Raw genomic sequence first — 422793 nt, 5'->3', positions numbered from 1 at the left:
TGTGCAACTTTAAGAGTGCATGGTATCAAGTTTCTTTTATACCTCTTCACCAGAAATATGGACCTATTCCTTTGGTCAATACTTTGCTCAATCAATGTGTGTCACCAAAGTCAAGGAAAAGCCCCCTCTTAAAAGGTCCAGTGCGTAGGATCTAGGGGGATATACTGGCAAATATGGAATACAATATTTTATGTGCGTTTCCTTTAGTGTATATTCACCTGAAAATAAGCATCATGTTTTTGTTGCCTTAGAATGAGCCATTTGTATATCTACACAGGGAGCAGGTCCTCGATAATAGAGATGCCCATCTTGCACCGCCATGTTTTTACAGGAGCCCAAAACAGACAAACTAAACACTGGCTCTAGAAAGGGCCATTCACATTTTTATGTTCGCCACTGTAATTGGCAGCCCCTCTCGAATGAGAGCTTTGAAGAAACACTGCTTTCTTCAAAGTTTTTATGGGTTTAAATCCCCTGGTCAGTTTGTTTTGGAGACAAACAACCACTGTGGATAATTAATCTCACATTAAAAACATCTCGTACGACTGGATCAGATATAAGGTGAGCGCACATTAAGTTATCAGAGAAAAAGAGTGAGCACACATTACCAGGTGCTGGGAAAGCGGGCTGTCTGCGATGTGCCAGAAGGGCAGGAGAAACAGATTTGTAATGTGAAACTGCTTTATTCAGTGTGTTTACCGGTTTAAATCACCTGGTATGTTTGTTTAGGAGAGATAGAGAGCTTGCTGATAATCAGGAGCCCGGTGAAAACCCTCTGAAAAATGGACACTGAAGGAATTCTAACTGGGGGAAGTTTAACCAGGTTGCAACCTGCAACCCTTACAGCTAGATAGCTACCACTAAATCCCCCTAAATCTTACTCATGCAGTGTGTTTTACATGTACGTGAATAACCTGTTCATTAAGGGGTTACTCGAGTATACTGTTAATGTGTTTGAGCATGTGTTTAAGCATGGTTATATGAGTATGACTTGAGACTTGCTTATGACTTGTACATGTGTATTACTCCCATTCTGGGTAAACATCACTGCAAAAAAATACAGTTATCAGCGACTGGGATGCTATACTCATGTATACAGAGAATAATGTGACTATAACCAGGGTGAGCCTCATAAACTGCTTATTCAGGTACATGTAAACGCGCTGACTGTGCTTCATGTGTTCTCATGGCAGTGTGTTTTCAATGGGTAAAACAGCGCCCCCAGGCGGTGAAGGCTGGTAATTGTCATCCAGTGGGTGTGGTGGAGATGCGCTCACAGCGCAGTCTGCGGAGGGGGAACAGGTGAGACTGGCGTCCTTTAACTAAAACACTAGTAACAAACAATGAGCAGACAGTTCTCTAGAAAAAGAAACTCTGAAAATAATTGCGGAGACACTTACAGTCACACTCTGGCCTCACATTACAAAGTTAACCACAAGCTAATCCACGAGGAAACAACCGAGCGAGTCAACGTTCACGTTGGCTAGCTTGTTTTCAGTGTTGCTAATAACGTATTAGCTAACAAAGTGGTGTTTGTGGCGAGCTAGCAGCGAGGGAGAAAGGAGACGGGGATTTCTGGCAACAAATGAATGACCGACACGGCAACAGTTGGGCAATTTACGATATCAATACTTCAACTCCACGACAGAAAGGAGAGCGGACTTCGTCGTCAGGTAAGGTGACACACCTTCTGTCAGGGTTATGTGAGTGTCTGTGTCCCTGGTTTCTTTGCTAAAAGTCTCTGTGTCATAGTTATTTTATATATTTTTATATATATAAATATTAATATAATATTAATATATAATATAATATTATTAAATATTATTATATTATATTATTATATATTATTATTATATTAATATATAATATATATATAAATATTATATCAATTTTTATATAGCTACTTTCTTTAATTAACCTTCAAATGTACTTGCATATATCATGATAGCCATGGTTTTTATATCAAAAATTGTAGAAAAATCTCAACTTTGCTTACAACAATGAGGCACCCATCTGTCTTAGAGCACTTTGTAAACAGACAGTTTGGCCCTAAAGCTGAATACCTTGATATCATCAACTATTTAGTTCTTTTTTCATGTGGACAACTTGTTTTGGTGATTGAAATGAGTTCATCTAAGTGTTCATGACAGTAAACTCGTCTGCCGCTTCACTTTGGACAAAGAGTGACGGTGACTAGGCTAAGTGATAACTTAATACAGCATATTAAGCCTCATGGGACGTGTGCAAATTATATAACGTCATAGATGGATAAATAGATTAAAATACACACACAAAAAACCCCACACACTTCAAAATAGGCTATTTGACCCGAGGCCTGTGCAATGAAGCACGATTTAGGGTTAGTGAAGCACCTTCAGGGTTAAAGGGAACCTATGCCATCCTTAAAATTCACACGTTATTCCTATAACCTAAGACAGTCCAAAGACATTAATGAGCATTAGGGTTAACTTTTTCAAAAAATCAAGGTCAAACGAATTTGTTCAAATAAATGCGAGCGCTTTGAGAGTTGCAGGTACCTGTTGCACCCTTTGTCTCTCTACCAAAGCAGCGGGTTGCTGTCTACAGAAAGAGGAGTCTCCTTCATGTAGGCTTGCATCTCCAGGATGCCGACACCGCTATCTTTACCAAAGTCACTCAATTTATACAAGTCCCCAAACAGGCTCCGCATCGCCCCCTGGGCAGCAGCTGCCTATTTTCCCTCTGGCCCTCTTGCCATCTACGGTGTAGAACCCAAAATACTTCCGCACGCTGCTTCTCAGATGTGTTGGTGTCGTGGACGGCTTTGCTCGCTATTGTCCTCCATTTTCATAGCAAAACAACACATTAACATTAGCTTCGTTTAGTGATAGGTCAGTAGGGCATGCAGTAGGTCAACATGATAATGAATTCTTAGAGTGCCCTCTGTTGGATCACAAGGCAAACTACATCAAATTGTCTGATGCACCTGTAGAGACTGCAGCTGACATTTTGAACAGGTAATTACAGCTCAAACATGAACTTTTTACCTCATGTCTGAATGTCCGAAACTTGAATAAAAAGTGACAGCCCTAGTCAGCATGAACAACTCTGTCCCAAATCCGCAAACTAGAGCGCTAAAACTCAAATTTGGGATGTCATAGGGCAGTGGTTTTCATTTTTTTGTGGCCAAGGCACACCAACAGGCAAGCCAAAATCTCAAGGCACACCTGTAATTATATCTGTGCACAATAGCTTCTATAATGTGTGTCATCACATCATAATGTGTGTCATTATCAGCGTTTGTGATACTACTTTCATCTACTGTCATTTTTTTTCTCTTTTCTCTTTTCTGTCTTTTGTCTTCGCTGGTGCTTTGTTGTAATTTGCCCTGTACTATAAAGTGATCCATTGTCCCACTCATGGCTTTCTCCTTTTGAATGTTATCATCCCTCACACTGGCTGCCAATCAGGGCTTTTGATGTGTCACATACTAATAATTCCCATGCCTTAACAGTGACAAAAAGGTCCTCCATGAAGGTTTTTTAAATTAAATTAAATTAGATTCGTTTTGAAAAAGTATTGCAATTTAATTTTGTCTTTAATGTTATTATCTTATATTAACTTTGTAAAATGATTATCTTATATAATGTTATTACTATCCTAAAACATTCTCCAGGTCCTCTGTAACTCTGCAGGACTTATTTCCACCCTGCCCAGCAGCAGTACCGTGGCGAACGGTCCCTAACTGCGGGGAGAACGGAGCAGGCTTCCCCGGAGGTCCGCTGCTTTTCCCGGTCCCTCTTCTCCACACTTTGGGCTCTAGTTTCGCAGACCGGGCGAGGCGGGGGCGCAGCGTACCTGCGCTTCGCCAACTGGGTGTGGCCAGGCGGATTTTGCAAGTTTGGTACCCCGTGCGCGCTGGCGCAGCTACTCGTCTGTCCCACCTCCGTCCCTCCTACCTGCGCAAGTTGGAAAGAGGGAGGAGAGAAGGCGTGGAGTGGGTTTTACACACAGCACACCAATCAAATGAGCCCCTCTCCTCGCCCTTAAATGCGCCGCCCGAAGGCGTAATGAGAGTTTACTCAATTCGCCATGGCAGAAGAGAGCAGCAGCGTCAGACGGCCAAACTTCTCCCAGGAGGAACCTGATGTTTTGGTCCGGGAGGTCCACGCTCGCAGTGTCTGAATATACGGAACTGCGAGCAGACGTCCACGGGCTGATGATGCAAAGGTAGCCTGGGAGGAGGTCACCACAATTGTAAATCAATGTTGCGTTTCTCTCGTGCGCGCGCTCTCTCTTTCTCTCTCGCAGTCTCACTCTGTTTCTTTTCTTTTGACTTTTCTAAGATGACAGATGCTGAATATATACTCCCTATCTGATGCTGTGGCTGTTTGTGGTTGGCTGAGAGGGATGTGCACTCATTAGTTTGCAGCTGTTTAATCAAATCAGGTTGGGTTTCCATTACGCGTGCCAAACGGTGCCAATCCCCTTTGATTTGACATCAGATGTGACGGGACAGTCGATACAGAGATACATTTATGTGCTGATTGCAGATAGTTGCATTGAATAGTGGTTTTTGGGTATTTATTGCTTCGTTAATGTGCCTGATATTCTGGAAACCTGCCTGTGAGGTTTTGGTGACGTGTGCGCACTGTCCGCCAGTCAGCCAAACTTTGGTTTACACCGGCTGCGCTCTGCCTGCGCTGACAGTGGACCTGGTTTCAGATGGTGAGCTTTCAGCGCACCTTCGGCACCTCGGTCTGCCAAACTACCAAACTGAGCGCACCTCGGGTTGCGCTGCTCGAAACTAGCTCTGAGCACACCGGCACATCAGCACAAAACGCTATGGCGTTCGAGATATTATTTATATCATGAGAAGTCAATACTTTCGGCAGCCTAAATCTTTTATTTAGAAACTATGGCGGGTCAAATTAAACTATGGCGGGCCGCCATAGTTTTGTTAATTAATGGGAAACACTGAAGATGTTATCAATGACACTGAGAGCGCCTAGGGGAATGTTCTTAGTATATGTGTACATATTCTGTTTCACAACTAAGAACACCACAACGGAATGAAGCATATTTGGGTATCAAAAGGAAAATGAACATTGTGTGGGTCCCTAAAATCAGTGTGTATATGGAGTAGCTACAGACTTTATACCAGGGTTTATGATAGACTTTTTTTTTTTTTTTTTTTTTTAACTTTTTGGACTTTTCTTGAACTTATACTTAACTATTAAACTCTAACTTTCAACACAGCTATTAATAGAACAAAAATTAAATGGAACTTGAGTGAAACTAATGATCAAGTTAAAATTGAAGATGCTTATATTGCTTGCAGCCACTGGATGGCATTGTGACCCCACCTGCCTCAACACTACCATAAGTCTGAATTAGTATAACTTAGTCAGATAGAATGGTAAAGAAGTGGAGATTGAGCCAGTTTGCCCAGAGACATGTGTTGAATAACACTAACTTGTTTAAGTGACCTTAATTCCAACTTGATTGAAGAAGGTACATGTTGACTCAACCAAAGGACCTTTTCTGCTGCTGTCCTTGACAAATGTTTCATGAGAGACCTCAGACAGATGTTCCTTTTTAAATATTTAAGTATGTTGAAAATATTTTGTGCATTGTTACAACTGGATTCCCTTTGAGATTTATTCTGTATAACAGCCTGTTCTTCTGAACTTAATTTGTCTGTTTGTCTTTAGGTTCCCTTGAAGTATACTATTCATCACTGCTGCAATACAGTCAGAAGAGACAGCATTGTCAGTATGACTGCATGAAAGCTTGCATACAGCCAGCTGTCCAGGAACACAGTGAGAACACAAATCGGAGACAAGCCACAACTGACACAGGTAAATGGCAGTCAACTAAAAGACGGAAAAATACAGTCAGTCTACCCCCATGAATTTTTTAAATTACCACCGAGGTGATAGTTCAAGCATCAAGCTCTTTATCAGAAAAATACAATACAGAGACAGATCTATAAATACCTGCTAGACCAGGGATCTCATTTCTAAACATTCGTAATATATAATATATAATATATAATGTAAAAGCACAAAACGAGGCCTGAAAGTGGCGTAAGCCAATTTCCACGTAAAAGTTGTGATCTGTAAAAGCAGACTTGATGGAAGAAACTTTGACCCACGCTTATGAACATTTTGGAGATGGAAAAATGGTGACGCAGATGGTGAGGTGGAAGCCTGATTGTAGAAATTGTCGAATATTTTTTTGGCGAACGCCATTTTTGGCTTTTGTCTGTACGTACATTTCTAGTATGGATCCTATGAACTGTTTTTCAAATGAGACACTTCATAGGTCTCTTGACAGAGCACCTGACAGGTCACCTGGCATTATTAGGCTTCCTTAGATTAATAGATACATACCTATTACATACATGTGTCATATCTAATGTATATAAATGTATATATAATATACGTCAGTGCAGACAGGATGCATAAATAAACCCTCTGGGGCCGAAACTCCACTGGGGGAGATCGGATTTTGACAAGTACGTCATGTATTTACATTAATATCTTAATTAGTTTTTATCATACAAGCATGAAAAAAATGTTAACAGAAACCTTACACTTTACTGGTGTGTCCACTGCCAGATACCATAAGAAAAACATAATAGCTGTCATAGCTGAGATGGAGCGCAAAGTCTTTGTAGAAACATGCGCACTGTGTTTGTATGTTTGTGTGTGTTGTTGGTTGTTTTCAAAATCAGGACTTTGTGACAGATCACAAACCAACAAATTCTTACTCAGACCTCACTTACCTGTAAATAACACTATTCATATTACGTAGCTGAGTTTGTGGTGATCCATATATAAACTATGGAACACTTTGGAATCACAGTGTGATTCTGTGTGAGTCTTTGTATGACTGTAAATGGTGTGGTGATGTAAAACAGTGCCACAAAAGGACTTTTTTTGAGTTGTTGTCTTTACTACACTGTGAAAAAGGATTAGAGTGTAAATGTGTTTGTGAGTATATTGCCTGGCCAGACCTGACCTGTGAACAGGACCTTTTGCATATTCAGTGATCACCTTAAGTGACCTAAAAAAACTCATCACTATGGATCATGGTCATCATGTCATGTTTGCTACAAATTCTAGCACATTCCCAAGACTACTTTTTACAAAAGGTTTGTTAACCTGTTATTTAAAAAAAGTATAACCATGAGATAAATACCACATAGATATAATTGTACCTGAACCTGTGCTGAATACAAAAAAGTCATGTGACTCTGAAAATACTGCTTACATTTGTTCAAATTTTACAAAATCATCAGAGTTCCAGAGCTATCATGGTACTCTGGGCCCCCTCAGTCCCTAGAGTTTTCTTAAATTGGATCTAAATAAGGACTTGCTATAGGATTGACACTTCTGAGGGGGCAGCTATTACAATGATTGTCTTTTTTCAGGCATTAGGTCTGGGCAGGTTTACATAATTTGGCCATCACTTGCTGTTACAGTGAAATGATTGAGAGTTACTACATTTGGTAACTTGATTATGAATAAACTTGGGTATAGTAGAATAAATGTTTTTGCTGAAGAATGTGACTGTGCTTAAAGCTTAAGCCTTTTCTCAACCGGTAACCAGACGAGTTTGCTGCTTGCTGTCAGTGTTTGTCCTTACGGGACAATGTAGAACCAGTCTGGCAGCTCTGTTCTGGACAAATTGTAGTATACCTTTTGATGCTCAGGGACCATACAGGTGAGCAATATTCCCAGTGGTTTGAATTTAAAAATTTAACTACTTGCTCCAGAATGTATGCCAGGACAGGAAGGCAGTTCCTTGCCATGGAGATGCCACTACCTAATTTCCAAACAAATGGGCTGAGCGAAAACAAAAAGTCCAAAAAAGTTAATCACTTAAAAATTATGGCGAAAAGGTAGTTTCTTGCAACCCTAGAAAAATATTCACAAATGAAAAAAACACTTCTGGTTGCTGATAACTAGTGTTTAACTTTTGATTTAACACTAAAAATTAAAACCCTTGGCGAGCACTGCAGCGCAAGCAGACAGATGCGCGACTCAGAGCAGCATGTGTCACTGACACCAGACTCAGAGCGCAGCGGACCGGTGGAAAATGTCACCATCAGCATATTATTTTACATCGATAAAATCTATTTTATCATTATTTTGAGTCACATTGTTTAAAAAATTTAGTCGTCTGTGTTCAAGCAGGATAATAGGTCTCCATTCATTGCACGTCAGGCTTTCTATTTCCTTGTCTGAGATGTTTTCTTTTTTAATTACATGATAGCTATTCTCCCTTAACTCACCAGTAAAGAATACCTTTGTCCATTTCAAATAACCCGTGGCAATAATAATATCCCTGTTCTCTGATTTACTGTGAAAGTTTTTTAGGCAATTCATGCAACAATCAGACCAGATGACTTCTTCACTCAGCCTAATGGGGCTGGCCTTTATTTGTCAACCAACCAAAAACAATCAATCAATTAAAAACACAAACTGGAACTGGAACATGAAATCTTAAATGCCTAACAGACATTGCTTCTCGTTCTTTGAGTTTACATATGGCTAAAGTGGAAAAAAACAACCGTAAACTGACGGCGTGATTAGTAAGGTCCCCCCAGAAAACGGGAGAAAAAAAGGCAGAATATTCAGGGTTTTTTTCACAATCGAATCCCGTGCCATCGAACGAAGCTTTGAAGCTTTGAATTTTTTGGGTCAGCCCTAGAATGCAGCATTGGTTCAAGACAGCCACTGTGCAGCAGGCCTCAGTGTAGCCATTTCCAGTTAGACAAGGCACCATTCTAATGCACAATGCATGTTCTGTGTGCGTGTTCTGCATGAAAGATAATGCTCACCAAATTAGATGGTACTTGCAATTTAGCAGTATGATTTATAACATTCAATGCTTTGCTGAAAGCCAGTAGCTTTCAGCAGAGTTAAACTGTAAAACACAGAAAGCAACCTCTAAACACACTACAAAATTAATAAAGAAAACCAAAACAGATTAAGGTCACCCTTTTGTGAGCAATGTTAAGTTATGAGGTAAGTACATTAGGCAATCAACAGTCACACACATGGACATCGAGACACCTGACAAAATACTCACTGGCTTCTGTTGTTAGTTCTAGCTACAATAGGTGCCACCATCACCACATTCTGCAAGGATGACACACCCACACACACAGACTTTCAAAAGGTGAAAACAATACTAGCCATTGCAACGTTGTCACGGCTGGCGATTTATTGTTAATGTCATGTGATTTATTATGTTGCCAATTGATAAATATGTTTAAATTTAGTTAGAGATGAATTCAACAGATTAATCAATGTTATGTGTTTATTTTTCATGTAAAACCTTGGAGAAATAATCAGTAACCACAACCAGCAGATAATTGTAAAGGATATAAATGTTAAATATTTTTGTCTGAGAAGTGGTCAACTAAAAGTGGCAACACTTCACAAAAATGCAGATAAAACCATTGTTTAACTAAGTATAGATATCAGTAAATTCTTAGTTGTCATAAAATTTACAAATAAACATAATTTCTAACTATTACAAAGAATTTTATATTGAAAAAGACATCCTACATCTTATATTGTTTTGTGGGTTAAATCCAGTTACTGCCAACTACATTGAAACATCTCTCATTTTAATACTTTACATGAAATTCTTGTCAGAATGCCATCAACCATCTGCCCAAGATAAATTTTACATTTTATGCCCCAGTAGATTCTGCTTGTATTTATATTACACAGTCAAATCAGCCACATGATTATTTTTTTCTGCGTTTGCTACATGTTTATTGGTGTTGACTGGGACTGCTCATTGTTGAAGATGATTGGGTTGACAAAGGTACCAGGTATAGGTAAGCGGAGTCCAGACTTCTTGAAGAGAAACAAGGCAATTACTGCCCCTATGGCAATTGCAATAATGACCAGCACAACAGGCAAAATATTGTGGCCATGGGTTTGAGGGTCCACCGTTGGATTTACTGCACAGATTCAACATGTAGATGATGAGCGAGAAGAACAAATTTATAATTTTGAGTCAAATAAAAAAGAGAAAGCAGTGTAACTTACCAGTCGTCTGTGGTGCTTCTGTTAAAACTAGAAGAGAACAAACATGATAAAAACAAAATATAAGAAACTCAAAGGGCATATCAATCCTTTGTCATTTCATTTAGTGCTGGCCAATATTGCCAAAACTCAATATTATAGTATTTTTTCAAATTTGTGACAGTATCACAGTATTAACATATTTGTTTGTATCAATGGGAAAAAAATGTATGTTTCCTGACTAGTGTATGACTCCAGGATATTTAAGTGAGTTTTTGGTGTTTCTAAAAAAAAAAATCTTGTTTATTTTGACTATATTATCACAATTGAACTGACATGCAACCATGACTTTAATTTAATCTATTGTTTCAACAATATTTGTTACAAATTCTCATCATTGTAAAAACCTTACTTTAATTCAAACTTTGTCCTATTAAATATGATGATCTCACCTTTGGGTGTTTTGCAAATGTATCCCCTGTCATCCCAGTCTTCTCGTGTTGACCATTTCCCATCTAGAAGCGAAATCACGGCATAGTTTCTGTTAACTTTACCATCCCAGTTAGTGTAGTCCATAGGAGTGTTATCCAACCACTGCCACGTGTCTGGGGACAAGAAGAAATGTTTTCTCTGTGAAGTTTATTTTTGTACCAGATGAAGCATTTCTTCAATTTGATACTCCTTTATTTGAAGGTGAACAGAGACAAGATTTTGCATCATCTACTGTAAAAAGTCGTATTTTCATGTCTTACAAAAAATAAAGCAGATATAGGTGCTTTATAAATACTGTGAAAGTATCAAAATGCTCAACCCACAGAGAAATGAACAGTCTGTATTTCAAAACTGTGTCTTAAATAAGCTGTTAGAAGAAGATGAATATACAGATATATTCAGGCAGATGTGAGAATTTTTTTTGAACATGGAAGTATGTTAACATGTTCTAGTATATACCCAAAGAGTGTGTGAACCTGAAAGTTATTATAAAAACCTGTAGTATCTTTTATTTTGCATTGACACCAAAGCTGCATTAGTTGCCCACCTGGGGCAGGAAAACAAGCTGAAAATACAACATTGGCATATTATCACCTATATGAAATTGTTTTGGGCAAACATGTTAGCATGAGGTTGTCTTACAGCCATTGTTCATTTTGACAACCTTTTAGATTTTGTTTTAGTCTGTAGATGAAAATGCACATTAGTTTAAGTCACATTTAGTCATTTTTATCCTTTATAGTTTTACTCGAGTTTTAGTTGACAAAAGTCTTTACAATCTAGTCAGCTTTTTGTCGTAATGTTTTTTCTCTTTGACCTAATTCAACTGTGCTGATACAGATACCAGAAATTTGAATCAAGGTGGCAGGTTGTGTTAGGTGCTTAAATTTCATTTAGACGTATTTTTTTTTTCTACAACCACTAATTTTTACATGTTTACAAACTTGAATTTCACCAGCAAAGTTTTAGACAGGTTTAAAGGATGCTTTACGAGCACACACTTATGATCATCTTTGAAAAGCTCAAATTATCTCTCTATGGAGTCAACAACTTTAAGACTACGGATAACTCAATTGAGACAACTAGACAACAAGGATTTGTACTCAGGTCCACTATAAACACTAACTTATGGATTTAACTGTTTGACAGCAAAAAAATTTATTTAAACTTGGATTCTTTCTAAATCTGCAACATGATAATCTCGAGGTTTAAACTCATGTCCTCTCATAGAGTCGCTGATTAAAACTAACTACTAGATCAGTTGCCCCATGTACAAAAGCTTCATCCCTGCTGCAGCAGCCGCAGGTTTGATTCCAACCCGTGGCCCTTTGCTGCATGTAGTTTCCCCTCTCTCTCTTGCTTTCACTTTGGATCTGTCCTGTCGAATAAAGGCAAAATTGCTGAAAAATCATCTTTAAAAGAAACAAAACAAAACTGGATTTTCTGCCAGAGAAAACTCAGTTGAGTTCAGACTGTTTTTCAGGTTGCAACCTGCAGGGCTAAAAAAATGAAGCCAACACAGAAGTGCCAAAAACTGCAGTTCATTGAATGGCCACTTAGGGCTGACTCCAAAAGTCAATCAATAAATATGTTTACATGTTTATTGATGTTTATCAATAAACATCAATAAACATGTATTGAATAAGTAATTTTCACACTATGTAAAACAGCTCAATGAGTGGCGCTTTGTGAAATATCGCTTCCATGAATCTGTTTAGACAGACAGCGACAGATCAATGATGTGAAGCCGTGCTGCGTGCGGCAGGCAGAGTGTGTGCAGAGTGTTGTACGGTCAGAATGTCAAAATAATAATTAAAAAAGAAAAGATTTATGTCATCATTTCCAGTATTCACAAGCTGTTTTTATCCAACGAAAGATTCTGCTTCAGTCCATATTTGTTGGTGTGTAGTCTTTGAAAAACAACATTTTCACTGAGGTTAAAAAAAAATCCTCTTGTCTTTCGCACATTCTGTAAATTCTGTAGTGGGGTGGTCTAACAGCAATCTAACAGCACCATAAATTACATTTATATAGCCATAATAATGATATTATATATATATATATGAATATGTTTATACTATATTACTATATTCATTACTATATGACATTATTATCATTACCACTGCAGACAAACTCAGCCGCTAAGACTAATGATTCAAATGCAGTTTTGTTCTTGCTGTACTATTGCTTGGTTCCCAGCCATATCACTTTAATTTTCACGCAATTCTTTTGAATAACAAAATGCTGAAGAGTAATATTTATGACCTATCAGAGTTCAATGCTAAGGTTTTTTTTCACTTGCCCGGTCGGGCAAGTTGGTCAGAGATCTACTTGCCCGAAGTCAGTTTTTACTTGCCCTATAAAAATTGTTTAATTTAAGTGGCTATCAAATAACAAAGACTGCAGTTATGTAATCTTTATTCACACTGTATTTATTAATTAAAACAACATATGTCATGTATTGAAGCTTCATTCCTACACAAATAAGACAGTGTCAGGGCTTAAAGTGAAAAATTTGTCAATCGTTCTCTGTCTGTAATTTTGCGCCCTACTTGAGCCATGCCCACCTCTGTTTATTTTTCACCCCTCTCTCCAGTTCTGCTGTATTAACACCGGGTTTAATATATTTTGCTTCCATCTCTCTGCCCTGCTCTACTCTACTTCAACGCTACTTAGCTCTCTCTCTACTCTACCAGTAGACTACCACATCCGCCTGTTGCACAAAACGCACACAGCAGTGTTTCCCCTAGGATGGAGTTGTAGCAGCGGAGGTGAAGCACAATGAAAAATAATTTTCACATGCGTGAAACTTTTTTGTATGCTTGCAAAGCACAGCCTGCTGGGATGTTTCTATGTATCTACTGGCACCATAAGGGCTCTTTAGGACTAAGTACATACAGTACATTTGTGCACAGTAATGAGCAGGTGAAATGTCTGTCTAGATTACATATGAGGTGTTTCAAGATTTAGATTTAGATTTAGATTTTTATTGAATATAATAAAGTAAAAAGTCACTTGACATGCTGCTGTTTTGTGCTGTGACCTATTTAAGTGTTGGAAGTTGTTATTTACGTGACAACGCCTGAACGCAACACAAGCTCAGCACGAGTGCCATGCTACGCTGCTGTGCGAGCAGCGTAACAGCAGTCTGTTGGTTATTTACACACTGTCCATTTCTATAACTTTGTCAGCTGACAAACTGCACCAGGCTCGGGGTCGGGTTTGGTCAGGAAAATGCGGCCCGAGCCGCTCTAGCGTGCTCACCTGTGTGTGTGGCAGAACTCCGCCGTGCGCGATACAAAGAGCAGAGAAGAACCATGTAGAGACAGAAATGACACTATGTCATAACACCATAAATAGTATATTGTTATGTTATTATATGAAGCGTCGGTCGCGCAAAATAATATCAGTGGGGGCTGTGGGCAGAACATTGTTACACAGCGTGTGCCTGTGACTTCAGGCAGAGAGACCGCTGCATCAGAGCAGAAGGAGCACGTTTTAAAATGGATTTATTTTATCAGTTATTAACTTTTACTATTTTTAGCAACTTGCCCGATCGAGCAAGTGAGTTGTTAGTTTACATGCCTGACCTTGAGTTTTTCTTGCCCCAGGCAATCAGGCAATCCTTATTGTTGAGCCCTGCCTATGATATGGTAGCCTGATAATCCTTAAATATGCTCTGTGGGAGGCTCTCTCCGTCATAAGAGGTGCAGTAAACTGCTTCACCTTTCACTCTCATTGGTCCTCCTGGTGGATAGAGAGACCATTGCAACTGGTTTCTACAAATTAAACTTCGGGGCGTTACCAGTCAGCCTCGTATTCTCTACGTCATTGCAGGGGATCTCATTAGAACTACAAGCCCGGCCAAGGGACTTGTCACGGATCGGTCAGGGCTCTACCAAGGGCCAAACAGAAATTTGAAGTGGCTGCATCTGAAGCTTAGCACCCGCCTTATAGTTGTCTTGAAGGGGGAAGCTCTAGAGACTCAAACTGTTTTTTGTACCAGGCTGTAAACATGTTTATTTCTGCTGTAAATTTGGGAATTTTAATATGGGTCTCCATGGGGATTGACTGGCTATTAGAGGAACTGCAGTTTTTGGCACTTGCACGTTTGCCTCTTTCTTTATTTAGCCCTGGAGATTGCTGCTTTACAGGTACACTAACAGATAACAGAGCTTCGTACCTGACTGCCAAGCAAGCATCCGCCACTGCAACCAACAAATTCCACAAATCCATTCAACATTCAACGGCTCCACCATGTAAGGTCAGACACACATGGCTGCTTACTGCCAAATTACAGCTCACAGCTCACACTAACGGCTGACGTTGCTCCGATGTGCGTGTTTTGCAGGCTAGTGAAACATTCTGGTGGCTCCTGGAGTTTACGAGCCTGACTGCAATCTGACCTCAGACTTCTCTAGCATTGGAAAATAATTACAAGCATGGCTTTTCTCACCTCTTGGTTTAGAACATTTTTCGAATACGTTTTTCCTGTGTTCTCAATTTGAAATTTCTTGCTGCTTGCTACAGGTGGATTTAAGGTTTATTAAAGTGGTGTTGGGGCCAGAAATTATAAACAAGTTGAAAGATACTAAAACACTGCAGAGCTAAGGGTGACTGCAGAGCTAGGTGATAATTCCTTGCAGGTTTGGCACAATGAGCGATATCTTTCACATTACACATCTATATTTGATGTAAAGGTATTTATGGGTGCAGCTATATTTATTCTCCATTTCTTGTCAACCAAACATCAATTCTATGCTTCTTTCAGTTCTCTATTAAGCAGGAATAAATAGTTAAGCTACAGTATTTGTAACCTCTGTGTTTCAAAGCTTATGTTTTACAAACATAATTTAACTCATTTATGTTCAAATATAGTTTTATGTTTTTTTTGCATGAAAGATCAGACAGTGTGACTGTACCTCTGTGAGTTTTATATAAGCCAATCCAGAAAGCGACTTGGTTGTCTTTCAGAACTTCAATATTGCGTAGAATGAATCTTTGCTCAATTGGATCTTCAATGCTTGCAAGAGTTCCACCTTTACAGACAGACAAGCAAACAATGAAACAATTGGTCCAGTAAAAGCTACACACACCTGTGTTATTAAGAATATGTATTAGACTTCCATAGAAAATCCTTACCATGTCTTACACAGTTAGTAGATGCCTCTGACCAACTATCCTGTTGTGTGAGGATGAGATAACAGTATGCCCTAAATGGTAGCCAGCTGGGTTGCCGCCGTGAATTGCGGGGTTTTTCTGGGTCTTCGGGGCAGATTCCTGGGAAATTGCTTGACTCTGTTGGTGGCACATCTATGAATGACAAAACTAATTACTGTATAGTACATACTTTCATGTTCGAACTGAAGTAAGAACCATTTGACAGGATCATGGAGAAATAAAAAATACATCACATCAAATACAAAATACTCTGGGAACAATTGTATGCGTGATCTATTAACAGGATAACATTTAGGATGAGTCACATATGAATTTATTAAAATTTACACTACCCTTACCTGTAGACTTCAAGCAAATGCTGCCCATGTTCTGATTGCAGTCAGCAGTTTTCCACCATCCATTCTGATCCACAAATACACAGGCGTGTTTTGGTTCCCAGGAAGCCCACTTGGTGAAAGTGATGTGCCAGCCATCAATAAATCTAAAATATCCATCAGTCTGAGGGTAAAAATTGATGAAACTGCAGTCACCATCATTAATTGGAAAAATAGTCTGGTTGTTTTTCTAAGGAAATCTGTCATCTTTGATTTTTACAGTAAATTCTGAGGGGGCCTCTTGGGGACTGATCGCTGTGTGTTGGTGCCATTATACTGGTTAGATACATCACTGAAGGGCCATTCCCAGAGCTGCTTCCTTCTGGGCGAATGGCAGTGGCGGCTGCTGGTCTTGCAAACAGGGGAAGCTCACTTTAAGTTTACATTGTAATAGTTGTCATATTGTGGCGAGGCAGTAACTTATAAAAGGAGCATTTAATTGAAGCTGTTTTTCAACCACACTCATGCCACAGAACCACAGCAAAACACACCTCAAAGATTTTCAGATGTGTGAAAAGACCTGTTACTTTTCCCCACCCTTTGCACCAAATCAATCTGAGGTGTTGATCTGCCCTGCTGTTTAACTCTAAGTTTCTCCTCGTATGGAAGACTATCAAACGGCTTCACCAAAATCCGGTCGACAATATTCAAATTGTCTGCTATTATGTACAGCTTGCTAGCTCGCTCGCCCGCTGGGGCTGCTGCGCGAGGATAGTGTGACCGCTTGTGAGTGCTTTGGGACGGTGGAGGGGCTCACAGCAGCACCTGCTGCTCATTGGGGACAGTAACTGCAGAGCAACAGAAGTCAGAGTCTCTAAACACGAGTACAGTCTCCAATAACACCAGAAAAAGATGCTAGATTGTCACTTGTCGTTTTTAACAAAGAAAAAGTCACTAAGAGGATTGGAAAAGTCTCCAGATCAACTCGGAACAACGGAATGAAACTTGAAAAATGTTCCGGTGGTGGTTTATATTTCTAGATCGCTGATTCGCTCATTTTGCTGTCAATCAAAAAGGGATTCAGCCTCAGACAGATCATCCAATCATCATGCAGAAGCCCAGCATCCAGGCCAGCCGAGGCCAGCTCACTGCCCCATAGACCCCCAGAGACGCTGAGCGTCCAATGGGCGGGACAAACCGAGCATTTATCCAATGACTGTCTAGTTTCGTTGCAGTGGAACAACCCACTCTATGCTTCCCCATTGAAGTCTTTGGACGCTGAGCTTCCACTGCTTAATGCACTGTGACGCTACGGGAATGAATGAGAAGAAAGTCGCGTCAGTGACCTGTGATAAGTAGCTGATACTCAACAAAAGTTGAACGCGTTCTAGCGCATATATAGTCAATGAAATGGAAACACAACAGTACATATTTGACCACTTATTTCTTGACATTTTAGGGGAAGCTGAGTTTTCCTTGCAGTCTTAGAACAATCGCCACTGGCGAATGGTCAGTTCAGTGTCTGCCAGGGTAGCCCGAGGTAACACAGCAGCATTGGCTAACTTACAACAATGAGCTTAACAAAACACACCAACACCAACTAGGCCTGTCGCAATATGCGTTAAGTCGGTTAATTGCACGGTAATATAAAAGGGTGACGGTAACTTTTTCGGCTGCGATTAAATGCCATTTTCATGCGTGTTTGTTTTCCTTGTTTCTCTCCACCAAATCTTTAACCAAATGACAGAGGGGAGCCCAGTAATTTGGACGAGCCGGTATGCCAGGTTTGTTCTAAAACCAGCTCAACAAAAAGAGCGAATATGACCAACTTAAGTGCACACCTGAGAGTGAGAGACTGAGAGTCTACTTTTTTTGTATTTATAAGGTCTTTATTTATTTATTTATTTATTTCGGATATTTATATTTTCTTTTTTTGTGCATTCCTAAATATTCTTGTTAAATAAATGTTTATTTCTCTTTAAAAGGATGTACTTGCATCATTATGCCTTTATTATCATTATATAAGTTTAAAAAATGGTCTAAAAACAGCAAAATTACAACAGTAATAAAAAATGGTCTTAAAAGCACAATATTACGCAATTAATCGCCTAGCAAAATTTGTTATCATGACAGGCCTAACTCCAACACAGCTTGTTGTGAAACCCATTAATAAGCATGTGGTAACATTTGCTGTGTGCTGTCGTTACACCTGTTAATAACCATAAGTTGATATTTGCCATGTGATGCTAACAGTTAGCCCTGTCACTGTGTTTGTGCAGGCAGACTGCAGGTTGTGCTTATGTCTCTTGATAAATGGAGAAAGCGAGAGCGGATCAAGGAGGGGCTGAGTAAATCAATGCGCTGCATGCAGCACTACAATAAAATCAGAGTTTACCCATTATAAATAGTAAAAACAGTTGGAAAATCAAAATTTGGCGGGTCAGTGTGTCGATGTTGTGGCAGGCCGTCACAAATAAATCAGTGTATAGGAAACACAAAGCCTTTATTTGTCTTATTAAGGGATGCTCTTTAAGTATTGTTTGTAATGTGTTGATATGCCTGATTTGACAAATTATTTCAAAACATTTTATTTGAAATTTTAGGCAAAACACTATATAAGCCTAAGCATGTTTGTGAAGTTAGATTTGGAATACTTGGTCATCCACCTTAGCTCACTACATATGAGCCTTTCTTATCCTCAGTTGTGCATAAACTACAAGTTAACACCTTCTTTTTGAAATACAAAAAACATGGAATGTTTATCTTTGGTATTGGCTACGAGAAGGAGGTAATTATCAGTTGTCAGTATCAACAGGAAAAAAAACCCCATCCATCTCATGCATCCATGTTATCTGTAATTAATATTTCCATTAAAAAACATAACAAAATTCCTATAATCACAGAATACAATTTCTAAATGTACCTCCATTTTGTTAAGTCCAATCCACAAATTAGCTTTGAGATTCAAAGCCATCAGCTCAATGTAGATCTGTGACCATGGGTTTCGCACGTTAGCCAGTTTGGCACCATCATCTTCACAGTGCTTTTTGGCTGCATACCAGTTCATTTCTTGGGCAACAGCCTCGAAAGAGTCATTGAAGGCTTTTAAAGAATAGTTGGCTGTTGTTGGTTCAGGGGAGTCTGGGAGAGATGGGTCTGTTGAATGGATGAGAAATTAGACAAATTTAGTTTTTCAATTAATCTTTAAAGCAGGGGTTTTGTTGTTTAGATACTTGAGTTATTTTTCACTGTCCAGAGGAGAATACACTTAATTTGCTCATACCATTTAAAAGGCTGTCCTGTTTGAATTGTACTATGTTTAAAATACAGTACATGTCTTAAATTTGTACGGTTGAAATAATGATTTGGATCATTGGGTAATACTGTTAACAATACAAAACAGTCGCACAACAAATCATCAGTTACTTTAGTTCAGTTGCTCAGGTGCAGTTGTAAGTTGTATTACCTCTCAATTAAAAAGGTATTCATTAATATTTAGTCAAAGCTCCACTGAGGTTTTGCCTTGCCAGGAGGAGACTTTGGGCTCTAGTTTCCCTTCGCACGGCGCATTTAAGGGCGAGGAGAGGGGCTCATTTGATTGATGTGATGTGAATTGGCTGTGTAAAACCCACTCCACGTCTTCTCTCCTCCCTGTTTTCGACTTGCGCAGGTAGGAGTGACAGAGGTGGGAAAGAGGAGTAGCTGCGCCAGTGCACACGGTGTGCCAAACTTGCAAAATCCGCCTGGCCACACCCAGTTGGCGAAGTGCAGGTGCGCTGTGCCTCTGCCTCACCCGGTCTGCGAAACTAGAGGCCTTTGTGTCTATGGCCAAACAATTGCAAATGGGTTCCTTACTATTACCTCATGATCTATTCTCACCACGGACTTTTATTTGTTCTAAAATACATTATCCCAGTCATGCACATGCCATATACCATGTGCCATGTGCCTGCTGTTATACTGTAGTACAAACACCCGCAACCAGGGTGCACACTGTTCAAGCATGTGATAAAATAGGTGATGCTTGGCTGATGCCATTATGTTTTGTCAGTTAGAGAATACAGAATATCTGGTAAATGTAAAAATGTGAAAATATTATATTGAAATTATTAAAGGGAACAGGAGCCACAGGAAATGCATTCAAGCGAGTATAGACTCACCAACATTTTGAACACAGATATATCCATTGGTGTCATTGCAGGGCTTTTTTAACCAGAATCCAGGACCAGCTTTGAGATTAGTTGTCATCACAGCACATAGGCTCTGCTAAAATAAAGCAATTGTAAAATAAAGAGCAAACCTTGGTAAGATCCATGTAACACTAGAGCTAAGTTGATTTCAGGTTTAAATAAGCTTAAACCGGTGTGATTTTATGCAAAGTGGCTGAACTGGCATTCGTCATTATTACAGCTTCTGTCAAATTTAAAAGAAGCCTACATCAGCAACCTGGACTGAAGGTGCTGAATCCAACTTTTATTGCATTAGTAATAGGAAATTTAACAACATGACTAACATAATATTATGCTTATACATAAACAGACTAATGGAGACAGTAGTGTCTGACAGGTTGTGCACAGTTTCAGGGGCGGTGAGACTGTCATGAGGCAGCACATCCATGAGCATGGTGGTTGTACATAGAAAATAATAGGGGTGGTTGTTTTGATGAGTGCTGTTTGTTAGTGGCATGTTTTGCCCCCTATGCCGGGTTCCCACTGGATGCGGAAGTGCCGCGAAGTGTGCAAATTTTCCATGGAGCACTGCCCGCTTGCTTTTGGCACCCATGTTAATTGTTGTTTACACTGGACACCGGCTGTTTACATTGGACACAGCGTTTCCCAAGTGCCCAGGCCAGCTTGCAACCTGCATTGATAGATTTGTCATTTCGTCTGTTTTTACTGCAAGTTGCAACTAAATCTGACAAGACACAACACACTGAAAATGTATTGTGAATGATCTAAAATGTACAGTAAATATGATATATATATAATGTGACTGTAATAAATGATACAATGATACATATTTGTCAGTTGTGTATGACCAGAGAGCAAGAGAGTCAAGCAGAGCCACACACACACACACACACACACACACACACACACACACACACACACACACACACAAGCAGACAGAGCTCTACAGGTAACACATAAGAGAAATGGGCTTCTGGTGGGAACGGCCAGTCAACTGCTAAGGGTGGCTGCGTAACAGTTAACAAATTTGGGTGCTTCCGTGTCCAGTGTGAACTCGGTGTTAGTCTCATATGTTCATATGTTCTGGGGAGCAGCAACTGAGTCACCTAGAGTTAAATTTCAGTATACTGATTTGACCTGATGTTTGTCTTAATATTGAACCAGTTTGAAAATATTTGCACTGGCCAGCTTGACAGCTTTAGTTACTTTTCAGATTTCAGTTTTTTATCCCTTTCTTATCTGTATTTCCATATTAGGCTTGGGCGGTCTCAAGGTATTATGGTATACTAGGATATTAAGAAATCCCATAGATATCATTTTCAATACCGTCAAAAATACAGATGTTCCTCTTTCTGATAAACTGATATGGAGATGCTGTATTAAGGTGGTGTACTGTAGAGTATAGCACACACCACTAGTAAAATGCAACATACAGTAAAAAACAGTATATAAATAATATAATATATAATATATAATAAAACAGTAATATCAATCCAAAAACATCAGATTGAAATTCAGTAAAACACTGAATCCACTTCTGTGTCTGAACCTCCTGTCTATGATGGGCTTGAAATGTGCCCTCATTGAGGACTTGGCTCAGAATAATCTGATCCAATTTGATTTGGTGGTGGGAACCTCTTGTAACCGCATGCCTTTGCTGACGTCAACCCCAGCAGGATACGAACCCTGTGTCCTGTGGAAGAACACTCTGGAAACGCATATATTATAATCGTACCAACCTATATTTGCCGCACTGTGCCGTGACTATCACATAAAACGTGTTATTTTAGCATTACTGTGCTAATGTTTGCTTGTGTTACCAAAACAATTAGAAATAAAACACTCCTAACATATATCTCACAGATAACTTATATCTGACCGGTAAGCTATAACATATTGTAGCGTCCGCCAGGATTTGTGGAAAGGATGACGCAGTTATTTGGCAAACCACCGTTTATAACTGAACAGTACAGGTTACTGTTGGCTGTAACCACGCCAAAACAACCAACAAACAAGAACTTAGCTGTAACTCCAACTGTGCACTGCTGCTCTCTCCCCAGCTCGCTCACACACCAGCACGCGCACTCACACAGCTCTCATCCCCGTCACACTCGCACCCCGCCCCCCGACCTATACTCATTCAATCCCAAACATGCCATTAACTCGCAGAACATTGACATTATAACAGAACATTTACTGCACGGTCGCTACAATATTGTAACATGGTTTAGATTCCTAAATAAATATTCACCTCGTCGCTAGATCAGCCTACTCCTGAAAAACTTGTGTCTGCGCAAGGCTTTTTGTCCTACGAGGCCACCGTCTCTTACCCGACGGGAGGGGTGAGCGAGTGAGCCCTGCAATCTAGAATTTGACCACTGATGTCTCTGTTACTCACCATTTTTACACACTGGCCCTTTAAGTGGACAAAATAAACGGACACAGACATGTTTCAGCTTCAAAGCCATCATTAGCGTAACCTGTAGATGCACTATATACATTAATTGTGACTTTGAAGTTGAAACAGATCTGTTTCTGTTTATTTTGCCCAAACCAAATAAGGAGAATTATCTGAGCGCCTGCCAGTGTCCTGTTTCTTTTTGGATCCTCGCCATAGCCATACTGCTGGACTCATTCATGTTATTTTCTACTTAATATTTTCACTGGCATTTGGTGAGTGGCGAATGGTAATTCTGGAACCAGATACAGATCAGATGTATTTAATTCATCAAAATTATGAACAAAGGTTGTTTGTACCAGAGATGGAACTCCAGCTTGTCATAGGATTGTGATGCGTTTAGCTCCAAGTCAAGATAAATTAAGAGGTGTTGCATATCACATTCAAAGTATCAAAATTTCTTTTACCTTATATCTGTGATACTGGTGAAACCTCTGCAATGGAAAATGGATGTCAGAAGTAATTAGCAATACACCCAAACAATTGATTACAAACAGTACAGTATGAATTCATGAATCTCCTACAGTTGTACAGGCCTGGAGGGCTGCTGGTCAACAGGATCCCCAGCCAGAGAAAAAAAAAATGTTATTAAATGTCAAATGTCAATTTGTGCAGTGTGAGTAAGATAGAGATGGTAGCTGTGTTGACAGCAAACCTTGTGTTAGGAGTTGGAGCAGAGAAGAAGAACTGCTGTCCATGGCACACGGCCTTACACAGACTAGTGTGCCTGCATCTCTAATTACTGGTTTCATAGTGCCTTAACATAACAAAAACAAAATGGATTGCTTTGCGCAACATTATCTAGTCAAGACAAAAAGCCATTGTGTAGTTCTTCTGGAATGGATAACCAAAATTGAAATATTTAGTGATTCCTTGGGAACCTGAAATTTTGCAACTGGTTCTAATATGGAACTCATCCATCCATCCATCCATCCATCCATGTAAACCAGACTGTATATGCATATTTATATAGCCTGTGTGTAAAACATTATCCAAATGTGACTTCTTAGGTTGGGTATAAAGAGCACCAAAATCATTAACCCAGTATCGAGTACATCAACTGTGATATATATTATATGTGATAATTGAAAAAAATTTAAATATGGTAAGCTATTGTACAGATTTAATAGTTTGACATTTTCAGAAATCTGTATTCTCTTTCAATTTGGGAAGAGTTTTTATGTTTTCCTGTCACTCATTGAGATGATAAACAAAGCAGGATTTTGTCAACCTACGGAGGGAACTCATTACAACCTCTCTCTGCAATCTCATTCTTTCGGTAACTATGATTGTGTGTACAGTAGTTTAAAGTTTAAACATGTAAATTACCCCAAAAGAGTCCTTAATCACTTCAGTCATCATTAGAAAGAATGATCAGTTTTAATTTTGTTAAAAATAGTACTTTTTCTCTTGTACTTGATATTAATATACAAAAATTGCAGAGTCCACTTACGCTCCAGTGATTGTATTGCATTTTTTGTCCATCAGTCCAGAGAAATTCACTGTCACCTTCTTTATACAAACCAATCCACAGGTCTGTGGTAGGTGCCTCCACCAATTTTGCAGCCAAAAATGCTGAAAAGGTAACACAAATTGGTCATATCATTTGTTTGTTCCCCAATTTTGCCTGAATTTACATAAAATGCATTTATGTATGTATATGTGTTGTTCAGCACATTGATTATTGTTTTTTCTATACTCTACTTCTCAGATGTTCTTGAAGAGTTTGGGGGTCTACTTTAAACTGCAAAACAAAATAAGGGAGAAAACACTACCTAACTGGACACTGGTTTACATTTACAACTTAATACCACCCGTTGTTGTTAGTGTGGAGCTCTATTAATGGCCAACGTAATTGGTTAGTCAGGTGGCTCAAGCCAGTTTAACTTGGTTTGCTGTTAGATTCAGCAGAACACCATGGCACCGTAGCATTAGTTGGAATTAATGGAGACCTGTTTAGTAAATTGAGCATGTACAACTTGGTAAATGTGTGTGGGTCAACCTTGATTTTTGCCTCCGACTTTTCTTAACTTCTTCCATTGGCAATTGACTAAACTGACAAAGAACATAACTAAGCAAAACTTTAAGAGATACTTAACCAAAATGTAACCACCTTTGTATCATAACAGTGTGGACATTACATGTAAATGAATTTTGTTTAACTTTCCTCTATCATACCAGGGCCCAGATCTCTGCTCATTTGCCAACAGAAATTATTTTTACTGCCTCTAGGGCTGTTGCTGGAACTACAGATTGTACTTCCTCATTCTTTTATGCCGGCATCTACCATAGAAATAGAGTGTAGAAATGAATCGAGAGAGCGATACCCCTTTTTCTTTCTCTGTCTCTCTTTGTTTGTCACTGGCCAGCCAACATATTGTTTTTCAGTGAGAAAAAGCCAAATAGCAAATATGTCACCCACCAGCAGTAGTGTTCATTGGCCTGGTGTGACACAGTGCATTCTGGTAGTTCTTGAGCAAAAGCGAATGCCACAGCCATCACATGTGCTATATCACAGGCAATTGGATGTGCTTGAGTTTCTTGGACATGACCAATTCCCTCCCCTGAATTAACATTACCAGGTTCCCTAGAGGATTTAGATCTGAAATATTGACAAAGAGATTCTTTTTCTTTTGCTCTAACACAAAATCCTTAGCTATTGTGTTGTCGGTTAACATTCCTTACCTTTGTCACATAAAAGAAATCTGACCTCCTGCAACTCCGTGTTGTGACTTTGGTGCTTTACTGAGCAGACACTTAAAGTTCATTGTAGCATCTATCATCCATGGGACATAATAGGGAAAGTCCAATACATTGCTAAATGAGTCATCTCAATTAATAAACTTTATATTAATTAATCATATGGTAAATACAGCCTGAACAAATAACGCCTTTAAGAAATGCTTGTGTTGGGTAGACCCTGAATGCCTGAAGTTTAAAGATGTTTGCTGCTATGTTTAACAGATATAGACATACAACTAATCATAAATGTTATGCATGGGGACATAGATTTTAGATAAAGTCAAATCGCCAGAATCTTTTGTTACTGTGAACAACTTCACGACATTTACATCTTTAAGGAATTCAAGGATAATACGTGTCTCTGAATCTAACTGGAATAAATGATAGCCTTGTAAAAAACATCAACAACAAAAACAAACATGAAACAAACCTTGCACATGTCCTGTGAGAATTGAGGCCAGATTTCCTCCCATTGATTTGCATTTTGTCCTTGCTTCAAACCAAGTCTCCCTCTGACTATTAATGATGTTGTAACACTTTGGATGAAAAATCAACAGCTTAGTGTAATATTTCAAAAACATTAAAATTATGTTTTTTTATTTTCTTACATAGCTTTTTTTAAATCCCAAAGAGCAATGCTTTATTATATTGAGGGCTGATTTAATGCATACCCATGCTACCAAACTATAAAAATTATAAGTGACCTCCAACCTTTGAGTCCAATTTTCTCCAGTTTTGGGGACAGCCACCTTTTGGAGGAGGAACTGTTGGTGCTACAGTGGCATTGGCAGGTGGTGTGCCACTGCGTTTACATATGACTCTGTATGTATACCCACAGTTATAAACATGCCAGAAACCTGTAAGACACCCAATAATATCAAATAAACTTCAGCAAAAACAGAGTGTATTTTTACATTTAAAATCTAATCTCAGATTATACATTATTAAATTCATTTTATAAAAGTATGCCAGTAAAAATGAATCAATTATGTGCTACTCACCCATGAATGTAGTCATGGCAGCACAATTCTCATCGTTGCGTAGAAAAAGAGGTTGATTTTCATCCCACCTTTGAAACACCATTGGAGAACCATCCATCCACCTTTTTGGAGCACAATAAAACTCACTTTTACTTTAATTTTCATCTTGTGTTTTCAATGTCATTAATTGTCATATTGCAAAATAGTTTGACAAAATGAGCTCTGCTCTTGAATCTAAGGAGCAAAAAGACAAGATAACTGCTTCATAATTGGAGCTACACTTAGCAATACTTTGATATTAACAGTTCTTATAAATGAATATGTGTAATGTGAAAGAGGTTGCTTAAATTAGCAAACCCACCGGACCATCATCCAACTCTGCAGTTCCCCTTAGCTCTTGAGAGCATGTTGGTGTGTATAGGGTCATTGTTTTGGTTTTTCCTTATGCCACCTGCCCAGCACTAAACTACACACTCAATGTGAGAAACTAGAGATTGATATTTTCCTCTGGAATTGGTGAAGACAAAATCAGAACTAAATGGGGATTAAGTATTAAACTTACAATGGCTGGGGCCCAGACTGTTGAGATGGCCATGACTGTTATTAATAGATGATAATAATGATACTGATCATGATTAATTTGACATGAACAAAAACAAAGACAAGTTGGCCTAATTTATATGCATATGATGGCAGAGCAACAAAATTAAAGTGTACAAGAAACACTAAAATCTGACCGACAGTTTCAGTATCACTGGTATCGAGCCAACCTTTCAGCACTGTTAGTAAAAAAAATCCAATGAAATAACATACAGCACGACACATTGTTCAACTGCTTACGATGTCTACATGTAACATGGTTTGATACTTTCTTTTTTCTTTGAAGTCTTTTCTGATTTTTCATTAATTCATTATTCATTATTTAATTCATGCTCACCCAAATGTTCCATCAAGATCTACGTTCAGGCCTATCCAGTAAGGCCTATCTCCGTTATTTCTGGACATCTACATACACAAACAGAGGCACATAGTAAACCCAGCAGTGCTTATGTTGCAGTATGTTTTGAGCTTAAATGACAGCGGATAAATAATGTCAGTAATGCAAGATAAATGTTATTCCTTACCCGTTTCCATAAGAATACACTTTCAGCTTCACTGTTGATAGTTACCAATTCACTATGCCTGTTTTGGCAGAAGCGACGAGCTTCTTCCATGGCCTTGGACCTACTTTCAAAATAATACTGGAACCCCCTCCATTCTAGCCACCCATCAGAGGTCCTATTGTAATCTGAAAACATGTCAGAAATATGTTATACGTTACAGTACATGTGTAGGTTAAGGTTTTCGTTTGCTTTTAAGCCATGCTAGTGGCATGGCTCTATGGCTTGTACAGATATTCATAGTACCCAGAAGATGAATTCCAGTGTTTTTGGTAATTGACTTGTTCCCCAGCTCCACCAAAACCTCAAAGTTTTTCCTTGTCTAGTTTGATATTTTAATTTCTATTCTAAGTGTTGGCACAAACTTTTGTACATTGGTAATTTCCAGTTGATGTATCTTACCAATTGAGGAACAGCTGAGTCACAAGGTTAAAATGAGGGATATGCACTGACGATAGTCCCTTGAGGACTGAAACGTTTGCTGCTTGTTTGTCTGTGAAGATCCCCAGTAAAATGATCTTTCATTAAGACTCTCAGTCTACATTTGTTTTCTGTGTGCGAGTCCTTTTCCATTTTTTAAAATGAGGGATTACCCACATGATACTTCCTTATTTCACCACAAAGCAAACTAGCCTTTTTTTTTTACTTTGTTTATTGGGTTTTTCAACAGACCATAGTTAAACAAAGGAACATATTGTGCAGATGTTCATATAGTCAGTCAGTTATAATTGTAGTACAATAACATTTTTTGAAGGAAGGTGGAGAAATCCTAGCCTGGCGTTGCCAGACCCAATTCGCAAAATGCGAATGGGTCTGGACACAGACTGTACATTTCTTCTATTCCCAAGGGGTGGTATCAACAGCTGTCACTCAAAGTGCCCCTTCACGCAATTGGAAAGACGAAAAAAACAATCAGAGTAAACGAAACGTGTGACGTAGGCTAGCACAGCGCCACTGTAAACAGACCAGCAAGCTGCAGCGGAGATGAGCTGTGATGATGTCTCGGAAAGAGTGTTGCCGTCTTTGCGGATTTCCTCCTCACTGTGGACTCTGAGTTGCATGGCTGTGATTCCCAGCTTGTTCGCTTCCCTGACCTGCTACTCCATGAGAGCAACTAGCGGAGAAACAACAATAGCGACTGGGTTTTCACTGAGTCCCATCTTTTTCCCAATCAATGGAGCCATTTGGTAAATTAAACTTTTACCAAACCCTGTAGGAAACAAACACATCCTTTTTTCCAATAAAAGCTTTCAGTCCAGCCATTTGTTCTGCTTTTAAAGAAAATGTACATTCCAGTTTTCCAGACGTCGGAGACTCCTTCATAAAAGATTAGATGACCTTGGCAGACCTCGATGGTTGAGAAACTGTGGAGGATGAGTGATCCAGCTGTGGGTCCAGCCAGCAGTTAAAGTCTCCTCTTAAAAGCAAATAATGAGAGGACATATCTGGTAATATTGAGAAAAGATGCTAAGAGAAGACATTGTCATCCCAGTTAGGGGCACAGACATTTGCTAGAACTAAGTGGGTGTTATGGATCTGGCCTGTGACAATAATATATCTACCATTAGGATCAGATATTGTGTTTGAATGTGTAAAGGGAATAGTATGTATTGTAGCAGGATGAAGTGCTCTCCCATGGGTGAGTGTGCTGCGTTGCTCTCCCCTACCTTATTAGCCAATCCGCACCTGAGGCCACCTTATTTAGGGAGGCAGTGTCCATCTCGCCTTCCTCTTGCTCTTTGGCTCTGAGGCCCACCCACTTCCAGGTTGCCTCACTTCCTCCTCTTAGCCATCGCCTGTGCAGGTAATGTAGCGGTAGCTGCCTGGTTTTGTTGTTTGCATTGGATTTTGCGGTTGTCACAGTTATGGTTTGTCTGTGTGCAGACGTCCGACGGGCGGACGCTGCACCTGTGGGGCTGGCTCGCCGGTAATCTGCCATTCAATGCGCTATTGGTCAGCCGCGTTTGCCACTGCCGCTGGGAGACCTGAAGTGCTCCGACCCTCTCCAGTGTGTGTGTGCGTCATCGATGCTGCCTGATCGGTATGTAGGGCCCATGTTGCCCAGCCTCTCCGCCTCAGCATTAATCCTTTTAATATTAATCTAGTCTATTTTATATTTTCATTGTAGATGTTAATTGATATGCGGTGTGACGCTGTCTGAAGACCCGCTGCTGCTTTGCTGCATGTTTTGCGTAGTGCGCTGCTCGCATCACTCCTGTGGTGGCTTTAATCTGCTGGGCTCTGCACGTGCTTGCTGTATGCGTATGGCTGGGCTGGATGGGATGTTCTGTGCCCACCGACAGAACTTCTTCACCCCTATTAGCTCCTCTTTCTTTTGCCTCAGCCCTGATGCAGCATGTGTTGGTTTTGATTTTCTTATGTTGGATTAATTTTTGTTGTTTTGGTTTTGTTTAATCAGATCTTATTTTCTTTTCAGATTAGTAATTAATTACCTTTGATTGACTGTAGCTCCTTTTTTTCTCTCTTACATTAGGATTACTTTGTGATTTGTTTGGTCAAGGTGCCTGAGTTTTGTAAATTCTGGTAGCTGGACTTTCATCATTTGATTTATTTTGTGTATAAATGTTATTCCTAGTAAATCATTTGTTTTTCTTTTGTTTATTCACTTTTGTTAGCTTATTTTGTTAACCATTAAGTTGAGTTATTTTTGGCAGCTACAGTGACTATTTTGTTAAGTTGGTTAATTTGTAACCTTGGTTGCTGCCTATCTTTAAGTCTCATTTATTTATTTGGTTATTTTGCTTATTGGATTGTTTTGTTTGCTTTGCTTGCTTGTTTTGGAGTTATCCCCTTCATTAATATTTTCTTTTTCTTGTTTTTTTTCAGGTGCTGGAAGCTTACGGTGGCAGTCCTGGTGTCCTAGTGGTGGGGTTCCCCCTTTTCTTTTGGTGTGTGTGTGTGCGGTGCGACCCCTCCTCAGTTATTTGGTTTTGGTATTTGAGTGACACGAGCAAGTGGGGTGCTTTTCTCCATGGGTTCCTTCACCTCCCCGTTCTCCTAGTCTCCCCCACTGGTAAGCTCCAGCCCTGTTTGTGCATTTCTTTCTATTAAAGAGAACACGCAAAGCTTCTTTTAATATATGTTGGTTTTATGAAATTTTGTATATATTGTATGTATAAATATATATTTTTATAACTGGAACCACGTCTCCTGCTCCTTAAGTAAAACGAACCTGAGTGCCTTGGTATTAGCTCCAATAAGGTAAAACAAAACTATTTCCTTGGGTGAAATTCCCAAGGTGGCGTTGTCTGGTTTGGTTGGTCATTCCCTAATACTTAAACCTCCCACTCGTATGCTGATCGCCACAGTATGATCTATTCTTCACTTTAAAATGATCTGTAATTTTAAGGTGAGTTTCTTGTAAATAAATATGTGCCCCCAGTTGGTGGAGATAGTGAAGCACACTGCTATGTTTAATGGGGTTATTTAGCCCTTTACAGCTGAAGCTCTTACTGTGGATTGTGTATTGGATTGGGTCATATTAAATAAACAAAAATGCTATGTAAAAACACAGGTGGCGGTCTGCAGAGTCGCTCAAAACAAACATATGACAGATGAAAAAATACACAGAAAAACACAAAGAACAACAAACCCAAATACCCCTCTCACTTTAGCAGAAGCATCCCCCCCAAACGGGATGCGCCCAACCCTCCCACATATTGCTAACAAACACTCTTGCCTGGAAATAACACCCAACCTAACTTATCAACACCGATTTGGCAAACTCAAAAGAAATGTGACATGGTGTGTAAACAATAAAAGAGCTTATTTTAGTTAACACTTTAAACCAGGCAAAAGATGACTTAACAGTTAATATATTAGAATAGCCATGTAAACCACTCTGACCGCTGGGCAGTGTAATGTGAAGAGTGGCCGGAAAGATTAGTCCAAACTTAACATTCGGGCAGGAATGAAGCTCCCATTTCACTTATTAGCCACCGTCGGAGTGAAGTCTGGGAAGATGAAGATCTTGCTACCATTGTAGTGAAGAGGTGACAATTGACCCGCAAGGTGTAGGATTTGGTTACGGACCTGGAAAAGGTTCACCCTGATAACGAGTGGTTGCTGCGGCTTCCTGTCCTTGGGTCTGGCATGTAGGGAACGATGAGCTTGGTCCAAAGTAGGTTTGTTGTCCAACCGCAGTAAGTCCTTGAGGAATTGGGCCATGAACTCAGTGGGACGGGGACCCCGGTGCCCTCAGGTAAGCCCACCAGTCGCACATTGTTCCATCTAGAGCACCCCTCCAGGTCCTCGCATTTTTTCGTCAGCGAGTCGATATGATTAAAAAGTCACATTTCAAGGGAGCTACTACGAAACACGTCTCACATCTTCATCTTCACTTTTTTTTTTTTTTTACAAAGTGTAGAAGGTGGTGTTATATATAACAGAAGCTACAACAGTGATATCTGTAAGTTACCCACAATAGTATTGTTGTGAAGGTAATAATAATAAGGAAGTATTCAGTGGTTACTCTGAGACCACAGAATTGTTTTCATGACGTGACAAAGTTCCATTACCAGATTCAGTGTGGACAGAAAGTGTGCCATGTAACGTGATGTGGTGTGATAGTCTGATGCTTGCTTGCTGATAGGGCACAGTGAGGTTTACATTTGTGGCTTAAATTGATACAGCTTAGCAACTTTCAGGCTTTCTTAATGAAACTTGTGTAAATGGCAGGAGTTTAAATGGACTGAATCAAGAGGAAAAGAGAGAGAAATGGGGGAGTGCAACTGAGAGGGGGAAGTGACGCAGTATGAAGAACGGGGAGAGAGAGTGCAAATGAAAGGGATGTATAATGAGAGAAAAAGAGGGGCTCCAAGATGACTTGGTGTTTCCTTCTGCCCTTGCAGTGGGAGAGATGTGCATACAGTGAAGAGTGGTGATCATCATCTGCACACTACATCACCATGGATCACTGTATTTACTAGATGCAGCAAGGGGCTGCCGAACCCGTCATGCATGAGAAAACAGACTATTGAAATAAGGAAAAGAATGAGAAGTGGTGTGAGGGAGCATGTTAGCCCTTAGCTTCTAATAAATGTTTTAACATTAAAAAATGTTTTTCTTTTACTTTAGAAAGTGGTGTTTTTAATTGGGTTAGGGCCCAAAACTGCTGCCATGGGTTGGGCTTGGACAGAAACTGTGTGGGTTCATGTAGAGTTGGGCCTGATTTTTTAGGGCCCGATCATAGCTTTACAGTAAACATATCTTCTTAATATCAACATGTTAGCATTGTTATTATGGACATCATTCTAATTTCAGCATTTAGCTTAAGTATGGCCTCACAAAGTTGCTAGCATGGCTGTAGGCACTTGTTCTTGGTGTATGAAGTCTGTCGGTCAAATGTAAGGATGTGTAGCAAGTGAGACTAAATATTGAAGGAGGATCACAGCAAAGTAACAGCAGCAGCTGTTAATGACCTGGATTGTGGCGGCCCGTTGCAGTGTAATCTGTCTCGCCATACTTTCATAATGCCTCTTAACTTTGCTCTCAAAGTACACCAGATTGACTCAGTCAGCTTTTAAAATGTACAAAGTTTTCTTGCATTTTCTTAGATAGTAGCTCACTTACCAGGAGTGACACGGCCTGGAGGTTGTTTTGGAATTACTCCTGTAAAGACAAAAACATAAGAATATAATACTCAGAGCACTGGAGTGATAGTCGGCAGCACAGAGTTTAAAATTTTTTCAGCTTCCAACAGCGTCTTCATCAGAAAATTAAGGAAGACACTATTGGGACATCAACTTTGCTCAGTTAACCTTCATCAAAGGTTACAAAGGAGTGACATGCTCTTCTTTGAAACCTCGGTAATCAGACAAAATAGAAAGAAAGGGTTTTAGTTCCTCATCTTACCTATACCTATCTGGCACGCCCAATCTTTGTAGGTCTCACAGTGTAAATCCATCCAAGACCCATGCGTAGTCCGCTTATCAATTCTGAATGCGACGCAAGATTCCAAATTGTTTTTATTGTCTGGCTCTCCATCATCCCAGTGTGTGAACTGCAACTGTAAACAAAACAAACAAAACATGCTGTGATTCATTATTTTATTGTCTATTTTATTAAATTTCCTAAAATAAAGATGATTGACTCAACTATTAAAGTAGAAAACTCACCGGGGATCCATCACTCCATACATAACCGATGACTGGGTCAGGGGCACTAAGTCCAATCCAGATTGTGCCATAGCTATTATGGACAGTGATGATAAAATAAGATTATTGTATTGATCATCATCATCATTGTATTGATCAAGTATAAAACCTGTTTGAAAAATTTTGAAAGAACAAACATGAGTCATCTGTAAAAGCATTGTTGCAGTGCTTGGTTTGGGAACCAAAACTCATTTTCAAATTAGAACCAAATACAAAATGGCAGGTATCAGTTTCTGGTGCTCTGGGTCAGGGTCAGGTCAGGGCAAGTGCGAATTTAACTTGGTAATATTTATGGGTAAGGGGTTAGTTGTGGTACTGTGCTTTACGGTTGTGGGTGAGTGCTGGTTTGCAAAACTGGACCCATGCATGACTTTGCGTTTTCCAAAGCAGTACATTTTGTTTTGCTATGGGAAGATCAATAAGAGTTAGAGGTGTGGGTAAGGCCGTGCGCTATGGGCCCACAGGTTCTCTTCTCTGATGGCCAGCACCTATTTGCTGTCAGCACGGTGCTGTGGTTTCTTTTTTTCCCCTCTCTTTCTTTCACTTGTTCAATCACACATTCACCACAGCACACACTGTGCACAGAGCTTAGCTATACTATTGTAACACCAGTCATCATTCTCGACCCAGCCTTGTTTTTGCCAAGACAGAATGATTGCTCCTCTGTGTTACAACTCTATGTTGTTTTAGGAAATACTGCCATTTCATCTGTCAAGAAACTGTCCTGCCTGCATGTCTTAAGGCTACATTCTCTTCTCACATTCCTAGGACTGTGAGACAGACACAGTGGTGGTCCTAGATTCTTGGGGGGCCCAGGCAGAGAACCCTGTCAGTACAGTAAATGAATAAAGAATGAACAGAGTATGATGGAATCAAACTCTGAAATCAATTTACAGGAACTTTAAAAGTAAATTGGCAAGAATTGTGTTAATATTTTAAAAACATTTTCAAAATTGAATTGAAACCAAATATTATTAAGCACCGGAATCAATAAGTAGAGCCAGAATTGGTAGAAAATTCAAATGTTACCCACCCCTATCCAGTGCTTTGCTGGACAGTAGCCAGCGTTCATCTTTTGGTTCAACCAGTTATGTATTTTCTTAATTTTGTACTTTGCAAGTTCATACTGTACTTCTTTCGTAGTGCTCTCTGCTGATAAAGACTGTGGATGCTGAGCAGGTCTCCTCCGATGGCCTTGCAGTAATCTCTGGCCTCATACCAGGTCCTCCGTTCTGACCCCATAAATATCTTGACCAGAAGACAAAAAGGTTCACCATGGTTTTGTAGTGTAACTTAGCAACTAGCAAACATTGTTGTATTGTCTTTACACTCTTTGTATGTGTGCCAATTGGAGAAGTTTTTACATTTTTCAAGCTCACACAGAGAAGAAAAGCAGTCATTCAAGTCAGGTTCAGATAGTTGAAAAAAGATTACTGTAAATTTGTCTTGCACAAACTAAAAATTATAACCCACGTTCCATATAACCCATAGATAAGGATTTTTTTTTAATGTGACTGTACCTTATAGCAATTGTTTGTTGATTCAATATGAGTCCAGCTGTCTGCACACTGGGTTGGGACAAAAGCAGGTGGTGCAGGGGTTAAAACTGCCCCCTCTGCCAGGTGTTTGCAGATGTATTTCTCCTTATTGGTGCAGGGCAGCACATCCCAGAGACCAGCAAAAACTCCAGATATCATGGCAACACAGCCCTGTTGCTGACCTTGCATTGTTGAGGGAGAAGGTAAAATGTCAATTGTTAAGCCACTTTTTTTATCACATCTTACACATGGAGTTTGAAACATCTCCATACCTGGCATTTCAGCATTCCAGTGAGTAAACCTCACTGAGTCTGTGTTGGTCCACACAAATTGATTGATGGTTTTCTGGTTTGAGAGGCCTAGCCAGAAGTATTTCTCTGGTCTCATCCCCACCAAACTGACCAGGAAGGCATTATCAACCCTGGTGGTATTCACACAATTAGGATCACAGGATTTCTGGTGTCACTAAATATTGTATTGTAACAAAACCTTTTAGATTTTTTTGTGTTTTAAACAGGGTGGCTGCAGGTCCTGAAAAGGTCGTAAAAAGTCTCAAATACACATTTATGAATTAATGTTGTAAGAAATTATAAATTGTCTTAAATTCAGATTGGATGGGTCTTAAAGAAGTATTTCACTGCTGGAAAGATGGTCTCGGCTGTCTGTTAAGTAGAAAGATGAAAATATATTTAAATGCTGTATGAACAGAGAAAAGGTGACACACTTTACACTTTTGCTCAAGTGGTAGAAAACCTACAACTACCAGAATATGGCCATACCGGACAAATAAATTCCTGTCCAAGTTGGTGATGTAATGTGAGTTACATCAGAAAAGGATATGGCAGCCAACCAGTGAAAAAAAAAAACAAACAATTTTATTTTACAGTTAAAGAGTAAGCTAAAATGTTTTGCTGAAAACAGCTACACAGGAACAGAATCTTTTTTCATATTTAATCACCTCTGCCTGGTTCTACCATCTTCCTGTTCACACTGTGGTATTACAGCCAAACACTGCACTAAAATATGTTTCTGAAAATATATTGGGCAGGAAATAGTTAATTCAGTAACATAATTTTGGTTTATTTTTAAACAGCACTGCCTAATGTTAACATGATGACTTTCAAGTTTTCATTCAAAAATGAGGAAGAACAATTTGCGTCCTCCAGCTGATTTTTTGCCAGCAAATGAGCAGGGAATCCTGGGTGATGGCACCATCCATTTATACATACTACCGACATAGTTATGACACAAAGCTGAGAACAGCAAAGTATCCCCTTAAATGACTTGTAGTCACCACAAGAATTAATAATACCTGTTATACCTGTAGACACCCTGTTAAACTTTGTTTTTAAATCCCAATAAGTTGAACTTTGAAATGCAGTATTGCTCAGAACATTCTGAATAAAAAGAAATGGTCTTACCCATTTGAAACATCAGCTAAGTAAGAATCTGAGCTTTTGCAGTCATCTTTGGCCTCATCAAAAGTTTTGGTCTGTGTCGCTACAAAGTAACAGTACGAGCCATGTCTTCTCCAGCCCTTAATTTAAGGGAAACAAAAAAGAAAGATATTTTAATGACTTTTCAAACCTGTGCTATATCAGCAAAATTTCAAAGATGCTACAATCACTACAGTCAAATCATTATTCAAAAGATTTATTAAACTTGGCCTGCAGTAGTAAGTCAAGTTAAACATTTTATTTTATTAAATGCTCCATTAATTAATTGTTTTGGTTTTTTTTTCTCAATCTTTCTTGGCCACAACTCTACAACACATTGAAAAAGAGAAAGCCCCTCGACATATTATTCTTATACCATAGTAAGGAGGAGCATTTATGTAATCCTGTGTTTCTTCCCACTTGTAAATTTAATATTAAATGGCATATTAGCTGTTTGTTTTGGTCTCGGTGAGAAAAATATCTCTTACTGAAACTGCTTGAAGCTCCACTTAGTAAACTAGCTGACTTGCCAACCCTGCTTTGTTGAACTGGGCAAGTTGAGTACTTTGAATTTGTCAGGTTTTTTTTTTTTGCCTCTGAAGACAATCAAAACTGATCTTAAAAAGGCTGAAAGGCCTGGAGGTTTAGGCACTACATTCAGCTTAATGTTCTGGAATTATTTTATAAACAAGACATTATTTTTATGTATAGAGAGAGCCTATCTTGAAATAGATTTTAAAAAAAAAACAAAAACAAAAAAACAAGTACACTTAACGTACAGTTTTGCAGCCGACGTCCTGCTCCACTCCATCTCCAGTGGGTTTTGAGGCACTCGTCTTCATACAAATGTAGCCATGTTTCTCCTCACAAACATGATCAGCCCAGTTCCCATTCTGCAACAATGTAAAGTTAAATATTTATTTATGTGGAAACTAGATGTTCTGGAAGGCACTACAGTCAAGGCACTGGTAAATCACATGTCAAACATAAACACCTAAGTCTTAAAGGAGCTATATGTAAGAAATATAAAGCAAATAGTCGCAAAATCCTCCTAATATGTCACAGAGACTAAGGAATAATGTTCATATAACATACTGATCTCACCGACAACAATAGTACAGCCAGAATATTCGCATTTAAAAAAACATTTTACGGTCCGCAAATCATGTTTATGTTTTGAATTTGTGTTTTGGCCTGTTCCTCCATATCCAAAACTGCATTCTGTCATCTTAGAAACATAACTAAAGTTAGATCATTTATATCCCTCTCAGACACTGAAAAGTTGGTGCATGTTTTTATCTCAAGCAGGCTGGATTATTGTAATGCACTTTTAGCAGGAATAACAAAACAGGCACTTAACAGGCTCCAACTTGTTCAGAATGCTGCAGCTAGAGTAATAACCAGGACCAAAAAATATGAGCACATCACTCCCATCTTAATTTCTCTTCACTGGCTTCCTGTGAAGCAAAGAATTGATTTTAAGATTTTGCTTATTGTTTTTAAAGCTATAAATGGCGTAGCTCCACCTTATATCAAGGACATGCTGGCTGAGTACACACCAGACAGACTCCTGTGATCTGGAAGTAGAAGCCTTCTCACTATCCCAAGAATACACTCTAGATCAGCTCATGGTGCTTTCAGTCACTATGGTCCAGTTCTTTGGAATTCTTTACCACAACACCTCAGGTTCATTACATCAATTTCCACTTTTAAACGCAGGTTAAAAACACATCTCTTTTCACAAGCTTTTAACTAGATGTGTGTGTGTGGTTTTAATCAGCTATAACATTACCATTGTTTTGTGTTTTTGTTGTTATCAGGTTTTTACATGCTCTTGTACTGTGTAATCTCCTTGCTGTTATGTGTTTGTTTTTATATGTATGTTGTGTTTGTTTTAAGCACATTGAGCTATGCTTGTCATATGAAATGTGCTATACAAATAAATTTTACTTGACTTAACTTGTGCCACCCACCACCGTCTACCAGTCACACAGTTAGTAGAGTCTCAGCATCAGTTACAGTTACAACTGAGCTACAGCAGCACGGCAAGCAGCATTAGCAGTGTCCCAGTATACACAGCATGCCAGACATGCTTGAACGGTCCGCTGGAAAACCGTAGATCAAGGACGCGGCGACGCAGCCCTGCCACGGTAGCTGCCCGTGTGCAAACAAATCAGTCTCCAGCGTGCCGCTGTCCAGCAACCTCGAATCTATAGGGGAGAGGGGGTGGACAAGACTCGCGGCAGTATTTTGAATTTGAGTGCATTAACCGTTTTGGCCACATTCTTACATACTGCGCCTTTAAGACAGTACAAATTTGATATTGTACTTAAGAGTAGAGTGCAGCTGGGGCGTCATGTTTCCTTCCCAAGAGAGCAGTAACCAAACCTGACCCGAACTTGACATGCATTCTGTTTTTTACGGCCTAACCCGACCTGAGCCTGATGTGGTTAATGTAGGCTACTGAAGCACTGAGTTTGTCTCTGTCACACTATTATTGTTACCAAAGTTATAGCTTGCCTGTACGCCGTGATTACTCACTTGACACTTTGTAAATGACCATTAAAAGATATTATTTATATAGACTATCTTACTATATAATTACGAAAACTCTGTTTGTGTCTCTGTTCCACGTTTTTCTCCTCACTGACTTGGTCAATCCATGTGAAATTTGGCACAGTGGTAGAGGGTCATGGGAGGATGCGAATGAAGCAATATTACATCAATTGGCCAAAGGGGGGCGCTATAGCAACCGATTGAAATTGCAAACTTTGAATGGGCATATGTCATGCCCCGTATGTCCTAGAGACATGAAACTTTGCACAGAGATGCCTCTCCTCATGAGGAACAAATTTACCTCAACAACCCATAACTTCCGTTTATATAGATTTTCCACCATTTTGAATTTTTTGAAAAAGAACACTTAAAATCGAGCTCATCACATAAAGGTGTATAACATCTCAAGGGTTTCAGCGATCACCATGCAACTTTGTAGGCATATGACCACACATAATCTGAGGGGACCCCTCCATTATTGACCCCATCAAACAAAATGGGGGCGCTAGAGAGCTCATTTCTTACCTAGGCCGAACTGCCATATCGATTTTTACTAAACTTGGTAGATATGTAGAACAGGACGCCTCAAGGTGACTGGAAAAATGTAACTCTAATTGGCAACTGGGTGGCGCTATAACAACAGAAAAATGCTTAAAAATGGCTAAAATGTGACCGATCGCTGTGGCTCCCCCTGTGGCCCAATGTTTTTACCTCAACTACTAATGTACAGTTTCAGCCCACTAACTGTCCCACTATTGGCAATGGTACTACTGTACTTTCAATAAAGCAATCGTACTATCAAATTCACAAAAACTCTGATTACATTGCTCTTCTTAATGGGTTCATTTGACTATTTAATCTGCAATTTCCTATGACCTGTATTCCAAACACACACCATGTGAAACTGTGCGTGGGCAACTGTGCACTCAATGGGTATTGACTAGTAGATAGATTATTTTACACACGTCTCTCACACACACACAAGCACGCATGCACGCACGCACGCACGCACACATGCACGCGTGCACACATGCATGCACACACAGTCTCTTTCTCCCTCTTTACTTAAAAAAATCCCTCCTCCTTATCAGAATCTGAATCCGATACTACCAGTGATATTTCTCGTGACCCCTCCTCCCCTCCATGAAATCGGACTGCCTAAATTGGATGCTGTCCTTGTGTTACATTGGGATGGCAGGGGCAGTATGTAGTTGATGCATTAATGCAGAACCATAATCAAGCTCTGCCGGTAAATGTTTAGTGTATGCTGTCAGCAACATATGCTAAGGTTAGCACAACAAGTGGACTGGTGTTGCTCCAGCGTTGCGAATAATGTGAATCAAAAACATTGAATATGTGACTACATCATTACATCATTACTACTACAAACTACAAAATACTTTATGGTCAAAAAATATTTTGAAGTGCATATAAAAAGATGATAGTAACACAAATGCAATTTAAAAATGTGATGACAATGAAGTAAAGATAACTCATTTAATTGTAGGGCATCTTGTGAAAGTGAGTTTTATGGAGGCACTTAGAAGCCGCAGTGGAGTCTGCCAGTCACACAATGAGGGGAAGTCTGTTCCAAAGCTGAGAGGCCATAACCAAAAATGCATGGTCACCACTGGTTTTCAGTCTGGCTGGTAGGACAGCTAAAAGGTTTGATCAGGTGTTCAAACCTGGCTGTTCTGTAAGGGGTTAACATTTGTTTTATATAGTCTGGATTAAGACCATGGATGGACTTGTAGTTCACTGGTAAGATTTTAAAATGCATTCAAAACACAACAGGCAACCAGTGGAGTGATGCTAGAATTAATCTCCATTTCCACACATGCTCCTTACCTCTCCCCTGATGAGAACACAGTCCTTCAAATCAGTGGAGACAGCAGGTTTTCCAAATTCCCAGCTAGTGAAGCTGACAGGTGAGTGGTCAATCCACTCAAACAGTCCCTCTGTCTTTCTGTCATTCAGTCCAATCCAAACCTCATCAGTGGATGCTGCAGGCACGGACAAAGAAACTTATACTTAAAGTGAATTATTCACAATTAAACTAATACTAATAAATAGGAGCCATCTGCATATGATGTTCATGTGTTTTTCGTATGTCCTTCTTGACTGGTTCATTCATTCTTACCAATCACTGAATCATACTTCAGCTGTCTGGTGAGCAACTTGCTAGTATTATTCTATTTCATCAACAAAGGAAAATCTATCTAGGGTTTTCTACAGTGTATTACAGCAGAGACAGACCACCTTGCCAGAATTAAAGCCCATCTCTACTAACATCACTGTAAAGAAGTAATTCCACATATGTAATAATAATCTTCAGAGAGAAAGTGCAAGGGTGTTGTTGTGTTGTTGTCACCAGGCACACACCAGGCATTTAGTGGGTAGGGTATTTATTTAGACCATCATAGTAACTGAAATGATCATGAAAAAGAGGTGTCAAGATCAGCTTCAATGCAGCACATGACAATGAATCATTGTAATGACTGTAAATTCCTTTTAAGGGTGTTAATCAGTGCAGCACATCACAATGCCTGGAAATGAAAGCCGAGAGAAAGGAAGGCCTCAGCGATTTAAGGGGTGTTTTTTGTTCTAAGGATTTGTTCCTTAAAGATAAATGTGTGTGTTTTTATTTTTTCTCACATACTGTATCCAAGTTGAGAGATCACAAAGCTTTGGTCCTCCACATTGTGGATGCTGACTAGGTCCCCTCCTTCATTAAGACACTCTCTCTGAGCATCAGACCAAGATTGCTGAGTACGATTGAGGTAGAAGCAGTGGCCACTGTAGGGAATCCAAGGGCTTGAACAAAATCCTGCCTCAACATCTGATTTGGAAAACAAACAAACAAGGAAATTAAAGGACTGAATTAAAGATAGACAGTGTATTGTTACAGTTCTGAGGGAATGAGTAGAACATAATAGATCTTTTTCTTTACCTTGTGGAGGCACTACCTTGGTGGCTTCACTGTAGCAGATATACCCGAGTTTCTTGCTGCAAAGTGAACTTTGCCAGGAGTACTGTACATCAGCATCAACAATAGCACAGTTTTGTCCCGTAGTAGGAAGTGGATGTCCTAAAACAAAATAATGGTTTGTCATGTTATCATATCAGTCCACTCAATTTTATAGTCTTACTAACAGCCCCCTGAAAAACTACAGATTATGGTTACATGTCAGTTTTTGCATATATATCCAACAAATAAGATAATAAATAAGATATATATATATATAATAAGATATATATTTGTGAGGTGTAGAGGTACTGGAAGACAGCCCACATTTTTTTAGCCTTATATGTAACAGACAATTATGAGAGTGGTATCAATCTTTTTATTTTACTCTTGCCAAGAAAGCAAAGAGTCATTTGGCTCATGTTCACTTACTAGCTTTCACACTATTGTTACTAAGGTCAAGAACAGATTGTATGTGCAAATCAATTAAAATTTCTGTCAAATGACCTCAAGGTCACCCCACTATAAATTGAGCATGACTCCAAGCTTACCTGAGAATTGTGATACAGCAGAATAGAAATAAGACAAAACATGGCATATCATATCATGGCATATATTTGCAAAGTTCATAACCACCTTATCTTTAAATGACAAAAAAACAAAGGCTAGAACAAGAAAACAAACAAACATAAACCTCAGCTGTTTGTAGAATACACTTGACAGCTACAGCAAATAAAACATACATATTTGACTGGGCCAGATTTGAGCCCAAGGGGAAGAAAATATTGTTTTTTCTGTCTGTCTGTCTGTCTTTCTCTCTTTCTCATAGTAAATTTAGTTTGTTTAGTATTCAGGGGTCTTCACCACACTGGATTATATTCCGTTTAAATCATATATGTGTATTTGCAATTCATTTTAATATGTTATTATTTTATTATTATTAAAGTAAAGGACAAACACACCCGAGTCCCATTTCAGATAGCGGTAAGGCTTCCCATTAGACCATTTCCAGCTATGTTCTGTATCCATGATCAGCCCAGTCCAAAGCTTACTGCCCCCATGACCTAGGAGGGCTGTTGGGACATGGAAAACAACAGTGACAAAATTGTAAGTCTTTCCCTATGCCAAAAGTTGTAAAAAGGTCCTAAATATTTTGACAACACAACAACATCCATGCAAACATACAGATATATCAATGCAAGCAATGCATTTTAAAACATATTAAATCACCATTTCAATTATGGGTGCTGTTATATATCACATCCATTAATGAAAAAACAAATAGTACGTAATTATTGTATTTGCCTAAATACCAGTCCCTTTATCAATACATTCAGTATAGTTAGCGTCACCTTACCTGTGATGTAAGCCTGCTCGTGAGGATCGGTGATACTGAGCAGGGACGCACCCTGCTGTTTGCAGCTGGCGTCAGCCTGGGGCCAAGTCAGAGCTGCTTGTGTGTTGAGCTGGTAATACGCTCCTGTTGTTGGGTGTTTAGTCCAGCCATCTTTTGCTATTAATGCATATACAAAACGTGGTTATGTTATGTTTGCTATGAAGTATAAAATTGTATCTGCAACATTAAGTTGTATATTTTTATCTTCATTATATGCTAGGGGTTGACTTGGTAGGACCTAAATCGAATTACGTGTTTTCAAATTTAATTGCACTCACTGATAGTGTAACCACTTTCCTGCTAGATTTGGCGAGTTTTAAGACCCTCAAGGGGTCTTAGCCATAAGTTTAACCATTTGGTGCCTGCCTGCTTTTGTGTCAAAGCCTCTACAGAAGTGTTCAGTTGAGCGGGTAGAGGGAGAATGTGTCAGTATTCAGGAAAGGCAGGGGAACTTGACGTCATGGTAGCAATAAACCATGAATGTAACAGTAAATGTTCATTTTGAGCTGCAGTTTGTCAGACCTGGCGGTGGCGCATCGAGAAATTGTTATATGTTTTGCGTCATCTGATTGGCTCTTCTTATCTTTTTTTGTAGAGACCACGGATCAATCTATTTAGAATGAATATTGGTCAGATATATATATGTATATATATGTATATTAGGGTTGGGAATCTCTCTGTGATAGACGATTCGATACGTATCTAGATACACGGGTTACAATACAATTCAAAAATGATATATTTTTAATACAGAACGATTCGATACGATTTGATACGATTCTATGGTTAACATTTGTTGATGTAGACATTAATCATATATTATAAAATAAAGAAGCCAATTCTATAAAAGTGACATTCTTACAGTATTTTCAGATTTGTAAAAGACCACATCCCCAAGCATTGTTGCTGTATGGCACTGGCAAAAATAAAATAAAAAGACAAACAACAACAAAATCACACATTGTCTGTGTTTTTGTATGTATCTTATATGGACTTGAGTCTGGAATAAAGTTTATCATAACGCTGTACAGTATAAACATAAAGCAGAATAAAATAATAACATGCAGTGTAGGGGCAGAATCTGACATCTCCTGTTATTAGTTGATATCATGGACTGTGATGACTAGCAGCTTATCACTGACAGCATGTCAGACTGTTCCTCTGTGTTTGCTACACTCTGTTTGTCATTTATAAAAAGATAAATCACTTTTCTATAATACATCAATGATATTTCAATGGAATAAATTACTTACTGACTTATTCGTACTTCAAAAACAGCATCAATAAGTGATTTACATAGGGGGGATCAAAATGAAATAAATAAATAAAATAAAAATCAACCAGCCATCCTCCTCTGACAAGTAAAGAACAGTCCCTAAAGTACGGTGAGGTTTGTGGAAATGTGAACGGCTCGCTTCTCCTCTGACACGTCACATACCTGTGTGCTGCCACGGCTCGGCTGTTCAGGTATTTTTGGGCAGTCACTTCTTGGACCTGGAACCAGGCTTCTCGGTCGCTGGTAAGCTGTTATCTTGCGCCCCGGAGCACTATGGCCGCCGTATTTGACAGGAATACGTATTTCTGTCTGTGTCTGTGACCCCCATTCAACCCACAACCGGCAGGATTCACCTTTAGTTTCTGCTGCGGCTTGGCTGCTCCCTGGTTTATCCAACCAGCATTAGCTTCTGTTCCTCAGCTCCACCGGTCAAGTTGGCGCTGATGTTTACATCCATTATCGTTGTCAGTAATGCCTGCTACGGAGCATGCCGCCGGCTCTCGCGTTGTTTTAGAGATGCAAACTGTTAAAGCCAGTCAACCGATTGCTAGTCTCACGATACCCGATCCATGACTCTACTATCGATTCATCTGAGGATTCATGGCTGATTCGAATCGATTGAGGAGGCTGCTACCGACGCAGCCATATCTCTCGCTTGTCAAACCGGATTTCTGGTCGTATCAGTTAATCGTTCCCAACCCTAATGTTTGTGTGTGTGTGTGTGTGTGTGTATATACACTACCGGTCAAAAGTTTTAGAACACCCGAATTTTTCCAGTTTTTTATTGAAAATTATGCTGTTTAATGTCTCATTGTACTCTGAAATGAAAGCATAGAACAAATAAACAATTGAGGTCAAAAAAGAAATCATGGAATCAATTTATAAACCAAAATGTATTCTAAACTTTTGACTCATCAAAGTAGCCACCTTTGGCAGATATAACAGCTGAACACACTCGTGGCATTCTTTCTACAATGGAAATCAAATATTCTGCAGAAAGTTCTTCCCAACTCTGTTGCAGAAGTTCCCATAAATGTGTGGCACTTGTAGGTTGCTTTGCTTTCACTCTTCTGTCCAGTTCATCCCAAACCAGCTCGATGGGGTTTAAGTCTGGAGACTGTGCTGGCCACTCCATGTTTTCAAGCTTACCATCTTGTTCTTTTTTCCTGAGGTAGTTCTGGCATAGCTTGGACGTATGTTTTGGGTCATTATCTTGCTGTAGGATGAACCCCTGACCAACTAGGCGCATACCAGAGGGTACTGCATGGTGCCGCAGAATGCTGTGGTAGCCGTTTTGGTTCAGGGTGCCTCTCACTCTGTACAAGTCACCGACCCTGGATCCAGAAAAACAGCCCCAGACCATCACGCTTCCTCCTCCATGTTTGACAGTTGATGTCACACACTGAGGAACCATCCTTTCGCCTACTCGACGGGCGTGCATAAAAACACTGCGTGATGAACCGAAGATTTCAAACTTTGATTCATCAGTCCATAACACCTTCTTCCAGTCTTCAGTAGTCCATTGGTGGTGTTTCATGGCCCAGGCAAGCCTCTTCTTCTTATTCTGATGTCTTAGCAATGGCTTACTTGCTGCAACTCGACCGTTCAAACCTGCAACTCAAGGTCTTCTCTTCACAGTTCTGTTCTGTTGTCCTGTGAGCTGCCTATCACGCAAGCTGTTGACTCTCAGAAACTTGTCTTCTGATTCTGTTGTGGCTTTGGGTCTGCCAGACCTCTTCCTGTCAGAGTTTCTCCCAGTTTCTGAGTGCCTTTTGATGGTGAAGGAAACTGTACTCACTGACACCTTGACTTTCTTTGCAATTTCTCTGTAGGAAAGCCCTACATTTTTAAGTGTTATGATGGTCTGTCTCTCTTCCACTGTTAATTGCCTTTTTCTTGCCATTTTTATGGTAACACACTACTTTCTGCAGTACAATACTGTTCAAATGATGCTCACAAGGGTATGGTACCACAGTGTGTTCCAGCACTGCTTTTATGCAGACAGAGGGGGTTGTAAGTAATCAAGAAAAGTTGGAACACCTGTAGGAATTGGTAGCACCAACTTTCAAGGCTTGATCAACCTCCACTGCTGCAGAACAGCTTTAAGTTGTTAACCCATTTCTTGTTCCCTGAAAAAGGCCTTTTTGTATAATTCTGAAATGTATATTATTTTTCAGTTTTGGGTAACCTTACCCTTTTTTTAACCTCTAGCAGTTCACTACTTACCTTTGTACCATTTCAAGCTATTCATTGGACTTGAACGGCTTGAATTTCAATAAAAAACTGGAAAAATTGGGGTGTTCTAAAACTTTTGACCGGTAGTATATATAAATATAAATATGTATATATATATATATATATATATATATATATATATATATATAGATATAGATATAGATATACATCTATATATATATATATATATATATATATATATACAGTACAGGCCAAAAGTTTGGACACACCTTCTCATTCAATGCGTTTTCTTTATTTTCATGACTATTTACATTGTAGATTCTCACTGAAGGCATCAAAACTATGAATGAACACATGTGGAGTTATGTACTTAACAAAAAAGGTGAAATAACTGAAAACATGTTTTATATTCTAGTTTCTTCAAAATAGCCACCCTTTGCTCTGATTACTGCTTTGCACACTCTTGGCATTCTCTCCATGAGCTTCAAGAGGTAGTCACCTGAAATGGTTTCCACTTCACAGGTGTGTCTTATCAGGGTTAATTAGTGGAATTTCTTGCTTTATCAATGGGGTTGGGACCATCAGTTGTGTTGTGCAGAAGTCAGGTTAATACACAGCCGACAGCCCTATTGGACAACTGTTAAAATTCATATTATGGCAAGAACCAATCAGCTAACTAAAGAAAAACGAGTGGCCATCATTACTTTAAGAAATGAAGGTGAGTCAGTCCAGAAAATTGCAAAAACTTTAAATGTGTCCCCAAGTGGAGTCGCAAAAACCATCAAGCGCTACAACGAAACTGGCACACATGAGGACCGACCCAGGAAAGGAAGACCAAGAGTCACCTCTGCTTCTGAGGATAAGTTCATCCGAGTCACCAGCCTCAGAAATCGCAAGTTAACAGCAGCTCAGATCAGAGACCAGATGAATGCCACACAGAGTTCTAGCAGCAGACCCATCTCCAGAACAACTGTTAAGAGGAGACTGCGCGAATCAGGCCTTCATGGTCAAACAGCTGCTAGGAAACCACTGCTAAGGAGAGGCAACAAGCAGAAGAGATTTGTTTGGGCCAAGAAACACAAGGAATGGACATTAGACCAATGGAAATCTGTGCTTTGGTCTGATGAGTCCAAATTTGAGATCTTTGGTTCCAACCGCCGTGTCTTTGTGAGACGCAGAAAAGGTGAACGGATGGATTCCACATGCCTGGTTCCCACTGTGAAGCATGGAGGAGGAGATGTGATGGTGTGGGGTGTTTTGCTGGTGACACTGTTGGGGATTTATTCAAAATTGAAGGCACACTGAACCAGCATGGCTACCACAGCATCCTGCAGCGACATGCCATCCCATCCGGTTTGCGTTTAGTTGGACGATCATTTATTTTTCAACAGGACAATGACCCCAAACACACCTCCAGGCTGTGTAAGGCCTATTTGACCAAGAAGGAGAGTGATGGAGTGCTGCGGCAGATGACCTGGCCTCCACAGTCACTGGACCTGAACCCAATCGAGATGGTTTGGGGTGAGCTGGACCGCAGAGTGAAGGCAAAGGGGCCAACAAGTGCTAAACACCTCTGGGAACTCCTTCAAGACTGTTGGAAAACCATTTCAGGTGACTACCTCTTGAAGCTCATGGAGAGAATGCCAATAGTGTGCAAAGCAGTAATCAGAGCAAAGGGTGGCTATTTTGAAGAAACTAGAATATAAAACATGTTTTCAGTTATTTCACCTTTTTTTGTTAAGTACATAACTCCACATGTGTTCATTCATAGTTTTGATGCCTTCAGTGAGAATCTACAATGTAAATAGTCATGAAAATAAAGAAAACGCATTGAATGAGAAGGTGTGTCCAAACTTTTGGCCTGTACTGTATATATATATATATATATATATATATATATATATGTATATATATATATAATGTGTGTGTATATATATATAATGTATGTATATATGTAATTAAAAATCTATACAGTATATATATGAGTAGTTATGTAGGCAACACTGGCTTCTGAAAGCTTTCATGACTCACGTATTTTCAATCAGTATACATTTCCACTATAAATTTCAAATGCTCATATGTACTCACAGGTAACTGGACAGTAACCCCAGATTTCATTGTGATATTTGGTTTCAATAGCACACCAAAGATGGTTTCCTGGAGTGTCAAGTGTCGTGCAGTCTGAGAACCACTGGTCTTTGTAGTAGAAGGGAAACATGCACGGCAGTCCAGCTGCATTTCCACGAATAGTATAAAGTTCTAGGAGGTGATGAGAACAAAGCAAAGATGTGTTTCAGAAAATCTGTTCTTGCTGTGATTTACCTCATAATGACAGCACATAACAAAATTTTCAAAACAACTATTTTAAATGCAGGATAGAATCCTGAGAATTTTTGTGTTTTATATTTATATTAATTTTAAAAAAAAAAGTTTTCTAAAACAATTATGACTATATGGCATAGCTATTTACCAGTGTGTAATTTGTATTACATTCTCTAAAACTGTTATCTTCATCATTTTAGTCTTGTATTTGAAATGATGTGATAATGGTTATGATTTGGTGTTACCAGTACAAGTCCTTCAAAACAACACTGTTTTATACTGTACCTCTATATGTTCTTGCACATGCACCATTGGATGTCCCTGTAATTGTGAGGTGGTTATTGGGTCCTACTGTTTTGGAGAGAACTGCTGTGTTATCTGCAGTGAGCTCAATGTAGAGCTTCTGGTCTTTAAGGGCGAGCACTGTTCCGTTCTTGCATTCCCACTTTTGGAGGTCGCTGTTTTCGTCACAATCATAGAGGCTTACTTCACTCCCCACACTTTTCCCTTGGACTCCCAGGCATTTCTTCCTTTGTTGAACCAGAAGTCGTTCACCAGTTGTCCAGCGTATGTCACTGCATTGGTTATTTGTTTTAATCAAACAAAAACCAGTGTCCTTGTTGGTCAGTTGAAATGGTGAATCTGCACAGAAGGAATTACACTCTTTAGAATGTTAATTGCAAAAGAAATTGGAAAATCCTTTGAAAAACTGTTTTTGACGGATAGACTGCTCAGTCTATAACTGGAGTTGTTTCAGTTGTGTGTAATTTGTCTGTTTAAATTTCATATTTTTAGACAATGATTCTGACTGGTATTTACAGAATAAACATAAATAAGCAGCTATTCAACTATCCCATGTCTGCAAAACATAAATACAAAAAGTAAAACTGCAGTAACCTTGATATTTAATCATAGCAAATACACAATTTATTTAACACAGGTGACGCACACTGACAACATGCACATTGACACAAAATAAACAACACAACAGTCTCACATTAAGAGTAGAGGGCACAGCTAGACAATCTCAGTCAAAATACTGTACCGTCTAAAGCCAGACATTGTGATGTTTGGATGAGGAGCACAAAGGCTGTAAAAGTTATCTTCATGTCGGTATTCTTCAGAGACGTCTTACAGCTGAAGACATTTCTTAGAGAGGATTGTACTGACACATCCAGTATACTGGTGAAAGTATTGTGTAACGTTCAAGACAAGGAAGCTCTCAGAATGCTGACTTTGTTTTTTTTTTTTTTTTTTTTGTCTTTGCGAGCAAATGCTTAACCTTGTCAAGAACCGATTGCCAGAAATGCAATGCCAGAAATGGTTGATTGATTACTATCAAGAAACAGTAGTGTTGTTAAACAACATGACTTATTAAGACTGTCACTATGCTCTCCTCATATCATTTTACACCACTTAATGTCTCCCCATACTGGGGATTAAACAGAATGGAAATTTCATATCACAGTTGTAGTGACGAAAATCATCACGTTAATCAATCGTATTGCATTGTAGTTGAAATGTTCTGAAAATGTTAAAAAACTACTATTACTAGGACTTGGATATTCTTTTTAAAAGAAACACGTTAGAATATATTCAAGTATCTATTTTTACACATTATGCCCATGAGAGTGCAAAACAATATCAGAGACATGATTACTCATAGTTCAACAAAACCTTGAATTTTAAAAGTTCTACATAACTACACATTAAAAAATGAACAAAACTTAGCATTTTTTGGTGGTATAAAGAATGGACTGTGCTGTGTAATCATTATGGTTTCACAATGCATATGATATTTCTTATGTAATCTGACAGTGTTTTCTTGTGGCACAAGGGGGGGCTCTCAGGTCATTGTTACTGTATGGAATACTCTTGGGTCTTTGATTGTGTGCATGCATACATCAAGGCAAGAGCACTGTCTACAGACAAATTTCTATCAAAAGTGACTCATATGTTTTGTCATTGTCAGTTTAATTTTACTGCTAATGCAAAAAAAGATTTTACACTTATTATTTGCTTCAAATTGCTTGAAAACAAACAGAAATTTGGACAAGAATTAGATCCTCACGGGGACTGCCATTATGTTTGTTCCTACACGATTTGTGATTGGTCAGTTTAATTGACTCTAAGCGGAAATATTGTGTCATGGTGGCATTTCTACTTTACGTCTGCATATAATGGATTTACCGCTGTGCGTTTTAAACAACTGATACGGCGAGGGAAAGAGAATCTCATTGTTACCAAAAGTATGGCAGTTTATTTAATATGAACCGACTTCTCTGAAGGGATGGGTTATGTTAACAAAATTCTGTATTAAACAGCCCCACGGCGAAATTATTAAAGACCATAGGCCAAGTGTTTCCCTTCTATGCATTTAGCAGTGATGCTCTGCTGCTGCTAAATAATTAGTGCCATTTCTATATTAAAACCTTCCCATACGCAATTAACTTGCCATCTACTTTAAGCAGCCAATCCTGGACAAGTCAGGATTATAAATTGAACATCTTCTGATAAGGGTGCTCTGATCGATTGGCCACTGAATGACCGATATTGTTTGAAATAGTTTTAAGGCTGATCAAAAGAGCCGATCAGATGACACAAAACATGTGGGACATTTTTTGTATGTGCCACTAAAATTGCTCCACTGGTCAGGCAGTTCTGACAAAATGTAGCTCTGGTTTACTGCTAACTTGATATCCAACAACCTGAAGTTTATAAAAAAAAAATCCATTAAATACACTTGTTAAAAAAACAAAACAAAACCCTGACATGCAGCTCACCTGCCTGTCCTGAGTGCAGACACCGCATCGCTCACTCTTCGTTTGCCACACACACATGGCACTGAACACTGTAGACGATGCGACAATCCTAAAACTCAGTTACTTATAGTTTAATGAATGCCAAATGTTACATCTGCCCCTGTGACGGAATGATTGTAACAGCATATGGAGTATGGGATGTGTTTTATAAAATGTAGTTCGACATCTACATCTGTGTACAAATGCGTGCCTTTTTGTGTTAAGGGTGCAAAATAAAACTTGTGCACTTAAGCACTGCTGCTGGAAGAAAAATTCTGGGGAAACACTGCAGCCTTCATAACTAGCAGCTTACTTTCTGAAAGTAAAATGTATTGTTTTATACTTTTTATGCATAAACTGATGATTTTGCCAGGGATAAACTTCATGACCAGAATACAAAAATGCACCAATTTACACCTTTGAAAACAAACAATTTTCTCACTAGCACCCACATGCCTTGGATAGAGATGACTGCTGTGGAATGAAGCTCAAGAAGTCTGTGTAACTCCTGAGGCAGGTTGTTGTGGTAGTGCAGCTCTTTTTTTTCCTTTATTTCCCCACAATCGAATGATAATTTTCATAATCAATTGTCAGTTTTTTTCTATTATTTGAGTATATATTCTAATTTTGCATATTCGTTGACAGCCCTAACTGATACACACTCACCAAGTTTTATTTTGAAAATCATATTTAAAAAAAAAAAAAATCATATGAATAGCATTGATTGTATATCTGTTCTCTCCATCTTAAGAAATAAGGCACTAGGCCTGTCACGATAATTACATTATGGACTTATAATATGATATATGGATGTGACCATAATCATTTAGGTAACCTCAGTATTGCCCGTTGTGCTTACATGCATGTTAACTTATATAAAATTGTCACCAATATTATAGCCAACATGATGCCAGAATAAACAGCAAGGTTTTCCTGTCCATTATAAGACTCAGAGGGCAGCAAATCTCCCTTTTTTTCCATCTCCATCCCCACCTACTCGTCCAAAGAAAAATAGAACTTGTCAAAAAAAAAAGCATCCCTTGGTTTCGTTTTTGTTGGCCAGAATTTTTATTAAGTCTTACACTGAGGAATTTTAGGCTACTTTTATAGTGGTTCTATAATTTTATGTATAGTTTCTGGTATATTGGGTGTTAACTGCTTTAAAAAATGATACGTATCGTTTTCATATTCCAGTTCCAATGTCTGAATATTTTTAAGAATGAACAGTTCACTGCTCTTTTGAAGCGTGTATTTGCATTGTTATGCTATTATATTATCATTATTATAGTGACATAAAATGATCTCTGAATGGCCATGGTGGGACAATGAGTTGACAAATTATCAAGTGTTCCCTAACTCCACAACTCTCAAAACTAAGAACATATTTAAAGGGAGTCTGGTATCCTATTTCCAGATGACAAAGTGTGTTTTGCGGTTAAGTTACTTTATTCTTTAGATTATGGCTCAAACACATGAAATCAACTGCACAGTAATACTGATCTGACCAAACATTCTCTCTCAGAAATCACATTGCATAACTTTTTGACGTGGCTGCAAAACAAATGAAAGGCCAAAAACTCATTGTACTTTTCTTTTTTCTTTTTCATTTTACTGTAAGTGAAAACTCCATGTGCAAACGTACTCTCTTAAAGTCAACGCAGAGAGTCAGACAGACAGCAGCAGAAGATGGAGAGGTGAACAGTGCAGGCGCAACACTGCATGAACTGTGTCTGAAAATGGTGTGGGTGGGTGTGTGTGTGTGACTAAAAGAAAACCCATTTAATATTCCAGTAAACTGAGGTTAACATACACTAATGACAAAGTACTCAGATCTATTAAGAAAAAAATTGCAATACTACTTCAATACTTCAAAATGCTGCTTACTTTTGTTCAAACTTTACAACAACAGAGCATGCCAAAATTACCACAGTACCGTGAGACCCCATTGATATCCTCCACATCTTTCAATTATAATGAGTTTTACTCAGCATTTATATGAATAAACACATTCTTAAACATAAATGCATCAGCGCTTATTTTAGTAATACTTCCTCTTGTGGTGTAACTGAGTAACTACACTTTTAGAAATACAGCTAATTGCAAAATACATTTAAAGCTGGCATTTCTCATCAAGTAATACAATAAAAATTCCATCCTGCCAATTGTGATCATACATACATTTGTAGGTGTCATATTAAGATATTTCTATCAGTTCAGATGTCTCCCTCTCTTGTTTTAAACAGATAGCACGGTTTTATTTATGTTTTCTTCCTCATCCATGTGTAACAATAGGCTATATAAAGCATGTGCAAATACTGAGGACCCCAGTGTATATCTATATGGTATATGAAGCATGTATTTATATATATTTGGTCCAATTATGTATACATTTCAAAGATGTACAGAGGTATAGAAAGAGTCTTTGCTTTATGGTATGCAATGTCTGTCTGTGAACATTCAGTTTAAATTTGGTGACAAGCCGATGATTATTTCCTGAGATCCATGTGCTAAAGCGACTTTTTTCAATTTGTGGGAGGAACCAAGCATCAACCAATTAAGCAAATTTTGCAATAGAATATTTTATACAACTATCCATTTCAAAACTAGACATATTAAAGTTATCATACGGTTGTACTTAGTTCCACCTCGAGCAGGGGTATCTCAGAAACTAAAGCCCTTTTTGTGTATTTGACCTCTACTATGAACCACACAGGCAGACGGTAGTCAAAGCATGTATTTGCAAATTTTACTGGATGATCTTGCTGCCTTCAAGAGTTAATGCAGTGCTAGCTGAACATCTCTAGGCCGTGCAGAAGTTGGACATAGAGAGTAAATGTAAAGGCCAGGATTAAAATAATATGAGCAGACACATTATTATGGTTGATAAATTAATATCAGCTAAGGGAGTAAATGCTGCAAGCCCTCATTGGCCCGCATCCTTAACCCTTGGCTTGCAGAAACAGCAGAGGAACTAGGCTCTAGAGAGAAAGTGTTTTGATGTTGAAATACTAACTGAAGCACACATATCTGAATACTCAGTTAATGATAGTTATTACTGTACCGTAAATGATTTATACATTGTATTGAGTTAATTTAAAAAAAATGGTTATAGTCAATAGGATTTGAATGACTGGACCAAATTTATGAGGAAAAAAAGGATGTGTGCCTTTTTAAAAAGAACACCATGTTCAAAGAGGAAGTGAGTCTGTGAATTTGAGAAGTGAACACTTGTGTTAAGTAAGAGGTCAAAATGTGAACAGGTGAGATGTGCCCATACAAATTGCTTAGCAGACGAAGCAGTTAAGCAACACAGAATTGAAATCGAGGGGTTTCATAATCCTTGGTTGATGTCTGCATCATTTTGTGTGTCTCAGCGAAATTTTAGACCAAAATTTCCTCGACATAATCTACTACAATTACCAAGATCTAAGAAGTGAAAGTGATGCAACTTAAAATATTAAGAAAGTAGTCAGCTGGGAAGGTTTTAATGTCCAGCCATCTGTAGTCTTGTATTGACTCCAAAGAGGAACAGGTTGTCTGCTAAACAATCGAGAGACTTTCCGTGGGTACAGCTTTAGTGATAGACAAGATAAATAAGATGGACTAGTCTTGTATAAAGCCAGCGTGAGTTTTTTGAATGTGTTTGGCCCATTAAATGCAGTTCATATGTCATTTAAATGTGTTTTTTTCCTTTTAGCTCTGTCATCATCTAATGGAGTTAGGAAGGCCAGGCTCTTACATTACCCTATTTAGACTTAGTGATGTAAATAAACAAAATTAGTACTAAACAGTGTTAGGAAGGCCAACTTCTTTTATGATCATCAGTGATGTTGATAGGTTTTCAATATAGTGACTCCTTTATTTTAGGCAAAAAAATATTATTACAACACTGTTATATTTACATAAACAGAGCCCCGCTTTCACTTTCTTGCTGCGCTACATTACCACTAATGTATTGTACAAATCTTTGCATAAATTAACAAAAAAACAAAAGAAATTGTAGCAGAAATGTAAGCTAACTCAAAATCAATATGCCATTACAGAATGCAGCCAAATGAAAACTGTGTTTATTGGACACATACAGTATGTTTGGCCAAATATGATTGCATTGCATTTGTTAATTCAGTCTGTCTTTAGAATTTGGATGTCTAAGTTGATGCGGGACAAGGACGGAGAATCAGTGAGGTCATGTTAATGACATTATTCAAAACAGTGAATCTGCCAAATGGAGGCTGGCTGTTAGTTTAGGAAATGCTTGGAGTAATATGAAGCCGAGATTTTCATGAGTGGATCAGGCATTTTGAGTATCGGTATTGCAGAAGATAGTTTTCAGTTAATTGTAGAAAGCCGAATCAAAATCAAAAATTGTTAAACTGAAATCGATAAGCAGAGCCACAATCAAAATTGTTGCAATCTAAACGAAACCCAATCCTAATGATAACCTATATGACAGAGTGGCCATCAAAATTGGATGATATTGGCTGCACACCACACTTTAAGACACATATAAAAAAACCCAACAAAATTATGTTTGCTGATAGTCTGACAATACAGGTCTGAAGTAGATAAGTATACAAATTAGATGATTTCTTTCTGTCCTTTAGTCTCCATTTCTGAAAAACAGATACATAAATGTGTAGTGAAAAGTCGTGAATGTGTGAAGATAGTTATTCTTTGTTTGTACTAAATGGTGACATATAAACTGTGAACTGTGGCTTGATATGGTGGTGTTTGTCTATCTGAAGCAGCATCAGGTAGAAACCAAAGGGACCTTTAACATCATTTACTTTCCCAAGACATTCTGATCAACTTGTGGTTCATTTTAGTGATGTTCTCACATCATTGGAGCCATACACAATGGGCAGACCATACTGTTTAGGTCCGAATGACACGAGTAAAACATCATCAATCCTTGACCAGTGGTTAGAAAATAAAAAGAAAAGATCCTACTCACTGACTTGAGCTTCCTTATTATGTCATTTAATGTTCTATCTTTCAGTCAAATAATGATAAACAAAGGGGAATAGTAAAGTAATATTTGTAGAGGTTTGGATTCTCCAAAACAAAGCTAAAATGAGAGTAGGTACTTGCTGGATGGCCAGAAATACAGCTCTTAACAAATATTAAAACACCTTCTCCACGATAACTTTATGTGGTAATTATATTGAATGTTAGTGTTGTGTTTTGAGCCTGTTTTACTTTCCATAAGTAGACAAAAAGAAAAATAATGTAGTTTTAAATTCTTGTCCACATCTTTTCAACACAAGCTTTCACCAAGAACAAGGTTTTTTTTCTTATTACAAGCAAAAAAAACTTGCTCCACTGACAGATTTTTCTACTTATTTCAAGTGAAAATTTACTTGAAACAAGTGAAAATTGCCTAAAAACAAGTAACTTTTTAGGTGATGAGTCTTATTTTAAGTGTAATGAGATTTTTTTGACTAGAAATGAGACATTTTGACTAGAAATAAGACAAATATTCTTGGTAAGATTTTGAGTTTTTGCAGTGCATTCACACTCACATTCACACCTGCGGGCAATTTTAGAGTCACCAATTAACCTAGCCTTCATGTTTTTTGCTTGTGGTAGGAAGCCGGAGTACCTCTGAGAAAACCCACGCTGACACGGGGAGAACATGCAAACTCCGCACAGAGGGGCTCCCCCACCCTGGATTCGAGCTCCCCACTCTGGGCGCATTCCTGATTTCATGTCCTGTTTGGGTGAAACAGTGGAAATAAGCTGCAATTTATACCTTGGTTTAGGAGTTACAGTCCTGTGTGAGACTGGTACAGCAGGAAATAATGTATAAGCAAAGATATTTCTTTTTAATTTATTTTGAACAGACTGTAGTGCAGGTGTCAAAGACCGACAAAAGTCCTCCTGCTAGGGACTGTGATAAGATTTTGCCCACCAGAAATTGTGCCAACTGTACAAACACTGAAAAAACACTTTCCCAAATGGCAACATGTCACATTAGGCTATAAAACTGAAAAACACGTTATGTTGTGAAAATTAAACTACCAAAATGCATGATAAAAATAAACCTTCCATTAGGAGGAGCATTTTTTATTAGTTCCACCTTGGCTATTTTAAACATTCAAAGTACCCAAACATTTATCATCTGGGTTATCAGAGATGGATGGATGATGCTGTCTCATGTGCATGTTGGATATGTTTCACTTCACCTCTCCTACAACCATCAAACAACGCTGACACATCATCCTCGTCTTATACACAACTCTCTCCATTGCTGTTGTTGCTGAACAGGAACCTGCAGGAAGGTCTTAAGCTCTGCTTTTTCATTTGCACTTGCCACATTGTGCGGGACTTCCAGGCCAAACTGCTTGTTGTGGTAATGTTAGCATATATTGCTGACAGCGTACAGCTAAAAGTTGTTTGGCAGAACTGTGGTTCAACATAAAATGCATCCTCATGGTTCAGCACGTATACACAAACCATTACAGCCCTAGTTTGTTGTAACGCTACTGTGTGATGCTCACATGAAGTTGCAGTTTCCCTTTCCCAAATGATAATGTAGAATCAGTGATAAGCATTTCTTGCTTGATTGTTGACATCTACCCATTGCTTGTTATAATCATAGTGCTATCAGGTAAGCCCAAAGTTTCTTGTTTATCTTCACACACAGATGTGTGAATTGACCTGCATATAAAGCATTCGTCCTGCTGCTGCTGTCAGGTACTCACAGGGGGAAAACTGGACATAGTTTGAAATCAACACAATAATAAGTGTTTGGTTTTGATATTTGATATTTTTGCCTTAAAACTTGTAGATTATTGTAAGCCCTACAGAATGCTTATAGAAACATGAATTGTGCGAGCTTGCAAAGGTGAGCACTTCACTTGACAAGTTGAGCTGTCTCTTTGAAGTTTCATATAAAGGTCAAACAACATTAAAGGAGCAATGAGCGAAATTCATCATTTCTAGATTGAAGGAATTAAAAAAATGCTATGTGAAGAACTAGAGGTGTAATTTCATCTGGAGTATAGCATGACCTCACACAACCTCTCTCTGTGTTGATCTCCACCCCTTGTTTACAAGCCGGTCCGGCTGCGCGTTCATGTACGTTCATGTGAATCCCCCCGTGTAATTAGTGTTACAGTAGCATTAAGCACATGTCACTGTGTCGATTCAATTAAATTTAATGTTACAATCGTAGCATGAGTTAATGTCCGGAATGTCTAACTGGATGTCTAACTGCTAAACTAAGCCAAACTAAGTTGGCTGTTTAGGTTTTATTTCCTCGCCCCTGTGGCGAGTGAATCTGCCTGTAGTGAAACTGGGGCTAACCGGTGCTTCTTCCTCAGGCTCCACTTCACTCAGCTGCCAGCACAGCCAGTTAGCCTCTGCTAGCTTCCCAACTAACGTTAGCCAAGGCTCTCCGTTTGGCGCACTGAGCCCTGGTTTTTTATTCAGGTTAATGTGGGAAGAAGCAGCGGGTATATTGGGCAGACACCGGGACCGTCTGGATGTAATAGTTCGTGGAGATGCTGCGGTGCTCGGCTACACAAACAAGGTGAGTGGGGTCGGGGGTGGAGAGCAGAGGTAGAGGGAGGTGTGGCTCATGACACACTTTGTTTTGGTCTACAGGCAGTGCACAACAGCAAACCTAGCGGTGAAACGATTTCGCTTTTTGCCCCTTTAAGGATAGATGCCAATGGGTTGCAATTTACAATATCTTTTAATATCATTGTTTTAAAGAAGCAACAGACAGCATTTCTTCCTAAATATATAATTATGAAAATGATGTGGGTTGCACAGGGTAGTATACACAGTAAAATCAGACTATCAGTGTTTACATAGGTTATTTAATGGCTTTGCAATCTTTGCAATAAGCTTTTGCTGCCGGGGACGAATTTTCGAGGAAAACATCTGCTTTACGGCAGGAAATGCATCATGTATTGCGAAACTGATCGGTCAGCCAATCAGGGACTGGAGCTGGTCCTTATGAGGAGCTGGGCATGAGATAGTTGAGTCATGAGCGCAATGGCAGACAAAGTTTGGAGACAAGTGAAAAACGGCCTCCCAAAAGAAAACAAGCTAATCTGTCTGAGGAGGCGAGGATGCACAAAAAAGAGAGTGATAAAAGAAGAGGAAAAACAAGAATAAACCTCAGTCAGGCGTTCAAGAGATGGAGGGAGCTCCGTGACCAAAGAGGCTTCAAAACAGATGCCCAGCTAGCTTTCTTTCTGATGGATCAGTAAGTAACACGGCTAAATGTTAGCTAGACGTGAGAGGACTGTATTGTACTGGCTGTTAGTTCATTCCTAGCTGGCCAGCATTGCAAATCGCCGCAACCAGGGACCGGGTAGTGAGTGTTGGTCGGCTGACATCCTCGTTGCTATTCTATGGCAGCCCTCGGACAGTGATAGCCCCCCCACACTGCTGACGCTAGGTGGCGGCAAGCTACGAAAACGTATCCTATCTATTGCCTCTTTAATTCTCATCTGAAAGACATTTAAGGAGTCACCTGGATTTATACAGATAGAATGTTGTCTACGGTAGCTTTAAGGATGATAAAATGCAGCAGTGGTGTCCCGTCTGTCTTGACTCACAATGTGGTCCAATAAAAATACGTTTATTTTTGCCTTGTTTAAAAGTCTAGCAGACATTTCACAATCCTAGCAAGCATAGTAGTTTACAGTAAAATATATTGTGAATGAATGAACTAAACAATCAACCACCTTCATTTACCCATGTACATTCTATGAATCAGTAAATTCTTAGTTGCTATAAAACTTACAATTAAAAATAATTTCAAGTTATTACAAATTCTCTGTGGCAGCAGATTTAGTGGTGGTGGTGGGATTGCTAATCCAATTAAACACTCATTCTACCATTACCACATCAAATTCCATTCTCAAATGTAGTCGTCATAAAATACACAGTTAAATAAATTAGTGCTCACTAAGTGTTTCTCTCAGGTCTGCTGTGCAGTGGCTAACCCAGTTTAACACATTCTACCAACCCCTACCACTACTTTCTAGTTTCTATAAATATTTGGTTATCAGGTACTTTATAAAATCCATATGGACCTCTCTTACATCTGCATAATCAGATTACTCACAGCACAGCACTTATTTTAAAACCTCACTTTTAAAGCTGCTTAACCCATTACTCCCATTATCATCTTAAAATATTGATGAAAAACACCAGGAGCGAATGTCTGGAGTTGAGTTTTCATTAAAACAAAACTGACTGGTCTGTTAACTGCATGCAAAATAATCAGAGCGCATAGGGCCAAGTTGCCTCCTAAATTATGACATGACTGGTTGCTGACAAGCAGAGTAGCATTCAAAAGGCTATTTTCTTTATTTAGAGTCTGGCATATTGCTCACTTCACAAACAAACAAAAAAACACTGGGGCTACATTAAATCACTCCTAAGTTTTTTCAGAGAACAATGAGAGTAAATCAATTAATTAAATATCCTCTGGTATAGCTCTGCTAAAAACACAAAAACACCAACTCAGTCAGTGTGTCAGCATGTCGTTTATTAACAAGCCTGTTTGTAACCAGTACCATCATTTTTATCTTCACTTTTATTTTTTCCCCTGTTCCGCTCCCGTTTGTCTGGAGGCACAAAGCCCCTTCCTTGGTGAAACATCAGAGGAGAGGATAGTAATGAATGAGAGGAATGTTAGCAGTGGCATTCTGAATATAATGGAAGCACAAAGACCTGATTATTAAAAAAGACATCTCACTCAGGGTGTAACAGTACATTTATTTGTATTGAACTGTTCGTTAGGAGGCTTTCGGTTTGGTAAGCATTACAAACTGAACGATACTTTTCACTATCCTATTACATTTTGAAAATAAAATATACAGCTTAATGTGTCAGTCGGTACCACTGTGCTTGACAAGGCAACCCACATGACGCAACAGGCAATGTGCTGTCTGCCCCTCCCACCCACAATCCAAAACATTCTCCTCCAGTGAGACATGCTGGGAGGCACACTACGCTATGCTAGCTTGTTTCAAGATGGTTTGAAATGCCATTATCAGACCAAAAATCGAAGGGTCTGGCATTTAGTTTTGTTGTGAATTATGAGGGCGATGAAGAATAAGAACGAACAACTGCACAGCAACAGACTCTTTTTAGCAGGCAACCCAGTAGCACAGTAACAAACGCGATCCCTTAGCTAAAGAACGAGCCACTGCAAAGCAACAAACTTGCAGTTAAGCCAGCACATTCATGGTTGCACAGCACACACACCCCGAACCAGGGAACGAGAGCCGCAGCATGGCAATATCATTCAGTAGCTAATAGCAGCTAATGTTAGCACAAAAGCACACACCCACAGTATTGAGTCAGTGGGCCAGGTAGCTGATTAGGCCAGACAGACTGAAAAGTAAGTTTAGCTTGTGTTTATGTTATTGTGACATTTAAGAGATGTTTATACATTTATTAATAAGGCTGAAAGAGCTATGAGTGCTCGTGAACTCGCCACACACAGAGCGGGCAATAGAAACAACACTACTATGTGCTATATAATGTCAGTATTGTAGTATGAGGAAAAACAGTTTAACGGAACTCCAATATTTAGTACTAGACAGTTCCCAGTCTTTTCAGGTTTTCAACCAGTATTTTCTAATGTGTGATGTGTTTTGAGAGAAATCATTGATTTTGCTTTACCCAAACTTTAATGAGGCAATTTCAGCCAGCCTATAATTTATGCATTGTACAAAAAAAAAGCCCATAAAATGATAGTTTTCATACATTTAACATTTTAAAAATCTGGGAAATTTCTCTGGCATTTCTTAATTTTTTGCTGCATTCAAAACATACCAAACCATGACATCACTGTATCATATCAAAAAGACCTGTGAATTTTGTGAATCATAACACCCCTACATCTTACAGCTTAAATTGTGTCATTAAAGCCAGTTATTGCCAACTACATTAAAACACCTTTCATTTAAAAACAAAAATGGAAACTCTTGTCAGAATGCAATCAACCATCTGCCCAAGATATACTGTATGCCCTTGTAGATTCTGCTGATGTTGGCATCACACAGTTGTAACAGGCACAGGGTCCTCTTCCTCTGCATTTGCGACCAATTTATTGGTGTCAACAGGACCAGGCTTGGCCCGCTCATTAGTGAAGAAGAGTGGGTTGTCAAAGGTAGATGACTTTCCAGGGATAAGTAAGCGGTGGCCAGACTTTTTGAAGAGAAACAAGGTGATGACTGTCCCTATGGCAATCGCAGTAATGACCAGCACAACTGCCAAAATGATGTGGCCATGGGTTTGAGGATCCATTGTAGGATTTACTGTACAGATTTAATATGTAGATGATCAACCAGAAAAGAATTTATAATTGTGAGTCAAAAAAAAAAAAAAAAGTCATAAAAAAACTATAACTTACCAGTTGCCTTCGGCACTTGTCCTAATACTAGGGAGATAAGAAATATGATCAATAAAGTATTACAAAGGCACATCATTTCTGTATCATTTCACTGACATTGTACTCTACATATTTAAATCAATGTAATTTTTAATTTTATATTGTTTCAACACTACAGTATGTATTACACATTCCTCCTATTGTAAAACAGATCAAACTGAGTCCTTTTAAGTTTAGTGATGTCACCTTTGGGTGTTTTGCACACATATCCTCTGTCAAGCCGCTGATCACTTGTGAACCATTTCCCATCGATAACTTTGATCAATCCAAAACTGTTGATATCCGGTTGATCTTCACGCCAGTTAGTGTAGTCCAAAGCGATTTTATCCAACCACTGCCACTTGCCTTGGAACAAAAAAGGGGGGAAAAAAAACAAAACCTTTTTTTTCACTCTTTAAAGTTTCTTTTTGTACCAGATGAGTAATTGCTTAAATTTGATGTTCTTTTCTTTTAATGTGTGCAGCAACAAGATTTTTCAACATTGAACTTTTCCAAATGTGCTCTTATTAACCTACAACCTAGCATTCGACCTTTATAATTTTTTGTACTGTTTACTGACCCCAAAGCCACATTAAATGGCCACGTGGGGACAGCAAAACAACCTGACAACACAACACTGACATATTACAATGAAGTTGTTATGGGCAAACATGTCAGTAGACATATCAGCAGACAGATGCCTAACAGCAGACACAGAGCAATATTAGCATTTGTAGATGTGTTTCTAACATGGTGTTGGGGCCAGAAAATCAAAACAAGTTGAAAGATGCTAAAACATTGTATAGTTAAGGGCAGCTGCAGAACTGGGGGATAATTAGTCATGGGTTTGGCACTATGAGTTGAGACTTTGACCACTACACATCTGTATTTGATGTATAGATAGTAATTAGTGCAGCTATACACCGATCAGCCAAAACATTAAAACCACTGACAGGTGAAGTGAATAACTGTCATTATTTTGTTCCAATGCATTGTTCTGCTGGGAAACCTTTGGTTCTGGCATTCATGTGGATACCACTTGACATGTTCCACCCACTCAAACACCGTTGCAGACCAAGTACCTCTGCTAATGGCAACAGTGCTCCCCACTGGCAGTGGCCCCCCCCAGCAGACAAAAACAGCATGCCGCACCACAAAAACTGTCAAGAAATGGCAAAAAGCTCAAGGTGTCAACCTGGCTTCTAAATTTCCCAGATCCCAATCTGCTCAAGGATTCTTGTGACGTGCCGGTACCCGAGATGTACCCCTAATCCAAGGTGGGGCCTCCATGGAGTGAACTTGGCTCTGACCTGTCGAGGCATGAACACAGGATCTCTGGGAGTGTCCTACAGTGTCTAGCCCCAGTGCGTGGGTACTTGATCTGCAGTGGTGTTTGAGTGGGTGGAACATGTCAGATGGTATCGACATGAATGCAAGAACCAAAGGTTTCCTAGCAGAACAATGTATCGGAAGAAAGTAATCAAAGTTGTTCACTTCACCTGTTAGTGGTTTTAATGTGTGTAACAATTGTGTAACCTCTTTGTATCAGAACTTTTGTTTCACAATTTTCCTTCTTTATGATCAAGTATATCTTAACGATTCTTGAAAAAACATGAAAAAACAGACAATGTGACTGTACCTTTGTGAGTTTTATACAAGCCCATCCAGAAAGAGGTGTGGCTGTTTTCAAAAATTTTAATATTTCTTTCAATGAATTCTTGCTCAGAAGGATCTTCAATGCTTGCAAGATTTCCACCTTTAAAAACAAAAAAAACAACAGTTGTCTTTAGTTACAGCTAAACACAGCTGTGCTATAAGAATATAAATTAGACCATATGTTGAAAGTCCTTACCATGTTTTGCACAATCGGAGGATGCATGAGTCCACTCACTCTTTTTTGTAACAAATAGGTAACAATAAGCCCTAAATGGTAGCCAGCCATCATTCTGATGACTCAGCTGTTTGCCTGTGTCTGCGTTGTTCGGGCAAAATCCTGGGAACTCGCTTGACTGCGTTGGTGGCACATCTATGAATGAGAGAGACATTAATGACCCTGTGGACCCTGTTGGTGTTTGACCGATTACTTGCCCACTGCCCCCACGATAGTTTTCTTTTTATATATATATATATATATATATTTTGTTGGACGACAGAGTAGTCAGAGTAGTCAACAGAGTAAACTCAAAACTTGAAGGGCTGTAGTTTCATGGCACGGCGCAGGGTGGCGAACCCTGCGCAGAGCTAGTTTCGAGCAGCGCAACCTGAGGCGCGCTCAGTTTGGTAGTTTGGCAGACCGAGGTGCACTGAGATGGGTGTGGCGCCGCATCAGGGGGAGGTGTCGACAGATCCAGCTTGGCGCAGTGACAGTTTCGTGCCAAAAGGCTTCGCCGAAGGTGTGCTAAAAGCTCACGAGCTGAAACCAGGTCTACTGTCAGCGCAGGCGGTGTAAGCGGAAGTTTGGATGACCGGCGGACAGTGCACACACGTCACCAAAACCTCACAGGCAGGTTTCCAGAATGTCAGGCACATTAACAATGCAATATACCCACAAAAACCACTATTCAATGCAACTATCTGCAATCAGCACATATATGTATTTCTGTATCGACTGTCCCGTCACGTCTGATGTCAGATCGAAGGGGATTGGCGCCGTTTGGCACGTTTGGCACGCGTAATGGAAACCCAACTTGATTTGATTAACACAGCTGCAAACTAATGTTTGCATCCCTCTCAGCCAACCACAAACAGCCACAGCATCAGATAGGGAGTATATATTCAGCATCTGTCATCTTAGAAAGGTCAAAAGAAAAGAAACAGAGTGAGACAGCGAGAGAGAAAGAGAGCGCGCGTGCACTAGAGAAATGCTCGTACCCCTTTTTCATTACACAAACTAATTACATCTACCCCGCGAGGTGGTCCAAGTGGTGACGCGCATCGTGGCCTCTGATGCACACCCCGGTGGCACCTGTGCTCACCCTGTTGCTGTAAAGGTGACGGTGGCTCTGACCTTCTTCGCCACTTGGTCTTTCCAGCACACCATGGCCGCGGTGGTGGGGATCAGTCAGAGAGCTGTCAGTTTGGCTACACATGCAGTGACGTCTTGTCTAGTCCGACATGCAAATGAGCTCATAATTTGTTTTTATTGCCGTTTTTTGCACTGGGCAACGGTTCTCAGTATATCCGGGCAACACTGATTTACAATCGTGGTGACCTCCTTCCAGGCTATCTTCATCATCAGCCCATGGAGGTCTGCTTGCAGTTCCGAATATTCGGACACTGCGAGCTTGGACCTCCCGGACCAAAGCATCAGTTTCCTCCAAGGAGAAGTTTGGCTGACTGACGCTGCTGCTCTCTTCTGCCATGGCAAATTGAGTAAACTCTCATTACGCCTTCGGGCGGCGCATTTAAGGGCGAGGAGAGGGGTTCATTTGATTGGTGTGATGTGAATCGGCTGTGTAAAACCCACTCCATGCCTTTTGTCACCCGGTCGGCGAAACCAGAGGTCGAAGTGTCTGGTCTGTACAGCAGCAGCAGCAGATTTTTCTCCGTCTTCCCTCTGAGGAAGCACCAGCTGTGCGAAACGTGCTAAAACGTGCTAAATATGTATTAGCAGATCCACATGACAAACATCTGGTGTATGAAATATCTGTACTGTCACTGTGCAGCATTTTTATCTAAACACACGTTGCCAGCATCCAGGTACTGTTCCATTTCACAGTTGGCTACAGCTACAAAGAAGAAAAGCGATGCGCCATTAATTCATTTCACACACAAACAAAACACACATTTTATTAATTGTACAGATCATTAGTAAGTGGAACATAGCCTGTATGTTGCACTGCATAGCCCTGGTGTACAATCCCAATTTAAAAAAAAAAAGTTGGGGTGCTGTGTAATCTGTAAATAAAAAGAGTGCTGTGATGTGACCTGTATTCAATTTAATACTGTACAAAGACAAGATATTTAATGTTCAAACTGATAAACGTTATTTTGTTTTGTAAAATGTGCAATTACTCTGAATTTTAAGCCTACAACACGTTACAAAAGGTTGAAACAGAGGCAGCAAGACTGGGGAAGTTGTTGAATGCTAAAAAACAAAACACTTGTTTGAACATTACACAGGTAAACAGTTTAATTGATAACCAATGATAGTATCATTAAGATGTGTGAAAGGGGCGTCCTTGAAAGGCTTTTTTTTTTTCCACAAGCAAGGATGGTCACTTTGTGAAAACTGTGTGGGCAAATAGTCTAACATTTGGATATCAACCTTTGTTATTGTACAGTTGCAAAGTATACAGGAATTTCATCTATGATCTATAATATCATCAAAAGATTCAGAGAATCTGGAGGAATCTTTGCATGTCAAGGCCAAGACTGAAAACCAACATTAAATGCCTTTGACTAGTGCCTCAGATGGTACTGCATTAAAAATGACTTGTATATTAAGGATATCACTACATGGGTTCGTAAACACTTGGAAAACCATTAACAGTAAACACAGTTCTTGTTGCAGCTATAGATGCAAGTTACACTACCATGCAAAGTGAAAGCCATATATCAACAACATCCAGAAACACCACAACTTCTCTGGGCCCGAGCTCAACTAAAATGGACTGACACACAAAGTGAGCTGACACACAAGCCCACATTTGAAAATGGTTTTACTAATCATAGACATTGTGTGCTCTTGGCTGAAGCATCATCAAGATTATAACCACTGCAAAGTTCTAAAGCCAGCATCTGTGATAGTATGGGGAAGTGTTGGTACCCCTGGCATGGCTAACTTGCACATCTGTGAAGGCTCTCTTAATACAAAAGTATATACAGGTTTTGGAGCAACATATGCTGTGATTCAGAGGGCGTCTTTTTCAGGAATGTCCTTGCTCATTTCAGCAAGACAATGCCAAGGAACTGAAGTCGTGTATCAAGCAAGAATGGGAAATAACTTCACTTTTAAAACAAGTAGTATCCTACACACTTCCTAAGTGTTGTTAAAAGAAAAGGTGATATAACGTAGTGGAAAACATGCATCTGTCCCAACTTTTTGGAACGTATTGCAGGCATCAAATTCAGGCTGACTATATTTATTTAAAAAAAAAAAAAAAGTTTGAACAATAAATATCTTACCTTTGAATGGTATTGAGTTGAATATAGGTCAAAAAGGACTTGCAAATCATTGCAATCTGTTACAGTTTCAGCAGGTGATGTCAGGTCTGTCAGCAAATGAAACATTGCCCTAAATAGGACTACATTTTTTTCCAGTTTATCTCTTAGTCCCACCTCTGGCTACCCTGGAAATCCAGAGTTCTTGTGAGAGCACAATTTGAATTTGCTCAGCGAGTCACTCTGGCAATCAGCAATGATGCTCATTACCTATGCCCATGAAACCGAGCTGCACCAATTACATCGGTGTATCCGATATAGGCGGGCCAGAGGCGAGCTAAACAGATGACGACAGCGCTGCGATGACGAAGTCCGGAATCAGTCAGTAAACATTGCAAGATGGCTACGGATGAACACCAGTTGTTTGAAACGGCTTTGGCCGCTACAATGAACGAGTTAGACTTGACTTTTTCTCTAAAAGAGGAACAGAAGACGGTGCTCAAGTCTTTCCTTTGCAAGAAGGACGTTTTTGCTGTGTTGCCGACCGGATACGGCAAGCGTCTGATCTACCAGTTAGCTCCGTTGGTAGCTAAGCTCTGGATAGGTCACCCTGTATATTGTTCTGATTGGTTGTAGTGTTATCCAATTGCGTGCAGTGATATTTACAAATGCATGCTTGGTGCCACCCCTCGAGTTAGGCCATTTTCATTACTCATGGCCAGACCCTAAATCTTTCTGGATTTGGGTCTGGATTTCCAGGCTAACCTCTGGCTAGAACAAACAGAAGCGGTGACAAAAGTAAACCTTGAGGACAGCCTCTTCGAATATTTAAGGCCTCAGATACAGCTTCATTTGTTAGCACGTCAGCTATAGGGTTAATATGTAATAATACAATACAAATATGGAAAATGTGTCCAAATCTAAACTGAGTGATAAGGTAAAAAAGAAGGCCTACTCAGCCTGATCAAAGGCCTTCTCTGCATCAAGTGAGAAATGAGCTGTATGAGCTTTCACATAATCAAAAAGCCAATGCCACCTATGCCAAGAATAAAATATTAAGGTAACAATTAAATAGTAAATGAAGGATGTATGTTGATATTAACATTTAGGATGATCCACATATGCATTTATTAAAATTTGCATGTGCCTTACCTGTAGACTTCATGCAAATGCTGCTCATGTTCTTGTTGCAGTCAGCAGTCTCCCACTTTCCATCCGTGTTCACAAACACACAATCTCGGTTACTGCTTGGTTCGTTTTGGTCCCAACTGGGAGAGGTGATATGCCAGCCATCGATATATATGAAATATCCACCAGTCTGAAAGTAATAATTGATCAAACTGCATTTTTTTTTTTTTTTTTTTACAGTAAACTATGATTCTGCCCCCCCCCCCCCCCACACACACACACACACACTGGTCTCCAACAGTGCTGAAAAGTCTGTTCAATGTTTTCTTTTGTCATGTTTAGCTCTTGTGATAATCTGAACGGACAATTTAGAGTTACCAATTAACCTAGTCCCCAATCTGCATGTCTTTGGACTGTGGGAGGAAGCCGGAGTGCCCGGAGAGAACCCACGCTGACACGGGGAGAACATGCAAACTCCGCACAGAAGGGCTCCCACGCCCGGGATCGAACCGGCAACCCTCTTGCTGTGAGGCGAGAGTGCTAACCACTACTGACCAACTGAATATTTGTGATTAATTTTTGTATTAAAAAGCATAATGTCAACAATTACAGAATACAATTTCTAAGGTAACAGTGTTAGAGACTCTCTGGCCTGTACCTCCTTTTTGTTCAGTCCAATCCACAGTGGAACTTTGAGATTCAAAGCCATCAGCTCAGCATAGACATCTGTCCACTCATTTCGCAGGCTAGCCAGTTTGGCACCATCACTTTCACAGTGCATTTTGGCTGCTTCCCAGGTCATTTGTTGAGTAACAACTTTGATAGAGTCATTGAATATTTTGACATAGTCGGCAGTTGTTGGTTCAGGGGAGTCTGGGAGGGTTGGGTCTGTTAGGGGTGAGAAATTTGAGAAATTTAGTTTACCCATTTACCTTAAGGTCAGGCTTTCTGTTGTAAAGACGCTCAAGAGTCATTGGGCCTCATTCACCAACCGTTCTTAAAGGGATAGTGCACCCAAAAATGAAAATTCAGCCATTATCTACTCACCCATATGCCGAGGGAGGCTCAGGTGAAGTTTTAGAGTCCTCACAACACTTGCGGAGATCCGAGGGGGAAGTAGGTAGCAGTACAACTGCACACCTAATGGCTGACAGTAACCCAGATTAAAACGTCCAAGAACACAAATTGAAACCATAAAATATCTCCATGCTGCTCATCCGTAGTAATCCAAGTGTCCTGAAGCCCCGACATAAAATGTTGTTTGGAAAAACGTCATTTGAACTCTGTTTTGTAACTCTGTAGCCTCATTGTAGCCTGTAGCTCTAAATGCCTCTGTGTACACTGCGCTGATGTGTGTGCGCTTGTGCACGAGACCGTGAGACATGGTCAGCGCCTTCATGTGTGATCACATGCTTTTGCTGGTCTTGCGCGCAAGCGCGCACACGTTAGCACAGTGTACACAGAGGCATTTAGAGCTACAGGCTACAATGAGGCTACAGAGTTACAAAACAGAGTTCAAATGACGTTTTTCCAAACAACATTTTATGTCGGGGCTTCAGGACACTTGGATTACTATGGACGAGCAGTATCGAGATATTTTATGGTTTCAATTTTGTGTTGGACGTTTTAATCTGGAGTCACTGTCAGCCGTTAGGTGTGCAGTTGTGCTGCTACCCACGTCCCCTCGGATCTCCGCAAGTGTTGTGAGGACTCTAAAACTTCACCTGAGCCTCCCTCGGCATATGGGTGAGTAGATAATGGCTGAATTTTTATTTTTGGGTGCACTATCCCTTTAAGAGGATTTTTTTTTTTTTTTACACGCTTATGCAGTTTCACAAAAATTCTGACATTCACCAATGTTTTCTTACCTGAAATTTGTTCTTAGTGAAGAACAGAATCTAATTTATAAGAATTATTAATAATTATTTTACAAAAGGCATAATGTCCTTTTAAAATAAACACTTGACTAAATCTTCAATTGACATCAGTTTATGATGTTAATTGGAACCACACAAACTTATAATTAGTAATTGATCATGTCTGAAAATATCACGTGGGTTGGGTGAGCAGGACAAAAAATGATGAAGCAGTATTCCAACTTATTAATTACCTACAGAAACACTGCATGAGTCTTCTGCCGTCTCTGTCTCTCTCTTAACAAAGTTACACAAATCTTGAACTGTAGTGTGCACCTCTCTGTTCTCAGTCCTTACAGTTGTGCTACTACAATGCATAAAGTTTGATTAACATGGGTTTTTAGCAACCCATGCATCCGTTTGTTTTATTTTATATCCACTCTGATGTTACTAATTATGACAGCTTGTTTGGCATTCACTCTCTGCAAAAGCATCTCCACTTCAAAACATGGGTCTTTTTTTAATGGATTTATATTACAATTAATATTAATACAATTAATATTTTTTGATAATTATTTAGATTGTTTTCCAAAAAGCATTATTTTCTTTTCAAATAAACATTACACTAACACCTCAATTCACATCTGTTATGTTAATGGAAACTGCTCCGTCTAATAATTAGTGATCGAACACTCTAGAAAATATTAGTGGCAGTTTGCAAAGCAGCACACCAAAAAAGTTTCTGTCCTTACTCATGACAGTTGTGCTAAATAATACAATATAACACAAGAAAAGATGCCTGGGATGCTACCTGACTCACAAACTTTCTGCATTATTTGATATCCAGTCCTGACTTTACTAGAAACAGCAGCTCTATTTGCATTCACTTCCTGCAGAAGTACCTCCATTTAAAAACAGATTTTTTTGTTTGTTTGTTTTTTTTATGTTTGGAGTTGGGTGCTCCACCCTCTTCAGGCTTTTGGTTTGGCATTCTTGACTTCTCTTATCTTCTTCCTCTGTCTCTGAGTGTGCACATAGCCATGCAGTCTCACAGCCTTTCATAAGGTGTGGGACATTTACCAGTGCTTATAAGGATTAGCTGGCATGCGTTTCATCTACAGGGATGAGGGGATTCGTCATTATAAGAATACAGGTACAAATAATTCTACAGCAGTTTCAACAACATGTAATGAATCGGACCTAGATTTTTCTTATCACTTTTATGAAAAACAAATTTAAGAAAAAACTATTTGGTGAATAAGGCCCAATGAAATTACTCACTCATCAAATTTAAAAGAACTTTTCTGTTTGAATAGTCCTACATTCAAAATACAGTACAACATGTCTTAAATCTGTACTGTTGAAATCATTTTTTTTTTTTATCATTTCGGGATATTGATAACCATAAAACAGCCACACAACAAATTGTAAGTTGCTTTAGTACAGTTGCTGCAGTTATAGGTGGAATTACCCCAACATTAAATTCATTCATTAATAGTAAGTTAGAGCTCCACTGATGCTTGTTCCTTGCTAGGAACAGACCGAATGTCTATTGTATAGCTAAACAACTGCTAAGTGGAACTCATTATCTCTTGTGTTTTCAGCACCGTATGTCGTAAAATACACCAACAGTCTCTTAATCGTACACAAACACTATGGAACACATGCTGTTATACTGTGGTGCAAGCAACCCCAGCTAGTGTACATGCTGTTTAAACATGTCATAAAGTAGGTAATGCTTCAAATGTGGACATATCAGGGTCATCAGAGTACCATGCTAGTCCCTGTACAAAGCAATCATAAATCCATTATATTGCTCTGGTCATTCTATATTCAAATTATTAAAGGCCTTAGGAAATGCCTTCAAGAGAAAGAGCAGAAGATAGACTCACCAACATTTCGAAGACACACATATCCATTGGTGTCATTGCAGGATGTTTTTATCCACTTTCCTATGCCTCTGTGGGGATCAGTAGTCATCACAGCACATTTCTGGTAAAACATAGCAATTGTGAGCTAGAGAGAAACTATGGTATGATCCAGGTGACTGACAGCATCTTTCCCATTAAAAAAATACTCATTTGCAAAATATGATCATTTGTCGACCAAGACATCAATTATCTATTGAACAAGAGCAAGCAGCCCTAATGTTATTGCATACGCATATAAATCACCACCATGAACAAACACAATTATATAGCAGGGCACCCAACAATCTCTATATACTGTTAAAGGGTGTCTTGTAAATTCTTGTTTTTTGATTTATTTACTTTCCCAGAATAAGTCAACAAAACTAAGTTGTATTGCACATGTAGTAGTGTCAAGAAAATATTACCTCATTACTTGATGGCCGATGATAATAGTCATAATCCTTTAATGTAAAATCAAAGTGTTAGAAATGTATGAATAAACAAACATGGAATATACTACAAAAAATACACATGCATGTAATTAATCAAAATTACTTGTAGTAAGAGTGTGATGTATTCAAGTCAAGACAAATTAAGCAGTATTGCACATTCCATTAAAATTATCAAAAAAGTTTTACCTCACTGTCATAATATCTGTAGGGTTTTTGCTTCTGTAGTGGAAAATCAGAATGTCAGAAATGTTAAGCAATGCTCTCAAAGAATTTATTATAAACATTGCAGGTGCTTTAAATTGATCACAACACTGAATTAAGGTTGTGTATATGCTGCTTGAGGCATAACCTCAGTTGTTCAGATCCTAAATTGACACAGTTAGGTCTCATACACTGTTCAGATTGGGTATCATTTGAATTTCTACAATTCTGATTCCATGTCTTTTTTGGGGGGGGGTTAAAAGAGGTCACATTCACATTAAAAAAACAAACCATTATAAAAAAATAAAATAAAAAGATTTGATAATCGTGTGTTCATTCTTCTTCATTTAGTACTGTAACTGTCCTGAAACCTGGGTCCAACACAGGATTCAACATACATTGAGCCAGTAAACATAATCAGCCAGTTGCCCAGGCCAGTGCTTAAAAAAGTAATTTCATCCAATACATTTCCTAAGATTGCTTCACAAGTGATGTTAACCGTGTCTGCTCTGCTCTCTTAGATGTCTCTCTGCTTGTGTCTCCACTCACAGTCCCCAGAATTAGAGTCGAGTATGGCGTGCGAAGACAAACATAGACAGGCTTTTTTACTTCATTGCTGAAATCATGGTCAGTATAAAGTAGGGTTGTGAAAATATTTATTCATCAATACATATTAACTCCAAATATTTATTTTGATGTCAACTGTATTGATACATTATCAGTTTTGCTTTCTCGTTTCTCTTATCCTTAAAGGAGCAATAAGCGAAATTCATCATATCTAGATTGAAGGAATTAAAAAATTGCTATGTGAAGAACCAGAGGTGTAATTTCATCTGGAGTATAGCATGACCTCACACACCCTCTCTCTGTGTTGATCTCCAGCCCATTGTTTACAAGCCGGTCTGGCTGCACGTTCATGTATGTTCATGTGAATCCCCCCACCCCTCACCCTCCTCCTCCTCCTTCTCCTCCTCTCGGAGCCCTTGGCCCTCCCTCCCTATAAAAGGCTACAGCCAGTGAGCAATGGCAGCGCGTATTTTCCGCAGAGAGCGGAACGTCCACCTGAAGACGACCAGGATCTGACATTACCTCTACAGAAACAACGGTTGTTGGCGAAGAAGTTGTCGGATAAAGAAAGGGACAGAACCCGGATTAACATTGGCCTTGTATTTCCAAGGTGGAGAGCATTGCAAGAGCTAAAGGGGCTACAATTTGACTCGGAGCTAGCTCTCCTTCTCCTGGACAGGTACGACATAAAGTCAAATGTCTGTTTTAATTAGTGTTACAGTAGCATTAAGCACATGTCGCTATGTCGATTCAATTAAATTTAATGTTACAATCGTAGCATGAGTTAATGTCCGGAGCTTGAGTTATTAGCGGCTCTGTCCCATCAATGGGTCAGGCGTTTTGGTTGTGTTAGGTGAGTAGCCCAGCAGCCCAGCTAACATTTGCAATTAGCATTGTAAAATGTAGCCCGGTGGGCAGCCTGGCAGCTGTGTTTAGCTATTCCCCTGCCTACTTCAATGATGATGGTCCCTGTAATAAATGCAATTTATTTGCTGAAATGGAGGCGAGGCTCAGTGACCAGAAGAGCTGGTAGAAGTGCTCCATAGCTGCAAGTTACTCCAGTAGCCGTAGTAGCTCTAGTGCTGACTCTGGGAGCTAACTTTAACGTTCCTCTCTTCTCTGTGAGCCGGAGCTGGGAGCTCACAGTCTCACAGAGAAGAGTTGGAACGTTAGCATGGCAGCCGACTAGTGCTAACGCTAACATCCCCACGCTTAAGCAGGCTCCCAGAACATTAGCACGGCAGCCGACTAGTGCTAACGTCCCCACGCTTCTCGGAGCCGAGAAGCAGGCTCCCGGAACGTTAGCATGGCAGCCGACCAATGCTAATGCTAATGTCCCCATGCTTCTCGGCTCCGGCTCACTGAGCCTGGCGGAGAAGCGTAGGGACGTTAGCACTAGTCAGCTGCCATGCTAACATTCCAACTCTTCTCCGTGAAGCCTGGCTCAGTTGGAGTTGGAGCGTAAGCGTGGCAGCCGAGTAGTGCTAACGCTAACAGGAAAGCAGGGAAATAGCTAAACACAGCAGAGACCGAGAGTGAGTGAAAGACATTGCTAACTTCTAAACTAAGCCAAACTAAGTTGGCTGTTTAGGTTTTATTTCCTTGCCCCTGTGGCGAGTGAATCTGCCCACAGTGATAGTGGGGGCTAACCGGTGCTTCCTCCTCATGTTCCACTTCACTCAGCTGCCAGCACAGCCAGTTAGCCTCTGCTAGCTTCCCAGCTAGCAGCTCTCCATTGGATCCAACTGGAGCACCGAGCCCTGGTTTGTTGTTCAGGTTAATGTGGGAAGAAGCAGCGAGTATATTGGGCAGCTGAGTGAAGCTGAGTGAAGTGGAGCCTGCGGAAGAAACCGGGACAGTCTGGATGTGATAGTCCGTGGAGATCCTGTGGTGCTCGGCTGCACAGACGAGGCAAGTGGGGTTGGGGGTGGAGAGCAGAGGTAGAGGGAAGTGTGGCTCATGACACACTTTGTTTTGGTCTACAGGCAGTGCACAACAGCAAACCTAGCGGTGAAACGATTTCGCTTTTTGCCCCTTTAATTTTTACTACCGTCATTCTGCTGTTCTTTGCGACCAACCAAGAAAAAAAAGTTGTTGTCATGTTATAGCCTTGTTGTGATTATATTTTAATTAAACAAAAAAATGTCATATCCTCAATGTCAATTTTTGCCATGGTATTTAAAATGGTGTTGAATGTTGGTGTATCAAAGTAAAGAATTCCAACTTCGTGAAAGCACAAATATAAGCACGATTCGAGTTGAAATGCTGAAGAACATTCAGTCTGTGCTAGGGATGCACCGAATATTTGGTAACCGAATATATTCGGCTGAATATTGCAAAAAAACACGCATTTGGTATTCGGTGGAATAAGTGAAAAGCAAGGCCGAATAATAGCGGCGTGTTTTGATAATGCAATCAAACAGCATGCAGTGATGGACGGAGTAAAATGTCGGCAGTGTCACCACCTTGCATTTGCGACAAAAAATAGTTTTGTGCAGGCAAAATAAATCATTCAGCACACTGGGTGAGTACAGATTTCGACCAGCAGCAGAAATGAAATGGCGAATCCCGCCGGTTGTGGGTTGAACGGCGGTCACAGACACGGACAGGAATACGTATTCCTGTCAAATACGGCGGCGCATGATAACGGCTTACCGGTAACGGCGAAGTCCAGCTCCAGGTGAATAACTTGTTGTCATGACTGCCCAAAACCTGAACAGCCGAGCCATGGCGGCACACAGTATGTGGCGTATCAGAGGAGAAACGAGCTGTTCACATTTCTTGGTCCACAAACCTCACCGCACTTTAGGGACTGTTCTTTACTTATGAAGGGACTTGTCAGGGGAGGAGGGTGGCTGGTTGATTTTTATTTTATTTATTTATTTTATTTTGATCCCCCCCTATGCTTATCACTTATTGATGCTGTTTTTGAGGTATGAATAAGTCAGTAAGTAATTTATTCCATTGAAATATCATTGATGTATTGTAGAAAAGTGATTTATCTTTTCATAAATGACAAAAGGCACATCTGCCTCATTTTTGCTGTGGTATCATGCTACCAATCAGAACCGTGATACTTTCACTGGTATCATACTGTCAATGTACAGTTTGTCAACTGAGATGACTGCCCTTTTTCCAGATTTTATTGCCTCTTTTCTGATGGGGAATAATGTTTTGCATCTGTCCATGATTTCTTGGGGGAATTGATCGTTCAGTCCATAGTCCGTGCCTTTCAGGTTTCTGCCATGACGTTGTACCAGTTTTTTCTGTTTAAAGTTTTCGAACTTGGCTACAATGGGTCGTGGGCGTTTGTTTGAGGGTTTTTTTGCTCCAACGCGGTGTACTCGGTGGAATGTAATGTCCTTTACTGTGTCTGGGGAGATTTTGAGGTGAGTTGACATGAAATCCTTGATCAGTTGTTTGGGGTTGTCATCGGGTGTTTGCTCTGGGATGCCAGAAAAAACAAGGTTGTCTCTCATACTGCAGGATTGTAGGTCGAGTATTGTTTCTTTCATGTCATGTTGACAACGGTAGTGAATTGTTTTGTGAGGGAGTTAAGAGAGTGTTGGAGGGATTTGTTTTCTTTGACCAAAGTGGAGATTTGTTCCTGGCTGAATTCAAGACTGACGCGGAGCTGTTGTAATTCTTTGTGCAGTATTTCAATGAGTGCTATTCTGGCATCTAGTCCGGTAAGGTTATTGTTTATTGCGATTAAAATGTCACTGACCTCATCTTTGTTTGGGGAGTTTGGAGCGGAGTCGGGTGGCTGGAGTCTCTTGGAGTTCGGTGTGGATGTGTTATTGTCCGTGTCACTGCCTTTTATTGCTTTGTTCATGGTGCAGATGTGGTTGAAACATGCGTCAATGTAATCCCCTATGTCTTCCAGATCGGCCGGTAGTATTGTTTTAGGTGAAAAGTTGTGGAAAAGTACTTATTTTGCAGAGGGAAAACGAAAAGTAGCACCGGTCTCGTCGGGTCTCACGGTCACAGGCGCATCACACTCCTCCTCCTTACTGGCTTATGTTAATATACATTGGCATATTCTTTCAGGTAGGTAGATGTCATCGAAGCATACTTACATGTTAGCAGTCGTGTAGTTAATCTATATCGTTGTGTTCATATTATTGGGGTTTGTTTGAAAGTAAAAAGTATTTACAAAGACCAATACCTGACCAATCTTAAAACGAACAAAGGAAAAATGGTTATGTTTCTTTGTTTTTTGTTTAAAATGAAAGGAAAGTAAATCATGTTATTTTGGTTTGTTTCTTTTTCAAAATGTAAATGACTTGAGAATTATCTGATGATACCCAGACCCTTTAAAAGAAATTTGTTTTTCAATAGTGATGCACATAATGCTTGTACTTTACATAATAAAATACATGATAAAAAAATAACTTTGACCCCTTACTTCCTTCCCCCAGTTGGTGTATGCCCTTGGTCGCCCATCAGTCCAGATTGGTGGATTACCATACATACCAATCCACAGGTCTGTAGTCGCTGTCTCGGCCAGTTGAATAGTCAAAAACACTGAAAATATAACACGTTGATCAAATGATTTAAATATTTGTGTCCAAGTTTTGCCTTAATGTAAACATATGTATATTGTTTGTATTATTTTGTTTTTTGTACTCTCTTTTACTGTGTAAATATTTCTCAGATGTTCTTTATTAGTGTGGGAGTCTACTTTAAACTGCAAAACAAAAGAAAGAAGGAAACATTACCTGAAGGGACACTAGTTTCACAACTAGATATCACTCATTGTTCAAGTGTGGAGCTCTTAGAGTCCAAAGCCAGTTTAGTCTGGTTAGCTGTCAGATGCAGCATGACAACTGGAGTCTGGTAGTTTGTGGTATTGTAGCATTAATCTGCACTAACAAGCACCTGTTAGGTAAAGTGAGCATGTCCTACCTAGCTGTATTTTGTCATAGTGAAAGTTCAGTGCAATGTTGAATGAGTCACCTCAGTGTTCAACTCAACTAAATTGTTTATTATTATTTTTTTTTTTTTAATTTCTGCTGGAAGGGTTAATATTTGTCAGATTGCGATATAGTAGATAAACCCCGAGCAAATAACCCTTATTTTGGCTTTCTTTCCCATTGTTTCCCTTTTTCCCCATACATGATCAGAAATCCCCATGGAAAGTTTCCACCTATAATATTACCAGCATTCTGCAGCCTTATAAAGTCAATAATTGTGTGTATTTTTTTCTAGCAAAAGAAACGGAACATAGAACAAACCTTGCTCATGTCTTGAAAGAATTGAGGCCAGATTTCCTCCCATCGATTTGCACTGTGTCCTCGCTCCAAACCATGTCTCCCTCTGGCTATTAATGATGCTGTAACACTATAAGTAAAAATGCTTTGTGTTATATCTCAAAATAGTGGTTGCTTATTTTTAGATCAATGCTTTGCCATAACAAAGGCCCATTTCTTGCAACATCAGTTAAAAAAAAAAAACCTAGAAAATGTTAAAAGTGACCTCTGACCTTTGAGTTAAATTTTTTCCAGTTTTGTGGACAGCCACCTTTTGGAGGAACTGTAGGTGCTACAGTGGCATTGGCAGGTGGTGATTCACTGCGTTTGCAAATTGACCTGTGCTCATACCCACAATTACGATTATGCCAGAACCCTGTAAGCAAACCCAAAATATTAAATATTTCAACAAAAAACAATGTGCATTTTTATGTTTAAAATCTAATCTCATATGATTCTTGTAAAATTCATAATCTGAAAGTGTGCCAGTAAAGATAAATTAATTTTTTGGTACTCACCTAAAGATGTCGTCAAAGCAGCACAGTTCTCATCATTGTGTACGAATTTGGGTTGATTTTCATCCCACCTCTGGAACACCACTGGAGAACCATCCATCCAGCTTTTATGAACACAATGAAATAATTAAAACTTAAAAAGGCACATCCAAGGCACACTCTTACTTTTGTTTATTTTTAATTTTTATACAAATTGTTATTGCAAAATAAAGGCTTTGAAGAAGACTGAAACAGAACTAAAAGGAGTTTAAATATTTGGCTTGTATTTGTTGGGTGGCCAGACTGTTGTTAATGTCATGTATAATATTCAGAAATGACAATTACAGTGATCATGATTAATTTGACATGAAAACATAAAGACAGATCGGCCTAACCCTGCATCTGATGCTAGTACAACCAAATTAATAGTGCTAACAAGATCTGACTGACAGATTGATTGATTTAATATCACTGGTATCAAGCCAACCTTATAACGGTAACTATTTGAAAAACCATTCCAATAAAATTACATAGAGCAAACAAATTTTCGAACTGTTTACATCATCTACATGTCACATAGTTTTGATAGTCTTCTTAAACTTCTTTTCTCATTTTTATTAATCAATTGCTCATCATTTAATTCATACTCACCCATATGTTTCATCAAGATCTACGTTCAGGCCTATCCAATAATAATCTGCCCAAGTGCTGGACACCTACACACACAGACAGATGCACACAGTAAAACTAGCAGTAGTCTACTTACATTGCAGTATATTTTGAGCTGAAATGACACAGCTGATAAATAATGTCAGTTACACAGTATAAATGTTATTCCTAACCTGTTTCCATAAGAAGACACTTTCAGCTTGGCTGTTGACAGTTACTAAGTCACCATGTCTCTGTTGGCAGAAGCGACGAGCGTCTTCCATGGCCATACTGTCTCTGTTAAAATAATACTGAGACCCCTTCCATTCTAGCCACCCGTCTGAGGTCTTGTTGTAGTCTGAAAACATGTCAAAAATATTTGATATATTACAGTACATGTGTAGGTCTAGATTTCTGTTGCTTTTTAGCCATGCCAGCACCTTATTTTGATAATCCCCTGATTTGTCCTCTTTTGCCACCACAACGTTAACATTTGTAGCATGACTGGAAAGGTCTCAGCAATCATCAAGCTTGCCACAAAATTTGGTACAGATGTTTGGTGGTCTCTTTAATGCAGTGCCACCATCAAGTCAAATTTTGTCTAACACTTAAATGACAACTCTGTCAGTCTCATCTGTACTTTGTGCAGTGCTGACTACCAAATGTGAGCAGGTTTAAACACTCTCAACTGAGATGCTGACCATGGTAAACACTGTATCTACCTAAAGTTAACATGTTAACATTGTCATCATGGACATAACAGTATTGTTATGTCAGCATTTAGCCCAAGTACAGCTTCACAGAGCTGCTACCATGGCTTCAGACTCTAGTTCTTGGTAAGTAGTCTGTTATTTAAATATAAAGATATGTAGCAAATGTTCCACACCATAAGTCAAAACAAGATCACAGAGAAGTAACAGCAGCAAATTTAAACCATCCAGTGGATTTAAGGTTTAGGCTAAAAGCATGTTTGCCATTTTATTCATGTAGTTATATAGAAAAATGGCCCACTTACCAAGAGCGACAGGGCCAGGGGGGCGTTTTGGAGTCAGGCCTGTAAGGACATACACAGAGGGAAATACACTCAGAACAATAGAGCCCTGGGTTGATGACTGGCAGCAGTAAGGTTAGCGTAAGTTCATTTAAAAACTTTGAGGAAGGCATTGTCAAACTTGCTTAGTTAACCTTAACAAAGGTTACAGATGAGTGGCATGCTCTTTTGAAACCTTGGTAACCAAGCAAGAAAAAAAGAAACCTTTTCAGTCCCTTATTTTACCTAAACGGATCTGGCACAACCATCCTAGGAACCTCTCACAGTGCATATCGTTCCAAGACCCACTGGCATCCCGGTTTTCCATTTTGTAAACAGCACAAAATTCCACGTTGTTTTTATTGTCTGGCTTTCCATCCTCCCAGTGCTGGAACTGCAGCTGTAAAACACAGCAAACAATAAAACACACTTTGATTTTTTAATTTATTGTCAATTTTAGTGAGTGTCCTAAACAAAAATAATTGAATTAATGAACTCACTGGGGATCCATCGCTCCATACATATCCGGTGACTGGGTCAGGGGCACTAAGTCCAATCCAGACTACTTCATAGCTAAAATAGACAGTGATTATACATTAGGGCTTCAGACTAACTTTTCACACCAGCACATCATTTTGTTGCTCTCTTTTTTCATTGTTATTATTATTATTCAAGTTATTTTTATCAGATTACTGCTAATAAAAAACAAATAAACTGAAAAATATGCTGCTTTGACTCTGATGCCACTGCTTGTTTGTGTCTGCAGTCACCACTCTTTCACCTCACTCAGTGTCCTGCTTACAGTGCTATCCGTCATGCTGCAAATGGGCAAAGACAAACGCAGATTGGTGCTGCTCTGGCTAACAAGTGGAGCTGTGTTGCAGCAGATACTACTGAAGTTGTAACAAACATCATAATCCTTTACACTGAAGTTACAAAAGACCCAGTGTTTCCATTGGTAAGGTTCTCCCAATCGTAATAGTAGTTACTTGATGTAACCTTAGCCATACGAGTACAAGAACTGCAGGGCAAGAAGAGGAAGACTGAGTGAGACAGCACATGGACAGGGGTGAGAGATGTGACCAGATTATCATAGTTTATGCTAATGCAGTTGCAGTGATGAAATAGACATTTCATACATGAGATGGATGTAACAGGAAACCTGCCGATTCACATTCAACCCACACTGGACCCATTAATCCTTCACTCTGTTTGTCACTATAAGTAGAGACTTAAGTCTGCTGTGTAGTTTGTACACCTCACTGTTAAACCAGAGAATGGATCATGAAGTACATGCACATCATGCGCTCTGTTTAGGGCAGAAAGTACCGGCAAAGTCACCACTGATAATGATCATCGTGCACTTGCATGTATGCGACCATGTGAAATTTTATCTTGTGCACTCACAAAAAATTGTTGTGTGTGCAGCCATTTTGAATGCAAACCTGAGCCTTTAATATGATTATTCTATTGATCATTCAAATATAAAACCTTTTTGAAATATGTTTAAAGAACAAATGTTTTCCTAACTTAGAAGACATCTGTAGAAGCATTGTCTCAGTGCTCTGCTGGACACTAGCCAACCCTCATCTTCTGTCGCAACCAGTTTTGTATTTTCTTAATTTTGTACTTTGTCATTTCATACTGTACCGACGTGGGAGGGATTTTAGCTCTTCCGAACTATGAATGCTGAGCAGGTCTCCTCCAATGGCTCTGCAGTAATCTCTGGCGTCATACCAGGTCCTCCGCTCTGAAGATGATGATGTATGTGAGGATGTACCAAACACCTTGACCAGAAGACGAAGAGTTTCAAAGCTTCAGCATAGTTTGGTAGTGTCAAAAGGGCTTAAATAAAATTACTGGACATTTCTTTTGACCAAACCAAACATTTTTACCAATGTCCAACATTTCTAACAGTGTCAATGCAATGTGATGAGGGGGGAATTATTTTAGCAGCTGTTAACTCCCTGTGTGTACGTAGGGTATCTGAGTATTAAGATACAATTGTCCTTTAAGAGTAGGTGAATTTTTTTTTTTTTTTTTTTACATGTGGCTGTACCTTATAGCAATAGTTTCTTGATCCTATTTGAGTCCAGCTGGTTGCACATGTGGTTGGGGCAGGAGTGGGTGGTGCAGGGGTTAAAACTGCCCCCTCTGCCAGGTGTTTGCAGATGTATTTCTCCTTATTGGTGCAGGGCAGCACATCCCAGAGACCAGCAAAAATCCCAGTGTTCATGGCAACACAGCCCTGTTGATGACCTTTTGTTGTTGAGGGAGAAGTGGTGAAATGTCAGTTGTAAAGCCACTTACTACCACATCTTATGGAAACAGTAGAGATTAAAATATGTCCATACCTGGCATTTCAGTGTTCCAGTGAGTAAACCTCACTGAGTCTTTGTTGGTCCACATAAACCGATATATGTTCACCTGGTTTGAGAGGCCTAGCCAGAAGTATTTCTCTGGTCTCATCCCCACCAAACTGACCAGGAAGGCATTATCCAGCCTGAAAAAAATTTATACAATTAGGATTGCAGGATTCTAGTGTCATTAATGTTGTAAAGTAACAAAGCCTTATACGACTTTTTTCTGTTTAAGTTATGCTAGTAAATATCAATGGATTTGATCTTTGAAATGTAGATTGTTTAGACAATTTGGAGTAAAACTTTGTGTTCTTACCCATTTGAAACATCAGCTAGGTAAGAATCTGAGCTCTTGCAGTCATCTTTGGCTTCATCAAAAGTTTTGGTCTGTGTCGCTACAAAGTAGCAGTACGATCCATATCTTCTCCAGCCCTGGATTGTTCGAGCAAAATAAAGACCATTTTATGACCTTTCAAATATATGCCACGATCATCAAAAATGGAATGATGTGGTAATCCCTACAATAAAATAAATATTCTGTCAATTCCAACAAGGTTACAATACAGTGTAAAGTTTTATCAAATTTTATCAAGTTAAACATTTTATTTAATGCTGTAATTATATATATAATTATTAGTGACCACTTGTGGGAACTCTAAAGACATAGGCATTATTTTGAAGTTCCTGTCGACCTGTAAATCTTAGTATAATATAAAGTATCCTTTTATCTGGTGTTTTTTTTTTTTTTTAAAGATATTTGGGGGGCATTTTTAAGCCTTTAATTGATAGGACAGACAAGTATGAAGGGGGAGAGAGAGAGAGGGAGTGACATGCAGCAAAGGGCCACAGGCTGGAGTCGAACCCGGGCCGCTGCGGCGACAGCCTTGTACATGGGGCACCTGCTCTACCACTAAGCCACCGACGCCCCGTGGTTTTGGTCTTTGTATGAAAAATATCCTGCACTGAAGCTGCTTCACTGCGTTCACCAGCTAATTTGCCAGATTTGTTTGTGTGGCTTGTTGAGCTGGGCAGGTTCAGGACGGAGAACTTAAGAGATTTGCTGTGCTGAAAACAACCAAAACACTGAGCTAAAAAGGCTTCAAAAAGCCTGGAAGTTTAGGCACTACACCCAGGTTAAACTTTGGGTATTATTTCATGCACAAGAGACAAACTTTTCTGAAATAGATAAAACAAGTAAACTTTACATACACTTTTGCAGCCCAGATCCTGTTTCATTTCACCTCCAGTGGATTCTGTTGCACTTTTCTTCATACAAATGTAACCGTGTTTCTCCTCACAGACATGGTCAGCCCAGTTTCCATTCTGCAGCAATGTATAGTGAAACATTTATAAAGGAATTACATTTACTGGAAGGTACTACAGTTAGTTCATTGTTATCAAACAAATAGGCCATATTCTTAGAACCGTAGAAATTTAATTTGCTTATAGTCATAGTCATAGGCAGTTTATTTGCCATTTGCAGTAAAATACCACATTGGAAAACGATTGCAAGAGTTCACATTTAAGACATAAGGGACCATAAGACAAACATTAAAATGAATAAATAATACAAACAGGTAGGTACATAACAAGGACAGTGCCCCCAGCGATACACCCACATCATCTAAAAAGGTACAAGAAATTTAAAAGTGCAAACATTAGCACTAAAATCACTGATAAAGTACAAGACATCTAAAAGTGCAAGATAAAGAAGTACACATGTTTGGCACCCTTTTTAAAAGTGTAATAATAACAGTAATAATAATAATGGTTACTCACATTTGCACCAATGTGTGCAGGCACAAGGATGGATTCAAGTGAGCAGTTAAAGGTTATTTAAGCTATGCACAGCACAGGGATGCTTAGGATGCAGACATACAGTATACAGTACACAATTTATGTATTCAGTTTAACACATGCACAGTTAAGTAAACTATGATGGGTAGCTGCCTGATAAATAGGGTTAAATAGTGTTATTTGATATCACTTTTTTTCAGTCAGTAACCAGACTTAACCAGAGCGTATCAGATGAAAAATCATGTTTCATATTGAACAGTTTTTTTGTTGTTGTCTTTGTCATTTGAAAAGCAACAACATACCTTATAATTGCCTAACAATAAAGCCTATTTATATGGAACTTAAATTAGGATAAGTAAAGTAATTTACCAAAAAAACCCACTAATACTGCGTAATGCACTGTTGAGGAGGGCTGTGCAGTTTATCATTATTATAGCAACATCGTGATAGAAGCTCGATATTCTCTTAGACTTTGACATTGTAATAATGTCTTTTCCTAGATTTACAGGCAGCATTACAGTAAAGTGATGTGTTATTCTGAACTTAGCAGACTCTTCTAGCTGTTGTTTTTGCCTTTGCCCATTTAGTAATTATATCCACATTGCTGATAATTATTTTATAAAAAATCTTTTTTGTATAAATATTTTGCGAAAGCACCAATAGCTAACCCTGCATTATCATTATAATATTGATATTTAAGTATTTGGTTAAAATATTGTTATATTTGATATACCCTTTATTGGTCAGCCTGACTTTGCCACCCTCAATCATTTATCCTGACAGCCCTGCCCACACATGCTCCTTACCTCTCCCCTAATGAGAACACAGTCCTTCAAATCAGTGGAGACAGCAGGTTTCCCAAATGCCCAGCTAGTGAAGCTGACAGTAGAGTGGTCACTCCAGTCAAACAGTCCCTCTGTCTTTATGTCATTCAGTCCAATCCAAAGCTCATCAGTGGATGCTGCAGACATGGATAAAGAAAAATGTCTGTAAATTCTTCCCAATTAATTCAATATGTTACTAATGAATAACAGACATTTGCACATGTTATTAATGTGTTTTTATTCATTTACTTGTTTGTCCTTCTTGATATGTTCATCCATGCTTCCCAATCACTGACTCATACTTCAGCTATTTGGCTACCGCCTGATTGGAATTATTCTATTTCAACAACAAAGGAAGTCTATCAAGGGTTTTCTGCAGCATATTATAACAGAGGCAGGCTACCTTGCTTAAATTACAGACCACCCCCACAAAAATCATTGTGGAAAAAAAAAAGATATCCACAAATGTAATATTGCACTTCAGAGAAAAATGTGCAGAGGTGCTACAGGTAACCAAAGTGATACAGAAAAAGATGGATTAGGTTCTGTCAACTTCAGCTCAGCCCGTGACAGTGAAATAATGTAGATTATAAATTCCCTTTGAGGTAGTTAATCAAAACAGTGCATCAAAACAAGGGAAAAAAGCTGACAGAAAGGAAAGGCTCTGAGCTTTAAGGGGTGTTTTTGTTGGAGGGCTTTCTTCATTAACAATAAAATTGTGTTTGTTTTTATTTTTTCACCTACTGTATCCAAGTTGAGAGATGACAAAGCTTTGGTCCTCCACATTGCGCATGCTGACTAGGTTGGCTCTGTCATTACGACATGCTCTCTGAGCATCAGCCCATGTATTCTGAGTACGATTAAGGTAGAAACAGTGGCCACTGTAGGGAATCCAAGGGCTTGAACAAAGTCCAGTCTCAACAGCTGATCATAAAAAACAAAGATGGAACGAAGAATATGAGGACTTAATGACAGATTTACAATGTAGCGATATGGTTCTGAGAGGATGAGTAGAGCAGAACACTTACCTTGTGTAGGCAGTACCTCAGCCTCTTTACTGTAGCAAATGTACCCAAGTGTCTTGCTGCAAAGTGTGCTTTGCCAGGAGTACTGTACAGCAGGATCAACGATTGCACAGTTGTGTCCTGGATTAGGAAGCGGATGTCCTAAAACAAGATGATGGTTATATTGTTTATAGGTAAACAGCCTCCTATCAACCCTCAGATTGGTCTCAGTTTCAAAGACTAGGGTACAATATCCATTGCCTGTCCCATACCTAGCTAGCTAATGTTAACTGTCACACATGATCTCATGTCTTGCACAGAATGTTTACAGTAGCTTTCAAATGTGACAGGTCTTTAAGTAGCCCTATTGTAAACATTTTTACTTTGGCTAAGTAAGCTTTGTGACACTATCGTTACAGCCATGCTCCTGATATTGTCAAATTAGGAGAGGATAGCCAGGCTCAAAAAAATCAACAAAACCAGTGGCCAGTTTGACATATCCAGCATATCCTTTGGTTATCTGGCTTCACTAACCTTATGAAGCTGATTCTCAACTAGCTCAGTCAATACTGGGTTTTCCTATCCAGTGCGTTCAGTTTGAAAGAGGTTGGTTGTTAATTGCGAGCGACATCATCAGAACCATCGATGAAGTGCATTATATGATGTGAGATAAAATGATGATAGTGATTACCTGCAGAAATGATTGGTTTATGGGACAGAAAAAAGTCATATTCATTGGTATGAAATGTAAATGACAGCCTGTAATCTTACAACAGAATGAGAAGACATGGAAACATTAGACAGAAATATCCAAATACGAAAAGTAGGCCAAGGCCTGATACAGTTGACGGTATTATAACATATGACATGAGTATGAGTGAGTCTTTTGGCAAATAAGTTGGAAAATGAAGGAGCTATTGTGAGTATGTCAAATAAAACACTTCACAGAAACATCAGGCTGTTTCTGTTACCAAAGTAGAGAGTGGAAATGACTGATGAGGTCTGTCTTACCAAAACAGCACTCAGCTCAAAGTGTGTGAGTTATTTTTCTGATAAAATATTATCTTTAATTTTTATTTCCAGCTATCATCATATACCTCGTTAATCTCAGCCGCAGTGATGGAATTGTGTAAAATCTGCTGTACTGTCAGATATCTCTCCAGTGATAAAATAAACTTTTACATTAAAAGGCAGCTACAATAATCAGCATGTGTTAAAGCAACACAATGGAGGGTTGCACTTTTTACCTCAGGGGGTCCCCCTACAGACAAAAAACGGTATTGTCTTTTACAACTGTTACAAAAATCTTTATGCACGTGCATTTGATGGCAAACCAGCTACCAGTGAACTTCCTGAAGCTGGCCGTGTAATGCGCGATCATCATGTCTTCATAACAGGTAGAGTAGCCTTATAGCATTTTGTACATACATAGTCTGAGTGGGCAGAAGTTTGCTGCATAGATCAGCCTCTCATTGGGCGGAACGAGCCACCCGCTGAAGTCCCACCCTACCACCTCCGGTTGTGTAGCAGTTTTCAACCGTTTTCAACATGTCCTTTACTAACTTTTCGGTGTTTGATCTTGCGGGGATGTAGCCATTTCTGCCATGGTTCGCGTCCTGTAGGCGATATTTTTGTGGGCGTGTTACACCAAAACCTGTTTCCCCCGGGAATATTTTTGCAAGCGCACCTCCACACACACAGAGTGAAGAGTGCAATAAAACCTCTGCCAACCGAGCCAGTACTTTCAATCTGCTCTGTCCGCAGTCGCTCATTCACCGCTGTTATAATTTACCATCGCAGTCAACACAAGCACATCGCTTCAGCCATGACAACCACGTCTAACTTCATTCAACTCAGTTCGGCTACGCTACTTGAAAGAGAGGAGGGGGATATGATGTATGCCGTAAAGCAGCCAAATTTTGTAGTCCTTTTTGTGTCATGGTTCCTACCCAAACCCCAAAACTGCATAGTGCAAGTGCAAGTGAAACAGACGCTCTCAAGCAATGACGGAGGTGTCATCCAACCTATTGTGAGTTGATGTACCATCACAAGGATCTTGGATATATATTTTGAGGGCTCAAAAACTCCATTGTGGTGCTTTAAGTGTCGTAAAACTATCTCTCATTTTGTTGGAAGCTCTGTTTTAAAAAGAGAGTGGAAATAGAAAGCCTGTAACAATGAAATGATTCTGAATTCTAAATGATTCCTAAATAACCGCGAGCGACACAGCGCTGCTATTGTGAGCTGAACTTCAGTTGCATGCTGTGTTTCTATTTATATCTGTTGCTTGCTTTGAAAGGGCTGCAACGGATGAGGAATGGCTGATTCATAAAGTTAAATGAGGAAATATCTACATGAAACCTTATTTCACTACCAAAACCCAAATAAAGCATGGGCTGGCAGGAAAAGAATCACCAGGGGGCTGAAAGTTTCTGGTCAGCTAAATAACCCTCGCTAATAACAAGCTAGGCTACTCGCTGTTGGCTATATTTCCATTAAATATTACAATATAAAATGTGTTTTCTGTTTAAAAAAAAAAAAAAGTAATGTTACAAACATAGAAATATAGCAAGTAGGCCATCACTCATCGTTTAAGTGGTTGTGTCTCCAGTCTTGACCAAACAGCTATTTACGTGGTTTGTATACACTAAGAAACAGAACATATTTAAAGGTTTCAGTGTGGATAGAGAGTGCCGATGTTACGTGATGTGACACAGTAGTCTGCTGCTCGTTGGCTGTTGAGACACATTGTCATACCTTTGTATACCTGTCCTGTCCAGTCCAGCGTTTGGCTTAATATTAAACCGGTTTGAAGTTTTTATAACGACCTAACCATAGGAGGTAGTATGGTATGATGACCTGCAATACTAAAAAAAACTTTTTTCTTTTAAATGTGTGTCCCCTCTCTAAATTTGACGTTTTTGCAGGTCCATGAGCACAGCTCAGGCGGCGCTCTCCATGAGTTCCACTTTGTGAGTCGGGGGTGGATAATTTATCTTTCGATCTGTTCAGAGCTGATCAGATCCATGGAGAGGAGCAGCTTTTTAGAAAGCTTTTTAGCTATGTTAGATCTAGTAGACTGAGCAATTCAGTTTCACTTTTAAGAGTGCACTCTGTGCTGAGACAGTGTGGTGTTATCATGAATGAATATATAATACTGTATATGTATATACATATAAATATATGTGTGTATATATATATATATATATATATGTGTGTGTATGTATTTATGTATGTATAGTTCAGCTCCAAAAATAGAATATCTATTTGTAGCTGTAGATGCTTTGATCATGGAAAGCTGCTATTATCTTAATTATCTTGACTTAATATATAAGGTAAAACAAACAAAAAAATATGTTAAGAACATTTTTACATTGTTTGTAAAATGTTGGGAGAAAATGACCATAAATTAAACAATAACAATGTTGGGCTACTTTGTATCAATTCAAAGACAAGAGATTGTCTGTTTTGTTGTAAATGTTTTTTGCTAATATATTTCAGTTTTAATATATCAGAATACAAATACAAAGAATTGGAGTGGAGCGTGAGCCTACCTGGGGCCCATTTCAGATAGCGGTAAGGCCTGCCATTAGACCATCTCCAGCCATGCTCTGGATCCAAGATAAGCCCAGTCCAAAGCTTATTGCCCCCATTATCTAACAGTGCTGTTGAAGGGCATGGAAAACAACAATGACAAAATTATGAGTCTTAACCTGTTTGTTAGTAAGGCTTAAAGTTGCTAATTTTTTTGACAACACAACAGCATCCATGCAAACATTCTGATATTTTGAAAATACAGCATTTAAATATTGTATTAAGAATAATTTTAAGCAAGAGTGTATTAATACATTAGAAACAATAATGGAAAAACAAATAGCATGCAGTTACTGTATGTGCGTAAATACTCTCTTAATCAATACATTCAGTACTGCTAGTGTCACGTTACCTGTGATGTAAGCCTGCTCATGAGGATCGGTGATACTGAGCAGGGAGGCACCCTGCTGTTTGCAGCTGGCGTCAGCCTGGGCCCAAGTCAGAGCTGCTTGTGTGTTGAGCTGGTAATATGCTCCTGTTGTTGGGTGTTTAGTCCAGCCATCTTTAGCTATAAATGCATATACAAAACATGAATATGTGATATAACAAAACTTCCCTTTACCTAAAGTTGTATATTTCTGTCCTCATTAAATGATGGGGGTTGACTTTACTACAAACTAGTGGTAGGTTTTAAATCAAATGGTGTCTGAAGATGAGTAAAAAAAAAAAATATAGCACCTCTTAATAGTACTGCCAACATCACTAGATTTGGCAACTTTTAAGAACTTAGGAGGAATATGTCTCAGGTTTTGGTTCTCATGTTACTCTCTATACTGACTGTTTAGTAGGTGGGGGAGAGCACAGCACGTTCAGTTGACCAATTATCAGCCAGGCAGAAACATAAAGAGCATACCTAACAATCTGTCACTGATTTAAATCTCTAGGTAACTGTTCCATTTACTTTTTTTTCCTTCAAAATACAGCTCTTAGTTTCCACGAGTGACTTTATTCCAGTGAGTGAGTTTCACAGTATATACAACAGCCTTAATAAAAAGTTTTGAAATAATTAGTAGACTAAGATTCATATTGATGACATGGAAACTAATAATAGCTAATGAAATAGTAAGGCCAGTTAGAGTCAGTTAAGTTAAGATTGACTTACTCTTTTTTTTTTTTTAGCTTAAAATCTTGTGTATATGAAAATACTTACATTGGCAACACTGGCTCTTGAAAGCTTTCATGAGTCATTAATTTTCAGTCACTATACACTAGCATTGTTAGTATTGTCTTCTGTCATTGCAGTATAAAAGAACATATGTTTTTACAGGTAGTACTCACAGGTAACTGGGCAGTAGCCCCAGCGTTCACTTTGGTATTTGGTCTCAACAGCACACCAAAGATTATTTTCTGAAGAGTCAAGTGTGGTGCAGTCTGAGAACCACTGGTCTTTGTAGTGGAAGGGAAACATGCACAGCAGTCCCGCTGCATTTCCACCAATAGCATAAAGTTCTTAGAAATGACAAGAACAAAGCAGTGATTAGTTTCAGAGAATCTCTACCTGCAGTGATTTAGCTCTTTATAATAACACATGGCAAACCACTTCAAAACAAGATGCTAAATTCTACTTTAAATGCATGATAGATTTCAGATAATGTGTTTTATCTCTACCACAGTTCAAATAAAGATTTATGAAACAAGTATGACTGAGTGGCATATGTTGGGTAAATAGCAGCTTATGAGTAGCTGTTTACTAGTTTGACCCTCTGCTGGATAAAGCTAACGTTCATAGAATTTTTTTTACCATGATCTCTGAAACTGCCATCCTGATCATTACTCACTGTGACAGCTGGTGTCATTTTTACTTTGTGAGTTTTTGTTTTATGTGTGGGTCATCATGGCAAATGCAAGCCTAATAGCTCATTCACATGTCTGTTGGCTTTTGCAGGACCAGATTTTATCAATGATATAGCATTGACACCATGCAAGACACAGTCAGAAAAGACTTTACAGGTCTGTAGTTGAGATCAATATGAAGGCTAAGTTTGAATATGGGTGTGGTCTAAGCAAGGTGGCCGGAAATCGGTGGTAGGAAGTAGTCAGGGGGGCGCTGTGCTGTGGCTGAATTGATCCTAATGCAGGATGACCTCTAGTTGTGTTTTTGTTGTTGCAGATCCGTAAAAATGGTTATGATTTAGTGTGGACAGTGTAAGTCCATCAAAACAAAAATCTTTTATACTGTACCTCTATATGTTCTTGCACAAGCACCATTTGGCGTTCCTGGAATTGTGAGGTGGTTATTGGGTCCTATTGTTTTGGAGAGAACTGCTGTGCTATCGTGAGTTAGCTCAATGTAAAGGGCTTGGTCTTTAAGGACGAGCACTGTTCCATTCTTGCATTCCCACTTTTGGAGGTCGCTGTTTTCGTCACAATCATAGAGGCTTACTTCACTCCCCACACTTTTCCCCTGGACTCCCAGGCATTTCTTCCTTTGTTGAACCAGAAGTCGGTCACCAGTTGTCCAGCGTATATCACTGCATTGGTTATTTGTTTTAACCAAACAAAAACCAGTGTCCTTGTTGGTCAGTTGAAATGGTGAATCTGTTGAAAAGGAATTACACACTTTTGAATGTTAATTGCAAAAGAAAGTAGAAATCCTGTCAACAACTGTTTGCACAATCCGTCACTGGGGTAGTTTCAGTTGTGTCTGATTCAATTTTATATTATTCAGACATGAATACGGAGAAATATTTGCAGAATAAACAGAAATTAAATAAGTAAACAAATTTAAAACCACCCCATTACATTACAACCACCCCACAGCCGCAAAATATACATCCACAAAGTAAATTTGCAGTCATCTTGATACTAAACCATAGCAAATATACAAGAATTTATTAACTGAAGATGATGCACACTGACAACATGCACATTGACACATGGTAAAAGACAGAGCAGTCTCACATAAAGAATAGAGTTCACATCTAATCAATCTCAGTAGAAATACTGTACCGTCTAGAGCCAAACATTGTAATGTTTGGATGAGGAGCACAAGGGCCGTTTGAGTAATCTTCATTGTTTATATTCTTCTTCTTTCAGCTGAAGATTACCCATGCATTACTTGCAGATGATTTTAGAGTTGTGTGAATGGTTGTCAAAAGTCAGTCTTAATAGTACTGACACATCCTGTGTCTCAGTGAAAGTCTTGTGTAATATTCACAACAAGGAAGCTCTCATAATGCTGACTTTGTTTTTTTTTTTTTTTTTAATGTCTCCGTAAGGAAATGTCGGACCTTGTAAAGAATTGATTGCCAGATAGTCCAAAATACTCGAAATCTTTTCGTTTAGTGTGGTTTGTGGAATGGCTGGTTTGTTCAGTTACTGGTAACGTTGTAGAGTACTTCTCTTCTGAAACAGTTGTGTGGTTTAAGAAGAAAAAAAGGCTGATAGCAGGAAAAAAGGGTTAGGGTTAGGGATGCCTTTCTTATATTATGTCGTACCAGTTAATATCTCCCCATACCAGGTGCTCTGATTTACTAACAGTAAACAGATATCGATATTTATCATGGTATGTAATTTGGTAATGCTACCAGCTTGAGGAGTGCCCTGACTATCCTTAGTGTCTTTTATTTAACATATAAAATATAACAACAAACTGTAATTGTGCAAACTTCAACCATCCCACACCCAACCTCACAGAGCTCAACCACCGAGCTGTCACACGTCTCGCACGAACAATAACTAATGACTCGGATCACCCTCTCAACCCACACTTCACACTGCTGCTGTCTGGGCACAGATACAGGACCCTAAGGTGGAGATGGGCACGCTTCAACAAGAGCTTTGTCCTGTCTGCCATCTCTGCACTCAGTAGCCTCCCATAATAACCTTGTATGGACCCAGCCCTCCTGAGTGTGATATATGTGTCAGTTGTTCAATGTCTGGTGGTGTTTGTGCATTGTGTGTGTATTCATATGTTGTTCAATGTTTGGTGGTGTTTGTGCATGGTGTTTGTTGGCGGTGTTTTGTGTATTCAAATGTTGTGACAGATTGTAAAAAACAGATTTCCCCATGGGACAATAAAGGCTATCTATCTTAGCCTGAGTGTCAGACTGAAGCTCCCAGAACCTTCAGAGATGCAAGCCTACTCAGTTGAGTGGGTGGGGTCTATGGTCTGGAACCAGGCTATATCTATCTATCTATCTGAAACAAGACTTGGTTTGGAAAATGTTTTGTGATAAATTAAAATGTTGAGGAACATGTAAATCTAAACAATTACCTTTCCAAATATGCTTTATGTGCCGAAACAAAACAATACAAATGACCTTGCCTTGTATCATAATACAATAATGGCATGGTGACTGGGATGATACCTTTTCAGGTTACTGAAGTGGCATTCATTAAGAATTCATAAAACCTAAGTTACATTCGTAGCTCTCAATTTATTGTGTGTACCTTCTTGGCTGACACCGACTGATGGCAAATTTTGCAGACTGTCATAATCTGCGCTTTGTAGCTTTTGAGATCTAAACCACTTCACAATTGTCGTGGCCAGTGGCGCCGGCAGGATTATATTTCAGAGTATGCACAGGAACCACCCGCCCAGTTGTAGGGTACCTTTAACATGTAGGTTTCCACACATGGACATATGCAGTCTACTCAGTGAGCCAACAGGAGAGTAACTTTAATGTTACCGACACAACAGCACCATAAAACTCTGATTAGCCTACCATGTGCATTTCCAAGACCAGTGAAACGTACAGGCATTTAGCAGACAAAGTATTTTCTCATTTTGCAGCAGCATCACAGCAACAACACCAACAGTTACGTATAAAAAAATATACAGCGACAATATGTAACACAAAGTCCAAACCAAGCTGCAACAATAGACAATAAAAAGGCCAGACGAGAAAATTAAGTAGTATTCCTACTAGATGTATCCCTGGACATTTAGCTGGTTGCTAGCCTCTGATGTTGTAATGTTAGCAGCAGTAATGTTAGCAGACTCTGTACTTGTACTGCTGCCCTCACTCAGAAGTTTTCATTTGTTCATGTCTAACTACCTTTGCTTACTAACACACAGGGTAAGTAACACAAAGTTGCTAGCATCACAATTGAGCACCAGATTGCGTCATGGTGAGTGCACACAGCCAAAACATGCATTTTGGCACATTCATGAGTAAAAAAACCCAAAGACACGATCTGCTGCTTTTTTCACAATTTTGTTTTCAGTATAGGATGTTGAATCATTGAAAAAAGTGTATGCACAGTGCGTACAGAATTATGGCTGCTCGCACCACTGGATGTGGCATTGTCAACAATTCCCTTAGTGTTGGAGGATAATGCAAGTTTGCTTTTAGCACTCTGGCATAACAAGCTCTGTGGCTGTGTAAAACAAATCTGGTGTGGATTAAGAAGAGGGACCAAATTACTGGTGGCAGTAATTTATCGCACAGCTCTACTTAGCACATAACAAAAATTACAGGCAGTGGCCAGCCACAGACATTGCAATGATGCTGACCATTGTCTGTATGGTTCTTCAGAAGTGCTTGTGGGATGTCAGTGATTATATGTCCTCTGCTATGTATTTGGTAGAACCATTGAGTGGTGTATGAATGTCACTTCTAAGAGACAGGGTTGCATAGACCCCAGCCACACAGACAGGCAATAGTCAAAAAGCAGGTATTTGGGAATTTCATTTAATGTTACTGCTGCCATTGCATGCTAACATGTTAACAGCTCTAGGCCATGGAGAACTGGGCTGTCGAGAACTGGGAGACAGCTAGGAAGAATATGAAATCTGCAAACCCATGATTAATGTTCATTAATCCTATTAGCTGAGGGGGGGTCAGTTCTGTAAGTCTTTCTTCATCGGCACTCACCCTTAACCTGTAGCTTTAAGAAGTGGCTGATTAAAGAAGCAATTCAGTGTTTAAATTCTGACTTAAGCACATGTATCTAAATACCCATTTGATGATTATCACATCTGTAATGTAAATGGTTTTCCATTATGTTGAGTAAATTAGTATAAAGTTATAGACAGTGTGATTTGTTGGAACAGATAAAGTTGATGGGAAAAAAATGGATGTGTGCCATTTTGGAAAGAATGCTATGTTCAAAGAGGAAGTGGTCTCTGTGAATTTGAGAAGTTAGCTGAGGGACACTGGTGTTGAGTAAGAGGTCAAAAACAGAACAGGTGAAATGTGCTGGTACAAATTGCTTAGTGGGCAAAGCAGTGGAGCAACAGCAAATTCGAATTGGGGGTACAGTAATCCTTGCTGAGTTGTGAAATTTTATTGGCCTCCTCCAAGTACATCTCTTGCCTCTCTAAGACAGGAATGTCAATAATGTATCAATTATCAGTAAAGTGGTTTTAATTATTTAATCAGTGTCCAACGTAATATTTTTCCCTTGGTCCCCTAAGCAAGCAGATCAGAGTTTTAGTCGACCCTTGTATATATTTATTGGCCTAGAAAAGTAAGAAGAAAAAAAACAAACACATTTATACCTAAAACTCTTAATTCATCACTTGTATATAGATTGTAATGATTGGTCCAAACAACAAAGAACTGATTCTTTTTCTACTGACAACATTTTAAAGATTTTAATATTCACTGTAAATTTCATTCAAATGAATGTCCTTGGTGAGAACTGTGGATCTTTCACTGTAAGTTTCTTCTGTCTGCCCGTCCTCTGTCATCTGGGCACACACTGCGATGACACAGACTGGGTTGAAATTGGCAAAGTTTCCCTTTAAGGAAGCTAGTTAACTTACATGTAGCATAGCTTGGTTAGGATAGAATAATGTGGCTTTCTTTGCTATGTTAAAAAAAAAAAAAAAATATATATATATATATATATATATATATATATATATATATATATATATATATATATCATGTACAACAAAAAAACAAAAAACAAAAAAAATCTAAATTTCACTGACTTTGAGGACCTCAAACCCATATAGTAGTCTTGAAATCTACGCCTCAGTTCTGACAGGCCCCAGGGTAGTCAGTGTTCAGTGCATGTAGCAGACCCATAGCATCTGAATAGGCCTTGATGTCATGTAGAACGACCAGATTCTCCAGCACCATTAAGAAATCAAGAAGTTGTCCGCCTTTCATCAGGAGGATTAGTTTCCTTTGCCAGACAGTCCTTGGTGTCAATGGCCTTTTCCATATCAGAAAAAATAAATATAACATCTTAATCATCTTAATCAACTTTTTTTTTTCTGCTGCAGGTGCCCTGTTCGTGTGGTGTATGATATTGAAAGCCAACTTGTAGGATTAGTGGGTTTATATTTTTAGATGAGAGTAGTGCTAGAGGAAATGATACTGTATAAGATAACCAATGTTGGTCTGGTGAATACAATGAGGACATGGTTTTCCACAAGCATTGGATGCCAGCCATACACATGGATATTAAAACTTTTGCAGCAGGCTACTTTTTATATATTCTTGGCCACAACTTCAGTCAAGTCAAAAGTTGTTGTTCTAAATTTTCGTGAGCCTCAGATGACCCTAAAGGTCACAGTAAGTAGGCATGTTTATACAGTTAGTCAACTTTCAAAAAAATGGTCTCACTACAAGAAATTATGGGATAATGTGTTACAGATGGTCCCATTTGTTTCCAGGGGTGAGTAGTAAGACATTACAAGTAACGCACCTGAGTATATTTTTGAGTACTTTTCATGGTCCACGTTTTTAAACTGTTCTTGTACTCTTTACTTGAGTATATTTTTTTGAGCTAGTAATCTATGTCTTACTTTATTACATTTGCCATTTATACCTTCATTAAAACTCGTCTGCTCTTACTGGTTTCTGCCATGCATATTATCATATCATCATATTCAATATGCATATGAGACCACAACTTATTTAAAAAATACTATTTGTCTTAGCTACATTGATAACATCAGAACAAACTGTTGCTGGCCCACGTTGTGCTAGCCTAATCACCTGGCCTAACAATATTTCTTGGAGAAGCCCTGGTGGGGATTGTTTGTAGGGTGGACAGCAAAGCACCTCTACTGCATACTGCATGGGAAGTAACTTGTACTTGGAGTGATTTATCAACAAGGTTTTTACTTTTACTTGAGTAGGTTTCTGAAATGGTAATTTTAACTTTTACTTGAGTCATTGTTTTTTTGGGAGTAACTTGTGGTTGATTTTGGTGATGTTCTGACATAATTGGAGCCCTACACAGCAACAGGCAGAACATACTGTTTAAGTCCAAATGTACCAACCTTTGACCAGCAGCTTCTAAATAAAATGTAAAGATCTTCACACTTTTGCTGACTTGGGCTTCCTTATTTTGTCATTTAATCTTCTATTTTTTAGTCATGTGGTAGTAAATCCATTGGAAAAGTGAAGTAATATTTGGAGCAAGCAAAAGATTGAAATACTTCTGTCTCCCGAACAGAGCTAATACCAGAGTACAAACAACAATCAGTGTAGATACCCATGGGTTGTAGTTTTACAGTGTCTTTTAATACATTTGTTTTAATTTTCATTTACACGACATATATTACGAGTCACCTGGATTTCTAGATGAATAAAATGTCATCTATAGCTTCAAGGATGATGAAAAGCAGTCATGATTTTTGCCTTGTCCAGAGTCTGGTAGAAATTTTACAATCCTAGCAAGCATAGTACTGTAAAGTAAAATACAGTATGAATCAATGTCTTAAATCAATTAGTCATAAAATATACATCAAACATGATTTCAGATTATTACAAGAGGAGATTTATATGTCAAATGAGACATCCTACATCTTAAATTATTTTGTTCATTAAAGCCAGTTATTGCCAGCTACATTGAAACATCTCTCATTTCAAAACAAAATGAAATTCTTGTCAGAGTGCCATCAAAATTACATTGTACATTGTATGCCCCAGTAGATTCTGCTGGTATTTACATTACACAGTTAGAACAGGTGCAGAGTTCTCTTCTTCTGCATTTCCTTCACGTTTAACGGTGTCGACCAGACCAGGCTGGGATTGCTCAGTGTTGAAGAAGAGTGGATTGTCTTCGCTAGATAACTTTTCAGGGGTAGGTTAGCGGTGACAAGATTTCTTGAAGAGCAATAAGGCGATGACTGTCCCTATGGCGATTGCACTAATGACCAGCACAACTGCCAAAATGGTGTGGGCTTGGGTTTGAGGCTCCACCGCAGGATTTACTGTACAGATTCAACACATAGATTATTAGCCAGAAGAAGAAATTTATAATTATCAGTGAAATAAAAAGTATCAAGATGGTACTTACCAGTTGTTAGTGGAGCTTCTTTTAATACTAGAAAGATGAACATAAGGGTGTATCATTTCTGTTTAATTTATTGGCCATTTATATTTTTATCTAATTTGTTGTTTTAACACTATAAATGTTACACACTGTTATTGTTAAGACATTAATTCAAACTTTGACCTATTACGTGTGATGATCTCACCTTTGGGTGCTTTGCAAATAAAAGGTCGGTCACCACGACGGTCAGTTGCTGTCCATGTCCCATCTTCAATATCAATCAGTCCATGACCTCCGGTTTTGCTTTGATCCTCATACCAGTTAGTGTAGACCATGGCAGAGTTATCCAACCACCGCCACATGCCTTGGGAAAAAAAGAGAATCAGTATTTTTTCTCCCTGTAATGTTACTGTTTGTAACAGCTAAAGCATTTCTTACATTCAAATAAACACAAGAAGTTTGTGCTCTAGAGAAAGGATCAGTGTTAATGGAGACAAGATTTTGCAACATTGAAGTTTCTGCTTCTATGTGTTTATGTATATTATCCATTTGTTGTTGACCAGATGTAGTTACTATTTCTTTAACTTCCTGATTCAGCAGGAAAAAATAATTAAGCTACAGTAATTTTGTAACATCTGTGTTTCAGAGCTTCTGATTTATAAAGATAATTTTTCTTCTATGTGTTCAAGTGTAGGTTAATGTTTCTTTTTTATGAAATATTAGGCAATGTGACTGTACCTCTGTGAGTTTTATATAAGCCTATCCAGTAATTATAGTTCATGTTTCCAAATATTTGAATATTGCTCCAAATGAATGCTTGCTCGAGAGGACCCTCAATGCTTGTTAGAGTTCCACCTTGACAAACAAACAAAGAAAAAACAGTCTTCAGTAAAAGCTAAACACAGCTGTGTGATTAAGAAAATGTATGAAACCAACCTTAGGAAATCCTTACCATATATTGCACAGGTAGTAGCTGCATCTGCCCACTCAACACTTTTTGTGATAAAGAGGTAACAATAAGCCCTAAATGGTAGCCACTCATATGGAAATGAATAGCTGGATGTTTCTGGGTTTTCAGGGCAACGTCCCGGGAAATCACTTGGCTCACTCAGCTCTCTTGGTGGCACATCTGGGAATGAGAGAGATACTGATGGCAATTGATCACCTAATTACTGTATAGTACAAGCTTTTAAATTCAGCTAAAGTCAGCACCATTTGACAATATTGTAGAACAAGAAAGCATGTCCCATCTAAAACAAAATATGATGGTAACAATTGTAACCATGTTCCAAACAGGTAAAGGCAGGATGTGCACCGCCATTAACAGGATAACATTAGGATGAGTCACACATGGGTTTATTACAGGAGCCTTACCTGTAGACTTCATGCAAATGCTGCTCATCTTCCTACTGCAGTCAGCAGACTTCCACCCTCCATTCTCTCTCACGAACGCACATGGTCGATCTCTTTCTGGTTCCCCTCTCTGCCAGTTGGTTGAGGTGAGATGCCAGCCATCAATATATCTGTAATATCCGCCAGTCTGGAAGAACATATTGGTGAAACTGCAGTCAGGATCATTAAGTCAATAAAGTTATATGGTTTTATTTTCCAGGAAATTCATAATCTGTGAGAGCTGATGCCCTCCATGCTGGGAGTCTACTAAATGTTTTCTGTCACTGTGTTACTAACTTTATTTAAACAGTTACAAAAAACAATGTCTAGGGTAAGAATCTTCATTTTGACAGGCTTTCTGCCCTGTACCTCCATTGTATTCAGTCCAATCCACACAGGAGCTTTGAGATTTGAAACCATCAGCTGAATAAAGACTCGGGCCCACTCAGTTCGCAGGTTAGTCAGTTTGGCACCATCACCTTCACAGTGCTTTTTAGCTGCATACCAGCTCATTTTTTGAGCAACAATCTTGATAGAGTCATTAAATACTTTCACATAGCCAGTGGTTGTTGGTTCAGGAGAGTCTGGAATAGATGGGTCTGTTTAGGGTGAGAAATTAGACAATTTTAGTTTTCAATTCAACTTTAAAACAGGGATTTTGATGTATTGATGCTCGAGCAGTTGTTTAAAATACAGTACAACATGCCTGAAATTAGTATTGGTAAAATCGGAATTTTGATCATTGGGGAATATTGCAAAACAGTCACACAATAAATCATAAATTGCTTTAGTACTGTTGGTGCAGTTGTAGGTAGAATTACCCCCAAATTAAAAATTCATGTATTATCTATTATCATTCCATCAGAGCTCCACTGAGGCTTGCACCTTGCTAGGATAGGCCCAGTGTCTATAAACAAACAATTGCAAAGTGGATCCCAAATTTTACTTTATAATCTCCTGTATTTTCACGATTGTCAATTATTTGTTCTAAAATACACCGACCATGTGTTAGTCTTGCACACACCATATACCATGCATCTGCTTCTATAGTGCAGCAACTACCTGCAACTAGGGTGCACAGAGTTTAAGCATGTGGTACAGTTGGTGCTGCTTTGCCGAATGTATTATGTTTTGTCACAAATACAGAATATCTGGATCAAGTAAAGTTTCAGTGTAATAGTATAGAGGCACTGAGATGTAGACACATCAGGGTCATCAAAGTACCATGGTATTCCCTGTATATAACAGTTACAAATAAATAATATTGTAAAGAAGTAAAATGTATTTGTATTGCGCTTTTTACAGACATAAGTCACAAAGTGCTATAAATAAGCATTAAACAACATACAAGAACATAAAAGATAGAGTGACTACCCATGGAAATAAAAGTGCAAAACTAATTACACAATACATAATGAAAAAACACAATACACTACAAGAATACACAAAATATGAATTAAATGCAGACCTAGTGCTTACAGGTTACCCAACACCTGTCTGAACAGATGTGTCTTTAGCTGGCTTTTAAAAGAAACGACAGAGTCGGCAGACCCTAAGGATTTGGGCAGAGAATTCCATAATTTAGGTGCTATGGCATGAAACACTTAATCACCCTTGGTCTTAAGATGTGTGCAAGGGTCAGATAGCAAATAAGATATTCAACCTAAGAGGAGGACCTGAAGATAATGGGTGAAGCAGTTCAGCCACATAAGCAGGAGCCTGACCACATAATGCTTTGTAAGTAAGAATGAGAATTTTGAACTGAATCCTATATGCAACAGGGAGCCAGTCTATTTGACCTAGCGAGTAGTCTTGCAAAAGGACTCTGGATTGCCTGCAGATGACTGAGAGCATATATTATTTATTTCATTTTATTATATTTTTCTTGGTAACTGTAATGGTTTGCAATTACATTTATTTTGTAATTGAAATACGTAACTGTTGCATGTAACTACTTAGTCCCCAACACTGGACCTATTGGCCATTACATTATCAACAGGAAGGTATATAGTCATCAGCAGAAAGATGGTGGTGAAACAATGTTATTACTATTGTCATATAGAAATTTGACATTTTTATTATGAAGAAGAAATAAAGTTAGCAAAGTAAACAGTCTGGGCTTAATTTACTAACGCATTATAAGAATAATGGAGATCTTTAATATAGATGATGCACTTCTAGTCCAGTGGCTTTCCATTGTCATTCAGACCTGATACATTTCTCTGTCAGGCAGCAGACAGCATCTTTCATCCATGGAGAAGTGTTGTCGATAGCCCTAGTGGAACTATGCTCATTTATAGACTGAATTTGAAACTCTGCATAGTTAAGATTTGTATTATTATCAAAGTAAAAGTGCACAGGGAACTGATCAGCTGCACTCTGAGTAATAATAAGGAAATGCAGTGTTCTTTTAGGGTGCAAAGAGTCAGTAATTTAGTATATCTTCACAATGGATATAATTAATATCTAGACCTGAAGAAAAGCAAAACAGAAAAAAACAAGGTCTAAGATATTTCCACTCAAGAGAATGGTGCCAGAAACATGCTGCTTAAAACGTAAAAAAAAAATAAATAAAAAAAAATCAGTAATATTACTGATATTGTTTTATTATTGTATTTGTGGTGTCATTAATATGCAGGTCAAAATTACCAACTAATAACACTTATTAGTGCTTAAATATAGAAGTCAGAAAGGCAGTAAACTCAGATAACTGACTTGCTGGCCCAGGAGGTCAATAAATTAAAACACACTAAACTTCAGCTCACCTACTTGAGTTGTTGTTTCAATTGTAGTAAAAAAAATAGTAAAAGGTTCTGTGCTCACCAAGGGACAAGAAAATCGATTTTTGCAGACCACTGCAAGTCCTCCGCCCCAGCTTGACAGATGCAGAGTCCGAATAGAATAAAAATCCATAGGTCACAGCTCATTTAAATGGATAAAATCCATATTCTGGTGCCAGATTTTAATCAGGAACAAGAAAGCCAGATTTTCCTTTGTAAACAAGTAATCTAGTACGTGAGCCTTGTTTGCCACAGAGCATGCATTCATCAAGCACATTTTAATAGAGGAAGCCTCCATGTTGTCATCAGTGCAGTAAGTAGGAAGCCCCCCTAGCCACTAGGGGGAGCTAGTGTAATTTGTAGGGGAGGGAGAGGTTTGCTTGTAGTAGCTAGAATTGACCAGGTGAGGACATGTTGTTTCCCCTACTATTATATGAGGGGGGGCGCCTCGCCCTCCCTTGAAGGTCAAGTTAATATTATTTAACTTTGTTTTCTATATAGCACCAGATAACAACTGAAGTCAAGGCTCCAGACCGCGACCATTTGCGCTGATGTTTGGAGTCGGTGAGAGTATTTTTTACAACTACTCGCTCGTGCATGACCCGTGATTTGAGGGTGTTTTTTTTTTCATGTTGTAAAAACAGGGAGTGAATCTGCCAGTTTAGGCTAATGCGTGTGAGAGGAGGAAAGTCTGAGAGTGAGTGATCAGTTAACTGCAAGGATCTTCACTCATCAGTAGGCTTGTTCCAGATGAACTGTGCCGTGGCGCCGAGGCGATGACAAGCTGCGGTCAAGTTGGTGGCTGAATCCAGATGTCCACCCTCTGGACTTGCGGACTGAGCCCTCGCAAACTTCAGCTTTACGTTGTGTGATGTATTTACTGTCATCACATAAAGTTGAGACTGTAAGCGACTGATAGACAGCCCTCGAGACCATTTTACTTGTTGCCGTGGAAACGTTCAACTACCGCTGCTGTCACATTCATATATACGTCATATAAGTTGATGAACAGTGCCTACTTATCTGTTCCTGCTGATAACAAGATATAAATCCCACGTAGAGCCTTTTATTGTGACAAAACAAAATGTATTAGTACACCTCTATATAACAGGCTACAGCGTATAAAAATAGAAATGTCTGTGAATAAGGACAGGAAGAGGAATCGAAGAGGTCAGAACCTTGTCCTTTTACTAAACAAACTAAATAGCCTTGTGTTATTTATCTTATTTACACAACGGCATGTCGTTTCTGTCTCTACATGGTTGCACATTTACAATTCTCCTCTGCAATATATGGCACACGGCAGAGTTCCGCCCCGATGCCCCCCCACACACACACACAGACACCTGTGCGCACACACAGGTGGGCATACTCCCACCAGCGGACAGAGAGCGTGGTTTGAGGGGGAGCAGTCAGTGATGAAACAGTGGATGGAGAAGGATGGACAGAATGGGGCAGAAGCTCACTGCAGCGCTGTTGTGAAGAGCAGTGTGGAGCGACGAGTTCTGTTGTGAGGGGAGTGCTGCTAAGGTATGGCTGGTGGAGGGAACGGAGGCGCAGTGAACGGTGAGACCTACTGGACACCTGAAGAGCTAGAGGAGGAGGAGTCCGGGACTCTGCAGCCAAAGGACAGAATTCATGAACGTCCAGGATGTTATGTTTGTTCTCTAGGTTAAGGTTGTATAGATGAGGTACATGAGAGAAGCGCCTCGCTTTTCTGTGGCGAGCACCTGGTTGAGCTAGCAAAACAGTTTTGTGTTGCTATGTGTGGTATTTATTCAGTTTTGGGAAATCATGATGTCTAGAAAGCATCAGTGGCTGCAGCTGACAGGGACAGCTAACAGCAGCAGCAAAGCTAACATCAGGACGTCATCTGTTAAAAGCCTCCTGTTGTCGGATACAACATGAAACTACTCCAGTTAGCTCAATAATGTTGTAACTAAGACGTCCTCTGGAAAAAATATTTTCTTCACGGATGAGCACATGTTTGATAAAAACGGAGTTAAATCTCTTGGCATCCATTTTCAAGCTCTCTGTGTGTTTGTTTCCTTGTGGACGAGAAAAGGGGGAGCGCACATTTCCGAGAAGGCGTGTCCTTTTCAAAAATGCAAGAGGCGTTGCTTTGTTGCCGGCCGTTTTCGCCGGTGTGTTAAACACACTTTAGAAAGGAGTGTCCCCAGACTATCAGAAGGCGGAGATCTCTGATTGTCTGGTGGCGAGACTACAGGCACTTATACATAGGGGCTTCAACCCGGAGCTCACAGCATTGTTCTGGATTTAGCTGCAGTGACAGAGCCACCGACAGGGCAGTAAGCAGCAAAACTTGCCGTCAGGGATCCAACAAGTGAACCCGCTGTGGAGTTTAGGCTTCAGTCAACAGTTGGTAGCTCATCTTGATCCAGTATCTGCAGTTCTCCTTGAGTATGTTGGTTCTCAATGCTAGAAGCAAGTTGGTTGGACTAGCCTTGGCAGGCTATGGGCACTGCAGATCATGACACTTAAATCTGACTACTTGATGGATAAAAGATTTTCCCTTTTGTTGCAATGCATGTGTAAAAACAGCCAGGAAATAATAGTATAACAAAGGACTAGCTTAAAAACTGGATAAATACTAGATAAAGAGTCAGTTCATGTCAGAGCTACTGATAAACACACACAACGCCAATGCATGTGCAGTGCCAACAATATTGTGTCAGTCCCTGCATATTAAAATAATTCTAGGCCAAATAAAATGCATTGAAGAGAAAAGGCAGAGAATAGGCTCACCAACATTTCGAAGACAGATATATCCATACGTGTCATTGCAGGACTTTCTCATCCACGTTCCAATACCACTGCTGGGATCGTTGGTCATCGCACCACATGTAGTCTGGTGAAACAGTGATTGTGAGGTAGACCGCAAAGCATTTTATGATCTGGGTGACTGACCGTATGCATACACATATAAATCACTGTTACGAATGAACACAAAAACATAGCAAGGCAACCAATAATAAATCTGTATGAATACTCAAACAGAAAATATGTTAGAAAAACTAAAGAAGGATATAATTAATCAGAATTATGAACAAAAGTTGTGTTTACCAGTGATATAACCACAGCTTTTCACATAAATGTGATGTATTTTGTTCCAAGTTAAGACAAATGAAGTGGCATTGCATATGACATCCAAAGTATCAAAACATTTTTACCTCACTGTTATGATGCCTGTTGTAATAAGACCACTGCAATGGAAAATCAGGATGATAGAAGAATATTTAGCAATACACCCACAATATCACGATGCTACAAACATACTGATGCATTGAATTGATCACAACACCAAATAAAGTTATTGTTTGGATTTTAACAATTCCAATTTTGTGAGGGGCGGGATCAAAACAGGTCAGATGCTCAATTCACAAAATAAAAAAAAAAACTTTCACACAGGACATATTCATTCATAGTCAGATTCACAATTTAATTCATACAGTTTATGCAACCTGTAAATTAATTTCACACTCTTGAATTTAGTTGTTATTAAATATAATTCTATGGTAAAATGTTAATTTCTGATTTCATCCACTGCACTGCAAATATCACTGAAATCCACCAAAAGGTCACAGGGTCCAACATACATCTGACCAGTAAGCAGAATTAGCCAGTAACTTCATCAGGCCAGTGCTCAAAAAAGTAAAGGAAAAAAAAAAACATTCAAATAATTTTTTAGACATATATTCAGGTGTAATATAACTAAGTCTGCTCTTACTTTCCAAGACTTCACTCTACTTTGCCTGTGTCTGTCTTTTCTTACAGTCCCGTGAATTTCGGGGCATACCGCTCAAAGACAAACACAGGATTGCTTGTTTAATTCATATAAACACCATAGCAGTTGAAATGCAAAATAACATTCACTACGTCTTGAAGAAAAACGGGGTTGAGAATGATGGCTGCTGTTTTAAGAGTATAGCTAAGCTCAGTGCCTAGTGTGTGTGGTTGATCGAGAGAGAGAGGTGTTGGCGATTGGAGTAGATAAGAAAACCTTCCATCAGTGGCGCACGGCTTTACCCATACTCAAAAACAAAACAAAATAAAAGAAACAAAAAAATATCCCTTTGCACAGCACTTTTCAGTTCAGAAAGAGCGCCAGTATGTTGTTCAGTAAGGGATAAGCATAATCAAAATCTAACGGCATGATTCCTTCTAAATTTCTTTGTAATCAGAAATTTGAAACTGGTTCTAATAATATTCTCGATGCTCAGCCCAAGGTACAGTGAAGTTTAAAAATGTTAACTACCCCAAAAAATCCTCAATCACTGTAACTGTAACATGGCAGCACTAAGACAGTAGAGAAAGTCACATTTTAATGAAAAAAGAGTGTCTTAATAGTGCAGCTCCTAACTCTTGTACTTAACATTATAATACAAGCAACATCACAGTGTCCACTTACTTCCCTCTCCATGTTGGAGATTTGCATTGGTCTCCCATCAGTCCAGAGAAACGTATTGTCATTTACTTTATACAGACCAATCCACAGGGCTGTGATAGGTAGGTCGACCATGTTACTAGCCAAAAACACTGAAAATGTAACACATAATGATCTTATCATTTACGTTTTTCTGTCAAAATACATCATTTTTGTCAAACAACACTCATCAAAAGAATGGAGCGCCCTACTATAAATAAAGCTTGAAAGAGAAAGTAAAGAATAGGTTTAACATCAACATAAACAGATTTATGAAATACATTTTTTGGAGTAAATCTTTGTGTTTGATACATTATTTTAGTTAAGTTGCTATGGTCATGTTGAATATTGTTCTACTCTTTACAGTCATTGTTTTGTCAGGGTTAATAAACATAAGGATTAAGCTGTTTGCAACATGCATGCAACAGACATGATGTTATAAAGTCCAGCCTAGGTTCTTAGATACTGTGATTCTCATATCGCTTCACTGAATTCAACCTTAACTTTTCACCTTTCACCTATAATTGTAATCTCTGGCCATTAAAACATAGAGGTAGACATCACTTATTCTGTATTACCATGTGTGGTTGAGAAGATATGATGAAAAATACATTATTCGGTTTTGGCAGAAAGTAAAATGGCAGCCATGGCCATCACAGGGCATTTTTGCGATGGCTCTGTTTCTGAGAAGTTTTATGAAAAAGCAAACAAAACACACCTTGCTCGTGTCTTGAGAGAATTGAGGCGAGATTTCCTCCCATTGATCTGCATTGTGTTCTCGCTCCAAACCACGTCTCTCTCTGGCTATTAATGATGCTGTAACACTATAGGTAAAAAAACCCAAAAAAAACAAAATCAACAGCTTTGTGTGATTTTTTTTTTTGAAGAGAGGTAGTTGAGATTTTTATTTAAATATAAATTAATGTTTTGTGTAATTGAAGACCCATTTCATACAACATCAGTCGTATTCCCATTCTAACAATCAACTATAAAACTTAAAAGTCACATCTAACCTTTGAGTTCAGTTTTTTCCAGTTTTGTGGACAGCCACCATTTGGAGGAACTGTTAATTTCACAGTGGCCTTGGAAGTGGCAGATGTTGAGCCATTGCGTTTACAAATGAACTTGTGATTATACCCACAATTATAATCATGCCAGAAGCCTGCAAGCCCCAAAAAGTCAATGAAAGAAAGAAAAAAGACAATGTGCATTCTTTATAAACATTCATTATATGAAATTATGCCTTTTAAGATGAATCAATTTTATGTTACTCACCCAGAGATGAAGTCATGACAACACAGTTCTCATCATTGTTTTTGAAATCAGGTTGGTTTTCATCCCACCTTTGAAACACCACTGGAGAGCCATCCATCCACCTTTTTGGAACACAGTAGATATCAGTTGAAACTCAAAAGGCAAATCCATGACACAATTTGACTTTGATGTCTATCTTGGATTTTTTATGTTATAAATTGTTGTAATAAGCTCAACTCTTTGTTCGAATAACTAATTCAACTGCTTCATTGAAGCTAAAGCAATCAATACTTTATGTCAACAATTCTTATAAATAAGTACATGAAAAAGGTTGATAGTAATGGCAAACACACAAAATTGCCACCCAAACCTGCAGTCCCCCTTAGCTGTCATGAGCTCTGTAATCAATTTGGGATCATTGTTTTGGTTTTTCCTTACCAGCCATGGCAGGAAGCTGTTTAAAAGTTTCCAAAATATCTCAGATGCAAGTGGGGAGCTGTCATATAGCCCATCTTTATAAACAGTGTATGAGGACAACACATGACTCAACTGGTCACAAGAGCAATACGTTACATAGTTTTGATACTTTTCTTTGAGGTTTCTTTTTTTAATCCACCATTTATTAATTCATACTCACTCAGATGTCCCATCAAAATCTACGGTCAGGCCTATCCAGTAAGGCGTATCTTCATAACTGTGGTCTATCTACACACAGAGAAAGGCACACCGTAAAACCAGCAGTTTTTAAATTGCAGTATGGTCTGAGCTTGAATGTCATAGCTAATGAGTAATGTCAGTAATGTAGGATGTCATTCCTCACCTGTTTCCATAGAAAGACACTTTCAGCTTCACTGTTGATAGTTACCAAGTCACCATGCTCATGTTGGCAATAGCGACGAGCATCTTCCATGGCTCCACTATAAGTATCAGTATAATACTGAGAGCCATTCCACTCTATCCATCTATCCGATCTTGTAATGTAGTCTAAAAACATGACAGAAATATATGATTACATATGTAGATTCAGATTTTGGTTTCTGTTTTAGACATGCTAATGACATGGCTCTCACTCCCGGTCTCCTACTGACTTTGCCCAGCTGGCAATGGATGTCAGTATCAAATCAGAAAGAAATGGCTCTTAAGTTGGACAAATGTTAAATTTTTGGTTGGGATGAAATTCATGTTGACCATACTAAATTTTGTTGTTATATGTCAGGATGTTGTTGGCATGAGATGTTTGGGAGACATTGGATTTTGATAACTTGACAACACAACCTAAAACTTACAAAATACTAACATCATCTGTCACCGTTATTCTACATCAAATTGATGTTAGCGTTTTACTTTTGTTGACCCCATTTCTAGTTGATGTATTCTATTAACATCTGCGATCCCCTGACTTTTACCCTAGTGCCAACCTGACATTCACATTTATGGCTTTGATTTAAATGTCTCATCAACTGCACTTGCATTGAAATTTGGTACAGACCTCATATTCACCTTAGGATAAAGTACAATATGTTTGGAGGTCGCATAATATCCAGCACCACCATTTGGGGAAAAAAAAACTGTTCAATGGACTCATGGCATTACCTCCCTTCAAGACTAATCAGTAAATATTTGCTGGTTAAGACACAGTGAGATGGTGAACATGGTAAACATATCTGCTTTATATCAACATGTTGTCATTGTGGACTGGTTAGTGTTCTAATTCTGGCATTTAGCTTAAGTATAGCCCCAAAAGGCTGCTAGCATGGCTGGAGACAAACAGTTGTAACAAATTTAAACTGTACAACAGAAAATAAGGTTTGGACTAAACATGTATTTGCAGTCCTTCCATGTGGTTATATTAAAAAAAGGGCCCACTTACCAGGAGTAACAGGGCTTGGAGGTGGTTTTGGAATCACCCCTGTAAGGACATACACAGAGGAAAATTATACTTTGAACACTTAATAGTTCCCTGGAGTGATAGTTGGCAGTGCCCAGTTGAGCATATGGCTGTGTCCCAATTCAGGGGCTGGAGCCTAAAAAGGATGTGGCCTTGGCCGTCTATGTTGGCTGCTTCCTTTGAAGACTGCAAAGGTCAAACTGAGCGGTCTCCTAGATGGTCTGGTCTTCGTAGGATTTTCTGTTTGCATCACCCTCTGTCCTCTCCCCTACCCCTTTGCCACTCTTATCATCTAGTAACCAACTGCAATTGACAAGGGAAGAGTTATAAAGTTAGTTAGCAGTTATGCCCAGTTCAAACTAATGATTCCTGATGAGACGAAACCATTTTAGAGCATTGCAGAGAAAGAGGGATTTCTGACCAGCTCGGTAGCCTCTCTAACTATGTTAAATCCAATGTCAAAATTCTTGGCATGATGTTTTATTCTGCCTTTAAGTTTAACAAACAAATAAGTGCAGTATTAAAAGCCAGCTTTTTCCAACTCCGCACGATTGCCAAAATCAAGTCATTTCTCTCCCTCAAAGACCTGCAGATAGTCACCCATGCTCTCACCTCCTCCTGTTTGGACTACTGTAACTCTATGTACACTGGTATCAGTCAGTCCTCTCTGTCCCGCCTCCAACTGGTTCAGAATGCTAGGCTCCTCACAAGTACCCAGAGGAGGGACCATATCACACCTGTTTTGGCCTCTCTCCACTGGCTGCCAGTAAAGTTCAGAACTGACTTTAAAGTTCTCCTAATTGTGTACAAAGCCCTTAATGGTCTTGCCCCATTCTACATCTCAGACCTTCTAAATCCCTATTCTATACCCAGGTCCCTCAGGTAAGCTGACCTGGGGCTCCTGGCTGTCCCATGCTCCAGACTTAAGCTCAGGGGTGATCGTGACTTTGCTGTATCTGCCCCCAAGCTGTGGAACAGCATCCCCCTCCCAATCAGATTTGCCCCCACCATTGACTCTTTTAAGTCCAGGCCCATAACCTACTTTTATTCAGTAGTGTTTGAGTCCCCCGATGTGGTTTTCCCTGATGCATGCCTGTGTGTGTTGTGTCTCTAAATGTGTAAGCGGTGTACCTGACAGTTATGTTGCCCCTATGTATGCGTTCATTAGCATGTCATTTCTTTTGTACAGTATTTTGGTCAATGTGAGTTGTTTTTAAATGTGCTTTATAAATAAATTTGAGTTGAGCTGAGTTGAAGTTGCAGCGGTGCATACTGGCCGGTCTGAGTTTGATTCAAGCCGCTTTTGGGATGATAAAGAACAGGCTCCAGGGAGTCCTTGGCAGTGCTGGGATGGAAGACACCGATGTGGTGCAACAATCGAGACCCTGGTGTATCTGTTCTGGCTCACAAGTGGGGCTTCCTACGGGGTCGTTTCCAGAGTGTTTGGGTTGCCTTGTTCCATTGTCCACAGATTCACTAAGGAAGTGGTGGCCATTCAATCACCAGGTCATCCACCTCCTGAACACCACAGAAGACCCGAGGGCAGTGTCTCATGGGTCGGATAGCTGCTGTTGCAATCAGGGGCTGCCATAACCAAATCAAGCCACAAAGTGGTGCTGATAGCCAGGAAACTGTTCGCATCCATTATAGTGCAGATTGTATGTAACCATCAGGGCCAACTCATAGACACCTGTGTGGGTTGGCCTTGGTAAGTCCACTACTCCAGAGTGCTCTATAAAGCCCACTCTGCCTTTTACTCTGCTCTCCTCCACGGCATTTTATCCTTGCGTACGGGATGTACTAGTGCCTCCATCACCCACTCCCCCTCATTACTCCCTACAAGAGGCCAGTAAGAGATGTGGGAGCTGAGTGCTTCACACTCCAGTATAGAGCATGCTTTTGGGATGATAAAGAGCAGGCTCCAGGTTCTCTTCCCCTCCATTGTGCTGTGTGTTTGTGTGTGATGATTGCCGGAGTGGAGTGTGGTGCATGTCAAGACCTGGCTAAAAGCTGGGAACTGTTGCAATTTATTTGAAATCTACCCTCATGAATATTTTTTTTTTTGTTTAACTCCCCGAGGTGCAGAGGATGTGGTAGAGGTCTTGCTGTTGCCCACAGCAACCATTTTAACTGTAAACAAGTCACTATTGATAACCTACAGTGCTTTGAGATTTTAATGGTTAAAGTCAAAACCGAGCCTGCAGTATTTCAGTTTACTGTCCCCCAAAACCAAATTTCAGCCTTTTAACCAGATATCTATTCTCCATTGTCCTCAATCATGAAAGAATCATTATTTTAGGGGATTTTAATATCCACAGCTAGCTAAACATCGCTGATTCTTGTAACCTGTTATAGCATGTCTCTGGTTCAACTCATGACTGAGGCCATACTCTTGACCTCGAATTTACTTTACACCTACTTAACTCCTGCTCTCGGATAGACCTTGTCTCGAATGAGACCTCAACTGAAGATTGTGAACTGTATTAATTATTCATTTTCAACAATATCCACGCTATCAGATCCAACACGTTTCTCCCATTCCCATCTTGTGATCTCTATCCACCTGATTTTTCACGGAAACACGGAGGCAAAACAGAACGCAGCCACATTTTTCACATCACTATATCACCGTTTAGACTAATCTGATGTTTGTAAAGTCTATAAACACAATGATCGAACAAACGTTACAATTTCTGTGTGGTGTAGTTAATAACATGGCTATCGTAGATTAGCTGGGCTAACCGTTAGCGGTTAGCCGTTAGCGGTGTCTGTAACTCAATAACTCAATAAATGGTCTGTGAAAAAAATATTTTTTCCAGCGGATGTCTTAGTTACAACATGATTGAGCAAACTGGAGTAGTTTCATGTCGTATCTGACAACGGGAGGCTTTTAACGGATGACGTCCTGATGTTAGCTTTGCTGCTAGTGTTAACGTTAGCTGTCCTTATCAGCTGCAGCCACTGATGCTTTCTAAACATCGTGATTTCCCAAAACTGAATAAATACCACACATAGCAACACAAAACTGCTTTGCTAGCTCAATCATGTTGTAACGACTGGATGGTTGATGCGTACGTGCTGATTCGGGTGCTATCAGAGCCAATCTGCGCATCACTATGGCTTAATAATCAACTCAGTCAATAAAAACAACCAGTCCTGTGTTAGGAGTGTATGTCGCTGACAGAAACAAAGAAAGAAAGAAAGAAAAGAAAAAAAGATAGAGAAGCAGCGTACACCTCATATATTTATTTCTCACAGTTGCGCACACGTTTGGCTGGCATGCAGAAGCACCGTCTGTGTGTCGAGGGTGCGAGCCGCAGCTTCAGCTGCTCAGGTAGAGAGGCTGTGTAGCCTGGTGTGTTTTTTCGCTGATTCGGTTCTGCAGGTTCTCTGCTGGTACACTGGAGACAGGGATCGAGCAGTTTGTCTCACTCGGGACAGATTGTGCTTTTTTGGTTCATAGTTTATGATTGATGTGCGATTTATTCGCGTTTAGAGGGAATAAATTTCCGTTATAACGGAAAAGTGGGCACAATTATCTATAGAAAATTCACAGACTAACTAACTAACTGATTGCCGAACATAAACAACTGAAAACTGAAAAAAAAAAATAGCTTGCACCGTTAGCTCCGGTAAGGGAAAGCATGAGGGAAAGTGGCTGACCGGAAGTTGATCACTATTTACTTCCGTGTTTGTAAATAAGGTGGATAGTTGTGTTCTAAATTTACTCAAATTCCCCCATTACCATGGACAGCCTCACTGAGACAAATTCTCATCTTTGCCTGTCTTCCTCCTGTCTTGATATTTTAACAACCATTTTTTTTTGAAAGAGGTCCCCCCTGTACTTAGTATTATAAACCTGTCTCTCAGCTCCAGCTACACCCCTGATCATTTCAGTACATCTGTGTCCAACTGCTAAAAGGCCTCTCTCCATCTGCTCTGAACAATTTTAGACTAATTCAGAAATCGCCTTTTATTTCTAAAGTACTGGAAACACAGAACTGAAACTTTTGTAAAGAGTCACAAATGACATTCTTATGCTGGCTGATGAGGGGAACAATCCACTTTGGTTTAACACATGTAAGAAATCCCTTTGATACGATTGATCTTACTACCCGAAATAATTGATTACACAGATGTGTTGGTATCTAAGGGAAAGCCCTAGAGTGGCTTGAGCCATATCTGTCTGATAGATAATTTTGGATTTTGTAGGTAACTATGTATCCTCATCTGCTCCACTGTTATATGGAGTGCATCAGGGTTAAATCTTCAGTCCTATCATTTTCTCTTTGTATATGCTTTCCTTGGGCCAGATAATCATTGGCTTTCATTGTATATCTTAACACTGTTATGCAGACAACATTCAGTTATATGTTTAAGTAAAATGGATAACTGCAGTAACCTAGACACTCTGCAACTGTTAGACTGGACATCACTTATCTTTCTTCAACTAAATTCTGACAAAACTGAGCTTCTTGTTGTTGGCCCTGAAAATACTACAGATAGCAGTCTTTAGCGTATTGGTCTTCTATGTTAAACCTAACTAGTAATTTTGGCATTATATTTTATCTTCATGTGATAGCCTTGTGAACTGTCCAGGGTGTACCCCGACTCTCACCCAGAGACAGCTGGGATAAGCTCCCACACACCCGCAACCTTGTACCAGGATAAACAGTTACAAAACATGAATGAATAAATACCCTGATTTTATCTGAGCTGTCTATTTTATTGCTGTCTTATTGATTTTAATTCTTGAAAATAAGATAGATATATAAGAAGAAGAAAATCAGCAAAGCCTTTTTAAAGGCTGCAGCCCCTGAATTCGGAAACAGCTTTTGCTAACCTATATAAATAAATAATAAAACAAGACATTGTTGGAAGGTCAAGCATGCTCAGTTAACCTTAAGCAAAGGTTCAGAATAGCATGCTCTTCTTTAAAAACTTAGTAACCAAACAAAAGAGAAAGAAAGAGTTGCAGTCTCTCATTTTACCTATACGGATCTGGCACAGCCATCCATACTGCGACTCACAATGGTCATCATTCCAAGACCCACTTTCATAATCCCAACCCTTTCTGAATGTAACACAATGTTCCACATTTTTTCTGTTGTTTGGCTCTCCATCCTTCCAGTCTTGGAACTGCAGCTGTACACAAAAACAAAGAAAACACACTGTGATTCATAATTGTATTATCTATTTAACTGAGTGTCCTTAACCAAAAAGTGATTGTTTTAACTATTGAAGTAGAAAAGTATTAACTCACTGGGGATCCATCACTCCATACAAAACCGGTGACAGGGTCAAGGGCATTAAGTCCAATCCAGGCATTTTGACTGCTATAATGGACAGTGATTATATAATACGATTATTATTGTGATCATTCAAGTGTAAAACTTGTTTGATAAATGTTAAAAGAGTACTTCTGCTGAACACTTGCCAGTGCTCTGCTGGACACTAATCAACCTTTATCTTCTGCTGCAACAAACTTTGTATTCTCTTAATTTTGTACTTTGCCAGGTACATACTGTACCTATGCGGTAGGACATTTAGCTCTTCCTCGCTGTGGATGCTGAGCAGGTCTCCTCCAATGGTCCTGCAGTAATCTCTGGCCTGGAACCAGGTCCTTGCTCTCTCATTATAAGCTTCAAAATGCTTGAACAGAAGACAAAGAGGTTTGACATGGTTTGGTAGTGTGACAAGCAAACACTGATTTGTTGTCTTTGCACTCTTAGTATGTGTGCCTATTCAGTGTTTCCCCATATGCACCTAGCAGCGGCATTTCTCTCTGTTTATGTTCCTTCAGCCTACTAACTATGTTAAATGTCTTCCAAACAATGGCAGGCCTTAAAATTACAAGCTAGCATTTTTGAACAAAATCAGTTACAACTACTAACAGTCATATCCATTAGAACCTTAGTCAATGTCTTATCACAAGATTACTGTCAAAATTAGAAGAAATTAAAGCTGCAAGCAGCGTTGGGCAGGACCTTGGACTCCCGCCGTTTCGGCCTCCAGCTCACGTAGATAGTTAAAAAAGTTTTAGACGATTTTAGACCCCTCTCCACTCTAGCTCACAGCTGAGAATTTCTCCACATTTGCTCATATTATGTTCAGAGGCACTAGCTCACTTCCTGTTGGATTTAGGTCAGGGGTGTCAGCGCGTGATTTGTAGGTCTTGATGAGACGAACAAGCCACTTTTGTTTTAATCTTTCTACGACATTCCTACGGGCCACAATGGCCATTTTAGTGTGTCTAGGTGGAGCTCATTTTGGGGTTAATTTTTTCATTGTATCAAATGTTTCGCCAGTCCTGACATGCATGCCAATTTTGGTGAGTTTTTGAGCGTGTTTAGAGAGTCAAATTTTGTTTTTTTGCACATCAATGGGGCCCCATGTCATGCAGTAGGTGCCCTTTTTTCCTTTTTGCTCCTGCCCTTCAAACATCCTGAGTCCGTCACTGAGAGAGACAGACAAGCTGTGAGAGCAGGCAGATGGAGATGGCTTTCGAACTCCTCCCTCTCATTCCCAAACTGTGGGTCCAGTCGTCAATCTGAGCATACCAACAGAGAGAAACACTCTTCGAACGCAGACATATAGGTTTCATGTTTGTGGAGTCAAAAATGCGATCTTGGTCACAAGTTGAAGATGTCTAGCTCACAACTGACAAATTTGCTAATGTTACTTTCAGGAGAAAGAAAGACAGAATAATAATAGCTGAACGTACAGTTGGCTACCTCTCAAACACACACACACACACACACACACACACACACACACACACACACACACACACACAGCAGCACTCACTCCCTGGGGATGATCAGTGATTCTTTCATAGTGCTCATGTTGAAAGTGCCTCACAACAATACAATTGTATGATCAGAAACAGCAATATGATGGCTTCAACATAAATAAAAAAGTGATAAAATTCATTATTCATGAATAATTTAAAAATAATTTTACAAATGCCCCTGTGATGGACATTTATATAAAATATAACCCAACCCGTGAAACTGGCAAACAACCTAAATACTACATTACCCAACTCTCAACTTCTTTTTAATCTCCTCCTTATCATAACACCTGCAGCTATCTTACCTAAAACTGTATGTAGCTACTCCTGATCTGAAATAGGTGCACAGTGAGTGCGCACATTTTTATGGCACATTCTGTGTAAATATGTTACATATGGGAAAAGCGAAACGCATGGTTTTTGTGCTGATGCATCGTTTACATCTGACCCCTGGTCTCTGTCCTTGTCTCAGTCCTGAGTCCTGACAATTGTTCATGGTAAATGGCCTTAAATTTGGATAATGCCTCTCTAGTCCTCCGGTGGCTGAGGCTACCAGTGTATGAACGTAGCTGAGATTGTCACAGCAGTGAGAAAAGCAGGTCCACCTTAACAGTCAACCTTAAGGGAGGCTAACTTTAGGACTGACTCCCTTCACTCCAATCAGCAGGTGGCAAGCAAGACACGGGAACTTGGCTAGGGTCTTGAGGAGTTGTAGCATTTATTTACTGACAAATAACCTAAACTGTACAGTCACTGAACTGCTACCTTTAGCTTCATACTCTCTGCTCCAGTTGCCGCAGCCTCACTGTTTTGTGTCACCATCAAATGCACGCCGTCTCTCTTTCTCTCGGCGGGACACTCACTGGGAGAGTATCGTCAACTTGGTTGATGCCAGACGGTATTTACCAATACAGTGCAGTCATCAAACACAGTTTTAATAATAACTATATTTGGAAATGGCAATAACAGTCTGGAATTTTATCACAATTTTTTTGTGAAACCGGTAACCATTTCAGTCCAGAGGACGCTTCAACATGCAGACTGCAGGAGCTGGGCGTCAAACTGCCAATGTTCTAATTAGTGAATGACCCATCCTCCCTCCTGAGCACCAGGCACCATTGCTACTAATAGAAAAGGTTAGTGTACGTGTGACTATACCTTAAAGCAAAGGTTTCTTGATCCTATTTGAGTCCAGCCGTCTTTACATAAGGTAGGGGAGAGAGTGGGTGGTGCAGGGGTTAAAACTGCCCCCTCTGCCAGGTGTTTGCAGATATATTTCTCCTTATTGGTGCAGGGCAGCACATCCCAGAGACCAGCAAAAACCCCAGTTGTCATGGCAACACAGCCCTGTGGGTGACCTTGTATTGTTGAGGGAGAAATGGTGAAATGTCAATTGTTAAGCCACTTTCTGCCACACTTTACAGGTGGTGTTTAAAAAAATCTCAATACCTGTCATCTCAGCGCTCCAGTGAGTAAACCTCACTGAGTCTGTGTTGGTCCACACAAACTGACCAGTGTTTTTCTGGTTTGAGAGGCCTAGCCAGAAGTACTTCTCTGGTCTCATCCCCACCAAACTAACAAGGAATGCGTTATCAACCCTGGAAAAATTTATACAGTTAGTATTTCAGTCTTTCTTATGTCACCAAACGTTGTACAGTAACAAAATCTTTGTGTCGAAATTATGTTTTTAAATCCCACATTGAATATCTGACATGAACTACTGCTCAGAAAATTTGGAGTAAAAATAAATGTTCTTACCCATTTGAAACATCAGCGAGGTAAGAATCTGAGCTCTTGCAGTCATCTTTGGCTTCATCAAAAGTTTTGGTCTGTCTCCCTATAAAGTAGCAGTACGAGCCATGTCTTCTCCAGCCCTGGATTGTTGGAATTATGATTTTTCACAGATATGCCACAGTCAGCAAAAGAATAACAATGCTCTAATCTGCTATAAAGCTATAAATGTTGATATTTTAAAAAAAAATTGGCCTAAGTGCAATATTAAGTATAATCGGCTGACAAAGAATTTTCCTAGTCAACCAGTAGTCATCATTTAGGGCCATTAGTCCACTAGTCGCCCGTATGTTTACGATATTAATTTGATTATGAAATAATATATTTTGGGCGGGGCAACACAATGGTTTGAGTTGAAGGTGTGAGAAAGAATAGTATCAGTAACATTGTTAACACTGTGCTACATTACAGAGAAATACAAAACCGTACTAATGAACCTCCATTAATATAGGCCTATATTTTAGTTTTAGGCCATTTAGTTTACATATCACCTTGGGTTCGTCCTTCACCTTCTCAAAATGATCCCACACTTTGGATTTCCTGCCCGACATGTTATTAACTAGCCTGTGGAATAACCGCAGGTACCAGTGTTGTTAATTAGGGGCCGTACACATGCCGCGTCTTTAACTGCCAGGATGTGAGTTTGGCCTCTACTCTTGTGCCTTTTTTGTGCCAGCTTTCAATAGCATGGTGGCAGGTTGCATCTGAGATTGTTAAGCAACCTTCACAAGCACTGTATCGCCTATTTAACTGAAATCCTGAGTGCAGAGCTGATCTTCCTGGTGCTGTTAATAAGTGTGGAGGCCTGTTGTCTGTGGGAGAGATGTAAAGCTCTGGGTAGCCCTGCACTAAAATAATCAATTAAAAATGTGTTTATCACTGACTGAATATTTACGGAAGAAGGGAAACATATCTGTTGGCTGTGATTAGTTTGTAATGGGATGCCTGTCTGACTACTGAGCGTGGCCACTTCCTGTGTCTGTCCTTTCAAATTATATTCCCACATGGTCCAGTCATATGGGTTTCATTTTGACAAGGCGCAGTTTGTTCGTTTTTTCTGCGACTAAGCGGCCATCGAAATCTTGCTGACTAATGGCCTTTCTGGTCGACTAACGTTTGGTAAACATTTTAGTTAAATTTAGCGATTAATATTATTATTATTATTATTATTATTTTTTTACTTTTTTGACCACTTTGAGGAACTTCACAACACACTGAAGAAAATCCCTGACATACTACTCTTTCAACATAGTAAGGGGAACCTTTAGCATTTATTTGATGCTGTGTTTCTGTCTACCTCTTAAATGTGATATTCAATGGCCTTTTAGCTGTTTTCGTTTTGCTCTCAGTGAGAGAATGTCTGGCACTGAAACTAGTGCTAGACTGTGTTCACAAGATACCTTGCCAACTTTATCTCCTGCAAAACACTGAGTTAAAAAAGGCCAAAAGCATTGAAGTTCAAATATAAATATACAGTACAGGCCAAAAGTTTGGACACACCTTCTCATTCAATGCGTTTTCTTTATTTTCATGACTATTTACATTGTAGATTCTCACTGAAGGCATCAAAACTATGAATGAACACATGTGGAGTTATGTACTTAACAAAAAAAGGTGAAATAACTGAAAACATGTTTTATATTCTAGTTTCTTCAAAATAGCCACCCTTTGCTCTGATTACTGCTTTGCACACTCTTGGCATTCTCTCCATGAGCTTCAAGAGGTAGTCACCTGAAATGGTTTTCCAACAGTCTTGAAGGAGTTCCCAGAGGTGTTTAGCACTTGTTGGCCCCTTTGCCTTCACTCTGCGGTCCAGCTCACCCCAAACCATCTCGATTGGGTTCAGGTCCGGTGACTGTGGAGGCCAGGTCATCTGCCGCAGCACTCCATCACTCTCCTTCTTGGTCAAATAGCCCTTACACACCTGGAGGTGTGTTTGGGGTCATTGTCCTGTTGAAAAATAAATGATCGTCCAACTAAACGCAAACCGGATGGGATGGCATGTCGCTGCAGGATGCTGTGGTAGCCATGCTGGTTCAGTGTGCCTTCAATTTTGAATAAATCCCCAACAGTGTCACCAGCAAAACACCCCCACACCATCACACCTCTTCCTCCATGCTTCACAGTGGGAACCAGGCATGTGGAATCCATCCGTTCACCTTTTCTGCGTCTCACAAAGACACGGCGGTTGGAACCAAAGATCTCAAATTTGGACTCATCAGACCAAAGCACAGATTTCCACTGGTCTAATGTCCATTCCTTGTGTTTCTTGGCCCAAACAAATCTCTTCTGCTTGTTGCCTCTCCTTAGCAGTGGTTTCCTAGCAGCTATTTGACCATGAAGGCCTGATTCGCGCAGTCTCCTCTTAACAGTTGTTCTAGAGATGGGTCTGCTGCTAGAACTCTGTGTGGCATTCATCTGGTCTCTGATCTGAGCTGCTGTTAACTTGCGATTTCTGAGGCTGGTGACTCGGATGAACTTATCCTCAGAAGCAGAGGTGACTCTTGGTCTTCCTTTCCTGGGTCGGTCCTCATGTGTGCCAGTTTCGTTGTAGCGCTTGATGGTTTTTGCGTCTCCACTTGGGGACACATTTAAAGTTTTTGCAATTTTCCAGACTGACTGACCTTCATTTCTTAAAGTAATGATGGCCACTCGTTTTTCTTTAGTTAGGTGATTGGTTCTTGCCATAATATGAATTTTAACAGTTGTCCAATAGGGCTGTCGGCTGTGTATTAACCTGACTTCTGCGCAACACAACTGATGGTCCCAACCCCATTGATAAAGCAAGAAATTCCACTAATTAACCCTGATAAGGCACACCTGTGAAGTGGAAACCATTTCAGGTGACTACCTCTTGAAGCTCATGGAGAGAATGCCAAGAGTGTGCAAAGCAGTAATCAGAGCAAAGGGTGGCTATTTTGAAGAAACTAGAATATAAAACATGTTTTCAGTTATTTCACCTTTTTTTGTTAAGTACATAACTCCACATGTGTTCATTCATAGTTTTGATGCCTTCAGTGAGAATCTACAATGTAAATAGTCATGAAAATAAAGAAAACGCATTGAATGAGAAGGTGTGTCCAAACTTTTGGCCTGTACTGTAAGTTCAGTTAGTGGAAATAGATGAAAAAAAAATAGTAAACTTAACGCACAGTTTTGCAGCCCACATCCTGCTCCACTTCATCTCCAGTGGGTTTTGAGGCACTCTTCTTCATACAAATGTAGCCATGTTTCTCCTCACACACACGGTCAGCCCAGTTTCCATTCTGCAACAATGTACCATTAAATATTTATTTATTTGGAGACTGGATGTACTGGAAGGTACTACAGTAGATGCACTGGTAAATCTCATGTCAATCAAAAGTACCAAAGTCTTAAAACTGCACAAATTTAATGTCATGTTTTAGATACTGACAACTATGTATACATATATATGTGTGTGTGTGTGTGTGCGTGTGTGTGTGTGTATATAAAGCCTACTATACTACTACTACTACTACTACTACCACTTTAATATATATATATATTCGATTTAACACATACTGCTGTCTGATTTTTAAAAAAATGAAATTTGATGTCACTTTCTTTGTTTTTAGGGTATCTGTGTGTATATACATAAAGGTGCACCATTCCCACACACGCTCCTTACCTCTCCCCTGATGAGAACACAATCCTGTAGATTAGTGGAGACAGCAGGTTTCCCAAATTCCCAGCTAGTGAAGCTGACAGTCGAATGATCAATCCACTCAAACAGTCCCTCTGTCTTTCTGTCATTCAGTCCAATCCAAAGCTCATCGGTGGATGCTGCAGACATGGACAAAAGGAAAATATTTTTCATTAATTCATGCATTTATTCATTCATTCATTCATCTGCACATGGTATTAGGGCTGGGTGATACGGAGAATATCGATTATCACCGTATTTTTGACTGAATACCTCTATCAATAGTGTGATAATATTGTCGGGTTGACTTTTGGTGTTTTCACAAAATATTAACACAATGAGTTTTTAATAACTAATCATCAGTAATGTGGATATAATAACATAAGCCTTATTCACAGGGGAGGAGTATTACCTGCATACCTCTAGTAATTTGTTTTAATGGTGTGTGATCATAATCCCATGTGAATCTGCCATGTCCATAATTTGTCAAGTAGATATTCCACCAAAAATGACCTACCATATTTGACCGAAAACAGAGGTCATGTGATAGAAGTCCCGTGTAAATTGGCATCTTGGTGATTAACATCATTGCGAAGAAATGTTTCAGAAGTGTAATACTGGCCTTCAGTGAAAAAGTGCAGAGGAAAGCACAGGCCATGCATTTGAAGGATAGTTATGTTTGCATAGTTTCTACTTAGTGCATGTCTACAAACTACTGTGAGATAGTCCTGCCATCCTGAGGTGAACAGAAAAAATGCAAAGTGATCTGGCTTGATTAACCAATATTGTGTGGCAGGCCACATATAGTATATTTTGAAAGTCAAGCCAAGGACTGTTTAAAATTGGCCCGGGGGCAAAGATTGGCCCCTGGGGCTGGACTTCAGACATGCCTGGTTTAGACAGTCATCAAGTAACTAAAGTGATCATGAAAAAGATGTGTCAGGATACGTCAACTTCAGCCCAGCACATGACAATGAATGACTGGAGATTGTAAATTCTTTTTGAGGTAGCTTTTCAGGGCAGCACATCAAAACCAGATCGTAGGGATTAAAGGGATGTTCTTTGTTGTAACAATATCTTCCTTAGAGATAAACCTTTTTTGATTTGATTTTTTTTTTCACTTACTGTATCCAAGTTGAGACATGACAAAGCTTTGGTCCTTCACATCACGCATGCTGACTAGGTCCGCTCCTTTGGTATGACACTCTCTCTGAGCATCAGACCACGTGTTCTGAGTACGATTAAGGTAGAAGCAGTGGCCACTGTAAGGAATCCAAGGTCTTGAACAAAACCCTGTCTCAACAGCTGACCATGAAAAGAAAAATTAAATATAAGGACTTAGTCAAATACATAACATAGCTATACAGTTTTGAGGGGATGTGTAGAGCAGAATAGAATAGATCTTCTTCTTTACCTTGTGTAGGCAATATCCCGGCCTCTTCACTGTAACAGATATACCCAAATTTCTTGCTGCAAAGTGAGCTTTGCCAGGAGTACTGTACAGCAGGATTGACAATTGCACAGTTCTGTGCAACATTAGAAACGGGATGCCCTAAAACAAGACGGTGCTTGTCAGATTTGTTTCATAGTCTCACACTTAACTGACAGCAGTTTGTGCCATGTGAAACCAAAAGTCAGTGTTGTTTTAACATAAAGTATAAAGTTACATCATTTATATATGGATGTCACTCATTCAACCAAGTAGTTTTGTTCCCAAAACCTAACCCCTACCGTTTCATAAGATTAACCACTTTACAATGTGTTTAAACTGTGTGTCAAATAGAAACACCAAATGGTGTCTTGTGCATAGAGAGAGGGCGTGACAACATGTTTACATTTGATGACCTGGGAATTAGCACGGGAAGGTCCTTTTGATCAAATAGCTACACAACAGCCACACACAGAGCAGAAGAGTCAAGCGGACAGGATGAAGCCTGCCCTTTGGCTGAGTTAATGCTGCAGTTTTTGCTTATATGGGCTTTGGAACGTAACTGGTATGAAACAATCAGAAAATAAGGTTATATTTCACTGATTCACTGCTTTGATCTCATCAGAGTCACTCCTTGTCTTCATTCATTCTCTAGCTGGGTTGACCACAGCTGCAGTCCCGTTTAGTTGAAAAGGGGGGGCAAGTTTGAATGTTTTGATTTCAAACAGCAACGAAGACCTCCTCTTAATATAAGCCCTTAATATACTGTATATCAGAATAGAAACACAAAGAATTAAAGTTGAGCACAAACCCACCTGAGTCCCATTTCAGATAGCGGTAGGGCTTCCCATTAGACCATTTCCAGCCATGTTGTGGATCCAGGATCAGCCCAGTCCAAAGCTTAATGCCCCTACGACCTAGTAGTGCTGTTGGGTACATGAAAAACAACAATGACAAAAAGACATCAGTCTTTACCTGTGTCAGTAAATATTAGTAAGGCTCAACGTTTCTGTTTAGTTTGACAACAGAGCAGTATCTATTCAAACATTCAGATACCATCACAAGTATAGCATTTAAAAATATATTAAAATAATCTTTTTAACATTTTAGTATATTAATTGAAAAACAAATAACACTACAATTTTTGTATTTGCCTAAATACATACTCTCTTTATCAGTACATTCAGGATAGAGTTAACTTACCTATTATGTAAGCCTGCTCATGAGGATCGGTGATACTGAGCAGGGAGGCACCCTGCTGTTTGCAGCTGGCGTCAGCCTGGGCCCAAGTCAGAGCTGCTCCTGTGTTGAGCTGGTAATATGCTCCTGTTGTTGGGTGTTTAGTCCAGCCATCTTTAGCTATAAATGCATATACAAAACATGCTTATGTTATGTTTGGTTCAAAGTATAAAACTCTCTTTCTGCAACCTAAAGCTGTATATTTCTCTCTTAATAAAATTATGCAGGCTGACTTAACTACAAGCTAGTGGTAGGTTCTCGATCAGATGGTGCCTGTAGGCGTCACCTGACTTTTCGCAAGGTTTGTCAACTTTTAAAACCCTATAAGCAACTGGAAAAATTTGAGGAATGGCGAATTTAGAGCAGACCATGTAATATTTCTCAGTGAAATCAAGGCAGAAATGTCAGTGTGCACATTTAGTAATTGTTTGTTCTAGGTTATTTTACTTGATAACTTAGATTTTATTTTTAGTTTTAGTTTTGAGTTTACAAGACTGTTCTAGTGTCTCTCTGTTGATTGTAGATGTAGATTGAGATGCATATTGAGCTTCTTTCAAAATAACTGTTAGAGTAAGGCTAGTTAGAATCATTTCAGCTTAGCTTGACTTCTTTTTAAAGAAAGTCTTAGTTTAAAAAAAGTAGTTAGGTTGATAGCACTGGCTCCTATATACAATAATGGCAATACAATATACTCAAGCATTGTAAGTATGGCCCTCTCCCACTACAGTATAAAAGAACACGTGTTTTCACAGGCAGCACTCACAAGTAACTGGGCAGTAGCCCCAGCGTTCACTTTGATATTTGGTCTCAACCGCACACCAAAGAGTCTTCTCTGGAGAGTCAAGTGTGGTGCAGTCTGAGAACCACTGGTCTTTGTAGTAGAAGGGAAACATGCACGGCAGTCCAGCTGCATTTCCATCAATAGTGTAGAGTTCTAAGAATGATAAGAACAAAGTCAAGATTAGTTTTAGATTATGTGTACATTCAGTTAATTACCTCTTATGACAACACATGATAAACCACTTCAAAACATGATGCTAAATTCTACTTAAAATGCGGGATAGAATGCTGAAAATATGTGTTTCATATTAACCACAATTTATATTCAGAATAATTAAACAATTATGACTGTATGGTATATTCGAAGTATATAGCAACATATGGGTAGTTGTTTACCAGTTTGATCTTCTCTTGGATATAGGTAACATGTAAATCTATATAAGAATCTCTGAAACTGCCATCTTTGTGATTTTATTTGAAATTCTATGAAAATGGTTATGATTTATTGTTACCAGTACAAGTCCTTCAAAACAACACTGTTTTAAACTGTACCTCTATATGTTCTTGTACAAGCACCATTGGGCGTCCCTGTAATTGTGAGGTGGTTATTGGGTCCTACTGTTTTGGAGAGAACTGCTGTGTTATCTGCAGTGAGCTCAATGTAGAGCTGCTGGTCTTTAAGGGCGAGCACTGTTCCATTCTTGCATTCCCACTTTTGGAGGTCGCTGTTTTCGTCACAATCATAGAGGCTTACTTCACTCCCCACACTTTTCCCCTGGACTCCCAGGCATTTCTTCTTTTGTTGAACCAGAAGTCGGTCACCAGTTGTCCAGCGTATATCATTGCATTGGTTATTTGTTTTAACCAAACAAAAACCAGTGTCCTTGTTAGTTAGTTGAAATGGTGAATCTGTTGACAAAGAATTACACACTTTTAAATATTTATTGCAGAAGAAATCAGAAAATCCTACAGCTAATTGCACAGTCCATCACAGGGGTTGTTTTAGTCGCTTTCATATAATTAAACAATAATACAAAAAACATAATAAACAGAAATTTAATAAGCAAACAAAGTTCCAACCATTTCATGTCTGCAACATATAGATAAATGAAACTGCAGTCACGTAGATACTGAACTGTTGCAAATATACAGGAATTCATGTAACGCAGGTGACACACACCAACAACATGCACATTGACACATGGTTAAGGACACAATAGTTTCACATAAAGAGTAGAGTGCACATCTAGATCAATCTTAGTTGAAATACTGTACCGTCTAAAGCCAAACAATGTAATGTTTGGATGATGAGTGCAAAGGCTGTCAGAGTTATCTTCATTGTTGGTATTCTTCAGAGATGTCATATAGCTTAAGTCCTCATCCATGCATTTCTCACAGAGGATTTAGGAGTTGTATAAATGTCTGTCAGTAGTGTTGACACATCTTGTGTCTCAGTGAAAGTATTGTGTAATATTCACAACAGGGAAGTTATCATAATGCTGACCTTGGGTTTTTTTCTTTCTTTCTTTTTTTTTTTTTTTTTTTTGTCTCAAAAAGCAAATGCTGGACGAGAATTGATGCCAGATTGTCCCAAATGCTTTAAATCTTTTGAAAACATTTTTAAACATTAGCTACTGTTTGTTGTGTTTGGTGGAATGGCTTGTTCAGTCATGTCATGGTTGCACTGAAAAACACTTCCCTGCAGAAACAATTCAGTTGTGTGGTTAAAAAAAGCAGTACTTATAAAGACTGAAAACTTTTCATACGTTCATAGTTTAACTTTGTATTTACTGCATGCCGGTGTTAAAGGTTATTCATTGAAGTTTCTGTTTTGTTCTTTAAATAGATATCTGACTCAAAACCATTGATCTCAAGCTATTAAACAATTGTTAAACAATAGCAACTTTAATTTCAAAAGTTGTAAAAATAGTTACAATATTCTTGTGAATAAAAATGTTCTGGAGCTCAATTCTGAAGCTGTTCTGTAAATAGCTTTCCAATTTATAATAAATAAAGCAACTTCTGATCAACCCATATCAGTTTCAGGCTTAAAACACAAAATTCTGGTCTAAATCACAGCTGCAGAAAATGTTCACATTATTTGACTAAAAAAATATATGCATTTTAACATCAGTTTGGAACACTCTAGCTAGTAGCTACTTTATAGTAGGCTGTACATAATCCTGTACAGAAATAACTCCACATGTGTTCATTCATAGTTTTGATGCCTTCAGTGAGAATCTACAATGTAAATAGTCATGAAAATAAAGAAAACGCATTGAATGAGAAGGTGTGTCCAAACTTTTGGCCTGTACTGTATGTATGTATATATGTATGTATATAGTTTCTACACAACCGAACCTCTTGCAACTTTATTGGGTCATGAAACAGCCACCTGCATAATGTTAAATAATGTTACCTGTTACCATGGCACTGTCTTAATGAGCCTACGTCATGCATGATTAGCCAGTAGCTTTCAACCCATTGTGTCACAGCTAAAGCTTCTAACATTAACGTTACTTAGCAAGAGCTTAACTTTTTCTTAAACTTTAACTTACAGTGGGCTGCTTGGTCACCGCTAATATAATAATTCTAATAATAATAAGTTCATTCACTCACCTCGGCTGTCAGCTAGCAGTATCGTTGTCTTCCTGTCAACTGAATTCAAGTTTTCTGCGTTCCGTCGATATATCAGATAACTTCCTGCGTGTGGTTTCAAAATAAAAGCTGTCTGGTGTGTTAATATGTTTACCATGCTGTTTGGGGCTTATTCTATTTTTTTCTCTTTGAAATTTTTACAGAGGTCTGGACCTCGGTGACCTCATAGTTTCTTGTGTCGTGTTTGTTTGTGAGTATGAATGTAAATGTATTTTATGTTCGCTGCATTTTTGGTTGATGAACTTGGTGAGACCCCAGGAAAAGTAGCTGCTGTTAAGTTCCAGCAGCTAATGGGGATCTAATAATTAATAAATGAATAGCTGGCCACGGCCATGAACAACATGATATGTTTTTCAGGGTCTCTTTTGTCAGTGCAGAAATGCTACCTACTGCTAAAGATGGCTTTCCAATATGTCATATGTGGAGTTCTATCTTATTGTGACATTGTGTATGAGCTTGTGGGCTGAAATGTGTAGCATTACTTGTTTGGTCTTATGCATATGAGTTGATGTTGTGCACTGTGTGGTCTTTCTTGCTCTTTATACTACATCAGCTGCTCTCAGCATCAAGTATTGATGGATTTAAATTTGAGTTACTTAAAAGTCTTTTCCATTTCAGAATAGACACTAAAGAGTGTCAATATCACATCCCGGGGCGATGACAAGTGTTGGGATTTGATGACTTTGTAATGAAAACAGGCTGGACTCTCATAAGCCCCTTTACCACCGTAGGAACTTTTATCATTTACCCGGGATTTTGAAAAACCTTGTCGCGTCTCCACCGAAATTACCTGGGGAAAAAACTATCCCTCAACCCTAAACTTTGCCTGAAAAATGTACCTAGTAGGGGGGTAGGATTTTTCAGATTTCCCAGAAATCTTGAGGGGCAGGGCTGTTTCCTGAGAAACGCTGATTGGTGGAACACACACAGCCAGTGTGGCTGCAAACTTTATTTCATTTCCACAAGCTTCACTTCATTTGTGTTTTGATTAATGATGGGTACTGAAACCCGGTACTAAATTAGCCCCGAGGCTAAATTGTCAGAGACCGTAGTATTGATAAGCACTAACACTATCGGTTCTTTTATTGGTACTTTTACACATTTTGGTTTCATTCATTATCATCCTGCAGCCTCTCCTCTGTGCTCTTTGCTGGCGCTGAACTCCTCCACATATACACACACATCCACACACACGCCTAGACGACACAGTAACCGGTGAACAGCCGAGCGGCTGCGGTGGAAATGAAGTGAAGATAACTCGAAAATGACTTGAGTCAACGGCAGCTACACTTGTTACTGTAAATGACATTAACCTACATGTGTTCAACAAAGCATGAACATGTAAACACGCAGACAGTGATATTCAATATGCTCCGTCCACAGTCTCTCATCCACCGACACTTACGTTATGTCTTACACAAGGACATCACGCTAGTTCAGCTGATAGCGAATTGTTACTAATAAGCTCACGTGACAGCTGGCTGTATGTAGACTAACTTAGTTTGACACTTGTCTTAAAATAAAAGAGCCCCTCTTCTCTCTACCAGCACTAATGTTAGCATGTTACCAGCCAATAAGCTGGCGGAGCCAAATACAGGGCCCACGCTGAATCATCTACGTCATCAGCCTGATTTGAATAAATTTACCAGAACTTTGGGGTGCGGTGGAAACGCAAATCACACAGATTACCAGGAATTATTTTACCCAGGTAAATAAATTCCTGGAAATAAAAGTTCCTGGAAATGTTGGTGGATACCCCATACACGCTATACCCCATCACCTTAACATGCAAATGCTTTGTCTGTATCAAGTTTTAGGAAATTATTAAGTAAAACTGTATTTCACACTATGATGGTTAAACTTTGTGTGCTGAACTGTTGGGGTTGTCTAGCCTGAGTGTCAGACTGAAGCTCGCAGAACCTTCAGTCTGACATCGCCTCCATTGAAGGCGATTTACAAGGGGAAGGGAATTTGATTTTTCCCTAACCAATCAGTAGAGATCAACGACTCACCCAGAATCTGACGTCATTAGTATCCATGCCTCGGGGGTGCCGAAAACAAGCGAGCATTGCTCGTTTAAAATGTCTCCGTCGTTGTGCACACCCAGCTGCATAAATCCAGTTTAGCAGCTTCCTTAATTTGGTCCTCCATTAATGCGAGTAGTGGCGAAATACCTCAATAGCATCGTTAATGTGGTCTGTAGGATCTGTAGCGGTCGCCATTAGCGTGGCGCTGATTGGCTAATTGCTAGACCCGCCCCCACCCCCCGCGTTCATTGGTCCGTCCATCGTTTGGACAAGATAAATTGCAAATTCATTGCAGTATGCCAGACCAGAGATGCAAGCCTACTCAGTTGAGTGGGCGGGGTCTACGGTCTGGAACCAGGCTAGGGGTTGTCCGTACAGATCAGTGGTCTGCTAAACAATTAGTACTATATAAACATAATTTGTAAGACACGGGGTGACTTATCCCTATGCCAAACAGACAGGCAGTAGTTAGAAAGCAAAAGGCATTTGGTGATTTCATTGGTTGATACCTCTGCCTTTGTATGCTAATACAGGCAGCTGAACAATTCTAAGTCGTGGAGACATGATAACATTTCATGAATTAGTATCAGCTAAATGATCAAGTCTGATGCTAAAGTCTGTCCTCATTGGCCCACACCCCTTAAGGTATACTTCACTCACAAAATATCAATTTCTAAATAAATTAGTCATGCTGTGTTACTTTGAATTTGTAAACTTGTTTTTTTCTCAGCCGCGTCCATGGAAAATGGGAAACATATTAATGTGACTGACAACAACAAATGTCCATTTACAGACCCTTACAAACTCTCACACAACTTGTACAGTAAAATCCAAATCTCATTTATCCAGTCTTATGCTCAGTACATCTCAAACACATGCATTTCTACAAAACAACAACAACAAAGAGTATTGTTAGTATTGGATTTTGGCTCTGAAGAGAGCATAGAGTAAGTGAAAATACATGCGTTTGTGAAGTATTGAGCATACAACTGCATAAGTAAGACTTGGATAATACTGCTCGACTTGTGTAAGAGTTTGTGAACAAATGTTTTGATATAGTTTTGCTGTTGTTAAACATTGTCTTAATCCATCAATAAATCAAAAATTTTCACCATTTTACGTGGAGACATGCGAGAAAAACAAAGACATCTTCATGGATACAAGGTAACTCCGCATGCCTAATTTACACAAGATGTTTGATTAAACGGTGTGATGTTGAAGTACTAACTTAATTATTTCTGTGCTGTAAATGATTTATACATTATATTGTTGATTTAGCAAGGACAAGGTTTTAGACAGTACAATTTGGTTGATTGCATCCTTTTTGAAAAAAAAAAATGTTATGTTCAAAGAGGAAGTGTCCTCTGTGAATTTGAGAAGTGAGAACATTTGTGTTGAGTAAGCGGTTAAAAAAGTGAACAGGTGAAACATGATTGCACAAATTACTCAGTAGACAAAGCAATCTGGCAACATGGAACTTAAACTGCGGGTCTGGAAATCCTTGGTGAATCAATATATCTGGCCATAACATTTTCTCTGAAGAATCTTTGGCTTCCAAATGCATCTTGTCCGGGCCTGGGTTATGTATCAAAATTGTATCAGTATCTCGATATGAGATTATATATTGTCTTAGATTTAAGATATCATTATCACAATCCTTGGTCATGTTATCCTTGTCAGATGTCAGTGAATTTTCAGTTCTTCGGAAGTTTTGACCATCGGCTCGGCAAACACCAGGACAGATAGATGTTGATAACTGCAAATTTGATTTTAGGACTGGCTACATGATGAGCATTAAAAAGAGATGGACAAAAGGAAAGGTTTAATGTTTAAAGTTTGCCAAAATGCAGTTTTCAAGCAAGTGTAACACACTACATGGCCCCACTGATGTGTGCTGTTTTCTTTTGATCAAGTCAAATTACCAGGGCAAACTGTTCAGTGTCCACTTTACACAATCTAAAACACATAATGCAGTTTTGAATTCTCAGCCACATCTGTTGAATACAACCTTTCATCAAGGAGAAAACGCTCCCTCTAATAGTGTTCCTTTTTCTCCAGGTTATTTTACTGGCTCTAAATAAACCTTTTTTTAAAAAATCCATTTAATAATTTAATATATTATGAATTTTAAAGATTAATCAATGTTCTTTTTTCGTTTACATTATTTTTGCCTGAAAAATAATCGACTAAAAGTAAACACTCTAATATGCGAATCAAGCTGAGTAAAGATAAACATCTAAATATACATTCATTAAGCTTTCTCTTTAAAGTTAGAAAAACAGCCAAAACATTCAGTGTAGATACACAAAGGTTGTTATTTTCAATGTTTTTTAATACAATAGTTTGAATTCTCATTTGCAATACATGTCTTAGGACTCAACTGGATTTCTAGACAGATAAAATGTCATCTGTAATATCTTCAAGGATGATGAAATGCAGCAATGGTATACTGTCTGTCTTAACTGTCTTTCTTATAGTCCAACAGGAATGTTATTCATTTTGCCAAGTTCAAAGTCTAGTACACATTTCACAATCCTAGCAAGCATAGTACCTTAAAGTAAAATATGTTATGAATCAATGACTTTAATCAGTCAGTAAATTCTGGTGTCATAAAATATACAATTAAACATTATTTCAAATGATTACAAATGGAGATTTATATATCAAATAAGACATCCTACATCTTAAATTATTTTGTTCATTAAAACCAGTTATTGCCAGCTACACTGAAACATCTCTCATTTCAAAACAAAATGAAATTCTTGTCAGAGTGCCATCAAAATTACATTGTACATTGTATGCCCCAGTAGATTCTGCTGGTATTTACATTACACAGTTAGAACAGGTGCAGGGTTCTCCTCTTCTGCATTTGCTACCAGTTTCTTGGTGTCGACCAGACCAGGCTGGAACCGCTCATTGTTGAAAAAGAGTGGGTTGTCAAAGGTTGAGAACTTTTCAGGGATAGGTAAGCGGCGACCAGATTTCTTGAAGAGAAATAAGGCGATGACTGTCCCTATGACGATTGCAATAATGACCAGCAAAACTACCAAAGTGATGTGGCCACGGGTTTGAGGTTCCATCGTAGGAGTTACTGTATAGATTCAACACATAGATTATCAGCCAAAAGAAAAAAATGTATAATTATCAGTGAAATTAAAAGTAGGAGGAGATGTTACTTACCCGTTGTCTGTGCCCCTTTTAATAGTTCTAGATATTTAAAGAAACATTAACAACTTAACAAAGAGTGTATAATTTCTGTCATGGCATTGACTTCATACTTCAATATCAAAATCAATAAATGCAGTTATTTTTGATTTAATATGTTTTTTCAGCACTATTTTTTAAAAACACATTCCTGTTATTGTAAAATAATTCCTTTAATTCAAACTGAATCCTAACAACTATGATGATCTCACCTTTGGGTGCTTTGCAAATATATCCTCTGTCATACCACTTTTGGCCAGTTGTCCACATCCCATCTGTAGCTCTTATGGATCCAAAAGTGCTTCTCCCATTTGCACTTTCACCCCAGTTAGTGTAGTCCAGGGGGGTTTTATCCAACCACTGCCAAGTGCCTGGGGACAAATAAAAATTCAGTGAGTTTCTTTTCTTGTAAAGTTTCTTTTTGTACCAGATTAAGTTTATTTAATTTGATACTTTGCACAGAAAAAATATTTTGCAACACAATTTTTTTTTCCAAATGTGCCTCTATAACCGATAACTTAGTATTTCCTTTATTATTTTTACTTTGTGTATTGAACCCAAAGACCACTCGGGAGCAGCAGAACAAGCTGTAAAAACAAAACTAATATGTTATCACTTTTATGTAGTTTGTTATGACCAAACACATTAGCAGACAGTTGCCCAACAGCAAATACAGAACAGCATTAGCATTGCAGATGTGTCACTGGCTATTGGATGAATGTAAATCCAATGAATAGTTTCCTCTTTGCTGTGTTTTGACTGAGGGAACTATATTACTTAAAGGTTCTCCTGTTTGTGTACAAAGCCCTTAATGGTCTGGCCCCATCCTACATCGCAGACCTTCTATCCCCCTATTCTGCGCCCAGGTCCTTCAGGTCAGCTGACCTGGGGCTCCTGGCTGTCCCATGCTCCAGACTTATGCGCAGGGCTGATCGTGCCTTTGCTGTGTCTGCCCCCATACTGTGGGACAGCATCCCCCTCCCAGTCAGATCCGCCCCCATCCATTGACTCTTTTAAGTCCAGGCTCAAAACCTACTGTTGTTCAGTAGTGTTTGAGTCCCTCTGTTGTGGTCTTCCCTGACACATGCCTGTGTGTGCTGTGTCTATAGATGTGTGAGCTGTGTACCTGACAGTTATGTCGTCTCTTATGTATGGGTTTTTAGCATTTTATTCCTTTTGTACAGTACTTTGGTCAACGTAAATTGTTTTTAAATGTGCTTTATAAATAAAATTGAGTAATACTATGATCATGACTAGGTTAATCAGAGATTGTTTTCGCTGCCTGCTGCAGCTGGCCTAGCTGTTGTCAGAACAGCCTGGAGCTTAGCACGCTTAAAATTGGGGAAGTGACACCTTTACTCCATTCTGAACTACAAAATGTAAGTTGTGGAAAACCCTCAGCTTTCTGGGATCCACCATCTCCCGGGATCTAAAGTGGACATCACACACTGACACGTTACGAAAAAAGGCTTAGCAGAGGTTTCTGTGCTAGCTCAAGAATTACAACCTGTCTGAGTAGCTACTGATACAATTGCAATAGTCTGTTCTCTGCACAATCATCACAGTGTGGCCACCAAGGACAGGAACAACGGACAGTCACAACTGCAGAAAAAATCATTGGTGCCAACCTGCCCTCACTTTGGGAATAATACACCTCCAGAGTCACAAAACGAGCAGAAAACATCCAACCCAACCACCATAAAAAATGTTAGCACTATACATTTCTGTAAACCATGGATACGTTACATTTGCAGGTTATCATGTAGCTGATACATTGAAACTTAATGTTTCAACACGCTGTAGTTAACATGTTGTTTAGGCAGGTTTAGGCACAAAAACTTGGTTATGGTTGGGAAAAGATCATGTTTTGGCCAGAAATATTCTATTTGGGGGGCAGAATCCTGTGTCTATGAAAAACAACCCCTTTTCCAGGCAGTCTCCTGGCGGGAAAAGAAGCAATGTCTCTGTAAAAAACAACCACGTTTTGGGCCACAGTCCCAGCAGGAAAAGCAGCTTTGTCTTGGTAAAAACAACTGTTTGGCGCTAAAAAGCAGCTGGACAAACAGGGCTGGGTTGCTAAAAAACGTCATTGGAATAACAGTGACGGGTTGTTTCAAAACACCCACATTTGGTGCCTAAAATCCGCTGGAAACACAGCAGCACACAAAAACAACAAAAAAACATGTATGTGTATGTGCACACATAGTGTACTTGGCCAGTGAGGCTGATTTGGGTTCATTCTCCATTTGTTGTTGACCAAACATACTGAAGTTACCATACCTTTTTTCAGTTCTCTATTAGGTAGGAAATTAATAATTAAGCTACTTTTGTAATGTTTATGTTTCAGAACATCTGTTTAACATAGTTTTCCTTCTTTATGTTCAAGTGTAGCTTAATGTGTCTTTTCATAAAAGATCAGACAATGCGACTGTACCTCTGTGAGTTTTATATAAGCCGATCCAGAATGATGATTGGCTGTCTCGAAACATTTGTATACTGCTTAGAATGAATGCTTGCTCAGAAGGATCTTCAATGCTTGCAAGAGTTCCACCTTTAGAAACAAAGTAACAAACAAGAAAACAATTTGTCTTTAGTAAAAGCTAAACACAGCTGTCTGATTCAGGATATCGATTATACCATACATGGAGAATCTTTACCATGTCTTGCACAGTTAGTGGTTGCTTCTTGCCACTCAATCCTGTCTGTAAAAATGAGGTAACAATGAGCCTTAAATGGTAGCCAGCTGTTAGAACGCCGTAAGTATCTGGGTTGTTCTGGGTCTTCAGGGCAAAATCCTGGGAAATCACTTGGCTCTGTTGGTGGCACATCTGTGAATGAGAAAAACTAATCACTATTTAGTACATGCTTTCAAATCCAACTGCCTTAAGCACCATTTGACAATATTGTATAACAAGAAAACAATGTCACATCTAAAGCAAAATACAATGGGAACACATGCAACCATGTTCCAAACAGGTAACATCAACATATATTCAACTGAATACAATACAGAGACAAGATATAATGTTCAAACTGAGAACTATTGTTTTTTGTAAATATGCACTCATTCTGAATTCAGTGCCCGCAACACATTCTGAAAAAGTTGGGACTGGGCAACAAAAGACTGGCAGAGTTTGTGTTTGGAGCAATCCACAGGTAAACAGGTTCATCAGTAACAGCTAGATACTCTCAAAATGTAATATAGTACATATCACTAGATACCTTCTATGAAAGTTACAAGTTACTTTACAATATTACTCTCTGTGTAGAGAAATAAGTTACTTATTACACTACTTTTGCATTGTTTTCACCAAATGTCCTCAGAAGAACGAATAGGCATTTTAAATGAATGGGGGTCATGTTGTTTCAAAGCAGGTAATGAAAACACAGAAGCTCCAGTTTGTTACAGTTTGTTTCAAATCCTGTTGTGCGCAGGTCTGACCCATTTATGCATTTAAATACAGTGGTTACCACTTTGTATTAACATCCCCTGCTCATATTTATAATAGTGTAATGATATAGAGCAAATACATAGCCTAGAAACCAATACCCTTGGACACGGGACGGGCAAGCAGAGGATCAAAGTCTAATAATTATGAGATATAGATCAATATCTGTGGTCCTGTCTCATGAAACACAAACAAATGTTGACGTTGGCAAAACAAACAGAATGGCATGCAATTAAGTCACTGTGACAAATACAAATTAATACACTAGAGTTGGAAGACCCACCTGCTACTTCCCTGTGTGCCGGTCGGCTACAACAGCACTGGAGAGAGTTATGCATAAGAATGGGACTGTCTGCTAGCATTGCTTTTCTAGTTGTAGGGGATGTTAATGGAAACATACCTAACATATAGGCTATGTTAGGAAGAGTCGGATAGGAATTTATTAAAATTTACATAAGCCTTACCTGTAGACGTCATGCAAATGCTGCTGATGTTCCGATTGCAGTCAGCAGTTTCCCACTGTCCTTGTGTGTTCGCAAACACACAGTCTCGGTTACTGCGTGGTTCCCATCCACCCCAGTAGGTTGAGGTCATACGCCAGCCATCAATATATCTGAAATATCCGCCAGTCTGACAGCAAAGATTGATCAAACATCATTAATTCAAGATATAGTCCAGTGTGCTACATAATCAGCAAAAGCATTGAAAACATTTAGCCTCTTAAAATGTACTTTTTTGTAATTAATATTTATAGTTTAAAAATAACTTAATTTCAACAATTACAGAAAACAGTTCTTAGGTAAGAATCAGTTTGAGAGGCCATTTGCCCTGTACCTCCTTTTTGTTCAGTCCAATCCACAGAGGAGCTTCGAGTTTCAAAGCTATCAGCTCAGCATACAACTGTGTCCACGTGTTTCGCAGGCTAGCCAGTTTGGCACCATCATCTTCACAGTGCTTTTTGGCTGCATTCCAGCTCATTTGTTGAGTTACAACCTTGATAGAGTCATTAAATATTTTGACATAGCCTGTAGGAGTTGTTGGCTCAGGGGAGTCTGGGAGAGATGGGTCTGTTTAGGGTGAGAAATTAGACAAATTTAGTTTTTCAATTCATCTTGAAAGCAGGATTTCTCTTATATGGATGTTCAAGAGTTATTGTCCTTTTTTGCTTTCCTGAGAAGAATAAAATTACTCACTTATTCCATTTCACTGCCCTGTTTGAATCAGCCTGGTAGTAAAACCCAGTACAACTTGTCTTAAATTTGCACTGTTGAAATCATAATCTTGATCTCTGGGGAATACTGGCACTAGAATCTACATATTGCAAGTTTTGCTTTGACTTCCTGTGTACACTATGTGGCACTAGAAAACACACACTAAACACGCATTATGTTGCTATATATCAAGCACACACCACACATATAAATTTGACTTTAGAAAGACATGTAGAGTCTTATCAAGCATAAGAAATTTTGGACAGATTGGACAGTGCAACTATCTGTTTCAGGTTGAAATGCACAAAATAGCTTCAATGCCAAAGCAATGTTGTTCCAGCTTTTCAAAATTAAGGTCTTAAGATTGTTCTGACCAAATTTGACATAGGTCTGATTAATCCTCAAGGGAGTTTAAGTATAAAACAAGTCAATTTTTGTTGTCAGTAGGTGGTGCTATGGCTATAACCATCTTGTGGCTGGAACTCCTATCAAGAATAAGAAATTTGAGAAGGATTGGACAATGTACACTCACGATACATACAAGAACTGTTTTATAGTGAAACATGAAAAATGGCTGCCATGCAATGGCAACATCATTCCACAAAAACTCAAGATTTGAACAGTTTTTCATCATTGGGTCTTAAGATTGCACTGACCAAATTTAAAGTGGATGTAATTAATTCTCTAGAAGGAGTTTGTTAAAGTACAGTGCTTGGAAATGCCCCAAAATACACAAAAACTCCACAGGCATGGTGGTGCAGTGGTTAGCACTGTCACTTCACAGCTAAAGGGTTTTAGGGTTTGAATCAACCAGCTGTGCCCTTCTCTGTGAAGTTTGCATGTTTTTCCTTTGTCAGCGAGTAGACTTGCAATGATGAATCGGCAGTGCTCGGAATCGGGCCAGATTTTACGTCATCGGCCGTGACCTGTGACCGCCGGTCAGTGTAAAATATGCCGATTTAAAACGCCGGTCAAATTTCTGCCGCGCTGCATGATTGACATCGTGTAACATGAGCAGCGCCTCACCTTAGTCATTCATGCACGCACATCAAAAGAGAGAAGGAAAAAGTTGTTAATTGTCCGTGTTAAACTTAACTGCGGAGCTCTCACTGCTGCACTGTGCCGCTTGAAATTGACGAGGCATGTGTCCGCGCGCTTACTGGCAGGCGTGTTCCGAAGATTTTTATTTTTAATACCTAAATTGCCTGTAGGTGTGAATGTGAGCTTGAATGACTTTGAATCAGGATACACAGTTACGGAATGAATGAGTACAGTGCCTGGAAATGGCCAAAAATCCACATAAAATCCATTAAGGCTGACCTTTGTTGAGTTTAGGACAAGTGTCTTAAATGTGTTTCAGGCCAAGGACCTCTTAGCTCAAAGAGGTACAGAGCAGGGACCCCCTACAATACATATTTTAAAAAACTTGGCCATGAGATAATTCCCTGAATATTTTCAGGGCTTCTCTCATTTGTGTTTGCCTGTAACTGCTAAGTCAGAAGTAGTTGTAGCGTGGCTAGGTGCGTTAGCCTCCTTCACTGAACTTTTGCCGGTAGTTTCTAAGGTGGAGGGTGTGTCAAAGTCTCTTGTTCAAAAAGTTACAAAGTGATCAGTTGGGGACCACAAGAATGTCCATACATAGGAGTAGGTAGTGCATAATACAATAGTACATAAATGTTAGCTTATTATTTTACCTTGCCATTATGAATAAGCATTGCACAGTGAGCAATAGCTAGTGTACATGTTTGCGCAAGGGTTCATGGGTAATAGTTCATATCTGTGTACTAGTTCTGTGACAATCTAAGCCCCTCAGCAAATGGAGGGTGAGTTACATTATTTTTTTATTCAAATAATGTAGATTATTACATTTAATTTTCACTATCCAGTCATGCTAAAATTTAGAATCTCATATCATGCACCCAACACCATGTGCCATGCAAATACTGGTTGAAATTTATTGTGCAGCTAAGCTAATTTTACACTAACAGGTTTCCTTTGTGAACAACCCTTAACATTACGTGCAGAGCGCTTGGTAACATTAAGTGGTAACATTAAATTGGTTGACTAAACATTAAATCATATAATCCCAAATTCAGTTTGCCAATTTTAAGTAGATTACAGTTTACCAGTAGTTGTTAAATTTATATTCTGGGAGTGAGTAAGTTGAGAGTCATTCTGGCCTGTCAGCATGGCAAAGCACCTTGCTGAAGAGCTTCTACAGCTAAGGTACATTGGCAAACAATATAATCTGTATATATAGTAAGGCTATTGAATCGTGACCTTTTTAATTTTTAATACTCACATCTGATCACAGACTCAAACTGACAGGGTTTATAAGTAGGTTTGAATATTTTGTAAGTAAACAGGGAAGAAATTCTAGCATAGAACTATGTCGTGACATGGATGTTTTCTCTGTTATCTTGTAGCCCAAGGGAGTGTTTCTGATCCTGCCCACAATGTGCCGAAATCTATTTCAGGTAGAACATACCATCTGTCAGCACACTGGTAAAGTCTGTAGTGAATTGTTGTTATTATAAGAAAGTACTCCTACAATTTGTATATTTGTTCTTGCATCTGTGTACATGAAAATAATTCGTGTGTGTGCCTTGTCAGCTTACATGGGCTGGGTACCTTGATGTAAGATAGAGCTGTCAGTTACTTTCAATGACGTGTTTTGACAAACACTAGCATATCCAAATTATGAGACCCAAGGAGTTGCAACACATACTGCCTCTGGCTATTGCCCCAACTGAAATGTAGTTTAGCAAGGAGTTCCTAAACTTTTCCATGCCAAGGACCCTCAAATAGATGGAACAGAAACCTTTTGGTGTGGAACCATAAAAATAAAATGAATTTTATTTCTATGTGTGGAACCTTATGCTGTGTCCACCAAAGGTTTATCTTGGGATTAAGGCAAAGATTAGATTAATAAACAACTTTTTAGGTCACTGCTTCGCTAGCTTATCCAAAAAGTGATGAGCCGACCCAATAAGAGAACACACACGAGGCACACAACACTCTTTGTGATGCAGGATGTGAGGTAACAACCCTGGGTGAAACCCGTGGTTTTAGAGAGTCTCCCAGTGATTAGGTTATGCAAATTTGCATTTCCTAGGATAGCGAAAGCATGACAAGTCTTACTTTCCTTCTAACTGGCTAGTATTCCTTGCCTTTGTTGGCTGGATTGGTTAGGTTTAGGCAAGAGGAGTGGGACTGGTTAGGGTTAGGGTAAGAATGTCAGGGTAAGCCAATCGGCAGAGGGTCATGCCTTTGCTATCTTAGAAAGCACAAATTAACTTATAACTTAGGGTATGGCTCCAAAAGGCTTTTTGTAAGTCTTTAAATGTTAAATGTAAAATGTAATATATCACAATGGCGACTTCATTTAAAAATTTGTAGAGGGCGCTATTGAACCATTTTGTCACACCTGGGTACGCCACCCATAAAATATCAAATTTTCCACTCGTTCTGATGTGTCTGCAAAAATTTGTGAGTTCCTGAGCATCTTAAACAGAAAATATATAATAAACAAAGTAGATGCATATAATTCATCAAAATTGTAAACAAAGAGACCCGCAATTTGTCATAGAAGTGTGATGTGTGTCAGCTCTAAGTCCACACAAATGAAGTGGTATTGCACATTATGATCAAAGTATATAAAAAAGTTTTTACCTCACTGTCATAATATATGTGGTGATAACTGTGAATCATTTGTGTCCTCTGCAATGGAAAACCAGGATGTCAGAAATAATTCACAGTACAGCCCAAAAAATGTATTATAAACAATACAGATGCATATAATTGATCACAACACATAATAAAGATAGTATGTACTTGAGGCATAACCTCAGTTTTTTAGCCCCTAAGTTGACATAGTTAGGCCTCATGTACACTAAACATTTTAACTACCCCAAAAGGGTGTTTAATCACTCCAATTTGGATAGCGACGCTGCATCAGAGGAAGATTCACATTTTCATTAGAAACAGTTATCAAAAAGTAGTCCTTTTTTTGTATTTCAGCACATACCTCTTGTACTTGATAATAAAAAAATATCACATTGTCCACTTACCTCAGTACCCCAGTAGCTGTATCGCATTGGTCGCCCATCAGTCCAGAGAAATGGAGTGCCAAGTACACTATGCAAACCAATCCACAGGGCTGTGGTAGATGGCTTGGCCAATTTAGAAGTCAAAAACACTGAAAATGTAACACATATTGATCATACCATTGATTTTTTTTTATTTGTTCCCCAGTTAAATATATAATATCTAAATAAATTATGATAAACTACATATTTCTCAGATGTCCTTGATCAGTGTATGGGTCATCTTAAACTGCACAATTAAAGAATGCAGAAAACATTACCTGAATGGACAGTGGTTTACATTTTACATGGTAATACCCAATGTTGTGACTGTGAAGCTTTAATGATAGCCAAAGTAGTTGGTTGGTCAGTCAGGTGACTCAAGCCAGTTTAGTCTGATTCACTGCTAGATGCAGCATGACAAGTGGAGATTCTGTGGTATGTCAGGCACTATGGCATTAGTCGGCGCTAATGGGCACCTGTTCAGTAAATTGACTATGTTCACCCTAGTGAATTAGTGATTTTTCCACTGTGGTTTAACCTCATTTTTTGCCTTAGACGTTTCTTGACGTCCTCCAGGAGAAAATTACTATGGACTGATAATCTACAAAGCAAAACAACACTTAACAGTGCCTTTTTGCAATTTGTATAAAACTCCTACTGAAGGATAATCAGTGTTGCAGCACGCCACTCTCATTCTGCTTTAGAGACTTCATTCAGTTATAAACTTTACCATATGAATATTTGAGCTTCCTTCCTCGACTGGTCTTTAATCTTGTGTTCATTGCTGACAGTATAAGTCATCATAAATAATACCTGTCATCATGTCTTCATGCCATGATATTATTTATTTAGAAGCTTATGTGGTAATAAGAAGGCTATTAGGTTAACTCACAAGGCGCTCAACATAGTTGGCAGATGAGCGACCCGGTTTATTTGCTATCTTAATGTTACTGCCTGGGCGGGGCATGACGTGCAGCAAAGGGCCACAGGCTGGATTCGAACTCGGGCCACTGCAGCAACAGCCTTGTACATGGGGCGCCTGCTCTACCCACTAAGCCACAAATTTTAATGGAAAAAGGGTATGAGCCAGCTATTGGCCAATTAATTCAGAAGGAATTCTCCTACCCTTCCGCTGTCTCTCAAGACTATTTTGGAATGGCACGGTCGTATCCTGGACTTAGCCAACAGATGACTACAATTAGTTTCAAGAAATAGAAACAAGCTAGATTGTTTTCTTTTTCCTTAGTGTGGAATTATGATGGGTTTAGTCAGGTCTGTCTCCAGCGCTGACACAGTGCTAAAATAAGGAGTGGAGATAGGTCTGATAATGCGAGACTAGTGTTTCACAATCTTTCTGCCGTGATCCCTTGTGGTTTATTTTGTAGTATAATGTTTTATTTATGTAACTGATACCTTGTTAAATCCCAATTTAATGTCACTGTGAAGTAATTATTATTATTCTGGATTACAGATATCACAAACCACATGTTCAACATACCAGCCATTACATTGTATTGGCTTTTTTTACCCTCTCATGTTTAGAAATAAATGTTACTGTGTTTTCTCTAACTGCAAAATCAGGCCAGCCGTGCACAGCCAGACTAGAGTCACCCAGGCTATTGTCTGTACAGCTTTTTCTCAATTTTGTTTCAAGCTTATACCAAGACTATTGAAGTGAACATGGAAGCTTAGCTTGTATTGTTTGTTTTTCTGACTAGTTAAATCTCCTCTCACAGGTGGAGGGTATAACATTCATGCACAGTTTTTAGGTAGCTGAGTGTTGGCTGTTTACTTTATGGCGTGTACAGGTGCAACAACTTCCAGAAGACTATATGACATGGGCGTCACATCTCACTTGAGCATTTGAGAACAAAACACATTGATCACCTAACTAAACGACTTTAATCATACAAAATTTCATCTTCTGCACACTAGAATTTGCACACTCTTTCATTATTAATAGTTTTGGTTTTACTGGCTAAACCATGAATGCCTCAAGTATCCAGATCTACCATATGTACTCTCTATACAACCGTATATAAACCGTATGCTTGCAGTCAACTATTTTGGATTAAGGAAAATAGCGCAAACCTTTGTCAATAAAAAACTGCAGTTGTTCAATAATTAGGCCTGTTGTCTCCAGCTTACTTCATTTGGATATCCAGAAGACACTGACATTTTTATGAAATATGCATGATATGCGTTTCTCAGGAATATAAAAATTATAGTTTTCTTTTAAAAAAAAAATAAAAAAACCACAAAACATACCTTGCACCTTTCTGGAGAGGATTGAGACGAGATTTCCTCCCATTGATTTGCACTGTGCCCTCGCTCCAAACCACGTCTCCTTCTGGTTGGTAATGATGTTGTAACACTATAGGAACATAAAATCAACAGCTTTGTCTCAAAAGGGTAGTAGCTTATTTTTTTTATCCAAATATAGGTTAATACATTGTCATATTGAATGTCCTTTTCATGCACCACCAGTTGTTTCCCCATCCCGCAAATCAACAATAATAATTAAATATGACCTCTGACCTTTGAGTTAAATTTCTCCCAGTTTTGTGGACAGCCACCTTTTGGAGTAACTGTTGGTGGTACAGTGGCGTTGGCAGGTGGTGAGCCACTGCGTTTACAAACGGACCTGTGCTCATACCCACAATTATAAGCATGCCAGAACCCTGTAAGCCAACCCAAAATATTAAACAAGTATATAAGAAAAAACAATGTGCATTTTTACATCCAAAATCTAATCTCAGATTATTCTTCATCTGAAAGGTAAAGAATATCAGATTAATTATCTGAAAGTAAGCCAGTAAAGATCAGTGACTTTTAAGTTATTCACCTGTATATGTAGTCATGGCAGCACAATTCTCATCATTGCGTACGAATTGGGGTTGATTTTCATCCCACCTCTGAAACACCACTGGAGACCCATCCATCCACCTTTTCAGAACACAATAAAATCATTAAAGAAGCACATGTGCTGGACATGTGTGTTGAATTTCAAGTCAATCCGACATATGGTGCGAGGGAGTTGGCCTATGAGTTAAATTATTTTTCAACCTTAATTATAGCTATAGTTTTTTGGATTTATGTGGATTTTATGCCTCCTTCCTGCCCCTTGTTAGCTTTGTTGGTGTCGACTCTTGTCTGCCTCACATCCCGTGATGTATTTATTTACTTTTTTCAATAAATCACTGTGCTCTAGTCTGCCCGCCTGCAGTCCTATCTGTGAAAAATGTTGAATGAGGTCTGCTCTTCAATCCAGTCAGAAAAATCCACCAGATTTTGTTCAAAAAAAGTATTTAACTCCTTCAAAATTTAAGATGCACTAATCGATACTTTATGTATGTGTAATATGAAAGAGATTACTTGTAGAGATGTACTGAGATGTCACTATCTGTATTTGTACTTGTTTAACCAACAAATAATCTCTCTCCATCTGTATTCAGATACAATACCAGGAGTGGGCATGGTTGGCAAATAATATAATATATAACCTAATATTACTTGGCAATGTAACTTTTGTTACAAGCATCAAATTGACTTAATATTGGCATATAATTATGAAATATATTTCCACATCCTCATGCTGTAACCGAATGATCATATCTATCTCTGTATCTCTGACTGAAAAAGAAAGTGTTTTAAAATCTAAAGATTCTAATAATCATAAATTGCAATGATGCTATGTTTGCATTTATTAATATTTTGAGTGGGTTTTTCTAAATGGAAATAAATGAACACAGACTACATCCAAAAACTATGGGTGTTATGCTTCATTTTAATGTATAGATTGTCAGGGTTTGAAATAAATCCAGCTGTCACACTAGATTTTTTTGTCCCACTACTCCTGAGTTTCCCTGAGTCATAGCAGAAAATATCAGGGTTTAGACAGGCAAGCCAAAAAAGTGATACGGCAGCATTCCAAGTTTTAAATTATTGATGATAATGACTTACTACTGTAACACATGAGGTGACGCTTAACGCTTAATGATTGGGTATGACAAGCAATGACTAGTAAAATAAGGTGCTATGTTGCAATCAGAATGGGTATTTTTATTTTATGGTCAGCCATAATGATATGCATTGATCTGAAGAAACATAATGGCTGACACACAGACATGTCAACTGTGTTTTGTTTTTTTTAATAACCAACAACTTCAGGTAGAATTTATATTTGTTTCCACCCAACTGCCTGTGCTTTCCTCATGTAGTGGTGAACTCATAGAACTAACTCTCAACCCTGACATCCCCCTGAGCTCTCAAGAGCCCTTTAGTCTATTTTGGATCATTATTTTTCCTTAGCAGCCAAGGCAGCTCTTTTTATTCTGATGAACTAGCTGCGTGCTGCTTGCCCAGCATTATACAGCAGACATTCAGTTGGATGCTAGCTGATGAACATCCAGCTGTGGAACATATAGCAAGCTAAAGAGACTCATATTTTCCTCAGGGGTTGGTTAGGACTAAAACAGAACTAATATGCTTGGCTGATGACAAAAATACTGATTATTTTTGACATGAAAACGAATAATAATTTTGATGCAGGAGCAATCAAATTATTTTTTTTTTCAACAGACACACAAATCTGACAGTCTGGTTCAACATCACTGGTATCAAGCCAGCCTTGCAACACTTACTATTTAAAAGGTCCAGTGTGTAGGACTTGTGATAAATATGTTTTATTTATTGTATCATTGCCTAAAAACAAGAAGAGGGTTTTCTTTACCTTAGACTGAGCCATTTGCACCACTATGTTTCTACAGTAACCAGACTGGACAAACCAAACATTGGCTCTAGATAGGCCCAATGGCTTTTTTGCTTCTCCCATTGTAGTTCGCAGTCCCTCCGTGATGAGAGCATAGAGCAAAAGTTTTTCTTTTTTCATGTTTTTAGCTGTTTACATCCCTGGGTTCATTTGTTTTGGAGACGAGAGCTTTATGTACAATTTGGCTCACAGTAAAAACCTCTTGAACGTCTGGATCAGAAATGAGGTGAGCACACGCCAAGTCATTAGGACAAAGCTGAGCACAAATGGCAGCCCATCTGGGATGTGCCAAACGGTGCAAGAGAAACACTAATTTGTAACATGAAACTGCTTTATTCAGTGTTTTTACAAGTTTCAATAACCTGCTCTGTTTGTTTTGGAGAGGAAGAGCCCTCTGTGGGTAATTCAGGTCCCAGTAAAAACCTCCTGAACAATGAACACTGAAGGAATTCTAATCTGGAGAGGTTTTAGCTGGTTGCAATCTGCAATCCTGGACCACTGGATGTCACTAAATCCTTCTAAATCTTGCACACTCAGTACGTTTACATGGACAGTTTAATTCCACTTTTAATCGGAATGAAAGGCCATTCCGATTAAAAGTGGTCATGTAAACGGTCATTCCGACTGAAAAATGGTCATTCCCATTGAAAATTAAATCCGATTAAAGGGGGTGGTTTATTCCGTTTGTCATTCCGAATGAAAGAATTTTGTGTGCATGTATACACTCATTACTCTTTAAGTTCATTCCGGTCTTTCTGCGCATGCTCGTTTCCTTGCCCTTCTGGTGCAATGACGTATATAGCGCGCATAGCAACGGGCTGCATAGCAACGGGCTGAGATAGAGCAGTCGGACTCGTTGCACTCACCGGTTTCCATTCGCCACAGCACGGCCTTCTGCCTCCCTTCTCCTCCTCAACAGATGAAGCATTAGCAGAACAAGGTTGTTGTCATACTGCTGCTTCAAGAATATAAGCAAAACACACCCGAAAAAGGCACTAAGAATGGCGTCGTCAAGCATCTTGATATCCGGAGCGAGGACTACAGTGTTTTCTTCCGGTAAACGTAAACACGTAACATCCGCCACGCCCCCTATCCAATCAGAAACCTTCCCTGCCCCAAACCTTGCGCAGACCTGAATGAAGGCGATTGAACTGATCTCCCATGTAAACCCTCATTCGGAATTAATATTTCCCATGTAAACTACCTGGAAACACTTTAATTCCGAATGATTTCATTCAGATTTATTTCATTCCGAATGAGAAGCCATCATGTAACCGTAGCCACTGTCTCTTAAAAATGTTCCAATGAAATTACATAGAGTGCAACATATTATTGAGCTGGTCACTTCATCTACATTTCACATAGTTTGGATACGTTTCTTCTCATTTTCATTTAATCTATTATTCATTATTTAATTAATACTCACCCATATGTTTTATCAAGATCTACGTTCAGGCCTATCCAGTAAGGCCTGTCTCCATAATTTTTGGACATCTACACACACAGAGGAAAACAGTAAAACCAGACGTACTTGCATTGCAGTATGTTTTAATCTCAAATACCACAGCTAAAGAGTAATGTCAGTAATGGAGTATGAATGTCATTCCTCACCCGTTTCCATAAGAAGACACTTTCAGCTTCACTGTTGATAGTTACCAAGTCACTATGCCTCTCTTGGCAGAAGCGTCGAGCTTCTTCCATGGCCATGCTCATAGTGCTGAGATAATACTGAGACCCCCCCCATTCTAGCCACCCATCAGAGGTCCTATTGTAATCTGAAAACATGTCAGAAATGTGTAATATATTACAGTACTGTACATGTATAGGTCAAGATTTCTGTAGCTTTAGCAACGCTAGCGGTATGGCTCTATGGACTGTACAGACAGTCCTGGTCCCCAGAGGTTGAATCTCTTTGGTTTTTAACTGACGTGTACCCCAGCGCCACCGACAGGTTAAAAATTTCACTTCTCTTGTGAAACATCTTGGTACTAAATTGCTACTAAATTTGGCCCCAAATTTTGTACATACAAACATTCGTGATTTCCAGGTGATGTATCCTACTGATTTTGGTAGTCCATTAACTTTCCATCCAGCCCCAGAGCCACAGTGGAGTACGCTGCTTAGCAGACTGTTGGCTCCACACGCTCCTCCATTGTCATTAGATTAGGAGCAGAATGAGGGCAGTGTTGCCAACTGGGCAACCTTTTCACTAGATCTGGCAACTTTTCAGACCTTATTAGTAACATTACTTTTAATAGTCACTAGTGACAAATTTAGCAACTTATTCAGCCCATCAGGAAAGAAAAGACAGAAATAAAGTATATTATATTGTAATTCATCCACATGCATGCTGCTCAGAGTAATCACAGTTCATGGCTCTTCTGCCATCAGGAGCGTCTCTCTCCTCTGTGCAGTAGGTGTGGGAGAGGCAGGAGGAGAGATCAGTTGTGAGTTTCTATGGTTATGGAGACGCTCTTGCTCTCTGGATTGAAAGTGTGAAAAAGCAGAGCACTACAATAAAAGTACCATAATTCTCATGCTATTCAAATATTTTGTTGAGGATTTCTGTATTGAGTCTAATTGTGCGAAGTTGTAATGATTCCATTAATGTGTGATGACATCACCAATATGCAAATGAGCGTGTGACGTCTTCTGGCAGTTATTAGTGACTTTTGGAGCTAAAGCTAGCTACTTTCATTTGAAAAGAGGTGGCAACACCGGGCGCGAGAGAGATGAATAAATTAGACCTCTGCCACTTTTGAAAATGGAAAACAAAGATTTTGCTACCTAATATCCAAACAGACATCTCTTCCTATTTCTCTCCATATTGCTCTGTTAGCTAGCTACTACAACCCACAGACAGTGAAATGCAGCTTTTTATTGACCGGCGTGGTTAGCTAGTTGCCCATAGTTTTATTTGATTGGATGAATTTTGCAAATGCCCCTGAGTGCAGGATGAGTCACCAAACATTCAAAACCATTTAGCTGGTTCTACAGAAAGAGAAAAGATGTAAAATGCTCTGATACTGATTTTTGACATATCTGGCATATACCAAGAGGTACATCATTTATTAGCACAGGGACACAGGATTAAAACTGGGAAAACGTATTTTTCATTTCATGGGGACTTTAATGTTAGCACATAAGTATTGTCATCATGGTGATGTTAGCATTCTAATGTTAGCATTTAGCTTAAGTCTATGTGGTTACATCAAGGAAAGGTCCACTTACCAGGAGGGGCAGGGCTTGGGGGCGGTTTTGGATTGATACCTGTAACGACACAGATGTAAGAAAATATACTCAAAACACAAATAAGAGTACTGGAGTGATAGTTGGCCATGCTGATTTAAGAATATGTTCACCTAAATAAATTTGAGAAAGACACTATCGGTAGGTCAAGTTTGCTCAGTTAACCTTCAACAACGGTTATAAAAGATTGGCATGCTCTTCTCTGACACCTTGTCAAGGTTCAAGGTATCTTTATCATCCCAAGGGGCAATTTGTGTCACAGCCAGCAGTTAAAACAAAGACAACAATTATCACAACAAATAAGTAAACAACCATAAAAGAATACACAGTACATTTAACAGCCATTTAAGAGGCTGATAGCAGCAGGGATAAATGATTTTTTGAACCGATTTGTTCTGCATCGGGGGAGATTATATCTGCGCCCTGATGGTAGCAGCACCAAATTGTCTCTTAGTGGATGGCTTTTGTCGGCCAGGATACATTTAGCTTTATTCATGCACCTAACCTGATACAGGTCATGGAGGTCATTTGAGGGTGCTCCAGCAATTTTACTGCACACCTTCATAATGCCTTACAGGTTTAAAAGAAAGTGACCCGTGCCAGCAGATAAAAGAGAACCTAAGAACAGATTCCATGAAACAGGAATAAAACATTTTCATTAAAGTGGTGTCAACATTAAAAATGCATGTGCTGATGTGCTTTCTTACATACAACATCAACTTGGGGCTCAAAGCACAGCTTGCTATCAATGACAGTACTGGGGTATTTGTACTGCTGCACAAGTTCAACAGATTGTTTGTCCATCACCACAGGGGAGATGACTGAGGGATTTTTACTAAAATCAATACATATCTCCTTTGTTTTGGTGACACTGATATCTAAAAAAGATGATTTACACCCCTGGATAAACAAACAAGTGAGAAACAATTTTACCTAAACGGATCTGGCACACCCATCCTTTGTACGTCTCACAGTGCAGATCGTTCCAGGACCCACGATCATCCTTCCTATACATTTTGAAAACAGCACAAGATTCCACATTGTTTTTATTGTTTGGTTCGTCATCCTCCCAGTGTTGGAACTGCACCTGTAAACAAAAACAAACAATAAAACACACTTATTTATAATTTTATTGTTTATTTAATGAGGTGTCCTGAACTAAAAAATATACTCAACTATTAAAGTAGAACACTATTAACTCACTGGGGATCCATCACTCCATACATATCCGGTGGCTGGGTCAGGGGCACTAAGTCCAATCCAGACTGATTCATAGCTAAAATAGACAATAGTTATATTTAATATTATCATCGTATTGGCCATTAAAGTATAAAACCTATTTGAAAATTGTTAAAATAACATTTTCCCAGTGCTCTGCTGGACACTAGCTAACATTCATCATCTGCTGCAACCAGTTTTGTATTTTCTTTAGTTTTTTACTTTGTCAGGTGACACTGTACCGTTCTGGTAGCTCTCGTAGATCTTCCTGACTGTGGATACTGAGCAGGTCTCCTCCTCTGGCCCTGCAGTAATCTCTGGCCTCGAACCAGGTCTTCCCATCTGACGATGAATGTGAGGATGCAGAAAACACCTTAACCAGAAGACAAAGAGGTTAAACATGGTTTGATAGTGTGACTTTCCAAAAAAACAAATGGTGTTTTATTGTCTTTGTACTCTTTGTTTGTGTGTCCATTGGAGTACTTAATAGCACAAGTGTATGCACAAGTTCATCTTTATTGTCAGAGTGGGCAACCTGAAACTTATGCAAGCTCGCCTTTTTAAGCTTGGCCCACAAGGGGGCAGAAAAGAGATGAATGCAGAATGTCCTAACATTATCTGAACAGATGTAAAATTTTCTTGCCAACATGTTAGCTTGATCATGTAATATAAGGCATTGTCCATACATGCCATCGTAATCAGACATTTATTTGTAATAAAGCGCCCCAGATGTTCAGTTTTAATACAAACACACAGCACTTTCTCTGATGGATAGAAATCTGGAAAGCTAAGGTCCTCATTGTTCTACATATCATGACAACACTTTTTTTTTTTTTGCATTGTATTGCACATCATGTTTGACCCCGCACTCAAAACGTATACTCATTAGCTGTTAAAACCCAGCACTGCGACGAGTGAAGATAGCCAGACCCTTTGCATATATATAAGATGGTTTGTTATTGTGTTACCAATCCAACAGCCAGTTCGAACCCTCTGAATTGGTTAGATAAATCATTCATGTTTACAGAGTTTAAAGAGGGTGGGAGAAAGAAGGCCCTCCTGTTGTACTCCATTACCAACGCCAAAGGCAGCAGAGACTCTGTTGCCCCATATGACCTGCGTATTCTGGTTGGCATACCAATATACCAGGATTCTTGTAATGCTGTCAGACTCAATATAATGCTTTGACTCAATTTCAGAAACAACATTAGGAGATTAACTTGGCCAAAAGTGTTGGAGGCATCAGTAAAGTTGATTAAAAGTTTTTCCTGTCTTACATTCAGCTACTTCTTTCAAGGCATAGATACTCAAATCATTGTCATGGTTAGCCTTGAAGCCAGACTGGTTGTCGGTGGTGCCAAAATATTTACACAAATCTTTCTAGAGTCCTCTCCAGATGAATATACCGCAAACCAAGTTCAACAGAGCCAGGCTCTCCTTGCCTCAGCTGGCTCAACAAACCCTAAAGCCCGGGTCAGAGATAATGGATACCACAAAGGTGGTTATCTATTAATTATTTCTTCTTTAGGTTCTGTGCGCATGTAAATATTCAATCACATAAGTCAGGTCGAAAGGGCAGAAATAAAATCACCCTTTTGGAATTTTTTGTTGTTGTTGTTGTTGACCATACCAAAAAAAAAAATGCAATGGCCCAGATTTTTTACACTGTAGATGCAATATGAAGGAGTGGTTGTTCCAGCAAGCAAAAACTCCCTGTATGTATGTAGGGTATCTGAGTATTACGCTAGAATTATACTTTGAGGTGAGGATGAAGTGGATTTTGGAGCTGTACCTTAAAGCAGTAGTTTCTCGTTCCTAATCGAGCCCAGCTGAATGTACATTTGCTAGGGGAGAGAGTGGGTGGTACAGGGGTTGAAACTGCCCCCTCTGCCAGGTGTTTGCAGATGTATTTCTCCTTTCTGGTGCAGGGCAGCACATCCCAGAGGCCAGCAAAAATCCCCGTTGTCATGGCAACGCAGCCCTGTTGGTGACCTTGCATAGTTGGGGGAAATATTGCAAACTGTCAGTTGTGAAAGCCACTTTCTGCCACATCTTACAGATGAGGTTTAAAATCTCTCCATACCTGGCATTCCAGCATTCCAGTGAGTAAACCTCACAGACTCTGTGTTGGTCCACACAAATAGATCAATGTTTTTCTGGTTTGAGAGGCCTAGCCAGAAGTATTTCTCTGGTCTCATCCCCACCAAGCTAACGAGGAAGGCATTATCCACCCTGAAAAAATTTGCATAATTAGGATCACAGGATTTCTGTTGTCACTAAATGTTGTACAAACAAAACCTTATGTGATTTTTTTTTGTTTTGTTTGTATATCCCAATACACCGTACTTCTGAAATTGAGTATTACTCATAACATTTGGAGTAAAAATACATTTTCTCACGCATTTGAAACATCAGCAAGGTAGGAAGATGAGCTCTTGCAGTCATCTTTGGCTTCGTCAAAAGTTTTGGTCTGTGTCGCTATCAAGTAGCAATACGAGCCATGTCTTCTCCACCCCTGGATTGTTGGAAAACAAAAAGTGAAGAAAGATTATCAATTTTTTGAGAAAAAGGCCAACAGATCCCACCAACTATAATTTCTCAGTTTTCAATAACTTTTAAAACCCTATAGATATCAGAAAAAGTGAAAGATGCTACAATCACAAAAATATTCTATACATTTAAAGCCAGCCTAATGCAGTGTAAGTATCATCAAGTTAAACATTTAACAGTTAATGCTGCATTAATGTTTTTTGACCTCTTGGGGGAACTCTTTACCACACTGACAAAGTCCTGACAAATCATTCTTATACTCTAACAGTAAGAAGGAACATGAGCGCTCATTTGAAGTTATGTTCCTCTCTACCTGTAAATGTAAGAGTAGTATTGAATAGGCTTTTAGCTATTTGTTTGGGTCTGGGTGAGAAAAATATTTAGCACTGAAGCTGCTTGATGCCTGACTGTGTTCATCAATTAACTTGCCAACTTTGTTTGTATGCTTTGTTAGGTGGGCAAGTTGAGTACTGAGAATTTATCAGAGCTTTGCTGCACCAGAGACAACCAAAACACTGAGCTGAAAAAAGGCTAAATAGCTCTGTTTAGCTTTGCTGGATGTTGGTGTTAGGTTGTAACCCTAGGTACGCCCAGGTTAAACTTTAGGAATTTTGACATAAATAAAAATAAGTTAACTTAACGCACAGTTTTGCAGCCCACATTCTGCTGCACTCGATCACCGGTGGGTTTTGAGGTACTCATCTTCATACATATATAGCCATGTTTCTCCTCACACCCATGGTCAGCCCAGTTTCCATTCTGCAACAGATACAGTTGAATATGTATTTATGTGGAGTCTGGATGTACTGAGAAGTACTATAGTCAAATGCACTGATAAAATTGCATGTCAAACAGAGACACCAGTCATAAAACTGTACAAATGTAATATCATGTTTTAGATACAGACAGATACAGTAAACAATTTATATATTGAATTTTAACGCATGCACAATTAAGTTAACTATAGCTGCAAAACTAATGATTTTGCTGTCTGATAATCAGATTTTAAAAAATGAAATTTGATGCCACTTTTTTTCAGTGCATATACACAAAGCCACACATGCTCCTTACCTCTCCGCTGATGAGAACACAATCCTGTAGATCAGTGGACCCAGCAGGTTTCCCAAATTCCCAGCTAGTGAAGCTGACAGTCGAATGATCAATCCACTCGAACAGTCCCTCTGTCTTTCTGTCATTCAGTCCAATCCAAAGCTCATCAGTGGATGCTGCAGACACAGATAAAGGAAAATATTGTCTGTAAATTATTCACAATTACAGGTAACAGACAATAACAGACATCTGCAAATGGTATTAATGTGTTTTGATCCATTTGTGCCTCTTGACTGGTTTATTCTTTCTTTTTAATCACCGACTCATACTTTAGCTGTCTGTCTACCAGCTGGCTAGTATTATTTGATTTCAACAACAAAAGAAGTCTATGAGGGTTTTCTACAGCATATTATAGCAGAGGCAGGCGATCTTGCCTGAATTAAAGTCCAGCTCCACAAACATCATTGTGAAGAAATAACTATACAAATGTAATATTGCCCTTCAGAGAAAACGTGCTGTGGTGCTATCTTGCAAAGCAAATGCTATGCATTGTTTTGGATAGGCCAGTTGTTTTGACCATCATCTTGAAACTAAAGTTTTCATGAAAAAAAGAAGTGTTAGGATATGTCAACCTTAGTTCAGCACATGACAATGTATGATTGTAAATTCCCTTTGAGGTAAATAGTCAGAGCAGTGAATTGCAAGCCAGGAAAAGAAAGGGTGGAGAAAGGAAGGCCTCAGGGCTTAAAGGGGTGTTCTTTGTTGTAAGGATTTGTTCCTTAAAGATAAACGTGTGTGTTTGTATTTTTTCTCACATACTGTATCCAAGTTGAGAGATGACAAAGCTCTGGTCCTCCACATTGCGCATGCTGACTAGGTCCCCTCCGTCATTACGACACAGTCTCTGAGCATCAGACCATGTATTCTGAGTACGATTAAGGTAGAAGCAGTGGCCACTGTAGGGAATCCAAGAGCTTGAACAAAATCCAGTCTCAACAGCTGATCATGAAAAGAACAAAGAAATATAACAACTTTATTAATGACAGATATTGTAGCTATATGTAGGGATGAGTAGAACACAATAGAAATACAGTTTTCTTTACCTTGTGTAGGCACTACCTCGGTGGCTTCACTGTAACAGATGTACCCGAGTTTCTTGCTGCAAAGTGAACTTTGCCAGGAGTACTGTACAGCAGGATCAAGAATTGCACAGTTGTGTCCTGGATTAGGAAGTGGATGTCCTAAAACAAGATGATGGTTATATTTGACATGTGGTACTGCAAACAGCTTCATATCAACCCACAGATTTGTCCTAGCTTTATAGTCTCTCACATAACCCGAAAAAGAGAGAGACGACTTGTTGCTCTGTATATACAAACATAGATCAAAATCTTGTGTCAGGTGCTCATGGACAACAGGACACAAAGGCAATCCAGGCACTCCAAAAGAATATAGAAAAACTAGGAGGGGAAATACTGAAAGATCTTTATTGTAGTGGCTAAATCATTAAAGCTACAGTCTGTAGGAATTTCTCCCATTTTACGCTGAAATCGTATATTGCATTCAAACGGATAGCGCACTCTAGCGCCTCACTGTTTCAAATGCATATTGCAACAATGGTAGCCGCTGTGTATCAAAAAGAAGTGTCTCTTGCTCCTCTCCTTCCTGGCTCTCAATGAAAACGCCGAAGGCGGGGCTATTCCCTGGTAGTGCTATATGTCCCTTGCTGGCGGATGTATTTTCAAGATGGCGAAACATTATGGAACCCCTCCAACGACTTACCCTCCCCATGTACAAACAAATCCGAAATAAGATTATTGGTGGAGGTAATAATACACCAGTGATGACATATTTATGAATGCAAACATTGATTTTTGCCAATAAACAACTGAAAACCCTACACAATGTCGACCACGGCAGCAAGGCCTTTGAGCAATTTATGCAGAGCCGTAGGTACGGCGTCAATTTGATGCAGATATAAATCCTGCATTAAGTGTCACACCATCCACCATCCCCTCTACCTACCCACCAATGACAAAGTCAGCTACCTTATGTGATGAGAAATACATCACTTTATATTTAATTAATCACTTTAAATTCATCACTTTATTAGAAACACTGATTGATTTTGTATGAAATGTACAAAAATAACATATGTGGTCAAGAAATGACATTTTCTTATGATGACTGGGCTGTTTTAATAGATAAAAATGTGAATATATCAGAATAGAAACACAAAGAATTGAAGTGGAAGACAAACTTACCTGAGTCCCATTTCAGATAGCGGTAAGGCTTCCCATTAGTCCATTTCCAGCCATGTTCTGGATACAGGATCAGCCCAGTCCAAAGTTTAGTGCCGCCTGAACCTAGCAGTGCTGTTGGTGGCATGGGAAACAAAAATGAGCCTCACCCTATGTCACTCATTGTTGGTAAAGTTAAAAGCTTGTGATTTTTTAACAACTCAACAGTATCCATGTAAACATTCAAATATATCAATAAAAGTAATGCAGGGTAAGCAAGACTGTTTAACTTTTGTCAATTTATGTGTAACATGTATTGATTAGATGTTACTCAGGAAGCTGTATTGTCGTGATCTCTTTGTAACCAGGTCATTGGGAAGTTGACTTTGCCCAAACTATGTTGATGTTAGTAAACTGCTTCACAGGGACCCAAGGTCTTGCATGCAACTAAACCTCTTTTGGTTAAAAACCTCCTGAACAATTAACACTTAAGGAATCCTGACCGGGAGTTCACACTTGACACATGGGAGAAGTTTCATCTGGTGGCAATCTGCAGTCCACACCACTAGATGCCACCAAGTCCTACACACTGCCTCTTTAGCAATGTATTACAATCATCTCTTCAATTACGACTGCTTTTATATGTCAAATTGCATTGATGCAAAAACAAATAGTACATAATTAATGTATGTGCCCAAATGCATGCTCCCTTTATCAGTACATTCAATATAGAGTTACCTTACCTGTGATGTAAGCCTGCTCGTGAGGATCGGTGATACTGAGCAGGGAGGCACCCTGCTGTTTGCAGCTGGCGTCAGCCTGGTCCTGAGTCAGAGCTGCTCCTGTGTTGAGCTGGTAATACGCTCCTGTTGTTGGGTGTTTTGTCCAGCCATCTTTAGCTATAAATGCATATACAAAACATGCTTATGTTATGTTTGCTACAAAGAATAAAATGCCCTCCCTGCAACCTAAAGCTGTATATTTCCATATTCATTAAATGACTGGGGTTGACTTAACTATGAAGTAGGGGTAGGTTCTAAATCAAATAATGTAATGTTGGTGCTTTTAAAGATAATTGCACTTTCTGGCAGTATCAAAAAAATGAGTTTTGGGTAGACATTAACTATTGCCTATTATTGTCTATTTTTTTATTGTTTGTTTTTTTTTTTAATCTACATGAATTTACCTGAAAGTAGTTACATTGGCAATGACTGATTCTGAAAGCTTTCGTGACTCATTCATTTTCAAACAGTATTCACTGGCATTGTAAATATGGCCTTCCACTGCAATATTAATAAACATAAGTTTTCACAGGCAGTACTCACAAGTAACTGGGCAGTAGCCCCAGCGTTCACTTTGATATTTGGTTTCAACAGCACACCAAAGAGTCTTTCCTGGAGAGTCAAGTGTGGTGCAGTCTGAGAACCACTGGTCTTTGTAGTGGAAGGGAAACATGCACGGCAGTCCAGCTGCATTTCCACCAATGGCAAAAAGTTCTAAGAGGTGACAAGACCAAAGCAGAGTAGTTACAGAAAATCTGTACCTACAGTAATTTATCTCTTTATGGTATATATGACAAACCAGTTCAAAACAAGATGCTGAATACTATTTTAAATGCAGGATAGAATTCTGAAAATGTGTTTAATGCTCATCACAATTCAAATGTAGACTTATGAAAAAGTATGAGGTTTGGCATATGTTAAGTAGATTGCAATGCATGATAGCTGTTGACCAGTTTGACCTGCTTACATGTGAACAGATTTTTCTTTAATTTTTAATCTCTATATGATTAATCTATTTCAATCTCCAAAACTGTGGTCTCCATCATTCCATTTGAAATTTTGTGATAATGGTTATGATTTGGTGTTACCAGTACAAGTCCTTCAAAATAACACTGTTTTATACTGTACCTCTATATGTTCTTGTACAAGCACCATTGGGCGTCCCTGTAATTGTGAGGTGGTTATTGGGTCCTACTGTTTTGGAGAGAACTGCTGTGTTATCTGCAGTGAGCTCAATGTAGAGCTGCTGGTCTTTGAGGGCGAGCACTGTTCCATTCTTGCATTCCCACTTTTGGAGGTCGCTGTTTTCATCACAATCGTAGAGGCTTACTTCACTCCCCACACTTTTCCCCTGGACTCCCAGGCACTTCTTCCTTTGTAGAACCAAAAGTCGGTCACCAGTTGTCCAGCGTATATCATTGCATTGGTTATTTGTTTTAACCAAACAAAAACCAGTGTCCTTGTTAGTTAGTTGAAATGGTGAATCTGTTGACAAAGAATTACACACTTTTAAATATTTATTGCAGAAGAAATCAGAAAATCCTTCAAACAGCAGTTTGCACAGTCCGTCACTGGGGTTGTTTAAGTTGTGTCTAGCTAAATTTTTATGGCATTTCAACATTAACACAACCACATATTCTCGGAATAAACAGACATTTAATAAGCAAACAAAGTTAAATCTATCCCACTGCATTACAACCATCCTGTGTCTGCAAGAGGTAATACTGCAATCACCTTAATACTGTACTGTAGGGAATATACAAGAATATATTAAATGTAGATGATGCACACCGACAGCACACACACTGACACAACAGTCTCACACAAAGAGTCAAGTGCACATATAGACACTCTCACAAAAAAAAGAAAATGAAAACAAAGGTTAAAATACTGTACCATCTAGAGCCAAACAATGTAATGCTTGGATGAGGAGCACAAAGGCTTTCCAAGATTTCATTGTTAGTCTTCTTTTACAGTGTCCCACAACTGAAGACTTTATCCATGCATTTCTCACAGAGGACAAGAGTTGTGTGAATGACTACTGAAAGTCAGTCTTAATAGTAGTGGCACGTCCTGTGATGTCATGCTCCCTCTTTTCTCTCTCTCTCTCTTTTTTTTTTTTTTTTCTTCTGTTAACCGGAACCCACATGCTGATATTTGCAACTTTGGCTGCTTCATTGTAAAACACATGGAATTCCCAAAATCTGTTACTACATAGATTTTGACCTGAGAAAAACATTTCAGATTTTTGATAGTGGTGGTTATGATTTATAGGGTTGAACATTAATGGTTCTTTACTCCAATTCTTTGAGGGGCAGGGTCAAAACAGGTCACCAGCTTGTGTCATTGAAAAAACTTTTACAGAATTAATATTCACAATTTGCTTAATAGTTTATGAACCTATTGATCAATATCATACAGTTTGGTTGCTGTTATTAGATAATATAATTCAATTAAAATCGGTTTATTTTTTTTTTATTCACTGTATAACAGTAAACGACATAGGGTCCTACATATGTCGCACCAGTAAGTACAACTTCATATATATTATTCATATCTATATCTATATATATATATATATATATATATATATATATATATATATATGTATGTATGCTCATTCTTGTACTTTTTTTCTCTTTTAAATGTATAGTTTTAGCTTTGTATTGTGTTGTTTGAATTTAAAATTGAATATATATATATATATGTATTCAATTTAAAATTGAATATATATAAAACTGCAATGGTTAGGTCATTCCTTTCTTAGGTCGTATTCTTGAATTTTATTTACATTTCTGAATAATTTGAACATGACTTCTTTGATTTTGACAACAGATGTAAAGACAGAGGAAGCAGATGTGTTACAAAATGTGGTTGGAGCAGCCATGCACGATTCCCTCAGAGTCTAGAGGACATTGTGGTTGGCCGTTTGACCATTTCAGCGTCACTAGTTTAAGTCTTGTGTAATATTCCTAACAAGGAAGCTATCAAAATGCTGACTTCCTGGTGTTTTTATGTCTCCATAAGCAAATGCTGGACCTCAAGAACTGCCTGCGAGAAAGTTCCAAATGCTCTAAATCTTTTTTTGTGGTTAAATGATTTTTTAACATCAGTCGCTGTTACTGTTCTGTTTTTGTGAAATGGCTTATTAAAACACTTAGTGGTTACATTGTAGAACATGTCTTACCAGAAACAACTCAGTACTGTACTGTACTGTAAAAACAAAGAGTACTTAACAAAGATTGATACAAATGTAATAAGACTAGGCAAACAAACCCCAAGTTAACCTTGACAGAAGTAGGGCACCCAAAGATGGACAAATGCTTTGTCTCATATCATTTTGTACCACATAATAACAACAATAACAATAACAACTTTATTTATATAGTACTTTTTAAAACACAAGTTAGAAAGTGCTTTACAAAGACATAAACAAGAGAAATTACCAGATGAATAATAAAAGTAGAACTGATACAATAATAATGACAAGCAAAGTATGAGTTACACTTGGGGGTCCTCTGACCAAGGAATACCTAACAGACCTCTGCCCGAGGATCTCAGGCTGCATTAAGGCTTATAGGGTGTTAGTAAGTGACAATCAGGGGAATTCTGCTTTGGAGTAATCATCTAAAGTAATCATTAAAAAATTAATTTTAAAACATGGGTAGGCTTAACCACTGCAGACCAGCTAAAATAGGGGGTATGTGGATTTAATGAGTAGTCTTGCTGCAACATTTTGAACTAGTTGGAGTTTGGAGAAGTTGTATTGAGTAAGACAGGAATGCAATGAGTTACAATGAGTTACAAACATACCCTTTATTCACCAAAATAAGCATGTGTATGCAGGTTTTTTGAAATGAGGAAAATCCGTTAAAACTAGGCGAACGACTGCTTTCCCATTGCCAGTAGACACTTAGACAGACAAGTATGGCAAATGCCAGATGGGCTGGTGCACCTTGGGGCCCACAGGTCTACCACCAGCAATTTTTAAAAAATTGTAGGGGAAAAAAGTGTAGCTGCAGCCCACTTGATGTTGGAACAGCCCATCTCATTAGGGGTTACATAGTCACAAAATTTTCAGTAGACTCCCTGTAAGGTAGGTGAAGTGGTACCGACCACCATCACCACCCCCACCCACCCACCCCCACCGCTTCAAGTGGATCACTGCATTGTGTAATATCAGAGGTCAACAGCATGAACCTTTTTAGAGTGAAATGATAAAAAACTTGTGGGGGAGGGTTTGTGGTATGGCTGATAATATTGAAGAAGCATCTCAACTCTGTTGTTGAGTTCGTTTGTACTGGCTTATAGACAGCCTAATTTGGTAGATTGGACCCAATTGATGAAAAAAATATGTATACTTTTTGAAAAGAATCTGATGTTCAAAGAGGAAGTGGCCTCTGTAAATCTGAGAAGTGAGCTGTGAGAACACTTGTGTTGAGTAAGAGGTCAAAAAGTGAACAGGTGAGTTTTGCTTGTACAATTTGCTTTGTAGACAAAGCAATTGAGCAACATGGAATTCAAATTGATTTGGTAATGCGTTGTGAATTGTTAAATTGTGTTGTGTGTTTGTGACGCCCCTCCCACTGTCTTTGAGAATGTTTCAGCCAGTCTCGTCAGGCAGCTGGCTGACATGGGAGAGTCGTTACCTTGATTAGGCTCACCTGGGCTTCCAAGCTATAAAAGCTGCCTAATCTGTTCACTTGGTCTCTCCCTTCCTTTCAGCTTACATCCACTGAGCATCTTTGGTTTTGGTTTGCACCTTCAACACCTCCACAGAACACTTGACACTCACCCATGCATGGCTTTCATGACTGACTTTGCTGATCTACACACTCCATTGATTATTAAGTTAATTTTAGTTTAATAAATTTGGCTTGTTTTAAGTAAATCTTTTGTGTGGACTCCCTAATTGTCACATACTCTGAGCCAGTTTGTGACAAATGGGGGCTCGTCCGGGATCCATTAGTTTGTGACAAATGGGGGCTCGTCCGGGATCCGTCAGTTTGTGACCAATGGGGGCTCGTCTGGTTTGACTTGTAGTTTGTGAATGCTAAATTGAGTTTACACACTTTTGAGGAGTACAGTTTAAAGTGTCTTGGTATTAGCATTGTGACTGAGACTTTTGGGAGTATCACACAAGGATTTTTGTTTTAGTTCTTTGTGTGGCTCATTTTTGTGGATGTTGGAAGGGAGCAGCATTTGTTTCCCCCTTTCGTTGATTACAAACCCATGTGTTTGGAAAATTGGAAAAACAAAAGTACTGGTGCATGTAACTGGTGAATACAGCCACATTAGTTTGAAGAGCCATGCATCCCCTCTGTAGGCTGAAGTGGTTGATCTCAACAGGAAATCAACCAGTTTGTTGTTTTCACTTAGTGTGGCGGAGAATGTGGTTGAAGACATTGTCTTGGGAGCATTTCCCTGGCTTCCTGAGGGTCGCTAGTTTCTGGTTGCCTTTTGGGTTCCAGTGGAACCAGTGCATAAGTACCCACCACCAGTATCTGTCCGAAGACTAGGTTTGAGATTAATTAGCTATGACCAGTTAGAGCTGGGGAGCCTCAGCTCTGTGGTTATTTGATTTCACCATTGCACATGTTCCTGTGAACTTGTTTTTGTGGGTTTGTAATCTTAAATTGTGGCCAGTTTTGCTGAATAAATGTCCTCTGTCTGGTCTTGATGGTAAGTTGCACTATCAACTGTTTGAGCCTGGCATGCTGCAAGATGGCTAGATGTGGTAGAATTTGATTTGGTTGGTAAACAGTGGCGGTGAGTAAATGGTTGACAAATTTGTTGTCCATATCTGCAATTTGGTAGCTTGGCCTGCTAATTTTGGTGATAAGTGCTACAGCTCATGCTTTGTTTGGTTTTGCATGTGAGCTTTGTTGTAGCTTGGTTCTCTTTGTGTGCGTCTTGGGACGACTTGGTTGGCTAGTGAGCCTTTTGTTGAGCGGAACCTTTGGGTATGCTACTTTGGTTTAGCACTTATGTAATACCAGTTCAGTGTGCTTTGAGAAGCTGTAATTCTGAATAGGCAGAGCATCCTGACCTGTGCTTTGTCTCGTTGCAGGGCACCTTGTAAGAATGTGATGAGCTTTGGTGCTCATTCTGAGAGCAACATTTTGATGTGTACTTTGGGTTATGGGTTAAACAGTCTCCTGCTGATTCTACCTCACTGCTTTGTACCCACGTTACTGAATTCGTGCAAGCTACAAATCTGCATTCTGAGGTGGGTATTGTTCCAAACATTTTCCATAAGTCTTTGTAACTAGCCATTGGTTTTGCTGTGACCCTTTTACCATGCAATAGCTTCTGATGCCAGTAAATTTCTCATTCTTAAATTGCTCCCTGGATCCAAGGTTGCTGGGTGAGGGATTTGATCTGGTAAGATAGAGATTTAGGTCACGGTAACACAGAAGTTTGTATGATGGCTCATCCAATGTAAAGGGGAACACTTGGTAGACTCAAGTCAAAAGTGGAAATGTTTCTCATTGTTTCAAGTTTTGTATGTTTTGTGTTCCAGATGTCAAGGTGGAACCTTGATCCTAAGAGGGGGGGTGTGACGCCCCTCCCACTGTCTTTGAAAATGTTTCAGCCAGTCTCGTCAGGCAGCTGGCTGACATGGGAGAGTCGTTACCTTGATTAGGCTCACCTGGGCTTCCAAGCTATAAAAGCTGCCTAATCTGTTCACTTGGTCTCTCCCTTCCTTTCAGCTTACATCCACTGAGCATCTTTGGTTTTGGTTTGCACCTTCAACACCTCCACAGAACACTTGACACTCACCCATGCATGGCTTTCATGACTGACTTTGCTGATCTACACACTCCATTGATTATTAAGTTAATTTTAGTTTAATAAATTTGGCTTGTTTTAAGTAAATCTTTTGTGTGGACTCCCTAATTGTCACATACTCTGAGCCAGTTTGTGACAGTGTTTCAGCACAATCTGGCCAAAACATTTTCTCTAAAGAATCCTTGGCCTCCTCCAATTATATCTCTCGCCTCTTTTTCTAAACCACATAACATAAGTGTATTGCTTGTCTAAAGATTGCAAGCTGGACTCTGAATAGCAATTCAGATGCTTTTGTGGTCACTTTTGCTATTTTTATATGGGCAAGTGATACCTCAGGAGGTTACCAGAATTTACGCTGGATAAGACTTAAGACTCAGCTTTTCGCAGGATGAGATACAGTCATGACAGTGATGTCTGTTATATTTATTATTTTGGTTAATGTTAATTAGACATTGCAACTCTTGACTTTACACTGCAGTAAATGTCAAAATACATAGCATTATCCTCACAATTATAATAAAGTAATAAACAAAAAAGTGTAAAGAATACATCCCAGTTCATCTTACCAGTTAACCTGTTTTTAATAATTACAAAATACAGTACATGATTACATATAATTTCAAACTATCATTCCCAGTGAACATTCTAAATTGCTTTGGCCATTGTATTCACTCATTGCCAACTCTATTGAAAAGTTGACTGTGATATCACTGGCCATGCAAAAGAGTAAGCCACTAACCATGAGCCCTTGATAGAGCCTGTGTCCTATCAGATTCAATTACAACAAGGTCAGAGTTGTCTTCCTCTGCATTCTCAACTAGTATACTGGTGTCAGCCACATCAGGCGGTGGCTGCTCATTGTTGAAGAAGAGCGGGTTGTCAAAGGTGGTTAACATATCAGGGATGGGTACACGATGATTGAACTTCTTGCAGATGAAGAAGGCAACGATTACCCCCATGGCAAGCCCCATGACGACCAGCACAGCTGCCAAAGCTATGTGACCACGTTGATGATGTTTAGCTGGTGCACAGATTGAAAAAGTAGATTATGATCAGCCAAAAAAAACAACACAATTTTGTGCAAAATAGAGAAGGTAAAGAGGTGTTACTTACGTCCTGGCGGTGATGGTAACTGTGTTGGTGGTAATACTAGAAAGAAAGAAGGGAAATGTGACAATTGTATACTAAAATTGGATTACACGATATTAGCTTGACAGTGGCTGAACCTGTCAGACAGGATCAGAAATGAGCGCTGGGCTTGACAGTTGCTTGTATTTTCTGGTGGGTCATTGTGGAAGACAATCAATGCAGCACATGAGAAGCCTCATGACGTCCAAACAGTCTTGTGAGAATTCTTAACTTTTCTCACCTAATTTTAAAACTTGTATTACACTCTGTGACATTAGTTGTGGGATGACTGAGCACTTTTAAGTGCACAACTGTAAGTAGTGAAAGAAGAATGCGCACCCATAAATGTTGCACTCACCTTGTGTCTACCAAGACACAAGACAGAGCCTGCCCTCCTTTTCTGAGTAACAATTAATTGTTCCAGGTTGACTTTTATTCATAAAACCATGATTACAACATTTATTTTCAGTGCTGTTTGTTGTCTGCACATTTCCCTTCACTAATATACTTCACTCAAGTCTTTAAAGACTGAATGCTATGGTAAGTCAGGCCCCAACATGTAGTGTGCCATGTCTCTCAGCCAAACTATGGCAAGAATTTATGATTGTATAATCATCTAAACTCACACAGCCCATTATTTCAAAAGACAAAAAATATTACGTAGTCAGATGTTGAAATTGTTGAAAAAAACAAAAACAAAAAACAAACATTAATACGGGTGCAATTGAGTCCATGTAAGAAGAATTATTTACCTTTGGGTGTTTTGCAGATGTATGGTCTACGATAATGCTCAGAGCCTGTACCCCATGTCCCATCCAAGGCACTAAGGTCTCCATGGCTGAGAAAACCAGGTTCCTCCTCAGCCCAGTTAGTGTAGTCCATGACTGTTCTGTCCAACCACAACCACTCCCCTGGAGAAGAATAGATTTTTATAGATTTTTTTGTTTGTTTTATTTAATCCTTCTTTTTTACTCTGCAGAAAACAATAGCCACACTTTGTGAACAATAAATGAATTATTAGAAAGGATAATTTAAAGAATAATTATTTTAAAACCATTGCATTTTTGTTTTCCAAAATAACCTTAGACTAGTCCATACCCATTGAGTACAGGATACCATATCATGACTTAGTCATACCAAAAATTATAAAAAAAAAAAAACCCAAACATTGGGCCACAGGGGGAGCCACAGCGATCAGTCGCATTTTAGCCATTTTTAAGCATTTTCTGTTGTTATAGCGCCACCCAGTTGCCAATTAGAGTTAAATTTTTCCAGTCACCTTGAGGCGTCCTGTTCTACATATCTACCAAGTTTAGTAAAAATCGATATGGCGGTTAGGCCTAGATAAGAAATTAGCTCTCTAGCGCCCCCGTTTTGTTTGATGGGATCAATAATGGAGGGGTCCCCTCAGGTTATGTGTGGTCATATGCCTACAAAGTTGCGTGGTGATCGCTGAAACCCTTGAGATGTTATACACCTTTATGTGATGAGCCACGCCCTCCACAATATTCATTGCCTTATAGAAGCTCAGTTTTTCTAAGTTTTCCAACTTTTGCCAAGAGGGAACTTTAGATATTGGTCCCTAGATTATGTTCACCGAGTTTCATACAGATCGGTCAAACTTCCTAGGAAGAGATCGATTTTAAGTGTTTTTCAAAAAATTTAAAATGGCAGAAAATCTGTATCACCGGAAGTTATGGGTTCTTGAGGCAAATTTGTTCCTCATGAGGAGAGGCATCTCTCTGCAAAGTTTCATGTCTCTACGACATACGGGGGCATGAGATATGCCCATTCAAAGTTTGCAATTTCTATTGGTTGTTATAGCGCCCCCCTTTGGCCAATTGATGTAATATTGCTTCATTCGCATCCTCCCATGACCCTCTACCACTGTGCCAAATTTCACATGGATTGACCAAGTCAGTGAGGAGAAAAACATGAACAGAGACACAGACAGACAGACCCACATACCCACAGACAGAGTTTTCGTCATTATATAGTAAGATATATGTTGTTTATTTAGATGTTCACCAAGCATAATAATTAAATGTTACTTTCCATGAAAGCACAATGTGACTGTACCTTTGAGAGTTTTAAACAGGCCGATCCAGAAGTTTCTGTAGCTGTCTTTAAATATATTTGCATTGTTCTTAATGAATTCTTGCTCAGAGGGATCTTCAATACTGGCTAGTAATCCACCTTCACAAAACAAAGGACAAGTCCTTACTTAAAGATACATGCATTATAGTGCCCAAAAATATCTTAGACCATCCACAAAATGGACTTACCATGTCTGCTACAGCTTACAGCTGCATCTGGCCAATTTTTTTCTTCTGTGAAAAATATGTAACAGTAACCCTTAAATGGTAGCCAGGTGTATATCCTGTCTATGTTTGTTTCATCTGGGTCTTCAGGGCAAATTCCAGGAAAATCAGTGATGTCTGTCGGTGGCACATCTATGAATGAGCGAGACAGTGATGACAATGGGATCAACTAATTAGATTGTTTCATAGTTTCAAATCCAGTGCATTGAAATAGGCACTTATATTATTTTATAAAAGAAAAGTGTCACATCTAAAAGCATACAAAGGTAAAAGTGTGTAACCCATTAATTTATCATTCTGAACAGAGATAAAATTTTAACTTAAAACCATCTGTTACTTAAAAAAATGATCCAAACAGATGAGCATAGGACGTGTTTTGACATTTAAGGGATAATGTCTTAGTTCAGACATGTTGGTATATAGAATAAGTTGCACATTCAGTTATTCACATAAACATTAGTCTGTGATTTGACATACCTGTAGACTTCATACAAACACTATTCATGGTCTGCATGCAGTCACTAGTCTTCCATTTTCCATCCACATCCACGTAGACACAAGATCGATTCCTGCTTGGTTCATTTTCACCCCACTGAGAAATGCTCATGTGCCAGCCATCAATATATCTGAAATACCCATTGGTCTGAAAGCAAAGATTAATCAGACTGCATTCAGCTTTATTATTCAGCTTCAAATAATGTGCAATCTGATTTTTTTACAGCAATGAATGGTGAACATTTTTAGCAATTTTAGCAGCATGGCTGTATAAACTGAAGTCTACCACTGTGGTCCAGACTGAAATATTGCATCAACTATTGGACAAATTGTAATAAAATTTGGTGCAACCATTCATGGTTTTCAGAGCAGGAATTCTACTTATTTTGGTAATCCTCTGACTCCTCTTGTGTCATGGTTGATTATGATTTTGAGTCAAATGTCAACTGTCACAGTGGATGGATTGCAATTAAATTTTGTACAGATATTCATGTTCCCCACAGAATGAACTGCAAAAACTTTGGTGATCCTATCATGTTGACATTACCTGTAACTCTTAGTTTAGAGAGTCTAAAAATACTGATTACTACGTTTCTGTCTTACAATCAGCTTGTCCTCAACATTGCTGAAAAGTTTTGAGATGCTTTCTCCTGTATTAGTTGGCACGTATGGATCTGATTCAAGGTAAATTGATGTCGCCTCATGAGGAGTTTTTGCTGCTAGTCACAGACAAATGCATTTTCAAAATTATAAATAAGTTACAAGCAGAAGCTAGCTGTATTACTTAGCTATGTGCTATTTTAGAGGCTTTTAGAACTGTACCTTTGCTTTGTTCAGTCCAATCCACAAAGGGGCTTTGAGAGTCAAAGCCAGCAGCTCAACGTAGGTCTGTGTCCACTTGTTTCGTAGACTAGCCAGTTTGGCACCATCACCTTCACAGTGCTTCATGGCTCCGTCCCAGTTCATTTTTTGACTAACAACCTTGATAGAGTCATTTAATATTTTGACATAATCAAAAGAGGTTGTCGGTTCAGGGGAGTCTGGGAGAGATGAGTCTGTTTAGGGTGAGAAATAAGGTTAATTCAGTTTTTCCATTCATCCTAAAGGCGATCTATGCTTTTCCTTATTTTACATTATACACACATCCATCACTTACAGAGTAACATTAGCTTTCATTTGAAGTCGTGTGTCTGTCTAGCTGGAAAATGCAAGTCTAATGTTCCCTGTCTCTTAACTTTGTTTTTGGTCTGTTATCTGGCTTTCCAGATGCTAAATGCTCTATTATGTTCGCCAGTTAGTTGCTATCTTTGTCTTTCTGCTGTTTGAATAGTATGAGTAGATGGTGGTAATAGTGAGTAGATGGTGAACCAAAACAGTGAATTTACAGACCAGACAGCTAAAGAACGACCTTAAACTCAATGTGACACTTCATAATGCAGAGAAGACACAGATTCAGGATATAATTATCTGTAATTATTATCTGTTAATTATTATTAATTATCTGTTCATCACTGCGAACAACCCCTTTCACGTTGTCGCATTGCTTTGTCATTTAATACATTTTTTTTGTAAGAATATTGGTTACAGATGCTTTAAGAAATATGAAATGAATATTGTAAGAAAATATGCCAATCCTTTTAGACCACATTATCAAAGAGAAAGATCAGAAGATGAGCTCACCAACATTTCGACGACAGACAAATCCATTGGTGTCATTGCAGGACTTTGGTATCCATGTCCCAATGCCATGGGCAGGGTTTGTATTTATCACAGCACACTTTAACTGGGAAGGCACGGAAAGAATATGGTGAGGAACAGACAACTGTGTCAGGATCCAATGTAAAAAGAGTGGCAGGGAGGGGGGTTAAAAACATACCTCTCTTTGTCTCCTGAGTAATTCAAAATATCTTTCATAATCTCTGTAATTCTGCAATGTAAACATATTTCAAATTTTAGAAATATTCAAAAAGTATGGTAATAAATTTTAGAAACATATTGACTCTTCAGTAAGAGTGCAATGGTACACAGAAGTGATAGTTTGGTTCACACCCCGATTTAGAAGTCATGGTTTAGTTTAGTTCTAGTTTGGGGGTAGGGATTAGAGGGGGTAAAAAACAAATGCATAAGAATATGTGTCTTTTTATTTATTTTAAGCAGAGAGTAGTGCAAGTGTCAAAGACAGACAAAATCCTCTTGCCGGGGACTGAGGTAACATTTCGCCCACATGCAAGTTCGGTAAACTATTCTTATAATGAAGGGATATTTCAAACGCTTGTATATTGCGCTCTACAAATTCAACCACTTCCTCAAAAAGCAACAGGTCACAACAGGCTCTAAAACTGAAAAGCATCTATTATTCTAATAACATAACATAAATAGAATGTGTCCTAGCATGCTATATGCTTTCCATTAATATACCCTATAACAGTGCAGCAAAGCTGACATACGGTCCTCATCCTCTACACAACTCTTGCTCTGTTGTGGCTGACCAGGAACCCGTAGGTGGGTCTCCCAGCTCTAGCATTTCATTTGTGCTCATGGTAGTGTGACTTACTCGTACGTCAATCGTCTTGTTGCGCTAACCTCAGCACATGATCCTAGCAGCATACAGCTTAAAGTTAACACTTGCACACTTTGGTTCTGCATTATGTGCATCAGTCTACATATGGTGTATTCTGCATGCAGCTGCATGTATTGAACTGTAACCCCCTTACTCTGACAGATATGCACAAACACCTGAGCCATTACAGCCCTACTCTTCAGAATAGTGAATATACTGTAGATTGTGTCTACTTTATGCATACCACATTCTTGTACACAGAAATTTAAACACCTTACCCACAGTCTTCCCCAGAAAGAATCTAGACTGTAGCGTCTCTAAAATGGAGAAGAAGACAATGGAGAAAGACAGTGTCACATTTTTAAACACCCTCAAATTATCAGGAGTGGTGCACACAACCGAGTTGCACACCTATCACATCATAAAATACCATTCAGATTCACTTCACTTACTTTAAAGTCCAAGTTGACATATCTCCTCGGTTGCCCATCAGTCCAATAAAATCCAGTTGAACCTGAACTGCGAAAACCAATCCAAAGGTCTGTTGTGGGTGTTTCAACCATTTGAGTCGTCAAAAAGACTGAAAATTTAACATAACAATGATTCAAGAGTCAAACATTTGCTTGGAAGTTTTGTTCCCCCTCCAGTTTAACATATATATATATATATATATATATATAAAACACAACATATGTAGACTGTTTGGCTCTATACTTTTGGAAGTGCACTGTATAGTACCACTGGTTCATGCATGTAGGTCTACTATACTCTGCAAACTGAAAACAAAAATCAGTGACGTTCACAGTTAGTCTCATTAGCAAGAGCATAGAGCTCTGGCGAAGGATTTGGCTCGTTCTGATCAGTTTAGTTTTGTACTCTAGAGGTTGCTAGCAGAGCTTGACATTTGTCTTACATTGTATAAACATCAGTTACTTGATCATTTTTAAACTCTAGTAATATGGTGATAATTGAGCCTACAGCCTCTCAACCGCCATTAATCCCTCAATTTAATTCAGTTGTCACATACACAAGACATGCAAAACAATTAAGTAACCAGTGTAGTCTTGGCTACACTATCTTTGTTACCTGCCATCTCAGGGTGCTGCAATATATGTACCTGGCCACATAACCATGAACAGGAGAAGAGGTTAAGAAGATTGGTGGATCATTTACCAGAAAACAAAACAAAAAAAGGAGACAAACCTGCCACGTGTCTTGAGGGAATAGAGGCCAAGTTTCCACCCATGGTTTTGCATTGTTTTCTCGCTGCATCCCATGTTAATTTCTGATTGGTAATGAGGCTGTAACACTAAAGTAGAGGTGAAGAATGTTAGGTTGATACAGTTATTCAAAAACTGTCCTGGTTAGTACATTAATCCCAATTTCACGACATGACAAAACAGCTTGATGTGACATCTCAGAAAAGCATCATCTAAAAATGCATAATCTAAAAGATCTCTGTGTAAAGGTCCAGTGTGTAGGATTTGGGGGGATATATTGGCAGAAATTGAATATAATATTCATAACTATGTTTTAATAGTGTAACCAGAGAAAAAGAATCATTGTGTTTTTGTTGTCTCAGTTGTGAGACATGAACCATTTATATCTAGACATGAGCTGTTTATATCTACATACAGAGTGGGTCCTCTTTCGCAGAGTCCACCATGTTATACAGTAGCCCAGGACAGACAAACCAAACACTGGCTCTAAACAGGGCCATCTGCATTTTTGCCTAGGCTACCGTAGACCTCCTACATGCTTGGCACACGGGAGAAGTTTCAGCTGGTTCCAATCTGCACCCTCACTGCTAGATGCCACTAAATCCTCCAAACTAGACCTTTAAAAACATTGTCTGTTAAAGCAAAGGCCAATGTCATTGTAAGTACTGATAATGTAATTATGTCCTGAGTCAGATTTCTTTCCATTCATTCAACACACACACATGTTAAAGGCCAAAAGTGACCTCTGACCTTGGATTTCATTTTTTTCCAGTTGGGTGGGCAGCCACCTTCAGGGGCCTCTGTGGGTGCCACAGTGGCGTTGGTTGTTGGTGAGCCAGAGCTGCGTTTACAAATGGACATGTGCTCATGCCCACAATTATAATCATGCCAGAATCCTGTGAAGCAATCCGAGACATGAAAATGAACAGTTTAGCCAATACTATTTACTTTTTATTTTTCATTTAACATCAAATGTGGGTTCAGAGTTGTAATTCTTAAGATTTTGTCTGTAGTGCAGTTTAATCTCATTGATAGCTTCACTGTTCACTGTCTTTACAGTCTATCAGAGCTGTATCAATGTACCAAAAATGCAAAAGGAACATCCTACTGCGGCTGATTCACATTAAAAGCATTCAACCGACAAAACAGTTAATAGCTTTTATTGTGAAGCATGCAGCAAATACAATGTATTATTTGTCACTATGATTATCTCTTACGCAATCGTTCATCAAAAGCATGTCTACAAAACATGGCAACAGCCATTTTTAGCTTCTTTTTTTTTTATCAGCACAACAATTGTAATTTTTGGAAGTCATTAATGGGAAAAGAAGGCAGCCATGGTGAGCTGTTTGATAAAGAGCCACAGACAACAGGCCTCCAACTCCTCAGCAATGTAGCCAGTTTTACTTATGTTGTGTGGAACACTACTCACACTGTGCATTCAGATCGAGGTTGCATCTATTTGTGATTGGCTTCTTTATTAAAACAAGGGGAAGTTGTTTGGCTGTGCTGTAAAAAGATACACCACTTCCCTTCTGTCAGCTGCTCAACAAGTGTTTGTTGTAGTAACTGCACATGATGTTATCATGCAAGGTTGTCGCCAAATCAATCAGGACTGAAATCTTAAGGATTAGAACTTCTAATTCTTTAATTATTCATTTGCATGAATGCCAATGAAGGTGAATCATGTGTAAGTTTACTCACCATTATGATAATGCATGGCAACACACTGCTCATCATAATTCTTGAAATCAGGCTGACCTTCATCCCATCTTTGATACACCATTTGAGAACCATCCATCCAACTTAATGTAAAACAAACAAATCCGTTAAAATTTTGTCTCAAAAAAAGTCATTGTGAAAATATATTACTAGCATCATGACATACTGATTCGAGCCTAAAGGCTGGAACTGTATTATATTATATTAGAATATCTATTTTTTTTTGGATTTATCCTAGTTTGATAGTGACTTTCTCAGGGTTTTGACAATGTAGGGTCTTAAATTGTGGTGCACACAAATTTGAAATGAAAGGAAATCCCTGTGCACCTGATGCTACAGCAACCAACCAAAATGCATACAGTATTTCTGAAGGACACCTAAAACTGCCTGAGTTCGGATCTGCATCATGGCACTTCTATCCATCAGGCCAACCTTGCAACAAGACCTATTTTTCAAATTCAAAAATAAAGTTACAGATATTTTATCAACATATTTTTAACTGGTTATGTAACCTATGTTTTAGAAATTTCATACATCAAACCATGTAATTTTTCTTGGGAATTCTTTTTTTATTTATTTGTTTTAATTTCATTTAAATAATTTTCCCCCAACTTTTTCAGTTTTTTTGCATTTAATTCATACTCACGCAAATGCTCCATTTAGGTCTACCTTCAGGCCTATCCAGTAAGTACTATAAGTTCTGGATATCTACACAGAGACAGGGGAACACGTCAAAAGCAACAATTATTTAGTTTGTGCAGAAATTAAATCCCATGATTATTGTATTTGATTGGTCATTGCTGTGATTGTGTAACGATGTTTAAATATCACTGCTTACCTGTTTCCATAAAAAGACACTCTCAGATTCACTGCCAATAGATACCAGGTCACCATGCTTCTGTTTGCAGAATTGGCGAGCATCTTCCATGGCCATTCCCTTGCTGTTAATATAATACTGAGTCCCATTTAGTTCTAGCCACCCATCTGCTGTCATATTGTGGTCTGAAACATGTCAGAAAGATGTTATATAGCTTCAATATATGTGCAAATTCTGATTTTTCTATTCCTGTTGCTTTCTGTATGATGTCTGATGGCAGATTAAAATGTAAAGGCATGCAGCAAATAAGGTTCACTCCATAGACAAGGAACAGCTGCAGCAGGGTAATGTCACAGAGCCCTCATGCTTCGAAGTACAAAGGAAGTAATCTTTTGTTGTCTTACATAATAACCCATATATGACTGTTACAAGAACAATTCATATGAGTTTTGTGGAATGTCACCTGCATAGTTAAGGTATGGCTAGATTTAGGCAACTAAAAGTACTTGGTTAATGTCAAGAGAGACTGGTTAAAAAGACTGGAAATCACTGAACAGCTTCCATGTGAACTGTCAAATTATTCACAGTGATACCTGCTGATCCTTTAAGTGCACGAGAAATTGTTGTTTGAGGGACACATTGTTGAAGTTTTTAAGTTTAGTTTTCAATTTTTCCAACCCAGTTGTCAGAAAAAATGTTCGCATTGTACATTTCTGCAAACCATGACTACAATTTGTACATTATTTTGTGGCTGATACGTTGAAACTTTAGATTTCTTAAAAACGCTGTGGTAAGGTTGTAGTTATGTTTAGGCACAAAAACACTTGGTTATGGTTTGTAAAAGTCATGTTTAGGCTTAAACCTACCGTGGTGCCACAAAAGCTACTAGAAAAGCAGGGACAGATCAGTGAAATACACTCATTTGCCATAAACACAGATGTGAAATGCTGCAAATGGTCACCAAATTACAACCGGTGTTGGTGTTTGTTGATTTTAAACAGTGGTCTGCAGACTGATTGCCATCTTGCCGAGGTGACAAACCTTCAAACATCCCTTCCACCTCTTGATGACAAAATCAGCATACTTATTATGTTATTTCAGAAAACTTGATATTATACATATAAAACTTAAAATCTAATGTATTTGTGGTTTGCAGAAATGTACAATGCAAACATTGTCTTCGGGCAACTGGACTGGAACATCACATACGAAACTGCTCTCACATTTCACTTGGGTGGCGGCACAAACCTCAGAGAGCAATATCTTTACTAGAGGTAATTAAGAAAATATGTTTTTGATAAACCAATCCTTCATTGTTATGAAAGTCCTCTATAAATTAAAATGATCATAGAACAGAAACGGTACTATAAAAGTCAGGGAGGCAGCAAAATATAAGATGGGATGTGATGGAAGTGAAATGAAAGTGGAAAAATTGAAAAGCTTTTTTGAATTGGGACTCCATTAAAGGAAAGAAAAGAGAAATAACATTTATTTCAACTTCATCTAAGTATTTGGGCAAAAAATTGTGTTAAATGTATTAATATGTTTGATATTTTCTTAAGCATTTTAAGTGTTTCAGTATCAAGTACTATGACTGACTAGCTAAATAGCTCATTCAGCAAGACAAAGTGCAACACAAGATGTGTCACTTGTTGATAAGAAGGAGACATTAGCAATAAAGTTCAATGGCTTTGTGTTTCAGGCTGCTGTTTGGTTGTTAGTCAGGGTCACTATCAGCCAATATCAGAACGATGATGGTTACTTCTTTATACTTAAATTTCCTTTTGGGCACTGAAGGACATGAAATTTACTGATTGTATCCATATGATGAAGCAGAAAAATGAGAGCATATTCCTATGTGGTTGCATCCATAATGGCTCACTTACCAGGAGTGACAGGCTCTGGAGGTGGCTTCGGAGTTGCTCCTGTATGAACATTGATAAATATGTTTCAGAATAGAGTATTAACTGCATACACCTGAACACCTGAGAGAAAGACAGCACTGAAAAAAGTAACCTTGCTCACTCGATTCTCAACAAATGCCACAAAAGAATTACACACTTTTCCTTGGAATCCATGTAACCAAATGACCACTCTTTACCTGCACGGATCTGACACAGCCATTTATTGTACTTCTCACACTGTACATCATTCCAGGACCCGCTCCAAGTTTGCTCATATAGACTGAATTCAGCACAAGCTTCCACATTGTTTTTATTGTTTGGCTCTCCTTCTTTCCAGTGTTGGAAGTTTACCTGCAAACAAAAGCAAATGATTGAACATACAGAGATAAATGGAGTGATTTCCATTTAATTGAATGAAACTCAAATTAATGTACTCATCCCCTATAGAAAGAGAAACCTGTTAACTCACCGGGGATCTATCGCTCCATACATAACCGGTGGCTGGGTCAGGGGCATTAAGTCCAATCCACGCATTTCCATCATACCTGTATGATGGACCAACTTATATTAATGATTTATGTGCAACCTGTGTAAAATGTTCTTTATCTTGTGCTACCAGTTCTGTGCTTTTATGAATACTTGAATCTTAATTTCGTAATGGGCTGTTGAGTATACCTTAACAAGATTTTCTGCCAATGATCATGCTTATCACCTGATACCATATTTGACAAAAGAGGGATTTTACAGCATCCCCAAAGAATGACAGTGGTTTCCTTTTTAATGCAATGAGAAGATTTTGTTAATTGCAGCCCTAATTGTATGAAACCAGGTTATACTGTACCGATTTCCAACCATTAGCTCAAATCTGCTGTGGATGCTGAGCAGGTCTCCTCCGATGGCGTTGCAGTAATCTCTGGCCTCATACCAGGTCTTCCAGTCCGAACTTGATTCTGGAAAAAGCTTAAACAAAAGGCAAGAAGTTCAACTATGATTAAAGGTTTGGTAGTTTCACTGTACCCTGAGCCTGATGTAGGAATATGTATTTTATTGCCTCCAAAGACACAACTACATACAGAGGTTGATGAGGTGCACTGTGGTTGTGTTTAGTTGTGTGTTAGGTATTTTCTTTCAGTGTGTGCATGACAGAGCTTCACATGGGTATGATTTAAGGCTGTCACTTGTTTTTTTATTTTTGATTAATGTTTGTGTATTTTATTGTATAATCAATTTATGGTGAATCATCATCATTTCCTAAAGTCAGCGTTGACATTTTAAACAGACTGATCCAGTGGTTGAGGCATTAGTAGATTATTGGCTGACAGTAGACATTATTTTATATGGAATTTTTATATGGAATCAACATGGTGTGGGTCCCTCATCTCTCAGTACAGAGCTACACTTGTCATTGTCTGTCATTTGTCATGGTGATGGTGTTACTGTTTGGAGTTGATAGGGTGGACAGCAGTATTGTAATTAAAAGCACCTCAAACGAGACCAAGTCATGACCAAGACCAGAGTACTATGGAGACCCAGACAAGGCCAAGACTTTGAGGAGCTGAGACCGAGAAAAGACCAAGACGAGACCCGTGTGAATCTCACACTGCTTGGCACACTTATGATAACATGTGGAACATCCCATTCATAGGCACTCCTTAAAGTGATCTGAATGATCCACATTCCCATAAAGCCACCCACAGAAAATATTTGTACATGCCTCTTCTTTGAGCTCTTTTATTGCCATACTGTATACATGTGTGTACCTACAAGAGTACCATGAAAATAATCAAAAGGCATTACAGAGGTGAATTTTATGTGTGGGGAATTTCGAAGTCAATGTAACCATCTTTACTCAACACTAATTTATTGCGCAGGCAATTTAGTGATATCCCAACAGTTTGGGTCTTGACCAGTCTTGAAATAAAATCGTGAGTTGTTTTTGTCAGAGACTAGGACAAGACCGAGTATAAATGCAGTTGAGTCTGAGATGAGACCTTCAAAGTGGTCTTAGGACCAGTCTCGAATACTACAACACTGGTAGGCAGCAAGTCCCATTAATATTGTCATCTCCTGTTATTTTATTTTGTGAGGTGACAGATTGTGATTTTAATTTTTTTTCTTTTCAATTATATCCGCTACCACACTAGCTGCATGTTGCACTTGCTCACCCCAATCATTTGCAAATTTTTAAGTAAAACAGAAGCTAATGATATATTTTTCAAAAAATAGTCTCAGGCTTAAGATTATTTTAATTCCTCATAGGTGTGAATGTGTGTGCGAATGGTTGTCTGTCTTTATATGTCAGCCCGGTGATAGGTTGGCGACCTGTCCAGGGTTTACCCTGATTCTCGCTCAGTGTCATCTGGTCTCTAGCCTCCCACAACCTTTTAAGAACATAAGCAGTTACATGTCATGTTGCACCTTAACCAGCCTGTGATAGAGCATCATTTTGTGTATTGGTGAGGAAAACCTTCAGTCGAAACTTTTACTAAACTCTTTAAGCTCACTTGGAGCACAAGTTCAAACACAGAAGTCAGTTTGCAAATACATAAGGAATTCAGGTGTATATGTTTCACTCATGTCAAGCGGTGTTGGATTTTACCTTATAGCAGAAGTTTCTTGTTGGTATTTGATTCCAGCCGTCGGCACACTTGGGAGGAGGAACCGTTGCTGGTACATGGGTTGCAACTGTCCCCTCTGCCAGGTGTTTGCAGATGTATTTCTCCTTATTGGTGCAGGGCAGCACATCCCAGAGGCCAGCAAAAACTCCAGTTGTCATGGCAACACAGCCCTGTTGCTGACCTTGCATTGTCGGGGGAGAAATTGTAAACTGTCAAGTGTGAAGCCACTTTTGGCTTTTTTTTTTACAGTAGGCTAGAGTTAAAAATCTTAAGATACCTGGCATTCCAGTGTTCCAGTGAGTAAACCTCACTGACTCTGTGTTGGTCCATGAAAAATAATCAATGTGTCTCTGGTTTGAGAGGCCTAGCCAGAAGTATTTCTCTGGTCTCATCCCCACCAAGCTAACAAGGAAGGCATTATCCACCCTGGAAAAATTTACACAATTCAGATTGCAGGAATTCTTTTAACCTTGAATGATGTACAACATCAAAGACTTTTGTTTGAGTTTCGTTTGCAAGCTCTAAAAAACCCCCTTTGCATCTAAGCTTCCAAAGTCTAGGTTGCTCAATTTCAGTATGTTCAAAAATATTTGGAGTCAAAATAATTGTTTTTACCCATTTGACACATCAGCTAAGTAGGAATCTGAGGCCTTGCAGTCATCCTTGGCTTCATCAAACGTCTTTGTCTGTGTTCCTACAAAGTAGCAATAGGAGCCATGTTTTTTCCACCCCTGAATTTTTGGAAAGCAAAAAAGAGGTTAAATATCATTGTTGTTGTCCTTATTTAGGGTTATTAATACACTTGCACAAAACAAAAGCTAAACAAAACAAAATGACCCTAATATATCCTCAGGGATCTTACAGGGTTGCTTATTAATTTCACTGATTATTTCATGTTGAGAGATCTTCACTTTACAATAAGTATTTTTTTATTTGTCAAAAGCTTCTTACCCAGTGTGTGTTTATGAGACTACATTTCACATGGCTTAACCTCGCTGTTTAACAATCCAGTAATTTAAATATCAAGAAGGCATTTTAGCATGATTTGTTGCATTATTCAGTATTATGTAATGTGCATACAAGACATTTCTCCTGCATCTGCTGATCTTGTTTAAATTGTGTCCCTTTATGAATTACAGGCCAGATTGAAGCTATGAGAAGTAGAGGTTGGGTTGTGAAGCTGTCACTTAATATCAGCAGTTACATTACTTACAAATGAATATTGTCCTTTCTCAACAACTTTGGCAAAATGCAGTATAAAACAAACAAGACCAAGAGTGTAATCAAGCATTTGTATCCAACTTTCTGTACTTGACTGCTAATGCTTCCTCCAGTGGACACAAATTGACCATCAGAAAGTTTTAGTTACAGTACCCAGCCCTGTATGGTTACACCTTAGGGTTTAAGTTTGGGAAATAAACCATAAAAACCAGCAACATGCATTCGTATGTGAGAAGAAGTAAAGTTCACGCACGGTTTTGCAGCCAATATTCAGGTCCACTTCATCTCCAGGGGGTTCAGAGGCACTCGTCTTCATACAAATGAAACCATGTTTCTCGTTGCATGCGCGGTCAGCCCAGTTCCCATTCTGACACAAGGAAGCATGGTAAAATGTTTATCTATGTGTCGTCAAACAAATAAAAAAGCCCATCATCTAGAATGTGTATAAATCTATTAGCATAGATACATAGACTTAGAGTACAGAAAATTTATATTAAACTAAGCAAATATGTAGACACTCAAACATTACACCCATTTGTGATTATTTAACATCTTATTCCAAAATCACAGATATTAAAATGCTACTATAACAGCCTTCACTCGCAGCAGTAATTTTGACCCATTTAGCTACAAGAACATTCAGCTGGCTTGCATTCTGTGCTTTAATGTAATGGATCTGAGGTCAGGTCTTTGTGCAGGCATGTTGGACAAGTTCTTCCACACCAAATTCAGGAAAATCATGCTTTTTTTCTTGTCTTGTACACAAGGACGTTATGGTGTTGAAACAGGAAACAGCCCTACCCAGACTGTTGCCACATAGTTGGAAGCTCTTGTAAAATATCATTGTATGCTGTAGCATTTCCCTTGATTGGAACTAAAGGGCCTATCTCAAAACAGCCCTGGAGAAAAAATATGCAAAAGTGTGTGTGCTGAAGTTTCCATATACCATAAAGTGTGATACACTGCTGCGTACTTAACTGGTTTGCTTTGAAGCAGGTTGGTTTTCATCATTGGACTAATAATGATATTTTACAAGAGGCTAGGATGTGTACCATAGCCACATAGTGCTCCTTACCTCTCCCCTGATGAGAACACAGTCTTCGTTTTCAGTAAAGATAGCAGGTTTTCCAGATTCCCAGCTGGTGAAGCTGACAGTAGAGTGGTCACTCCAGTCAAATAGACGCTCTGTCTTCCTGTCATTCAGTCCAATCCAAAGTTCATCCGTGGATGCTGCAGACATGGACAGAAAAAAGAGAGAACTTTCCCTCATCTGCCTCTTATATCTTTATTGTGGAGCTCTGCTGAACTTGTTATACTTGTCCAATGTTTTGTGTGTCAGTTGTAGACTATCGTCAACCATCATTGTGACATCATTGCTACGCATTGCACGCTGCTTTCTCTGAAGGAAAAAAAAGTGATTACACAATGCCACAGGATTAAAAACAAGACAGCTCAACAGTGGAGCTACAACAATTAGTCAATTAAGATTGGTCAATCAGCAGTAAACAAATTGGCAACTATTTTGATTTAATAAATAATTAGTGTTCTTTAAGCAAAAAAAGACAAATGTTTGCTAATTAGTTAATTATGCTTCTTCACTGTGAGGATTTGATGCTTTTCTTTGTCATACATAATAATAACCTGAATAGCTTTGGATTTTTGCCTGTTGGTCGGATAGAACATACATTTGAAGATGTCAACTTGGGCTCTGTTAAATTACACACAGCATATTTGACAATTTTGTGACGTTTTATTGACAAAGCCATTAATTGAGAAACTAATAGGCAGATTACTCAATAAGAATAATAAACGTTAGATGCAATTTATGATTTGATACTCTAACTTTGCAGTGTTGGTGATGATTGGAGACAAATCTGTTCATGCACTATTGATTTCTCTATTTTCCTGTTAGGCATTTCCTTTTTTGAATTTGGAGCTAGCTTAGCAATGGAGACTCAAGGCTAGCCATCGCTATTGGAGTTCAGCAAAATTTCGAGAAAAGGTGCCCGTCTGTAGACGTGTGACACACATTTTAGTTGTGAAATGTTATTATCTGTTTTATAGGCAACACATGTTTACAGTTGAGGTCCTCACGCACCATAGCCAAGTTGAGAGATGACAAAGCTTTGGTCCTCCACGTTGTGGATGCTCACTAGGTCCCCTTCTTCTTTGCGACACGCTTTCTGAGCATTAGACCATGTTTGCTGATCACGATGAAGGTGGAAGCAGTGGCCATTGTAGGGAATCCACGGGCTTGAACAAAATCCTGTCTCGGTAGCTGATCATAAAAAAAAAAGAAACATGTAAGTACTTTGTAACTGATATCATACAATTAACCAAAGACAAGATGTTAATACAGTAAACTGTGGAAATAGAAAAGAATAAAATTGGTATTTTTCTTTACCTTGAGTAGGAGTAGTCACAGTTCCCTCACTGTAGCAGATGTACCCCCGTTTCTTTTCGCACGTTGAACTTTGCCAGGAGTACTGTACCTCACTATCAACAATTGCACAGTTGTGTCCCGGAGAAGGCAGTGGGTTTCCTAAAGCAAAAAGATGGTTAAACTTGGAGACTCAGTTCTCAGATGTTTTGTCAGAGTTCTCAAAGTCACACATTATATTTATGACACCTAAACAAAATTCATTGCTATGACATAATTATAAATTCAGCACATTTGTAGGCCCACACCATAATTGTATTACAAAGCTAGTGGTATCAAAAAGAAAAACATTAAAAAGACGAATATAAGCAGAAATAGGAACTTAATTTAATTTGAGTTTGTGTATACATGCATGTAAATGTCTTCTTGTAATCAATGAATATATACGTTATAATATTTAGATAGCATGTGGTCATTAATTACCCTTAGCCCTTCCTGTGGTTTGTAAGTTTTAAGCAAAACAAAATCACTTTTACAGCTGACTGACAACATGGTGTGCATAAAGTACAAATGATAAAGGAAAGATGGGATATACAATTGCCCAATCTTAGCATTCTAAGAATAGTAACACACAGTATTGAAGTGAAAGATAAACTTACCTGAGTCCCAGTTCAGATAACGGTAAGGCTTCCCACTGGACCAGTGCCAGCCATGTTCTTGGTTCTTGCTCAGCCCAGTCCAAAGCTTATTGCCCCCTGTTCCTAGTAGCGCTGCAGGTGTGTTTGTGTGAGTGTTTGAAAACAAAAAGGCACAAGGGACAAAGATGATAAAATTATAAGGAGTGAGGCTCAAACATCATAGTGTGTTAAAGTAGTAAATTAGTGTATTGTAATAGTGTATTGTGTGCATACATAGACATATATATACATTAAGATTAGTTTCTTACCTGTGATGTAAGCCTGCTCGTGAGGATCGGTGATACTGAGCAGGGAGGCCACCTGCTGTTTGCAGCTGGCGTCAGCCTGGGCCCAAGTCAGAGCTGCTTGTGTGTTGAGCTGGTAATACGCTCCTGTTGTTATGTGTTTGTGCCAGTTTTCTCTAGCTGTGAAATATACATGCAAAAGTATGTGAATGCATTTCAAAATGCAATGTTTTTATGTCTGTCAGAAGTAAACCTGAGGGAATCATGCATTTGGTCGTGTGTGTGTGTGTGTGTGTGTGTGTGTGTGTGTGTGTGTGTGTGTGTGTGTGTGTGTGTGCGCGCGCGCGCGTGCATGTGTGTGTGTGTGTGTGTGTGTGGCTGTCTGCAGCAATCTCACAAATTTCAAGACCAGTTAGCCTAATATTTTTTGTGTACATAGATGACTGAATGCTGAGGGATCTCTGATGGTTGCGGTGATTCACATTTGTTGAAAAACCTGTTTTATTGACTGTTTGATACCGTCATTAGCTCAGCTAAAAACAACAAGACTTACTGAGTCTGTTCCAGAGCACATTTTGGCCTATTTTCATGGTTCAAAAACCGACATCTATAGAAAAGTGTGGTCTTATTTTGAACCAGAGCATCTGCAGATTAATTCCAAACACAATATTTTACGATCCATTAAAGTTAGGCACATTACAAGATAAATCAGTCCCCATTTTTAGTATCTTCAGCGCCATCTTTTATCATAGCACATTTTTTTGCATCCGAACGGTGTCGTACCATAACAGGAGCATTTCAGAAGCACAGCCTTGTGCCTCACCCAATTTGGCAGACTTGCACATTTGATCATTTATCTTTTATATTTGTGTTTCTATCATAAGTTAAGTAAGCAGCTTAATTTGATTTGTTTAAATTGATTTTTGGCTGTGGTTTACTTATTAAGAATAGATTCATCCTGAAAATAACATTGTATCTATAACTGACATACAGTGCCTGTCAGCAGGAGAACTTGACCTGCTCTCTGCAATGTGCCATGGCTCTGTCAAATGTAGACAAGGCATGTATTTTTATTAGCTTCTGGGATACTAAGCCGCACAGCCTTTTTTAATGTAACCTCAAGTTGCACATTTGTGCCTTATTGTTTACATCGAATATTAGAAGCTGACTTGAATTTAACCTAGTGGTAGGTCAAATATCATATAATGCCCTGCCTGTTATAACCCTAACAGCCTTCATTATCCAACTAATTGTAAATCAGTGTACACTTTTAAAATCATGCATTGTAACCATTCTCTCGTTGCAGTAAAATAAAAGAGGCAGTACTCACTGTTAGTCGGGCAGAAGCCCCAGAGTTGATTTTCAAATTTAGTTTGAACTGCACACCAAGGTTGGTTTCCTGAGGAGTCGTACACTGTGCATTCTGTGTACCACTGGTCTTTGTACAGAAAGGGAAACATGCAGACCCTACCATTTGCATTTCCCCCAATGGTGTAAAGTTCTGAAAGGACGAAAAGAACAAAACAAGAAATATTTTGAGTATTTTGAGAACATCATTTATCAAAATATAACACATTACCTCACCACTTATAATGCAAAATAATTAAAATGTAGAATGAAAATATATTACAATTCATTTAAAGATTTACAAAGAATTAGCATAGTAATCTGTGGTCAGGAATTACCGTGGTCAAATAATACTGCTTTATACGGTACCTCTATATGTTCTTGTACAAGCACCGCTGGACGTCCCTGGAATTGTGAGGTGGTTATTGGGTCCTATTGTTTTGGAGAGAACTGCTGTGTTATCTGCAGTGAGCTCAATGTAGAGCTTCTGGTCTTTGAGGGCGAGCACTGTTCCATTCTTGCATTCCCACTTTTGGAGGTCGCTCTTTTCGTCACAGTCGTAAAGGCTTACTTCACTACCCACAGTTTTCCCTTGGACTCCCAGGCACTTATTGAGCCAGTGAACCAGAAGTCTGTCCCCAGTTGTCCAGCGTATGTCATAGCAGAAGTCATGTCTTTTAACCAAACAAAAACCAGTGTCTTTGTTCGTTAGTTTAAATGGTGAATCTGATGAAAAAGATTATTAAAGAATTAGTACATAGTTGTGTTTATATCAGGAAATCCTCTGAACAGCTGTTTAACTTTCTACAGTCAATCATCGAGGTTGTTTCAGTTGTGTAAAATTGGATTTTACATTACATGGACAATATTACAGACTAGTATTTACAGAATAAACTGAAATGTAATAAGCAAGCAAAATAAGAATCACAATCACCCCAAATTTGAACTGTAACAAATCTGCAAACATAGGATAACACATGCAACACACTATAAGAACAACCGTCTCGCATAGAGTTGGGTATACAGACCAATGTTCATGACACACCTGCTCTATAAAAACCCCACAGAAATCTTGACATTAAAGTAAAGTTGGAATACTGTACCATCTAAAGCCAAACACTGGAGCGTTAGGATGAGGAGCACAAAGGTTGTACAGGCTATCTTCATTGTTGATATTCTTTTGAGATGTCTTAAGCTGAAGACTTTATCCATGCATTTCTCACAGAGGATTTTAAAGTTGTGTGAATAATTGCGGAAAGCAGGTGATTTTAAAAGCTCTCAGTGAATCAGCATCATATCTTAGAAACATTTGTCAACTATTTCTTGTGAACAGGGAGGGACAAGTGATCACAACCACCTTTTTTTTTTTTTTTTTGCTGTAATTGCTGATATTTGCACGCATGGGTGTGTCATTACAAACATTGTTTTCCCAGAAGTCCTGCTACAGGCAGACACATACAGCAGATACATATTACTTGCATGGGTGTGTGTTATTTCACAATAAATTGTGGCAAACAAGAAGTGCTAATACCAAGTGTGCTTTTCAATGCCAGAAAATGGGAAATATGTTCACATAGATTTACTTTACCTTTTGATTGTTTATTAATACCTAAGACCACCATTTTTTCCATGAAGGTAACCAATAGTTTTTAACATACTAAAACTAGGTAGACAAAATACAAAAAGGGACATAAACCATGCCCACATCCCACAAATGAAGAGAAAGAAAAATAGAAAGAAATAGTAAAAAACAATAACAAGATGTCACAAAATACAGAAAACATTAAAAGGGGTACAAAGGAGCATTATTTATAAGTGGGAGGTGTGTCTTGGTTCCTAATGTGTTGTCACATAGGGTTCCTGTATCCACGACGAAGATTGATAGTTTGTATGTCAATCTCTTTTTGTAAATCTCCCATCAGTTCTCTTAGCTAGGTCTTAAACTGTGGAAACAACATGATTCTCATCCCGAATTGTCACATATCGCCACTTTGGCAGTGGACTTTCACATCGAAATATTATGTGCAAGGAAGTCTTCTGCATCTGCTGTTGACGTTCCAGGATATCACTACCAACAGCGGGATGTCAACAAGAGCATATGGTTATGTTTAGGCAACAGAAGCATGTGGTTGGGTTCGAAAAAAACATCATGGTTTGACTCTACATTCATAGGGGCACCAAACACTAAGCTCCCAGGTGAAAGTCCAGGGTCTGTTGGATCCATCCACCAGCCCTCAAGGATCCACCTGCCCACCCTATAGGAACTTTCTAGCTCCTTATATTATGTTGTTATCGCAGCGTTTCAGTATGACTCCGCCACCAGCGTATTGTGCTGTCCAGCTGCGTTATAAACTGACGTTTGGCATCTAGACTCAGGCCTCATTGTTCCCTGTCAGTATGTTTACATTAGATTTGGGAAGTGATGATTAAATATTTTCCCCCCTAGCCGGAGCCTGCAGGTGGATGATGGGATGGAGGTGGGGCTGAAAGAGGGAGCGGCAGTACTGATGCAGGACAGCAGCAGCATACACAATGCAAAGGAAGAGCTGGAAAGATTTCGCAGCTTAAATAGACCACCAAATTAGGAGGGCGTGTTTTGTAGATGACATATGGGGAGTGACGTATGATGTGTGTATGAATCAGTGCTGCTCGAGTTGACTGCCTGAACTAGCTCGCAGGCATCGCTCTTTTTACGACAAGATAAACGCATTTCCCGGAGCTATAAACACCTTCCGCCTGTCTCCACGTTTTAATATTCAAAGCTCATTACGCAAATCTAACACAAAAGTTGATAAATGAATCAATCATAGCACTGTGTAAGTAAGAAATCGAAACTTCTTTCCCACCCTAGTTCATAATGTGCCCCTCGACGTATGTAAGATAAGCTGGAGAGCCGATGGCCAATGCAACCCAACCTTAGCTGTTACACGCTTCCATCCATTGTCCGTACTTTCAGAAGGGAAAACAGGCAATATTCCTTGTTTGTTACTGTGATATAGGGGCGACCCAATAAACAACCTGACAATAACCATGATATTTAAAAATAAAATTCTGATATGTTAGTTTTTATAGACTGCTTACACAGTATAAACAAGCCTATTAACTTAACAACCCAAACTGTAACCCTATCTACCAAAAGAAACTTTAAACACCTGTTTTCACACGTTTCAATATTCAAAACTCTCTCTGCAAAACATACACTTACATAGCCAAGTAAATCATTCATAGCATTGTGTTTTCAGAAAACACATGCTCTCAAAATATCTAACTCAAGTCATCACGACCTAAACTCAAATACCAACCCTTTCTCCACATGTAAACACAAAGCCTCAAAATTGTTGACACACCAGTCACAACTGCACATGTCAATAAACAGGGCCTTGAGGCCTGTTCCAAGCCAATCCATACCACAAAATGATACTTAGAATGTGAAATGCAGAACTTGCATGAAAACAGAGAGGAAGAGGAAAACAACAACAAAGACAAAACTTTGTATCACCCTTGTGCATCATGTGCTCTTACATGAGCCGCTGGACAATCATTGCATCCCAAGCAGAACTGTATCCACTGTCCATACTTTCACTAGGGAAAAGTGGTCATTTGCCTTGTTGTTACCAAGATACATGTAATGTTGTAGTGCATATAGATTGAATCCCTTCACTCAGTGTAGTTTTTACTGTATCACAGTGATGAATGACCAAAGGCCAGTAACAGAGAGGGTCCATCTATTGGAGGAAGGCACAGACTTCACAGCTGAGCAGAGACTGCCCTTGTGAATATAGTGATTATAGTAACAATAACCCCATTAGTTTGAGGGAAATTTAGACCTGATTAGTTAAAGACCAGATAGTCTTCCAATGAACTGACAGCATCAGCATTTCCACCAATGATGGACGCCAGGGGTGATGTGTCTGTGGAGTTTACTGAAGAAGGTGGGCGGGTTGAAGAAGGCACGCAAAGGCGTTTTCCCACGCTGCCTGTCAAGACCAAACAAAATTTGTGATGAGACATTATGGTCTGACCCAGACCTGAGACAAGATGATGCTGATGCTCAGTAAACTTTATTGAGTTTGGAAATAAAACCTCTGGCAATTGGGTATTTTACGTCCATTGACTCTTCCTGACATGTTTTGTCAGTGTGTAAAGCATTTTCCTCTGTTAAATTGATCACTCCAGTGTCTAACAGTCATGTAGTGTGTGTTAATGATAGATTGTGTGTGAGGACAGTTTTGAAGTTGAGTTTTGGCGCCCTATGTATAAGGCTGTTGCCGCAGCAGCCCAGGTTCAAGTCAAGCCTGTAGCCCTTTGCTGCATGTTATCCCCCCTCTCTTTCTTCCCCTTTCATGCATGCCTGTCTTGTCCATTACAGGCAAAAATGCCCCAAAAAATATCTAAAAAATAAAAAAATAGGCAAATCACAAAAGGCTGAAACAGCCATCAACGAAAAAAATCCCCTAATGGGGATCCATTTTCGTAAAATGTAAATAGATAGTAGTACAAGAGTAATGCCAAAAAGTGCTTTTTGACAAAAAAATGTTGAAGGGGGATATTAGTGTGAGTCTCATGAAACTCCAATTTATGTGGATTCTAGAGAACTTTTTGGTAAACTATTGCACAACATTTAGAAAAAGGAAGTTGTTTTAATGCTGACAGTCTGTTTTTCTCTGTAAGCAAATGTGAACTTCACAGGAACTGACTGCAACTTGTGTAAATACTCAGAATCATTACATTTTCCTCTGGACGTGGATTAGTGTTAAGTGTGTTTCGTGGAATTTCTTGTTGTTCAGTGGTAACACTCAGCACTTGAGCTGCATTTTAGCTATAATGAGGAGTCAGCTGAACAACTCTGTGGTAAATCAGGTTGACAGCAAGTAAGAAAGTATGACACAAAGACACATGTTTATATTATCACCTAAGAAAGAAAGTTATGGAGCTTTATCCCTATGTTTATTCAAGAGAGTGGTCTATCAGTTTGAGAACATTGTTTATTGATTTTACGTTCAAAAACCCTGCCCTCGCACTCAAATAGCCTCTGCTTGCACTTGGATCTAATCTGTTTCTGCTCAAACTGTGTGCTCACACTCAGATACCATGTTGCTTGCACAGATTTCCTGCTCGAGCTTCGGCTTTTCTCCTTGTGCTCAAACTGTTTCTGTGCGCTCGCGGAATTCCTGCTCTCAGATTTCTGCCTTGCGCTTGGATTTTTTTGTGTAACAACCCTGTCAAAATCCTCCAACCAATAAAATGCCAGATTTACTGTTGACCAATGAAATGATCCCTGCCTCCTTGTGGGCGCGCTTGCTTTAGTTTTAGAGCGTCCCATCCCGGTGGGTACTCTTTAACCGGGTTCATCCACTCCCACCCTCCAGGGCTTTATTAAATGTTCTTCCCTTGCTTTCTTTACCACTTTTGGAATAAAGGGACTGTTAATTTACACACTTGCGCCATACATACATTCCGTGAGTGCTGATACAGAGTATAACATCATTGGGACTTGTAACAGTAAAATCACTCTGCTCACAGGTGTTATAAATATAAATACAACCGTTAATTATCCAACTGTCACACTCGTTACATTGACGCAAACTGACACTATAGTGTTACACCAAGAAGATGGATATTTTCCCCAAAATTACATTTGAATTAAATTAAGAGTGGTCATCAGGAGAGGACGAGGAAACAGAAAGCCATGATTCTTCTGTGCAGACCTGCAGGTGTGTTTGAATCCATGCTAACATCCAGGTTTGCCAACGTTTCATCAACCGAACTGGACGAAGTTACACAGTTGCAGATCAATGTAAATACAAAGTAGCTTATGAGTTCCTGGCGTGTGTGCCGCGTTGCCTGGCAACAGACTGGGGGAACTGTTGGTTTTTTTCGCGGCGCTACATAACATGCTTAAATAATTCATTTAATGACCTTTTGTTAACATTTCCTTACTCAGCATTGCTCTTTAAGCTGTTGTTGAACTTGTATAAAAGCAATATGACACTCAAGGTCGTGATGTTGTACTGTATATCGTCACGGCTGTAATTGTCTTCTGCGTGGATGAACCCGGTTAAAGATTACCCGCCCGGACGGGACGCTCTAAAACTAAAGCTAGCACGCCCACAAGGTATGGTCAGTGTGCGAGCCACATGGTATCTGAGTGCGAGCACACAGTTTGAGCAGAAACAGAGTAGATCCAAGCGCAAGCAGAGGCTGTTTGAGTGCGAGGGCAGGGTTTTTGAACGTGAAATCAATAATGCTCTTAAATAAAGATAGGGATAAAGCTCCATAGGAAGTGCTCTAACACTTTGATTAAAGTAGTGATATTTTTAGTAATAATGATATGATGTTGACACACTGACTTGACCTCTCCTTCAGTGATGAGTAATACTAGTACTGTAAGTGACTTACTGTAGGAGGGTTTCCGCTTCTAATGTCTACTAACACCACAGCAATACAAAAAATAGTCAGTTCATCTCACAACTTAAGGACACAATTGTTTTAAATGAGCTTACTCAGACATTTCCATGGAAATAAAAGCAGAATAGGCAGAATAACGCTGCTGTTCAACAGTTTGGAACCGCCTGCCACAAAAGCTAAATTGGGTACATTTAGATGATGGAGAGGACTAATCTATATTTTTTAATGGTCTTTAATACTTTTAGGTTTTAGAAATTCCTATTTATTAATAGATGTTATTTTGTATTAAGAGTTTGGAAAGCAGTTATGGAAAGCAGAACACTGTACAATGATTCAACCAGACTGACAAATGAAAGGGCAGACAGAGCCAAAGAGGATACCTTTGAGCAGCGATTCCATGGAAAGATTCTGAATAGAAGAAGTCCCTAGTGATTGGTTGCGTTAGAAGCTTAACATCAAAGTCTGTGCAGATTAAAACAGAAACAGGTTTCTGATTGTGTCATGTGCACAATAATGTCTGTAACAAGCTGGAATTAACAGACGTGTTGTTTTAACAAAGCTGTTCTTCAAACTTTACGATAGAAATAGAAGGCTGGTCTAAAGTTAGCACTATTGGTCAGGATCAGGACATATCAGGTGAATATACTATGGACTGACAAATCAGTTTAAACCTATTTAATCTAACCACTGTGTAGACTGCAGAGGGCCTGCAGAAAAGAACCTTTCCAAAATATTTTGTGCCCAACTGAGTAATACTTTATTATAACCATCATTAATAAATGGTTTATTATTACTTACTTAACAATGCATGTGTGCATGAGTGCGTGAATGAGTGAGTAAGGGGTGCACGTGTGTGTGACTAACATAAAAAAATGAATGAAGCTCAGGCTTTAACAAATTGACTACAGCATTTTATTTTCCGTGTGTTGCTATTTTCTATAGCAAAACTTGGCTAATACACATGATACATTGCCAGGTAACATTAGCCACCACATTGATTTCTGTCATTGATCAGCCATTATAAAGCCATAATACACATTCGTTCTTTACATGCATTATGAATCTCAGCTAGCAATCACTGATTAAGGATAAACGCAATTAAACTTGACATTAGCGTTACCTTTTTGTGTTGGGTCCGCTCAGCAAACTCGATTCATACAGTGGATGTTTTCTACTTAGATGTTGTAGCATTGAGGACATGATATTGTGGTATGCTAACTCCATTTTGCAATACACACTGAACTTTTTTCGTTTTAACTTGTAATGATCCCACACTCTTGGCATGTCTCCTCTTTCTGTCTCTATCTCTTTTCTTGTCCCTCTTCCTTCATCATTTTGCAGACCGCGCTACATCCACGTTGCAGCTGTGTAGGCTATCAACAGCAAAAGTAACAAAATGCACTTGTGCAACAGAAACAACCATCCATGCATAATACAGTGCGCTGTATAGCTGTACTGGATTTTTTAGTAATGGAATTATTTGAGTTACTCAAGGACTCGTTTCAGCCCTAATTTTATTGTTGCACATATAACATTTTCTTTTGCTGAATTAAGTATGGGCGGCACTGTGGTGCAGTGGTTAGCATTGTCTCCTCACAGCAAGAGGGTTCCTGGTTTGAACCTGTTCGAATCCCGGGATGGGGGTGTTTGCTTGTTTTCCCCATGTCAGCATGAATTTTTCTCTGGGTACTCCAGATTCCTCCCACAGTCCAAAGACATGCACATTAGGTTAGTTTGCGACTCTAAATTGGCCGTAGGTGTGAAGGTGTGAATGTGAGCATGAATGGTTCTGTCTCTATATGTTAACCCTGTGATAGTCTGGCGACCTGTCCGGGATGTACCCCCCCAGTGACTACCAACAGGTTAAGCACTACCAACAGGATAAGCGGTTATGGAAAATGAATGATTTTTTTTATTTATTTATTTTTTTTAATTTAACCTTTATTTTACCAGGAAATAGTCCCATTCAGTACTCAAATAGTCCTTAATCCTACTTTTCAAATGTTCCATACATGGCAGGTAATCCATTTTAAAATGTCTCTGTAACTCACACCAGGACGAGGGTGTGAATACTTTAAAGGCACTTTCACCAAAGACAGTTCGTGTTCAAGGAACGACATATATACTTTGTCCATCTGACCAAAGATTACAGCTCCTGGCGACTTTAGGAATCAAGAGAGAACATAAATAAGAAGGCAAATCACGCAATATAACCTTATAAAGAAAAATGTACCAATGTTCTAATCTACGATTGTGCAAAGAAGGCCAACAAAACTCTCATATAAGCTGCAGTGATGAGTATGAAAACCAGATTCAGTTATAAATCTTAATGCTGCATGATACACTGAATCCAGCAATTTTGAGAGAAGATCTATTTGCATGCATGTATAAAATGTCACTGTAGTCAAGTATTGATAGAAATGTTTCTTGTATAAGTCTTTTTCTCACGCTAAAGGAGAAACAACATTTGTTTCTGAAATAGAAACCCAACTTAACCTTGATTTTTGTTTCATAAGACACTCAATGTGATGTTTAAAAGACAAATTTTCTTCTAAGAAAAATCCCAGATATTTGTAGACTGATACTCGTTCAGTCACTTTGTCATACAGCCTAACAATCTGACAAACTTCATCATCTGTATTCTTTGACTTCGAAAAGCACATCATTTTAGTTTTGTCAGAACTGAAAATATATTACGTATTTCTTAATGGTTAATTATTGATTAGTAAACTGTATATAAACATCATTTGGATGATGATTTAACTTCAGTGTTAAGTGGTTACTAAATACTGTGTAGTGCATCTACATGTATAAACATTGCAGCTTGATAATGGCCACCCAAATAATGTTAATATTCATCAACCATTGAACAAAGTATTATAATCATCAGTTACAACTTCATAATAGCTATCCAAATAATGTTTATAGACACTTTATAAACCAATTATTACAGATTAACAAATGTTTACTGATTAACAAATTTAATGTGTGCAACAATAAAAATATTGCATTACTAATAATTAGTAATAATTATCAAATATTTAATTGTTTGTTTGCAGTAAAATAATCAATAATCAATTTCCCATTTATTTATGATGGTTATTATGAAGTTTTACTTTACATACCACTGCAGAACACAGTTCGAGACCAACAGACAACAAAACTGGTTTTGTTTGAGCAACGTGTTTTTCCAGCAGCTTTTTAGTCACCAAACGTGAGTGTGTTACAGCGGGGTTGTGCTGTCACTAAAACATAACCACAGTATATTACTTCATAGATATATTTGTTTACCTTGATTGATATGGATCAAACATAGGGATGGAAGAGGACAGGAGACCTTGGGGAGGAACAGATGAGGAGATAAAGAGAGGAGACAAGTAGAGTAAAGTGTAAAGATGAGGGCAGGGTCCTAAAAAGCTTCCAATCACACAAAGTCTGGAAGGGAATTCTGCAAGCTTTGTCACCAAATAAAAGTAATAAATCAATACATATATTGAAAACAGTGTCTGCATTTTCTACAGTACCATGGTCCTTTAACAGGTCATGGGAAGTGACTGAACTATACATTGCTGCCACAGCAAATCTTTCATTCTATAGGACACACTGTTTGTGTGTCGTTTGTTCTGACAGTTAATAGTAAGAACCGGTTTGATGATGAATCAATGCAGTGTTCCGGTTACAAAAAGAGGAAATGGCTTTTGGGAATCTGTGTAGTAAACTGTGAGACACTGGTGACGAATCATGAGTCCAGAGATTGAGAGTCTTGTGCGAGTCCTGGGGACAAAGGTTAGCCAGTGACAGTTGAACAAGTTGCTGCAGACAGCACAATTTGTTTCAAGCATTTCCTCCTAATGCCTCACCTTACTATAGTACTAACTGTCCCAAGAGCGATGATGCATTTGGTAGAGGGCTTGTCAGAGGTCACTTCAGTTGCTGCTGGACTATGTAACACTGGATGTCCTCTTTATTCATAGCCATTATGTAGTTGGTTTTGTTGTTTTCTTCTAAGGTTAGTGCATCGACTTTTAAAAGCAACTGATAAGCAAAAGCATCACATTTCATAACTTTTTATTCTCATTGTCCCTTAGGTTCAGTCAGTTGCTGGTTTGCTGCACTGTTTCCTTTAAGTACAAAACCAGGCCTAAACAAGCACTGATTATACTGTAAGGTTAATAGTTCAACCCTGTATGTATCTGCTCCTATAGCTATGTCATTTTTTTGTGGCTGTTACAGTCTTTTACTGAGCTTTTGACAAATAACCAATTGCATGATGGCAATGCAAAGTGATATTTAGGATACAGTATACATAGGGAATGTTAAGAAGAGTTAGTACATGTAATTAACATGTCTATGGCCAATTAGTCGTTTTTCTGGATGGTTTTTATTTGGGATTATTTTTTTTATTTCTTCAACCACTCTTTAAGAATTTCTGACCTCTTTGTGATGCATCATTCTTCCAAAATATCCATGGATAGGGCTTGGGACAGCTGCTGTTTTCTTCTGCATCACAGGTTTTTACAATTGCTAACAAGCATTATCTATTCCTTAGATTTTCCTTTACCACAGCAACACAACCTTATCACACAGTTAGCCAAATGGTTCATTCTCTACTCAAAACCACGTTTTGTTTATTAAATATCAAAAAGAAAAAAAAAAGAAAAAAAACCCCTTCCTACATGCACTTACTCGATCAAATATCAATGTCAAATCATTTTTTCAAACACTAACATATTTTTTATCCAAGAGGAACGTGTAATCAATTATAGACCAACAGCTTTCAAAATACTAACAAGTGATAAGAAAAACTACATTAACATGTTGTATTTCTATAATATACTATATAAAATCCATTGTTTTTATCATTCCTTTTCTTTTTTACTGTAATCCGCTCTAAATTTTTTGGTTGAGTCTCAAAAGTGTATATTTTTTTTGTCAACATACTATCTTAAAGTGAAAGCATCTTTAAAACTTTATTAGCAATAGAAATTTCAGCCATGAACAACGAAAAAATCCAACATACATGGCCTTGGTTTCCGAAAAGAAAGGGGGAAAAATGCACAGATTTAGACAGCCCTAGTCCAGCTACTCCTCTGCCTGGTTCTCTTTGTCTCCCGTGATCAGATACTGCATTAATATTTCTCTTTCTTCTCCTCTGTGTTGTTCTGCATCCACATTAGACAAAATTAATCCAAAAAGCCCCCTTTTGACTGTACCCATGCAGTTTACACAACTTAAAGGCATGGCTACTTTTCTGATTGAGATTTGAATCAGCTTTGGTTGGGCTATTTTACACAACTTACAGTAAATCAGCTGTTTCTCAATGTTTCAGTGTTTGTTCATTTAAAAATGCGTGTCAGCTCTTTCAGTCAAGCTTTTACCTTTTCTGTTGTTGCAGAGGTACTGTAGAGGCTTTGTATTATATTTAAGGTTTGAACAGTCAGTTTTCATTTATGGCTTTCTCTGTGCAGTTGTAAATAAGACAGGGAAGATCCATACTTTCAGTGTAGGATAAGCTTGTATGTAAGGACGATTGAAGCATTTTATAAATGCATTACCTGACTGCAATTATTGCATTAACTGTATGGCCCACAACAGAAGGATGTGCCAGTGTTAAGACTTTTACAAACTTGATCACATATTGAACAAAAGGATGTTAGTGATTGTAAAAAAAAATGAGGTGTTTAGACATGCAGTTTTCAGATTTTCAGTGGATGACTGTCAGTGTTTAAACATGTGCAAGGTCCACATACGACAGCAGTTGCTGTAGACCACTGGTTCCCAGACCGATGATCCTGACCCCCACTAGGGGTCACCAAAGCGTCATGGATGGTTACAAGGCCTTCTTGACTTTAACGGGTGCAAACAAAAATGCTTTGAGGAAAATACATACAGGATGCCTTCATCTCCGCATTTCATTCATTTCTGTGAAGAAACTAAATGAATGTGCTATTTTTAAAGCTTGGATTATTATTTGAAGGTATAAACGAAACAAAACAATCTCACAGGATAAGAGCACAGTGAAGACCTGAACACAAGCTATATTCACAGAGCCATCCATCTCTCCTAAACAGCCTTATCTTGCGATAGAAAAGCACAGTTACAACAACCAAAGAGCTAATAGAACAATGCCCAAGTGTCAGTGAGAGGAAAACACTGAATACGCAGGGGGAAAAAAGATATAGTAAACACACATTCACACAGGTTTACAAATGTGTAAAGTGTGAACGACTCTCAGTGAAAATAAGGGGGACTCTCAAAAAGTTGTAATACTCCTCAAACAACAAAAGCGCACTAGGAGAAAACAGACATTTTGTTTGGGAAAAAAAACCCCTCAAAACTAGGCAATGTAGCAGCAATGTCGAGACAAATGTTCACAGTTCTGCTATAAATGTGTCATTAAATTACAAACTGAGTGCACAGCAGAAAACGTGCCGTGAGTTTGGCACACCAATGCATTGGCTAGAAGTGTTAATGGTTTCAGAGATAAAGCTTCAAGAATCAATGTAAGTGTTTCAGCATTCAGAGAAAAATACATTTGTATGATTGTTAAAAACAAACAGACAGAAAGAACTTGTCTCTGATGTAGGTTTTTTACAGGAAGCAATCTTTTTAAAGTTCATCCAAATCACTCATTTTACACAAACTTCCTGTAGTAACTGACCTTTCGCAAAGCCTCACCCCTTTGTGACGGTCCGGCAAGCTGTCAGAGTAAGCATAGAGCCCACACTGTAAATAATTTTGAAATATTATCATATATTTGGAAAAATGAAACGGTGGCTCCAGAGAGAAGCAGACAGAGGGGTTTACAGTCTGTGTTTGAAGGATATATCCAGGATGTCAGACTGACTCAGCAGCAACAACAGGTTAAAAAGACAAAGATAGTTAGAAGCTAAAGCCGAACTATAGGCTACAGATCACAGTGTAAAAGTGAACCACCGCATCACTGCTGATCGCCACAGAAGACAATGAATATAAAGGGAAACTTTGACGATATTGAACCAGCTGTGTAACATTGCGGTATGTGCAGATGAACAGCTTCGCCCTTGTGCCACTGCCAGCACCCGGTCAATGCTGCCAGACGGGTGGGGATCTCCAGGGGCACAATGCGATGACACACAGCTGGCTGAATATCAGCAAAGTTTCCTTGGTTCCTGTACAGCAGGGTCGGCCTTTCATTCACTGTTATAATCATTAAAAAGCAAAAGCAGCATGTGTATACATTCAGTAGGCTATATATTCAGTAGCTAGCTAGCTAACCCTACACTTTTCAGGGTCTGATTTTGGTTTTGGAACAGGGAAGAAATGTATATCTTTTTCCAACCTCTCCAGGTAACGAGTATCATTAATACACGACGTGCCCCAGGCACAACTTTTAGCTCCAAATCCACAAAACCAGCCTGAAAATGAAGGAAATCTGAAACGACTGCATTAGAGTCAATGGAGCACAGCTGTGTTGTTGTCGGTTGCGTTATGCTGCGTTATGATTGGCCAGTCTGCATCCGGGGGTGGAACTTGGCAAAGGGTCAATTGCGCTCAATATGTAAGTCAATAATTGTACAGTTTATCAGTTGTTCTGTTATTGATATGCATTAAATATAATATGAAATATCCATAAAATATGTAACTTAGTCAGGGGTCACCAGTTTATTCAATAATGTAAGAGTGGTTCCTTAAGGAAAAAGTTCTAGACTTCAAAAAGACTCCAAGACTTTCAAGTTCTCCATAACTAAACAGATTTCATACCTCATTAATAATAAATCACATGTGCACAGTGACTTATTGAGTACAAGCACACAAGATAATAAAATTATGCAAGACTATAGTGCTAACAGAAACACTACCACTTTTTTTAACAGCTAGGAAGGGAGGATGATGGGAAATGATTTGATCCTTTGTGATATTTTATTCATTAAATTACAATTTATTGTTTAGTGCCAAGTTTAATATTCATTTAACAGTAACAGGCGGTGAGATTTTTTTTTTTTACACATTTCAAGAGTGCAAGCAATAAACACCATCTAGTAAGCATAACATGTAACAATTATATACATTCAATCATAGATAAAAGACAAAATCAAATAACAATCATTCCCATTGAGACATCCTAGAGCCTAAATTATTCTGTTCCACGAGGTCAGACATTGCCAACTTCATTGAAACTCACACTAAGTGACATATTGTTAAATAACTGAATATATATATACCGAATATAGTAAACACAAACAACAAAACAAAGCAAAAACACTAATGAAGCATCAACGCGTAATACATCAGTCTGGGATATAGTACAGTATAGTGCATGTCCCACTAGATTCTGCTCCTTTATAAATCACAGAGTTATAATAGGCTCGGGGTTTTCTACTTCTGCGTTCTCTATCAGTTTGTTGGTGTCAACCACATCAGGCTGGGATCGTTCACTGTAGAGCGGATTTTCAAAGGTGGGTAATGGTTGTGGAGACTTCTTGTAGAGGTAGAATGCAACGACTATCAGTGCAGAAGTGATAATAATGATCATCACAACTATCAAACTGGTGTGGACACGACTGCGAGGATCTTGACCTTTCTGGGGATCTGCATGAAATTCATCAAGTAGATACTGATCAGTCAAAACAATTCAAAACTGAATTGAACTTTGAATATAATGTGTTTTCCTTTTAATGTTATTTCACTACATAGTTTCTGATAACTGTCAATGGTGCATTACATGTCACTTGTTTTTCAAATAATATTATTATGACATAAATACAATATGACACAACTTAAGGAAACAAAAAGGTGTAACTTACCAGCTTTTGATCCAGAATCTCCAGGCATCACTGTTGAGAAAAGAGGGGGAAAATGCTCAGATAACTGATCGCTTTTAAAGAACAGGAATGTATCATGTCCACCTCCACCCCACGTCCACGTCTACAGCACAAATCATATAGATGTAGAATAATCCTACCTTTTTCTTTTTCAATTTTCTTAGCTTTTTACGAAAATGGACTTCTAGCAGAGTCCTAAGTATGGGTCCCTCTTACTCAAGGATTTTTTTTTGAAAAGGCTACATGTGTGAGAGGTGCCTATAAGAACACCATACATGGGAATGCTGATCTTACCTTTGGGTGTTTCACAGACATATGCTCTGTCGTGCCATCTGCGACCTGTCCTCCAAGCCCCATCTGAGGCTCCGATCTCTCCGTAGTCATCATCAGGCTCATCTTCAGCCCAGTTAGTGTAGTCCATGACTGTTTTATCCAACCACTTCCATGTCCCTAGAGCCGAACAGAGATTTAATGTTTTACAGATTTCACTTTGATAGTTTGTCATATCACCACTTAGTATCATTATGTATGTGTAATTTGCCCCATGTGTGCTGTGGCAGCCATGTCATATGAAAAGTGAACAAAGGAACAAACAATTAAAAAGAAATAGTGAATTTTTGTTACACATATTTTCTTAAATGAGTTATTTTTATTCCAGTTTCTGGGGGTTTGTTTCACATCATCAGCAGGGAAACTTATTGCAGGACAGTTTGTTTTTATGTGCACAAGGATAACATGTTACACGTTCCTGCAATTGGTTTCACTTTATTCCGACCAACAGGTGGTGGTACTGTGCGACACCATATTGTATACTTACAAAACAAACTAAAATAAAATTTAAAATATACAGTAAAGGTCTATAGTTTTGGTCTTTGTCAGTTAGGTCAGTCAACACAACAAGCATCAGGAGGTAGTGGTGCATGTTTATTAAGACTGGGATGTTTACATTAACATGGGTCAACTGCCTTTACGAAATGTTGTGTTTGAATTTTAACACCTTCTCAGAACTTCTAAAGTCTTGCCCCCAACAAATACCCTCCATTTTTAAAGAATAAAAACTAAACTGAAGCAAGCAAACCCGCAAGCTAACTGAAACTGAACTGAATTGAAATTAAAAGTTAACAAAGAAATAAAAAAAAAATAATGAAAAACACAAACACATAATGACTCTAGTGCAAAAGGAGACGGCTAGCTAACAAATGCGGATGTAAAACAAAGCAGGTTTCAATGGGTTCCAGTGTTGGCTTTGTAAATGTTTTATGAGGACGGAGATCTGTTTGATCCGGAGGATACACACAGGGTGTTCTTGTGAGAAACAGTGAAGGTAAACAAAAGAAGTCCACAGGGCACCTTATAAGAACAGTTTTTACTGGAAAAAAATTTTAATGCAGGGGAAAAGAGTGTGATCATACCTTTATGAGTTTTATACAGGCCGATCCAGAAACCACTGTGGCTATCTTGAAATATTTCCACATTGTTTTTGATGAACTGTTGCTCAGCAGGATCCTCAATGCTAGCCAGGATTCCACCTTCACAACAAAAACAGTCAGGTTTAACGACTACAAAGCACTTATTACTAGTAACCATAAATCAATTTTTCCTGACATCAGTTAACATCATACCATACACTCAATCTACATAGATCTAAAATTGTCCAATTTTCTCTGCAGAGTGTCTCTTACCATGTCTGACACAGCTGCTAGCTGCATCTGCCCATTCAATTTCCTCTGTTGCAAACAAATAACAATGACCCTTAAATGGCATCCAGGTAAAACTCTGGTGGTACTCCTCATTCGTCTCTTCAGGGCAAACCCCTGGGAAGGTGGTTGACTCTGTTGGTGGCACATCTGTGTGACAGAGACAGTGATGAGGGGGTCAGCTAATTATGAATTATTCGATACAGTGAACTTAAAACCTTTATGTAGTGTCATTGTAATAACCAGCTCTGATACAGATCCTGAATTAAGGCTGTAGTACTGTGTCTGAATATACTGACTTTGTCGGTAATCGTGGATTTCTTTAAAGAAGCTGTATACGACATTCAGAGCGTATGTGTGATTAAGAGTCTGAACTGGGATTGACTGCACGTGACTCTCACAAAAAGAGGTGGCTGAGCCAACAGCTAAAGGTACTAACAGTACAAACATTGCTCTCAGCAACAGCGTTGACGGAGCTGACGGTGTCACTATGGAGAGGACCAGAGGGTTGAGCGCAATGCTTTTGTGCCGCTGCTGTTCCACCACCATCAGTCCAGACCTTGTTATCAGCAATAACACCCTCATGAGTGCAGTACAGAGTGCCATAGCTGAAACAGAAATCCCATTAGTCCACTCTATTTTTACATAGCAAATAGTGGTTTGCTGCTTTATCAATGCTCTGAGTGTTGCAAAGGCTTACAGCTCCTCTAATCACAAACTCACATCAAGGTAAGTATTAAGTCACAAAACCACATCTTAACTAATAGGGTGCGGACAACTGAATTTGATAAAACAAAACTGATGTATTAAAATAGAGTTCTTTTCAGTGAAAACCATGTTTCTGCAAATTTGGTGATGTTTTTTTTTTTTAAGATTAAGAGAAGGATTATTTTGAAACTACATTGTTAAAAAGCCAAAAACAGAGCGTGTTTTCTGAGCTCATTGATAAGTAACATGTTTTGGAAATACATGGTTTTTACAGGACAACAAAGACTGTTAGACTGTAAGCTTGCAGTATGGCTTCAGTGCCAGCACTGAGGGCAGTGCAGCAGTTGCTGCCCTCTGGTGGACTTCTGCACCGCACTGCAGTGACAGCTATTTAAAGGAAGGCAACCTTCACATAAGAGGCTATTGGCTGATTTAACTCCAGTCTACTCCCGCTCCCCTCCTTTTATTCCCCCTGGGACTAACCGCCACACCTACTGGTCTGCCACCAGTGTAACACTCCAACCCACTCTCGTGCACCTAAAGGCTTTTATGTAATTGATTATTACTGCTGGACATTTGACCTTCTGACTCCACATAAACTGCACGGCCACTGCTGCTGTTGGCCATGTTGGCCACTGCTGTTTTGTCTTCAGTTATTATTATTATTACTTTCTTAATCCCACTGAGGGGAAATTCAATTTTTTCACTCTTTTGTCATTAACACACGGGTCTGAAAGACACACACATGCACAAACAGGACCTATGCATGCACAAAGTGGAGAGATCTCAGAGTGAGGGGGCTGCCTTGGTCAGGCGCCCCAAGTGGTTGGGGGGGGTTGGTGCCTTGCTCAAGGGCACCTCGGCCAAGGAGGTGAACTGGCACCTCTCTAGCTACCAGTCTACGCTCTATATTTGGTCTGGATGGGGACTTGAACTGGCGACCCTCCTGTTCCCTCCAGAGCTCCTGTCCTCATATGCGCTGTTATACATTTCTTTTTACTATGCTCACCACACAAATTGCCCCACAGGAATAAATACAAATTTTTGAACTGAATTAATAGTCCGACATATACACAGATGCCAGTATATCTGCAATAAGATAATAATGGCTCGTAAATATCAAGAAATTGCAGCACAGAAATGCCTAACTTTCTCTGTGATACACCTCCACGCAAATGTATTTCCTTATATAGAGAAATGGAGGTGTAGCAGTATGCTGATTGCAAATAGCGTGCATGCGGCACTTAATTTAGAATGATTTTACTGACTAACATATGTATGGTGGTAAAGACAAAATCAGACAGTGCTCACACATCATGAATTTTGTGTGTGCACTCATTTTGTGTGCAAATTAAGGTCATTTCTATGTAAATATTAGTGAATGAGGCCCATTGGGCTCACTTTGATCGTGAATTAAATACTAAAAACTATTGACCACTAACAACTCGCCAATTTCTACAGGGACCGCCTGGAACTCCTTCAAAGCCCTTGTTGAAAACCACTGCACTAGAGAGTACAAGTGAAACGTCTCGCTTAGCATGTACCTTGGTCACAATTCTTTATTAGCACAAATCTACAGGATTCGTACCAACATTGTTGTTTATGCTAAAAGTAATTACTATTGGCCGATTAATCATTATCAGAATCAGTTCAAAAACCCACCGAGGTTGACACTCGGCATGAGTGACAGACTGTATTCATTTATGTTACATACTAATGATAGTACCTGTAGTTTGCATGCAAACACTGTTCATGGTCTGATTGCAGAAAGCAGTCTTCCATTTTCCGTCCACGTCCAGGTACACACATGGTTTGTCTCTGCTTGGTTCACCTTCACCCCAGCCAGCAGCATTCAGGTGCCAGCCATCAACGTACCTAAAATACCCTCCTGTCTGATAGCAGGAATGGATCAAAGGGACATTTTAAATCAGCATGCACTGTAAATGGCTATTTAAAATGTCTTTCTTTGCCAAAAGGATTCAATAAATATTCACTTTTACATAACACCCCTCGTGTTACAAGTAGATGATCAGCTGCATTGTGAAGATTAGGAACTAGCTTATAGAAGCTTTTGTTCTACAGTGCAGTAACTTTAGGTGGTCGCAGCCCTGTACCTGCTGTTTGTTCAGTCCAATCCAAAGAGGAGTTTTGAGATTCATAGCGAGCAGCTCGACATAGGCCTGCGTCCACTCATTTCGCAGACTAGCCAGGTTGGCCTTTTCACTTTCACATTGTTTCTTGGCATCATCCCAGGTCAGATTTTTAGTCACAACCTTGATGCTGTCATTTGCCAGAGTTACATAGATGTTTGAAACTGCTGGATCTGGTTGAGGCTGGATATTTGGGTCTGTGAATAAAATGAGAGATGATATCAGTTTTATTTTTCATTGTCAGAGACATCATTTTTGTCACAAGGACTAAAGGTAATTATGTAAGATTTAGCCTATTATTTACACGTTCAATCTTTATTTTACTGCCACAGGTTTCCAAACCACTGTGTGTATGCATGCATATTTTTTGTAAACCAAGAATACTCAGCTACGTGGAATACAAACATATGCTTGGGAAAAATGGTGCTGTACACATGAAGGCCAGGAGGGCCCCCTTGACACTTGGGCCTGAACCTAGTAGGCCCGTTTAGAAATTCATCCATATTGCTATGTAAAGATATAGTGGAGTAATGGCATCCTGAGCAGAAAATGGAGTCACGCTACCTTTATGTGTGTTGTAATCCAAGCTTCTCTCTTTGTTGTTGTGGAAGCCATGCTTGCATGTCAGTGTATGCGAGTCCCTGTGAGTGTATCCTACTGGTGCGCTCATTGCCACTACTCTGCACTGCACTCGTAAGGCAGTTACTGCTGACACTGAGGCAGTGTCGTTAGAGGAGCATAGCACCCACTCCCTGCTTCCCCTCAGGTTAACAGTGTTAGCTCTGTCAGCAGTGTTGCTGTTATTTTTGCTGTTTATTGAATTAATACCGTTGTAGCTAGCCGCTGACTGCGCAGTCTATCCCACCCGAGACTAGTCTGAACTATAGAAACTCTTTGAATGTCACATACAGCTCTTTTAACGTAAGACACACGTGCTGTACTTAAACAAGATATTGCATGATTGACTTTTAATCCTAATACAATTTCTGGAAGAGAGAAATGATGAACTCACCAAGATCTCGAAGACAGACAAATCCATTGGTGTCATTGCAGGACTTAACTATCCATTTACCAGTGCCAAGGGTAGGATTGCTGGTCATCACAACACAGTGTTCCTGTTGAAGGACATTGGGAATGGTTCGGATTTTAAAATCTTATCAGTATGAAATAAAAAAATAAAAACCAATGCTGTCTTGTTTAAACTTGAAGTGGTCTTGATTGACTTGATGACTAAAGGAATTTTTTTAAACAATCTATTGCACATTGTTTAAAGTGCATGGCGCAAGTGCATTTTGGGTGTGTCCAACCACTTTTGCTGGTTAAACTGAACATAGTCTGGGTGCAAAGTAAGACACAAGAGGCGTAGGGGTTGTATTTAGTCCCTTAATTAATTATAGGTGTATTTTTGGTGTGTCATGAATTCAACCAATCAGATCAGTTATCTCCCATTCCCATTTAAAAGCCAGAAGTGCCCGTAGCTGCTGCACTGCTATTTAAATGGTGGATTCAGCAAATTAGAGAAGCGACTGGTTTTCTGCTGAGAGTAATGTAACAAATATTGTGGGGCATTTAAACAACAAAACTAAAATCTGTAGTTCTAAACTTGACAGAGGAAACAGCACTCAGCTTTTACCTACTGAAATAATCAGTGAAGTTATGCTGCTCCTTGTGCATAAATGTGCACAGCATCTTTCTGCATAGGGAGTTGGGCAGCAGCTCTGCAACTCTGCTCTGCTCTCTGCTATGTTCACATTTTAGAGAATGTAATTATTAATATTTTCCTCCTTAATGAGGTATTATGTCACCCACCTGCAACCCATCCGACTGTCTCTGTGTGTGTAACAAGCGATGTCTATGTAGGTGCATGTCACTTTCTGAATAATGTACCCTTTAAATAGCAGGAAAATACTGCACTGTTGACTTTAGACCAGGTGTTGATTGGTCAATGGTGCAATCTCTTTCTGCTGCCTCAGAATAGTAAAACACCAACACTACACCTGACCACACCCCATTTTAAGACCTGCATACCCATGGACATACAGATGAATGCAAGTTCATTTGCTACATATACAATGTGGGTGCTGGCCATAAAAATAACAACTGTCAGTCCGAAACCAGCAAATAAAGGTGCACTATGCTATGCATCACTTTACACCAAGTTTAAGATAGGGCCTCAAGGATTTAAAGTTTGTCAAGAAATTAATTTTATTATATTCTTCTATCAAGACTTAAACTAAAAAATAATGATATTTCACATTAAAGTCTGTCTTGGAAATGTTACCTCATTCCATCTCTGATAAAAGGTCCCAGGACGACGTCGATATTTCTGAAGAGCAGCACAAGATACATGTTTCAAACACTTGTATTTGTAATAAACAGTAACTCAACACCAAGCTTGTACATTGTGTGAACTTACAGAATAGCCCCAGTTTGTGTATCGCCTTGCTTTGCCATCAGTCCAGTAAAATCCATCTTGTTTTAAGCCATTTAAACCAATCCACAGGTCTGTTGTTGATACTTCAGCCATTACAGTGATCAAAAATGCTGAAATTTTCAAAGTTGGAGTTAAGTTATTTCCATCTTTTATTTCCCTCATTTTTGGCTAAATTTCGAATGTAATGTGGACAAAGGTCTAATTCACAATTACATTACATTCAAATTAGTTTGACAAAACATATTAACACAACTCACTTCTAGCTCTTTCCCAGACATCTTTCAATTCAAATATATTTTTGCCTATTTACGTTGTACCCACAGTTATGTATGATAATGATCATTATGAGAAAAAATATTTGGTAAAACAGTAGGACAAACCTTGCACACGCCTTGAGGGAATTGAGACTAAATTGCCTCCCATGGTAATGCACTGTCGCCTTGCATCTTCCCAGGTGACCCTCCGGTTAATAACGATACTGTAACACTACAGATAGTGACAGAGAAATGAAAGTGATTTTTCACTCTACAACCAAACACTAGCCCTCTTACACTTTTGTTGTAAGTGAGTTCTGATGACATTGATGTGATCTTCAAAATGTCAGTGTGCTTATTCCTTTACACAACTCTGTATTTAATAGCTACTTCTTTGTGGAAATTCTGAGATCATTTTTTATTCGATGTGTGAGGAATACATGACTGTAGCATAAAAGCTATTGATAAATATCAGATTTGTAGTGTTGTATCTCATAGTCTTAAATGTATCACTTTTTCTTTAAAACAAATTTTAAATGTTGCGGCAGATGACATTTTTAAATAAAAAAAAAATCAAATAAAATCTTTTATTTGCATTTTGCAAAATGACAAAAAGCACATGTGAAACACAGATGCTTTACATCATTAGACGTTAGAAATTCACATTGTATGTTGTAATTTTATCCTGTGACATTTTGCATATGTGCATTTATTACTTGTGCTTTTTTGTGTTTTTATTTACTTTTACTTTAAATATAACTTTTAATTATTGTCAAAGATGCATCTCTTTGGTACTGGAGGTATTTTAGAGTATAATTAAAGAATACAAAGTATAACTGGATAATGGGATATTAAACTAATTGGCCCTACAAACGTAGCATTGCCTGCAAAGCCCATGTATTACAATAAATCTTTTGTTTTTTTCTTTTTCCATCATACCACTCCTACATGTAGTGTTTCCAAATTAAACTATGACAAGCCCTGCCTTTTAGGTAGTATCCCATTAGTTGCAACACCTGCGTCACTTAGGGCATGTTATGTGTTTAAAACAGGACAGTTGGTACGGCATACTATAATTTGAAAAGCTGATTATTTTACTTTAGTGAGATGTTGAATAGCAGTTTTGTAAAACACACCTGAACAAAGTAATTCAATCTCAAGGGCTCTTTAATGAGAGTCACTTCAGATCAGTGTCATGTGACAAAGATTGACTAAATGCTGAAGAAATGACATTAAAAAAAAAAAAAAAAAAAGGTAGTACAAATTTGCACAAGAGATTTTAACAGAAACCTTGATTTCTGACCTTTGAGTCGAATTTGGACCACTTGAGTGGGCAGCCGCCTTTAGGAGGAGGTGGGGGGGCAGCAGTGGTGTTGACAGGTGCTGAGATGCTACGTTTACAAATGAACTGGTGCTCTTGCCCGCAATTACATGTGCGCCAGAAGCCTGTAAGTACAACAGAGATACAATGAGTAACATTTCAGCGGCAACATTTTACTTAATCTTATCTTATCCAGAACATCTCGTCTAGGGTAAACTCGTTGTTTAATTTGTCTGTCCTCAGTTTGCTACTACTCACCCATATAATAAGTCATCATAACACAGTTCTCATGAAAGGAATTGGTATCTGGCTGATCTTCATCCCATTTCTGTAACCCCACAGGAGAACCATCCAACCACCTTAAAGCACACACAGTTCAGTTGAATTGCAATGTGTAAACATGCAAACAATAATCTATCCACGTTTGACTTTTTTATCCAACTTTTTGCTGTTTTACATGGTAAATAAACAGAAGACAAACAAAATATAGAGGTGAAAATAAATGTAGTCTGACAAGTGGGGAAAAAAGTACTGTGCTACAAATGTCATATCTAATCTATCAAATATATTAATTATGCTATTCAGGCTGCCAGCCAACCAACTGTAAGGTTTCATTAACTCTTAAAAATAGTGATGGATGGATGCATGGATGGATGGATGGATGGATGGAGTGTTTAATTAATCTCAGTGGGCAATTTTACTGTTACTGTTAAAGAAGCTCAGAGTATTAAAGAAGAAAAATATACAATATTTGTCAACAATAACTTGAATTAAAAATGGCAGAATTTATGTTGTACAAATACTCATGTACATGTGTGAGCCAGACTTAGTGCAAGTAGTGCTACATTAAATGCAAACTATACTGTAATCAGTAGGCCAAGGAGTTAACGTTCACTGTATTACTGTATGGCCTTCATCGATACTCACCAGAATGACCCATCAAGATCCACCTGCATACCCACATAATAGGAGCTATAGCTTCTGGAAATCTTTGAACACACACATGGAAATGCACACATATTTAGTTGTTCTGTCAATATGTGTAAAATTTTAATGAGTCGATTAGCAAACAACAGCAACAACAACAACAACAACAACAAAAAATAACTCCTACCTGTTTCCATAAGAAGGTATTTTCGTCCCTACTACTGATGGATACCAAGTCACCGTGCCTCCGCTGACAGTACTCTCGAGCATTCTCAAAGGGCATTGTTTGTCTCTTAATATAATACTGATTCCCTCTCCACACAAGCCAACCATCTGCAGTGGTGTTGAAGTCTGCAAAGGTCACAGAAACATATTGACAATTTTTGCCTTTTATTTTTAAGTATCTTTCTGTTACAGTAAAACTTGTACAGCTTACACTTAAATGGGATGTATTATGCTCATTTCAGGTTCATACTTGTATTTTGAGTTTCTATGGGGGACATGCTTACATGCTTTAATATGAAAAACAAACCAACAAACAAAATAAAAAAAATCCTTTATTTTCTTAATATGTCCCCCTCTCAAAATTGCCCAGTCTGCGTATATTTGTCAGCGTTTCTGGATCTTCTGCATCTTGGTGCACATTGGAGATGTTTGTGTTCAGGGCTCTCTGCCAGAAAAGCCCTTTCTGGCAGAAATGTATTCATTATAATCTAAACAATGATTGCTTTTCTAAACTAGTGTTAATTTTCACAGCTATATTAGATTTAGTCTTAGTCTCAGTCTTAGGATGAAAATGCTTATTAAATTTAGTCACATTTTAGTCATTTTTATCCTTCATAGTTTTAGTCTAGTTTTAGTTGACAAAAATTCAAATGGTTTAGTTGATGAAAATTCATGACATTTTTGTCAACTGTTTTTTTTTTTTTGTTTGTTTTTTTCTTTAAACTACTCTGGTAAGGCTAATTTGTGTATCAGAAATTACAGTCACAGTTACAGGTTGTGTAAAATTCCATTTAGACATTTTTTTTCCCCACAAATACAAATAATTTCTACACACTTACAAACTTGCATTCATCATTTAAGTGTTTGACAGGTTTAAGGGTTGACTTACAAGCAAACAGCTTATCATCAGTTGAAAAGCTCAACATCTCTTAATCACTTTAAGTCAGAATTCTTTCTTAATCTACAACATGTTAGTCTGGAGGTTTGTGTCATTTCACAGTGTTGGTGATTAAACTAAACTTTTAGCTGTCCAAAAGAAAACCCCTTACAACACAGCTATACTCACAGATAACCGAGCCTCCTACCTGCCTGTCAAACAGCAATCAATCCATAAACCTTCTCAAATCAAGACTGAGTGGAGTCATAGTGGGATCAGCTGTGAAGTCCAGCAGCCAGTGGCTGCTTGCTCTGCTGCCATTCAGTGGCTAAGGAGCAGAGCTAGATGGTAACGGCCACTGCTGCAACAAACAAACTCCACAAATCCATTCAGCAGCTCCACCATCCACAGTCGGTCACACACAATTGATTATTTACTGCTGAATTACAGCTCACAACTTGCATCAACAGCTGACGCTGCTCCTGTGTGAGTGTTTTTACTGGCTAGCGAAGATAATTGCAAGCACGGCGACTCTCAACTTGATGAAACAAAATTAGCACTGCTCTAAACCCAACCAAGAAAAGGCTTTCTAGCAGAAACTTCAAAAAACTAAAAACAAACTTCTTCGAACAGCCATCTCAGCGTGATAGGATAATAGCATGATAGGTCCCCTTTAATGTCTGACTAATGAAAGGTTGAACAACATCAGAGTGAACAGGTTTTTATGGTACTAATTAGAAAGGTTAATATTACAGATGCCAAGTGTCTTGTTCTTTTTTGTTTGTTTTGTTTTAAGATTGCGTCTGCTCAAAGAAACAGATGTATGCTCAAACTTCCCAATAAAATCAACTACCCCAATTATCTAGTTAATGAAATGAATGCTCACAGTTTCACAGTTTCACAGTTTGTGACTGTGTTGTTTTGGATTTAGGATTTCATTATATTTATTTTTAAAAAGCCGTTTATGACATTTGAATGGGGAACTGCCCATTGGTTAGACAGCCCATTGTTCCGACCATATTAAACTCATTGTTCCGAAATCATCATGATGCCCTGTGGTTAAGGTCTGGTTAGGTTTAGGCACAAAAACCACTTGGTTAGGGTCAGGAAAAGATCATGGTGTGGGTTAAAATGAAAAAGAAAGTGACAAACACATAAGCCGTGAGCCTGCTCCGCCTCAAGCCGGTCGCGGCACACCATACGCCCGCCGCGAGCCGTTCAGCACCGCGGACAGTCGGACTAATGGGATGTCGAACCAATGGGCTGTCGAACCAATGACATGGAGCCACTTGAATGCATTACTGTGCTTACATTCACTTGGACTTGTTCAGTTCTGGTTGAGCAAAAAAAATCTAAAACAGTAAATTGCAACTTTTTTGTGATCATTTTGATACCTGCTCATTTGTACAGTAATCTTAACTGTAGGAAATTTTGAGCACTACTCAAACCCATTAAATAGGGTTAAATGGGACATGTAAGTTGTACCTGATCTAACCAGCTATCAGTAGTTTCCTAGTTTGCTACATTTTATGTTTGTGTGTGTGTGTGTGTGTGTGTGTGTGTGTGTGTGTGTGTGTGTAGTTATACAATGTCAGCTTACCTACTGCAGTATTATTTGGAGGTGGTCTTGGAGTCACTCCTGTAAGGACACACGAAAGTGTCAACTTCATGTAAAAAGAAAGCAAACAAATTTGCCATTCTCCCCACTGTATTCCACCCTGAGTTCATCTCATACTGTGGGATAATGTAAATCCGAGGAGGGGAGCATGGCAGTAGCATCGGCATAGCTTTGACTACTCTACTCGTATGATGAGTTACCATGGATAACAGTATCTAGCAAATTACTCGCCATCATAAGAGAAATGGGTTTGCATTGATGGTTGTAAAATAGGTAAATCTACAAACAATATAAGACGTGGAGCACTTCTCTTGGTCATGTGAGTCAATATTTGATAACCTTACCTTACTCGTCCAAAAATTAAATGTTCTTCATGTAAATAAGTATTTGCTTTTTAAGCTTATACAGGTGTATGTCACAGAAAATGCAGAAAAAGTTAAAGTGCTGAATTGAATCTTCAACTATTTTTGAGGGAATTTACATCCCTGGATTGTGTTGGATTTATAGCCCTTTTTACACCTAGGCTGTCAAATTTAAGACAGTGCTACAGGGTAATAATCTTAAACATTTAAACTGTCAAAATAGACCAGCAGTCACCCAATATCAATCCGGCTAAACATCTGTTTTACCTACTGCAAACCAAAGACAAAAGTGAAGACAAAAGTCCCCCAAAACAAGCAGAAGGTTAATCATGATGAGAATTATGATGTAGTATTTTTCAGCCAAACCTCGAACATGATGATTTTATGTACAGGTATATTAACTTAACTTGTCTTTTTACTGCCTCCTAAAATTGAGACTATGTATAAATAGGGATATTGTACACTCTTTCCTTGTGTTGTATATGGAGGTGCAGCAGGTTGGTCTCCTTTCTCTGTGCTTTTAAATGTATGTAGCAGGTGGTGTAGTCTTTTTAATCCTATTGGATGTTAACACCCCAAATATAGGATAAATAATTTTTGTAATTTTTCAAGTTACATCAACTCTTAAAGCTGGTGTTTGTAACTTTATGAAAATAACTTTTTGTCATATTTGCTGAAACTGTCATTATATTCATACAGTAGTACATGAGATGGATAATCTGCGAAAGATCTGCCTCCTTGTAGAACTTCTAATTTGCATTTGAGAATCCAACGCAGCTGAACAGAAACAACCAGTCAGAGCCAAGGAGTCTCTAATGCAGTTGTCAATCATGCTAATCACTGATGTAAAATGAGAAAGTTTGTTACCCGGCCACCATATACCAAACAGTCAAACCAAAACAAAGCACCGGCCTGAGCAAGCTTTCTCATTTTACAACTAAACAGTGCACCTAAATATGCTTCTGAAAACATTTTAAGGCGAGAACAGAATCTTGATTTGTATTTCATCAGCACTGCAAAGTTTGACAGTTTGACTGTAGTTCACTAATTGGAATTGATCAAAATGTTCTCATCCCAGGTCATCAAATACCAAAAAAATTTCTCACGCCACATGGGGTCAAAGGGCAGCCTCTGGGAATCTCTATGAGATACACCTTTTATCATGTGTCATCACTGCTGTCTCCTAGGTGACACACGTTGTTGTCAGTCGGTCAAGGTCAGGTTTAGGCAACAAAACTGCTTGGTAAAGTTTAGAAAAAACATCATACTTTGGGTTGAAATAAGTACATAACCTGATGTAAATGTGTCACGATTGATGTAAATACATGACCGACAGATGATAGTTACATAATGTTACGTTAAAACAGCATTGGCTTGAGTCTGTGTTGTTTTTTTTACCTATCTCTCACCTTACACAGATTTTCTTGCTCTTTATATCACATCTGTTGCTTTGTGAGTCAAGTATTGCCACAGATGTGTTTACATTAGAGTGAGATGAAAGCCCAGTGGGTCTCATGAATGCGCCAAAGGGTACCTTCAGTGCATGTATCACACACTGAGAGGTGTAACAAAGTGTTGGTATTTGTCAGCTTGATAATGAGAACAGGCTGGCTTGACAGACTGACAGCTGCACTGGAGACTCCTCGGCTCTGATTCGTTTTTCTTTAGCCATGGTATATTCTAGCAAATGCCGTTAGAAGAGACTAATCACTCATGATGTACTGCTGATGTAGTGACAGTTTCACCAAATATAACAAAATGTTATTTTCATAAAAGTCATCAACTGTAGCTTTAAGCTCAGTTGTTGCTATGTTTGTGATAAAGATACTGTATGTCTTATGGGAAGCAATTGCTCCACCACCGATGCTGGAACTCAGCGTGGAACAGCATGCTAGCTCAAGTCAGTTTTTCCTGGATGAAGGTTAGAAAACAATTTTTCTTCAGGATAGACAAAAGAAAAGTATTTATTTTTTCAACTGTACCTGCGCGGATCTGACACAGCCAGTCATTGAAACTCTCACAGTTCACATCGTTCCAAGACCCTCTCTCATCCCAGTGATACATTCTGAATTCAGCACAGGATTCGTCATTATTATGATTGTTTGGCTCTCCTTCCTGCCAGTGCTGGAAGTTTAGCTGTGAACAAAAAGAAAATAAAATTGTAAATGTAAAAACAACAACAACTACAACAAAAAAATGAGATCGAAACATTTATGTTATCATATTAGTTGTAAAAAATAGAACACAGTTAACTTACTGGGGATCCATCAGTCCATGTATATCCAGTATCTGGGTCTGCCATACGAAGTCCAATCCAGGCTTTTCCATGTCTGTAGTACACAAAATCAAATAAATGATTCCTCCATCCAACCTTATTTTAGAACACTTAAACAAAAAAGCTTTTGCGTAGATTCATAGTTATCTGATGCAGTTTTGTCCTAATGCTTTGCAGGACTGTATATCACGCACCATTTGTTTCATAGCTGCAACCAAAGCAGCTAGAATATCTAACTTTATGCATGTCGTTACCCTCTAGGGTCAAGACATGACTGAGATCATGAAGTTGAAACAAAGAAGTTCCAACCAAATAAGAAGGCCTAATTAAGTGTGATGTTCACTACTGGTTTTATGCTTCAGATGTGAGAAAATACAAACATGGAGTGGAGCGTGCATCTTTCAGCATGTTGGATCTGTTTCTAACAGATTTGACACTGACCATCAGGACTGGTTGAAGTCTTCGTGTCAATTAACACGTTTGTGTTTTACAATCCTCTGACAGACATATGGATACAGACACAAACTCATACCGTCCCACAAGTAGCTCAGCAGTGCTGTGGATGCTGAGTAGATCCCCTCCGATGGCCCTGCAATAATCTCTAGCCTCAAACCAGGTCTTCTCATCTGCACGAGGCCCTGTAAAAAACTTCAAGACAAGACAAGAAGTGAAGGCCTGGTTGGAGCAGACCACATAGGTAGAGTAATAGAGCAGGTGATTTGACTGGACGTTTATTTATTTATTTCACCCAGATTTATATGTCATTGAGAGGAAAACTGATTTATTTCCTTGTAGAAAAATAATTTTTGACCGATTTTGGGCCACTTGCAGGCAGCAGAATCAAGTTGTGAACAAAACACTAACATATTATCTTTTAAGCTGATACAGTGAACTTATTAGCAAACAGTTATTTACGCACCCAGCACATATGGAGAAACATTGTCAACACCACTGTGCTTCTGGCAACCTGAAGAATTTAAGTCAATATTCACCTTAAGCTCTGTTTTTGGTCTCTACCAACTCCTCTAGCTCTTTAGCTGTTACACGCCTCTCCTGTTTTGTGCTGAGCAGGTAATGTACACTGGTTCTTCAGAGCTTCACCAAACCAGCTGTTTAAAGTTCTTAAAAAGGAGGGGAGCTGCAGAGTTGGGTTTTAATTCTCTGTAGTTTTATCACTCCGAGCGACCTCTTGGCCTTTCACATCGTCATGTTTTTCTTCAGATTGTCTTTTGATACATTGTAAGTTTAAAAATAATGATTATAGTCACGTTAAAGATCTACATTTTTGTTTAAAACAATGGGCTAGGGGCCGAGTGAGTTTTGGTCTGTTCGTGGAACGATAAGAGCAATGCTAACACGTTTTTACAGTACAGCACAGCATAACTCAGTGAAGAAAAAAATACATGGTGAAGAGGAGAAAAAGTGCATATACAGCAGTAAGGTGGTTTTAAGTAGTGGTTGGTCTTGTACTTGAATGTGTCCACAGTTGCTGTGTTTTGAATTGCCTGCAGTAGTCTAATTTGATAAATAAAGTCTAACATATTATGCTGATTTTGGTAGGACACTGGTCTTCTTTTGTTGGTATTAGCATGTTTCAATTGTGTTTAGTCGTGCTTGAGCTCTGGTTGTACCTTCGCGCAGACGCTTCTTGTTCCTACTCGAACCCAGCCTTCCTCACACTTAGGAGGAGTTTGAGTTGGTGGTGGAACGGTTACAACTGCCCCCTCTGCCAGGTGTTTGCAGATATATTTCTCCTTATTGGTGCAGGGCAGCAGGTCCCAGAGTCCGGCCAAAACCCCAGTTGCCATGGCAACGCAGCCCTGTTGGAAACCTTGAATTGTTGATGGGAAAGAAATTAATTGTGGAGTTGCTGTTTATGCCATCTGTTCTAAAAATAGAGTTGCATCTTTATCGGTACCTGGCATTTCAGAATTCCAGTGAGTAAACTTCACAAAGTCTGTGTTGGTCCACACAAACTGATCAATATCTCTCTGGTTTGAGAGGCCTAACCAGAAGTATTTCTCTGGTCTCAACCCCACCAAGCTGGCAAGGAAGGCATTATCCACCCTGGAAGTATTAACACAAGTTTTTGTCGTGGTGAATTATGTGAATATATTGTTTAGTACTTACTAACCCAGATGTTACAGTGTTAACATCACATGGTTATAAAAACAGGAAGTGTTCTTACCCATTTGAAACATCAGCTAAGTAGGAGTCTGAGGCCTTGCAGTCCTCTTTAGCTTCATCAAACGTCTTTGTCTCTGTTCCTACAAAGTAGCAGTAAGACCCATGTCTTTTCCACCCCTGTAGGAAACCGAACACTGATTAAAACTGAGGATTTTAATGATTTGAACATGCTTTATATCCATTTTGTGCATAAAAGACATTTATCTGCAGTGTTTGGATCTAGGCCTACATGAGATAGAGCTTAGTGACTTTACAAAGTTAATTTCTGGGTTTTAACCTTTTCATACATTGTGGTTACTGACAGCTATTCAAAAGCCATTTTCTTGTTTGTGCATGAGTTATGATGCTATAGTTGCACAGCTATCACCACAATGGACCATAGTGCCTCATGCCATACACTGCCACACACTGGCCAGATGTCATAAGTGCAGCACAAATGAAGATGGCCAACAAATGCTACGCAGCTCATAAAAAACTTGCCAGTCCATCTGTAGTAAGAGACTCTTGAAGGCAAATACAGTTTGGTACCATCAAGTAAGTGTAGGAGCAATACAGTTATTAAAATTTCCAAGTATTCATTTCATGTTGGGATGATTTGTTGTTGTGATTAATCATCTGTCCACTAAACTGGATATCATGCATCACTGTCTATGATTCAGCTAAATTATACTATTACTGCAACATTCTTGAAATTACTTAATCTGCAGTAACTTTTTTTGCCTGTAAATCAGTTGTTTTGTGTTAGTAGAATGCAACTCGCAGTTTTTATAACAAGCACAATATGTATATATATATTTTTTTTTTGTAGAAAACAGTCATTGGAAATAATATACAGTTCTACAGGGGCTCATGCAATGCTTTTACATCACATTAAAAGGTATTACAGCATGTTAAGTGTGTGAACACACCAGTTTAACAGCATAAAAATATACATATATATTTGTCATCAGTAACACATCATATGTCATTGTATTCATTGGTTTAGATTTCTGTAGTTAAAAACTCAAATGCATGGTGTCAAATTGAGTTAGTTATTTTTTCATGTCTTATGAGGAATAAAAACACTTAGTCAAAAAAAAATATTGGCTGAGGTGGTCATAATTCATCCATCAAAAGCATGCACCTTGATTTGCAAGATGCCTATGAAGTTAGGATATACTGGGGTTTTTTTTTTTTTTTTTTTTTTTTATCATAGATTACATGTAAACTTCACTCACAGCTTTGCAGCCATGATCCAAATCAACTTCTTCTCCGGTGGCTTCAGTGCCACTCTGCTTCATACAGATAAAGCCATGCTTCTCATCACACAAGCGATCGGCCCAGTTCCCATTCTGCAAGAAAAAACACACATAAACGTTTGCATAGGCTACTTGCTACTTGAAAGTATTGCATGGATAGATGTCATATACTTATATTCATAATGTTTTTCTCTTTTTCTATTACACATTTTGGTCAAAATAAAATAACTAAGACATGATAGACACTCCTGTATAGTGATTCGGAGATCACCGCACCAAGCGTAAGTGAAAGAAAAGAGGTGTAGTCTGGTCTGGGTGGAAAAGCCTCTGGAGCAGCATTTGACATAAAGAAAGCATCACACTGTTTAATTTGCTCCTGAAACCTGGCTCCTCTCAGACTTCAAAGGTGGGCCGGATTGAACCCTTTGTCGGGACAGCACTGGCCCCCTGGCCTTATGTTTGACACCCCTGGTTTAGATTTTTGTTGTCTTTGTTTCTTTGTTCTTCCTTTTTTACTGGCTGGTTGTGCACTTGAATGCACAAATTGAGCTTTTCCGAAGAATGGATACAACCATTTTTGTACAGATATACACCTATGAATATAAGAAGGTTAAAATGTACATGCACCATCTTATCCACATGGTGCTTTTTACCTCGCCCCTGATGAGAACACAGTCGTCTGAATCAGTGGAGACAGCAGGTTTCCCAAATTCCCAGCTGGTGAAGCTGACAGTAGAGTGGTCGCTCCAGTCAAACAGCCCCTCTGTCTTTATGTCATTCAGTCCAATCCAGAGCTCGTCAGTGGATGCTGCAGACATGGACAGTAAAGAATGTACATGTCAACCAGTGGTTAAAATTTCACACTGTTAATGTGCCATACACTGTAAAATTAATGTCAAAAGAACTATGTTACATCTGTTTGTAAAGAATCTGGCAAAAAGGCAATGCCGTCTCACATTACGGTCGCTGGTATTCTTTGCTGGCCTCTACTAATTTTTACCGTCCTGCTCTCGTCCACTGAAAAACTATCAAGTTTGTCATCTCCCCGATTACTTGTGAATGCAGCATTAGATTCTGGATATTGCAATATCATAGGTGTTTTCCTGGTTTTGAAGGCTGCGTTACACTGAAGTGATGTCATTTTCTGAACTCAGCAAACTGTTCTAGCTGTCCTATTATTTGCCTTAACCTGCTTAGTCATTGTAGCCACATTACTGATGATCATTTATAGAAACATTTTATTATGTAAATATTTTGTGAAGGCATAAGTTGTCAACATTACAATATTGTTGGCGTATCGATATCAAGGTATTTGGTCAAAGATATTATGATATTCAATTTTCTCTATATCACCTAGCCCTTATTGATATCTTATGTTGAGATTGTTCATATTTAGAATGATTAAATGTGATTATAAAAACTCTTCTTTTTTTCTTAATAGGGGCAGCTTAATAAATTTGGACATGAGGCATGCCATAAACTGGAGGTGAGACTATGACAGCTTAAATTTGTAAAGTAGTAGTTTTTGTAGTACAGTGAATTTGAAGCACAAGCTTTTATTTTGAAGTCCCATTTCCTGCCGTAGAGTGAGTAAATAACAGAAACAGCAAACTAGCTTGAGGACATGGCCAAACTCAAGTATATGACGCTGAATATATGAAACTGTGTGGGCACGAAACTAATGACTAAGGAGAAATCTGGACCCTGGGACTGGACCAGTTGGGAACCACTGATGTAGAACACAATTTATAATGTTTATAGTTGTTGTAGTCTGTGTGGGCTTGTGTGTCCTCCCTTCCCAGTCCGACTTTGAGTTTTTTGGATTATCATGTTGAATACACTATAAAATCACTTTGCAGCAAAAACAGGACACCACAATCTCAATCATTTTAGAAGTTTGGATTGTCTTTATGTCTATTGTCTTAACTTACCAAATCCAAGTTGAGAGATGACAAAGCTTTGGTCCTCCACATTGCGGATGCTGACTAAGTCCCCTTCTTCTTTGCGGCATGCTTTCTGAGCACCAGACCATGTTTGGGGAGTACGCAGAAGTTGGAAGCAGTGGCCATTGTAGGGAATCCAAGGCGCTGAGCAAAATCCTTGCTCAACTGATAATGATAAGAATTAAGAAACAGGAGATTGAATGACTGATGTCATACAGCGCATGTGTCTCATTGAGAAACAACACGGTAGCCAGAGGAGGGTATATTAGAACAGAGTAGAATATGTTTCTTTACTTTGTGGAGGAGCTGGCAGGGCCCCGTCTTTGTAGCAGATGTAGCCCAGTTTTTTGCCACAGGTTGAACTTTGCCAAGTGTGCTGCCCAGCAGAGTCCAAAAATGCACAGTTGTGTCCTGGGTTAGGAAGCGGATGTCCTAAAACAAGATGATGGATTAACTTGAGATTCCTTCTTTATCGGTGGAGTTTCAAGAGTTTCATATCAGTTGTAACATTTGTGTGTTTCAGTGATGTTAAATTGATTGTAAGAATTAAGTTTCGGAAATTAATAGAATACTGCATTTTTACCATTTAACAAAGACGGACTGGTTTCTTGTATCTGAAATCATTAGATGTCGCAAGATACGACATACGACTACTTCCTCTTGGCTCTGTTATCAGGCATCAGAAAATCTAGCTCATGACAGCAAACTTTGGCCAATCACAGGGCATTTCAGAAAGAGGGCAGTCCTTTTAGCTGTTCTATGAATTCAGACGCACATGCTTGTCCCCTCTGTTGCAAACAGCCTAATTTAATGGTGGAAAAAACTGCAAAAAAAAGTTGCTATTCCAACATTGGTAACAACTACCCACACTGCAAAACAACCCAAAAAAGGAAGACTGGCCTATCAAAAAGAGAGCCTAAAAGAGAGTCTGACAATAAACAAAACAAAACACGTATCAGTATCCTCAAAACATTTCAGAGATGTAGAGAAAATGATGCTAATAGCTTAGCTTTCTGCTAACTGTAACCAAAGGCTCGTGGTTGCAGCTAATTCATTTTTATGTTTATGTACCTTGCTAGAGCCTTGAATGACAGTATGTTATCTCAAAGGCCTTTACAGTCTCACAAGTCTGCAAACAGGTTACTGTATGAAGCCTGAGCGTATGTCCATGCTCGTCTGGTGGGCAGGGCTTAGGACAGAGACAGGAGAGCTTTTTTTTTTTTTGCCTACCTACGCAAGCTCCCAGTTTTAAGGGGAGAATATGTAAGCTGTAATGTAGAGATAAAAGATGGAGTCACACAGAAGGAAATACTAATTATGTTTGACAGGATGAAAATAATTTTTCAATGGGTTTGTCTTGTTAAAAAATATAAACCTGCATTAGCTGATGTTTGGCCATGTGGGGGCAGTGGTAACAAGCTGAAAATACATCTCTGACATATCATTGTCTTATACTTGATATGAAAACATGTTAGCAAAGCGTTGCTCATTTACACACCAAGGCCAATGAGAAGCAACATCATCATTCATTTGGAGTCTTGTTTGTGAATGTAAGTCAAATGTTTGCTATCTTCTAGCTCTGTTTTTGGTCTCCACCAACTCCTGAGGCAAACATCTGGCTCTTCAGCCACTAAACATAAACTTATATACAGCTCTAGGAAAATAGTGAGCATTTTAAACCTTTTTACTGGAGTGAAGACCTACCTGAGCTCCATCTCAGATAACGGAAGGGCTTCCTATCAGACCACTGCCATCCGTGTTCTGGATCCAGGATTGTCCCGATCCAAAGTTTATGTTTTCCTGATCCCAATAGTGCTATGTGTGTTTATGTGTGTTAGTGTGGTTGAGAGGGAAAATAGGGAAAAAGACAGAGTAAAGAAATTGTTCCTCTTTTCTACATTGTTCCTCTTTTCATTGCTTAAAAACAAGTCAGCAAAAAGACAGAATCACTTTCAAACAAGCACAAAGAAATACACCAAATGCAACAAAAACAAGCGTAGCAATATACTATTTGAGGAAGTCTTACGAGATTAATCATATCCCTAATGTCTACTAGTGTAAAACACTGCATGTATCCATGTATCTAATAATGTTTGGTAAAGTTATACTGAATAAACATTGTTCCAAAGAGACCCTTCAGATTTGCAACCAAAGTGCTGGGGCTTTATACCATCTCCTAAACAAAATGGATTGCACAGTCTCACCTGTGTGCTCACAGTGTCACTATGATCTTTGGACTCACTGTTGAATGAAACAGTAGGTGGATTGTAAGGTTCTGTTCTTTGTATCCTGAAGTAACTGGTATCCTCAAGGTTTAAGAGTAATTTAAGGAAACATCCAGTCGTAAAAGTTATTATATTATGGCCTGATCAAACATCAGGTCGAGAGAAATGGGTGCATAAAGTTGCTGGTAGTCATGTCATCTGTGTATTTTAACCAAAACAAAGCTACAGCCCTCTCTGTTATCCAAGGCAATAGATTAATTTCAGTTGTTTCAAATGCAAATAATTCAAAATGTCATGTTGTCGTTATAATCTGTTTGCAAAATGTATGGGTGCCTCGTCTACTGGAAAACAAATCTATCTAGGGGTACAAATATAACCTGACCTGACATGACCTGAGGAAACTCTACGTTGGGTCAATATGTATCTGATTCAGTACCATCTTACCTGAGACAAATGCCTGCTCGTTGGGATCGATGACGCTGAGCAGGGAGGCACCCTGTTGTTGGCAGCTGGTTTTAGCTTGGTCCCAGGTCAGCACAGACTGTGTGTTGAGCTGGTAATACGCTCCTGTTACAAGGTTCTTTGCCCAGTGGTCTGTGGCTGTGTATCAATACAGAAATCATTCAGTCATTCAGCTGTTATGATATATTACTCTGATCTAAATTTGTGCTCTTTTATAAAGCATCAAAAATGCTGACTAAGTTAGCAGACAGCCTGTAATATTTTGTAATGTGTGCTCTGACACTGAATGAATCTGCCTGAAGATGCATGTAATGCTGGTTCGTGCACTAAGCATGCTTCTTACTCACTGTTGTGATATTTGAATCTTAAATGCAGTACTCACAAGTAGTCGGGCAGTATCCCCACAGTTCTTGTTCATATTTTGTTCCGATTGCGCACCAAAGACGCTTTGATGAAGAGTCATACGTAGTGCAGTCTCCAAACCACCGGTCTTTGTACAGGAAGGGAAACATGCAGGTCTTACCGAATGCATTTCCTTCAATGGTGTAAAGCTCTAAAAGGGGAAAAAGAGGTTGAACATGTTAACTCTTCTTAGGTTAAACTGTTGCAAATGAATTATTCTGCAAAGATGCATTGTTTTGCCAGATTCTTTCAGGGTAGAAGTAAATCATGTATTTGTTTTTAGCGTCTCTTCACTTGTTACTACTCCAGACATGCACAGCCACACTCTAGTGAGCAGGAACTTGATGTATCATTCTACTCCATAATATGTGACACATACCATCAGTAGGTTTTGTGATAAATCCCGGTAAAAAGCTGAAGTAACCACACAACATCTGATGTGATACAGTTTAAAGGAAGCTATTTTCTCCCTGCTTTGACTATTAACTTCAACGCAGAGATTTTCATACTGTACCTCTGTATGTTCTCGAGCAAGCACCACTGGCTGTCCCTGTGATTGTGAGCTCGTTATTTGGCCCGACTGTTTTGGAGAGGGCAATTGATTCATCAGCTCTGACTTCAATGTAGAGCTGTTGGCCTTTGAGGGCCAGCAGTGTTTCATTCTTGCATTCCCACTTTTGTAGCTCACTCTTCTCGTCACAGTCGTAGAGGCTTACTTCACTCCCCGCAGTTTTGCCCTGAACTCCCAGGCACTTTCTTGTTGAGGTAACAAAAAGCCGATCACCGGTCGTCCAGCGCACTTCAAGGCAGCGGGTTGTTCTTTTCACCAAACAAAAACCAGTGGCCTTGTTAGTGAGTGAGAATGGGGAATCTGCAGAGAGATGTTGTACATATGATACATGTTTAAATTATGTTGCACCATATTATTCTTGCACAGGAATTTATTTATTCAAAAGCTTTGTTTTTTTTTTTTTTAATGAAGTTCATTTGGTGACAGCCAAATACCTTCATGACTTTATGACAAAATATGTTTTTTTTTTAAATTATCTTTGAGCTGAATGCATTGATTCATCTATGTTTTCAGCTGGAGCTCCTCTCTTTTCAAAACATGCTTCCTGTTTAAGTGGGACAGACTGCAGATGGTCTCAGAGCATCCTTCAAAGACAGCCTGTTGCAACAGGTGTGTCAGTGCTTCCTGTAGCCCAAAGTTGCATTTTCAAAGCAATTTTTATAAGGCTTGTGACAAGACATCAGCTTATAATCATAATTTACAAAATAACTTTATCCAGTTTAAGCAGTAGCTTTGAGTACCATCCTGTAGTGAAACAAATGAATAAATGACATGTTGACAGCTCACAGTCTTCCACAATACAAACTTAGAACAAAGCCCTTACATGCAGAATATGTCATATAAGAAAACTTAAATTCATACTGCACCATTTCTTGTTAAACACTGAGATGTTGGGATGACGAGCACAAAGACTGCTAGAGTTATCCTGTAGGTCAGCATTCTTCTGATAAGTCTCAGAGCAGCAGCCATGGTCCACGCATTGCAAGCAGAGGACTTATGAGCATGAACATGAAAAGGAGGGATTCTTAATACTACTGACACTGTCCGTCCCCCCCTCCTTCTTCTTCTTCTCATTGAGAAAGTGTCATGTTTCAGATTGGCACATTTCAACATTTTGCTACTGGCAAAAAAAGGGGGGGTTGGGAGGGAAGTAGTGGCAACATACACAAAACACCCACACACACACTTTCTCACTTGCACGAAGTCACACTCTAGAAATGGCAAAAAGTGGCCCCACTCACATCCTTGTCCTGGAACAAAATGATGTGTAAGAGATTTAAACTAAACATGACTCATCACAGTCAATGGTCCAGTGCAGCATCCACCTTATGAGTCTTTGATGCACATTCCTGAAATCTACCACTGATGTCTGCAAGAGCTCAGGACCAGTGGCGCCCCCAGAAAGTTTTAATAGGGATGGCCAGATGGAGCTACTGAAAATCTTGGGGTGGCACACCAAAACCTAAGGCCATAACTGAGTTTAGGAATTCTATTGTGCTGGTGTAGTACATAGGCTAATTGAAAACTATGTCAGTATGAGAATTAAGAAATTGCCTACTGATATACTTTGGTTTCATACTAGTTTACAGTTAAAATTACTAATTACCGGCAAGGTGGTTGCACTGTCCCCTCACAGCGAGAGGGTTCATGGTTCAAACCCAGGGTGGGGGAGCCCTTCTGTGTGGAGTTTGCATGTTCTCCCCATGTCAGGTGTGAATCTGACTTTGAATGGTTGTCTGTCTCTATGTGTCAGCACTGTGATAGTCTGGTGACCTGTCCAGGGTGTACCCTGCCTCTCGCCCGATGTCAGCTGGAATAGGTCCCACCCCCATTGGGCTAACACGCAAAATTTACCCTCATGCTAACACGAGAACCCACGAAAACCAGGGGATCAGGTGATCACATGAAAATCCATCCTGCAACCACCTGTGGTGCAATCCGATCAGCATCCAGTTAGGGGCTGCTGGCAACTACAGGTATGGTTAAGATGTGTGTTACAAGAAATGGAGAGAGGACTGTTCAGTAGAGAGTGACTGCCTCAAGTAAGGGAGTTCAAGTATCTCTTGTTTATGAGTAAGGGTAGAATGAGGTTTGAGATGGATTGGCGGTTTGGTGCGGCTTCTGGAAGGCAGCCGCCTTGAAGGCAGCGCTTTCCATTTACTGGTCTATCTACGTCCCAACCCTCACTTATGGTCATGAGCTCTGGGTAGTGACCGAAAGAATGAGATGGGTGATCCAAGTGGCCAAAATGAGTTTCCTCAGTGGGGTGGCTGGGCTCAGCCGTAGAGATAGGGTAAGGAGCTCGGACATCTGGCGGGAGCTCGGCGTAGAGCCACTGCTCCCTCATGACAAAAGGGGTCAGTGGAGGTGGTTCGGGTATCTGATCAGGATGCTTCCTGAGTGCCCCCCATTAGAGGTGTTCAAGGCACGTACAACCGGTAAGAGGCCCTGGGGCAGACCCAGAACATGCTGGAGGGATTACATATCTCATCTGGCCTGGGAATGCCTTGGAGTCCCCCAGGAGGAACTGGAGAGCATTGCTGGTGAGAGGGACGTCTGGGGTGCGTTGCTTGGCCTGCCTCTCTGGCTTCGTATAAGCAGATGAAAGTGGATCGATGGATTGATGGAAGATTATTAATGCTTTGGACCCCAATTCCTACCCTACCTATGTTATGTAACTTAAAAATAGTAATACTGGACAATTTTTGCCTCTTTTTAGGTGGCAGGACTGAAAGTTACTTATTCTCAACATATGTTGTGTTATAGCTCAGAATTATGAAGACAGTTGGAGAGCAGTCAGATACAAAATAGGATGTAGGCTCTACAGAAGGATTTTTCTGGCAACAACCATGTTTTTTCCAAATGATATACAGATTTTTAGGCATGCTGTTATCTCAGTTGACTTGAAAAATTGTGCGGACAGCTGCTTTAAATGGGAAAAAATCTCCCCAGGGAGCATGCCCCCATACCTCCTAGGTTTGGTCTGAGCCCCCAGTGCTTATAATGTCTGGCTCCACCCCTCATTAAAAGTGTAAACTGTGGTCTAATATGTCCAGTAGATGGAACAACAAACACTCCATCTTATTAGCTAAAAATCTGGCACCTCCTGCCCTCCTGCACACAGCACTTAGTATCTGTTTCCTAACAGTTTTTAGATATTGCATTTGTGCTATCAAACTATTATTTTTCCTCATAACGAAAGACAGAAGATTCATGCATATCAATCCCAGTCATTGTGAACTGAACCACAGAAAAAGGCGCCAAGCTGCGTTAGGTGAAGAGGCTGAGAGAGGTTCAACTTTACGCAATTATCCTCTGACATGCTGAAATCAGCAGCTGGCATTCCCTCGTGAAACTGGAACATATTTTTTTCTACTCCACCCAACTTCATTCAAATTTTCAAAACAAAATGGAGTATTGTTGTGGTCATTGGTTCTCCAATTCTTTATCATTGAACTTTAAAGAGCTACTTGGACTTAAATAAGAAAGCGATACATGCAAACACATTAATTAGATAATGAAGTACCTCATCATGCACCATTATAGTGGCAATGTGAGAAAATAACTGCCCAGTTAGAACTGCATATGTAAATTACTGGCTCATTGCAAAGACACAATCGTCAGACTTGTGAGAGACAAAAGACAACCTGCCACTTTGGATGCATTAGTGAATGAGGCATTAGGGGGAATGCTCAAATCAACTAACTTTTGCTACTGACATTTTAGTTTCTTCAAACCTCTCAGTAACAACCAAGAAAGTCCTGAGCTATCAGAAGTCATACCAAACACATAGTATATCCATGCAACACCCTAAATATACCATCAACCATCCACAAAACTTGAGCAATTGTTGTCCAACCACTTTGAAAAATGTAAAGCAACCAACAAGCAAGACATTAGCTAGTGTCATAATAATAGAATAAGCCAGTGAGTTCTGCTTAGTCTGCAAGTATGCAACATTGCATGCTTGCAGACTGAGCAATTAAAAGGGGGTAAAAGTCATTAATTCACTGATAGTCTGTGCCCCGGGCGTGCTATGATAGCTGTACCGAGGTGGAAGATTACTTGGAAGGTTATTTGAGCAGAGTGATATTGCACTGTTGCTGATGAAGACAAATTTTTTTGCATCCTGAGTGTAGCAACACAATATCCTGTTTTGGGGCAGAGGCATTCAGCTGTTGAGGTTTGTTCTCCAACTCTGCATTAACATCTATCATAGCATTTTGTGTTTTCACTTCCCCTTTGGTTATTCTCCTTTTTGGAGCAGAGGACTGTGCTGAAATGTGCACCATTGTGACTGCAGTGATTAATTTTATAAGGCCTCTAAGTAGGGCTTGTCGTTACTGAGTTTCTGGCTCAAGATTTGACAAAATTTGGAAGGGGGGGTCACCATACAGCTAATCACACTACCCAGTTTCACTGCTACTTTCTAGATGAACACCTAAAATCACAATAGACCCAAACATAACCAAATTTAATTTCAAAACAGAAACTGATGAACACAAAAAGGGAAAGGACTAAAATACAGCTCTGACACTCCACAAATGTGTAATCAAACAAGATGCAAACTCCCCAAATAACAACAAACTAATTGACAAACCCCCACTTGTCACAGGAAGTAGCAACTACATCAAACAAATGGGACAAATGACCTTTTTCTTTGTTTTTTCTTGGGACAAATGACCACTTCACTTTTTCTAAATGGTCAAACCTAAGCCTAGAGACTATTCTGGACAAACCCCTCAAGGTCTTCCCTTTTTGTCCAGCTCAAGGCTGGACAAAAAGGGAAGACCTCACTTATATTACATAACTACATGAGAAATTAAAAGACAAACTATGCGCAACCAACCAAACCGCAGGGGTGGAGTCTCGCAGTCATACTAGGCAAAACAAATTCACCTTCACGACCACTGAATGAGAGGCCAGGGAGTTCTCTTCAGAAAGGTCATCATGTAAGTGAGAGCCCACAAATAAAAACATTCTGTTGAGGAAAACAAAAACATAATGGTCAGAAAATCACTGGTTCCGCTTCAAAACATAACTGGCACAGTGTCAATTTGTGCCAGTTGGGCTTGGTTTTTACTTGATGGGTCAGTTTGTCTAAAGTCAAAGCCATGTCCACCAAGAACGATGCAGTGGTAGAGTCCAAACAGAAATGGCTATGTTGCTGAAACCTGTGAAAAAATTAAATCAAAGTTTATTTAACAGGGTTTTCATGGCCTTGTCAATACCTTTCAAGTGGTGTGCAGACATGGCCCAATGACAAGCAGCCATTGACTTAAAGTAAGCCTATGGGATAATGTTAATTTGTGGAGTTTTAGCTCTCTCTCTCTCTCTCCCAATTACTGAGATATCACTGATTACTGACTAATTTTACATGTACAAACCATTCCAGGTTTTGCCTTTATTCCAAAAAAGTCAATATTCCCACTAAGCTGTTTACGTGGTTAATGACAGTGAATATTCCACTAATTTTCCCCTTTGCATGCAGTCGTGCATAATCTGATAAACGTGCCCTAAAATGTTGTTTATCACATCAGAATATGGAAAAATGGAACGGCTGAAGCCACTTGTCATTTTGTTTTTTTGCATCCGTTGGTCAATCCAGTTTGATGTAGGTGGCTTTTTTTATGCCTCCTTCAAACCATCTATCTTCTCTGGCCAAGATTTGAGCATTGCTGTCCTCGAAAGAATGAAAGAAAGAATATATCACTAATGAATACTCACTTTTGGTGGCACAAAAGTCAGTAGAAAAGCAAGGATGGGTCGGTGAAAACCACCCAGGATCGGTGGCTCAAATGCCGCTAGGAAACTGGAACTAACTACAGAAAGTGTGTATTTTCAGAAAAACTGAACTTAAGAGCAATAGGCACCATGTAGACTAACTAGGCTTCAAAATTTTAAGCCGTCCGAACAAGAGCATTGCACCATGATTCCACGTGTCGTAATCTAAAAATGCTTAATTCAGAAAAAGGCCTAATTCTAAATATCCAAATGGAACATGCTGTTTACATGACCTGTATTAAATTCAGAATATTTACATATTTGGAACAGTGGTGGAATACTAGTGGGCTGCTCCCCTTGCAGTCCGTGATTTCCTGATGATACACAAACCTTTACATGCTGTTTGTGAAATTACATCACTTTCAGATTTATTGGCCAGATGCCTGCACACCCAACAGGTGTGACCTCACTGTGAGAAACAGTTTACAGCTCCTGTAGAGGAAAGAGGTAGAGGGTGGTTATCGGCTGGACAGAAAAGTAGCAACCTTTTGGTGTTAGTTGCGTGTTCCAGAAGCCCATTTCACCAAATGTTTTAAACATTATACTTTTTCCAGGCTCTTTAAACTGAACAGTTAAGTTGCATTCCTACTGCTTAGTAGTGTTTTCTGAGTCAAGGCTGTTCAATGACACATTGACATGTCCTTACTTTACTACTGTACTACCCAGAGCTGTTTAACAGTTGATTAACAAAGTTAAAATTAATAGCTCTTTACTTCACCATTTCACAGAGCACTCGTTGACCTCAAACACTAAAACTAGAACATGGAGTATCTAAATTATCCAGTGTTTTTATCTCCCAGTTGCAAAGTCAGATAAGATTTAGCAATGTCTGGCATTATCACCTTCTTCAACGGGGTAACTAAGAAAAGAGAGCCGACCCTCCTTAATGTTGATATAAATACTTGTAGCAAATTCATACAATAGAATTTGAAAATGCTGTGTGTTTGAATTTACAAAAAAGGCATATTTTATGGGAATAAAATCCAAACTTATGCTATTTCATACACCTTTAAATAATATTCATTTCATCATGAGTTTAATGCTTACTGGCTGCAGGTCAGAGTTCACCTATATTATTGTTTACCAACAGAACAAATACAAAAATCTGGATCTGTGCTGTGATCTGAATCTACAGTGTATATCACTGGCAGTGCTTGTAAAATATAGCTCTCAAGAAGGGTCATAAAGGAAGTGATGGAAATATAATGCAGTTTACTGAGAGCACTCTGGACTTTAAGCTGTAACGGTTTACTGATAAGGACTCACAGCCTGAGCTCAGTTGTTGTATAAAGATTGCACTCCAGTAATATAGACAGAAAGTGTTAATAAGAGAGTTAGCTGGAGTGGGGATCACACTTGTAAGATCTTTCCTTGTCTTTGGACTTTCTTGTCTTGTGTCATGTTCCTTCAGACATGAAGAAAGTATTTATTTTGCTTACAGGTAAGGGTCTTCAAAGATAAATATTATCTTTAAGGCAGTGTGTATTATTTTATGTGCACGCTGGTTAAATAAGGGTTGTAAAGATGAGGGAGAAGTCAACTAAGATATCACTCATGGAAACTACAGAGTGACAAGTGAAGTGTCAATGATATTTGGAAAACTTGCATGTGATTGTGGAATATCCAAACTGTTACCTGATGGCTTGGAGATATTGTAGATGAATTAAGGCACCCATGATGGAGTTCCAAAAATTGAAATCATATTTCTCCCTCAAATCTTATTTTTGTGATCTCTTTGTGATGAAACTGTCTTTACAGTATTGTTGGTCATTGTTGCCTCCTGTCCTGATGGGGCGTTCAACTGTACATCTGGAGAATGTCTTCCAGCTGGAGTCGTCTGTGATTTTAAGAAGGACTGTGTAGATGGCTCAGACGAGGAGTTTTGTGGTAATTCTTTTCTTATGATTAACATTTTATGAAGTGTTTCTGAGATGTGGGAATACCATCAAACAGACAGCAAGAAGTAAATTATAATATATACAGAGAATTAAGACATACACTAAGAAAAAGACAATGTACATGTATATATACAAATAAAACAAGAAAAAAAGTGCAAGTATTGTAAGAATAAAAAAGAAAAAAATGGGGAGGCTGTGTTATAAGCTGAGCCAAATAGGCAAAAGCTTGGTGTATATGAGCGTATATGTGTACATGGAAGGGAGCTAAGACATAGATTCTTTAAGGGCCATTAATGTAATCAAGAAATCTTTACTGTTTCAAAGTAGACTTCTCGATGCTGCCCAGCAGAGAGAAGGATACCCAATCATGTACCACCACCCAAGCAAAGGTTGTGTCACACTGTGATTGATGATGCATGAGCTGACTTCTATTGTTGAATGAGTAGTCTAATACCCAGCATAATAGTGTTCTGGACCGATGGATGGATAGATAGATAGATAGATAGATAGATAGATAGATAGATAGATAGATAGATAGATAGATAGATAGATAGATAGATAGAAGTCTAATTTATTTTTTTCTGACTAAATGTCACCAAAGATCATCAGGCTGTTAAAAATGTTTGAGTCTGAGACGGTATTGGCTTTTAAATACACATTAAAAATAGTGTAATAAAACAGAATAAACAACACAACGTTGGGAACAAGAATGCTTTCAGGTTATGTCACAAAATCTGTAAATACTTTCTGGATCAATTTTCACTCTGTCTCACCCTCTTTGTTAAGGGTCATGTGAGTTTGAGCATCACTCCTGTGGTTGGCACAACACTAGTGAGACCTCCTACAGTTGGAGGCGGCAGATGGCAAACATCACCTCAATACCTGGAGAGGACCACACCACAGGAAGTCCCTTTGGTAAATGTTAATCTTCTGCCCTGTTTGTGTCATTACTTTGTTGATAATTATTCTTAACTGATAGAGTGATATTTTATATCTGTGATAAAAGTGTTTAATCAGACCACAAGTTTGGTGATAACGCTCTTAATTTGATATTTGTCTTCTGGATGCAGGACATGTCATGCATGTAGATGGAAAACAAGGAGGGGGTTTCTCTCGGACGGCGAGTTTGGAGTATTCCATTGACAACCTGGCAGCTCTTGGATGCCAGATCAGGTATTAAACACAATATATTCTTTTTAAAAAATATGTGTTTTACAGTTACACTGAACAAAAATTTAAATGCAACACCTCTGTTTTTCCTTCCATTTTTCACAGGTTTAATTTAAAGATGTAAGACTTCTTATGCACACACAAAAACTTATTTCTCTCAAATTGTGGTTACAAATTTGTTAAAATTGGTGTTAGTGAGTGGTGCCATTCATGTGAAATTCTATTAGATGTCAGATTTTTTTTGGATGGATTATCTTGAAAACAAAGAAGTACTTACCAACACATTTTATCAAATTCCCAACAAAATTACAGATAAATAAGACTTTTGTTTGCATAAAAAGTCTCACATTTTTAACTTAAACAAAAGTGTTGCGTTTAATTTTTTGTTCAGTGTAGATGTGTACTTGGCTGACAAAGCATATCAATTATTTCGCTACATTTTTGTCTTAAATTTGCCATGAACCCTGTGCTAGCTTTTGCCTGTGTTTGTGAATTTGACTGTAAATGTGTTTCAGCTTCTGGTACCACATTTACAATGACGAGTCATTTTCATCGCCATCATCCCTTCAAGTAACACTAATCAGAGGCACTGCTGAGAAAGAGTTGCTGAAAATTTCCAAACGTAATACAGAGGGTTGGGAAAATGCCACAGCTTTCATTGGTAATCAGCCAGGAGGATACAAGGTTAGTGAAATATTCTGTATGCTTTTTGGCTGTACATGCACATAGTCATCTAAAACTATAGTTTATAAATCCACTTAGAAATCATAGAAAAAAGGCTCTTCTTACAACTGCAGAAGTTGCATTTATTGCTCTCTGGACAGATTTCAAATAGGACCTGCTAAGAGCTAATTCTGTAAATGTTTCCTAATTTGACCAAATGTCAATAAATATAGGCTAAAAACAACTGGGCACAAGTTGCAGCCCATGCATACCTCACTGAATCCATGAAAACATTAAGTCTATCGTTAGCATTGTGGGAACTGTAGTTTTAAAATTTAGAGCATGGTTATCTGCTAACTAGAGTAACTAGAGTATGCAAAAAAGAATAGCAGTGACAAAGGTGGGACCCAGAATGTCAGATTTTACAAACCTCTGACTTGTTAGAGGTTAGGTTTGATTGATTATTACTGCTCTAGTTATTTTCTATCTGTATATTGCTTTAATTTGACTTAGAGTCACGGGGTAGCTCTCCAAATTTTTATTTTCTTAATCTTTATTGCACCCCAAACTTTTATTGTATCTTATCTGCACTGCTTCCTATTGTTATATAACAACCTATTTCCCCATGGCGGATCAATAAATCTGATGAAATTTTTTTTTTAAATTTAATTATGGTACTTGGCACTATGTAACTGGACCTGTTTATTACCTGGTACATATTCCTCAAAAGATTTGTGCTGCCATGCAGACGTACATCTGACTGGGGACAGGTGTGTTCAGAAATCTGATGTTCTGATTGGTTTCAGGGGCTCAAGGCAAAATTAAGATGCGATGTAAAAGTCTGTTGGATATTTTGTACTTGAAGTGTGCTTAAGGGGTAGTTCACATCCAAATCAAATACACACATTTGTCTTCTTACCTGTAGTGCTGATTATCAGTCAGGATTGTTTTGGTGTGAGCTGTAGAGTGTTGGAGATATCAGCTGTAGAGATGTCTGCATTTTTGAGCTTCACAAGCTGAGTGCCATCTAGTTCCATTATATTTTAGAAAAGACAGACATCTCTATGACTGATATCTCCAACACTCTGTAACTCACACCAAAACAATCTAGACTGACAAAGAGCACTACAGGTAAGAGGAAACTATGTACAGTATTTTTGATGTTGGTGTGAACTGTCCCTTTAAAGGCAACAGGGTACATACACAATACACAGGCAGTGGAAGGCACTCGGTGGTCAGTAGGGTCCACAGCTAATTTTTTCTCCGGGGGCCAGAAATGTAGCAAATGTAGCCTTTAGGGGTAAATAAACTAAATCAATATTAATACTGATTTTCAGAATAAATGTAGGGTACAACACTTCTCTTTCTACAGCTGCGGTTATCATTCAAACCTCCATTTATGGAAGCCAGCGACAGTATGTTGGACGATATCAACTTTGAATACTGTGGAGAGGGAGATGTCCCCACAGGATCAAACCAACTCTCATGTGATTTTGAAAAAGACACCTGTTCGTGGTACCACGACCACACTGCCAGCCTTTTGTGGAAAAGAAGTGATGGTGGATTTGATGATGGCCCAACAGGAGAGGGTGAGTATCCTACTGACAATGAAGAGGAATTTGTTTGAGCATTTACTTGGTGGCATCTTGATTACGTACTTGAATACGTAAATATGTGTACATCTGTATGTACATATGTCTATCCCATCCTTGTTAACACAATATCTCAAAGCCATAAGGGAATTTCATAAAATTTGACACAAATCTTCCCTTGGACTGAACCATGAATTGATTAGTTTCTCATTCTTGTAAATAATATATATCTAGACAAACGTTAACTTAGACTCAAGGATGAACTGATTAGAGTTTGGTGGTCAAGGGTCAAAGGTCAAGATCGCTGTGACCTTGTATCCATCTCAATCTCATGAATGCAATATCTTAAGAACAGCTTGAGGGAATTTCTTCAAAAATGACACAAACATTCACTTGGACTCAATGATGAACTGATTAGATTTAGTGGTCATACATCACAGATCAAGGTCTATGTGACCTCATCTGTCTCATTCTTGTGAACGTGATATCTCAAGGACGGCTTGAGGGAATTAATTCAAATGTATTCACGTGGACTCAACAATGAACTGATTAGATTTTGGTGGTCAAAGGTCAAGGTCGATATAATCTTGCACATCTCATACTCATGACTGCAGTACCTCCTGAACACCTTAAGGGAATTTTTTTAAATTTGACACAAACATCCACTTGGACTGAAGAATAAACTGATAAGAATTTAGTGGTTGAAGGTCAAAGCTCAAGGTCAGTGTGACCTCACAGAACATTTTTGGCCATAACTCAAGAATTCTTATGCTAATTTTGACAAAACTTCACACACATGTCTAAGGGGATATTATGATGAAATGATGATGTTTTATATCCAAAAGGTCAAAGGTCAACTTCACCGTCACATCATAATATTCTGCATTAAAACACTTTTCTGGCCATTACTTAACGTATTAACTCAGGAACAGAAGGAGAGACATTTGGTCAGACACTGAATTAGTGATACTAATCTTGGGTGTCCACTTTAAAACTGTGCTGATTGTATAGATCCTCTGTGCTGATGGGGGGAAGATGACTGTGAAGCATTCATGCTTTCATAGTCATGGATTTAAACTGTGAGAAAATCTTGACTAGTGCACAGAGGCATACAAACGTTTTTTTATTTTCTCTACAGGCTACTACATGCTCATAACTGCTTCACGCAACCTGAATACCTCGTCGACAGCCAGACTCGTCAGCTACCCTCAACCTGCAGGACAAGTCATATGTGTGAGCTTCATGTATCACATATTTGGCAACAGCATTGGTACGTGCCTCAATGTCTGTAGCTACACCTCCAGATGTATTCACTAAATGGGTCATTAAATAGACAATGAGGTATACACACAATATACACGATAGCTGTCCAGCATTTCCTAATTTTAAATATTTATCTTTTTCTCCATAAGACAACATGTGTCCTTCAAATGTTATGTTGATTTTTTTATAATCAGGTTCATTGAAGTTTATTGCAAAGCGCTCTGGCGAAGCTGAGATAGTTGTGTGGATGAGAAGTGGTACCCAGGGAAATAAATGGAGATTTGCAGATCTTACCTTCAACAGTGACAAACCAATACAGGTATTGTTATTGCTCTTTTTTGTGTATATTCCTCTGCTGATCATAACAAAAAAGATTTATTCCAAAAGATAAGACATTTTATTTTCTTGCAAAGAGCCAAGAATACAAACACATGCAAATTAATGTTCCTATTGTATCACGCAAGCCTTGTATTTGTGTGTCTTTCTTACTGATAAAATTTTTATTTTCTCTCCGTTCTTATTAATGTCTATTAACGGGCAGTGTACTTAAGATGACTTTGGTTTTGTTTCTCATTTATTCCCGTTAATAACTATGTTTCATGACAAAGTTTAACTCTTTTTTACCTCAAAAACTATACTTCCATTAAGTTGTGTTGCTCTCCAGTTTATTATAGAAGCAGTGGTGGGTGGCACACAAGGCAGCATAGCCATTGATGACATTATGGTATCCAGCAGAGGGACTGGCTCTTGTCCAGCTGAGAGAGAGTGCACCTTCCAGGGCTCTCTCTGTGGTCTGCTGCCCCAACCATCTGCAGACTTCAGCTGGAGTCGGGTCAGAGGGGTGTCCCAACCAGCCAACTCTTCAGGCCCCGCCGCAGATCACACTCTGGGGACACAGCAAGGTTTTAAACTCCTTGAGATACAGACTCGGCTGGCTCATCTGCTGTAATTTTTTCAAATCATGTCAGAACTAGAAAGTGGTTATATTTTTTGTTTTTAGCTTGAAGGTGCATCTGATGATGACACTTGATGTTTGCTCAAACAAAGAAACTGGGAAGTCTGTTGGGTTTGGATTGGGTTGACTATACTGTATTCAGTTTGGCTGGAATTTTAAAGATACACTATGCGGGATTTTTGGATGTACGGAGTCATATAGAAGAAATCCCTCTAAATCATCACTTTTGACCCATTAGACGTTTGCGGTAGTTTGTGGAAGTTAAGCGGCAGGCATCCACCAAAAAAAACTTAATATAGCGAGGTAAAACGCCAAATTAGAGTGACTCTGGGGTTAGCATGTTAACAAACAGTAACCAACAATTCTGTATAGTGTACCTTTAAACCAGAAAATGCATTAAACATGTTATAGATTAAGGATCCTATATGTTTAAAAGTCAATATTTGTCATTCACATGCAATTTCAAAGGAGATGGACTGAGGAAAGTGCTTATAAACAAGTTGAATCTTGTTTTCTTTTATTATCAGAACAATGCACTGATTCGTTTGAAGGATGTCTGGTAACTTAGCATCAAAATTTTAAAATTCAAAATGCCAGTGTTAAAGAAAGATGATGAATCTTGTTTTTTATTGCAGTATATAAATGATACATTCAGTTGTTATTAATAACTTTGTGTGATCCCATTCTATGTAAAACAACATGTGTGTACAACTCCGCCCTGTTGTGTAGGTTATTATCTGAGTGCCCAGTTGTGGAGGCACCCTGTGGGGTCCAGAGGCGCAGTGATGACTGCAGTAATGAAGCCCACTGCTCCTGATGGGGAGTGCCTAATGTTCTGGTACTATATGGAGGGAAGTGGAGTGGGAGAACTCAGCGTTTATCTTCGAACCGCTGACAACAACACTGTCCAGCACTGGACCAGGAGTGGGGATCAGGGGAAGCACTGGAGGCACGGAAGAGTGACACTTCTCAGTCCTGAAACCCCATATCAGGTACTTGGTGGTTAGTTATCAATAAATGATTTGTGAATAAACGATTGCCTAATCAGTGCACATTTTGAAAAGCATCTTAAAACTCATTTGGTCTGGACTTTTTTTAAATATAATTTTCTAACATGATATTTTTGGGGTTTGCATTCTTTATGCATATATTTTATTCATGCTGTTGTCCATCTTTTTGCTATGTTCCCAAGATTCATTCAACTTGGCTTTTCGTCTCGCTCTTGTGTTTTTTGGTGCTTTGTCTGTGATTTTTTTTTTTAGCTTTCTCTTGGATACATGCTGCTTACGGCCTGGCAACTGGTTGCTATGGTTTTATAAAGTTTACATTAAAGTGCTGTTGGTTGCTTTGCTTGTTCCTTTTTTCCATACTGGCCATAAGGAGTTCCCTTCCTAAAGTAGTTTTCATTGTAAGTGATGAGGGACAAACTCCGCAGTCCTCATTCTGTGTAACAATATGTTCAGTCAGGACCACATTAGTCAAATAAAACTTTATTTCAATTTGCAGTATTATATTTGGCGGTACGGCTCTGTTCTGGGGCCTCTCTGCCTTTCCTCGGGCCTGTGCAGAAAGCCTCTTCCATGCACCTACATGGAAAGCCTGAGGCAGAGAACGCAAACCTCCTTGCCCTTCCATGTGCAAACAAGGAAGCCCTGAGGCAGAGAGAGTGTACCTCCCTGCCCTTCCATGTGCCTACATGGAAAGCCTAAGGCAGGGAGAGCAGTAGCAAAGACCTCCTGGGAACAGAACAGAGACACAAACAGAAATTACATTGATAAGTCAGACACAACATGAAAAGGAGGAGCTGGGGTGGAGGTGGGTTGCAAAGTGACTTGCAGAGGAAGCAGCAACAGTAGGCAGGCCAGAGTAGTTTAAATAGGGCACCCTGAAAGACATTCACCATTTGGTTGCATAGAAAGGAATCATGTGATCTGTCAGCTGCTCCATCAGTTGATTGGGCTGCTGAGCTTGACATTGTGTCTTGCTTGAACTAATGCTGTGTGTGCAATTTGTGAAGTTTAGCTGAAGTTAAAATGAGGCTAAAGCAGTCTTAGTCAGACTAAATCAAATGTAAAAATAATCACATTTCAAAATCACAGTCTTTTTAGTATGAAATTCCTTTTGTATCCACTCCTCTGCTGCAGCTCAGTAAGGAAACATTTGATACTTAAAAGACTATAACGCTGGAAGATAACAACACTGGAATCACTTTAGAAAGAGATCCATTTGATGCCAGTATGGACAGGAGGACTGATGCTTAATAACTCCTTAACTGTATAATAGCATGTGAATACTGTTTTAAGATTGACTTGAAAATCCTATTCCTTGAGTATAATCAATATGTTTACATTCAGAAATTGTTAGTAGTTTGAGATAAGTCTGCACTTCCTCAGTCAGAACTGTATAGAAATAACATGTCATATGAGTTCAAATCCTTTCATCATTTTAAATGACAGGTGATCTTTGAGGCGGTGGTTGGAGATGGACTGAGGAGAGATATTGCCATTGATGACCTAATTGTCCTGAATGGTGCCTGTCCTCCGCAAGGTTAGTGACCAATGTAAACCCCAAGACTTGAAAGTTAAAATGGAAAATGGATGAAAAGAATTAAAATTAGTATATGTTCTGCTTTTCTAATGTGTGCATGCATGTCCGGTTGCATACGTTATGTGTATCTGTGTTATTCCCTTACAGGATTTTGTGACTTTGAAATGGACCTGTGTAGTTGGGTGAACAATCCTCCAGCAGAGTCTGGAGTGGACTGGGACTGGCTCTCAGGTGAGAGTAAGGGTTCCCTTATTCCAAACAGGGACCACACCACAAATTCTGCTTTGGGTAAGTCACCACACACACAAACACACTTTGACTACAGGCATCATAATGAGTGTGGGATTTTGCAGTCCACAAAACAGGGAGAACAACAGGGATCATGTGCTTGGAACAGCTGAAACAGAGAAACATGGATTACTTTAACTTAAAGGATACATTCACAGTGTTTTAAGTCTGTCTTAAAACAGTAGTCAGGTGCCTATATGAACACTGAAACAGGTTTTTGTATCGCTATAGTCATCCCTCCTGTTTGTGCTGGCCATTAAGGGATGAGGGGCTGCAGCAGAGGGATAATGATAATAATGATAAAAAAAAGAAGAAGTACAAGAAGAAGAAGAAGAAGAAGAAGAGGAATTTTATTTATATAGCACTTATCTAATCAAGATTATTTAGTGCTTCCCAAAGTGTATAAAAATAAGACAACAATAACAATACAATACTTTTTTTTTAAAAAAAAATGATGTGTACAGAGACAAAAATAGAACAAACGGAAAAAAACACAAAAGTTACAAATCAAAAAGAAAAAAAAATCAGGCATTAAAAGGGAACAATTAAGTATACAAATACGTTTCAAGTAATGATTTATGCACAGGTAATGTGCTAGCCAGTCTAATCTCCTAAGGCAGAGAATTCCAGAGCACTGGGGCCTTGATGTCTTGTCTGGGTTTAGCTATAGAAAATCACCCAAAAGTCATCCAATTTTTAATAGCAGTGAAGCACTCCATTAAAAGGCTCAGACAGCTAACATTATCTGGCTTAAAGGACAGGTAGATTTGGGTGTCATCAGTGTAACAATGGTAGGATACCCTACTAAAATAGCTGATAATCCATCCTAATGGAAGCATATAAAGTGAAAACAGAATAGGACCAAGAATAGATCCCTGTGGCACCCCAAACATCAGCGGAGCTGAAGATAAAACAAAATTACCAATGGACACAGAAAATTCTCTATTTGAGAGATATGATTCAAACCATTTAAGAGCAGTTCCTGATATACCTATGCACTGATTTAGTCTATTGATGAGAATGTTGTGATCAACAGTGTTGAACACAGCACTGAGGTCAAGCAGCAGTAAAATTTCCCAGCATCAGCGCCTATCAGTTAATCATTAGTGAACCTAGTGACACGGGGCCTAGTAACATAAAGAAGCAATTTCACACTAAAGGTACTGTAACTTTGGAAGATACCTACTAGATCCATCTAACTCAGATTGCTGTAGTCTCATATTAACTTCAGATATACTTTTTAATGTGTTTTTGCACACAACAAGGATGGTAGATTCTGTTCCCCATCACTGACATTGTAATTGCATTAGGAAGTGATCTCTTAATGGCCAGTGTGAACAGGAGGAATGATTATAGCATGCAGTGTTTCAATATTTATCAGTCAAGCTTCAAAGAAATACTTCACCCCCCGCATGTCACCTTGAATTTGTAACACAAATTCAATGTAACGCGGTATTTTCCTTATATCCCTCCACAGAGAAGAAATAATCCAAAAAATGAGAATTAAAGTCATGGGGTCTGTGTTTACCAAAAGCAAAACTATATCAAAACATCTGTTTACAAACTCTCACACAAGTCATGCAATCTAACCCAAGTCTCATTTATCCAGTCGTATGCTGAATACTTCCCAAATAAAGCCCCTTACAACTGGGAACTGAACTAAATGTGAAACTTATCTATGCTCTTTTCAAAGCCAGACTCCATTGGCAAAACTGGTAATTTTTTATTTTCTTTATACTACCACTGCCTAGATTGAAAGTTTTTTTGTGTTATTGTGTGACCCTAATGAATCCATTTAAAACACCAAAGTCAAACAGTAACACAAACTATCTGACAGAGGCAGTGGTAGACGAACAACTCTCTTGATCATGGAGCCGCTCATATTTTAGGTGACTGAATAAAGCTGTTATGTGAATCTGAAATTATGCAAATTATTTGCAGGTGCAGGACACTTTTGGAAAAAAATGTCCTGGATATTTTATGTTGTTTCTTTCACCCTACAGGCCACTTTGCATTCTTCACGGCCTCTCAGTCTAAGAAAGAAGTTATTGCCCAACTGGAGAGTGAGACAATGGAGGCAGTAGACCGAGCTTGCCTGGAGATTTGGCACTATGCCGAGGGGTGGTTATCAGATGGTGAGTACACTGGCATGGGACAAAATGTTATGTCATGATCACCCTGGCCAAAATATTTGCAATTCAAAAATGTGCTTGAAACTCTTAAAATGGCACTAAGACATGCTGGGGTCGTTTTACCTACATTTTGTTAATAAACAAATACTGGATCACAGATAGGACGCACATTTTGTTTAGTGAACATCCTTCTAGTGAAAAACAAACAATGTTAAAACGCCAGGCTTTTTAAAAAATATGAATGGTATTCATATATTTCATATTTATAAAAAAAAAAGTTCCTAAGATCAAATGCTAGAGCATTGATGGGTATAGTGGAAAGGAGTGTATGCAAGAGCAAAGGCAAAATACATCCAGGGGGCAATACAAAACAAAAAGACAAAATTGAAATTTGCAAATTTGCAAATACAATATTCTGTTATTGTTTGATACAATATGATACGATACCTTACAATACAATACAATATGGTACAATACAGTATTATATGATACGATACGACATGACATGACATGGCACGATACAGTACAATACAATATGATATGTATATTTATACACTGAAGTTGTTTATTTGTGTTAATTTAGCATTAGTTCTTGTTCTTGTTTGTAAAAAAGAAATGCAATAAATATAATGGGGGAGGGGGGCACAATAAATACAGTATGACAACAATATAAAAACAAAAAAACAAAAACAGTTGATGAAAATTAAATGAATAGTTTACAGTCTTACATTTGTATATTTTACTGGGTGTAAACATCATACATATGATACTCCCAGCTAGTGTGGGATAAAATTATTTTCCCAACCTCAAAGCTTCTAACTTCTTATCAGAGAGGGCCCCTGGTTATACAGTGGTACTCTGATGTGCATGCCTCATTACAGATCTAATTGTCCTAGAAAAATTATTTATCATCATCTTTGTGTCAGCTTGAATAATCGAGAAGAGGAAACATTCTCAAACCAGGTTTTCTGATGATGAATTTTGTTTTTTCCAGTACCTTCCCACATTACGCTTACAGTGTTTGTGAATGAGACTGCTGGGCTGCGTCCTGTGTGGAATACAAATGGATATTTAAATGAAACGTGGATCCAAGACAGGGTGGATTACAGTGCATCAGGGCCTCACCAGGTAAGGCCAAATGTATCATTTTATAATAAACCCTGATAAAGTTCCCTGGGGAAAAAAATAAATCAGTGCACAATTCTAAATGAACTATTATCCTGTCATCACAGATTATTTTACAAGCCAGATGTCCAGACTCAAAGGATAACACCTTTTCTCTGGATGACATCCACATCATCAGGGGCAGGTTTTGTGACGACACTATTCCAACCACCACTCCAATCCCTGCCACCACCACCACCAATGCTCCTGCCTCCGCCATGGACTGCACATTTGAACAAGGTGACTCAGGAAAACAGGGCAGACTGTGATTCGTTTTATATCATCCTATAATAAAGTATCAAGGTCAACATTTTTCACAGCTAAGTGACTCAATACCTGATTTTCTAGCGTCAGCAGCCAGATTCAAACACCAAAAATGTAGTACTTTAGCTATTAAAGGAATGCTTAACTCCCAAAATGATCATTTGTATGTAAATTACTCACCCCATGTAACGGTGTATTGGTGAAAAATTTTTTTGTATTTCCCTCATGTCTCCATGATGAATGAAGAATCCAAAAGCAGGGAAAATTCATAATGAATCACAGTCATAGGGGTCCCCATTTAATAACAGCAAAATTATATCAAATCATCTGTCATCATCATTATGCACGTGTTTGGGAAGTACTGAGCACACGATTGGATAAATGAGACTTGGATTATACTGCACAAGTTGTTTGAGAGTTTGTAAATGGATGTTTTGATAAAGTTTTGCTGTTGGTAAACGTGGTCCCCATGTACTTCCATTCATTAAGAATTTGCTGCATTTTTGGATTCTTCCTTCACAGAGGAGGCATGCAAGAAAAACAAAGGTTTTGTCATGAATTCAGCGTAACATGGAATGAGTTATTGATGTGTATAGTATCATTCTGAGAGCAAAGTATTCCTTTAACGTGAAGTGTATCTCTCCATTATTTCTCAAATATGACTTTTACTTGAAGCCATTTAGATACATACATACTTTTAAGTAAATGTTCTGTTGACTGTGTATCCCACTCTTTATGTTACAAATGAAGTATTTTAAGAAGTGAAATTATATCTTGTAAAACAGGTCTCTGTAGTTGGGTCCAGGAGGTGAGTGATGATTCGAACTGGACTCTCAGTAGTGGACTTCAAGTGGACCAGCCATGGGACGGACCTCAATATGATCATACTGTCGGAAATAATGAAGGTATTGAGTACTGACGTTTATATAAACACCAACACTGGAAAGAAACATAAAACAGAGCCCTGGGAAGAAGACCTGCAAACATATGTAGCAAAGGAGTTGAATGGCAGAACTGTCTCATCAGTGATGAAACAGACAAAGTAACTCTGATCTAGTGCCATGCTTATTCAGTGCCTCACAGTCTGGTAGCCCTCTCTTTGTTTTCTTCACCCACCAAGGTTTCTTCTTACTGTTGAACGGATCTGGATCAAAGGATGGGGAAAGAGCAGTTGTCTCTGTTCCTGTCATTGATCTCACATCACCTATCTGTGTTGGATTCTGGTACTACATGCTCGGGCCTTCAGTATCCACTCTGGACCTGCTGGTTGAGACTGTATGTATCCCATTTAGTACTACTTTAAACCAGCTGTTATAGACTTACCTTGCAGTGTCGTAACTTTACAATGACTTGCTTTGTTCTAGAATTCCTCTGAACTGTTGGTGTGGACTCGCCGAGGGACCCAGAATTCAGAGTGGATTAACGCACAAGTAACGATCAGCATGAACGATACAACACGGGTAAAACTTAACTCGCATATTCATGTTTGCAATAAAGCCCAACTGATGCTGGATTTTTTTAAGCTGATATTTGAGTGTTTAAAAAATCAGATAACAATATATCAGACAAAAACACATAACATAAACAAACATAAGGATCCCTTAAATTTGTTTTAAAATGAATTGTGAGATTATATGTTGTCATAACCTGGCTCCTAGGCCATGACAGATACGGGAAGGGACGCAGTGGATGGTGTTCAATCAAAGATTATTATTGTGACAAAGTAAATAACTAAAAAAGAACTACATACACTCACCGGCCACTTTATTAGGTACACCTATTCAACTGCTCATTAATGCAAATCACTAATCAGCCATGTGGCCGCAACTCAATACATCTAGGCATGTCAACATGGTCAAGACAACCTGCTGAAGTTCAAACTGAGCATCAGAATGGGGAAGAAAGGTGATTTAAGTGACTTTGAATGTGGCATGGTTATTGGTGCCAGACAGGCTGGTCTGAGTATTTCAGAAACTGCTGATCAACTGGGATTTTCACACACAACCATCTCTCGGGTTTACAGAGGATGGTCCCAAAAAGAGAAAATAAACAACGAGCGGCAGTTCTCTGGGTGAAAATGCCTTGTTGATGCCAGAGGTCAGAGGAGAATGGCCAGACTGGTTCAAGGTGATAGAAAGGCAACAGTAACTCAAATAACCACTGGTTACAACCAAGGTCTGCAGAAAACCATCTCTGAACCAACAACACGTCCAACCTTGAAGCAGATGGGCTACAGCAGCAGAAGACCACACCAGGTGCCACTCCTGTCAGCTAACAACAGGAAACTGAGGCTACACTTCACACAGGCTCACCAAAACTGGACAATAGAAGACTGGAAAAACGTTGCCTGGTCTGATGAGTCTGGATTTCTGCTGCCACATTCAGATGGTAGGGTCAGAATTTGGTGTAAACAACATGAAAGCATGGATCCATCCTGCCTTATGTCAACGGTTCAGGCTGGTGGTGTAATGGTGTACCCATCTTCTGATGGCTACTTCCAGCAGGATAACGCACCATGTCACAAAGCTCAAATCATCTCAAACTTAGCCTGAGTGTCAGACTGAAGCTCCCAGAACCTTCAGTCTGACATCGCCTCCATTGAAGGCGATTTACAAGGGGGAGAGAATTTGATTTTTCCCTAACCAATCAGTAGAGATCAACGACTCACCCAGAATCAGACGTCATTAGTATCCATGCATCGGGCGTGCCGAAAATAAGCGAGCATTGCCCATTTAAAATGCCTCCATCGTCGTGCACGCCCAGCTGCATCGCCGTTAAATCCAGTTCAGCAGCTTCCTTAATTTGGTCCTCCATTAACGTCAGTAGTGGCGAAATACCTCAATAGCATCATTAATGTGGTCTGTAGGATCTGTAGCGGTCGCCATTGTTGCTATCCTCACCAGTTACCCACCAGCGTACAGCTTGACATCAGCGTGGCGCTAATTGGCTAATCGCTAGACCCGCCCCCACCCCCGGCGTTCATTGGTCCGTCCATCGCTTGGACGAGATAAATCGCAAATTCATTGCAGTATGCCAGACCAGAGATGCAAGCCTACTCAGTTGAGTGGGCGGGGTCTATGGTCTGGAACCAGGCTATCTCAAACTGGTTTCTTGAACATGACAATGAATTCACTGTACTCCAATGGCCTCCACTGCCACCAGATCTCAATCCAACAGAGCACCTTTGGGATGTGGTGGAACGGTAGATTCACATCATGGATGTACAGCCGACAAGTCTGCAGCAAACTGCCTGATGCTATCATGTCAATATGGACCAAAATCTCTGCGGAATGTTTCCAGCACCTTGTTGAATCTATGCTACGAAGAATTAAGGCAGTTCTGAAGGCAAAGGGGGCCAACCTGGTACTAGCAAGGTGTACCTAATAAAGGCATGTGTGTATGGAGTGTGGGTAATCAATAAGTCAGTGATGTAGATGTGAGTGAGTGAAAATAGTGTGGTGTCAGGTGTTGTGAAGCAAAACAAAACAAAAAACCAAACAAAGGCCAAAATGCGCAAACGCCAGAGATGAGTCAAAGTACAAAGAGAGACTGAGCAACACTGGAACTGGGCTTTAATTCTCCAGAAGCGCTCAGCCCAGGTGCTCCCCTACAATTATTCCAATATGTTTGCAGTAAGATAATATCAGCTGTTTATCAGTAGGGCTCAAATGTGCACATGCATTTCTTTTATTTCATTTTATTTATTAGGATCCCCATCAGTGATTAAGACAGAATACAGGGACAGGATCAGTGTTACAGAGGCACAAACCAAATTCTTTAAATCACTCCAAACTCTTTTTTTCCTTGTCTTTTGTGTTTCTCCTTTGTCCACAGTTGATGTTCACCGGCCACAGAAATACCAACAGCCGAGGATTCATTGCCATTGATGATATTACAGTGAAGGAGGGTGCCTGCAGTAATCTGAGTATGTAAAGACTTATCCACCATTGCTTGATATTCTCAGGAAGTCAAAACATACTAGAGACTATTACAGCTTCTCTCTCTCTCTCTCTCTCTCTTTTTTTTTTTTTTTTTTTTACACCATTTTAGATGTGTGTGGATTTGATTCCAGCTGCTGTGACTTTGAGAATGATGTCAGTCATAAGGGTCTCTGGGGTCGCAAAAGAGGCACAAAACATCAAGTGGATCACACGTATGGAACTGAAAATGGTGAGTGTAAAGCTGCTGAGATTATGTGATTAATAACAGAGAAGAGCGGTCGTGGTCTCACCACTTCAAGATGTAAAGAATCAATTGTAAGTCATAGGTTAATCCTGTTTTTGAGCAGTAGCTCCTAACCTGAGAATCAGGAGCCCACAATGTCTGAGGTTGGGTTGCAATATATTTCTGACAGGTTGCAAGATGGTTAAGAACATGGAAATCAGGGGAAAAGCTACATCTGCTATGTTTTCAAACTCTTACCTTTGTTTTTATTGTGAAATACTGGACAATTTTACCTCATCAGGTGTCTCAAATGATTGTAATGCAACAGTCTGGGAAGAGAACATCACTCTTTGGGTGACCTGCTAGTTTGGGAACCCCTGTTTAAGAGTGTGTAGTGTTGCTAACATCTATCAAACCAGTGGTTCCCAACTGGTCCAGCCACGGGGTCCAGATTTCTCCTTATAGTTCAAGGTCCACACAGTTTAATATATTCAGCATTATACTTGTGTTTGGCCATGTTGTCAAGCTACTTTTTTGTACTCTCTAGTAGCTGTCTGTTCTTCGCTCACGCTACAGTAGAAAATGGCACTTCAAAATTCACTGTACTACTGTAGTGTGTGTTCTACAAACTTGACATGTTGACGAGTCACTTGGGGTCCATTTAGATTGGACCTGGGACTCACTTTTAGACCGTGACCCACCAGTTGGGAATCACTGAGTTAAACAACAGTTGAAGCATGCATGGATTTTTAGTCACGATAGCATCACACCTGGTGTCCGTAGATCCATAAATATCCTTGGTGTCCAACGCAAGGAAGTGGATTTCTTAGTATATGGTTAGAAACCTGATAGAAACTACCTGTAGCCATGGTGGAGAGGCTAATTTTGTCTGTTTGGCACATTGGATATCACAGAGATTTCCATAGGAATGAATTGACTTCCTGTTGCCTCATCTTGGTACACATGCATAAGAGGCGAAGCGTAAAGATGGTCATGTTGTTCAGTCGTGTCAAACACTTTCGTGAAGTGAAATGTCTCAACAACTGTTGGATGGATTTTTGTACAGATATTCATGGCTTTTAGACAATCAGTCATCAGACATTTAATGTGTTCGTCACCTTGGTTTATGACCAAAGACAAAGCAAAACCCATTCCTGTCAGCTTCAGCTGGACTTTGTGTTCAGTGCAAGTTCTAGCATGCTAACATGCTACGCTAAAATGTTGAACGTGGCAAACAAAAGGTCTGTACCTGCTAAACATGTCATATTGAGCATGTTAGCATGCTCATGTTAGCATTTAGCAGACAGCATCACTGTCTGTGTGTACAGCTGAGCTGCTAGCATTGCTTAAGACGTGTAGCCTTGTTTGCTCATTTGACACATTTTCCTGGCGCCTTGTTTTCACAGTTATCTTGTAGCTGGTTGATTCATAATACGTGTACTGTAGTTTTTGAGGTGAGGGGGAAACATGCAGTCAATCAGTCTTGCTGTAGCTGGATGTTTGATGTTAAACAGCTTTAACTAACTCTGCTGTAGGTTTCTACATGACTGTGATGTCAAACTCGACAGAGACTGAAGTAGCTCAGCTGCTCACACCTGAGGTCACCTCAGCTACAGAGATATGTGTACGCTTCTGGTGAGTCCAGTGCTGCCATCACACACTGTACACACAGTTGTGGGATGAAGATTTTAATGTGTATCTGCTGTATTTGTCCAGGTACTGGATACCTGCAGGGCCGTCTAACAACCTTGCTGTGCATGTGCTGCGGAGTGGGGAGCCAGGTCAAGCACTTTGGAAACGATCTGGAGCGCCCTCTTCAGGCTGGGAGGTGGCAGAGGTCACTGTGTCCTCCCCTGCACCATTCAACGTAAGTTTTTTACTTGTTTACAATGACCACATACCTCGCACTTTCCGCCAAACAAATTGTCTCCTCTGCAGTGAGTCACTAAACTACATACTGTATTGTAATTTCAGTCATTTCTGTAAGTCTGCTTTCTAAAACAGTTCGTGTCCTTCACCAGGTGGTGTTTAAGGCAGTCCATGCGCCAGGCACCATCGCTACAGTGAAATTAGATGACATTTCTGTGAAGGATGGGGCCTGCAGTCCTACAGGCAGCTGTGACTTTGAGTCCGGACAGTGCACCTGGGTCAACATCCCTAAAGAAGATGGACATGACTGGGTGCTGGCCAGTGGCGGTTTTCAGGGTCCACCGACAGACCAAACCACTCAGGGTACGACCTTTGATATGTCTCAATGTAATAAGATGAACATGGACATGCAAATAGAGTAGAAATCCCAGCTCTATCCAGAGATCACATTCATCGAGGAGCAAATCCTAGTATCAATTACTGATCAGCAGTAAAATGGACTTTCAAGAGAAAAATCTTTATATCAAAAATCTCAGGAGTAAACATAGTAAATCTGTTGGTAATGAGTTTAACTCTGGGGGGCAACACTGGGCATTCATATGCTCGGCAGCATGGAGAGGGGGATTTACAGATTTAAACCCTTAAAGCTGCACTAATTAATATTTTAGATCAAGAAAAGGTGAAATGACTATGTTTAATGTCAAAGATGCTCCATAATAAAAGAGCTATTACAAGCTGCACCAATGGCAAGGAATTGATATTTTTGGGGCATTTTTGCCTTTAATTGATAGGACAGATAAGTGAGAAGGCGGAGAGAGAGAGAGAGAGAGGGAATGATGTGCAGCAAAGGGCCACAGGCTGGAGTCGAACCTGGGCCGCTGCGGCAACAGGGGGCACCTGCTCTATCCACTGAGTCACCGACACCCCAGAAATCTTTTCATTTCAACCTAAACTATCATCTTTTTCCTGAAACTTCAGGTCTACAGAGCAATACATTCTAAAACATAATAAAGGATACAGAAAAGAGTAAAGAGAAAAAAAGATATGATAGGTAAAAGTATTACTAAATGACTTAAATTTAAAAAAAAAAATCACCATTAAAAATAGCAAAAGTGAAGACAAGAGGTGCAAAGGTAAAAGTGTGATTTAAAACTGGGTTTAAAATAACTTTGCAGTAATTACAGGTTGGAATGGGCAGGGTAAAAAGGAATGTTTTAGCTTTGACTTAAAAGTGTTGAGAGTCGGGGCTTGTCTAACATCATCTGGGAGGTTATTCCAGGTTTGTGCTGCATGATAACAAAACACTGCTTCACCATGTTTCATTCTAACTCTTTGGAAGGTCAGCAGGCCGACCCCAGATGTCCTGAGTCCTAGAGGGTTCATGTCACAAGCAAGTCAGAGATATATTTGGGCGCTGAGCTACAGAGTAATTTATACACAAGCAGCAAGATTTTGAAATAACACATTCAACCTAAAAAATTTTTTAAGGTTAAGTGGCTAATCATATCAATTATAGCAGCTTCAAAATGACACACTCTGCTGGTACAGCACCTTTAATAATTGTGGAGGGCACAAAATGATGATAGGTAGCTTCATTTTTTCCTTTGTTTGACATTTGAAAATGTGACAAGCCTCAGCAAATAAGTGAACACAAAGTTCGCTGCCTTAGAAGCTCAACAGCCACCAGTGTTGCAATCTATGATTAATTTGAGCCACTGTAGCTGCTGTTCTACTCTTACTTATTAACTTCTCTTTTTATCCCTGACTTATGTCCTGACATTACCTCCTTATTGCCCTACAAACAATTTCCTTATGTCTGTTCCACAAAAGAAACTTTAAAAACTGAGGCATCTGATCCTTCTCTGAGTAATCTGCAGTCACAGATTTTGAAAAGTTCAAACAGCCAAAATTATAGTTTGCACTAAAAAATAAGGTCCCTCATGAGACATGTGTGCAGCTGACACATTGAAATGACTGATCACTGACGGTACAATCATTAAGTATTGCAGAGGTTTGCAATTCTTGTACTATTCTTATTTTATGTAATATCTGTATTCTTATTATTACATTCAGGTCGATTTTTATTGAGCTCATCACTGCACCGAAGCCACAGCAGTGTAGCACAAGTATGGTCAGAATGGATCCAACTGAGAGACACCACCTCCTGTCTCACCTTCTGGTACCATATGGACAGCAGGTCAGCAAAGGAAAATTACAAAACACCACCCTTTAAACACCACACAGGATGTGACAACACAGAGGATGCACTTCATCCTGTTTGTCCTGTTTAGCTTCCTCACTGACTTCCTCTGAAAGTGGGCTCAAATGTCATTTGTGAATCACCTGCTCCCATTTTGTGCAAGACTAAGAACATCCTGTGACAGAGTTCACCTTTTACACAGATATGTGTGTGTGAAAAAGACCCTAATGGACTCAACAACCTAGAAATAAGATGCATGTAGAATATAGATAATTACAAGTAGCTCAAATGAACCAAAGGAATAGTTGATAAATAATTTTTTACACACTAACAATAATTTCCAGGATTTCCTTTTTTAGCACTGATAAAGTATAAAGTCATCTGCAAAGATAAAGAAAAGATACTAAAGAAAAACTGCATGATTAAACTCAGTTGACAGAAGCTGTTTTCAGATTTCATATTTCACATTTCACATTTGTCTGTCTGTCAGTGACTCCGGTACGCTGAAGTTGTACATGCGTTCAGGGCAGTCGGAGGAGCATCTGATGTTCAACAGTACCAGCAGTGGACGTGGCTGGACCAGGTTCTCTCAGTCTATAGAGAGGAGAACACCTTTCCAGGTAACACCAAACAGGCTCAGGGGTATAAATAATAATAGAATTGAAAAGAATGGATGTTTTATCAGTGATATTCCCTGACTCCCTCCATGACCATATGCTCAGCTGCTGATTGAAGCAGAGACTAACAACAGAGGATTCATTGCCATTGATGACATCAGTGTCACACCAGGCCTTTGTCAAGGTACTGATACTGTTTTTATTTAAATTTCTTTAGTTAATTACTGAAGTCGAGTGGTACACGAATGAGTCCTGAAGCCAGGAAATGAGTTAGCATATTTGCACTTAAGGTTTCCTCGTGCTGAATTCAATGGGTTTTTGGTGGTTGCTAACAAGTGGCTAAATGAGACTACAGAGGTTGTTGGGGACAACAAGCTTAGTGGAGCTGATGTTGAAGTCATGCGACCATGGTGTAGTTCATTTAAGCCCCGTTTCCACCAAACACTTTCTCTATTGTACCTTTGGAACCAAAAGTTACGCTTCTGACATGGTACCTACACCCTGGTGTGTTTCCACTGCAAATAGTACTCTTAGGGTGCTTTCACACCTGCCCTGTTTGGTTTGGTTCAATGGAACTCAAGTTCATTTGCTCCCTAAGTGCGGTTCGTTTGGGCACGTGTGAACACAGCAATTGCACTTGGGTGTGAGGTGGTCTCTGTCCGGTTATAGCCGAATTCTGGTACGGTTTGTTTGTGGTGAGAACGTGTTCCGACCTCGATCTGAACCAACTGCAGCCACATTACGCATTGTATGGGTTAAACATGAGCATGTTACAGTCCTGGAGGATTATTAATGTGCGCCTCCTCCTGAAGGGGAGACCGGGGTAAGATGAGCCACTTTTCATATTAAGGATCACTACATCAAGGCTATTATAGTTTTGTTGCTAACTAATATATGTGCATATATTTCTGGATGTTGTGCATCCCTACAAACAAACAGAATTCGTGTAAACATAACTGTTTTGATAATATAGCATGTCAAAAAAAGTGGTCTTGTGGCTCAACTTACCCCGTGTCTGGGGTAAATTGAGCATAGGAGTGGGGTAAATTGAGCCGTCTCCCTCCTCCCCTTCCCCCCATCTCACTTTCTCTCCTCCCTCTCTCTCCCTCCCTGAGTTAAGATATTCCAGTTGTACATGTCTGTACTGAATTAAATAAGACGCTTCTTCAAATCCATGTGTATTTTTATTTATAATACACAATTCAACAGGTACAAATCTTTTTTTTTAATTATTATTGCATATAACAATTTCAGAACATTTTTAACATAGGCCTAAGAATGCCTTAAAGTTCACTTAGCAAGAGAACCTTAACAGCTGTGTTTTGGAAAGAAAACACTGAACTAAATCCGTAAACATGAATCCTAGTTTGGTGTCCTTGCTGACAGGAGGGCCTCCTTCATCCTCTCTAAACTCCTCCCTCCATTTTACTCTCGTTCCATCCACCCCCCCTCCCTCCTTCCATCCATATCCCACCTGCCCCTTTACTCAATATCCCACCTGTCCAGGTTGCAGGGGAATACAAACTGCTGGGACTCTGCAGTTTGGGGAGTTTTGCGATTACATCGCTTCTTGGAAAGAATCCCTCATCTTTCTCCTTGAAAGTAAAGCTTGGTTTACCATATCCAGCTTTGCCTCTTCTCAGAAACTTATGGCTCAACTTACCCCTGTTCAAATTGCTCAACTTACCCCATAGCTACCATATTGACTTTATTAGCCCCCACAGCTAAAATGGTGCACTTTCGTGGTAGCTGTACTACCTCATTCTGTAGCTAATAGATACCACAGTTGATGTATAAAACAAATTAAAAATTATCTATTTTGGTCTAAACACAATCCTCATGAAACTTATGATAGACTAAATTCACTTTCATGAGTGAAAAATGCTTTTTTGGACATAAATCTCTAACCACTTAACTTGTGGTTCTTACCTTCACAGACTCCATAAAATGATGCCTTCCTCCTAAATATTTGGTCACATGCTCAATTTTATTTGCGGTTTCCTAGCAACAAGGGGTGGCTCAACTTACCCTTTGGCTCAACTTACCCCAGTCTCCCCTACTGCCTTAATATGCACATTCAGCACATCCAGTGCATCAAAACATTGTTCGCCTTGTTTTCACACTGTATGGTTTGACTAAAATGAACAATGACAGCAATGTAGTCCACAATGACCTGCGCTAAAATCAACCTGTAGTTGTCCCTCCATTGTGACATTAGAAAGTGTCACATTTATCTTGCAAGTGTGCTCTTCTTCAATGATTTGTTCACTTCCTGTATTTTTCCCACATAAAAATTCTGACCAATCAAGAGCAGCTTTCTTGCGCAAGCATTTTATCTGGTCTGCTTGTAAATGCTGCCGTGAGAACACAAACCAACTCTTGGCAGTTATGCAACTTTGTAACAAAATCAGTCTCTGATTTGGACCAAAGCAAAACAACTCTAGGTCTGAAAGCAGCCTTAAATGTGGGCGGGGTTGTTGTCACTCACTGTACTGTATGGCTCTTCACCGGTGACACAAAGGGAAGCACCTGCACCTCATTTATCGTCCACAGAACGAGGTTGCATGCAAACTTTTTTAGAACAAAATAAAACAGGCTGCAGCGAGATTCTCTCTCCATGGGATATTTAAAAGTAGCAGGTTTGTGCATTTAGTCCTTCTCAGGCAAGCTCAGGGGTTTAGTGTTGTCGTAGCCCACAGGAACGATGCTCCACGATGCCTTTTTTTCTCTCAGTGAGGATTAGAATATATGCCGTTCACATAATCCAGTCAAATCCAGTCAAAATGACTATTTATTTTCAAATGATTAAAAATCCATTCATTACTAAAAGTCTTCCAAGAAGTCATCCAAGAATGACAATAAAAACTAAAGTAATGGTCAAAGTTGTCATATTTAAATTAAAGGTTGTCATATTTAAATTAAAGGTGTTTTGGTGGTCACCTCATGCATTGAGTAACATTATAAATAAACATTCCACCTTAAAAGTCACCAGTCGGCCCAGTGAATTAAGTTATTTTTCTCCGACTCAAGCTGCTGCAAGAGGCAGCAAAACATCCTTTCATTGTATAGTTACAGTTTACTAATATATATGACTTGCCATGGTATGAACAGAGATTACATAATTTTCAAAACCTGAGCAAGAGTATGTGTGTGGACTGCAGTGTTCACAGCTCCACCTTTTTGTACCAAACCTGTGTGCTAGGTACCCCAACAAAGGGGTGACCAGAAATGGGGACGGTACAGAACAGTTCCATTGGTACCATCCACAACTTTTCACAGTGGAAATGTAAAAAAAGCATGCTGAACTGAACCGTACTGTACCGGACTGCTCGATGGAAATGGGGCTTTATAGGCTAACGTTAGCTTTTAACCTCTGGTGACTGCATTCATGCTTGAAAACTCATAAACGTGCTGTTCAGTTGTGAGGATTATTGTACAGAGCAAAATGTGTGAGTATTATAAAGTTGTGTTTGCCACACAGCTTATTTTCTGCAGTAATCCAACACAGCAGGAAAATTACATCGGCTTTTTGTCGAGGGAACCAGGGCAACGCTACCTTCCGAGTTAGCCTATAAAAACAAAGCAAAAAAACGTCATCTCTGCAGCGCTATACATGCTTGATGATATTTAAATAAATAAAAATGTTTTCTTTTCTTGTAGTAAATGACACAAGTTTGAGATTTGTGGGCTGTTCATTTGAAAATGACACATGTGGCTGGGAGGACATCAGCCATGGCAGTTGTCAGTGGACAAGAGGAAAAAATGCTTCTGGGAACACTGGACCCTCTGTGGACCACACAGTGGGCACAGGACTGGGTAAGGCCACACAGTAACCCCTCTGATTCTGATACTGCCTTTATTTTCAATGGGAGAGGTTATCTGCATCTGATCAGTCACTTATAGCAATAAAAACCAGAAAAGAGAGGGTAACAAATTTCTTGATGCTTCAGTGGAACTAAATTAGTATACATTAGTAAACAATGTGGGCTTCCACTCATAGAATAAACAAAGCACCTTTCATAGTTAAAACCCACCAAAAGAGGTGGAGGAGGCAACAAAGCAGTACACTTTTCATCTTTCATCCATCTTTAAGTATTATAATGAGAAGTTTGTTACAACGGTAAAAGAAGCTGAATATGCTAATTTGCTGAATAAGCTGAATTTGTTTCCCCTTTTACAGTATGTATGGTGGCCGTGTGTTTGCCACAGTTTCTACATCCCCATGCTTTTTTTGTTCTTGCTTGGATTCGTTGACTTTAATGCTTATTCTATGAAATTATTTACTGAATTATGCTTTTAGTTTTCCTGTCATCACATCTAAAAATATGTGCATTTTTAATTTAGCAGCACCATATGTCCCCGTATTGCCTAAACCTTTGAGACTGTTACACAAAAGGGGGGGAAATCCAACAATCATGGTGCTTTCCTGACAAAAATATATAATAAATCCCCTGTGAAATAAGATAAACAGCTTTTTACTGCATGTGTTGCAGACAGCTCGATTTCAGCTGAAAATTAAGGAGGTTTATTATGTCATTGCCACTGAAAATCGTTGGTTTCAGGCTCTCTAGTGTGAATTAAAATGTAAATATAAAATCATGCCAGCACGTTTCCACTACGTGTCAGTCTGGCAGATCTAGCATTGCTTCATATTTTTTCCTGCCGTGCTTTTTACACTGCTGACAGTGTATAGAAAAAATAAGGGGCCTGTCATTGGTTCTTCCAGGTTGGTACATGGCAGTGGAGCCTGACCACGGAGGTCAAATGAGCCCTGCTGCCCTACAGAGTCCCACCATGAAACAGGCCAGTGCCACCTGCACGCTACACTTCTACTACAACATGTATGGAGACGGTATGTTTTCCATTATTGTGTTCTGCATGTATGTTCTTGCTTTCTTTGTATGCAAGTTTGCATGACATCTTTGACACTGCTGCAGACATAGAGGAGCTGACTGTGCTGCTAAAGGAGGGTGCCAGGACCACTGTACTGTGGTGGCTGTCCGGTAACCATAGAGATTCGTGGCATCATGGTGAGGTAACAGTGGGTCGAATCCCTCAGGACTTCAACATCCTGTTTGAAGCCTCCAGGGCCTTCAACAGTCGGGGACACATCGCCATTGATGACATAGATTTCACCAACTGCATCCTGCCTGGTAAGCTCTACCTGCAGGACACTCGGTTTATGTCAGCTTGCTCCTTTTATCAAGCTGATTTCCACTGATGAAATATATTTTGGTTTCCACCTCAGAGCCCCAGCCCTTGTGTCCAGACAATATGTTCACGTGCAACAACAGTGTGTGTGTGGAGCAAAACCAAGTGTGTGACTTCAGTGATGACTGTGGGGACCGGTCTGATGAGAACAACTGTGGTGAGATAAGACACACTAAATGCACCTGTACAGTAAATTCATATATGCCAGGTCATACAGGCTATCCCTCTAAACTTCCCCTTGTCCTGAAAATTATTTCATAATTTCTGTTGAAAGGTCTCAAAGTTAAGTAAAATTTGATAGTGAGTAAGTCTATTTAAACTTATAAGCATGAATGGAATGAAAAGTTTAAAAAAATTTTACACTGATTTTTAGTGTCTTTCCTGATTTGTATGATTTTCATCAGTAAAAATATAATAGTATGTGATGTGTAATGTATAACACATTCATAGAGTCATAGTGTGATGGGCTTTTCCAAGTGTTGTTGTTTTATAAACCAACCAAGAGCTGCACATTCACAGGTTGATGTTCTCGATTATCAGTTCATAACTTGTCTACCTCTTGCCCTCCTTTTACCTGATGATAATAATGTAGAGACACATGCAGAGCGCTGCAGCTTTGAGCAAGGCCTGTGTTCGTGGGCGAGAAGTGATGTGGACACACCTAGAGTTGAGTGGACGCGTCACAAAGGACAGGAGGCCTGGCCCAAACATGGGCCTCCCAGGGATCACACCCATACCTCTGCTGCAGGTATCACCCTCCCTGAGCTGCTTGGCATTTAGATAATCCCCACTGTCTTTGACTCTGAATAACTTGTTAGATGGTTAATTGAGCATAGTGTTAGTTCGGGCAGGACACAATGTCAAGCTCAGCTCACATCCCAGCTACATCAGCTGATCTCAAACAGCCAATCAACTGATGGAGCAGCTGATTGATGGAAGTGAGTCACCTGATAGATCACATGATTCCTTTCTGTGCAACCAATAGGTAAATCTCATTCAGGGCGCCCTATTTAAACTGCTCTGGCCTGCCTACTGTTGCTGCTTCCTCTGCAAGCCGATTTGCAACCTGCCTCCACCCCAGCTCCTCCTTTTCATGCTGTGTCTGACTTATCAATGTCATTTGTGTTTGTCACTGATGCTGCTCTGTTCTGTTCCTGGGGGGTCTTTGCTGCTGCTCTCCTTGCCTCAGGGTTTCCATGTAGGCACATGGAAGGGCAGGAGGTGTGCTCTTTGCCTGAGGCTTTCTTCATTTGCACGTGGAAGGGCAGAGAGGTGTGCTCTCTTTGCCATAAGGCTTTCCAAGTAAGCGCGTGGAAGGGCAGAGAGGTGTGCTCTCTCTGCCTTAAGGCTTTCCATGTAAGCGCGTGGAAGGGCAGAGAGGTGTGCTCTCTCTGCCTTAGGCTTTCCACGTAGGCACGTGGAAGAGGCTTTCTGTGTAGGTCTAGGAAGGGAAGAGAGGCCCCTGAACAGAGCCATACTGCCAAATATAATACTGCAAATGGAAATAAAGTTTTCTTTGACTAAAGTGTTCTTGATCAGTAATGCTATACTTTACTTATACCTTTCCAATTTTGTTATACAGGTCACTATATCATCCCTGGAACTGACCTGACTGAGAAGGGTCAGGCGTCAGAGATCCTCTCCAAAACATTATTACCCAGCTATAACTGCACTGTGGGTAAACGTATGTGTACGTAGCATGTTACATCCTTACGAAAGAGCTGTGATGACTGTTATTGTATCCATGCAGGTGAGATTCTTCTACTTCAGCCTGGATGATGCTCCAGCCAGACTGATGGCCCAGTCCAGGACGCGACAGTCTGGTAGTGACGACACTGTGTTATGGCTCAGGGGTACAGCTCAGAGTTACAGCTGGCAGAGAGCAGAGGTCATGTTCTCCTCCTCAGACAATAGCAAGGTCAGTGAGGAAGGAGACAGGTAATTAAATGATGGACAACAGCTGCAGCAAGCAGGGATTCATTCATGAAAATGTTGTCAGATTGGTAACTCTCTCACGTGTATACAAAAAGGAAAAAATTTTAAAGCTCCTCCGATCAGTATTTTAAAGTGAGCAGTGGTTTGAATGACAACATGTAATGTGAAAGATGTTGCTCATGTTGACAAACCCACACAGAATTATTATTTATTTGGTTTTACAGCTCATAACTTTACTGTTTTGGTTCATTCTCGTCGCTCTCATCGTTTTCAGCTGCAGCAGGCAACTGTTTTCTGCAACAACAAAAAAAAAATTAAAAAATAAATAAACCATTCCACACTACCTGCTCAGCACCAGATGTCAGACTGAACTTATAGGAGCCTGATTTCTTACTGTGGAGTTAGGGGACAGCAAATCTAACCTACAGTGAGAGTGAAATGGGACTTTGCTTCCTAAAGCAGCCAGAAACACAACTCCAGGTCTGCTCAATGTTCAAATAAGCAACTGTTTGCTAAAAACTGCCCCCAGCTGGCCAAAAAAATCAGTTAATGCAGGTTTAAATAGATTCATATGAATGGCACTGATAGATATAAAAGGTAGTTTAGAAAGCCTCTCTCCCTGCTTTATCTCTGACCTCTTGGTACCATATGCGCCGGTACATACTTAGAGATCCTCAGGCAGAGGTCAGAGGCCCAACAGAACACCCCAAGACCCTAGAACGATCAACCCAAGGAAGTCTGAGTCAGGGATCTCCTATAAGTCCTGTCTTAAAACATACTTTTATCAGAACGCCTTTCCGGTTTTACAATATATTATCTACAACTAATACTTTTACTATCTATTTTAAACTATTATCGAGTTTTCCGTTGACTGATTTTAATTTGCTTTAAAACATTTGTACCTTTTCATACGCTGTATTTGTTGTGATACACCAAATTGCTCTTTACATTTTCTTTTAAAACCTGATGATTTTATGACTTCTCTAAAAAGTGCTTTATACTAAAATTACTAAAATTATTCATATTATCATTATTGTATAGTTTAAGCAGCATTGTTGAGCATTGTTGCCTCACAGCAGGAGGGTTCCTGGTTTGAAACCAGGGTGTGGGAGCCAGGAATTTGTACATGTAGATTTGCATGTTCTCCCCGTGTCAGCGTGGGTTTTCTCCAGGTTCTCCGGTTTTCCCTCACAGTCCAAAGACATGTACATTAAGTTAACTTAAGTTGGTGACTCTAAAGGCCCTGACACACCAAGTCGACGGTCGGCCAAAGTTGGGCCGTCGGTGAGCGTCTGTCAACCTAGTTTTTGCAGTGTGTCCCGCACCGTCGGCACTTTGGCGTCGGCTTTGGTGGCTTTTCGGCCGATTGAGCATATTGAATCGGCGGTGGAGCTTGTCGGTGAGAGAGATCACTCTGATTGGCTGTTCAGGTTTTATTTCCTCGCCCCTGTAGCGAGTGAATCTGCCTGTAGTGAAACCGGGGCTAAGTGGTGCTTCAGGCTTCACTTCAGTCAGGTGCCCACAGACCCGCTGCTTCTTCCCGCTTTAACCTGAATAACAAACCGGAGCTAGCTGGGACCGGCTAGTGGAGCGTTAGCCACAGCATGACCGGAGGGAAGCACAGCCAGTTAGCCTCCTCTAGCTTCCCAGCTGGCCCCGGCTCTCCATTAGAATCCAAACGGAGACCCGAGGCCAGCTTGGTGCGGCTAGCAGAGCGTTAGCCGCAGCATGACCGGAGGGAAGCACAGCCAGTTAGCCTCCACTAGCTTCCCAGCTAACGTTAGCCCCAGCTCTCCGTTTGGATCCAACCGGAGCACCGAGCCCTGGTTTGTTATTCAGGTTAAAGTGGGAAGAAGCAGCAAGTTTATTGGGCAGCTGAGTGAAGTGGAGCCTGCGGAGGAAACACCAGGACCATCTGGATGTAATAGTCCGTGGAGGTGCTGCGGTGCTCGGCTACACAGATAGGAAACCCCTTGGCTGTTAGGATGTATCACTCTCTCACTCCACTCTCTCTCACGCAGGCGCAGAACGTACGTGCCACTTGGCCATCGGATGTAGTCCGCGTAGTGTGTTCAAATGCAACTGACAAAGGATGACGTGAGGCGACGGAGATGACGCAACAGTTGGCTTTCGTCGCCGCTAGTTCTTTGATGTCGGTTTGGTGTGTCCGCACCTTAAATTGTCCAAAGATGTGAATGTGAGTCTGAATGGTTGTCTGTCTCTACGTGTTAGCCTTGGCCCCCAATAACCTTGTATGGACCCAGCCCTCCTGAGTGTGATATATGTGTTGGTTGTTCAATGTCTGGTGGTGTTTGTGCATTGTGTGTGTATTCATATGTTGTTCAATGTTTGGTGGCGTTTGGGCATGGTGTTTGTTGGCGGTGTTTTGTGTATCCAAATGTTGTGACAGATTGTGAAAACAAATTTCCCCATGGGACAATAAAGGCTATCTATCTATCTATTGACCTGTCCAGGGTGTACCCTGCCTCTCACCCAATGTCAGCTGGGATGGGCTCCAGCCACCCCGCGACCCCTAACAGGATAAGCGGTTGTGTAAATGAATGAATGAATGAATGTATAGTTTTAGCTTTTTGCAAATTGGCCTTGACTTTATTTCAAGACTTTGTTAATTATGCGTTTGGTCACCCAGAAATAAAATAAAAGCAGAAATAAAAAGTAGCAGCAATGACGGTAGTTTTTATAATTCCGTAGCCGGAGGCATATGTTTTTTGGGTTGTCCGTCTGTCTGCCCTATTCTTATGATTGCGATATCTCAAGAAGGCCTTGAGGGAATTTCATCAAATTTGGCAAAAACGCCCACCTAAACTTGAGGACGAACTGATGAGAATTTGGTGATCACACGTTTTCGGCCATATTTCAAGAACTTATATGTTAATTATGAGGGGTGGGAATCACCAGAGGATCCACGATACAATATTATCACGATACTTAAATTGAGATATAATATTATTGCGATTAAAAATATGTTGCGATATGCTGAGTATTGCGATAAAAAAAATTTGCAATTCAACTGTAAATCATGCTACTTAAGGAAAACTTTGTCAACATCTGTTTTATCTTATAAGATAGAGTTTTCAATTTCTTCATCTCATTTTTTTTTGCCACAGCAGAATATGTCTAATGGACTGAAAAATCATTTGATTATGTTATTCTAGTAGGCTACCTAAAGTTTTATTTGTATTTGTAATAATGATAATTTATATAGTAAAAATATCAATACTTGGCACTGTATGATGATACGATACTGCCACACAAAAATATTGTGATACTACCCCCCACCCTCACTAATTATGAAAACATTTGACACAAATGTCTCGTAGGATAGAAAATTAAGTGATGATGTTTTATAACCAAAAGGTCAAAGGTGAACTTTGCTGTGGGATCATAATGTTCTGAAAAAACACTTTACTGGCCTTTATTGAACACCAAAACTCAGGAACAAAAGATATTTGAACAAAGATATTGAACTGGTGACACTAATCTTGGGTTCCCATCTTGAAACTGTGCTGATTGTATAGATCTTCTGTGCTGATGAGTTAAAGATGTGTGTGAAGCATCCATGTTAGAATATGTCACATCTTTGCAGCAGCATTTATATTTGAAGTATTGTCTATTATCTTTGCTACATATGAGTCCGTCTGTAGTCTGTAACTGCAACTTGACTGGTCCATGGAGGCATACAACCATGAGGTGGCTATCCTACTTTAAGATTGTCACCTTTTCAGATTGTCTTCAGATACGAGCGAGGTGAGGGTCTCCAAGGGCTGGTTGCACTGGACGACATCTCTTTCTCCAGGGAGTGTTTATTTGACCCTGAAAACAACAAACTGCCTGACACATCACCCACCTCTGCCCCACCTACAGCTTCTATCACTTCTACAGCCACACCCACAACCTCTACCACACCAACCCACCCCTGTCAGGTAAACTACTTCACATAATAAACTCATGTCTGCAAAAGCAATTCTGTGACACATTAAGTAATCCTATTAACCTGTTGAAAATAATCCAAAGCTACTGTTCTCTTTTTTTGGTGTTGCAGGATAATGAGTTTTACTGTTGGCGGTCAGCTGGAGAAGTGTGTATTCTGGCTACTTTACAGTGCGATTATCACCCAGACTGCCCAAAGGGGGAGGACGAGGATGGCTGTGGTGAGGCTGCGTGTTCCATCGACTGCATCCATCTAAAACAGGCTGTAGAGGCCTGCAGTACAAATGCCTCTACCATTTTGTTATTAGTATACAATGTCTTACAATATGGGCAGTCAAGCGATTAAAAAAACTAATCGAATTAATTAGATGCTCTGTGATTAATTAATCTAAATTAATCACATACATCAACTTTTGTTGTGAACGTATTTAAAGAAATTCAGTTCAATTGAGTTTTGCAGAGTACAATTGATGGACTGTGTGTTTGGCACAATTGTCCCCTTGTCCTCTACCACCAATGTTGTACTGCAGTCCATTGCAGTTCATTTTGTAAGACAGTTAGTTAGTCAGTCGGTCATGGGTAGACTTGCTTAGTTTGTGTCTGAAAACCTGGACGAGTGTGGCTTGACGAGATTGGCTGCTAGCATTAGCATCAAAGGCTGTGCTCGCTCGGACCTCCAGGTTCACTACTGATTCTCTCACAAAGAAGTCAACCTATTCTACCCCAAGACCAAGTTTTATATAAAGTTCATACTTCTATGAATAACAAACTCTCTTTTACTCTGTCGCAAAATTTGTAGCAAAAGCAGATTAGGCTTATTGTTAAAAAAAAAAAAAAACATTCAGAAGCATGCGATTCATTCATTCTGCAGTATTACTAACATCTTGCCTTAAACTCTAAGGTGGGTGCACATTTGAGAGTAACCAGTGCCAGTGGACCAACACCAGTGATGGACAGAGTAGGTGGCAGAGGCACAAAGCCAGTAACAACACCGAGCCGCCCACTGATCACACTACAAACACAGGTAACTTAAGTGGCTTATTCACTGATTGAATAGTTGACTGATTTTAATGGACCCGCAGGACAAGGATTCAAGGGGAACCATGTTAGATTACATGGTCCTGAAATCTTCATAACTACACTGCATGTTTAAGAGCAACCCATTTGCTAGAGGAAAATGTTGGCATTGTACGTTTCTGCAAACCATATCAACGTTTCTAAAGTGAGGTTGTTCTGATTATCTGTATATGAGCTTACCTTGTCATCAGGAGGTGGAGGGGATGGTGGATTGCATGACACAGTTGGCAAGACCACAGTTTGATACCTAATAACCATAACCATAATATTATGCCAACTAAAACTGGGTATTTAAAGCCAAACTATGATATTTACTGTAGGATTACAGGGTACCGGGGTCACTGCTACAAGCCATCCAGTCCCTGTATGACCAAAGTGAAAGCTGCGTCTATATACTCAGTGTGAAGTCAAACATGTTCTTGTTGGTGTTGGCCTCCTCCAGTGTTGTCCCTTGTCACCGATCCTGTTTGTGATATTCATGGACAGGATCTCGAGGTGCAGCCAGGGGGAGGAAGGGGTCCGGTTTGGGGACCTTAGAATGGCATCTCTGCTTTTTGCAGATGATGTGGTTCTGTTGGCTCCATCACACCATGACCTCCAGCATGCACTGGGGCGGTTTGCAGCCGAGTGTGAAGCGGTCATGATGAGAGTAAGCACCTCCAAATCTGAGACCATGGTTCTCTGCTGAATTGCCTCCTCCGGGTTGGGGGAGAGTTACTGACTCAAACGAGGGAGTTTAAGTATCTTGGGGTCTTGTTTACAAGTAAAGGTAGAATGTAGCGTGAGATGGATTTGTGGTTTGATGCGGCTTCTGCAGTGATGCAGGCGCTGTGCTGGACTGTTGTGGTGAAGAGGGGGCTGAGCCGGAAGGCGAAGCTCTCAATTTACAGGTCCATCTACGTCCCAACCCTCACCAATGGTCATGAGCTCTGGGTAGTGACTGTAAGAATAAGATTGCGGATACAAGTGGCCGAAATGAGTTTCCTCCGTGGGATGGCTGAGCTCAGCCTTAGAGATAGGGTAAGGACTTTAGACATCTGGAGGGAGTAGAGCCGCTGCTCCTTTGTGTCGAAAGGGGTCAGTTGAGGTGGTTTGGGTGTCTGATCAGAATGCCACCTGGGCGCCTCCTGTTAGAGGTATTTCGGGCACATCCAACTGGTAGGAGGCCCTGGGGCACACCCAGGAGGGATTATGTATCTCATCTGGCTTGGGAACACCTTGGGGTCCCTCAAGAGGAGCTGGAAAGCATTGCTAGGGAGAGGGATGTCTGGGGTGCTTTGCTTGGCCTGCTGCCCCTGTGACTTGGCCCTGGATAAGTGGATGAAAATGGATGGATGGATGGATGGATGGATTGATGGATGGATGGTATTTCCCTCACCATAATCAAGTGGTCTTTTTGCCTAAACATAACCACAGATTCACCACAGCATTGTAGAAACATAAAATTTCAACATATTTGCTAAATAATAATGTAACGTTACAAAAGGTATATATCCGTGTCTCCAAAAAAGGAGAGCCAGCTTGTCAGGTCAAGACTTAGCTGTCCACTTACATCTGAAGGAGAAGGGACACTCCTTCAAGGACAGCAGTGTTCACATCTTGGCCAGAGAAGACAGATGGTTTGTAAAAGGCATGGGGCATCTATGTTGGCCTACAACACCATTTATCACCAACTTACAATGCAGTCTTGGGATCCCCTCCCAGACAACTTACAGTAACACCCATTCTCACCTGGACCCATCTAACTCTAACTCTACACAGATGGCCGAGTGGGTCAGTGACTCAGATGTGACCTCAATGACTCTGTAAGGGTTCACACCCACACAGAGTTTGACTCTGCGCCAGTTTGTTAGAACTGAAGAAGCTTCTTGGATGAGAGGCGAAACGTCTTCAAGAAACTCAAGCCAAGTCCAGTTGTCTAAGATATGGCACTTAGGATTATATATCTGTGGTTTGCAGAAACTGACAATGCCAACATTTACTTTGGTGGTTTGCAGTTAAGAGTCAACTTTTTTGATTCAGGATGTTTTCCCTCATTCTCAGGCTACTACATGAGAGTGAATTTCAGTCTGGAGTCTGTACAGAGTGAGGCCCGTCTCCAGAGCCCCCCACTCCCCCCTTCATCCCCATACTGCCAGATACTGTAAGTGCTGACCACGACATTGATGCCCACATTTCTCTCATTATCATCCCTAGTGTCTGTAGAATATTTGTTTTGATACAGAGTCAAATTTTTCAAGTATGAATTGCTCAATGTCCCCCACTGCCCCCGTCTTGCTACCACGCAACTCTCTTCCCAATCCAACGCTCTCCCCTTCTTCCTTCCTTCTTTCCTCAACGCAGGTTTCACTTCCACATCAGTGCAAAGAGTGCTGGGTCACTCAGAGTGCTTATGCAGCAAGCTGAGGGGAGTGAAGCAATCCTGTGGTCACGCAGTCACAACACTGTCTCCGATTGGACCCCAGAGCATCTGCCTGTAGGCCTGCACCAGCAGCCTTATAAGGTGTGTGCTCGTAGATCCACTCAACAGTTGAAGAGTTTTAATGTAGGAAGCTTGCACACAGGGCACGAGGGCTCTCTGCATGGTTTGATGAGTATGACAAAACATTTAATTAGTTAATAATCACCACATCTCAATCTAGTTCAACACCTATGGGAGATTTTGGACTGTCAGGGCAACTTGTGGTGGCCCAACACCCCACCACACACCCATTTGTATATGCACAGTGATTGTAGATCTTATACATGAACATCCATTTTGAAAATACGTAAATGCACAATATATTTTGAAACATATTTAATATTTTCCATGTACTGCAAACTTTGACAAGTAATGCATCTTTAGTATAGTGTAAGAAGCAACAATCCTGTTATATTGTTGTTGGTATGCACTATATTGCTCAATAGCTATGGACACACAGCAGTCACCAGTTTATTAAGTGCATGTATCTAAAACTATAGCCGTCTAAAACATTTATCCTGCAATAAATCCTCTCTTCATGAAGGTTATAATGATAAGTGATAATGCTGTTTAATTATACCTTGTTATACTGAGAAGTGTTTCTAATGTTTTGTCCACCATATTTATATCAACAGTGATAGACTGAATATTAGAAACATCACTCAGTCTAACTCCATGTGCCAGAAGCAATGCAAACCGCAGCTTCTAACATGACCATAAAGTTGATCCAGCACCTTTGTAAAACATTGTAGCCTTTGTGCAGGTAGGAGTTATTGCAGGACTACTATATATTAGACTGCATTCAATTTACTGTAGCTATAATACTCTCACAGCAGGGCTCATGGAGCCATGTTTTGTTGTACAAAACTATTTATTAGGAAAAAAAATAGGTAAAGCAAATGTATATCAAATCAGCATCAGTAGTGTAGCGTGAGCATGAGGGTGAGGATGGTCTGTAAATGTTGAAAACTACATTATATTCTCCCAAATATGTCCAGGAATATGGTTTTCAAGTGCAGTATGTGTAATGTTTGTTGTTCAGGACACCGATCCTTCAAAAATATGAATGTAAGCATTTCTATTCTTAGATATGGTTCAGTAGCATGAATAAAGTGACTCAGACAGACACTACTGCTGGAGATCACATTGTTGCTGTGGACGACATCTCTTTTCTAAACTGTGAAAAATCCTACCAACCACCTGGTGAGTAAGGTGTCCATCACCATTACATGTGAATGTATTAGACATGAGCAGTCGTTCATAAATTGTTCATTCTGTTGAAAATCTATAGGAGAGAGCGTCAGGGAGGAAAGGTGGCTCATTTTTTAATTATCTTTCTCACCGCAGCTCTGTTGGCAAGTGGCTGTTCTTTTGAAGATGGACTGTGTGTTTGGGTTCAGGGGGCTGAAGATGAGCGGGACTGGCTCAGCAGGTCTGGTCCCACTGAAACCCCCAACACCGGGCCTGCAGGAGACCACACTACCAGCAAAGGTCACTTTTATTCCAAACTATCTTCGGTGGTGGTGTGTCTGTGTCACTCTGCAGTTACACCTCCAAAACACTAGTCAGTGGCGGGGTTTCTGTGAAGTGCTGTTAAGTTTTGTTGATTCAAAACACACCCGAAACACTTTAAACATGGCTTGATAGCAATAATTTCAATTATAAGTACGCAAAGCGGCTTCATTATAACTCACAGCATTCACAGACAATGCGCTTGTCTTTTGCTGGACACATTTTCCCCACAAATACAACATGCTAATGTTTTTAGCACAGGCCTATGGCATTTTACATTGTATAAATTAGCCTAGCGGCTAGCAGAATTTTCCTCTACTCAATTAAAGTCAGGATAATCCTGAAGCATAATTCCCTGAAGGATATATTACACACAAGACTTAAAATGCTTTTTTTGTGGAGGCTTTACTGTCTTCACAATTTATTGTTTATGATCTGTGAAATAAAAGTAGATACTGTAAGAGTTTCGATTCCACTGAGGGAAATGTGTGGGCAACGTGTGGTTACATTTTTGGGGGGGGTGCACATCAGGCTACGGCGTAGGGTACGGTGTCGGCTCTATGTGGAAGCAGAAGTTTTGAATCCCGCATTTGTCGAGCTGTATTTTAGAACATTACACAGATAACTAAATAATACCATTGTGCACATCTTGATTACATTTAGTACTGAAATGCCTATGTTGAGAATTTTTTCATGGCCAAACTTTGGTAACTTTCACTTTTTTTCACTGTGGCCACAGTGATCAAAAACAGTGACACGTTAGCACAATAGGACAAGAGTCATAAAGACAGAAAACTGACTGTATAATTTCAGTCATACAGTCATGCCACAGTCATACTGGTCATACCATACTGGTCACTTAAGGACATGGCAATGGTTTATTTTGTTTCTCATGCATTCGACTTTATATATGTGACAGGACGATTGCGTTATCTACTTTTTGTTACACTGTCTCTCCTTAAACTCATAAGCAAAGGTGTTGATTTCAGGGGGAATGTAGGGGACACCTCCCCCTCCTTATTTATGACATGTGCATTTGTCCCCCTCCATTATAAAAATGAAAGTAGCAGAGGACATGTACACCATAAATTGGTGCTGAAGAGGTACAGAGCCCTGAGTAAAAATTCACCGGAATGCAGGAAATAAGTGTTTGATGATCAAAACTTTCTGGTGGAGGACCCCCAAACCTCCTGTTTTATATGTCTCCCACACCCCCAGCTTTGAAATAAAACCTACACCCGTGCTACAAAGTATAAGGTGGTTTCCAACCTGGGGGCAGAGGCACCCCAAGGGTTCACAAAATGGATCTAAGAGGTCGTAGGATGATAACCAGGGTCATAAACAAGAAAGAAAATACATTCTACCACCCATTTTTTGTTAAATATTGGATAGTTTCACCTCTTCAGGCCCTTAAAACATGTTAAAATAAAAATCACTCTTTGCTTGAACTCCTCACAGCACATAGTTTTATACATCCTGTGACAAGGAGTCGCATGCACACGTCTTTTAATGCATCAAAAGCCAGAAAAGTGTAGAATGACTGTTTATGCTTTCTCACAGGGAAATACCTTTACATCGAGAGCTCCCGACCAAGTGCAAAGGGAGACAAGGCCCAGCTGAAGTCCTCACTGCTGCCGCCTGCTGGTAAAAACGGATACTGTTTCACATTTTGGTACCACATGTTTGGAGCTACTGTGGGCTCCTTGAGGCTGCTTCTACAAACAGCTGATTCCTTGAAGAAAACTGAGGTAAAACATGCATTAAATTAATAGTTTTATTAGTTTTATTTGATGTTTAACTAAGCTTAGAGATACACAGAGGTCAGAGAAGGCCACTTTTTTTTCATCAATGATTGTTTTTGAGTCTGGACACCATACTTCCCTTAACTACAGTGGCAGAAAAACGGCCGTGAGGTTGATTGAGAAATATTTGTGACAGCTCCCACCGCGTTCTCTCTCTGTTATTATACTTTTCACAAAGTTGTGAAACACTGATTGCAAAATAGCATTAATGCATTGTATAATAATGAGTGCAAGCTGCACAGTTTCAGCGCACGGTGTTGCAAAAAAACCTCCTCACATCCTCATTGTGATGAGTGAATCAGCCTCCTGTCTTTCCTGTAGGTGTGGCAAAAATCAGGAAATCAAGGGGACGAGTGGCTGTTAGTGCAGAGCCATGTGACCGTGCAGAAAGTCCACCAACTGATTTTGGAAGCTACGGTGGGGGGTGAGGCTGGAGACATAGCCATTGATGACATCTCCCTCATCAGTGGACCATGTCCTGCCTCAGGTAATAAGTCTATGGCTGGAAAAACACTGGGCATACTTCATGTTGGTTCACCAGACTAGATTGTATTTTCCAGAGCTTTGGAAATGATTCAGTATTTAATACTTTTACAAGTTAAAGACGGAGCAGAATAACTGTAAAAAGAGGGAGTCAGTGCACAATATTCTCCCCGGTAAATCGTATCCACTCAACCATATCTTCCTCCTTTACTTCTTCTCATAGGCCCTCCAAACCATTAGCATTCATTATTTAGACACTATTATGTGATCGACTCTTGATAGGGATGTCTTGATACACCTACATTTAGAGGGTAAGCCTTGCTATGTTCTCTATATTTCTTACTGTCAACAATCTAATGAGAAGACCAAAAACCAACATTGAATTGACTGAACAAGTATTGTCAATGTAGCCAAGTCTGATATATCTAATTTATCCTCTTACCTGTGGTGCTATCTATCAAACTAGACTGTTTTGGTGTGAGTTGCCGAGCGTTGGAGGCCATAGAGATGTCTGCCTTCTCTCAAATATAATAATGGAACTAGATGACATTCTAGATGACATTAACAGCAACGTCTCTTTCCAGAAATCATGACCTGCTTACTCAAGATAATCATCAGACCTTGTTGTGTGAACAGTTTCATGTAGGAACTATTTTCTTTCTACCAATCTACATCCGCCAACTGTGTCACTGTGCAGAAGGCAGTATGTGTCCACCGCTAGCTCACCTAGCACCATTGAGCTACCTCATGATGCAGCTCAGCTGAGGAAATCGAAGCCCTGTGACCTCGGTGATTGAAGCCCTGTAACCATACATGGTAATAACATTAATCAGGTGACTTCTTTCAAGTACCTAGGCGTTCATATTGATAGTGACCTGAGCTGGTAGACGCAGGTAGCCACTGTCTGTACCAGAATTCATCAGCGCCCTTCACTTTCTGCGTAGACTTCGGTTGTTCGGTGTCTGCAGAAACATAATGCTAATTTTCTGCAGAGCAACAATAGAGTCCATTTTACGGTACGGTATCACCAGCTGGTTTGGGAACCTAAATGTCAAATCAAAAACTCAGATTCTCAACCTGGTTAGAGTAGCGGGTAAGATTATGGGTCACCTTCCCTTAACCCTCAGGAACTGTTCAATCAGGCCGTCATCACTCAGGCAAAAAACATTCTAAATGACAGTTCTCATGTTTTGTTCAACAAATACTCACTAATGCACTCAGGGAGAAGGTACAGGGTTCCCTTATGTAAACACAACCGGTACACACATTCCTTTGTCCCGTTGTCAGTCAAGCTCATTAATGAGCAAATGTAAGGAGGTATTGTGTATTGTATATTGTATACGGTGTATTAGCACCTTTATGTGTACTAGCACCTTGATGTGAACCAGCACTTTAATTTCAACTAGTAGGCATGGCAAATTGCACAGCTCAGATGAGCAAATATCTTTTTGCACACTGGTCCCTATCTGGTTACCAGACAGGGACCAATGTGTTTTTAATGCTGAATGTTTTACTGTCTTTTACGTATTTTTGTTTGTACGTTTCTTGCTGTTTATGCAGCAGTACCCTGTCTCTAAACCAAATTTCTCCCAAGGGAGACAAATAAATGAACTTTAACTTTTTCTTTTGAAAATGCCTTTAACATTCACATCTCGCGCTGTGCAGTGATGCGGCTGGAGGGTGTAGTTTGGTAGAAGGAAAATCTGCAGTATTCATCATTAATTATATTCAACAGAAGGCAGACATCAACAGAAGGCAGACATCTACACAGCTGATATCTCCAACACTCTGCAACTCACACCAAAATAATCTAGACTGATAAACAGTGCTGCAGGTAAGAGGAAAAATACATTACAATTTATTGTGAGTGACGTAGCCTCCAGGGTCCTCAAAGGAAACAGAAACACAAAGTCACAAATGCAGGACAGCAAACATTTTGAAGCACCTTCTAAGCTGCTGTTTAACATCCCATTTAGATTAAAAACTGAATCCCATGCACATTGTTTGCACAACAATTTCAGCATTTTTATTCCTTACAAACTGTATGCATACTTTTTAGTTGCAAGCTCTATAGCTCGCTCTGCTGGTCAGATGGCGTTCATACAAAAGGAGGTTTGGGGGGAGAGTGGCCTCTTGGTAAAAGGCATATCATTTCCAAATGGATTCACGGACATAGATAGATAGATAGATAGATAGATAGATAGATAGATAGATAGATAGATAGATAGATAGATAGATAGATAGACCATTATTACTATTATTAAAAAGAAGCAAGGCATAGATGCATGTGCGCACACTGTCGGAATTATTTTCACTGTATATTGTTGTTCGGTTATATGTTGTGTATCCACAGACATTTTTTATACAAATTAAGTTCCTAATGCATAAATGAAGTTATTTGGATTTGATTTTGTTGCGCTTGTTATAATGCATCACAAAACGTTACCTTACAGACGTGTGTGACTTCGAGGAGGGGAGCTGTAACTGGCAGCAGCAGACCGGCGATGACTTTGACTGGGTCAGACAGTCAGGCTCCACCCACAACCCCAACACTGGCCCAGACAACGACCACACCACCAACACACCCATGGGCTATTACTACTACCTGCCCTCCTCTGATAGCGACCGCGCTGGCCAGAAAGCTAAAATGTCTTCACCACTGTATCCAGCAGGTGAGACAAAGTCCAGTGTGTGCGTGATTTCCTTTGAGATCATCAACATTATGCTGCCATAGACTCTGTTCCACCCCTGTTTTCCCAGAATTATCAAGATAGTACAGCAATAAAATTGAGAATAAGCTCTATTTCACAATTTATGCTGACATGTACTCCTCCCCACACTGAGTCACATCCTAACAGGACCAAAACATTTATTTAAATGTCTTAATAGAGATGATGGCCCTGGAATATCCCTCCTTTCTCTGCACAACAAACAGGCTTTTTAGGTTTTTAAGATATATTCTAGTGTGTTAATTTTAACGATGACTTTTTGCTGAGTAAACTCCTGCACTGAAATTGTTACTTAAGTAAAAGTATGTAAGTTTAATCAGGAAAATGTACTAAAAGCATTAGTATAAATGTAGAAATCCTTTTAATGGAGAAATTGACACTCTTATGAGACTACAAGAAGCACAACTAGAAAGAAAATGTGAAAAATGGACTTTATACAAGACTCAAAAAGACGACACTGGACTGGAATAATAATCAATAGATACATTGCTGCTTAAGGGAGTAAATGTGTATTTACCCAAGCAGGTTTTGTTTTGTTAGCTATTATTATTTTTCAGTTATCTTATTATGCTGTTGTAACTGACATGTCAGTGTTACAAAAATTGTTTTAATAAAGATTTGAGCACAAAAAAAAAGTATCAGTATAAAAGTACTTAATGTAGAAAAAAGAGCAAATCCTCACATGAAATGTTCGGTGAAAAAAATGACAAATGATTAATCTGTCAGTGTATTTCGCACACTGTTGGGTAGTTAATTTGTAAAGTTGCTCCAGCTGTAGTGGGAAAGGAGAAATATTTCAATCTGTAATGTCGTGGAGTACAAGTACTTTAAATGTGTACTTAATCACAGTATTTTCTCTAAAAGACACACATATCTGGACATCTAAGTGGTGGATATTCTCTGTGATATTTTATTATATGCTGTGTGTTTTCCCTCAGGCAAAGGAGCTTGTGTGCAGCTGTGGTACCACATGTACGGCAGAGGAATGGGGACGCTGAATGTTTACCAGCGGAGTGAAGAAGGGAAGGAGGCTCTGATCTTCTCTCAGACAGGAGACCAAAGTCAGCTGTGGAGGTTCGCTCAGGCGTCACTTCTGCCTCGGGTTCAGCCGTACAGGGTAAGTCACAAAACATCCACCCAAAACATTAAGTAGTAATGATACAGAGTCATTTGGCTGAAAAGAGATATACATGAACGATAGTGGGAGGTTACAAAGTACATTCACTCAAGTATTGTGCTCAAGTGCAGTTTCTGAGCTACATGTACTTTACTGAAGTGTTTCCATTTGATGCCACTTTGTAGTACTTTTTCCTCACTGCATTGTGTTGACCTCTGTAGTTACTTTACAGATTATGCTTCATCCAACAGCACTTTTACTCAGTACCTGAATTCTCCTGATAATTAAAATTTTATCTGACAATAAAATAACATTTTGAATGCAGGACTTTGTATTGCTACTGTTATTGTGTTTATATTTTAGAAAGTAAAGGTTCTGTGTATGTCCACCACTGTACATGGAGATAAATCCAGACATTATTTTTTTCCATGTGGCTTAAGAACAACATTTTATGTAATCCTGTAATAAACATTAGGAACTTTTAAGCCAGTGTCCATTTGGACTAGTGTCTCATTTAAAGAGTTAGGTCATTAAAATTACAAATGCGTAAATATAAATCTCACTTCCTCCAAGCAATCCACAGACCTCACTGTGGACAGTTCTCTTTGAAGGTTTTTCTTGGGTGAAATTGAGTAGGAATTATATCTGTAATCCTCTGCACTTGAATTTACATTTTGTTTTGTTTTGTTTTATTTAATTTTATTTTATTCTATTTTATTTTATTATAATATATTATATTTTTTTATATCATTCAGATATCACTGGGAGTGAGTGGGGATTTTTTTTTTAAACCCAGCCTTTAAAGACAAAACTATCATATAAACAAATAGATTTCCATGACTTTAAAAATGACTTCATTCCTTTTGATATTTTGAGTCTATTTATAGTATATTTTTTTTAATATACTTATTTTCTTAATTCATTTATATATATCTTTTTCAATGTATTTATTTTTATTTTATTTTATTTCATTCTAGTTTATTTCATTTTATCTTATTTACTTATTTTTTCTCATCTTCTCATTTCATCATTTATTTATTTTCAGCTGGGGTGGGGGGACTATATGTGTGTTAACATTCGTGATTGCACTGACATTTTGTTCTGGTGTCTTTTCTTTTACGTGTCTGTGGATGTATGCGTGCACATACTGGAGTGTGCACGTGTTTATCTTTGTTTACTGCTGTTAAAATCAATAAAGATAATGCTGGGAAAAAATGAGACTAGATTGTGATCAAATATGACTCAGGTTACCTCTATAACATTAATTAATTATATGTAAATATTTAGATAAAGCAGTTTCAATCATTGCACACTTTCTATTTAAGATCGTGGTGGAAGGTGTGAAGGCTGGCCCCACCCAGGAAGGAGACATGGCCTTTGATGATGTACATCTGACAGATGCTCAGTGTCCTCCCCCTGGACATTGTGACTTTGAGACCAACATGTGTAGCTGGGGCAATGTGGGAGAAGGAGTTGACCAGGGGGACTGGCTCCGCAGCAGAGGAGCCTCCCCAAACCCCAACACAGGTCCCAGTGTTGACCACACCACTAACTCCACACACGGTAATGATACGTACATGTAACTTTGTGATTCTATGTTTGAACAGCATGGATGTGAGTGTGATCGAATCTAATTTATGGAGATCAACAGAAACTTTATGCCACCATCTAAATACATAATCATGAGCCTGCGACAAGTTTTTGGTTTGTTTTTAGACGTGGACATAGTTGTGACAGGTCCAAACAGGACCAAGCAACAAAAAGCACCATCATCAGATCTGTAACGTATGACAGTCTACCAGCAGCAGCCAAGTCTGACTGGATTTATAATCAGTAAACAGGACAGAAATGTAAAAGATTGTAACTGTACATATTTGTTTGAATCGATGTTGTATATATAATGTTATGAAATGAATACAGAAGTTCTGTCTCATTTTTATTCTTGCCATGTTTCCATCAGGTTATTATCTGTTTGTGGACAGCTCAGTGGGCGAGTGGGGAGACATGTCCTTCCTGATCAGTGATGTGTTCCAGCCGTCCACTAGAGGTCACTGTCTGAAGTTCTGGTACCACATGTACGGCAGCCACGTTGGGACTCTGACAGTGTACATGAATGACAGGTAACCAGCCAGCCGTCAGTGTCTGATGAGGAGCAACATTAAACATGAACTGTACTCTGATAACATCTGTGCTGTCCTGTCTCATAGAAACATGCACGCTGGTGGCAACGAAGAGGGGACTCTGAAGTGGATCGAGACAGGAGACAAGGGAGACAAGTGGCAGGAGGCCAGTGTGACTGTGAAACACAAAGAAGCATTCTGGGTAATTATGAGCTTCTGTAAGGTGACGTCAGAACGAATGCAGATTGTATTGTTTGACCTTTTACTATTTGCCAGTGGTGGGAAGTAACTTTTACTTTTACGTACTTTTACTCTCCATCGCTTCTTTATACTTTTACTCCACTACAGTTCAGAGAGAAATAATGTACTTTTTACCTCACTACACTTAGAGTCTTACTATTAACTTTCTAAGTTACTTTTCAGATGAAGATTTTAAATTTAAAAGTCTACACATGTATAAAATACAACATATTGTAAAAGGTTAAACTAGTGGTTTCCAGCCTTTTTAGCTTGTGGCCCTTTGCAAAAACACAATATCTAGTTGGGGCATCTTGTCACATTTCAGATGTCTATGAGTTGTGAGTTATTGACATTTTTCCTCAAAACTTCTTGTGATTTTAATTAAAGGGAGACTTTGACAATTTTCAACCAGCTCTGTATCATAACAGTGAGGGTAGTATGTGTAAATGAACTGTGGTGAACTTCCCTCCATCTTACCAGATTTTGTGAACGGACAGTGGGTACCATATTGTCAGAACTGAGGCCAAAAATACTGAGATCAAGTGATAAAACTGGGCAGTGCTGATAAAATATGAACCAAGCTTCTGTTAATGTGTTTCCTTATTCTTGCCCAAAATGTTTTCAGACACATATTATAGCTCACTATTTAACTGTAATACAAGAACCAGCCAGCTGCCATGTTGTTTCCTGTGTTAAATTGGACACAGCAGGTATTACGTCACCCATCAGTGGGAGTAGTTATTGGTTTGTTGTGGCACAGTGCATTCTGGTAGTTGTAGGTTATCGACCCCTTGAGCAAAAGTGAATTCCATGGCGGTTTTCCTCTGTTTTCTCTGGTCATGCACCAATTTCAAAAGCATTTGCGTCTTTCTTCTTCATAGACGGCCCAGTTTTGTGAAAAGACCATCTTTTCAGCAGTAAATTACTAAAATATACAACTGTTTTAGGCTCAAAGAGGTGAAATTATTCTACATCTAATCTCTGGCTTGGGAATCACTGAATTACATGATCTAACAGCATATAAAGTAGTTAGAACCAGCTCCACCTCAAGCAGCTGCAAAAGTAAAATGCAGCTTGCGCACTGAAGCATTAGTATTACCTAACCTAATCATGTCAGATAGAATCATTTATTACTCACAGTAGTACGTAGGTAGGAGTTTTATTGCAGATATTTTATTCATTATTAAATATTTTTGTAGTTTGGTACTTCTAGTTAAGTAAATGATCTGAATACTTTTCTACCGCTGATATTTTTTAGTTTGATTGAAAATGAGTTACAACAGTGTTGTACTATGCAGGATGGCTGCTTTCTGTTTGTTAACATGCTCGCCAGTGAAAGTAAAAGCCAACCCCAGATTTCACCTCACTACATTTACTTTTTTTTTTGGCGCTGTGTCTCTTGGATGCCTGCTGTTTACGTTCTGGCACCTGATCACTACCTTTTTATAAAGCTCCGACCTCACCTAAACGCTGTGGTGGGTAAACAACCACAAACATCCCAAAAACAGAAAATAAGAAAATACAGGCAGAGGGCAGAGTAACTGCAGAAAAAGTGGGCCATTAATGATGACTGAGTGGGATTACATTGTTCTGAGTCTACACATTGTTTTTTAAGAAAATCCTGTTTACTATATCTGTAAAATAGCATGAAAGAAAATCAAACTCAAACAACATCGTGGACCTTCCTCTGATTGCTGTGCTGAATTTCAAGTCTTCTTTTTTTGTCGCAGTTTGTGTTTGTATATCAGAGGGGCAAGAGCGCGGATGGGGATGTTGCTCTTGATGACATCACCATCCTCCCTGGCGGCTGCTACTCGGAGCCCCCCATCAACCCTCCTGATGATAACAATGGTAACTCAAACCCCTCCTTAGCTACTTCAGCTGAGCAGACAGCCACTCTTTAGCTGCTGCACTGTGAGAAAATATAGAATATCGCCAACGTTTTTTAAGAAATGTAAATATTGGAACAACCCAATCAGGTAATTTCTCATACAAATGCTTAAAGCAAGGGGTTTTAAGCTAGAGTGCATGTGGGAAGTGTAGTGTAATGGAGTGTGATGTCAAGTGTTGTGTTCTCATCATGTCTCTCTGTGTGTGCAGACACGTTGTCCACAGGTCTGGCTGTTGGTCTGACTCTGCTGGCGGGCGTCATCATCGTAGTCATCCTCTTTGTGCTGAACAGGAAGTGTAGTGCAATGTAAACAATTGTTTATATAAATGATTTATGTATTTATGATGTGTAAGAACACTGAAGAACGCTGGGTAATGATTTATCGCTGACATTTCTGCTTGTGTGTTTCAGGAATCGGCCGACACTTATAAGTGATGACGCGCTTGACCAGAACCCTGCGTTCGACCTCTTTGACTGCAAGATAGATGTAAGTGCAAGGTTTTGAATTTGAATTTTATCAGCACGCAAGATGCTTTTAAAAACACGTATATAAAAATAAACATGGCGGGGACTGTGCAAGAGAGGTAAGACACCCGAAGAGGCTGATGGTGAAAACCTCCCCTCTAGAATTTCACATTTACTCTATTACAAATAATATTTCTCTCCTAATCATGAAAACACAACAGACAAAACAAGAAAATATAATAATCATAAATGAACATAATGATGAACAGGTTTAATGAAGTGAGGACTGTTGCTCCAGAGCAATGGTCCTCTGTATTTCAAAGAATATTGCCCGTGTGTTGTGCAGCAATAGGGAAGATAAAAATCCTCTGCTTGTGTTGTTGGATATGAACAGACATCAGAGTTCATTAAAAGAAAGTTGTGAAATATACCTATTTCAGCCTTTGCAGTATGCAGACGGTCTAACATATAAATTTGTTTTCTTCCAGGGCACACAACATGGAGGTGAATCTGACTTTTCCTTCTTCAACAATGTGTATAATCCGTCACCAGGTGCAGATGAATCCACAGTGGTTTCATCTGAGGCTTAGTACAGATTAAGTAGATATTAGATATATTAGAGATGTTTGATTTCCATTAAAACTGTTATTCAGAAGATGAAATGTTGGTGTTAGTGAGTGTGGCATTTTTCCCAAGAAAGTATCAGTGATTCTTTAGTTTTGTAAATGGCAGCTGGATTATTAATTACGTGAACATAGTTACTCCTTACATGAACACTAATTGACAGAGGACGAGGGAACACTGAAAATGTAAACCCATTTTTATAAAATGGAATTAAACTAACACCCTGTCGTAACTTCTTTCAGTGTTGTTGTTTTTGTTGTTTAGTGCTTGATGAGCAGTCAACAAAGTCTGAGGAAAATTTTTGACCTAAAGCTCAGGTTCATTTTTAAAATGGCAGTTTTTCTGTTCTGCTGAAGCTGAAATTACAATTACAGCTCTGTTTCTTTTATAACAGTTTATTTATACATGAATGTTCATGAGATGTATATTTACAGCTTACATTTAGTTGCAAGAATCAGAATATACCACATTTGTTCACAGTAAGTAACCAATGGTGACTGAACAACGGGGTATTGTGGAAATACAAACATGCTTCATATCCTCGATCTTTTTCCTAGGACCACTGTGTATAAAACTGCTTAAAAATCATCTTAAGAACAGTTACCATAAGAAATAATTAGCGTGGGATGAACATACAGTGAGGTCTCTAAAATGGGAAATATTTTGTCTGTTTTTTAAGAAATGTGCAAAAATGTCTCACACCACTATTTAACAAGTAAATCAAGGTTTGGTCTGCCGCCTGGACTGAATGTCTCTGTTGTTTTGAAGTTGAAATAGACTGATGGTTTGCGTTAGAAATGTCATAACAACAAAGACTTTTTGTTTTTTTACACACACACACACACACACACACACACACACACACACACACACACACAAAAAACCAGTTCTTTAGTACAGATATACACACAATAATTTAACAAGGAATGCTGCTGAGGGTTGTTTTACCGTACCAAAATCCAAAACCACATCAGTTCAGTGTACAGTAATAGCAGAGCAATGCATGAATGGAATTCACTGTCAAATCACATCGTCCACTAAGACAGTCACTAATCAGAAGGTCAGCAGTTTGATCCCTCGCTTCTCTGGTCCGCATGTGGAAGTATCCCTAAGCAAGATACTGACTCCCAGACTGCTCCTGGTGGCTGCTCCATCAGCATGTGAATGGTAACTGAGGAGCAGATGGCACCTTGTATGCAACCCTTAGCCACTAGTGTGTGAATGGGTAAATGTGAAGTAGTGCAAAAACGCTTTGAGTGATCAAAAGACTAGAAAAGTGCTATACAAGTGAAGTCCATTAACCAAAATAACATCTTTTGGTTCTTTTTTTTTAAAGTGCTAAAAGAGCATTGCTCAAGAATTGGCCCTACTAAGTAATGATTATTATTCTGTGTGTAAATTGTTGATGGTTTCATCGTATTGTATGTTCAATGATGATATGTGTCTGTTAGATCATGATGGATTCAGTGGGAACTGGTCTTTTTTCTCATCACCTGTAGTGTTTGAAGGAGAGATACTGTAGGTCTTTTCTTCTTTCTGCTGTCAAACTTTACAGCCAGCACTGCTCCCAGTAGACTGTCTATTTAATATATCTTGCTTTTATTTTCCACTGCTCACAATCACCTCTCAGGTGCAACATCAGTATACGTTAAACTGTGCAGTAACTACACTATCCCATCATCTAGTCTGTCTCTTTATTATATTTAGCTTCTTTTATATTGCTTTGTGTTTTTATATACTGTTGCTCATTGTTTTGTACAGTTTAGGCCTACTTATTACACCGACCTGTGTTTGTCTTTTTATTGATATGTACTTATATATTGCTTTGCTTTTTTTTTTTTTTTTTAATTGATGCTTCCAGTTTGCACTTTCCATCTGCTGCTGTAATTTTGCAAATTTCCCCTCTGTGGGACGAACAAAGGATCTATCTTATCTTAATCTTAATCTTAATTTATTATCATACATACATAAATTCTAGTGTTAAAGGGAGCCGGTGACCCGAGTTTTTCAATGGCAACAACTGCATCATTTGACAGTTAAGAACCTTGATCCATAATGAATATAGTCATTTTCAATTTTGGAAAGATGTTTTTTAATTTTTCTTATAAACACATACTTTGTTCCCACACTTTGCTCTCCATATGTTTTTAACATGATATTTGATTTCACATAATTCGTCATTCATAATTCATAATTAATAGTTGATTATAATTTAATAAATCTGTCTATTCAACATGCAAAATATAAAATCAAGTGGTGTTAATGTTATGAATGTATACACTGGTATTATTTCTCTTTCCCAGTAAAAAAAAATCTATAAAAACATTTACACAGATCACAGAAATAAGAGTCAACAGTGTTGCGTTTCAGTCTATGGTTTCACCACTGCCTGTAGGAGTGGACTAAACCATTTTAACCTTTTAGAGGGGGGGCTTAAATGCTTTATTATTGTTTACGAAACAAGAAAAAGTCGATGGACAATTTTACAGCTGATAGATATATTCAACTTGCAATGCTAATAATGTAACATTTTAAAATTGGCTATAAAAACAAACATTTAATCCCACATTCTGATGAGAGCCTCTTCCCCACTTTGGCGCCCTGTTAACTTACATCCGTTATTCCCCGCAGACAACGCCCAGACACCGACTACTTTAAAACCTGTGTTATTTGTATGCTTTAATACCATAGACTTTCCTCCCTGCCTAACGCTTCTGTCTTTTACACACGCACCCACACACACATACACCCCCACGAGCTGAAAAAGACACCCATTCACCCAGGACACTTTGCAAACGCTCTCCATCATGTGAACCAGTCCAATGGCTTCACTGAAGGAACCAATCACGTTGCGTAATACTGCGCACGCAACCACGCACAGAGAAGGAGCGAGAGCTGAGAGCTCGTGTAGCGGGAGCACGAACGAAGGAGAAGGAGAGAACAAGGAAAGGAAAGAACAATGGGAGTAGACATTGAGACCATAACACCAGGGGACGGTAAGGGTTTATTTTAATTCCAGTAACTCGGTAACTTTGTATTTTTCGTTTTAAAATGTTACCTTTGTTTTAACCCACGTTTTCCCCTTTCAGGGCGAAGTTTCCCGAAGGCAGGACATGTTGTTACTGTGCACTACGTTGGTAAGATCCATTTAATCGCTGACTGGTCAAAGGTTATTTAGTTCAGCCATGTTCATTTTAAAAACCAAATATTGCCCGCTCACATATACACTTAAGGTCGGGTTTAAATGGAATCTTAAAATATGGTGTAGTTCCGTATTTGGGAAATAGTCTGTTCATTTTACCGACTGATCGAATGTGAAGCCGCTTAGCCTAGCCTAGCCTAGCTTAGCCTAGCCTAGCTTAGCTTAGCTTAGCCTAGCTTAGTTTAGCTTATAGGAAAGATAGGAAACGGTATCTAACGGCTAGCCTGTCTCTGCCCAAAGTTAACTCTGCCCACAGCAGCCCCACAGATTCTTATCTTATCTCAGATTCAGATTAAGTATTTATTATGCTGCTGTTTGTTTTCGGTACGTAAACCCGAAATACCTAAACGAGTTAGCGGTTTCCTCTTGCTAGCATGTGTGCGAAGCCATGTCAGGGTAACGGAAAGCTAACGTTAAATTCATACTGACTAGTGACTACACAGACGGTCTCACCCTTCTAAAAACTACTCCATTTAACGGTACCTGTCGGAAATATGCCTCCATTTGTGGATTGTCTCGTGTTTAACACTCAGTCACATTGTGTTTAATGTGCCAGTGTAGCAACAACGTGAGAAAAGTCTGAATATGTGGAGAAATGATGTAGCGTGCTAACAAGTTGGGTTTTTTTCTACATTGAAAAGGCACGCTGACAGATGGGAGCAAGTTTGACTCATCCAGGGACCGAGGAAAGCCCTTCCAGTTCAACATTGGAAAGGGTGAAGTCATCCGTGCTTGGGATGAAGGTGTAGCCAAGGTACAGTAAGGAGAGGAGCTTTAAAGGGGCAGTCCACCGACTTTACATGTCAAGATGAGCTTTCTCTTCTTGGGGATCCCTGCTCAATTTGTGAAACAGAGCTGGGCAGTATAACCAAAAATCTGTGTTTCCTCCAAGCTGGGACAATTTAGTTCATACAACATTACTGAAGCGCCATATTTTGTGGGTCTGCATTTGCAACTTAGAGCCATAAAATACTAATTTGCCCCGCATGGAGACGAGACAGTCCTAGAAGCTGCAGCAGGTGCGCATATAGGGTTACAGTCTGTGTATCACTGTTTAGGATAGATACGCCTCGCAACAGCTGATATAGCTACACATCATATATATATCCTTTTCACTGATGGTAACCCTTCTGTGCATCCAGCAATAACGGGTTTCTCACAGTGTAAACATTTTACGCAACATGCACAAACACGAATTTGAATTATTTTTGATACATGGCCCAGGCCTACTGAGAGCACTGTTGCATAATGTCTGTGGGAGTTTTCCAGAGTTTGAAAAAAAGTATCCCCAGATGTCACAGGGTTATCTCAGCTTTACAGATAGCACAATTTTTAAAAAAATGGGGGTGTGAGTTTAACAGATGTAATCATCAACCGGCCAAGGGGGGGGACCAACAAATTATACTATTCATTTGCATTGTGGGTAATGCAGGAGCCAGTGCTAATTTTTTTTTATTTATTTATTTATTTTTATTTCTTTTAACTTGACCCATACTGGAAACAAAAAGCTGGGAAATATCTTGGTTTCTGTTGTATTGATATTGGCTTTATTTATTCATTTTTGATACAACTCCTGTTAGTCCCCCAACTTCATGGAAGTGCATTACAGAATCTCTGGAACACCTCTTCAATGGAATTGTCAAAAAAACAAATCAGTCATAAGTATAAAACCACATTATTACCTTTTATGTAACTTGCTCTTCACCTCTTCCCCAGATGAGCGTTGGACAGAGGGCCAGGTTGACCTGCACGCCTGACTTTGCGTATGGCGCCCGTGGATACCCACCTGTCATCCCACCAAATGCCACCCTCATTTTTGATGTGGAGCTGCTGAGTTGTTGAGGTTAAAGGTCGCTCCTCAGAGTTTGTCATTCCACCAACATCTCTGACACAAATAACTTGAGTTAAAGGTGCTGTCAGTGGCATTTCTAAACATGAATAAGTCATTTTTGAAAGAATTCTGATATCTTGGTATGACTGAGACAAATTAGACTGATGCTGGTGGTGTTGGTGCAAAATTACACCTGGAACCAAAAATGACATTTTGGGGAATATTCTAATTTCTTCCTGGATTTATGTGGCCTCAGTTATTACTTTTGTCTGATAAATTTTTGCAGTTTCCTCTTTTTTGTGTGTGTGCCATAAAACAATCGGACAGAATCAGTGGCACTAAATCTGAACAAAAAAAATCGTGTTACTTTATACGTTGTTATTCCAGCATCTCAAACATAGTATGGAAATGATTATTGATGTTAAAATTGCTCATGAAACAGCCTTTAATGAATAGCTTATTTGTTTTTTATTCTTGCATAACTGTATCTCTCGAACACTTGCATTGAGTTTCCAGCTTGAAACTTTGACACAATTTTAAAAAAGAAGAAAGGAAAAAAAAAAAAACACCCAGAAACAATAACGGCTTATGATTTCACTTTTCATCCCTACTTGTGTTGCCTTTCATCATATTAGATTTTGAATCCCGACCCTTTTACCATACTCTTGGGTTAAAGGCCTAAAGTGTCCTTGTGTTATGTCATCACGCTTAACATAATTTTTGGTAATGTTGTAATTCTTTATAGTGTCATCCATTAGAAATGGTCTTTTCCATAGATATTGCATTCTTTCATTAAAAACAAAGTCTACAATATTAACGTGTCACTCATTGTTATTGACGTGATTGTGACTCATTTACTTTTACCCTGTGAACAAATCTCTAGACGGGAATCATGCTCGGGAAATTTAACATAACTATTTTGTTTCCAGGCAGTGCTACAGATTTATCAGTGCCCGCAGTGGTGGAAGAAGTACTCAGACCCTTCACAAAGTATCACAATGTAAAAATACATCATGACAAGCAAATGCCTCTATCCAAAACTAAAAGCACAGAAGTAAAATCAGGAAAATGCACCTAAAATATTAAGCAAAAGCACTTTGTGTAGTACAATGTCAAACACTGATTAAAAAAATGGAAATAGAATTCCTGTCAATCAAAGCAGATATTTGAATGTTAGCGTTAAGAGTAACTCATGAAAGTGGAGGATTAATAGATCTAAATATTAACTTTGAGGAGAGTTGCATTTACATGTATTGTTTCTGTACTGACACCACTCATATTGCTCACAGTATATTAAAATACAAATACCCTGTTGTCAAACCATAATTACTTTATTAAGGACACAGAGAAAGGTCCATAGAGTACCACATAAAAGCAGACAATCTGTGTACAGAAATATAATGTAATAAATACTATATATATGAAGACAAGATGAAGTAGTTCATTTAAAATACTTAATTCAGTGTATTACCTCGTGTATAAAGATTGAGCTGAACTGGCCCACTAAGATCACATCTCACCATCAACTTTATGTTCAAATACAAGCCAGGCCTATGTAGAGGCCTACATGTGCCTGGTTTTACATGTTTGTTGTGATGGTGGCCATCTAGTGAGGAAAAGTTGGAATTACATTAGGGACACAACCTCTGCTGCCTTAACTTGCTCCTAGCAATCTTTTTTTCTCTCATTCAGGTGTAGAAATATGTGACAAGAAAATGACCACACACAAACACACGCATTAATTAGTGATGGAGGAAACACCTGGAATTTTTAATTATACAAAAGTAGCAATACTGTAGTGTAAAGCAAAACAACATAGAGGGTAATCCACAATGAAAATTATAATTAGCTGCATTCATTCCTTTATTTTTCGTAACCGCTTATCCTGTTTGGAGGTCACCAGGGGCTGGAGCCTATCCCAGCTGACACTGGGCGAGAGGCAGGGTACACCCTGGACAGGTCAGCGCTGACACATACAGACAGACAACCGTTCATGCACACATTCACTCTTACGGCCAATTCAGAGTCACCAGTTAACCTGTATGTCTTTGGACTGTGGGAGGAAGCCGGAGTACCTGGGGGAAAAAAAAACGAAATGTGAACAACCCATACAGAAGTACGTGGTCGCCCAAACAATCACTAAAAAGACAATTTTAATGAACTGGAAAGACAGAAACAACCTCCCAACACCCCAGTGGCATCACCTACTCTCTTAGTACATTTCCATAGAAAGACAAATAACTTCAAAAACAAACAAATAGATACATTACACAGATGTTGGGCTCCATTCAGTAACACCACCTATCTACCCTTGTAACATACACACACATACACACTCTGACCTTGTTAACCAACTCCTACTACTGGTGGATCCGATGTTCCCACCTACACACACCTCACCTAGCCAGTCCGCAACCCCATAATACAACAGCTGAAGATTTATTTATAGACTTTATTTTTATTCATTTTTTCACTACTCCCTTTTCATCACATACTTATTTTTCGATAAATGTATTATTAGTATTTCTATTATTTCTTTCTTTAGAATTATTTTTTTTTTTATTTTTTTTTTTTATACATATATACCGCGCAAGCACTGTATGTCACCCTATTTTCTTTTTCTGTCCTTGTGTTTGTGTATATACAATTTTTTGTTTGTTTGTTTTGTACCCGTAAAGTCACCACTGGGTTAATTTTGCAATACAATAATAATGATAATGATAATAAATAAATAAATATGTTTAAAAAAGGCTCCCCCCAAGGGTCTATGGCTCCATCTCGGCCAATTATAAACGTAAACTCTTGGTTTTACATTAATACATCAATAATAATCTGTTTCTATAATTTGTTGTCACTGGGGCCATTTTCTGCATAATGGGTTCTTTTTATTACTTTAACTACATTTTCCTGATTAACATTACATGTGTTTTGCCAGTGGTGTAGTGGTAGTTGATGAGGTGGGTGTACTGCTAGGTACATAGGTAGGTTACTGATGAGGAAGTAGGCATACTCTCCTATATATTACAACGGCTTTTAGCTGATAGGGGGTATACTGTAACTGGATAGAAAAAGAAGTGGGTATATCCCGTATACCTGAGTATACCCTCCACTACACCACTTGTTTTCAATGCAGGACATTTACTTTTATATGGTGTTTTATTTTCCAGTATTGTCATTATTATTATTATTATTATTATTATTATCTAATAATAAGGAATCTACAGTAGCAGTTTTTTTTATTATTTTAAATAAGGGATCTACAATAGTAGTTTTTTTTAAATTATTTATCATTATTGTTTTAAATAAGGGATCTACAGTAGTAGTTATTTTATTATTATTATTAATAATATTTTAAATAAGGGATACACAGTAGTAGTTGTTTTATTATTATCATTATCATTATTATTATTATCTAATAATAAGGAAACTACAGTAGTAGCTATTTTTTATTATTATTATTATTATTATTATTATTATTATTATTAATCTTTTTTTAATAAAGAATCTACAGTAGTAGTAAAGCATCTGTTGGACAGACACAGTAACGTTCCTTGAATTTATTTGATCCATGTTTAACTAATAGTGACTTGATGTAAATAGATGCAGTTTTGTTGTTTGCACACGGGGTGGCGCACTAGAGCAGCAGGTGTGTGACGGAGTAAACTAACAGTTATTTGACCGTGTAGTGCGGCAGCATGAAGAGTTTGTAGCGTGGGAAATAAAACCGCTGAATGGAAACTTGGACAGTGAACTGTGATGGACTCTGAAACAGTTCAGTGGAGACCTACCTGAGATGAATTATTTACCTGTGTGAGGTGAGCACGTGTGGAAATAAACGGGTCACCGCACTATTGTTGTTAAATTTCTCCCCGTTCACCTCACACACGTGTTCTACTGAAAGACTCTACAGGATCAGATCCGAAAAGTTCTCCCCACCGCTACTTCGGGCTGATGATTATGACAATTCCGACAGCATGTGAAGGCAGCGCCTCCCTCCACAGGTTCCTCTCATCACCGAGCAGCGTTTCATTCAGGAGCACACTGACTGAGGTGCAGGCGGGCTACGGACAGTCTGAGAGTCTAACATGGACTTCAATGTGACGACAGACTTTAAGCTAGGCCACATTAGGAATTAAGTTGGCGTTTTTATTCAGACGAGCGGCACTTTTTAACTTGACAAGTATCATTGCGCCAAACTTTCTCTGCGCTGTGAAAATGCGTTACGAGCTGAGAGGAAGGATGACGATGACCCTGACCAAGACAGTTTATCTGCTCACAGGACTGGTCATTGTTTTCCAGTTACAGATAAGCGTCATCAAGCTTAAACCTGTACATGGTAAGTCATTTAATACATACATACAACTATAGCAGCACATTTATTTTATCACTTAAACTTCTTTAATGTTTCTGTATTGGCATATTAATGCAAGTCAATACAGCTAACCAGTTACCTCCTGTCATTTTGGCACATTACTGTGTTAATGTGGGGCTTTAGTGTTAAGATTTTTTAATGCATAATCAAGTATTGGCTTAAAAGATATATTTTAATTTATACTTTTTTTAAAAAATATTTTTTAATTTTAGATAACGTAATCCCTAATTAAAAAAATTATTCAGTGGTTTCCCTTGTATTTTTTCCTTAGCTGAGTGACAGCATTTAGATCACATAGGGACACTAATATGTATAAATTTAGTGAGCTATAACCTCAAATACCACAGGTTATACCTCATATTTTACTGATTGTAAGAGCCATTTAACCTGTGTGTGTGTGTGTACCTGTGTTTATTTGTGTTTACACCTTCGACCACGGGGGGGGGCGGGGGGTCTTTATTTATTTATTCTGTTTTTACTATTTTCTGTGGAGCATTTTCTTTAGGAGGCTGGACTACACTGCAGCAGGGATCTGACTTTAAGCACATGATAAATCAGTCTCTGTTTGCTCTACAGCCTCTCAGTGGCTACAGTATTTATACAGTAACTACTGTTGTTTATGTAGCATCACTGCCCACATCAGGCTGGTGGCCTCTGCAGCCACAGGGCCACCATGTGACAGAAATATAGACGCAACACCCACGGCTGTCCGGCCTCACATGCCTGCTCCTGGACCTGCTGGTGTGAAGAATTTGAAGCATGCTTTCACCCTCTGCTGCGAAAAGAGAAATTAGGACGCACTGTTGTCACTGAGAGGGGGCAGAGCGACGGCGTGACCACGCATGGCTGCCACATGGCACAGACTCGGGGATTGTTTATGTCCTGCTGCATGTGAGGAGGAGACGCAGGAGTTTGTTGCTGATGTTTGAGATGTTCCAGGAGGCTTCATCCACATCTAACAGTCCCTATACAGTTTCCCCTTTTTCTTTTATTGAAGAAATACTTAGCAGAGGAGAAGTGTACTGGATATTTAATCTGCAAACACTCTCCCAAAGGATTGTTCTCACATTTATACAAAGAGTGCTCAGAGGCATTTTGATTTTATTGTTAATACTGTAATGATGACAAGAGTAACAAAGTGATCAATTAATAACTTATCACCCTCTCATCCTCAGGAGTCTACCCTACAGACACACAGGGGCCGTCTCTGCCAGAGGGAAGGTCGTATGCAGTCGCGGGAAGCAACAAGCCCTGGGAAAGGAGCCCCAAGTCTGGGGCCCATGGCTGGACTGCAGATAGGAGGGGCCACTACAGAAACCAGCACCAACCAGAGGAGTCAGATGCAGACCTGCTGATGGAGGAGGGACACGACAGTGCTACACAGATTGTAGTAAGGTTATTTACAGCTAAGCTCTCCTCAGCAGGTGGAGGAAAACTTGGGAACACAAGTCATAATCAAAGCGAAGCTAAAACCTGATCGCCTCACCTGCATGATCAAACGCTTCGACGTGAACCCCATTATTCAAATTCAGTTCCTCTGCACATTTTTTTTGTTAATGTGTGTTTCAAAGCATCAATCAATCAGTCTCTACATTTTTGGACAGGACATTGATCACGCCTACTATACATCTAAAATCCACGGGTCTGGAGACGCAGCCGGTAAAGAGCTGTGGGTGAATGTCGATGAGATGGAAGAGGATGAGTGGAAGGTCTCTGGCTTCCTGTCCAGCACCCACAGACAAGCTGAGGTATGAAATCTGTCTGCGGGAATAAAATGGGACAATCTGTGTTTTATGCCAGTTAAATATCTCGTGTTTAAATTTAATAAGCGATCCAATTTTTGTTTATTTACTTTGACTTTCCTGACTGAGGAAATAAATATTTTGATTTTGTTATCAAAATTGTTGAGACATCAATGAAGTGTTGATTAAAATATAACAGTTTGCTTTCAACATAACTGCATTAAAGCTAATTATAAGCTATTTTACATATTTAAAGATCCTCTTGACAAAAAGTTTCACTTGTGTTGTTGGTGTAAATAAAAGTAGATGTTGACCATCTTTAACATACAGTTGATAATACACTTTATCTTACTTTGTTTCCAGAGAGTGAATTTGTCCTTCGACTTCCCTTTCTATGGTCATATACTAAAAGAAATCACAGTGGCAACTGGAGGTGAGTCTTCAACTACACACACAGTGGGTCTCATTCATGAAATGTTAGTGAATCTGTGAGTAGATTTACACATAAAAAACCTACTACTAAAAACCTACACCGGATATCCATGAACACCGCAGGAAACTCGGATTTTTGCATAGGCATGTGTGTATGTTCATGCCAAGTAAACTGACAGTGCGCTCCTGCTAGTCAGCAATCAGTATTCATCCTGCCCATGAATATCCAGTGACTGCCATATATGAAGGTGATAAAAAGTTATTTTAGGTGAAGTAGGGTTGGAAAAACATTGTATTTTCTTCTGTTAGTAGTGGTGTGACAGGGACAGGTAAATCAAACGCCTGGAACGAGGTAATGGGTGCCGAATATTACTGTTGAAAGGCTATTATCTTGGCTGTGTCCCGCCACCACATTTTCTTCACTGATTCTGGGTCAAACGTCTCAAAAGGCTCTGATTATGGCGGACGAAAGTTTCAGACTCAGTGTGCAAACGTGATTGACACAACGTGAGGCTCTATTTATTTTTAGATGTGCAACAATTTCGGAAGAAAACAACAGACTCCGTTTGCAAAGGCCTTTAAAATGTCCAACTTTACAGCAAAACTAAACCTGTTTACAGCCTGTAACAAAAACAGTTTTGGTCTTATGGCTAATTTATGACAACTGTACAGGGAGGTAAAAAAATGTATTTAACTCACCTGTTACTTTTTTTTGACACTCAAATTTACGCATGATTAAGGGTGGGCTGCTTTGAGTGACAGGCTGTCTGCTGATAGTGTCCTCGGCTTCTCAGTCACATCCACCTCTTACTCCTCCACTGCACCAGCCTCTTGCCCAACTATGCTCACTTCTGGCTTCAAAAAACTAAGATGGCGATGGCCAAAATGCTTCAGAATGTGAGTCCACAAACCAATGGGTGACGTCATGGTAGCTATATCCATTATCTTTACAGTCTATGGTTGCTCTTCATCCCCCTCTCTCCTTCCTCGTTTTGGAACAAGCTTTGTCAGCTGGGCGTCTCGCCCCTTTTCTTTCAGCACTGTGTCTGCGATTTTTGTTGCTTTCTCTTGGATGGATGTTGCTTATGGTCTGACAGCTGGTTGCTGCCTTTTATATAGTCCCGACCTCACCTGTACGCTGTGCCCAGGAACGTTCCAAACACAGCAAATATGAATCAATTAAGAAAATACAGGCGGAGGGCAGAGTCCATGTGGATCGAACTTCTAGAGGGTTGTAAGTGATGATTGAGAGGGATTACTTTGGATGGCTCTTTACATTGTTTTGGGGAAAATCATGCATAGTATATCTTCAAGGACTCAGATTTTAGGCAACAGCAGAATTTTAACAACTCAACTGTGAGCAACCTCTGCATGTTTTCCTCTCACAGGTTTCATTTACACCGGAGATATAATCCACCAGATGCTCACAGCTACTCAGTACATCGCCCCTCTGATGGCCAATTTTGACCCAAGTCTGTCCAAAAACTCCACTGTGTTTTACTTTGATAACGGTGAGAGAGATCATTTTACTCAGCTGTCATCACTTTGGGCATTTCTGCTGTAGAATATTTCTACTACATGTGTGTCAGTTGTTGTGTTAATGTGTGTTTACTGTGAAGGCACTGCACTGGTGGTTCAGTGGAACCGGATTCACCTCCAGGACAATATCAGTCTGGGGACTTTCACCTTCCAGGCTGTTCTGCACAGCGATGGGCGTATCGTCTTTGCGTACAAAGAGGTGACATTCCTCTCCTTTTTATGTTCTCCTGTTAATGTGAAATTTGGTTAATTACAAAAACCATTGTTTTTGTAGATTCCTTTAGACATCAACGACATCAGCACGGAAAATCATCCTGTCAAAGTGGGCTTGTCGGACGCTTTTGTGGTTCTTCATGAGATAGAGCAGATCCCCAGTGAGTGACACATTCAATGTATAAAAACTACATTTTCTTACCATGTTTTTTACCTGCTGATTTATTAAACAAAATACTGGATCTCAATTAAAGGTGCTGTTTGTAACTCTGGAGAAAAATAGCTGATTGCTGACAAATACAGACGCTTTGGGTTGGTAGGTGGCCTGAATCACCAACCCAAAGCGTTGGTATTTGAAGACCTGGGCAATCAACTTTCTCCAGAGTCACATACGGCACCTTTAACAACATCTTCTCCTTTCTGATATGCTTCAGATGTTCGTCGGAGAACAATTTATGAGTATCACAAAGTCGACATCCTCAAGTCCAAAATCTCAAATTCTACAGCTGTAGAGATGCTACCTCTCCCCAGTAAGTTAACCCTGATTAAAGTATACAAAGAGATGTGCTGCTAAAATGGCATCATTAAATAACCACATCTGAACATTTATATTACACTTTTGTCAAACAATGAGTATCTTTTGACTGATACACATAGCAGCTGTTGAATGTTAGCTCTACGTAGCCTAGAGAAATGCATTCAGCTTTAACTCACAGGAGTCAGAGTCATCTCTTCCTCCTCACTCTCCAGTGTTTTCTTTATTCTCAGCGTGTCTCCAGTTCTCCAGCTGTGGTCCATGTGTCACTTCTCAGATTGGCTTCAACTGCAGCTGGTGCAGTCGGCTACAAAGGTAAACTGGAAAGCACTCGGAGAGCGCATACCATTGACAAGTCTGCACATTCCCACTGCATTTATTTGAATGAAAAAATATGTTGGGAATGTCTGATCTTTATTTGAGTCCAGAGCTGCATTAAAATACCCAGAGATAAACAATCGTGGCTGATGGCAGACATACGAAAAATCTTTTTTTGTAAAATTCATAGTGAGTCAGATTCATGGCCACTGAGTTGTGGCAATTTTTGTCCCCATAAAGGTGACTTTTTTTTTTTTTTTTTAAAGAAATACTTTATGTTTATGTGCTATCATCTACATTTGGCTGCAATTGCAGAGTGTTCAAGAATCGTAATGTTTTATTTGAAATGATAAACAATTCGCCAACAAATGAAAGGAAAATGGTATATATTATATAATACCATTTTGGGGAACAATAGAGATTATTGCACTGTATAAGAAAAATTATTCGATCACATGATTATGATATCAAAATGTCCTGCATCTCACGTTTACTGTATGATGAGGTTCCAATACAGGGGGATGTTGTGTTGTAACGCCCTCTGAGGCAGATTGTGATTTGTGATATTGAGCTTGATAAATTTAATTGAGCCGAAGTTATGGATTTTATGGTTTGCTCATTAAAGAATGGGATCATGTTTTGTCAAGTCTAGAGACCCTTTCAGGGCCGATGTCATGATGACATAATTTTATTAGCTGGAGGTGAAACAGGACTCTCCACCACAGGGCTGCAGGTTATACAGGAGTCTTGAAATGTCGTCCTGTTGTGTTATTGGGAGCCAGAATAGAAGGAGTCATGACTCAAAACTTATATTTTATAGCATACCAGCCTCTACTGCCCGTCAACAAAAACAAAGACAACTATGGTTAAATACGATAAGACCAAGGGACTGGATGGAGGCGATCATCAAAAATGTGTTTCCTGTTGTAGGGATGAATACGTTATAGAACAACTAACTCCGAGAGTGTGGTGCTCTGAATAACTGAATGTTACATTCAGACAGTGCTCCAAATTTATGAGCGGTCCAGTTTGTGAGTGTGCTTCAACACTTGAAATTTCTGAATACACCACTTGCATCATCTTCCTCCACTGTCTAAAGCAAGTCACCAGAACTTTGATAGCTAGCGTTAGCGAATGTCTGTGAAGAATTGTTTTGCCTCCAGCTAAGCCCCGCCCACCAAAAAACGCCATACCGTCGCAAACAGTAAAAGGGTCTATTGTCAGTGTTCATCCTGTCTGTCCTGGCTGCAGGTTCCTTCCTAAAGTGAGGGCATTTTGGGGTTTTGTTACACATCACTTTCAATGACACCACTTTAGGAAAGGATCTCTTTGCAGCCAGTAAAGACGGAGGAGAAATAATTAAAGTGGCTGCTGGTCTTTCCAGTGTGGGGCAGGTGAGTACAGTATTAAGACTTGACAAAAATATGAACGTATTCTTTAAGACTAAACCAATTTATAAAAGATTTGTTTCCCCCTATTGCTTTATGAAATGCTGCCCTATTGTAGGGGAGTATAAAGTGTAAGTAAGTATACATGGTAACCACCCACGCCTTCTTTCTGATCAGTTAATGATCCATCTGATAAATAAATTTTAAAAAAGCTAAAGTCCAAGAAATAACAAATTTGGTAGTGAAAAAGACTTGAGTCAGACTTGTCCCTCAAGCACCTTGTCAAAACACTATCTGATATGTTTGTGAAGATAAACCTGTAAATAAAGCTCAACTATAGTCCCCATACATTAATATTTACTACCTTTCTTAGATGCTCCAGTGGCTTTGATCGTAACCGGCAGGACTGGGTCGACCTCGGCTGCCCGGAGGAGGTTCTCATTATTTTTGCATTTCAGTAAACTACAGAAAGTTTGACTCAGTTAGAACTCAGCACCGCTTGTGTTTGTCTGCACACAACTGTTTCCTGACGTTTGTTTTTGTTTTCACCTGTTACTTTTCCAGAGAAAAGATCCCAGATGTCTCAAAATGACAGACATCGCAAACACCACATCTCACCACCTCACACATACGACCACTCCTGTCACGACCACAGTGCAGCAGAGGACCTCCAGTATGACCTCCACCCCCCTGAGCAGGACATCCGCTGTCACCAACCCCTCAACACGCAGCAACACAAGCAGAATAAAATCCACTTCACAGCTTCCCACCAGTAAACCTGCAGAAGGTAAGCTGACAAGATGCTTTCAAACATCTGCAGTAAACAAAACTTGCATTTTATATGTCTCAAACTGCAGACTTTGAATTTTATCCTACTACCTTTCATCGAACTTTCTTATTTGATTGCTTAAAGTCAATGAATTTCCGTAATAGTCTTTGCCAGATCACATCTAAGGGCAGGTGACAAAACCCTCTCTTGAATTAATACTTGTTGTCGTCGCACGGTGTCCACGCCCAGTGTGTGTTGTGCAAAGTCTGACAGTGTGAGGGTCAAGTGGTCAGCTATTTCCCAGCCCTCTGTGAGCTCATAGCTGAGTGTATACAGCGCCATGTTAAATACTACATAGTGTCCTCAGCTGCTGAGGGATGACTCAATGTATGTGTGTGTCACTCTGCGTGAGTCAGAATATAGAGGGGCTTTTTTTTTTTGGTTGTAGTGGCCATTATTTGTAAGAATACAGCGTTCAAAAAGAAGTACTGCTATTTTAATGATATATTACTTCAGTAGACTGTAAAGTACTTTAATTAAATATAAAGTACTTTTATTGAATATGTACAAGGAATTCCTAAAGTCTGAAAGTTAATCATGAACCACAACAATTTGAGGTGTTTTGAATATTTTTAACTTCAAACAGCAAAGAGGAGAGTCTTTGAATTGGATAGATTAAGTGGAAAAAACAGAGCTGTATTGTAAATTGCACATTTTTTTTGTCTGACTAACTGTTAACAACAATAATAATAATAATGATAATTATTATATTATATACCTTTCATACAAGAAAGGTGCTATATAATAATTATTATATATGCAGCACAAAGTGCTTTATAATAAGGGAAGTATAAGCACAATTAAAACAGACAGAATGAACATAAAAGCTGTTTTATAAAATCATAGAGTTGTAAAACTATAAATCATAAAGTCAAGTAAGCTTTTAAAAGAGTTGCAGCAGCGTGAAGCGTAAATAGAAAGTAAAAGCGTAAAAAGAAAGAGTTTCAGACCTGTATTGGAAAGTCAGAGCTAGTTAAAGGCTAAAGTGAACAGACACGTTTTAGCTTTATTCTTAAAATATTTAGTGAGCTAGCTTCCCCAATATCTATAGGTAGCGTGATCCAAAGCTTTGGGGCGTAATTGACAAAGGCTGCATGCCCGATCCTCTTCCGGCTGTTGCTGGGAACCTCCAATAAACCAGCAGCAGATGATCGCAGTGTTCTTGGAAGCAAATGGTTGACAAGGGAGCTAGCAATGTAGCTCGGTATACAAGGAGGACCTTAAAATCAAGTCTACATGTAACAGGAAGCCAGCGCAGAGCAACTCAGACTGGCCTGATGTGCTCTCTCCTCTTATTTCTGGTTAGTAGCTGAGCTGCAGAGTGTTTAATGAATCTCTCAGTGGTGTTTTTTTAGGAGGCCAATGTTCACTGAAAATAGCCCCACACTGTAAATTTCTTCAAGATTTCAGATTTCACTTGTAGTCAAGCTCACTACTGTATATCATTAAAAACTTGCAGAAGTTAAATTAAAAGGACCCACAATTATAAAAAAAAAAGATTTTAAAAAGTACAGCATGACATACTGTATGTCTTATGTCATTCTTTCTTTTTCTAGATGACACAAAGATCTCTTTGCACAACAATGAAACACGTAAGTCAATCATATCCACCTACTGTGTCTGATTGTGATGTCATTATTGGTACATGGTATTTTCAGCAGTTGTCAAGACAACTTGTTGTCTAAACTTACATATTTATATTTGATCTGATAGTTTGGGTCACCATGTGTAAAATGTTTGTGATTACAGCTGTTTACTGTGATTGCTGGAGTCAAATAAGAGGAAATATCTGAGCTGCTTTTTAGCCCAGTCATCTTGAGGGTTCTGCACATGTTGGCTTTAAGTCTATAACTATAGGTAGTTTGAATCAGTCTCATCATCACCTTTGTGCAGCAGGAAATGAGGAGACAACAGGAGCTAGTGATGGGCGGCCGCAGACTGGTCTACTGGCGGGCATCGTCATGGTGATGATTATCATGGGAGCAGCCGTCCTTCTGTCTGTCTACATGTATAACAATCCGACCTCCAGCGCCAGCCTCTTCTTCATGGAGGTCAGTGACACCATGATCCATATTAAACTCCCCATGATCCCCTGAACGAGTAACGCTGCTAGTTTTTAGCACATTTTGCATATTTGCCATTTTCCAAAGCGTATTGCGTTTTTTTTTTAATTTGGATTTCCCCATCTGCCTGATTTGTGAATTTACCTTTGCAATTTAAGTAACAATGCAGTGACTTGAAAATTAATAAGGATAAGTAATCCATCCAAGTCAACAACTGTCACTTTTTTTGCCTTGCAAGCAGTGTGGCTTCAAGATAAAAACTTGGTCCTTCCAACACTTCAGGTAGAGCAAGATAATGTGGAAATAGAGCATGGATACTCGTCATCCCTGTGAATGATACCTTATACATTTTGGTGTCTAGCACCAATGTTAGGTCAAAATTTCCTCTCAAAGGAATACAAAAACTTCCAAATGACGATTCATATAGTAATTACTCACCTTGCATTATCCTGAATTCATGAAGAAAACTTTATATCAAAAACATCCATTAACAAACTCTCATACAACTCATGCAGCATAATCCAAGTTTCATTTATCCAGTCATATGCTCAGTACTTCTCAGCCCTTTCCAATGGAAGACTGAAACTTATCCATGCTCTCCTCAAAGCCAGACTCCACTGACAAATCAGTAATTTCGGGACAGATCTAGTGATCAGTGAGGTAAAAACTGAGCATGGCATTAGTTCAAGAGAAACATGATGTCAAGCTCAGCTCACACCCCAGCTACACCAGCTGACCTCAAACAGCCCTATCAACTGATGGAAGGGAGTCAGCTGATAGATCACATGATACCTTTCTATGCAACCTCCACCCCAGCTAATCAATGTCATTTCTGTTTGTCATCGGTGCTGCTCTGCTCTGTTCCCGGGGGTCTTTGCTGCTGTTCTCCCTGCTTTAGGCATTCCATGTAGACACATGGAAGGGCAGGAAGGTGTGCTCTCTCTGCCTCAGGCTTTCCTTGTTTGCATGTGAAAGGGCAGAGAGCTGTGTTCGCTCTGCCTTAAGGTTCCATGTAGGCGCCTGGAAGGGCAGAGAGGTGTGCTCTCTCCACCTTATGCTTTCTGTGTAGGACTAGGAAAAGTAGAGAAGAAAGCCATACTGCCAAATATAATACTGCCTATGGAAATAAAGTTTTCCCAACTAAATGACTGTTTTAGTCAGTTCTGTCTGGCTTTGAAGAGATCATAGACAACATTCACTTTCAGTTCAGTCACCCCATTGGAAAGGGCCTTCTGTTTGGAAGTACTAAGCATGTGACCGGATAGATGCAACTTGGATTCATACTGCACAAGTTGTGTGAGGGTCTGTAACTTGGTGTTCTACTATAGTTTTGCTGTTGTTAAATGCAGACCCTGCATACTTTAATTCATAAAGACTTTTCTCCATAATTCAGTGTAACACGGGGTGAAGTATTACTTTCAACATGCCCTAGTCCAGTCCAATTTTAAAAATTGTACCCAGGTGGTTTGGTGAGTACTTGACCTTTTATACGGCAACAATAATAACAAATAAAAGAAATTCCCATGTTCCACCATATTCTGCACATTTTTCATCCAGGTCTGTTGGACCCCCTAGGAAACAAGATGATTTATTACAAAGGTTTATCCTAATGAATAAACTTCTGCAAAAGTGGTTCCCAACTGGTCCAGATTTCAACTCAGTCATTAGTTCAAGGTCCACACGGTTTATTACATTAAGTGTCATACTTGTGTTTGGCCATGTCATTGAGCTACTTTGATGTCTCTGTCAGTTAATCATTCAGTCTACAGCAGGAAAGGGCACTTCAAAATAGATGCTCTGTGCTGGAAATTCACTGTACCTAAAAATAAAGCATGTTTTTTTTATATATATATATATATATATATATATATATATATATATATATACAAACGTTTACAAAATCAGTTGTGAATCTTCATCCATTTGTACAATTCTGCTTTCCAACATTGTAAATACCTTTCTGTTATGTTGATGGAAACATTTGGCATTTTTGGAAGCTGGGGACTAATATTTTATTATAGAATTTAAAGCAACAGTGAGGTTTTAGTGGCATTAAGTAATATTTATTCATTATCAGTGGTGCAATTAAAAAGTATAGTTAGGAGAGCAGAAAAATATCAGACAGACAATAAATAAAGTGCTGTGTACTTTTATGCATATGTTCTCTCAATATTCAATCCCCCCCCCAGCGGCGGCCGACCCGCTGGCCAGTCATGAAGTTCAGGCGGGGCTCTGGTTGCCCTTCCTATGCTGAGGTGGAGACTCCCGGTCAGGACAAAGACACCATGGTGGTCATCGACCCCAAACAGTCCTTTGTCATGTCGGACAGAAGAGAGAGCGAACAGAAAGAAGGATTCATAGTTCCTGATCAGAGGGAGCGCTTCCTGGTGTCAGAGAGCTGACCAAAAACTACAAATCCCAGAAGGCTTTGGGAGAGAGCTGGATCTCCACGTGAGGGAGACTTTTTATTTTCCATTAAAGCTGTTGCTCAAGTTCATTTTAAAAGGACAGACACTGAGCATTCAGAGAGGAAAAGGCCCAAAACCTCTATGAGGAAAATGTCGCTACAGAGTAATTTATTTACAGTTTGGTTTCATGTTAGCGTTAGCTTGGTGAGCCAGTAGACTGTTTCAAAGCATAATGTAAAAAAAGATTTACTTTGCTCAGGTCACTCGTCTGTGTTCACTGAGGCATCACACAGAGCGAGAGGTGACGCCACTGAATGTTTGTTTTGAACCCATTTCTCTCAAAGACAGATGATATTTTCCAGAGCTGTTATGTGTCATTCCCACACCTTCTTCACAAGGAGGAATGTCATATTCGGGTGTCATTTCCTCATCTCAAAAATACAGACTAAATTCCTCACCATTACACCCACCTTCATCTGAGGGGCAAACAAGCTGCACAGTGTTTTTACTGCTGTTTACCTCGAAGAAGAAAATGTCTGCACCCTTTTCAATTTCTACTTTTATTTTCTGATTAGTTTGCTGTACAAATATGTACACTACAACATTACAAACATTCACAACCATGAAAAAATACAGATCTGTATTTGTTTTAGACTTGATACAGTCTCGCAACATTTTTCTAACATGCTGTAATTGTTCCCACACATGTGTAATCTGTATATTTAAAATGGTAAATTGCAGGTTTTAGTCTGTCGCTGATCATGTTAGTGTCTCTTCAGTCACTGTACAGTACTTGTATAGCTTTCAGAAGTGTTCTAATTAAAACAAGGATTGTTTCGTACACATGCTGCATAATGTAATAATTTCACCAGTTTTTGGAAATCTAAAAAACCCTCAAATGTTAGCAATTGTCCAATGAGCTGAGGGTTCAACCCACTCCTTCTCCTAAGCAGTTTAATAAATGCTGATAACATTTTCAAAACTGTTAAAGTAGTTGTATCTACTGTACATTTTGATACAATGACACGAGAATCAACAGTTTCCTGCACTATTACTGGCATACAGGACTAGTGTCCTGTATTATTTGAGGCATGTTTAGTCTAAAAATGAAATTAAGGCAAATGGTATCTCAATGGATCGCTTCAGACTGGCCTGGAAGCTGTCAGGGTCAAGGCACTGCTGTGTTGGAGGTACTGCGAAGGTCCTGGCTCGGACACTCAGGTTTCCTCCTTGTCTTCTGAGAGAGAACCAAACAAAATGGAGAAAAAAAGATACATTTATTTGTGTTCCAATCACAAAGTGATTTGAGTTACTGTAATAAGAGTCAAATAGCACTTCTCATGGTGGATATTTAATGGTATCAGAAAAATATGTGGTGTATATGTGGCAGTAATTTCCATTTATCTGACATATACTTCCTGGTATTTGGTTTGTGTCTCCAAAGATTACCAAGTGAAATACAAATAATGAGACTTAAGCTTTGACCAAATACTTTCATACCACATGTTAGTCCAAACACTTTAATACAACATGTTATATCTAAGTGCCGTAAAACTTTAATTAAATAATTAATAGCCTGGGCTATTATTTGTTTAAATTACTGAACTCAACAGGCCTATATTTGGGACAGACCTTTATTAATCAGCAAAGAGCAGGAAATACAGTCAAATTGTATGAGTTTTACTTGTATAAAAATGAGGCTTCATATAAAATATCAATTAAATAAATCAAATTTATCCTTTTAAAACAATAATCACAACTTCGCTTAATTTTTATGAGAAACCCGTTTGATCTGAGGTCCCTTTCGGGCTAAAGGAATATACAGAACAGGGTAATCAAGGAATGGACACATCATTTGAGGTAGGTAGGTGTTATACATGTGATATATGATATATACACATTACAAAAAATGACCTGCTTGGCAACCAGACCAGGCTGGTAAAAGAGACTGGGGCATTTAATTGGGACTAGGCTGTTAAATAAAGTTTTACAGTAGGTTATGAGTGTGTAGTGTGTTTTCACTGAAAAAAAAACACAGTTACATTGAAAACAGTATGTATGTATGCAAACTAAAAAATATCTTGACTTCTGAGGACGCTGTAGATGGACTGTCACAGTTATGTATGTTTATGTAGTAATTGTATAATATCCTGTTTGTATGTAAAGTTTGTATGTAAAGTAATGCACTGTATTCAGGTATTGTGTATGGAATTAGGGCACTGTGTTTCTTACCTTTCACTGGTGGTGCAGGGAGTCTTCGCCTCAGCTGTCTTGTAGAGTCCACAGTGACAGGCTGCAAGATGTAAAACGAGGATTTTTTTCCCCCAATTCTTCCACAAGGTGTTTGACATAATGGTGGTTATTTCTCTTAATGTAAACACGTACCATGACTGGAATGGTCTTGGTCTTAGTGAAGCGTGATTGTGGTGTTTCTACGTTGAGGCCTGCACTCTTCAATGCTGCAATTCTGGCTGAGATGTCACAAACCTGAAGAAAAAACACAACCATGTAATACAGTACATGTTTGAAATCACTGTTGTAATAGTTCTATGTTTTCTTTTCAGTCTTTGAACTTTGATTGAAGCACCTCTGTCAAATCAATTGTGTTTTTAGTAGTCAGGTCTAATAAAAAGCAGCAGAACTCTTTCTTAATATGCCACTTTAAGCTGTAAAATGGAGGCCTATTCAACTTCAACCCACCTGCAGCTCAGACTGTTGGACAGCAGCAGCTGCAGATGCTACCTGCTCCTCCAGGAAGGACAGCTCCATGTCCGACGTGGCGCTACAGATGCCCCTGGCACACTCCTCCAGGTCACTCAGCTCAGCCTCCAGACTGTAAACCGCTCCAGCTGCCACGTACACCTGCAGCATGTCCAGTTCCAAACGAAATCAACTTAAAATCTTTGTACCATCAATTAAAAATAAGACTAACTGCCATTCTCTTATTTTCACCTGTTTTTATGCCATACTGTTAAGGTGAGTCCACCGTTAATGTTTGCAAGTGAAAATTAACCTATACTATACTGTGACCTTTTTTCATGGTTCATGACCACATACTATATTAATAATTTTTTCATAGTTTCTATGACGTTTTGTTCATAGCTTTGGACAACATACTATACTGACTTTTTTCATGGTTTTTGACGACATGCTACTTTTTTCCAAAGTTTTGTAGAACATACTATACTATGATTTTTTTTTTTTTCATGGTTTTTGACCACATACTATACTATGACATTTTTTTCATGGTTCATGACCACATACTATACTATGACTTTTTTATGGTTTTTGACCACATACTATACTATGACTTTTTTATGGTTTTTGACAACATACTATACTATGACCTTTTTTTCATGGTTCATGACCACATACTATACTATGACCTTTTTTTCAGGGTTCATGACCACATACTATACTATGACCTTTTTTTCATGGTTCATGACCACATACTATACTATGACTTTTTTATGGTTTTTGACAACATACTATACTATGACATTTTTTTCATGGTTCATGACAACATACTATACTATGACATTTTTTCATGGTTTTTGACCACATACTATACTATGACATTTTTTTCAGGGTTCATGACCACATACTATACTATGACTTTTTTATGGTTTTTGACCACATACTATACTACGACATTTTTTTCATGGTTCATGACCACATACTATACTATGACCTTTTTTCATGGTTCATGACCACATACTATACTATGACATTTTTATGGTTTTTGACAACATACTATACTATGACCTTTTTTCATGGTTCATGACCACATACTATACTATGACTTTTTTATGGTTTTTGACAACATACTATACTATGACCTTTTTTCATGGTTCATGACCACATACTATACTATGACATTTTTTCATGGTTTTTGACCACATACTATACTATGACATTTTTTTCAGGGTTCATGACCACATACTATACTATGACATTTTTTCATGGTTCATGACCACATACTATACTATGACATTTTTTCATGGTTCATGACCACATACTATACTATGACATTTTTTTCAGGGTTCATGACCACATACTATACTATGACATTTTTATGGTTTTTGACAACATACTATACTATGACATTTTTTTTCATGGTTCATGACCACATACTATACTATGACTTTTTTATGGTTTTTGACAACATACTATACTATGATTTTTTTTTTCATGGTTCATGACCACATACTATACTATGACTTTTTTCATGGTTTTTGACCACATACTATACTATGACATTTTTTCATGGTTTTTGACAACATACTATACTATGACATTTTTTTCATGGTTCATGACCACATACTATACTATGACTTTTTTATGGTTTTTGACCACATACTATACTATGACATTTTTTTCATGGTTCATGACCACATACTATACTATGACTTTTTTATGGTTTTTGACCACATACTATACTATGACATTTTTTTCAGGGTTCATGACCACATACTATACTATGACTTTTTTATGGTTTTTGACCACATACTATACTATGACATTTTTTTCATGGTTCATGACCACATACTATACTATGACTTTTTTATGGTTTTTGACAACATACTATACTATGACATTTTTTTCATGGTTCATGACAACATACTATACTATGACATTTTTTCATGGTTTTTGACCACATACTATACTATGAACTTTTTCAGGGTTCATGACCACATACTATACTATGACATTTTTATGGTTTTGACCACATACTATACTACGACATTTTTTTCATGGTTCATGACCACATACTATACTATGGCCTTTTTTCATGGTTCATGACCACATACTATACTATGACATTTTTATGGTTTTTGACCACATACTATACTATGGCCTTTTTTCATGGTTCATGACCACATACTATACTATGACATTTTTATGGTTTTTGACAACATACTATACTATGACCTTTTTTCATGGTTCATGACCACATACTATACTATGACTTTTTTATGGTTTTTGACAACATACTATACTATGACCTTTTTTCATGGTTCATGACCACATACTATACTATGACATTTTTATGGTTTTTGACAACATACTATACTATGACCTTTTTTCATGGTTCATGACCACATACTATACTATGACTTTTTTATGGTTTTTGACAACATACTATACTATGACCTTTTTTCATGGTTCATGACCACATACTATACTATGACTTTTTTATGGTTTTTGACAACATACTATACTATGACATTTTTTCATGGTTTTTGACCACATACTATACTATGACTTTTTTATGGTTTTTGACAACATACTATACTATGACATTTTTTCATGGTTCATGACCACATACTATACTATGACATTTTTTTCAGGGTTCATGACCACATACTATACTATGACATTTTTATGGTTTTTGACAACATACTATACTATGACATTTTTTTTCATGGTTCATGACCACATACTATACTATGACTTTTTTATGGTTTTTGACAACATACTATACTATGACCTTTTTTCATGGTTCATGACCACATACTATACTATGACTTTTTTATGGTTTTTGACAACATACTATACTATGATTTTTTTTTTCATGGTTCATGACCACATACTATACTATGACTTTTTTCATGGTTTTTGACCACATACTATACTATGACATTTTTTCATGGTTTTTGACAACATACTATACTATGACATTTTTTTCAGGGTTCATGAACACATACTATACTATGACTTTTTTATGGTTTTTGACCACATACTATACTATGACATTTTTTTCATGGTTCATGACCACATACTATACTATGACTTTTTTATGGTTTTTGACCACATACTATACTATGACATTTTTTTCATGGTTCATGACCACATACTATACTATGACTTTTTTTCATGGTTTTTGACGACATGCTACTTTTTTCCAAAGTTTTGTAGAACATACTATACTACGATTTTTTTTTCATGGTTCATGACCACATACTATACTATGACTTTTTTTCATGGTTTTTGACGACAAGCTACTTTTTTCCAAAGTTTTGTAGAACATACTATACTACGATTTTTTTTTTCATGGTTCATGACAACATACTATACTATGACATTTTTTTCAGGGTTCATGAACACATACTATACTATGACTTTTTTCATGGTTTTAGACCACCTGCTATACTATGACTTTTTAAATTGTCATAAAGTCATGGTTTAGTATACCACAAAATCTCATAGGACAGTATGCCATAAAAAGTCATAGTAAAGCATACAATAGCATGTCATAGAAAAGTCAGCAGTTAAACAGCCTCATCAAACACCATGTGCGGTGAATAAAATAAATATAAATAATAAAAAGCTGAACTTACGTTCTCCTCCAGTCTGGAGAACTGTTGATCCAGTTTCTTGGGGTCTGTGTTGGGGGGCAATGAGGTGTTGGAGAGTCGGGGGCCTTCCCCTCCCTCCATCCCCTGCAGTAGCAGCTCCTCAGTGGCATTCAGCACCTTCAGGACCTCAGTGGTGATGCTGCGCAGAGACACTGCCGAGTACCTCTACAACACAAAGTAGACAAATCATCAAGGACATTTATTGAGATGGAACGACCATCTTTCCAACCAAGATCAGGAATGATACATTGAAAATGGACAAAATGAATATATTTGTTGGAATAAGTAACCTGGCTAGTGGTTCTATACAAATAACATACAGCTGCACAAACACCTGCTATCCACAATATACAATATATATAACGTATGGGATAATATAACGTATAATATATAACATATGGGATGTTGCTGTTCCTAACCTTTTGTTTTTATCATACAAAAGATCTAATGAATCTCCAAAGCCCAAGCAAAAACATTGGATTTTTAAATTCAAAAGTAATGAGCAAAATAATTCATTTTCAAAAGAATTTACTTTTGTGGAGTTAGGGTCTCTATCATATTGACATAACAGGTGGCCAACACAGGCCTGGTGTTCTGGAAAACATCAGTGTGACCAACAAAACAGCATATTGGAAACAGAGTTAAATTTGTTAAATTAGATGCATGCATGAAATCACTCGGAGAAGAAAGAGGATGTGTCAAAGTGCAAATGAAGAATAGGCCTGTCACAATAATTACAATATAAACTTAGAGGTCAGCAAAAATGATCAAGGTCATGTCCATATATTGTATGATGTTGCCCTTGTGTTTACATGCACATTTGTTAAAATAGGAATGATAACATTCTAGCCAACATGATGTCAGAATAAACAACAGGGATTACCCAACCACTGGAAGACTTGGGCAGAGTACCTCAGTGTTTTTTTACTGCACCTAAGCTGAACGAACAGTTACCCTATCAGTGGAGAACCCAGAGAACACCCAGACTGAAGCGGGGAGAACATGCAAACTCCATATGGAAGGGTCCCAGCCGGCTGGTGGGTTTGAACCTGGAGCCACTGCACTGCTGCTGTCAGATGTCAGAATATTGTTAAGAAATAAAGGTCACTGCTCTTTAAAATGGGTGTACTTGCATTATTATGCTATTGTATTATCACTGTATCAGCAGCATACAATGGCCTTGAAATGACAATAATATTGTTTATCGCAATTATTTCTGTTACTACTATTCAACATCAGTAGTTATTGTGACAGGCCTAACCTGCATCACACCAACAGCTGATCGAGTTCGGCTCATGTTCTCATCACAAACAAACCGCTTCAGAGTTCCTCTGAGAGCCGACTGAGACCACCTCCTCTTAAGGGTTATGGTGTGGTTGTTTTGGTCCATACCTAAGTGTGATTACTGCTTTCACACCTGCCCAAACAAATCACAATACTGGGAGAAAACAAACCACAGTCTGATTTAAACGCACTAAAAAGCACAGATTTGAAATCACCCTTAATCTGCGATGATCACCAAAACAAGTTCTCACCTGCTCCAGCAGAGTTGATATAAACTGTATTGTTTTGTAAAGCTCCATGTTACTACCCTACAGCACACAGAGAGAGGCACAGAAGAAGAAAACAGAGGACAGACGGGGATAAGAACATCAGGTCAAGCAAAGTTGTTCAGTAGTTAGTTACATTGTAGACAATAATTAATAAAGAGAGTTACTCTGACACGTAATGTTTTCTTTAAAGTGAGCCTATGTAACTTTCATTGAGCTTGTTGGCCATCACAAGATCATTAGTGATTTTAAAATGATGTATGGTGATAAAATAAATAGAAGGAAGGTCGCACATTCAGCAGATACAACTTATCCTAACTCAACCCTCACTAACTAGGTTTCTCCTGAGCTTCCAACACAACTGAGCAAAATCCAATTAAAATTATCTGATCAAAAATTAATTTTCATTCTCAAAAGTTATTAAGTAATTTTCAGCTTCTGAAGGTTAGTATGACTCAAAAAGCAGTGGGTCTCATTCATGAAAAGTGAGTAAATCTGTGTGTAGATTTGCACATAAAAGCCTACTCTACTAAAAACCTACTCCAGATTCAGGAACGCCACGGGAAACTCAGATTTGATTGTAAACACGTGTGTATGATCATGAATGCCAATCCATCGTAAAGTGACAGCACACTCCCGGTAATTAGCAATTAGCATAAATCCCGCCCATGAATAGCCAATGACCACCATATAAGGAGGTGTAGGTGCATCCAGTCGACCTGTCAGTCTTAGCGCAAAGAAAGAAAAAGAGAGAAAGAAAAAAGAATTTTTCCAAAGCGGAGATCGAAATGATTTTGGGTGAAGTGGACTTGGAAAAAACATTTTCTTCAGTTAGTAGTGGTGCGACAGGGACAGGCAAAGCGAAGGCCTGGAAGATGCTGTTAATTTTGTCTCCGTAGTACAAAGAACCATGTCAGAGGTGAAGCGCAGGCCTAAGGCAAAAATACGCATAAGCACACACAAAAAACTACAGCAGCCACAGGAGGAGGAGGCTCACAGTCACAACTATCTGCTGCAGACAAGCTTCCACTGGAGTCAACGTCATCAAACCCAGGTGATTTAGGCCTACATAGATAATTCACAATCATGAACCTAATCTGGATCTTAAACCTGATAATTGCCAACTAATTTAACTAACTGTGTTATATTTTTAATATTTTGTCATGTTTAGATTACGTGTTTCAAAGGCATCTGTGTATTGTGTACATAACAGAGCGCAATACGAATTAAATTTGTAATTTCCAATAGTGACAAGCAATATTTATGTGCTTTACTAAATTTACACAAGCACTACGAGTGGTCAGGAGCAGGAGCAGATTTTGTTAGTAGCTACAAAAAGATGGGAGCTACTAAAATATTGATGAATGCGGAAATGCACGTAAATTTCCATCTACGAACAGTTTACACACAAATTCCTTCTGCTCACGTTTCATGAATGAGACCCAGTGTGTGCAGATGAATGGTGTTTGGCTTCGCCCCTGTGCCGCTGCCAGCACCCGGACATCTGCCACTGGACAGGCAGGGATCTCCGGGGGAAGTCAAACACCGTTCATTTGCGCACAGTGCGATGACACAGAGCTGGTTGAATATCACATGCCCTCTAGTGGCGGGATAGCGCGTTGCTTATCTGACCAAGAACTGACTGAACTTCAGTATTGCTGCCAACCAGGAATTCTTGTGTGTTTCCAAAGTCAAGCAACCTGAAAAGCATAATCTACCATAATCTATCGTGATAGGAGCATCGGTGACTCGTAAAGGTAAAAAAAAAAAAAAAAAAAGTTGTCTACCATAATGTTACTCTCTACATTTTGAAATGAACAAATTATAAGCATGACTTAATATGACCAAGACACCTAAAAGTAAAAATAAGACCGTTTTCATGAACTTACAAGCAAGTGCACGTCAGACATACTGTAAGTGAATGGGTTTTCTGGTTGGAAAGGTTATGCCCTCATGCACCACTAGAGGGCGCATAAGGCTTAGCTTCAGCATACCACAGGAGTCAATGGGAGTGTTGTCACTCTGGTATTGTAGGGTCCTAGTCTGAGCTGGCCCGATGCTATGTTATGATTGGCCAGTCTGTGTCAAAGGGCAGGACTTAGAGACTTAGCAAAGAGTCAATAGACCAATTAGAGCAGAATACACTGGAAGAAATAGTGAGGCCGCAGCACCAAAAAATCTGTGTACTAAAATGTGCCACAGTGCATTTTATTGCTAATGAATTTGACATATGTTACAGGAAGAATAAAGTCCTCCTTTAAAAGTTGCATAGACTCACTTCAAGGCTAAAATCACACCAGACTGTTAGTGGAGAATAAAGGGTAGAAACAGGCTTCTGACATTGCACCTGACTTTTGTTAAGCAGGGTGTGTTAGCCAACTGCACTAATGTTACAAGTATTATGTCCAGAGGGAGATAAAAATATAGTTCTTACATTTTGAATCTCCTCAGGTGACAGTAAACCCTCGTAAGGAGAAGACGTGCTGCTCAGCTCCATGTCGTCTGCATTTTCTTCCTCAGTTTCCTCGAGTCTTTCATCTGTGTCTCTACTTTCACAGCCTCCCTCTGCAGCACCACCCTGTGTCTCTATCATTTGCCCCTCAGTCGTAACTTTTTCTCTTCCGTCCTCTTGTTCGTTATCATCCACTTCTATTCTTTTAAACGTCTGTTTGGCCTCAAGCATCTCTTCGATTCCTAAATTTCTTTTTTCTTGTGCAACTGCATCGTTTCCCTGCTGCTCATTTTCATGTGCTCCTGTAGCATCTTCACTCTCCTTAACATCTCCCCCACTTTGCTCACTTACATTTTCTCCTGGTCCTTCCATCACAGGTGACTCTGGCATCACACTGTCGCCTTGACTCTGACACTCTTTAACACTTCCTGTCTCCTCTGATGCATTTGTGCTTTGTGTATTGACAGTGTTGTCCTCAAATCCACCTTCTCCTGCAGATGTTACATTCTCATGTGTCTGTGCTTCCTCTGGCTCTCTGTTAATGCTCCCATTTTCTGCAGCTTCTACCTGCATGTCCTCCAAAGTCATCATCAACATGCTGCTGATTATTCTGTCAAACTCTACAGCTTCCTCCTCACTGTCTGCTGCTGTCTCTTGACTCTCTTCCTCTTCCTGTCTCTCTTCTCCTTCCTCTCTGTCTGGCTGATTCTCTTGTTGGACTTTTGTCTCGAGTAAGGATTTTATCTCCTCCGTTCTCTCTGCTTGCAACACTGTTTCTAACTCCATCTCTTGTCTGTCCTCTTTCAAAAGTTCTTCTCTTTCTTCACATATATGCCCTTTTACTATCCTTTCATCCTCGTCTGGTACTCTCTCCTCTGTGCCATCTCTCTTTTCCTCCATCTCTGTTTTATCCGGTTGGGAATCTTCAACTTTTTCATCACTGATGTCCGTCTTTCTCTCCTCAGTTTCATCCCTTAAATCAAACATTTTCACATCCAAGTCTCCAAATGATTCTCTCCTCTCCTGTTTCTCTCCCACTGCCGCCTCCCTCTCAACTCGTCCTTCATTTTCTTCCTGCTCCATCTCTCCATCATTCTCTCCAACTCTATCCAGCTCATCCTCAGTGGAGGAAAACTGAGAAGCACTAACTAGGCTGGCCAAATCGCGCAGTTGAGCGGCCTGGGCGTCTTTTTCCGCCTGCAGTTCCCACAGCTTCTCTTCGTCTATCGCTTCCTCCCCCTCCTCACCTCTGCCTGCTTGGTCCAACTCGTCCTCCGTGGAGGAAAACTGCGTGGCGTTGGCTTCGTTAGCTAATCTGCACACTTTCACCGCCAGGTCCACCTCCTTCTCTTCATCCACGACGCCAACTCTGTCCAGCTCATCCTCTGTGGAGGAGAACTGGTTGGCCCAGACTTCTTTTTCCAGCTGACAGAGTTTAGAAGCGAGTCTGTCTGTCGTTACCTCCTCCACATCTTCATCCCTGTCTCCCTCCCATTCTCCTTCACTCTGGCCAACTTTGACTAACTCGTCATCAGTAGACGAGAGGTAGGTGAGTCTGGACTGTGCGATGAGCCTGTATAATCTGCTCCTCATCTCTTCATCATCCACTTCCTCATCTTCCTCTGTTCTTCCTTCATCCCAGTCGATCTCCATCCTCCACAGCCTCTCCTCTTCTTCATCTCTGTCTTCACTTCCTCGTCTCTGTTCCTCCCCCTCTTCATCATTACCACCATCTCTCACTCTGCCATTAACTCCTTCTAAGGAGTCAGAAACTCGGCCTGCCAGCTGTTGTAGTTTTGACGTGAGCTCCTGCTCCATGTGATTGGCTCCATGTCCTGTGATGTCACTCTCAAAGTTAGAAGGTTTGGGAGTCATGGCTCCAGAGGTCAAAGTATCAGGGGTTGCAGCATCAGATGGATTTTGGGAGTGGTCGTCGTTCTCGCTGTTATCCTGTGAATGTGAGAGATAATAGATTTAAGAATCTATGAAGGATGACTTCATCTAATGTTTATAACATTTACATTTGGGCATCTGACATTTTCACTCATCACTAAATTCAGCAGTTGGATCCAGTTGGACGTAGTTACATTCATATCTTTGAAATTCAGGCAGAATTTCAACGGTACAAAGGCAGATAAAAACAAGATGTCCTCACAAGCTATACAAACAATTTTATGTTTTTTTAAGGCTGTAGTTGTGGTGCTGTTGAACTGTATTATGTTACACTTAGAAATGTTCCTAGTATTTTGTCCATCCCATTAATGAAACAAGTGGGCAGGTTTATTTAACAAAGATAATTAAGATTCACATATTGTTAATGCTTTGGAACCAGAGTCAGAGAATATTTGCTATTTTTGCTTGGTTAAACATTTGAAACCTGACCTTGATCTCATTCAAAAATCATAAATTTATATATGTAATGATAATAATTATAAATAACATTTTCCATAGCTTTATTTTTTTTAATAATTTTCTAATTTTTTTTTTGCAATTTGTGGGACATTACTTACTAAATTGCTCATTGCCTTTTTCCCCCATGTTTTTGAAAGAAATTTGCTCAGGGTTCAAAGGTTTTAATAACTGCAAAAGGCATCTGAAAGCAGCACAAGAAAAGTGATGTTGCTCCTGGATTAAAAAAATATATATTTTCTAAAAGTGTTCCTGTTTTTACAGCTCTGTTGCTGCTATCTATCTACACTCAAAAAACAACTGTTACCCAGACTTTTAAGACATACTGTGCAGGATTTTCCTAAAAAAAACAAAACTAAACTATGTATAGACTCACACAGAAATAATTAATCTGGGATTTGCTTTTACTTGCACTTCAGCTGGTGATCACATTTATGAACAGGAACTGACAATCCTGCATATTCATTCATTCATTCATTCATTTTTTGTAACCACTTATCCTGTTAGGGGTCGCGGGGGGCTGGAGCCTATCCCAGTTGACACTGGGCGAGAGGCAGGGTACACCCTGGACAGGTCGCCAGACTATCACAGGACTGACACATAGAGACAGACGACCATTCTCACACACACATTCACACCTACAGGCATACAGGCATGTCTTTGGACTGTGGGAGGAAGCCGGAGAAAACCCACGCTGACATGGGGAGAAGATGCTAACTCTGCACAGAAGGACTCCCCCACCAGAACCAGGAATCCTGCATTATAAACCTTTAAATGTGTGAACATTTGCAGGACATTTACAGCGTTCTAGGGCCTGACTTGGCAGTTCCATTTGATTATGTAAAGCCTACTTGGCTACAATTATTTAGATTATTTAAATTATTTTCTGCTGTGAAACACAGAGATCTGTTCATCTCATTTCATCTAATCAGTTTGCAGTTTTTGTTTCTTACCAGCACAGAAGGAGAGGAGGACTGTTTACTTCTCCTTTTCTTGCGTGATCTTCTGCCTCTTTCCATCTCTGGCTCTGCAGCCACATTGCTCTCCTCTTCCTCTCCTGCTCCTTCCACATTAAAGTTCACATCGATGATGCTGGTCCTGCGGGAGGATGGTCGCCTGATCTCAGCAGGCACCTTCCTCTTAAAAACAGCCAGCAGAGGTTTGTTAGGCTTCCAGTTCCCCTCAGAGTCTGAAAAGAGATCGTCTCTGCTGCCCGGCATCACTGGTGAAGGTATCCTGTCAGGGGCATCCTGTAGGTTGAAGTTAGAGTCTGTCATCTTCTTATGGATCTCCTGGAGGACGGCGCCCCAGGAGCTGTCGGCCTCTGGTTTGGTTTCGTTGTCAGAGCCCATGCCTTCGTAGGCGGACACCACCTCAGACTCCCTCTCCAAGGCACTGAAGACCAGGCTCTTCCTTTTGGTCAGCAGGCTGGGACGAGACAGCTGGGCACTCTGCAGGGCGATCCAGTTCCCGTCTGGGCTCTTCAGCACTGAGGACACACCTCCGCATGTGAGCATGCACACACAGACACACACAGACACACACAGACACACACACAAATACAGATATTGTGCAGACCAACAGAGACCATATGCCAAACACGCATACCACACAAAGTAAAATAATACATGCAGCAATAAAAACAAACACAGTGGAGGCAGGTTTTAGCTGACACTGATTGTCTTATCAATTACAACTTACTCATATTACACAAGCTTGTGTTTCACCCTGTAATTTCCATTATCATATATACATAGGACATGTAGCTCTGTGTTGACGCTAAAAAAGCTTTGATAATTAATTAAATACATTTTTAAGCAAAAACTGAATATTCTGCTTGTTTTATTGAGACTAAATTGAATATTTTGACTACAAAAATATTATCAATCAAATGACCGGTGGGTTTAAAAAGTTAAAGAGCAACAAGATCTTACCAGCGTTGTCCAGCCGGTCTACACTCTTCCAGGTTGACATAGCCGACCCACCTCCGTCTTTCTTTAACGCCTGTGAGGAGTCTTGCATCAGACCTGGAGGGTCGTTGTCCAACAGTGAGAAGGCAGAGCGTGACCTCTGAGAGGAGACAGACAACAAATTAAAAGTGACTGATGGTTGTGTCACAGTCACACTGGATGTCAGCAGTAAGATCAAGTCGACAGAGCATGTTGAGCAGTTTGACCAGCAGAGGTCAGCACCACATACAGATGAGATTTGTAGTGCAGCAGACACATCAGTCTGTCTTCTCAGTGGTGGAAGAAAATCAGATCTGTCACTTAAGTAAAAGCAACAACCACAGAATGTAAAGACTCTTCATCTTAAGTCAGACTTCAGTGTATGTGTAATCAGCAAAATGTACTTCAGTAAAAGTTCTCAGTCTGCAGAAAAATGGCTGCTGTGACTGATATATGGGCTTATATCTGACGTATGATTGTTTATGATGCATTAATGTGTAAACAGCATTTTACAGCTGTACAGTAGCTGCTTGACGTTAGTTTAGTCCAGTGGTTTTGAAACCTATGGGTCGGAGTTCCTCTTAAGGGTCATTAGATAATCTGTGGGGCCATAAGAGAACTGATGGAGCACAAAAAAAGAAAAAAATAAATTCTGTTGCACAAATTTGTTGGACTTTTTTTTTTCCAATCTTTGCTGTTTAAATAATATAGAGGAGAGCTGGGTTGGTTGGGACATGACATTGACATGAAATAACCTTCCATTACTCAGACTATTTTAACAGTATAGATAATAATTTGGTCCCTCATCAGGTGTCTACTACAATTCATCAAGTTTTTTAGAGCTCAACCCAAACATGAAAGGAATAATGTTGTTAAAAGTAAAAGGAGTGCATTGTCCTCAGTGGGTAGAGTCGGTTGGGATATATTGTTCTAGGCTAAATAAATGTCTTTTAAATTTGAAAAAAAACTGCAGTTTAAATTTGAACACCTTATGTTTACAATGACACTTGCTTACACATTTCTTCGAGAAAGAGGAACTGTTTGTAGTGTCATTATTTTTTCATAAATTCCCATATGCAAGACAGGAGTTTTGAAAGTGGGAAAAAAGGGTTTCTGACTGACTGCCAGTTCAGTGAACATTCACTCAAAGCCTTCACAGATTAGAGAAAACCTTTGTCTTTTTTTGTAAACAAAAATTCAGACACCTAACACAACTGACAGGCCAGAAAATCTACACACTGCAGATTTAAAAAAAAAAAAAAGTGAATAAAATGTGAGATTAAGGTTGAAAGTGAGAGGGTGTAGCTGAGTATTAACATGGTGAATGGCATGGGCATAGTTCAGGAGCACTTTAGTCAAACAAAACTTTATTTCCATTGCAATTTGATATTTGGCGGTGTGGCTCTGTTCTGTGGCCTCCCTGCCCTTCCATGCGCCTACATGGAAAGCCTAAGGCAGGGAGAGCAGCAGCAAAGACCCCCCCAGGTATAGAACAGAGGCAGCATCAATGGCAAACAGAAATGACATTGATAAGTCAGACACAGCATGAAAAGGAGGAGCTGGGGTGGAGGCAGGTTGCAAAGCGACTTGCAGAGGAAGCAGCAAGGAAGCAGTAGGCAGGCCAGAGCAGTTTAAACAGGGCATCCTGAATGAGATTCACCAATTGGTTGTATAGAAAGGAATCGTGATCTATTAGCATCTATTACCTGTTTGGGCTTGTAACAGTTATCTGAATCATCTTTTTTTTTTTTTGCTAACAACTCAAAAACATCTGAACTCATTGCCATATTCTTTTTTTGTAAATGGTCTTGTGCTAAAAGGATTGGCAACCACTGGTTTAATTTTTAATAATAAATAAAAGTACAGCAGTTGAGTAAATGTACTTGTCACCACTGTCTCTTCCTTGTACATCTATTGTCACGTAAAACTTAAGTGGTTGTGACGTTTTTACCCAGAGGCCTGACTCGTGTTTAAGGGAGCCGGAGGCTTGATCACAGCCGGACTGATGATGATGATGATGATGATGATGAGGGTCAGTGTTGTGCTCAAGTGGCCAGTCCTGATCATACTCAGCCCTCATCTCAGCCAAAGTCTTCCTCCTACTAATAATCTAAGAGAGACAGAGACATGATTAGTACTGTACATGGCTGTGATCACAGAACACACACATCTGCTGGTTTTAATGGTTTTGTTTTAATATGTGCAGAAGGCAGAAATCACCCTGGCTGACTGACATTTGAGTATGAAGAAATGGCTTTCCACTCACAGTAAATCTACCTAGTCACACACTGCAGTACAAACCATCTGTTACTGTACAAAGTGAGTGTTTGCAGCTCAGAGAGCAAAATCTTTATTTTTTATTATTTACTTTTTGCACGATAGTTTTGGCCAGTTCCTCGATGAGCTCTCCTCTGTGCTCCCGCAGATAGTGCGCCTCATTCTGCTTCTCCTGGTTAACAAACACAAATAAAAAAAGCTAGTCAGCATCACACACACACACACACACACACACACTGTATAAGCTGATTACTCCTCTGAACATACATTCTAAATATACATATTTTCTGTACTCAGTTCAAAAGCTTTAGGATACTTTAACAGATTAGTGAGAAGTAAATCTCATCTTACATACAGCAGTGTTTCAGGAAGAAACGTACTTTGGGATTTAAGCTATGGTTTCGGGGTTATAAATAATTAAAGAATTTTTGAAGTTGTGGATGCCCAGTTGAAGACAGGCATTACGCTTTTTTAGCCACCTTGAAAATCTTATGAGAAATACAAGTGCAGAGATTATTTGCAATATGGGCCATCTTGTTTGTAGTTGTTCTGTGACTCTTTATAGTAATGGACATACATGCATGTGCTCGCCTACGGGCAAAAATATACTACCAACACATTTCAATTCAAACTGACCATTTAGTGACCTTACTGCTAATTTGCTTTGCTCCGATCTCCAACAGCTGCCTGCTCTGAGCAGCTGCTCCGAGTTATTCCTTCAGACAAAACGGAATGTGAAGTAGTGAAGCTGATACAGTAACGAGTGGGCATGTATGAGTATGTGTGTGTATTTTTACTGATGGTTATTGGTTGGTTAATTCAGTGATCTTCCACTGTCAATCAAAACCAAAAAAGTTCTACTGCCGACATCATTGCTTTTAAATAGCAGTTATGAGCAACTTTCAGATTTGTAGCTCTATCCATGGGCAGCACGGGTGTGATGTTTTGACAGCGTGTTATGCTGGCAACCCAGTGCGGGAGATTTTAAACGTAGCTATTAGCAGTTAGCAGCTAACTCAGAGAAGACGAACAGCTGCTGAAAATGTCAGCAAATTGGGAAAACTGGGGTCCAGGAGCTCCTTACCCTCCAAACAGAGGACAAGATCAGCCGCCATATAACGGAAATTATTGTTAGTACCATGTTATGCCACTGTCATTGTTTAGAAAGTGCTGCCAACATGTAGGTTATATGTCACACCAGAGGCAGACTCTGTTGTGGTTACATGTCATACCCGTGATGCCTCTTTTGATTCTGGCATGATGTCGAAAATCACACACAGGAGCAGCATGATGCCACTGTTGTTTGGTCCTGTGTAAAAATGCAAAAGCGGCACGATGAAGTGACTTCTAAGCGGCCCTATAGCGTGATCTCTCCTTCAAGTGGGATGTTCGTGTACAAACCCTCTACATTTAACAGGGCTCAACAATAAGGATTGCGAAATTGTCAAGGGCAAGTAAAATACCACGTTGGCCTAATAAGTCTAGTAACACACTTGCCGTATCAGGAAAGTGGTAAAAAAGAATTTAACACCAATTTTTTTCTGCAGCTGATGATGGAAGTAGCTACGACATGAGCTATCTTGCTTCCTTGTCATCTCTGATGAGAGCTGCACATGTGCATTACGGATAAAGCACTTGCGAGACAACGGCACTGGGTAAAGACAAAGTTTAGCGAGCATTTTAATTATCCTGAAAACAGGAGTTCAGTTGGGAGAGTTTTTGGCAGAGTTTTTGTGTAGTAAAAGTAACAGCTTTATGTAAAGCCAATGATCTGCATTATTTTGCTTTTTATATGTTGGCCTAACAATAACCCAGACGTTTGTCTTACACTGTAGTATTAAACTGACATTTGGATTGCAGCATAATCCCGATGGCTTTCCATAATCTGACTCAAACTGACTCAAAAGAGAAAAAGCAGAGAAGTCAGATTAAGGAGGAACTTGATAAAAAGGACTGTGGAGGATCAAAGTATTGATTGAAGACCAATGAAAAGTAACATACATGACATAACTGTCTGAATATCATGTGCAGGAAAAGGTCATTATAGTGCAAAGGTGTGAATTAAATGTCAAAGAAAACAAAATATAGAGTATTTTTTGGGACAGAAATGTAAAGACAGAGTGTAGATGAGCAATCCAATAATACATGTATGATGACAGAGTATTCATAAGAAATGAGGAGCATAAATAACCTGATTGGTAGTGTCAAACTCAGCCTTGGAAATGGCCTCATCTATGGCCTCCTCTGCCACCCGCAAGGCCACAGAGAGTGTCTCTGCCATGCTGTGCTCTGAACACAAAGAAACACAATAATGACTTGTATTGTCGTCACTTGAATGACCCATGCAACAGAATCAAAATCAAAGCAGAAACACAAGGGGAAGTAATTACATCCTTTTCATTTTAATTCTGTTTTCAAGCCGTGTGTTACTAATCTGTTTTCACTACAGACAGAGACGTGACCATCAGGCTGCCGCAGCTTCTCATTCATGTTTGCAGTCACTTATCCTGTTAGTGCAGTGAACTGAGAGAGTGAGGAGAAGTGAGGGCAGGGCAGGACAGCGAACGAGAGCAGAGATGACTGAAAACATGGCTGTTTGAGATGCCAAAAGACCGCAACAAGAATGGAGATCAAAATCCATCTCTGCACTGTTTTATCTGCTGTATAGCATTAGATTCATGACAGCTGGGAATAAATATGAGTTTATGGATTTATGAGGGGATTACAATGATGCAAAAATAACCTTGAACTGGATAATGTGGCCACGGAGGGCCAGTTGCTGCGACTTTCTTATGGAGATTGAATTAAGCACTCACTGTTACGAGGCTGAATTACCAACTGGGCAACTAGGGCAACTTCCCCAGGGCCCTAAAGATGACAGGTTGACTGATATTAGTTTAAATAAACTGACCCATGACAACTCCTGAATTTATACCTCAGTTTTGAAGCCCTGTGTCTTTGGTCTGAATCAGGGACTAATTTTGTTACAAAGCTGCATAATTGCCTAGAGTTGGTTCGTGTTCTCACAGCAGCATTTACAAGCAGACCAGACCAAATGCCTGTGTGAGAAAGCTACTCCTGATTGGTCAGAATTTCCATGTGGGAAAAATCCAGGAAGTAAACAAAACATTAAAGAAGAGTACACTTACAAGATAAATGCGACACTGTCTAATGTCACAGTGGAGGGACAACTACGCAGGTTGATTTTAGCGCTGGTCACCGTGGACTATATTGCTGTCATTGTTCATTTTAGGCGAACCATACAGTTTGAAAACGAGGCGCGGCTCCAACTAAAAAACTAGAAAACAATGTGTTGATGCACTGGATGTGCTGAATGTGCATATTAAGGCAGTAAAGGAGGAGGAGCACATTAACAATCCTCCAGGACTGTAACATGCTCATGTTTAACCCAAACAATGTGTCATGTGACTGCAGTTGGTTTGGATCAAGGACGTTCTGTTGTCTCATTTAGCCCCATGTTAGCAAACGCCTTTCTAAGACACCTTGAATCTTTAAAATTCACAGTTGGGGTATTTACTGACTTATTTTATGTCGTAGAACAAAACATGAATGTCTCTTAAGCTTGTGCTAACCAAAGACCTAGTTTCAGGCATCTAACAAAAAACCTATTCAAAAAACGTCAAGACAAGGGCACTGGTAGTGCTAAAATGCTAACTCATTTCCAGGTTTTAGGACTCATTCCTGCGCCACTCTATGCACAGCTCTTTATTTGACCTGGGGTCCCTTCGAGAGTTAATCTGGCTGTTGTACTTAAGAGTATTAGCTGTACCACTTCAGTACACAAATAGGCCTACTACAACTATAACCAGTACCATTGATAGAGCTACAACTACTGCTTTTAGTGATACAGTATATGAAATGCTACCAGGGTACTGCTTCTGCACACCAGCTTCTGAGTGGAGCTACAAGTATGATTACCTCTCTTGCTACAGTATTATTACTACAAGGTACTTTAATGGGCTCAAGCACTGCTGTCACAATTGCTGCCATCAATGGTACAGTACCACTTACATGTGATACAGTGTATGTAATGCACAAAACCTGAGTTTCACATGCAGAGAAAGCCTGTTAGACAAGGATAAAGTTCTTTGTTGTGCTATTAGATGCACAATTTAATTTAAATGTCGGATATATACATGTTATCTGAATATGCAGAGGTATATAGGACTGTGTTAAACCTGAGGTTCTTCTGGTTTTGGTTACATGTTACAAGATGTCTTGCAGGAATGAAAATTGCAAAATTGTATTAATTACAAAAACAAATGTACAAAATGCTTCACATGAATTAGCATACAAAATCATTATTAAAACATGTCTGCACCTTCAGTTTGTCTGTAGAAGGTTGAGTCGCTCCCACAGACGCTGCCCTCATTGCAGATACTATCCTCGTAGGCGCTGCCCTCTGCACACACACAAACACACACCGACAGAGAAAGATGTTTAAATGTTCATAAAAAGACAGACACAGTAGATTCACATGGGATCTAGATCAGTGTTGTTTTAATCACATGGGACATTATGTAAAAAAGATGAATTAATAAATACAAAAAGCTAATTATGCTTCTTCTGTTTCATTTGGTCATTCATTTTTAGTGTCATGGATGTAGCATATGGCATCAATTTAATATCTCAACCATCAACATTATGTTGTCTCTAATAACAGAAAAATGCCAGTAATGATAATTACTTTGCATAAGTCATTCATGCAGAAATCTGAAATGAATTGCCCCTAATGAGAATTTTATTTTTCCCTCAATAGAGCCCAAGTATTTTATGTGTTTCCCCTTCAACACTGCAATATATCTATTTTTACATAAATTGGGGTGGAAGATCCATGGGGTTTATTCCTCAATTGCCTTCACTCTACTTAGGAGAAATTAGCTGACTTATCCCCTGCGTTGGGTACAGAATTCTAACAGGCTCTCTAATCTATATTTTATGGATTTTGTGAGTGCTGGAGAGATGATTCCCACTGATGACAATATTTGGATTAGTTGTTACAGAAGGTAATCTTCTGAATCATACATTAAACGCCTTTCTGTCTCTGATTTTTGGACAACTGAGTCTTCTTAAGAGGAAGGATTAAACACTTCCCATCTGCACTGAGTGGCGTTTGTGCAATTAGAGAATGTTGGGTTTACTCGAAGGGGATCTAAGTTTAATACAGCCTGGCATACTGCATACTCTGCACAAAGTCAAACATGTTTTTAGTGATTCTGTCTGTAATAATTAAGGAAAAGATCTCAAGGCACAGCTTGGGGGGGGGGTGATGTCCAGTTTGGTGAACTCAGAATTTCATCTCTGCTCTTTGCAGATGATGTGGTTTTGTTGGCGCCATCACACCACACCATGACCTCCACCATGACCTCAAGTGATTTGAAGCCAAGTGTGTAGCGGCCAGGGTGAGAGTCAGTGCCTCCAAGTCTGAGACCATGGGTCCCTGCTGGAAAATGCTGGATTGCACCTTCTGGGTTGGGCAAGAGTTGCTGCCTCAAGTGAAGGAGTTCAAGTATCTCGGGGTCTTGCTCATGTGTGAGATGGATCAGCTGTTAAGTGAAGTGTCAGTACTGATGCAGGTGTTGCACTGGACCAATGTGGTGAAGACAGAGCTGAGCCATAAAGCAAAGCTCTCCATTTACTGGTTCATATACATCCCAACCCTCACCTATGGTCATGAGCTCTGGGTAGTGACCGAAAGACTGAGATCGCAGATACAAGCTTCTGAAGTGAGTTTCCTCTGTAGGGTGGCTGGGCTCAGCCTCAGAGATAAGGTGAGGGGTTCAGAAACCTGGTCAAAAAGGGGCCAGTTGAGGTTGTTCAGGCATCTGATGAGGATGCATCTTGTTAGAGGCAGGAAACACCAGAGCAGACCCAGGACATGCTGGAGGGATGATATATCTCATCTGGCCTGGGAACGACTCAGGATCCCCTAAGAGGAACTGTAAAGTGTCACTGGGTAGAGGGAATTCCGGAATACCCTGCTTAGCCTGCTGTCCCCTGGTACCCGGCCCCAGATAAGCAGATGAAATTGGATGAATGGAAAACCTGGCAGCCATTCATCACTCATGCTGGATAATACATTGTCATACTTTTGTGTACTTATATAATTATTGATCTATGCTTTCTATTAGAAATAAAGCATCTAAAAAAAGCTCAGATGTATTCTAAGTTTTGAAAATTAGCAATGCCTATATTATCACTGAGTTGTTTGACTTTATGATCTATGGATACATTGCTGCTTTTTTCTTTTTTACTGTGTCTTGTACAGTGAACTTGAGTGCTTTGAAAGGCACCTATTAATAAAATGCATTATTATTATCGTTATCATTATTACTTTTAATGCAAGAAGTGTCCTGTAAGCCGATGAGGGCTGGGCACCTTTGGGTTTATGATACTTGAATACAATATTTTCACTCCTTCAAAATCTTGCATGTAGTTTGTAGGTGGATTTTTTTTTAATGTTTTAGTAGCAAAAGTGAACTAATTGACTGACAAATATGAGACATTTCTCCCTCACACTTTTATTTCCTTCGTTGCTTTTGGGTATTTCTGGTCAATTCCATTTGTATTTTATTTCATTTCATCTAATTCATCAATTTTATTGTTTTTAACCGCAATGCTAATGCTTTTCTTTGCCATTTAAAAAACTTTGAAAATTCACCCCCAAACAACAATATGTGACTATAAACGGAATTAACATAATATGAAAATGCCCAAGCTGAAGACATATCTGTGCTGTGAATAACTGAAAACTTCATAAAAAAGATCCTCACCTTTTAAAATATAAGAGTTTGAGATTTTAACTACATGACTTGATTTTAGAGAGTTGGTGACGGAGCAGCAGAGAGTTCAGTCACCCTGCAGATAGTTTCTCCTTCCAACTCTGAGCCCTGAGCTCTTTTCACATCATGTAAACATTCATGCAACAATGCAGCCATTTGTGGTTATATAAGTGTATTAGAGTGGCCTCGCGTGTGGTATTACCAGGCGACCTGATCTGTGGCGCCGGTTCAGAGGTACAGTAGAGTACACGGGGTCACTTCCAATCATTTTAAGGGACAAAGAGAGGACTTACACCGAGTGGTATGAAGTGTAGATTATTTTGTAAATGCAGAGAGCACTCTGCTTTGTATTACTAAAAAAAAAAAACTTCAGGCAAGCATGAGAATCACTGATGACAGATATCCTGTAAATTCGGACAAAATGACGTATGTTAGGGACTGCAGCATGGACTTTGTTTCCGTTTCCCCCAGCATTTGTGTGTGTGTGTGTGTGTGTGTGAGTGAGAGAGAGAGTGAGTGCACGCAGACATCTGTGTTGTAACATCTAATGAGTCAGGACACATTTGGCCGCAGCAGGGACATGAAAAAGACTCATGACCCACACAGTTTCCTCCATAACAGCAGCTAAAAGGTCACAGTGACCCTGGAGGCACCACAAGACCCTCGGGAGGGTGAACTGACAGTTCACTGCTATATATATATATATATATATATATATATGAGTGTATGTCACTGCATTATCTTAATACATAATAAACATAATACTAATATGATGTACATCAAGAATGTACACTTTCTAGGTTGATTTTTGAAAATGATTCACATATTTTTAAAAATACAAACACAATCTCATGGAGATCATCAAGAGCATGACAACATGTGATGTCTAATATCACAATGTCAGCCCTACAACACACTCTATATTGTAAATCTTTGTAACGCCTAATGTGCAACAATCTCTGCCGGACTTATACACACTCAATTGTACAGTAAAACATTAACTCAGTACAGTAACCCTCTCATGTAATCAATCTACCTTTTATCACGGTAATTAGTATCTAGCTACTAAAATGTTGAGGCAGAGGGTACCGTCAGCAAATACTTTGTTGGGCACAGGGAAACAGAGATCTGTGTGGCTACATTAGACCCTAAAAAGAGGGTGGATCATGGGGAGTACCACCAGTTGGTCCAGGAGGTGCCTAGAGCACAGAAACGCGAGGCTCCACCAGCTGCTTAAACAATTTCTATGTGATTAGGGCCAACTTCTTCTCAGTGCGAAGCCCCTAAATTTTTTATTTTGTGTGACAAGATAATAATCTTGCAGGAACAAGTTATTATCTTGTGGGAACAGATTTCTATCTTTTGCAGACAAGAAAATAACTTGTCGTCACAAAATAATGAACTTGTGCAGAAAAAAAAACTTTGGGGAATTTAGGAGCTCTCACTACAGCTAATGACCAAAAACTAATGACGTTCCCATCAGCCTTAGCGGCATTGTAGCCTACTGTTTTGTGCAAATTACCAAATGTTAGCATGCTGTTACACTAAACTAAGTAGGTGAACATGGTCAGTACTATGTCTGCCAAACATCAGCATGTTAACGTTGCCATTGTGAGCATGTTGGCATGCAGATGTTACCATTTTGCTCAGTTTGCAGAGTTTCGCTAAGTTTGAGTACAGCTTCACAGAGCTGCTAGCATGTTTGTAGACATTTGGGCTTGTGTTTCTCTGTCTCTCTGTGCTGTTGATGCAAGTTTATTTTATCTAAATAAAAAATAAAGGAGGAAATGGTTAAAGAATAAGTTCACTGAGAGTTTCATTAATACCAAACAAAATATTTATTTATATATTTAGCTTCTTTCCAAAAACTGTGGCACTACTGAATTCAGACATCTCCAGTCTGACAAGACTGATGAGTTGTCATCAATGAAGTACACGCAATATTTACTTTCATGTCACCCAGAGCTACTGATGATTGGCAGTATTTCTATTGCAACCACACGTCATTTAACACCCCAAAACACATCACTCTGTTTCTGTCACACTGCATCTTCACTGAACTTTTGCTGCTGCTTCTGCATCCTCACTGGTTGTATTTTTATCATATCAGTTTATCATTTTTGCAATTTTGTCGTCAAATGCCTGAATTTCTACACTGCATGTACAATAGGCATCAAGTAATGCTGACTGTACTGTGTTCTCCTCCTCAGAGTCACTTCGTTATTTAGCTTTACTCTTTAGAGGAAGACATCTCTGAGTACTGTTGCTGGGTTGTGGCAGTGTGTCTTGAGGGGGAAATGTTTCGCTGCGACACAAAGCTCTCACAAGATGATGCCTCGACCCACAGCTATTAGTCCCCAAATGTCAGCTCTATTAATTCTGATGCTATTCATGCAGGTCGCACTGTTTCTTATGCAAAGTAACATCAGCAGAGCTTTCCATGAGTCAGACTATGCAGATGCAGATTTGGCAGCTGAGTAAACACTGTTGAATTTCCAGTGCAGGTCAGTCATAAACAAATTAAAATGTATGATACGGTGTGTGTGCGCGCAGAATGAAAACAGTAAGCCAGAACGAGACGCTGAGCGGTAGCCCGATGCCAGCCCACATCAGTCCTCCTCCCACAGGGGTCACAGCTCTGCATCATCTGCAGCCAGTGACCTCTCCTCCACAAAACACTCATAATTCTCTAAATCTCTTGTCTGTTAAATCAGATCAGAGACTCTGAAGTAATGGTCCAGAGATGCACTCCTCCGCTTGTACCGCTCTGTCCCATACATGCTGTAGCATATGCTGCTGAATGAACAGTCCTATTCAAAGCACTGTATAGTACTACACATACATTTTCAACACAGCATGGCTGGCTCCAGTAAAGCTTCTTATCTCCCTGTGTGTGCTACGTGTTTCACATGAAGAAGTGCAGGACTGCTTAAAGAAATACACCACTCTAAAGCATGGGCGGATTATGAGACAAGAGGCCCCTGAGGACAGATATGCAAAGGGCCCTGCACCTCTCCTACACAGGGGCAATACACACAGACTGTGGTGGTTTTGTGTCTTTTTGTAGTCATTTGGGTCAATTTAAGAGTAATTATGTGTTTTTGAGGTAATTTTGTGTCACTTTTTTCGTATTTTTGCAGTTCCTTTGCATCTCTTTATGTTTTTGTGTCTCTTTATGATCATTTTAAGTTTCTTCCAGGTCGGTACTAGTTAATTTAACATCTGACATTTTGTCAGAGATCCCCTGACACTTTGGGCACCTGGGTTTTTTATATATATATATATATATATATATATATATACATACACACACACTTTATTAATCCCCGAGGGGAAATTCAATTTTTCACTCTGTTTGTCAATTACACACAGGTCTGAACACACACACACAAACTGGACCTATACACGCACTAAGTGGAGAGATGTCAGAGTGGGCTGCCCATGACAGGAGCTGTGCCTGTGCCTGTTTAGTAATCTATCCATGTTCTGAGGTGATAAGGTGTTGGTATCGTAAGAAAACATTTTAATACTGACTGAAATAACAGAGCAAGAAATCAGCTGTATGTTTTTCATTAATCAAAATACTAAAACCTATTCTTACTGTCACTGTTAAAATACAAACAGGTTTAAACTGAAAGCTCCAGAGGGGAAAAAAATAAAAATAAAAATTTGTAAGTAAATGGAAATTATTATATTGCTAAAGATTATTTCCAAGGGAAAAGAATAACTTTAGTGGGGCTGCCCCCTAATAGTCGACCTAACGTTAGTCTACCACAAAGGTCATTTGTCGGCAAGATTTCATTGGTTACTCAGTCTCAGAAAAAAAAAAAAAAAAATTCTATTAGGAGCTGTGTCTTGTCTAAACAAATCAAAACCTATATGACTGGAGCTTGAGGGACTTTAATTTGAAAGGACAGACACAGGAAGAGGCCACACTCAGCAGTCAGGCAGGAGCTGACAGCTGACAGATATCTTTCCCGTCTTCTGTAAATATTCCGTCTGATAAACACGGAAAAGTTGATCATGTTAATGCAGGACTATCCAGAGCTTTACATCTGTCCCACTGTGACAGCAGGCCTACACACTTATAAACAGCACCTGGAAGATGGTCAGCTCTGCACTCAGGATTTCAGGTAAATAGGCGATACAGTGCTTGTGAAGGTTGCTAAGCAACCCACTCTCATGTTTTCCAGGGGGTTAAAGACACGGTATGTGTCCATTTTTGTGAAATTATGCCATAACTAACACGAGTTATGGCCAAAAAGATCAGATCAGTGACCTTGTCCTTTGACCAGCTAAACAATCATTTCATCACTGATTCCAATTGTGCCAAATGTGTTTCCTCCTGTTGTGCCTGAGATATTGCGCTCATGAAAATGCAATGTATGGATGGACAGCCCTAAAAAAAAAATGCCTCTGGCTACGGCTGTCGCTGGCAGGAAAGCACAAAAAAAGTTTTTGTAACAGCACCAGTGCAGTTTACATAAGCATCGACCACTTGTACACACACTAACCCTTATATACTGTCTAATAAAACCCACATACAACAGCAGTGAGTCCCTGATGCCCTGCTGAATAATAATATGGAGGAAGCAAACAAACATTAAAAAAAGAAAAAAAAAACTTGGAGTCTGGCAGAAGCAACAGTAATCTGCTGAAGTTATGTGAGATGAAAGCCAAGCAAGAGCCTAATCCTGTTTCACTCTCTTCCCAACTTGCTGTTCCACACTGCTTTCAGATATTAAATGCACAGAAATATACGCACAAAATAAAAAACTGGCAAATATTGTGTATGCGTTTACATCCAAACATATCTCCTTATAGAAACACAGCAAAATAGATTCTCTCTGCAGTAATTTGTTTACTGCTTTCAGTATGGGATTAGGTTTGTATAAAAAGATCATCAGTCATGTTCAGGATTTAGACCTTTTCAAATGTTATATTTACCCAAAAGGTGTCACATAAGAAAAGTTTGTTGTTTGTTTGCTTTAGGGCCTGATTAGTAGGGTATTTTTGAACCAAATACTGATCTTAGTATTTGAGAATTTAAAAAATCTGATAATGATACCAATCAGTTGATATATATAGTTTTTTTCACATGAGCATAAACGCTTTTTGAATAAGTATCCCTTAAAATTGTCTAAGATAAAATATTCGGTTTTGCAATGTCTTGGTACTTACTGGCTGAAATGTATACTGGTAATAAGCCAATAGGCAGTCAGCCAATTTTGGTGAATTTATTGGGAGATCTCTGGGAGGGGGTCTGGACTGGATTTCTGCATTTAGTGTATTCTTTGTGCCCCTGGGCTGATTGTAATAAATTAGTTTCTTCCGAGTGCAGGTTATCTGTAAATGTCAATTGACCATCAAAAATACAGGTGTGATCCACAACACCAATGAACAGGTGGTTTACCAGTAAGCTCTGAAAGCGCGCTGTGCTCCGCCAGGTGCTTCCTGTAAAGAGTCTTCAGCACTTTGGCACTGCCGAACCTCTTGAAGCGCGTCTTTACATTAGTGTAGAACCACTCCAGGGACTGCGTCTTCAACAGCCTGAGAGAGACACACAAACAGAGCTGCTGTTTAAAACATCATCAACATGCATCCCATTCTGATCACTTGTCAATATGTTTGATTACAGCACACTGAATGAATTAAACTGACATTTATTAGTGATATTATATGCTGATGATACCGTTATGGGTATTAACTGTTGTAACTGGTCTCCAATTCTTTTCCAACTACCATTCGTAAGGCTAATACCAGATGATAAACAGTGCAGGAATATTTCCTTATGCCACATACATACAGAACTAGTATTACCTGGAAACCTCATCTGATTTAGAAATTATTCCCCTCACATCTGAATTTCATGTGGCACATTTACAGTGATGCCAGTGATGGACAGTGTAACCATTCTTTAAAAAACAACAACATATGGGTAAAACAAACAATTGATTCTGCCACACACTGTTACATCATCCATCATATCTTTCGAGATTTTTCTCTGATGGATTTGAGCCTCTTTTTTCAGCATTCACATCTGCATGCTGTGTAGCCAGATGATTCTCCTGCACCAATAAATGCTGTCAGAACTTTTATTTATAAAAACCAATGCAGCCTCTATATTTCTCACCTGGGAATGTAACAGAAACCAGGCATGGAGAAAACAAAAAAACCTTTGACCCCAAATCACAGAGATGTCTATTTGTACAAGACTAATATTATCACATGACCTCAAGTGTTTGACAGCTTTTTACTTGATAAATTACAGACATGGCAGATTTGCATGGGATTAAGATCACAGATGGCCTCTGGAATTATTAGAATTTACTAGATGTCCCAAGGTAATACTAGGCCTGTGGGAATAGGACTTTAGAGTTGCAGGATATGCAGCATAAGTCAGTGTTAACTATATAAAAAGTTTGGCTGGGAGAGAGTAGTAAAACAGAGGTAATAAAATACAGTTAATGTCCCACACCCTGACAAACTACAACCCTGTCTCCTAAATATACATTATATACTACTAATGTACAGCATTAAATATGTTTACAAAGAAACACCGCTCAACATCAATTAGATTTTGTAACGCTTAAAGTCAGCTCTCAAAGATGCGAAAAATATCCATTGTGACTGCTTTTAAACTGATTGTTCATACTTTATTTTTAAGCTTTGTTGATGCATTTTGACTGGATTTTGTTTCTACTTTTTACTGCATTTAACTGGCACAGAGAGAGTGGAAAGTTGTCCTATAGTCTGATTATGTTGTCTGTATTTATTGCTGGGACAATGTTTTTATTCTGTCCTGTTGAAAAAGAGATTTTACTCACAATGACTTTACACGCTTGAATAAAGGAAATAAATGTGAGAGTAGAATGTAGTGTGAGATGGATCAGCAGTTTGGCGCAGCATCTGCAGTGATGCGGGTGCTGCGCCAGACCGTTGTGGTGAAGAGAGAGCTCAGCTGGAAGGCGAAGCTTTCGATTTAATGATTCATCTATGTCCCAACCCTCACCTACGGTCATGAGCTTTGGACAGCGACCAAAAGAATGAGATCGCAGATACAAGCAGCCGAAATGGGTTTCCTCAGAAAGGTGGCTGGGCTCAGCCTTAGAGATAGGGTAAGGAGCTCGGACATCTGGAGGGAGCTCAGAGTAGAGCTGCTGATCCTTTGCATCGAAAGGGGCCAGTAAAGGTGGTTCGGGCATCTGATCAGGATGCCTCCTGGGCGCTTCCCGTTAGAGGTATTATGGGCATGTCCCACTGGTAGGAGCCCCGGGGCAGACCCAGAACATGCTGGAGGGATTACATATCTCATCTGGCCTGGGAACACCTTGGGGTCCCCCAGGAGGAGCTGGAAAGCATTGCTATGGAGAGGGACGTCTGGGGTGCTTTGCTTGTACTGCTGACCCTGCGACCCGGCCCTGGATAAGCGGATGAAAATGGATAGATAGATGGATGAAAAGGAAAATGAAAAGTTTCCAAATGCTCACGCATACTGAGCACTGTATGACTTATCAGATAATATCTGCCACATGTGCATCTATAACCAATCAAAGGTAAATATCAGTGCACATTGACAAATTGATCCATAGTCAAGGTCTGCATATTCCTCTGGATGCTGCATGGACTGAAACATGGTTACAAAGCTGCCCTCTGCACAGTTGGTTCACGTCCACTCTGAGGCTAACGGACACATTGGAGCTGCTTTGTAAAGCCTGTCGACAGGAAACTAGACTAACAGGGAAATCAAAACTCACCTGGAAGAAAACATGAATGCTTTTAGTCCTGTTTAGAGCATTGGGCAGCGGTGCACTTCAGCCACTAGTGGCCGAAATTAGTATTACAATAAATACGATCCTCACAACAACTTTGTTTTTACCCGTCAAACTTTTTCCCCCACTTATTTTCACAGATAAAAAAAAAAATTAAGGAAGTTTTTAAGATTATCTTGGCAACCCATTTTTCATTTATCCTTAAGTCATAAACACAGGACAGAGAATAACCTAGATCAGACTAAGAAAATGGATCACCAGAATTTTTCTCACTTGCCTCTTAATGGCCTCAGTGGAAAATTAGCTTTCCAATATATTTAACGTCCTAAATATACTTTTTATGTCATCATCCCAGCATCTTACTAACAGTGGTGGGGTCCTACATAAAAACAGCTTTTTTTTCTGTCAAAGTTTGAACAGTTACTTCATGTTAGATATGTCTGTACGTGTTGTTGTCAGTGTACAAACATGTAAAAGAGGCTTTTGATGTAGATCTAATTTCTGTCCTTCTCATCTTCAAGACTCAATATTTAAGATTGAAAATGAACTGAGATATAATTGAATGTTTAGGACTGACAGCTGTGGGCTAATGCAGAGATATCCATGTCAGCATGTTTAATGAGTTACCATCTGTTCACTGTGCGGTTCAGTTGCTGTGTGACGGGAGCTGAGCGAGTGTGTGGACAGTAAGTGTGTGGACAGGAGGCGACAGAAAGTCTTCAAGTGTGAACCATCTTTAGGTGACTGTTGCAGTTCGTGGTGTCTCCTCATTCAGAGAGCCAGGTGGAGAAAAACTGTCAGTGTGATTTATCTACCAGCGCTCTTGTCAACACTGTCTAATTAAGAAAACCTGATGTCCTTATCATTAAGATGACAGCTGAGGTGGAAGTAAACAATTTTGGAGGAATTTTCTCCAACAAGTTACTTGACAGCTTTAAACATTTCCAAGAAAGTGATTATTTTTTAAGTACTAAACCATGAAGTTTAAGTTATGAAATGTTTGTCTGAGCTTCAGTGGTCTCGGGTGAATTTGAAAGTTTTAATTGCCCATATTCTGTCTGCCTTCATGTCCAATGCCTGCTGGGATAATTGCAGCCAGCCATGATCCAGAATAAACTGAGTGGGTATGGAAAATGGACTGACAGTATACAGTATTTGTAATGTACAGTACTGTACAATGCATATAATGAAGGATAAATTGTAACATCTTTACATGTTTTTAAGAAAAGCCATTCATTGCCAGCCGTCATTGGGTCATTCAGCAGAATGAGCAGTCAACTGGAACTTAAGACCAGAAGGCCTTAAGAAGCCACCCTTGGTTAGAGCCTTAGGAGGACTGCTTGGCTCAGAAGTTTTGCTGATGCATCTGGATCCTGGCAAGATTTGGGGAACAGGCTCTCCTGGGGTGTAGCAGGTTTGACCAAATACTGCTCTTCCTCTCTGGTAGCTTGAACAAGAGCTGAAGGAGTAGACTGGTTCCAGATCAGAATCTTCATTACCACCATCATAGCTGTTAGCAGATCCAGAGCTCCAGCTGTCCCCTACACAAGCAGTAGCTTAACCACCATAGCCGCCACTTGGAGCACTGCTGTCACACCCATACCGTTCCTCCCGAACACTACCATAGCCACCATCAAATGAATTACCTGCAGTCATGTTGATGCTGCTGTATCTGCCAGCCCCAGCACTGGAAATGGTATCATGTCGAGCAGGAGGACAATCAGTAGCTTTGTCGGACACTGAATTGGGTCCACTTGGTTGAGGGAAGCTGCTGCCTGAGTCAGAACTCATCCCCATTCCACTGAACCAATACCCAGAAGAAAATGGCGGCAGCATGAAGCTTGTGTCAGCACTGTTTGCACCATTTTGTTTCCCATAGGAACGGGGTCTGCCCATTGGTCTGACAGCCCATTATTCTGACAACCCACTGGTCAGACATCCCATTGTTCCGACCATATTAAACACATTGTTCCAAAGTCCCGTTGTTCTGAAATCATCATGATGCCCTGTGGTTAAGGTCTGGTTAGGTTTAGGCACAAAAACCACTTGGTTAGGGTCAGGAAAAGATCATGGTGTGGGTTAAAATGAAAAAGAAAGTGACAAACACATAAGCCGTGAGCCTGCTTCGCCTCAAGCCTTTCCCAGCTGACCCAGAGCCGGTCGCGGCGCACCATCAAGGCAGAAATATGCCCGGCGGGAGCCGTTCAGCACCGCAGAGAGCTCCCCACACAACCCGGAACCCAGAGTTAATAACAGGAGGTTATGGTGTTTCATTCTCTCCTCTCTATGACACTTGTATCTCGACCAGTAGCCTACTTCTGTTGCGTTTGCTGATCCTCTATGGTACACAAATACAGTATAGCCTAGTATATCAGAACAATGGGATGTCGGACCAATTACATGGAGCCATAGGAACACAGTCAATGCTCCAATTGCAGATCAAGTTCAGGATTTCTAACCGCCCCAAAAGACTGCTAACAGACCTGCAGATTTCAACAGAAGCATCTGTGGTGCTACATTTTTTTTTATTGTCAACAAATCAGATGTAACTATCAAGTAATTTATCTTAAGAAAAAGTAAGTGTTTGTAGCCAAACCCTGATATAGCTTGATCATGTGCCATAGACCCCAATTATTCACAACAAACAACAAATCACACCTCTGGACTGGGCTACATGTTCCTTAATTACCATGAACATGGGCACTGTAATTTATTCCGATTCAGTCAGATATACATCGTCCTGCTGCTGCTACTCACTATCTAATAACCAAACACGTATTAATCCATAGACAATTTCCGTAACTTTCCAAAACCAACAATCCAACAGCAGCTGAACTTCTCCATGAAGCTCTCGTCTTTATTCTTCGCAATTGCTTCTATTACTTACAGCGTCTCCCCCTCTCAATGACAAACTGCCCTCGGAAGTGGTTGGACAACACATTGTGCAAACTAGATCTTTACTATTGTACCCAAGTGGCAACCTCTAGGGCTGAAAAATGAAGCCAACGCAGAACTGCCTAAACTGCTATTCCTTAAATGGCCACTTGAGGCTGGCTCCAGAAGCAAGTCAAGTCCCACAGATCCCAGTGTTAAAGTGCCTACTTCACAGCAAAAGTAAACATGTTTACAGCCTGATACAATAAACTGTTTTGGTCTCTATAGCTAATCCTCCTGTTTATGACAACTGTACAGGGGGTGAATTTTTATATACATCGATCAACTGGGGTATAAAAACCACTGACAGATGAAGTGAACAACATCATCACAGATCATCTCGTTACAATGCACTGTTCTGCTTGGAAACCTTGGGTTCTGGTATTCACGTGGATGCCACTAACGCACCACCCATACAATTACCACTCAGACCAAGTACACCCGCAAATGCCAACAGCACTCTCTGATGGCAGTAGCCCTCCCCCTGCAGGAGAATGCAGCATGCGACACCGTAAAACTGCTCAAGAATGACCCAAGGAACGTGGCCTCCAAATTCCCCAAAATCCCAATCCGGGCATCTGTGACCTCTGTCATACCAGCACATTTCACAGATGTTCAATCAGGTTGGGATCTGGCAAGGTTGATGCCTTGAGCTCTTTGTAACATTCCTCGGGCTGTTCCTGAGGAGTGCTGTTGTCATGAAGGGAGGTATTTGGTCTGCAATAATGTTGTGGTAGATGATGCCTGTCAAATGGCATCAACATGCATGCCAGGACCCAAGGTTTCCCAGCAGAACATCAGACTCTAACAAGATGATCAGTGTTATCCACTTCACCTGTCATTATTTTTAATGCTTTGGCTGATCGGTGTAAGTCACCTGATCATACCCGAGGCTTACGAAACATATAGAATAACATTAATGTTACCCTTTAAACTCAAATGTCAGCTCTCGAAATGTCAGCTTTTCATGAGCATAAAAAAATCTTACATCACTACACATTTTCCAATTCATCCAATAGGTTGTGTCATGCTCACCAACTAAGGAAACCAGACAGTATTCTAAATCCACAAAGCAAACATGTCACCAAATTTCGACATGACACACCACAGCAATATGGAAATACAGGGAACCGTTTGAAATCTGAACCTCTGAATGGTGCATCAAAGTCTTTGGGTAAACTGAAATAGGCTGCTTTTAACACTTCAACACTAAGAAGAACATTTTGATGAACGAAAAAGAGAAAATTGTCCTTGTACATACATTTTTGTCGCTTCACACCTTCCAACACTGTAGCCTGGTGAGTCTCTTTCTCGCTGTCATGTTGTTTCAAGTATTTCAGCCAGTGGAAGACTTTATCCTGTTCTGTATCTTAGTGACTATGTTGTGAGTAATAAGTTCTAAATCCATCTCTCCAGCAGCAGAGTAAGACCTTAATAACCTTTGACGTCACCGTCAGCCTCTCATCCTTAACTTAGACTCATGAACACACACACACACAAACACACCATCTGAGTCACTTCCACCGCTGCCCGACCTTACCTGCTCTTCTGGCAGGCAGAGCAGAGCCAGGCTTTGTCCCGCTTGTTATAGACCCGGCAGGCCTTGCAGACGTTGTAGTGGCAGTCACGGCACTGGCGCTTGGGGTTGAGCAGGAAGGTGAAGGGCGAGCAGCAGCGGATGCAGCAGCGCTGGTTGAAGCAGCTCTGCCGTGACAGCAGGAGGCAGCGACTGCCCTCCTCGTCCAGCTCCTGCTTCAGTTCACTGTAGGGAAGAGGAGGAGGAGGGGAGAGAGAGGGGGATGTTGGAGGGAGGAAGACAGTGATACCAGGAGAGACAGAGAGAGAGCATGTGTGTTTACAAAACGGGGGGGGGGCAGAACATTTCTGTGTATGTGTGTGTGTGACAGGAGATATAGTTCTCTCTCTGAGTCAAGTAGGACGATTATCATAATGAGGACATGACATATACACACAGCTGGTCACACACTGATCCTCTGCCTCTCTTTAATGAAAATGGAGCACAAATTAAAGTGGTTTCATAAAGTCGGTCATTTTAATAATTCTCTAAACATCATTTTAAAAAAAGGCTAAAGCACTAATATCTCCCTTAATGTACATTATACAGTCACGGTGGTGATATGCCATCAGAGCTCTTACTAAAGGTGGAATTCTCCCTTATATAAATATCTTGATTGAATATTTAAACAGAGTATGTATCATTTCACATTCATTTAAAGGTCCGCCGCTGTGCTCACATAAAGGTTAAAGCAGAAGGCTGTGCTGAATAATACATCAGCGTGTTTTCCTCGACAGCAGCAGCAGCAGCAGCATTTCTGCCTATATGCAGTGTATTCTAAACATTTATTACTGCTGGAGAAAAACAGTCTCACCAACATGGTCCGTTTATGAGCTGATCTGGAGCTTTATGTGAGTGTTTGCCCAGATATATGGAATTATAGAGGATTAAATTTCCTTTTTTGTTTTAAGCATTTCACAGACTGCACTTCAGCGCTGTTTCATGAGGTGAGCTTAATCATGCTGGAATGGATGCAATGCACGTTTTTGGGGGCTTTTTGTTGGAAATGTCATATATAAAATAATTGTTTTGGGAGACGATTTGTGTGGTGCATAAATAAACAGTCTACTAGGATATAAAGGCCCTAAGACTTGTATCCTATTTCATTTGTAAAATGTTGAACTTTAACTTACTACTTTATTTACTATTTGTTCACTGTGGTACAACAACAGCTGGAAGAAGATCGGGGATGCAGCCTGAGCTATGGAACACACTACCTATAGATATCATAGAAGAAAGAAAGCTAATAACGTGTCTGTTCACTTTAGCCTTTAAGTAGCTCTAACTTCCTGATACAGGTCTGACACTGTTTCTTTTCACGCTTTTACTCTCCTTTCACGCTGCTGCAGCTCTTTTAAAATCTTACGTTATTTTATGATTTTTAGTTTTACAACTGCAACAATTTTATGAATCAGTTCTGTTTTATGTTCATTCAGTTATTCTGAAACACTCAGTGCTTCTTGTAAAGCACTTTGTCCTGCATTTCCTGTATAAAAGGTGCTATATGAATAAAGTTTATCATTATTTACATTATTATCTCTTATTACTTTTACTTGAGTAAATCTAAAATTAAAAAAGTAACACTAGACTAATACTAAAAGTTATAAGCGAGTACATCATTTTCTATATCTGTTCAACCAACTAAATTATCTATATCTGTACATGAAGTGGACGGAGTTTATGCCAGATGTGGGTGTGGTTTAAATTAAAAGTGGGTTTGGCCTAATCAGAGGTTGTTATTTTAACCCTGAAATTTATATGGATTGATCAGAGGTTGAAATATTTATTACCTATGAAAAAAGTGTTTAAATAACAGTCGCTAAATTAAGCTTCAGATCATTATTTGAATCACAAGAGTAACCAAAATGAGGATTTTCCTTTATCACGAGCACAGATATTGACACATTTTACTAGTATGATACTCATTCATTCATTAATTTTCCATAACCACTTGGGGGTCACGGGGTTGCTGGAGCCTAACCCAGCTGACATTGGGTGAGAGGCAGGGTACACCCTGGACAGGTCGCCAGACTATCACAGGGCTGACACATAGAGACAGACAACCATTCACGCTCACATTTCACACTTTCAGCAAATTTAGAGTCACCAGTTAACCTGCATGTCTTTGGACTGTGGGAGGAAGCTGGAGTACCTGGAGAAAATCCATGCTGACACGGGGAGAACATGCAAACTGTGCACAGAATGGCTCCCTCACCCTGGGTTGAATAAACTGTAATACACTATTAAAGTTGTTAAATTAAATCAATCATTTCTTATTTTCTTTGGTACTTTTTGTTATATACACATATGCAATGATGATAGTTGGGTAAGATGAATGCTGAAGTTATCCAATGTCAAGTCTCTGATCATGTGATGAGACGTTATGTGCACAACAGCATGCACAAGGGCCATGATAGTGTGCACTGGGACCCGTCGCAACTACCCTACATCACTGGAAAATTGGACTTTTTACTCAACTATATTTATTCAGCATCTTTAAGTACAGATTGAGTTTGTTTAATACAAAACATAATCAACTCCAGCTTTGCCAGCTGCAACATTACAGTGATGAACACATTAATTCATCACTTATTATAATGCAATAATGTATGCTTCCGAAATGGCTCATTCTGCATAATGTGTTCTTTTACTTTTTGTTCTTAAAGTTAATTTTAATGCCAATATGTTTATACTTTTACTTGTAACACATTATTCCTACACTGTATTACTGCTACTTTTACTTAAAAGAGAGATCTGAGTGCGTCGTCCATCACTGTCACACACAGCACATATCAAACAGATGCAAACACATCAAAATAAATTACAGAGGGAAAACAAAACGGACGGAGGCAGGAGAGAGACAAATGGAAACTGGTGTTAAGTAGCACAAGAAGGAAAGTGTCACAAAAAATCCATTATTTTCACATCAGGGCTGCAGGAGCATCGGCCATGACTGAATCATTTATAGGTGATTACTGCTAGAGACTGATGGAGTCTGACAACACGAGGACAGAGGCAGGAGGAAAGACGAGTCACTGTGGGTTTCAACGTTCATTTCATTTCAGTTTTAAAATGTCCACAACTCAAAATGTAAAGCCAAAATTCAGCTCCTCAATCCCGTTTTACCGAGCCTTTGTATAGACTGTATTTACTTGAGGGAATCTACTTCTACATAAGGTTGCCTTGAAGTGAACTGGTGAGAACTGAATGTGATTTAAGAAAAAAAAAGATGCTTGATATGTAGACAGAGAATGATACATAGAGAGAACTACATCACTAGGGTTGGGGGAAAAACTGATAAAGCTAACGTGATATTTTGCATAGCAATATTGAATTGATGCGCGGACGCCAAGTATCGATCTGTTATTTTATTTTATATATACATTCATTTTTGCAAATACACATTTTAATCCAACTTTTGGTACAAGAATCATAAAATCAGTTGCCTTTTCTGTCCACTAGATGGGGCTGATTGTGTTTTTCCTGGTGAGGTCAGCAGAGGTCTCAAAACAAAGCTGGGAGCAACGGAGAAAGAAATAAGAAATGCACTGTGGCCGTTTAAATCAAACGTCTAGACTTATTTTGAATTTTTTTCAACACAAAAGGAGTGAAGGACTTGATATGACACATGCGATTTGGAGGCAGTGTCATATGAGAATACTCTGGCAATACTACGAACATGAGGGCTCACCTCACACAACGCCATTCAGAGATAACATTAGCTTCTGACGGCCAAGCTAACGCTAAACCTGCTCTGCCGAAAAATCAACCAAAACTGGACACACTTAGCTTGACAAACTACCATCCAACTCTGAGAGAGCGAAGAAAATAACAAAGCCCATCACCCACTTCATGTGCAAAGATCTGCGTCCATACAGTGTTGTTGAAAACGAACATGCTAAAAACACTGGAACTCAGGTATGTGACTCCGTCCTGACATTCTTTCACCAGCACAGCCATACCCAAGCTCTACAGGGAAGTGAAGCATTTAGTCGAGGAATCTTTGAGTGCAGCAGGAAGGGTAGCATTAACTTGTGACTCCTGGGCTTCAAGGTCAGTGGATTCAGATGTGACTATAACTGCACATTATATCACAGAGGACTGATGACTGCTGTCTCACGTTCTCCTAACTAGAGCAGAAGACGAAAGTCACACCAGAGCAAACACTGCAGATCTCCTGCAAAACGCAGCACTAACATGGGTGTTGCCATTCAGTTAGCAGGATACCTGTGTGTGAAGTGTTTCACACACTTGCTTAATCTGGCCTTACAGAGGGTGTTAAATCTGCCAACAGTTCAGTTTGCCAGGTGCATACAGCATGTATGAGAAGTATTATGACGGTGTTGGTTAGTCTGTCTGCTTTGTATCACATTTTGCTTCAATAAAAATGATTAAAATCAAATGAACAGACTGAAAACTTTGTCGTATGAGGTAAAATTGATATTGATAAAGTTTTCCTTTGGGGAAATTTGCAGTTGGGAAAAGGTAATGAATCGCAATATACTGCCATATATCACAATACTCAGCATATTGCAATATCACAATTATATCGTATCGTGACCTAAGCATCGTGATAATATTGTATCGTGAGTCCTCCGGTGATTCCCACCCCTATAAATAACACTGTACGGGCTGTTGTCTTCATTATGATTTTCATTAACCTGCAGATTTTCTCCATCAATCAAATTAATTGTTTATCAATTGTCTATAAAATGTCAGAAAGTGGTGAATCATTTTCCTTACAACTTCCTAAAGCCCAAGTCAACATCTTAAAATATCCCAGTTTGTCCAAAACTGGTTTAAAATCCAAAGATATCTGGACAAAAAAGATACCTCCAGAAATAATCACTATGAGAGGTTTATCTGTGGACTCTGGACATATTTGGTTAACAACATGATTTGCACAACTGATTTGTTATCGAAACTGTCCCAGATTAAGTTCCTTTTGAAAGCCACGTTTCTTCAACATTGACACTAACATTTAGGTCACATTTTCCAAACTATAAAAATTTAACAGTGTCCCTCAGATGCCCGTCTGACAAGAGAGACGGCGGCCCTCTCACCACAGCAGCACACTCCATTACTGAAGCTCAGTGGACGGTATAAATAACCCGCGAGGCAGGCCACACACAGTTACACAAAGATACTCTCAGCAAGATGCAAGACAGTAGAGCAGCATGCAGGAATATACATGAACACAACAGTGTCCCTCACATGTGTAAACACGCCTCAGTGGGACAAAACTGCAGCTAAGAAGCAAACAGACATCTGTCACCTCTGTCTTTCATCTGAATACCTCAGAGACATGGAACATATATGTTGAGCAGTTCGCTATGTACAGTATCTGTAGTGTGGCTCTGTCCTCACGCACTCACGTCTAAAGCTGCTTTCTAGCTTCAGGCATGAAACGAGAACAAACGAGGAGAGACTTGAGCTCTGTCAGCTGCAATAATCCTCACAAAAAGTCTGTTTCTTGGCGATAAGATGATGTGACGTCTGCTAATGTGCGCTTGCAGTCGTATGACTCTGTTTATTTTTCTTGTGTTTACAGATTTTAACAGGGATCTGTGTCTTCCTCTTTTAGAAGGGAGATTGTCATCTTGTTTATTATACATGAAGAAAATACATGTGCTGCTTTTTAGCAGTAGAGCAGGGAAACTTGAGAGTGTGTTGTAACCTAGGACCAAAGTTAAATGCTCATGCTTAATAATAGCGGTAATAATACTGGTAAGTATAGTTTGAGTCACAACGTGAACTTTGCTGTAATGAAATAAATCACTTGCAGAGGATAAATGAGCTGGAATTGGATTATTTCAACGACTAGTGGCTAAAATTAGCTTTGGGCCAGACATCCACCCTTTGTATTTTGTTTTGTTATTAAGTGGGATTAAAATTACGTCAGGGGTTGACCCTTGCAAGGAAGTGTTTTTCTCCTAGTCTTTCAAGGATTCATTTGAATGATGCACAAATCCATAACATTGATGTATTTTCCATGTAGTTAAAGTGTTAAGGCAGGATTATGTGTAAAATATCATAAATAATATGTGAAATAAATATGACCCTGTAAAATATGCATAAGAATAAAATACAGAACCAATCCACTGGGAAGTTACTGAACTACTCATTAAAAAAAAATCTATTATTTTATCATTACTGGTTGGGTTGGATTGGAGCGGTGACGGTCATAAAAATGAGACAATGACAATAAAAATACTTTTGACAGGTAAAATCTTGAATAAAAATGCTTTAAAGGAGCAGTGTGTAGGATTTAGGGTGCGTTCTGAATCGCATACTTTTTCTTTTTACTTTCAGTAGGTACAGCAGCTGCCCTTAAACATATGTACATATGCACACAATCGGGACATACTACTGTCTCATAACATTACACCCTGAACTTTGACCCTCTTATTCATATACCTGTTACCATGGAGATAAAAACAAAATGCCAAGCTCGCTAGAGACAGAGATCAAACCAGACAGCTCTGATATTGTTAATTTGCAGTAAGTAATGACTGCATACATTGTAGAGTCTAACATATTATATTTGTGACAGTAAAATTACAGAGGATATACATTTCTCTGTCATTGTTATTTAACACTTCTGTTGTTGGTTATATTTATGATTGATTTATTCAATTAGATAATTAACATTCCTTTTATTACCAACCGACTGCCATCAGTCACCTGAATGCGCTGTCATCTATCACTTCAGCTTATGACAGTCGATGTGACATATCGTCTGCTGTGCAGAGGATTGTGGGTCAGAAAAGCCAGAGAAGCATGCTGGCTTGTGTACTGCAGTTAAGATGGAGTCACAGGGACTTCAACAAACTTTAAGCAATTCCTTAAGTCCAAGACCAAGATAATGAAAAAAAACTTAGATCATGAAGTAAACATTTTAAGTGGATTGCACTTGTATAGCGCCTTTCTAGTCTTCTGTCCACTCGAAGCGCTTTTTACACTACAAGTCACATTCACACACACATTTATACACTCGTGGCCGAGGCTACCAGGTGCCACCCGCTACTCAGTTTTTAACACACTTACGCACTGATGGAACAGCCATCGGGAGCAATTTAGGGTTCATTATCTTGCTCAAGGATCTATCGACTGAGGGAGACGTTAGAGGACGACCCGCTCTACCTAGGGAGCCACAGCTGCCCTAAGGAAACCTAAAGGACTGGAGGAGCCAGGAATCGAGCCACCAATCTTCTGATTAGTGGACAACCTGCTCTACCTTGTGAGCCACAGCCACCCTGGGGTAACCCTAAAGGGAAGACTTGTGTGCAGCCAATTTTATCTCAAGAAAACCTTAACTCAGCCTTTAAGGGAAACCTCAACATAAGGCTCTTTGTACAGCCAGCCCCAGATGTTTAGGAGGTTTTGAGCAGGAGCCAAACTATCCGCAGAGGTCTCTTCCTCTCCAAAATAAACAGAACTGGCAATTTAAAGTTTTTCAACACTGTTCAGCTCATCACAGATTGTGCTAATTACTGTGGCTGACGGGAAAACGTGAACAACTCTATCTAGAGTCAGTGTTTGGTTTGTCCATTCTGGGTTACTGTAGAAACATGGCTGTGCAACACTGAAGACTCCGCAGACGAGGACACGCTCCATGTGTAGATATAAACGGCTCATTCTAAGGGAACGAAAACATGTTCTGAATATTATATAGTCTACCGTTTCTAGATGCCTCTAAATCCTACACAGAAACTGAAATCCAATAAAACTCACTGTGAAAATAAAGATGAAATAATGAGGCTGGTTTATCCTGCTGTTTTTATTCACATCCTCATTTGCATATAAATAACTAAGATAAGCTAAATTACTAAGATTAATTACTTTATTTAAGACTGGTCATTTTGGATTTCCACAGAGTATTAACTGATGAGTAATAGAGATTAAAAAAAATTGCAGAGGATTCAGGAAACACACTAAACCACATCTCTTTCTGTCTCCTCATTTGTTTTCAGTGTTTCGCTGATGCTTTCACCTTCCTGTAACACTGAGCATAACTTCACTTCCACAGACTTCCTCCCTCAATCAGCCAGGATTAACATCCACGCTAAGGCTCTGCGTGTGTGTGTGTGAGTGTGAGTGAGTGCGCACTGCGGAGGTTCAGAGTGCCAAGCGGTGTGAGTGTTTGTGCTGTGTATGCTGTGTGTGGGCGGGTGGCGCTACAGAGAAACGAATGCCAACAATCCCCAGATCATCAGGTGCGGTGGCAGTGAACCGGCTCCCGTGGCTTTTTCCTGAGAACTTGTTATTCTGCTCAAAGACTTAACAAGATAAACACAGTCTGACATTTGTGCCACGTCACTATCTCCAACATTTTATAACTAACTCATACTCACAACACAGCCGGTCTGCACCTACATCCAGTTGATGCTTTCAGGAATATTATAAAATTCATACTGTATATACTGTGTACCGAGTTGCCAGTTCATTAGGAACACCTATCTGCAACTAACACAGTCTAATACAACAATAAACCCCACCTTTGTGAAGCTTATAAAGTTCAGATTGTGTTGACAAGGTTTTAGAGAGGTTTTAAATTCTGTAGACTGTTGTGCTGTTAAACTGAACTGTGTTAAACTGAGTATAATCAATACGTTTCTTGTCACATGAACCACAAAACAATAAAATTAAGAATAAAAATAAAGAGTAAAGTGTCAAAGAATATAAATGTTTTTATGCTCTATGCGTGTATTTGTTGTTTGTTTTTTACGCTATGTATAACCGTGTAATACTCAATATACACACATATACACTCATCGGCCACTTCATTAAGTACACCTATTCAACTGCTCATTAAAGCAAATAGCTAATCAGCCAATCATGTGGCAGCAGCTCAATGTATTTAGGAATGTAGACGTGGTCAAGATGACCTGGTGAAGTTCAAACCAAGCATCAGACTGGGGAAGAAAGAGAATTTAAGTGACTTTGAGCAGGGCATGGTTGTTGGTCTAAGTATTTCAGAAACTACGTATCTACTGGGATTTTCACGCACAACCATCTCTAGGGTTTACAGAGGATGGTCCGAGAAAGAGAAACTATCCAGTGAGCAGCAGTTCTCTGGGTGAAAATGCCTTGTTGATGCCAGAGGTCAGAGGAGAATGGCCAGACTGGTTCAAGGTGATAGAAAGGCAACAGTAACTCAAATAACCACTGGTTACAACCAAGGTCTGCAGAAGACCATCTCTGAATGAACAACACGTCCAACCTTGAAGCAGATGGGCTACAGCAGCAGAAGACCACACCAGGTGCCACTCCTATCAGCTAACAACAGGAAACTGAGGCTACGGTTCACACAGGCACGTTGCCTGGTCTGATGAGTCTCAGATCTGAGGAGACTTGATGCTCTCTGCAACTGGCCAAAATGTCAGCTAAGAATGTCAGATACTGGCAAAATCTTCTATCATGCAGCACTATTCTTGAATTCAGTTTGATCTCATTGATGAAAACAGGGTGGACAAAACATTAAAAGAAACAACTCTCTGTGTAACACACAGCAGTTTAACAGCGCCACAATCTACACAATCAACACCTCTCTAAAACAGTTTCCACAAGAACTGAACATTATAATCTTCACAAAGGCAGAATTTACTGCAGGACTGTTGTATTAGACTGCATTAGCTTTGGCTCAGTGTACATGATAAAGTGGAGACTGTGTGTGTGTGTATCTCACAGTTGGTTCATCAGAAACTGGATCCAACATGTGTGCGTGAGTGAAATCTTTGTAAATACATGCATGGAATTACTAATCTTTGCCTCATTTCAGAGATTATAAGAACTAATTACTGTTCTCTCTTCACAATTTTAAACAGGATTAAAATGGATTACTTGAAACCATGAAAACAGATTATAATAAATATGTATATGCAGTGATTCATATCGTCATTAGTTAAAATAACCCCATTAAATCATTAGATCTCATGTTTACTGCAGAGTTTAAAAACCTTTTCCCTGCCCAACACTCCCCCTGTTGGCAAGTTCATGAATCACGTCCTAAACTATGTCTTCTTTTCTTTAAAGACAGTATTACCATCTACCATTAACAGCAGCCTGGGGAACAAGGCAGGGCAGATTTTATCTATATCAGTTCAGTTACAGATGGGTGCGTTATATTTCCGTTATCTTTCACAGCCACCTTTACAAGATTGTGTCCAGTGATGCAAGATTCAGCCCAGATGAGCTCTGAGTCTACAATGACACTTCCTCTCCGCATGAGGAGAAGAAGAGAGGCCGCCTCATGTGCAACTGGAACCACAGGATGAGTACAATTCAACAGTGTGTTCGTCACTCATCTGTATTCCCTTCTAATCTTTAATTCCCCCGTCTATCACTCATCGCTGCTTGACATTCACAGAGGCTCCTGGATTTCATCTCGCAGGGTGTCAGACAAAAGAAATTGGAAAGCAGGACGCATGAAGTCACAGTCCTCTTAACGACGAGAGGAAGCTGTGCACAAGCTGCTCGACATGGGGGATTTACCTCTTAGATGCGATATCTGAAAATGGTACGTGGTCTCATGTGTCAGTGTACCTCTGCTGAAGAAGGGATGTGAATGTGTTTGACATCATTTAGCAGGTTCAATAAAAAATGTGCTGTCTTGGCCGCCTTCACAAATACAGCACAAGTCTAGTCATATCTCGTAAACAGTAAACAAGATTAGCTGTAAGTAAGCACCTTGCTCGCCACACTTGAAGTTAGAGGAAATAGAAAGCTCACCGCTTAATTGCTTTGGGTTATGTCACATGGAAATTTACACAGAAGCCTTCCAGTGACCCAAACTCGAGAGCTGAAGTTACACAGTGGAGGACAGTAAAGATACTGTACTTCATTATTTGTACTTTACTCCACTACATTTAAAAAGTACAAGTTGTATTTTTAATTCCACTATTTTATTTGACAGGTGTTGTTCAAGATTTCACATTTAAAAAAACATAGGATGAGCTTGTAACATACAACACACTACAAAAGGTGTACTGTGCAAGATTGTTAGTTACTGTCTGTAAATACACTCACCATTGAACGTGAAAAGTAATGTATAAACCCCCATTTAAGGAGGCAACACGGCTACGCTAGTCTGTGGCGGAGGTTTCTGTCAAGTGCTGTAAAGTTTAGTTAATTCAAAACACACCCAAAATTCTTAGAAAATTCTTACAATTGAGACATTTTCTTAGTATTTCCCCTTAATGTTAAGACTAGATCCTCGTGAAGATAAAAGTTATTCACGGAGCATCTTAGACCTTAAAAGAGCTCCTAAGGTGAAAAACCATTGGGAGCAGGGATGAGGACTTTTAAGAGGCTTAAGAATTAATTTAGCAGAGGAGAAAATAGCGGAAACTCAAAGAGGTCGGAAAAATATTCTCCAAACACTGGATGACAGTGAGTAGATGAAATGCAACAGATGAGATTGTGCAGGGATAATATGCGTTATTGATCTCATTAGGGATACACACACATTTCCCACCTAATGCTAACGCTTAGCTAACAGCAGAAACAACATGATCACAACACTAAGATATCTGGAAACTGGAAAAATGCAACAGTGCAGCAGTGATGCTTTGTGTCTAATTAAGTCCCAGTGTCCTCAAACGAGACAATAATAAAGTGCCAATGTCTTAAAAGGAGATGATAATAAAGTCCTAATGTCTTCAAATGAGTACCTCCAAATGAACAGTGTCTTTGCTTGTTAGTGTTGCTAAAATTGGTCAAATTTGTTGCCATATCAAACTACAAACATTATTAATCATAAATAAACAAGTTTCAACCATAAAATGTGATCAGGGTGTGGACCTTGTCCACTTTTGTGTCAGGACCAGCCGCAGACTTACTTGGCAGAGATGGCTGCCTTGTTGTTTTTACATGTGTTCTTACTACCACTAGATGGCACAACAAAGTGTCCACGAAAGAGGACAACAGGTCTAGGTTAAGCAGAATGAAATATAAGGTCATGTAAACCAAAAATGTGATGTCCTCATATGAGGACACAGGGTCTCAGGAAGATATTTGCGTTTTCCTATACTGTGTCTCTTGGATGCCTGCTGCGTTCAGTCTGGCACCTGGTCGCAACCTTTTATAAAGCCCAGACCTCACCTAAATGCCATGGGCGTATGCTCCCATAAACACCCCAAACACAGGCAATGACTGGGAGGGATTACTTCTGTATGAGACTGTACATTTTTTTTTTAGGAAAATCCTGCATAAAAATCTTCAAGATTAAACCAGTGGTTCTTGAAGTTTTGTGCTGTGGCCTTCAACAAAAAAAGCAGGTTCTGGTTATGGCCTCTGAGGCTGTTACTGCGAAGCCACTTCAACTTACCCAGGATATCTTTTCGTTATCTGGCTTGACTAACCCTAAGACTGGCCGTCTGGATAAGTGGTACTCCAAAATGTAACTGGTTCTTCATTGGCAAAGGATAAACGCCTTAAGTGTCATTGAGATCAGGCCAAAAGTTTTCAGTAACTGAACCAAAATCATGACAGAGGTAAATATTTGTGGACCAAGGAGGGAAAATGTATCCAAAATCTTTCTTGTGACCTTTCAGATGCACCGCTGGACAAACCTTCCCAACGGTAATTTGTTTACTTGTGTTTGTTTACTACCTTGCGGTCTTCTTCTGCCCTGCTTTTGTTGGCATATTACCATATTTACTGACTCTTTGCTGCCACCCATGGGTCAGTGGAGTCACATGAGACCACTGGCAGGGCTGTGTACCACATAACCCATGTGGGCGTGCACCTGCTGAGCAAAACAAGGACCAACTCATAGGAAAACAGCCTCATAGCACTAGAGGCCTACAACTCCACAGAATACCATTAAAATATGACTGATATTATTTTAGCGAGTTCATCAGTATTATTGAGAGCATTTGTCACGACAACAAATGCCACCTGATAAGAACTTGCACTCTAAGGACAGATAGGGCAGGAAACATTAAGCATTCCTCCGTTGGAAATCTTAAGGAAATTACAGACATTAAGTTTATCTAGCAGGTGTGGTCCAATTTGTTATCTTGTGATTGGCTTCCCTGATCATTGAGAGCCTTTTTGGTTGAGCTGTGCAGTGGAATAATGTTGTGGGAGGGAATGAAGCACGAGGAGCAAGGAAAAGAGTCACAAGCAAATGACACAAGCATGTTATTCTTAACCTCTGACAAAGAGACAAACCATTCCCCACTATTCTGTACCTCTCTGTGTCTCAGACTCAGCTCAAAGCCACCCAATTAGCATATTATTTTGTGTTTGTGATCACGCACATTGTTTTTGAACTCTGAAGGCTGGATAGGAGTTTTGAGGAAACTAGTCTGAGTGCAACAGGAAAGGGAGGTCACTTCCTGTCCAGTGTCGAGAAGCAGGATGGGGAACACCCAGAGACGTCTAAAATGCCTCGAATGCACACTGAGCCCCACACACTGTTAATGATTACTTCTTGGGCAATGTATTATATCATACAACTTTCAATATCTGACTTTCATTTATCTCGCTTTTGTAATAAGGTAAACGTTTGAATGCAGGGCTTTGACTTGTACCAGAGTATTTCCAGGCTGCGGTGTTGCTACGTGACCAGGTCAGAACTAACCTGAGGCGCTCCTCCTCCTTCTTGCGTAGCCTCATGTCCCTCTGCACCACCTGCAACACATGCTCCGCCTCGTTGTCCGTCAGCCCCGACAGATCTAACTTCCTGCCCATCGCTGACACACCTGTGGCTGTCACTCAACCCCTCGGACCAATCAGTCAGCTCCTTATTAACATCTGAAGAAGAAATATCTACATTAATGATGATGAAAAAAGATCCTGTAACTAATTATTGTGAGAAACTTTCTCAAAATGAGTTAGCATCTCAACATAATGAGAAATGCTCTCAAAATATTGACTTAATATCTCAAACAAATATCTGAAATGATACAGACTCATTCTTTTTGAGATACTGAGTCATTACTTTGAGATACTAAATCAATAATTATTTTGATATACCGGTACTCATTATTTTGACATATTACATTATATTGAGAAAGTTTCACATAATTTTAAGAAATTTTCTAATTATTTTTGAGACACTAAGTCATTATGTTAAGAATGCTTTTCATTATTTGAGAAAGTTTCATATTATTTTGAGAAACTAAATCATCATCATTTTGATAAGGTTTTACATTTATTTAAATAAGTTTGACATTATTTTGAGATAATCATTATTTGACAGGGGCGGCACGGTGGTGTGGTGGTTAGCACTCTCGCCTCACAGCAAGAGGGTTGCCAGTTCGATCCCGGGCGTGGGAGCCCTTCTGTGCGGAGTTTGCATGTTCTCCCCGTGTCAGCGTGGGTTCTCTCCGGGCACTCCGGCTTCCTCCCACAGTCCAAAGACATGCAGATTGGGGACTAGGTTAATTGGTGACTCTAAATTGTCCATAGGTGTGAATGTGAACATGAATGGTTGTTTGTCTCTATGTGTCAGCCCTGCGATAGACTGGCGACCTGTCCAGGGTGTACCCTACCTCTCGCCCGATGTAGCTGGGATAGGCTCCAGCCCCCCCGCGACCCTCAAGAGGATGAAGCGGTTAGAAGATGAATTATTTGACAAAGTTTCTCATTATTTTGAGATGCTAAGTCATTATTTGAGAAAGTTTTTACATTATTTAAAGTAAGTTTCACATTATTTTAAAGACCCTAACTCATTATTATGAGACACTAAGTCATTATTTTACAAAACTGACGTTATTTTAATAAAGTTTGGCATTATTTTAAGAAAGCAACTCATCATTTTGAGATACTTAATCATTATTTTGAGAAAGTTTCTCATTATTTTGAGGTACTAGGTCATTATTTTGAGAAAGTTTCTCATTATTTTGAAATACCAAGTCATTATTTGAGAAAGTTTTTACATTATTTTAAGACCCTAACTCATTACTACGAGACACTAAGTCATTATTTTACAAAACTTTGACATTATTTTAATAAAGTTTGACATTATTTTAAGACAGTAACTCATCATTTTGAGGTACTAAGTCATTATTTTGAGAAAGTTTCTCATCTTTTAAGAGCCTTCCTATAGTGACAAGTGACAGTGACATTAACCTGGCGTAACCTTTTTGTATTGATTGCTGTTTTCATCACTGCTGTAATTTTCAGGAACATTAAACTTTACTCTAACAACATTTATGACTGTATACCCTCAAGAGCCAGTTTATTAGGTACACCAAACCAAAACTAATGCAGTCTGATACAACAGTCCTGCAACAAATCACGAATAAATAAACACAAACAATAAGTGTTTGCATTACACAGAGAGGTGTTTCTGCTTCTCAGCTGTTTCTCACATCACTTTTAACTGTATTATTTGCATTTAACCTTGCAACCTCCACATATGTACCCTCCTGGTTGATATATAGAGAACAGCACTGTGTCCATAAGCAACTTAAACTCATTTTGGCGTCCTACAAGCCACTTACACAAGTAAATCTGGGGTTTTAACACCAAGCTGGATTTGGGTTTTCTGCATTAGCATTCCTGAGGAGGAAATCTCTCTCTGTCAGACATAAAGTTGAGGCCAACTTTTTTCTCTATGATTGAAGCCAACATGACAGCAGATCAGGGTGTCAGCAGTGGATCCCTGTGGATGTGGAGCTCAGCTGTGGAGAAGAGCTGTTTAAGAGTTCAAGCAATACTGTTTACTTTTTGCACTTTTTAAGGCATTAGATCTTGTGAACTATGATGTTAAATAAATATCAGAGTATCCATATTGAAGTAAATACCAAAATTAAAGGCGACTTTCCTCATGAGTTATCACACACTCAATATATAAGACAATATTTTAGTGATATTAATGATTTTTGAGCAGGCTGCTGACAAGTGTAAATATCATTTTTTAAAAGAGGTTTTGCACATTTTTTAGCCTACATCTTGCTTTAAAAGAGTCACACAACTTTAATAAAAACTCACCTATCTCCCAGTGTGTTGTCCTCTCTGTTGAATCTGACTGGTGCACCCTTACAGGCAACACAAAGGGATAACACACCTTCTCAGCCCGTTGACTCCTCGCGTGTTTTATGAGATGTCGCAAGTCTTTTTAAAAACCCCTCTCTATCAGTATAAAAGATTGAACAGAAGTTTCACCGCTGTGGATGTGAGCAGTGCAGCCGGTCCCGGTTTCTGAGAGAAAATCAGGATAAAGCCTGATCCGGATGGGGGGGGGGGGGTCTACTTCCAGTGTTTCCCTGCTGGAGCAAAGAATTAGGCGACATGGAAGTGATGAAAGAGTGTGTAAACAAGTGAGAGAAAAAAGGATTATAGCTTTCAGAGAGATTTCTGAGGGTAAACATACCTTGAATTTCGTGGGGACGTTTGTTAAATCTACGGAATAATTACACATCTCCATTTCCAGCCGTCACTGTATCACAATAACTTCCATAAACAACTGCTCACACTCCAAGTAGACTTATTAAAGATACTATTATAACTGCTGTATGAAACAGGACAAATGCTGCAGAGGTAGCGGTGTGTGCAGGAAGCTGGAGTCTGATTGGATAATGAGGAGCCGATGTGCAGGTGAAGACAGCAGGTAACTTACAGAGGCGGAAAACTCGCTGAGGGCAACTAGTGGACAGGTGGAGAATTACAGCCTGAATTACAGCCTGGCATACCAAGAGGGATGTCAGTAACAGAAATACAGTGGTGGACAGTGTTTAGTTCGTTACTCTAAAAATTAAATATACTACTCCATACCCATTGGTAGCTTTGTCACCTATGCCAATCCTCAGTGCCTATGTGCAGTTTCACATAGACTAACCACGTCAGTGAGTAGAAAAACGTGGGACAGACAGAATGACACACTGACAGTTTCCGTGATTATGTACAGCATACCATACCATGACTTAGTCATACCAAAAACTAGAAAGAAAAAACAACATTCAGCCACAGGGGGAGCCACAGTGATCGGTGGCATTTTAGCCATTTTTAAGCATTTTTCTGTTGTTATAGCGCCACCCAGTTGCCAATTAGAGTTAAATCTCTCCAGTCACCTTGAGGCGTCCTGTTCTACATATCTACCAAGTTTAGTAAAAATCGATATGGCAGTTAGGCCTAGATAAGAAATTAGCAACCCCATTTTGTTTGATTGGGTCAATAATGGAGGGGTCCCCTCAGATTATGTGTGGTCATATGCCTACAAAGTTGCGTGGTGATCGCTGAAACCCTTGAGATGTTATACACCTTTATGTGATGAGCCACGCCCTCCGCAATATTCATTGCCTTTAAGGTTAATTTGTTACACTACTCGTTATATTACTTTTCTGTTACACCCCATATAACTGCTGATTGCGTATCGTCCCAAAATTCAAACGCATACCTCTGTGTGAATGTCAAGGTAATCAACGGTAAGTGTAGCTAATGCTAGATAGCTTCTATTTACCTGGGGGCTTTCTGTTGCCTGTGACAGATATTTTCCCAATGCTCTGCCTGAAAGATGGAGAGTCATTCATGGAGCAACATTTCATCCACCACATATCCAGCAACAAGCTTCATTACTTCTTTGTAGCCTACAACTGTCCATGATTAAAATCAAGATTTGGTTGTTTAGCCAGTGCAGGGCTGCAGCCGACTCACCTTTGGTGGGATGTATTTCCTGGAGTTTCAAGTTGTTGTGCCATCGGTTGTAGTAGGTGTTTCAGAGTGAAGGTTGTGGGATGTGTTTTCCACAGTGGAAAGAGTTTTAGTCCGTCTACTTGCAGCAATAGTGTTCTTGTCATCTTTCCTACTGACATAATCAAAGTAATGGGAATATTTCCAGCCGCTAAGGTAATCATTTCCATCTAGTTTGCTGCTTTGTGGCGTGCTTGTGCAGCACAATTACTAAATGTGTCAGCTGATGTGACTGTCGAATTTCAAGTCAGTAGTGACGTGATAACAAATGTAACGAGTTGTTTGGTTTTGGAGTAACTGTGATATTAATACTGAAATTTATTCAGCAATTAGTTACACTACTTGTTATTGTAGTGTTGGGCAGTACTAATGTGTTACTAGTAACACACTATCCAACACTGGTGGTGGATCCATTTACTTTCTGAGATACCTTTATCTTGCTTTCAGACCTAGAGTTGTCTTGCTTTGGTCTTTATCAGGGACTAATTTTGTGACAAAGTTGTATAATTGCCTAGAGTTGGTTTGTATTCTCACGGCAGCATTTACAAGCGGACCAGATCAAATGCTGTGCGTGAAAGCTGCTCTTGATTGGTCAGAATTTCCATGCAGTAAAAAAAATCCAGGAAGTAAACAAAATGTTGAAGAGTACACTTGCAAGATAAATGTGACACTGTCTAATGTCACAATGGAGGGACAACTACGCAGGTTGATTTTAGCGCTGGTCATCGTGGACTATATTGCTTGTTGATATTGTTCATTTTAGTCAAACTATACAGTTTGAAAACGAGGCGCAGCTTCATAAAATGCCGCTTACACATTGATGTATCAGTATCAACAATCTAATAATGTCATGTCCACTACAAAATGTGGACCGTACAGAACGTACTGACAATGTTTTTAAATGAGAGTGAGTCAAGTTCCTGGTATTTTAGTTTTGGTAAAGAAGCTTGTTATTTTGTCTTTACACAGACTGCAGTGTAGCGGGAAGTGTTTTTCTCTCTCCACTTCTTTTTGATGACATAGTTCGTATTCTCCAGATTGACATGTTTGTCTGAGCTGACAAGTTTAGACAGTGAGAGTCACTCTATGAGTAATATCTTTCTCAGCAACTAACCTTCTGGCCAGGAAGACAGGCAGAGGCCGCAGGACTTGTTCTCTGCTCTAGAGAGCAGGCCATCTAACCATCCTCTCTATGGGCCCCCCACCCCACGGTCCCCAGTGCAACCGCGCTGCCTGCACTGTCTATATTTACGCCCTTGCTTACAGTCAAAAGAACTGTACATTTAAAGCAGTAAACTTCACAGGAAATTTAAAAAAAAATGTTGAAGCAGTAAAAGATGGTTTCCCATGCAAATATTATTCTGTGACAAAGAGGTAAACCAGCAGGATGGCTTGATGTGTTTGGTGTGTGTTTTCTTTCAGTTGTCTTGTCAGTGTGTGTGATGCTTCTCCCCCATTACCTTTCTATGGAACTGCTTTGTTATTGAACATGAGGTCAAATCACTGCCAATGTGCAGACCAATCATATAATGATCTCCATCCGACCACACACTCCGTTCACTGCTTTGTTACAACATCTATTATTTGTCTATTATTGGCCAACAACACAAACAAATCACCTTCAAGTACAAGTGGAAGCCACCAAGTGTAACACTGAAAATCCTCAGAGGGTTTAATGCATGTATGTATGTAATATTGTACATAAATATTGCAACATATTCTAAGTATTTATGATTTAATTTGTATGTTTAAACATTCACATTGAACCTGAATAAAAATGATTTAATATTTGTATTTTTGATTCAATTTTAAATTGACGCAGGGTGTTGCATATCATCAGTTTTCTGCTCAAAACGAAATTATATTTCTGCACTGTACCAACTGTCAGCAGCTCCATCCTCCAGAGTTAACGTAATTACGGAAATTTATTGTTTCCTCTTCTATAAAACACCACAAACACGTAATGTCTCGCTGTGAACATTTGACTCACTGTTGTTACTTCCTCTTTGTCCACATGCAAGTGATTGGTCAGCTGAAGGTATATTAATACCTTCATGTTTCGAACTCTTCAGTTCATCAGCCATGGACAAAAGTGTGCTGCTGGTCCTGTTGTGTCTGCAGGTTTTCCTGCTCATCACAGCCTTCACCTCCACTGATGCAGCCGTTGTGGAGAGGGATGATCCTCAACAGCTGCCTGTTAAACGGGTAAAGTCTGCTGACTGCAAGATGCTTTTCTTTGTTGAAAAACTGTTATAAGGAGGTCCTTATTAATCCACATGATGTTTTGTCATTGGACTCTTAGGGTTTAAATTTCAAACATATTGTTGAGAGAAAAAAAGAGATGTAAAACAAAGGTTTTTGATTCTGTTTAAATTTGCAGTAATGCTATTATTAATTAGGCGATTACAAATTCAACAAGAATAATATGATAATTATGATAATCTTTCTTAATAAAGCCTGTTTTCAAAACAGAGTGACAAAGTGCTTTACATGTCAATAATTAAAACAGACAAGACATGAAAACAACGACTTTTAAAAGAGCTGATAAAAACACTTCAGTATATAAAAACAGAGGAAATAAAAGACAGTCTAAATGAACTTAAAACTCAAGTAAAAACAGGAAAGACTCTGATAAAAGCATGTTTTAAGAAGGGATTTAAAAGACATCACCGACCATGAAGAGCCTTAAAAGTAATCAGTAAAATCTTTAAATATATTCTAAAACATACTGGGAGCCAGTGTAAAGAGGATTAAACTGGAGTCATGTGATCATGTCTTTTGGTTCTGGTTAAAATTGAATTTTTGATTCGGGCAAGAAAAGAGGCTGTTGCAGTAGTCAGGGGTGAGGAGATAAAGGTGTGTAAAATCGTCTCTGTGTCTTTAAAAGTTAAAATGGATCGTGTTTTTGAAATATTTCTGAGATGATTAATTTGTTGAAGACATGATTGCACAGGCTTTGTGATACGCTGCTCAAAACTGAAATTACTGTCAGACGAGACTCCAAGATTTCTCGCAACAGTTTTGATATTATCCAATAGGGGTTCATCCAAAGGCAAACTCTGTCGAGTAATATGCTGGGGCCCTATGACACCATCTCTGTTTTGCCCATATTCAGCTGAAGAAAATGTTTTGACATCCAGCTTTTAACATCAGTGAGTGAACGCATCATTTTAGGGTCTGTGGCTCTAACGGGCAGGCACATCTGTGTATCATCAGCATAAAAATGAAAAGAGTAAAGACAGAGTAAATGAAAGAATTGAAACAAGTATGCTTAAAGAGTGGACAAAGGTGGTTTGCTGTGTATAATAATGATTTGTTTATTCTCATATTCTCAAAGTTGAGACCTCGGACCCGTGGAAGTGGCTGTCCCAAAAGACCAGGAGCATGTAGCCCTGTAGGAAACGTGAGCTTGCTTTAACCATGCATTTATTTCTTCTCTCTGTCTGTCTTACAATATGGTAGGAACAATACATTTTTCAAAAAAATGCAGAAAATAATTCTTAGGAGATTTTGATAGATGAGAGTTGGTGCATTAGTTTATTAAATTACTGTCCATCTCTCTCCCTGTCTCTCTCATACTGTTCAGTCGTCTGTCCATTTACCCGATAAACACAAGACTGGATCATCCTGAGGAAACGAAGAGCTCAGAAACATGACGGAGTGGCCAATTTCACCTCACTCAAACAACAGAAGTTCCAAACAAACTTTTCCAGAGCTACCGTGCTACTTTGAGAGGTGGAAATGAGCACACTATATTTATGAAATCAGCAATAACAAATTAAGCTCACAGTACAAATTGTTTATTTACAAAATAAAAGATTTCAAACTGATATGTTGTGTTTTCTCTGCTTGGCACAAAGCTTTTGTTTGGAAACAAAATCTTCAAGAGCAGACCTCTCACCTTTTAATTTATTTTGGTTGATATGATCACAGTTTTTGCTACAGCTTACTCTCTGTACTTAACACCACACTTTACTTTTACCTTAACTTTTTGAGGTCAGGCCACAGCCAGTTTCATATAGAGGCCATTTGTTCATAGATTCAAACTTAGCATATAACATACACATGTATATGTACATATATGTATATATATGTACATATATGTATATGTGTGTATATATATATATATATATATATATTACAGTGAAAGTGTTTGAAGTGGATACTTATGAATCACCACATGAAAACGGGGTCGCTATACAAATTAGTTCTTATACATTAGTTGTTGATGCGCAGTTGTTTCAGAGGCTTGACATTAGTTGTTACTAAATGCGTACACCAACTTAAACTGTTGTGCAGCTAACTGCACCAACCGTCATGGCTAACATTAGCATGCTTGCTATTTGACGAATCTAGGCTGGAAGAGTGAAAGATATGGTATCCAGTCAACACATCTGACCTGATACTATCAAAATGTTTATTAGTAATAACAGTCAAATTACAAGGCAGTGACATTAGGCAGCCCAGCTGCCATTAGAAAATGTTGGCATTGTACATTTCTGCACACCACAAATTGAGCACAGCGTTAGTTCAGGCAGGACACAATGTCAAGCTCAGCTCACATCCCAGCTACATCAGCTGATCTCAAACAGCCACTCAACTGATGGAGCAGCTGATTTATGGAAGGGAGTCACCTGATAGATCACATGATTCCTTCCTATGCAACCAATTGGCGAATCTCATTCAGGGCGCCCTATTTAAACTGCTCCAGCCTGCCTACTGTTGCTGCTTCCTCTGCTAGCTGCTCTGCAACCCGCCTCCACCCCAGCTCCTCCTTTTCATGCTGTGTCTGACTTATCAATGTCATTTCAGTTTGTCAGTGATGCTGCTCTGTTCTGTTCCCCAGGATCTTTGCTGCCTGAGGCTTTCCATGTAGGCGCATGGAAGGGCAGGGAGAATTGCTCTCTCTGCCTCAGGCTTTCCTTGTTTGAACGTGGAAGGGCAGAGAGGTGTGCTCTCTCCACCACAGGCTTTCCAGATAGACACATGGAAGAGGCTTTCTGCGTAAGCCCGAGGAAAGACAGAGAGGCTCCAGAACGGAGCCATACCACCAAATATAATACTGCAAATGGAAATAAAGTTTTCTTTGACTAAAGTGTTCCTGACTGAAATAACTGGATTTGTACATGATTGACCTACAGTATCATATCAACTTTAGAACTAAAGAGATGTAGTATATGGGCTAGTATATATTGGGAGTTTGAGGGGATTTTAGATGGCGTGACATGGCTTTGTTTTAAGTGGCTTTATAGTTACCAAAAATGGCTGTGTGTCCGCTGGAGATAGTAGCCTACCATGAAAAGTGGTTGTTACTTATTAAGACATCGCTGCTTTTCCAGCCGGGATAGTACCACAAAAACAGTTGTTTTTACCAAGACACTGCTTAGTTTTCTCTACGATTCGTGCCACAAAAAGCTTTTTATGTTTTACCCTGACATTGTGCATTGTGCACACAAAAAGTGTTCGCTTTTTCCAAGACATCACTGCCATGAAACAATTTTTTCTTATTTTTTCTTACCGTGACATTGTTGCATTTCCATACAGGACAGCACCAACAAAATGAGGTATTTAAGGTCAAAACATTACATGTTCCTAACCATAACCAAGTGGTTTTGGTGCCAAAACCTAACCAAACAATAACCACGGCATTGTTGAAATGTTAAGTTTCAATGTATCCACCAGATAATAATGTACAAACGTAACCTATTTGTGGTCTGCAGAAATGTACAATGCCACCATTTGGGCTACATAAGAATAAATGTATGTTAGCTAGTTTAGCATTGTCTGCTAAACTAAATGATACCACTAAAACACACTTATTTCTCAGTTTATATATAAGAGTATACTAAAAATAGGTTATATTGCTGACATATCTTCCTTGGTATTGTCCGAAAATGTCAAAGGAGGAACTGCAGGGTAAGGAAGCAGATATATCAGTTAAACATACCAGAACTCAAGGTTATGGTTCAGTTAGTTTTGTGATTAAACAAACAAATTTAAATTGCACATGTGCGTGTGGATGGGTGATTTACATCGAGACACACCCTCTGAATTTCTTTCCCTTTCTCATCATGACAGTGGTTGGTTGGCTGAAGGTATATAAAGACGTGTGTGTTTAACAGCTGTGTCAAACTCTGTTCATCAGCCATGGACAAAAGTGTGCTGCTGGTCCTGTTGTGTCTGCAGGTTTTCCTGCTCATCACAGCCTTCACTTCTACTGATGCAGCTGCTGTGGAGAGAGATGATCAGCTGCCTCCTGATCAGGTAAAAACATCCACTGACTGTAAGAAGCTTCTCGTATTGTCACAGTGTGCTGGTTTAAAATTGTGTTCTCTCACCTTTAAAGTCATCGAATGTTTCACTGCTATGTTCAGTATCAACATGTCCTCGTTATGTTAAAAGGAAATGTCATCTGGCTGACATTATGTGTTCTTCTCAACTTTTTTTTGTTACAAAAAAATGTGTTTCAATATCATTTCTGTGAGACAGGGTTGCATTAAAAGGAGCCAAACATAATTGTTTTCTAAGAGGAGTTTAGACTCAGTTTTGATCACCAGATGGATCAAACATCATATTATTGTTTTCTAGCATTTTATTTTCTGTCATCTTAAACATTTATTTTTTTTATGGTTAAAGCTATAAAAGAACATTTTCCCTGGTTTAACCTACAGCTATTTTAACAAACGTACTGTGTATGTATGAACTTATTTTTACAAATTTTTTTTTTTTTAACAAGTACAGATGAAACCACCACAAATATCACTTTAATATTGACACTATTAAACTTTTTTTTAAAAATTTTCATGCATTGTTCCACATTAACAATGTCACTGTACCCTGTAATTATTAAATACTTGTAACCATTAAAATACAAAATGAAATTTAGGCTGTTTCTCAGTCCCTGTTAAACACAACCTGTTACCTTCTTATTCCCTAAACTCTTTTCTGTATTTACATTTTTGGCCCACTGTATGTCTCCAGTATTTTACTGACACCCTATATGAACTAAATATTCACACTGTGCTGGCTGTAATCTAAAGCGTTATTCAAAGAGTTTGTTCTGTTTTAATTTGTAGTTTGATTTTCATTCATTTGTTGAGAGCTGACACCTGTAATTTGTTATAGGAGGAGAGGGGAAATGGAAACACAGAAGAGAGATATTTCCAGGCTGGCTCTTACCCAGGAGGAACTGGAGCGGCAGTTAAGACCAAACCTTAATGCAGAGTTTATTCCTTTCCATATTATAATTACATAGCAGAATCTTCCAGAATGTGTCTAAATAAACAGTTGCTAAAGATCCTTACTGTCAGATTTCAATATTTTAATTAACTCATGATTAAGCAAGTTGTATCAATAATAGTTCTTAATGTTTGCTTATTTGTTATTTACAAATATATTTATTTATGGAGCTTTTTTCCTATCTTTATTCAAGAGAGTGGTATGTCAATTTGAGAGCATTATTCATTGATTTCACATTCAGATTTTGTAATATTGTCCCTCAAAACCCTGCCCTCACACTCAAATAGCCTCTGCTTGTGCTTAGATCTACTGTTTCTGCTCAAACTGTGTGCTCACACTCAGATACAATGTTGCTTGCACAGATTTCCTGCTCCAGCTTCAGCTCTTCTCCTCGCCCTCAAGCTGTTTCTGTGCGCTCGTGGAATTTCTGCTCTCAGATTTCTGCCCTGCTCTTGGATATTTTTGTGTGACAACCCTGTCAAAATCCCCCAACCAGTAGAACGCCAGGTTTATTGCTGACCAATGAAATGATCCCTGCCTCCTTGCAGGTGAACTTGCTTTAGTTTTAGAGCGTCCCGCCCGGGCGGGTACTCTTTAACTGCGTTGTGCATTGGCTGCGGGGGTGGGCGCCACAGCGAGAAGGTTGAACCAGAATCGACTTTTGGAGAAACGCAATCTGTAACACTTTCCAGCCCTGCCATGAGGGAAGACAAAAACATTATTAGGAAGAAAGAGGACATTTCTCTTTCTTTGAGAACGTTAAAAGTAAAGTGAGGCTTTGCTGACAGCTTCCAGACTCATTTTAAAAAGGAGAAGACAGAGAGAGAGAGAGAGAGAGAGAAGCAGTGGTCGAGCGAGCTAGAGAATGGATGAGGAGAGCGAGCATTGGTAGAAAGAAAGTGAATGAGAGGAATAAAACATAAATTTCTGATTGTTTCACAGCAGTTACAAATAGACATGTCCACAACCGAACCTACGCAACCGTGATCACTATAAGAGGTTTCCACTGTATATACACACACGATAAGTCAGTTATGTTTTTAAAATGTTGTAGCTCATTGAATTTACTTCTGTTTTCTACTGTCTTAATGTTTTAGATGAGTTATTTACTTTTGCTGTTGGTACTTTTCCCATTCCCAAACACTAAAATACAGAAATAAGTAAACACGGCAGTGTCCATTTTGTTGTTAGTTCTTGCTTAGCAACAGTGTTCACATAATGTACAACTCTTGCAAGCTAATTATATTATCATGGATGTATTCTTGTGCCGCAAATATGACTTTATCAATTCAATCTGAAGGAAGTAATAGCACCATTAAAAGAAAAAAAAAACTACTTACTTGAGGTCCTTGACTTTGACGGCCCATGTTGGCCAGCAATCCGCTATTATACTGTATGCAGCTATTATAGTAAAAAAAATACAGGCGCACGTGTAAATTAACAGTCCCTTTATTCCAAAAGTCGTAAAGAAAGCAATGGAAGAACATTTCATAATGAATGGATAAATGGATAAACGCGGTTAAAGAGTACCTGCCCGGACGGGACGCTTTAAGACTAAAGTGAGCGCGCCCGCAAGGAGGCAGGGATTGTTTCATTGGTCAATAACGAACCTGGCGTTCTATTGGTTGGAGGATTTTGACAGGGTTGTTACACAAAAATATCCAAGAGCAGGGCAGAAATCTGAGAGCAGAAATTCCACGAGCGCACAGAAGCAGCTTGAGGGCGAGGAGAAGAGCTGAAGCTGGAGCAGGAAATCTGTGCAAGCAACATTGTATCTGAGTGTGAGCACACAGTTTGAGCAGAAACAGTAGATCTAAGTGCAAGCAGAGGTTATTTGAGTGTGAGGGCAGGGTTTTGAGGGACAATATTACAAAATCTGAATGTGAAATCAATGAATAATGCTCTCAAATTGACATACCACTCTCTTGAATAAAGATAGGAAAAAAGCTCCATTATTTATTTTAACTGATCTGCTGTTGTAGAATTTATCAACTGTCTCTGTTACAGGGCCCTCCAGGCCCTCCAAGCCCTCCTTTTCCTCCGTCTCCTCCTCCCCCCAGGTAAGAGATTATTCCACAGGTTTGATTAAAAGACATAATGTACATTGAAATAACAAAGACAGTCAGTCTTGGGTCTCAACAAATGACTGTTGAGAAGCCATGTTGTGTAACTCTCTCTTTTCTTTGTGTTTCTCTCTGTCCCCAGACCAGACACACAGGCCTGAGAGATTAAAGACCAGCCTCATGGACCAAGGAGTGGATGTGATAATATTGATAAGTGATTGATATTAAGCTTACTGAGCTACTTCCATGCGATCATGTATCTGCTGCATCATACACACACACACACACACACACACACACACACACACTGCTCTGATTGTATCTTGTGTTTAAGAAAACAGCACTGTAAGTGAATGACTTCAAACAAAATGTATTGGTATTATGCTCCATAGTTTTGCTGCCAGCAGCTACATGTACTAGAGTCAACAGTGAGTGACAGAGAATCACTCACTGCTGTGCTGAATAAAGAGCTCACATTGTTTGACAGCATGTGTTCCACTACAAGATCTATACATGTCACAGTCACAATAAAATGTCTTCCTGATTAAAAACAATCAAAAGCACAAAGTTTTGTGTTTCTTGGTCTCTTGTTTTTTTTAAACTCAGGAAAGATACAGAAGTGCATTAAACGTGCATTTAATTTAGGCATTCAGTGGACATACAGAGAAAGCTGGAATTAATGACAATAAAGTTCTGATGCATGATAATATATACAGACAATACAAACACTGTAGTTGTGTTTACAGGTAAACTATGCAGGATAATACAAACGTGATCCTCTCAGTCATCACTTATGAGCCACTTAAAGTGTGTGGAGGTGTTTTTATCTGCAGAGACTCTGCCGTCTGCCTGTAATTTGTTATTTTCTTCTAATGTTGCTGTGTTTGTGGCGTTCCTGAGCACAGAGTGCAGGTGAGGCCAGGACTTTCTAAAAAGGTAGCGACCAGGTGACAGACTGTAAGCTGTATGCATCCAAAAGGAAGCTACGAATACTGCGTACGCAGTGCTGAAAAAAAAAAAAAATGGTATTATATTCTCTATAAACCCATATGTGCAAAACAGGTTGATTTTGTCCCATATTTTAATACAACATTAGATTGAGAGGTTGTAGAACACCAGAGTTTATGTGGCCTCAAGCACAAAAGTTATTTTATTATGTAACGTAATTTGTCTGTAAACCTGCTGGGAAACTTTTATCATCAAATGTTGGAGGACAGACTGCAGGGTAAGGAAGCAGATATATCAGTTAAAGACCCCAGAGGTCCAGATTACAGTTAAATTGCACATGTGCGTGTGGATGGGTGATCATGTAACTACACACACCCTCTGAATTTCTTTCCCTTTCTCATCATGACAGTGGTTGGTTGGCAGTAGGTATATAAAGACGTGTGTGTTTAACAGCTGTGTCAAACTCTGTTCATCAGCCATGGACAAAAGTGTGCTGCTGGTCCTGTTGTGTCTGCAGGTTTTCCTGCTCATCACAGCCTTCACTTCTACTGATGCAGCCGCTGTGGTGAGAGATGATCAGCTGCCTCCTGATCAGGTAAAAACATCCACTGACTGTAAGAAGCTTCTCGTACTGTCACAATGTGCTGGTTTAAAATTGTGTTCTCTCACCTTTAAAGTCATCGACTGTTTCACTGCTATGTTCGGTATCAACGTGTCCTCGTTATGTTAAAAGGAAATGTCATCTGGCTGACATTATGTGTTCTTCTCAACTTTTTTTTGTTACAAAAAAATGTGTTTCAATATCATTTCTGTGAGACAGGGTTGCATTAAAAGGAGCCAAACATAATTAAGTTGTTTTCTAAGAGGAGTTCAGACTCAGTTTTGATCACCAGATGGATCAAACATCATATTATTGTTTTCTAGCATTTTATTTTCTGTCATCTTAAACATTTATTTTTTTTATGGTTAAAGCTATAAAAGAACATTTTCCCTGGTTTAACCTACAGCTATTTTAACAAACGTACTGTGTATGTATGAACTTATTTTTACAAAGTATTTCTATTTAACAAGTCCAGATGAAACCACCACAAATTTCATTTTAATATTGAGACTATTAAACGTTTTGTTTTTTTTTTGTTTTTTTTTATTTTCATGCATTGTTCCACATTAACAATGTCACTGTACCCTATAATTATTAAATACTTGTACCACACAACTTGCTACCTTCTTATTCCCAAAACTTGTCCCTGTATGTACATTTTTGGCCCACTGTATGTCTCCAATATTTTACTGACACCCTATATGAACTAAATATGCACACTGTGCTGGCTGTAATCTAAAGCGTTATTCAAAGAGTTTGTTCTGTTTTAATTTGCAGTTGGATTTTCATTCATTTGTTGAGAGCTGACACCTGTAATTTGTTATAGGAGGAGAGGAGAAATGGAAACAGACTTAAAAGAAATACCCAGTGTGGCTATTACGCAGGAGGATGTGGAGCAGCAGGTGAACAGGTGAGAACAAACTTTCAATGCAGAGTTTATTCCTTTCCATATTATAATTACAGAACAGAATCTTCCAGAATGTGTCTCAATAAACAGTTGCTAAAGATCCTTACTGTCAGATTTCAATATTTTAATTATCTCATTATTAAGCAAGCTGTGTCAGTAATAGTTCTTAATGTTTGGTTATTTGTTACTCAGAAATATATTTATTTGGACTGTGCACAGAAGCAGCTTGAGGGCGAGGAGAAGAGCTGAAGCTGGAGCAGGAAATCTGTGCAAGCAACATTGTATCTGAGTGCGAGCACACAGTTTGAGCAGAAACAGTAGATCTAAGCGCAAGCAGAGGCTATTTGAGTGCGAGGGCAGGGTTTTGAGGGACAATATTACAAAATCTGAATGTGAAATCAATGAATAATGCTCTCAAATTGACATACCACTCTCTTGAATAAAGATAGGAAAAAAGCTCCACATTTATTTTAACTGATCTGCTGTTGTAGAATTTATCAACTGTCTCTGTTACAGGGCGTTCAGGGCCTTCCAAGCCCTCCTTTTCCTCCGTCTCCTCCTCCCCCCAGGTAAGAGATTATTCAACATGTTTAATTAAAAGACATAATGTACATTGAAGTAACAAAGACAGTCAGTCTTGGGTCTCAACAAATGACTGTTGAGAAGCCATGTTGTGTAACTCTCTGTTTCTCTCTGTCCCCAGACCAGACACACAGGCCTGAGAGATTAAAGACCAGCCTCGTGGACCAAGGAGTGGATGTGATAATATTGATAAGTGATTGATATTAAGCTTACTGAGCTACTTAATCCCACACACGCACACACACACACACACACACACACACACACACACACACTGCTCTGATTGTATCTTGTGTTTAAGAAAACAGCACTGTTAGTGAATGACTTCAAACAAAATGTATTGGTATTATGCTCCATAGTTTTGCTGCCAGCAGCTACATGTACTAGAGTCAACAGTGAGTGACAGAGAATCACTCACTGCTGTGCTGAATAAAGAGCTCACATTGTTTGACAGCATGTGTTCCACTACAAGATTTATACATGTCACAGTCACAATAAAATGTCTTCCTGATTAAAAACAATCAAAAGCACAAAGTTTTGTGTTTCTTCAGTCATTTTGGCTTGTTTTAAACAATAGAGAAAGATGCAAGTGGTGCGTTTAGAAATACTCATTCCAAGTGCTGGAGTGCACTCCGGTACAAGCTGGACTGTTAGTGAATTCGGAGCATTGTCTGAATGTACTGTTCAGTTATTCAGAGCACCGCACTCTCAGAGTGGCAGAGCGCTGAGCGGAGTGAATGTGTGAATAACTGCTCATTAATCCATAGAGAAATATATGGCTCAGCTTCTTCGACCAACAGGGCTCTTATTTTAGTTTAGAGCATCAGACTGAATTTACGAACACACCATGTCAGGTCACTCACTTTCCAGGACCACAAATGTTACTTGAACAAGTACACTGACCAACGTCACCAGACTGGCCGACCCGTATGCTCTCACTCAGTGGATGGATGATGAAGGTGGGATGGCCGGCTTTGTGGTTGACGATGCCAATCTTACAAAGAACAACGACACTTAAATGGTTTCCTCCAGGTTTTTTTTGCTGTCAAAGCTAACGTTAGCTAATGCGCTAAAAAGTTAAGTGTTACAGAGAAATCCAATATTCCTCTTAATACCTCCCCAATTTCTGATGAGGTGGACATGATAACCCTTAATACACATAATGTTATTCATCCTTACAACAGGAAATACTTTTTCCCTAACCTGATATAAAGTTTGCGCTGCACATATGAGCATTTGTGATGATCGCCACCGTCCGGTATTTTAATCTTATCACATTTAAAGGCACTATGTGTAACACTTTCAGTTGTTCTTTGAGACAAACAAATTTTTTAGTCAAAAGTGTGTCTTAGCACATGTGTATTTACCTCCATCAGTGTATCTAAGTATGTCCGTAAGCTCCGAAATTCTCATTTACATATACATTGCGACCGGTGTCTCATCATGTACGTGAGCCATCTTGAAAATACAGGTACATACAGGGACATACTTGAGAAATATGGAATCGCCTTTCGCCAGTGGCGTCGCCTGGCCTGGGCATCCGGGGCTTTAGCCCTGAACGTTTTTTCTTAAGCCCCGGATAATTCTACTTCAGAAGAAATAATGATAACTGTACATTAACGAGCCACTAAAGAAGTTGTAGTTTTCCATTTTCAGTGAATGCAACACAGGATGACATCGAGACTGGTTAATCAGAGAGAGGGGTTGCGTGAAGCATCCGTGTTTTATTGGCTGATAGCCTCGCGTCACCAGGCTCTTCCGGTATCTAAACCGTTGGCGCGCTGGAGGGAGACGTTTTAGCAACAACACGAAAGATCATGGATATAAGACGTTTTTTCAAAAACAAGGAGGCTGACTCGGCTGAGGCTCACGTCTCCGGGGAGCCGTTACCAGAAACAGGTAAATGAATAATTTAAATTCTGTTTATTCCTTCAAAATTATGTGAAACGTGTAGTGTTAGGGGGGCGTGCCGGCGGAGCTGCGGGACAGTCCTCCCGGTGATAGACGCTCTTAGGCGGGCTGAAAATCCCTGAAGGCTCGGTACGGCTGGCGACTTTTCCCACACATAAATTCAGTGATATTTTTCTCACATAAGTTACCGAAGATACCGCACACAACTACGTAACTGTTGTTATGTCCTTCTAACATTGCTGTGTGGATTGAAGTGTTGGCCTTTTTCTTTTTATTGTGAAAGCTGAGCTTTCACAATAAAACTCCCGAGGACTTCGAAGGGCTGCAGCGCTGCCGAGCACCTCTATCTCATTTTGCCTGCATGTATACAGTTATTCATGTAGATATTTGTCAATGTTGTTATTGATTAGGCTACTCATATATTGTTGCAACATTTAAACTCTTTACTACCATCTCTTGTATTTCATAATTAAAACAATATAATTGAGCCCAGTGAGTGCCACTTTAGCAAGGAAGGAAAAATAAAATACCAAAAATTAAACTGACTCATGTAATGTGCATTTTGGGGGGAAAATATGGCTCCTGATATAGTCTGTAGGCATCATCACTCAACTTTTTCACATGGTCTGGTGTTAAAAAAAAAAAAAGCAAACTAAAAATCGCAAATCATGTAACCTCTAACATTTTTTAAAAATTGAGGGGGAATATGACTTGGCTTCAGTCAAAATATTTACAAAATATTTATTTTTTTGGCTTTAATTCCTGTGTTATCTATAAGTGCATCATCCTGTTTCTATCAATATAATATAATTTTATTTTGACACATTTTGAAGTACATGTTGGCAGTATTTGGCTGTAGACAAGACGCAATAAGGCTCAAGAAAGCATAGAGCTTTTTTCCCAGGTAGGATCCCCTAGACTTCCCTATAAGGTTCTGGGCTCAGCCCCCAATGTTCTCAGTCCCAAGAAAGGCCCCTGCCTTTCGCGTTTTAACTTGTCAGTTTCCGGTTTCAGTCTGCAGGTAGAGTGACGAAAAGCAGCAGCAAGCAGGCTAGTCACAAGTGCTGGTGCATTTGAAAAAAGGCAAAAAGGCAACGTGACCGGTGATTTCAAAAAACAAGGGTCAACAGCTGTTAGCCGCTGTTAGTGCTGTTAGCGGCGCTGGTGGCTAACAGCTGTTAACGACGCAGTGTTGCGAGGAGAGGGATGAGGTGTGTGAGGTTGAGCCACTTGTCAGTTGTCAAAAGACATGACGTGATTGGTTTGTTTCGATTTACACCCGCCCCAACAGTCCTACATTGTAAACACAGCCAGCATGGTGAGGAGGGGGTTAGTCAACTCACGTTGCGTGTGTCTGTGTAAAAGCCTGAATGAATACTCCATGGAGTATCAGATGACATGGTTTCATCAATGTTATCATAGCTTTTTGGTACACAGCGGCTACCGTTGTTGCAATACGCATTTGAAACAGTGAGGCACTAGAGTGCGCTATCCGTTTGAATACAATATACGATCTCAACACTAGATGGAAGAAATTCCTACACAGTGTCAATCTAACCATAGTTGTCTTTGTTTTTGTTGACCGGCAGTGGCGGCTAGGATTTGATAAAAAATTTAAGTTTTGAGCCATAACTCCTTCTATTCTGGCTCTTAATAACACAACAAGATGACATCTTAAGACTCCTACGTAGCCTACAGCTCTGTGGTGGAGAGTCGTGTTTTGCCTCCAGCTAACAAACTGACGTCATTGTGCAACACGTGGGTTTTGTCCCATATTTTAATACAACATCATCAGATTAAGAGGTTGTAGAAAACCATGGAGTTTATGTGGCCTCAAGCACAAAAGTTATTTTATTGTGTAACGTAATTTGTCTGTAAACCTGCTGGGATACTTTTATCATCAAATGTTGGAGGACAGACTGCAGGGTAAGGAAGCAGATATATCAGTTAAAGACCCCAGAGGTCCAGATTACAGTTAAATTGCACATGTGCGTGTGGATGGGTGATCATGTAACTACACACACCCTCTGAATTTCTTTCCCTTTCTCATCATGACAGTGGTTGGTTGGCAGTAGGTATATAAAGACGTGTGTGTTTAACAGCTGTGTCAAACTCTGTTCATCAGCCATGGACAAAAGTGTGCTGCTGGTCCTGTTGTGTCTGCAGGTTTTCCTGCTCATCACAGCCTTCACTTCTACTGATGCAGCCGCTGTGGTGAGAGATGATCAGCTGCCTCCTGATCAGGTAAAAACATCCACTGACTGTAAGAAGCTTCTCGTATTGTCACAATGTACTGGTTTAACATTGTGTTCTCTCAATGTCAGATGTAAATATCAAACATGTTGTTGCTGAGATAAACCTAAATTGGTAATGTTTCCAGATTACAGCCAGCAAATTACAGTTTAAGTATCTTATACATGTCCAATAAAATACAAGCCTGCTGACCTTTTTTACCCCCTTACAAGTATATCATCATTCCAAATGAAATGAAACCACAACAAATTTAATTTTAATACTGAAGCAATTACCATGTTTTTTCCCATTTTCTTGTCTTAAGTAACAATGTTACTATACCCAATAAATATTAATTAGAGGTAATTTTTAAAGTACAAGTGTAATTTAGGTTGTTTCTTAGTCCCTGTTACCTTCTTATTCCCTAAACTCTTTTCTGTATTTACATTTTTGGCTCACTGTATGTCTCCAGTATTTTACAGACACCCTATATGAACTAAATATGCACACTGTGCTGGCTGTAATCTAAAGCGTTATTCAAAGAGTTTGTTCTGTTTTAATTTACAGTCTGGATTTCATTAATTTGGATTTCTGTAATTTGTTATAGGTGGAGAGGAGAAATGGACGCAGAAATAGTGAATATTACAAATGTGGCTGTTACGCAACATCATGTAGACGGGATGGTCTTCTGGTAAGACCAAACTTTAATGCAGAGTTGATCCCTTTTCATATTAAAATTACATTACACTTTCGGCATCTGTGTCCCAAAAGAAGTTGCTAAAGATCCTTACTGTCAGATTTCAATGGTTTAATTAGCTCATTATTAAGCAAGTTGTATCAATAATAGTTCTTAATGCTTGGTTATTTGTTACTCAGAAAAATATTTATTTGAACTGATCTGCTGTTATAAAATTGATCAACTCTGTTACAGGGCCCCCCAGGACCTCCAGGCCCCCCAGGCCCCCCAGGCCCTCCAGGCCATCCCTATCCTCCTCCTCCTCCTCCTCCCCCCCGCAGGTAAGAGAATATTCCACATATGAACAGAAATATGTCCAACATGTTTGATCAAAAGGCATAAAATAATGGAGATACACGGGAAAATAGCAAATAGACAGAAGCTAGTCGGATCTCAAACAGCCAATCAACTGATGGAGCAGCTGATTGATAGAAGGGAGTCAGCTGACAGATCACATGATTCCTTCCTATGCAACCAGTTGGCAAATCTCATTCAGGGTGCCCTATTTAAACTGCTCTGGCCTGCCTACTGTTGCTTGCTTGCAGAGGAAGCATGCTCATGCATGTGTCTGACTTATCATTGTCATTTCTTTTTGTCATTGGTGCTGCTCTGTTCTGTTCCTGGGAGTCTTTGCTGCCTTAGGTAGACACATGGAAGGGCAGAGAGGTTTGCTCTCCCCACCCTTAGGCTTTTCACGTAGGCGCATGGAAAACACTTTCTGCGTAGGCCCGAGGAAAGACAGAGAGGCCCCAGAACAGAGCCATACCACCAAATATAATACTGCAAGTGGAAATAAAGTTAGTTTTGACTAAAATGGTCCTGACTGAAAAACAGTTCTCTTCTAAAAGTGACTGTTTTGTAAATAAACTGTTAATATGAATCTGTAATTATATTTGTGTTTATTCTGTTTATGAATGTGAAACAGATTGTCTGATAAACCCCTCCCCAGACAATGATTGTCCAATCATTTGCAACACTCAGCATTCAAAGAGCATGTAATATGTGTAGCCTTTACAAAACTGACAAACAAGAGCACAAATGGAAGGAAAGAATTTACTTGTGTGTTTGTATACTCTAACGCAATGTTTCCCAATTGGGGGGTCATGGTCCAAAAGTGAGTCATTTGTAGTCCATTCTGAACCTCAAGTGACTCACAAATGTGTCAAGTTTGCAAAAAACACACCTTATTTTGAAGTAGAGTCAATTTCCGGCGCAGAGCTTTTAATTTTTAAGTGCTGTTTCCTGCTATAGAGTGAGTGAATAACAGGAGAGCTACTTAACAGAGACAGCAAACTAGCTCAACGACATGGACAAATGCAAGCATGGCGCTGAATTTACTCAACTCTGCGGACCTTGAACTAATGACTAAGGAGAAATCTGGACCCCCGTGGCTTATGTTAGAGCACATAAGCTGCAAACTTTAGCATCCACACAATTTACTGTCATATCATAAACCACCATCACCTTCGAGGCCAAGGAACATTTCATTAACTAACTACATTACATGTAAAGTAAAAGTAGCCCACTGTAGTATTTCCACACTTTGTGGAAGCCAGTCCACGCACAGTGCAAACATACAATACCAACATTTCTTTTGGTGATAGGGTGAGGGGTGGGGGAAGATAGAGGCTGGAACCAACTTGCATGTTCATAGACCTTTGCATGGTAAATGAGGCAAAGGAAGGGAGTTACATTTCAGCCATTTTAAGACATGAAAGATTTCTTCATGAGAAAAAAACTTCTAAATATGTATTTCCGATGAACAGGTGAACAAATGTCTGTTGAGAAGCCATTTTGTGTAGCTTATCTCTTTCTTTTTTGTGTGTCTCACTCTCTCAGTCCCCCAGACCAGAGGCACGGTTCTAGTGGATGAATGACCAGACACATACGTGGACAGAACGGTGGAAGCTATAATACTGATTGAGCTATTTCCAAGGGAATTAATGCTGGTGATCATGTAACTGCTACATCACATAAATACACACTGCACTGACTTTATTAAAGCAAATAGCACTGTCAGTGAACTGCTTGTGAAAGCAAAGTTAATCGGTGTTTACTCTCAAATGCTATTGCTGCCAACAGCTACATGTGCTAGAGTCAACGGTGAGTGTCAGTAAGGGACTCACTGCTGTGCTGAAGACAGTGCTCACGTTGTTTGACAATATGTGTTCCACCATAAGTTTTATACAGATCACAATAAAATGTGTAAAAAGCAGAAAGTTTTGTGTTACTTGGTCTTGTTTTCCCAGCTCTGAAGCCCTGTTTCCACCAAAGCAACACAGTTCAGTTCAGTTCGGTACACTGTTTCCACTGTGAAAAGCTGTGAATGGTCATTCCCAATTTTGGTCCCCCCTCTGTTGGGGTACCTAGCACACAGATAAGGTTCAAAAGGTGGAGCTGTGAACATTGCAGTCCATTGACTGGCCAATAGCAGAAAGTCACTCTGCTCAGGGCCGAGTAGACACTGGTTTTGAGGCTCATGTAACCACTGGTCATACCATGAAGGGTTAAACATATACGTACAGGTAAACTGTAACTATAAAATTAAAGATTGTTTTGCTGCCTCTTGCAGCAGCTGGAGTCTGAGAAAAAATAACCTAATTCACTGAGCTGACTGCCGGCAACTTTTAAGGTGGAATGTTTACTAGCTGACACGAATCCGTCAGTACACCTTAAATTTCAATGTCACAATTTTGATCATTACTTAAGTTTTTATTGTCTCTCTTGGATCACATACACTCTTAGTAATGAGTGGAAATAAAAAATGAAAAATGATGTATTACTTTCAGCTGTATATATCCCAATCCTCACATAGAGAAAAAAAAATCATGGAGAGTTGCTCCCGTGGGCTCCGGCAACATTAAACCCCTGAGCTTGCCTTAGAAGGTCTAAATGCACAAACCCACTATTTTTAACTATCCAATGGAGAGAGACTCTCACTGCAGCCTGTTTTATTACCTTCTCCGTTTGTCTGTTTGTTTGTTTGTCTGCAGAATAACTCAAAAAGTTATGAACAGATTTTGATTAAATTTTCAGGAAAGGTGGATAATGAGACAAGGAACAGATGATAAATTTTTGGTGGTGATCGGTTGAAGCAAAGTGGATAAAATGATAAAATAGCGTTAAATAGCACTGTTCATTCACAGAGTTTTAGAATAGACTCATTCCATGACCAGACGTGCGCCACTGGTTGGCAGTGGCGAGTAGGCCTACTTGGGCTCGTCAGGAATACATACAGGTTTATACAAGTTTATCGTCTGACTGAATGGGGGTTTTCCTGACTCAATGACACAGTATGTACAAGATGCTGCTGTTGATTAAAACTGCCCCCCAACTTGATGTTTTGGTCATGCACATGCTTAAACAAAATAGCGGCTAAAGTTAGCGATTACATTGAAGACATTTTCAGCTGGTACTAGATCCAGCACATTTTTAAACAGCCATAAACGGCAACGTTGCCTATTTCTTTCCTACAGGTGTGTTTATTCCTGCAGTTACAAAAGGTAGCATAACGTTAGCGATTGACAAATGTTAGCAGTTAGCGAAAGTTAGCTAAACGTTAGCTAATTGCTAACGTTGGCTAATGTTGGGTAATCACTGACGCTAATCGCTAAATACGGCATATATAACCTAATAATGATAGTGATGCAAATAATCTAATTGTGATGAGAGGTCTGCACTCTTTGAGTGATTTTCTAGTTTTGTTTTGAAAATGTCAGTGTGAAACCTCGTTCTGTAGACGATAAATGAGGTACAGACGTATAGAGGAGGAAATACAATGAGAGCTGGACGGAGCAGTGAGTGACAACAACCCCGCCCACATTAAAGAGTTTGCCATGGAAACCCTAAGGTCTAGGTACCATGTCTGCAGGCTTACTGTTGGTTCCAAAGGTACCATACCAAGGTGTTTAGTAGAGATCCCAACTGCGCTTCCCTAAACTGACTGCAGATTAACACTGTACTATAAATTGAGTGGTCCAACTTAGCAGTGCGGAGTTTGCATGTTCTCCCTGTGTCAGTGTAGGTTTTCTCCAGGTACTCCTGTTTGCTCCCACAGCCCAAAGACATTCAGGCTAATTGGTGACTCTAAATTGGCCGTAGGTGTGAATGTGTGCATGAATGGTTGTCTATCTCGATGTGTCAGCCCTGTGATAGTCTGACGACCTGTCCAGGGTGTACCCTGCCTCTCGCCCATGGTCAGCTGAACACCGCCCCCCCGGTCTGTAAACCTGCTGGGATGCTTTTATCAGGAAATGCCCAAGAACGGACTGCAGGGTAAGAAGGCAGATATATCAGTTAAACATACCAGAACTCAAGATTATGGTTAAATTGGTTTTGTGATTAAACAAACAATTTTAAATTGCACATGTGCGTGTGGATGGGTGATTTACATCTACACACACCCTCTGAATTTCTTTCCCTTTCTCATCATGACAGTGGTTGGTTGGCAGTAGGTATATAAAGACGTGTGTGTTTAACAGCTGTGTCAAACTCTGTTCATCAGCCATGGACAAAAGTGTGCTGCTGGTCCTGTTGTGTCTGCAGGTTTTCCTGCTCATCACAGCCTTCACTTCTACTGATGCAGCCGCTGTGGTGAGAGATGATCAGCTGCCTCCTGATCAGGTAAAAACATCCACTGACTGTAAGAAGCTTCTCCTATTGTCACAATGTGCTGGTTTAACATTGTGTTCTCTCACCTTTAAAGTCATCGAATGTTTCACTGCTATGTTCAGTATCAACATGTCCTCGTTATGTTAAAAGGAAATGTCATCTGGCTGACATTATGTGTTCTTCTAAACTATTTATTGTTACTAAAAAAAGTGTTCAAACATAATGTCTGTGAGACAGGGTTGCATTAAAAGGAGCCAAACTACGTACATGAAGAATTAAGTTGTTTTCTAAGAGGAGTTTAGACTCAGTTTTGATCACCAGATGGATCAAACATCATATTATTGTTTTCTAGCATTTTATTTTCTATCATTTTAAACAATTTTCTATGGTTAAAGCTATAAAAGTAAAACTTTTTTCCTGGTTTAACACACTTTTTTTTAACAAATGTAAGTACTGTGTATGTATGAACTTATTTTTACAAAGTATTTTTTTTTAACAAGTACAGATGAAACCACCACAAATTTCACTTTAATATTGACACTATCAATCTCTTTATAATTTTTAATGCATTGTTCCACATTAACAATGTCACTGTACCCTGTAATTATTAAATACTTGTAATTAAAATACAGAGTGTAATTTAGTCTGTTTCTCAGTCCCTGTTAAACACAACCTGTTACCTTCTTATTCCGTAAACTCGTCCCTGTATTTACATTTTTGGCCCACTGTATGTCTCCAGTATTTTACTGACACCCTATATGAACTAAATATTCACACTATGCTGGCTGTAATCTAAAGCGTTATTCAAAGAGTTTGTTCTGTTTTAATCTGCAGTTTGATTTTCATTCATTCATGAGAGCTGACACCTGTAATTTGTTATAGGTGGAGAGGGGAAATGGAAACACAGAAGAGAGATATGTCCACGCTGGCTATTACCCAGGAGGAACTGGACTGGCAGTTAAGACCAAACCTTAATGCAGAGTTTATTCCTTATATTATAATTACATAACAGAATCTTCCAGAATGTGTCTCAATAAACAGTTGCTAAAGATCCTTACTGTCAGATTTCAATATTTTAATTAACTCATGATTAAGCAAGTTGTATCAATAATAGTTCTTAATGTTTGGTTATTTGTTATTTACAAATATATTTATTTATGGAGCTTTTTTCCTATCTTTATTCAAGAGAGTGGTATGTCAATTTGAGAGCATTATTTTTTGATTTCATATTCAGATTTTGTAATATTGTCCCTCAAAACCCTGCCTTCGCACTCAAATAGCCTCTGCTTGTGCTTAGATCTACTGTTTCTGCTCAAACTGTGTGCTCGCACTCAGATACAATGTTGCTTGCACAGATTTCCTGCTCCATCTTCAGCTCTTCTCCTCGCCCTCAAGCTGTTTCTGTGCACTCGTAGAATTTCTGCTCTCAGATTTCTGCCCTGCTCTTGGATTTTTTTGTGTGACAACCCTGTCAAAATCCCCCATGCCTGCCTCCTTGCAGGCAAACTTGCTTTAGTTTTAGAGCGTCCTGGGTGGGTGCTCTTTAACTGTGTTGAACCAGAATCGACTTTTAGAGAAACGCAACCTGTAATGCTTTATAACCCTGCCATGAGGGAAGACAAGTCATTACTAGGAAGAAAGAGGACATTTCTCTTTCTTTGATAACGTTAAAGGTAAAGTTAGGTTTTGCTGACTGCTTTCAGACTCATTTTAAAAAAGAGAAGAGAGAGAGAGAGAGAGAGAGAGAGAGAGAGAGAGAAGCAGTGGTCGAGCGAGCTAGAGAATGGATGAGGAGAGCGAGCATTGGTAGAAAGAAAGTGAATGAGAGGAATAAAACATAAATTTCTGATTGTTTCACGGCAGTTACAGATAGACATGTCCACAACCAAACCTACGCAACCGTGATCACTATAAGAGGTTTCCACTGTATATACACACACGATAAGTCAGTTGTGTTTTTAAAATGTAGTAGCTCATTGAATTTACTTCTGTTTTCTACTGTCTTAATGTTTTAGATAAGTTATTTACTTTTGCTGTTGGTACTTTTCCCATTCCCAAACACTAAAATACAGAAATAAGTAAACACGGCAGTGTCCATTTTGTTGTTAGTTCTTGCTTAGCAACAGTGTTTACGTAACATACAACTCTTGAAAGCTAATCATATTATCATGGATGTATTCTTGTGCCGCAAATATGACTTTATCAATTCAATCTGAAGGAAGTAATAGCACCATTAAAAGAAAAAAAAACTACTTACTTGAGGTCCTTGACTTTGACGGCCCATGTTGGCCAGCAATCCGCCATTATACTGTATGCAGCTATTATAGTAAAAAAATACAGGCGCACATATGTAAATTAACAGTCCCTTTATTCCAAAAGTCGTAAAGAAAGCAATGGAAGAACATTTCATAATGAATGGATAAATGGATAAACGCGTTAAAGAGTACCTGCCCAGATGGGATGCTTTAAGACTAAAGCAAGCGCCGCAAGGAGGCAGGGATTTTTTCATTGGTCAGCAATAAACCTGGCATTCTATTGGTTGGAGGATTTTGACAGGGTTGTTACACAAAAATATCCAAGAGCAGGGCAGAAATCTGAGAGCAGAAATTCCACGAGCGCACAGAAGCAGCTTGAGGGCGAGGAGAAGAGCTGAAGCTGGAGCAGGAAATCTGTGCAAGCAACATTGTATCTGAGTGTGAGCACACAGTTTGAGCAGAAACAGTAGATCTAAGTGCAAGCAGAGGTTATTTGAGTGTGAGGGCAGGGTTTTGAGGGACAATATTACAAAATCTGAATGTGAAATCAATGAATAATGCTCTCAAATTGACATACCACTCTCTTGAATAAAGATAGGAAAAAAGCTCCATATTTATTTTAACTGATCTGCTGCTGTAGAATTTATCAACTGTCTCTGTTACAGGGCCCTCCCGGCCGCCAGGCCTTCCAGGCTCCAGGCCCTCCAGGCCTCCAGGCCTCCAGGCCTGCCTGGCCCTCCAGTACATTGAAATAACAAAGACAGTCAGTCTTGGGTCTCAACAAATGACTGTTGAGAAGCCATGTTGTGTAACTCTCTCTTTTCTTTGTGTTTCTCTCTGTCCCCAGACCAGACACACAGGCCTGAGAGATTAAAGACCAGCCTCATGGACCAAGGAGTGGATGTGATAATATTGATAAGTGATTGATATTGAGCTTACTGAGCTACTTCCATGCGATCATGTATCTGCTGCATCACACACACACACACACACACACACACACACACACACACACACACACACACTGCTCTGATTGTATCTTGTGTTTAAGAAAACAGCACTGTTAGTGAATGACTTCAAACAAAATGTATTGGTATTATGCTCCATAGTTTTGCTGCCAGCAGCTACATGTACTAGAGTCAACAGTGAGTGACAGAGAATCACTCACTGCTGTGCTGAATAAAGAGCTCACATTGTTTGACAGCATGTGTTCCACTACAAGATCTATACATGTCACAGTCACAATAAAATGTCTTCCTGATTAAAAACAATCAAAAGCACAAAGTTTTGTGTTTCTTGGTCTCTTGTTTTTTCCCAGCTGGTCTCTGAGTAGTGACAAGGATCATAACTGTGCTTTCCTAAACTGAAGATTTACATTTTCATTTGAGCAGCTCATTCACTTTTACATGGTCGCCCTGTGTACAAGCAAATGCCAAACATTCAGGCAAACTGTTAAATATATAAACCTGCAAATAAAAGATAAGAATAAACTCAGGAAAGATACAGAAGTGCATTAAACGCATTTAATTTAGGCATTCAGTGGACATACAGAGAAAGCTGGAATTAATGACAATAAAGTTCTGATGCATGATAATATATACAGACAATACAAACACTGTAGTTGTGTATAAAGGTAAACTATGCAGGATAATACAAACGTGATCCTCTCAGTCATCACTTATGAGCCACTTAAAGTGTGTGGAGGTGTTTTTATCTGCAGAGACTCTGCCGTCTGCCTGTAATTTGTTATTTTCTTCTAATGTTGCTGTGTTTGTGGCGTTCCTGAGCACAGAATGCAGGTGAGGCCAGGACTTTCTAAAAAGGTAGCGACCAGGTGACAGACTGTAAGCTGTATGCATCCAAAAGGAAGCTATGAAAAAATATGGTATTATATTCTCTATAAACCCATATGTACAAAACAGGTTGATTTTGTCCCATATTTTAATACAACATCAGATTGAGAGGTTGTAGAACACCAGAGTTTATGTGGCCTCAAGCACAAAAGTTATTTTATTATGTAACGTAATTTGTCTGTAAACCTGCTGGGAAACTTTTATCATGAAATGTTGGAGGACAGACTGCAGGGTAAGGAAGCAGATATATCAGTTAAAGACCCCAGAGGTCCAGATTACAGTTAAATTGGTCCTGTGTTTAAACAAATTTAAACTGCATATGTGCGTGTGGATGGGTGATTTTGCATCTGCATACACCCTCTGAATTTCTTTCCCTTTCTCATCATGACAGTGGTTGGTTGGCAGTAGGTATATAAAGACGTGTGTGTTTAACAGCTGTGTCAAACTCTGTTCATCAGCCATGGACAAAAGTGTGCTGCTGGTCCTGTTGTGTCTGCAGGTTTTCCTGCTCATCACAGCCTTCACTTCTACTGATGCAGCCGCTGTGGTGAGAGATGATCAGCTGCCTCCTGATCAGGTAAAAACATCCACTGACTGTAAGAAGCTTCTCCTATTGTCACAATGTGCTGGTTTAACATTGTGTTCTCTCACCTTTAAAGTCATCGAATGTTTCACTGCTATGTTCAGTATCAACATGTCCTCGTTATGTTAAAAGGAAATGTCATCTGGCTGACATTATGTGTTCTTCTAAACTATTTATTGTTACTAAAAAAAGTGTTCAAACATAATGTCTGTGAGACAGGGTTGCATTAAAAGGAGCCAAACTACGTACATGAAGAATTAAGTTGTTTTCTAAGAGGAGTTTAGACTCAGTTTTGATCACCAGATGGATCAAACATCATATTATTGTTTTCTAGCATTTTATTTTCTATCATTTTAAACATTTAATTTTCTATGGTTAAAGCTATAAAAGTAAAACTTTTTTTCCTGGTTTAAGACACTTTTTTTAACAAATGTAAGTACTGTGTATGTATGAACTTATTTTTACAAAGTATTTTTTTTTAACAAGTACAGATGAAACCACCACAAATTTCACTTTAATATTGACACTATCAATCTCTTTATAATTTTTATTTTCATGCATTGTTCCACATTAACAATGTCACTGTACCCTGTAATTATTAAATACTTGTAATTAAAATACAGAGTGTAATTTAGTCTGTTTCTCAGTCCCTTTACATTTTGGCCCACTGTATGTCTCCAGTATTTTACTGACACCCTATATGAACTAAATATTCACACTATGCTGGCTGTAATCTAAAGCGTTATTCAAAGAGTTTGTTCTGTTTTAATCTGCAGTTTGATTTTCATTCATTCATGAGAGCTGACACCTGTAATTTGTTATAGGTGGAGAGGGGAAATGGAAACACAGAAGAGAGATATGTCCACGCTGGCTATTACCCAGGAGGAACTGGAGCGGCAGTTAAGACCAAACCTTAATGCAGAGTTTATTCCTTATATTATAATTACATAACAGAATCTTCCAGAATGTGTCTCAATAAACAGTTGCTAAAGATCCTTACTGTCAGATTTCAATATTTTAATTAACTCATGATTAAGCAAGTTGTATCAATAATAGTTCTTAATGTTTGGTTATTTGTTATTTACAAATATATTTATTTATGGAGCTTTTTTCCTATCTTTATTCAAGAGAGTGGTATGTCAATTTGAGAGCATTATTTTTTGATTTCATATTCAGATTTTGTAATATTGTCCCTCAAAACCCTGCCTTCGCACTCAAATAGCCTCTGCTTGTGCTTAGATCTACTGTTTCTGCTCAAACTGTGTGCTCGCACTCAGATACAATGTTGCTTGCACAGATTTCCTGCTCCATCTTCAGCTCTTCTCCTCGCCCTCAAGCTGTTTCTGTGCACTCGTAGAATTTCTGCTCTCAGATTTCTGCCCTGCTCTTGGATTTTTTTGTGTGACAACCCTGTCAAAATCCCCCATGCCTGCCTCCTTGCAGGCAAACTTGCTTTAGTTTTAGAGCGTCCCGTCTGGGTGGGTGCTCTTTAACTGTGTTGAACCAGAATCGAGAAACGCAATCTGTAACACTTTCCAGCCCTGCCATGAGGGAAGACAAAAACATTATTAGGAAGAAAGAGGACATTTCTCTTTCTTTGAGAACGTTAAAAGTAAAGTTAGGCTTTGCTGACGGCTTCCAGACTCATTTTAAAAAGGAGAAGAGAGAGAGAGAGAGAGAGAGAGAGAGAGAGAAGCAGTGGTTGAGCGAGCTAGAGAATGGATGAGGAGAGCGAGCATTGGTAGAAAGAAAGTGAATGAGAGGAATAAAACATAAATTTCTGATTGTTTCACAGCAGTTACAGATAGACATGTCCACTAAGAGGTTTCCACTGTATATACACACACGATAAGTCAGTTGTGTTTTTAAAATGTAGTAGCTCATTGAATTTACTTCTGTATTCTACTGTCTTAATGTTTTAGATAAGTTATTTACTTTTGCTGTTGGTACTTTTCCCATTCCCAAACACTAAAATACAGAAATAAGTAAACACGGCAGTGTCCATTTTGTTGTTAGTTCTTGCTTAGCAACAGTGTTTACGTAACATACAACTCTTGAAAGCTAATCATATTATCATGGATGTATTCTTGTGCCGCAAATATGACTTTATCAATTCAATCTGAAGGAAGTAATAGCACCATTAAAAGAAAAAAAAAAACTACTTACTTGAAGTCCTTGACTTTGACGGCCCATGTTGGCCAGCAATCCGCTATTATACTGTATGCAGCTATTATAGTAAAAAAATACAGGCGCACATATGTAAATTAACAGTCCCTTTATTCCAAAAGTCGTAAAGAAAGCAATGGAAGAACATTTCATAATGAATGGATAAATGGATAAACGCGGTTAAAGAGTACCCGCCCAGATGGGACGCTTTAAGACTAAAGCAAGTTCGCCCGCAAGGAGGCAGGGATTGTTTTATTGGTCAGCAATAAACCTGGCGTTCTATTGGTTGGAGGATTTTGACAGGGTTGTTACACAAAAATATCCAAGAGCAGGGCAGAAATCTGAGAGCAGAAATTCCACGAGCGCACAGAAGCAGCTTGAGGGCGAGGAGAAGAGCTGAAGCTGGAGCAGGAAATCTGTGCAAGCAACATTGTATCTGAGTGTGAGCACACAGTTTGAGCAGAAACAGTAGATCTAAGTGCAAGCAGAGGTTATTTGAGTGCGAGAGCAGGGTTTTGAGGGACAATATTACAAAATCTGAATGTGAAATCAATGAATAATGCTCTCAAATTGACATACCACTCTCTTGAATAAAGATAGGAAAAAAGCTCCATATTTATTTTAACTGATCTGCTGCTGTAGAATTTATCAACTGTCTCTGTTACAGGGCCCTCTAGGCCGTCTAGGCCTTCCAGGCTTTCCAGGCCCTCCAGGCCCTCCAGGCCTGCCTGGCCCTCCAGGCCCTCCAGGCCCGCCAGGCCCTCCAGGCCCTCCAAGCCCTCCTTTTCCTACGTCTCCTCCTCCCCCCAGGTAAGAGATTATTCCACGTGTTTGATTAACAGACATAATGTACATTGAAATAACAAAGACAGTCAGTCTTGGGTCTCAACAAATGACTGTTGAGAAGCCATGTTGTGTAACTCTCTCTTTTCTTTGTGTTTCTCTCTGTCCCCAGACCAGACACACAGGCCTGAGAGATTAAAGACCAGCCTCATGGACCAAGGAGTGGATGTGATAATATTGATAAGTGATTGATATTGAGCTTACTGAGCTACTTCCATGCGATCATGTATCTGCTGCATCACACACACACACACACACACACACACACACACACACACACACACACACACACACTGCTCTGATTGTATCTTGTGTTTAAGAAAACAGCACTGTTAGTGAATGACTTCAAACAAAATGTATTGGTATTATGCTCCATAGTTTTGCTGCCAGCAGCTACATGTACTAGAGTCAACAGTGAGTGACAGAGAATCACTCACTGCTGTGCTGAATAAAGAGCTCACATTGTTTGACAGCATGTGTTCCACTACAAGATCTATACATGTCACAGTCACAATAAAATGTCTTCCTGATTAAAAACAATCAAAAGCACAAAGTTTTGTGTTTCTTGGTCTCTTGTTTTTTAGCTGGTCTCTGAGTAGTGACAAGGATCATAACTGTGTTTTCCTAAACTGAAGATTTACATTTTCATTTGAGCAGCTCATTCACTTTTACATGGTCGCCCTGTGTACAAGCAAATGCCAAACATTCAGGCAAACTGTTAAATATATAAACCTGCAAATAAAAGATAAGAATAAACTCAGGAAAGATACAGAAGTGCATTAAACGTGCATTTAATTTAGGCATTCAGTGGACATACAGAGAAAGTTGGAATTAATGACAATAAAGTTCTGATGCATGATAATATATACAGACAATACAAACACTGTAGTTGTGTATAAAGGTAAACTATGCAGGATAATACAAACGTGATCCTCTCAGTCATCACTTATGAGCCACTTAAAGTGTGTGGAGGTGTTTTTATCTGCAGAGACTCTGCTGTCTGCCTGTAATTTGTTATTTTCTTCTAATGTTGCTGTGTTTGTGGCGTTCCTGAGCACAGAGTGCAGGTGAGGCCAGGACTTTCTAAAAAGGTAGCGACCAGGTGACAGACTGTAAGCTGTATGCATCCAAAAGGAAGCTATGAAAACTGCGTAATTCTAATATGGTATTATATTCTCTATAAACCGTATGTACAAAACAGGTTGGTTTTGTCACATATTTTAATACAACATCAGATTGAGAGGTTGTAGAACACCAGAGTTTATGTGGCCTCAAGCACAAAAGTTATTTTATTATGTAACGTAATTTGTCTGTAAACCTGCTGGGAAACTTTTATCATGAAATGTTGGAGGACAGACTGCAGGGTAAGGAAGCAGATATATCAGTTAAAGACCCCAGAGGTCCAGATTACAGTTAAATTGGTCCTGTGTTTAAACAAATTTAAACTGCATATGTGCGTGTGGATGGGTGATTTTGCATCTGCATACACCCTCTGAATTTCTTTCCCTTTCTCATCATGACAGTGGTTGGTTGGCAGTAGGTATATAAAGACGTGTGTGTTTAACAGCTGTGTCAAACTCTGTTCATCAGCCATGGACAAAAGTGTGCTGCTGGTCCTGTTGTGTCTGCAGGTTTTCCTGCTCATCACAGCCTTCACTTCTACTGATGCAGCCGCTGTGGAGAGATGATCAGCTGCCTCCTGATCAGGTAAAAACATCCACTGACTGTAAGAAGCTTCTTGTATTGTCACAGTGTGCTGGTTTAACATTGTGTTCTCTCACCTTTAAAGTTGTCGAATGTTTCACTGCTATGTTCAGTATCAACGTGTCCTCATTATGTTAAAAGGAAATGTCATCTGGCTGACATTATGTGTTCTTCTAAACTATTTATTGTTACTAAAAAGTGTTCAAACATAATGTCTGTGAGACAGGGTTGCATTAAAAAGGCCAAACTACATACATGAAGAATTAAGTTGTTTTCTAAGAGGAGTTCAGACTCAGTTTTGATCACCAGATGGCTCAGTCATCATATTATTGTTTTCTAGCATTTTATTTTCTGTCATTTTAAATATGTAATTTTCTATGGTTAAAGCTATAAAAGAACATTTTTCCCTGGTCTAACACACATCTTTTTAAATAAGTATAAGTACTGTGTATGTATGAACTTATTTTTACAAAGTATTTCTTTTTAACAAGTACAGATGAAACCACCACAAATATCACTTTAATATGTACCCTGTAATTATTAAATACTTGTACCACTCAACTTGCTACCTTCTTATTCCCTAAACTCGTCCCTGTATTTACATTTTTGGCCCACTGTATGTCTCCAGTATTTAACTGACACCCTATATGAACTAAATATGCACACTGTGCTGGCTGTAATCTAAAGTGTTATTCAAAGAGTTTGTTCTGTTTTAATTTGCAGTTTGATTTTCATTCATTTGTTGAGAGCTGACACCTGTAATTTGTTATAGGTGGAGAGGGGAAATGGAAACAGAGATAAAGAAAATTTTCTGGGAGGCTCTTACTCAGGAGGAACTGGACTGGCACATCCACTGGTGGGACCGAACTTTCAATGCAGAGTTTATTCCTTTCCATATTATAATTACAGAACAGAATCTTCCAGAATGTGTCTCAATAAACAGTTGCTAAAGATCCTCACTGTCAGATTTCAATATTTTTAAATAACTCATTATTAAGCAAGTTGTATCAATAATAGTTCTTAACCCAGTTGTGCCCAAATTTTTCTCAATGTTTTTATGCATATAATCATGTTAACTGAGTCCCATATGAACATGTTCTGAAGTTATTTCCTCCATTTTGTGCTCTCTGTTCTAGAAAATCTCATTTGAATATTCGGCAGTTATAGTTGCCGGTGGGGACATACCTTGTATCTACCCCTCTAATGGTGAAAAGTGAATTAGAGCACAAAAAACAACATGTAATTATTATTTAAAACAAGTGTGAGAACAATTTAATTCATGAATTTTGTCATCAAAAAACTGAAATATTTTTTAAAAACTTCAACAACCTTCAACACCATGAACGACTAACCCACCAACAACCCATAAACACACCTCCAAAAATTGCTACTTTCCTTTCTCCTCTCCCACCTTACTGTATCTCTTTTGGGTTTTATAATTTGTGATACATCTTGAAGCACTTTACGTGCAGTGCAACACCACATTTTTCACCACATTGTTATCCTTCTCACTAGTGGCACTGATGTTGCTTGTCTCTCCAGACAGACTTTCTGAGGTAGAACAGTGAGCCTGGTTTCCATCAGCCTGTTTAGATGCGCATCTAGAAGTATCATATTGGAAAATTATGATGGAAACGCCGAAATTCGAATTAAAATCCCCTGATTCGCACAAACTAAAATACACTCGCTTTAGCCGGGTTTTGGTTGATTCGAAAAAATGCTGATTTGCAAAACGTTGGATGGAAAAAGTTATGTTTGAATTAAGTCATACGTAGCGCACTTTTTCCCCAACCGCTTCCGGTGTTTCCGGTTCACTCACAAGGCAACAACATGGCGGAAAACAACAACACAAGACTTGTGTGGACGGAGGACGAAATAAGAACATTTCTAGCCTTAATAAGGTGGCAATGCATTTACAAGCTGGTTGCCAACCACCAGAAAACATAGAAGAAGAAGAATGCGAGACTTGTTTTGTTTCCGGTTCTGCGGAAAACTCGCGCAAGTTCATAGTTTTCACCAAAGTCCATACATTTAATTGAAACACACAGGATTCGTATTTCTTTTAATGCACATTTCCCAATGATTCGAATCACTTTTGGATGGAAACATAGCTATTCAGGTTCTTGTCCATCATCAATGAAGGGTAGTTGCAGGTCACCATCAGACAAAGCAGTCTCCTTTGAGCAGCCTAGACGGTAGGCGTTTGGGATCACAGGTCACATCATCATCAGAAAAATCGCTGTCAGTCTGTTTCGTGGGCATTATTCTCAGACTCTGGCACAACTGAAATGCTTGTGATTTTTGCAGAGGGATCATCTGCATCAAGGATATCCAAAACCTCTGCCAAAGTATACCTCTCTAATACTCCTGGTTTATCTCTGTGGAAAACACGAAAGAGTTAGCTCCCATGGCCACTGGGGGCCACCATTTTGTGAAATTAACGCAATTTGAAATGGATATTTTTTACCAAACAATTCCAATTCTATATCCCTGTTCATGTACAACAGTGTTAAAGATGTTCTCCCTGTATTTGACATCATTCAGTCCTTCTAATCTACCACACAGTGCAACACAGTCAGCGCTAACATTGGCAGCGCTAATAGCTAGCTAGGTAGTTAGCTAGCGCTAGCTACCAAACACTAGTAATGTTGGTTACCAAATGTTAAAGCTAACACTATCAAAAACTGTATTGTTACCAAATATTAGCCCTTTATAATGTTGGTAATGTTATCTAACATTATTATCTACTGACAAGGTATTTGCACACCGGCAACAATAGTTGCCGCTTGGACAAATGATTGCATACAGAAAAAACTATACATCCAATGTAATATTTTTGTTGTTTGGATGATTCTAGAGACTTCCATGATTAAGTAGATATATATATGTCAACAAAAAACATATTGTTATCATATGAAAATCACCTTTTCTTGTGGGGGTTTGTCATCGCCCTCAGTGAGATGGGTCAGGAACTCAACAACGCCATGTGACATGAAGTATGTGGAAACTTAATTTTTTTTCTTAATATGATTTTCTAAGGTGTCCACTCACATATCATTGATATATAACATGTATAATATTTAGAAATGTATTTTTAAGTGGAAAATGATAAGCATACACTTTGGCAACTATTGTTGCCGGTTGGCTTAAATGCGTTTTAATGCTTGGTTATTTGCTATTTACAAATATATTTATTTATGGAGCTTTTTTCCTATCTTTATTCAAGAGAGTGGTATGTCAATTTGAGAGCATTATTTATTGATTTCACGCCTCTCTCTCTCTCTCTCTCTCTCTCTATCTCTCTCTCTCCCTCTCTTTTAAAATGAGTCTGGAAGCCGTCAGCAAAGCCTAACTTTACATTTAACATTCTCCAAGAAAGAGAAATGTCCTCTTTCTTCCTAATAATGTTTTTGTCTTCCCTCATGGCAGGGCTGGAAAGTGTTACAGATTGCGTTTCTCCAAAAGTCGATTCTGGTTCAACCTTCTCGCTGTGGCGCCCACCCCCGCAGCCAATGCATAACGCAGTTAAAGAGTACCCGCCCAGGCAGGACGCTCTAAAACTAAAGCAAGTTCGCCCGCAAGGAGGCAGGGATTTTTTCATTGGTCAACAATCAACCTGGCGTCCTATTGGTTGGAGGATTTTGACAGGGTTGTTACACAAAAATATCCAAGAGCAGGGCAGAAATCTGAGAGCAGAAATTCTACGAGTGCAAAGAAACAGCTTGAGGGCGAGGAGAAGAGCTGAAGCTGGAGCAGGAAATCTGTGCAAGCAACATTGTATCTGAGTGCGAGCACACAGTTTGAGCAGAAACAGTAGATCTAAGCGCAAGCAGAGGCTATTTGAGTGTGAGGGCAGGGTTTTGAGGGACAATATTACAAAATCTGAATGTGAAATCAATGAATAATGCTCTCAAATTGACATACCACTCTCTTGAATAAAGATAGGAAAAAAGCTCCACATTTATTTTAACTGATCTGCTGTTGTAGAATTTATCAACTGTCTCTGTTACAGGGCCCTCCAGGCCCTCCTTTTCCTCCGTCTCCTCCTCCCCCCAGGTAAGAGATTATTCAACATGTTTGATTAACAGACATAATATACATTGAAATAACAAAGACAGTCAGTCTTGGGTCTCAACAAATGACTGTTGAGAAGCCATGTTGTGTAACTCTCTCTTTTCTTTGTGTTTCTCTCTGTCCCCAGACCAGACACACAGGCCTGAGAGATTAAAGACCAGCCTCATGGACCAAGGAGTGGATGTGATAATATTGATAAGTGATTGATATTGAGCTTACTGAGCTACTTCCATGCGATCATGTATCTGCTGCATCACGCGCACACACACACACACACACACACACACACACACACACACACACACACACACACACACACACACACACACACACACTGCTCTGATTGTATCTTGTGTTTAAGAAAACAGCACTGTTAGTGAATGACTTCAAACAAAATGTATTGGTATTATGTCTCCATAGTTTTGCTGCCAGCAGCTACATGTACTAGAGTCAACAGTGAGTGACAGAGAATCACTCACTGCTGTGCTGAATAAAGAGCTCACATTTTTGACAGCATGTGTTCCACTACAAGATCTATACATGTCACAGTCACAATAAAATGTCTTCCTGATTAAAAACAATCAAAAGCACAAAGTTTTGTGTTTCTTGGTCTCTTGTTTTTCCCAGCTGGTCTCTGAGTAGTGACAAGGATCATAACTGTGCTTTCCTAAACTGAAGATTTACATTTTCATTTGAGCAGCTCATTCACTTTTACATGGTCGCCCTGTGTACAAGCAAATGCCAAACATTCAGGCAAACTGTTAAATATATAAACCTGCAAATAAAAGATAAGAATAAACTCAGGAGAGATACAGAAGTGCATTAAACGTGCATTTAATTTAGGCATTCAGTGGACATACAGAGAAAGCTGGAATTAATGACAATAAAGTTCTGATGCATGATAATATATACAGACAATACAAACACTGTAGTTGTGTATAAAGGTAAACTATGCAGGATAATACAAACGTGATCCTCTCAGTCATCACTTATGAGCCACTTAAAGTGTGTGGAGGTGTTTTTATCTGCAGAGACTCTGCCGTCTGCCTGTAATTTGTTATTTTCTTCTAATGTTGCTGTGTTTGTGGCGTTCCTGAGCACAGAGTGCAGGTGAGGCCAGGACTTTCTAAAAAGGTAGCGACCAGGTGACAGACTGTAAGCTGTATGCATCCAAAAGGAAGCTATGAAAACTGCGTAATTCTAATATGGTATTATATTCTCTATAAACCCGTATGTACAAAACAGGTTGGTTTTGTCACATATTTTAATACAACATCAGATTGAGAGGTTGTAGAACACCAGAGTTTATGTGGCCTCAAGCACAAAAGTTATTTTATTATGTAACGTAATTTGTCTGTAAACCTGCTGGGAAACTTTTATCATGAAATGTTGGAGGACAGACTGCAGGGTAAGGAAGCAGATATATCAGTTAAAGACCCCAGAGGTCCAGATTACAGTTAAATTGGTCCTGTGTTTAAACAAATTTAAACTGCATATGTGCGTGTGGATGGGTGATTTTGCATCTGCATACACCTCTGAATTTCTTTCCCTTTCTCATCATGACAGTGGTTGGTTGGCAGTAGGTATATAAAGACGTGTGTGTTTAACAGCTGTGTCAAACTCTGTTCATCAGCCATGGACAAAAGTGTGCTGCTGGTCCTGTTGTGTCTGCAGGTTTTCCTGCTCATCACAGCCTTCACTTCTACTGATGCAGCCGCTGTGGAGAGAGATGATCAGCTGCCTCCTGATCAGGTAAAAACATCCACTGACTGTAAGAAGCTTCTTGTATTGTCACAGTGTGCTGGTTTAACATTGTGTTCTCTCACCTTTAAAGTTGTCGAATGTTTCACTGCTATGTTCAGTATCAACGTGTCCTCGTTATGTTAAAAGGAAATGTCATCTGGCTGACATTATGTGTTCTTCTAAACTATTTATTGTTACTAAAAAAAGTGTTCAAACATAATGTCTGTGAGACAGGGTTGCATTAAAAGGAGCCAAACTACATACATGAAGAATTAAGTTGTTTTCTAAGAGGAGTTCAGACTCAGTTTTGATCACCAGATGGCTCAGTCATCATATTATTGTTTTCTAGCATTTTATTTTCTGTCATTTTAAATATTTAATTTTCTATGGTTAAAGCTATAAAAGAACATTTTTCCCTGGTCTAACACACATCTTTTTAAATAAGTCTAAGTACTGTGTATGTATGAACTTATTTTTACAAACAAGTACAGATGAAACCACCACAAATATCACTTTAATATGTACCCTGTAATTATTAAATACTTGTACCACTCAACTTGCTACCTTCTTATTCCCTAAACTCGTCCCTGTATTTACATTTTTGGCCCACTGTATGTCTCCAGTATTTAACTGACACCCTATATGAACTAAATATGCACACTGTGCTGGCTGTAATCTAAAGTGTTATTCAAAGAGTTTGTTCTGTTTTAATTTGCAGTTTGATTTTCATTCATTTGTTGAGAGCTGACACCTGTAATTTGTTATAGGTGGAGAGGGGAAATGGAAACAGAGATAAAGAAAATTTTCTGGGAGGCTCTTACTCAGGAGGAACTGGACTGGCACATCCACTGGTGGGACCGAACTTTCAATGCAGAGTTTATTCCTTTCCATATTATAATTACAGAACAGAATCTTCCAGAATGTGTCTCAATAAACAGTTGCTAAAGATCCTCACTGTCAGATTTCAATATTTTAAATAACTCATTATTAAGCAAGTTGTATCAATAATAGTTCTTAACCCAGTTGTGCCCAAATTTTTCTCAATGTTTTTATGCATATAATCATGTTAACTGAGTCCCATATGAACATGTTCTGAAGTTATTTCCTCCATTTTGTGCTCTCTGTTCTAGAAAATCTCATTTGAATATTCGGCAGTTATAGTTGCCGGTGGGGACATACCTTGTATCTACCCTCTAATGGTGAAAAGTGAATTAGAGCACAAAACAACATGTAATTATTATTTAAAACAAGTGTGAGAACAATTTAATTCATGAATTTTGTCATCAAAAAACTGAAATATTTTTTAAAAACTTCAACAACCTTCAACACCATGAACGACTAACCCACCAACAACCCATAAACACACCTCCAAAATTGCTACTTTCCTTTCTCCTCTCCCACCTTACTGTATCTCTTTTGGGTTTTATAATTTGTGATACATCTTGAAGCACTTTACGTGCAGTGCAACACCACATTTTTCACCACATTGTTATCCTTCTCACTAGTGGCACTGATGTTGCTTGTCTCTCCAGACAGACTTTCTGAGGTAGAACAGTGAGCCTGGTTTCCATCAGCCTGTTTAGATGCGCATCTAGAAGTATCATATTGGAAAATTAAAATCCCCTGATTCGCACAAACTAAAATACACTCGCTTTAGCCGGGTTTTGGTTGATTCGAAAAAATGCTGATTTGCAAAACGTTGGATGGAAAAAGTTATGTTTGAATTAAGTCATACGTAGCGCACTTTTTTGTGTTTCCGGTTCACTCACAAGGCAACAACATGGCGGAAAACAACAACACAAGACTTGTGTGGACGGAGGACGAAATAAGAACATTTCTAGCCTTAATAAGGTGGCAATGCATTTACAAGCTGGTTGCCAACCACCAGAAAACATAGAAGAAGAAGAAGAGACTTGTTTTGTTTCCGGTTCTGCGGAAAACTCAAGTTCATAGTTTTCACCAAAGTCCATACATTTAATTGAAACACACAGGATTCGTATTTCTTTTAATGCACATTTCCCAATGATTCGAATCACTTTTGGATGGAAACATAGCTATTCAGGTTCTTGTCCATCATCAATGAAGGGTAGTTGCAGGTCACCATCAGACGCAAAGCAGTCTCCTTTGAGCAGCCTAGACGGTAGGCGTTTGGGATCACAGGTCACATCATCATCAGAAAAATCGCTGTCAGTCTGTTTCGTGGGCATTATTCTCAGACTCTGGCACAACTGAAATGCTTGTGATTTTTGCAGAGGGATCATCTGCATCAAGGATATCCAAAACCTCTGCCAAAGTATACCTCTCTAATACTCCTGGTTTATCTCTGTGGAAAACACGAAAGAGTTAGCTCCCATGGCCACTGGGGGCCACCATTTTGTGAAATTAACGCAATTTGAAATGGATATTTTTTACCAAACAATTCCAATTCTATATCCCTGTTCATGTACAACAGTGTTAAAGATGTTCTCCTGTATTTGACATCATTCAGTCCTTCTAATCTACCACACAGTGCAACACAGTCAGCGCTAACATTGGCAGCGCTAATAGCTAGCTAGGTAGTTAGCTAGCGCTAGCTACCAAACACTAGTAATGTTGGTTACCAAATGTTAAAGCTAACACTATCAAAAACTGTATTGTTACCAAATATTAGCCCTTTATAATGTTGGTAATGTTATCTAACATTATTATCTACTGACAAGGTATGTGCCCACCGGCAACAATAGTTGCCGCTTGGACAAATGATTGCATACAGAAAAAACTATACATCCAATGTAATATTTTTGTTGTTTGGATGATTCTAGAGACTTCCATGATTAAGTAGATATATATATGTCAACAAAAAACATATTGTTATCATATGAAAATCACCTTTTCTTGTGGGGGTTTGTCATCGCCCTCAGTGAGATGGGTCAGGAACTCAACAACGCCATGTGACATGAAGTATGTGGAAACTTAATTTTTTCTTAATATGATTTTCTAAGGTGTCCACTCACATATCATTGATATATAACATGTATAATATTTAGAAATGTATTTTTAAGTGGAAAATGATAAGCATACACTTTGGAACTATTGTTGCCGGTTGGCTTAAATGCGTTTTAATGCTTGGTTATTTGCTATTTACAAATATATTTATTTATGGAGCTTTTTTCCTATCTTTATTCAAGAGAGTGGTATGTCAATTTGAGAGCATTATTTATTGATTTCACGCCTCTCTCTCTCTCTCTCTCTCTCTCTCTCTCTCTCTCTCTCTCTCTCTGAAAGCTGTCAGCAAAACCTAACTTTACCTTTAACGTTATCAAAGAAAGAGAAATGTCCTCTTTCTTCCTAGTAATGACTTGTCTTCCCTCATGGCAGGGTTATAAAGCATTACACGTTGCGTTTCTCTAAAAGTCGATTCTGGTTCAACTTTCTCGCTGCGGCGCCCCTCCCCCCAGCCTAACGCACAACGCAGTTAAAGAGTACCCGCCCAGGCAGGACGCTCTAAAACTAAAGCAAGTTCGCCCGCAAGGAGGCAGGGATTTTTTCATTGGTCAACAATCAACCTGGCGTCCTATTGGTTGGAGGATTTTGACAGGGTTGTTACACAAAAATATCCAAGAGCAGGGCAGAAATCTGAGAGCAGAAATTCTACGAGTGCACAGAAACAGCTTGAGGGCGAGGAGAAGAGCTGAAGCTGGAGCAGGAAATCTGTGCAAGCAACATTGTATCTGAGTGCGAGCACACAGTTTGAGCAGAAACAGTAGATCTAAGCGCAAGCAGAGGTTATTTGAGTGTGAGGGCAGGGTTTTGAGGGACAATATTACAAAATCTGAATGTGAAATCAATGAATAATGCTCTCAAATTGACATACCACTCTCTTGAATAAAGATAGGAAAAAAGCTCCACATTTATTTTAACTGATCTGCTGTTGTGGAATTTATCAACTGTCTCTGTTACAGGGCCCTCCAGGCCCTCCTTTTCCTCCGTCTCCTCCTCCCCCCAGGTAAGAGATTATTCAACATGTTTGATTAACAGACATAATATACATTGAAATAACAAAGACAGTCAGTCTTGGGTCTCAACAAATGACTGTTGAGAAGCCATGTTGTGTAACTCTCTCTTTTCTTTGTGTTTCTCTCTGTCCCCAGACCAGACACACAGGCCTGAGAGATTAAAGACCAGCCTCATGGACCAAGGAGTGGATGTGATAATATTGATAAGTGATTGATATTGAGCTTACTGAGCTACTTCCATGCGATCATGTATCTGCTGCATCACACACACACACACACACACACACACACACACACACACACACACACACACACACACACACACACACACACTGCTCTGATTGTATCTTGTGTTTAAGAAAACAGCACTGTTAGTGAATGACTTCAAACAAAATGTATTGGTATTATGCTCCATAGTTTTGCTGCCAGCAGCTACATGTACTAGAGTCAACAGTGAGTGACAGAGAATCACTCACTGCTGTGCTGAATAAAGAGCTCACATTTTTTGACAGCATGTGTTCCACTACAAGATCTATACATGTCACAGTCACAATAAAATGTCTTCCTGATTAAAAACAATCAAAAGCACAAAGTTTTGTGTTTCTTGGTCTCTTGTTTTTTCCCAGCTGGTCTCTGAGTAGTGACAATGCTTTCCTAAACTGAAGATTTACATTTTCATTTGAGCAGCTCATTCACTTTTACATGGTCGCCCTCTGTACAAGCAAATGCCAAACATTCAGGCAAACTGTTAAATATATAAACCTGCAAATAAAAGATAAGAATAAACTCAGGAGAGATACAGAAGTGCATTAAACGTGCATTTAATTTAGGCATTCAGTGGACATACAGAGAAAGCTGGAATTAATGACAATAAAGTTCTGATGCATGATAATATATACAGACAATACAAACACTGTAGTTGTGTATAAAGGTAAACTATGCAGGATAATACAAACGTGATCCTCTCAGTCATCACTTATGAGCCACTTAAAGTGTGTGGAGGTGTTTTTATCTGCAGAGACTCTGCTGTCTGCCTGTAATTTGTTATTTTCTTCTAATGTTGCTGTGTTTGTGGCGTTCCTGAGCACAGAGTGCAGGTGAGGTCAGGACTTTCTAAAAAGGTAGCGACCAGGTGACAGACTGTAAGCTGTATGCATCCAAAAGGAAGCTATGAAAACTGCGTAATTCTAATATGGTATTATATTCTCTATAAACCCGTATGTACAAAACAGGTTGGTTTTGTCACATATTTTAATACAACATCAGATTGAGAGGTTGAACACCAGAGTTTATGTGGCCTCAAGCACAAAAGTTATTTTATTATGTAACGTAATTTGTCTGTAAACCTGCTGGGAAACTTTTATCATGAAATGTTGGAGGACAGACTGCAGGGTAAGGAAGCAGATATATCAGTTAAAGACCCCAGAGGTCCAGATTACAGTTAAATTGGTCCTGTGTTTAAACAAATTTAAACTGCATATGTGCGTGTGGATGGGTGATTTTGCATCTGCATACACCCTCTGAATTTCTTTCCCTTTCTCATCATGACAGTGGTTGGTTGGCAGTAGGTATATAAAGACGTGTGTTTAACAGCTGTGTCAAACTCTGTTCATCAGCCATGGACAAAAGTGTGCTGCTGGTCCTGTTGTGTCTGCAGGTTTTCCTGCTCATCACAGCCTTCACTTCTACTGATGCAGCCGCTGTGGAGAGAGATGATCAGCTGCCTCCTGATCAGGTAAAAACATCCACTGACTGTAAGAAGCTTCTTGTATTGTCACAGTGTGCTGATTTAACATTGTGTTATCTCACCTTTAAAGTTGTCGAATGTTTCACTGCTATGTTCAGTATCAACGTGTCCTCGTTATGTTAAAAGGAAATGTCATCTGGCTGACATTATGTGTTCTTCTCAACTTTTTATTGTTACTAAAAAAAGTGTTCAAACATAATGTCTGTGAGACAGTTTTGCATTAAAAGGAGCCAAACTACGTACATGAAGAATTAAGTTGTTTTCTAAGAGGAGTTTAGACTCAGTTTTGATCACCAGATGGCTCAGTCATCATATTATTGTTTTCTAGCATTTTATTTTCTATCATTTTAAATATTTAATTTTCTATGGTTAAACCTATAAAAGAACATTTTTCCCTGGTTCAACACACGTTTTTTTTAAATAAGTATAAGTACTGTGTATGTATGAGCTTATTTTTTACAAAGTATTTCTTTTTTACAAGCACAGATGAAACCACCACAAATTTCACTTTAATATTGACACGATTAAACTTTTTTTTTTATTTTTTTCAACTTTTCATACATTGTTCCACATTAACAATGTCACTGTACCCTGTAATTATTAAATACTTGTAACCATTAAAGTACAAGTGTAATTTAGGCTGTTTCTCAGTCCCTGTTAAACTCAACCTGTTACCTTCCTTTTCTCTAAACTCTTTCCATCCTTTATGTACATTTTTGGCCCACTGTATGTCTCCAGTATTTTACTGACACCCTATATGAACTAAATATGCACACTGTGCTGGCTGTAATCTATAGCGTTATTCAAAGAGTTTGTTCTGTTTTAATCTGCAGTTTGAATTTCATTAATTGTTTGAGAGCTGACACCTGTAATTTGTTATAGGTGGAGAGGAGAATTGGAAACAGACGAAAGAGATATTTCCAGGCTGGCTCTTACTCAGGAGGAACTGGACTGGCAATGAAGACTGTAAGACCAAACCTTAATGCAGAGTTTATTCCTTTCCATATTATAATTACAGAACAGAATCTTCCAGAATGTGTCTCAATAAACAGTTGCTAAAGATCCTTACTGTCAGATTTCAATATTTTAATTAACTCATGATTAAGCAAGTTGTATCAATAATAGTTCTTAATGTTTGCTTATTTGTTACTCAGAAATATATTTATTTAAACTGATCTGCTGTTGTAAAATGTGTCAACTGTCTCTGTTACAGGTCCCTCAGGGTTTGCCAGGCCCTTATCCCCCCAGGTAAGAGATTATTCCTCATGTAAACGGAAATATGTCCAACATGTTTGATTTAAAGACATAATATACATGAAAGTAATGACCATTGTTAAAATAATTAGTTTATATAGTTTGGATGATGAAAATAAATTTTGATTAGGAAAGAAGGAAGATGAAAACTCTTTTTTCTGATGAGGTTTTGTTCTAAAAGTAAATGTTTTGTGAATAAACAGTTTGTAAGCATCTGTAATTCTATTTGTGTTTTGTTTTTTTTTTCTTTGAAATGAAAACAGACATGATGGATATTTCATGTGTGGCTATTACGCAGGAGGATGTGTGATTGGTCAGGCGGTAAGACCAAACCTTAATGCAGAGTTTATTCCTTTCCATATTATAATTACAGAACAGAATCTTCCAGAATGTGTCTCAATAAACAGTTGCTAAAGATCCTTACTGTCAGATTTCAATATTCTAATTAACTCATTATTAAGCAAGTTGTATCAATAATAGTTCTTAATGTTTGGTTATTTGTTACTCAGAAATATATTTATTTGAACTGATCTGCTGTTGTAAATTTTGTCAACTGTCTCTGTTACAGAGCAAGCCAAGCCCTCCTCCTCCTCCTCCTCCCCCCAGGTAAGAGATTATCTCATGTGGACACAAATGTGTCCAACATGTTTGATTAACAGACATAATATACATTGAAATAACAAAGACAGTCAGTCTTGGGTCTCAACAAATGACTGTTGAGAAGCCATGTTGTGTAACTCTCTCTTTTCTTTGTGTTTCTCTCTGTCCCCAGACCAGACACACAGGCCTGAGAGATTAAAGACCAGCCTCATGGACCAAGGAGTGGATGTGATAATATTGATAAGTGATTGATACTGAGCTTACTGAGCTACTTCCATGTGATCATGTATCTGCTGCATCACACACACACACACTGCTCTGATTGTATCTTGTGTTTAAGAAAACAGCACTGTTAGTGAATGACTTCAAACAAAATGTATTGGTATTATGCTCCATAGTTTTGCTGCCAGCAGCTACATGTACTAGAGTCAACAGTGAGTGACAGAGAATCACTCACTGCTGTGCTGAATAAAGAGCTCACATTGTTTGACAGCATGTGTTCCACTACAAGATCTATACATGTCACAGTCACAATAAAATGTCTTCCTGATTAAAAACAATCAAAAGCACAAAGTTTTGTGTTTCTTGGTCTCTTGTTTTTTCCCAGCTGGTCTCTGAGTAGTGGACAAATCAAATGGCAAACATTCAGGCAAATATTTAAACATATAAAACTGCAATAATATAACTTAAAGATCTAACTTTAGGCATTTATGGGCATAATGAGGATGATCACAGTGTTTCATCATTTTGTAACAACTGGACTCACAATTCTGGAGACAGTTTTGGTAAAATATCACATTCTTCTCTGGTCAAAAGGTTGGTTTGGCTCACAGAGGGACAATCAGTGGGGGCAAACAAATCCAATAGGGATGAGGCAGAGGCAGTCAACAGGCAAACCCAGGGAAATGAAAGGCTGGAGTGTTAGACACACAACAAGACACACAACAAGCTAAGAGGCCGTTTACACGCTGCCGGCTATTTTCATAAACGGACATTTCACAGGCAGACAGAATGACACACTGACATTTTTTTTCCGTGATTATGTGATTTCCGTGATTATGTACAGCATACCATACCATGACTAAGTCATGGTATGGTATGCTGTATGCTGTCAGCCACAGGGGGAGCCACAGCGATCGGTCGCATTTTAGCCATTTTGAAGCCTTTTTTTTTTTTTTGTTATAGCACCACCCAGTTGCCAATTTGAGTTAAATTTCTCCAGTCACCTTGAGGCGTCCTGTTCTACATTTTTTTTTTTTGCATTTTTTCCCAGCTGGTCTCTGAGTAGTGACAAGGATCACAACTGTGCTTTCCTAAACTGAAGATTTACATTTTCATTTGAGCAGCTTATTCACTTTTGCATGGTGAATATCGTGAACCTGGGTTGGCTTCCATTTTGTCACTCAAGCAGCAACTAAGAACTTGAGACATGTAGTCACAGTCTGTGAGTTATATGTCATAGCTAGGGTGGGCAGAGACGGTGATGCTGATCAGCACATCTGGGATATGCTGCACTATGTATTAGTGTGTTCAATGTTTGACATTCACACACAACTTCAACAGTGTATCCCACCATTGTCAGAGTCTGTGTTTCATTCTGAGCCGCTGACTCAGGCTTTCACTGAAAGGACATGCATGTGCATTTGTAGGACAGCCAATAGGAACGCTCTCTCCCTCTGAAATGACCTGTGATTGGTCATAGAAGTCTTCAGTCACATGCTAGATTTTCTAAAGCCAGAAAACTCAAGAGGAAGAGCAAAAGTCTAGTTTTCACAGTCTCCAAGTTTATTATGGGATTTTTGGCAAATGGTGTCAAAATAAATCTGCCTACCTCAGGTTTAACTGCAAACATATTTCCTTTTTAAGCCCCCAGATTCATCAGAAAATCAAAGCAGAGATCTCATGAGGGTTCTGGATAGATTGTATGAACACATCTGTGCAAAACAGGTTGGTTTTGTCACATATTTTAATACAACATCATCAGATTGAGAGGTTGTAGAACACCAGAGTTTATGTGGCCTCAAGCACAAAAGTTATTTTATTATGTAACGTAATTTGTCTGTAAACCTGCTGGGATACTTTAATCATGAAATGTTGGAGGACAGACTGCAGGGTAAGGAAGCAGATATATCAGTTAAAGACCCCAGAGGTCCTGATTACAGTTAAATTGGTCCTGTGCTTAAACAAACAATTTTAAACTGCACATGTGGGTGTGGATGGGTGATTTACATCTACATACATCCTCTGAATTTCTTTCCCTTTCTCATCATGACAGTGGTTGGTTGGCAGTAGGTATATAAAGACGTGTGTGTTTAACAGCTGTGTCAAACTCTGTTCATCAGCCATGGACAAAAGTGTGCTGCTGGTCCTGTTGTGTCTGCAGGTTTTCCTGCTCATCACAGCCTTCACTTCTACTGATGCAGCCGCTGTGGTGAGAGATGATCAGCTGCCTCCTGATCAGGTAAAAACATCCACTGACTGTAAGAAGCTTCTTGTATTGTCACAGTGTGCTGGTTTAACATTGTGTTCTCTTTCTGTCAGACGTAAATATTGAACATGTTGTTGCTGAGAGAAACCTGTATTAGACCATGATTGGTAATGCTTCCAGATTTTAGCCTGCAAATTACAATTTAAGTATCTTATACATATCCAATGACATACAACACAGTGACATATAATAGGTTTAATAATCCTGTAGTCACTATTGTATTACATGAGCAGATATTTTGGTCATTGGACATCTCACTGCCATATTCAGTATCAACATTTTTTGCAGTGTACCAGATAACTTAACATTTCCTCATTATTCATTGTGAATTATCACGCATTTATAATGCTCTATGACTACACTCATAAACATAATGCTACCTGATGCACTACATCAACAGTCAAACCATTATAGATGTGACTTAGTGTGAATTATAATTGTCTTGTGGCTATACTCACTCATACACACTTCTACAATCAGCCGTATTAAGGACTCATAGTATAACAGCCCATGCAGTATTTTAAGTTGTCACTGTAGGCCTATGTGCTAAGTAAAGTGAAGTACATACTGATGCATCTATAATAATGCATGCTTCATTAATGCATGCTTTAATGTTGGTGTTAAGTAAAGTGTGATGCATTTTCATGTATCTAAAAGAACCTATGAGGCATCGTAAGTTATTAATGTCTATCATAACATTAGCAGAGCTGAGTGAGAATTTACAGCTTGAACTGCCTACCATTACCAACTGGGTGAAAATTAATAAATTAATATTGAACATTGCAAAAACTAAATGCATTGTGTTTGGCAGTAGAATTGTTAAAGCTAATGCTACTGCTCTCAATCTGTCTATAGATGGGATATTAGTTGAGCAGGTCACTAAAACTACATTACTGGGTGTTGAATTAAACAGCTTACTGTCTTGGTCTGACCACATCGATCACATTGTCTCCATGATGGGAAAGGGCATTGCCATGTCAAGGAAATGTTTTGGTTATGTTCCACCTTCTGTTATGAATGATGTTGTTCGGTCACTTGTTCTGTCACACCTGGAGTACTGCCCGGTCATCTGGTCAAGTGCTGCTCAAAAACACCTTCAAAAGCTTCAAATTGTACAGAACAGGGCAGCGAGATTAGTTCTTCGTTTTCCGTGCCAATGTGTGTGAGATGCATCATCGACTATCTTGGCTGATTGTGGAGCCTAAACTAGTCTTGTTATTCATGCATACTGTCATCTTGAAAAATACACCTCAGTTCTTTAGTGATAAACTAGTGGTTTTTGTCATGGGTATGTGACACGTCAAGTGAGCACTGGTCTTCTAGTGGCACCAAGTCCACAAACAAATTTTATGATGAGAACTGTTCTTTATAGAACCGTCTCAGTTTGGAATATGCTCCCTAACAGCATTAGACAGATTCTTAATAGATATTCCTTCAAGAAGTCACTAAAACTTAAATTGATTAATCACATGTATATTATTTTGTTATGGCAGTTATGGAACATTTTTGTGAATTTTATTTCATTTCATTTCATTTACTTGGTGCATTCAGTTTGTGACAATTTTGTTTTTCTAACTGTTTTTGTCATAACTTTGGGTTGATATTGAATTCTATTGTCTCACTGATTTTGTGGGATTTTAAATTGATGTACTTTTAATGTTGTTTTGTGAGTGGACCCGAGGAAGACTAGCGACCACTTTGTGGAAGCTAATGGGGATCCGAACAAAGAATAAAGAATCATACTCTAGAATACTTTGAAAATTACCTTAAAAGACTAAAGTCTGACACTCTCTCACAAGAAAATGAGTCAGAGTTTTTAGCTACAGAATAAGATTTTGCAGACTAAGGATCTTGCAGTCACTATTTGCAAGATTGTTAGCCTCAAAAAGAAAAAGAAAAAAGTGGACAGACATTGTTGCAGTCCTCATAATCCCCAGGGAGTATGCTAATATGATAAAGCTAGCTAACTAGCTAACCACTGTTCCCATAGATACAGTCGGCAATGACGGGAACGCCCACAAACGTCACATCCGGTTAGAGCCCAGGGGGAAAACAAACCAATCTCTGCCATTAGCCACAATGCCGAAGAGCTGCTGTGTGCCCTTTTGCACCGCAAATAAACAAAAAAATCACCAATTAAAGTTTTACATTTTGCCAAATAATAAAACGGAACCACAAAGGAGGACAAAATGGCTTCAAGCTATCAGAAGAGAGCTTTTAGCTTTGCACAGAAACACGACGCAGGCATCAGAGAGCTAACGTTATATTTTATTTTATGCTTGGAGTACATTTCAGAGCCAGCACTTTGTTTTTACATATACCGTACTCAGTAAAGAACTTTAATCAGTACTTCTACTTTTACCAGACTTTTGTACACAAGTATCTGTACTTCTACTTAGGTACTGAATGTGTACTTTTGTACGTGTTGCGAGGAAATCTACACAAGTTACAAATGTAGTACAAAGTTCACTAGCATTTAAACAATTAATTTAATATTTCTGATACCCCTGACATAGTCCATGATTGTTTGGAAATGGTTAACATTACATTAAACTTACCTGACATTAAGTCCTGACTGCAGACATACGTATGCATGTTTTGTTGTTGGGTCCCATAATCTGCCAAATTCGTCCTCTCTTCTGATAGCTTGAAGCCATTTTGTCCTCCTTTGTGGTTCCGTTTTATTATTTGGTAAAATGTAAAACTTTAATTGGTGATTTTTTTTTGTTTATTTGCAGTGCAAAAGGGCACACAGCAACTCTTCGGCATTGTGGCTAATGGCAGAGACCAGTTTGTCCCCCCCCCGGCTCTAACCGGATGTGACGTTTGTGGGCGTTCCCGTCATTGCCGACTGTATCTGTCCCAAACAAGGATAGCCTACTTGTAAGCTAACATTAGCTACTTGAATGCTTGATATTAGCCTTCAGTGAAACCGTACATTTCAGCTGAAGATTTGTAGCTTCACTCATAAAAGTTACATGATGTGATTTTTGTAAGCTTGTAGTCTTTAGTTAAAAATATGGTTTGCTTGTAGGCTAATAGCAAACATTACAGTAGCTAACGGTAGCTTGCAAACAGCCTCTCATAGATATATACAGATAGACGCCGCACCCTGGCTTGTGGGATGCGTCAATACCGCCGCCATCTTGCCTAGGTCCTCTGACCGGTTCAGACCCATGTCAGACTCGGCAGAAATGCCACATTTTTGCTCTGCATTTGGGTGCACTAACGAGAGAAGTGTTAAAACCAAGCAGAAGGGAATAACATTCCACAGGTAAGAAGCTGTTTTACAATATTTCACTGTTACGAACATGTTTAATGAGATATATATCTCAAAAAGTGATCCTTCTTTTAAGCTAATCAAGTAAAGTAACTGTCCTGATCTGGTCCTAATGCCAAATTAAGCTAACGCTATGTCACACAATTTAAAGAAAAAAGGTTAACATTTATATAATATTACTCATAAAATTATGATGCTTTGTCAAACAGCTATGTTGGTGTATGTGTTATTCCAAATTGTCAGCTATCTGTTTCATGGCACCAACGTGACATAACGCAGTATAACGTTAGTAGTTAACTTGTGGCCTGAATTGTAACTACAAATTATGTGGAACTGCGTTTTTCTGACACACTTATTTTGTGTGTAGTTTCCCAAAAAACACAGATAGGAGGAGACGGGCATGGGTAGCAGCAGTGAGGAGAAAGGACTTTGTCCCGAGTGACTCCTCAGTCATCTGCAGCTGTCATTTCAGACCTGAGGACTTCGACAGGACTGGGCAGACTCCTAAAAATAATACTAGCTACTGTACACTGTATTTTTTGTAAATATGACCTAATAATGTCAACAGTTCTGTGTCCAGGCTCCCATGAGCACTGTGGTGTTATACATATGAGATTAAAGCAAAATTTTGTGTAAACATGCAGCTCTAAGTCATTTATTTTCACTTGTACAAAACCAATATTTGTTAATCAGAATGTGTAACTACACTGCAGCTCAGCACAACCCTGCTGATACACATTTTTTTTTGCACATTGTGTGAAATGTGAATAAACATTTATAGTCAAAATTAATAATTAAATGACATCGTGGTGGGTATTGTACATTTAGGAAGAAAAAAAGAATATTTATTACATGGGGAAAGTTTAGTTTAAATGTGTTGTAGAACTATTACTGTTACTTTATCTACATAAGGTCAAATATTTTGGTATGAAAAGCTGCATTCAAGTATCCTGTATCATAACTACATGTCTGACGATTGTAACAAACCAAACCGCATGAAAATCGGTTGAGAATTCAGCGAGTAATGATGATTTTAATCATAAATAATCTCCTGCCTCAATAGACATACATGCATTAGGCAGCGCGGCTCCACCTGGGCAAGATGGCGGCCGCGTTGACGTATCGCTCTAGTGAGGAGCGCCGTTGAATGCGGCATCTACGTATATATATATCTAAGACAGCCTCTACAGTGATTAGCTTGGTAGCTATAGCATACGCTGCAGCAAATTTTGTCCACTTTTTTCTTCTTCACTCTATCATGGTGCATTTGTGTGGGACATGTCAAATGATAGAGTGGAGAATGAAATTGCTGCAGCCTCCGAAATCCCCAGTAAGTATGGTGAATGCTATAGCAAGCAAGCTAACCACTGCAGGGGCTACTTGCAAGCAAAACTTAGCTACTGGAATGTTTGCTAGTAGCCTGCGTGCTAACTGTATGTTTCAGCTGAAGCCTGCTAGCTTCAAAAATGACACTGTATAATTATTTTTAAGACTGAAGCAAGAAATGCCCAGTTGAAATGTATGGTTAGCTCGTGGGCTAATATTCCAGTAGCTAACGTTTACAAGCACCCTTGTTTGAAATGGTGAAAAATGGTTAGCTATCTAACGTTACAGCATACAGCATACTCCCAGGGGATTTTGAGGGCTGCAACAATGTCTGACCACTTTTTTTTCTTTTTGAAGCTTATGATCTAGCAAATACTGACACCGTAAAATACTCAGCTTTTGCAAAATCTTATTTTGTGATTAACAGGGTTGCAAACTTTGGTCAAAGGGCGGGACTGGGATTTTACCTTTGTGACGTAATATGCTTGTGCATGCGTGGTCATGAACATACATGGACACAGCGGCACGTTGTTTTTCACCTTAAAAGAGTTAATATGCACATGTGGCAAACAGAAGAAATGAGTGTACGTTTACATATTCATATAGGCCTAAACCCCACATACGTCCATAGACGCTCAATATTTGTTTTACGGTGCAGATCAAGGTTATCTGCTTAAAAAAATCCAGTAATATGTCCTGTTGTGACAAAAAGAAAGATTTAAAGGGGTGTTTGTCAGGGTCTCCCCTGAGAAAATTTTGAAAATTCACGCAGCGAAATCCTGTTTTCATGCAGTTTCATACAGAAATAGATACATTCAAGGACTTTCAATGACCTGTGTACTTTTATGCATATTTTCAAAAACTTTCCAGGGCCTTGATATGATTTTTTTCAAATTCACAAACTTTCAAGGTTTTCAAGGATCCATGGGAACCCTGTTGATTTATCATGTTTTATGTGGCCTTTTGAGACATTGTCATAAAACATACTAAATGTTTAGCATCTGTGAGCCCCAGGAGAAAATTGTAGGCCTTAGGCGTATAGATATGTTTAAGTAAGAAAACCCATTGTAAACTGACATTTATTTCTTCTGCTAAAGAATGTAATTTAAGGTCAGGAATGATCATGGCATGTTACTATACATGAGCAGTTAATTACCTGGAGTTTTCATTCAAACAACCCGTGTATGCATTGTATGCAATTCTATAAGGTCATGCCATAACTCAGCATTAATCAATTAATGTAAAATTATATGCTGTTCCGATGTTTGTCCACTAGATGGCTGTAGAGGGCAATGAGTGAACTTAAAGCGATACTCCGGCGTTACTCAATCCATAGCTCTGTTGTCTTAGGTCACAGAATGCTGTCTATAGAAAAAAGAACGAGAAAAATTGTAGGAGACTACTAGGGGAAGGAAGAACTAGCATGAAGTTCAGGGCAGCCCCACGGGACCTAATCTTGCTTTCTGAGAATAGTATGTGGTCCGGTCAAGCTACACAATGGGCTGGACGTAAAAAAAAAAAAAAAGGACTCGGCAACGGTGGAGTGAGATTTCTTAAACGGGCGTGAGAGAGTGACATTGATGGTGAAAGAGTGACAGTGACACCAGATGCGTGAGAGTTGGCAACCCTGGATTAAAAGCTCTCTGACTCATGACTCAGGGTTGCATTAAAAGGCACCGAACTACGTGCAGAATTAAATTGTTTTCTAATGAGTTTAGAATCAGTTTTGATCACCGGATGCATCAATCATCACATTATTGTTTTCCAGTATTTTATTTTCTATTATTCTAAACATTTACATTTTTTGGGGGGCTAAAGCTGTAGAAGTAGAACTTTTCCCCTGGTTTAACCTGCTTGATACCCTGTATAAGCTAAATATGCACACTGTGTTGGCTGTAATCTAAAGCGATATTCAAAGAGTTTGTTCTGTTTTAATTTGCAGTCTGGATTCATGAATTTGTTGGGAGCTGACACCTGTAATTTGTTATAGGAGAGAAGAAATGGAAACAGACGTAAAAGATATTCTCAGGATGGCTATAACGCAAGAGGAAGTGGACGGGCATTAAAGAGGGTAAGACCAAATCTTAATGCAGAGTTTATTCCTTTCCATATTATAATTACATAACAGAACCTTCCAGAATGTGTCTCAATAAACAGTTGCTAAAGATCCTTACTGTCAGATTTAAATATTTTAATTAACTCATTATTAAGCAAGTTGTATCAGTAATAGTTCTTAATGTTTGCTTATTTGTTACTCAGAAATATATTTATTTAAACTGATCTGCTGTTGTAAAATTTATTAACTGTCTCTGTTACAGGGCCAAGATATGACAAGACCTCCTCCCTCCAGGTAAGAGATTATTCCTCATGTAAACAGAAATACTGTATGTCCAGCGTGTTTGATTTAAAGACATAATATACATGAAAGTAATGACCATTGTTAAAATAATTAGTTTATATAGTTTGGATGATGAAAATAAATTTTGATTAGGAAAGAAGGAAGATGAAAACTCTTTTTTCTGATGAGGTTTTGTTGTAAAAGTGAACAGTTTGTAAGCATCTGTAATTTGTGTGTTTTTGTTTGAAATGAAAACAGATATGACTATTATTACTACGGTGGCAATTACGCAGGAGGATGTGGCCTGGCATGTTAGGGGGTAAGTATAAACTTTAATGCAGAGTTTATTCCTTTCCATATTATAATTACATAACAGAATCTTCCAGAATGTGTCTCAATAAACAGTTGCTAAAGATCCTTACTGTCAGATTTCAATATTTTAATTATCTCATTATTAAGCAAGTTGTATCAATCATAGTTCTTAATGTTTGGTTATTTGTTACTCAGAAATATATTTATTTTAATTGATCTGCTGTTGTAAAATTTATTAACTGTCTCTGTTACAGGGCCAAGATATGACAAGACCTCCTCCACCCAGGTAAGAGATTATCTCTCATGTGGACACAATAACACAAAATAACAAAGTCATGTTGTGTAACTCTCTCCTTTCTTTGTGTTTCTCTCTGTCCCCAGACCAGACACACAGGCCTGAGAGATTAAAGACCAGCCTCATGGACCAAGGAGTGGATGTGATAATATTGATAAGTGATTGATATTGAGCTTACTGAGCTACTTCCATGCGATCATGTATCTGCTGCATCACACACACACACACACACACACACACACACACACACTGCTCTGATTGTATCTTGTGTTTAAGAAAACAGCACTGTTAGTGAATGACTTCAAACAAAATGTATTGGTATTATGCTCCATAGTTTTGCTGCCAGCAGCTACATGTACTAGAGTCAACAGTGAGTGACAGAGAATCACTCACTGCTGTGCTGAATAAAGAGCTCACATTGTTTGACAGCATGTGTTCCACTACAAGATCTATACATGTCACAGTCACAATAAAATGTCTTCCTGATTAAAAACAATCAAAAGCACAAAGTTTTGTGTTTCTTGGTCTCTTGTTTTTTCCCAGCTGGTCTCTGAGTAGTGGACAAATCAAATGGCAAACATTCAGGCAAACATTTAAACATATAAAACTGCAATGATATAACTTAAAGATCTAACTTTAGGCATTTATGGGCATAATGAGGATGATCACAGTGTTTCATCATTTTGTAACAACTGGCGAACCAGGTGAGAGTGGACTCACAATTCTGAAGACAGTTTTGGTAAAATATCACAGAGGGACAATCAGTGGGGGCAAACAAATCCAATAGGGATGAGGCAGAGGCAGTCAACAGGCTAAATTAAAAAAAAAAAACAACACATGGAAACTGAAAGGCTGGAGCACTAGACACACAAGAAGCTAAGACAAACTGGCACTGGGAGAAAACAAAGACATACACACTAAATACTCAGGTGAGGCTAATCAGGGCGGGACAGACAATTAGACACAGGTGATGTCATTAAAAGGGAAAGAAAACACAGAGGCAGGAAGTGAAGTGATCTGAAACTAGCGCTGTGTCTCATACTTCTATACTTACACTTACTATTTTGAGTGCATAAGTGCGTATGTAGTGCACTATGAGTACCTGGATGGTGCGTTCAAAACGGTCAAAAAATTGAGTGTGGAACTATGGACACTTGTCGCACTCAATGGTCGCCCCCTTGGCTACGTAGCAGAAGGGGAGGGACCACTTTTCAAACTGGAAATAGCGGCTGAGGACTGTGCTCAAGAGCAATTTTTGGGGGGGACCAACAAAGTTCAAGTCAAATTTACTGTTTTAACACATAAGTCGAACCGGCATGGTCAAATGTATGTAATAATTATATTAAAAGTAACTACTCCATACCCATTGGTAGCTTTGTCACCTATGCCAATCCTCAGTGCCTATGTGCAGTTTTACATAGACTAACCACGTCAGTGAGTAGAAAAACGTGGGACAGACAGAATGACTGACTGACAGTTTCCGTGATTATGTACAGCATACCATACCATGACTTAGTCATACCAAAAACTAGAAAGAAAAAACAACATTCAGCCATAGGGGGAGCCACAGCGATCGGTCGCATTTTAGCCATTTTTAAGCATTTTTCTGTTGTTATAGCGCCACCCAGTTGCCAATTAGAGTTAAATTTCTCCAGTCACCTTGAGGCGTCCTGTTCTACATATCTACCAAGTTTAGTAAAAATCGATATGGCGGTTAGGCCTAGATAAGAAATTAGCTCTCTAGCGCTCCCATTTTGTTTGATGGGGTCAATAATGGAGGGGTCCCCTCAGATTATGTTTGGCCGTATGCCTACAAAGTTGCGTGGTGATCGCTGAAACCCTTGAGATGTTATACACCTTTATGTGATGAGCTACGCCCTCCGCAATATTCATTGCCTTATAGAAGCTCAGTTTTAGTAAGTTTTCCAACTTTTGCCAAGAGGGAACTTTAGATATTGGTCCCTAGATTATGTTCACCCAGTTTCATGCAGATCGGTCAAACTTCCTAGGAAGAGATTGATTTTAAGTGTTTTTCAAAAAATTCAAAGAGGCAGAAAATCTATATAACCAGAAGTTATGGGTTCTTGAGGCAAATTTGTTCCTCATGAGGAGAGGCATCTCTGTGCAAAGTTTCATGTCTCTAGGACATACGGGGCATGAGATATGCCCATTCAAAGTTTGCAATTTCAATCGGTTGCTATAGCGCCCCCCTTTGGCCAATTGATGTAATATTGCTTCATTCGCATCCTCCCATGACCCTCTACCACTGTGCCAAATTCCACATGGATTGACCAAGTCAGTGAGGAGAAAAACATGAACAGAGACACAGACAGAGTTTTCATCATTATATAGTAAGATGATAATATTTAGAACAGCATCCTTTATCAATACAGTTGCTCCTATATAAAGGTTTTTGATATGCTCAACCTGCATTACCAAGAATGACTAGTAAGTGGCAATGTACATCAAATATGGGTGTCATTTTTTTATTACAAAGACTGAAAATCATGACGAAGACAGTTTCAGTTTGAATTTATCTTAACATCACATATTTATGTGATCATTCAATAAGTGTCACTCATGTTATCTCTGCTACACACACCATGCTGGTTATTTACAGTAGCAAGAGAAAGGCAACACCTGTTAACTGAATTAAAGCTAATACATGCCTAATTGGATTTCATTTTCCCATAGAAGCAGATTTATTTGTTTTGCTGTCAGTGTAAATCAAACAAACAGAGAGACTTGATTTTTTTAAGCGTTTGCTGTAATTATGTCATTTTTTTAATCAAGTCTTCATTTATGTAAATGATCATAAACAAAATCACATCATGGCAACGACTTTAAATGCCAGAAAAATATACTTGGAGCTTTATTGTTTAAATTACAGTTTCCATTTACAAAAGATACAAAATGGTATGAGAATGAGGTGTTCTCTGTCGTAAACACACTTCTGTAAATTGTAACAATCCAAACTGCACTAAAATTGGTCCAAAATTGTATGACTGCTGCATTCACACAGAAGATTCAACTGTGAGGTAATGAAGTGAACACACACAAGCACACAAACAACATGAATACATGAAAACCTGAACTGTGACATATTTGAGTAAATGACAATAAAGCTCTATATCTTGTATTTACTTCTTTAAACTGTATTGCTTGATTTCTGTGATGCTTCCTTGTATTTGTGTTACTCTCTCCCATCGGCAGCGCTGGGTTAGGGTTAGGTAACTTTTGTTCTTATCCCGCCATGTTTCCCACTGTACCTACAACAGCGACTGGCCACGTATCATGCCGATGTTAAAGAACAGCTTTTTTCGTCTGTGTCTGATGCTGCAGGTCACTGCCCAAGCGCCGGATTTTGATGGCTTTGGAATGAGACTGACACCCAGTCTCTGACCATCCAGCACTGACAGAGGGTTCCTGAAGTGTCATCGTCTGGGGTCACCGACCAAGTGTAGGTGTTTGACGAGTTGTGAGTGAGAATGTGTTGAATGAGGACATTATATCTGTTTTATTTAACATGTACATAAACCAAAGTGTTAATTACTGAGCTTCAGGTGTTGGTGGGCATTTTTTCCCCCAAGAAAGCAAATGAGCATATTCTCCCCTTCACTTTTGGTGAAGCTAAGAAAAAGTACATCATTTTGCTATATTTCCAACTGTCACTTTCCGCCCAACACTGCTTATCAACACTTACAATCAGCAAGTGTCTTACTGATAATGACTTGCATCTTGCTGATAGTAATGCAACATGGCTGACATTCTCTTACAGCTTCCTCTTTGTACACATTGGTTATAGTTAGCAAGCATAAATGTGGGCTTTGTTTGGGCTTCAGTTCATAAGCCATGGACAAAAGTGTGCTGCTGGTCCTGCTGTGTCTGCAGGCTCTTGTGCTCATCACAGCCTTCAATTCTACTGATCCAACCACTCTGGAGAGAAATGATCTTCAGCAACAGGCTGTTGTTGTGGTAAGAAGATTCAATGCTGGTCACTGACTGTATCGACTGATTCACATGGTGTTTCCTTGTTGGACTGTTTGGGTGTGAATGACAAACATGTTGCTGAGAAAGAGAGATACAGTATGAAAAATAGCTCTGTTTGGATTTGCAATCATTTCTATCCACAAAGATTACAATTTAAAATGCATAATGGAACCGTCAAGGTGATGTTCTGTGTGAAGTGACGCACTTTGTCACTATAATGCTCATTTTGTCTCGCTGTAGGTGAAGATTTGGACAAGAAAATACAAATCAAAGAAGAAAAAGCCCAAACATGGAGGATGTCATGGGAGACCAGGGGCATGTGGCTTCCCGGTAAACTTGTTTGACTCTGGGTGTATTTTCCTTTCCAACATAACTTTATTTGTGCTTCATGCAGAGACGAGCTGAGAGAGATGTGATTTACATGCAAACATAGACTTTCAACAAAAGACACAAAAGGATACAAGTTTTATTTCCTACATTTTCTTAGCTGCATCTGTGTGTATAAAAAGTGAGATGATACTTTTCGTCAACCTTGGACGTTCTACAGTGATTATCGCTGAAGAAAATGTGCCAAATGCTCTTGTGTCTTAGGTTTCTGGCAGCTGTATTCTTTGTCAAATAGACAAAGTAAAATGTGACACTTACAGCTGAGTTAGTGTCATGCATGTGGAATAAAGGGTTTTACGCAATAAGACACACTTTAATTGAAAGTCTGCAGAAATTAACCACAATGAACCTCAAGGGGGGCTGGTGTTTGCAATAGCTTCCTTTTATGTAAATTGCAGAAGTTACACTGTGTGTGTGTGTGTGTGTGTGTGTGTGTGTGTGTGTGTCTCTCTCTCTCTCTCTCTCTCTCTCCAGGACCAGTAGTGTCTTGATGGTATACTGGAGCAATACACCGACACCGTGTTCCCACTTGACAACCAACTAAAAATCACCCCAAGAACAGATCTCATCACAGAAAATGATACTGCTTATTGGTTCATAATTGTTGCGTATGTTTTCTATTTTGGATGTAAAAGTATAGTAATCTACTTTGTTCCCCACAACCTTGTAATTCGTTGTCTTCTTGCTGATCTTATCTAACCTCAATGAGTTGCTTGTTTCGAAATCAGAAGCAGATCATGACACATACACTTACAATATTAAGGTATCTTCTGACTCACCAGCCCTGCTAAAACTCATTAACACTTGATATCTCCTTTGTTTCATCTGTGGATACATTTTAAAAAGTGTAAAAGCAACAGTTTCATGGGGGAGGTTTGGCTGAGAGCATCACTACTGTGGAGTCTCCGCTTTAATGACAAATTGGCATGTTTACACAGACTGATCAAACGAGATACACTGTGTTAATTAGTGAGCTTTAGAGGTGTTGGTACCGTAGGTGGATTTTGTTTCTTACCTTTGTACAGAGTGAGGCTATAGCTGTTTCCACCCTAAGCTAACTCTCTGCTGGTTGTAGCTTTTTATTTACCACAGAGAAGACGGTGGTGTCAATCGTCAATCTTCTCATGTAACTACTACTTTGTTAGATGAGGTACATTTGCAGAACAAATAATCTTCTGTAAACATGCCGTGTTTCCTAGTGACACAGACTTCATATCAGTTAAATAAATGTATCAGCTAAATTAAAAGATTCAGGTCTTTAGAGATACCCTGTGCTTACAAATGTCTGCTTATGATCTGATGTTCCAAGTGCTTCATAATGCAGCCACAAGATGGAGCCAGACAGCCTTGTTTTTTATACCAACAGCAGCAGCAGTTCACTTTGTGTTTTGATGTAAAGTAATTTGGTTTAAATAAAAGTCCATGTGGGGTGCATTGTCTCTTTACTGTCCATTATCACACTGTATCTGCTGTTACATATTAGAATGTATTCCTGACAAACAGGCCAGCCTTTAGGAAATACAGGCAGGGGCCCTCATATATATTTATACTCCCTGCAAATGTAAATCAATTAATCGTATCTCCATGTGTATTTTGTATCTACTTGTACTTGTAGCTACTGTTAGGACCTTGTTTTCTTATTTTGAAAGGCAGAAGTAGTGACATGTGTCCTGGGCTGAAAAAATGTCCTCCAATGAATGATTAGAGAAAAGTGAAATCAAACACTGACTGAAGAAATTACTGCAAGGTATTAAATCATAGGGTCGAATCAGGAGTGAACAACAGGACTGTTTAGAGACCACAGTATGCAGACATATTCAAATGGGGTGGGAGCATTAGATGGCAGGTTGAAATGTGTTTTAATAATAAAATGACATTAATTAATCATTTAAAGGGATAGCGCACCCAAAAATGAATATTCAGCCATTATCAACTCACCCATATGCTGAGGGAGGCTCAGGTGAAGTTTCAGAGTCCTCACAACACTTGCGGAGATCCAAGGGGAGAGTGGGTAGCAACACAACAGGCTACAATGAGGCTAAAAACAGAGTTCAAATGATGTTTTTCCAATCAACTTTTTATGTCGGGGCTTCAGGACACTTGGGTCACTACGGACAAGCTATGGAGATATTTTGTGGTTTCAATTATGTGTTCTTGGACGTTTGAATCTGGGTCGCCGTCAGCCATCAGGTGGAGTTGTGTTGCTACCCCCTCTCCCCTGGGATCTCTGCAAGGGATGTGAGGACTCTAAAACTTCACCTGAGCCTCCCTCGGCATATGGGTGAGTAGATAATGGCTGAATTTTCATTTTGGGGTGCACTATCCCTTTAAATATATATAACTTGTATTATCAGTGAATGTATTCACTCAGTAAATGACCCCGTTTAAGTGTCAACCATAGACCTGCTCATGAGCCTTCCTTTGCCTTGTGCTGGGGTCATCTGTACCCTTTCACCCCCCTGACAACGGGCCTGCTGACAAACATCCAGACACAGAAGAAGCTTTTTTAATAGAGGAATCATTTTTCTCTTGTTTAGTTAAAGCTGACAAAACTAAGTATTTTCTGACAGAACCTGTAAAACATTTGATTTTGTAAAAAGGAAAAAACTAATCTCAATATTTAGTCATACAGTGAAGTGGGCAACAAATATTATTTGACCATAAAGTTGTAGGATAGAATAGTGAATATGAGAGTTTGAGCACATTTTCTACTTCTACTCCACTAGAGGGAAATATTATTGCACCTTTTGCTCCAATATCTTGCAGCTTTTCATATTAAGTACATAAAGCAACACATGACAAGCTTATAAAATACACTAATGTTAAAGATTAAACTGCAGTGGTCCAACCTCTTTGACGTACATAATCCTTAACAGTTCATTATGAGCTCATTATATGTTAAACCTGCAAATCTAAATCTGCAAGGTATATGTTTAATTCACACTGTAAAATACATGTAGCATAGTGGAGTAAAAAGTACAGTATTTACCATTAAAATACACCATGTGTTACTTGCAGATGAATAAAACAGAAGTCAAGGTTTACTCAAACACTTAACATGTCCTGAATTTTGGAGGCAGACCTAAGTAGCTACTTTGCTAGTTTGTGTGCAACTAACCAGGGGCGTAAATACAGACAGTGAAGGCAGTGCGGTTGCAGGGCCCATTGAGAGAGTAGGCCCTCCATAACAGCGTGCACTGGGGCCCGTCACAATCACCTTACATCACTGTGACTAACCCTACTGTGAGCTAACTCGTTGGATGCTCACATTAGCCTTTGCTATGTTGCTGTGTGTACGAAGTCAATTCTGTGGCAAAAGCACTCAAGAGAGAAAAAAAGATGATGATAACTTTGCTGCAGTCAAATGTGGGTTCACTCCTAACTCTTTCTTTGAAGTCCATGAACCAAAAAGGAAATCAAAGTTCCAGCACACACCAAGACTCTCACTTCGACACTTCTTTTATTGGCAGCTTATATCAAAAACAAAAAAGGTCTTTAATGTGAGCGTTTAATGTAAAAAAGGTTTTTAAGGTCTTTATGTTTTTAATGTATGCCGTCAATAAAATAAGTCAACCTGAGCACCCCACTGTGTGCTAGAAAGTTGATTTCCTTTTCGGTTCACGTGGTTTATCCTGCACCAGCTCGCACCCTGGAGAGAGGCATGGCTGTGGCTGAGGTATGTGCACTTATTTTTTCTTATGAGTCTTTTCAGCTTACGGCAATGTCACCTTTGAGTTAGCTAAACTAATGTTAAACTAAACTAATGTTACTGCTTTGCTGAACTCGTGTATTTTTTTTTAGGATATATTAAGGGACTTTTTGCCTTTATTTGATAGGACCGATACAGTGTGGAAGGGGGGAGAGAGTGGGGATGGCGTGCAAGGCTCATGGGTTGGAATCGAGCCTGCGGCTGCTCCAGCAGGGATGCAGCCTTTGTACATGGGGTGCATGCTCTACTAGGTGAACTAGTGGGCGCCCTGGGACTCCAGTTGTTGTTTACTTTTATGCGTCACAAGAAAAACTTCAAAGTAAAGCAGTGGAGGACCATAGTGATCTGGCTGGAAGATAGAATAAAGGTAAATCTCTGATGTATGGAGGGGCAAGGTCATTTAAAGCTTAATATACAAGTAAAATAACTTTAAAATCAATTATAAAAGATACAGGTAGCCAATGTAGTAATCTTAGCAGTATGGTAACCCTTATTTGAGTTATCACTCTGACAGCAGCATCCTGCACTAGCTGTAGTTTTCTTATTTACTTTTTGGGGTAATCCAGTGAAAAAGGAAACACAATAGTCTAAATGGCTCGTAACAAAAGTGTGAGTGAGTATTTCAGCATCTTTCTGGATTATTAAAGGTCTGACGTTTGCAATTTCTCTAACATTGTCATTGCAAAGGTTACACAGAAAACACTGAGTTCTATTTATATCTTTATCATATGTTTGGTTTAATTTTATTGTTGTAAATGGTTAAAAACCATAGCTGTAACTGTACTATACAATCCCTCTGCATGTAGTGTGAGTGCAATGATGATCCCTAAATGCTTGGTATTTCACCCAGGAGCAGTGCCTTACGTCCTGCGTCACACAGTGTATGTGATGCCTGCACTGTGTGAACTCGCATTGAGTCATCTTGTCCGTTTTTAGATAAGCTAACAAAATCATAAACTAAAAACTTGAATATTAACCTAATCTTTGTCTTCTTAACCCCAATATACACCTGCAGGAGACTTCAAGCCTAGTTGTTTCTACTGCTGTTATTTTTACTGCTGCAACCACGTCTAACGTTACACCTCCCTGCAGATTTTCAAATGGCTTTTATCTGATAAATTCTCAAAATGACCATCATAATGTTATTATAAGAATATCCTAATATTTAGTTAGACTTAATTATGTCTAACAACAGAAATCTGCTCCAATCAATGTAGCATCTTACAATATGGGATACCCAACAAGGCAGATTATCATTTCCACATACACAGCTGTGAAACTAAATATACAAATTATAGGAAAATATGAACATATGTTCTGTATGCCTTCATTCATGCATTCATTCATGTATTCATTTTCTGTAACTACTGGGTCGTAGGGGGCTGGAGCCTATCCCAGCTGACACTGGGCGAGAGGCAGGGTACACCCTGGACAGGTCACCAGACTATCACAGGGCTGACACATAGAGACAGACAACCATTCACACTCACATTCACACCTATGGACAATTTAGAGTTATCAATTAACCTGCATGTCTTTGGACTGTGGGAGGAAGCTGGAGTACCTGGAGAAAACCCACGCTGACACGGGGAGAACATCACCCTCTTGCTGTGAGGTGACAAGTTAACCACCAAAATAATTCAGGATTTTTGTTCTATGTTCTCACAAAGGCTTGCACAGGTTATCATCTAAAGTATAAATGTGTATCCAGAGCAATGGGGATGGTCACAGAGC

At 39.2% G+C, this 422793-nt stretch overlaps 11 protein-coding genes and 2 long non-coding RNA genes across 37 annotated transcripts; 6 read left to right on the top strand and 7 right to left on the bottom strand.

Annotated features, from left to right (window-relative positions):
* Positions 1-8414: 8414 nt before the first annotated feature.
* LOC125902243 (macrophage mannose receptor 1-like) lies at positions 8415-50589 on the bottom strand. The gene is made up of 31 exons (XM_049598447.1): positions 50455-50589; positions 49695-50051; positions 49176-49346; positions 43577-43732; positions 43182-43292; positions 42205-42342; positions 41914-42093; positions 41103-41257; positions 37478-37591; positions 36684-36799; positions 35535-35683; positions 35245-35444; positions 34857-34972; positions 33686-33758; positions 33423-33576; positions 33141-33179; positions 27513-27676; positions 27326-27393; positions 26410-26510; positions 26120-26265; positions 25839-25944; positions 24120-24241; positions 23074-23100; positions 20179-20284; positions 18942-19174; positions 16043-16202; positions 15666-15836; positions 15446-15562; positions 10484-10636; positions 10056-10082; positions 8415-9967 (listed from the first exon to the last, which is right to left on the bottom strand). The coding sequence occupies exons 1-31, from the start codon at positions 50516-50518 to the stop codon at positions 9768-9770; spliced, it is 4194 nt and encodes a 1397-aa protein (XP_049454404.1). The 5' UTR covers positions 50519-50589; the 3' UTR covers positions 8415-9767.
* An 11342-nt stretch (positions 50590-61931) lies between these two features.
* Positions 61932-129912, bottom strand: LOC125902241 (macrophage mannose receptor 1-like). 4 transcript variants are annotated; one of them, XM_049598442.1, is made up of 32 exons: positions 129747-129912; positions 129024-129380; positions 128455-128625; positions 127656-127811; positions 127268-127378; positions 126438-126575; positions 126149-126328; positions 125009-125163; positions 85825-85938; positions 84932-85047; positions 84610-84758; positions 84315-84514; positions 83906-84042; positions 82756-82828; positions 82502-82655; positions 82241-82279; positions 81420-81583; positions 81229-81293; positions 80602-80702; positions 80317-80459; positions 80069-80174; positions 79240-79358; positions 74250-74282; positions 74037-74072; positions 73594-73693; positions 70504-70733; positions 69870-70035; positions 65467-65640; positions 65254-65370; positions 63822-63980; positions 63597-63623; positions 61932-63501 (listed from the first exon to the last, which is right to left on the bottom strand). In XM_049598442.1, exons 1-32 carry the CDS (start codon positions 129808-129810, stop codon positions 63239-63241), a joined length of 4317 nt encoding a protein of 1438 aa, XP_049454399.1. In that variant the 5' UTR covers positions 129811-129912; the 3' UTR covers positions 61932-63238. The 4 variants fall into 4 exon arrangements, with proteins under 4 accessions (XP_049454399.1, XP_049454400.1, XP_049454398.1 ...); XM_049598443.1 differs by lacking the exons at positions 125009-125163; positions 126149-126328; positions 126438-126575; positions 127268-127378; positions 127656-127811 and adding exons at positions 87219-87373; positions 87981-88160; positions 88265-88402; positions 91795-91905; positions 92187-92342; XM_049598441.1 differs by lacking the exons at positions 125009-125163; positions 126149-126328; positions 126438-126575; ... (3 more) ...; positions 129024-129380; positions 129747-129912 and adding exons at positions 87219-87373; positions 87981-88160; positions 88265-88402; ... (3 more) ...; positions 94016-94372; positions 94784-94943.
* A 5555-nt stretch (positions 129913-135467) lies between these two features.
* Positions 135468-141993, bottom strand: LOC125902246 (macrophage mannose receptor 1-like). The gene is made up of 7 exons (XM_049598449.1): positions 140644-141993; positions 140274-140439; positions 139018-139188; positions 138795-138911; positions 136573-136731; positions 136337-136363; positions 135468-136247 (listed from the first exon to the last, which is right to left on the bottom strand). Exons 1-7 carry the CDS (start codon positions 140785-140787, stop codon positions 135985-135987), a joined length of 1047 nt encoding a protein of 348 aa, XP_049454406.1. The 5' UTR covers positions 140788-141993; the 3' UTR covers positions 135468-135984.
* Positions 141994-144534: 2541 nt separating this feature from the next.
* LOC125902244 (macrophage mannose receptor 1-like) lies at positions 144535-163016 on the bottom strand. Its single transcript, XM_049598448.1, has 23 exons — positions 162865-163016; positions 162097-162453; positions 161512-161682; positions 160930-161085; positions 160211-160321; positions 159050-159187; positions 158766-158945; positions 157968-158122; positions 157542-157655; positions 156746-156861; positions 156430-156578; positions 156139-156338; positions 154589-154719; positions 154332-154404; positions 154062-154215; positions 153111-153149; positions 151491-151654; positions 151306-151373; positions 147954-148054; positions 147647-147789; positions 147377-147482; positions 145091-145218; positions 144535-144740 (listed from the first exon to the last, which is right to left on the bottom strand). The coding sequence occupies exons 1-23, from the start codon at positions 162923-162925 to the stop codon at positions 144630-144632; spliced, it is 3126 nt and encodes a 1041-aa protein (XP_049454405.1). The 5' UTR covers positions 162926-163016; the 3' UTR covers positions 144535-144629.
* A 5306-nt stretch (positions 163017-168322) lies between these two features.
* On the bottom strand, positions 168323-189697 carry LOC125902240 (macrophage mannose receptor 1-like). The gene is made up of 32 exons (XM_049598440.1): positions 189519-189697; positions 188785-189141; positions 188399-188569; positions 187093-187248; positions 186806-186916; positions 186171-186308; positions 185865-186044; positions 184842-184996; positions 184020-184133; positions 183161-183276; positions 182823-182971; positions 182527-182726; positions 180769-180887; positions 180397-180472; positions 180125-180278; positions 179910-179948; positions 178045-178208; positions 177853-177914; positions 177189-177289; positions 176235-176380; positions 175468-175573; positions 174717-174844; positions 174543-174581; positions 173581-173631; positions 173385-173487; positions 172527-172759; positions 171687-171852; positions 171174-171341; positions 170968-171084; positions 169641-169799; positions 168874-168909; positions 168323-168781 (listed from the first exon to the last, which is right to left on the bottom strand). Exons 1-32 carry the CDS (start codon positions 189625-189627, stop codon positions 168495-168497), a joined length of 4410 nt encoding a protein of 1469 aa, XP_049454397.1. The 5' UTR covers positions 189628-189697; the 3' UTR covers positions 168323-168494.
* A 13026-nt stretch (positions 189698-202723) lies between these two features.
* On the bottom strand, positions 202724-228527 carry mrc1b (mannose receptor, C type 1b). Its single transcript, XM_049598446.1, has 31 exons — positions 228370-228527; positions 227447-227803; positions 226913-227083; positions 226513-226668; positions 225548-225658; positions 224138-224275; positions 223832-224008; positions 222554-222708; positions 221880-221993; positions 220664-220779; positions 220394-220542; positions 220107-220306; positions 219008-219123; positions 218458-218530; positions 218183-218336; positions 215821-215859; positions 213306-213469; positions 213119-213180; positions 212450-212550; positions 212174-212316; positions 210997-211102; positions 210599-210726; positions 210464-210508; positions 209195-209297; positions 208147-208379; positions 207759-207924; positions 205310-205474; positions 205040-205156; positions 203922-204077; positions 203610-203639; positions 202724-203394 (listed from the first exon to the last, which is right to left on the bottom strand). Exons 1-31 carry the CDS (start codon positions 228470-228472, stop codon positions 203153-203155), a joined length of 4290 nt encoding a protein of 1429 aa, XP_049454403.1. The 5' UTR covers positions 228473-228527; the 3' UTR covers positions 202724-203152.
* A 1365-nt stretch (positions 228528-229892) lies between these two features.
* si:ch211-106h4.4 (MAM and LDL-receptor class A domain-containing protein 1) lies at positions 229893-283904 on the top strand. Its single transcript, XM_049598076.1, has 50 exons — positions 229893-229941; positions 235046-235174; positions 235972-236100; positions 236256-236358; positions 236871-237039; positions 238391-238607; positions 239749-239880; positions 240068-240192; positions 240538-240775; positions 241558-241820; positions 243285-243375; positions 243523-243663; positions 245667-245798; positions 246790-246923; positions 247028-247199; positions 248009-248128; positions 248344-248498; positions 248588-248683; positions 251058-251148; positions 252923-253022; positions 253104-253254; positions 253409-253619; positions 255330-255453; positions 255947-256076; positions 256179-256257; positions 259734-259889; positions 260800-260925; positions 261011-261226; positions 261322-261441; positions 261877-262032; positions 262867-262958; positions 263035-263202; positions 266966-267163; positions 267283-267391; positions 268072-268194; positions 270291-270390; positions 270591-270750; positions 271797-271911; positions 272056-272199; positions 273781-273968; positions 274344-274509; positions 276959-277177; positions 278173-278351; positions 279677-279914; positions 280312-280471; positions 280559-280673; positions 282442-282562; positions 282812-282908; positions 283014-283089; positions 283556-283904. Exons 1-50 carry the CDS (start codon positions 229893-229895, stop codon positions 283655-283657), a joined length of 7125 nt encoding a protein of 2374 aa, XP_049454033.1. The 3' UTR covers positions 283658-283904.
* A 2513-nt stretch (positions 283905-286417) lies between these two features.
* Positions 286418-289348, top strand: LOC125902174 (peptidyl-prolyl cis-trans isomerase FKBP1A-like). Its single transcript, XM_049598337.1, has 4 exons — positions 286418-286687; positions 286781-286828; positions 287535-287647; positions 288610-289348. Exons 1-4 carry the CDS (start codon positions 286651-286653, stop codon positions 288733-288735), a joined length of 324 nt encoding a protein of 107 aa, XP_049454294.1. The 5' UTR covers positions 286418-286650; the 3' UTR covers positions 288736-289348.
* A 3286-nt stretch (positions 289349-292634) lies between these two features.
* On the top strand, positions 292635-304557 carry LOC125902500 (plexin domain-containing protein 2-like). The gene is made up of 14 exons (XM_049598893.1): positions 292635-293060; positions 294272-294486; positions 294701-294844; positions 295202-295271; positions 296659-296781; positions 296890-297008; positions 297084-297183; positions 297457-297552; positions 297791-297872; positions 299637-299697; positions 299828-300050; positions 301649-301684; positions 301986-302143; positions 304345-304557. The coding sequence occupies exons 1-14, from the start codon at positions 292940-292942 to the stop codon at positions 304555-304557; spliced, it is 1761 nt and encodes a 586-aa protein (XP_049454850.1). The 5' UTR covers positions 292635-292939.
* Positions 304558-304734: 177 nt separating this feature from the next.
* myripa (myosin VIIA and Rab interacting protein a) lies at positions 304735-356815 on the bottom strand. 4 transcript variants are annotated; one of them, XM_049598890.1, is made up of 17 exons: positions 356590-356815; positions 354233-354405; positions 340609-340830; positions 333776-333912; positions 325902-325982; positions 323751-323848; positions 321651-321731; positions 321234-321392; positions 319268-319403; positions 318287-318834; positions 314907-316874; positions 312458-312514; positions 310905-311087; positions 307264-307425; positions 306949-307050; positions 306796-306856; positions 304735-305797 (listed from the first exon to the last, which is right to left on the bottom strand). In XM_049598890.1, exons 2-17 carry the CDS (start codon positions 354340-354342, stop codon positions 305781-305783), a joined length of 4122 nt encoding a protein of 1373 aa, XP_049454847.1. In that variant the 5' UTR covers positions 354343-354405; positions 356590-356815; the 3' UTR covers positions 304735-305780. The 4 variants fall into 4 exon arrangements, with proteins under 4 accessions (XP_049454847.1, XP_049454846.1, XP_049454848.1 ...); XM_049598889.1 differs by having other exon boundaries at positions 304740-305800; XM_049598891.1 differs by having other exon boundaries at positions 304743-305800; positions 318287-318822.
* Positions 356816-360372: 3557 nt separating this feature from the next.
* LOC125902505 (uncharacterized) lies at positions 360373-362001 on the top strand. Its single transcript, XR_007451102.1, has 3 exons — positions 360373-360492; positions 361625-361690; positions 361874-362001. It is a non-coding gene; the product is annotated as an uncharacterized LOC125902505 (long non-coding RNA).
* Positions 362002-364399: 2398 nt separating this feature from the next.
* On the top strand, positions 364400-413482 carry LOC125902503 (EMI domain-containing protein 1-like). 18 transcript variants are annotated; one of them, XM_049598906.1, is made up of 6 exons: positions 368944-369132; positions 401963-402046; positions 402294-402328; positions 402598-402655; positions 402903-402940; positions 413060-413482. In XM_049598906.1, the coding sequence occupies exons 1-6, from the start codon at positions 369016-369018 to the stop codon at positions 413076-413078; spliced, it is 351 nt and encodes a 116-aa protein (XP_049454863.1). In that variant the 5' UTR covers positions 368944-369015; the 3' UTR covers positions 413079-413482. The 18 variants fall into 18 exon arrangements, with proteins under 18 accessions (XP_049454861.1, XP_049454862.1, XP_049454870.1 ...); XM_049598912.1 differs by lacking the exon at positions 368944-369132 and adding an exon at positions 374600-374782; XM_049598911.1 differs by lacking the exon at positions 368944-369132 and adding an exon at positions 379954-380129.
* Positions 413483-416063: 2581 nt separating this feature from the next.
* Positions 416064-418776, top strand: LOC125902504 (uncharacterized). 2 transcript variants are annotated; one of them, XR_007451101.1, is made up of 4 exons: positions 416064-416433; positions 416816-416948; positions 417204-417293; positions 417825-418776. It is a non-coding gene; the product is annotated as an uncharacterized LOC125902504 (long non-coding RNA). The 2 variants fall into 2 exon arrangements; XR_007451100.1 differs by lacking the exon at positions 416064-416433 and having other exon boundaries at positions 416741-416948.
* Positions 418777-422793: the final 4017 nt, after the last annotated feature.

This window comes from Epinephelus fuscoguttatus, linkage group LG15, assembly GCF_011397635.1.
Source record: "Epinephelus fuscoguttatus linkage group LG15, E.fuscoguttatus.final_Chr_v1".
NCBI classification, from domain to species: Eukaryota; Metazoa; Chordata; class Actinopteri; order Perciformes; family Serranidae; genus Epinephelus; species Epinephelus fuscoguttatus.
The sequence above is the reverse complement of the archived record's forward strand: the minus strand, read 5'-3'. Positions and strand labels throughout refer to the sequence as shown.

Bases quoted from the DNA above. Each gene is read 5' to 3' on its own strand.
- LOC125902243 (XM_049598447.1), bottom strand. From the start codon at position 50,518: ATGAAGATAACTTTTACAGCCTTTGTGCTCCTCATCCAAACATCACAA. The intron at 49,347-49,694 runs GTACAGTATAAA...ATCACCTCCTAG, and splicing joins ATGTGCAAGAACATATAGAG to AACTTTATACTATTCGTGGA. The intron at 26,266-26,409 runs GTGAGTAGCACA...GGTGTCTTACAG, and splicing joins TGCCATGACTACATTCATGG to GTTTCTGGCATGTTTATAAC.
- LOC125902241 (XM_049598442.1), bottom strand. From the start codon at position 129,810: ATGAAGATAACTCTGACAGCCTTTGCACTCATCATCCAAACATTACAT. The intron at 85,939-125,008 runs GTAAGGAGCGTG...ACATTGCTGCAG, and splicing joins GTGTTCTCATCAGGGGAGAG to AATGGAAACTGGGCTGACCA. The intron at 74,073-74,249 runs GTAAAACTTTTT...TTTACATTAAAG, and splicing joins ACAGATATTATGACAGTGAG to GATTATGACTATTATCATCG.
- LOC125902246 (XM_049598449.1), bottom strand. From the start codon at position 140,787: ATGAGCTGGAATGCAGCCAAAAAGCACTGTGAAGATGATGGTGCCAAA. The intron at 136,732-138,794 runs GTACAGTCGCAT...ATTTGTCCCCAG, and splicing joins CTTATATAAAACTCACAGAG to GCACTTGGCAGTGGTTGGAT. The intron at 136,248-136,336 runs GTAAGTAACATC...GAATCTATACAG, and splicing joins AAAAGGGGCACAGACAACGG to TAACTCCTACGATGGAACCT.
- LOC125902244 (XM_049598448.1), bottom strand. From the start codon at position 162,925: ATGAAATCTTGGAAAGCCTTTGTGCTCCTCATCCAAGCATTACATTGT. The intron at 161,683-162,096 runs GTACAGTATAAA...GTCACCTCTTAG, and splicing joins TTGTACAAGAACATATAGAG to AACTTTTTGCCATTGGTGGA. The intron at 156,579-156,745 runs GTGAGAAAATGT...AAATTTTTTCAG, and splicing joins CTTGCTGATGTTTCAAATGC to GGTGGATAATGCCTTCCTCG.
- LOC125902240 (XM_049598440.1), bottom strand. From the start codon at position 189,627: ATGGATAAAGTCTTCAGCTTAAGACATCTCAAAAGAATATCAACAATG. The intron at 172,760-173,384 runs GTGAGCTCATCT...CACCCTAAACAG, and splicing joins TGTCTGTCGTCGAAATGTTG to ACTCATCTCTCCCAGACTCC. The intron at 171,853-172,526 runs GTACAGTTCTAA...CTTTGCTTTCAG, and splicing joins TTGGACTGAACAAAGCAAAG to ACCAATGGGTATTTCAGATA.
- mrc1b (XM_049598446.1), bottom strand. From the start codon at position 228,472: ATGGCTGCTGCTCTGAGACTTATCAGAAGAATGCTGACCTACAGGATA. The intron at 224,009-224,137 runs GTAAAGAAACAT...TATCATTATCAG, and splicing joins CCTGCCAGCTCCTCCACAAA to TTGAGCAAGGATTTTGCTCA. The intron at 220,780-221,879 runs GTGAGTGAAGTT...GGTTTCCTACAG, and splicing joins TGGATCATGGCTGCAAAGCT to GGGTGGAAAAGACATGGGTC.
- si:ch211-106h4.4 (XM_049598076.1), top strand. From the start codon at position 229,893: ATGCTTCCTGAGTGCCCCCCATTAGAGGTGTTCAAGGCACGTACAACC. The intron at 260,926-261,010 runs GTATGTTTTCCA...ACACTGCTGCAG, and splicing joins CTACAACATGTATGGAGACG to ACATAGAGGAGCTGACTGTG. The intron at 263,203-266,965 runs GTCAGTGAGGAA...TCACCTTTTCAG, and splicing joins CCTCCTCAGACAATAGCAAG to ATTGTCTTCAGATACGAGCG.
- LOC125902174 (XM_049598337.1), top strand. From the start codon at position 286,651: ATGGGAGTAGACATTGAGACCATAACACCAGGGGACG. The intron at 286,829-287,534 runs GTAAGATCCATT...TACATTGAAAAG, and splicing joins TGTTACTGTGCACTACGTTG to GCACGCTGACAGATGGGAGC. The intron at 287,648-288,609 runs GTACAGTAAGGA...CCTCTTCCCCAG, and splicing joins GGGATGAAGGTGTAGCCAAG to ATGAGCGTTGGACAGAGGGC.
- LOC125902500 (XM_049598893.1), top strand. From the start codon at position 292,940: ATGCGTTACGAGCTGAGAGGAAGGATGACGATGACCCTGACCAAGACA. The intron at 294,487-294,700 runs GTAAGGTTATTT...ATTTTTGGACAG, and splicing joins ACAGTGCTACACAGATTGTA to GACATTGATCACGCCTACTA. The intron at 297,184-297,456 runs GTGAGTGACACA...GATATGCTTCAG, and splicing joins TGAGATAGAGCAGATCCCCA to ATGTTCGTCGGAGAACAATT.
- myripa (XM_049598889.1), bottom strand. From the start codon at position 354,342: ATGGGCAGGAAGTTAGATCTGTCGGGGCTGACGGACAACGAGGCGGAG. The intron at 318,835-319,267 runs GTAAGATCTTGT...TCACATGCGGAG, and splicing joins AGACCGGCTGGACAACGCTG to GTGTGTCCTCAGTGCTGAAG. The intron at 307,051-307,263 runs GTGGGTTGAAGT...TTTTTTCTTCAG, and splicing joins TCCAACAGTCTGAGCTGCAG to GTTTGTGACATCTCAGCCAG.
- LOC125902503 (XM_049598901.1), top strand. From the start codon at position 384,686: ATGGACAAAAGTGTGCTGCTGGTCCTGTTGTGTCTGCAGGTTTTCCTG. The intron at 384,803-385,632 runs GTAAAAACATCC...AATTTGTTATAG, and splicing joins ATCAGCTGCCTCCTGATCAG to GTGGAGAGGGGAAATGGAAA. The intron at 385,708-387,641 runs GTTAAGACCAAA...TCTCTGTTACAG, and splicing joins CAGGAGGAACTGGAGCGGCA to GGCCCTCTAGGCCGTCTAGG.